The sequence below is a fragment of the Amphiprion ocellaris genome, chromosome 9, assembly GCF_022539595.1.
Source record: "Amphiprion ocellaris isolate individual 3 ecotype Okinawa chromosome 9, ASM2253959v1, whole genome shotgun sequence".
NCBI lineage: Eukaryota > Metazoa > Chordata > Actinopteri > Pomacentridae > Amphiprion > Amphiprion ocellaris.
The window spans coordinates 34,206,696-34,734,801 of record NC_072774.1 but is presented as its reverse complement, the minus strand read 5'-3'; the positions used below and the strand labels follow the sequence as shown (position 1 = coordinate 34,734,801).

At 40.3% G+C, this 528,106-nt stretch overlaps 4 protein-coding genes across 10 annotated transcripts in view; all 4 read left to right on the top strand.

The window, feature by feature from the left end:
* The first annotated feature begins 62,567 nt into the window (after positions 1-62,567).
* Positions 62,568-307,970, top strand: ascc3 (activating signal cointegrator 1 complex subunit 3). Of its 3 annotated transcripts, none has more exons than XM_023266526.3 (42): positions 62,568-62,643; positions 63,267-63,414; positions 75,128-75,278; positions 78,440-79,017; positions 89,170-89,287; positions 101,969-102,170; positions 102,789-102,924; positions 104,205-104,330; positions 138,098-138,301; positions 145,673-145,813; positions 173,610-173,774; positions 186,273-186,449; positions 186,941-187,012; positions 190,633-190,767; positions 230,951-231,142; positions 232,697-232,921; positions 233,781-233,900; positions 234,020-234,184; positions 235,234-235,320; positions 235,794-235,970; positions 238,498-238,723; positions 239,234-239,388; positions 254,238-254,336; positions 254,440-254,608; positions 257,286-257,506; positions 259,883-259,968; positions 260,154-260,320; positions 260,639-260,784; positions 263,414-263,534; positions 271,596-271,738; positions 274,603-274,740; positions 275,024-275,144; positions 275,804-275,936; positions 280,107-280,232; positions 286,374-286,485; positions 286,638-286,772; positions 294,645-294,869; positions 303,011-303,162; positions 303,532-303,682; positions 304,913-305,119; positions 306,099-306,274; positions 307,209-307,970. In XM_023266526.3, exons 2-42 carry the CDS (start codon positions 63,325-63,327, stop codon positions 307,354-307,356), a joined length of 6,618 nt encoding a protein of 2,205 aa, XP_023122294.2. In that variant the 5' UTR covers positions 62,568-62,643; positions 63,267-63,324; the 3' UTR covers positions 307,357-307,970. The 3 variants fall into 3 exon arrangements, with proteins under 3 accessions (XP_023122294.2, XP_054869969.1, XP_035802435.2); XM_035946542.2 differs by lacking the exon at positions 62,568-62,643 and adding an exon at positions 62,855-63,107; XM_055013994.1 differs by lacking the exons at positions 62,568-62,643; positions 254,238-254,336; positions 254,440-254,608; ... (16 more) ...; positions 306,099-306,274; positions 307,209-307,970 and adding exons at positions 62,765-63,107; positions 251,706-252,093.
* Positions 307,971-316,877: 8,907 nt separating this feature from the next.
* Positions 316,878-353,344, top strand: sim1a (SIM bHLH transcription factor 1a). Of its 2 annotated transcripts, none has more exons than XM_035946540.2 (12): positions 316,878-317,128; positions 317,323-317,825; positions 322,645-322,727; positions 323,722-323,811; positions 323,984-324,092; positions 324,183-324,268; positions 325,962-326,161; positions 326,544-326,659; positions 326,988-327,135; positions 345,748-345,913; positions 348,313-348,718; positions 349,605-353,344. In XM_035946540.2, exons 2-12 carry the CDS (start codon positions 317,651-317,653, stop codon positions 350,306-350,308), a joined length of 2,283 nt encoding a protein of 760 aa, XP_035802433.1. In that variant the 5' UTR covers positions 316,878-317,128; positions 317,323-317,650; the 3' UTR covers positions 350,309-353,344. The 2 variants fall into 2 exon arrangements, with proteins under 2 accessions (XP_035802433.1, XP_023122295.1); XM_023266527.3 differs by having other exon boundaries at positions 316,883-317,128; positions 326,544-326,650.
* Positions 353,345-462,512: 109,168 nt separating this feature from the next.
* Positions 462,513-506,641, top strand: LOC111576353 (cytochrome b5 reductase 4). 3 transcript variants are annotated; one of them, XM_055013611.1, is made up of 15 exons: positions 462,513-463,012; positions 463,375-463,528; positions 464,525-464,625; positions 475,199-475,283; positions 476,193-476,268; positions 476,363-476,420; positions 478,033-478,126; positions 480,390-480,422; positions 480,508-480,630; positions 482,601-482,714; positions 497,814-497,960; positions 499,847-499,997; positions 501,934-502,020; positions 502,799-502,960; positions 506,112-506,641. In XM_055013611.1, exons 1-15 carry the CDS (start codon positions 462,929-462,931, stop codon positions 506,164-506,166), a joined length of 1,524 nt encoding a protein of 507 aa, XP_054869586.1. In that variant the 5' UTR covers positions 462,513-462,928; the 3' UTR covers positions 506,167-506,641. The 3 variants fall into 3 exon arrangements, with proteins under 3 accessions (XP_054869586.1, XP_054869587.1, XP_054869585.1); XM_055013610.1 differs by having other exon boundaries at positions 462,514-463,012; positions 482,574-482,714; XM_055013612.1 differs by lacking the exon at positions 482,601-482,714.
* Positions 506,642-527,785: 21,144 nt separating this feature from the next.
* The window catches only part of LOC118471110 (uncharacterized), a 12,073-nt gene continuing 11,752 nt past the window's right edge, over positions 527,786-528,106 (top strand). For both annotated transcript variants that reach the window (XM_055013373.1, XM_055013372.1), the window contains exon 1: positions 527,786-528,106. This exon is cut by the window's right edge. In XM_055013373.1, coding sequence (XP_054869348.1) covers positions 527,786-528,106 — 321 coding nt within the window.

Below are 528,106 nucleotides of genomic sequence, written 5' to 3'. Positions count from 1 at the left end.
CAGGGTTCCAAGGATGCCTGGGTTTTGGCTGTAGTCAAGCCCACTTCCCATTCTTTTCAATAGGGATTTTTAACGTAGTGTTTTACAAATATCGGAAAGACCTTATAACGAATTACTAGCGAAAGACATAGCACAACATTCCTCTTCAAGCTGCAAGTTTTAATGTATAATTTGTATGGATATTCTTAAAACTGCAGGACAAGTTAGGTGCCTAAGAATCTATAATAAGCCAATGCAATAACAGTAAGCGTGCTTCAGTGCTTATTCATTGGCACACTTAATTATAGTTTGTAATAATAAGGAAGAATTACTTGTAAAATAACTCTTAAGTTGTTCAGAATACAAAGAATACTACAAAATGAAAAAAAAAATGAGGTAATACACTGGGATGCTAATTTTGGATGCAAAAATGCAGAATTATTGTTAGTGAGACTAAACATTATTCCCTTAGTACATACCACCAGATTATTTTACAGTGAGAAAACAGCTGCTTTGCAGACTATTTTCATTAAGCAATAAGGTTGACAAAGACCTTTTCAATGACCTACTTGGTAAGCAGCATTAGCCTTTGCTACACTTAGGGTTCAACATCTGCTTCAACCATTTTGCAAGATTCACAAGGGAAATGGGGTTTACTTATTCTAACTTTTATATAAAAAGAATGGCCAGAGGGTGCTTGGTTAGCTACAGTAGTGAGTCAGACAGTAACTCTTGAGACTAGCTTTAACACTGTGACAGTAAGCACGGTAGTTTAGAAGCAGACTGCAGGTCAAGAGCGCGTACACCGGCATTGTATCTCAACCTGAGGGGTCCTTTTAACTACATGCTACATGGATCACATAAAACACACACACAAACACATGCGCGCACATGCACACATACGCATGCAGGCAGATTAACAGTGACTACAAAGCACCTGCCTCAGGAGAACAGAAACAGAATTCTCTCTGCCACCTAGCAGTGGCAGAGAGAAAACCTAAGGCCAGGGAAGAATAATAAAAAAAAGTGTTTAGCCAGCCCAAGAGTGGTGAGCTGCTGAAAGAGAAGCTTTGAAGGACACTGAGATGAGAGTCACAATGCATTTAGCTTGGAGACTAAAACTGCAGAATGGAGATGAGAGGAGAGCAGGAAAGGGATTAAAAGCCTATCGACCGACCTGTGCAATTGCCTCTTACATTATATGAAGCCATGTTTAATTCAGGCCTATGCTGTGGACAGGCAGAGATGAGATACAGCCTGAAGGGATGAGGTTAAAGAGGGAGAAGGAGGGACAGAAAAAAAGGCCAAAATGGGAGGATTTCTTGGTCAATAAGTTTTCAGATCTAGTCAGCCACAGCAGCAGATGGGTGCCTTCTACACTCCAGGAACCTTTCACAAAAAAAAACCTAACCCAATACAGATGTAAAGAAAAAAAAAAAAGATCAAGAAATATATTCACAAACTGCAGCAGAGATCTAGATGAAGACCTCTCAGTAATGTGACAAATATAATTCTGACATAGAAATTCTGAATTTACTGAGCTGTTTTTTTGTTAGGTTTTTTTTTCCAGTAAGTCTTATATTGTAAAATAACGAGTCAAAAACAGTCAGAAAAAGAGAGTGGAAATTCTCATTCTCATTATCTACACATTCTAAAAGTAGACAATTGACCCACAAGCTGGGAACTATAAATAACAATTTCCTATGATCTTTATATACTGTGTGTGCTAATGGCAAGTTAAAAAGTACAATATGTAAAATGTGTAGGCCTATGTGTAGAAGATAAATAATTTCTCTGAGCTGATCTCTAGCTGATAACATGATCACATCTAAATTGGGAACTTCTCTCCTCACAATCTAGTGCTATTTCTCTCTTTCGTTCTTTTCTTATTCTTTTTCTTCATGTCATATAGGGCCCTTCTGAAAGTCTGAATTAGCCACCTTTGAAGGGTACCATTGTTAGACATTGTTACACCAGTGTGTAACAATGGACTCAGTTCCAGACAGCACAGAATATCAGTCAGTGACAATACCCTTTCATGAGGCTGTTGGCAGGAAGCAAATCCTCCAGTCAAATGAAGGTTAGACATATTACAAAAAAATGACTTGATCACACCAGCTGCACTACACATGCAGTACATAACAGTAACCTGCTGACATGAGCAAACATTTGATATATTTAAAGAAAACAAGAAAGAAATTAACAAAGAAGCGAAGAGAGAGAAACACAGAAAAGAACTAATAGATACATTAAAGATAAAGAAAAAGACAAACAGACAGAAACAAACAAAAATGACAGAAACAAAGAAAAAACAAACAAATAATGACACAATGATGACAAAAGGGAACAAACAAGCAGTTGAAGACAGAAATTAACAAATATAGCCAGAACAAGACAAACACAGACACAAACAACAAGGCAAAGAAAGAAAGAAAGAAAGAAAGAAAGAAAGACACAAAGACCGAAACAGTCAAAGACAGAAGTAAACAAATAAACAAGCAAACAAAGGCAGGAACAAAGAAACAAACAAAAACACAACCGACCAAAAGAAAGACACCAAAGATACAAAATAAGACACAAATGAGACACAACCACACAAAGAAAGAAAGAAACAAAACATGAAGAAAATGAGAAACAAACAAACAAAGAAGCAACCAAAGGCAGAAAAACAAAGACAGAAACAAGCAAACCAGTAAATACAGTGGTTCCTCGCCATATCACCGTTCACTTATCGCGGTCTCACTTACCGCAGATTTTTAAACTGCGTTTGGAACTGTGGATACTATATTGCAAAATTCTGCGGTACAGATATTTTTGCTTTATTATTGTGGCAAGTTGCATTGAAAAATAGCGCTGGAAGACAGATACCTGCTTTTTATGCATTGTGTAACTGCTAGACGCTTTTAGTTTGACACAGACAACGATAGAAATGTGTCAGAAAGTGATCAAACCATAGACTGTATATAAAGATAGACGTAGCACCCGTGACGTCACCCGTTGGTTTCTGCACTGAGAAAATGAAACCTCTTCCTGGTTGACATCTTGGATTTTTGAGCCAGTGACAACAAGGGCGGAGCCGGAGAGCAGTGATTGGTCAGACTGACGGAGGGCCGAGGACTCTCTGTCCCGCCCACATTTACTGGCTTCTGCTTTTTACCGAGGCTGCTGCCAACAACATTAGCATCCAAAAGTCCAAAAAATTCTACAAGTAAGTCATTTTTCCAACTAGTTGTACTCTTCTCCACATCTGGACTATATCACATATAAAGCAGTGAAGTTACTGTAAGTTAACATCAGACTGTAACCTCTGATATAAACATCTTCTAACATCGTGTTTTAAAATTGTTCTGTAAATCTGAGGTTACGTTTCCTGACTTAGTGTTAACACTAATGCTGACTCAGGTTAGTCAGCGTCATAAACTAGTTAACTCTAAGCTGTGGCTAAGTGTCCTTGCAGGTCACAGCTGATCAATCATAACAGATTAATAACTGCTGTTTTAATGATCAGCAGATATAAATAAATCTATGTTTATGTTCCTCAACAGAACTGTTATTGATGAATGTTAATCTCTCAGTTCAGTTCTGAGTTAATATCTCTCTTCTTTGCTTCAGAGTTTTTTTCTCTACAACAGTGTATGGTGAGATAACTCTGGAGCTCATGTTAATGCTAATGATATATTAGAATAAAACAACTTCATTGTCCATCTAAGGCAGTAAAATGGTCTTTAGCCTCAACCAGGAAAACAAACACTTCAATAAGATTAAAAAATAGGACAAAATACAACACTCTATTGTGTTCCATTCATATCCTGATGTGTTCACTCCGATATTTAATGTTCCAGCAGTTGGAATGAAAGAACCGTTTTCTTTTTCTATGCCTCATTAGCTCAAAAACGTTCATCATGTCTTCTTATTGATACTTTAGTTTCTGATTCTTTTGTTCAGACATTAGGTGAATAGATAGATGTTATTTACCTTGCTTGAGAGTTTCGGTGAACACTCTCACCTTCCTCAGAAGGGTCTCACTGACAGCGTGACGACCAAGCTTGGTGGGATAATCGGGTCCGTTGGGCTCACCACGACATGCCATTACGGTGTGGGCATGGTTGGCCCGGCGCATCTGGTAACTCTACTGGGCGTGCTGCAAATGCCGGCAGTCAAAATCTGCCGGCTGACACGACACGACACCCCAATTTCTTCTGTTTTTTTTTTTTTTTTTTGGGGGGGGGGGGATTCAAGTAGTTCAAGTCCAATGAATAGCTTGAAATGGTACAAAGGTAAGTGGTGAACTGCCAGAGATTAAAAAGAAAAGGTGAGGTTACCCAAAACTGAAAAATAATTTACATTTCAGAATTATACAAAAAGGCCTTTTTCAGGGAGCAAGAAATGGGCATTGGTAATTGTACTGCAAAAAAGTAGTGTGTTGCTATAAAAATGGTGAGGAAAAGGCAATTAACAATAAAAGAGAGACAGACCATTATAACACTTAAAAATGTAGGTCTTTCCTACAGAGAAATTGTGAAGAAAGTCAAGGTGTCAATGAATACAGTTTTCTTCACCATCAAAAGGCACTGGGGGAAATTCAGACAGGAAGAGGTCTGGAAGACCCATAACCACAATAGAATCAGAAGACAAGTTTCTGAGAGTCAACAGCTTGGTGATAGGCGCCTCACAGGCAGCTTCAAGCACAGCTTCATAGTGATCGTAGTGAGCAAGTCTCAGTTTCAACTGCGAAGAGAAGACTTCGAGTTGCAGCACAAAAGCAGTTGCTAAGACATCAGAATAAGAAAAAGAGACTTGCCTGGGCTATGAAACAGCACCAATAGACTCCTAAGCCTGGAAGAAGGTATTATGGACTGATGGATCCAAATTTGAAATCTCTTGTTCATCACGCAGGATTTTTGTACGCTGTCGAGTAGGAGAAAGGATGGTTCCTCAGTGTGTAACATCAACTGTCAAGCATGGAGGAGGAAGCGTGACGGTTGGGGATGTTGTGCTGGATTCAGGGTCAGTGACTTGTACAGAGTGAGAAGTACCCTGAACCATCTGCAGCACCATGCAGTACCCTCTGGTATGTTCCTAGTTGGTCAGAGGTTAATCCTATAGCAAGAAAATGACCCATAACATAAGTCCAAGCTTTGCCAGAACTACCTTAGGAAAAATGAACAAGATGGTGAGCTTGAAAACATGGAGTGGCAGCACAGTCTCCAGACTTAAACCCCTTGGAGCTGGTTTGGGATCAACTCAATAATTCAATTTCAATTCAATTTTATTTATATAGCGCCAATTATAGTCAAATTGTCTCGAGACGCTTTATAGAACCCATATGCCTGACCCCCAGAGCAAGCCAAAAGGCGACAGTGGCAAGGAAAACACCCTTTTAACAGGGAAGAATAGAAGAGTAAAGCAAAGCAACCTACAAGTGCCAAATAGTGAAATAGTCATGGGAACTTCTGCAACAGAGTTCGGAAGAACTTTCTGAATTCTTGATTTTCATTGTGGAATGAATGCCACAAGTGTGTTCAGCTGTTACCTCTGCCAAAGGTGGCTACTTTGATGAGTCAAAAGTTTAGAATATGTTTTGGTTTCTAAATTATTTCATTTTAACTTAATTTGTTTATTTGTTCTGTGCTTTCATGTCAGAGTACGAGACATTAACATGCATAATTTCCAATAAAAAACTGAAAAAACTGGGATGTTCTAAAACTTTTGAGCGGTAGTGTATATGCAACCTAACATATTAACTATATCAAAGATAGATAAACCTACGAAAGTAGTTTAGCCTGTCTTGGCAAACAAAACTAAATACATTATTTAAATCGAAGAACAGAGTGTTTTTTTTGCAAAGCAATTCTGTATACCAAATATACATGCATTTTCATATTTTCTAATCATATTGATATTTGACATCAAAATGTTGAGTATTTTGGGAGGCTTAGAAAGAAAATGCATCATCGGTTCAAAATAGCCAAAGTAATCATTTAATCAAAAGTGTATCATCTTAATGAAATGATTTATAAGGAATAAGAAGATCCCAGTGCCTACTTGAGGAAACGCCCTCTCTCCTGTCCAGTCCTGATTGTCAGCCCAAACTGCCTCCTGGCTGTAGGAGATGTGCCAGTAACAGGTCACAGAGTGCTGTATACCTTATGGCCTACTGTTTTGCTCTACACCTCACATACCCCAAGTGCATAGCCACACTGCTTTCAGTCATACAAACCGAGGTCCTTTGCAACACAAACCATGAAAAAGACCTCACACTGTGTTACAAAAAGAGCCTGGCTGATAAGAAAGCTTTTGTTGGCAAATAGAGCAGATGTATAGATTTTGCCTGATCTTTCCGACCTACTGCAATCTACTACCATAATTGCTAGTTGTAAGCCAAGTTTGCTCAACCTTACGGCAAACTCAAAATATTGAGGCACTTTGGCCAAGTGTTCAGGTTCCTTCTTTTTGTCACAGATCCACAGAAAATTCACAGTGTTACATGTAGTTCTACCTTGACATTTTCTGTTGTACTGTTTTATTTGGTTGAAGAAACACACCGTTTAACTAAAAATATTGTTCAAAAACAGCTGTTTTAAAGTCACAGGAGTGTATATAATTCATTTAAAGTACAGCTTTGCCCTGCTTTTCTGAATGTATGCTCCAGTGTCTTGATCTAAAATCAAACTGGACTTGACTAAACTTAAACATGTTTGCTTCATTTGTGGACAGAGAGCTGTTGTTGATTCGTCATTATTCTAGGATAGCAGAAAAAAACAAAGCAAAAAAAGTTTTCTTAAGAAATTATAATTTTGAGACAATTGTGATCTGACTTTAAAAAAACAGGTCAGATTTCTATTTCACTAAAAATGCAAGGCAAAATCCTGAGACAAAGTTTTTATTCATAAAAAATGTTTAGAAATGTTTCATTCCAAAAAAAAAAAAAAAAAAAAATTGCAGAGTTTTATTTGTAGAAATGCATGCACCATGGTAAGGCAAACATTTATTTAATTGATGAATTGTCAAAGTTTGCTGATGAGTACCGGGAAAATAAATTGTTGACTTAAATGCTGTTTACATGGTATAGGGTTATTTATGAATGAGGGGGTAAGAACCACAGTAATATATGTAACAAATGTATTTTCAGCCAACTGTATGTGGACTAGGATCTTTAAATGTTTAAATAACACTTTTTAAAAGACTTTTTAACCTTGTTCCAAGGACAAGGTGGTCTTAAATCTAGTGATGTCACTGTTGTGCATCTTAAATTTTGTACTCAACATAAATGGTAAAAAAAAAAAAAAAAGAAGAAGCAAATATCAACTTTGTAAAAAAAAAAAAAGACCTACCTTTGGGCATAGGTGGCTTTTCTCAAAATGCTTGAATTAATCAATTAAATAAGATGGTCTTAAATCCAGAGAAATGTCACTATAATACAACTCAAAATAAGCTGAATACATCTCAAATGAAGACATTGGTATGAAACAGGAAATAATAATTTTTTAAAAAGCTAATAACGTCTTCATTTAACTGTTTTTCAGCCACCTGTAAAACATAATTTGAGGAACTTCCCGACAGCCCACCCAGCGTGGCAGATCAGGCGAAAGCCATGAAGTCTTCTGAAACCAGGGAAGGAAGAGAGTAAGAGATATTAGTTTGATTCATTACATTCTGGGTCATTCCAGAATTGAAGGACAGTTTACATCCCACCCCTTAAATTTCAAATCATGCATGTACAAAATACTAAAACATGCAGTTGTTGTGTAATTTTTTTGGCCTGAGACCAAATCTAAAACAACTAGAAAAAAAGAATGTTTGAACATATTTTTTAAAATACCAAATAAGTCTGGAGTTCCCTCTAAAATGCCATTTTTCTCTTGTCCCATCCCCTAATGGCCAAACTGTAAATCTCCTTTTTTGCGTATTTTTTTTTCCATTGATATCTCTTGTAATTGTGGGATCATTTTTTTTTAATCAAAATAATATTTCAAATAATAATTGTTTTTCATGTAAAGTGTGCCACAACATGTTAGCATAACCTTTTTAGCTGGTAGAAGAGGAAGGAATAAACAGTGAATCATACGTTGGAATTAACATCATCAAACAGTTTTTCTAAAGAATGGGTAGATCAAAGCTATGTCCTCTCTTCTATTTTTCTTATTTTCATAACATTATCAGCCTTGTTTGAATGTCTCACTCTACCTCATGCAACCCTGTTATGCATATTGTCAGGATGAAACAACTTATTTTTACTTTTTTATTCACTTTTTCATCAGTAAGTTTGTCCTCTTTGTCAGCAGTAACAGCTAGCTAAATATCTAGCTTCTACTCCTGAGAAAAAGCTAACATTAGCATGGATTAGTAACCCTGTTACTGTGATTAGAGTAGGGTTAGCAAACAACAAATTAAACATGATAGAAAAACAGTACCACTGATATGTAAGTTGAGTTAATCAAGTCTTTGATAGTTTACCTGTTATACATAAACTGACATGTTGCAGAAAATTGTAAAAGAATGGGTTTATTTTTCAAAAAATTTGAAGCCCAAATGTCCTCTAATTCTGGACTGACCCTTGTGTGTTTTACATAAGATGTGGTTAGAATACTATTGCTGGTTCCTATGACATTATTTTTCTGTTACATTTGTAAATGTATTGATTGAGTGGTATTGATTTCCTGTACTGATTGTGTTCACAGCTGCTGGATGCCAGGAAGACAGTACTTGCTCCAGATGAAATGGAGTTATGGAGGGACATCACCACTGACATGATGTCAGATGAGGAGGATGGCAGCATTGACAGGGTGTGTGGGTGGATAATGCAGCCTCCATCCGTCTGTAGCCAGGAGCTAGCCAACCTGTGTGCTGTCCTACAGACAAGGTTGGAGGATGATGTGAAGAACACAACTTCACATCGCAGACATCTTCAAAGTAGACAACCATCAGATCAAATAACACTAAATAAATATGATAAGGCAGCAAAGAGACATTTTCAGCCTGATCTGATGCCCAAGCTACTGACCAGTAGCTGGAAGTGATGGACAAGTCCAGGGAAATGGACCACAATTTGAACCTTTTCTGATTTTTTAAATGTGTTTTTGATATACTGTATGTTTTGATGAACTGTCCTTTTTTTAAAAAAATAATTTTATTTTCATTCTTTTAGAGAACAATTTCAGTATCTTGTTCTAGTTTTAATTGTGGAAACTACTGTAGCTATACTGTCCAAGAAATCTCTTATTTTTCAACATTCCTTTGCAAATAATTTTTCCCACCAAGAAATGAATGTCACTGATTGTAGGATAGCCCATTCGTTAACAATAACAAGTATGTAGGTTACCTAATTCTACATAATTTACATAGTACATATTTGTTCAAACATTATTAATCATATTTATTATTATTGTTGTGTGTGACTAGGGGGTATTATAATGGCCCAGATGTGAACCAATAGCAACAGATCTCTCAACCAATCATGACAGTTTTTTTTTGTTTGTTTGTTTGTTTGTTTGTTTTTTGCTGCAAGAGGGGGAGTGACACTTCACACCTAGCCCTTATTTACCCTAGGGGGATTATTGCTGGTCTTTTCCTTGTTATGGGGCCGAGTCTGGCCCCTCCTGGGGGTCAGTGGGAACTGGAGGTTCTTATGGGGGTTGATCTTGACCCCCACCCCTCCCTTGGTGTGATTGTACTTGAGAACGGCAGTGGGCTTCCCTCCTCCTCCTCCTCCTCCTCTTCCTCCTAATTGTCGTCCCGCAAGCCCAGGTGGATCGGCGGCAGTGGCGATGATGACATTCTGATCCTCCTTCCAGCTCCGTGGTGGTCGTGATCATCGAGGAGGACACCGCCCTGCCCTTGCAATCGAGCATTTCCGGTGGGATTTCAGGTCTGTTGCGCCGAAGGGTGCCGAGGATGGCGAGTCCTCGTTCCCTGAAGAGGCGGACCGCTAGCTGGCGCGAGGTGAAAAAGCTGTCACACGTCATGGTCCTACCCGAACCCAGCCCCTGCGTCAGGGTCCGTGACAACGCGACAAGCTAGGTTCTCCTCCGGCAGACCTCGTTTGTCGGGTCTTCCAAGGTACATTTGCATCTGCCATGTGTAGCTGGACCTGGCATCGCAGGCGACCCATATCTTGAGCCCGTACCTGGCCGGTTTGTTGGACATGTACTGCCTGAATGGACATCGGCCTGTGTTGCTGTTGTTGTTGTTGTTTGGTGGGCCAGGAAAGAGGACAGAAGAGGAGAGAAAACTAAATAAAAAAGGAGTGATTATTATTATTATTATTATTATTGTTATTATTATTATTATTATTATTATTATTATCCATCCATCCATTATCTATACACCGCTTAATCCTCACTAGGGTCGCAGGGGGGGGCTGGAGTCTATCCCAGCTGACTCAGGTGAAGGTAGGGGACACCCTAGACAGGTCACCAGTCTGTCACAGGGCTACATACAAAGACAAACAAGCACTCACACATTCACACCTACGGGCAATTTAGAATGATCAGTTAACCTCAGCATATTTTTGGACTGTGGGAGGAAGCCGGAGTACCCGGAGAAAACCCACGCATGCACAGGGAGAACATGCAAACTCCATGCAGAAAGATCCCGGGAAAGCCGGGACGCGAACCAGGGATCTTCTCACTGCAAGGCAAAAGTGCTAACCACTACGCCACTGTGCAGCCCTATTATTATTATTATTATTGTTATTGTTATTATTATTATTATTATTATTATTATTATTATTATTATTATTATTATTATTATTATTATTATTATTATTATTATTATTAGGGTCCGAGCACCGACGGTGCGAAGACCCTATTGGAATGCAAGGAATTATTATTATTATTATTATTATTATTATTATTATTATTATTATTATTATTCTTTGTGCGACGGGAAATCCCCATTTTTGGCGGCCTTGTCATACCCCAAAACGCGTGAAACTTGGCATGCTCATCAGGACTGGCGAAAAATTTGATATTTTAGGGAAGTTGCGCATGTGTGGGGCAAAATGGCTCCATAGCGCCCCCTGGAAAATTGAACATTTGGTCATTAGGCCAACTTGCACGACGTTTCATCTACAGCTACAAAATTTTGTAGGCATATTCAGCACATTAGGAAACCCAAAAAAAGTCAATCATGGCCACGCCCTAAACCCAACAGGAAGTCGGCCATCTTGAATTAGCTGTAAATTTTTTAAAATTAATAACTCACTGGGGATAAGTCCGAGAGACCTCAAATTTGGCCAATATATGCAAACACACAACCTGATGAAAAGTTATCAAAATGTTCATCTCATTTCAAAGGGCGTGGCCATGGCGACTCCCAAAAAAATGGATCCTTCGCCATGAAACAGGAAGTGGTGTCTAACTCAGCTGTACATGCTCCAATCTGCCTGAAATTTCACATGTTTGATCAGTGTCCAGCCCTGACGACATCCATGGGGTTATATACATTCACAGTCATAGCGCCACCTTGTGGTAGCAGGAAATTGACATTTTTCACACTTTGATGTACTATTCTTAGCACATTGATCAGATTCACCTCAAATTTGGTGACATAAGCCAGAACACATTGATGATGATTCCCACAGAAAATGGTGGCTCGTCATCAAAGGGCGTGTCTGTGGCGGCGCGGCGAATTTCGATTTCTCGCCATGAAAATTGAATTATTAATATCTCAGCTGGAAATGGTCCAATCTGGACCAAACTTGATATGGTGGACACCAGTCCGGGTCTGAACACATCCACACTCATAAATTTAGAAATACTCATAGCGCCACCTATTGGCAACAGGAAGTAATTGTCATTACATTTGCACCTACCATTGCCGGAAACTTTGTCATATCATCTTGAAAATTGGTCAGCTGACTGGTTATGCCTAGACGATGCCACAGTGTGAAGATTTTGACGATTCATAAAACACTGTTGCCGTGGCAACGCATCGTTGCCGTAATAAACAAAGTACTTTTTGACAGGTTAAAAATGCTCAAATGCTCGCCAAAATTACCACACATATCTGGACCGTCAACCCATTTGATATTTTAGGGGAACTGCACATGTGTGTGGCAAAATGGTTCTATAGCGCCACCTGGAAATTTTCAAACAGTTACTACGGCCAGTACGTTTTAGCTAGAATCATGAAACTTGGTAGGCATATGTAACTCGTCAAGACACACAAAAATGTAATTGACACCCATGCCCAAAACCCAACAGGAAGTCGGCCATTTTGAATTATATGTCATATGTTTTGACAATTTTGGGTCATTTTTAGACATTTTCAAAAGCTATAAACTCAAACAGGGTAACACAGAGAGAGCTGAAATTCGGCCAGGATGTACTCCAGGCATGGGTGATCAAAAGTTATCAAAATGCTCACCTTAAGTCTGAGGGCGTGGCCATGGCGGCCTCGTGAATTTTGATGCTTCGCCATGAAACATCAACTGCTGTGTAACTGCCCTAAACATGCTCCAATCTGCCTCAAACTATACATGTGTGATCAGAGTCCAGTCCTGATCACATCCATAGGCCGACATAAACCCTCGGTCGCAGCGCCACCTGGTGGATGGAAGGAAATGCTCTATAACTAGCCTGGACATGGTCCGATCTGCCTGAAATTTTACGTGTGATCAGAGTCTGACCCTGATCACATCCACAGGCCAATATACACTCTCGGTCGCAGCGCCACCTGGTGGATGGACAGGAAAAGCTCTAGAAGTAGCCTGAACATGCTCCAATCTGCCTGAAATTTTACACGTGTGATCAGAGTCCAGCCCTCGTCGCATCCATAGGCCGACATGCACTCTCGGTCGCAGCGCCGCCTGGTGGACGTGCGTGGATTCGCCGACCAGCAAGGATGCGAGGACCCGTCCAACGCTGCTTGCAGCTTTAATTATTATTATTATTATTATTATGATTATTATTATTAATATTATTATCATTATTATTATTAATTTCATTATTATTACCTCTGAACGGGACCAGCCTTTCGTCTACAGTGACATCGGGGCCTGGGACGTACATTTCCTTGTCCGAGCCGAGGTGTCGTCTAGACCAGTGGTTCCCAACCTGTTTGGCTTGGAGCCCCCCCTATAAGCTGCACCCCAGCCCCAGCGCCCCAGCCTGGTTTTCAATAAGATGTACTAGCAGATGCAAAAAGAAGAGGACCAGAAGAGCAAAATCAAGAAGAATAATTCCCAATGAAATTTTAACAACTGTACACATGTACATGAACATGCAATTGTTCACAAAATGGTAATGGGGGAGGAGGACATACATTTTGATTCAATCTCAACAGATTCACTGCAGCCATCATAATCGTGAGGTTTGGAAAAGAGGACAGGACAGGAAATTCTCCTAGCAAGAGGCTGTTACTGTTTACAGACCATTTCTTGAAGCACAGGGTATGCATGAAGTTTTCAGAAAGGATCAAAGATCAGGTCAAGGGCTGTCGTGTGATGCTTATGTTAAGTGAACGATTTGACTTTGATTTTGCAGTGGAAATCATAATGTACTCTAAAGTACTTTTCTTTCATTTGTATGTTTTTTCATTTCATTTTATTTTGCTTTTGTCCTTTGGCCTTTCATAATACTATATTTTTATAGTTAGGTTTTATTTTTTATTTTTTTTAAATCAACAAAAATGGATTTATTGGATTATAAACAATAAACATTTTTTTCTGTGTCTAGAGTATACAGCATAAATGACTACACCCCTGTGCAAGATCACTTAAATCTGAATGGATTTCAAGTTATATCACCCCCAATAACTGCATTATTTTCAAATTGACAAGTAAAGTTTTTAGTCTTATGAACAATCCAAAACACACACTTTAGAAAGACTTTAATAAAAATCTGTCAAAACACAGCTGCAGCAGTAATCAGGAGGTATAGTATGGAACATAGTACCAAGAATCAAATCCATGGTGGCTGTCCTAAAATGAAACCACTACTGGGCAAGTGCCTCAGGTGTGACATGGTTATCAGACAGGTGATGTTAAGGCCACTTCGTAACACAAACCTAGACTCTATAGACAGCATCCAAGAAGAAAAATCCTTGCTGTCTGTAAGGGAGCTGGGAATCACCCCCCTCACTAAGGTGAAAGTACACATGCATACTGACAGTTGGACAACAGACTGAAGCCGCATGTCCGCTAGATACGATTTTCCCGCACGGCAACGCACCGCATCTGAAAATCGCACAGATGGCGGGTGGTCATTAGCGGACCACAACATTGTCACATGACAGCGCTCAAGCAATAGTGGGCCACTACGTGGTCACGTGACCGAGCTTTCAGCTTGATGGTCCGGCAGCCGAGTCGGATAAACACAGCGGCTCGGCTGCAAACTTTCTCTTTTATTTCAATTCAATTCAATTCAATTCAATTCAATTTTATTTATATAGCGCCAATTACAGTCAAATTGTCTCGAGACGCTTTACAGAACCCATATGCCTGACCCCCAGAGCAAGCCAAAAGGCGACAGTGGCAAGGAAAACACCCTTTTAACAGGGAAAAAAACCTCGAGCAGAACCCGGCTCTAATGTGGGGGGACCCATCTGCTGCTGGCCGGGAGGGTTGAGAGGGACAGAAGAGGTAGAAAGGTAGAGATAGAGGGATAGAGATAGAGATAGAGGGATACAGATAGAGGGATAGAGGTAGAGGGGAAGAGGTAGAGATAGAGGAATACAGATAGAGGGATAGAGATAGAGAGGTGGGGGGGTGGGACACAAGGACCATAAAACACAGCCACACATCTGAAGCATCCGGCATCCAGCTCTGGGACCAGGGACACTCGGAGAAAGGACACAGAAAGAAACAGAGTGAATGTAATGCAATAATGGTATATATAGTAAATACATAGGTAGTTAGAGAAGGGCTCAGTGCATCAAGAGAGGTCCCCCAGCAGCCTAGGCCTATAGCAGCATAACAAGGGGCAAACTAAAGGGACGTCAAGAGGGGAAGTCAGTTGTGCAAATGAAAACACCAGCTCACCCCGTCAGGGTCACCCAGTCAGCCCTAACTATAAGCTTTGTCGAAAAGGAAGGTTTTAAGCCTGGTCTTAAAAATAGAGAGGGTGTCTGCCTCCCGAACCCAAACTGGGAGCTGGTTCCACAGGAGAGGTGCCTGATAACTGAAGGCTCTGCCTCCCATTCTACTTTTAGAGATTCTAGGAACAACAAGTAAGCCTGCAGTCTGAGAGTGAAGAGTTCTGCTAGGATAATATGGTACTATCAGGTCTTTAAGATATGATGGAGATTGGTTGTTAAGAGCTATATATGTCAGAAGAAGGATTTTGAATTCTATTCTAGATTTAACAGGAAGCCAATGAAGAGAAACCAATACAGGAGAAATATGATCTCTCTTGCTAACTCCCGTCAGTACTCTGGCTGCAGCGTTTTGAATCAGCTGTAGATGTTTCAGAGAGCTATTGGGACAACCTGATAATAAGGAATTACAGTAGTCAAGCCTAGAAGTAACAAATGCATGGACTAGTTTTTCTGCATCACTCTGAGACAGGATGTTCCTGATTTTCACAATATTTCTCAGGTGGAAAAAGGAAGTCCTACAGATTTGTTTTATGTGCGAGTTAAAGGACATGTCCTGGTCAAAGATAACACCGAGGTTCCTCACAGTAGTACTGGAGGCCAATGTAATGCCATCCAGAGTAACTATATGCTTTGAAAGCAATTCTCTAAGATGTTTGGGGCCAAATACAATGACTTCAGTCTTGTCTGAATTTAGTAGTAAGAAATTATAGGTCATCCAGGTCTTTATGTCCTTAAGACAATCTTGCAGTCTAGCTAGCTGATTAGTTTCATTTGGCTTCATAGATAAATACAATTGAGTGTCGTCAGCATAACAATGGAAATTAATACAGTGCTTCCTAATAATGTTGCCTAAGGGAAGCATGTATAATGTGAACAGTATTGGTCCTAAGACAGAACCCTGAGGAACTCCATGATTAACCCTAGTATGCTCAGAAGAGTCATTGTTGACATGCACAAACTGGAACCTGTCTGATAAGTAGGATTTAAACCAGTCCAGTGCTGTCCCTTTAATGCCAATAGAATGTTCTAGTCGCTGTAATAAAAGTTTGTGGTCGATTGTATCGAATGCTGCACTAAGGTCCAATGAAATAAGTATAGAGACCAGTCCATTATCTGACGCTATGAGACGGTCATTAGTAACTTTCACCAGAGCTGTTTCTGTGCTATGATGCACTCTGAAGCCTGACTGAAACTCTTCAAACAGGCTATTCCTTTGTAAATGTTCATATAATTGATTTGCAACTGTTCTTTCCAGAATTTTAGAGAGAAATGGGAGGTTGGAAATTGGTCTATAGTTGGCTAAAACATCTGGATCTAGAGTGGGCTTTTTAAGTAAAGGTTTGATTACAGCAACCTTAAAAGCCTGTGATACATAACCTGTTACTAGAGAGAGATTAATCAGATCTAACATTGAGGAATTAATTAAAGGTAAAGCCTCCTTGAACAATCTAGTTGGGATAGGATCTAAAAGACATGTTGATGGTTTGGATGTAGAAACTATTGAAATGAGTTCAGAGAGATGTATGGGAGTGAAAAATTCTAAATATCCATCTGGTCTTACAGCCAATTCTAAAGTATCTGTACTCGATGATACATCTGTGACATTTGCAGGAAGGGCCAGAGTAATTTTTTCTCTAATCGTAATAATTTTATTTGTAAAGAAGCTCATGAAGTTGTTACTGCTCAAAGCTAAAGGAATACAAGGTTCAACAGAGCTCTGACTCTTTGTCAGCCTGGCTACAGTGCTGAAGAGAAACCTGGGGTTGTTCTTGTTTTCCTCTGTTAAAGATGAATAATATGTTGTCCTGGCATTACGAAGAGCTTTTTTATAAATTACTAGACTATTTTTCCAAGCTACATAAACTTCCTCTAAATTAGTGGAATACCACTTCCTTTCCAGCTTTCGGGACGCCTGCTTTAAAGTCCGCAGCTGGGAATTATACCAAGGAGCAGGTCCTCTCTGAGATAGAACTTTCTTTTTGACAGGTGCAAGTGTTGTACGCAGTGAGGCTGCAGCATTATTAACAATATAATCCACTTCTGTGGGGGTAAAATTATAATATTTCCCTTCCATTATATCAGTAAGTGGTGCTGGACTAAATAGAGAGGGTATTATTTCCTTAAATTTAGTCACCGAATTGTGAGACAGACATCTACTGTAATGATATTTATTCTTAACTCCTATACAATCTATTGTTGTAAATTGAAATGTTATCATAAAATGGTCAGAAAGAAGAGGGTTCCGGGGAAATACTGTTAACTGTTTGATTTCTATGCCATAAGTCATAACGAGGTCAAGGGTATGATTAAAACTATGAGTTGGTTTATTTACATGTTGAGAAAACCCTATTGAGTCTAATATTGAATTAAAAGCAGTCGTAAGGCTGTCACTGTCCACGTCAACATGAATGTTGAAGTCACCCACAATAATGACTTTATCTGAGCTGAGCACTAAATCAGATAAAAAGTCTGAGAATTGAGATAAAAACTCAGAGTAAGGAGCAGGAGGACGATATACAACAACAAATAAAACTGGTTTCTGAGCTTTTAAATCTGGATGAGAGAGACTGAGAGTAAGATTTTCAAATGAACTGTAACTAGGTTTAGGTCTCTGGTTCATTTTTAAGCTAGAGAGGTAAATTGCTGCCACTCCTCCTCCTCGGCCCGTGATTCGAGGAACATGACAGTTAGTATGACTAGTAGGAGTTGATTCATTTAGACTAACATATTCTTCCTGCTGCAACCAGGTTTCAGTCAAACAGAACAAATCAATCTGGTTATCAGTTATCAAATCATTTACTAACAGAGATTTAGACGAGAGAGATCTAATATTTAACAGACCACATTTAATTGTCCTGTTTCTTCGCTCAGTTGAAATAGTGGTATTAATTTTAATTAGATTTTTATGGTTACTATGTCTTTTGTTTATTTTTGATTTGCTTAATTTATTGAATTTTGGTGGTCGGGGGACAGACACAGTCTCAATAAAGCTAAGTGATTTACTGGAGGGTGACAGCTGAGAGGAAACTGCAGAGAGGTGTGGAAGACTACAACTCTGCATCCTGGTCTGAACTCTGGGTTGTCATGCTTTTGGAGTTCTAATAAAATCAGCCATATTTCTAGAAATGAGAGCTGCACCAGCCAAAGTGGGATGGATGCCGTCTCTCCTAATCAGACCAGGTTTTCCCCAGAAAGAGCTCCAATTGTCTATAAAGCCAACGTCGTTTGCAGTACACCACGTAGACGACCAGCGGCGAAACGATGCCATACGGCTAAACATATCATCGTTTGTTAGATCAGGCAGGGGTCCAGAGAAAACTACGGAGTCCGACATGGTTTTGGCAAAGTTACACACCGATGCCACACTAATTTTGGTGACCTCCGATTGGCGTAACCGGGTGTCATTACCGCCGACATGAATAACAATCTTACTGTATTTACGATTATCTTTAGCCAGCAGTTTCAAATTTGCTTCTATGTCGCCCGCTCTGGCCCCTGTGAGGCATTTTACTACGGTCGCTGGTGTCGCTAGCTTCACGTTTCTGACTACGGAGCTGCCAATGATCAGAGTTGGTTTCTCAGCGGGTGTGTCATTGAGTGGGGAAAAACGATTAGAAACGTGAAGCGGTTTGTGGTGTGCCGGGACAGCGGGCTTGAGCTTAGGACTACGTTTCCTACGAACTGTCACCCAGCTACCCTGACTTCCCGGCTGCTCGGGAGCTGCTAGGGAACGGCTAGCAGAAGCTACACTAGCAGCTATATTATTGCGGTCCGCACCGGCTAAGGGAGCCTGGCTAACAGCTAGCGGGGTGTTTTCCATGGTGCGGAGCCACGCTTCCAATTCAGAGAGCCTCGCCTCCAAAGCTACAAACAGACTGCATTTATTACAGGTATCGTTATCACTAAAGGAGGCAGAGGAGTAACTAAACATGTGACACACTGAGCAGGAAAGAGAAGGAGAGGAAGAGGGAGAAGCCATGCTAACAGCTAAGTGCTAGGCTAGCGGACAGAGATAACAGATTAACTTAGAATTAAGTACTGAGAGGGTGCGTGAAGAAAACGAGTGTATGTTACGATTCAAATATTACCGCTACACACAGATTTAATGAATATCAAATTAGATGGAGTGGATAAGCTACAACAGTCACAGAACACAACACAGCGCTACAACAGGAAGTGACGCAATACGCTCACCGTAACGTCAGACGTCAGCAGGGAAAATGCTGCTAACAAGCAGTTGAACAGGTCAAAAACACTTCAGCGAAAAGTATTTCTGAAAGCATTTGAGGTGAGAAATAATCTGTGCAGCAGCTGAATCTGTCCTCGCTTTAGGTCACCGACAGCTAATTTAGAAATTTGAGGACAGTTTCACGAGGCGTGGGATCTCGGCATGCCGCATCAAATTTGCATAAAGTAGCACTCCAGTCTACTTTATGCAAATGAGCTGCAGCCCTCTCCGGGTAAACACACCGGATCACAGCTGGAAATGCACCGCAACCGGACCAGCATCCCACATGCAGCGCATTTCCAGCTGCAATCAGGTGCATTTACCTGGAGCGGGCCGCAACTCATTTGCATAGAGTAGACTGGACTCTGGTGTGTGTGGAGATTCCACGCATCGTGAAACTGTCCTCAAACATCTAAACTAGCCATCTGTGAAATAAAACGAGGACAGATTCAGCTACTGCACAGCTTATTTCTCGTCTCAAATGCTTTCAGAAATACTTTTCCCTGTGTTTTTGTAATAATAGACAAACTTTGTGGCAGAGCTGCCATGTTAGTCTGCCTTGAAATCCAGGAGCAGACCAGCCCCCAAGTCGATGCGTTTGTCCAATCAGGGGCAGGCAAGGTGCTTAAAGAAGTTCGACAGGTGTTGAACACAGTTCGCCATGGAGGAGAAGCTTATAACAGCTGTATCTGCGCACGCATCGTAACCATTAGTGTTTTCAAAATAAAAGGGAAAGTTAGCGGCCGAGCCGCTGTGTTTATGCGACTCATCTCCAGACTGTCAAGCTGAAAGCGCTGTCATGTGACAATGTTGTGGTCCACTAGTGACCGCCCGCTGTCTGTGTGATTTTCAGATGCGGTGCGTTGCCGTGCGGGAAAATCACACCTAGTGGACATGCACGCACCTTCATACAAGTTTATTTATTGTTTTGTTTTGTGTTGGGGGAAACCTATGTTAACCACTCTCTCTCTCTCTCTCTCAAGATTCACTTCAGGGGGCATGTTTCATGGAGTGCACACATGAAGATGCCAGGAAGCAGTTGTCACTTACCTGATTAGGCTGAATTGAGAGATCAGAGAGGAGAGAGGCGAGGGGTTACATGAGGATTTTTGCCAAGTTTGATCTTTGTTTAGTATTTCTTTGGTTTATTATGTGTTTCTTTAATTTGTATCAGACTATAGTTAATTACATTGTGTATTTTAAGTATAAAGGATGTTAAATTAGAGAGATGTGTGTTTTTTAAATAGAAGTGTGGGCAGGTCACTGTGGTGGGAGGAGACTATAAAGGCCAGGTGAGCTCTCAGTGTAGAGTGTGAGAAGGAGGGGGTCAGGCTGAAGCTCTCGCTCTGCTGCTGAATCAGCCATCATCCACTACACCTGGGTGACTCCTTTGTCTTGCTGTTTGTTTGGTGAGCTGTATTTTTGTATATAGCCCCTTTTCGACCAAAGAGCACCAGGTGCTAGGTTGGTTCAAAGTTGAGAGCCAGTGCTTTTTTGGTTCAAATCTCGTGCCGCCCCAGAACGGGTTTGTGTTTCCACTCAAGAAGGAGCAAAGTTGGAGCTGCGTCATTGCGCCACCACAAAACGTGTGTACGTACTGCGTACGTAGCCGTTCAACAGCGTTCACGCCGTACGGAAACCCACACAACAACAATGGAGGGCTTCTTTGGAGTGGTGTTCATGGCTTTGCTAGTGTGTCTCGCCATCGCTGAACAGCAAAACCTTCTGTTAGGGGTTACCCATCGGCGTCGCCGTTCCAATGCCCGGCGATCACGTTTGAGAAGAAAGGTAATTATCAAAGACGTTTGGATACTTAACAGTAAACGTGCTAGCGTTAGCTTAGCTACTTAGCTTCGACTACGCTTGCATTGATTACTTAGCGGTTAAACACGCGCAATAAGTTGATGATCATATCTATGTTTATCTTTTTAGATGTTTTTAGATGTCACCCCGCCCTCTGCCCGTGATGTGCTCGGCTCTCAACTCTGGCCACCTCTGGCCCAGCAACGAGTTGGTGCCCGAAACGGCCCCAGCTTTTGGAGCCCGGAGCCGCAGCTCCGGTGGTCGAAACACAAAAAACCAGCGCCAAGTCGGGCGCCGGCTCCAACTCCGAACGGGCTCCACCCCGGTCGAAAAGAGGGTTATGAGAACTAAGTAAAAACTGGAGCTCTGCAACAAAATTCTTTGTTGTTTAGCTGCTCTTATTGTTTTCAGAATGCTTTACCCTTTGATGCCGTTCATCCTGATTGTAGAGGTGTACCACCATCAAAACCATACACTTCCTCTTCGTCATTAAACTAATTAATGATTAAAATTTACCAAAATGCATGAAAAGAAACTCAATGAATGTTGGGAGCACATTCTTTCTTCACATAAGACTAAAATATATTCAGATGAGGGGGTGAGTTTGACATGAACTTGACCAGGACTTCCACAGTGAATGCATGGCACCAACAGTGAACTACTGTCCATACAGGAAAAAAAACAAAATAGGATCTTGTTTATTTAATGCAAGGTGTCCTCTCTTAAAGGATCTTGTCAAACTATACCACACAAAACTGAGCATTATTAAAGCCTGCATTTTCATGGTGAAGCTCAGTGATTTTAATTGTTGTAATTTCTGATAATTAATGACTCAACTATTGCTTTGATTGCACAATATCATGTGGGTCCCAGCCAGTATGAGTCAGTGTAAAATTGCGGCTGTGGTCTGCAGCTGACAGTGTGACAGCTCTCTCTGTGTAAGGTGATGGAGTATGTCTTACCTGCGACATGCCAAAGAGTGCAGTTGTGCTCATTGATGAATGAAGTTTATCAGTGCAGTCGTGTCTGGCTCCTCACTGGCTTAAATCAATCTGTTCATTTAGTCTCTGTCAAATTGATCATCCGAAAATGCACAGATTCCTCCTGAGCAGCATATTGCTATTAAATCACAAGCACAGCAACATCTAAATGCAACTTTTGCTTTCAGAAGCATTCTGGGTAAAAAATGTTAAACTGTCAAGAAGATAAGCATAGAGAAAACATCAGATGTCAGGCTTTTTGTCATAGCTGTAAATCAATTACATGTTTGTTGATTTAAATTAGCTTTTCTCTTTGGACCTCCATCAATCAAGGTTGTTGTTTACACTGGACATCATCACAAACAGACCACAGATGCAGCACACCAAGGTCATGAAGTTCTCTGCGTTTTGTCTGAGAATCTGGACTTTCAGTAATGTCACGATTTGCATTAGCATTTGTCTGCAAACAAAATGCAACTGTCAGTTCACAGATTTCTCTATTTTTCACTAAATCTGCATACAGTTGCTTAAATAAATGACTGCAAGATCAGCGTATTATGTTGTCAACTTGTACTGCTAATGGACACAAAATAAAAGACAAGGAACATGTTGACTGTGGCTATTTACAGTCAAGTTCATTAATTCACATTTTCTTCAGTTCATGTTTATCCGTAGACACACATTATCCTTCATTTGTCTATTACAACCCTATCTCACAGTGTCATATATAATGAACAGAGAGGGACCACAGTACACTTATTCAACGATGCCATGGTCCTTAGGAATTTTATGAAGCTTGAAAAAGTAGTCTAGTGATTTATAAAAAACAAAAAGCTCTTCGTAATGCCAGGACAGCATATTATTCATCATTAAAAGAGGAGAACAAGAACAACCCCAGGTTTCTCTTCAGCACTGTAGCCAGGCTGACAAAGAGTCAGAGCTCTGTTGAACCTTGTATTCCTTTAGCTTTGAGCAGTAACAACTTCATGAGCTTCTTTACAAATAAAATTATTACGATTAGAGAAAAAATTAATCTGGCCCTTCCTACAACTGTCACAGATGTATCATCGAGTACAGCTGATACATCTAGATATAGATATTTAGACTTCTTCACTCCTATACATCTCTCTGAGCTAATTAAAACAGATTCTTCATCTAAACCATCGACATGTCTTTTAGATCCTATCCCAACTAGACTGTTCAAGGAGGCTTTACTTTTAATTAATTCCTCAATGTTAGATCTGATTAATCTCTCTCTAGTAACAGGTTATGTACCACAGGCTTTTAAGGTTGCTGTAATCAAACCTTTACTTAAAAAGCCTAGTCTTGATTCAAATGTTTTAGCTAACTATAGACGTATATCCAACCTCCCATTTCTCTCTAAAATTCTTGAGAGAACAAATCAAATATGTGAACACTGACAAAGGAATAGTTTGAAGAGTTTCAGTCAGGCTTCAGAGTGTATCATAGCACAGAAACAGCTCTGGTGAAAGTTACTAATGACCTTCTCATAGCGTCAGATAATGGACTGGTCTCTATACTTATTTTATTGGACCTTAGTGCAGCATTCGATACAATCGACCACAAACTTTTATTACAGCAACTAGAACATTCTATTGGCATTAAAGGGACAGCACTGGACTGGTTTAAATCCTACTTATCAGACAGGTTCCAGTTTGTGCATGTCAACAATGCCTCTTCTAAGCATACTAGGGTTAATCATGGAGTTCCTCAGGGTTTTGTCTTAGGACCAATACTGTTCACATTATACATGCTTCCCTTAGGCAATATTATTAGGAAGCACTGTATTAATTTCCATTGTTATGCTGATGACAGTCAATTGTATTTATCTATGAAGCCAAATGAAACTAATCAGCTAGCCAGACTGCAAGATTGTCTTAAGGACATAAAAACCTGGATGACCTGTAATTTCCTGCTACTATATTCAGACAAGAGTGAAGTCATTGTATTTGGGCCCAAACATCTCAGAATATAGTTACTCTGGATGGCATTACTTTGACCTCTAGTGCTATTGTGAGGAACCTCTGAGTTATTTTTGATCAGGACATTTCTTTTAACTCACACATAAAACAAATCTGTAGGACTTCTTTTTTTCCCACCTGAGAAATATTGTGAAAATCAGGACCATCCTGTCTCAGAGTGATGCAGAAAAACTAGTCCATGCATTTGTTAGTTCCAGGCTTGACTACTGTAATTCCCTATTATCAGGTTGTCCCAGTAGCTCTCTGAAACACCTACAGTTGATCCAAAATGCTGCAGTGAGAGTACTGATGGGAGTTTGTAAGAGAGATCATATTTCTCCTATACTTGCGTATCTCCATTGGCTTTAAAATCCAAAGAAATGTATTCATTGTCATTTATAGAAAACACACTCAACCCAAGGAAGAACAAGAAACTAAACTGAGAGGGGGAAAACTAAACCAAACCTAATACAAAATATGCAAGACTACAAATACCCTAACAATAACTAACAACTAAGCTCAACACAGAAATCCAAAAAAAGAAAAAAAAAACCCTAGCAGAATAAACTAAACTAAGCAAACAAACAGTGTACTGGCAAAACAACAGGAACAAACCTAAAGAGGCAGGCAGGCTCGGGGAATCTCGGGGGGCTCTGGCAAGAGCCAGAGCAGAGCTGGCGAGTGTAACGCCGATGCCGGTCCGGAGAGAAACCGGAGCAGGAACTATATATGCAGTATATTTAATGCCAGAGCCTTACACCATAACAGTAAACTTATGAATCAGTTTCAATGTTGACTTGTACCTTGTATGTATCATCTATGTTACTTTTGTCATGCATGTATCCCAATGTGTGTTGTGTGCTTCCTTGTCCCCCACCACCCTCTCCCAGCCCTTCCCCTCCTCTACCCCCTCTACCTCTTCTGTCCCTCTCAACCCGCCGGCCATCGGCAGATGGGTCCCCTCATATGAGCTGGGTTCTGCTCAAGGTTTCTTCCCATTAAAAGCATTTTTTCTCGCCACTGTCGCCTTACAGCTTGCTCTGGGGATTCAGGCATATGGGTTCTGTAAAGCATCTTGAGACAATTTGAATTGTAATTGACACTGTATAGATAAAATTGAATTGAACTGAACAATATGTAATGTGAAATATGTTGCATCTCGTCATGAAGAATTGTTTCCAATTCTGCAGCACCCTGTGTTTCTATTTGTTTTTATTTCTATTACTCTCAACAACCTTGGCTGCTGTTTTCAGTGAAAAAGCTCTGTAGAACCCAGTATACTACACTTGTTCAGCACGAAGCAGCAGATAGGCAAAGCCACTGAGAAAACAATGTGGAGCATGTAGCAGCTAAAAAGTCCAGCCATTTTTCTCAGAGGTTTGGTGAAGAGAAAAACAAGCCCTAAAAACGTGATTATTGGACATTCATTATATTGTTTTAAAAAATTCAAAAATGAAAACAAAAACAAAACCCTACTCCAAATGAATACTAATATAGCTCTGTGCCTGCTGGATGTGTTCACTGAAGAAATAAATATAAAAAATTCTATCAGCCTTAGCAACTGTATGCAGTGGCATGTTGGAGCTATGTGTCTAACAGCTTTTTTAGTTCTTCTGCCCACTTGTGGCCAAAAATTGATTAATGTACCTGAAAACCTGAAGGCCCAATACAATTATATCTTTTCTATGTAAATTCATCTTGTCCTGGAGAAGCAGAAGGTGAAACACCACACTTCACCTGGACCATCCATTTTCACTATCACCAATGGTCAGTATAAGGGTCATCACCATTTTAGGGCTTCTTCTGTTCTCAGTGAGAAGTGAGCAGCTGATTACAGCTAAACTTTGAATTTCACGTGGAGCTGTGCTGCAGTTGGAATGACTGTGAGTGTCAGCACAGGACTTTCTTGGTGATGTGGATGTCATGTGATGTGGACTAGACACTACCACTTACCACTTACACGTGGCTAGTTCAGTTGCAGTGTGTAAACTCCTGATTTGAAACATTTAATGGATAAGGTTTGATGTTTAAATTAGTCCGGTGCAAGCACTCAGACTGGCATGGTCTATGGGTTTTGGTTCCAGTTTTGTTTTGTTAGTTCCCCTCCTGTGTTTCCCTGTTTGTGTCTTTCTCTGTTTGTCTGTACATTCCACGAGCCCTTTCAGTTACTTCCTGTTTCATTTAACTAGTGTGTCTCTGGTGATTGACTTCCTCCCTCAGTGTATCTTCTGTCCTGTTTTGATTGTCTGCCCCAGTCTAATTAGTTTCACCTGTTTCTTGTTTGCTCATTCATTCTATGTGCCTTGTGTCTTGCCTCATGTTTTGTTAGTTCATCCTGTTTGTCAGCCATGTCTCCATGGTTCACCTGCCTGCCAACATGTTTGCTACCTTATTGTTCACCTGCCTGACTTTTTCATTGTGTTTCTCATATCCTGGCTTGGTTTGAGGCCTAAGGTGGTTCCCTGGATTCTCCAGCAAACTTGTGTTTGTTGCCAACCTCTGTTAAGTAAATTTGTTTCATTGATAGTAACATTTTTCTGCTGCCACAACCAGCCTACAGTGTGTGTCTCTGTCTTTACTTTCTGGAATGGCACCTCAAAATATTTGGACATTAGCCTAACTGGCAGAAACTTGGAAACTAAATCTAGTAAAGGAAGAACAACAACAATAAACAACAGTCAAGCGCTTCCAAATTTATTCTTTGTCTGTAAAAGCAAACATTTTCAGTTTGTCGGTTTAAGTAGGAACTGTAGTCTATAGAATGCACTTCATTTTGAAAAATACTGTATCTTTTTTACCAACAAACCAATAGCAGTTCACAAACAACCCTGTGAATATGAAACCATTTTCCAGGTGAAACCATGAAACCATTTTCCAGCCTAAAACTAACCAGATTAACAGAACATTTAGCACTGACCATATAGTTTAATCTGCAATTTTTTTTAATTAGAAAAAGATCCCAAAACAAGAAATTAATGCAAAAAATGTCATTGTGTCAATGTATTCACTCTGTTACAAGATAAATTCTGTTTTTTAAAATACTATATGACTGCACTGTTTTCATTGAAAATCATTGTTTATTTCATGTTTTGCAAGACAGATCTTCATAATTGCAAGTACATTAAAAAATCTATAAATTTGAGCTAATTTTGATACATTTAGGGTGTCCACCATTTTCATGTATGAAAGAGATTTGTTCCACATATTATTTTTGCTATTTGGAATGCAAAACCTGAAGCTCAATAGTGTAGTTAGAACTTTGTCATTGCAATGGTGACAAAATATAAAACATCTCTAAAAAAAGAGCAGCCGGAAGTGACTGATATCACATATTACACATTAGGCATTATTTGACTTTACCTACTGAGTGTCAAGATGTCTGTGGAGTTTCTCATTCATCCAGGTCATCCATTCATCTTTGGTTATCCAAAGTTGTTTAAATCAATCCAACTGGACTTTAAGAAGGTTCCTTGAAGACGTTTCACCTCTCATCCAAGACGCTTCTTCAGTTCTGGTGGTGGTTGATGTTGCCTCAGCTTATAACCTCTGTGAGGTGTGGTCAGTGTTATTCACATTGCGACGACCATTGCCAAGGCCCACCTGGCTCCTCAACGATGGTCGTTGGGAGCCATGGAGTGACAAAGGAGGTCGTTGAAATGCGAGTTTCACCGAGCCCTCGTATGCTAATGGTGGTCGTTAACATGAGCCACCTTACCTGAGTCATTCTGCTGAGTAGTTCTTTTGGGGAGTTTTGAAAGGACCTGATTGTAAAATGGCGAAAGATGATGTCGCAGACCACCCCAACTTGGTGAAAACTTACATTTTACAATCAGCACAAGCAAGGATCTAGTCAGGAGAAAACAACCTGGAGAAGTGCCATAAAACAAATTCAAGAGTAATAATAGGACCGTAGTGTCTACAGGCAGTAGACATAATAGGATTCTTGTTATTGTTGCTTGCAGCCTGTCAATTGCAAAGGTGTTCGGTGTAGAGCTGAGTTTTTAGTATTTTCTTAAAGGCTGAGGGAGACTCTGCAGATCGAATAGAGTTTGGCAAGTCATTCCACCATCGGGGAAACAACCTAAGGTCTATGGATTGCTACAGCAGAACAAAGCAAAACACTCTGTGAGGACAATATGGTATAATAAGTTCTTTAAAGTATTATTAAGGTTATTAAGGGTTTTGTATGTGAGAAGCAGGATTTTAAATTCTATCCTAGATTTTATAGGGAGCCCATGAAGAGAAATTAAAATGGGAGAAATGTGACCTGTATTTCTAGTTTCTGTCAAAATTCTGGCTGCAGCATTTTGGATCAGCTGAAGGTTGTAAAGCGGGTTAATGGGACATCCAGATAAGAAATTCCAACAGTCTACCCTAGAGGTTACAAATGCATGAAGTTTTCAGCATCACTCTGAGACAGGATATCCCTGATTTTGACAATATTAAGCAAACAAAAGAAGGCTGTTCTAGAAAAACTTGAGTTTTGTTTGAATTTAGTATAAATAATTAAAGGTCATCTGGGCATTTATGTCCTTAAGACATGCTTTCAGTTAGACAAACTTATTAATTTCATCTGGCTTCATAGGTAAATATAACTGTGTCATTTGTATGTCAATGGAAATATTTTCAGTGTTTCCTAATAATATTGCCTAAGGAAAGCAAACACAGATGTTCCCTGTGTCACTCTTACCTCTCTTACCATCAGTCTTCATGGCATTTTTAGGTAGCTTACTGAAGACATCTTTGACCAAAATGATATGTTTTTCTTATTTTTTTTTTACTTAAATTTTATTGTTCTTCAGTTTGTTATAGAACAAACATACAAACAATGACCTTGTCAGTGAGGTTCCAACAATTGAGATTGCAGTTACATAGGGCTTTACGATGCAAGTCATATTTACTGTGTCCAGTCAACTGTTGTGGTGGTGTCTCTTTGAGTCTTGTATTCAGTCCATTTGGTTCATCCATCCATTATCTATACACCGCTTAATCCTCACTAGGGTCGCGGGGGGGGGGGGGGGGGGGGGGGGGGGCTGGAGCCTATCCCTGCTGACTCGGGCGAAGGCAGGGTATCCCCTAGACAGGTCGCCAGTCTGTCGCAGGGCAACATATATAGACAAAAAAGCACTCACACATTCACACCTACGGACAATTTAGAGTAATCAATTAACCTCAGCATATTTTTGGACTGTGGGAGGAAGCCGGAGTACCCGGAGCAAACCCACGCATGCACAGGGAGAACATGCAAACTCCATGCAGAAAGATCCCGGGAAAGCCGGGACGCGAACCAGGGATCTTCTTGCTGCAAGGCGAAAGTGCTAACCACTACGCCACTGTGCAGCCCCCCATTTGGTTCATTTTTCTGCAAATTCTGATTGTTGAATTCTCAATATATGTGTGAGTTTCTTCATGTCCAATATCTCCTAAGACTGTCTTTCCATTGACTTAGAATAGGAGGGTCCTCTTTGTGCCACTTCCTGGTGATAGAGTTCTTTGTTGCTGCTAACAGATTTTTAATTAAGTAACAATCCTTACTTTGAACAATGTTTTTTGACAGGTTGCATAGATACAAGTCCTCCCATGTGTTCGGCATTGCATATCCCAATATTGTCTTCATCTCCACCCAAATTTCATTCCAGTATTTTTTTATTTACATCTTCAAAAAATGTGCATATGATCCACATTCTTTTCAGCACACAATCTCCAGCATGTAAGTTGTGTAGATGTCGATTTACTTTTTATCTTTATGGGAAAAAAAAAACATAGCAGGTGATCAGTTTACGATGTCCTCGACCTACGGCATTTCATTGTTACGTCAGAACCGGTTATGGGCCGGTCCTCCGTTTAACGTACAGCGTTTGGTCATTATGTCGTGTTACAACCCCGGCTCGGGGGGGAAGGGAAGCAACATAAACACTTGTTGGTGGAAAAATCAAATTATTTATTACAGAAAAGGTTGAACAGAAAATGTGCAAAATACTATACAAACTGAGGCAGAACTGAGGAAGAGGGCTGGTGGGGGCTGCTCAAATCAAAGAAAACATCAAAACACAAAAAGAATTCTCAAAAGGAGAACTTAACGCTACCATCACGGTGGACAAAAGAAAAACGGAACAAAAAGCCTCCCTAAAGAGGAACTGGCAAAACAAAACTTACACAGGAGTCAGCACCCCTAATCCTGGTGAAACCTAAACAGAAGGAACTACCTGGAATGAAGTGAGGCTATATCAGTTTTTAATTCTAGGCCTGGCCCAATTCCTAGCACATACAGACAATCTTGCCTCGACCACACAGTAACACAAAACGGCACGCTGGGAGTCAGCTGCCCCGTTCAGTGGAACTGCCAACTCTTTTAAAGGAGTTGGCAGTTTTCGGTTGGACAGCCTGGTAAGCGCCGCACCAATCACTGGGACTCCCGGCCGCAGCCACGCCTCCGTCGTCGTGGTCCAACCAGGGAGTGGGGATCACACAGCCCTATTTGCATAAGCCACAATATTTAGTTAACACACACACCCGGGGTAGGAGGCGCTGGCCGTAACACCCCTCCCCTTAAGATAAAAGTTGTATCGACTTTTTATTAAGATTCATCATCACTTAACATGTTCACTATCACCTATACTTACCACACCCTGGACAGGGCATCTGCCAATACATTTTCAGTCCCCTTTTTGTGACGGATCTCAAGGTTATATTCCTGCACAACCAACGCCCAGCGCATGAGGCGTTGGTTGTGATTGTACATGCGGGAAAGAAAAACAAGTGGGTTATGGTCGGTCATTACCACGACAGGACAGTGACTTGAACCAATATAAACTTCGAAGTGCTGCAGTGATAACAACAATGCAAGGGTCTCCTTCTCTATGGTGGAATATGACAGCTGGTGCTTAAGGAATTTACGGGAAAAATAACTGACTGGGCAATCAACTCCAGCAGCATCCTCCTGTAGCAGGACTGCACCTGCTCCCACCGCGCTGGCGTCAACCTCCAGCTTAAACGGCCTGGAGAGGTCGGGAGCAGCGAGGACAGGGGCATGGCAAAGAAGAGACTTTACACTCTCGAAGGCATGTTGGCACTCGGGGGAACACACATAATCAACTTTGGTGCTGAGTAAGTTTGTTAGCGGACAAACGACAGTGGAGAAATTACGGCAGAAACACCTGTAATAACCTGCCATGCCGAGGAAACGGCGTAGGGCTCTACGGGTGGAAGGCACCGGATAGCCAGTAATGGCAGAGATTTTCGCCTCTAGGGGTCGCACCTGACCTTGGCCCACCTGTCTCCCCAGGTATGAAACTGTGGCCTTGCCAAATTCACATTTGGCTAGATTCAGTGTGAGCGACGCGTCAGCGAGCCGAACGAAAACCTGGTCAAGGATCTGCATGTGCTCCTCCCACATAGAGGAATACACGATCAAGTCATCCAGGTACGCGTTACAGTTTGACACCCCTGCAAGAACGGTGTTTACAAGGCTTTGGAACGTGGCGAGGGCGTTGCACATGCCAAAAGCCATCACGGTGTACTGGAGAAAGTGATCTGGAGTTACAAAGGCAGAGATAGCAGAAGCGCGGTCTGTTAGTGGCACCTGCCAATAACCTTTGAGCAAATCCAGTTTACTAACAAACTTTGCTGTGCCATGATTATCCACACAGTCCTCCATCCTTGGTAATGGATATGAATCAGGGACTGTGACAGCGTTTACTTTTCTAAAGTCAGTGATAAAACGAGGGGAACCATCGGATTTAGCCTCTAAAAGACACGGCGAGCTCCAAGGGCTGGAACTATGTACGGCTAAACCATGTTGTAACAGATATTCTGCCTCCTGTTTCATCAGCGCACGCTTCTGTGGATTTATCCGGTAGTGATGCTGCTTTATTGGTTTCGCATTATTTACATTAATGTCATGCTGAAGGACAGTAGTGCGACTAGGCACATCATTGAAAAGACATGGAAAACGCCTGACTAGGTCGAGGACATCACTTTGCTGTTCATCCGTCAGATGATGCAGCTGAGACGGCAGCACTTGTAACATCTCTGAATTTGGCAACCACGCGCTTTGATGCGACACCGAACGCAGCACCAAGCCGTCGTCTCCGTCGGTCATATCTGGTGTCCCTGTCACAATCAGAGCGGAACTACCAGCAAGGACAGGAGATGAAACATCTACCTCTGGCTTTACTGCGGGTGGAACATAGACATGATACCGTTTCAGCATGTTAACATGACAAACGCGAGTCTTACGTCTCCGCTCAGGAGTACTGATTACATAATCGGTATCACTCAAGCGATCACGGACTTCATATGGACCGGAAAACTTAGCAGAGAGCGCTGAGCCGGTAACCAGCAGCAGTGCCAAGACTTTGTCACCGCGCACGAAACTGCGCGGATTAGTGCCGTGATCGAAACGACGCTTCATCACCGTATGTGACGAAGAAAGGGACTGTTTTGCTAGAGTGTTAGCGTGATGCAAACGCTCCCGGAATCGGCTGACATAATCCAACACGTTTGTTTTAGGAGATGCATCGGAGCACAGGAACGTGTCTTTTAAGGCTTTTAACGGCCCGCGCGGCGTGTGGCCGAACACAAGTTCCGCAGGACTGAATCCTAACGATTCTTGGACGGCTTCGCGCGCAGCGAACAGCACAAACGGAACCCCGTCGTCCCAGTTTTTGGCAGTTTCCAGACAATATTTTCGGAGCATGGACTTTAACGTCTGATGCCACCTCTCTAATGCTCCCTGGGACTCAGGATGATACGCGCTCGAGACTGCATGTTTGATATTTAACTCGGTGAGGACCTGTTTAAACAACCTTGACTGGAAGTTTGTGCCTTGATCGGTTTGAATTATTTTTGGCAACCCAAAGGTGGAGAAAAACTTCGTTAAAGCTTTCACCACGGAGTTTGCTGTGATTTTCCGCAACGGAACGGCTTCAGGAAACCGGGTCGCAGCGCACATTATGGTGAGTAAATACTGATTACCACTCTTGGTACGGGGTAATGGGCCAACACAGTCTATAATTACCTTTTCAAATGGCTCACCTATTGCTGGTATAGGATGTAGTGGCGCTGGAGGAATCAGCTGGTTTGGTTTTCCTGCAATCTGGCACACATGACAACATCGACAGAATTTAGCAACATCAGATTTTAGACCAGGCCAAAAGAAATGCCTGAGAATGAGCTTATAAGTTTTCGTTATGCCCAAGTGTCCTGCCCATTGGCTTTCGTGTGCTACAGACATAACATGCTGACGGTAGACGGAGGGAACTACTACCTGATAGACAGCACACGGATCTGAATCGGCAGCAGCAGGAGACCATTTACGCACCAGCACATCATTCTCCATCAAATACGTGATTTTATCGCCACTTGCATTGTTGTTACTCACCACACTGGTAAAACACTTCTTCAGCGTTGGATCTGCTCTCTGTGCGGCACTCAGACGCTCGCGAGTAACTGGAAGAGATAGATCAGCGTCATTCTGTGCTGCACTGTCGGAATGTAACGGCACGGCAGCGGGTTTGCCGGGAGATGCAGTTACAGTCTCCGGTTCATCCTTTGCTTTAAACTGTTCCGCTAATTCGGGCATAAGTACACTGTCATACAAAGTCACCTCAACGTCATTATCTCTGTTTTTACGTGCTTGTGCACAGGTGATCACACAGTTAGGAAATAAATCTGTGTTGTTGGATACGTTACAGTCTTCAAAGCGTGGAGGCGATTCTAACACCTCCAAAACAGGATTAACCTTACCTCCAGCGATATCATTCCCCATTAAAAACGCGACACCTTTAATCGGCAGCTCACTGCAAACAGCGACAGGAAAGAAACCCGTAACTAGTTTGGATTCCACATGTACTCGGTGCACAGGCTTTGGGCTGTAACCCATCTCAATGCCACGTAGAACAGCACCATAGCCACAGGCGGACTGCTCAGAGAAAGGCAGTGCAGTAGCTAAAATCACCGACTGAGAGCCACCGGTGTCTCTCAAAATACGTACCGGACGCTGTGCAGATGGCTCACCTGTTAAAGATACTAATCCGTCAAACACAAACGGCTTAAAACACAAATCAACCTCCTCATCTGGGCCGGAGAATGAGGCACGCGGCTCCGTTTTAATTAAACCGATGCCTTTCGGCTGCGCGCTCTGAGGAGAGGATTGCTGTGATTTGCGTTTAAAGCTTCGGCAATCAGCAATGACATGTCCAGGTTTGTGGCAATAAAAACACAGTCTGTCCCTATCCTGCTTTGCTACAATTTGTGGTTTGGGATGACTATTGTGTGTAGCCAGAGTATATCGTGGCTTCTCAGCTGGAGCCGACAAAAACGCTGCCTTGTGAGTCAGAATATATTCATCGGCTAACACAGCGGCTGCAGAGAGGGATTGCACCTTCTGCTCATTCAAATACAAAACGATACGGTCAGTCACACAGTTTTTGAACTCTTCCAACAGAAGGAGCTCTTTTAAGGAATCAAAATCATTCACTTTACAACTGTTTAACCATTTGTCAAACAGGATCCCCTTTTCCCTCGCAAACTCCACATGAGTCTGGGTTTGGGTTTTTTTATGATTCCTAAATTTCTGTCTATAAGCCTCAGGAACCAACTCATAGGCACGCAACACAGCAGTTTTTATACATTCATACTGAAGACTATCAGCTAAGGAGAGTGCAGCAGCAGCTTCCTGAGCTTTCCCATGAAGTTTGCATTGCAATAGAAGAGGCCAAACTTCAGCTGGCCACTGCAGAGCAGAAGCTATGCGCTCAAACGCACCAAAATAGGAATCCACTTCAGACTCACGAAAAGTGGGTACTAATGCCACATGTTTACTTACATCAAATGAAGGTAATGAGGTGGGAGTGGAAGGATTACCTGTGTTGCTAGCAGGTGTGGGTGGGATGTGAGTTAGCCTTTGGGCCTGGAGCTCCAGCTCCCGTAGCTTTACAGCTTTATCAGCCTCAATCTCCAGTTTACGCACCTCCAGCTGATACTGCAGCTGGGCTTCACGGTCACGCAGTTTTTCTTGTGACTCCAGTTGGAGACGGGCTATGCGGACTTTTACCCGTGCTTCATCTCGTGACCCATTGCTGCTTGGTGAAATAGGGTCAAACCGAGGCAGCGTATGCGGTGTCTTAACATGCACACTAGCACCACCACTAGCAGTAGCTGCCACCGGGGCAAGCTGAGGCTGAGACTCAGGCTGGGCATGCGATGGATGAGGCTGAGGCTCATCCTCCACATCATGGACACCTGCCCCCTCACTCAATGTGTCAAGACCAAACACATGCATTCCTTCGTCAGACTGCACTGACAACACCAGAACTTCCATCTCCACCAATTTAGCTATAATCAGGGCCTTAAGATCCCTCTTAACAATTGATTTGGCATATGCCAGACTGAAGTGATCTGCTATTTTGGCCAAATCATCCTTACGGCAGCTATCAAGCTCTTCAATAGTAGGAGCAGCCAGAAATGACTCCAAGTCAAACATGGCTGACACACAATGGAAAACTGCTGCCCTATGAATACACACTAACTTTGCACACTCTATTCAAACTTACCTTTAACAAACAATTTGCCTTACGGGACCCCTTTTAACAGGTAAATCCCGGACGAGCCCCCATTTTATGTTACAACCCCGGCTCAGGGGGGAAGGGAAGCAACATAAACAGTTGTTGGTGGAAAAATCTAATTATTTATTACAGAAAAGGTTGAACAGAAAATGTGCAAAATACTATACAAACTGAGGCAGAACTGAGGAAGAGGGCTGGTGGGTGCTGCTCAAATCAAAGAAAACATCAAAACACAAAAAGAGTTCTCATAAGGAGAACTTAACGCTACCATCGCGGTGGACAAAAGAAAAACGGAACAAAAAGGCTCACTAAAGAGGAACTGGCAAAACAAAACTTACACAGGAGTCAGCACCCCTAATCCTGGTGAAACCTAAACAGAAGGAACTACCTGGAATGAAGTGAGGCTGTATCAGTTTTTAATTCTAGGCCTGGCCCAATTCCTAGCACATACAGACAATTGCCTCGACCACACAGTAACACAAAACGGCACGCTGGGAGTCAGCTGCCCCGTTCAGTGGAACTGCCAACTCTTTTAAAGGAGTTGGCAGTTTTCGGTTGGACAGCCTGGTAAGCGCCGCACCAATCACTGGGACTCCCGGCCGCAGCCACGCCTCCGTCGTCGTGGTCCAACCAGGGAGTGGGGATCACACAGCCCTATTTGCATAAGCCACAATATTTAGTTAACACACACACCCGGGGTAGGAGGCGCTGGCCGTAACATGTCGGAACTGATTACGTGGAACTAGCTGACGAGTGGAGCAGGCAATTACATTGCCATGCAGCGCTATCTGACGGCTTTGCTTACATTTGATGGCTGTACGCCACCTTGGATTATGCTATATTCACCAACTTTTTGCCCTTCATTATGGCTCCCAACCACAAGTCAGACTCTTCTGATTGAAATGCTTCAAAGAAAAGGAAAATCATCTCCATGGAAGTGAAATTAGATATAATAAAATGCTCGGGACAGGGCGAAATACAGTCAAACATCGGTCAAGTTGTAAAAACAGTTCAACGTATTTATAGTGACCCTCTATGATGAATGAGTGACATTTTATCTGACTCTCTGGTCGTTTATTGAACCTTCACACAGGCTACTGTGGGACGTAGCCTATGCCAGAATAACTACAAAAAAACCTATAATTTAGCTCCAGAATTAGCCGACGTTCTCAGCTCTCTCCTACTCGACACACACACCAGCATGGAGCAACAGACACCAGCACGGCTCGGAGTAACACAAACACACTACTGCTGACTCTCAGTCAATTAGAAGTGAGCTAACTAAACATGGCACATTCACTGATATTAGGTAAATCTGGAACTGAACAATAAACATTGAAACCTCAACATCAACAACATCAGTCCGTTACAATATTCCGTCATCTTCTTGTAAAATGACTCATACATGTATGAAAGTCATTGATATTCATGATTTTTCCAAAGAACTGATCGATATTGTGATGCACATGGCACGGCTTTGTTTACATTTTCACCGAAGTTCTGACGATCCATAGAAACAGAACTCCGACGTAAGTCGAGAACCCCCTGTATTATGTGTAGCGTGCTAAGGAGCAGAACATTCCAGAGCAACACACAAAGATCCAAAGACCCTCCCCCCAAAGCTGTAAATTTGGTAAGACACCATTTCAGGAGACAGCTAACCCAAAATTCACCCCCAAATGGAACATCTGCTGATTGGATGTTTACTACTAAAGGACCACTCACGGCACTTTTGGAGACAACAGGATGCCTCCTACCTCCACTAGAATCTGATAAGGGTCATAAAGTGTCAACTGTGAGGAAAACCACATGTCTGCAGGGTTGGGATTCTGACCTTCTGCTCTCCCAACCTAACACACAGAACTTTCTACACAGGAGTGAATAGAACAGTTTAAATCAGAACATCAAAGAAATGCACCATCATTGGAATGACAATCTGGACTCAGTCTCTGATAACAGGTTGATCAGGACCAGTATGGAAGAAGAACACATCGAATCTGAAGTGTTTGTGGAAGATGAGCACACATGATACCAACAGCCCCTCCTCTCTCTTTCTGTCACAGACCACAGCCATAAAAGACACAGACAGACTTTTTACTCTGAGAATATTTACTCCCTATGTCTTCTTTTTCTTATTATTGAATGTATATGCTTTTGTGTTTAACCATGTTTAAGTTTACCTTCATGTAGCATAAACTCTACAATTTGTAAGCTTCTTCTTATGTTTACACCTTTTATTATTATCTCAGGAATTATATGACATAAATATATTGTGTTTGTGACAGGGTCGGTTTTTTATGGTCAGTGCATGTTTTTTTTTTGTCTTAACCGTTTGTTGTGATTTTAGCGAGTTTCTTATGGTTTTAGTATGTTTTATCCGCATGTGTTTTTATAACCCAACGACCTTGAACGCCTCACAGACAGCTCTAATTAGCAGCATTAGCAGCAGCTGTGCAGACGGCACTTCCTCACGCTTTTAAGCAGCAGCAGACAGCAGTACCAACATGACGGCTGGAGAGGAGGAACGGCAGGAGCGAGCAGCGGCGGACCGGAGCGGCGACAGCGGAGAAAGCTGCGAGTGAATAGGGTCGTTCCGAAGGGCAGACGAACGGAAACGCCATAAGGATGGAGACCCGGTGGATCCTTAAGGGGAGAGGATAGCCGCAGCCGTAGCCACGCCAGGTTCCGGGGAGGTTAGCAGGACGCTAACGCCGAGCGGGACAGGACACTGACCGGGCGACGGAAGAGAGGGGAAGCTATGTGGGAAAATAGAGGGGTATGTTCACGAGGCACCCCTCTTCCAGCTAAGTTCCCTCTCTATTCAGTTAACCCGTGTTTTAAATATAAGGGTGTCTCTGGCAGGTCTCTTCTGTACAGTGGGGTGACTGCCTCCATTATATGCTCGTTTTTCAGAAAACCTCATCCCGCATTTTGGAGCCCGTCGAGAGGATATGTGAGACGTGTGGAGGACTGGGGGGCTGGGATTTTAAATTCTGCTTTTATGTGAATAAAACCGGTATACTTTTAATGGAGTTTTTGGCTTTTTAACCTGCTCTCCCTGAGCCTAAGAACCTGCAATTTTAACCGAGTCCTAGGCTCTTTTAACCTAGGTGGCCTTGTCGGCCTTTTTATCTTGTTTTAAATTGTATTTTAAATTCCCAAATTGCGACACAGCCAGCCATGTCACATGCTCTTTTCTGGCATTGTTGGCAGGATCAGGGTTTGAGCAGGGTAAAAACTACATTTTTTTTATTTTTTTATTTTTTTTTTTATTGTTTATCTATTTTTGTTTTATTGAAATGATGATGATGCCTGTTTTGTTTTCCCGGGTGTGCCATTCGTGCCAAAGTTTGGGGGGCCGGATTCTGACCTTAAATATGAGGAATGGGATTAGCTAAAAGACAAATCAGTGTGTTAGCAGAAGAGAAGCATAATACCACTGCAAAAATCTACACAGCGCTTGATAGCCTTTACCAAGGGCGGGTCTCAGTGTCTAGGGTTAGAGCCCAGTTCTATGGGTGCCGGCAAAAACCAGATGAGGCTGTGCAATCGTATGTTCTCAGGTTGAGGGAGCTCCATGGCAGGCTGCAGCAACTCGACCCAGATGGAGCCCCCATGGATGGCCACCTGAAGCAGCAGTTTCTGCTTGGACTGGAGGAAGGACCCTTGACCCAGGCACTGAGGAGACATGCCTGACAGCACCCAGCTGGGACCTTTGATGCCCTTCAACAGGAGGTCTTACTGCTGGAAGAAGATGGATGTGGGCACCAATGGCCGGCGGTAACCTGTACAGCTGTGGGGGGGGGGGGCAAATTACCATTCTTCCTACCCCCAGAAACTAGATTGGAAGGCGGAGTTTAAACAGGAAATCATGACTGAGCTTAAGGACCAGCTGAAAGACTGGACACAGGAACTTCTTCGGGAGCTCCAGCCGAGAAGCCCCCCAAAGCAGCCCAGCTACCCCATCAAGAGCCAGGACCGCAACTGAGAGCGCCTGCGCCCTCAAACTTGTGGTCAGCGGATGGTGAGCCCATTTGCAGGTGCTGCCGCCAAGTAGGTCATATTGCTCATTTCTGCAGGGACCATAACTGACCAACCCCTTTAAACTAACTTGCCCTGCTACTGAGGCTCGGGCGGTGTGGTTAGAACAGGAGTGAAGGTTAGAATGGGGGGAGTTAGCATGACAGGACTGCTGGACATGGGCTCACAGACTACACTGATGCAGCACAGTGCTCTCAGTCAGCACTTTCCAGAGTGTGAGGTTAAGGAAGCTCCCAGCTATGATCAAACTCAAAGCTGCAAATGGCCTCCGTATCCCTTGTTTAGGCTACGTCATAATGGATTTTGTTATTGAAGGCCTGAGATAAACCAGCGAGGAGTTTTCGTAGTGGAGGATGAGTTCTCATCCAATCCCCTAATTATAGGCATGAATGTAGTGCAAGCATGTTGGGATGTTGTGTTCTATAACCCCGATGGTCCAGTGTCTTTCTCCTGTCAGAACCTGAAGTTTCAGAATGCCTGGAGGGCTGCCTTCGCTGTGTGCCGCAGGACTGTGATGAACTCAGAGGATGGTTTCCTGGGCTATGTCTGGCCAGCTCGCCGCCAGGGAATCACCATACCAGCCCGAAGTGAGGTGGTGGTCTGGGGCCGGGCCAAAGTTGGGCCACGAGGATGTGACTACCATGGGCTCGTTGAGGCACTCCAGGAGTCTGGTGCCATTTCTGTGGCCCGGACCATAGCTGTAGTAAGGCAAGGCCGACTCCCTATCCGCATCCGTAACCTGCATGATTTCCCTGTCTCCATAGGACGCTATCAGAAACTGGGCAGGCTGTTTTAGGTTGACGAAGCGGATATCCACGGAGCACGTGATGTTAACCTCAGACTTGGTGCTGATGGCGTGGTGGAGGTAAGCATAGTGGATGTCTGTAATGGGGTGGAGGAGAACCAGGCATTTGAGGTGCTGAAGTTGGCTGAGCGACCTGACGTGACTCAGGAGAAGCGAGGTCAGCTGGCGGCTCTACTGCAAAGATGGGAGCGTGTTTTTTCCATCCAGGATGAAGACTTTGGGAGGACCGACGCAGTGAAGCACTGCATCCCCACAAGTCGCACAGCCCCCATAAGGGAACTTTTTCAGCCCTTGCCACCCCTGCTGTACAAGGATAGGCGAGCTCTTCTGGCAGGTATGTTACAAAAAGGCATCATAACTGAAAGTTCCAACCCCTGGGCCGCACCCATTGTTATGGTGAGAAAGAAGGATGGCAGCTGGAGATTCTGTGTTGATAGGAAGTTGAACTCTGTGACTCATAAGGATGCTTTCCCACTTCCCAGGATTGAGGAGACCCTGACCTCGATGACACAGACAGAGTGGTTCTCCACCTTGGACCTCACCAGTGGCTACTGGCAAGTAGAGGTGGACCCACACGACTGGGAGAAAACCGCCTTTACCATCCCAATAGGTCTACTCAAGTTTCAACGCATGCCCTTTGGCCTCTGCAATGCCCCAGCGACATTTCAGCATCTAATGCAGCAGTGCCTCAGTGGCCAGATCACGGATTCCGAATGCAGCAATGCTAATTACAGCTCGTTCAAACTGGAGCTCCTGGCATTAAAGTGGGCAATTGCAGAGAAATTCAAAGATTACTTGACTGGAGTGGAGTTCATTGTATATACAGACAATAACCCTGTTTCTCACTTACAGTCTGCCAAGTTGGCTGCAGTGGAAGAACGCTGGGTGGCCCAGCTAGCATCATTCAACTTTACGGTCAAGTACCGCGCTGGGAGAGAGAACACAAACGCAGACGCCCTCTCTCGGTTCCCCGTGACTTACCCTTCCCCGGAGCGGCCGTCCACCAGCATCACAGGCGTGGTTGTATCAGCAGCAGTGGGGCAGGAGGAAGGCTCCCCAGTACCGAGCAACAGCTGGGTGGTAGAACAACAGGCTGATCCTGACATCCAGGCCACCAAGAGGTATGTGGGGCAGGGGTCATGTCCCCGTGGGCCTAAACGAAGCGTCCTCACTGTTGGCACCGAGAGACTGTTAAAGCAGTATAAAAGACTCTGTGTCCGGAAAGGGGTTCTGTGTTATTGACCCTAACACCCAGGAGCAAATGTTCCAGATTGTGTGTCCAGGTCCCAAGTGTCAAGAAGTGTGGAGGCAGCATGTTCGGTGTCATTTTAATCATTTATTCAATGTTGTTTCAGATCTGTGATCACCATAAATGTTGAACAATTGGATTTCTACATTTAAGAAATGAACTAAGAGTAAATTTTAAAGGTATTTGGCCTCTGACCTCTCCTGGACAGTGAAGCGCAACACCACCCCTTGGAATTTGTAAAAACATGATCTTATGAACATAAAAACATTAGTTTTTTTTCTCTAAATAAAAATGTATGCAAGATACATTCCATAGACTTCAAAAGTCCCTCAATTATATATTGACCCATATATAGAACACTAGATATGCTAGCGTGTTGTAGTAGCCGGCTTAGCGATGTGCCTACGTGGCGGCCATCTTGGAGGGGCAATGTTCCCATTAAAAGCAATCCATGTACATTGAAAATAAATCATTATTTGCTCACATCTCAACCTATTTTCATGTGGTTTACTTTATTGTCAACATCAAAATGTGCTATTAATACAGAACATTTGATGAAAAAAAACAGAAAAAGGCTTTCTACCAATGTAGCCTGCAATTTTAGTTATCTTATTCTGCAAGTCCAGAGGCCAGGGAATCTTTTACATTCAATCATTACATATATCAATGTAAAATTTACATTGTAAATACTTAGATATATAGCTATATGAACAAAAAAGAGAAAGATAAAAATATGCATACATAGAAAATATGTTTTTAGATCAAAACATTTAATTGTAAAGGTAATCAAATAATAATTTATATTTGTTTATCTATCTCTCTCTCTCTCTCTACAGCCATAGGCTGTTAAATACATATAACATGGAGAATGAATAGAACAGAATAGCGTTTATTGCCATTTACAAGAAACTGAATTATTAAGCATGACAAAAATAATTTTAAATACTTAGACATACACACAATTGGCATATGATGATCATATAAATGCTAATAGCATGAAAGCAGGGATACAAGCAGATATTATTTATTTAGATACAAACACAAGTAGGTTGAATAATAAGTGTGCATTGGGTCACAGTGGGTCATCTATAAAGAAACAGTAAAAGTGTATATTTTCATGAAAATAATGAAACTCAATAAAACTGAGTTGCTGCATCGTCAATGATGCACCTACTCTTCCCAGATGAGCCAGGAAGTTAAGCACTGATGGAATGACACCAGGTCTAAGCCGGCAAATCTGCCCAGCCCTATCAAACTCATCAGGTTTAAAATGATCACTGCAGAGCACTGACTCATGCACTTCCTCTGCAGCTGTATCCCATCTCCCGATATTGCCAGCATGGCCAGAGGCATAGCACAGAGGTGGAAAGTGCCAGGAGGGAGAGGACAAGAGACAGAAACAGAAGGGAAGATAGAGAGAGAGAGAAGTGAGGATGAGAGAGAGGAGAAGAGGAGAAGACGAGAGGAGAAAAGAGGAGACAAGAGAGGAGAGAAGAGGAAGAAGCAAGATGAGACAGCAGGAAGAGGAGCCAGGCCGAGGATGTGCCTCCTGGTGCACAGCTGGGCCAGACAGGGTGCTGGTAGTGGATCCCAAATGAGGAGAGGGAGTTGAGGAGCAAGCGGAGGTCAGGCAGATGGGACGGGTTAGGCAGGCGGAGCAGGACTGGCAGGCAGCGTTGCACAGAGGTGGGAGGTGCCAGGAGGGAGAGGACAAGAGACAGAAACAGAAGGGAAGTGAGAGAGAAAGAAGCGAAGTGAGGAGGAAAGGAAGAGAAGATGACAGAGGAAGAGAAGAGGAAGAAGCAAGAGGAGACAGCAGGAAGAGGAGCCAGGCCGAGGCTGTGACACATAGTGGTACTAGCTGGCCTCTTTAATAAGTGTGCCATGTTTGTATAACAAATACTGTCTGACTACAGTGACCATCAGGATGGAAGTGGGTACTTTAGATTTTAAACTGTAAAATAGGGATCTTTTTTTTTTAATATTCGGTGCTGGAGCAGACACAAGTACCTTCCATCCACAAAATCCGTAAGTGCCATTATGCAGTCAATGCATTTATTCATATATTCTTTTTCCAGTTTTGTCTCTCATCAACCAGTTGCTATTTGTGACTGTAACAAATACAATTAAAATGTCATGTCAAACTCCATTTCTTAGATTTGGAAACAGATGTCTACATGTCTGAAGAGGTCATGTGGGCTTACAAAAATAGACTGCATGCACACACAGGTATCTCATTAACCCTTTGATGTGCAACATGGATCAAAAGTGACCCAAATCCAATGGAAAGTGGGTATCTCCTGACTCACTGCATATCAAAGGGTTAAAAAGACAAATGTCTGTGTAAAGTCACATTTGGTGTTAACAAGCTTACACACTGATTAAGTTAGTGTGGCAAAGTAAGGCTAAATAAAGGTGTGGTGGAGCTTGGAGCCAGAGCAAGTGTAAACTCACTCAATAGCCAAGTGGTTGCTGACAATGCCACCTTGGGAATTCCACCCAAGGAATTGTTTCTGGCAACAATTACAGAGGCACACAGGTCCATTACACTATGAAGCAGGAGACGCGGTATTGTGAAATTACAATTAAAATGATTTGATTAAACAATTGAGTAAACACACTTAAAACATTCATACTACTGAAGCCACCCCAAGTGAACACACACACACACACACACACACACACACACACACACACACACACACACACACACACACACACACACACACACACACACACACACACACACACACACACACACACACACACACACACACACACACACACACACACACACACACACACACACACACACACAGCCACGGGATGGAGTTACTACCAGCAAGGACACCAGTCCACCACTGTAGGTGGTCTGAAATGGGAGGAACACACAGTTAGAGGGAATACTCAAACAACCAAATCTACCTAATGAAAGACAAAGGAAAAAAAACAATATTAAATTTAACAGACAGAATCAATTTTAAAAATATGCAAAGGAAACCAAATCAACACTACTAAGATGAGCGGCAGTTTAACTTCAAATTAACAAAATGAAGCGTACAAGGAAAATAAGTTCCAACACAAAAAACTATGAACTCAGTCAAATTCAAAACTATATTACCAAAAAACAGTTGCAGGAAAACAAAACAATTACAAAACTAAACAAAAGAATTCAGAATCTGTACACAGTGAATATCAGACCAAAAAACAAACCATACGGCAAAACATATTGAAATAATAGAGGCAAATTAAAGTATACAGAGCCAGCCCCGCTGTGCATACAATGAAAATTGTTTAAAACTCAGACTAAAAGAGGGCAGTGATTACATGAATCCAAAGGGTAAAACCCAAGCTGTTATAATCAACAAAACAGTGATGAAGCAAAACAGTGATGAAGCAAAGCAGCGGTGAGGCAAAGCCATTGTCATCTCACACACCTGGGGGGAGAGCACATCAGCAGTGAATTAGCCACTGTGGGTTCTGGCAAAAATCCATGAAGTGGTTATGAAAGAGTTCAACTACCAACCTGACACCTTAAATGTTTGCAGACGTCAGTGAACCGGAACCACAGCAACAGGAAGAGGCTCAGAGGAAGAAAGAAGGCCACTAGCCTCAATTTATTGTAGGCAAGCTCACAATGATTGGCTTACAACCTCTGCAGTGTGAAAAGTAAAAGTAAAGATAATTTACACCAGCGAGACTATTCTGTTACAGTAGCTTACTGTATATTGCCACAGGAGCCAAGTTTTTTGTTGAAAGGTATCCTGAGGTCTGATGTTAATGATGATACACATAATTAAGTGACAAGCACTATTTACATTCTTCAACAATTAGATGACTTTTTTTTTGTACAATCTCATAGTTTGTTTTCAACACATCTTTTCACCAAAATATCATAATCATTAATTATTTATAATATAATTTGGAATAATTAGCCTGTTATACAATAATAGAAAAAGTGGACAGCACACTGCGCTGAAAATATAGCAGGACCACCAGAGGTGGGTAGAGTAGCCAAAAATTGTACTCGAGTAACATTACTTCAAAATAATATCACTCAAGTCGAAGTAAAAAGTAGTCATCCAAAAAATTACTCAAGTAAGAGTAAAAAAGTATTTGGTGAAAAGACTACTGAAGTTCTGAGTAACTGTTTGGCTGTAATGTCCGATTTACTTTTTAAAAATGATGTGATCAGACAAAAATATAACATAACGTGCAAATTCTGGTACACAACCCCCCCCCCCCATGCTATCCATATCCATGCTAATGCTATGCTAATGTTGTCTGACCCCAAAGCAAGATTGAATTTCTCGAAAATGCCCCCGTTTTTTTCATTCCTTGTCTGCTATGTGTGTAGAGTTTGTGCCGCTATGCCGCCACAGTTCGTATGAGGTCATGTGACCGCAGGGCAACGTCTGGTGAAACGGAGTCACGTGATTGTTGGTGCTTCGTCTGATTGGTGAAACACAGTCGTCGTAGATCTACTGGGGGCATCTCTCCAGCAAAATAAAGCATATCTAATGTGGTAAATAAAAAAGTAACGAGTCGAGTGTAGCCCAGTGTAATGGAGTAAGAGCAGCGTTTGTTCACAAATACACTCAAATAAAAGTACAAAGTATGGCAGAGTAAAACTACTCTCAGAAGTACATTTTTTTCAAAAAGTTTCTTAAGTAAATGTAACAGAGTAAATGTAACTCATTACTGCCCACCTCTGATTACCACATTTCTTAATAGTCATGGTCAGACAACAAATTTTATGATATGTTATTGTAATCAATGTGATTAACATGACTTAGCTGATCCGGGCATGGTGTGGGAGAAATGATGTAATTAAACCTAATATGCAAATAGCAGTCATGGCTGGTGTTATACAAAGGCCCTCATTTTCTCTCACATCTCGTAGCTGTTAATGCTGTAAGTTACAGAATAATTGCTCAGATATCTGCTAAGAGGCTCAGCACAGGGTGATCCCAAGGAGCACATGTCAATCCACACAATGCAATACACTCCCACTTCCAGTGCTAACAGGAATATTGTAGCTGTAATCACAATCAAGTATTCAATTTAAGTTCATTTAATTACTTTTTGGATTAAAAATAGGAATGATTTAGTTAATCATTTTTTTTTGCTTATAAATAAGTTTAAAAGGATTAAAACATACAAAGTTGAACATATTCTGAAAATGGAACCTTTCTTGTGGAACTAATGTTGTTGCGCTGTTGTAGTCAGGTAGATTATTGAGAGACATATATCAATCGCTGCATGGAGCAGTGTACCTGTCATTGTAATGAATGAATGAGAAGACGGAGGAGGAATGCAGTGTTTTCGGTTGGAGGTTTCTCCCCAAAAGTTTATGCAGCCAATGAGGTAAAAAACTTATGTTTATTTTTTCATCGTGCTGTCGTTTGTGTTTATTGTGCATTTCTTTAATTGTTATTGTAAATTTGTACTTCGACTTATATGTTGTATATTTATTTATTTAGTTCTCACGGTATTGACACTTCGGCATGACATCGGAAATAAATGTCTGTAGAAAAGAACACCTTGTCGTCCGTGTTTAAACTGGAGGGGAGCTACAAATATGAAATGAACAAAGTAATATTCAGAGCACATCCTTGCTGCTAAAACACAGCAATCTGCGGTATCCATATGGTATTGTTATATAGAAATACTAGAAAAGCACTCAGAGAGCCCAGTACTCCACCAACGCTGCTCAGTTGATGTATCATTTCTGACGGATGAAATCTTTATTAAAAAATGACCTTGGATGGATACCAAATTGCATGTAAGTCCCTCTTATAGTGGTCTGTTGATCAGTTCATCACTTTTGGCAAGCCTTTGTTATGCTTGTGTTAAAATAACTGTTCCTTCCATGCTTTTGTTTTGAAGGCGTATTTTTAATGTTATGGGTTTTTATTTTGTTACCATTGCAGCAGCACAGGAAGTGTTTATTGAAAAAGCGATTTTTTGACATGACGAAGACGCTGCCGAAAAGTCCGAAAATTCATGTAAAGATGAAAGAAAAGGGTTCCACGCTGTTGCTGTCAAGCAAAGGATGTGTAAAAACTCCTAAGCACCTAGCTGCAATGGGGACAAGCTCTTACGGTGTTTCCTGAAGAAAGGAGTGAAGGACAGAAAGGTGAATTTGTATTCAAAATAAGGCTGACAGCTGAGCGTAAATAAAGGCTTTGTGAAACATCAGGAGCTTCACCATTGTCTGGCTGGGGTTTGCTACATTGTGTGACCTAAATATGTAGCGGACGGCAGGAATTGATGGACTCAGAAACACCCCACAGTTTAATCATTTGTTCCTTGTGTGATTTCCAACTGACAAATCACAGTCAATTTGTAGTAAGATAGCAATCATGTGATTGTCAGCAGGTAACTGGCACAGTTTGACTTGTCTATGTCATTTTCCCTCCATACAAAGCACATTGTAACTCTGCCAAATGGTCTCTGATCGAGATTATACAAACTCTGTCATATCATCCTCCAAAATTAGTCAGCTACGTCTCGACACCATCACTTTTGTGTCACTTCCCGACGTACACCATGCCTCGATGTGTGTGGGTATGCGAGGACCCATTCAATGCTGCTTGCAGCTTTAATGTGGTTCTGTAATTTGCCTGCCTTTTTGAATGGACAAACAAATAATAAATAAAAATAAATCCTCTTGAATAGTCCATCTGTCTGCCCATTCCCTGTGTCTGCGCCTGGACTCTTATTATAGCCTAGAATGAATGGTGACTTGCACAGCCTGTCATACCTTTGCAGCTACACACAAACATGCACATAAACAGTCACTTTGCACATATAAACTCTTACCCAGATTTGTAATGCAGGCATGTATGCACACACACAAATAAACAGAGTACGCATACTGTACTTGCAAGACAAAGAGTTGTTGGGAATGTGCAGCAGATTGTGCTGCAGCTTTCAGGGAGGTAAGTTATTAAGATGTATGTGACAGTGGATGCACCGTGGGAGAAGGTCTTCACCATGGAGTTCACTTCAAAATGTGAATAATTAGGATGGATTTCTGCCTTGAGGGAAAAGCCTGTAGCAGCATCCTGGAAGCATATTAGCAGGGTGTTGAGAAGCCTTCTGACAAAAACAAATGGTCCCCGTATGCCACAGGAGATACCAAGGAGCTCTTTTATTGTTTCTGTTGAGAGCTAGAAGTGTTTCACAGTTAGACTGAATCTAGTCTCCTTTAATGTGCCCATATAGCAATCCTGCATACCTTGTGCAGAGTGCTTTGTTTCTGTGGGATAGAGAGAAATAATAGGACTGTACAGCAGGTAGGATTGTGACTAACACACACCACTGGATATTTTGCACCTGGAAATAGACACAATTTTATATTCACACTTTCTTTAAACTTGCTCATGCTGTTTAGCACACCACCACAGCTCTGATGGCACCAGAGAATAACTAGAACTGTACAACTAAGATTCAGTGGATATTTTAGTGTACTTTCTCCATTTTTATCAAGTATCACCATAGAGCTAAAACAGCAATTTTATTCAGTTGATTGCTTTACCAGAGTTGCAAAGTGGAATGAGGTGTTTCCTTATTCCTGAAGTAAAAGTCCTATTCAGGTATACCTTCGACAATGTTACATGACAGCTGAGACTCTTCCATGGCTTGGAATTATCAGCTGTGTTACAATAACAATTTCTTTAAGTCAGTAAAAAGATCTATTCTTGTGTACATAAAATCTTTGGCCAAGAGGTGTATTGCAAATCCCAAGCTGCATTTCATCAAATCAAAGGGGCAGTAATGACAGGCAAAAGCTTACGATTTTGTCTTTGACAAAACTGAGGACATAATTTGCAGCCAGACTTTAATGACCCCACTACAACCGCTAGGACCACTCCAGGACGACCTTTAATGTTTTTAGGTCCACAATTGGCAGCATGGTTTTCAAACTAAAAGCAGGAAAGTCATTATTTCCAATAAGCTTTTGTGCAGCTGAGCAAGACATAGTGACGCACGCTATGCTGACTTTCTGTCTGGTTTACCAGACGACCAAATTAATATTGTGACCAGTGTAGTGCCTATACAAGATGAGCCTGTTTGGAACAGACTGATTACTTGGCCTCCACTATTGCTGCTTGAAGCTTTCATATTATCAATGACCAACTGCTTTTCCAAACAACTTCATTTGCTCTATTCAAGTTTGACAGAGGAGGACAATAAATGGGTACCTCAATGAGGCTGCTTGGGTAACCTTTAAGTATTTGTGTTTCATTTAACCCTTTGATGCACAACATGGGTCTAAAGTGACCCAAATCCAATGGAAAATGGGTATCTCCCGACCAACACTGTGCATCAAATGGTTAAAGAAGCAGCATCTCCTAATCGAGTAACATGTTCTCACAGCACCTGTCTGCATGCCCCAGCCACCTAGGAGCAAGGGAGAGATGGGGAAAGGGAGGGAGAGTGCCACTAGCTGGCAACTGAGGTCAAGGGCATGACATGCATGCACAGGGAGAACATGCAAACTCTGTTCAGAAAGATCCCAGGCCCAGGCCGGGGATACAAACCGAGGATTTCTAGCTGCAAGTCAACAGTACTAACCAGTGTGCCACTGTGCAGCCCCCTGATAGATATGTATGTGCATAATTGCAGAACAGAGTATAATGATTTACTGTGAAAAGTTGTAAACACAATAACATATAAATGTATTATACCAAAACCTGATGCAGAATAAATCTAATCTGTATTAAAAACAGAATTACACATAACATCTGTCTGCTACATAGATCTGGTGTCTTTATTTTTTGTTTGTTTTTCCAGTTTGGTTCATATTTCTTTGTCTTTGCCCATGGTAATGTCATCCACAGAATATTAACTTTGAACGCGGATTATGTTGGATACAACAATATCAGGGATGGCAAGTCAAACATGAGATATTCACATAAATAAAACTCAAACTGATGCATTGTACTTTACAAAACCTGCCCTCTGGTGTGGTCTCAGGGACAGAGTGTGTGTGTTGTGTTGTTTTTGTCATGTTTTTGTGTGCGTGTTTGTCAGTAATACAGAGACAGAGAGAAAGAGGAGAGAAAATGTGGGTGAATCATTCTCTCTCATCACTCACTTTACAGCATAGTCAGATTTTCGTGGACACCACTCATGCATGGGGGTGGCAGGGGGGTAAAAAAGAAATAGAAATCAAAGAGTGGAAGGGGCACTTTCTTCATAGGTTAAAGTTACAGCAGATGAGTTATGCATTGCAATAAGATTGTCTGATTGAATGCACATGACAGGCTGCTTTTAACATCACTGTGTGGCAAAATACACTGTTAAATTATATGCAGCTCTGTTATTTCCATAGAACAATATTCACTTTTCAGATGACTAAAGCTAAAGACAAAACAAAAACAGAAAACAAGGCCGAACCTCTACAGACAGTCCCTAGAATCTGCAGTGGTCATTTTATGCAACAGTATGGAGCTGTATTAATAGTAAACACAATGTACTAGCTAATTTACAGTTCTTACAGATATACCAATGAAGCTAAAATGTAAATGTTTGTCTGATGGTGGTGCTGGAGAAAAGGTCATGGGGCAATTATAATCAATGTAGTTCACCACTTTGGAGCTCAGAAAAATATATGACAGCCTTCTTGTTATACATTGAGAGATAGGGTCTTAATTTTTTGGGCACATATTATGCATTGTAAGCAGCACTCAGTGAAATTTTTCCTTTTTTCTAGTTTATTTTTGCATTACTTCATAATATGTATTGTTCCCCTGCGAAACTTGTACGTTACACTGGCAATAACATTTATCTTTCCTCTTACTGATACAGATGGCTGAGTTATATTATGACACTGTATGGTGTATTATGCAGAAATATGGCTGTAGCCACAGTAGAGCCAGTGCATCCTTGGCTCCATTTGCCCAGAAGTCTGCATCATTTAAAAAATAAAAATATCTAAAGGATTTCACTCTCACTTACCGTTGCTGAGGCAGATTGAGACAGACTGTAGCTCAGATTATGACTGTTGTCAGGGGATGACATAACTATCACAGCGACTGTGGCTGTACATTTGGCTATGCTTTGACTCTTATGGTTCTGTCTGTGACATTTTAGTTTTAAATGTGTGCAGTGATGGTTGTGCTGGCTGTGTGTATTGAAGCTCCTGTATTTCCGACCCTCTGTGATGTGTCAGTAACATATATGTCATTTAAGGATTGCATTTTCAAATAGTAAGTACAGCTGAACATATCTATAGCATCACAAATTGAACCACAGTAGCAGATGAAGTTTGACCAATAGCCCTCCAGCCTCAGTTCCACCATCACGGCAGACAGAGCAGCTGCACAGCTGTGTTTAAAAAACAAAACAAAACAAAAAAAAACTGCATCTGGATACTGTCCATCAGCCAACTAAAATGAGTAAGGTGCATAACGCACATCATATAAAGTATTACATCACCTGTCCTTTCTTTAGTATAGCTGTACACCAGAAGAAATGCAGAACTATTACTAAGGTACCAAAAAATGTTGTGAAAAATTGTGAATCAATGTGAAAACAGGAAGAAAAGAAAAACTCCCCACCATGACCTTTTGAGGCTCCAAAGCGCTCCAACTGTTTACTTTGAAATTGGTTTTGCCCATCTGTGTGGTATTTTGGTGCTCAATGCATGGTGCACAGGTGGAAAGTCCTTTCAGATGTAGCAACACAGAGGGCGTACATTTCTGGCGCAACGTCAGTCAAGCAGCAACAAAAAATAAAAAAAATACATAAAAAAATACATGCAGCAAATGTCCAGCAATAACAGAATGTGCACCAGAGTTTTATTCTTGACAACTGTCTAAATTCAGCAAATGCTGCCGTGATTCATTTTAATGCCATAACAATTTTCAAAGTAAAATACAGCAGCTATAAACCTGAAGTACCAATATCACTGTAAAAAAACATTTCATTTATATCTGCATTTTAACTGTAGAAACTAATGCACCAGAGCACTGAGCCTTGGGGACTGTCTGGCGGGGAGTTTATTTAATAATTATCACACCCTCTTGTTTATTGTGTCCAGTGTTTGAGGAGGAGGACCCAGCTATACTATTTACAGATTACCAGCCAGCCTATTGTTACCTGCTCGATGACCTGCCTGGCCTCTTTACTTTCACTGCACAACATAGAGGTCATGTTTGCCCTGCCTCCACCTCCACCTCCACCTCCACCTCCACCTCCACCTCCACCTCCCACCACAGGCCTTGCCACCTAGCAGCGCTCTAAGGAAAGGCCCAGGGTTCCAATGCCCCCTCTCTGAGGGTGAGTACTGGCACCCTCTGAGGTTGGATGTGTTTTGAGCCCCTGGAGCAGGAAAACCGAGAGCTGATGTCAGTTAAGACTTGCTGGCTCAGGTGGCCTCAGCTAAGGGGGCCTCTTTGTTCTCCCATATTTTCTTTCAGTGTGTAGTTGAGGGCACACTAGGTTCCCAGTAGATTTGGGATACCTGAAACTCATTGCACCTCATCACTCCCGTGTCAGATCCGCGAGCTCAGGACTCTCTGGCCAACTCCAGTGTACAGCTGAGTATTCTGTCCCCAGTGCTTTTAATTTGCAATCCTCCCAAGCACTTCTGTTCTGACATGTAGATCCTCCTGTATACCTTGTTGCCAGCTGCTCATCCAGCATTCCACATGTTCATCCTTCAGTTCACCCTCAGACTGCCGTTCTCCAGCCATTCATCTAATGTTTCCCTTCAAAGACTTTTCCTCAATAAATCCATCTTTTGTCACAAATACTGTCAGTTTTCTGCTTCAAGGCCCCAAAACTATACCAAACACAACAATTACATCACAAACATATGATGATCTTATGGAATATTATGCCCTATTGTAGACTGAAGTACCCAACAGTATAGAAAGTAGTTAAAAGAATAAATCTACTCTAAACATCTACTGCAGAAACATGCAACATACACATTCATGCGGCCATAATATTGATCTAAAAAAAATCATACATCAATAAGTACTTTTACTTTTGATACTTGATACTACATGGGCAAACCATCTGTGATGATATGCATAGGACTCTTGAAGAGAGGTTTTGAAGCTCAGTGTGGAGTCATTGTCATCTTTGCAATGCCTGACTGCTCCTAACCCAGTTAATCCAAAAATAAGTAAAAAGGAGAAGCTTGAGTGGAGTTGAGGCGAGCCATGCAAACTTCTATGGGCAATGGACTGTCCTTGGAATGCCACCTGGCAATTCAAAGCAGTGATTTAAATGAAAATTCACCCCTATAAACTAGATATAAACTCCAAAAAATAGCTATTGGGACTAAAAGTATTTTGTATACCAGGCTGGAAACAAGTTTATTTCTTTTGTAATGTGTATTTAAACATGAGGACTTATGGGGATTGACCTGCTTTTGGAGCCAGACTTATGTGACTATTTGGCATTTACACATATTGGCTTAATTTTTCAGCCCCAATGGTGTACACTTGATTGATACCAAACATGGCATACGGGCTTTGCAGCCTTTCCTGAGGATCAAGGAAGTTATATATGCATATATGTACACTACTGTTCAAAAGTTTGGGGTCACTTAGAGATGGCCTTAATATTGAAAGAAAAGGCACCTTTTTCAATGAAGATAACATTAAATTAATCAGAAGTACAGTCTAGACATTGTTAATGGGGTAAATGACTATTCTAGCTAGAAATGGCTGATTTTTAATGGGAAATCTATATAGGGGTAGAGAGACCCATACCCGGGGTAGACCCAGAACTCGCTGGAGGGGATTATATATCTTGTCTGGCATGGGAACACCTCGGAAGAGCTGGAAAGCATCGCTGGGGGGAAGGATGTCTGGAGTGACCTGCTTCGCCTGCTGTCTCCGCGACCCGGCCCCGGATAAGCGGTAGACAATGGATGGATGGATGGAGGCCCATTTCCAGCAACCATAACTCCTGTGTTCTAATGGTACATTGTGTTAGCTAATCGTGTTGAAAGGTTAAAAATGTGAGATTTCATGGAAAACATGAAATTGCCTGTGTGACCCCAAACATTTGAATGGTCGTGTAACTGCTAAAGATCAGCAAGTTACTGTTGCTGATTAGTATACTGAGCTTTGCTAGAAGTACCCCTTAACTCCCTGAGCATGGCTGTAAACACCCCTTTTTAGAATTTGCTATTACCACTCTCAGACAGGCACTGTGATCTGTTAATCTGAATGCAACTACAATTTACAAAAACAGAAAAGAAAGAGAAGAGCACTTGAAGAGCATCTGCAACAAAATATTGGGCTCTTTCTTTGCCAAAGCTCCATGTCTCCACTCCTTTCATGAGTTCTAGCCTGAGAGTTTTTACATTTCTACATATCATAGCAGTCATTAAAAAATAAATTTTATGTAAATACAACAACTTTGTAAAGGTGCGTTGAGTGGAATTTGCCCTTTTCTTCCTCAGGCAAGAAATGAGGCAGAGGAATGTTTTTGGAGCTTGCACATTTGTTTGTCGATGTGTCTGCAGGTTTATACATAAACTAGCGTATTTCATCAAACCTGATGGAGAGGTGAAGCAGAGTGAAAACAATTAATTGCATTTGCATTATTGGAGGATGTGTGCTGTAAGAGCCCTTAAGTTTCTAATGGGATGCCTTGTCATGGATGAAAAAGGTGTTAAAGTCATCATGAAACCTGATCATGAAAATACAAAGAAATATGGAAATGTTGACAGTTCTTTATTCTGAAACTCGCTTTCAAAGCATATAGTTACTTTGGATGGCATTACATTGGCCTCCAGTACTACTGTGAGGAACCTTGGTGTTATCTTTGACCAGGACATGTCCTTTAACTCACACATAAAACAAATCTGTCAGACTTTCTTTTTCCACCTGAGAAATATTGTAAAAATCAGGAACATCCTGTCTCAGAGTGATGCAGAAAAACTAGTCCATGCATTTGTTACTTTTAGGCTTGACTACTGTAATTCCTTATTATCAGGTTGTCCCAATAGCTCTCTGAAACATCTACAGCTGATCCAAAACGCTGCAGCCAGAGTACTGACGGGAGTTAGCAAGAGAGATCATATTTCTCCTATGCTGGTTTCTCTTCATTGGCTTCCTGTTAAATCTAGAATAGAATTCAAAATCCTTCTTCTGACATATAAAGCTCTTAACAACCAATCTCCATCATATCTTAAAGACCTGATAGTACCATATTATCCTAGCAGAACTCTTCACTCTCAGACTGCAGGCTTACTTGTTGTTCCTAGAATCTCTAAAAGTAGAATGGGAGGCAGAGCCTTCAGTTATCAGGTGCCTCTGCTGTGGAACCAGCTCCCAGTTTGGGTTCGGGAGGTGGACACCCTCTCTATTTTTAAGACCAGGCTTAAAACCTTCCTTTTTGACAAAGCTGATAGTTAGGGCTGACTGGGGGACCCTGACGGGATGAGCTGGTGTTTTCATTTGCACAACTGACTTCCCTTCTTGACGTCCCTTTAGTTTGCCCCAAGTTATGCTGCTATAGGCCTAGGCTGCTGGGGAACCTCTCTTGATGCACTGAGCCCTTCTCTAACTACCTATGTATTTACTATATATACCATTATTGCATTACACTCACTCTGTTTCTCTCTGTGTCCTTTTTCCGTGTGTCCCTGGTCCCAGAGCTGGATGCTTCAGATCTGTGGTCGTTCTCCCACCAACTGGCCTAGTCTCCATCATGTTCACTGTGGGATGCTGCTGCTGACCTTCCTCCAGCCCACTGCTTCATCCATCCATCCATCCATTATCTATACACCGCTTAATCCTCACTAGGGTCGCGGGGGGTGCTGGAGCCTATCCCAGCTGACTCGGGCGAAGGCAGGGGACACAGGTCGCCAGTCTGTCGCAGGGCTACATATATAGACAAACAAGCACTCACACATTCACACCTACGGGCAATTTAGAGTAATCAGTTAACCTCAGCATATTTTTGGACTGTGGGAGGAAGCCGGAGTACCTGGAGAGAACCCACGCATGCACAGGGAGAACATGCAAACTCCATGCAGAAAGATCCCGGGAAAGCCGGGACGCGAACCAGGGACCTTCTCGCTGCAAGGCGAAAGTGCTAACCACTACGCCACTGTGCAGCCCCCCACTGCTTCAATTCAATTCAATTCAATTCAATTCAATTCAATTTTATTTATATAGCACCAATTACAGTCAAATTGTCTCAAGACGCTTTACAGAACCCATATGCCTGACCCCCAGAGCAAGCCAAAAGGCGACAGTGGCAAGGAAAACACCCTTTTAACAGGGAAAAAAAACCTCGAGCAGAACCCGGCTCTAATGTGGGGGGACCCATCTGCTGCTGGCTGGGCGGGTTGAGAGGGACAGAAGAGGTAGAAAGGTAGAGATAGAGGGGTAGAGGTAGAGATAGAGGGATGGAGGTAGAGGGGAGAGGTAGAAAGGTAGAGATAGAGGGGTAAAGGTAGAGATAGAGGGATACAGATAGAGGGATAGAGGTAGAGGGGAAGAGGTAGAGGGATAGAGATAGAGGTGTAGAGGTAGAGATAGAGAGGTGGGGGGTGGGACACAAGGACCATAAAACACAGCCACACATCTGAAGCATCCAGCTCTGGGACCAGGGACACTCGGAGAAAGGACACAGAAAGAAACAGAGTGAGTGTAATGCAATAATGGTATATATAGTAAATACATAGGTAGTTAGAGAAGGGCTCAGTGCATCAAGAGAGGTCCCCCAGCAGCCTAGGCCTATAGCAGCATAACTAGGAGCAAACTAAAGGGACGTCAAGAGGGGAAGTCAGTTTTGCAAATGAAAACACCAGCATACCCCGTCAGGGTCCCCCAGTCAGCCCTAACTATAAGCTTTGTCAAAAAGGAAGGTTTTAAGCCTGGTCTTAAAAATAGAGAGGGTGTCCGCCTCCCGAACCCAAACTGGGAGCTGGTTCCACAGGAGAGGCGCCTGATAACTGAAGGCTCTGCCTCCCATTCTACTTTTAGAGATTCTAGGAACAACAAGTAAGCCTGCAGTCTGAGAGCGAAGAGTTCTGCTAGGATAATATGGTACTATCAGGTCTTTAAGGTATGATGGAGATTGGTTGTTAAGAGCTTTATATGTCAGAAGAAGGATTTTGAATTCTATTCTGGATTTAACAGGAAGCCAATGAAGAGAAACCAATATAGGAGAAATATGATCTCTCTTGCTAACTCCCGTCAGTACTCTGGCTGCAGCATTTTGGATCAGCTGTAGATGTTTCAGAGAGCTATTGGGACAACCTGATAATAAGGAATTACAGTAGTCAAGCCTAGAAGTAACAAATGCATGGACTAGTTTTTCTGCATCACTCTGAGACAGGATGTTCCTGATTTTCACAATATTTCTCAGGTGGAAAAAGGAAGTCCTACAGATTTGTTTTATGTGCGAGTTAAAGGACATGTCCTGGTCAAAGATAACACCGAGGTTCCTCACAGTAGTACTGGAGGCCAATGTAATGCCATCCAGAGTAACTATATGCTTTGAAAGCAATTCTCTAAGATGTTTGGGGCCAAATACAATGACTTCAGACTTGTCTGAATTTAGTAGTAAGAAATTATAGGTCATCCAGATCTTTATGTCATTAAGACAATCTTGCAGCCTAGCTAGCTAATTAGTTTCATCTGGCTTCATAGATAAATACAATTGAGTGTCGTCAGCATAACAATGGAAATTAATACAGTGCTTCCTAATAATGTTGCCTAAGGGAAGCATGTATAATGTGAACAGTATTGGTCCTAAGACAGAACCCTGAGGAACTCCATGATTAACCCTAGTATGCTCAGAAGAGTCATTGTTGACATGCACAAACTGGAACCTGTCTGATAAGTAGGATTTAAACCAGTCCAGTGCTGTCCCTTTAATGCCAATAGAATGTTCTAGTCGCTGTAATAAAAGTTTGTGGTCGATTGTATCGAATGCTGCACTAAGGTCCAATAAAATAAGTATAGAGACCAGTCCATTATCTGACGCTATGAGAAGGTTATTCGTAACTTTCACCAAAGCTGTTTCTGTGCTATGATGCACTCTGAAGCCTGACTGAAACTCTTCAAACAAGCTATTCCTTTGTAAATGTTCACATAATTGATTTGCAACTGTTCGTTCCAGAATTTTGGAGAGAAATGGGAGGTTGGAAATTGGTCTATAGTTGGCTAAAACATCTGGATCTAGAGTGGGCTTTTTAAGTAAAGGTTTGATTACAGCAACCTTAAAAGCCTGTGGTACATAACCTGTTACTAGAGAGACATTAATCAGATCTAACATTGAGGAATTAATTAAAGGTAAAGCCTCCTTGAACAGTCTAGTTGGGATAGGATCTAAAAGACATGTCGATGGTTTGGATGTAGAAACTATTGAAATTAGTTCAGAGAGTTGTATGGGAATGAAAAATTCTAAATATCCATCTGGTCTTACAGCCAATTCTAAAGTATCTGTTCTCAATGATACATCTGTGACATTTGCAGGAAGAGCCAGATTAATTTTTTCTCTAATCGTAATAATTTTATTTGTAAAGAAGCTCATGAAGTTGTTACTGCTCAAAGCTAAAGGAATACAAGGTTCAACAGAGCTCTGACTCTTTGTCAGCCTGGCTACAGTGCTGAAGAGAAACCTGGGGTTGTTCTTGTTTTCCTCTATTAAAGATGAATAATATGTTGTCCTGGCATTACGAAGAGCTTTTTTTATAAATTACTAGACTATTTTTCCAAGCTACATAAACTTCCTTTAAATTAGTGGAATACCACTTCCTTTCCAGCTTTCGGGATGCCTGCTTTAAAGTCCGCAGCTGGGAATTATACCAAGGAGCAGGTCCTCTCTGAGATAGAACTTACTTTTTTACAGGTGCAACACTATCAAGTGTTGTACGCAGTGAGGCTGCCGAATTATTAACAATATAATCCACTTCTGTGGGGGTAAAATTATAATACTTCCCTTCCATTATATCAGTAAGTGGTGCTGGACTAAATAGAGAGGGTATTATTTCCTTAAATTTAGTCACCGAATTGTGAGACAGACATCTACTGTAATGATATTTATTCTTAACTCCTATACAATCCATTGTTGTAAATTGAAATGTTATCATAAAATGGTCAGAAAGAAGAGGGTTCTGGGGAAATACTGTTAACTGTTTGATTTCTATGCCATAAGTCAGAACGAGGTCAAGGGTATGATTAAAACTATGAGTTGGTTTATTTACATGTTGAGAAAACCCAATTGAGTCTAATATTGAATTAAAAGCAGTCGTAAGGCTGTCACTGTCCACGTCAACATGAATGTTGAAGTCACCCACAATAATGACTTTATCTGAGCTGAGCACTAAATCAGATAAAAAGTCTGAGAATTGAGATAAAAACTCAGAGTAAGGAGCAGGAGGACGATATACAACAACAAATAAAACTGGTTTCTGAGCTTTTAAATCTGGATGAGAGAGACTGAGAGTGAGATTTTCAAATGAACTGTAACTAGGTTTAGGTCTCTGGTTCATTTTTAAGCTAGAGAGGTAAATTGCTGCCACTCCTCCTCCTCGGCCTGTGATTCGAGGAACATGACAGTTAGTATGACTAGTAGGAGTTGATTCATTTAGACTAACATATTCTTCCTGCTGCAACCAGGTTTCAGTCAAACAGAACAAATCAATCTGGTTATCAGTTATCAAATCATTTACTAACAGAGATTTAGACGAGAGAGATCTAATATTTAACAGACCACATTTAATTGTCCTGTTTCTTCGCTCAGTTGAAATAGTGGTATTAATTTTTATTAGATTTTTATGGTTACTATGTCTTTTGTTTATTTTTGAATTGTTTAATTTATTGAATTTTTGTGGTCGGGGGACAGACACAGTCTGTCACAGTAGACAAAGCCAAACTTTTCAATCTGCTCCAGATCGGGCTGATGTTCAATAACTTAATAATAGATGTCACTAGATTCATAAGGTTAGACCGTTCACTAACTACCCTCCTTTCACCATAATCCTCTTCATTTATTTGGTAAGTCTGTCCACACATTCACCACACGCACTCTATTTCCATTGTCTATAGCTCACTTGTATTGTTTTAGTAGAGTAGTTAATGAACATTCTTCACTTTGGCCAATTTGCGGTCTTGTGTTTTTGTGTGGGAAGTGAAGCCAATTTAATCAGAACTTAAGACATTCAGATATCATTCATTTTAATCAAAGTCTCTTTAAGACTTAGTCTAAATTGATAATTTTCTCAGGCAAGTTGAGATGGTGCCCCTAAATTAACAAGTGCAATTTAACTATACCAAGTAGTTACACTACACTTGTTTGTATTTCATTAAGACAATTGCAGTCGTCATCGACTAGGATATGCCAATGATGTGGTTTCAGAGTTCCTTTGGAATACTGACAGGTGGAATTGTTTTGGTGGAATCTTTGCACACAGGGAGACAAGCACTGTGGTTAAAATGGAAAATCCACTAAGAAAAAAAAATTGCAGGGCTATTTTTTAAGAAAACAGTAACATGCAGATAGCAAAAGGGATAGACAAAGATGCCTGAATTGAGCAACTGAATGCAGACGTATATCTGAATACTACACCCAATCTGTCAGAGTAGACAGCAGCATCATTACCTTTTCAGTTGCAGTTTCATCAATTGTTGCATAGTGACGGCCTCAGGTTGAACCCTGAGCTCCATAACAGCGGGGAGTGTATTTTTATGTTACTGTTGGTAAAATAATTACAGTATCATCACACATGCACAGAATTTTCAGTGTTAAGGGAATCAAGTACACTAGGCTGGTAGGTATTTGGACAGTTTGATAAGCTGCAAGTTGTTTTGATTTAATCTATTACTGCATTATTATGTCACTTGATGTATCGTGCAGTCTCACTGTGGGGAGTATATTTGATTTGAATCTTGATGAACATTAACAAAAAGGTGAAGAAACTACATGTGACACACTGGAATTTTCCCATGACTTTGAAGAAACTACATATGTGGCATGACTTGTGCGGTTACAACAAAATGCATAACATATTTTTGAACTTGGAAACATCCAATCAATGTTTTTTTTTACTATATAAAAACTACTACTACTACTTCAAGCTAAAGAACAAAATACAATACAAGGTTAGGAATATTCTCCTTAAAAAAACATCAATTTCAACAATGGAGTTTTCTTTTTTTAAAAATTTGTATGAACAAATGTGTCTGGCAGAAAACATCTACAATCCAGCAGGTCTGAGGTGGGTTTCCTTTTAACATTTGCTCAATGCATCTTCAGATTCTTTAGTGCAAAAAAGTAAGTAAAAGTAAGTTATCAATGTTTTTTTGTTTGTGTTTGAAAGGTAAACTTTTCGAAGAACAATTTTTCGAGGTGTGTGTGTGTGTGTGTGTGTGTGTGTGAGAATTCTAAGCAGGTTTTTGATGAGAATGATAAAAATACACACATGATGAGTTTTGAAAGCTAAATCCTTCTGTTCATTTACGCTGGCAGTCGCTGGACTGTAAAAAGTAGAACACTAATCAGCCCGACCCTCTTAGCTTAAAAAGGACAAATACAAGAACAGTGTGCCTTCAAAACGCACGTATTTACAGTGACCTTAAACATACCACGAAAATTTTAACATGTATTACCTGAACTCGGGAAGTTTCGTTTTCAAATAAACTCATAGTTATCTGAGTTTGTTTGTTCTCAATGCCGGGACGCTCGGACGAAGAAGGATGGTCAATACTCACAACTTGAACGGCTTTAGTTCCATTTCTGACTCCGCCTATACTTTTATCGGTGTGCGCCGGTTGACGTTTAAAGCGGACCTCTTATGACGTATCACACCCCGGTGTAAGTGGGTAATGTAGTCATTTTTGCGCGTGTCCTTGTAATAAATAGTGCCATTTAAACTACAATACCAATAGTCCCTAGCGTACGCGGAAGCTATATTTTCATCTGCCGGTATTCTGCTGACACGCGTCTTACTTACTTTCTTGACGGTGTTATTGGAAGGTATAGCAATTGATATGTACATTTTGTGTAGTAAATAATAGACTGTTAATTTGTCGCAGTTAATTATATATTCGAAATGTTTTACAGAGCCAAAGCTTATGCAGCTGAGGAAGTGGCAGCCAAGGCTGACAACCCAAGACTAGCTAGCAACACAGACACACACAACGTGTGGGTCTGTTTTTCATTTTGCTGTGTTTAAAATTGGTAAAAGGGACGTGAAAAATCTTAATAACCGTCCAGTAATGAAAGTTAAATGTGGCACATCCGCTGTGGCCGCGTTTAGAGAGGATAAAGGTTGAAACACTTGATTTTGTATCGTCAATATATTACTTTGAGTTATTATGGTTTTCGGCATACCGAAGATGATCGTCTCCACGGGGGGATTTATGGCCTACCACTATTGCTACGCTAGTGTCGGAAGTTTCTAAAGATGTGTAGTATTTGACCATAAGGCCCCACTTTAGGTGTGTAATTCTTGTTTAGAAAGGCAACTTTAAGTTGACAGGTTTTCGAAAACAGAGTTCAGCCTCTATTTGAATACAGAGGAGCTGTGCCACTAATAATGTGTACAGTTCAGAAACTGCCGTGAAAGTTAAGCTTACTGTTTTTTGTCTTCCCATCAGTTTGTTAGTCACAGAAGACTGAAGAATTGTAGAACCAGGAGGAAAGCAACAGAAAACCATGTCTCCTCCAAGACTAACGGGTGCATTGCGTTCCTTCTCAAATGTCAGCAAGAAGGACGTCTTTACCGAGCATCTCAATGTTCTGAAGGTGAGGCCAGATTGAAAACTATTATTGTCACAACAGAACACAGAATTTCATAAAGTGTAGTCTGTATTTACAAAATGCAAACCAAAGCAACATTAAGTTGGAGATGCACTGATATCACCTTACTGACTCAAATAGGCTACAGAAACCAGACACATAGCTCAATATGCTGTAGAACTGAGTTCGGGTTAAGCCCTTGCACTTAATGGCTTATAAAAACCCTGGTGTGATCATTTATCCTCTCCTTTGTCCGTCTTCATCTGCCTTTGATGTGGACAGATTTAGCTGGGCATGTTCTTATGGTTAACAGGAGGAGTGACTGATTTGCAAAGTTTACAAAAATTCAGTAAGGCTTTAGGAACCATAAATAATTTCGTCCAGCTGTTATATGTAAGTAGAGTTAATAGGTTGTTCAAAACAATTAACTGTTAACATATTGGACTCCTTATGTCTGGGACACACATCCCAACTGTGGATGCACAGGTCAGCAGTTTAAATATAGGAGGATGCTCGAAGACTTTGTTGATTTTGTTGCACTCGGGAAAAACAAGCTTTGTTGTTATCAACTTAAATATACTTTAAGTTCTGATTCATTCTCTGCTCTGTGTCCTCTCTAAATAGAGAGGACTCCCAAACACACACACAAAGTAGATAGCAAAGATGCTGTCCGCTTTGTGTGTGTGTTTGGGAGTTGTAGTCCTTTTGCATCGACTAGGTACCGAATTATATTTTCTTATTTCGTACCTTGAAGCACCAGTACAGTAGTGTGGCTTGCTGAAGCGTTTTTAGTAGTTTTTGGACAACAGTGGAGCTCTGTGTTAGTTGAATACACTCACTGATTGTTTATGGCTTATGTAGAATTTAATGGTAATTGCAAAACTTGTTTGCATTGTCATAGACAGACATATTGCTATTATTATCCTTACACAGTTCATTTTGATCCATACATTTTTAATGCATTTTCTAACCAACAGTACTGAAAAGACTATGTGTTAATATCAGTGTCAGTGACACTGTCAAAAGTTCTGGGATTGTTTTTGTTTTTTTAAACAATGAATGTAAAATATCGACTTCACTGTAAAAACATATTTATTTTGAAACACCGATACTCAGAAATTATCATGAGTTTACTACAGTTAACAGAACAAAACTAAGAGGTTGTAGGCATCTGATAGTGTGTAGGCAGACATTGATAGATAAACTAATAGTATACACAGGAGATTGTCTGGCATTACACCTGGGTATTGAAGAATCTGTGCAGACTGGTGCAGGTCCCTTTCAAAATGGGCTGATTGCTCAGCCCTGAGCATTGCCACTTGCTACATCTTTCTCAGTATCAACGTCCAAAAATCAACCAAACTACAATTGTGAATAAAAGTTTCCATACACTTTTAAAGACAATGTATATTATGCGAGTCTTGAGTTTTCCGTGACTTTGAATCATGAATTTTAGTCCTTCGTAGATTTATTATGGGTCTTCTGGAAATGTGACAAAATCTGCTGGGTCAAAAATATAAATAATGCAATGTTAATATCTGGTTAAGTATCACTTGGCTGTTTTTACTTCGTGTTTTGGTAGCTGTCCACAAGCTTCTGGTAAGCTTCTGTTTGAATCTTTGGCTTTTCTTCTTGACAGAATTGGTACAGTTTAGGGCTGCAACTAACGATTATTTTAATAATCGATTAATCGGTCGATTATTTTTTCGATGAATCGGATTAAAAAAAACAACACATTTTTAATTTCCGCCACTTTATTCAGAAAGAGAAGATTTGGACTGACAGAGCAAATAAGATCATTGTATTGAAGCCTTCCTCTTCAACTGTCGTCAGAGGCCTCAATGTCAGTGATGATCAGTCAAGACAGCTGCTTGCTGTGGTGGACATGATGTCGTTCTCATCATAAAGCCTGTCATTTTTTGCTGCTGATGAAATGAGAAAGATAGTATAGTTTGAGTTAGTGCTGGGCGATATGGAAAAAAATCATATATCACGATATGGATAATTTTATATCACCATAGCGATATATATCACGATATACCACAAAAAAAATGTGTTTGACAAAAATGTCATTGCTTACTTTTCTCCATGAAACTTCAACCTGTTGCTAGGGCTGGCCCATGGTGGTATGCGGATAGTAATTTTGAGATCCGAATAGACACAGATGTAGACTCTGTTTCAACATTTAATTATTGGTGTAAGCCTATAAATAGCCAAATTCTATCTGAAACTGTTTTTGCATGTCTGAAAAGGTTTGGGCCATGCCACTGGTGGATCGATGATCTGTTGTATCCATTGTAAAGTATATGACCAGTGGAATTTGAGTGGCTGATGGCTTGTGGTAACAGTGTTAACGCTTCCCACTTCACCCAATTCACATGCAATTTGTTACTGCCAGTTGTAAGAAATGAGTGGCGCATTACTCACAACAGATGGCGCAGGTTGAGATGACAAAGTGGTGTTACATTAATCACATACTGGAAATATTAGAATGAATGGAAATCTGGCTGTTTGCCAGTAAAATATACCTGACACTAAATCAATGCCTGACAGTGCACAACACCTAATATAAGATTCATATGTGTAGTTTGTGTAGTATGTGCGCAAGGTGCGCTTGACTCATGCGAAACTATTTCAGTGCTGGATTTATTATCAAGCTACAGACACAGGACAGCTGTTTGTGATTTTCACTGATTTCCACTGCAAGTCTGTCAACATCTCCCACTGCATTGTGTCACGTCCAGTTTGGAAGCCTTGTACAGGAAGATGCTACACATATTAAACTTCTAACACTATGATATACACTACCATGCATTTTAGCTGAGTCAGACCTAACATGAACCTTTAATCTCACTAAATATTAGGATTCTGGGACTGATATGGTACCAAGAAGCTAGTGAGTAGGTACATGGTTCCAAATTTGGATTCTACCTAGTCAAAAATGTATGATTTGACACCAAGATCATTCAAATGGGACAAGTCTCTTTGATTTTATTGCGAATAGCAATATTTCTGTCTATTCAATGGTGGCAATCTTGAAAAATGGACACCATCTTGAATTTTTAGGTGGCTAATGGGTTTTATCAAAAGAGCAATCCCCAAGGAGTACGTGTGTCAATTTTGGTGGTTGTTTAAGGAAAGGAACAATTCTCCTCAAATTTGCAGTTATCTGCTCTACTATCAGCCTACGCAACTCTATTGGTGTCTGAAAACATATTGAAGAAAAACATTAACACGGAACTATATTATTGCTACATCTGTAAATACCAGATTATGTGTTGCTAGCACTTAACTAATGAACAATAAATTCAATTGTGGATTTAAAACAGAAACTGAAATGTAAAGTTGAAATATACCTTACTAAAAAATTTGATAAGGTCAAAAAATCTTAATGCTCAAACAAAGATTATTTATGTTGCTATATAGATTGTATCTGCCACTCCTGGGGTAAAATCTGAAAATTTGTGAAATCTGCTGGTTTTACCCATGATGGACCCTCATCATTTACTGAAAAACCTTTAAGACATCCTTAACTGAGCCAGAACATAAAGGCTTAAAGTAACAAGAACAACAAACGGAATGAAAAGTGATCAAAAATGAATCCATAGGTCATGCAGTAAGTGAATACTTATAAACAACCAAACATTGCAATGCATGATATTATAGTGCAGATATGCAATATAGAATACATTCTATCAGGAATATACTATATATCAATAAAAAAGTTGACATATATATATATATATATATATATATATATATATATATATATATATATATATATATATATATATATATATATATATATATATATATTAAAAAATTTGAGTTGCTAATTTTAAAAATTTCTGTGAAAAAGTTAACTCAGGCATGCTGTCATTGTATCATATGTCATTTCTATTGTAATGAAAATACAAGAACAATATGATTATATTTGTAAACTAGAGATTCCAGGCTTTTATAGGATATGTAACATGTTGTGATTGCCATGAGTGAAATGGCTACAATAGCTATGTTAATGTTCAGTAAAAAAAAGAACCGAAAAATTAGTGGAAAAAATTGTATTTTGGGGTAAAGTAAAAATAACGTAAAAAATTATAGTGGGAATGAGTTATTTTACTGTTACCATTCAAAGTCTCATTTAGAACATCAGTAAAGTAAAATTAAAAGCAAACAGTTGTGAATTTTGGACCCAATCCTCCTGGGCATGGATACGATGGCTACAAGTTTTCACCCTTAGTGGAAACAGACTCTTTCATGACAAAGTGAAAACTGATTTGTGCAAAGTAATGTCATTTAATTATAATATAAAAGGTAAATGCACTGAAGAAGTAGAAAAAGTTGTATTGTTGGGAGTATATGGGGACATAAAATGGAAATATAGTAAAAAAAAATATCTCAGAATACTTTAGTATATTACATGAATAAATGTACTGACATAACAACACAGTGTGCTAAACCATCCCTCATGTTGATAAAATCCAAAAGGTGAACAGACTGCTAGATGCAGCTACCTTTTTAATGTTCTCTTCTTGGTTTGGATATTCTTTGGATATTGAATTTTCCCTTGATCACAATTGTTAAGTGGAGAAAAGTTAAATCTATATTATTATTATTATTATTATTATTATTATTATTATTATTATTATTATTATTATTATTATTATTATTATTATTATTTATGTTCAATTGAGGACAGTGCAACAACTTAACAAGTTAATAATTGGTGGTTGTTGACTATGATTGTGTTCTGTTCTTTATGGTCATGTGGTGGTTCAAGTAAGAATTCATTCTTGAATGTCAGAAATTATGTGATTTTATTTCTTTACTTTATGTTGTATTCTATGCGGCATCTCATCTCGTCTCATCTCATCCCACAAAAACAGTTTCCATTCATTGTGTGGCTACCTCATGAAGGATTTAAGACCAGTATTCAATATCTTTTACCTGGGGTTTGTTTCCCACCAACTGCTATATACTTGCTACTGTTGCTGGTTAGTGCTGAGCAGGCAGGGTACAGTTGATGTATCAGAGCTTCTTTTTCTGAAAATAGCTACATGCTTCCGCAAAAAGCAAAGGCCATGATGTCAGTGAGTGAAACTGTGGTTTGTCTGCAACTAGCCCCTTCTGCATACTGCACACATAGCAATGTGATATGTAATATGCAAACATTTATTATAGCTATATTAATAAAGAGTTATCAAAGCAGTGGTTTATAATTTTTCTGTTGATAATCATAATCGGCAGGCCTGTTTTTGAGAACTTGACAGTGCAGACCCTGGACACACTTTGTACACTAAATCCAGTTCTCTATTTTGATTACTGCTGCTGGAGTGTGGTATGTGTGTGGTTTATGTGTGTGTGCTTGAGTGTCTGTGCAGGTTTTCTTTCATTTTAATTAAACTTATGTATGCATGAAATCACATGCACATACTCAATGTTCAAGCATCTCTGGAATTCAAGAATCAAGGTAGGTGGCAGAACATCCTGACGACAGGCACAAAAAAAAAAAAAAACTTTAAAATTTTGTTGGATAGTATTAAGATCAAACTGTTTCTGAGAAAGAGCATTGGGTGCTGCTGCCTTCCTTTCAATTTGGTTCTCTATCCACTAGTCAGTAGTCTTACCATTGGTTGGCTATCATCCATCCAGCTATCTACCTGTTTTTAATTTGTTAGTTTTGGCCATTTTACAGCCTTGCCAATCATGATTCCTACTTTAAAATCAAAAGTATACATACTTTTCATTAGTTTCTCAGATCACCCAGAGCTGCCTGAGACTAAAAATGAAACCGAGTGTGGTAATCTGCTCTTTTACCAGGTTCAGTTCCAGTGAAATCCTCTAATCAGAAAAACTGCTTCTCCACAGAAATGATAGCTGGAGTCACCCTGAGATTATCTCTCAGGTCGTGTTAAAGTGCTTAGTTTTAGAATACGTTGAGATGCTGATTGTAATGGAGTCATTGTGTTAATGTGTCTCCTGACCTGAGAGCTTGAACTGTCAAACCTGCTCAGATTTATTATATCGCTGCTTAATGAGTTGCCTTTTTGAAGAAAATTTAAGCTCAGTAACTCTGACTTCAACAAAGCTACTACGGATACATTTGTAACTACATGTGAAAAGCACTTTTGAGACATCAAAAATTGATATCGGTAAAATTATTTTATTTATAATTTATAATTTTTATTATTATTATTTATTTTATTAAAATTTATTGGGAAACTAGTGGAGGACACTATCCCCAAAAGAATCATCAGGGAGTTTCCCAACCAAAGGCCGTGGATGAACAAAGGCATCCACGATGCTCTGAAGTCCTGCACCGCTGCCTACAACACAGGACTCGCTACCGGAGACATGGGACCTTACTGGGTCGCTACGTACGGCATCCGCAGAGCCGTAAAGGAGGCCAAACAGAGGTACGGGGAGAAGCTGGAGTCACAGCTGCAGCCAAGGAACACCAGGGGACTATGGTAGGGAGTAAGAACTGTGACGGACTATAAAGCAACACTGATGCCCATGGTGTCTGCTGACATCTCTCTGGTGGACGAACTCAACAACTTTTATGTGCGCTTTGAGGCTCCCAGCGAAGAGGCCCACATCCTGCCTGGCCGAGAGGAGGAGATGCGCACCGTGACGGAGCATGACGTGAGGCTGATGTTTCAACGCGTGAATATCAAGAAGGCTGCAGGATCTGACGGTATAACAGGCTGTGTCCTGAAAGCCTGTGCCAACCAGCTAGTGCTGGTGTTCATGGAAATATTCAAACTCTTTCTCTCCCAGTGCATCATCCCCAGGTGCTGTACAGTCCGTCATTGTTCCTGTGCCCAAGAAAGCCAAGCCAAGCTGCCTGAATGACGACTGGCTGATTGCTCATATCTCTGTGGTGATGAAATGTTTTGAAAGACTGGTTCGACACTTCATCACCTCCTCCCTACCTGCCTCCCTAGAGCCCCTACAGTTTGCATACCGGCCCAATAGATCCACAGAGGATGCCATCAACCATCTGCTACACACAGTCCTGGCCCACCTGGATACTAGGAAGGGGAATTATGTGTGAATGCTGTTCGTGAACTTCAGCATTCAACACCATAATTCCCTCCAGACTGGTCACTAAGCTGCAGGACCTTGGACTCACCTCCTCCCTGTGCAGGTGGGTCTACAGCTTTTTGATCACCAGACCACAGGTGGTTCGAGTGGGACAACACCTGTCCCACTCTGAACCCTCTGCTGTACTCACTGTACACTAATGACTAATGACACATCAGACTCTTAACATCATCATTAAGTTTGTTGATGACACAGCAGTGGTGGGTCTGATCTCCAACAACAACGAGGAGGACTATTTGATGGAGATCACCCATCTGGAGGACTGGTGCAGAGACAACAGCCTCCTCCTGAATGTCAGCAAGACCAAGGAGCTGATTGTGGACTACAGCAAGAAGCAGCAGAGGACATACCATCCACTCAGGATCAGCGGGGCAGAGGTGAACAGAGTGGAGAGCTTCAAGTACCTAAGTGTTACCATCACGCAGGGCCTGATGTGGCCCTGTCACACCAACACTGGTGAAGAAAGCTCGGCAACGTCTCTACCACCTCAGACACCTCAGGGACTTTAAGCTCCCCCTCAAGGTGCTCATGAACTTCTGCACCTGCACCATTGAGAGTGTTTTGGCTGGGAGTATCTCCATCTGGATGGGCAGCAGCACCCAGCAGTACTTCTTGGCCCTGAGGAGGGTGGTCCGCTCAGCTGAGTGGACCATCAGAACCCAACTTGCAGGACATTTACAACAAACGCTGCAGGTTAAAGGCCAGGAAGATTGCGAGTGAGCCCACCCACCCCAGCCACAGACAGTTCTCTCTGCTGCTGTCAGGGGGCGTTATCGCTGCCTGAAGGCAAACACAGAGAAGATGAGGAGGAGCTCCTTCCCACAGGCTGTCTGCATGCTGAACCTGGAAAAATAGACTCAGCAGACAATCTACATGCAACCTATTTTCAATATTCAATATCCCGTTCACTTTCGCCTTGTATATATACATTATTGCACTACTTCACTTTGATTTATATATTTTGTTCATATCTGTCTATCTATGTATCTATCTATCTATAATGCATATGTATATACTGTATATATATATGTGTGTATATATATATATATATATATATATATATATATATATATATATAGAGAGAGAGAGAGAGAGAGAGAGAGAGAGAGAGAGAGAGAGAGAGAGAGAGAGAGAGAGAGAGAGAGAGAGAGAGAGAGAGAGAGAGAGAGAGAGAGAGAGAGAGAGAGAGGGAGGGAGAGAGAGAGAGAGAGAGGGAGAGAGAGGGGGAGGGGGAGGGGGAGAGAGATAAAAGTGGTGGATGCGATTAAAAAAATTAATCTAATTAATTACAGCCTTTGTAATTAATTAATCACAATAATTGCAGTTTTGTCAAATAACAATATTTGACACAATAAGTGAAGTTTTTCAATTCAAATAAAATTGTGGTTGACATGGGGCTGGGCAATAAATCGATTTTATCGATTAATTTGACTTTGTACTTAATGCTGATTTGTTTTAAAGAAAATCGATTTTCTCATCAACACCCGCCACCAACGCCTCCCTGCTGGGCTCCCGTAGTTCAGAGTGCGTGTCCACTAGATGCGATTTTCCCACATGGCAACGCACTGCATCTGAAAATTGCACGGACGGCGGGTGGTCACTAACGGACCACAGCATTACAATGAGGAGAGTGCAATTAATTGCGTTATTATTTTTAATGAGTTATTTTCGCTGTAATTATTTAATCGAAATTAACGCGTTAAAGTCCCAGCCCAAAATAAAAAAAAAAAAAAAAATATATATATATATATATATATATATATATATATATATATATATAATTACAGCAAAAATAACACGATAAAAATAATAACGCAATTAATTGCACTCTCCTCAGTTCCCTCATTTCTGGCACACCGGTAACTCTGATGAACACTCCAGCCCAGTAGGTGGCGGTAATGAACCTAAAGTCTGTTCGCAGCCGCGAAGAAGACGCACAGGAAGCACTGAGTGAAGTCAGGCACTGGTGAACAGTGAAGGAAGACGAGATTGAGGTTGTTGGGCAGAAAGTTTTCTTTTAAAAATCTTCCCGATGGCGGCTTGGATAAAAGCCTGGTTGTGTGCAAATTACACAACAAAGAGGTTTCTGATCTCTGCATCACTTCATTCCATGTTTTTTTTCTGTCTGTTTTAGTCCCATGATCCACACAGGAGTTAGTACTGATTCATAACCATTGTTTCTGATGACTGCAGCGATGCGTCTTGGCTGCTCTCCACCAGCTTCTGACATTGTTCTGCTGTCACAGCAGTCCATTCCTGTTCACTCATTCTAACTAATCTGCTTTGTTTTTGGGCTTGTGGTTCTCCATTTTGCGTTTGATGATTTTCCACAGGTTTTCAGTTGGATTTAGATCTGGTGATTGAGCAGGCCAAGGCATGGTTCCAATGTTCTCCCTCCAGGCTTTAACTGACCTTGCCGTGTGGCAAGGGGCATAGTCTTGTTGGAAAATCTAGTCATTGGAGGCAGGAAAGAGTTTTCCAGCTGATGGAAAAAGACTGTTTTCAAGAGTAGCCCCAAACATGACCTGGTTCATTGGCCCTGTTCCACCCAGACTGAAACTACCCCAGATGTTCACTGATCCACCCCCATGTTTTACTGTAGGCCCAGACAGTCTGGTTTGTAGGCTTCTCCAGGCTTCTTCCTAACCAGTAAGTTGGCTGGAGTGGGCATCAACTGAAAACTGGATTCATCCCTGAAGAGAACCTTAGCCCAATCATCAACAGTCCAATCCTTGTGATCCCAGCAAAGAGTAACTGGGTTTTCCTCTGCCTTTCCTTGATGATGGGCATCTTCCTGCCCTGTGGGATTTCAGACCAGCTTCAACAAGTCCGTTTCCAACTGTCCTTACCCGTCAAATGACATTTCTCGATGGTGCCCACTCATTTTTAAAGTCACTGGATGTCTGAGGACAATTCCTGACACAGGAATGGATGAGTGACGGTCATCTGGAGGGTAGAAAGACGTTTCCTGCCGAGACCAGTTAGCAGTTTGGTAGTACCATGTTGGACTTGTTTTTTCTTGGTGTAATGAACAGCTGTCTTGGAGAGCTTCAGTTTTTTCACTACCTGTCTCTCAGTCACGCCAACTTCCAGCAGTGCGTGATGGCTGCCTTTGTGGCTTCACATAACTCTTTAGGCGTTATGTGAGAGCTGACAACTTCTGAGTTGTGTTACGGCTTGAATGTCAGCAGGAAATAAGTTTTTATGTATGTATGTATGTATGTATGTATGTATGTATGTATGTATGTATGTATGTATGTATGTATGTATGTATGTATGTATGTATGTATGTATGTATGTATGTATGTATGTATGTATGTATGTATGTATGTATGTATGTATGTATGTATGTATGTATGTATGTATGTATGTGTACATATATATGTATGTGTATGTATATATTACATATTTCTTGTGTGTTTTATCTCGTTCTTATTGTTTCGGTTTTGGAGCAGGTGCACAATACATTTCACTGCGAATTATACTAAATATAATTGTGTTTGTGACAAATAAATGTCTTGAATTTTGAATCTTTGAATTAAAACATTGCACTGGCATTGTACTAGTACCAAAAACTCATTAACATTATACCCATCCTTTGTTCTTTAGGGATGTCAATTGGCTCGTTCATTGTGCTGTATTTGCTAAAAGAAATAAATGAAATGAAAGCCAATCCTTATTTCTTAAAATGAATGGTAAATATATGATTATTATGTCATTTCTGACATAGTATTCACAGTGTTCTTCAGTATTTGCACAAGATGCAGGGCTGAGAAGTTAAGGGACCCACCGGCCTCTTAGAGAGGATAACATAATGTTGAAGAAATTCATTGTCAAAGTATTCACATGGCTTTTACCTGAGAAATAAATTTGTAAGAACTTTAATTTTGTAAGAAAAGTTGATCCTGGTTCACACATACCAGTACATTAAAACAAATCATAAAATCCATTATCTATTGATGGGGATTCTAATTCAGACCCGTCAGGGTCTTTCCCTAAAATGAGGGACTTGGAATGTCTATTGTAAAATGAAAACATCACACATTTCTGTAAAGGGCCCTCCACCATTTAACACATTAATGTTAATTTATTAGACATAGTAAGCCTCAGTCTGTGAAAACAGTTGAAACAAGCATTGTCAAGTCTGAAACCCAAACCCAAAACCCAAACCCACAGGTGAGTGGAATTTTGAAAAACTTGAACATTTACATGGATTGAGATCTAACTAAATGATGCTTTTGAGTTGCATTATGGTATTGAAAGCTTGGGGTATCAAAACTTCTGGCATGTTTCTGGAGTTTGATCAAGTTGATTTATTAGTGTCATTTTGGGGTTAAGACATGCAATACAAAGTTATAGTGTCTTGACTGATTCTAGAGTAAATATGTAGAAATAACTACAGTTTATCAGTCACTCAGTATGCCACATCCTGTGTTTACAGACTGTCTGCCTCATCTGTTGTCAAACTTTATTTCTTTGGGTTATTTTTTGTTGGTGTACAAGTATACTGCTGTTATACAAGGGGATGTGAACAATTAAAAGTGATTATTAGAACAGTTTTGTTTGTGTTCTCTTGAAATATAATTGTATTTCTCCCTGTGACTCATGTTAGGCCAAGCGTCTGAAGAGACAGGAGCGGTTTGCCAGAGAGGGCCTGACATGGCAGAAGATAGTCCATTTCTGCACTGAGGAACAAGACAAAGCCAAGCAGCAGGCTGCCGCTCAGGAACTGAAGAGTCTCCTTCTGGCTACCAAAGAGATTGGTAATTAAGTCTTCAGCATCAAATCCATTGTCATGTGTTTCCATGTGTTTGTGTTTCACTGATGAAAACACTGTTAAGCTGCGTGTCCACTAGATGCGTTTTTTACACATGTAAAGGCGGCGCATTTGAAAATCGTCTCCACTACGTGTCACATTACAGTGCTTTCAGCTTGAGCGTCTGGCAGATGCGGCGGACCAACATGACGGCTCGGCCACAAACTTTCTCTTTTATTTCGAAAACACTTGAACAAAAAGTGTTTTTGAAAGCATTTGAGGTGAGAAATAACCTGTTCATTAGCTGAATCTGTTCTCGTTTTAGTTTAACTACGGCTAGTTTAGACGTTTGATGAAAGTTTTCTGATGCGTCGGACCTCTGCACACCACATCAAATTTGCAGCCGGTCCAGCATGCGGTGCATTTCAAGCTGCGATCCAGTGTGTCTCCCCGTAGTGAGCCGCAGCTAATTTGCATAAAGTAGACTCGACTTCTACTTAATGCAAATTCGATGTGGCGTGTGGAGGTCCGTTGTATCGCGAAATTTCCTTCAAATGTCTAAACTAAAAACGCATCTAGTGGACACTAGGGCTGGACCCGGATATCCGAATATTTATTTTGAGATCCGAATATTTGGATTTGGGTAACCTTATCTTTTTTATAACCTCTGGCACTCCACCACTTACCTTTGTACAATGTCTTGCCATTCATTCAACTTGAACTACTTGAATTTCAATAAAAAACAACAGAAAAATTGGGGCGTTCTAAAACTTTTGACCGGTAGTGTATACATTTACAAAAGATTGTCAGGAAACATGTATAACTAGTATTCTTTCAATTGGAAATTTAGCCACAGCTTTTGATAGAGCAGCAAAGAAATTTTAATGGTACAGTCTAGTAAATCTCTAGTTTAATTTGGCATGGATTTTAAACATTTTCTTAGCGATTGGTGCAGTCAAGTCCAATTTATTTTTTGCAAACACTTTCTCAAATGCACTAAAGTAATACAGTTGAACTTACCTGTACAGTACACTGCCGTCAACCCCTTGATGCCGGTCGTCACAAATTCATATCATACCACTTTCATTCAGACTGCAGCTGAGATAGCGTATGCATTCTCCCAATGCTGGCTTGTGCATATTCGATACATACCTTGGAACCTTTTGCAAGCGCTGGTTTCTCATGGGACCGGTGTGGTACCTAATTATTATATATCTTTATTATTATTGTTATTATTATTATTATTATTATTATTATTATTATTAGTAGTAGTAGTAGTAGTAGTAGTAGTAGTAGTATTAGTATTAGTATTATTATTATATATCTGTTCTATGTGTAATAGACAAATGAACACTCTCCTCTTAATTTAACATCAGCTGGAAAGCAAAAACACAAATAATTAATTTTTTTTATGTAATTGTAAATAAATTCAGGCATCAAGAGGTTAATGTCATTTGTGTTTCCAAGTAATTGTAAGTGCTCGCTGTCATCAGTAGGACATGGTTACATGGTCTGAGGCAGGAGAATACACACTTCTCAGTCATTAGAAATGCTAGTTTATAGCTTAAAAAGGATGGCTGCATGAGGATTTTTGGCACAGACTGGATGTCCATACAATGAAGGAGGAAGATTTAGAGCTATCATCTAATTTGAAAATGCTTAACAGCAACAAAAATATGTGAATTGAAGTTGTAGAGCTATGTGTTTAGTAGCATGATGAACATGCTGTACTCTTTCCTCTGTGACTTCCAATTCTAGCTAAACTTCATGAGTCAATCCTTATCAAAGCCTGTGATGATTTGCATTTAGTTTTTTGCCTCTTCCTTCATGGCCGTATTTTTTGCTTTTCATTGACGGATTAAGACAAACTTTATTTGTTGTGGTGGTGCTTTCCACTCCTTTATGCTTTATGCCAAAGGCTCAACCTGTGACTGGTGCATGCAAATAAAAATTTGCTCTTAAGCATACTTTTGAGAGGATGAAACCAGCCGTTCTGTTCGGTTACGTACAACAACGAGTCTGATGCTTTTAGACCATTTTAATTGGCTTAAATCCTTTTCATCTGTTTTCACTTTCCCTTCCCTCTCCAACCATCTTCCCTCTGTTCTCCCTCTGTCCCTCTGACATTTTTTCCTTTAATTGGACAATTACTCTGTATCCTTTCTTGTTAAGTGCTGTTCTGGTTAAGCATGAATTGTTTGGATTTTTATTTAAATGAGGTACAGGAGCCTTAAACAGGGAGCTCATGGTGCAGCCTTTGCTGCTCAGAGCTGCTGTTTCTTTTCTGGGACTATATATTGTGCACAGCTTAGATTTAATGGCCATATAAAACAGCACTGCTATCTAGGTACCACTAATGATAATAGAAAAGGTGAAGGTGACTGTTGCAGCAATCCTAATAATCATCATCATTAAAATGATGACTAGTACATCAATTTTAACTGTCCTTTCTGTGGAAATTTCTCATAGCTGCTGTAGTCAGGGTGAGGCTTTTCCATTTGGCAAGGTAGACAACTAGCTGGAACCAACAACTAAGAGTATCCAGCCAACAACAGGTTTTTTGCATCTTTGTCCTTGCTGTTTTGTTACTTCTTTCAAATTCTCAGTGAATTGTAGATGAATGTAGTCCATTAATGAGTTTTTAACATGAGCCCTCGATGTAAGTTAACATCACTCACAGAGACAGAATTTTACTGAATGTATTTAATAGTGGTAATGCAACGGGTCAGGCAGCTAAATAAACCTCTGTACAATAAATGTTGTGTAGTGTATGATTCCTAGGCTGCACACAGGTCATTGAATAAGACTGTGCTTTAAACAGTAATCCGTTCAGTTGTTCATTAGTCCTTTCAAATGATTGTTTAGTTGTTGTTTGTTCATGGTATAGTACATCTTGCCATATTTCATTCCTCATTTCTATGTTTGATTACAGCATTTGACTAAATGTACTTAGTGACTTTCCACAGCACGGTATGTGAACTGAGTACTTCCTCCACCACTGCTTTAGACCAAAATTTTTAGTACCCGTAAAGATGAGCGAAAGACATGAATGAGGCATGAGACTACATAAATGTGTTTTTCTAGAGTCTACACATTATTAATTTTTCCTTCACTGTGCCACTGAAGTCCTCACATAATAGTTTCATTGTGTTGTGTTTCTTTTAACAGTGGGTACTGAACATGGTCAGGAAGCTATTGAAAGTGCAGCTGTCTTTCTGTTTGAGACATTCCACAACAAAGACCATGTGGGCAGAGAGGAGACCTGGGCCATTAAACAGATGTTCGGCCCCTTTCCATCATCAGCAGCTGAAGCCTCCTGTGCCTGTGTGGCCCGGCTGGTGGCTCCACTTGCGAGTTCCCAAATTGAAGACTTTATCCAGACCCACAGCTCCCGTCACAACCCCCAACGAGAATCTGGTTTTGGATGCAACATTACCTTTTCATATGATTGCTACACACTGGACCCACTGGAGGACCTCACCTGCTCTGGTGTCTATGATGAGAGTGTGAGCCTAGACTTTATCAATTTCCTCAACAGCCAACAGAGTGGGAAAAAGGTAACCAGTGAGGAAGATATGCCCAGCTCAGAGAGATCACTGAGCTCTGGGGATGGATCAGTCCTTCAAACAGAAGTGGAGAGATATCTGGATAGGGGGAACATGATTTCATCCAACCCAGAGGAGCTGTGCACTTCCCTATTTGAGATGCTGGCCTCAAACAGGAGTGATGATGAGCTGCAGAATGAGGTATGTGCCAAAAGGAAATGCAGCCTAATATACAGACTAGTTACAATTTAAAGGAAAAACCAGTATCTTTATAAGGTGCTGGTCCACCATGTGCTGCCAGAATGATTTTAATGCACCATGGCACTGATTCTCTAAATCTCTGGAACTTTGTTGGCATGATTGAGCACCATTCTTCCAGTACATAATCCTCAGTTTGGCCTTTGGTGAGATGACTGATTTTTTTGATGGGTGAAATTGATAATGTTTGAATGAGTTTTTCACAAAGAAATGTACCCCAAATAGCTGAGTTACACCTGAAAATTTGAGCTACAGAGAGTACAAGGCTGGTTCTTTTCTAACCTCCACAGCTGGTGTGACGTAAGTGTAAATACCCATGATTCTATTTAAATGTCAAGCGAATTTAAGCGAATTTTTGAAAGGTAGGCAAAAAAAAAAAAAAAATCAAATGGGAATGAGGTTTTGTTTTCATTAACTGATTGGGAACAAATAAATTAGGCAATGTAGTGTTATGAGAAGGTGGTGTTGTAAACTGTAATATCCCTGGCTGTTATGTACAGAGCAGAAGAGTTCATATACAAATCAGTTGGTTGCCAACTGCTAAAAAAAAAAAAAAAAAAAACCTCAAAAAAGAAGAAACAAGCACATCTTTGGCCACTTACAAAAGAAAAGTAGATAGATGTATTAAAGAATTGTTATTATTTGGACAAAATGGAATGATTCTTTTATGTCAGCTGGTATTGCCCATGTTTTAAGCATGTTTTTTTCTGTTAGGGAAAGACGATGGAAGAAGTCAAAACAGATTCTTGCCACGTTTACATGAAGTTTTTTAATTCGGAATTATTAATTCGGAATTAACTCATTCGGAATTAAAGTTCTGTGCCTCGCGTTTACATGGAAATATTAATTCCGAATTAAGGTTTACATGGACCGCACGTTTATCCCCTTCCTTAATTCCGCTGTAACGCTTGGGCGTTGGAAAGGATTCTGATTGGACAGGGAGTGGACGTGACGTATCCCTGTTTACCAGAATAAAACAAACTCCATTTGCCACGGCATTTCTTTTCCCCAACAACATGGAGGAACAACTAATAAGCATGGTTTTCGCTTTGCTTTTTATTGTCGTTTTGAAACAGCAACTCGACAATGGCGTACTACTTCTGTTGCGTCACTTGAGAAGGAGAAGAGAGATAGAATACCGGAGGCAGACAACCAAGCTGCGTACGTCATCGCTACGTCATCGCCATGTCATCGCTATGTCATCGCTACGTGAGGAGCCAAGCATGCGCAGAATGACCGGAACTAACTAAAGCGGAATTAACTGTATACATGAATAGAACGTAAACAGGAATCAGTTTATTCGGAATTAATATCGGAATAAACCAGGTAGTTTATTAGGAATTAAGTTTATTAGGATTTAACTTTTTAATTTGGAATTAAGTGTTTACAAGGAGATTTTAAAGCGGAATTAACTTTAATTCCGAATTAAAGAGGAATTAAAGGTCTGATGTAAACGTGGCAAATGAGTCAGGCCAGGCAAATTTTCGCTATATCAGAACTTATTTTAAAAAGGTGTTTCAGTATCACATTAGTCACATTATTTTTGAAAAAGTGTAAAACCACTTGAAGTAAGCTAGAATTTTTAAGCTAGAAAGTTTTAACATTTTTCTGCAGTTTTAATCTTTTCTAATGTGACGCTAAACAATTTTGCATTAAAATACATTATGCAATCCTGGTTAGTGTCTGATCATTAGTTTGAGAAAGTTTTAGGGTCTAAAAAAAAAAAATTCACGCCTGACCATCTCATAGTTTCTGATTTTTTTTCTTTCTGTGCATATGTATATTGTTAAGTAAAACGTGAAATTTTGGTCACAGATGTTGTAACTTTCTGAGTAAAGAGGGGAGGGATCATGACAATTTTTGCATCATTTTCTTTGTGCCCTCTGTGGTGCAATGTTTGAAATGCCATAACCATAGACAGTCTATGGCCATAACTTAAAAAATAATGTAGCTAGTGTCCTGAAACCTTGCAGGCTCATTGATATTTTCAAATGGTCTTCAACGATACATCCCTGCTCTGATGGAATAAATCAAACCATTTTTATGATGGTGCAAATTTGGTAAAAAATGTGAATGTTTTTTTTCTATTTTGATGTGAGGCCAAAAAAATAACTTAAAAAAACAAAACAAAACCAATTCATCTTCTTAGGGAGAAACATAGTGATGTTACAGTTGGTGGAATATCAAAACAGAAAAAAAAATTGGTGATTTTTTGACCAAATTTTCACCATCATATAACTGGTTTGTATTGTTCTATGAAACCAGGGTTGTACCATTGAATAGCATGTGTACATATCAATGAGCCTGCACAATTTCAGGACTCTTGCTACATTATTCCTGGAGTTCTGACACTTCAAATATTGCTCCACAGATTGGTGCGAACAAAGCAGTGCAACCCCACCCCTCTTTAGGAATTTTAATTAAAAAGCTAATGTTAGCTGTGATGCTCAATTTTACACATCTTCAACTCAATCAATATTGAACACTTCATCACACTAAATTCAAAACTGTCAAATTGAAGATGATCAGGTGTGGGGCGTTTGGTGAATTGAGGCAGAATGACACAATAGTAGGTGACATAGACATTCCCTATCTGACTCTGGAAAGATATTAAAGGAAGGGGGTTTCCACTGCTATCTGACAATTCCAAATGAAGTTTGTACAGACAGTAAATCCATCTTAATGAATTATACAGCTTCAGCAGAGAGATGAGTAATTGTTTAATGGGATGACCACAGCAGGTCAGAGTCCTGTCATCTCTGGTAGGACAGTCCATAAACAGTCAAAGTGGGAAGAGTGTTTTCTGGTATCACATGATTAATGTCCCTGGAGATTATGAACAAAGAATTAGGCTTCAGAGTCTGAAGTGTTGTGGAGTGGATGATGTCAAGTAGCCGACATGTGAAACAACCCTTGGTATGTATTATGACTTTAGCTCCACTGCTAACACATCCATGTGTGGGCCACGGAAACACTTCTTCATAATGGTGCCATTTGTTGTTAATAGTTAATATCACCCTCAGATTTATTCATGACTACCCAAACTATCTGTCCACTGTCAAAGGTAATGATAGAATCTGGAGTTTTTCCCTGTTGTCATATCTCTATGAAACAGTACAGTCAGGGTAGTCCCCTTGACTGCACACCACGGCTCTTAGTCCATTATTGTCCAGTTCTTTCACATTGCCCATGATGATTGAAGCAAGAAACCGATTGCATCTCTTCTTCTCCATCACGCTCTTAAATGATAGCTCTGTTGTTAGAGTTTACCCACTTTACCATACCACCACCACTTAAGGGGGCATATCTACTTCTTATGAAGACCTAACAGTTATCAGTAGGCAGTGCCAGACCCATTTCAACTTGAACCTTAAAAATGAGAAGTCAGCTGTCATCATGGAATTTCTGTGACATAAAGTTTGACATATCCCAATGATACTTCAAATATCTTGGGCCTCCTATTGATTCTATAACCTTGACTTTCAACAGCAGTTGTTTTACATTTTAGCCAGATACTGGATTTCTCATGTCCTGGATATTAGACCAAGTCATCTTTGGCCTTTACCTGCAGACCTCTTAGACATTTCTAACTTCCAGCATGGATTTGACCTTCACTCGAAATAACAGCTCCTTGGAAATATTAGCAGCTCAACATGCATACATAAAATGAGGTCAAATTTTAGGCCAGCATTTATAAGAAACCTATTTCTTTACATTGTACATGATGGCATTATAGAACATCATTATCATACTTTGGGGAGAAAATGAATACAATAAAGAAAACTAATGATTTCTTTGTAATTGTAAAAAAATAAATAAAAAAAAAAACCAACTTGACAATTATTGAGGATTGCTGTTGTTTAACAGTTGCCTATTCTTTCGATAACATGCAAAACAAATGTGTACTGGCTGGTCTGCTGATACTTTCTTAGCTTTTCAATTGGGTTTTAAAATTTAATTTTTTTTTTGTCTTAGTTTCTTTGAGAGTTATTTGCATCACACAGATCTGTGGAGTTAACACCAGATTCATCAAAACCAGTCTTAAGTTTCATGGACACAACTAGACGAAACTAAACTCAACATAGATGGTTGCTCAGCATAGTAATGGATGTAAATGTTTGATGGCACATCTGTATGTTGGGAGATGAGCACTGCCTTTAAAATTATAATCCACCTGAATAAACTAGCAGTGCTAGTGCAACATTCATATCTACAGGACTTTCAGCGTGGTACGTTGCTAGCCTTGAGAATGTTGTTTTCCATAGCAAAGAGGATTTTGAAAACGGTAACATGAATATAGCAGGACAGGAGGACAAAGCTGCCTACAGTGAATGGCCAGTGGCAGACTGATGCCGCAAGTAGTTGAGCAGATGAAGTCAACAAAATCCTAATATATGTTGCATAATAGGCAATTAGATAATGGAAAATTGTATCTGTTGGAGCCAAAAATACTTTATTTTGTTTTGATTGTTGTGAGCGGCGGTATGACTCTGTGTGGGTGTGGCTTTAGTAGTCACTAAGGTTGTCCGCTGTAGAGGGTGGTTCACTTATATACCTGCTAATGGGTGAATAAAGGCAGGTGTGCAGTTTGGGAACGAAGTGAAACAGTTTTTGACCGTGTGTAAACACCATGTCAGGCAGGTTGATGTTTTCAGTTTTTATTTTTGGTTTATTAGAAACTGAATGTGTGAACTGAATGGCAATTTACCTGCAACTGCTGTAAATAAATGGAGCATCATATCCAAACGAGCAAGACAGCATTTTAATTTGAAGACACACGTCAGACTAAGCAGACCTAACTGCACCTCGCACTGACTACAGGTAAAGTCACTACAGTATCTACTCTAGTGACGCTTTACTGGAACTTTGAAATTGTATTTGTGCTGGTTGATGAAATGCTGTCCTGTTAGTTTTGATACGTTTAACCAAATCAGAGCACACAGAATGCTACTACATACTTCTATTCATCCTATTTCTTTGGTCAGTAGTGAAATCATCTATAAATTATAGCATGCCTGTTCCACTGGCTGCCATACCTGCCCAAGCCATAACAGAAGCACTGCCATGTTTGACACACCTCCTTTGATATCTCTCTAGTAGGTATTTGTTTTTTTCAAGCCTTCACTTTCATATTCAGCTGTTTACTCCTCATATTCACACATTCTCACATATTCACTTCAATGTAGATTCCACTATTACATGTCCAACTTTAATAAATTGCAGAAGCATAGAGCCTTAAGGACATCATATCCAAATTCTTGACTGTATATGTAAAATTTGTATATGTGTGAGAGGAAGCTATGAAAGTCAGCATCTTGCTAAAATGTTTTCAGGCTGGAGAAAATAGTGGAGGAGCCAAGATATTTTGCTGAATGTTTTGGGCTTTTTTCAGTATAGTGATTAAAAACAACCACTGGTAAAGTCTTGCTTGCGTCTGCATTCACTCATACAAAATGACACTCCAATATACTAAAAAATACTGCTTGGATATAGAGATGCAGAGCCAAGGGTGTCTTAATTCTTTTCTTCTGCATTTTTTTCTATTTTTTTATCTATTATCTATTTTTGTCTGTTTTTCTTATACTCCTAGGCTCTTATGTTGTCCTTGTAGCTACACAACAGTATCTCAACAGTATACCACCCTCCCCACTACCATCCTCTCTCCCACCAACCCCCTTCTATCCCCCTCTCTCTACTTTCTATTAATACAACACAGAGATGGATTGAACAACTTCTACTGGTACAGTTTGCTCCACTGTTTCTCACGTAGTTGACATTTGGAGGAGAACTCTCCCACTGACATCTTTAGATGTGTGTGCATGCACATGTGTATGTGTGAGGTAAAAAGTGAAAGTGCACCTGCAGGCTCTCTATGATTCTACCTCTGTGTGACTCTAAAGTCAACAGTAAAGTTTAAAGGCTCTGCACTTAGTGCCATTAAAGCTAACAATAGAGAGAACCTGCTTATTTTTTCTCATTGGTGACCCTGGATTGTTGACATTTTGTGGTAGTTGCTGAGTCCAGGAGTGGAGTGGTGGAATGGGAAGTCATTTGGTTATATATGGTAGTTGTCTGTGAGGGCATCATAGGCTCAGCAGTTAAACTTATTTACATATATATATATATATATATATATATATATATATATTATATATATATATATATATATATATATATATATACGTATATATATGTATATATATACGTATATACGTATATATATATTAGACAAATATAACCCACATGACACAAATTACAGTTTTTAAAAGATAATTTATTGAAGATTCATTGAAAACCTGTTTCATCCCAGTGAAAAAGTAATTTCCTCCCTAAACCTAATAACTGGTTTGGTCACCCTTGGCAGCAGCAACTGCAGTTAATCGTTGTGATCAATGTTTTACATTGCCATGGAGTTTAGGTCTACTCTTCTCTGTAGAATAGTTTTAATTCGGCCACATTAGATGATTTTTGAACATGAAAAGCCAAAGGAGCACATTCCTTCATTTTTTGATAATCGACTAACAAAAATAACGATGCCAATAATCTAAAAATGACAAATTTCGATGTCAGTAATTGGTGAGGTTGATAGTTGGTCAACCCCTATTCACATCAGCTGTCAGCTCTGTTCCTCTGTTGACCTGAATGTCTGAGACATATGGCCGCAGGACATGATGATACAAGTACAGGCAATCATCGAACTTTGGCCTGAGGTCCTCTAGTACCGTATACACTTATAAGGCACCAAAACAAGTCAACAGAGCCAACAGAATACCACTCAGATTCAGATCAGACAGATCGTTCCTCCCAATCACTCCCCTCCAGGTTTCTCCATCATAACCCATGTGAGCATAGAAGGCCCCCAGGAGAACTATGGAGTCCAAGGTGTAACCACTTCCAGGTCCCCAGAGTGTCCAAGAGTGTCCAGGGTACTTTGAGCTGTTGTTCGATGCATAAGCGAAGATAACAAAGTATTTCCCTTCATGAGACACTGTTGCAGCTCCAGCATGGTGTCGCTCAGCCGTGGGATTTGAGTAACTCCACAACCACCCTGGGCAACTCCAGAAAAGGAGAAAGCCCAACTCCTCTGCAGGAATTTGTTCCAGAGCCTTTGCTGTGCGTGAATGTGACCCCAATTATGTCTAGCTGGTACCACTTCACCTCTGTTTTTTGGGTCTGTGCCTGCCTAAGTCCCATGGAACAGGACTCCACCACCAGAGGATTGCTGGTGAGGTCCCCTTCCATGCCTGTCTTTAGGAGAGTGCCCCGGTCTCCCTCTTTCAGACAAGGTCTTGTGCCAAGTCATAGGAGTTCTGTGAATCATTCTTAGTGTATTCACTAGTGGAATATAATGACCCGTAACTTAGAGCATCCCATAACCTGAACCTGTAGAATCAGTTAGGGCTACATTGTGTACGTCTTGCTTTTCAATATATTTTATAAACAAGACTATTTCAGATATATGTCACTGAAAAAGTGACACCTGGGCAGATGGAGCATGCCTCTGAAAAGTGAAATGCTACTTCTCTTTGGTGAGGGTGCTGTTGATTCACTGCAGCTATTCAACTCCACAGTAGACAAAACACCTACAGACTGCAGTATTCATACCAATGTGGATTTGAAACGCTGTGGTAGCATTGTCTCTCCTGTTGGTGTCTTTACATGCACCCTTCAGTTACTGCCGCTAATCTGTAATTGGGATTCATAAGTAAACATGACTTTTTCTATGATCGGCTATGAAATGCTGTCTTAGTCCACATCAAGTGTTTGGTTTTCTCTCTAGAGAAGTGGTTTAGAAAGGCTACTCATCCTATAAGACTGTGACTAGATACTGTTCTTTTAACAGGACTTTTGATGATTAGAGTCTTGTTTTCTTTATTTAGTAAATTTAGTATCGTGAAAAGTTGCTTTTTTATCTCTTAGTGAGCAAAGTTTGATGCATTAGTCATCTGACGATGTGTTCACTTTTGGTCTGCTTTTATTGCAACTGTTCCTGCTTCCACAAGCTTTTTAAAGTACCATGCACTGCCCCATTTGAAGTCAACAATGGCTGCAGGTTGAGTGGGTGGACTAAATTCACCAGAGTGTCATCTGAATACTGCTTCAATGGAAGGATACAACTCAAGGTTTTGTTCAAAGGAACAGGGTCAGTGACACACATTTGCTTGAATATGATTGGTGACCTAGAAATAAAACAGAATATGAAAGCTGTTCATTTTACATATCAGAATGTTTATTAAATATTTATAAATACTAAAACTTTCCAGGTTTACTTGACAATATGACAGATTATTGATATGTTCGCAGACTTTTGAAGCTCACTGTACATAAATATAAACATAAATGTAGCATCATAAATCATTTTTGGCATCCCAATACTGTGGGCTTTACCAAGTTAACTCAATAATAACTAAGAGGTTATTCCTATTGAGTTCACCAAATTGTTTGGTCAAAAGCTATTTAGAGTTCGTTCTGAACTGTAGAGATGTTGTGACATTCAGATATGACAGACATATAAGTAGCTAATAGCCCGCACCTGGGGACCTGCTAATGAGCAGAAATATCTTTAGTAGTCATCGATTTCCTGTTTGAAAATAATATTGGCCTTCCTTTTTCATATTGTCTGCTTGAGAGTCCACAAAGGATGTTAAAGTGAAATGCATTTTTTTTCTAAATATGTTGTTCCGTTATTTATTTTTTTAATTTTTTTTATTTTGTCATCCCTTATTAATCCCACGAGGGGAAATTCTGATTTTCGCACATCTCCCCAATTGGGGGAGTCAGAGCGACGGGTCAGCCACGGTACAGCGCCCCTGGAGCAGGAAGGGTTAAGGGCCTTGCTCAAGGGCCCAACAGTGGCCACATCGGGGCTAAATGTACATGTTACATTCAGTATTTTCTTCAAATGAATCTAAAGTGTATTTTCTCCTGTATAAGTTAACTCAGGATGATATAGAACTGCCTAGTGGTGATTCCATTCCAAAAGTGCTTTTGTTGTTCCATTTATCTGCCGAAAAAATTGAGAAGGTAAGGTGGAATAGAAAGCAGCAGAGGGCACAGACATTTCCACTCTTGAACTGTTGCTTAACACGTGGAGTTTTTACACAGTTAATGCTGTGTAACTGGGCTTGCTTGTAGGATGGTGACTGCACAGAAACCATCTGAAGGGAAAAGTCTGTCTCTCAGTCGTTGTGAAACCCACACCTAATCAGTCAACTCTAAGGGCAGAATTCATGAGAGTTCATAAAAAAATATCCCTTTAACCCTTTGATGCACAACATGGGTCAAAAGTGACCCAAATCCAATGGAAAATGGGTATCTCCTGACCCACACTACGCATCAAAGGGTTAAGCATGTGAAACCTTATACCCAACTCCCCACTCCTCACCTAATCTCCAACGGACTCCATATAGTACGCTCAAGTCCAATGAAACAGATATTCAGTGGAACTGATAGACGTTTCAGACAGATATAAAAGAGACCACGAGGGAAACAAAGGTAGCCACAACAAAGACGATGGGTAACCTGACATCAAAGTGCGTCTGCTGTTTTTGTTCCCTGCTGTGCTGACTATTGCCTTCCCAACAGAGGACTGGTTGAAAGAGCAAGCCATGCCTCCATCCTAAAACCAAGCCTTAAGGGAGTGCAGAAAACAATACTTCATTGTTTTACAGGTTCGAATTACACTTCCTGGGCCTTTACACCTACAATTTACCAATTAGAAAGCACAAACTTTTTCATCCCCTCCACTTCTGTCTCACAGTTATATTGACAGCTGTCTGTACAGCCTTTGCTTGGGTAAGCCTTAACTGTGCGCTGTTGTTGCTGTGACCAAGATTTGTTGTAGTTGTTTTTCTGTGCAAGTGCCAGGTGGCTGTGTCTGGGAGGCTAAGCAGCAGAGCATATTCTGCACCAGGCGGATGGTAATTACCAGGTGTTCAGCCTTGGCAGTAGTAGCATGTTTGGGGATGTTGGTGAGCCATAGGGTGTGTGTATGTATTTGGATGTGTGCAAGGTGATGTGTTTGCTGCTGTTTTAGATGGCTATATTTCTGGCTTATGGCCACTGATTTTCACCCCCCTCCATTCCTCCCTCCAGCTGTTTGAGCTGCTCGGCCCAGAGGGGCTGGAGATGATCTCCACCCTCCTCCAGCGAAGGGCAACCATCGTTGACTCTCTCCTCTCGATCCCACCCGACAGGACTGGCTACCCACCAGGTGAGACAGCCCCATGGCAACCAGGTTATTTCCATGGTAACACTGACTACACTTAGATGGACTTTTCGAAATAGTCATGAATAACAGATTTTAACATATGCAGATTAAAAAAACACAAGGAAAGAGGTTAATCTGAACTATAAAGATGCAAACCAATGGTTCACCATGAGTGCATTTCTAGCGATCATTTGTCTATAATCAGTTTTCATACTGTCACACAGCATGTAAGAAAAATTTACTGTTAGCATAACAGCAGACCTACTTGAATTGCTGAATTAAAGATGTGGGTGGCAATTGTGTGGGACTGTGAACAGTACTAATGAAACAGTCTGCAGAATTGATGGTAAATACAGTTTTAGCCATGGTTACAAAATTTACATATGCTAATTTATACATATATATGTATATACTTACCAATTCATATTTCTTCTTCTATGCAGTGCTGCAGTTTTTTTTAAACTTATTTTAAAAATTGAATTTTTCACACAAAATAGCCACATGCACACAGTGGTAATTTGTGCTCCTGACAGATTAGAAAGAAACATCTGGTCTCCGAATTCCTCTGCAGTACTTAAAAATCTGAATGAAAATAAAATTTGAAAATAAGCACTTGCTTTAATGTGTTGGAAAACATGGCAAGCAGTGAAATGACTAATAATAAAATTCCTTTTCTGAAATGGCAAGAGGAAAAGGCAATGTTGTGGTTGAAAAATTGTACAAATTAAGTTGCAGTGTTGGCAGATAAGCCTTTAAATCGAATAATGGAGGAGGATTACCTCCACATTCTTCAGGAAAACTTAGAATCATCAGCCCCTGGTTAGGTTTTGAATGCAGTTGGGTGTTCCAACAGGACAATAACCCCCAAAACACATGTCATAAGTGGTAAGGGAATAGTTAAATCAGGCTAGAATTAATGTTTTAGTCAGGTTTTCCCAAAATCTTGACATAAACCCCATTAAAGGCTAAAACTTGCAGATCTGTAGTTATTGTGGGAATACATTCATTAAATTAGTTTCTTACCTTGTTATGTCTATCTTGCTGTTCTTCATATCTGATTGAGAGTGGTGATCGCAATAGCATTTGCACCTGACACTGCACTTTTATTCTTCTGCCAATCTATTTTAAGATATTGTCATGACCAAGACAAAGCTATGAAGCATCTTTATCTCTGTAGATCTCACCAATTCTTTGATGCTGTAATCAGCTCTCGTCTTTCACAGCTCAAGAGCCTGCAAGATTACAGTGTCCCCTCTGCTATGACTTGTATAGCTCAGACCTGCCATTATTCTCTATGATCAGACTTTGTGATGAGTCACATTTAACTTGGACACATATGTGAAGACCATGACGTGAGATTGACATTATCTGATAATGTCCAGTGATTTATAAATTTGATGCTGGTAGTTGGTTATTTTAATGTAATGCAAATCCACAATGTGTTTAATTACGAACATGGGAAAAAAAAAGAACTTGTTCACTTTGATGAAGACAGAGACAGCTGGAAATATTAATCTTGAGTGTCTTGGGTGAATTTCAGCTGAAATGTATTGCTATGGAATAGGTTATTTTTTTTGTTTATTTTTGAAAGTTCATATCGAACATTTCAGCATAAAAAAGAACAACAAAAGACAATGCATAAGTTGTTCAAAAAGGAGTGGGAAGAAGTCAAAGCTTATCTAATCCCACCCCTTCTCCTAACACAAGGATTGCAAAAATACTACCATTTATAAACAATAATAATAATAATAATAATAATAATAATAATAATACTAACAACAATAATAATAGTGTACATGATTGAGAATAAATATGCAGAAATATGTCTGTTTACATTATATGGGACTAAACACATACACATTGCAGCTCGATTACCTACCGTTAGGTTCTGTCTAAGTTTTTTGCTGTTAAGAGGCAGTTCTCCCTCCCAACAGTCATCAAGTGCGACCCAAAGGAAAATTATTGAGTTTCTCTCTGTAATGTTGTACGGTTTTGACCTAACCTTATATAGAGAGATGACTTTTGGTGTGATTTGGTGCTTTATAAATAATATAGAATTGCACATGGTAGCTTTCCGATATCTAAACACAGAGATCAGATACAGTCACCAAAGGATTCAGAACCATTTGTTCTTCCTGCAATGATAGAACCATGCATTGCAAATAAAATACTTTGAAATCGCTTTGTGGGGGGGCGGCGCGGCGCACTCTGAACTACGGGAGCCCGGCGGGAAGGCGTTGGTGGCGGATGTTGATGAGAAAATCGATTTTCATTAAAACAAATCGACATTAAGGACAAAGTCGAATTAATCGATAAAATCGATTTATCGCCCAGTCCTATTGTTTTGTAATAGTTGTGTAGTGCAGGGTAACACAGCTGATTTTATAAGACAACAGATGAGCTGATTGGGACACAGATTAAGAAAGATTCTCAGAGTTTTTCAATAGCTTTCTCCTGTTTTGACATAAGTTTAGACCCACTGAGTGCCATGGGTGCTCTGTCTGCTTCATGTGCAAATAGGCAACATAATGCAAAATTAGTAATATGACCAAATGCGATATTAAGACTTTGTCAAAGGCTTCTTATTTGTCATCATCAACACTTGAAAGCAAATTTTGTTTCATTCTGTTTCCAAACCTGAGTTTTTAAACATAGGCAAGATAGCATGGATTCTGACTTTACTGTTAAAACATAAGGTCACACAGATTTTACTTGGATTAAAAGACTTAGACTTTAGATTTCAGAGTTTATGTTACTTAGTGTATTTTGTGAGTAACTGATTCTATGGGAAATTTATAAATAGCATAAGACTGTCCAATGACTTATGTTGTAAGCATCACCCACATCCAGCGTGAATTAGAATATCAACAATTTAGTGAAATTAAGAAATACAGATAACAGCATAAATTAAACTCCTACTTCCTATTACCGCCACTATGTTTGAGCTGTATTCTTTTCTTCATACTAGAGAAATAATTTACTCTACTGAAATGCTGCTGTTGAAAGGTTGGCCTTCAACTTCAGTTCATCATTATTTCTTTGAAGTCTTTTATGCCATGTACTAGGAAAGATGAAGATCAGGCTAAAGCCTTTTTTGTGGTTATGCTTCTGCCTCTGCCACGATATAAATAATATAATATAATATAATGCCAAGCGGAAAATTTCTGTCGTGCACCTCCAAATTTTTCTAACTACGCAGACGGACACACGCGGAAAACTGGTGGAAGAACAGGAGCTTCTAGCAGCAGAAATTCAGAAATACAGGCATTTATACAATTCATCACACAGAGATCACCGCAATAACCAAGTTATGAACAATTCAGCACGTGAAATTAAAACTAATTGCTGAAATGCTATTATTCGGTAAAATGCCTTGTTATAAGTGGTGTAAACAATGGCAAACTTCTTCTACTCTAGTTTAGTACTAGAGCAGACTAGGCAGACGTGTGTTTGCGATACACTGCACCTGCAGTTTGGGAGCAGATGCCGCATGGAGTATGAAGTCACACACGGTCTCTTGAGCGGATTTCCAAGCATCTCATTTCTGCACGGCTCGTTCATGTGGAAAGCATAACCCAGCCGTGAGGGGGCGTGGCTGCTAAAATGTAATTTGTCCACACGGACCTCGTGGACGCGGCTAGCATAAAACAAGCTTAAGGCACAATTTAGCACACAGTCTTGTGTGGAATAAGTTTAAACTTTATTTTGATGACGTTATCTGGTTCTCCTTGTCTTAAAAAGTTCCTTGATCTTGTATGAGATTGTATTTCAGCAAACTTGATACTGTGCTATGCTATCACATCTCTCCCAGTGGTGGCCTGCCCTCAAGGCCAACATATTTCTTTTTTCTTGAAAAAAAAAATAAAAAATCAAACACCATCCCTTGTCCTGAACTGGTGTTGTTTCCTGACCCTCTGTTTCCTTTGTCCTAAGAATGCAGACTCCTCTTTTTGCTTTCCCCTCATTAATATGCAGAGTGGAGCTGTAAGTTGTGGAAGATCTTGGTGGAAAGATAAGGATAATTTAGAGCTGTCTTCTGATCCATGTGCAAGGTAGACATCAAAGAACTCCTGAAGATTAGGAGAGAGCGCTCCTGCTTTGTCAAAATGATCCCTGCAACTATTTTAAGTCATGCAGACTTATCCTTTAAAATTTTATGTATTTATTTATTTATTTTGTGATATTGAAAATTTATTGCTACTCAATATACATTTTAATGCTGGATGTGACACAGTACATAAGCTAATTAGTGTAGACTGGTGAGTCTGTTCATTCATTTAGCAAGTTAAATCATTGATGTATACCATTACAAATACTTCAGATATAATATTAGTGAAGTGCTGAGTGTAGCTAGTGGTGTCCCTTTTAAAATACAGGTAAAACAGCAGCCTCGGCAAAAGAGCCTACTAACTATGTGACAAATTTTGCTTAATTAAATCAGCTGTTAATTCATTCAGATGCACTAACTTATTATGAGTTTCAGAAGTGTATTTTTCTTGTAGGAAGATCTGCAGATGACAACAACTTAAAGGTACCCTGTACCTAACCCTAACCCTACCTGACTGAAAAACATTTCTGACAGGCCCCTGTTAACCTAATATATCTTGTATGCTAGTATACACATTTATCGACTCAGGAACCTTCTTTCAGAATATAGCATTGGAAGCTACACGATAAGCTAACATCTGCAATTTGCATTGACTGACAATGTTAATGCTGGAACTTTGTACTCTGCTTTTTCTGTGAAATATATTGTACGCTGTGATGTGAAAATGTATAGCTAATACTTTGTTGTGCCGCCTGCATTTCATGCATAATTATAAGTTCAGTAACTGACCTACAAAGATGATGTGATGTTCACGCTCAATTACATAATAATATACCTGAAATGCACAATCCAATGTTGCCAGTGAAACATCTGACCACGCATGCTAACTTAGGTTTGTATTAAAAGAGAATCTGCAGACTATCATGCTTATTATTTGTAGTGTATAGAGTTTAGATTGTCAACAGCCAAATGTTTTTTCACAGCAGCCAAGGCTTGATACGTCCTCATGAAATCCAATAATTCTGATTCACACAAGCAAAGATTTGGTTGATATACACACATGGACAAAATAGTTGGTACCCCTCAGTTAATGAAAGAAAAACCCTCAATGGTCACAGAAATAATTTGAATCTGACAAAAATAATTAACAAAAATTCTATGAAAATTAACCAATGAAAATCAGACATTGCTTTTGAACCGTGGTTCAATAGAATTATTTTTAAAAATAAACTCATGAAACAGGCCTGGACAAAAATGATGATACCCTTGACTTAATATTGTGTTGCACAACCTTTTGAGGCCATCACTGCAATCAAACCATTTGTGTAACTGTCAGTGAGACTTCTGCACCTCTCAGCAGGTATTCTGGTCCACTCTTCATTAGCAGACTGCTCCAGTTGTCTCAGGTATGAAGGATTCCTTCTCCAGACGCCATGTTTCAGCTCCTTCCACAGATGTTCAATAGGATTTAGATCAGGGCTCATAGAGGCCACTTCAGAATAGTCCAATGTTTTCCTCTTAGCCATTCTTGGCTGTTTTTAGCTGTGTGTTTTGGCTCATTATCCTGTTGCAAGACCCATGACCTGCGACTGAGACCAAGCTTTCTGACACTGGGCAGCACATTTCTCTCTAGAATACCTTGATAGTCATTAGATTTCATTGCACCTGCACAGATTCAAGACACCCTGTACCAGATGCAGCAAAGCAGCCCCAGAACATAACAGAACCTCCTCCATGTTCCACAGTAGGGACAGTGTTCTTTTCTTGATATGCTTCATTTTTGCATCTTTGAACATAGAGCTGATGTGCCAAAAAGTTCCAGTTTTGTCTCGTCTGTCCATAGGACATTCTCCCAGAAGCTTTGTGGCTTGTCAACATGCAGTTTGGTAAATTCCAGTCTGGCTTTTTTAGGATTTGTTTTCAACAATGGTGTCCTCCTTGGTCGTCTCCCATGAAGTCCACTTTGGCTCAAACAACGACGGATGGTGTGATCTGACACTGATGTACCTTGACCTTGGAGTTCACCTTTAATGTCTTTAGAGGTTGTTCTGGGCTCTTTTGTTACCATTCCTATTATCCATCTCTTCCATTTGTCATCAATTTTCCTCCTGCTGCCACATCCAGGGAGGTTGGCTATAGTCCCATGGATCTTAAATGTCTGAATAATATGTGCAACTGTAGTCACAGGAACATCAAGCTGCTTGGAGATGGTCTTATAGCCTTTACCTCTAACATGCTTGTCTATAATTTTCTTTCTAATCTCGTGAGACAACTCTCTCCTTGGCTTCCTCTGGTCCATGTTTAGTGTGGTACACACCATGTCACCAAACAGCACAGTGACTACTGTAACCCTATAAATATGCCGACTGACTGATTACAAGTTTGTAGACACCTGTGATGCTAATTAGAGGACACACCTTGATTGAACATGTCCCTATGGTCACATTATTTTCAGTCTTTTCTGGGGGTACCATCATTTTTGTCCAGGTCTGTTTCATGAGTTTATTTTTTAAAATAATTCTGTTGAACCACAGTTCAAAAGCAATGTCTGATTTTTATTGGTTAATTTTCATAGAATTTTTATTTATTATGACTTTTGTCAGATTCAAATGATTTCTGTGACCATTGTGGGTTTTTCTTTCATTAACCGAGGGGGACCAACAATTTTGTCCACGTGTGTATATCTGTGAAATACATATATTAGCCAGTGCTTGGTTTTGAACTGGCCATACATGGGTGGCTTGTCCTCTTGATTTCTCAGCAGTGAAAAATTAACAAGCTAACATCACTGCACATCCTTAAACAATTATTGTTTTTTTTTTATTTTTATTTTTTTTTTTGTGGTCTTGTTTAAAAATATTAAACATTGTTACAATGTATCATACCAAAGAAAGCAATCTGTAATTGTGGTCACTCCCATATAATATCTCAAACCTCAGCTGATATTATTCCATTTGTGAAGGACTCTTGATCAGCATCAAAAAATCACTTGCCAGACAGCTTTTGAGCTTAGAGTTGCCTTGACGACTGAGGGTGAAGGCAGGAGGGGTTAAAAAAGGCTGATTAAATTTTCCACTCTTTGCATGCCATCGGGAAGAGTGGGATTTAGTGAGAATGCCTGTCTCTTGCTGATTAGCTTTCAAATTGCAGTTTGCTGCTTGGCACTTGCATGTTTATCAAAGAACCAATTCTCTTGGTAGCCCCTTGTCTCATTTCAGTAGCTAATAGAGGAACTGCAGTGTGGAATTTACAATTAATTACACAGACAGTATGGACATACATTAGGAAAGGTTTTGACAGATGTTTGATTAATCAGGGTATATTAGAGGTGATAATACAATTGCATTCACATACTGTAATATATTTTAAATATACCCCTTTGGATAAACAGATTTTAACCTCATGTTGTTGATACATATACATTTTCCCGTGTACAGAGAACATAGCAGGGTTATTAGCTTTTTTAAACCTGCTTTCTCAAAGCTTTTTTTTCTACCCTACAGTACATTTAATGGGATTTAGGAAACTGAGTAAAGTAAGGCAGAGCTGCAGGTTTACCAATTATGTCATGAATTGAATAGTCAACTGACAGAAAATGTATCTGCAAATAGTTTCAAAACAATATCTAAGCATAAAATATTGCAAAAGTGACAGACAAATGTTCTTTGGTCCAAGCTTCCAAAATGTGACTATTTTTTAGTTTTGGTTGTTTTGTTGTCTAATGTTTTCAAGAGTTTGTGAATATTTTTTGAGGAAACAATTGGCAGCTAAATTTAAATTGTTAGTTTCAGACCACCTGTTAAAAGTGAATAGTTTTTTTTGCAAAACAATATTAAAGGTAAGAGAGAGCAGGAAGCACAAGCACATGACAAAATGAAATGAAAAACAGCAACAAATTTTTCAAATTATTTTAATTAAATTTGAAAATAAAGACATTATGAAACTCCTAACTTTTTTCTACTTGGATCAGGCTGTCTTGCAACACTTTTGTTTTTGTGGTACAGCTTGTCATAACTTGCTCAATCAGTTATAAAACTTTCATTTATTTTTATAACCCAATATATCATATTAAAAAGTATTCTATATGTTAGTTTTATCTTACATAAAACTACATACGGTTCAGAAAATATCACTAGTTGACTTCTGCATTATCCAATCTTACAGTTAATATGTGCTCAAATATGTGATTTCTCATTATCAGACTACTACTCGTCCAATACTGCAGATTCTGCATCACTTAAATAATAAGAAATAACTGAAAATTTATAGTTCCTGAGATGTTGTCATCCAAACACAGTTAATGGGTAATTTAAAAAACAGAAATATCTTGGTAGCAGAGGACCCCTGATAATTTGAGATGGAATAACACTATTTTCATATGAGCAAGGAGCAAATGATCTAAATCTGTGAAATGAAAGGGAAGTAATTCATCACAAGAAAGTTGTTGAGAATTATAACCAATTATGTCGCTTCTCTCAGCTCTATGAAGCTGTTTAGGTCTTCCTGGGTAAGGTCTACTTCGTCTAGTTTTAGCTGCTTTTTGTTTTTGCTGCAAACTTAGTTCTCATCAATCTAGCTAGTGGATATAGTGGAATAATTAGTGATTTAAAAACAAGATGTCTGTAGAGTAGCTGGGGAAATATGTCTACTGGATGGTTAAATATGCAAATTTATTCTTATTAACACTTTCAAATTTTATCTTTCTATTGTAGTAATGGCTCAACTTCAGTATTACCTTAGTTTGTTTACTATATTGCAATAGCTCTAATGCTTTCTCAAATTGTCAAAGTCTGAGCTGTATTATCTAGCTTTCTCTAATGTAGCAAGAGACACACTTTGTGTGTGGTACTCATTGGGGCACTGACAGCTCCAACCTGGTATAGATAGCCTCCGATTGGGGATTTGTGTTTGTGTATGCAAATGCCTTGGGCTAAATCATTAAGTGTACTTATGCCTCTGTTTGAACATAGTACAGTAGCTGTGAAGAATGTGTAGGCAACTGCACAGAAATCATTCTCCTAGACTTGATGTACTTTACCAAATGTCTCTATTAAGAATTTAAAAAGACAATAATGCCATTATTTCTCTAACTAGCATTTTTGGACAATTTCCTCTGGCCATGATCAGAACAATAGATTTTCTGTGCTGCTTAAGTACAGACTCAGCTTACAGCTAACACAGAGAAGAACTCAACCGATTCAGGGAAATGTTGCATAATTGTCATTGTTAAGCAAGTCTTCCAACAAGGCATTTCAAGTCTATTTCCCCACTATAAGTGAGAGATCATTTCCAATCAGAACATTGAATTCTTTTTTGATATGAATTTGCAAAAAAACCCCAAAACACACACATTCTTTCATGTCCAAGTGAAAACAGACTTATACAAAGTAATGTCAATTAATTAAAAGTATAAATAAGTGATTGCATAAGTGTTCAGTGATATATATGACATTATAATTGTAAAATGTCATTCTTTTCACCATCAATCTGCATTCAGTAAATCATAATGGTGAATCAAGAATTTCAGATAATGTTTTTCTTAGAAATTGTGAAATTGTGATTGTGCTGATTTCATCCATAGTACATGCCCAATAGCTGTAAGTTGTGATGATTGTTGATGATTATTTTGTTTTTATCCTTCTTGTATCTTCAATGTAGCACTTTGAGATTTGCCTAAATGAAAAGTGCATTACAAATAAAATTTATTATTATTATAAAATCTTCATTTTAAAATTTGTAAAAACACCTTGAAACCATCTTACAAACAAACATGATCTATCGTGGTGATGCTCTTCACTGCAATTATAGCACTATTATCTCTTGTGGAAATGAGAGTCCTTGGGATTTGGAGGCAATCACTGTTAGAGACACATAACAAGGCACAATAGCTCCTAGGGAGAGCAAAAGTAAGGGGTGGCAAATGGTTTAGACAGAGGAATTGGTGCATAGAGGGTGACAGAGTTAAAGGGGTTTGGAGTTAGAGATTTAATGGGAGGGAGGATAAGAGTGACAGGAAAAGGGGGGCTGTTAGAACGAGAGGGAGGCTGTGCAGCAGTTAGAGCCGCTAGATAAGATAAAGAAGAAATCATTCAGTCAATCAGTCCAGGCCATTGTGCAATCATCAGATCTCATCTGTTTTCAAGAGCAATTCTGCCTTATATTGAGCTGTTGTGTCTCAAACAGTGAGACTGCAGTGGGGGACATTAACCCGTGCAATGCCACCTGCACCTGACGGTAGTGGGATGTCAAGATTAGTGTAGGGCTGACCCGAATAGCAGTTTCTGGGCTCCGGATATTCGACCCCGATTAGTAATGAGTGTCCGAATATTCGGTTAGGTTCGTAATGTCCAACGGGGTGGGGGTGGGTGGGTGGGATCTCAAAATAAATATTAGGATGCCACCGTCACGACTGGATATTCGGATATTCGGGTCCAGCCCCAGATTAGTGGTGAAATATCCGCAAACAATTTTGTTACTTCAGAATGCTTCTGATATTTATAGTTATATTTCATATACTCATACTCTGGTCACTTTAAGTATGGACAGGTGTCATAGTAAAAAAAAAAAAAAAATTACATACAAACTAGTAATGCATGTGTCCCAAGGGTGCTAAGATATGAACGTTTATATACAGCATATATTGCTAATTAGACACTGTAACGCTATCAGCTGGAGTGCTGAAGAGAGAAAACTAATGCTGAAGTGAAAATATTTTAAGTCTTGTCACTGATAAATAGAGCCTTATGTGTATAGCCATGGCCAAAAGTTTTGAGAATTACACTAGTATTGGTTTTTACAAAGTTTGCTGCTTCAGTGTTTTTAGAGCTTTTTGTCAGATGTTACTATAATATACTGAAGTATAATTACAAGCATTTCATAAGGGTCAAAGGCTTTTATTGACAATTACAGTACGTTTATGCAAAGAGTCAATATTTGCAATGTTGACCCTTCTTTTTCAAGACCTCTGCAACTCGCCCTGGCATGCTGTCAATTAATTTCTGGGCCACATCCGGACTGATGGTAGCCCATTCTTGCATAATCAATGCTTGGAGTTTGTCAGAATTTATGGGTTTTTGTTTGTCCACCTGCCTCCTGAGGACTGACCACAAGTTCTCAATGGGATTAAGGTCTGGGGAGTTTCCTGGCCATGGACCCAAAATTTCGATGTTTTGTTCCCCAAGCCACGTTGTTATCACTTTGGCCTTATGGCAAGGCGCTCCATCATGCTGGAAAAGGCATTGTTCGTCACTGTTCTCGGATGGTTGGGAGAAGTTGCTTTCAGAGGATGTTTTGGTACCATTCTTTATTCATGGCTGTGTTCCTAGGCAAAATTGTGAGTGAGCCCAGTCCCTTGGCTGAAAAGCAACCCCACACATGGATGGTCTCAGGATGCTTTACTGTTGGCATGACACAGGACTGATGGTAGCGCTCACCTTTTCTTCTCCTGACAAAGTTTTTTCCAGAAGCCCCAAACAATCGCAAAGGGGATTCATCAGAGAAAATGACTTTACCCGAGTCCTCAGCAGTCCAATCCCTGTACTGTTTGCAGAATATCAGTCTGTCCCTGATGTTTTTCCTGGAGAGAAGTGACTTCTTTGCTGCCCTTCTTGACACCAGGCCATCCTCCAAAAGTCTTCGCCTCACTGTGCATGCAGATGCACTCACACCTACCTGCTGCCATTCCTGAGCAAGCTCTGCACTGGTGGTGCCCCGATCCCGCAGCTGAATCAACTTTAGGAGACCGTCCTGGCGTTTGCTGGACTTTCTTGGGCGCCCTGAAGCCTTCTTCACAACAATTGAACCTATCTCCTTAAAGTTCCCGATGATTCGATAAATGGTTGGTTTAGGTACAATCTTAGTACCAGCAACATCCTTGCCTGTAAAGCCCTTTTTGTACAAAGCAATGATGGCTACACGTGTTTCCATGCAGGTAACCATGGTTAACAGAGGAAGAACAATGATTTCAAGCACTACCCTCTTTTAAAGCTTCCAGTCTGTTATTCTAACTCAGTCAGCATGACAAAGTGATCTCCACCTTATCTTCATCAGCACTCTCACCTGTGTTAATGAGAGAATCACTGACATGATGTCAGCTGGTCCTTCTGTGGCAGGACTGAAATGCATTGGAAATGTTTTTGGGGGGATTACGTAAGTTCATTTTCATGGCAAAGAGGGACTTTGCAATTAATTGCAATTCATCTGATCACTCTTCATAACATTCTGGAGTACATGCAAATTGCCATCATAAAAAATGAGGCAGTAGCCTTTATGAAAATTAATATTTGTGTGATTCTCAAAACGTTTGGCCACGGCTGTAAATTCTTTCAAAATAGCTGTCTTTTCTTGGTCTAATTTTTTGTTCAGTAGGAAAACAGTTTATTGCTTCAGACTCTTGAAAAGCTAAGATTTTATTTTATGTGGATGTCATTTACACTAGGGGATGTTTGTTTTTCTGTCTCTCTATCAGTAATTTTGTTACTTTGCATCTCATATTTTATTGGATTATTTTGCTGTCTGTTGTCTTGATCTCCATTACACTTCCATTTATAGAAATGAAATAATTTAAAACAGTGCAGGCAAACCTTTGATTTTGCCATGTTTTACTGTCTATGTAATTTTACCCGTATTTCTTTCAGATGCCAGCCGAAAAATCAGTGGTGAAGTGACCAAACCTGCCTATGGGTGCCAGGTGACTGTCCTGTCAGAGCAGGAAAAACAAATGATTAAGATGTACCGAAGGGAAGAGAAGAAAGAGAAGAAGAGAGCCAAAGGAACCGATGATGCCGACTCCTCAGAAGCTGTCTTGACCTTTGATCCAAGAGAGATGAGAACCCAGCGGTATATCATCTTTCCAAACTTCCTCTTCTTCCTTTTTCTCTCATTTTTTTGTTCTCTCTTTCCATCTCCATCTGTGATCTCGGGTATCTGCCTCAAAAATAACAAACTTTTTCCATTTTTTATGACTACTTGGCTGCAGCTTTATGAAAAAAAAGTTCAGCATGTCTGCAGCTTGTCTCATTTTTCCTTGAAAAAGATTTTTCTAAAAGTTTAATTTCTGAGGATAAAAAAAAGGAGAAGTGATCTGTTTAATTAAAACTTAGCATGGCCAAATCTAGCACAGTGTGAAGGAAAAGATTAGTGCAGAGGTAAGCCACTTTAGGAAGGAACATAATGCCTCACATCTTTGCCACTTCATTTGAATCATTCATCAATGGTGCTATTTATTTTTGAAGCAGACATATCGATGGAGATGGTTCCTGTATGAATCCAAGTGATTGTCCATATGTTACCGTGCCAATTTTTGTTCCTTTGTAGACATGTTAAAATGACATCGGTATTTTAATTTTCTTTTTTCATCTTAAATGCTCAGTTTTATGGTATAAAACACTACTTTTTTTTTTTTGCTGTAGTTGCCTTTAGTGTTTTATGTGAAATGTGTCTTGTGTGTTAATACAGAGAGCAGGCCCTCCTGACTGCACGACGTGAACCTGTACTGAGCAGACAAAGAGTATATGAATGTATCCGATATCCTAATGTCTACAACAGCTATGCAGAAGCCACGAAGACACCTGCATTTGTTGGAGGAGCCAGGGTGAGGTTCAGAATAACACCCAAAAACACTCTGTTTTTTTAGGTGATGCTTAGTTGACTTTTGACTGCATGACCAATTGACTCTCAGCAGCATGTGATAGCTTGTCTTTTCTTTATGATCGTGGTAGTGACAGCGTTTGTGACTCAGTCTGATGAGCATATTAAATGGGCCCTATTGAAATTGGCTTAGTATTGCCATCAGCTCTAGTTAATCATAATCACTCATGAGAAGATGATCTGATTTACACAGCTTTCAAAATCAACAAAACTGATAATTTAATTTGCTATATGTCTATTTTTGACTCAGCAGATTGAGTCATATTTTCAGAAGACCTTCAGTAAATCTATGAAAGAGCCAAAATGCATGATTTCCAATGATTCTATCATAGATAATTAGGAGTTGTAGGAATCATTGGAAGCTTAGAACCACCATTATATGCATCTTCTTTACTATTATATGTAAACTTTTGTATGCACATACAACTGTAAGCATGTACAGTTTATATATATGTGTGTGTGTGTGTGTTTGTGTATTTATATACATATATATATATATATATATATATATATATATATATATATATATATATATATATATATATATATATATATATATATATATATATATATATATATAAAAGATTGCTGTTATCTGTTATAACAGATGTTTTGTAAGTTATAGTTAACAAAGAAGCTTTCAAAAAAGAAACAAAAATGCATGACAAAACATATGGTTGTGTATGTTTTTTGTTTTTTTTGGTAACTCCCGTGAATTCTGATTAAGTTGTTTCAAACGAAAACGTTGTTTTGTACAACGTCTTTTTGGTATGTTGTTTATGTGAACCCATGTTGCTCCATACTATGCTACTCACATTTGCATGCTACAGTCATAGTAATTCAAATCACAAACCACAGAACGCAGACAAAAAGCACATCTAACCATGAATCACAATTAATTTTCACCCCATGTATCACACAGTACAAAAACAATGACCAAACACCTTATTTGTTGCATTGCTGGATTTTTAATAATGGTATGTTTTACATGGATTTTAATACATATGGCCTGTTCTATTTCCTGTTTTGTTTTCCTGGGCCGTTACATGCAGTGGTTTAGATGTTGTACATGGCCAAAACAAGTTTAAGCATAAAAATACATTTGGTTATTATGAATATTCTTACACATTGCTGTTTTTAAAAATCTACCTATGTGACTTTTGAATCTTTGGGATCATTTGTGATGACTAAGGTTTTGTCTTTGTTTTTGTGTGTGACATTCAGATGCTTCTACCAGAGGGAATCCGAAGAGAGAACATTAAGATGTATGAGGAGGTAGAAATCCCGCCAAATGAGCCCATGCCCATTGGCTTCGAAGAGAAGCCTGTCTTCATCTCTGAACTAGATGAGGTAGGACTTACACTGTGCATTTGTGCCTGTTTTTTTCTGTGTTTGTAGACTGTGTATAGATAAGAAGTTACCACTCAAGCTGAAGGTTAATGAAAGAGAATTATTTGAACAAACCGAAGCTAATTGTTTTCCCAGCTTCTTGTTCAGATTTGAGTGTGAAACCACCGTCCTCACAAAAAACACTGATCTCGCAAAGCATACCTGACGCAATTGCCAAAGTTATAACAGTTAGAATGGTCTCTGCAAGCCAACATGAGATTTTATAAATCACAGTTCTGTTTCAGGTTATTTATTACCTTTTTTTTGTATGTGTCTGTGTGTGTTGAGAATCTGAATGAAACACAGTCAGCCAAAGCATATAGTCAGCTGTCGCCTCTTTTAAGTTCTGTTAGATATCCACTGTGGGATGTTCTTCCTTTGTCACATTAACAAAGATATCCAGCCAACGTTGATTGATTGACTGACTGACTGATCTCACACTGTAAAGATAGATGTTTGTTTTTAGACTGCATTGCTGAGGCTCCCAGATATTTCAGGGCTTGGAAAACACACCCCAGGCTTGCCTCAGTGTCCTGCATCTAATTTTTCTTGCTAATGAGATTGCCTAATTAAGTGAACTTCTTTATGCAGTCATTCAGCTCACTTTTATTAAAACTGGTGCTGGAGGTGTAGTATTAATGTACAGCATACAGCATAAGTGAGTTCACCTTGTACACAATAACTTGAATGTCAGATGATTCAAAATAAAAACACCTCCAAATCACTGCAATTTCAAAACTAACAAGTAGACAAGTAGAGTATTTTTATGAACAATCAAAAACAAATTCTTTAGAAAAACTGCTTCAAAAATATAGGCCCCAAAGCAGAAACTGAGTACGACATCAGTCAAAACGTGTAATCACTAGGGCTGGACCCGAATATCCGAATATTCAGTCCCGACGGTGGTATCCGGATATTAATTTTAAGATCCGAACATTCGTCCCCGCCCCTCACCCCCCTGCTGGTTGGACGATGTCGCGCGATCGGTGTTTGTCTCGTGAATTCGCCCAACGTGTAAGTCGGACGTTACTGTAGGAACCGATCCTAATACCACCCCCCACCCTTACCCCTGTCGGACGTTACCAACCGGGCCGAAAATTCAGCTCCTTCCTCTGTTAGCTCACCGTCTGACCTCACGGACCCAAGCGAATATTCCTGTACAACATGTAGACCTTTCTTTATGTGTGGCTTTATGAAGTGAAAAAATAAGTTTTTTCCAGTGTAAATATTTTCAATGTAAAATCCTACTTTCAGAACCAGGTACTGCCTAATGCAACAAGCAGGAAGCCCAGGAGCCATTAAATGCATTTTTAATTGCTAAGCCAAAACTGTAAAATACATTTATTTCAGTAGCAGTTCAAAAACTGTTTCAGAAAGCCTTTGGGCAGAGAATCACCATGTAGAACTTATTGTAAATCCTGAAAGACGTCAGGACTTTGGGGAAGCCAGTCGAAAACCGTAATCCTAGCCTGCTTTAGCCATTCCTTTACCCCTTTTGATATGTGATGTGGGCTGTCACCTTGTTTGTACACCCAGCTGTCCCCAAGACACAAACTTCTGGCTGATGAATTTTCTTCATTATTCCATTTATGTTGTGTAAAACTGCAAAACTGCTCTAGTACATAGTACCACCCCACCATGCATAGTGTTCTTAGAGTTAATAGCCTCACCTACTCCCCTCCAAACATTTCCGGTCATTGTGGCCAAATAGCTCAATTTTTGTTTTATCTAAACACAGAAATTTCCTTTAGAAGGGCTTTTCCTTGTCCATGTCATCAGCAGCAAAATTCAGTTGAGCGTTAATACGCTGAAGATCTATAATAAATCTATGGAAGAACCAAAATGCATCGTCATTTTTTGTGACAAAGATTCATACGTTTCACTGATTCCATCATATTATCAGATCATTTTATTAAATGCGTCATTGGAAACTGAAGACTGCCATGATATGTACGATTTTTACAAGTGTGTGTAAACGTTTGTTCACAGCTGTTTGTACTCAGCTACATCCAATAGCATCGGGAGGGCTCACTGACTAAGTAGTACCAAAACAAACAAAAACAGACAGACAGACAAACAAAAAATAACACTTTTTAAAGCATAACTAAAAGTGATATGTGTAATTTGCAACTGTGGGCCATACAGGCAACAGCTGAACCTACATGACATCAATAGTGGTTCTGACTAGCACATTCCAGGCCTTAGACTTGATAAAATTCCAGGGCACTGATTACTTTCCTAGCTCATATAATTTGTATCTACAATTTTAAGTCCATCTGTATGAACAACAGAAATTGCCTCCATATGTGTTCAGCTGACTGGAGAGTTTGGTGATGCCCCAAATATGTGTTATCCTCCATCTTAGTGAACAGAGAATGAGTGAGTGATGTTCCTTTTTAATGGAAGTGCTGTAGCTCTCAGCCAGCTGTCAGCTAACACAATGACCTGTCAGTCTGGCTGACACCTTGAGTGACAAACCCACACTCATACTGGTACATGCATTCCCTCTTGACTGTGGCAGGCTTTCCTAAGGCACTCACTACTTGGCTCTTTTTGGGGGCAGAAAACCAGAAGTTCAGTTTAGTGTGGCCCTTGGGGATTAGGAGGACTCAAGCGGAGTCCAGACACACATCATTGTCTTTTAAATGCTCGACTTCCATCCTGTCTGCTGAAGTCGTCTTTGTAATCTGTCACTACCACATAACTAGTGAAGATGCAGCAGTGTGAAAGGTCAGCCTTTCTTCTCTGAGTTTGACCTTTTGTTTATGAAGGCACTAAATTGTGATACCCGTAAACCTCAAAATCATTTTGTAACACTTCAGGAGACAGGTTTAACTGCTCACCTGTCTTAACCTTCCTGTCACTCATGCTAATGAACATCATAATAAACAGGATTCAGCTTTGGTGCTTGTGTCTGCATGTAATTGAGTGTGTATGTGCGTGTGTAAGTGAGTGTGTGCACGTGTCTTGTGCCATGACAAATTGATAAACGGAGAGTTTAGTCACATCCACACTGTTGCTCTTGTTGTTTTCATAGTTTATTATACTGGCACAGGTCTGTCTGTCTGTGTGTGTGTGTGTGTGTGTGTGTGTGTGTGTGTGTGTGTGTGTGTGTGTGTGTGTGTGTGTGTGTGTGTGTGTGTGTGTGTGTGTGTGTGTGTGTGTGTGTGTGCGTGCACTGTAAATGCTGAGGTTACTTAAATGCCTGTCAATTTCAATCCTAATTGGAGTTGTCTGAAAATTTGACCGTTAGTTCATCTATTAACCATAGATATGTGTTCACAGAGAAAGAATATCATATGGTCAAATTACATTTTGTAAATATTATAGCGATTTTATGTCCATGGTATCCTTCTGGTTTTTTTTGTTTTTTTTTTTAACTTGAGCTGCACCCAGCTCATTTTTGAATGTTTTGCTTTGCCAGCCTAAACAAGTTGATATTAATCTCTGTCAGTGCTGTTTGTGGAGCATTGCTACAATACATACAGATGTTGCTATAATAATAACATTTCAAAATGTGAACACTGTGCCGACATGTTGCTAATGTACAATCAAACATCTGAACTAATATTTAATTCTGTATATAGATCTAGATACCCGTCTTTATTTGGTTAGATAAGTTCAAAGTGTTTCATCTGTTTGTTCCAAATGCTCTATGACACTATTTACATTCTGGCTTTTGGTTATCTATACTTTCTCCCTGATCATCTGAGTTGGATGCAAAATAAAAAAATCCAAATATTCGGATCTCAAAATAAATATTCTGTCACCTCCGAATATTCGGCTATTCGGGTCCAGCCCTACCCCTGCCTTCACCCTAAGTCAGCTGGGATAGACTCCATGTTAAAATCTAAAGAACATAAGCATAGTCCAGTTTCTGTTTGTATAAAGCATCCTATTCTATATACAGTATGTTTTGTCCTTTGAAGCAGATGTATCTCATCACAGCTATGACGTTAAAGTCTCCATGGCTTATATACAATAAACAAGTTATTAATGATGTTGCATCACTGGACGGACTAATTTATACCTATAAGCATTACTTGTGAAATTCATACCCATTATATTGGGACTGCAGGTTTAACATAGTGTTATGGTTTTATCTATAAGAATGAGAATGAGCAATGTTGGCAATCTAGGACCACGTGACAGTTGAAGAGTCTAAGGAATTTCTTAGATAAATATACAGACAAAGCAGCTTCAGGATTAGTTCTGCTGTTTGGGTGTTGCTGGTTTTCTAGGATGATTTAGAATGGATTAATCAGGTGTTTCTCTCTCCAGGGAATTAATTTCTTAGAGGGCAAAAATAACAAGGTATTAGTAAACATTTTGTGTGTTTCAAACAGATATTTAGCTATTACTGAATTCCTGTCCTAGGTTTTCATGCAAAGATTTAAACCTAAACAATCTGAATAGAAGCTGAAATACATTTTCTAAGGCTCCATCGCTGTCTTCTCATACTTTCTAAAAAGCTTATCTCTTATTTTCCCAGAGTTTCTCCCTAACTCATTCAAAGTTCCTGTGTAACTGATATATATTGATATGGAACCTCGTCTGCTGAACGATGTGAATTAGCCTCAGTCAAGCAGTGGCTCTATTCATTAACGTAAGCCTGGGCAACTCTGGAACAAAGTGCCTCACTCCTCTAAAGTGCCAGCACACAATGCCTAATAAGTCTTTACGTGCTATTAGGAGGGCTTTGAAAGGCAGGCTGAAAAGTCTGATGCTCCCCCTCCTTTCAGTTTACACTGAGTGCCGATTGTCATTTATTGAAAGATGTAATGGGGAAACACGGCTGTGCAAGCCTCTGTAACCCTAACCTCCGCCTTTAATAGCATGGCGAAACATTCAAAGTGGGGAATTTATTAGGGTGCTTTTTAACTAATGAATCAGTGCCTAGCCATCTCGCACTTGCCACCATGGTAAAAGCCTTCCTATTTCATTCAAACAGATAAGTTACTGAGTGATTTGTACGAGCAGGTGCCACTCTTTGTAGCAATGGATCAAACATGCACAGAAAGTCCTACTGCACAAAAACTACACCTACTTGCTGATGTGCCTCATGTTACTAACAGCAGAATGGATGCTGTAGCTGAAATATAGACAGCAGTATTGACAGCACACACAGCTGCACTTCCCGTGACTTGGCTAGTAATTGATAGGAATTCACTCAGGCTACTAACACATTCTGAGAAATGACACATTCCCACAGGGAAATGGTCTGTAGAGGGAAAAGGATTAAGGAACACAGAAAGCTTTGCTGTTTAACAACTGCAGTGAGAGTTGTAGTGTGCGTGGGTTGGTTGAAAGGCATGAGTAATGAATGACTCTTCCCTCCCACTTTGTACTGTATATCACTTTGCTGCTTGACATGTAAAGGCCTGGTAATATTCCCTTGCGTGACAGATTTTTATAAGTAGTGTCCATTTTAAACAGATATTTTATTCACAAATTATTGTAAATAGAGATTGTTTAAAATTGTTTATGTTTATCTGAAATGAAGTTTCCTTCCAGCCAAGATTCCCTCCTGTCCTCTAGCAGGCTGATTGGAAGCTATTCACATCTCTGGATATGGGTTTTAACACAATGTAAGGACTGGAAGCTATATGCAGCATTTTTAGCTGTTGAATAATTATTCAGTAGTAACACACCAATGTCTTGCTTCGCACATAATCCTAAAAGGGTGCAATTCCAAATGACTGCAGACATTACATACCCACTCACTATAGTACTGAGCAGGTGTGGGTTTATTTTAAAGCTAAAGCATATTTGATTTGCCTCTGTTGTGACATTCCAATAGGTACTGCCTTAAAGCTTCTTGCTTTTTTTTTTAGAAAAAAAAATAACTTAGAGAGATAGGGGAAAATAGAACTGAATAGTTTTTAATCCTACCATTTAGACTTTATTATGGTCTTGATCTACCCCAAAGCTAATTTTTCTGGTTTTCCAGCACTTTTAAACCTTTCTAGTGCACAATTTACTGTTTTATATTATTTATCTCCTAAATTTAATTTTAGGAAAATAAAATTTTCCAATATCAGCCAGCATTTCTCACGGCGTGGGGGTGAACCCAAGCAGAGAGCACACAGACGAGGGACTGAGGCAAGAACAAGGTGGATTTTATTGTTTTAACAGAAGTAAAGGGAGTGCTGGACAGGGTGGGAAAACTGATGTCTGGAGTGACTGAACTAAAAAAGGGAGGATGGGGGGGTGACTTTACCAGGAACCGGCGGCCCGGTTGGCGTTCTCCATGGGGTGGGTCGGCGGCAGAGAGTGGGCAGGAGGGCCTCGTTCCAGGGGGGGCGACAGGCGGGGTGTTTTCCAGAGCCGAGGGGGGAGTACGGCAGGCAGAGACCCTCCATGATGAGCAGGGGTTCCAGGAGCAGGCAGCAGGTCCAAGGTGAGGGAGGTGGGGGGGGGGGGGGGGGGGGGGGGGGTCTGGTCAGGGCTGGATCCAGAGTGCAGGAGATGGGAGGACAGAGCAGGTGGAACCGGGCAGCTGGGTCAGCGGAGCTAAACAGAAAAACAGGGTTAGACAAGGCAAGGCTTTTTCAATGGTAAAATCACAGCAAAGGTGCAAGGCTAGACGACTGACTGCATGAGCAGAGTTTACTATCTGGCAGGGTGTGGAGTGTGCAGCCAGCTTTTATGGTGGAGATGATCATCAGGTGTGCTGCACCACAGCTGCCCGGAGTTCTGTTGACGAGTGATTGGTGATGAGCAGCAGCTGGACAGAGCAGGAAGGTGGAGAGAGGAATAGGAGGAAGGAGGGGGAGAGGGAGGATGAGGGAGGATGAGGGAGGTCAGGTGGGGGCTGAAGCTGGGACAGAGGAGGGAGCCCTGACAGCATTAGGAATAAGAATACTAATGCAACTGCATGAAATGCTCTAGATACATATAAATGGTACAATTCATTATCATAATATTATCAACATAACATAGACCTCATCTTGAATGAGGGATGAAAATATTGTCATGTGTTATTATAAAACATGGTGTTACGCCCAGTCTAGGGGTTACTGAATGCAACATGAAGTGCCATCCTGCCAGGGTCTCAAGCACCACACTACAACGTTTTCCCAAAGAAATTAACAATTTATTTATTTCAGAGAATGACTGACCTACCAAAATAAAAGTACAAAATTAAATACAAAATCTGTCCTCCCTCTCTAACTTAAACAAGTGAAACGAATAAAACAAAAAGTAGCAGCTCACTCCCTCCTACAACTAATTCAATACTTGGGTTTTTTATACAATGAACAAATTGAACGAATTGTGCTGGCTGCGTGCTGGTTGGGACGCCGCGGAGGATGGCCTGCCCATCTGACCCTCTCTCTTACCCTGGAAGCGACATCATCCTTCCACCTTATATCCGGCCTTCCCAGTCGCCCCAACCAATCCTGCGCCGACCCGTCTTCTGGTTTCCAACCCTGTCAGAGGTACAGCGCAGCTATATTTGCATATCAGATGGAAGAATACAAAGGAAACACAGAGCACAGGAAAAACACTATACTTACCTATATGACCGCAGTCGTAAAACAAGGAAAATTATATCAGATAAATGCCTTGTTGTCTCTGCAGGTGAGGTTAATAAAGACAAGCATAAGCCAATAACTGCTGTTTGGTCATAAAGTCTAGGTCCACAACTTAAAAGGGAGAGTGAAATGCACTGTACTTAAATGACTCACGGCGTAAATTGAGTAAAATGTACAATTCTACAGTACCAGTTCCATCTGTACAACATCACAGTCAATTCAATTCAATTTCAATTCATTTTTATTGATATAGCGCCTATTACAGGTCAAATTGTCTCAAGACGCTTTACAGAACCCATATACCTGAACCCTAAGAGCAAGCCAGTCTTGTTATATTCACAGCACCTTGTTCTCCTACTAGCAATGAAACTCAACATTTAAGTTGAGTTCAATATTTGACATTAAAAGTCTGCCAGAAAGATAGAGGACTCCCTGGTGCTGATTTTAATGTTAAATATTTATAGATGAAATGCTGAGTTTCACTGGAAAGCTCATATGACAGGGAATAATGTGTGAAACATCATCACATCACTGCAACCAATCTGAACCATATCACATAAGGCAGGGTGGATATACATATTCCTGTTCATATAAGCTCTAACATCATGCAGAAAGGGTTGCGATTCATTCATGTATGGGACTTTTTAATTTTTTTCTACAATAAAGTAAATAGAGACTGCGGTTTGATAATTTATTATATGGAAATGTATGGACTGCAGTGATTCTCTTTTCATCTTATGATGTTAAAATAATCATTTACAACAATCTTGTCTGCCAGTCAGATTGGAAGGTTGATGGGTCTAAATTTATGGGATAGATGCCGTCGTAGGTGTCAGATGAAGGTCTGCTGTAAGCTACTTTCTGCCTCAGCTCATGGTATCAGGTGAAAATGCCTTGTGCTGTTTTCTTTCCAGTGTGTTCTGCTATTACTGCTTTCACTCAGCATCCTTTGATTCTCGTGACTGTTGACAGCTTGCCCTCTCCTTCCCTGTTCAGGAAGGAGCGTATAAGCACTGGCCTGCAAAGATGAGGCACAGCTGAACAGCCCTCCATCCATAATTAATCCACCTTGATTGCATTTGTTAATCCAGTTTTGATGTGGGCTCCCCACAGCACACACACGTGGCTCAGTATGTTTGCTTAGACTTGTAAACAGAAATTGTGAGTCTTCAAGGCCCCTTTGACGGATTCAAAGGTTCAGGACTTTTAGTCTGGTCTGGTGGTAACAGCATGCTAAAATAGAAAAAGAGATCACCATAAAAAAAATCTTCATATTTTCTGCAGGCCATTGAAAATTGCATGTGTAGTGTGGTTCACTCAGTTTGTGGTTAAATTGAAAAAAAGAATTTTGTTGTATGGCCATAATTAGTGGTTTATATTTGTTATATCTATACAGTGGAAATGAAATAATTTTCCTCAGTGTGCCCTCGGTGGCCCTGCATTGTTGTTAATTGTGAATGCTTTAATTTACATTCAAATAAGTCTCAGAAAATTTAAGACACCCTAATTACCCTGCAGTAGACTCAGTATATTTAAGAGTTCAGAGTTCAGATTTACAGCAAATTTTAGAATACTATAACAGTGTGAGGTTTTATTAGATTGCGCGACAAGGTTTTTATATTCTTTATTTAAATAGTGGTAATATTAGAGTTTCCTAATTTGGATTTTAAATTTCATAAACATTATGATCAGCCCTGAATCTCTAGGCTCCTACTTTAGATTTTCTCAGGTGAAGGTCCGGGAACCATCTAGTTCTCTCATTCTAGACTGATTCTTTCAAAAGAACCAAAAGTATATTGAAAAAAGGGAAAACTGTCAAAAAATGTTTTCTCATTATAAATGTTTCAAAATATCGTCTTACACTGCTAGTTCCTAACATTGGCAACTTGTTTAGTACTGTCTTGCCAGCAGCATGCACTTTTTTAGAATCTTGAGGAAAATAGCTTTTTAAGTAAATCACTAAAATAATATAAAACCCTAAGCAATTAATTAAAAAGTTTAATATTAAACCTGAGTTCAGGAACCACCATTGTCGCTATATATATATATATATATATATATATATATATATATATATATATATATATATATATATATATATATATATATATATATATATTTTAGTGGTGGACACGATTTTTAAAAAAAAAAAATCGAATTAATTACAGGCTTTGTAATTAATTAATCGCAATGCAGTTTTGTCAAATAGCAATATTTGACACAATAAGTGAAGTTTTTCAATTCAAATAAAATTGTGGTTGACAGTTGAATCAATGAATAGACATATACGTGTTTATAATTTAAAATTTATTTTAATAAGGGAAAATGGGACTTATATAAAAAAGTGATTTTGAACTTAAAGCCTGAATTTAGTTGTTTTTTCCATTGTATGGTACATAAAATCAGCATAAGTAGTTCAAGAAGCTTCAGAAAGTTGAAAATCCACAGATTCATTCTGTTTTCATCTTTTCTGGGTCTGATAAATAGTTTAATTTTGATGGTTCTTTTTATAGGAATATCAATTTTTATTTATGTAATTTTTTCATGAACAGAAAGTGTATAATTAAGTTATTAAAAGAGATATTTTTGTTGTTTAGGTTATTCCTCCTCCAAGGAGGCAGAGCCTCGACGGAGTAAAAACTTAAACCACAAAAATGTTTCATTTCTATTTATCTGCATTTTTCATCTGTCTGCTACATTCACAGATTACTGCAAATCTAAGTGCAATTATAGCGATTTTATTCAACATTTTAAGACTTTCTGTAAACTCAAGCACTGTCTAGAAAAGTGGTCTATTATGGGATGGCTACACCGTTAGCCGTTAGCATGACTCGTAGCTAACGTTAGCTCTGGTGCTAACAGCAACATGTTTTACATTGAGGTGATACCGTCGGCTTGAAGTGACGCAGTGATCAGAAAACTCTTTGTTGTACAATTTACACACAACCAGGCTTTTATCCAAGCTGCCATCAGGAAGATTTTTAAAAGAAAACTTTCTGCCCAACAAGCTCAATCTGGTCTTCCTTCACTGTTCACCAGAGCCTGACTTCACTCAGTGCTTCCTGTGCTTCTTCTTCGCGGCTACAAACAGACTTTAGGTTCATTACCGCCACCTACTGGGCTGGAGTGTTCATCAGAGTTACCGGTGTGCCAGAAATGAGGGAACTGAGGAGGGTGCAATTAATTGCGCGCTATCAGTTGTAACGCGTTATTTTTGCGGTAGTTAATTAATCGAAATTAACGCGTTAAAGTCCCAGCCCTACTATATATATATAAATATATAACATCTGTGCCAATGTCTCCAAAGCCATCAGAAATGAAAGAGTCATCTGCAGATTTAATTAGTGGTTTCTAATTAAGGTGTTGATTAAATGAGTTGGCTGAAGTATAATACTCTTGGTAGCTGTATAGCCTATTTGTACTGCTGTTTGTATTGTTTGCTCTCCACCAAAGAGTTTCTTTTATTTTATTAAAATTATTAGTATTTTATTCATGTGCTTGTTCCTTCAATTGATTTATTAATTTTTTGAGAAATCAGCTCCACTCTAACATTACAATTTTTGAAAAAAAAAAATAGATTGTGAACATTGGAATTTAGCTATTTTTCTCTCCTGTTAAACTTCAAAGTACTTTGTGTCAGGTTTTCAGCTTACGATACATGGGACCTTCATAACTGAGGGCTGTGGAGCAGTTTATCCTGTCAGACTATCAGTCAGATACCACTTGTCAATTGAGTGAACAACTAAGTAGGTAATAGCACTGCTCAACACATTGATTTTCATTATTTTAGTAGGTAAATTAGCAATAGCAAAATGTCCACATTAGTGGTAAATACATTAAATTAAAGTAAACCACAATTGTCCTTTAAAATATAGATTTAGGCCTGTGATGTGAACAGAAGTGAGATGTAGGATTTTTGATCTCACAAAGCTGTTTGCTACTTCAGCAGGTGCTTATGGATGGAGTGATGGATTACCTCACTCGTTGCTATCTGCATCGTACTCCCAACTCCTCCCCATCCCTGCTTTGTGCGCTCCCCCCTTCTTGTTCCGGCTGCTGTTCTATAGGGAAATGAATGGTCTCCTGTTTGCTGCATCCGCATCTCACTCTGTCAAACGGGAAGGGTTGGTTTGCATATGTGTGCTCAGCGTGCACATGAATCTATTTGCTGCGCATTTGTGTGTTTGTGAGTGTGTTTGACCAGGTCATTTAGTACTCTGCATGCAGGCTTGGAACAGGCTGATAAGCTGTTTGCAAAAACTGGCAATTAAAAGTTGATCAGGCTGTCAATTCAAATGGAATGAAATGGAACCAGAAAGTAATTAAAAGGATGGCATGAAAATGACAACAATTATATCTCTTAGCTTCCCATTACTGATGCACAGAGGAATTTAATTAGTTTAGGAGCTCATATAATGATTCATACAGTAACAAAAAAATATCAGCCACTGCACAAACAAACAAACAAAACAGAAAAACATTAAAAATAGAAAAAAAATATGCTAGTGCCTGCTTTCTGTCTCTACAAAAATCCTGGCGATCTCAGTCTAACTATTAAACCCTAATAGATGGAGGCCAAAAGATATGGACAACACTGGTGTTTAGCTGTTGCTGTTGAATCATTAGTGCAATCTATGTGGGTCCAATTAGTGTGTTTTAAGTGGCTGGTGGATTGGCGGGATATTCCCAGTCCTCCCAGTTTGTCCATATGGCCGTAGGCTGTGTATCCGCTGTGTTAATGAGCCTGTCAGTTTCTATCCCACTCAGCACTGGCCCAAGATGGGCTGATGGGCACCTTGGTAAGCACACGGTGTGCACTGTTTAGAAAGACTGCTTATGCTTTGTTGAGCATGTGCAGCTCACTCAATCAGTCTATGTATTTCTATATAGAGAAGCTTTTACTTAGGAAATCTCCCATCATACAATGCCAGATATTGCTCATTGCTTGAGGATGTTCATATTGCAGAAAATGTTACATCCTATTGGAGCCAGCTGGGTATTTGAGATTGGTTTTGCCCCGGACTTTAACAGATGCTCTCATTGGAAATTTTATTTCACCCTTGACCACAAATGTGTATGGTCCTATATTAGCCAGCTGAGTTCTGCAGAGCTTCCTCTCTGGGTCTCTGATTTAAACAGGAACTGCTTTCAGCTGACTTTACCTATCAAAATAAATTTGCAATGGTACAGACAGATTTGTTATACAGCAGCAAGCTGGTTGTCCTAACTAGTTCATGTGTCAGGCTGTGTTATTTACTGGCTTCAAAAATCTGACTAACAACAACAAAAAAGTCCTGCAGCTAGAGTCCTGTGCTTGAAGTATGGTATCTGGGGAAAACAGAACAAATGGGCCTGTTGGCTCTGGATGTGTTCTCTTTGAGTTTCTACTTGATAAAGTCTTCTCAACTCCTGTCAGCTTAATTAACTTGGCAACTTTCCTGGTGATGTCAGTTTGACTTTCTGGCTCAAAGTCTGCCTTCTGTTTGTCTGACTTAATGTCCTAGTGATGAGCTCACTGACTGATTGATTAGAAGGGTAATGTGGTATAAATCTGACTTATCCTAATAGCTCTGGATAATAATGTGACAGTTTCAGACTATCCTGTGTTGGGGTTAGGGGGTCCCTTTGTCAGGAGTAATTATTGCTAAATGTTAATGTTACAGAAGTGTTACAATTCGGCTCATAAGCTGCAACAAAAACACGGAGACAACCACTTTAAGGTGAACGAAACAAAGGTTTATTGCCAAGCAAATAATTCCAGACGATCTTAAAAGCCCAAACAACCAAAAACCAAAACGTGAGGCTCGAGCTCCAAACGCACAGACAAGGCTCCCTCTGGAAATCTCAAACAGCATGCGTCAACAATATACAAGACAAACTCATTGCTATGACGAGTGGTCACCAATTTCCCACATCCCGAAAACTATACAAACCTCTATACTGACAAGTTGCAGTCTACTGTACACAATGTCCAAGCAATCGTACTCACCAATCCTACGTCCAATCTTGGAACAACACTGCACCCGCCCCAACATCACTGGCATCCACCTGCAGCTGAAATGGCCGAGTCATGCAAGGTGCACTGAGGACTGGAGTAGAACAAAGAACAACCTTCACACTCTCAAAAGCTCGTTGACAGGGAGTGGACCATATATACCTCATCTTAGCTTTAAGCAGGTCTGTGAAAGGAGCAACCACACTAGAAAAACTCAAAAAGCCAAAAAGCGCATCAGCTCCTTCTTAGTGGTGGGAACTGGATAATTCTCATTAGCAGCCACTTTGGCCTGTACTGGCTGCACCTGACCTTGCCCCACGACCTTCCCAAGATAAGTAACTGTAGCCTCGGCAAACTCACATTTTGCCAAGTTAACAGTGCACCTAGCACAGCACGGAAGCGATCAAAAAGGCTCTGAATGTGGAGGACATGTTCTTCCCAGGAATCACAATAGATCACCACGTCATCCAGATACACTGCGCAACCCTCCAGTCCTGCTACCACAATTAGCCCACTGGAAGGTGGCTGGTGCATTCCGCAGTCCGAAACTCATCACATTGTACGAGAAAAGGCCAAAAGGAATAATGAAGGCAGATACCTCTCATGCTCTAACAGACAGTGGAACCTGCCAGTACCCTTTTAGAAGATCAGACTTGCTGACAAAGCACATGGAACCCACCTGATGTACACCTCAAACGGAGACGTCACCAGGGGCAATAATGCCAGAACCTGGTCCCCAGGACTGAACTGATGAGCCTCGGCCTTACAATCATACCAGCACTTCATTTTAGCCTAGGAAGAGGCCAGGCCCCTCCTAGCACTCTCCCCCGCCACATGCAACCGGTGCCGGAACCATTTGCATAATCAACCAGATTCTGTGGTGGGTCAGATGGGGCCACCGCATCATGCAGCAAAGCTAACGGGCCCCACACAGTATGCCCAAATACCAGCTCATTCGGACTGAATCTGGTGCTTTCCTGCACCACCTCTCTAGCTGCCAGCAACAACGGTAGGCCCTGTTCCCAGTCCTGGTTCATTTCAACACAAGAGCTCCGTAACAGAGACTTCAAAGTCTGGTGAAACCTTTCTAGAGCCCCTTGGCACTGCGGGTGATATGCAGATGCCTGGCTATGTTTCACATGGAGCTGCTTCAAAACTTGGGCAAACAAATGCGACAGGAAATTGGAGCCCTGATCACTCTGAATGATTTTTGGAATCCCAAACACTGAAATAAATTGTGTCAGCACTTTAACCACAGATTCTGGATTAATGGTCCGCAACGGATAGGCCGCTGGATATCTTGTACTCTGACACATGACTGTAAGCAAATACTGGCTCCCCGATTTTGAACGTGGTAAAGGACCAAGACAATCAATGATAAGATGCTCATATGGCTGGGTAACTGCTGGAATGGGACACAGAGGAGCAGGTTTAATTTTCTGGTTAGGTTTCCCTGTCATTTGGCATGTGTGGCACTTTCTAATATACTGGGAAATATCTTTTTTTAACTGAAGCCAAAAGAAGTACCTCAAGATGTAATTGTACATCTTACGTATTTCCAGGTGTCCACACCGATCATGAGATGTCCTCAGCACCTCCTCCCACACGACGGGGAGGATGAAGTGATGGCATACCTGACCAATAGCAGTGAGGACGAGTTCAACCTCAGCACCCTGCTGGACCCAGACAAACTGCACTCTGAGAAGGAGGAAGATGTGGAGGAGGATCAGATAGGGTTGGCTAAATGATAGCATAGCAGTGACGGCAGTGATGATGAGGAGGAGGAGGAAGAGGAGGAGCTTTTAGCAGGGAAGAGGAAGAAGATGAAGCAGCTGGAGGAATAACACATGGCTCTGGACACTGGTCTCTCCCTGGCTGAAGATGAGGAGTTGGTCTTACATCTGCTGAGTGGACGAAGGTAGAGAAGCATTTAGAGATATCATGAAATCAGTGAAGTTCCAACAGAAAAGTCAGCAGTTAAATGAGGAAACACCTGAAGCTGAATTACAGTTTAAGACTACGTGCTCATTCTGCCGTTTTTGAGTCTAGACTGTGTTCAAATCCGAAAAAAATAACCAAATTAAAGGGTTACTCCAGTGTTTCAGCACTTCACTTCCTTAAAGTTGGCTTCTAGTTCTCTACATTCCTCTTCATCAGGATTGTGTGAGTGATTTGATCCAAAGTAATTGGCAGTAACTTAATAAGATGGACATCACATCCAGGGTTTTTCCTGGCTCAGAATGTGACTATGCAGGACCGTCAGCATCGTCAGTCTGTATACAGAAAAGGCAAGGAGTTGGTTATCTTTTTGACAGAAATCAATATATTTTTATACTTTGTCATTTCACAAAAGTGCCGATTATGCCTGAGTAAATAAACTTAAAAAAAAAAAAAACTGAAAAAGAGACAAAGTACAAAGAAGCCAAAAAGATTCTCAAGAGAAACTTCCAGTTGAACACCAAAGTGACTTTCAGTGAAGAGGGGGAAGCTGTGCAGCTGTGGCCGCCAGCCCAGCACAACATGCCTGCTGCTGTGGATGAGGAAGACGACGAAGTTTCAGATATCAATGTGGAAAAGGTCAAGGAGAGGCTGAAACGGGAGGATCAAGATCAAGACAAGCCGGAGTACAGCTGCAAGGTGAAAGCCAAACACGGAGAGAAGAGACTGAAGGAAAAAGCTGCCAGACGGGAGGCGAGCAAGAGGGGTAGAAATAAGTCTGATGAAGAGGAAAAGCTGAGGAAGTTTAAGGCCCAGCTGAGAGGAAAAGTTCCTCGTGAGGAAAGCCAGAGCTCAGACAACTCCAGTGAGGACATGGAAAGTAGTAATGAACAAGATGTGGATCAGTCCAATACGTTACTTGTGAGTGGAAACGACAAGGACGACAATGATCTACGAGACTTTGACCTGCTGATGGTTAAAAGAAAGAACGTCTTCAATCTGACAGGGAGCAGCAGAGTCCAGAGGAGCCTGCAGAGGCCTCCAAAAACTAAAACTTCCTGACTGGCTGTTGGACTTTATGTACGTTATTGATGTAACTGCAGGTGAGCTGCAGAACTTGGTAGTACAGATGTTCCAGACTGAATTTGCAGTTTACTGTCAGTTTAATCTTGATCTTTCTCCCTCAGAGTTCTTATGTATCAACTCATAATCTTCCTCTTCAGAGGAAACTGGTCCCAGGTTCAACTCCCGGACGAGCCCCCATTTGTTACAACTCGGCTCCAAAGCTGTAACAAAAACGCGGAGACAACCACTGTATGGTGAACGAAACAAAGGTTTGTTGCCAAGCAAGTAATTCCACATTGCCTTAAAAGCACAAACGACCAAAAACCAAAACATGAGGCTAGAGCTCCAAATATACACCGCTCCTGTCAGCGAGCCCCATCTCAATTGGAAAGGAGATGCAGCTGAGCCACTGATTGCAGGTGTGACTCAGTCAGGTGGCGATCCTTGGCTCCTGCCTACATCTGGTGTCGAAGTGGAGGGTCGTCACAGAAGTTTAAGCACCTCTAGGAATATTTCATATTTTGTTAATACACCGTTTTGGGTGTATATGTGTATGACAATAAGCATAATCAGCCCACGTCCAGTAAAGTCAATAAGTCTTTGTTTGAGAGAAATCTATATATTCTTCACTCATTTCTGACCATTCAATGTTTTTTAGCCAATCAATGCCAATGTTTGTCTATGGAAGAATTTTCCTTAGTTGTATACTATTACAAATGTGGCTATAGTCTTACTTTTTACTCAAAGAATTATTTATTTATTTGTTATTTATTCAAACAACTTTAAAAACAAGAAAGCTGTCAGCCTTATTTGTGTTCAAAGTAAGGCTGACGGCTGAAAGTAAATAAAGGCTTTGTGAAACATCAGGAACTTCACCATTGTCTGGCTGGAGTTTGCTGCATACATGACCTAAAAATGTAGTGGGCGGCAGGAATTGATGGGACTCAGAAACATCCCACAGTTTAATCATTTGTTCCTTGTATGATTTCCAACTGATAAATCATGGTCATTTTGTAGTAGGATCACAATCGTGATCGTCAACGGGTAACTGACTTACTGTTCACGTCATGGTTACAGCGACGCCGTGCCGGCAGCTATATCTCCCAATGGGAAATTTTAACAAATCCGTGGATCCAGACTTTAAGCCGCATCAATGCCAAAATCTAATCACTTGGTCCTTGTGTCATTTCTGACCTTCCCTGAAAATTTCATCCAAATCTGCTGGTCCGTTTTTAAGTAATGTTTCACACAGACGGACAGATTCACAGATTCACAGACAAACGTACACCGATCATCACATAACTCCGCCGTTCCTTGGCGGAGTAAAAAGCTTGGTAATAGTGGCATGTCATCTTATTTTTCAAACACTATCTTTAGCCCAGCACTCTAGTCACTGAATTTATAGATCAAGTTAAATATTGATTATCACAGTCTTCACGAGTCTGCCAACATCCACAACAGATGTAAGCAGATGAAAATGTTTTCTTCAGGTCAGATCAAATAGGATTTTAAAGACTTGACACATTTTCATGCCTTTACATGCCAATAGGTTACCATTTCTATTTGCATTGTCATGTTATTATTGCTATGCATTACCTAAAAATGCAATTATTTTTGTCACAGAAAAACTTTTTTTATGAATCATCAGTGAATAACATAATTCTTCATGCTGAATTTGAAAAATTTCAGTTTCAAGAATAATAAAAATAATTAAAGCTGCAAACAGCGTTGAGTGGGTCCTTGCACACCCACATATATCGGGACGTGGCACACTTTGAGGTGTTGTGTACATCGAGGCTTGACACAAAAATGAAGGTGTCGAGACATAGCTGACCTATTTGAAGGATTATGTCACAAAGCTTGTAGAAATGGTATGTGTGAACATGGAACAGTTTTCAGAATGATTGTGTGCTTAATAAGAAGGCAAAATGACACAGACAAGTCTTAGAAAAATACTAAAGCTCAAATTGGTGTTTAAAAAAAGAGGACAAAATATATTGAAGCCAGTGTAAAGAGGCTGAAACATACTAAGAGCCAATACAACTGGAATAAAACATACTGGGAGTCATTTTCAATAGGCTGAAACATACTGCTCACCAATTCAAATAGCATAAAACATACCAGGAACCAGTTTGTCAAAGTTGAAACACATTGGGAGCAACAATAAAGGGGCAGAAATACCTGGAAGCCAGTGTAAAGAGGATAAAAGAATAATGAACATGAATATGGGTAACCAGTTAACAATAGTACATCAAAGTGTAAAATATGTCATTTCCTGTCCAGCAAGTGGCGCTATGACTGTGAATGGATATTGGCATATGGATCTGATCAGGGCAGGACTGTGATCAATCATGTAAAGTTTGAGGGAGATTGCAGCATGTACAGGGGATTTACATAACACTTCCTCTTTCATGGTGAAGCAGCAAAGTTTAGGGGGCTGCCATCGCCACGCCCTTTGACATATGCAAAAGAATTTGGCAGGTTTTCAACCTTCAGGTGTGTTATATGAACTGACCAAATTAGAGGTCTTTTGGAGTAACGCTGTGTGTGTTTGTAGCTCTTGAAAATGACAAAAATCCCCAAAAATCTCACACTTTATTCAAAATGGAGACGTTTTTCTTTGCTGTTACCTGCTACATATGCCTACCAAATTTCATGGATGTAGGTTAAACTTTCTAAAATGCTGCAGAGAGTGCTATGTCACATGCTGTGAATGTATTTTGGCAGATGGACGCGATCAGGGCAGGACTCTGATCGAACATGTAATGTTTGAGTCAGACTGTGACATGCAGAGGGTAGATACACAGCAGCTGATGTTTCATGGCGAAGAATCAAAATTCTGGAGGCCATCATGGCCACGCCCTCGGACTTTTACACAGCATTTTGAGAACTTTTGTTCATTATATCCTGCTGTATAAACTGGTCAAATTTGAGGTGTCTTGGAGTAATGCTGGTTGAGTTTATAGCTCTTGAAAATAACAAAAATTATCCAAAATCAGTTAATTCAAAATGACATGCTTCCTGTTGGGTTTAGGATGTGGCTCCAACAGGCTGTAGCGATTGACTGCAGAAAGTTGGCGACCTTTTCGCACTATGCACCTCTGCATCCACTGACCCCGCTCCGTCAGTTTATGTGGCCTACCACTTGGTGGTTGAGTTGCTGTTGTTCCCACACACTTCCACTTTCTTATAGTACAGCTGACAGTTGACTGTGGAATATTTAGGAGTGAGGAAATGTCACGACTGGATTTGTTGCATGGGTGGAATCCTATCACAGTTCCACGCTGGAATTCACTGAGCTCCTGAGAGCGAGCCATTCTTTGACAAATGTTTGTAAAAGCAGTCTGCAGCCTAGGTGCTTGATTTTATACACCTGTGGCCTTGGAAGTGATCGGAACACCTGATTCTGATTATTTGGATGGGTGAGCGAATACTTTTGGCAATATAGTATACGTATGCTTACAAAATTTCGTGGACGTAGGTGAAATGTGCTGTGGGGACTATTTGTTAAAAAATGCTGCAGGGGGCGCTATGGCACATGCAGTGCCACGATGCATCCAGTGTCCTTCTTTTAGCTGATGGTGATGTGTGTGGCAATTTTGGTGACCTTTTGAGCATTCTTAACCTGTCAAAAAGCACAGCAACGATGCATTGCCACGACAACGATGTATCAAAAGTCAAAAGCTTCACACTGTAGCATTGTCAAGGTGTGAAGAGTCAGCTGACAAGAGTGGGACCATCACAGTAGAAAAGGTATGATGCCATTATACTGCCAAAATCTTCAAGCACAAATATAATCCATGCACAAAGTTGTAGAAGAGCCACACAAACGTTATTTTTTTGCAAACTACATCCACGCACTTGAATCAGAAGTACACACCCAATGGACATTCCACATAGCCTAGCTGCCTTCCTTCACTTATTGACTGTACTAAGTGCAAAGACTTACTAAAATAAGGAAAATAAAGCAAGTAACCGCACAGTCATTTCGGAGTGACAGTGGTTCGGATGGTCGAGTGGGTTTCGGCCCCCAGCCTGTCTGTGTGCCAGTATATCCTAGGGCAATATATCCTAGGGTCTTTCCATCGCAGTGTGTTAATGGGAGATTTTTTATTTTTTTTTTAATTGGAATATTTAGTTCTATTTGCATGAGAAAAATGGGCTGGACAAAGTGCAGTTTTTACAACAAGTTTCTCTGGGTACTGGAATCCCTAAAGAGGAAAATTGCAGTAAAACAGGTTTGGTCCTATCTGTTAACAGCTGCATAATGCCTATTGCAGTACAGTAACTACCTCTCCACAACACTGACATCACACCCTCGAGGCATGTTTTGGCAGGCACAGCTGGATCTCCAATTGGGAGATGTGTGTGCATACATTAACATAACAATGAAGCCAGTGAGGTTTTAAAGACAGAATGACAAAAGCACTGAAGATTTCCAAAGATTATTAAAGGATGACAGATTTCTATTTATAACATATATGCTTTACCTCGGGCTGCACATTGGCGTAGTGGTTAGCACTTTCGCCTTGCAGCAAGAAGGTCCCTGGTTCGCGTCCCGGCTTTCCCGGGATCTTTCTGCATGGAGTTTGCATGTTCTCCCAGTGCATGCGTGGGTTCTCTCCGGGTACTCCGGCTTCCTCCCACAGTCCAAAAATATGCTGAGGTTAATTGATTATTCTAAATTGCCCGTAGGTGTGAATGTGAGAGTGCTTGTTTGTCTTTGTATGTGGCCCTGTGACAGACTGGCGACCTGTCCAGGGTGTCCCCTGCCTTCGCCCGAGTCAGCTGGGATAGGCTCCAGCCCCCCCGCGACCCTAGTGAGGATGTGTATAGATAATGGATGGATGGATGGATGCTTTACCTCAAGGTGAATACTGGTGAAGGCATGCATTTGCATTAATTAGCATGTTTAAGAAGTGTGAGGACTCTGGCTTTTTGCTACAAACAAGCAAAGTCGATAAATCAAATTGAGGGTCAGCTGCTCAAGTGATTGTTGTGACTCTTCGGTCACAAAATAGACATAAGAATGAGAGTGCAGAAGCCTTATAAAACTGGGAGAAGCTCAGTGGTCCGTAATTCAAGAATGAATATTTATATGTAGGAGATTATAAGTGGACTTAGCTGTGGGGGAAATAATTGGGCAGATAGCAGGAGACTGGATCACCATTCCTCTACTCCTCTACAGAAAACAAGCACAACCTCTGCAGTCATTACACAGAGAATGTACTTCAGTAACATACCGAACTGTGCTGTATTTGTTTAGTCATGTATGGAGTAGAGTTAGAAACAGAGGTGTCCGTGTTGTATTAAGATTTACTGTATCTTGGAAGATTTTGGCCAGTTATGGCTGATACAGATATTTGTCACAAATAAACACACAGCCAGGGATTTAATCTAACTTTTTACCTACTGGGTACATATGGAATTTTGTAAGCATCTGTCAGTGTTTAGAATAGAATATATACTTTATTGATCCTTAATAGGAAATTAATTTGTAACAGCAGCATGTTATCATAGACCACCAAGACAACAGAGAACAGAGAAGGAGTGAGAGGAGGTGGGACTGAGTTTATGGAGGTCCCAGGGGGTGTTCAAATATTCGGGTCTCAAAATTAATATTCGAATACCACCACAATGACCGAATGTTTGGATATTCAGGTCCAGCCCTAAAAATTAGCATAACACAAATAACCATAATCTTAAAGGGCAGACTATTAAATTTGCTTATCACCAGTCTTTATACAATGCGTATAAAAAGTATCCCCCCCCCAGCACCCCCAGCAGCAGACCGGATACAGCCCCCAGTTTGGAGGACCCCCCTGAGGAAACACTGGAGTTAAAAAAACTAAAACTTTAACATATAAAATAGAATAAAAGGCCTGATGTAAGATAAGTAAAAAGGTGAAAAGTTAAAAGAGTAGAAATAAGATAACAAATAAATAATGATAAGAACATGAAAAGGACTTAAAAGGTCAGTTTGCGAAAATGCTCAAGCTCTGTCAGGTCACACATGATCCATGAGCTAACGGCCCTTTTAATGTCCACCCCCAAGTTCTCAATTGATTGAATTCTGGACTCTGACTCTGTCACTCCAGAACATTATCTTTCACCTTGCTGCACTCATTTTACCTTCTTCACTGCCAAGCCTTGCAGGGTCTAACTAATGAGAAGCGCCTTCACATCATGATGCTGCAACCACCATGCTTCACAGTGGGGATGATGTGTTTATGATGATGTGCAATGTCTGATGGCTAAAAAGTTCACTTTTGGTCTCATCAGATCAAACAACTTTCTTCCACTTGACATCAGTTTCTCACATGCCTCCTGGAAAACTCTAGTCAAGATCTAACAAGCTTTTTTTAAACAGCGCCTTTCTCTGCCTGCTTCCCCATAGAGCTTTGACTAGTGAAAAACCTGGCCAGCAGTTGTTGTATAGATAGTTTTTCTCGTAGTTTATCTTAGCCACTAAAGCTTGTACCTCCTTCAGAGGAGTCATAGGAAGCTTGGTGCCCTTCTTCACTAGTGTTTTTTGTGCACAGCCATTCAGTTTTTGAATATGGCCTGTTACTGGGCAGATTGAAGCATGTGCCATATGATTTTCATGCATACTACTATAAATTGGAGTTCCTTGTACTCTGTTCTGTTTTTAGTGATGAGGTTTTTTTGTTGTTGTTTTTTTAAAAAACTCAGCTCTCGTAGGAGGCGGTCGCACTTCGCTCCGTATCTATCTCTGTTCCTCCCCACACCCTCATGTTTTCTGCTTGCTGCATTTTCCTCTCGTCTCATCTGTCTGACTTGAAATGATCACTTGGCACTGGACCTTCGAAACACCGATCATGGAATTGATTAACTGGTCTCTCAATGCAATTGACACGATTGTCGCCACAAAGAGCACAGGCCTAGGGGAGCCTACCTGCCCGGATGGGAGTTTCGCCTCTGGTTACGTGATCGACGCCTGGGGGAAGTGGAAGGGGATCATGTGCCTGGCACCCCTATCCGTGGAGGATGTGGAAGATGTTTATATATTCGGATTTATGATGACAGGCCTGCTGATAATTGGCTTGTTCACTGGCCTGAGCTTCTGGAAAATCACGAAGACCGCAGATACAAATGATGTCCAAACACTGCTGGTCTACGCAAACGATCGGATCACGGCTGCCGATGCTCGGTATGACGAACTCAATCGTAAGATGAACAATTTGCTTGGTGTGACTGTTGATTTGAGTCGCAGATTGGAAGCCATCAGGGTGAGAATCACTACAGCTGGGGTCTAAAATTGTTGAGAGCAGTAGGGGAAAGGTGAAATTACTCCTCTCCCGCCTAAACATGAAGAAAACTGATTACATTCTGGTGCCCCTGGAACAATAACAAACTCCTCTGGAAGTTTCATGGCCAAGAGATAGCTCTCCTACACCCCCGCCACCTTCCCAAGGACACCTGTTGACTTTTGGACCGGGCCAACCGAGGATGTCTCCATAGCAACCTGCTGTGTTATTGCGCTCCTACCCTCGCGAACTGAGACACCGGAGGTCTGAGATGGAAGAAGGTGGGCTACACGCATACACAAACATTCGGACTCATTGAACTGAGGACTGAGCTAAACATTCGTACACACATGTCCATACTCCCCTCCCCCCCACCTCCACAAGCTTCCCTCGCTATGCACAGGGGTCAGGTATCCGTGCGCTGCTGCACAGGAACCGACTAACTGTGTGGTGCTCCTCCCTCCACCACCCCACATCCTTATCCCAACTATCCTTGTCTTATGTCATGCTTTGTCTGTTGCGGGTTTGTTTTTTTAGGTTCTTTCTCAAATTGAATTTCCCAACATTGGAGGTTTCATTTGGTACAATGAGCCTTTTTTTTCATTTACCCTCTGCTATCCCTACCCAGATCCCAACATGTCCTTTTTTCTTTTTTTCTTCAAGAAAGGTGCGCGCAGCACTGCGCAGCAACCGGAGCTGTCATTGGCAGGGCAGCTCAAATGAAATTTTATTGTATATGAAAGTGTGCAATGACCAATAAAGATTGATTGATTGATTGATAAATTGCGGCTTTTCCTAGTAATTTTTGCATTTTTTAAAATATGTATATGCCATGTTCCAGCCATTCATAGTATGCAAGTTGCAAAATGTTATGTTGCTATTGTTGTTAATTCATTCCCAACATTTCCTTCCCTGCCCTTTTGTTAATGTTATATATCCCCCTGGAGTAATGAAAAAATGGAAAAGAAGGCATGTCATAATTGATGGAGAAAGAAATACTCAAATCATTTTTGAGTTGAAGGATTTATAGCTCCAGAGCCAGAGTAACCTGCAGAGTGTACAAAAAGAGAAACTTCGAGAGAGAGAAGACACAAAGTTAGTGAAATGCCATGATGGCACATAGTGGTGAAAGAAAGTTGAGTAGAGGAGTTCAGTGCATCATGATATTCAAAGCCTATAAATAAGGGATGATTCAATGGTAGATTCAGCACTAGTCACTACCTGAAGCATCTCCTAAACGGGCCTAGGTCAGTTGAACATGGCAATGCTGTTTGGATTGGTAGCATTAGCAATGAGCAGTTAGCTTGCACAAGCTAAATGGTAGCATCAGCACTAGTCACTACCTGGAGCATCTCTTAAACGGGCCTGGGCCAGTTGAATGTGGCAGTGCTGTTTGGATTGTGTAGGAATGGTGTGAACTGGCACTAGGGGGAGTGAATCTTGGATGCCAGAGTTCACCGCCTAGCCTCCTGGAGGTGTTGTGGGACTAAATAGCTGAAACACCGTTGAAGGGAGGTTTCCACCTGATGACCCCCAGAGATGTGCTAGGAATCACTGCTCACTGGTGTGTATAGTGATGGGTCAGGGATCCTAGGTCTTTCATTGAGTGCACATCCTCTTTGTTTGGTGCACAAGTGTCACACAGCATTGTTAAATTAACTTGCAGCCCTAAATATACGTGTTATCATATAAGACAGTTTGAAGGCCAACCTTAGAAGTTGAGAGCGTGTCTGCCTCCTGAATGTAAATCGAGAGCAGGTTCCACAGGAGAAGAGTCTCATAGCTGAAGACTCTGCCTTCCACTCTACTTCTGGAAAGTCTTGAAACCACAGTTAAGCCTGCAGTACAAGAGTGAAGTGCTTTGTTAGGATAATGTGATACAATAAGGCCTTTAAGATACAATTGATCATTAAGAGCTTTGTATGTGAGGAGAAGGGTTTTAATTTCTATTCTGGGTTTTATAGGGAGCCAATGACAAGAAGGTAATATGGGCAAAATATAATCTCTCTTACTGGTTCCTGGCAGAATTTGGCTGCAGCATTGTTGATCAACTGGATGCTTTCAGAGAGTTACTGGGACAGCTTGATAATACAGAATTACACTAATCCGGTGAAGAATTTACAAATGAATGGACTAGTTTTTCACCATCATTACATGACAGGATATTGCTGATTTTGACATTGTTGTGCAGCTGAAAGAAGGCTGTTATAAAGACCTGCTTTATATCAACATTAAAGGACATATCCTTAGCAGCTTTGGCACTCATGAAACTGTCATCACGTAATGGCATTCTGCAGGTTCTTTACAGTCTCAGTCAGTCAAAACGTTTTTATTGATAGCCCCTGCGACAACTATGAAGCACTTGCCTGCCTTTTTTTCCAAGCTAGCTCATGGTGTCAGTGTAGGAGGACAGCCACTGTAACTGTGATTAGTTGTACAGTACAGTGCTGGTAGCTCCACAACATTTAGCACTTTTGCACCACCTGGTTTCACAATGATTGTACTATTACTGAGTCCTGGGTCATTAATAGGCTATTAGCCATGTGAGCTGGAGTGACTGTATACATCTTAGATCTCCCCAGCAGTCAGTTAGAATTGAAGCAGCCTCTTGGATGAGAGTTGAAATGTCTTCAAGAACCTTAAAGAGAAATCCAGTTGCTTTTTGTTGAATCAAATCAAATCAAGCTTTATTGTCATCATAGCAAGATAAAAGAGCGTTTCTCCAGGATCCAAAAACCAGATCGCAGTTTAGTGTTCTGACAGCTTGTGGAACGAAGATGTCGATCGGTCTGGTGGTTCTGACTTTGATGCTCCGAAAACATTTGCCTGATGGCAGCAGTTCCAAAGACTTTATGCAGAGGGTGTGAGAGGTTCCTGACAATGTTCAGTGCCTTGCTCCACAGTGGTGAATTTGTAATAGGATCACAATGATGTGATCGTCAGCAGGCCACTGAGGTAGCGTTGACGTGTTGCCATGGTTACCGTGGCCACTATCTCAATGGAAAATCCTTAACAAATCCGTGGATTCAGACTTTAAGCCGCATCACTGCCAAAATCGAATCACTTGGTCCTTGTGTCTTTTCTGGCCTTCCCTGAAAATTTCATCCAAATCCCTTGGTCCATTTTTGAGTAATGTTGTTAACAGGAGTGGTTCACATATGCCGATCATCACATAAATGAATCTAACTTACCTTCATTCTTTCAGTGCTCCAACAGATTTGGATGCAACGGTTTCCATCACGGTGATTTGTCTGGTCTCTGGTCCACTCTTTTCAGCCATTCTCCTAATATGTGTCGTGGTAGAAAATGTTTATCTATTCATGATTTTTAAAAAAAAAAAAAAATGGTATTCCACCACAATATTGCACGGGTGTAAAACAGTTTACCTCCGCTTTGGTGAAGAATATCAGGGAATTGTTTTGCACAGACTTCAGCAGTAATTTTTGTTGGTAAATTAGAGACATTAAAATGGGACATATCTGCATCTTCAAACCAAAAACAAGGAAGTGAATTCGGTGACGTACATGCATTACGTTTGCGCTGGGGACTGCTTTGATTGGTGGAACTCTTGGGAGGCTGGCCAAAATTGCTCAGAATTGAAGAAGGGTATGTCTGCAGAGCCGAGGGCTTCACGGAGAAGGCTGCACATTTCCGGTCGCACATTTCGAGCATTTTTTTTGTAAGTTACCACAATAGCATGATCACTGTAGCGCACAATTTATGGTTTAAATAGAACTTCCAATTTTAAAGGATGATTTTACTCAAAATATTCTTAGAATTTAAAAGATTTTTTCAAGGAGTATTCCACTTTCATTTTGATAAGTTTGTCTACAGAGCCGGAGGCTGAACTTTCAGGATCATATCAAGTATTCCACACAAAGTACTACTTCATATCCTACCTGCGATTTTAAAGATTTTTTCACCCAAATAGCAAATGTTACAATGGATTGACGGGGTTGCTGAGACTTGTGTTAAGCAACATGAAATTTAAACGCCTTTACTCATTGTGTTTCGAGCCATGCTTTTATTCTGAAGGAGGTGTGCACTGATACACAGAAGTGACGTATTCTGTAGGGCTGGACCTGAATATCCGAATATCCAAATATTGGGTCCCGACGGTGGTATCCGGATATTAATTTTGAGATCCGAATACCCCCCCCCACCCCAATATTACAGAGCGGACCGAATATTTGGATTTTCTCTGTATAGCTGTGTTTCGCAGCCTTGATCCCTTTTGAGAACGCAGATCGAGCTGAGCGAAGAGCAGTCCAGTCTCCTGCCCTGAAGGCTGCATCTCGGGCTGTCAGCAGCGAGCGCACCTCTGTAGTCATCCAAGGTTTTTGGTTGCTACATGCAGTGAAGGTCTTAGCAGCTAGCAGGCTCACTGTCCACCTGGAATGATATCATCCCCTCCAGCTGTATGGCCACATCTGGGATGTTGTCATGGAGCGATGTTTCTGTGAAAGCAAACACACAGCAGTCTTTCCACTCTCTGTGGGTTTCTTTCAGCAAACGTAGCTCGTCCAGCTTGTTGTCGAGGGAGTGGACATTGGAGAGTAGAAACAATGGTACTGCTGGTCTGGAGGGGTTAGCTTTAGCTTAGCATGGATCCCAGCTCTCTTCTCCCTCTTTTGTTTATGTTCAGACTGCTTGGGCTTCATTCTCTGTCGGTTAAGTGCTGGCGTAGTCTCCGATAGTATTCTGTGCTGGTGTTGTGTGTCCAAATCACAGCCAGGAGTCTCAATTTTTAGCAACAACCATTGCCCTGATGTTCAGCAAAGTCTCTCAGCTGTAAATTTTGCAGAATGAATGTGTGGAACAGGCAAGACACTCTAAACTGTCACTGTCGCTGTCTCCTGGAGGGGTCGCTGCATCCATGCGTCTTAAGCTCGTAGGACTTTGTAATCAGCTTCTTCGCCATTTTCTTTTAGAAAAAAAGTTTTTTCTTTTAAATTTTTTCTTTTTATTTTTTGGTAGTAGGCTTTGCTGGTTGTCAGCAGTCTTCATATGACAAAAAACAGTCAAACTATCCAATCAATATTTCCATAAATGAGCGAAGCTGTTCATCTATAGCTCTGTAGGGCTATGCAGCACCAAGCTGAAATCACACCCTTCCTCCACTCCTTCCAGCTTAAGTAAACTCTAATAATGTTGGTCTTTGATGCATTAATAACCTCTTCCTCCCTACTGGGCTGCGGGGCCAACATCCGAACAGCACCCTGCACATCCTTGCCTGACATGCACTCTTTAATTATTTCTTTCTATGAGTGTTGAAGTGAAACGAGGGGAAGAGGAAAGTGATGACATACTCCTAATGAATCCTTGAATAAGTAATATTGCTGTCTAAGCTTAAGGCATCCTGAATCAGCCTTAGTGAGACAGAAGCGGGACACAGAAGAAGGAGAGGGCAAATAAAATGATGGTGAAAACGGGAAAAAAATAGAAACAGCTTCTAGAACACATCTGACTGTATTCTTGGTAGTGGTTCCATTATTTTTCTAGAGCTCAGTTAACTGTGGTCAATCTTAATTAAACATCATCAAACTATCAGAATTTCAACCTTCTTGACACTAGATATGATTCCTGTACTTCCTTCCCCCCCCAAAAAAAAATGTGTGGTGAAGACCTTTAACAGTTAACAGTGGAAAGAAAAAAGCAGGAGTGCAATATGAAGGTGTATTTAAAATATCCGTTTCCATTAGTTTTCTTGGGAAAAGTGGAGGAAATGGTGTCAAGAAGGCTGGAACTGTCATAGTTAAATACATCAGTATTTTCCCCCAAATTTCTACAAATATAAATAAAGCTTAAAGCTAGTTGCTCATGTCATTGTTGAACCTCATTCCATTGTGCGCACAATTTTCATACTTTCTATTGTGTTGTAACATGAATGACAACATACTTGCACTCACTTGTATCTATGCAGCACCTAAAAGATTATAGCAGATTTAAAGCTGTGTATCCACAATGCTTGTATTCGCGATTACTATTCTTGAGAATTTGGAAGATAAAATAATGACAGGAATCTAAAATACAAAAATTCATCCAAAGATTCAATGCCAAAATGTCATCCCTCAACAAATTATCTGTTTGGTCACTTGTTTTTTGTATTTAATTACTTGAAGGGACACTGGTTGATCATGTGTTGTAATTACCTGCTGATTTGCATTTTAGAACTGTTTCTATAGTTTTTGGTACATTATTATGCTCAAAGCTAATGTTTCTGCATTCTTAACCATGACATCACTTAAAGATAGTTTGAATATAATATAATCTTTTAATATGTTTCTTGACTGTACACATTCTGTTCCAGAAGGAAGTGATTCAGCTGAGCAGCAGCTGCATGTTTTCACTTTCCTGTGTGTGCATATAGTGTCCTGCATGTTTCTGTGTTAGTGTGTGTGTGTGTGTGTGTGCCTGCATGTGGCACCAACTGTCCTTCACTGTGGCCATTTCTCTGTTTATCAGAGGCAGTGTGAGATTGAGGACCATCACCCACACTCTGTTGCCATTGTGAAAGCAGACGGGGGGCAGCTTGAGTGACAGCTGATTCCACCACACACGTTTCTTCTCCCTCACGCCTTTTTATGCTCTACTTTCTCTGCAGTCACCTCTCACAGTGAGGCTCAGTCTGATATATGGTAACTGATTACCTTTCATATATGACATGATATTTCATGTCAGCACACTCGCTAGAATATTCTGCAGTGTGTATTTGCCACAGATAATGCAGTCACCATTGGGGGAAACTGAACTAAATGGTTGGTGTTGGCCCAGTTCTAGTTGCTAAGGGCAACTTGACAACCAATACTGAGCTGACTCTGCCAATCAACATTGACACTCATTCTGGATTTTGGTGTACCCCCAAATCTTGACATCACTCCTCAGTTCCAGCTGAGTTTCAAAACCTCAGCAGCAAATTTTATTTGAATGAATACAAAATGATAGAAGAATCATTCTTATTATCATTATTATTATTATAATCATGTCATGAAATTAATAAGACTTAATGATACAATAAAAAATATTTGTATCATTTATTTCATTCAAAAGAGTAATATAGTTATTACAAACTAAATTTTTGTGTCATTTTACGGAATCCCTAAATGCAAAATCCAAATAATGTATAAAAACTAGAACAACTTCACCTGTTTGATGATTTTGGCTGACAATAGACAAGCAATTTTCATTTGCCAGAAATCTTATTTATTCATGGAAAAAGCTACAGAAGATTTAAAATGGTCAGTTGCATAACAATATGCATGTACATTGTTTATTTTTCTTTTTTTCTCTTTTACTGTATGTGAGAAACTACACAGTATTGTTTTTTCACTGAACACATAATCAGTGATATATTTGTAGGTACACTCCCCTCCAAGAGTATTGGAACAGTGAGGCCAATTCCTTTATTTTTGCTGTCAACTGAAAACATTTGGGTTTGACATCAAGCCATGAATATGAGACAAGAAATCAACATTTCAGCTTTTATTTCCAGATATTTACATCTGGATCTGATACACAACTTAGAAGATAGCACCTTATGTTTGAACCCACACATTTTTTCACGTGAGCAAAAGTATTGAAACATATGACTGACAGGTGTGTTTTGTTGCCATGGTGTGTCCTATTACATTGATTATTCAAACAACAAATAGCGCTCAATGTCTATGTTCAGTTTCAGATTTGGGTTTTGCCTGTGCAGACAGCATCTATAGTTAGAGGTGTAGACAACATGAAAACCAGAGAGCTGTCTATGGATAAAAAAACAAGCAATTGTGAAGCTGAAAGATGGGAAATCAATCACAGCCATTGCACAAACATTGGCCATAGCCAGTACAACCATCTGGAATGTTCTGAAAAAGAAAGAAACCGTTGCTGTACTAAGTAACATGCGTCAAACAGGTAGACCAAGGAAACCAGCAGCAAATGACTACAGAAACATTGTGAGAGCTGTAAAGAAAGACCCTAAAACAACTGTTAGTGACATCAGTATCAACCTCAAGAGGGCAGGAGTGAAGGTATCACAATCTACTGTTTGCAGAAGACTTCATGAACAAAAGTACAGAGGCTACACCAGAAGATGCAAACCACTTATTAGCAAGAAGAACAAGAAGGCCAGGTTGGAATTTGCCAAAAAGTACAGAGATGAGCCTCAAAAAATATGAAAGAGGCAGCAAAGAATTCCTGGAAAAGCATCACAAAATAAGAATACAAACGTTTGCTGATGTCAGTGGGTCACAGGCTTGATGCACTTATTGCAAGCAAATGCCTTGTAGCTACATATTAAGTGTTTTTCACTTTAATCTATTTTAAATTGATCTGTTCCAATACTTTTGCTCACTTAAAAATTTGGTGTTCAGTTATAAATAATGCTATCTTCTAAGTTGTGTATGGGATCCAGATGTAGATACCTGGAAACAAATGCTGAAATGTTCATCTCTTGTCTCATATTCATCATTTGATGTCAAACACAAATGTTTTCAGTCAACAGCAAAAATAAAGGAATTGGCCTCACTATTCCAATTAGTGCTGGGCGATATGGAAAAAATCAAATATCACGATATGGATTATTTTATATCACTATAACGATATATATCACGGTATACCACAATAAAGTATGTTTTCAGTTATTCTCTGAAAATTTTGACAAAAATTTCATTGCTTACTTTTCTCCATGAAACTTCAACCTGTTGCTAGGGCTGGACCCGAATATCCGGTCTCGATGGTGGATCTCACCGCCTCTGACCTCACGGACCGAACCGAATATTCGGGTCGTCCGTCCGTCCGTCCGTCACCCGCCCCCCACCCCGGACGTTACGGAGCGGACCGAATATTCATCATTAATAGGGCCCGAATAACCAGAGCCCACAAACTGCTATTCGGGACAGCCCTACCTGTTGCGCGTCCATCGTTCAGCACTCTTGAGTTAAGTACATTAAGCATGTCGCAAACCTGCGTGAGAATTAAAGAACGTAAAGCAGCGTCATGTCGCAAAAACCACAAGACGGAGTTTCTTTGCGAAAAATCTTTTTTTTTTCTTTATTTTCACTTATATAAACTTACAGTATGCATAGTGACAAGAAAACACTAATACAGTCGTCGCAGGCTATTTAAGGATATATTTGCTGTAATAATTGATAAAATTAGGTTAGAAACAATAGAAACAATAGAAGAGAAATGGCACGATAGACACTTTTCTATCGTTCTCACGATATGTATCGTCATATCGCCCAGCACTAATTCCAATACTTCTGGAGTGGAGTCTATATAATGTCAATGTGGGAGATTTATCCAGCAAAATTCATCTAATGTGTACAAATCATAGACTGCATCACACATAAAGATGGAAGACTCATCTCTGCTTCTTGTCGCTATACAAATCTGAAGACAAAATATGACAACAATAGATCCTCCCATTTTCCCCAAGTGATCTCTTTTGCAAGCAATCTGTACAGCAGTGACCAAGAGGTATTTTAGCTTTACTCCTGGGATTAGCTTTCATGTCATTGATCCTTTCATACAGTCTATGGTTAAAATCAGCCTTTTTCCCCAAACTTTGTTTCTATAGGTCTGTTTGCTATTATTCAAATGAATTCTGCTGACCTTCTCCAAACAAACAAGCAGGTTTCATACATCTGTTACTTGTGTAACTGACTGTAGTAGCAGTTTCCATGCCAAGTGTGAAAAGCAAACATTTTTCTGGGTTCTATTTGCATTTGGGAATGTAGTCATTTTTGGAAGGAATAAAATATTCTGTGCTGTGTTTTCCTTTTTTGATTAAATAGGCACCATAAACAGGCCTACTTCCATACAAATGGCATTACTTATTTCAGTTTACACAGTTGCTACGACACATTTTTTTTAGATTATTGCATTATCAATGTGGTAACCATTCATTCATCCTTTTTTCTCCTCACTTTACTTGCTCAGATTGGGCAGCTGGTGTTCAAGGGGATGAAGCGTCTGAACAGGATCCAGTCCATGGTGTTTCAGACGGCCTACAACACGAACGAAAATCTTCTGATCTGCGCTCCAACTGGTGCTGGCAAAACCAACATCGCCATGCTGACCGTCCTTCATGAGATCCGCCAGCATCTGCATCCTGGAGGTGTCATCAAAAAAGATGAATTCAAGGTCTGATGCTTACACACACACAAACATACAAAATAGGTTTTCAAAATATAGGGGCCACTTATTTCTGCCCTTTTAGCTGGACTGAGTATAATATCCACATCTGCAAGCAAAATTACCTTTCTGATTTCTCTGTAATCTCTACAATTTGTAAAAAAAAAATTTCATTGGTACCCAACTATGGTATCGCTGAATATGCCCGGCTGAAATGAACACACCCAATTCAGAGATATACACCATTCTCTCAGATTTCATTCAGTACTTCACTGGGAGCTTTCGGTTAGTTTTAAATCAAGTCAGCTGAATATACTTGATTAAGATTACTCCAAGAGGGTTTGTCTGTTGTGCTGACTTGTGCAGCATTCTCTCAATGAGCTTCATGACGTAGTCACCTGAAATGGTTTTCACTTCACAGGTGTGCCTTGTCAAGGTTGATTTGTGGAATTTCTTGCCTTCTTTATGGGGTTGGGACCATCAGTTGTGTTGTGCAGAAGTCAGGCTGGTACACAGTTGACAGCCCTATTTGACAACTGTTAGAATCCATATTATGGAAATAGCCAATCAGTTACGTAAAGAGAAACGGCAGTCCATTATTGCTTAAAGAACTGAAGGTCAGTCAGTCCAGAAAATTGCAAAAACTTTGAATATATCCCCAACTGCAGTTGCAAAAACCATCAAAAACTCGGGGCGGCTGTGGCTGAGGTGGTAGAGCAGGTCGTCCAATGATAGAAGGGTTGGCGGTTCGATTCCCGCTCTGTCCTAGTCATGTGCTGTTGTGTCCTTGGGCAAGACACTTTACCCACCTGGCCTCCAGTGCTGCTACTCACACTGGTGTATGAATGTATATGAATGTTTACGGTGGTCACTGTGGCAGCTGTGGCTACAAATGTAGTTTACCACCACCAGAGTGAGAATGTGTGAGTGAATGAACAATGGATTCATTGTAAAGCGCTTTGAGTGCCTTGAAAAGCGCTATATAAATCTAATCCATCATTATTATTATTATCAAGCGCTACGACAAAACTGGCTCACATGAGGACCGCCACAGGAAAGGAAGACCAAGAGTCACCTCTGCTGCTGAGGATAAGTTCATCCGAGTCACCAGCCGCAGAAATCACAAGTTAACAACACCTCAGATTAGAGCCCAGACAAATGGCACACAGAATTCTAGTATGGGACCGCACTAATCAGGCCTTTATGGTCAAATGCTAAGAAACCAATACTAAGGAAAAGCAACAAGCAGAAGAGATTTGTTTGGGCCAAGAAACACAAGGAATGAACATTAGACCAGTGGAAATCTGTGCTTTGGTCTGTTGTCTATTGTCAGCCAAAATCATCAAACAGGTGAAGTTTTAATAGTTTTAATGTTATTTTGGTTTTACATTTAGGGATACCGTAAAACTACACAAACATTTTGTTTGTAATAACTAAATTAACCTGCGGTGAATAACGAAACTAAACTGACAACATCGTAATCACAAAACAGAGGGGACTGAAACTGAAGGAGCAAGGGGGCAGACAGGTTCGAGAAATCCGGGGCTGGAGCAGAGCTGTTGGCGGGCAAGGCCAGTTCTGATCGGCAAGTGGATCAGCGATGCACGTCTGGGGAAAGGCTGAAGCAAGCAAAGGGTGGCCACCATGAGCGACGAGGTGGAGTCCGCTTGTGAGGGCTGAGCTCCGGAGGGGAGGGCCAGCAGTTGTGGCTCCACCGTGGTGGCAGGCAGAATCCAAAAAAACTGCGGATGCACCTACAACAGACCGACAGTCAAACAGACGGAGGAATGAAAAGACGGACGGGAACCCCTGGGGTGACTGACGCTATGATCTGGCTCTGAGCGGAGTCCAGAGCTTAGCTTTTTTACTGCTGGTGATCTGATGCAGGTGTGTTGGTGCAGCGGCTGCTTTCCATCAGCACTGATCACCAGCAGCCAGGAGCGTGGCAAGAGGGGGAAGGTGCCGAGGAGCAGAGGAAGAGAAAATGAGTGAAGATGATGGAAGGGAAGAGGAGAGGGAAACAGGAGAAACAGAAGAACAAGAGGGAGAAGAACAGGGGTCGGAACGGGGATCATGACATGACCTAAACCCGGTCCAGATGGTTTGGGATGAGATGGACTGCAAAGTGAAGGCAACAGGGCCAACAAGTGTTCAGCATCTCTGGAACTCCTTCAAGGCTGTTGGAAAACCATTTCAGGTGACTACCTCATGAAGCTCATCGAGAGAATGCCAAGAGTGTGCTAAGCAGTAATCAAAGCAAAGGGTGGCTATTTGAAAGAATCTAAAATATATTTTGACTTATTTCACACTTTTTTGTTCACTACATAATTCCGTATGTGTTTGTTTATGTTTATATATAAATATATATATACACGTGGACAAAATTGTTGGTACCCCTCAGTTAATGAAAGAAAAACCCACAATGGTCACAGAAATAATTTGAATCTGACAAAAGTAATAATAAATAATAATAAATTAAAAAAAAAACATTCTTGGCTGTTTTTAGTTGTGTGTTTTGCATCATTATCCTGTTGCAAGACCCATGACCTGCGACTGAGACCAAGCTTTCTGAGACTGGGCAGCATAATTCTCTCTAGAATACCTTGACAGTCATGAGATCTCATTGTACCTGCACAGATTCCAGACACCCTGTACCAGATGCAGCAAAGCAGCCCCAGAACATAACAGAACCTCCTCCATGTTCCACAGTAGGGACAGTGTTCTTTTCTTGATAAGCTTCATTTTTGCGTCTGTGAACATAGAGCTGATGTGTCAAAAAGTTCCAGTTTTGTCTCGTCTGTCCATAGGACATTCTCCCAGAAGCTTTGTGGCTTGTCAACATGCAGTTTGGCAAATTCCAGTCTGGATTTTTTAGGATTTGTTTTCAACAATGGTGTCCTCCTTGGTCGTCTCCCATGAAGTCCACTTTGGCTCAAACAACGACGGATGGTGCGATCTGAAACTGATGTACCTTGACCTTGGAGTTCACCTTTAATGTCTTTAGAGGTTGTTCTGGGCTCTTTTGTTACCATTCGTATTATCCGTCTCTTCCATTTGTCATCAATTTTCCTCCTGTGGCCACATCCAGGGAGGTTGGCTACAGTCCCATGGATCTTAAATTTCTGAATAATATGTGCAACTGTAGTCACAAGAACATCAAGCTGCTTGGAGATGGTCTTATAGTCTTTACCTTTCACGTGCTTGTCTATAATTTTCGTTCTAATCTCCTGAGACAACTCTCTCCTTGGCTTCCTCTGGTCCATGTTTAGTGTGGTACACACCATGTCACCAAACAGCACAGTGACTACTGTAACCCTATAAATAGGCCGACTGACTGATTACAAGTTTGTAGACACCTGTGATGCTAATTAGAGGACACACCTTGATTGAACATGTCCTTATGGTCACATTATTTTCAGTCTTTTCTAGGGGTACCATCATTTTTGTCCAGGCCTGTTTCATGAGTTTATTTTTTAAAATAATTCTATTGAACCACGGTTCAAAAGCAATGTCTGATTTTCATTGGTTAATTTTAATAGAATTTTTATTTATTATTATTATGTGTGTGTATATATATATATATATATATATATATATATATATATATATATATATATATATATATATATATATACACAGTGTTTCCTCCAGGACTTTTTTCAGCAGCAGCGGCAGGCTCTCCGAGGAGCTGTGATGCGTAAACAAATGACACTTGTCTGCAGATTTTCTTTGTACAACCTATTAATTGAATGGCCAGTTGAAAATGGCTTTTCAAAGGCTGAATGTAAAAAAAAATAAATATTCGAACAAGCTCATCTGAAAACGCAGTCGGCAGTTACATCATGGAGTGTAGATATTAGCTTAATGCTATCAATAGTTTACTCACGTTAGTGACGCTGAGTTGGCCTATTTAACTGACGCTACCGATATGTTACTTAATGTTAGCTGGACATCAATATTTTGTGAATGTCTATTTAACTTGTAAAATTTATTAGGAGTTATCTTAAGCTTATAACTTTTCTCCAGTAAGTCGCTGCCCTGTTTTCCAATACGACACTTCTCTGACTCTCTGACCTGGTGCTTCGTTGCTTGACCTGATGTCACTTTCAAGGCTGCGCTCTCACGATATTAACGTCGTATTAACCCGACGTATCAAAGAATAGATACTGAGCAAGATAGTTATCTGTAGTTTATCTTGGTACTTGCGAGTACCCGACACAGTGCAGATCTCTGCTGTGAAGGTGGAGACGTGCAGTGGTAGTGTATGTGTGATAGTAACAAAAAAAAAAAAAGAAAAATTTGAAGGAGCAGCGACTAGGATTTAGGAATGGCGGCCTGCTGCTGCTGAATGAATGTAGAGGAAACTCTGTATATACATAAACAGAAATTTGTCATCTGGAATAGACATTTTGTTGTTTATGTTAGGGATCATGTGCTGGTTGACCTAATCTTCCAACATATTAATCCACACGTGCTGGTGTGTTTCCTTGTGTGAAGCTGCAAAATGGTGTCTGTTAAGCGTTTATTCACACTTGAGAAATCAGATATTTGAAAACATTAGGTAACTTTTTACTCATTTTAAGCTCTGAACATTTAGTCTGTTTTCTTGCACTTGGTTATGTGGGAACATGAAGCACCATGTCCAGGTTTATTAAAGCCACAGATCCATTGGTTGCAATTTAACAGCTGAGATTACTCTCATTCATGAACACATGTAGATTTTTGAAGTCTGGCATCAGACAACAGGTCTGATTGCTTGTAGCAACAGTTTTCTTCCTCAGTAGTGTTGGAGTTGTGACCACAGGAACACCACTAGTATTCTGAGGTTTGGTGTCTTTTGGCTTCTCACACCATCCTCTTGAGTCTCATCCTCCATGTGAATCAGCTTCTCTTCCATGAATGAAACGGCGACCTGTGACTGTCCTCATAATGGTCCATGAGGTAGTTGCTATTGCATTTATCTGTTGAGGTTCCAGAAAGTCTGTCTTACTTGGGTGTGAGAGAATTGAGTGAATGAATATTCCGGTCTTTCGGGTATCCCCTGATGAAGATCTCTAATGCAGTTAGCAGAATGGCCATTCCAGATGACTAACTCCTGTGTTTACTTTTAGTCAGACTCAAAAGCAAATATTTAAAAGGATCCATGTAAAAATAGCATTTTGTAGAAAGCTGGAGGGAGCTCATGCTAGTTGCACCATATACTTGTTTCTGACTCGTTATGTTCCAGAATCTCTATAAAGGAGGTTGGGAATACAAAGCTATGATGACCCACCTGCAATAATCACGTTAATGGACCAATATGCCAAGTTGAAATAAACTGGATTCTCCTTTAACGTGTCAGTTGAGGCCTAAAGAGTCAATGAAGTTCTCAGACTTTATAAGTAGGGGACATCATTTTTGTATGTGCTACAACTATTGTTTTGACAGTTTTTGTTATTTTTATGCCACCGCACTGGTGACAGCCAAGGCACAAGTGCTGTCTTGGACTCAAGGATGAATGGATTCGTTAGTCATATTTCAAGAATTCACATAGTAATCATTACTAGGTATTACAAAAATGTCTGATTGCATAAAATTATAATGTAAAGACATTTTATATCCAAAAGATCAAAGGTGAGCCTCACTGTGATGTCACAATGGCAATCATTTCACAACTATAATAACTTAGGTACAGACTAACAGATGGATGTAAATGAACGCTTACGTGGTTGGTCAAGGCATACATGGCAAGACGGTAACTATATTTATTTTATTTATTCATTTAAAAAGTCCAGCTGAAATCAAAATTTGTCATTCTTGTTTATTTATTTTAATTAAAAGGTCTTAGGGATTGAAATGTCTTTTGTGGAGAGTGGACTGTCTTCAGTGCTGCTGGAGCTGCTCTGCTCACAAACTAGAAAAAAACAAAAACAAATCACAAATATATTGCATATTGGTTGACAATGTTGACCCCATTACACAGTGTTAACAACTGTTATAAACATAGGCTATGCCTCGCCTTAGCTTTTATACATTATTTGCCTGCCCTGCAGCACATTTTAGCCTCTGCACTGTGTCCCAACTGATGCAGATGCTTATTGGGTGCTTTGAAGAATTTCCTGTTTCTGGTCAGAAGACTATACCAATTTAAAACTGTTTCTATATACCCTTCCATTCATGTATTTAGTTTCAATAGTGACATAATAACATTTGAGTCAGTGCTGAATGAAACACAGTTTTGCTGAACTTCAGCATATATTTACACTGAGGATGAAGAAAGACTATCTGAACTTGATCAAATCTTCACTTTAACTATACACTATAAAATGCATTATAGCAAACTGTCAAATCAAAGTTGTGATGCTGTACAGTATTTAATTATTATGACAATTTGGTCTCAAGTGTATCTTTCTAATTTCAAATAGACACAATTAAAAGAGCAACATTCAATGTTAAAATTCCTCAATTTTTATAAAACTGTACATTAAGACTGCGTGGATGTAGTTTGAATAGATTTGATTAACAGATGTGATTTTGTAAAAAACAAAAAGAAAAAATAGTGTTTTTTGCATGTCAAAGTACATGACATTGTCATGCACTTGAAAAACTAAGACAAAGAATAATATACATCACACGTAACAAACTAATGGGAATATAGTTTTTGAATTGGCTTCAATGCAGAGATAATTAGCTATCAAAAACATCTGAAATTGTTAATTAATTTGAAGGTAGGCCCATTGTCAGTATTTGCTGTGCAGCAGTATTATTTGGGAAAGACATACTCAACATGACTACATATCACAAGCAAGCATGACTGAGAAATCCTCAACTACTGTATACACATTAAAGCATAACTACAGTCTTCAATGGCTGTTTCCTTTCTTAATTCATTGTGTATGTCTATTGCTCTAATTGCCAGATAGACATTTAAGTTTCACAATTTTGTCATATTTCTGAAACCTTGATTTGAAAAAAAAGTGGTGAAAATTTAGTACAGTAACAGTTGGAAAAGAGAATCGTAATTGTATATGCAAAAAGTCAACTATTGACAGCTTTGTCTAAAAGAGGGGTATGTGTTCATGAACCCACAGTGTCAAATCCTAACACACACTCAAATAAATATTAACAACATTCAAAAGGCTTACTCACACATACAAGCCTCTTTTTTGAGAACCATTGATGATTGTTGCTTTTCACACATCACCATTAAACTTTACCCATGAAAGTGGCTGGCAAATTTTTCCAACAAGTGATCCCACCTCTGTTTACTCATTTATCACCACGGTGTCCTTCCAAACTTCCTCCACCTGTACCTCCATCTTTCACCTTTCCCCAGTCTGCCACTGTGTTCTCTCTCTTACATATTTCCATGTCTCTCTCTCTCTCTCTCTCTCTCTCTAGATAGTGTATGTGGCTCCTATGAAGGCCTTGGCAGCTGAGATGACTAATTACTTCAGTAAGCGACTGGAGCCACTGGGCATCACTGTTAAAGAACTCACTGGAGACATGCAGCTAACCAAAGGAGAGATCCTCCGAACACAGGTACTCGCATACTGTCGCTCACTCTCACACATACTGTACATATTATAAGACCTTTCATGTCTCCAAAAAGTAGTTCACAAGAAGGGGACCAAAAGTGGTTTCTTTTTCTAAGCATGTACTTTCTCTAGCACCCCCAAGTGGAATGGGTTGTGACTTTTATGGAGCCTGTTTCATCTTACAATATATTCTGCAAAGCCTTTAAAAGCCCAACTAGGAACAGGAGTTGAGAATTAGCTGTAGCTAAAACTCTACATGCAACACATCGGATTCATGAACTGTATTGAAGCTATGTTAATTGCATTGTCCCTATTAAATAAACAATTAAATAAATAAGTAAAGTGCATCAGTAGCAATTCTGCCTATTATTAATCACAAATATAGCTTAAAAGCTGCAACTATGATTTTATAGTACCTTTTAAATACAAAACCAATGAAAAATGGGCATGCTCTTTATGCCTAAACATCTGTTGTTCACAATAGTTGGAATTATATAATTTTTTTGCAAATAGCATTGCCGGTTTATCCTATATCTTTGTGATATTTTTTCACTGTGTGTATTGCCTAAGGGTTTTTTACCTGAGATCCTCTTGAAAATATACACAAACAAAATAACAAAAAACACTAGACTGCCAGCTGCAGTGACTGACATTTGCAGGATATAAAAGCTTTGTCTAGTCACACTGTTACTCTTAAGTGAGTGTTTCAACTTCGAGTTTAGTTCTGTTGAGCAAACCAAATAATGACAATGAAGGTTTTGGTTCATTTCCAGCAATGCTGCACGGTCTACTTGGGTTAAGGGGTTTCGTTTTAAAGAGCAAGTAAATATAAAACATATTTTGCTTGTCAAGGCATAAACTTCACAAGACATTTGATATAATTAACCAAGATGTTGTTAATTAACCAAGATGTTAAAGTGGTTTCCTGCTTACATTTTGGCCATAGCACAACTCAGAAGTTGTCAGTTCTCACATAATGCCTAAAAAAAAAAAATAAAAAATATGTGAAGCCACCAAAGGCAGCCATCTTGGCACTGCAGGAAACTGGCATGAGTGAGAGACAGATAGCAAAATAACTCAAGATCTCCAAGACGGCCATTCATTACACCAAGAAAAAACAAGCCCAACATGGTACTACCAAATTGCTAGCTGGTCGCGGCAGGAAACACCTTTCTACCCCACCAGATGACCGTGCAGTCATCCGTTCCTGTGTCAGGAATCGTCATCAGACCTCCAGAGACCTTAAAAATCAGTGGGCACTGTGGAGAAATATGACTTGTTCGGGAAGGACAGTTGGAACCTGATTTGTTGAAGCTGGTCTGAAGTCACACAGGGCACGGAAGAAGGCCTTCATCAATGAAAGACAGAGGAAAGCCCGGTTACTCTTTGCTGGGAATCACAAGTATTGGACTGCTGATGATTGGGATAAAGGTTCTCTTCAGTGATGAATCCAATTTTCAGTTGATGCCCACTCCAGCCAACTTGCTGGTTGGGAGGAAGCCTGGAGAAGCCTACAAACCCGACTGTCTTGACCCTACAGTAAAACATGGGGGTGGATCAATGACTATCTGGAGTTGTTTCAGTATGGGTGGAACAGGGCAAATGCAATTGTGTGAAGGGCAAATGAACTAGGTCCTGTACATGCAATTCGGTATCTGCACTACATAACGTACACATGCACAACACATGCCTGTGCTCATGCAAGACAATTTTTTATTTATTTAGTTAGTTTGTGGGTTGATCTATATTAAATGGCCAGATTCTATGTTGTCGTGATTTCTGAATATAAAAATTGAGGAATGAACAGTCTTCGCTGAGCACTGCACTCTGAGGGCTTTTCTTGTTTATCTTTTTGTCCGTCCTCCTCTGTCTGTCCCTCACCTGTTTTCTGAACTCAGCTGCGATGTTTAGCGGCTGGAATGCCGAGACTAATTCATTGGCTGAGTAGCGTCACGTGGGATGGCTGCTTTTAATTCAATATTAGACTCAATTGGGTTTTCTCAACATGTAAATAAACCAACTCATAGTTTTAATCATACCCTTGACCTCGTTCTGACTTATGGCATAGAAATCAAACAGTTAACAGTATTTCCCCGGAACCCTCTTCTTTCTGACCATTTTATGATAACATTTCAATTTACAACAATAGATTGTATAGGAGTTAAGAATAAATATCATTACAGTAGATGTCTGTCTCACAATTCGGTGACTAAATTTAAGGAAATAATACCATCTCTATTTAGTTCAGCACCACTTACTGATATAATGGAAGGGAAATATTATAATTTTACCCCCACAGAAGTGGATTATATTGTTAATAATGCTGCAGCCTCACTGCGTACAACACTTGATAGTGTTGCACCTGTAAAAAAGAAAGTTCTATCTCAGAGAGGGCCTGCTCCTTGGTATAATTCCCAGCTGCGGACTTTAAAGCAGGCGTCCCGAAAGCTGGAAAGGAAGTGGTACTCCACTAATTTAGAGGAAGTTTATGTAGCTTGGAAAAAAAGTCTAGTAATTTATAAAAAAGCTCTTCGTAATGCCAGGACAACATATTATTCATCTTTAATAGAGGAAAACAAGAACAACCCCAGGTTTCTCTTCAGCACTGTAGCCAGGCTGACAAAGAGTCAGAGCTCTGTTGAAACTTGTATTCCTTTAGCTTTGAGCAGTAACAACTTCATGAGCTTCTTAACAAATAAAATTATTACGATTAGAGAAAAAATTAATCTGGCCCTTCCTGCAAATGTCACAGATGTATCATCGATTACAGATACTTTAGAATTGGCTGTAAGACCAGATGGATATTTAGAATTTTTCACCCCCATACATCTCTCTGAACTAATTTCAATAGTTTCTACATCCAAACCATCAACATGTCTTTTAGATCCTATCCCAACTAGACTGTTCAAGGAGGCTTTACCTTTAATTAATTCCTCAATGTTAGATCTGATTAATCTCTCTCTAGTAACAGGTTATGTACCACAGGCTTTTAAGGTTGCTGTAATCAAACCTTTACTTAAAAAGCCCACTCTAGATCCAGATGTTTTAGCCAACTATAGACCAATTTCCAACCTCCCATTTCTCTCTAAAATTCTGGAAAGAACAGTTGCAAATCAATTATATGAACATTTACAAAGGAATAGCCTGTTTGAAGAGTTTCAGTCAGGCTTCAGAGTGCATCATAGCACAGAAACAGCTCTGGTGAAAGTTACTAATGACCTTCTCATAGCGTCAGATAATGGACTGGTCTCTATACTTATTCTGTTGGACCTTAGTGCAGCATTCGATACAATCGACCACAAACTTTTATTACAGCGACTAGAACATTGTATTGGCATTAAAGGGACAGCACTGGACTGGTTTAAATCCTACTTATCAGACAGGTTCCAGTTTGTGCATGTCAACAATGACTCTTCTGAGCATACTAGGGTTAATCATGGAGTTCCTCAGGGTTCTGTCTTAGGACCAATACTGTTCACATTATACATGCTTCCCTTAGGCAACATTATTAGGAAGCACTGTATTAATTTCCATTGTTATGCTGACGACACTCAATTGTATTTATCTATGAAGCCAAATGAAACTAATCAGCTAGCTAGACTGCAAGATTGTCTTAAGGACATAAAGACCTGGATGACCTATAATTTCTTACTACTAAATTCAGACAAGACTGAAGTCATTGTATTTGGCCCCAAACATCTTAGAGAATTGCTTTCAAAGCATATAGTTACTCTGGATGGCATTACATTGGCCTCCAATACTACTGTGAGGAACCTCGGTGTTATCTTTGACCAGGACATGTCCTTTAACTCGCACATAAAACAAATCTGTAGGACTTCCTTTTTCCACCTGAGAAATATTGTGAAAATCAGGAACATCCTGTCTCAGAGTGATGCAGAAAAACTAGTCCATGCATTTGTTACTTCTAGGCTTGACTACTGTAATTCCTTATTATCAGGTTGTCCCAATAGCTCTCTGAAACATCTACAGCTGATCCAAAACGCTGCAGCCAGAGTACTGACGGGAGTTAGCAAGAGAGATCATATTTCTCCTATATTGGTTTCTCTTCATTGGCTCCCTGTTAAATCTAGAATAGAATTCAAAATCCTTCTTCTGACATATAAAGCTCTTAACAACCAATCTCCATCATATCTTAAAGACCTGATAATACCATATTACCCTAGCAGAACTCTTCGCTCTCAGACTGCAGGCTTACTTGTTGTTCCTAGAATCTCTAAAAGTAGAATGGGAGGCAGAGCCTTCAGTTATCAGGCACCTCTCCTGTGGAACCAGCTCCCAGTTTGGGTTCGGGAGGCGGACACCCTCTCTATTTTTAAGACCAGGCTTAAAACCTTCCTTTTCGACAAAGCTTATAGTTAGGGCTGACTGGGTGACCCTGACGGGGTGAGCTGGTGTTTTCATTTGCACAACTGACTTCCCCTCTTGACGTCCCTTTAGTTTACCCCTAGTTATGCTGCTATAGGCCTAGGCTGCTGGGGAACCTCTCTGGATGCACTGAGCCCTTCTCTAACTACCTATGTATTTACTATATATACCATTATTGCATTACATTCACTCTGTTTCTTTCTGTGTCCTTTCTCCGAGTGTCCCTGGTCCCAGAGCTGGATGCTGGATGCTTCAGATGTGTGGCTGTGTTTTATGGTCCTTGTGTCCCACCCCCCCACCTCTCTATCTCTACCCCTCTATCTGTATCCCTCTATCTCTACCTCTACCCCTCTATCTCTACCTCTCTACCTCTTCTGTCCCTCTCAACCCGCCCGGCCAGCAGGCAGATGGGTCCCCCCACATTAGAGCCGGGTTCTGCTCGAGGTTTTTTTCCCTGTTAAAAGGGTGTTTTCCTTGCCACTGTCGCCTTTTGGCTTGCTCTGGGGGTCAGGCATATGGGTTCTGTAAAGCGTCTCGAGACAATTTGACTGTAATTGGCGCTATATAAATAAAATTGAATTGAATTGAATTGAATTGAACTTGTACCTAATTGGTCTGTGTGTTTCCTGAGCTGATAAACTAATGCCGTAAACACTGGAAAAGCTGCGCCGGTAAAATAGAAGCAACCCATCAAATTTAAAATACCTGAAATGTGTTGCCAGTGTCCTTTCAGGGATTTTGAGTCATTCTGCACTGCATTTGCGTTAATTGTGTTAAAATTTTTAATCTGATTAATTATGGTGCTGGATTAATATTAATATTGCCAGCCCTAATATATATATATATATATATATATATATATAGATATAGATATAGATATATAGATATATATAGATATATATATAGATATATATATATATAGTGTGACTACTAAAGTAGTTAAGTTGCACTTGTTAATAATGGGGCACCATCCTCAGTTTGTCCGAGGAAATTATCATTTTAAACGAATCGTCAAAGACTTTGATTAAAATGAAGTTGATCAGTCTGATATCTGAAAGTCTAGAATTCTAATGAAATTGACCTAAGTTCCCACACAAAGACATGCATGAAACCGTGAATTAGTCTAAATGAGAAACATTTAGTAACTATTTTACTAAGTCAATACAGGTGAGCTATATACAGTGAAAATAACTGTGAAAACTACTGTGTGTGCGTGTGTGGTGAACCTGTGTAATCAGGTTAATAGGCTAACGGAAGATGATTATGGTGAAAGGAGGATAGATAGCTAACGACCTAACACAATAAATCTATGATGTGGGTTACAATCGATACGCTTAAGAGAGAATAAATGTAACTATCGTCAAGTTATTACAACATCAACCCAATCAGGAGCAAACAGGAGAGGTTGGCTTTGCCCATCTTGTACAACTGATCAGATCAGTCTCCGTTGGCTGGAACACAGTGGGAGGCCGGAAGCTTCCTCACGACGGACCCAGGCTGTCTGTCCTGAAGCGTTGTGTGGTCGCTAGGCAACGAGTTCTGCTGTTGGAGCTCTCGGCGCAGTGTCGGAGATCTGCCAGCAAACGTCTGTTGATGGCATGTAGGTGATGGGTCAGTAGGCAGCCGGTGTTCAGTACGCGGTCTGCATGGTCTTCAGGGTTGATGAAAAATAACTTTCTTAATGGTGGCTCTCGTTATGTTTTCTGTTGGCATTAGCCAGTTAATACAAAAGGATTGTGAGACCTGAGTGGAGGCGCGGTGGAATTCAGAAAGATAAAAAAATGATTTCTATTATTTCGTACTGGCTTGTCAAAAAGAGGATTAAAGCGTATAAGCCCAGGCTTATAACGAAAGTGAGCAATGTCTAAACATGTCATAAAATTAAAAAAGAGCGACAAAAATGAGGCCCAGGGCCAAAGAAAAGGATCGCCGAAACGAAGACGGCGAACAAAGGCGGTGTTTGCATTTTATCCCCTGACGGGGTCTTTGGGTGGAGGCTGGGGCGTGGAGAGAATTTTGCCGTGAATTTGGAGAAATCTAACTCCTCTCTCTTTGTTCTCAGAAGGAGGGAAAACTGCATTTGTTAAATCGAATTAAAACATATGCGCGCAAACATGATCTGTCCATTTCTCTCCGTGACCCATCAACACTGAATGAAAAATCAAGGATACGCAATCTAACAAATAAAGTAGCCTATACTCGGCATAGAAATTAGATATAAAATATGCTTTAGATATTAAGAATATATGTTATTGTGAGCGTATGTGGTACATTTAATGTGTACAGTTATAAATGTTCCCAACTTCACATTTTACACTTTTAATCAATGATGATACAGCTGTGATTATTGATTTCACCCCGACATCGCCGGGCTATCTGATGTCACTAGGTGGCACTGTGGGTCCATGCAAGAAATGTGAATATTTCAGTAAAACCTTAACTTTGTCCCCATATCGCCTACAGGTTTGAATTTTGGATAGGTGATAAAGGAACTCCTTATTGTGACTTTGGTATGCATTAAAACACAAAATGGTTATCAGAAAAGTTATTGAGTCCATGTATGTTTCAGTGTAAAAAATGTGAGTCTTACTCCAGATCCTCTTTATGGTATGCAGAAGCAGTTTTTATGGCCCTCTTTGAAGAGGGGTGTTAGTGTCAGTATTCATATGGGGGTTGAGTGAACAGAGAGGGTAGTAGAAGAATTCACAGCTCTATGAGAGTCACTGTGTCTTTTAAGTTGTTGTCCTCAAAAGTGTTAATGTCCTGTATGAAGCTTCATCCCTCCACAGGAGGTCTGAGATTCACACTCATGCTGAAAAGAAATGAATGTAGTGCCATTTTCTCCAGAGAAATGCAGATGGTGAGGTGGATTACAACGGTCCTGCTGTAATTCACCTCTGATACTAATGGAGTTTCTTCCTGAGAGCGGGAGGGTTCCCCGTTCTGTGTAATATCCAAGGTGACAGTTTTATGTGGGCTCTAGGTCCACAACCTAAACAAAAAGAGTTTGTTACCTGGTTTGACCTCTTCCTTGGCATTCCAATTCTTTAACAAATGTATATGAATATATATTCCCAAGTAGAAACGTAGGTGGATCTAGCCCATTCAGTTCTGTTTTTGTTTTAGGCTAATTCCAATATTTAAAAGTTAATGTATTAACAATATTTTGACTGATCAGTGCAGTATATTGTTTTTCACATGCACAATTTTGATTAATATCTGTCAGGAAAATTCTTCAGTAGAGTCCTGACTTCTCCAAATAAATACTCAGAGTCGTCTCTCAAGTCAAAGCAAAGTTTTACTTGCACAAAGAATCACTTGAACAGAGCAGAGTCTGAACCAGTGACTGACAATAGGTGGAAACTAAGCAGGCACATAAACAAGTTACATTGGTATTATCAGTTTCTGAGCAGCCAGTTGAAACTGGCTGCTTGCAGGATCAACTTGTTATGTTTTCATGGTCAAAGTTAGATCATGGAAATTTACTGGGTACATTGGGTTATAGGAGTTCACAGTCAGACAGTTATACAGTAGTTTGAAATCATAAAAAGCATTTAATCACAACATAATTATAATTTTATAACAATATCACTTAAATTAATTTATATTACTATTGTGTTTTCCTGTTCAGTTAGTCAGAAATCTTTTTAATTCTTCCATAACATCCCAGTTTATACATAAACAGCCATACCAATAGTAGATTTCTTTTCTGGTCAATACCAATTGTTACCTACTGATTTAAAGATGTTTTTAATGAATTATGATCAAGATACGTAACGGTGAAAGCATTTGTTAAAGCTTTCTGTCTGGTGGACAAATTATGTAAAGAAGTTGAATCAGAATCCACTATGTAATAAAGCATGTGTTATGGAAAAGTGACTTTGTATAGATATGGTTAGAGAAACACATCTTTGAGAAAGCGTAAAGACAGCCGTCAAAATTCTTGAGTTTTGAGCAATAACATAAAGAAACAAATTTTCTTCTCATATGTTTGTTAAAGAATTGTGTCCAAAATGTACCATAAGTGGTGCATTGCAACGCAAGAAGTAAATCCAGTGTTATATATACACTACTCAGAAAAAGTTGAAGATTTTTGGCTTTCGGGTGAAATTTATGGAAAATGTAAAAAGTTCATGCTACAGTGGTATTATATCATGAAAGTAGGGTATTTAAGTAGAAGCATGCAAAGGGGATTGCCTCATCTCAAACAATTTATTGGAACAAAAGCCAACAACAGCGGTGGGTATACCGCAACAAATGTCAGTGTCTCTATAACTTGTCATGTGCCCTTGAGCATCAACTACAGGTTAACAACTATAGCAAAATGTTGCAGAAATTAGCCTGATACGGCTGCACCAAACAATGTAGAGAAAAGTGTTGGCTGCAACACACCTAATGATAGAATGTACACTTTATGATTAAAATTGCACTTGTTAATTTAGGGGCACCATTCTGAGCTTGTCTAAGAAAATCATCAATTTAGACTAAGTCTCAAAGAGACTTTGATGAAAAAGAAATTGATCAGTCTGTTGTCTGAAAGTCTTAAGTTCTGATTTCATTGACTTCCACTTCCCAAAACAAAGAAACACGTGGTAGAACTGAAAATTATATACACACATTTATTAACTAATTCTATGAACAAACAATAACAACAGACAGTGAATAAATGAATGAATAAATGCAGATAAACAAACTAATGAACTGTGATCGTCACTGGAAGCAGTTGGTGGAAAGGTGATGAATTTAGAATTACTTTGGAATTGAAAAATCAATTGTAATTTGTAAATTCACCCGTTTAGCAGAAGGGAAGTGATACTTGCGTAGTCTTTGTAGTAGTGAAAGAGAGGCTGCTGCAGGATGTGAAGCTGTGATGATCTGCTGGCTGAGTTGGTTCAGGAACACAGAGACAAAGAGACACTTTGTCAGGTTTGCATTGCAAAAGTGTGCTGAAGTAAAACACTAAGAGTCAAAGCTCATAGTTATCAAGAAAATATTTGCACTGTTATAGTTCTTAAGTAATTCTGAAGCCCAATTTCATTCTTCTAAGAGACCATTTTTCTAGGAGCCCCGTTGTTCTACAAGCCGCCTTGCATTCCAGTGACTTTTCTCTTCATGGAAATCTGTCTGTCTGTCTGTCTGTCTGTAGATTCGACATATTCTTCTTCCGTACTGGTCCTGATCAACCTGGTATCAGAGACTGAGTCCAGATTGTCACTCCGGTGATGCTGCACTCCCTTAATGTTCTGACTGAAACTGTTCAATTCAGTCCTGCATACCAAGTTCTGAATGTTCGGTAGGGTGATCAGGGTCACCATGAAGAATGCTCTTCTGCAGAGGTGTGGTTTTCCTCACAGTTGAAACTTTATGATCTTTTGCAGATTCTGGTGGAGGTAGGAGGCATCCTGTTGTCTCCAAGAGAGCTGTTAGTGGTCCTTTATTAGTAAACGATGTCTCATGCTGTTCACAAGCTGCCTTATTGTCTGCTGAGGCATGGCATCCTGCTCTTCTTGAAGGGCGGCACTCAGGTCATTGAGGTTCTGGGGTACAGAGTTATGAACCTCTACACAATGATTCAGCTGATCCCGTAGGTTTTCTATGAGACTCAGGTGAAAGTGCAGAAAAAAAAAAAAAGAAAGTGCAGGCCACTTCATTTGAAGTACCCCAGTCTCCAGCAGCCGTTCCCTAATGATGCGACCTCGATGAGCTGAAGTATTGTTGTCCATGAAGATGAAATTAGGCCTGTGTTGTTCATGAAGGGGCACAATGACTGGATTAATGATGTTATTCAAATATTGTGGACTTGTCACTGTCCCATCCTCCGTCATGGAGGCAGCAGGCAAAGTAGGTCGTTCAAGATGTCCCTCCCCCCGGCGACATGTTCCAGCTCTTCCTGGAGGATCCCGAGGCGTTCCCAGGCCAGACGAGATATATATTCCCTCCCTCCGGGGTCTCCTCTGAGGCGGATGTGTTCGGAAAACCTCCAAAGAAAGTTTCCCCGGAGGCATCTGAATTTGATGTCCAAACCACTTCAACTTGCTCGTTTTGATGAGAAGGAGCAGCAGCTCTACTCCAAGCTTCCTCCGGATGTCTGAACTTCTCACCCTATCTTTAAGGCTGACCCCAGTCACGCTACAGAGGAAGCGCATTTCGGCCGCTTGTATCAGCGATCTTGTTCTTTCAGTCACTACCCAGAGCTCCTGACCATAGGTGAGGGTTGGAATGCAGATGGACTGGTAAATCGAGAGCTTCACTTTACAGCTCAGTTCCCTCTTCACCACAACGGCTCGGTACAACACCTGCATTACTGCTGATGCCAAGCAATCCACCTGTCCATCTCTCACTCCATTTTCCCATCACTGATGAACAAGATCCCGAGATACTTGAACTACTTCACTTGGGGAAGCAACTCCCCCTCAACCCTGAGGGAACAGTCGACCGGTTTCCGGCACAGAACCATGGCCTTGGACTTGGAGGTGCTGATCCGCATCCCCGCTGCTTCACGCTCGGCTGCAAACCGCTCCAGTCCATGTTGAAGGTCACGGTCTGACGAAGCCAACAGAACCACATCATCTGCAAAAAGCTGGGATGCGACCTGAGGCCCTCAAATCGGACACCCTCCTCACCCCGACTATGCCTTGAGATCCTGTCCATGACCACCACAAACAGGATCAAAGACAAGGGGCAGCCCTGGTGGAGTCCAACACCCATTGGAAACATGTCTGACTTGGTGCTGTATGCAGACACAGCTCTCACTTTGGTTGCACAGGGACTGAACGGCTCGTATCAATGAGCTCGGTACCCCATACTCCTGCAGTATCCCTCACCGAGCCCCTAGGGGGACACGGTTGTAGGCCTTCTCCAGATCCACAGAGCACATGTAGACTGGCAGGTCAAACTCCCATGACTCCCTCAGCAGCTCTGCAAGGGTAAAGAGCTGGTCCACTGTTCCATGACCGAGATGGAATCTGCATTGCTCCTCCTGAATCCGAGGTTCGACAATGGGTCGGAGCCTCCCTTCCAGAACCCTAGAGTAAACTTTCCCGGGGAGGCTGACAAGTGTGATACCTAAATAGTTGGCACACACTCTCCGGTCCCCCTTTTTGAACATGGGAACCACCACCCCAGTCTCCCACTCCACAGGCACCATACCCGATGCCCACACGACATTGTACAGATGTGTCAGCCAAGACAGTCCAACAATGTCCAGAGCCTTCAGCATCTCATCCACACCAGGGGCTTTGCCACTGAGGAGCTTCTTAACTACCTCGGCAACTTCTGTCACGGATATGGACGAAAATTCCCCCAAGTCTTCAGGCTCTGCTCCTCCATGGAGGGTGTGTTCACTGGATTCAGGAGTTCCTTGAAGTGCTCTTTCTCGACAGTGTCCCCAGTACAGGTCAGTGGTTCTCCACCCCAACTGTACACAGCCTGAACTCCCCCTTCATGCAGCATCAAAACGGTTTGCCAGAACGTCTTCGAGGCCAGCCGAAAGTCCTTCTCCGTAGCCTCCCCAAACTCCTTCCACACTCAAGTTTTAGCTTCCACAACTGCCGCAGCTGCTGCCCTTTTGGTCGACTGGTACCTGTCAGCTGCTTCAGGAGACCCGGAGCCAGCCAGGCCGGAAGAGCCTCCTTCTTAAGCCTGACAGCTTCCCTCACCGCTGGTGTCCACCAGTGGGTTTTTGGGTTGCATCATATTTATATATATATATATATATATATATATATATATATATATATATATATATATATATATATATATATATATATATATATATATATATATATATACATATACATACATATACATATATATATATACATATACATACATATACATATATATATATATATATATATATATATATATATATATATATATATATATATATATATATGATGTATATTTTGGTGTTTTGGTGGCATTTGTTGAAGGATTGTCCTATAAAGAAATAAGTGAACTGTTAAGTTGTTCATTATACATGGGCATGACCCTGTAGCAGTCTCAAGTAGTTTCTTGAAGGAGGACATCGTGTGAACCAGGATATTCCTTTCTCTTTCCAAAATCATCTTGTCAGAATGATAAGTAATATTAGTGTATTATTTGTCTTTTCAAGGCATTTTCCTGAGGAACTTTTGCATTCCTGAATCCCTCCCTTGCAGGAGTTTCCTTCTCTGTTATAGAAAGAGTATAGGTTTATTACGATGAAACCAAAGAAAGGGGGATTGAACTGTAGATAGAGCACATATATAGTGAGAGAGCTTGGCTCTTTCAGCTCAGAAGGAAGTGGAAGTTTTTGAATCCAGTCTGAAAGACGGATCCATTAGACTGAAAAGATTGGGAAAACATGCATATCTGTTAAATCCAAAAGAGTTGGATTTATGAGATTGCACAGCTTAGAGTTAAAGTTTATAAGCCTTGTGGGACTTATCAATACAAAAAGGAAAGGTTGGAATTTGGTGTGTGCATGTGCGTGCGTGTTTGTGTGAAATTAGGCCAATTCCAGCTAATCTCAAGGTGTTTTAAAGTTGTATTTCTATCATGTAATATGAAAATATTTCACAACGAGAATGATGTGTCACATTCACTGCAGCTGTGCAGCATTCCACTATCTCTCCTTCACTTAGCCTTCTTCACTTTCTCTCTCTGATCCCTCCATTTGACTGAGTTTGTTTGAGTACATTTATACAAAGTGTTTGAGTGAGAAGCTTTGTCCATATTTAACAGACCAGAGTGATGCCATTCTCTGTAACCTTGGTTATCTTCTGCCTCCCCTCAAAGTCATCACTATTTCTTTCATCATGCCCTTTTGATGTCCATAGTAGAGTTGTCGTTCTGGCACAACTTCAGCTACTTGCATGTTCTTTGAGGAAAGGACAGCAGGAACTGCTCAAGCAATACTTGTATTTATATATTTTAGACTTGCATGTGCCATCTTGTGGCCTTATCTGAGGGTCATTATAGAACAATTCATAGAGACCAGTTAAGACAAATGTTTAAGGAGTTAAACACAAGCAATTACATTCACAGTGATTGCAACAGTGATTGGGGTAGTCACATACAGTCAGGTCCATAAATAATTGGACATTGACACAGTTCTCAACATTCCGGCTCTGTACACCACCACAATAGATTTTAAATGAATCAATCAATATGTGCTTTAAGTGCAGACTTTCAGCTTTAATTTGAAGGTTTTTAAATTCAAATCAGGTGAATGGTGTAGGAAACACTACACATTTTGTATGTGCCCTCCACCTTTCTGAGGGACCAAAAGTAACTGCATGAATCAAATTGTCACTTTTAACATTTGGTTGCAAATCCTTTGCTGGATATGAGCATATTGTATTGCTGAAAACCCTTGAGAATTCATCCTGCTGGTTTTGCAGTCACATCATCAGTAAATGTCAGAACCAGTTCAGCTGGCAGCCAGAACTACCTACACCATTATACTACCACCACCCACCATGCTTCACTGATGAGGTGGCATTGTTTGGATTTTGAGCAGTTCATTCCCTTCTCCACACTCTTCTCTTCCCATCATTCTGGTACAAGTTGATCTTTGTGTCATCTGTCCATAGGACATTTTGCACAGGGTCTTATAGGTTTTTTGTCTTTATTATTTTTTGACAAATTCTTTATTATTTTTTGGCAAACTCTAATCTGGCCTTCCAGTTTTTAAGGCTCACCAGTGGCTCACCAGTGGTTTACACTTTGTGGTATGTGTGTGTGTATGTATGTATGTATGTGTATATATATATATATATATATATATATATATATATATATATATATATATATATATATATATATATATATATATATATATATATATATATATATATATATATATATATATATATATATATATATATGGGCTGCACAGTGGCGTAGTGGTTAGCACTTCTGCCTTGCAGCGAGAAGGTCCCTGGTTCGCGTCCCGGCTTTCCCGGGATCTTTCTGCATGGAGTTTGCATGTTCTCCCTGTGCATGCGTGGGTTTTCTCCGGGTACTCCGGCTTCCTCCCACAGTCCAAAAATATGCTGAGGTTAATTGATTACTCTAAATTGCCCGTAGGTGTGAATGTGTGAGTGCTTGTTTGTCTATATATGTAGCCCTGCGACAGACTGGCGACCTGTCTAGGGTGTCCCCTGCCTTCACCCAAGTCAGCTGGGATAGGCTCCAGCACCCCCCCGCAACCCTAGTGAGGATTAAGCGGTGTATAGATAATGGATGGATGGAGATATATATATATATATATATATATATATATATATATATATATATATATATATATATATATATATATATATATATATATATATATATATATGGGAACTAACATAAACACACACACAAATATATATACATAGTTGACCATGACAATACAGCATTGCCAAGGTTCTCATTACGGTGTGGCTTAAAAGACTGCAAGTTGTTAACATAACACAATCCAGTAAATGTCTATCCTAGCCTCCCCACTCCATCTTCCTCCCACCTACCTCAACCTCCCACATCCTCCTCTCTCCATGGCTGCAGTAGTTACCATGGAAACAGAAAGGGTTTGGAGAGCTGCTGCCATGTGGATGCCAGTATGGGGGTGGGTGGCAACCTGGGACTTCCAGACCCTCTTCCCTTTCTGTCCAGAGAGGAAATATCCGTTAATGACATCCAAGAGTGAGCGACGTCACAGTCCCCCAGTTTTCTAGAACAGGGGACAAAGGGAATGTGTCAGAATTTCTTGGTAAAGTCAAGTTACATGCAGAGAAATTAAAATCTCTGCAGTTTTTTTTTTTCACCAATTCTGTCCCTACAAATTTGTTTTTAAAAGGAACTCTATTGAAAAAAAAAAAAAAAACTGTTGGTGACAAACATTGTACCGACAGAACCCATAAAAAACAAACCTAACACCGTTGTAGTCATTATGGAAATGTCAAGCTGTGTTGAATCGTGGCACTTATTGTCAGGACCATTTCTCAACAGTTGGTCACTTATCAGACAAGTTCTTATCAATGCAGGCAATTAATAGTTAAGTGCTTAAAATTAGCAGTGTGTGTCATAGCTTGTGTTGTGTATGGTTGAGCACATTCATGTTGACCTTACAACTGAGGAAACAACTCCTCACTCCCATTACGTCCAACAGAAGAATGTCAGTGTTCAATACAAGGGAAAATTTGCCCATCTATGGAAATGTTTCAAAATCAAAGTCTAAGTGTCTCTATCCAATGTCAAAGTAAAATGTCCCTGAGTCATAAATAGAATTATCTATTGCCATGACAACTTATTTGTAGCATCAAGTGTGTGTGCACCCATGTAATAGTATTCCAAGTTTCTCAGCATTACTAAAGTAGCGTCCTGTTGTCTTGATCTAATGAGGATCAAAGTCACTAAATGAATGGGATGGTGGACACCTCATTACCAAAACACAGCTGATTCTATATGACTTTATTGTCATATACATGGCAGAAACACAGTGGTTACCCTGAGTAATGAAATTCTTATTTTGCGAGTTCCCTTCACACAATTGAATTAACAAATAAAATAAAATGAAGTAAAATACAATATAATGTAATAAAAATAAACATAGTTTAAAAAACTAATCTGTGCAAATGTCAGCATCTTGTGCAATATTGTCATATGTAAACAATACAGTACTGTCACGTAAACAATACAATACTGTCATATGTAAACAATAAAGTACTGTCATATGTGAACAGCTTAGTGTTCTTAGCTTAGTGTTAATACTCTGGAGGCTTCAATCTAACTGACTGATGTAGACACAACAGCGTGTTACCTAAGTTCCTGCTCAGGGGACCGTGGCCCACCTCGTTGTTTAGAAGAGTGGTACATATCTGAATAACTCCCATACAAGGTTTGCTCAGTAGTCCGAAAATTACGATATTTAGCCACAAAAATAATTAAAATAATGTAGTGATCGCAGAGCTGGTCACTATGACTGAACTGTGGTGCTGCAATGCACCATGGGAGTTCGGGGTGGTGGGGGTTTAAATGTCATTATTGTGGGTTATGTTAGTGTTCCAGTGTTATTAGTGTTTGTATTTTATTGTGTTTTTGTGGTTTAGTCAGCCTAGTTAGTTTGAATAAATGTTATGTTGTCAGGACCGTGAGTGTGAAGTGTAGTGAGTTTGATGACTTCCTGCCACATTTATATAGTAGTTTGTGTCAAAATAAAAGCATCTGGCAGTTAAATAGTACATAAGAAGCATTTATCTGCTTTCCAGTGTTATTTTTCTGTGCAACTCGTGATAATAATAAATACAGAAAAAATACCTGTATTGCAAAATCCCGCGAAATAGCAAAACATCCGCGGAACCAAACAAAACTTTGAAATTCACGATACAGTGAGACCGCAAGAAGTGAAATATAGTGAGGGACCACTGTATATGATAACAAGTCCCATTCTGCAATAAATGTTACTTAAGACGTGTTTTCTTCTTCTACCAAATCAAAATGGTGTTATATGTATATTTGTAAATAGACTGTTTTGCACTATTTTTTAAGATTTCATGCACTGTGACTTCCGGTGGAGCGAGTAACAAAGATGGCCGCATAAAAGAACTCTCCGACACCGTTCACCTCGCCTCCCCTCCTAAAATAGTGTTTGTATTTCTTAAACCATAGTTAACAGGGGCGCGACAGATTATTACAATGAGAGAGAATGCAGTCAGTACAGAAAACCCTGCCACAGTACGGTCTGAGAAGCCAAATTCAACGACAAGCTCCCAAAGACACGGAGGCAAACATGGCTGCCGGTCAAACTGCGGACCCACAAATTGATATGGCATCAGAGCTAACCACCATTAAAATGCTTCTACAGGGAGTTGCCTCCGACATGAATGGACTAAAATCTGGAATGGACGCAGTACAAGCAACGGTCGAAAAGCTGGGATCTCGCATGGCTGAAGCTGAAGTCTGCATCTCAGCATTGGAGGATGAAGGCCGATCGAGGGGCAATGCAGTGGAGACCGCGGCGGCAACCATAAAGCAGCTGCAGGAACGAGTCGCCTATCTCGAGGATGCTGGATGACGCAACAATGTTCGGATAGTCGGGGTGGAGGAAGGAGCCGAAGGCAAGGATATGAACGCATTTATAAGCAGCTTACTTTCTGAAACACTAAACGTAGAGATGACATGGGACTTTGAAATTGAGCCCTCCTACAGAGCCGGTCCGAGACGCAGCAGGGACCGCCACATCATCATCCAACAAATTCTTGAAGCTCAGAGCCTGGGAGGAGGTTCTCCGTGCAGCTCGGGAAAAGGGCCGGGTGGAAAGGCAAGGCAAGCGGATTTCGTTCTTCCAGGACCTCTCCCAGGATATCATCCAGTGGCCCAAAAAGTTTGATGGAGTGAAAAAATGGCTGAGGGAGAAGAGTGTGCACTACGCGATGCTGTACCCAGCCACGCTGAGTGGTGGTTGTTGATATTGTCCTACACACCTTCACCACACCTGAGGCAGCGGAAGATTTTCTCACCGCAGGCTCTTAAAGACTTATCCAATGACTGATGGCAGATCTTCCAGGGAGGACAAGTTGTTTCCACGCCGGTTTGGTATGTGAGTTGATATATATGGTTTGGAAGATCAAGGACTGATATCTCAGGGAAGCGGTATTATATCCCTTTTTTTTTGTTAACGGGACTGTTTCTACACTTTATTATTTATTTTTCATCCTGAGAATGACTGAGATTGATGATGAAGGGATAAAAATTCATGATTGTTTTATCCTATTTAATTTTTCACTCTCTTCAGTTAGACTGACATACACCGAAAGGGCTAGTAGAGGGCACTCATACCACTCCAAAGTATAGTTTGATAATTACAACTAATAGATCTAAAAATAATTTTCTGGTTGTCTGTTAAAAGCATCATAGGATCAATAAGAGGGTTTAGTTAAATACATTTGGAGTACCCAGACCTTATCAAGGTCAGAGTAAATAAAAACTGTAGGGTTAGAGCAATAAAGTTATAAAAAGATACCAACAGAGGATGTTCTGACTTGCAATCTTAGAGATAGAGGGGGGGGGTCTGGGACTTGAAGTTTCACGGACGCACTATGCTGTTGTTGCGTTGTAGAGTTAAGGGCACGCAGAACCATCTTGTTCTACGATGGTTCATGCAAGAGTGCATTTTGATGTTATTTCTGTTCATTTTCTTTCATTATCAACATGTTGGTTACACAGGGAAACACTTATTTCAAGGCTTATATGATTCTTTCCAAAATGCTATTAGTATGAAGGCTAAACTCAGAGACTTTGGCAGAAAACAAAATATTAAAACAACTGGATAACATGGCAGACATACTTAAGATTCTGTCGTGGAATGTAAAAGGGACAAATGAGACCGTTAAGAGAAAGAAGCTTCTGCTATATTTAAAACAGAAAAAAGTGGACATCTGCTTCTTACAAGAGACCCATTTGTGTGATGAGGAGTCCAACAAACTACAAAGAGACTGGGTGGGTAGGGTATTCTATAGTTCTGCTTCATCCAAACAGAGGGGGGTTGCCATCCTAACTCGAAAAAACCTTAATATTAAAGTCCACAAACAATATTCCAATAAAGATGGCAGGTGGGTGGCAATAGATGTGGACCTTTTTGGGGTCAAGAACTCCCTTATTAATATTTATGCTCCCAATACAGACTCGCCAGAGTTTTTTGTTGATATCTGTAATATAGCGAAACAAATGGGTAACTTATATGTTATAATTGGGGGAGATTTCAATCAGGTGAGAGACCCAGCACTGGACAAGTCGTCATCTACAAATAACAGACCAAAACAAAAATCTGTACTAACAGTGGATACTATGGTAGAAGAATTAGGACTGGTTGATATCTGGAGACTTTTATACTCTCATGAAAGGGAATACACTTTCTACTCAAACCCTCATTCTACCTACTCACGGATAGACTACTTTTTGATATCGAAACAATTAGTAGGCATGACCGTCAGTGCATCTATTGGCAATATTGTATTATCAGATCATGCCCCAGTAGAGACAGTGTTAAGCCTTGGGCCTAGAGCTAGGGAGCCTATGACCCGTTGGAGACTAAATACTTCATTACTCCAGAATGAAACATCTAGTAAATTTATAAAGCAAGAAATTCTTGAATATGGGGATCAAAATGAAGGCACAGCCTCAAACCCTGGCCTAGAGTGGGATGCATTTAAAACTTATATGAGGGGACGACTAATACAACACTGCTCTTTTCTTAAAAAGCAATCTATCAGGTGCCTTCAGGAACTAGAAAGAGAAATCAAGGATCTTGAGAAAATATATGCTCATCAACCAAACCTAATGATACTCTCACACTTAAGAAAGCTTAAGTTTGAATTGAATTCTATACTGCAGAAGAAGGTAGAATTTGCATTATTTGAATGTAAGCAGAGGTATTATGAACAAGGGGAAGCTGCAGGAAAATTCTTGGCTCAGAGGGTAAAACAACAATATAGCTGTAATCTAATACCTGCTGTAGAGAATGAAGAAGGGACATTGGTGACAGACACTGGGTAGATTAATGAGACATTTAAGTTATTCTACAAAAAGTTATACACGTCACAGTGCAATATTGACCAGGACGATATAGATCATTTCTTGTCACGAGTACATTTGCCATCTTTATCAATAGAAGAACAGAGAGATATTGGAGGAGATATTATACTTGAAGAAGTCAAACAAGCTATAAAAAAACTGAGTGCTGGGAAATCACCTGGGGAGGACGGCTTCCCAACAGATCTTTATAAGGAGTTCTCTGACATACTAGCTCCAAGATTACTCGAAGTATTTCAGGATGCGCTCCAAAGGGGCAGCGTGCCGGAGAGCATGCAATCTATAGTAATAACACTTATTCATAAAAAAGGAAAGAATCTTCAACAATGCGGTAGCTACCGCCCAGTCTCACTGATAAAAGTGGATGCAAAAATATTGGCAAAAATATTAGCTACAAGATTGGAGAAATTTCTGCCAAGTCTTATTCACCCAGACCAGGTGGGCTTTATAAAAGGGAGGCATTCTGCTGATAATGTTCGCCGACTATTACATTTGATGTGGCAGGAAAAAGATAGTGCTGAACCCAGAGTTGCCTTCTCTCTAGATGCAGAGAAGGCGTTCGATAGGGTGGAGTGGGCATATCTGTTTCGGACACTGCATGGGTTTGGTTTGGGCTCCTCATTCATAAATTGGGTCAAGTTGTTGTATCATAGCCCCCGGGCCTCAGTCTTAACAAATGGAAGGAGGTCTACACCTTTTCCCCTCTTTAGAGGTACAAGGCAGGGCTGTCCCTTAAACCCATTAATCTTTGCGCTAGCACTGGAACCTTTAGCAATCGCTATTAGAGATAACATTAGTATAAAGGGTATAAAAGCTGGGCAGGCGGAACATAAACTGTTGCTGTATGCAGATGATATTTTGTTGGTGTCTACAAAACCTGAAGTAGCTGTACCACACATGCTATCGGTGATCGGCTCCTTCTCTACGATTTCAGGATACAAAGTCAATTGGGGCAAGTCAGAAGCAATGCCATTGTCTAAGGGGTGCCTACCAGAAGTCAGGCAGGGCTGGCAGTTTAGGTGGCTTCCCTCTGGCTTGACATATTTAGGTATTCATTTGACTCCGGGCCTAAAGGATATAATGGAGGAAAACCTTCTCCCCCTCACACTGAAAATTGAGAGTAAATTTCAAAATTGGGCTAAGCTGAGACTTTCTCTACTGGGTAAAATAAATATCTTGAAAATGATAGTGGTCCCACAAATTAATTATATCATTTATATGTTACCCCTGAATTTTCCACTTCTTGTACTGAAAAAGTTCAATAAAATAGTAGAAACATTCCTATGGTCAGGTAAAAGGCCATCCCTTAATAGAACTAAATTGTACGCTGCCAAAGAGGATGGAGGCCTTGCAATGCCCAGAGTACATTGGTATCACTATGCTTTTTGGCTTAATCAGTTATCTAAAATATATGGTGCAGATGGTCAAACCCCGGCTTGGGTATCAATTGAGAGGGAACTTACAGAACCATTTTCCATTCACGCCTTCATGACTCAGACAGAGGGAGAAATCCCATTTAATAGTCCATTATTGAGGTTTGCAAGAGAAACCTGGAGGACTTCACAGCAAATTGTAGGGTCAAAGCCCCTTTTCACTCAAAGATCATCTCTCTGGAATAACAAATTGTTGAAGGTGGGCAGAAAGGCCTTATTCTGGCGGACGTGGACTGAGGCAGGGATTATATACATTGAGGATGTCTTGGAGGGAGATAAATTTATCTCCTTTGAACAGATGATGACAAAATACCATATACCTAAAACAGATTTCTGGAAGTACCTCCAATTGAGAAGCTGTTTGTTATCCATGCAAAAGAGGACACCCCTAATAAAGCAAACATTAGTACAGGAAATGATACAGGTCAATCAGCTGACCAAAAAAACAGCATCAGCATTTTATAGCTTAATGAGACAATCTCACCCACCAGGACTTTCAGGTCTCAAGAAGGTTTGGGAGGAAGATTTGGGAGGGGAAATATCTGAGGAGATGTGGAAGGATATTACAGGGTCATGGTATAAGATATCAAGGGAAATACAGACCAGATTAATTATATACAAAATCATTCATAGATGTTATTGGACCCCATGTAAGATGGCCAAACTGAAACTGCGGGACTCAGATTTATGTTGGAGATGCCACAGGAGTAAAGGCACACTCTTACACATGCTTTACGATTGTTACCTGACCCAGAATTTATGGAAGACTATAATAGGATTTGTCAACAAAGTACTTGGTACAAAGTTTGTGCAAAACCCTGCACTTTGTACATTAGGAATAGGTGTGAGAGAGGAGGGCCTAACAGTTCAACAGACCCTGTGGTGTAGGCTGGTCGTCTCCACAGGGTGACACTGGAAAACTGATAATATAGTATCTTTTAGTGAATGGATGGGGGAAATGACTAAAATAGCAAATTTTGAACAGTCTCTCTTTAAAATTAATAATAAACTAAATATATTTAAAAAGATATCTGGCCCCTTTATGGTTGAAGTAGTACATGGGAAGGAATAAGCTGAATGGATAGTAATGTGTGCTTTTCTCGTGATTTGTATTTTGTATCTTGTATTTCTTGTGACTGGACTTCTATCTTGGCAACACAAAGTATGAGTATGGTACAGTGATATATGACGCCTGTGCTGATGTCTTATTGCCTTAGCCTATACCTGTTTCTACCTTTCTTTTGGAAAGATGAGTTATTTAATTGTTTACCCTGGGTAACACGAGAGACTTAATTCTGTCTTATCTTGGTTCTGTTTACTTTTATAATCCCCCCCCCCCTTTTTTTTTTTGTTTGTTTCATGTTTTTCTTAATTCATTCATTTGTGATTATTGTCACTATTATTGTTATCATTGATGTTATGTTTTGGTTTAACTCTGTTATAAAAGTTGAAAACTAATAATAAAAAGTGAATTACAAAATATCAAAAAAAAAGGTTTGATGCACTGACAAGGAGAAGCTTTCCAATTTCATTATACACTGTATAATGACAATAAAGCTTATTCTAATTCTAAAATACTGTGAAGACTGACAATGAATCTCCCTCATACTGTCCTCTGCAATGATGTTTTTAATTCAAGACAATTCGATTTCATTTATATAGTGCCAATTCAACATTCGTTATCTCAAAGCACTTCACATAATAAAGTGTAGATCTTGTAAAATAATAGAGAAAAACCTAATAAATCCAAAGTTTTATTTCGGTTCCCTTTAAGCTAGGACTTGGAATTGAGAGAAAAAAACTCCCCTTTACTAGGAGAACCAGACTGAGGGAGTACGGCCATCTACCTCACCTAGTTTCTGGTTCTGGTTCTGACTTACTGTTAGTGGGTATATGATTTGGAAGCAACATTTAAAGGAAGCCCCCAACTATGTCCATTTAAAGTGGACATAGTTTAGAAATGGGTTTTGGCATCAGATGTTTGCCTTTTGAAGGCATGGAAAATTTACATATTTATTAAATCATGACACATGACATTAATTTGACCAAAATTGAGGCAGGAATGTGATGGATAACCAATCCCAAAGAATTTTTGTGTCTCTAACTGTACATTTTTAAAAGCATTTAAATTAACAGTAGTGGGCTCAAAATAATAAAGATAAAAATTAGTTTAAAAAGAAAGAAAAAACACTAAAACCATGAATAGATTTCACTATGCCTGATATTCTTCAGTTTAGCGATGAATTACTGGAAAAGTTCTTATAAGCTCTATACGACTTTATTAAGGTTTATGAAGTCATTCTCTGATTAAATTGTCACCTTTAAGAAACGTGAACTTACATTTTCTTCTATGAAATACGAAGAATCATTAGATTTAGAGAATTAATTCCAGCCCTGCTGTGATCACTTGATAAACAGCGTAAATAGCTGCATTCTGCCAAACAATAGCAGTTTTTTTCCTGCACCACCCTGTGTGCATTTGTGAAGCAATTAAAAAAGCACTCTGACCTGTGCTCCATTTGCCAGAATCTCCATTTTGATTAACCAGTAGGTCCAATTAGAAGCAGGCACTTCCTTTTCTGTGAGCATGCCAGCCTCTAATGGCTGAATAGATTGATTTAAATGCAAAACTAAAGGGGATTTAATGAACTGCTTTTACAGGAAGAGTTTAATAGGAATAACCCCACCACCACCCCATCCCCCAACCCCCACCTGTACCCCCATCCACCCAGACAGGTTGCCAAACAGTTCACACACCATTAAATACGCATTTTAGAGAGAAAAGAGAGAATAAAGTTGCACTGGAATTATAGGCACTAAGCAATGAAGCAATGTGCCAAGAAGGTGTCTTTTGATGTTTTATACAGATGTGTTGATACTGTTGACTACTATTACTCTAGGAACGACATCAAGACAAAAGCAGACCTGCTGACTCTTCATTGAATCACACAAAGCACCACAGAATTAAATATGCTCATTTTTGTGGAATGAACAGTAGAGTGACATTGACATACATCTGCTAAGCACTTATCTAAGTTAACATGCAAGACCTGAGTGATATTTTACGTCTGTTGTTAGGGTTTGTTAGTATGGTGATTTGGGTGCTTCTATCTGTAGCAAGTAGAGCTATGGGCAATTGGGCATTGATGAGCCATGCGAAAGTCATATTCTAGAGGGATTTTGGTTGTATTGCTGTGATTTTTAAAGTGTGTGGCATTTAGTGAAATTCACAGGAAATTGCTGAAAAAATATAACTCACCAATACTCTCTTCAATAATCTCAATAATCTTGATCAAAGAATTTTAGAACTTTAAAGATGAAGTTCTGGTGAAGTCACACAAAGTATTTTAACTGGTAAATGGCTAGTCAAGGAATTGAATATTGAAGTTTCATAAAGTTGGCAGTCTCACAAGACAGGCAATTAAAAAATGTTCAGTTCTGTCCTCCTCCTATAACTTAGTACCTAGTTTGCTTAAAGAGATAGATTCACTTTTTCATGCCTGTCTTAAAACAATACTCATGTCTCTAGGTACATTGAACACATTACTTGTTGTTGCAAAGGAATCTTTTATTGAGAGACAAAATCTATATTTCTCACTCAAGCTTTGCTGAAATTAATATGAGGTTTCAGAAGTCTAAATTAGATAAATCAGATTAACTCTTAGGTAATTTTCTTTCCTTTGCCCTCATTCTGCTGTAGATCAGCAAGGAAAGAAAGAGTTTTGTACTAAAGGCCCTGTAGGTGTGGAGAATAGTCATTTGAGGTCACAATATATACTGTGTGCCATTAGTTAACAATGCCAAAGAATGGACATGAAAGCCATACAAAAAACAGAGTGAACTTTACTCCTGCCCTGCTGTGTTGCTTTACTTAAGGTGAATGGTGCTTTTTTTTTTTTTTTTTTGGCGTCACTATGTGTGCATTGGTGCGTCACACCTCAGTGTCAGTTTCAGCTATAAGTTAGTCAGTAGATACATACAGAAAAAAAATAAATTGTTTAGCGATTAGGTTGAGCATTCATTGCCAATTACACTCTTGACGACTTTTTTGGGACACTGGAATCAATAGGACGTGTGATCAGGGTATTCAAGGTGCGTCAGTGTGTTTTCTTTTCATCAGTGTCTCCCTTCCTAATTAATGCCTTTCAAACTCCCTGCTCTCAGTTTGTCATACAAGATTTCTCTTGATCTCTAAACCCTCTTCTACTGATAGGCATAATGCTGCTAAATTCACAGAAACAGAGACCTAAATCTCAGAATTAGTGAGCTGCTGAAACAGAATTGAGCGTTTGCATATTAACACTAATGAATGTGGATTCGCTACTTTGTCAGTAGGGCTGGGCGATAAATCGATTTTATATCGATTAATTCGACTTTGTACTTAATGTCGATTTGTTTTAATGAAAATCGATTTTATAATAATAATAATACCTTTAATTTATAATGCACTTTACATATAAAATCTCAAAGTGCTACAATGCATTAACATGCATCAACATCCGCCACTAACGCCTGCCTGCTGGGCTCCCGTAGTTCAGAATGCGCCCCCCTCCCCCCCGCGCTTGATACACAGACAACATGGCGGCGAGCGGTGCAGATCTAAAGGTGCGTGTTCACTAGATGCGATTTTCCCGCACGGCAACGCACCGCATCTGAAAATCACACAGAGAGCGGGTGGTCACTAGTGGACCACAACATGGTCACATGACAGCGCTGAGCAATAGCAGGCCGCTACGTGGTCACATGACCGAGCTTTCAGCTGGACAGTCCGGCAGACAAGTCAGAGAAACACAGCGGCTCGGCCGCAAATTTTCCCTTTTATTTCAAAAAACACGTCAGAAGTATTTCTGAAAGCATTTGAGGCGAGAAATAATCTGTGCAGCAGCTGAATCTGTCCTCGTTTTAGGTCACCGACACCTAGTTAAGTTTGAGGACAGTTTAACGATGCGTGGAATCTCTGCACGCCACATCCAATTTGCATAAAGTAGAAGTCAGTCTAGATGTCTGTGTAATTTCTCATTCATCCAGGTCATGGTTATCCAAAATTGTTTAAATCAATCCAGCTGGACTTTAAGAAGGTACCTTGAAGACGTTTCACCTCTCATCCAAGAGGCTTCTTCAGTTCTGGTGGTGGTTGATGTTGCCTCAGCTTATAACCTCTGTGAGGTGTGGTCAGTGTTATTCACATTCCGACGACTATTGCCAAGGCCCACCTGGCTCCTCAACGATGGTCGTTGGGAGCCAGGGAGTGACAAAGGGGGTCGTTGAAATGCGAGTTTCACCGAGCCCTCGTATGCTAATGGTGGTCGTTAGCATGAGCCACTTCACATGAGTCATTCTGCTGAGTAGTTCTTTTGGGGAGTTTTGAAAGGACCTGATTGTAAAATGGCGAAAGATGAGGTCGCAGACCACCCCCCCCGTTCAGAGATGGCTTCTCCACTTTGACATGGATGGCTTCTTTCACGCCTCTCTCAAACCATCTGTCCTCCCTGTTCCAAAATCTGAACATTGGTGTCCTGAAATGAGTGTCCCTCTTCCTTGAGGTGAAGGAAGGCCGCTGAATCCTGTCCTGAGGAACTGGCTCCTCTGTGTTGAGCCATACGCTTGTTAAGTGGCTGTTTGGTTTCCCCTATGTAGAGATCTGAGCATTCCTCGCTGCATTTAACTGCATACACCAGGTTGCTCTTCTGACTGTGTGGTGTGGGGTCTTTTGGGTGGACCAGTCTTTGTCTGAGTGTGTTATTTGGCTTAAAAAAGACAGGGATCTGGTGTTTGTTGAAGATCCTCCTCAGTTTTTCAGACAGTCCAGACACATACGGGATCACTATGTTGTTTCACCTGTTCTCCTTCTCTTCAGTTCTCACTGGGTTGTTCTCCTTTCTGGATCTTGTGTGAGCCTACTTTATGCAAATGAGCTGCAGCCCTCTCCAGGTAAACACACCGGATCGCAGCAGGAAGCGCACCACAACCGGACCAGCATGCCACATGCGACGCATTTCCAGCTGCGATCCGGTGTGTTTACCTGGAGAGGGCTGCAGCTGAATTGCATAAAGTAGACTGGACTCCGGTGTGCAGAGATTAGGTAGGGGGTAAAAAAAAATGGGATAAATCCTGAATCGGGATTTTTTGTGAAAAAATCTGAGATTTTTGTTTTTAGGCCATATCGCCCAGCCCTACTCGTCAGTTACAAAAATCCTACTGGAAAATAGTCACATATAAAGCAATACCTTCCACACTGTCAGTGTACATCTATGTGCTACTAGTCACCATAACGATATGAATATTTAAAAAAAAAAAAAAAAATCTATGTTTGACTGTAATTTGTGTGAGTAAATCTCAAATAACTCTTCCTTCTGACAAAATCACCTCAATCACTAAATTCCAGGATCCTGTGCCTAATGTCTCAATGCTTGTTTTCAGATGTTGGTGACAACTCCAGAGAAGTGGGATGTTGTGACCAGGAAGAGTGTTGGAGATGTGGCTTTGTCCCAGATTGTGCGTCTTTTGATCTTGGATGAAGTTCACCTTCTACATGAAGATCGAGGACCAGTACTGGAGAGCCTGGTGGCCAGGACTATCAGACAGGTAAATCTTATTTCCTGTCTGCTACCAGCATGTGTCATGTATTATACATTAGAATATCATTTTAGTCCTCTCAGCTCTCCCTCTCAACCCTCCCTCCCACTACCAGCTCTTTCCCTCCACTTACACTGGAGGAGGAAGTCAAAAAAACACAACCTGTAAAATATCCGTACAGTGTGGTCTGGCTGACAGGGATTTCGGAAAAAAAATGTGCACCAGTTTTTTTGTGGGTTTTTTTGGTTTTATGTTTTAAATTATTGTCTGATTTGCTTTATAGACTGCATTATTTTTTGCATACATGTATTGATTTAAGTTGGTAGTTTTACCTGTAATGCCTATTTTTTAAAAAATGTATTGTTGTGGCCTCAGGCTTATTACATGTAAAATACTTAAAATCATGAAAAAGTAACCATAAATCTGATAGGGAAAAAGGTCGTCTTTAACCTCCAGCAGCTGATTGGGAATTATTTGTCAGTTTTCTTGAGAATCAGCAAAGACCAAAACAAAACTTAAGATGTTGCCCTCAGCTGAATCACTGTTCAGTGGCCACATTATACAACCAATTTACAACCTCTAAAGATCCCACATTTACTTAAAGCATTTTTATCCTCTTAAGTAAGACATTGGTTGTAAACGGGAGTTACAAAGTCATTTCATATAATTTTATGTAGCCCTCTCACTGATTTCTACTTTTGTTTTAGAGTCGACCTTTTGCAAGGGAGGTGAACCAGTGTGAGCTACAAAATAACTTTTGGATTCTTTAATATACATTGTGAGTGTGGGCCTTGCTCCCATGCACAACCTTCATACCAGCAGAACCATTAACCTTACCTCCAGCACAAACCACATTACTTACACATTATAACACCTCAAAAACGTTCATAATGTTTTCTTATAAATGTAGTAGTTTTAAGTTCTTTTGTTCTTTTTGTTCAGACATAACGTGAATAGATAGATGTTGATTACCTTAACAGTTTTGATGAAAGATATCACCTTCTTCGCTTATGAAGAAGGCAATAGCTTTCGCTGAAACTGTCAATAAAAACCAATAAACAAAGAAAAAAATAATTTATATCTGTTTGTGTCTGTCTAATGCAGCCACACCTTTTGAAACACAAAAAAGATTTTTCCACAAACATTTCATGTTAATATTTGAGATTGTGTAAAAATTTAAGGGTGTCCAAAAACTTTTCCACCACCGTATGGTGCTCGAGTTAGGATTACCTCAAAACTTTACATTCAGTATAAAATTGATGCCAAATCTGGTACTTGACAACTTTCAATATTTAGTACTGATACATTTCAAGCAGTCAAAATATTGCATTTAAGTACTGATCTCCACTTCAACTGATGTGGTAAGAATGCTTCTTTTTTCCGTCCTCTATATTTCTGCCAAGTTGCACTTTTATTCATTTTTATTGCGACAGAAATCATTTCAAGAACAACAGAGACAAGGCAGTACACTGATCGTAATATGCTTCTCATCATCTCCCCAGTGCCGCAGTGCACATCAGGCACCAGTCAAATCCCAAATTTACCCACATTTGTCCACAAAGTCTGTCTTGTTCTCTGCAAGACACAAAGGGAGACGGGAGACGGGAGACGGGAGTCAGTGTACAGAGAGAAACCCAGTATGTAGGTGTGGGGAAGTGAGTTTAAGCAGGCAGGGGGAGTGATCAGCTAGTTAGAACAGTTAGAAAAAGCTGTATTTTTGGTAAATACATCTTGTTTTTTGAAATGTTTAAAAAAACATTTCATTTTCTTTTCATTTAGTTTATATGCGTAGGTGTCAATTCTCAACATATCACCATAACATACAATGTGAAAAAGTAAGTAGATTCCACAGAAACTGTTGACTTTTTCAGTGGACAAGCAAACTTTTAATCTTCTTTGAAGCTATGTATACAGCCATTGATTTAACTGGGAATTCTGTGTCATAACAAAATGTGTTTGAGGGTAATGTGAGACCAGCTCGAGAACCTAAGGTTTCGCAATAAGTTGACCTTTCAATGGGATACTGACCATTAACTGCACTGACAAATCCACCAAAAAAAATGACTGAAACACAAGATATTGAGAATTGTATGTACTGTACATTGTAAAGAATGTTACTGAGAAGATCAGAGAAGATGAAAGGTTTTTTTTTGTTTTTTTTTTAGACTGGATGTCTGTCTGTCTGTCTGTCCATCCATGCATCATCTATCTATGCATCTATCTATGTATGCATCTATCTATGCATCTATCTATCTATGTATCTATCCATCCATCCATCGACGTAACTAAAGACCCATCAGCACTGAGAAAATAGATGATAGCTGGTCCTGAACTTAGCCACTAAGAATAATTGTTCTTTCTTTTTTTTTTTTGTGACGAAGAAAATTCAGTCACAGGACTCATTGGGAACTCAAGACTGCCATGATATATATTGTCTTGAGAAACTTTTGTTCATTACTGTACATCTATTGATATTTTTCTTTACTGAATGATTGGAAAATGAAATGTTCCTTGTTGTGTTTTAAAGTAAATGACTTTCATCTGTAGACACTGTGGGTAAAATGTTTGCTTGACTAAGTCTGTCAAAAAGAAAACAACTTTTTTTAGAATACATTGAATTGTTCAAGATTATAGCAATGGTTCTCCACATTTTTTACATGTAAAGCTATTACAAAAAAGTTGTATTTGCTTGCCATGTTTCAGATGTTGAATTTTTAACAGTGTGAACAAGAAGGCATTGTCCCTCTACACTTCTGAAACAATTTGATTTAAGTGGGTGATAACAGACTGTAATGGTCAGGCTATCTAATATTCTTAAAACAAAAGATTAGAGAAATACGCATCAGATGAAAACAGATTTTTGTACCTCAACTTTCCCATTGATCATTGCAGTACACCACAAACTTATCTTGTAACGTTCTTGAAAGGCTTGACCTTTAGTTTAAAAAACACTGGACTTAACCGCCTAGTAGTGTATATAGTAGTTAAAAGCAGCTCCACCTCAGGTTACTGCAACAGTAAAATTTTGTACACACATTCATGCGTTATCATCATCCAGCCTCTAGTAATATCAATTATAAAATAATTTATAAAACAGAAGTACGTTGTTTTTTTTTGTTTTTTTTTTTGTCTTACTTTTCCAACAACTGAAAGTGTGTTTGCACAGGGATTCCTTCTGCAGCATAACCACAACTTTGCAAGGGTTTAAACCAATTACAGTCTCTGTGGGCAAGGCAAAGCGAATGATGTGGCTTGGGAATTCCCTCAAAATATTGATGGGTGCCATTGTTGTGGTGGAACATTTTCATGCAGGGAGGTTAGCACTGTAACTAAAATGGATAATTCACTGGAAAAAAAAAAAAACAAAAAATTAGGAGGGCTGTCTTAATGCATGATTCCAGTCTTTGGCAAAACTTGAAATTTTCGTTGTAGTCGGTCGTGGCTGGGAGGCTGTTGTTGTTTTAAGTAGTAAAGAAAAGGGTTATGTAGCAACCAATACTGTTATTGGTTGCTACAAGGCAACCTGCAGATAGGGGAAAGGGGGGGAAAGCTGCCTTAAATGAGTGGCCAATTGCAGGTTTGTATCTGCATCCTACATTGGATGAGGCAGGCTACATTCAGATAAATTCCAGGTTCCAAGGTTTTCCAGCACTACATTGTATTGTAATGCGATGGTCAATGACATTCACTTCACCTTTTAGTGGTTTTAATATTGTTGCTGATTGGTTTATTTGTCCCTTTAGCACCCAACTGGCTTGAGATAACTCCTTAGAATGCGGATCCAATGACATATCATAGATAACATAACTCCTGTCCCGCTGACAGTTTACTGCTGTAAGAGAAAATAATTAGTGCACTGTCTGTGGAGCTGATAGCCTGTGATGATGATTGGCATGCGTCTATGCAGAAACCAACCTGGACATTTCAGTTATTAGAGTGATTATGTAAATTTAGATAGGCAAATAGAGAGAAGGAGCTGCAGTGTCCAATATCCTATTCTGATGAACTGCTGTCACATGCAAGTCTGTGGAGGGAAATAAATACATGCAGAAGATGTTAAGAGATGCAAATGGATATTTTTAGAATGCATAGACTGCCGCTGACTCAATTATGCATCATGCTCTGAGAATTACATTTTCATTGTAAAAATTCTTCTATAAATACAAGTTCATTGTATCTGTCTTTGGCACTAAATGGTTTGACTCAGTCTGCACCCAGTTCATGAAGGCATTTAGATTTGTTCCTCTAAACACTCAGGAATGTGTGCAATCTATGTAGGTTTAGGAATAATCTAAACATAAATGTGCATACACTTTCTTTGAGTTAGATATGCGGAACACAGCTAGCACACTTATAACAGCATTGAGAAGAAGAGTAAACATGAACCTGGATTCCATCCAGTGTAAATTACACTGACAGTAAGACAAGAGTAGCCATCCTCGAGCAACATTCTTCTGTTCAATTATGGTTATTTATAGCAGCTGTTAGAGTTAATAACTCACCCACCTGACCTGTAAACCATCATCGACAGTCATAGCTCACTATCACCATTAACCTTCATCAAGGTAATAAATAAGGATTCAGCAGCTACATTGAAAGATTTTGCAAAATGTTTCAATATAAAATATAAAACTGAAAGATAAGATAAGAACCTGTATTGTCATTGCAAGGGTACAATGAAATTCCGTTAAAAAAATTCTGTGAAAGGACCAGAAGACAAAAAATAAATTATGAACAAACACAAGAAGGCAGATAGTAGATAGGTGAGTGAATTGCAAACCGACAAGTGTGTAAAAATACAATAGCCCTTCTTTGGAAATGTCTCACTCAAGTGTGACTGGAGTTTGATGAACCTACACATTGTTACGAGAAATGTTAAAAATACATGGACAACCATTGTATGCTAAAGGACTCAGACCAGAGAGAGAAAGGCAGTGAAACAGAGAGACAAAGATGAGCTGCTGTGCTGTGCACTCACTGAGACCTCTTCAGCAAGGTTAACCGCAAGGTAATTGAAAACTGGTCTGTACATGTGACCGCTGTTTGCTCGGTTCACAGCCCATTTATCTGCAGGTTTAGCTGATATTACTGAAGAAGGGCTGACTGGGCGCTTAGTACACCTTAACACTTCTCAAGGTTGTGCCGCAGTGGACAAGTTTGAAGCTTTTTGACTGACTGTTTGCCAGCAGATTGCACATGCCGTCAGTACTTAGAACACAGCTTTAGAAGTGGACTTTACTGTTAATATAAACACTGTTGTTGCTGCACAAGGGGGTGTAACATTACCCAAAATCCATGTCACCTGTGTTTTTCTAATGTCAGTCCAAATGACAATGGATCTCAGTGACAACTCTGAGAACATCTTACAGTATGTGCTACACTGTATATCTAAGGGATAACCAGGTTAGAATAGCCAATAGACACAAAAATGCCCTACTGCCAAAGCTGCCCCAGTAGAACTTTTTCTCCTAAGAATTAATGTTTCACAAGACATAGACCTAAATATGAAGTGGATTCAACAGCAATAAGTTCTTTCACAAGGTAAACTAAATAACATCACCTGCTGAACTGAATATCCTGTGCCAAATGGTTTGGGAAGGACAACACATACATTTAGAGTCGTGGGTGTTACAATTTCTCTTTTTTTGCAATTTCAGCAAGAATAGGCACAGTTGCAATAACGGCACATACCGCTCAAACTGAAAAATAAGCTGGATCAGGATGATACATTTGCTGCTAGGAGTAAAAGCAGTATCAGCAGGTGTAGAATTTTGGTGTACTACAGCAAGTCTTCTTCATATCTCTTCTGAATTAGGTGTGCAGCATTCTATGTTTTTGTTTCTCCTGGCTAATTTTCTGTCCACATGGGATCTATTGCTTGGCTTTTGCATGGAATTTCTGAGGATTTGATAGGAGGTCCAATTAATTGTATCCATTTCCTGTAGTTTTGAGGTGTGACTGTAGTATATGTGTGTGCAAGTGCAGTCACCTGTAGCCAGTGACGACAGCAAACGTGCAGCAGAAGCTTTGATTATACTCCTAGACAGCTGCTGACACCATGTACGTGTAGTTTGTACTATTATACTACATTTCTGGTCCATAGAATTCCACTTGGGGGACTCCATACATACACAGTAGGCCACATCTATATATGCCATGTGTGCACACTTTTGCTGAGCATGGGCACTATGTGCCATTGTAGCATAGTCACCACCAACAAGTTCCTAAATTTTAGGTTGCATGCAGACATCAGTAGAGGGTCCTCTCCTCTTCTGGATTTGGGTAGATGACAAAATTGATTTCACAGAGACAAAAGCAGACCCTCGTCTTCTCACGGACATGGGAAGTGTAACACTGGCCTGTGGAGGAACCAAATGCTGTGAAAGGCTTAGCTCATCGAATAATCATAATGTCCTTTGCACTGTATGAAAAAAATATTTTAAAAGCTGCAGTTGCAGTGTCTCATTCGTTCAGATGCTTTTAGAGTACGATGTGAAACGGAAGCTTAAGAATAAAAAGAGAAAAAAAAAGACGGAAATGTATTTTAAGTAAATATAAATAAACTAGGGCTGGACACGTTAATAGCTTTAATTAATTTAAGCCGACGGTTATTTTATCATTTCATCATCAGATTTTTTTACAGTTGTTATTATTCTGAAAGTCTGTTGCTCACTGGCTCTGAATACACAGACAGACAAACCATGGATCAAAGGAGGGCTGGATGTTGATCAGTACTGAGGATGAGCGTCGTCACGTTTCACCCAAACTAACAGTGGAGGGAGGCTTCGGTAGACTGGTTGGATGCAGCGTGTGGGAGAAATAGAGTTAAACAAGACAAGCTACCAAATGCCACAGCAAAGTAGTTAGCCTGCATTCTGATTAGTTCCGTAGAAGATGTTGGTCTGAAGAACGTTCTTAGGATCGCAATGAAGCACGGCACATATGAGCCTCAACCTGCATCACTAAAAGGTTTTGTGTGTGTGTGTGACGATATAAACCAGGACTATAGTCCCCGACACAGTGGTCTGCTGTTAAATCACGATTAATCACAATTAAAATTTTCAATCATTGCCCAGCACTAACGTAAATGTAAGTAAATTATAAAACGAATGCAACATCTGGGATAAATTTAATGTAAACTTTAATCTGTTTGCTTCCAGCCTTCAGGTTGAGATCTATATGGTTGTCAGAACTGGTTAGGAAAGAACTATGTATTTTAGCAAATGCTAATGTATTATTTATCATTGGACATTAATACTTCATATATGTTTTTGTTTTTTTATTTTATTTATTCTTTATTTTACCAGGTAAGATCAGTTGAAAACAATTTCTCATGTACAATGATGACCTGGCAAGAGGCCCCTGCAGGAAGGAAGATAATAAATAAATCATACATATACAAAAAATGACACGTTTAAACAGAGATTAAAAACACCCTAAATTAATGCTAGCAATTCAATGAAAACATTCAGCATGTGTAGTGGTAAGGGGTTGGAAGTGATGTTGACTTTAATATAGATACATATGCTTTCTCAGCTGATCTGCTCTCTAGGTTATCTAGCTAGTAATAAGAATTGATGAACTGCAAATGCATTCTTTTATAATAGGCTCTAAATTCCTTATTGTAGGAATTATCTTTTAAAATTATTGAAATTGTATCATAAAATGTTACCATGCATCATTTTGCTGAACAAATGTTTGTTACTCAAGCAGCAGGAAAATAGTGTATTTGCTGAGGACAGTGGCTCATCAATCCACATTTAATGTGCATCAGTGTAGCTCGCTGATGTGTTTGTAGTAGTTGTTGGATAACTGTAGAACTCTCTGCTACAAAGGAATAAGATAGATCAGGCTTTGATATGCGCACAGTTGTAAGAATCAATTCATTGTTGGTTTGAGTCTATACATGGGATTTGGTAAGGAAGATAAATATGGGATATCACTAATTTTATACTCTAAGGTGCACTGCACAATTTTAAACTCGTTAGTTTAGAGTGTAAAATGATAAATGTGGTAAAGGACCACTGGGGAGCAGGAGGAGTTATTTTAAAAATAACAAGCCTTTGCTGAGAATAGATAAGTCATAGATAATATGTTAACCTATAATGCTGTTTTTGCTGCAGCGTCTACAGAGGATTGAATTAATCTTTCTGAACAGAACATATATGACTACCCTCTTTATTACTACTTATTTCTATTTGCAACTCACAGAAAAGCAGCCTGTTTCTTTTTGTCTTTGTGTGAGAACTTGTTTACAGCTCGTTGTCCACTCTCCAACAGAAGATGCCGGATGCCAGCAGCATGCCTGGCAGTCCCTCCCCCACCTCTTTCATCTCTCTCTCTCCAATTATTGCCACACCTGACAGACTGCGATAATTGATTGTGCTGAAGGAATTACGGTGTCTGCCACTGATGCGCTTGGTGCTTAAGTTCACATCCTCAGACACATTAATATGGAAATCCCTGTAAACTAAATGATATATGTCCCCCTTTTTATGCAAATGTTTTAGAATGAAACCAGTTATGACTGAGGTTTTGCTTGGAAGGGCCTTGGTTTCGACTACATTTTCCTGGCCTGGTGTACTGCTACCAATTATGCACTACATTCAAGACAAAAGTCCCTCTAACCTTTATGACATAGACCTTTAATGTTTCTCAGTTGTACGGCTTCTTCTTCATGGTTTGGTATTTAAGGAGCGTTTGTGCCCTACCTACGCCTATAGGCATGCCTTTTATAATTAGTTGCACTGGGTGGTTGACTGGTTTTAATGCTTACAGTAGTATGCAGTTTTTATGAAGTTGTTCAGATGATTAGTCCAAATTAATGTCACCTGAGCAGATTCAGAGATAGCGGGCAGTTGGGGTGCATGAATGGCATTTCAATGCTTTCACGCAGGGCAATGACTGTCACTAGAGCCCTTTTTTGATCTGTCTGTCTGTCTATCCATGTCATTCTTGTGAGTGCAATATCTCAGGAGCGCCTTCAGAGAATTTCTTTAAATTTGCCTCAAACACTAACTTATAGTACTATATATTATGTTTTACTCGTGGATTAACTGATTATTTCTTAGTGATCAAAGGTCTGTGTCACAGTTGCATCATGTCTGTCCTACCTTTGTAAATGTGATATATCAGTAATGCCTGGAAGAAATTGTATTACTTATGGCCCAAACATCCACTAGCACTCAAGGATTACCTAATTAGAATTTGATTTTAAAATGTCACTGGAACCCCACAAAACCAGTTTTTGCTATAACTTAAGGGTCCTTATGTCATTTATGACAATTTTATACAAATGTGCAACAGGATTAAATGATGAAGTGGTGACGTTTTGTATCCTAAAGGGCAAAGGTCAGCTTTATCATGACATCATAATGTTGTACAAATATGCTTTTCTGGCTATAGTTCAATACCATTAGTCAGACAATAAAGTAGTGACACTTATCTTGAGACACTGCTGATTGTACGTAATTGTTGATTCTATATATCTGCTGGATGTTTGCTGTAAAAACTATTAGAACAATGCAACAGCTTGCTGCAGAAAGTCTAGAAGCATGCAAATGTTTGAATCACTGTACAGAGAAAATTTTAATGTTAGCTTGATGAGAGAATGCCTGTAATGTCTACAAACTGGGATCAGGGAGCCTTGATTGTGCACCTCACAGATGGAGAGGAGCTTCGAGGGCGGGTCAAGACATAGGCTTCTTTTTTGCATTCAGTGATCTGTTCTTAACCAGTTTTTTGCATTGTGGCAGCACACGTCATCCTGCTAGGAGAAGCCATGGCCTTTAGAATTTGACATACATGAGAGGGTGTGCTTGGTCTACAGCAGTGGTTCCCAACCTGTTTGGCTTGGAGCCCCCTCTATAAGCTGCATCCCAGCCCCAGCGCCACAACTGGCTGCTCATAGACACCAATGTCATTTCTGCAGTTCAAAAAACAGCTACTTTTGATTAAACTGGGCTTGTAGCACATTGTCTACCTTACAACGATGGAAAAGAGGCATCCTTTATGTTTAGACAACGTATATTTAATGAGTTATTGATGCCGGAAGTCCAAATTTGTGAATATCTTTCCGACTTTGCCGAACTGTGTTTTGTTTCCTGACGTCGCCGTAATTCGCTGGCTTCATGCTGTCATTTGCGAGCAGTTCACCACAGATAACATAATTCTGTCTTGTCCTTTAATAGAACCAAATTTAAGGTAACTCTCGAGGTATAGCCGGAGTTTTTAGGTACTGATGAATCTTCACCCGTTTTGCGTTTTTCAGACATCATTTCCGTCAGTAATTTTCTAACTGCACACAAACTAATGAATCAGGATGAACTAGAAGCCAACCTGAAGAAAGCGTGGCGAGAAGTTGAAAGGTCAAGGAGGTGTGGCCATCAAAGTAGCAAAGGATTTTTGAAGAAAGACCAAATAAATGTGTTTTAAAATGTTTTATAGGTAGACTTGTGATGACATAGTGAGTCTGTTACTCTGATTTATCCAGAATGTAAAAATTTATTTTTTATAACATCACAGCCTCAGAGCAGACAAAGCTTCACGCCCCCCTCAGATCTCTGGAGTGATGAATCGCGCTTCTCCATCTGGCAATCTGATGGATGAGTCTGGGTTTGGCGGTTGCCAGGAGAACCATACTTGTCGGACTGCATTGTGCCAAGTGTAAAGTTTGGTGGAGGGGGGATTATGGTGTGGGCTTGTTTTTCAGGAGCTGGGCTTGGCCCCTTAGTTCCAGTGAAAGGAACTCTGAATGCTTCAGCATACCAAGACATTTTGGACAATTCCATGCTCCCAACTTTGTGGGAACAGTTTGGAGCTGGTCCTTCCTCTTCCAACATGACTGTGCACCAGTGCACAAAGCAAGGTCCATAAAGACATGGATGACAGAGTCTGGTGTGGATGAACTTGACTGGCCTGCACAGAGTCCTGACCTCAATCCCATAGAACACCTTTGGGATAAATTAGAGTGGAGACTGAGAGCCAGACCTTCTGGTCCAACATCAGTGTGTGACCTCACAATGCACTTCTGGAAGAATGGTAAAAATTCCCATAAACACACTCCTAAACCTTGTGGACAGCCTTCCCAGAAGAGTTGAAGCTGTTATAGCTGCAAAGGGTGGACCAACGTCATACTGAACCCTATGGATTAGGAATGGGATGTGACTTACGTTCATATGCAAGTCAAGGCAGGTGAACGAATACTCTTGGCAATATAGTGTATATCTCTCTGACACTATTACATATAATTGTATTACACATTTTCCGTTGCCACTATTGCACATGATAATATTGCACATTTCTCTTAATCACTATTGCACATATCCCTATAAATGACGATGTGGACCAAGAGCAATTGGTCATGAAATTGGCCCACAATTCTAGAAGCAGTACAACTTGAGTTAAGAAAAAGAAGAACAGGGAGACAGTTAAATTCATATTTTTTTTGTAAAGTAAAAGAAAATGTTGACTGGTTCTCTGCATCATGAACATGATGCACATCTGCAGAGTGGAGGTTCAGCAGCATTGCTGTAAAGGCCTTGTCTGCTGGTAGGGATTGGTTAGGTCTTATCTTGATGGGATGGTTTGACAGGTACTGCATCACATTAAAGGCCTTACCAATCTTCCCTGTCACTTCCAGCAGGAGGCTCCCAGATAGGGCAGCCGTCACTCTCCCCCAACGCCCCCCTCTAGTTTTCTATCCCCTCACCCACATTGATGCACAACATCTTGAATTTTCTTCAAGTTTCAACGATAAATTAAAGACAGTACATGGACAACATCGTTTACTTTGTCTTGGTACAAAGTAAAAGTCAAAGACATAGACCCTGAAGCTGCCTACTCACTTTCTATAATGTCCCTATGTTTTCTGAATTCAAGTGTCCTGTTTATCATAAACAAGTCTTTTTTCAGCTTTTGTTACCACAATTTCACTACAATATGCCTTTTTTTTCAGTTCACTGCTATTTGTACATGTTAGTGTTTGCCAAATATTTTCTTTATCCTTTTGTGTAGAGTGTTTTCAGGCATGCTTACAGTTGTCACTGTCATGTACATGTGACAAAACAGATATGTTTCTCTTTAAATGAACTCAGAGAGTTTATTCACTTGCTGGTAATCAATAATCAGTGAAATTTCTTCCTTTTCAGTTGCTGAATGCAGTGGTTTAAATTTCACATATTTTCCAGACAGGTTTTAATTTAAAACTGCTGCAGAAATGTTAGTTAATTGTTAGTTGGTATGGGCATGAGCAGTTGGTGATTGTAATTGTTTACATGAAATTTTGTCTGGATGTAGAAGTATGTATAATGGACATTGTAAACTTAGTATTGTACTAAATCCTCTAAAATTCTATATTCTTTACTCTTTTTACTCTTTACTCTTTTTTTCCCACTAGACAAGCGCACATAACCTTTTATTACTTTCACTTGCATATCAAAGCCTGCCTTGATTAATGCATAGGACAGCGTTTGTTCTTACTTTAACTCTGTGTTGTTGTCTGGTTAGGTGGAGTCCACTCAGAGTATGATCAGGATCCTCGGACTATCAGCCACCCTACCCAACTACCTGGATGTGGCCACCTTCCTCCATGTCAACCCTTATATTGGCCTCTTTTTCTTTGACAGTCGCTTCAGGCCAGTGCCGCTTGGACAGACGTTTGTTGGCATCAAAACCAACAACAAAGTTAGTGAACAATAATAACAATATCAGTGAATGTGAAAACCAGTAAGACTTCTGCATGCATAGGTGGTTTTCGTGTTCAAGGTGATGCATGCATACAATATATGCAGCGCAACCCATGTGTGCCATGTGTTTTATTGACATGGCAAAAATAATTATCTGATTTTAGATTATCTCTGACATTTCAGTGACAGTAAGGGGCACTTGCAGCTCAATAAAGCCAGATACATTTTTGAAGCATCCTCATCCTCACTGTTCTCGGTACATCCGTAATGCTAATCACAAATATAGCTAAATTATTCACAGTAACTACAGCCTGAGAACGTGTCAGTGTTTTGATTTTTGGTCACTGCAGATGTTTAAATAATAAAGAATTTAAACTTGACACACACAAACCTGAGTAATTTTGAGGTATATGACTAGAAGAAGTCATATCAGATTAAAACATTCATCAGTTCATTTAATTATTTCTTGCGTTTTTATGTCCTGTTCAGATTCAGCAGATTCATGACACGGAAGAGGTTTGTTACAACAAAGTTCTGGAACAAGTTAAAGCAGGTCATCAGGTAAGGGCTTTGTGTTTTAACTAAATAAGTGAATGCAATAATGAATGCATGCATTGGTTTTCTGAAGATTAAATTCAAGAGTATTGACTACCTTTAATTATAGATTTTTTGTGCCAAAAAGCATTTTACAGAGATTTTGTTTTCAGGATTTCTGGGTTTCTAGTCTTCATTTGTGTGTACATCCAAATGCATTCAGAAAACCTTTATAAAGGAGTAAATTTAATTTGGAAGGCAGTGACACAATGTGTGCCACATTATACTGACCAGCTCCTCTTTATTTGAAGACATCTAAGCTATGTTTTTTTCTGATTGGAAAAATAAATACACACATTAGATCATTGCATATTTGATTGTACAGCTCTTTGCAATGTGAAATCAACCCATTTCTTCAATGTGCAGTTTACTGTAATGGTGGCAGCTTGACATCAGAATTGTTTGTCATTTTTTTAAAGGAGCCCTCTGCATCACTCAGAAGTAGACAAAAACAAGCTTGTCGTTTCCAACCGCTTGCTGTGTATTTTGTGGTGACAGTGGCTAGCAATGCTGTTAATGAAAATTTTGCTTATGTTAAAATTGAACTACGAGTTGGTTGAAAGCTCAAGGTGATTTTTTATTGCTTCCAGATTTCTTTTCAAGCCAAAAAGCCAGTGTTTTTTTTTTTGTTTTTTTTTTTTAATATGCCACTTAAGAGTCAAAAATGATCATGAATGATCACCCACAGGCTCAAAATCACAACATCAAAGATTTAAAGCCCCTGCTGGTGTCAGATGCCACAGTATACCAACAGAGATTTTGTAGAATCTCTATATTACTTTGATTTAAGAGATATATTACTTCAGTTTATTTGTGCATGTGTTTTACAAACTCAAACTAGTCCTATGAGGACTAGTGAATGCAATAATGAAAGCAATAATAATGCATGACAGGTAATCTCAACCATATTCATATCCACTGAACAATTTCACTTCCCTCAAAATAAGTTTATCTACCTTATTTAGTTTTATTAAAAGCTCAATTTCTCAGTTATTCTACTGTGACCCTGCCTTTGAAGGAGGGGGTTATCTTTTCCTCATTAGTTTTTCCCAAGCTTGACAACAACTAATTACATTGCACCTGACTTGTTCAGGTCTGTTATATCCCAAATATCATCCCCATACTTCCGTAGGATTTTATTAATAGCTCCATTTGGCAAGCTATTTGGAGTAGAACAAGTGTGATGCTGATATAATGTCAGAATACAGTTTGAAAAACAACAAATTTTCCTAGAAAAACATTCTTTGAACTTTTTCATGAATAGGAACTTCTACAGTCAATATTTTTGTGAAACTTTTGGAATGAACACCTGCTATCGAAAGTCTCTGCAGTCCTTATCTCCCCCAGTGTTAACCTTCCCTACCCTCTCCTTCCATCCACCATCCACCCACCACCACCCTCCACTCACTCTGCTTCCATTCCACTGCCTCAGTAGGCCTAGTGGGAACATGAGAGTTGTGAATTCAGACTTTACCATTTAGCTCCCATCTGCTACAGGAGTTGAACTCCCTGTTGGGCACTGCTGTTATCCTGTCTACATCATTTTATTGCAAGTGTGCATGCACACACACACACACACACACACGCATGTGCACGCGCACTCACATCCTTTTTTTTTCTTCTTTTTTCTCTTCTCCCTTGCCCATTCTCTCCCTCAGAGACACAGTTAACATGAGTACTTTTGTAGTCCTTGAGAACTTGTAAGCTAATTTTATTGTGCACAACTGACAACTTTTTTTGTAGCCATGGTTGAAACAATACAATGCTGCAGCCTGGTTTGTGGGTTGAGGCCGCTGAGTCCACAGTTCAGCTGGGGAGGCCTCTTCTTCACTTAATATTAAATTGTCAAAAGTGGCTATGACATATATTAATTTCATCTGGGAGGATGTGATGGATGAAATTTTCTTTATGATTTTCCCATCACCCTCCTGGTGGGCAGTATGCTGCTAGAGGGAAGTTTAATAAGCTGCGAAGCCGGTGGTTGCTGCAGACAACGTTTCCACACAGCCCAGTGGTGACGATAAAACACCTTCGATAAATAACATTTGCTGCAGCGGTCTCTTTGGGCCCTCTGTGTTTGAAGCACACACAGCTGGCGGCTGAATGTGTCTGTAGTCATGCAATATTGTTTCTTCTAATAATATATTTCTATCCTCAAATATAACCAAAAGGTACGCAAACACACTTAGAGTGTTTCCTTCCTATTTAGAATAGACTATTCTATATTGTCATTATACAATGTATAACGAGATTTATAGTTAAATTAAATAATTATCACTCCAACATAGAACATTCTGTCTGCTTAGTTATTTCGACTGCAAACTCAAAGTATTTATACCATATGTGCAACCACTATAGACAGTATTTGTAGTACCCATGAATAAACAAGCAAAATCCTTAAATTATAGATGTGGGAATAGGTCCACTTCATTTGTCCAGCTTAGACTGCTGAAGACTAGTGCTATTTTCAGATAAACTTTTGAAAACATTTTTCCACAAAAACTCAAGATTTTATTCCCCGAGCATTTTGGAGGGTATTGAACTTTCAAGTGGCTAGTATGAACAGTAATACAGATTTCATTGAGTAAAAACAGATTTGCTATACATTTATGCACCTGACTGTTATTTTAAGACAGACTTGAAAAGTAAATCTATTTTTCATGTCAAACAACCTATCCAGGGATAGATAAAGAGGGTGTGAAAAATGAACATAAAAATGCAACTAATGGGGATGATTTCAAATGCAACATGAAGGCTCACTCTGATGTGGTAGACAGCTCTTTCAAAATAGCAAACGAAGGATTGTCTTTTGGGAAAGGCTTATTCCACACACTTAGAAACAAAAAATATTTATGTTATCTTAGACAACCTCAAGCCACTTTACTTTTGCTTTGTTTTGTTTTTTTCCCCCCACTTTTAATTTGTCACTTATAAGTATGTCTTTGGATGACTGGAACTAAGCTGCCTTGTCTGATAAGCTCCAACAGCACCACCACAATGGCAGATGTAGCATGTGGTCTTGTCAAAAGAAGGAGTTAGACACACATAGTTACTCTTTAAGATGATTTGGAGGGTGTGCAACTTTCTTGCCTTTTAGGCAGTTAGTGTTACCTGTGATGCAGTGGTTAACACTGTCACCTACTGGCTAGAATGTCCTCGGTATAATCTCAGCCTGGCGTCTTTCTGTGTGGAGTTTGCATGTGCCCTGCCTGTGCTTGCGTCGATTCTCACCGGGTGCTCCGGCTCCGACAATCCAAAGAAATGCTGAGGTTAATCGGTGACTCTTTATTGGCCATATGGGTGATTGTGAGTGTGTTTGGTTGTCTGTCTCCATGTGGTTCTTTGATGGACTGTCAACTTGCCCAGGGTGTACTCTGCCTTCACCATAAATCAGCTGGGATAGACTCAAGCCCCTTCACGATACTACAGAGGATAAAGCAAGAATGGATGGTCCATTAATAGACAGACTTAGACTGGAACTTGAAATTCCACAGATTATATGGTTGCTGAGATGCCTGAGCATTTCTGTAGATTTATGTGTTGTTTTGATGTGCTGAACTTTTTACATTAGTATCTTTGTGTCTTAGGTGATGGTGTTTGTCCATGCTCGTAATGCCACAGTGAGGACAGCCATGGGGCTGATTGAGATGGCAAAGAACCATGGAGAAACATGTTTTTTTCAACCAGACCAGGGTCCAGACTATGGCCAATGTGAGAAACAGGTAAGTAGCCTTTCATCAATATATGTTAATTACCTTTAAAAGCAGACAAGTAATCAATATATTAGTTCAGCTTTTTCACACTGTATAGTAAGAATTTAGTATACTCTTGGTGCAAGTGAATTTCTTTCTATGTCTGACATTTTGACAGGGCTGTCAGAATTGATAGCATGCATGGATGTAAATTATTAAAATAACACATTCAGCAATGTTAGCATATCTGATTCAGTATTTCTAGAATAATTTTTTTTCAGCATTTAGCAAACCTAAAAGGTCAACTCCTGGGACAAAACAGCCGAACAGCACATCAAAAGTTATGCAATACTGATTGACAAACTAATTAGAAAAAAAATGAATTGCCTCCCTGTAGGAAAGAAACAAGGAACAGTGCATATTGTAGAGAATATTATTCCCTTGGACACTTTCTTTTCACACTTGAAAGGCAAATGACCTGTGATGGCGTATTTGAGGCCCCGCCATCATCACATTTGTCCCTCAGTTTGATACCTGCTCTTGTGGAGCAAGTAGGTGTTGCGCCTTGTTCCTTTCCTTCAGAAAACAGAATTTGTAGATATAATTCAATTAAATTTTATTTATATTGCGCCAATTACAATTCATATTGTCTCAAGACGCTTTACAGAACCCATATGCCTGAACCCTTAGAGCAAGCCCTAAGGCGACAGTGGCAAGAAAAAAACTCCTTTTTAACGAGAAGAAACTTTGAGCAGAACCCGGCTCATATGGGGGCACCCATCTGCTGCTCCCCGGCTGGGTTGAGAGGGACAGAAGAGTTAGATGAGTGGGGATAGAGAAACACAGTCGAAGAGGTGGGTGGGGGACAACGAAACATATAACACACATCGGGATACATGCATGGTAAGAGTAACATAGATGATACATACAGAGTAGAAGCCAACATTGAAACTGATTCATACATTTACTGTTATGATGTAAGGTTCTGGCATTAAATGTACTACAAATATAGTATAGCCAGCCATGGAAAAAAATTATAAGACCACCGTTGTTTTCTTCAATTTTTTGTTCATTTTAATGCCTGGTACCATTAAAATTACATTACCTGAAGAATACAGTGAACACAGCAAAAAATACAGCTGATTACATAATACTTTATGTCCTATTTGACATGCTTAAGCTTAATTGTATTCCCAGGGTATAGAAGAGGCCGTTTCATGTCAGAAGCAGCACTGCACATGCAAAGGCTAAGAGTGGTTTCCTGGTTAAATTCAAGCCATAGCACAACTCAGGAGTTGTCAGCTCTCACATAATGCCTAATACAAAAGAATTATGTGAAGCCACAAAGGCAGCCATCCTGGCACTGCTGGAAACTGGCATGAGTGAGAGACAGGTAGTGATAAAACTGAAGATCTCCAAGACAGCCGTTCATTACACCAACAAAAAACAAGACGAACGTGGTACTACCGAATTGCTAGCTGGTTGCGGCAGGAAGCATCTTTCTACCTCATGAGATGATCATGCACTCATCCGTTCCTGTGTCAGGAATCATCGTCAGACCTCCAGGATCCTTTAAAATGAGTGGGCACTGTGGAGAAATATGACTTGTTTGGCAAGGACAGTTGGAAACCGACTTCTTGAAGTCGGTCTGAAATCACACAGGGCACAGAAGAAGCCCTTCATCAACGAAAGACAGAGGAAAGCCTGATTACTCTTTGCTGGGAATCACAAGTATTGGACTGCTGATGATTGGGATAAAGGTTCTCTTCAGTGATGAATCTAATTTTCAGTTGATGCCCACTCCAGCCAACTTGCTGGTTGGGAGGAAGCCTGGAGAAGCCTACAAACCCGACTGTCTTGACCCTACAGTAAAACATGGGGGTGGATCAATGACGATCTGGAGTTGTTTCAGTATGGGTGGAACAGGGCAAATGCAATTGTGTGAAGGGCAAATGAACTAGGTCGTGTACAAGGCTACTCCTGAAAACAGTCTTTTTCCATCAGCTGGAAAGACTCTTTCCTGCCTCCAATGACTGGATTTTCCAATAAGGCAATGCCCCTTGCCACACGGCAAGGTCAGTTTAAACCTGGATGGAGAACCAGAACATTGGAACTGTGCCTTGGCCTGCTCAATTCTGGATCTAAATCCAATTGAAAACGTGTGGAAAATCATCAAACGCAAAATGGAGAACTACAACCCCAAATACAAAGCAAATTTGTTTGAATTTGTGCACAAGATGGGCTGCTGTGACAGCAGAACAATATCAGAAGCTTTTGGAGAGCATGCCAAAACGCATGGCTGCAGTCATCAAAAACAATGGTTATGCAATTTTCAATTCAGTTCAATTCAATTTTATTTATATAGCACCAATTAAAGTTCAAATTGTCTCAAGATGCCTGAAGAACCCATATGCCTGAACCCCCAGAGCAAGCCCTAAGGCGAGAGTGGCAAAAAAAAAACTCCCTTTTATCAGGAAGAAACCTTGAGCAGAACCCGACTCTTTATGTAGGGGGACCCATCTGCTGCTGGCCGACTGGTTGACAGAAGAGGTAGAGGGGGTGGGGAAGGGGGAGAGGGACGGGAGAAGAGGGGAGTGGGGAACAAGGAACACATACCACACAATTGGATACATACATGATAAAATAGATGATACACACAAAGTACAAGCTAGCATTGAAACTGATTCATAAGTTTACTGTTATGATGTACGACTCTGGCATTCAATATACTACATATATAGCTGGTAGTAAAATTCAAACAGTGTGTAGATGAGCATATCAAGTATAGTGAGGGTGATGCAGAGTAGATTGGTGGAAATGGGCTGCTGTAGGAAGGTCAGCAGCAGCATCCCACAGTGGACATGACTAAACCAGTTGGTGGGACAGCAACCACAGATCCAAAGCATCCAGCTCTGAGACCAGGGACACTTGGAGAAAGGACACAGGCAGAAACAGAGTAAATGCAATACAATAACGGTATATATATTACATACATAGGTAATTAGAGAAGGGCTCAGTGCATCAAGAGAGGTCCTCCAGCAGCCTAGGCCTATAGCAGCATAACTATGGGCATAATTAAGGAACGTCGAAGAAGAAGTCAGTTGTGTCCCGTACATGTGGACTCCAACTGACCCCCTCAGGGTCACCCAAGTCAGCCCTAACTATAAACTTTGTCAAAAATCAAAATTTTAAGCCTGGTCTTAAAAGTAGAGAGGATGTCGGCCTCTCGAACCCAAACTGGGAGCTGGTTCCACAGGAGAAGCGCCTGATAACTGAAGGCTCTGCATCCCATTCTGCTTTTAGAAATTCGGGGAACAACAAGTAAGCCTGCAGTCTTTGAGCGAAGCCTTCTGCTAGGATGATAAGGTAATATAAGGTCTTTAAGATACGATGGAGATTAGTCATTAAGAGTTTTATATGTCACAAGAAGGATTTTAAATTCTATTCTAGATTTCACAAGAAGCCAATATAGGACAAATATAATCTCTCTTGCTCACTCCCATTAATTCTGTCTGTCTCGCTGTAGTGTTTTGGATCAACTGTAGGTTTTTCAGACAGCTATTGGAACATCCTGATCGTAAGGAATTCCAATAGTCAAGCCTGGAAGTAACAAATGCATGGACTAGTTTTTCTGCATTACTCTGTGACAGGATGCTCCTTATTTTTACATTATTTCTCAGGTGAAAGAAGGAAGTCCTACAGACTTGTTTTATGTGCGAGATAAAAGACATGTCCTAGTCAACAATAACTCCAAGGTTCCTCACAGTGGTACTGGAGGCCAAAGTAATGCCATCCAGAGTAACTATATGCTTTGAAAGTGAGTTTCTGAGATGTTTGGGCCCAAATACAATGACTTCTGTCTTGTCTGAATTTAGTAGCAGGAAATTACTGGTCATCCATGTCTTCATGTCCTTAAGACAATCTTGCAGTCTGGCTAGCTGATTAGTTTCATCTGACTTCATAGATAAATAGAAATGAATGTCGTCAGCATAGCAATGGAAATTAATACAGTGCTTCCTAATAATATTGCCTAAGGGAAGCATATATAATTTGAACAGTATCGGTCTAAGACAGAACCCTGAGGAACTCCACGATTAACCTTAGAATCCTCAGAAAAGTCACTGTTGACATGCACAAACTGGAACCTGTCTGATCAGTAAGATTTAAAACAAACAAACTATTCCTTTGTAAATGTTCACATAGTTGATTTGCAACAGTTCTCTCAAGAATTTTAGAGAGAAATGGAAGGTTGGATACAGTTTGATAGTAACTAAAACATCAGGATCAAGAGTGGGTTTTTTAAGTAAAGGTTTATTTACAGCAACCTTAAAAGCCTGTGGTACACAGCCTGTTACTAGAGAGACATTGATCAAATCTAACCTTGTAGAATTAATTAAAGGTAAAGCCTCCTTGAACAGTATAGTTGGGATAGGATCTAAAAGACATGTTGATGGTATAGATGAAGAAATTGTTGAACTTAGCTCAAAGAGATGTATAGGAGTGAAGAAGTCTAAATATCCATCAGGTATTACAGCCAATTCTAAAACATCTGTACTTGATGATGCATCTGTGACAGTTCTTGAAAGGGCAAGATGTTTTTTTCACAAGGCTATTTTCCAAGCTTTCTTTAACCCTTTGATGTGCAGTGTGGGTCAGGAGATACAGATTTTCCATTTGATTTGGGTCACTTTTGACCCATGTTGTGCATCAAAGGGTTAAACTAGTGGAATGTCACTTCCCTCCCAGCTTTCGCAATGCCTGCTTTAAAGTCCACAGCTGGGAATTATGCCAAGGAGCAGGTCCTCTCTGAGACATAACTTTCTTTTTCAAAGGTGCAACACTACCACGTGTCATACGCAGTGAGGCTGCAGCATCATTAACAAGACAATCCACTTCTGTGGGGATAAAGTTTCAGTAACTGCCCTCCATTTTATCAGTAAATGGTGCTGAGGTAAACAGTGATAGTATCACGTCCTTAAATTTGGTTACAGCATTGTCAGACAGACATCTACTGTAATGGCATTTATTCTTAACTGTTGTACAATCCATTGTTGTAAATTTAAATGTTATCAAAAAATGGTCAGTGAAAAGAATTGGCTATTGTGGTGAACTTGTAATAACTGGTGGGTGATAACCGCTGCAGTGTATCGGGTCAGGATACTTAATATTTTAATGTCTTTGAAGAACCAGGCCAAAGTTGATCTTTATAAGTTTTATTGTCCCATCCTTTCTTGGACTGTATCTGTGTCTATATCTGTGTCTGTCTATGCCTGTGGTTTCTGAAACACATACAGAGAACAAAGGAAAATAAATGTACAGGTCGCATGTATTGTCTGTGCTAAGCTAACAGCAAATGCTACCATGTTAACCATAAAACTATAAATAGTGCCACTAGAAATCTAAATATGCACATAAACAACTTAAAGTAGCCTAATTATTCACATCATGAAAATACTTAGATGCTAATGCATGCACAGACATTCATTTTGTGGTTTGAAGAGACAACTTAAACCTCCACTTAGCTCAGTGTTACGTGGGTCTTAAACTTAGGTGGCCAAAAACGTGCCTAATTAAAACTACATAATATTAACAAACCCGCCACTAGAGGACGCCAAAGCCACATAAACTAAAACAACCTGGCCTTTTTAACAGCCGCCCCCAAATCTGAGAAGCAGATTTGTGTCCATTAGGCCAGCTGAGAGTCATTTTCTTGGGGAATGGCCGGTAACTTGATAAGTCGGGCCACAGGTCTGACGAAAGCTTTGTCCTTGACTTGAACTTCTGCCGCCCTGACTTTCTTGTCTCTTTCTTGTATGATGGTCTTGACGGTTCCGACAGGACAGAGGGCCCTTGGAGATTGGGGATCGGCCATCATGACCACAGTTCCAACTTTGAGATCATCCTTTTCCTCTGTCCATTTATTCCGAGCTTGTAGCTCAGGAAGATAGTTCTTTGTGAAACATCTCCAAAACTGATCGCTGAGGATTTGACTATGTCTCCACCGCTTTCTGCTTAGAAGATCTGACTCAGGGTATACCACTTGAGACAATGCCGAATCATGCCGCCCCATCAGGAGAGCGTTTGGTGTAATGGGATCTGGATCGGCGACATCTGACGATGCGTAACCCAGTGGTTTTGAATTTAGAATTCCTTCAATCTCCACTAGCACAGTTCTCAACACTTCTTCGGGGACAACTTGTACTCCCAAGGTGACGCGGAGAGCTGATTTGACAGATCTTATCTCTCTCTCCCACACTCCTCCAAAGTGTGGGGCTTTTGGGGGATTAAAGTGAAAGTCTATTTGCTGGGAGGACAACTGAGTTTTCAGAAGAGGGGCAAGTTCACTAAAGGCCTGCTCTAGTTCTGCACTACCTCCCTTGAAATTGGTCCCTTGGTCGGAGTAGACTTCATGAGGCTTGCCTCTTCTCGCAATCAGTCTGCGCAAAGACATCAAGAAGGCGTCACTATCAAGACTGCTGAGGAGGTCAATATACACAGCTCTGGTTGTAAGACATTTATACCAGATGCCCCAGCGTTTCTCTGTTCTTCTTCCCACCTTGACCTCTAGAGGGCCAAAACAATCCATCCCTGTAGAATAGAAGGCTGGGTGGTAGAGTCTGAGCCGAGCTGGGGGCAGATCAGCCATTTTAGGTACCTCTGCCTTAGCTCTCCATTTTTGACATTCTGGGCAACTGTGTTGGAGTTTGCGCACTGCTTGTCGCCCTCTGAGAACCCAATAACGTCTGCGGATCTCTGCGAAGACTCGCTCAGCTCCAGGATGGCACAACTGCTGGTCATAGGCCTTGATGATGAGCTTAGTGATGTGATGTGCTGGATCAAGCACGATCGGGTGAAGATTGTCTGTAGTCAGATTGCTGTGACGGAGGCGACCACCAACTCTTATCAACTCTCTTTCTTGATCCCACTCAGCTGACAGCTTTAACAGTCGACTATCAGAGCGAACAGGTCTACCAGCCCGCAGGTGTTCAACTTCCGATGAGAAACTCTCACTCTGTGCTCTTCTAAGGGTTACTAGTTCAGCCTGTCTGAAATCTTCTGCTGAAGGGCTGTAATCTCTGTTAGCCGCCCCGTGTAAACTATGTGTGGTGGCCTCCAATAAATCTTGAAAATTACTGAACAGAAGTGGGTCAGGCAGGGAAGAGGTTGTGCTGTCTGAAATGTGACCACAGAATACAGCTTTCCTCATCTCTTCAGGAATGTCGTTATGTGAAATGGCCGGTTTTACAGGCCATTTGGACAAGTCTTGTCTCAAGAACTCTGGACCTTGACTCCAGTGGTTGTTCTCTTTGAGGTAGGCAAGAGTCTTTCCACGCGTAATGTCATCAGCAGGATTGTTTTGTGAGTCCACATACCGCCATGCTTGTGGATCGGTGAGTTCTTGGATTTCGGCTATCCTGGTCCCGACAAACACTTTGTACTTACAGGACTCTGACTGCAGCCAAATAAGAACTGTTGTAGAGTCGGTCCAGTAGGTGTAGTCGTGTATCTCCAGAGTCAGCTCTCTTTTCAGCACTGCTGCAAGTTGAGCTCCGCTTAGAGCAGCGCAAAGTTCAAGTCTGGGCATTGAAAGCAGTTTTTTTGGTGCCACGCATGATCTAGCTGCCAGGAAGGATACTTGTATGCCACCTTCTTCTGAGCTGGTGCAGAGGTAGCTCACTGATCCATACGCTTGCTCTGAAGCGTCACTGAATATGTGAACAGTTCTGTTGCAGGTGCATGAGTCAGAATTGGAGTCAGTGTAGCACCTTGGGAGGGAGATGTCAGTGAGCTGGGAAAGTTCGTCTTCCCAGAATGTCCATGCTTTGAGCAAGTCTTCGGGCAAGTCAGGGTCGTCCCATTCTCGTTTTTTCATCCAGAGTTTCTGCACTAGTATCTTGGCTCGAGTGATGTATGGGCTGATGTATCCCAAAGCCAGTTGTCTACATAGAAGCAATGTTCAACTGCTATTCGAACGTCTTCGCCGGGCTGACTGTTGCTTGTCACATGGGTTTGCAAAGCAAACGTGGCACAGCAGGGACTTGAGACTGTTCCAAATGGCAGGACCAACCATTGGTACACTTCAGGGGGCTCAGCGCTGGTGTTTCTCCAGAGAAACCTCAGGTACGGCTGGTCTTCAGGCAAGAGACGTATCTGGTGGAACATCCCCTTTACATCGCTACTAATGGCCACTTTGTTCTCTCTGAAATGCAATAAGACTCCCAGAAGACTTGAGCTGAGTGTAGGGCCAGGCAGTAGGTACTTGTTCAAAGAGAGTCCTTTATACTTGAAAGAACAGTTAAATACTATTCGGTTCTTGGCATTGTGAGTTACCATGTGGTGGGGAATATACCACCCTGGACTGCACTCGATCTCCGCAGGTAAGATTTTCTTCACGTATCCCGATGTGAGAAGCTTGTTGATTTCATCTTTGTAAGCTACGACCTTATTTGTGTCATTCGCCAACCTTTTTTCTGTGCTGCGCAAATGTGGAAGAACAGCTTCTTTGGGGGCTTGAAGTTGTGGCAGATCTTTTCTCCACAATAATGGTGTGGCATACCTTTGAACACCATTCACTTCAACTCTGACAGTTCTCTCTTCCAATGTCTTGAGTGCTTCTGAGTCCTCTTTTGACCTTGTAATGACCTTTTCACTCCGGTATGGTAAGATGTCTAGCTGCCATAAACGTTCAACGTGGGTGAATAGTTCAGCTTGAGGGGTTGGAGTGGTGGTGAATAAGCAGTGTGCAGAGGAGAAAGAGTTCTTAAGATGTCTTGATGGGCCTTGTAGAGCCCATCCCAATGCTGTCTTCACTGCAGCCGGACCATCTGGTGGTCCTTGACGGACTGGCTCTGTTGGAAAGATGAGGTGTGGATGGTCTGACCCTATCAGAAGTAGTGGGTGTGCTCGATCAATAGCCGGGATTGGCAGATCTTTGAGGTGGTGGTATTTTCTCTTGAGAGCTGCTACTGGGTAGGAGTGACTTCCCAGGGCTAGCTCCTTTGCAGTGAACGCATTTTGTATTTGGTATTTGTAGTATGGACTGGTAGTAGAGGACACTGTGAATGACACAGAAGCACCATGGACAATACAGACATCTTGTCGCACAGTACGCAGGTGTAGGTCCTCGGGGCTCCCATGAAGGCCTAGAGCTTGGGCTGCCTCGTGAAGTAGAATAGTTCGCTCCGATCCATCGTCGAGCACCGCGTAAGTATCAACTGAGGCATCTCCATTCCTGAGGATGACTCGAATGACTTTCAGTAACACTTTGTTGCTAACAGTGGGTCTGTCAATATAGAGTGTTTCAGCAGTAGTATTAACTAGAGGGTTGCTTTCATTTGTAGCTGGACTGCTGGTTATGGGGGTGCGATCTTGATTTGTGTTTACGTCATGAAGCACCTCTAAGTGTTTCCCTTTGCATTTCTTGCATCTTGCCTTTAGAGTGCATTGTGATGATAGGTGGTCACGCCCACATCTCCAGCATCTCTTCTTGGTGCGAATCCAATTGTCTATTTGCTCTTTTGTGAGTATTTTAAAGTTGCTGCACTGGTTGAGGAAATGCTGTGTTGTGTTGCAGAATGGGCAGAATTTAGTGGGCTCTCTTGTGTTTAGATTCACGATTCCCCGGTTTCCTTTCATCTTGTTTTTGCTCACTGCCATGGAGTACAAAAGTGCCTTTACTTCTGATCTCTCATGACTGTTCTTTCTTGGTTGAAGGGCGGTCTCTACTGGTGGAGTAGGTGAACTGCGAGCTGTCCTCCTGGACCCTAACTTCATACTCCAGCCATTCTGACAAGTGTACTAGAGTGGGAATAGGTGTTCTAAGGGGGTTAATGTGTCTCTTGAAATCTGCTCTGAGATGGTGTGGCAGCTTGGTTAATATTCTTGACACATGTGATCCACATTTCAGCTCAGTCTGACCAATGTCCCCCAACTGATCCAGCATCCCAACCAGGGCACGTACCTTTAGAGCAAATTTCCTGAATGTCTTTGCATCTTCGCTCTTGATGTTTGGCTCATCCATCAGCTGGGCAATACGTTTCAGTGCTAACTGGTGAGGCTGACCATATTGTTCATTTAGTGCGTCCATAGTGTCACTGTAGGGGTATCGGCTGCTGCAGTATGAATCTGCTAGAAGAAGAGCCTCCTCCAGCTTGAGATGATCTAATAGAATCTGGTATTTGAACTGTTCTGTAGCATCCTGTGGAAGAAGGTTATCGAGTGCAACCTTGAGGCGAGTAAACTCTCGTGGGTCCTCATTCACGAAGTAGGGAATTGTTGGAGTTGGTCCTCGATATGAGTGTTCATAGCTGGATGGCGAGAACGTACAGCACTGTGTGTAGTATCTGGGAGATCCATATCTGCTAGCAGGTCTGTTATGTTGATAGTGACTTGAGCGTCTTTCATTAGAGTAAGTGGACATGGGTCTCCTGTAGTCACCTGACTCATAGTAGTAACGATCAGAGTGAGAATATCTGTTAAGATGTTGTCGGGAAGATTCACGACGGTGGTTACGAAGGTTTGGAGACTCATGGCGACGATGACGTGGACTCTGGGGCTCACGACAATGATGACGTGGACTCAAGGACTCACGGCGGCAATGACGTGGACTCTGGGACTCACGACGGCGATGGCGTGGACTCTGGGACTCACAACGGCGATGACGTGGACTCTGGGACTCACGACGATGATGACGTGGACTCTGGGACTCACGACGGCGATGGCGTGGAGTCAGGGACTCACAATGGCAACTGCGTGGACTCAGGGACTCACGACGATGATGATGTGGACTCTGGGACTCACGACGGCGATTGCGTGGACTCTGGGACTCACGACGATGAGGGCGTGGACTCTGGGACTCACGACGGCGATGACGTGGACTCTGGGACTCACGACGATGATGACGTGGACTCAGGGACTCACGACGACGAGGGTGTGGACTCTGGGACTCACGACGGCGATGACGTGGACTCTGGGACTCACGACGATGATGACGTGGACTCAAGGACTCACGATGGCAACTGCGTGGACTCAGGGACTCACGACGATGATGATGTGGACTCTGGGACTCACGACGGCGATTGCGTGGACTCTGGGACTCACGACGGCGATGACGTGGACTCTGGGACTCACGACGATGATGACGTGGACTCAGGGACTCACGACGACGAGGGTGTGGACTCTGGGACTCACGACGGCGATGACGTGGACTCTGGGACTCACGACGATGATGACGTGGACTCAAGGACTCACGATGGCAACTGCGTGGACTCAGGGACTCACGACGGCGATGACGTGGACTCTGGGACTCACGACGGCGATGACGTGGACTCTGGGACTCACGACAATGACGTGAACTCAAGGACTCACGATAGCGACTGCGTGGACTCAGGGACTCACGACGGCCACTTTGTTCTGATGGCTCCCACGAGTCTTTTATTTGCATTGCTTCATGCTGTTTGGATGGTGATGTTGATTTCTCCTTCTCAGGGCAGGAAACAATGGTTTCTCCTGATGAGGTGCTTTCAGAAGAATCTTCTTTATTTTCTGATATTTCTTCAGTTCAATCTGTTTCTTCTCCACTATGTTCAAGTCTCACCTCATAGTCTTTTAGATATTGAGGGGGATGAGTTGAGCGCTTGGGCCTGGTGTGTTCATCTTCTTTGAAGGACATCTTTGTCTGCAGTACTTATCATCCGGCTCGAAGGACCATGAAAAGAATTGGCTATTGTGGTGAACTTGTAATAACTGGTGGGTGATAACCGCTGCAGTGTATCGGGTCAGGATACTTAATATTTTAATGTCTTTGAAGAACCAGGCCAAAGTTGATCTTTATAAGTTTTATTGTCCCATCCTTTCTTGGACTGTATCTGTGTCTATATCTGTGTCTGTCTATGCCTGTGGTTTCTGAAACACATACAGAGAACAAAGGAAAATAAATGTACAGGTCGCATGTATTGTCTGTGCTAAGCTAACAGCAAATGCTACCATGTTAACCATAAAACTATAAATAGTGCCACTAGAAATCTAAATATGCACATAAACAACTTAAAGTAGCCTAATTATTCACATCATGAAAATACTTACATGCTAATGCACGCACAGACATTCATTTTGTGGTTTGAAGAGACAACTTAAACTTCCATTTAGCTCAGTGTTACGTGGGTCTTAAACTTAGGTGGCCAAAAACGTGCCTAATTAAAACTACATAATATTAACAAACCCGCCACTAGAGGACGCCAAAGCCACATAAACTAAAACAACCTGGCCTTTTTAACAGTCAGACAGAAGAAGGTTCTGGGGAAATACTATTAGCTGTTCAGTTTCTATGTATTCCCCCAGAACAAGGTCAGGGGTGTGGTTAAAACTGTGAGTCGGTTTATTTACACATTGACAAAATCCTATTTAGTCCAATAATTAATTTAATGCAGTTGTAAGGCTGTCACTGTCAACTTCAACATGAATGTTGAAGTCTCCCATAATAATGACCATCTGAACTGAGCACTAGGTCAGATTAAACGTCTGAGAATTCAGAAAAAAACTAAGGGGCAGCAAAATTTAGTAAGGAGCAGGCGAACGATATACAACAACGAAGAACTGGTTTCTTGAGCTTTCCAGTCTGGATTTGAAAGACTTTCAAATGAGCTGTAACGAGGTTTAGGTCTCTGGTTCATTATCAATCATATAACATTTCACATATTGCACAGTGCGTATTGTGTCCACTTATGCCCCACAGAGCTGCCACCAAACCAACCCCCAGCTTTCTAGTGCATCATAGACTCAGCAAAAAAGGACAGCATGAGCCACTGAAGGGGCTTTTGCATCCAAATGAAAGAAACAAACAAAAATATACGTAGATGCTGGTCCCAGCAGAAATATCAGCCACAGACAGCAGTTTTAATAAAGCCCATAATGTTTCTACGCCCGTGGTAGAATGTGCCTTCACACTGCGAGGCAAAAGGAGACCAATTTTGCCACAGGAAGCTACTGTTTAGAACTCTGACCAGATTAGTAAATCAGATAAATTGGTCACACGAACACATACTCGAAGTACAGTCTATGCAGTTGCAGAGCGCACACAAGGATTGCAACCTATTCTGCTTCTTGGATGCAAAAGTCAGAAACTCAAGAGTTCAGACTCCATAGGACTATAGTCAGCAGGGATGAGCTTAGGTAAATACACATTGCACAAACAATACAATCTTGGAGCCATCGGAAGAGAAGTGGGTGCAAGAGGGATGCACAGACAAGACAGGAATGTCGCCCAATTACTTTGCAGAGCTTAAAGCAAGAAGTCTTGCTGTGGCTCAGGTGGTAGAGCGGGTCGTCCAATGATCGAAGGGTTGGCGGTTCGATTCCCGCTCTGTCCTAGTCATGTGCTGTTGTGCCCTTGGGCAAGACACTTTACTCATCTTGCCTCCAGTGCTTCTACTCACACTGGAGTATGAATGCATGTGAATGTTGGTGGTGGTCAGAGGGGCCGTAGGCGCAGATTGTCAGCCACGCTTCCGTCAGTCTGCCCCAGGGCAGCTGTGGCTACAAATGTAGTTTACCACCACCGAGTGAGAATGTGAGTGAATGAATAATGGATTCATTGTGAAGCGCTTTGAGTGCCTTGAAAAGCGCTATATAAATCTAATCCATGATGATGATATTAATAAAATTTCACATGTGGCAGACCATTATCCACTAAATTGGACTTCACAACAGGTAGGCATTTATCTGTCACAGGTTTGGGTACAAATGAATTACTCCCTTTACTTCTTGAGAGAGAGGATCCTTGCGAATGGAAAGCTGTCAGGGCCTTACTATCAGCAGACAGATTTTCTTAGCATACCATGACTTTGCTGACCACTGAGTCATCAACAGGGTTAGGGACTGGTCGACACACCCTCTTCAGAACCAATTGTACCATCTTTACTGCTGATGTAAACAGAAGTGTGTTGGGCCTTGGGTATGCTCATACATCCATGCTCAGGGGCACATTGTGGTCTGTAGTGGAAAATAACAGGGCAATGGGTGTTTCCATTGAGCCACAGATATCCACCTCTGACTTGCCGAACTGATTGCGTATCTCAGCCACGGCATACTGTCTTGATGATAAACCTTGATGTCCATGCCAAAATCCAGCATATTGTCATCATCATGAGTCACTAGACCAAACTGTGACTGACTCGCGTCCTCAGAGGGCACCGGTGTAAGGTCAGCTCACCTGTCAACATGTAGTTTGTATGGTCATCTCAGCTGGTAGCAGTGACTTTGACTGGACAAGCAAAGAGAAGATACAACCCTAAGGACTGGGGCAAACAGAAGCCTTCTTTAGCAATTAGGCCTGGTGCTCACACAGACACACAAACCTCATGAACAGAAGAGAAAAAGTTGAAATTACCTCTTCGCAAGCGGTCATCAGTGGTAACTACCACTGCTGTCTTGAGTAGCTTGCAGAGAAACACAGCCGTAACTAGCTACCCTATCTCACTGAAGGTGTTTCTAGTGAGATGAAAAGCATAAGAGCTGAGGGATGACTGATGACAGGTGTATATAAGTGCAGTTGGGGCCTTACATATGTCATCTGCCTTACAGACGAGAATAAAGGGTTAGGTGTCTAGTGTTTTAGTGGTTGGCTTACCAGATGGCTATAGCATTTTACCAGGTAACTTCAAAGGTAGTCAGTCAATAACTAAGCTTCCAACCCTACCTATTTTGCAAGGCGTGGGATTAAATTTTGCAGTACCCTTTTGTGGCACTTTGGAAAAACACTACTACTTTCAACATACAATGTAGTATTGTGATACATATAGCGTTGAGACAGGACATGATTATGCAACCAACAAATTCAGCTGAAAAGTCACAGATCGTCGTCAGCATCCTTCCGTCTTCAAGAGACGATGGAGTAGTTCCAATAAGTATCGGTTTATCTGCACTTGCGTGAGTGGCTGTAGAGACCCACTCGTGAGTGTCAGTCCCACATGGCACAGACAAAGGATGTTGCTTCCTGATTTTTCTGGCGTTCCTTTCACCTGGAACGTTTTGAGGCGATGGCTTCATTTCTCAGGAGTTCCCCCTCGCGAACCCCACACTTCACAATTGATCGCCAAGATGCACGGTCCTCGGCTAGGCTTTCCCAGTTGGCGACAACGATGCTACACTGCTTCAGGTCTCTCTTGCAGACATCTTTGTAGCGTAGGCGAGGGCGGCCAGTTGGTCGTGCGCCCTCAGCCAGCTCACCGTACAAGAGGTCCTTTGGGATGCGTCAAGGGTCCATCCTTCGCACGTGGCCAAGCCAGCGTAGGCGTCTTTCTCGCAGGATGGCCACCAAGCTCAAGATCCCAGTGCACTGCAGCGCCTCCACATCTGGTACTCTGTCCTGCCAGCGGATGTGAAGAAGGCGGCGCAGACATCTCAGGTGGAAGCTATTGAGTCTCTTCTCCTGCCTTGTATAGAGGGTCCAAGCCTCACTGCCATAGAGGAGAGTGCTAAGTACACAGGCTTGGTACACGCGCAGCTTTGTCTTCTTCGTGAGTCTGGAGTTGTTCCAGACCCTGAGGTGTAACTTGAACATGACTGCCGTGGCTTTGGCGATCCTGCTACTGACTTCTGCTTCCAGGGAAAGCGAGCTGGAAATCGTAGACCCAAGGTATGTGAAGTTGTCCACAGCCTCCAGCACATGCCCATTCATGGTGATCATGGGGGGTTGGTCCATGCCCTGCGCCATAACTTTTGTCTTCTTTAGACTGATGGTCAGTCCGAACTCCTTGCAGGCGTGGGAGAGGCGATCTACAAGCTGCTGCAGGCCCTCCTCCGTGTGGGATACTAGGGCAGTGTCATCCACAAAGAGAAGCTCACGGATGAGCACCAGGAACACCTTGGTCTTGGCGCGGAGACGAGCGAGGTTGAACAGCTTGCCATCCGCCCTGGTGTGGATAAATACTCCTTCACTGCAGTCCTTGAAGGCGTACTGGAGGAGCATCGAGAAGAAGATGCAGAAGAGCGTCGGCGCAAGGACACAGCCCTGTTTCACACCGCTGCTTACAGGGGAAGGCCTCGGAGGTGGCACCGTCGAAGTAAACTGTGCTGTGCATGTTGTCATGGAAGGAGGTGATGACAGTGAGCAGGTGTGGAGGACAGCCAATCTTCTGGAGAAGCTTGAAGAGTCCGCTCCTGCTGACCAGGTCAGATGCCTTCGTAAGGTCGATGAAGGCGATGAAAAGTGGCATCTGCTGCTCCTGGCATTTCTCCTGGAGTTGGCGCAGTGAAAACACCATGTCCACCGTCGATCGGCCAGCGCGGAAGCCACACTGGGACTCTGGGTAGACGTGGGAGGCGAGGGTCTGCAAACGGTTAAGGGCCACCCGGGCGAAGACCTTCCCGACGATGCTAAGAAGGAATATCCCACGATAACTATTGCAGTCACTTCTATCGCCCTTGTTCTTATACAAAATGACGATGTTTGCGTCGCGCATATCCTGATGGATATGTCCTTCCTCCCAGCAACAGAAGAGCAGCTTGTGTAGGGGCTCAAGCAGCGCAGGCTTCCCGCTCTTCAAGGCCTCGGCTGGAATGCCGTCGCTCCCCGGGGCCTTCCCACTGGCGAGGCAGTCGATGGCTTTGCTGAGCTCCTCCTTAGTGGGCGGGTCCTCGTGATCCGTCGTGATCCGTGATCACATCGCCTGTCTTTGACTTAAGGGGGGCAGACTTTCTGGGGGCTGGGCCTGTCGCTTTCTTGATGCCCTCGTAAATTCCTCTCATGTCTCCTGTGTCTGCAGCTTTCTGAATGCTGCCACAGAGATTTTGCCCGTAGGTGTTGGCACAGTGGCGAGCAGTCTGCTGAGACAACTTCCTGGCAGCCCTTAGTGCGGCGAGTGTGCGGGGGCAAGGGGAAGCCTTGTAGGCAAGCAGAGCTTGCCTCTTCCCCTCAGTCACAGGCTCTATCTCCTCCCAGTGGGCCTCAAACCAATCAGCGTTCTTGCGCTCCTTCTTACCGTAGGCTGAGATGGCTGCGCTGTACACTGATTCACGGAGGCGAGCCCACCTTGAGTCAGAGGTTTCATCTCCAGATGTCTCACTGGTGAGGGTCTCGTTGAGATCTTTCAGGAACTGCTGAGTCCTGATTGGGTTCCCGGTGTGGCAAGTGTTAATGCGCGGCCGAGCTTTCCTCTTCATGTGGTGGATCCTGCGAGGGATGACGTGCACCTTGCTGGCGACAAGGGAATGGTCCGTGTCACAGTCAGCACTGTGGTAGGTGCGGGTGAGGAGGACGCTAGCCAGGTCCCTGCGCCTGGTCAGGACCAGGTCGAGCTGGTGCCAAAGGCGGGAGCGCGGATGTCTCCAAGATACCTGGTGGATCTCCTTGCATGGGAAGAAAGTGTTGGTGATGCACAGGCCATGGAAGCAGCATAGCTCTAGCAAGTGCTGGCCATTGTTGTTCATCTTCCCACGACCATAGGCGCTGAGGCAGGAAAGCCAGGCCTCTCGGTCAGCCCCCACTCTGGCGTTGAAGTCGCCAAGAAGGTAGAGGACGTCGGTACTGGGAATCATGGATGTCGCTTCCTCCAGCGCCTGGTAGAACTGGTCCTTATCCTCAGGTGCTGCAGAGAGTGTTGGAGCATATGCATTGAGGATGGTCGCTGGGCCAGAGGACGTAGACAGCCAGAGAGACAGAATCCTCTCCGTACCTGCAGAAGGAGGCTCGATGGAGGCCATGAGGGTATTCTTCACAGCGAAGCCGACGCCATGCAGGCGGTTTTCCTCAAGGGGCTTGCCTTGCCAGAAGAAGGTGTAGTTTTCTTCCGTGAGGGTGCCGCTGTCAGCGAGCCGCGTCTCCTGCAAGCAGGCGATGTCGACGCGGAGCCTGGAAAGCTCTTTGTCGATTATGGCGGGCTTTCTTGTATCATCGATTTGTTGGATGTCAGTTGAGAGGCCGGGACACATGGTTCTTACGTTCCAGCTTGCGAAACGAAGGCATGGGGTCTTCGATTTCTTTCTATTCATTTGTCTGTTTTTGCCTGGTGCCGGTGTTTTTTGGCCCACTCTTCGAATCGGAACTCTACTCTCCACGCACCCAGTGGAGCAGGTAAGCCATGGCGGAACAGCACCTAACTGGCTGGGTGCTGCCCAGCTTGAGGCAGGCGGTAGCTGTTCAGTGAGACTACGATGGTCTCTCCCACCGACGGAGATGGCCCCTGGCACCCATTTCCTTCGCCAGTCGGTTGGGCTTATAACCGGTAACTGCACATCTCCCGTGTTGTGTCGTCACATTTCAGTGGCGCTGGAGTGTCCTTTCCAGTGGAGCTACGTAGCCTGGGCAATGTATATGGGAGACGAGCTGTTGTCCAGGCAGCAAGCCCCCCCCTCTCCACGCTGCCGGCGGATCCAAGGGAGCAACGAGTGTCGATATAGCTTGGGCATCAGCAGCGTCGCAGGAGTTGCCGGAGTGACATTTAGTGTCAACCACCTTCGGGACTCCAGCTCCTGATTTTCTGTCGGGGTTTACTCCCCTAGCCTTTCCCTGAGTGGGTAAGCCACAAGGCAGCGGTGGTTTGAAATCAGAGTTCCTTCTCCTAGATGAGCAGCCTTCCAAGGTTTACGAGCCCCATCTGCCCGAAGCAACTGGTTTTAAGGCGCCAGTGATCCGCCTAAAACGCCCTCTCTTGTCAGTGGAAACAGGTCCGCCGTGCTTAGAGACTAAGCCACTCGTGAAGGCCAGGAGTAGGACTTTGTTGTCAGAGGCTATTAATTTGAGCATGCCATGGGAGCATTTTGTAGGAAAAAGGGTGCTTACCCCTAGTTCCACCCCCGGCAGTGTGACAACCCATTTTGGACCCTGAAAAGTCACAGATAAGGATAACAAAAACACTATACATAGTACCACATTGTCATGCCTGCGTGCTGGTGACAGACAAGACTATAAACTATACAGCTGCGAACTAAGCGGTGTATGTTTCAATCATTCCAGTATAGAAAATTAAGAGTTATAGGAATCTTTGAAAATTCATTACTGTCATCATGTACATGGTCTTTACAAGTGTATATAATGTTTTATTCATAACTGTATGTTTCCGGGTTATACAACCATCTCTCCATCCTTCTCATGCATGTGAAGTGATATCTCTTAAATTCCTTCAGGGCAATTCTTCCAATGATTATTATTTTTGGCCATACCTCAAGAATTTTACAGGCTAATTATGACAGTTTCTCACACGTCTAATTGGATAAAATGATGAAGGTTAAGGTCAGAAGTCAATATAATGTAACAGTAATGAAGGTTAACTCGACTGTTTGGCAGAGACATACAACCATGAAGTAGTCATTTTGTTTTATTTTTTCTCTTTTTTTGTCTTGTGTTTATTTAAATCTGTTTAACCTGCTCCACACGTTTACACTACTCTACACAGAATCTGATTATGAAAAGTGAACATGTAGATTGGCAGCTATGCAAAATATAACAGAGCCAATAACACAAAAGAAAACACTGAATGTCTTGATTCACTGCACATTGCTACTAACTCCATGAACATAGTTTTGGCACTACATCGTCAAGCATTAGAGGAGAAAATGGATAGTGAGCGTGCATGTGTGTAATTAATGGTCTGTGTGCTGTGAGAGTACACAGAGGTGCAGCTATATTCTCCCTCAGAGGACGGTCAGTCAGGCTCCGACTCGCATATTTAAATTTCTTGCAACAGAAGGCAGTGATAAATTTAGTAACCTTTTCCTTCGTTCCCCGGGGCTGAGCCAAGATTGATGCGTCTCTAATCTTCTCTCTATTTAAATGGGATATGTATACAAATCAGATCACTTTTCATGCTTTCTAAAACTGGAAATAGAGACAAGAGATTAGGTTGGGGGACTAAAAATGGTATGCTGCGGCCTGCTTAGTCTTTGAAACAGTACTTTTAAAGCAATTGTGCAACTGTTCCTACAGTTTATATACATGAATGAATCTTGTTGTATATGCACGAACTGTAAATTAATTCGCTTCTAGATCTTCTGTCTGTGCCCCAGCATAATGAGTATTATCCACTCTATTAGTTCATCTGTGAGTGTTTGTTAGTCCAGCCTGCTCTGGCAAAGGAAGGGGCATCAGGCTGACTCCACTCTAAGCCCACACAGAGATAATGCACTGCTTATTTGCACACTGGAAATTGCCCCACATTAATATTTATAGGTGTTTTTTAATCTCCAATATGCATATGCAGTGAAATAAAGCCCCTTTAAGGTCAATCATATAATTCAATGTTTATTTATCCAGCTTTAAAAGTCACTCTATTTTTCTCTTTCCTGTCCATGTTATTTAATTGACTTTATCTCAGGGGTTAGAGAAGCTGTCAGTCAAGCTTAGATATCTGAACGCACCCACTAGAGTCAATTCTTGTCAAATACAGTTATTGGTGAGTTGATGATTATAAAGTGCTCTTGAGTGCAAAATGAAAACACTCTTGAAGAGGGTATGTTATGGAAGAGTCCCACAGTCCTGCCTTCTGATCATGTTCATACAATTTATAAAGAATTTTATTTGTCAATGTGAGGGGGTACCCATTGAATATGAGGCTTATGCAGTGCCCACAATTCTAGAGCTGTTTTTATCTCTTTCACCTACAGCTAAATACACAAAGAGGCTATTATGTACTCAAATACGGTAGCTAAATGAATGAATTTCATTGTATTATGTAATAAAATGTTAAAGAAAATGGCAGTCATTTTAAAGGAAGCACAAGTACACTTGTCATAAGCTTAAAAACTAGGAAAACATTGGTTTGGACATCCAATAGTGGATGTACTTGAGATCACAGAGTTTTTTTAGTGTTAGGTTTGGCATCACATAGCTTACAGAGATGCTCCACCGCATCCAGACATGGAAGCAGTGAGTTTTTGCAATGGATATTATGAAAGTTTCTTACATGTTTAGGCTGTAAAGCTTTGAAGTAATCCTAACTAGAGCAACATACAGTGGTAAAAAAAAAAAAAAAGTTTCTGGACACCCTTAAAATGTTAAACACAATCCAAAATATTATTTTGAAATGTGTGTGAAAAAATCTTTTTTTGTTTCAAAAGGTGTGGCTGTATTAGACAGACACAAATAAATACAAAATGTATTTTTTTGGTTATTGTTTACAAGAAAAACTAACAAAACTAAGTCCGTGACAATTTCAATATGTCAGTTCCGTTCTCAATGTTGTCAGTATCAAAGTCAGCAAATAACAGAGAATGTGTTCAAAACTGAACAAAAAATAAATAAACCATCACATGATCAAATTAATATTTAATAGTCCTGCCATTACCATGCAGTAGAGCTCTAATCCTGGCTGGCATGTTCCCCACGAGCTTTTCACACTGTTGAGGGGTAATCATGTCCCATTCTTCTTGAATTACTGATTTTGTTTCTTCTAAATTCTTTGATTTACACTTTGAAACATCTTTTGATAATCCACCACAGATTTTCAATGGGGCTCATGTCCAGGGATTGAGGTGGCCATTCTAAGACCTGGATACTGTGTTCCTGCAACCAAGTTCTACTGGCCCTTGATGTGTTGCAAGGGGCAATATCTTGTTGAAGCATCCTGTTTTGACCTCGACGGAACACTGTATGTGCAGAAGGGAAGATGTGGTTTTGGAGAATGTCACAATACATGGCAGAGTTCAGTGTACTATCACAAATAGTGAGATGACCAACACCAGCAGCACTCATGCATCTCCAAACTGATACTGCCTAGACCATGCTTTACAGTAGGTACTGTACATGCTGGAGATAATAATTCTTGTGGTCTTCCACATACCCTAACATCAGCAGGAGGAAGATAAAGCTGGAAACTGGACTCATCTGACCACAAAATCTTCTTCCAATTCCTGGCTGTCCACCTCTTGTGTGCTTGGGCCCAATGACGCCAGGCTAACATCTGTCTGTCATTGACCAGGGGCTTTTTGACAGCCTTGTAGGACCTGAAGCCATGATCTAAAAGTCGGCCACGTACAATGTGGGTGGAACACTGGACACTAGTTTGGTCTGATCACTGTTGCTGAAACTCTTGTGATGTTGGCGGTTTTCCCTGCACATGTGGATCAGGATGTGGTCATTCTTTGCTGAAGAAACCCTTGGATGCCCAGATCTTGGTTTCAAGCTATCGGTTCGTCTGTATTTGTGCAGAGTGTATGCAACTGCTGAAGGACTGTATCTGCACTTCCTAGCTAACTGGTGGCCACTGTGCCGTTCCTGGCTGAGAATCTCTATCTTTGGGCATGTTTCCTGCGTTAGATTCCTTGTTTTAGCCATTTTTGTCTCTGAATAACTTTCAAATGTACTGGCTTTATATATAGACACGAAGCACGGTAATAAAAATTGTGTCTTTAAATAAAAAGCACAACCTTCATTAGTGGATCGCTTGTACCAAAACAACTCAATATTACATTTCTTCTGTATTTTTATGGAACCAATCAATTTTAAGTTTTTGATGGCTTTTTTAGGATTTGTTTAGTATTATGGCTGTGACTGTACTAGAAGAAATTGCACTTGAAGACCTAAAAGTGATTCTTAATGCAATGTTTCACAAATGTGTGGGGTGTCCGAAAACTTTTTTTTACACCACTGTATATACATTATTTTTTACTCTGCTGCATCCCATAGGTGCTCTATGTGATTTAGGACAGTCTAACTCTAACTTTAAAGACTTACATTTTTTTTAAATAAGCAAAATATCCATTCAACATGGTGCTGGTATCCTTTGGATCATCATTTTGCTTATAAATCCTACTTCTCTCAATCAACTTCTTGTTGGACTGTTCTTTGAAGAACCCCCTAGTGGAAAATCTTTTTTATTTTTTTTTTTGTCATCCTAAAACATTGATATGCTGATCCTTGTTTGTTTTTTGTTTTGGAACAAAATGCATTTCAGGCAAAATAAGCAGTCAACGCCATTGCTGAGCATTTCCACCTTGAAAATGCAGTGTACTGATGACAAATGTCAAATGGGGCCATGTAGATCCGCACATTCTAGAGGAAGCCATGGTGTGGAGTTACATTCAATCTATTTTAAGGATGAAGAGGGTTATTTTCAAAGACATCTAGACCTCTTCTGTACACCTCAGAGTTCATAATTCCATCAACAAATACCTACCTACATAAAGCTCACCTATTACATTGTTTCATAAGAAGACTTTGATATGCTCTCCTTCATGCATTTCCATACCGTTGGTGTGTCTAGTTAGGGTCCGAGCACCGAATGGTGCGAAGACCCTATTGAAACCCATGGTTTCTTTTTTCTTCTTCTTCTTTTGGGATTTTGGGAAATTTTTTGACATTTTTAAAAGCTATAAACTCAAACTGGGTAACCCCGAGAAAGATGAAATTTTGCCAGGATACACACCAGGCATGGGTGATCAAAAGTTATCAAAATGCTCTAACAAAGTCTGAGGGTGTGGAAATGGTGGCCCCTGGAATTTCAACAATTTGCCATGAAACAGAAAATGCCCTGTAACACAACTGTACATGCGCCGATCTTCCTCAAACTTTACATGTGTGCTCACAGTCTGGCTCTGATGAATGGCCACTATACAGTCACAGAGATAGCACCACCTGGTGGATGGACAACAAGTGTTGCATAACTAGCCTGTACATGCTCCAGTCTGGCTGAAACTTTACATATGTGATCAGAGTCCGGCCCTCTCGATATCCCTAGGCCAGGGGTCGGCAACCCGCGGCTCTTTCATCCCTCTGCTGAGGCTCCATGTAGCTTTGGAAAATAATGAGTATTTAGTTAAAATGCATTTTGTTTTAGTTTGCTAGTTTTAAAAATGTAATTTTAAATTTGACAATTATGGTTATTTTGTAAAATGTAAATAAAACGTTAAAATGTTTTTGTCACTCTTAATATGTGTCACAACCGCCAATGTGCGACACCGGCCGGTGCGCGATTTCTTGAATTTTTCTTGTCAGCCAATTCCATCTGGAACTGGCCAACATAGCCGACAAAGACATATGGGTGTCCAAGTTTCAACGCTTGACAACAGACCTTGAAGATGTTGCCCGTCAGAAGGTCGTTCTTGCTCAGAATCGCAAATGGAGCGATATTGAAAACCTTTCAAAACCGGACAAAATCCCAGACATTTATGTGATCTGACCTGTCGTGACCTGTCGATCTTTGGATCCACATATGCACATATGTATTTGAGCAGGTGTTCTCCAACATGAGCTTCATTAAAAACAAACACTGCGCATGCCTCACAGATGACAGCTTATGATCCTGTATGAAGTTAAAGGTGATGTCATACAGCCCTGATGTTCAGACGTTGTACGTTGAGGTTCAGGAGCAGAAATCACATTAACCAAGTGTGATAAATATTTTTAATTACCTGTTATTTTGCATATATTCAGATTTTTTCATTGTTCGGTGAAATAGTTCTTTTATTATTCAAGTTGACAGCTGACTTCACATCCCAGTAAAAGGATTGATGACACACACAAGAGGACGGCATTTTTGATTTGCTGCCGGTGGATAATTTAGGTTTGGCGTTTTTTTCATAAATACAAGAAGGACTTAAATAGACACTAAGTATTTTACTTGAAAGTAACCTTCAACCCAACGTCTTTTTTTTCAGAGTTCAAAATGTTATTGCTGCATGCAGAAATGTAATTTCGTTTTCCCTGCAGGAGTTCATAATTTCATAAATGCAACACATTATAGTTTGTTTACACATAGCATAAAGGCAAAAAACAGTGTTACTTCATTTTAAATGTCAAAAGGTTTTGTGGCTCCCAGTGTTTTCTTTTCTGTGGGAAACGAGTCCACATGGCTGAGTGGTAAACCTTGCCCTAGGCTGAAATACACTCTCAGTCACAGCGTCACCGGGTGGATATGCTTGGACTTGCTGGCCAGCAAGAATGCGAGGACCCATTCTACGCTGCTTGCAGCTTTCATTTTTATGATTGTTGACATGATAAAAAAGGACACATCAGCACGTCGGATGACACACTGAGTAAGACTGCAGATGCAGTCTTACCATAAAACCATAAAACCATACTTTCCTTATTCTGTGGTCGGTTACAAAGTAAAGCTATTCTATCATAAGAAACGACAAAATGAACATAATCCAACTATGTAGTAAATAAGTATATCTGTAATGTTATTCTCTAAGTTGTAGTTTGTCAGTTTTGAATTTCAGCTCTTGATAGCATCAGGAGGTATGAAAACAGTTTTTGCTCTAAATAGAAATCAGACGCCATAGATGTTTACGATCTCTAACAAAATGTGAGGCACAGTGTCACTTGTGTGCAGGAAACTTCTGACTAAAGCTAAACCCAGAGCATTATATTCAAAAGCCTATTTGAGGGGACTTCCGGGTGAGTGACGCACAAGACAGCAGCTTGAGTCTCCCGCTCTGCAAGACCCCAGAGATAATTTTCCAACAACAACAGGACTACTCAGCAGCATCAAACAAGAGAGCAACTGTCAGAAATATGAAGATGAGTTTGTCTGGGAGAACTGGTAAAAATGCCTCTAAAGTCAATTCTGGAAGGGAAAAGAAAGAATCCACACTAGCGGCACAAGCAAATCGTGCTAGCCCTACCCACTCTAATGAGGATGACGAGAAAGAGGATTCCGCGTTTCTCTGCGAGTTAAAAGATCTAAGGAGATAGAATTAAGAGGCACATAATACCACCAAGGCATTGGTGAATAAATTGGAAAAGTCCATGTCCCAAGTAAAAGACTGGATAAAGAAAACAGAGGGAAGAATTGAGGAAATGGAATCAGAAATAAGCAAAACTGATGACAGAGGTTTAAGATATGAGAGGGCGCTCTGTTACCTTGTAAAGAGAGATGCGAAGATGACGGCAAGATGTGAGGGTTTGCAAAACAGACTACGGCACAACAATATTCGGAATTACCAAGTACGTGAAGGCAGTTAGGGTAAAGATGCTGAAGAGTTTGTGAAGGAACTTTTGCTAAACACTCTGAAAGTCTCATCTGATGTGGATATGAAGATAGAGAGGGCGTACAGATCACTCATGACGAAACCGAAGCACCCGAGTGCCCCCCCGCGCTCCATCATCGTGCACTTTTTGGACTTCACTGTCAAAGAACATGTACTGCAGCTCGCATGGGGACAGGAAATTACATTTCAGGGGAAACAGATCTACTTTGACCATGATTACTCCCCAGACCTGCAGAAGAGGAGGGGACAGGTGCGCCAGGTGATCAAACAGCTGAAGGTAAAGGGGATTCACGCCAGGTGTCCCTATCCAGCACGGCTTAGGATGACTACAGATTCAGGAGAGAAGGTGTTTGAAACTTTGGTAGATGCAATCTCCCCACCCTAAAGGAGCCGGGAATTAATGTCCAAATCAACGAGAGGGAGAGACTACAGAGGGAGCTGATAAGAGACAGATGGCAAATACGGGGAAATGGCCGCGACCAGTGGAAAAAAGCAAACCATGACGTCACTATCCAGCACGGACATAAAAACACTTATGAATGAAGATAATATGTAGACCAGGCAGATACAGACTCATTTAAAGTTTGCTGTGTACTGGACATGAGAAATGGCTGGTAAGCTGCTGAATATACATTATTTTAAGAAGATATTGAGTTGTTGGTAAATCGAAATGTTCTGATTTTATTTTTTATATATAATAAGGGGGTTTCGTGAGAGGAGGTCAGGACATACGTGGACAACACATAGCCTGTTATAAGGCAAAGGCTTACCTCCAAGGTGTTGACACTTTTGTGGTTAGCTCTATTTGCACTTGATACAATCCTCCCAGAGAGTGACGGCTGTACCTCTCTGCCCCTAAAACACCGGAAGCAGGCTGCAATGGTTATTTTCTTCAGACAGCCTGCTGGAGAATTGGAAGTTTTATGTTCTCCCTTACAAATGAATAGGGAACTGTTCAGGTTTGTTTTGTTAGGCTTTGTATATTCCTTGACAAATGTTCTAAGTTCATTCACTGTGAAGGGTAGATTTATGTTTTGTGTAATTTTAGGACAAACAATGCCCAGTATACCAAAAGGGAAATCATGACAAACGTGAACTGTATTAGTTATAATATAAATGGACTCAATAACCCAATTAAGAGAAAAAAAACTTATTGGTCAATTATAGAAAATGCAAGTTTCCATAGCATTTATTCAAGAAACCCACTTATCAGTAACTGAACACAGGAAACTGAAAAGGGAATGGGTGGATCAGGTGTATAGTGCTTCTTGTCGAAATGAAAGGAAGAGAGGAGTGGCCATACTATTTAACAAATCTGTTTATTTTACTAAAGAAAAGGAAATTTCAGATGACCAGGGCAGATATGTCATGGTTGTGGGGTCAATTACGGGAATAGATTCAACTTTTCTAAATATATATGCACCAAATGAGGATTGTCCAAATTTCTTCAATGATATACTTCACTTTTGGCTGGTAATTCTAAAGGAACTATTATTTTGGGTGGAGATTTTAACTGTGTACTTAATTCGAAAATAGATAAACTTCCCCCAGACAGTGGACCCACTACTAAAAAATCTAGATCACCGATTGCGATGATAAAAGAATTTGGACTTATAAATGCATGGCGTCACCATCACACCAGACAAAGGGACTTTACTTTTAGGTCAGGGGTCCATGGTAGTTATTCTCGGATAGATTTCTTTTGTATATCCAAGCAAGATATCGGCAAGATGGAATCCTGTAATATTGAACCAGCGGCCATATCAGATCATGGACCCATAACCCTTCAATTTAACCTTGTGACTAATAAGACTTTTACATATTGGCGACTTAATGTATCCATGCTGTCTGATCCTCTTATAAGAGAGAGGATAAGTCAAGAACTTACGATCTATTTTGAGACAAATAATAATGGGAGTGTTTCAGCATCAGTTTTATGGGATGCAGCAAAGGCTGTAAATAGAGGAAAAATTATTTTAATGTCAACTGCCCTTAAGAAACAGCGTCTGGAAAAACAGCTTAATCTTGAAAAGGAGATAAAAATATTAGAAAGAAAACAATGTTTAGAGATGAGAAGGACCTAAAGGATCTGCAAAATTGTAAACAAAAGCTAGATGAACTTCTGACATAGAAAGCAGAAGTGGCACTTAGATTTACCAGTCGAACTTACTATGAGATGGGAACCAGGGCAAGCAAACTGCTGGCATTCCAGCTTCGCAAAGCACAATCAAGTCGGATAGTCCCAAAGATTAAGCATCCAATTACAAATTCGATGTTAATGCAAACACAAGAAATTACCAATGCCTTTGCCGTATATTATAAACACCTAAAAAAAAAACAAGAATTGGAAAACAAGGAAGAAAGGATTAAAAATTTTTTGAATAATCTTCAACTTTCCAAACTAACAGCTAATGAAGCGGAGGAATTAACCTCTCCGATTACTGAGAAGGAGATTTCGGAAACTATTCGGTTGCTTAAAAATAATAAATCACCGGGTACAGATGGGTTTCCGGGTGAGTTTTATAAGTGCTTCACTGACCAGTTAACCCCGGTACTATGTGAGGTTTACAACCATGCCTTATTCAACAATGACCCACCAGGAAATTGGTCGGAGGCTATTGTCTCAGTAATACACAAAGAGGCCAAAGACCCCACTCAGTGTAGTTCTTATAGACCTATAAGTCTACTGTGCAGTGATGTGAAAATACTGACATCTATACTTAATAAAAGATTACAAAACTATATTGCAACACTTATTAATCCAGATCAGACAGGATTTATTCCTGGACCGCCAGTGTCCAAACAACATTAGAAGAACTTTAAATCTACAGTCTTTGGCTGGATCCAGAGACGAGCCATCAATGCTTTCAGCCTAGATGCTGAAAAAGCATTCGATAGAGTTGACTGGCTGTATCTGGAATTAACACTGAAATATATGGGGTTTAAGAATACATTTTTTAATTGGATAAAAACTTTATACAAAAACCCCAAATCTAGAGTCAGGGTCAATGGTCACTGTTGACAGTTTTTTGAGCTACAGAGAGGAACACATCAAGGGGATGTTCTATGTCCTTCTTTATTTTGCAATTAATATACAGTCACTAGCGGAGATGATTAGATCAAATTCATGAGTACAAGGAATAGATTACCAAACTGGTACTATGCACAAAATTGCGTTATTTGCAGATGATATTTTACTTTACATAACAAATCCTGAAAACTCAATCCCAGTCATAATGAACAGTCTAAAAAAAGTGTGGAGAGTTGTCAGGCTACAAGATAAATGAGACCAAATCAGAAGCTATGATGATAGTGGGAAGTTGGCCATCTCATTTGAACAGTATAGCACCCTTCCACTGGGCTAGTGAAGGATTTAGATACTTAGGAACCATTCTAACCCCTATGAACCATCAGTTATATCAGGCTAATTATGGGAAGGTAATTTCACAAGTCAAATCAGGCATTGCTAGATGGGAAATTGTACCTCTCTGTGTCTTGGGATGAATAGAGTCTGTTCGAATGAATGTTCTACCAAGATTTCCCTTTCTTTTTCAATCTCTACCCATACAAGTACCCACAACTACCTTCAAGATGTTAGATAAGCTTCTATCAACATTTATTTGGCAGAACAAAAGACCCAGAGTTAGGCTAAAAACACCCTTGTACCAAAACTCAAAGGTGGTCTGGGAATGCCAAATCTTAAAAACTATTACTGGGCAGCCCGACTACAGATATTAGTGAATTGGATTAAAAGAAGACTTGGACACAGGATGAGTAGAGATTGAACAAAATTCCATCCCAGAGATTCCTCTCCGATCAGTATTATTTTGGGGGAAAGCACACTGGAAAAAACTTAAGATTAGAAAATCTGGGTACAAAATACATTGAATGTGTAGGAAAATGTAAGGAAAAGGATGAGATGACTGAGTTGAATATTGCCCATCTCTGTGTGATGGGGGCTTTAGAAGATGGGCTGACTTAGGCCTGATTACAATTAACCAATTAATGGAAGGTGATAAGTTGAAATCATTTGCACAGCCACAGCAAAGATTTGGGTTGCCTGCGAAGGACCTGTTTTGTTACTTTCAAATAAGGCATTATCTAATGACTCACAGTGAGTGGGAAGCAATAAAGGGACCACCAACAGATATCGAACAGTATTTCATTGACACGACTGATAAAAATTTGACTGCAAAAGAAGTATATATCAAGTATTTATAAAATTTTGCAATTGGAAGAGGCTTCATTTGTTAAAGAAAAATGGGAGTTGGAAGCTAATGTCATAATGTTGAAGAATGGGAGGAAAGTAACTTAACAAGTCATAAGATCACAAACTATGTGGCGGGAGTTTGATTGGAAAGTTAAGGTCAGGTACTTTAGTACCCCTAAAGTAGTCTCTGAGCTCATTGAAGGAACCTCACCACTATGTTGGAGAGGATGTGGAATTGTTGGTGATCATACACATATCTTTTGGGACTGTCCGAAACTACAGAAATTTGGGGAGAATATTAAAAATGAGATCACAGTTATTCTAAATGTGTTTTATTTTTAATCTTTGAACCCATTGTACTATGTTTTGGGATGTATACCAACAGGTCTACTCTATGGAGACAATTTGTATATTTTAAGGGTGTTATTGTTAATTGCAAGGAAAATGATAACTGTTTCGTGGCAGCGAATTCAACCCCCTACAATGGAACAATGGGCTGGGACACTGAGACAGGTATACATAATGGAAGAACTACCTGCGCAACTGCAAATGAAAAAAGACATTTTTGTATGAAAATGGACACCTGTAACTCGGTATCTGGCTGAATAGAACATCATAAAGATGATAGTTGTCCCTTTACAGTCATTGTTATTTTTATTTCTTTATGTGTTTATCTTGAATTTATTGTTTATATGTATGTGTGCATGTGTATGTTTATTTATACATGCAGATGTGTGTGTGTGCATATGTGTATATATATGCATAGGTGTATTTTGTTTTTTTTCACCTATAGTGTTATCTCTTAAGTTCTCTATGCCATTCTGAAGAACTGTAATTGTTAACCAGAAATGTTGAGGAGCTTTGTTGTCAAGGAGTGTTCTAGATTGTATGTGATCAATGTATTATCCCCCCCCCCCCCACACACACACACACACACACACTCCTCACCTTCATTCCTCACAACCCTCTGTCCTCTAGTTCTCAGGCATGAAACTACACTATATTGCCAAAAGTATTTGCTCACCCATCCAAATAATCAGAACCAGGTGTTCCAATCACTTCCATGGCCACAGGTGTATAAAATCAAGCACCTAGGCTGCAGACTGCTTTTACAAACATTTGTGAAAGAATGGCTCGCTCTCAGGAGCTCAGTGAATTCCAGCATGGAACTGTGATAGGATGCCACCTGTGCAACAAATCCAGTCGTGACATTTCCTCACTCCTAAATATTCCACAGTCAACTGTCAGCTGTATTATCAGAAAGTGGAAGTGTGTGGGAATGACAGCAACTCAGCCACCAAGTGGTAGGACACGTAAACTGACGGAGCAGGGTCAGTGGATGCTGAGGAGCATAGTGCCAAGAGGTGGCCAACTTTCTGCAGAGTCAATCGCTACAGACCTTCAAAATTCATGTGGCCTTCAGATTAGCTCAAGAACAGTGCTTCAGTAGAGAGCTTCATGGAATGGGTTTCCATGGCTGAGCAGCTGCATCCAAGCCACACATCACCAAGTGCAATGCAAAGCGTGGGATGCAGTGGTGTAAAGCAGCCACCACTGGACTCTAGAGCAGTGGAGATGCATTCTCTGGAGTGACGAATCACGCTTCTCCATCTGGCAATCTGATGGACCAGTCTGGGTTTGGAGGTTGCCAGGAGAAGGATACTTGTTGGACTGCATTGTGCCAAGTGTAAAGTTTGGTGGAGGGGGGATTATGGTGTGGGCTTGTTTTTCAGGAGCTGGGCTTGGCCCCTTAGTTCCAGTGAAAGGAACTCTGAATGCTTCAGCAGACCAAGACATTTTGGACAATTCCATGCTCCCAACTTTGTGGGAACAGTTTGGAGCTGGTCCCTTCCTCTTCCAACATGACTGTGCACCAGTGCACAAAGCAAGGTCCATAAAGACATGGATGACAGAGTCTGGTGTGGATGAACTTGACTGGCCTGCACAGAGTCCTGACCTCAACCCCATAGAACACCTTTGGGATGAATTAGAGCAGAGACTGAGAGCCAGACCTTCTGGTCCAACATCAGTGTGTGACCTCACAAATGCGCTTCTGGAAGAATGGTCAAAAATTCCCATAAACACACTCCTAAACCTTGTGGACATCCTTCCCAGAAGAGTTGAAGCTGTTATAGCTGCAAAGGGTGGACCGGCATCATATTGAACCCTATGCATTAGGAATGGGATGTCACTTATGCTCATATGCGAGTCAAGGCAGGTGAGCCAATACTTTTGGCAATATAGTGTATGTGCATCAGAGAAAAGAAGATTTACTGTGGAGGATAAGAGACACCTTGTGGCCCCTTGGGTCCATTACACAAATCATTTTACACACCCTGCCGTGGTTTGTGTAACACCCCTCACACCCTCTTTCAGTTTTAATAGTGGGCATAGATGACATGCTGTATTCAAGATATTATTTTTGGCAATATAGTGTATCTAAATGCAATATCTCATATGAAAGTATAGATTCAAATTACTTGAGAAAAAATATTCAGTGGTTGATGATGTAGAGGTAGGCAGTACAAACTGAAATGCCTTCCCTTTGCTTGTGAGGACATCTTATTCTTTAAACTCTTCATCTTTGTGGCCATTGGATGTGCAGCTTTCATATCATTTTGTTTGACAAGATACACCGATGTAGATACACTGATGCCTCTTGAGTGCAAAGCCTCCAGGGACTCCACAGCAACAACAGACTAGGCTCATTAATGTCTCTGCTTTCTTCATTTTGGAGCTATTTTTACAAGTCTAGTCCACCGCCAGTCCTTTTATTGTGTCAAATCTGTGACAACCTGTCACTGAGCCAAACTGGCTCCCCAATGCACTGATCAACAACAATGAGCCACACCTCAAAGGCTGATGGAAACCAGAGTGACACATTGGAGTGACAAACACACATACCACAAAAACAGCTGCCTTAAATAGAAACATGGCTTTGTAAAACAGTGGGACAGCGTGAAGAAAACGGAGTGAAGTGTAAAGTACTTCTCCACCCAGTCTGACTATTCTGGTATTACAGCTCATCCGCAGTCTCATAGCCTCAGGGAGCAGCCTTGCATGTTATCGTGGTACTGCATAGTAAGTCCATTTTCCTTTTTAACTACTTCTTCATCAGCATTAAAACAGCTGACTGGAGTGTTAACTGTTCTACTGTGCCACCCATCATGCGCAAGAACAAAGTAATGGGATTATACACTTTTTTTGTCAACTCAAAAGGTCAAGCACAATCATGCCACCAAATATGAATGTCATTGTTGCTGCTTATAATATGACTATTACACTTTTAAAATGGCACCCAGGAACATGCAGACATTTACCTCTGATTTTCACTACATCCGACTGTGTTATATTCTGTTTTTGCAGAGGCTCATTTGCATCATTGTCACAGTTTAATTGGCTTCTGAAAGTGTTTCAGAAGTGAAGCTTTAAAGGTAGTTTGTTGTTGAAAACACATTTCCACCATTTTGTAGTAATGTTTTGATGACAAGCTGAAAACAAGTTTGCAACTCATTTCTGATTTTTTGTTTTGTTTTTAATGTTTGAATGAATGCAGATTATTTTATATCTGTAATTTCTGTGATGATATATATTAACATAAGAAGATGATAGCATGCCCTTCCTTTTAATAATAGTAGTTCTGTAGTATGTGTGAAAAAACAGGCCAATAAGAAATCATGACTAAAAACTCATTTATTTTATTCGCAGCAGAATTTCACAGTTACAATAAGAAAAAGCTGCATCTAGTCTAATAAAGTTTTGCACAAGTAAAAAGGAAGAAAACCGCTGCCACTTAAAATTGTATGTTTTGAGCTCATCGAAGTTAAGATTCCAGAATTTCATTTCTCACTGCTAACTCTCTGCTTCAGCAGAGAAATTGTCAACAGTAAAAAAACATTATAGTAAATTTTATAGTACATGCATATAAAATCGTTTTAAAGGAGTTCTTGTTAGAACCTAATGATTACAATAAAGTAGTAGCAGTTGCCCCCTGCTTGATTGGAATATTTCTAGACTTTGCCTCACAGTATGTTGAGACTACTGCAGTATGACTGATTTACCAATTAAATACTTGTTTTCCTCTGTTTACGCTAACAGTGTTAAGAGGAGTTTAGAAGATTTAAAATCTACTGAAACCCATACCAGCAGGGGCCTCTTTCATTTTGTGACTCATCTTATTGGGAAGCTGACAACAATAGACAATTTGACTAATATTTCCTTCGGAATTGGTTGTAATATTTGGAATACACAAGTGTAGCAGGGGTCAATTTCTTTTTGGTTCTGTTGCTTTTCAAAGATGTGTAAAATCTGGCATTTCCTATGACTTGGTTCCCTGCCTATGCAGTCTCAGGAAATGCCTCACTAAATTGTAAAAACATGATGATGCAAAATTTTGCACTTCTCACAATGATTTGCACTGGGTTTAGCAAATACCTCCCTGAGATGAAGCTAAAATAGAATGGCATTTTCAGACAAAGAGGCAAATCATGATGGAAAAGTGGAGTGAGTCGGTGTCAGTGGAAAACTCACCCTCCCTTCTCTCCTACCTAACTACCATGAACATCCAGCCTCACAGAATGCCAAACATTATGACTATCAAAGGCCACTAAATGAAATTAGCAATTAGCTATTATGGCTCAATTAAAAAAGTAGATGAACAGTTTTGATGCATACGGGAGTTAATGTTAGTGGGGATGCTGTTAGAAGCTATCTATCTGTCACTCTTGACCAAAGAGCACAGCCATTATTTGCCACATTTCTGGTGGGGATTTTTCACTTTTGAATTCTTTAAAGCTGTAATGCGCTGCAAAAAATAAAAATAAAAAATACGGCAGCTTTCATTTTTCTAAAAAATGTTTGGGGTTTTTCAATTCAGTTGTCAAAAATGTAAAATAATTTTGTCCCATTGAGATGTGTTTACTGGTCTTTTTGAAGGTTTGTATGTCTGTAGTAATTTACTTCAGCTCCCATGTTAGCTGATGTTGTTTTCGTAGTCACAGCCATGATGGACACTGACTGTAGCTGGCAGCTAGCTGTCTGTGGGCTCAGTGAGCTCTGCAGCAAGAGCTGCAGTGAGTGGCAGGGCCTAATGGGACCTGATCAGGAGCTTAGGTCACTGCCATCTCAAATACAGTCATGGCGCAGCAGACATCAGTGGTGACTCACCTTAGATTAGATGCTGAAAGCATGGCTGTAACATACTCTGACACCTCAAAGCAAAGCCCCAGCCGCAGCATTTCAATTACCTGCCTTTCCAGGCTCAGATTGATCTCAACAATACAGTGCACTACCTGGTTGCACTGGTTTTCAAACATATATGTCAATTGATAGGATAACACGATTGCTTTATGTGACCCCTATTGTTATTTTTATAAAATCGGCATCTGCCCAAGGCATGGAACTAATAGTGAAGTGGAGAGGGATTATACTAGAGATATATAGATGGCAGGAAAGAATTTACCAAAATTAAATATTAAAGACTCTATGTTGTGTTTTCTGACATCTAATGGCATTAGTGTATATACAAACCTGCTCAGGATGTCATACATTCAAAGCTGGGACTGAAAAGAGGCCCTTCACAGAGAAGGAGAAGTTGCAATGAATCAAAAAATCATACTTCCTAAAGATGTTTTTTCATTCAAATTAAGCCAAATCAGGATGAACTGAAAGTGCTCTTTGTCATCCCCTTGACTTTTACTTGAATGGTGCAACCAAAAAGGTGCTCCTGACCCTGTTTCAGTCAGAGGTTTGTCTGGCTTTGCTGCATCAAGCAGTGGGAAGACAGAGAGTTGTCATGTCCTTGAATCAGCAGTCCTACTTGCTGCTTGGTCTGACACTGTATACACCCTCCCCAAGCCAACAATGGGACCCTGTGGTATGAACTCAAAATGAAGAAATAAAATATGATGTGTCTTAATGCAAAAGAGGTTTTTTACTTGGGTAAAACAAGAGAATTTTCTGTTGATAAAGAAAACATGAAAAAATTAGGGCTGGGCACGTTCACATGTTAACAGCGCATGTGAACGTGTTAACATATGAATGGGCCCACCCCTGATTCTTTTTGTATGTTCATCTTTCTGTGTAAAATCTGATGCTTCTGAAGACATTAAGTTCTTCTCTTGAATTCTCGAGGAGTCAGAGAAAGTGAAAGCATTTCTTCTGAAAGGCTGCACCAAATATCAATATCATAATTTTTTACTCCCTACAATTTATTTATTTATTTAGCCTTTATTTAACCAGGTCGGTCCAGTTGTGATACAGTGACCTCTTTTTCGAGGGAAGCCTGGCCAAGACAGCAGCCAGAGAAACATTAAAAGTGCAACAGTTAAAAACAGACAACACTAACTCACTCAACAAAATAACAATTGGTATCAGCCCCCTCAGAAAATTCATTATCACTTGAGCTCTAGTATGTAAGCATAATTTCTAGGAGACAGGATTATTAGGACTGATCCTCGGGCGATTGTAAATGAAACTTTATGTCAACGTAGTTGCCCCCCGTTAATGCATTATCAGGGCAACTAGAAAAAATACAATTATTTGGATTAAGTACCTGAATACAACCCTTTTTTCACATATAACTGTCCCCTGACTGCTGAATGTTGTACATCAGGAACAAAGGTGGAAGTAAGGTGATGAAGCCTTGATTGAGCTATACAATCTCAAAAGGACCAAGTAAGAGTGGCACTAAAACAACTGACTGGAGTGTTAGCTGCTCTGCTGTGCTACCCATGAATCTGGCTCTCAAGAGCTCCATCCCAGGAAAAGGAGACCAAGAGTTTTCTCTCTTGCAGAGGACAAGTTCATTAGAGCTACCGGCCTCAGAAAGCAACAGTTAACAGCACCTCAAAATAGATCCCACATCTATGCTTCCCTCATTTCAAGCAGCAGACGCATCTCAATATCAACTGTGGGAGGAGACAGTGTGAATCAGGTCTTCATGGTCAAATTGTTGCAAAAAGCACTGTACAAAAACACAGAAAGAGGCCAAGAAGTAGAAGAGAATTGCTTGGGCCAAGAAACACAAGGAATTGACATTAGACCAGTGGAAATTTGCATTCTTAAATCTTAGTGTAATGGGTCCAAAGCTGAGATTTTTGGATCCAAACACCATAATTTTGACCTGAAGGTCAAAAACACAATTCGACACTGTGAAAGAGCTGTTTTACAAAGAAGCTGATAGTGGCGGACTGTCGCCTGAACCTCGTGAGATGGTTTGGGATGAGTCGAATGTTATATGTAAAAATTTCTTCGACTGTTGGAAAAGCTCCAAGTGATGATCTTCATGCTGTTATGTATGTAAATGTGCTGTTTCATAATTTTGACATCTTCGGTTTTGTTGTACACTGTAGAAAACAGTAAACATACAGAAAAATTCTTGAGTGAGCAGTGACATTCAAACTTTTCACTTGCTGTCTCATAGATTTAGACATCAACATTCCGAGGAACGGCCTGCCCGATCTGAACCCGAGCAGTGTTTTGTTATTAGGCTTCTATGCTAGTCATAGATTGGCCATAACAAACACCATGTTCAAGTATACGGTTGCTTGTAAGCGTACCTGGTGCCAGAGCACCTTTGGCCAAAGGTCGATGATCGACTTAGTAGTCATATCGTCAGACCTGCGGCCGTATGTCTCGGACACTCAGGTAAGGAGAGGTGCAGAGCTGTCAACTGATTACCACCTGGTGGTGAGTTGGATCTGATGGCAGGGAAGAATGCCGAACAGACCTGGCAAACCTGAACATGTAGTGATGGTGAACTGGGAACATCTGGTGGAGGACACTGTTCGTGGGGTTTTCAACTCCCACCTACGGAAGAGTTTCGCCTTCATCCCAGGGGAGGGGACATGGAGTCTGAGTGGGCCATGTTCAAAGCTTCCATTGCAGAAGCAGCTGTTAGGAGCTGTGGCCAGAAGGTCACTGATTCCTGTCGTGGCAGCAACCCAAAAACCAACGATGAGGGCACCAGCGATGCGGGAAGCTGTCAGGCTGAAAAAGGAGGCTTTTTGAGCCTCGCTGGCTCAGGGATCTCCTGAAGCAGACAGGTACCGGCTGGCTAAAAGGGCTGCAACTGCAGCAGTTGTGGAAGCTAGAACTCAGGTGTGGGAGAGGTTTGGAGAGGCTATGGAGAAGGACTTTTGGTTGGCCTTGAGGAAGTTCTGGCAAACCGTTCGATGCTTCAGGAAGGGGAGGCAGCTGACGCTTAACTGAAGTGAGAGCTGTGTCTGCATACTCGACACAAAGTCAGACATGTTTCCAGTGGATGTTCAACTCTGCCAGGGTTGTCCCTTGTCTCTGATCCATTTTGTGTTGTTCATGGACAGGATCTCAAGGCACAGCTGGGTTTAGGAAGTTGTCCGGTTTGGGAACCTCAAGATTTTGTCTCTGCTTTTTGCAGATGATGTGGTTCTGTTGGCTTCCTCAGACTGTGACCTTCAGCACGCACTGGAGCAGTTTGCAGCCGAGTGTGAAATGACAGGGATGTGGATCAGCACCTCCAAGTCCAAGGCCGTGGTTCTCTGCCAGAAACCGGTGGATTGCTCCCTCCGGATTGGGGGGCAGCTGCTTCCCCAAGTGAAGGAGTTCACATATCTCAAGATCTTGTTCACGAGTGATGGGAAAATGGAGTGAGCAATGGATAGGCAGCCTGGTGCGGGGTCAGCAGTAATGCGGGTGTTGTACCGAACCGTTGTGGTGAAGACTGAGCTGAGCTGCAAGGTGAAGCTCTCAATTTATCAGTCCACATGCGTTTCAACCCTCACCTATGGTCATGAGCTCTGGGTAGTGACCAAAAGACTGAGATCGTGGGTACAAGCGGCCGAAATGAGCTTTCTCCACAGGGTGGCTGGGCTCGGCTTTACAAATAGGATGAGACGCTCAAACATCCGGAGGGAGCTGGGAGTAGAGCTGCTGCTCCATCGCGTCAAAAGGAGCCAGTTGAGGTGGGTTGGACATCTGATTTTGATGCCTCTTGAGAGACTTCCTTTGGAGGTTTTCTGAACACATCCACCTGACAGGAGACCCCGGGGTAGGCCCAGAATCCGCTGGAGGGATTATGTATCTCGTCTGGCCTAGGAATGCCTTTCGATCCCCCAGGGAGAGCTGGAAAGCATCGCCGAGGCAGGGACCTCTGGAATGTCTGCTACCTCTGTGGCCTGACCCCGGAAAAGCAGAAGAAAATGGATGGATGGATATTTTAATTTAGTCTCCATTTAAATGTTTAAAATCTGGCAATACTACCTGATGGCCATTTCTTCAGTAGAAATGATTTGTTAAAAAATTACCTGAAATCCTTTGTGACATTTCACATAGCTTACAGTCAGACAGCAGTTTGATGCTGTCTGACTGCTGCACAGTTGGATAGTTAAGGTCTTAGTCCTAACACTTTTATCTACAACATTTGCATACAAATCCAGCCATTCATTGCAACCAAAACATTTAGTCAGTGTGTGTGCGGCAGGCAGCTACTGGAAGTAATAGGCTTTCTCTTTGTGGTGCAGAGGCCTACTGGGCACTCTCCTCCATTAAGATGTCCAGAGAGAGAGATAAAACCCTGTGATGAGGACTTCAACTCAAGCCCAGCCAGGTCACAGGCCTGCTGTCAGTCACAGCACACATCTCAATCTGACACACTGTGTATTGTGCGTGTGTGCCTGTGCGTGCGTGTGTGTGTGGTCTATGAACTGCAGATACTGTTTGAAGCTACAGAGTCTACACTTGTGCAATGCACTGTAGGAAAAACCTTTGTAAATTTGTGAAATTTTTGGTTAGACTGTCAGACAGCTGGTTCATCTATGCTTTTTTTTAACTGATTGCACATCGTTATGTATTTGTACAAGAATGTGTTTTATTCTAGCTTGCCACTGTTATTTTTGCTGTTATTTAAGGAAAGATAACGACAACTATGACTCAAGTCAATTTTTCTCAAAGCCCTCTTGTTTTCTTGCAGTTCAGCATGATATTGGATCTGAACTCACATCTTACCTTTGACGCACAAAAACAATGCTTCCTTTCCCTCACATTACCTTAAACACTTTGCTTTCCTTTTTTAAAACTACCTTTCCTGATCACCCCTTCCAGATTCAGCGCTCCAGGAATAAGCAGATGAAAGAGATTTTCCCAGAAGGATTTGGGATCCACCATGCTGGTATGTTACGGTCTGACCGTAACCTGATGGAGAGCATGTTCTCCAAAGGCCACCTCAAGGTGCTAGTCTGCACTGCTACACTGGCCTGGGGAGTGAACCTGCCGGCCCATGCGGTTATCATCAAGGTCCTTACTATTTGCTTTTGATTTCTGTGGCATTTTAATGGTCTTGATTTGTCTCCTGCTTTTTTCGTGCTTGTGTATATATATACAATATTTTGTGAGCAAGCTTGGATTACCACATAGACAAAGCTACTGCTCTGGGGTTTCAGACCTTCAGGATCCTCAGTGGCTCCAATTACTTTGTGCTCACCTCAATAATTGCAGGTTTGTTTTATAATGAATGTAACTAAAGCAAAATATAAATATTAGGGCTGGGACTTTAACGTGTTAATTTCGATTAATTACAGCGAAAATAACGTGTTAAAAATAATAACGCAATTAACTGCACCCTCCTCAGTTCCCTCATTTCTGGCACACCAGTAACTCTGATGAACACTCCAGCCCAGTAGGTGGCGGTAATGAACCTAAAGTCTGTTTGTAGCCATGAAGAAGAAGCACAGGAAGTACTGAGTGAAGGAAGATGAGATTGAGCTTGTTGGGCAGAAAGTTTTCTTTTAAAAATCTTCCCGATGGCAGCTTGGATAAAAGCCTGGTTGTGTGCAAATTGTACAACAAAGAGTTTTCTGATCACTGCGTCACTTCAAGCCGACGGTATCACCTCAATGTAAAACATGTTACTGTTAGCACCAGAGCTAACGTTAGCTACGAGTCATGCTAACGGCTAACGGTGTAGCCATCCCATAATAGACCACTTTTCTAGACAGTGCTTGAGTTTACAGAAAGTCTTTAAATGTTGAATAAAATCGCTATAATTGCACTTAGATTTGCAATAATCTGTGAATGTAGCAGACAGATGAAAATGCAGATAAATAGAAATGAAACATTTTTGTGGTTTAAGTTTTTACTCCGTCGAGGCTCTGCCTCCTTGGAGGAGGAATAACCTAAACAACAAAAATATCTCTTTTAATAACTTAGTTATAAAATTTTTGTTTATAAAAAAGTTACATAAATAAAAATTGATATTCCTATAAAAAAGAACCATCAAAATTCCACCATTTATCAGACCCAGAAAAGATGAAAACAGAATGAATCTGTGGATTTTCAACTTTCTGAAGCTCCTTGAACTACTTATGCTGATTTTATGTGCCATACAGTGGAAAAAACAACTAAATTCAGGCTTTAAATCATCAAAATCACTTTTTTCTATATGTCCCATTTTCCTTTTTTTTAAAATACATTTTAAATTCTAAACACGTATATGTCTATTTATTGATTCAACTGTCAACCACAATTTTATTTGAATTGAAAAACTTAACTTATTGTGTCAAATATTGCTATTTGACAAAACTGCAGTTAATTGCAATTAATTAATTACAAAGCCTGTAATTAATTGGATTAATTTTTTTAATCGTGTCCCACCACTAATAAATATCATTAGTAGCCTTAAAGTGGCTCCTACCTTTTGTAGGCTATCAGCAAACAACTCAGCTAGAAAGATATTTAGTAAATCTGAACACATTTAAATGTAATGCTTTTTTTTCCCAGCAGTGTACTCTTTTTTTGTTGTTGTTGTTGTTGTTGTTGTTTATGTTTGCAGCTTCATTGTGTCTGTAACAGGGTACTCAGATTTATGATGCTAAGCGTGGTGCTCTGGTGGATCTGGGCATCCTGGACGTCATGCAGATTTTCGGACGTGCAGGTCGTCCCCAATTTGACAAGTATGGCGAGGGTACCATCATCACCACCCACGACAAACTAAGTCATTACTTGACACTACTCACCCAACAGAATCCTATTGAGAGTCAGTTCCTGGACAGCCTTGCTGACAATCTCAACGCTGAGGTTAGTCTCTCTTTGGGCATCCTGACCAAATGGGATTTATTTATTCTTTCAATTTTTAAATTGCTTTTTTTCCATTTCCCACAGTACACACATTCACAGGTTTAGGATTTTATGCATACATATGGTAGAATATGCTTACATGCTTTAAAGTTAAAAAAAAAAAAAAAAAAAAAAAACCAGAAGCACATATTCTCCCCCCTGTCTGAAATGATCCATTATTGTTCCTTTTTCTGTAAAACCTCTTTCTCCAAAAGCCTGTGCACACTGATTGGTCAATTGGCCTGACAAAACCAAGGTCACACTGGTTGCTGACTGCCCCAGGTCTATGACCATAGGTAGAGAGATATAGCCATAGCAGAAGATGCCCTAGTGTGGACATAAGTGAGGACTATAAAGGTGCTTTCTCATTCTTTGTTTGAGGTCATGCCAGTCTATAGCAGCTTGGCAGGCATTATGCAGCTGTGTTACATGGTGATGTAAATAAGTAATGGAAGAAAAGCCTTGAAATCAAACAAGGTGTTCCAGGCAAGTAAGGAGCAAGGTTTTGTCTGGAAGAGAGTAAGTTCCCCAGGTGTGGACGCTTGGCTTGATAAGTTTGTACTCCTTTTAGATGCACAAAAGCAGTATTCAACACAGAAAAGGAAATGGGAAATGCCAAAAAACATAATACTGACTCATTTATGGCCGTCTTATTAAAATCTTTTCTAAATATTGGAACTAGAAGAATGAGGCTGTAAGGCAATGGATAAACTGTTCATGACATGTAGCTGCACTTTCATGAACTGTCCACTGGATGGTAGCAGAGACCAATGATATTATTGAGTGGTTGAGTGTTTCTTTCCTTTCTTGCTTCCTGCAGATTGCTCTGGGGACGGTCACTAATGTGGAAGAGGCTGTGAAGTGGCTCAGTTATACTTACCTCTATGTTCGCATGAGGGCCAACCCACTGGCATATGGCATCAACCACAAGGCTTATCAGGTTGGTGGAATCTTGTCTTATTCTGCCTGGCTTTCTTTCCAAGATCACAGCAAATATTTGAGTTCAGTACAGTGGAATATTATCAATGAATTTAAACTAAAACGCTTTAACTGTTTCAGATCGATCCGGCTTTGGAACTGTACAGGAAAGAGTTGGTGGTGGAGGCAGGCAGAAAGCTGGACAAGGCCAGAATGATCCGCTTTGAGGAGCGCACTGGCTACTTTGCGTCCACTGACCTGGGCAGGACTGCTAGCCACTTCTACATCCGATACAACACCATACAGGTAGAATCACCCCAACATAAGAAACAACATCATAGAGGTAGACTTACTCCTACTTCTCATACAATACTACAGAGGTAGGCACACACACTTATGTATATACATCTCATACATCATAGAGGCAGACTGAAAGAAATGCAGCATTACCATGACAGGTTTCACTACATCACTGCAATGGAGGGCTGAAGGGCTGGAGTCTATCCCAGCTGACTCAGGTGAAGGCAGGGGACACCCTAGACAGATCGCCAGTCTGTCACAGGGCTACATACAGAGACAAACAATCACTCTCACATTCACACCTACGGGCAATTTAGAATGATCAATTAACCTCAGCATATTTTTGGACTGTGGAAGGAAGCCGGAGTACCCGGAGAAAACCCACGCATGCACAGGGAGAACATGCAAACTCCATGCAGAAAGATCCCGGGAAAGCCGGGACGTGAACCAGGGATCTTTTCGCTGCAAGGCGAAAGTGCTAACCACTACCCCACTGTGCAGCCCAGCAATGAAGATATTGAATTGCAACAGAAGAAACAGTAGTCCAACAAGAAAGCAACCACAGTTTTAGCCTGCTAAAACTTTGTGATTTTTCACATTTAAAAATGAAATATTTAATACATATGCAGATATTTTTGTCCTGCTGGCCTGTGTCTGCATGACAGTATCATGTGAATATTCTGTATATTATATATGCTGTAGTGGGGCAGTTGAACATTTAAAAATAGATCTGGAGTTTCATACTGCTACATAAGTTTCTTAACAAAAATGACCAGGAGCACACATCTAAAGGGACATCAATGGCAAAACAGTGTTTTATGTTCGCAAACCATTTCTTGCAGTCAAAACCAAGAATAAACAGCAACCAGCAACTTAAAGAAATTGATTACACATACAGTTTTGAGGTACCTGTACCTTTAAATCATAGAATTTATTTCCCCAGTGTATCTTTTATGTCATAAAACACTGTAACCTCAGACACAGTGACTTTGAAAAGTTACCTCAAGACAAATGTCCATTAACCACTTACAAATCTCTTTTCTCCTTTGGTGAAGACGTTCAACGAACTTTTTAACTCTCAGCGAACAGAAGCTGACATCTTCAGTATTGTGTCCAAGGCCGAAGAATTTGAACAGCTCAAGGTGAGAGTTTATCAATTAGCTACAAGCTACAACTATGGCTGTCAAAGATTCAATCAAGTACTAACATCTCACCCTCACATCTGTACGTGTACTTCCAATAATGTACACTACCAGTCAAAAGTTTGGACACATTCACCTTCAATGCTTTTTATTTATTTGTATTATTTACTACATGGTAGGTTAATACTGAAGACATCAAAACTATAAAAGAATACATATGGATTTATGTTATAAACAAAAATGTGTTAATCTTCAGTATTAATCTACCATGTAGAAAATTATAAAAATAAATAAAAACCATTGAATGAGAAGGTGTGTCCAAACTTTTGACTGTTAATGTATATGAAAAAACAAATGATTCATAAAGTCTATGTTGCAGCTATATCTACACTGGTTGAAATGCATTTATTCATTAAAAGCTCTAGTATGGTAAGAAAACAGAAGTATATCATACATGTGGTGTGTGCTGGCAGGTCCGTGATGAGGAGATGGAGGAGCTGGAGCAGATGCTGTCTAACTACTGTGAGTTGCCAGCTGCAGGCGGTGTGGAGAACGGCTACGGCAAAGTCAACATTTTACTGCAGACGTACATCGGTCGAGGAGAGGTGGACAGCTTCTCCCTCATCTCAGACCTGTCATATGTGGCACAGGTGAGGGAAATAGAACAACACATGTATATACACAGTACAAGATAAACCAATATATCCGCAAATCTAGCCCTCAGAAGACAAATTTTATGCTTAAATTCATTCTGTCAAATGACCTAAATTTAGAATTATATTTACAGGAAGTTATATACTATTTTTCATTTAAACACTGTTGCAGGGATTGTCTTACTGCTCAAAAGTCCGCATCTTTTTTATATTCAAGTAGAGTTCCAGGACGATTAGCAATAACAAAATAACGGTCAACTCACATAAAACTTGTTTGGACTATACATTCAAATTCAAACAGTTAAGTATTCAAAATCTACGCTTAAAAAAATAAACAGCAATGTTTGCCTGCAGCCAGTGACAGCAGTGTGACTTCTGAACTCTGCTGCATGACTGCATCACAAACGTCACGTTCCTTATGATGGGGCTAGTACAAATCAAGAGATACATGTTCCTTATAATTTCTCAATCAGAGCATATTCTTATGTTTTCAAGGTGTTGGGATTGTGAACTGGGGAAATTGAGACACTTTCTGCATTTTTCTGGTGTGTCCTTAATACATGAAGTCATCAGCAACAACCCACAACGCTCTCCTCAGCAGTTAACATTGTCATGACAATGATGTCAACAATAGAGAAATAAGCCACAATGACACCACATTTATGTGAAGACAGGATTGTTGTGAATAATCTCTATCTAAACTGTATATTCAACGCAAATAATAGTTTAGTATCAAGAGAAAATTAATTTCAAAATAGAAAATACTACACTTGGGCACTGGGTCCAGATTAAATTGTCATTCAGCAAGGTCCAACAACCAAGCAACACAACTGTAGCAAGTTAATATTAAAGAAGTTTTCAAATTTGGAACTTCTTATATTTAATACTTATGCAGATATTTCAATCTGGTGATATATTATATACAATATTATATATAGATTATAGTGAGGATATAAAAATCCACCGCTAAATTCTTATGCATGTAGTTTTCCAACTCCAAATTGTTGTGTGTCTTTAAGGTTTTACCACAGATGAGTAAAGACAAAACACAAACAGAAGATAATCTAGAAGCAACCAAATATGTAGACCATAAAACCTTGAAAAACAACACTGAGAGCATGCAATAGTTTGTCTATATTGCTCAGAGAGAAAAATGGCTACGTTTAAATGGCTAAGCAGTAAAATGTGACATCAAGTTTCTTGTTCCATTATTTTCAATGTCCAAGATTTCTTCTTCTGAATAATTAAATGTTTCCCTCTCTCTGAGCAATTGAACGCATAGCTAAAATTTCAGTCCTATCCCTTTTGAATTTTAAGCATTGTGCCATACAGGAACTAAAGTACATCCAAAAAGATCGTCAACTGGTAATGTGTCGTTAGGAGACTTGCTAAATACAATTGTGCGTTATCAGGAGCAAGTAAACTGCAAGTAAATTTCCCACATGTACAAGCAACAAACTGTTTACTGTAGTAACATTAACTAGATAAACAAGATGATCAGTTATTAAAAAGCCCGGGGTGCTTAAACTGTGATTTATTAAAATTCCTGCTCTGCCAATATATCTGTATCCACATGTAATTTGTTCTTTCTGCAGTCTATCATCTGGAGAATATTTAAATTAGCAGTGAAAATATGAATAAATGAATGTTAATTACACTGTTTGTGGCCATTTTTATATTGAAAATAGAGTAATAGTAATGTGTTTTTTCAAAACCCTTTGTTAATCCTGCAGTGTGGAAATTTGCAATAATAACAAACATACTCATGTTGATGTTACTTCTAGTTGTTAATTTGGTATGACGTTGTATAGTAGCTGACATCACATATATAGGAAGTGTACTATAGGTACTGTCATGTAGTTAAATTTACAGTCCTGACAATACTGATAGTGATGTTTTATAATATCAGAGATATAGTTTTAAAGCTGCGGAAATCTCTGAAAATAGTGATTTCATTGAAGAAGAAGGTGTAATTCAATTACAGAGCAGAAAAGAGTAATAAGGAATCTTCTTTGGGTTGGTCTAATCTCCCCAGATTTCAGGCCTTCCTGTGTCTCACCAGACCACTCTCACCCAGTTATCAAACAGAACAACCAGATTTCAGTAGTATGCCACCAGAGTGCCATTTACCAAAAAATCTGATCACATTAACACCTGAGTAGATCAATCACAGCCTGACCAGGCTTGAGCAGTCTATCAGCAAGCAACATTGCCATTTGACCTCTCCTCCAGAACTGACATGGGAATCCATCAGTGCACAGCTGTGGCCAACCTGCACGTCTGAACCAAACCAGACCTTCTCTTGATCACACATGATGAATCACCTGTATGCAGCAATGATGTACCCTACAGCTGCTGCAGATTACTTCTGCTCTAGTACAAATGTGTCTCAGTTGTTTTATTCCAACCACAAAGTTCAGTGTTATAACTATTTTTGTCAGGAGAAGGGGTGGCTAAAATGTCTACAAGTGCCATAGTTCTTGGAGTGTTTCAATTTTTCTCCTGCTGTTACTACGTCTCACAGAATGCTGCTCGGATTGTGAGGGCTTTGTTTGAGATTGCTCTGAGGAAGCGGTGGCCGGCCATGACCCACCGACTGCTCACTCTCTGCAAAGTGATTGACAAGCGGCTGTGGGGCTTTGCCCACCCTCTTCGCCAGTTCCCCAACCTGAGCCATGTTGTACTAAACCGTTTAGAGGAGAAGAAGCTCACTGTGGACAAATTGAAGGAAATGAGGAAGGATGAAATTGGTAAAAAAAAAAAAAAACTTTCTCTGTGTATTTGTTTTCCTGCTGTAAAAAATAGTGTACATATGCTATAAATGCTGAACTATTGTCAAATTTTAGTCACAGCAAAAATGATGTCATTTTTATGAAAGGCATTTCTACTTTGCTATTTTGTTAGACAACAGTCAGTGAACTCAACACTTCAGCCATTTTTTTTACTTGATAAGCCTACCAATGACTGAGAGGATATGCTACTACAACGTACTGAGGCTTTTTTTGTGAAACTACTGCAGACATTGTTGATTTTCACTGATGGACAGCAAAGTAAAAGCAACTGACAACAGTATTTTTGATTTTTAAAAAAAGGATTGTATTGTTGCTGTATGTATGTATATCATGCTAAAGCTAGCCAGTCCTGCTTTTTTGCAATATCGCCTATCTGTTTGATTTGGGATTTTAGTGACATCTGTATGCACAACATCACATTTACTCATGATTATGAACACATGTTAATGCAAGGTGTATTTTTCCCAGGTCACATGCTGCACCATGTCAACATCGGGTTAACAGTCAAACAGTGTGTCCACCAGATTCCCTCAATCACAATGGAGGCTAGCATCCAGCCCATCACACGCACCGTCTTACGTGTTCGCCTAATTGTCATGCCTGACTTTCGCTGGAATGACCAGGTAAATGAAAACTGCTATAAGATACAACATACTGCTGCTTCTTGTTTTTGAAATAGCATCAAATTAGAAAAACTGATAAAATATGACACAGTTTATTAAGATATTTAACTTATTCCTCAAACACATTATCAGTTTTCATCACATAAAGATGCATCCCCTAAATTTGTTCAATCACACAACAATAACCCATAATTGCTGATGTATTAAATCCTAACACAGCTCTCAGTTTCAGACTTTTGCTTGGAAAAGTGGAACTATTTTTGCCCTGCAACAAAATAATTCCTTGCTAAACATGTATCACTCTACTTCATTTCGAGCAAAGTTCAAAAAATTATTTTGCAAAAAAGTAAAGTTAGACATGATTAGAAAATATTTTGGGGTCCATCATATGGTAGATTCATGAGTGAGACTTTCAAATGTTTTGAAATATTTTGCATTTATAGTGACAACCTTAATTACGTTGGTTGAGAGAATAAGAAGCATGCACAGCTATATTCAAAGCATAGTGGACATTTTGAAATTTTAAACATTTATATTTTTACAGTTTTGCTTGCTACATAATTCTATGTGATATTTTTTTGTTTCTGATATCTTTAATTTTGTTCCACATGGTAGAAAATAGTAAAAAAAAATTATGAAAAAAAAAACTTGCATGAGTAGCTGTATTGGAACCTTTGGCTTGGAGGGAGCATTACAACTCCATTAAATAGAGATTGATAAATAAATGGATCGTCAATTTACTACTCATGTCATGTGACTGAACACAATGTGGATTTGTTTCAGATTGAATTGCATGAAATGCACAAGCCGAATGTGACATGCACCTTTTTTAGTACTCGTGTATTGTCTTGAAGGCTTTAGCAGACATGCTCATGAGTTAGTGTGCTGCAGTGTGCCAACAGGGTGTGCTGTGCTGTTTCTCCAGAGCTCTGACAGACATAGGTAAACAAAAGTGTGGAATCCCACTGCACAACCTCTGTAGTTTTTAAAGACAAACACAAGCTAGTGGTACAACTAACACTTTTTGCTAAGATTAAGTCCTACAGGTGTCAGCCATACTCTGTTTTCTTTTTGTGTAATCAACACAGTAGTATAATTCCTACATCTGTAGCCGCTCCAATGCTAAAACTTTCACTGTGAGATTTGTGTATTTTTCAGGGTAACATGGGTACATTGCATTTGCACAAATACATTAGTGTTTGCATTTCTATTTCACATTAAACCTATATGTGCAAGAGATAATTGTTAGACAAAAAAAAAAATCAACGTTTAAGTTCTGGACTACGCATCCAAAGGTCAGAGGTTCAAACCCCGATGCGGCCACTGTCGGTAACCCAGGCCCTTAACCCATCCTGCTCCAGGGGTGTCGTACCATGGCTGGGTCTGTATGTGAAAAACAGAATTTAATAATAAAAAACCAAAAAGACAGAATTAATAAAGGGGGGTGGTTGTATCTCAAAGAGTTAGAAAAAACATTGTGATAGCAAGCTGTGTACAGCTTGGAATTGCAAAAATTTATATGTTAAGTAGCTAAGTTACAGCAACCCTTCTCCATTTATCAGATAAAAATCATATCCACAAAAACCTGGTTTCCTAGTAGGGGATTCAAAAAACCTAGTTTGCTTATAGTTACATTTCTGGTGGTGGACAAAGTTCACATTTTGTTGTCTTGTTCAGGTTTTGCTACAGGACTAGGATAAAAAAAAAAAGAGATTATTACATCAAATGATGTATCCCTCTGTTGAAAATAATTAAATCCAGTGCCAGACCAAAACTCTGTACAGACACAAAGCTGTCTGTAAATCTAAATTCAATTCAATTTTATTTATATAGCGCCAATTACAGTCAAATTGTCTCAAGATGCTTTACAGAACCCATATGCCTGAACCCCCAGAGCAAGCCAAAAGGCGACAGTGGCAAGGAAAACACCCTTTTAACAGGGAAAAAAACCTCGAGCAGAACCTGGCTCTTTATGTGGGGGGACCCATCTGCTGCTGGCCGGGCGGGTTGAGAGGCACAGAAGAGGTAGAGGGGTAGAGATAGAGGGGTAGAGATAGAGGGATAGAGGTAGAGAGGTAGAGATAGAGGGATGGAGGTAGAGGGGAAGAGGTAGAGAGGTCGGGGGGGGGGACACAAGGACCATAAAACACACAGTTTAATACATGCATGATAAGACAGATGATTATACTAACTAATTATAGTTTACTGCTATGGTGTACGGCTCTGGCATTAAATATACTAAACATATAGCTGGTGGTAAATTCAAAAATATGTAGATGAGCAAATCAAGTATAGTGAGGGCAATGCAGAGTAGATTGATGGAAATGGGCAGCTGGAAGCAGTGGACTGGATGAAGGTCAGCAGCAGCATCCCACAGATGGAGACTAGGCCAGTTGGTGGGAGAACAACCACACATCTGAAGCATCCAGCTCTGGGACCAGGGACACTCGGAGAAAGGACACAGGGAGAAACAGAGTGAATGTAATGCAATAACTGTATATATAGTAAATACATAGGTAGTTAGAGAATGGCTCAGTGCATCCAGAGAGGTTCCCCAGCAGCCTAGGCCTATAGCAGCAGAACTAGGGGCAGACTAAAGGATGTCAAGAGGGGAAGTCAGTCGTGCAAATGAAGACACCAGCTCACCCCCTCAGGGTCCCCCAGTCAGCCCTAACTATAAGCTTTGTCAAAAAGGAAGGTTTTAAGCCTGGTCTTAAAAATAGAGAGGGTGTCCACCTCCAGAACCCAAACTGGGAGCTGGTTCCACAGGAGAGGTGCCTGATAATTGAAGGCTCTGCCTCCCATTCTACTTTTAGAGATTCTAGGAACAACAAGTAAGCCTGCAGTCTGAGAGTCTTGTCAGAGCTTGGCCACGAGTATTAATTGGCATGACAATGATGACATACTGATTGTGCAGATCAACAATGGAGAGGTGGATTATACAGAGAATCTGTCCTGTAATCTGTGTAATCTGTCTGACATATATACACTACCAGTCAAAAGTTTGGTCACCCCTTCTCTTTTAATGGTTTCTCTGTATTTTCATGACTATTGACATTGTAGATTCTCACTAAAGGCATCAAAACTAGGAATGAACACATATGGAATCATGTAGTAAACAAAAAGTGTGAAATAAGTCAAAACATGTTTTATATTTTAGATTCGTCACAATAGCCACCCTTTGCTTTAGTTACTGCTTTGCACACTCTTTATATTCTCTCGATAGGAATATTGACATTGTCTAAAATATCAAAAAGTTTAAAACTTACCAGAGTATGTGTGGTAATGTGGCATTCAGCACAGCCAAAAAGACAACAAGAGGTCCTCAGGGATATGCTGACCATGCTATTGTCTGATTTAATGAGGTTTATGAAAACATCTGACAGAGTTGACTGAAACTGAGGACACAACTTTGATATGCAGCTTTTTATATCTGGAAAATATTGTTTGATGATCAAGTCGTGACTTGTTTTGCATATTTATAACCCATCTATTTAATTTGTTATATATGTAATATGTTATATATGTAATATGTTGTATATGTATTCACATTAAACCTATATGTGCAGGAGAAAAAAATTTAAAAATTTTTAATGTTCTTTGGACAGATCACTATTGTGATCTCTTGCTGAGAACCAATACAATAATATGGACTTTCTAACCATAGACCATACGATTAAAGAAAATTTTCCAAAAAATATTAAAATGACTGCTAATAAATAACTAAGGTATACATACTTCCTTTAGATTTAACTTTGCAAGTATAACAATCATGATGAATTTCTTGATTTTTAACCCTTCAGAGTTGGGGGGGTGGCAATTTGACTGAGGTCCGTTTTTGACTAATTTTGATTTTACCTTTATATTTCACTTTAAAAACTGTTGCTCTTGCTTTGCTTGGTGCCTTTTTTTCAGCACAACCTCACCCGTGTGATTCTACAATTATTTTTTAAATTTTGATATAATGTATGAACACACTTGACCTAAAATTGCAGAAAAAATACAAAGTCTGAGTAGGAAAAAGTTAGATTTTTTTATGGTGGACTACCATAAACATGTGTAACCAATTCTTTTCAGAACTTAGAATGCAAATATAAATATAATATAAAATATATACAATATAAAATAATGTGCAAATTTAGCAATCAACACAGTTATATACCACTATTTGCACTAAAATGCAGGAAATTTTTAGACGCTTATACACAACTACTTACAAATTCATCAGGAATCACAATAAAATTTTACGTAAATTAATTTGTGCCACTCCAAGAAACTTTTTTCTGTCCACCACAGTCTCTGCAATGGCAAAAACAGTAGAAACGGGCTTTAGGACCATGGGGAGAATCTGGAGTCCTGGTTTTCTCCATTGCTAGAATATGTTTATTCTTATCCTTATCCTTAGACTTATTATTATTATTATTATTATTATTATTATTATTATTATTATTATTATTATTATTATTATTATTATTATTATTATTATTATTATTATTATTACATCTGAAGCAAAGTCTTCATTTTCTGTGCATCTTGTGTCTTCTCTGTGTCTGGCAGAGCAGAGTGATCTGTGGCCAAAGCCAGTGAAGGACTTGCTTGCGCTCTGAGCGAGAGAGCAGCTGAGCGAAGCTGAAAGAGAGACAGTTATAAAACCACAATCTATCTAAGACTATCCCCTGACTAAAAAAAAAATGATAGAAAGTTCCAAATTCGCACTTTGACGGTCTCACCTCTGTGTATTTCTGAAACGTTCCGCTACTAGGAAGACAGACACTCCCACTCCGAGCGTCTGTTTAGCCACTCCCAGTTTCAAGCGTCTTTTTTCGGCTGCTCCCAGTGGGGAGTCTCAGAGCCGTTTGTTTTTCACACGTCACTCCCAAAGAGTGACAAAACCACAAGAGAACTATCCCCTGATGTTTCTCAGATTGTTTTTGTGTCGGCTTCAGAGAAGGCTTCCCACAATCTCCCGTTTTGCCAAGCCTGATGCACGAAATGCACTCGGCAAAAGTTTGCTTGAAAGTACGGCATTTATTATCAGAACTCTGGTTTTACTCGGCCTATCAACACAATTCATAAACTGGTAGAAAGTTCAAAATCCGCACTTTTGACACAAGTTCAAAGGGAGACTCGTCGATGCTTCATCTTCCTGCATCGTCCAATTATGCACCAGCGCGTCATTTGATGCTCTAGAGCTCAATTGACTCCTGGGGGTAAATTTCACTTTTGGATGTAGGACATGTTTTGGATTCAGCACACCCAGAAAGAGGTCCTCAGGGATATGCTGACTATGCTATTGCCTTATATTTTATATACAGTGGTCTCTCATCTATCGTGGGGGTTACGTTCCAGACCCTCCCGCGATAAACGAAAATCTGCGAAGTAGTGACCATATTGTAACCCTTAAATATTTGTTGACTCACCCGTCTCCAGGACTGTAAGTCAGGCTGGTTGCAATTATTTTGTGTTTTTATGCTCATGTCTTTTGCTGTCTTCCATGCTAAACATCCCCAGCATGACAGGACAGTTTTCTGCAGGTTTTTTCACTGCTCAGCACAACAAACACGGACGCGCTCTTACCGACTCTCCTGCTGTACCACAATTAAATCAGCTGTACCAAAACGATAAGGATGTGGAACCAACATCTGGGACACCAAGCAGCAGGGCAATAAGCAAACACAAAACAATAAAGTATCTGACCAAATAGTCAATGAAATAAGATCCAAGGCACAAAATAAATAAACACCAAAATAATAAACAAAATAAAATAAATGCAAATGAACACAATCATACACAAATCTGATACTACAGTATTTATTGTTACTCCGCCAAGGAACGCGACGGAGTTACGTGACGATCAGCTTACGTGTCTCTGTGAATCTGTCTGTCCTTTGCAAAATTACTCAAAAATGGACCAACGGATTTGGATGAAATTTTCAGGGAAAGTCAGAAATGACACAAGGACCAAGTGATTAGATTTTGGCAGTGATGCGGCTTATTGTCTGGATCCACGAATTTGTTAAGGATTCCCATTGCAAGGTATAGCGGCAAGCGTGGCGTCACTGTAACCATGACAACAAGTGAACGCTGCATCAGTTCTCTGCTGACGATCATGTGATCCTATTACAAAGCCGCTGTTGCTGACTTATGGGAATTGATACAAGGAACAATTGATTGATTGATTAAATTGTGGGGGTGTTTGAGTCCAATCACATATGTCCCGCTACATATTTAGGTCAGACGATTCATGCACACATGCATAGTACAGGTCTATGTTCAGCGCAAGGTCAGAGAATGAACAGTCTTGACGGAGTATTGCGCTCTCCGAGTACTTGTTGATATATATTTTAAGGCTTTATTAGCCCTCCCCACACACTACAGATCACTGCAGAGCAACACTATGCTCAGCAATCAGATGTCTGTGTGAGAAAGACAAGGCCAGATACTGAATGCCACTATACCTTAGGCACTATACTCAGGGGAGACAGAGGAGACTGATGCTAAGTTTGCTGAGCGCATTTTATTTACATTGGATATTTTTGCCTAACCTATTGAAACCCATGGAATTATTATTATATTTTCTACGTCTGCCGCAAAAAAACGCATTTTTGACGCCCTAAATATACACGAAAACGCATGAAAATCGCCACACACACACGGACTGGCAAAAAATTTACATTTTAGGGGAATGGCATGTGTGTGTGCCAAAATGGCTCAATAGCGCCCTCTGGAATATTGTGAAAATTCAGCCCCTGGACCGCGTTTCACCTCGAGCTACGAAATTCGGTATGCATATGTAACTCGTCAAGACGCACAAAAAAGCCTCTTGCATCCTTACCCATAATCCAACAGGAAGTCAGCCATTTTGAATTATAAGTCGTATTTTGGACAATTTTGTGTCATATTTGGACATTTTTAAAAATCTATAAACTCAAACAGTGTAACCCCGACAGCTCAAATTTGGCCAGGATGTACACCAGTCATGGGTGATCAAAAGTTATCACAACGCTCCGTAAAAATCTGAGGGTATGGCCATGGCAACCAGCGGAATGCGGCCATTTTAGATGTCTCGCCATGAGAAAGGAAGTGCTTATAACTAGCCTGTACATGCTCCAATCTGCCTCAAACTTTACATGTGTGATCAGAGTCAAGCCACAATCACATCCATAGGACGACATATACTCACAATCATAATGCCACCTGTATAACTAGCCTGTTCTTACACCAATCTGCCTGAAACTTTACATGTGTGATCAGAGCCCGGCCACAATCACATCCATAGGGCCGATATACACTCTCAGTTGCAGCGCCACCTGGTTGACATGTGTGGAACAGCTGGGCCGCTCGGATGCGAGGACCCGACCAGCGCTGCTTGCAGCATGTTTTACTTTTTTTTAACATTTTTATAAAATTTTATCTTCAAATTTTAGGCTAGAAAATGCTAATTTTACCGCAAATTATCAAAATAATGTCACAATAGCAGAGCTGGTTGTGATGACTAAACTATTGTGCTGCAATGCACCATGGGAGTTCGGGGTGTTGGGGGTTTAAATGTCATTATTGTGGTTTTTGTTAGTGTTCCAGTGTTATTAGTATTTGTGTTTTATTATGTTTTTGTGGTTTAGTCAGCCTAGTTAGTTTGCTTAAGTGTTATGTTGTCAGGACCATGAGTGTGAAGTCTAGTGTGTTTGATGACTTCCTGCCAAACTTATACCGTAGTTAGTGTCAAAATAAAAGCATCTGGCAGTTATATAGTGTATAAAAAGCAAATGTGTTCTCCAATGTCACTTTGCAATCCAACTCGCCACAAGTAGAGTGGCAGAAAAATTATCTGTACCGTAAAATTCCGTGATATAGCAAAACATTCGCGGAACCAAACACATTCCAAAAATCCATGATACAGTGAGACCGCGAGATGTGAACCGCGATATATTGAGGGACCACTGTATATATAAAACCCCCTGCCATAGGCCAAAGAAACATGGCTTACTGCCTTTCACGACTATGCAGCCAAAATGAAAGTTTCCACCGACAGCGCCAAATGAAAAGACCCATTTTCTCCGGTCAAAGCTCAACCAAACCCCAAAAAGAAGGAAAGAAGGACAGAGGCATGACGGGGGGTGAGCGTGGGAAGTGAACTGCGATATAGTGAGGAACCACTGTGTGTATATATATATATATATATATATATATATATATATATATATATATATATATATATATATATATATATATATATATATATATATATATACATATATATATATACATGCATGTATATATATATATGTATGTATGTATGTATGTATGTATATATATATATATATATATATATATATATATATATATATATATATATATATATATATATATATATATATATACACAGTGGCATGAAAAAGTATCTGAACCCTTTGGAATTTCTCACATTTCTGCATAAAATCACCATCAAATGTGATCTGATCTTTGTTAAAATCACACAAATGAAAAAACAGTGTCTGCTTTAACTAAAACCACCCAAACATTTATAGGTTTTCATAATTTTAATGAGGATAACATGCGAACAATGACAGAAGGGGGAGGAATAAGTAACTGAACTTTCTGCCTAAGGAGACTTTGAGAGCAATTAATACCAATTTTTACCAAATAATTTAAGTCAGTGGTGTGTCCAATCACTGAGGAGTGGCTTAAAGCTGCCCTGCCCACTATAAAACACACACCTGGTAAGAATTGTGTCTTGATGAAAAGCATTGTCTGATGTGCACCATGGCTCGCTCAAAAGAGTTCTCTGAAGACCTGCGATCAAGAATTGTTGATTTGTATAAACCTGGGAAAGGTTACAAAACCATCTCTAAAAGTCTGGATGTTCATCAATCCACAGTTAGAGAAACTGTCTACAAATGGAGAGAGTTTAAAGGACTTATCTATCTTTGGCACTGTTGCTTCTCTCCCAAGGAGTGGCTGTCCACCTAAAATGACAACAAGAGTTCAGCGCAGAATACTCAGAGAGGTAAAAAAGAACCCTAGAGTGTCTGCTAGAGATTTACAGAAATCACTGGCACAGTCCAATATCTCTGTGCACACATCAACAATATGTAAAACACTGGCCAAGAATGGTGTTCATGGGAGGACTCCACGGAGGAAGCCACTGCTGTCTAAAAAAAAACATTGCTGTACGTTTAATGTTCGCAAAAAGGCACTTGGACACTCCACCGAACTTCTGGCAAAATATTTTGTGGACTAATGAAACGAAAGTTGAATTGTTTGGGAGGAACACACAACGTCATGTATGGAGGAAAAATGGAACAGCTCACCAACATCAATACCTCGTCCCCACCGTGAAGCATGGTGGAGGGAGCATCATGGTTTGGGGCTGTTTTGCTGCCTCAGGGCCTGGACAACTTGCAATCATTAATGGAAAAATGAATTCAAAAGTTCATCAGCATGTTTTTCAGGAAAAGCTGAGGCTGTCAGACAGTTGAAGCTAAAAAGAGGATGGATGCTGCAACAGGACAATGACCCAAAACACAGAAGTAAATCAACTTCAGAATGGTTTCAGAAGAACAAAATACACGTTCTGGAGTGGCCAAGTCAATGTCCTGACTTGAACCCCATTGAGATGCTGTGGCATGACCTCAAGAGAGTGATTCATGCCAGACATCCCAGGAATCTGACTGAACTGCAGCAGTTTTGTAAAGAGGAATGGTCCAAGATTGATCATGATCGATGTGCCAGACTGATCTGCAACTACAGGAAATGTCTGGTTGAAGTTATTGCTGCCAAGGGGGGGGGGGCAGCCAGATATTAAATGCGAAGGTTCAGTTACTTATTCCTCCCCCTTCTGTCATTGTTTGCATGTTATCCTCATTAAAATTATGAAAACCTATAAATGTTGGGTTGGTTTTAGTTAAAGCAGACACTGTTTTTTCATTTGTGTGATTTTAACAAAGATCAGATCACATTTGATGGTGATTTTATGCAGAAATGTGAGAAATTCCAAAGAGTTCAGATACTTTTTCATGCCACTGTGTATATATATATATATATACACACACACACACACACACACACACACACACACACACACACACACACACACACACACACATATAAACACACACACCTTGTTATGTTTCTAGCCATGGAATCTTCATCTGTCCTAAAGAGCTTCCAGGCCTCACCAGCATGTACCAGCTGAGAGAGGAGAGGGGCCTGAGGAGATCATGGGTAGTCCAGAGTTTGTCATGGAATCTGAACGGAATAGGAAGCTCATTGTAGCAGGACTGAATATGAAGATGAATGTTTATGTCCGATTAGCAATGCATGCTCCAATCATGGGAGAGTGGTAATGGAACACTGGCTGGCTTAGCTCTGATCCGGCTGCAGAGCCAGGACACATGTACCGCCTCCCTGATGGCACCCAGGAAACGGACCACACTCACTCATTATGATGCATAGTGTCATAACTCTGCAAGTATTATTTACTTTTCTTCATGCCAGGGTTGAACTGACAGAATTTTTTGGCTGCATGTGTTTAGTTTATTGTGGTATTAATGCTTTTAACATTACGTTTCTCGTGTTCCTAGATTCCAACTATTTAAAAAGTGGGAAGCAGGAATTCACAGACGAAAAACGTACACAGAAATACACAGAAAAAAATACAAATGTTATGACATAAAACAGCACCAGGTCTCCTTTGATACACTTGCATAGAGATTGTGGAGGTACGTGTCAGGTAGGTTGTTCGACTTGCCACAGTTCTTCTGTCAATTGGACTGACTACATGATCTTGAGATTAGGGTTCTGTGGGGGCCAGACCATCTGTTGTTCATTCTTCTTGTCGCTGAAGAAAGTTCTTGATGACTTTATGAAGGAACAACAGAGAATGTTCAATACATTTACATTAGCAGATGCAGTTAGACATCCAACTTCATTCCACAGTCCTTCAGTGGAAGCCATTAGTGGTGGGCAGGTTGCAGAAGTAAATATTAATAGCAATGTGAATGTCGACATACACTTTAAAAACTGACACTCATATGAAAATCTGAAAATAACAAGAAAAAAACATAGACTGTATAATAAAGATGGACGTAGCACCTGGCTCTAAAAATGAAGCCTAGGAAAAAGGCTCCATAGACCCCGATTAATCACAGGAAAAACTAAAATTTAATAGACTGCTTTTCAACTGCTCAGGATTTTTTTTTTCGTTAGCTGTTATGGTCAAAACGAGAGATCAGGTGGCCAATCTTAAAATGCATCAATACTGAATTTTGTAAGGAGCGATAAAGTTTTGCGGAGTCAGGGGGCGGGGCTACTTGACTGACAATCTGGTCTGGAATGATTGACAGGTCCTGTGGAGGAGGGCAGCCCAGACGCTCATTCACGTAAACTCTGTTCTCCTTGGTTACTCTGTTATGATCACTGTTGGTTTATTTATCGGTGAAGCAGCAGAACATTTTCCACAGATAGTTTTTCTGCCTGTTGGCTTGTTTAAACCAGTTTTCTACCTTTGGCTGATTCTACCAGCAGACACTGAAAGGACTCTGATAGTTCGGTAAGTTAATGTTTATTTTCTTAACGGTGCTGCTTTTACTGTACTTTATATGCAGCTTTAGTGTCAGATATAATGTGTGTCATGCACTCCAGATGTTGGTGGAGTTTATTTCTGTGTGGGTTGACCAGAGAAGAGAGTTAGCATCCAGTAAATATTAGCTTTAATGTTCGCGATGCTAACCGAGCTAACTGCTCAGTCGTAGCCTGATTAAAGCTAACGTAGCATTAAGCTAACGGTGTTTGTGTTGTGTTTTATGTAAACAGCTGAAGTTTGTTCTGTTAGTATAATGTGGTACATTTAGTTAATAAAACTGTCAGTGGAGACGCTGGTTCACGTTAATGTAACATTTAGAAAACCTAAATGTGATTAAAACAATGAGGTTAAGGTTCTGTGTTGTCAGTAGTCCTGAATATCTGCTAAGTCTCTGAAGTTAAACTGGAGAAAACAGTAAATCTACTCTCTACTCGTTAACGTTGTTTAATGACTGATTCACATGATGTAGTACTTATTCTTGCAGTGTAGATTGGGAGAATAACCTCCCAGAATATGACCAAAGTAATGATGAACACTATAGTTACTATATTTAAATTACAGCACAGATAAGCTGAACAATAAAATCCTCTCCCCTAAAGCTGAAGTGACTGCAGACCTTTCTGTCTTTCAGTGCTTGGAAAACTATATATGACAGAGGAAATCTTTACAGGGATACTTTAAAATGAACCTGCTGCTGTTGATGCAGATACTGTGACATCTGTCTTCATCTCAGGTGTCTCATGTTCACTGTGAGGATCTTCTGAGTGAAGCCAACAGAAGGAAAACCTCATCTGGTTGTGAAGAAGGAGACTGAATGGACGACATCCTCGGTGAACCACTTCCTGTTTAGCTTTCACTTACAGAAGGACAGACCAACTCTTACAGCGGTTTATTATTCTCTGTTCTTAGTATTCACAGGTTCCATTTATCACCTTCAACTTCATCTCTGCTGTTGTAGTATAATAATAATACAGAGTACATGTTCCTATCATTTATATCAGATATGTAGCATTAAAACATCAAGACACTGAGGTCAAGAGCTTCATTATTACCTTTATTGCACATTTAAAAACTGCATTATTGAACAGTTGTGAACTGTAAATATGTGTAAACACATGTAATAAATGTCTCAAGCAAGCATAAGTTATGGCAACTGGACTAACCTCTTGTGAGTCGAAAACGTTTCACCTCTCATCCAAGAGGCTTCTTCAGTTCTGAAAGCCTGGTGGGGAGTACCAGATATTTATCCACCAGGAGGGTGGTGGCAAAAACAAGTGGACAAAGACCCGAAACCAATAGACTCGTTAGGAGTCGTTAGCCTTTGATGGGCGGTCGTTACCCCTCCCAGCCCTCTAGGAGGGTGGTTGGGGGTCACCTGACTGCAGGTGGGACAGATGGCTGCACCTCCTTGGGAGGGCTCTAAGAATGGCGTTGTAAGTGGTAGACAAGTGGTGTCTGAGGCCCCCTCCTCTGTTCAAAGATGGCCGTTCTAGTTTGACATGAATGGCTTCTTTTACCCCTCTCTCAAACCATCTGTCCTCTCTGGCTAGAATGCGCACCTTGTGGTCATCAAAGGAGTGCCCCTTCTCCTTGAGGTGGAGGTGGACTGCTGCAGTCAGCAGTCCACCTCTGGGAGGGGTAACGACCGCCCATCAAAGGCTAACGACTCCTAACGAGTCTATTGGTTTCGGGTCTTTGTCCACTTGTTTTTGCCACCACCCTCCTGGTGGATAAATATCTGGTACTCCCCACCAGGCTTTCAGAACTGAAGAAGCCTCTTGGATGAGAGGTGAAACGTTTTCGACTCACACGAGGTTAGTCCAGTTGCCATAACTTATGCTTGCTTGAGACTTATCATGACCTGGATGACTGAGAACATCCACAGATTCATGTAATAAATGGATGAAATAAACAATGTGTTGCTGACAGTGAAGTGTAAATCTTGAACAGTCACAAGACAAGTTGTATTATGAAGAGAGGAGTTGAATCTGCAGCATTATTGTTGTTACTGGAAGGATGAGGAGGACATCAGTGCTGCTCTTCCTCACAGTGATGAAGGAGAAAAGACTCTTCAGACAACCACAGCTGGATGTTCATGTTCTCTGGAGCTCTCAGTCCATCAGACTAGATGTTCCCAATGATCCAGACCAAGGCTGGAAGGAAAAGACACTAACAGTGAGGAAAAGATCTACAAGGTTCTTTCATTCCAACTGCTGCAACATTAAATATTAAAGTGAACACAGCAGTATATGAATGGAACACAATAGAGTGTTGTGTTTTGTCATATTTTTTAATCTTATGGAAATGTTTGTTTTCCTGGTTGAGGCCAAATAACATTTTATTGCCTTGGACAATAAAGTTTATTCTTTTTATTCTTAATGTATCATTAGCATTAACATGAGCTCCACACAGTTATCTGACCATACACTGTTGTAGAGAAAAAAATGCCTGAAGCAAAGAAGAGAGATATTAATTCAGAACTGAACTGTTCTTCATTCACTGAACTGAGAGATCAACACCCATCAGTAACAGAGTTCTGTGGAGAAATATTAACAGATTCATTTCTATCTGCTGATCATGAACGAACTGCACCCCGAGACGGCAGTTATCAATCTGTTATGATTGAACCATTATGATGGATCAGCTGTGACCCGTGGGACATTTAGCTACAGCTAACAGTTAACTAATTTATGACACCGACTAACCTGATTTAGCATTAGTATGAACACAAAATTAGGAAACGTAACTTGAGATTTACAGAACAACTTTAAAACTCGATGTTAGAACATGTTTATATCAGATTACCGTCTGATGTTAACTTACAGTAACTTCAGCTACAGTAACGTAGGTCACTGCTTTATATATGATGTTGTCCAGTTGTGGAAAAGAGTACAACTAGTTACAAAGATGACTTTTAACATTTACTTGTACAGTTAAGCTTGACTTTTGGAGTCTAACATTGTTAGCATCAGCGTTGGTAAACAGCAGATCCAGTAAATGAGGGCGGGACAGAGAGTCCTTGGCTCTCCGTCAGTCTAACCAATCACTGCTCTCTGGCTCTGCCCTTGTTGACGTCACCGGCTCCAAAAATCCAAGATGTCAACCAGAAAGTAGCAAAATCTGGGCTTCATTTTCTCAGTGCAGAAACCAACGGGTGACGTCACGGTAGCTACGTCCATCTTTATATACAGTCTATGGAAAAAACAGACTACCTTACTTGCTATCTGTTGAAAAGAGTGAAAATTTCTTTTTCTCCATGGTTCAGGTGCATGGGTCAGTGGGTGAGCCTTGGTGGTTATGGGTAGAAGATCCTATCAATGATCACATCTACCACTCTGAGTACTTCCTTCTGCAGAAGAAACAGGTTAGTTTTGTGTGTTGGACTTCAATTGACATGAGAAAAGTGTTCCCAAAGAGTACACCATTACTCATGTGCGTTACTTTTTTTGAATTGTTCCTTCTTCCAGGTGGTGACAGGAGAGCCTCAGCACATAGTATTCACTATTCCCATCTTTGAGCCATTGCCCTCCCAGTACTACATCAAGGCGGTGTCTGACCGCTGGCTCGGGGCTGAGGCCGTCTGCATCATCAACTTCCAGAACTTAATTTTACCTGAGAGACACCCACCACACACTGGTAGGTACACTCAAACACACTCATGCACACATTGCTGCCATGACAGCAGGAATTTTACTTAACGTGACTTCAACTTAAAATACTGAAAGTGCTTTTCTGTGGATGCACATCATTCTCCAAAGTAAATAAAATTCTTCAGGTTACCAGATTTATTGCTGACAAAGTCTGGCCGCTGTGGCGATGTGGGATGTCACTGACATGTCACTACAAACTGCAGTGTTGGATTACAGCTAACAAAAAATTTAACGTTCCATAGATTGATGGATGAAACATGTTTTATTTAGTAAAACCAATCTAATCTTTAACTAAAATCAAATATTAGCAAAAGCATCAGTGCACTTTATCCTAAAAATATAACGTATAAATTACTTTCTGCTTAAAACAGCAGCTTACCACAACAGAACAGCTTGAGAATAGCTGTTTTCTAGCTGCAAAAAGACAGCAACACTCCAAGTAGACTAGAGAACAAAAGCATAGTGCCCCATATTCCACTCATCTACTCCGCAACACTACAAGAAAAGAACCAGGATATTATTTCTAACCACTTTTTCCCTCATTAGCAGACATAGCAGCAATCAGGGAAAAACCCTACATCACAGAGGAGATCATACCACAGGGCACTGTTTTACCATCATCTATCCTTTAAAAAAAAAAACAATATTTTATATAAATGTATCACTTTGCCATTTTCTGTCATACATATGTAACAACAACAACAACAACAAAAAAGTTGAGATGATGTTAAATGATGGCACATGAAGAACAAGGGATCACATAAGCACATATAAAGCCTTGGCAAGTCCAGCAGAACATTATCTTCAAGCATCATGTATTTGGATAAATACTAATAACTTTAGAATAGAATAGAATAGAATAGATTTCCATTGTCACTGTTACAGAAAACAATGAAAATCAGTTTCATACTCTTCGTATAGCAACATTAAAAATAAACTATACAAGGCAACATTAACACACACTGAAAAATAAATACAACTGAAACAGAAAAAGTATAAGAGCAAAATATACAGTGTAGAAAGGGTTTGTGGTTAGAGACCTGCTCTACACATGATTCTTTCGCATGATATGAATTGCACTGACACTTAAATATTCCACTTGGAGGTATGTGATATTGTCATTAAGGGAGGAGTGAGCAGACATTTGACAGTTTGGGGATAAAAGCTGTTTTTGAGTCTGTTGGTTTTGATTCTAAGTGTCCTGTAGCATCTACCTGAGGGGAGGGGGGAGAAAAGAGAATGTTCCGGGTGTGAGGAGTCTCTGGTGATTCCCCTAACTTTAAGCACGAATCAGTATTTTTATAATAGCAACAGTTCATATGAATATGTGCAATGTTACAGCTCCTTGTGAAAATCCCATATAGAGTTACACTGTGTTTGTGTCATATTAGGGTCCCAGTTTTTACCATTTGTAGACTTGTAGATATCAACTTTTGTAGCTGAAAGAATAAAATCTTTAAGAAACATCTGACTTATCACCTTTGAAATACATTCAGGCTTTGGTGTTAGCCAAAATTCATTGTTATAGTCCTAAAGCAAACCCATATGTATTTGTTAGTACAATATTTTAGTACATAGTATTTTTAACTTCAAATGATGAGCTGTACAGACATAAAGCCACTGACTAATGCTCAGTAGACAGCTGTTGGCAGGAAACATGAACGCCCAGCAGCAGAGAGACACAACTAGAGAGTCACTGGTAAAAATAGTGCAATATTTTACAGTTTACATTATATTTTGTTATTATTTTATGTTGTTGGTTTGTTTTTGTTTTTTAAGTGCCACATATTTTCCTTAGGAGCTGATAGAGGCTAAAATCACAGCTATCAGAAATCAGAAAAGGTAGAAAAAAACTATTTCAAGAATTATAATGTTGCTCTGTGTCTACTGGATGGTTATATATTGTTTACAAGGGAATATTATTCCAGCATTCCAGTTGTTTTTGCTTGATCTGCTCCCACCAAATGGCTTAAAGACAACAATGTTTTAGGATCCAGATTAGATTCCATTATATCCCATTATGTTTTTATAATATTTTTGATTTTTGAAATTCAAGAATGTGTATCTGGACAGTTATATATTCTCCTTTGTAAGTGTATGATTTTAACATTTCTTTTATTTGAAATGGTTTATTATAGGCTCCTTTTCTGGATTCTATGGCTTGTGTGGTTATAGATCCACAAATGGGATGCTTGACATCTTGCATTGTACTTTTCTTTTTAACTGAATTTATACTGAAAAGAACTAAACTTGAACTGAAGGTGATCAGAGTAGTTTTTCTGGTTTTGAAGCTTTTTTTGTTTTTTTTTACTTTGCTGAAATCCGCATTGGCTGACATTTCGACTCCTGTGTGCCCTTCTCATACATACAGATGCGTCATTAAAATATATTTGCATATTATAAAAAATATGAAATTAAGACTTTTGTCAGTCATTACTACCTCTAATCACAACTGCATTTTTGTTGTTCTTATGTTTCCTATTTGTATTATACAGCACTCCAGTGTTTATTATAGAAACAGTGGTCTTGGTCATGTATGATTCTTTGTGGCTGTTGGGGCCTAAATATTAAGGTTGAGGATCTAACCATTCTTCACATTACAAATTTTAATCACTGAATAGCTTAATTTTAATTCACTTCTTCCATTTCCCTTTCCTTCTCAGAGCTACTAGACCTGCAGCCATTGCCAGTGACAGCTCTGGGTAAACAAGAATACGAGAGCCTATACAAGTTCACTCACTTTAACCCCATCCAGACCCAGATCTTCCACACGCTGTATCACACCGACACCAATGTCCTGCTGGGGGCACCAACAGGCTCTGGAAAAACTATTGCAGCAGAAATGGCCATGTTCCGGGTCTTTAACAAGTATCCATCTTCTAAGGTTAGGCTGGTTGGCTCACTCTTTGTTCCTAATGAATATAAGGGCATGTGATTTACAGAACGTACTGACTTGATGCAGCCTTTTCAATTGGTCATGAATGGTATTCATTTACATAAGGCACATAACATTTGAGGGTTTAAATTTCACTAGTGTCACATAAAATGTACTGTCTAATTGCTGTTTGAAAATACTTATCAATTTATTGCTGTTGGTTCAGCAAAGAGAGCAATCTGTCAGACACTGCAATGAAAAAGGTAACTAATTTAGACTTTCTGTATATGAAAGAAATGGCAGTCAGAAGCCCAGAAAATGCAATTTTGTCTAAATAAGAGACAGGAGGAATTTAGCAAAATCAGGCCAACCAAATGTTACTGTACCATACAGTTCATTGATGAAGGTATTTTTTGTGTCCCATTATTATTATGATTTGAAAATGTAATGAACAGTATCATACTGTGCGTAAGATTTTTGCATGAATACTTTGCATTATCATTGGTCTGTATGTGAGCTCCTGTTAACGCACCTGATACAGTACCAGTCAAAAATTCTGATGCACCTATTCATTTCAGAGTTTTTTTCATTATTCTTACTATATTGCACATATTGAACAAAAGTGAAGACAATAAACTATTTATTATAACAAAGAGAATCATGTATTGAAAAGTATTAACAAAGCAAAATGTGTTTTACATTTTAGATTCATCAAAGTGGACACTTTTTTCTTTGATATTAGCTCTTCATTTTCTCAACCAGCTTTGTGAGGTTTTCACCTGGATCTTTTCCAACAGTCTTGAAGAAGTTTCCACATATGCTGAGCACTTGTTGGCTGCTTTTCCTTCACTCTGAGCTCCAAGCCATCCCACAGAGCACAGAGTGAAGGAAAACCTTCGTAGTTAGGTTTAATCGAGCAATTGTGGAGGTCATGACATGTGATGCAGCATTCTGCTTTAGTCAAATAGACCATGATCGTTTTTGTGACTGCCTTCGAAATTTCAGTGTTCTAAAAATGTATTTAACTGACTGACCTTTATGTTTTAAAGTATTAATTGACTATTGTCTTACTTTACTTCGTTGGGCAGTTCCTATCATAATATGCATTATTGCAGTAATTGATTAGGACTATTTACTGGATACCAACACTACTGTGCAGCAACACAACTGATGGTCGAAGACACATTAGGGTCAGTCTGGGTCATTTCAAAAGGCGGTGTTGCTCCACTGTCACAGATTTTTCTCAGAGTTATGTATTTATTATTCAGGACCCAAAAACTAAATTCTGCAAAATATTTTGGCTGAGTTTTGAGAATTATGTATGTATATTTTCAGACCACGGATACATGTTATCTGAGAAATCAGTTTACAGGTTCAGTATCTCCAGAAATATACTGCCAAGAGCTATGAAAATTTGTGATGACAGAGTCAACATTGATTGGGGCAAAGGAAAAATTTGTAATTATTAACCCTTCATGATCAAAAAAGTGCAAATTTTTTAGACAAAGGTACTATAGAGGCCCCAGAAATTTCCTGTAGGTGTATAAATATTTAGTTCAATTCAATTTTATTGACCAATTACAGGTCAAATTGTCTCAAGACGCTTTACAGAGCCCATATGCCTGAACCCCCAGAGCAAGCCCTAAGGCGACAGTGGCAAGCAAAACCCCCTTTTAACGGGAAGAAACCTTGAACAGAACCCGGCTCTTTATGTTGGGGTACCCATCTGCCTGCTGGCGGGGGGTAGAGGGGTAGAGGGGTAGAGGGCGAGGGATGGGAGAAGAGGAGGGTGGGGAACAAGGAACATAAAACACACAGAGCCAGTTAGTGGGACAACAACCACAGATCTGAAGCATCCAGCTCCGGGACCAGGGACACTCGGAGAAAGGACACAGGGAGAAACAGAGTGAAGGGGGAAATATGGATGTATCATATTTCATGCTATACTTTGAGATGTGTCAAGTATTGATGGTCAAGGTTTCAGTTTTAAGCTATTTTGACATGCCAAAATGGTGATGTGGACTCATTCATAAGACCACAAAAACCAGTGTCTTTAGAGATCTCTGTATTGTCATTAAATGTGCAAAGTTACAAGTTGTTTTGAATGATGTCCTTTTGTTGAAATTTAACAATATATGACACTTTAATTTGTTTAACTGAATGTTCTTATACATAGGGTTAGTGTTAGGGTCAGGATGAGGGAACACTGAACAGAAACTGACTTTCCAACTGAGAAACGGATGAAGATATATCACATGTGCATTGTGGTTCAGGATAGATCAGTAAACTATGACTTTTGGAACACATTTACAATCAACATAAACCTAAGGAAACTTGGCAAGTGCTTCTTTCATTAACTGTTTGTATTTGTTGCTGTGTCTTCAGGTGGTGTATATCGCCCCTTTGAAAGCCCTGGTGAGAGAAAGGATTGAGGACTGGAAGATCAGAATTGAGGAGAAACTAGGAAAGAAGTAAGACAAAACAGAGTTGACACATTAGCAGAATGCTGTTATGAGGTTGTCAGAAGTTAGAATTAATTGCAGCTATAGGGTTTCACAGTCATAAAAGAATCGTATTTGTGTTGTTATGTTTTATGCCATGTGCAAAAGCACTGTGAAATGATCCAAAAAATGTTTCTCCGTTATTACGTGTGCAGAGTCATAGAGCTGACAGGTGACGTGACTCCAGACATGAAAGCTATAGCTCAGGCTGACCTCATTGTCACCACACCAGAGAAGTGGGATGGAGTGAGCAGAAGTTGGCAGAACCGAAGCTACGTTCAGAAAGTAGCCATTCTCATCATTGATGAGATCCACTTGCTGGGTAAGATTTCACCGCAAAACTTCAAGGAGTGTGTATGATATATTCCATAAAGCTGTACAACCCACGTGTCATCAAAACTATTTTTAAAGGGCCAGGTGCATGTGTTTTTGTATCTGCAGTGTTTCGTAGAATGAACAACCTGCATATCACCTCACCATTTGCAGAATAGGTTTACACTTTATATCAAAGTTTACAAATTTTTCTCATGCTAATTTTCTCCATAGTACGCAAAGAAGGAGTGTAGCTACACCAAATATTATGCATTTTGCAGTCCAAATAAACATTTTGATTAGGCTTTAACATTGTGTCAATGTCCAGGTGAAGACAGAGGTCCAGTGTTGGAGGTCATTGTGTCCAGAACCAACTTCATCTCCTCTCACACTTCTAAGAGTGTTCGAGTTGTAGGTCTGTCCACAGCTCTGGCTAATGCTCGAGACCTCGGTGACTGGCTGGGAATTGGACAGGTTAGCACCAAAGCATGCACAGTATTAGTTTATATATAGGAATGTACTTTCAACATGCTTTGCCAGTGTATTTATGGCACTTATCCAGGTTGCTTTTTCCTGACTACATCCTTGCTTGAGTTGCATCTACTCTCTGATGCATATCACTTTGGATAAAAGCGTCTGCTAAATGAAATTGTAGAATTATATTTTTCTTACCTTTTAACCCCTTGTCCCTTGTCCAGCTGGAAGAATCATCTTTATGAGCTCCCTTGTGTCAAAAATATTCAGACTGGCTTTGTGCACCAAGAACACTGCTGCAGTGAAACCACAGTCTTTGTCTAGCTCTGCATTTTTTTTTACGATTTGTTGGTTTCTCGTATCATCATGTCAAATTTAATGTTTATCATAACAGCATTTAAGCTACAATACTTTTGGCCAGGAGTTAATATTGTTGTTTATCTCTGAAGTTGTCTGCAGTCTCTGTCTGGATATCATACTTAAGTTCTAATCATTAGCAGTGACTGTGGATGGCTCTCTAGCTTGAAGCTGAGTGTCGCACTGAATTATTTAATTCAATTTGGCCAAGAGGTCTTTATACTGAAGGCCAATAATGACAGTTTACACACCTCCATAAAGGTTTATATGAACTGCAGTCTTTGTGTGTTTTCCAATGTAGAGCAATGCATCCAAACTGTGTTCTATAGACTGTCTTGGATAATTGTTACATTCTTTTCTATTTTCCATTCCTAACATCAACTGCTTGTAATTTCATCCAATATTTTTTTTGATGAAAACTATTTTAAATTGTTTTCAGAAATTCAGTTGATTATAATGTTCTTGTTGGGGACAACTTTTTTTCTCATTAATAGCATTTTTCCACCCAACCATTGTAGGTCGTTTACTGTCTGTTTATTAAAGTAATCCAGTAATTGCAGATGATACAAACAAACAAAAAAAAAAAAAAAAAAACTAATAAACTGCGTCATAGTGATCAAAAACCACTAACATGCCTTTAACTTTGCGGCTTTCACTAGAAAACATTCTGTATTTCCTTTTTTTTCTTGAAACAGTATACTCACCTGGAACTCAGACAATTTAATATATCCTAGAGGCTTATGTTGTTTCCACTGTCTTTATTTGCTTAAACTTTGTTTCTGAGGAATCAGGTTTATAGGTCTTTTCCACCATAATGAACAGGTCTAAACGTTAAAGAATCCAAAACATTTTGTTGTTGCAGTTTTTAATAATGTATGGTTCTAAACTGTATCAAAACTGGCCGATTTTAAAACTGAATAGAATTTTAGCTGCAGTTTGTGTTTTCAGTGTTCTCAGCGGTGCAATCTTTAGCTTTTTCCTTTAAGGTGTTTTCAGCGAAGCAGCTGCTCACTAACAGTTGTTAGTCATTTGTACTGACGATGAGATTACATAGGGAGAATTTCCTGCCAATCCATACTGCAGAGGGGTCATACTGGATATTAAAATCATTTTACTTGCAGCCTTTTGAGTGTAGGATTTGCAACATCAAACACTCAAAAAACATGTTGACATTATGAAATGGTTACAAAAAAAGAAAAATTCTGAAATTCTAGAATATGTCTTAGTGAAGACTGCTATATTTCTGTTTCTACTGTCGTATTTTGCTCACAGCCACTGAAACTTTTCATAGTTTGAATACTGAACCCGAATCAGTCGATACAGCATTCTGTTCTGCTTTTAAATGATCTGATTCATGAACATCACAAAAACTCATTCTTCATTAGCAGCAACCGCAGGTGCTTCCAGTATCAAAGCAAAAATGTTCCTTGCACTTTACTGATCCTGTTAACTGCTGCAGAGCCAACACCAGCTAACAACATTAACAACCTAAGGTATGCATTTGAAGCTGACTGACTTAATGATATGTCCCCTGGTACCCTCCATCTTCCAAGACCCCTAGGGACAAATTGTACATTTTTACTTGCATTAAAATTGTTACTATGTGTCACTATGTCCATCCGTGTTTGACCGTCATGAATATTGTAGCCTACAGGGGCTCTAAGTAATTATTTGAGAAAAGTGATTACTTCTAACTAAACACTTTATTACTCTTTTTGGTCATTTCCACTGGTGAATATGTCATGAAATCCTTGTAATGTTTGTAGGGATTAATCATACTTTTGCATCATCACAGACACATTTCAGAATATCACAAGTTGTCATTTGCTGTACTGCCAAAACTGTAGTGAAACCAGATTGGCTGTCTGCCATGCATAAATCTGACTGGTTAGCTGCTGTTGGGACTGAGCTGCTAGATTTATTGCTTCCCAATCCATTATACAAGCTTTTAAGATGTCTGAAGGCAAGCTTTGGCCTCAATATAACAAAATACCAAACAACGCAGCACACACTTTACAACATCTTATCACTCACTTTGAATTCACTTCTGTTCACGTAATGGGCCATAGCACCTTATCACACAATAAACACAGGAGGCACATCACAGGCTAAACGCAACACAGCTGACTCCAGCAGTGGCCTGCTGCTCTGTGACAGTGATAGACATTTCACACTGGAGCCAGATGGAACTTCATGTTGCCAGCTGCTCACATTAAATCTGTCTTTCTGTTCTCTTTTTCTCCCCACCCCAATCTTCCCTTCTTTCTAACAGGTGGGGTTGTTTAACTTCCGTCCGTCTGTGCGCCCTGTCCCGCTAGAAGTTCACATCCATGGTTTCCCCGGACAACACTATTGCCCCCGTATGGCAAGCATGAACAAGCCCACCTTCCAAGGTAGCTCTAGTGCACCTGTTGTTAATTTCATTAACACCAAAGTAGCTGAAACTCATTAAAAACCCTCTCTGTTACTTACTTGACCAGATCAGTATCCCAAAAGTTTAACTGTCTTGGTGCAATACTTAAATTAAAAAATGTTCCTTTCATTTTGTTGAGCAGTGTACAACATGTACGTTTGACATGTTGGTACACTGCCTGTCCAAAAAAAGTCATCACCTGCATTTAACTAAGCAAATAGGTGAGAGCCTTCCATTGATTAACTACTGCAGTGATGAATGTGTCAGTTGGCAACAGCTTATTTAACCCTAGCTGATGCAGTGAGTAGCTTCTCATTTCTTAAACGACCATGTTGGAAGACATATCCTGTGGTTATAGAAAGGATGTTAATCTTTTTCAGAGGGGTGGAATTATTAACCTGCTTCAAACAAAGAAAACAACTAAGGAGATTGATAAAACTACTAAAATCAGGTTAAGAACCATCCAACGCATAATTAAAACCTGGAAGGATAGTAGTGAACTATTGTCTCCAAGGAAGAAATGTGGTCGGTCATGTAGTCTGATGAATGCAGATTTACCCTGTTCCAAAGTGATGGGCGCGCTACAGTAAGAAGAGAAGCAGAAATGATGCACTCATCATGGCTAGTGCCTACTGTACAAATCTGTGGGGGCAGTGTTATGATCTCGGGCTGCTGCAGTTTGTCAGGTCCAGGTTCAGCAGCGTTATGTGCCCAATGCATAAGGTCAGCTGATCAATCTAATCCATCCATCCATCCATCCATTGTCTTCTGTTTATCCGGGGCCGGGTCGCAGAGGCAGCAGGCGAAGCAGGTCATTCCAGACATCCCTCCCCTCAGCGACACTTTCCAGCTCTTCCTGGGGGATCCCAAGGCGTTCCCAGGCCAGACAAGATATATAATCCCTCCAGCAAATTCTGGCTGTGCCTCGGCTTCTCCTCCCAGGTGGACGTGTTCGGAAAACCTCCCGAGGAAGTCTCCCCGGAGGCATCCGAATCAGATGGTCAAACCACCTCAAGTGGCTCCTTTTGACGCGAAGAAGCAGTGGCTCTACTCCGAGCTCCCTCCAGATGTCTGAGCTTCTCGCCCTGTCACGAACAGGATCGGAGACAAGCGACTGCCTTGGCGTTGTCCAACACCCACTGGAAACATGTCTGAGTTAGTGCCGACTATGCGGACACAGCAATCACTTTAGTTGTACAGGGACCGAATGGCTCGTATCAGTGAGGCTGGTGCCCTAACCTCCCGCAGTGCCTCCCACAGAGCCCCTCTGGGGACACGGTCTTAGGACTTCTCCAGATCCACAAAACACGTGCACTTGCAGGTCGAACTCCCATGACCGCCTCAGCAGCTCCGCAAGAGTAAAGAGCTGGTCCAGTGTTCCACGACCAGGACGGAATCCGCATTGCTCCTCCTGAATCCGAGGTTCGACAATCGGTCGGAGCCTCCCTTCCAGCACCCGAGAGTAAACTTTCCTGGGGAGGCTGAGAAGTGTGATACCCCAGTAGTTGGAACACACTCTCTGGTCCCCCTTTTTGAAAATGGGAACCACCACCCCGGTCTGCCACTCCACAGGTACCGTACCCGATGCCCACACGACATTGTAGAGACGTGTCAGCCAAGACAGTCCAACAATGTCCAGAGCCTTCAGCATCCCAGGGCAGATCCTGTCCACACCTGGTGCCTTGCCACCGAGGAGCTTCTTAACTACCTTGGCGACCTCTGCCACGGATATGGACGAAGATTCGCCCAAGTCTTCAGGCTCTGCCTTCCCCACAGAGGACATGTTTATCGGGTTCAAGAGTTCCTCAAAGTGCTCTTTCCACCACCCGACAATATCCCCAGTACAGGACAACAGCTCTCCACCCCGACTGTACACAGCCTGAGCAAAGCCCTGCCTCCCCTTCCTGAGGTGTTGGATGGTTTGCCAGAACCTCCTCGAGGCCAACCGAAAGTCCTTCTCCATAGCCTCCCCGAACTCCTCCCACACCCGAGTTATAGCTTCCGCAACTACCGCAGCTGCCGCCCTTTTGGTCAACCCGTACCCGTCAGCTACTTCAGGAGACCCCCGAGCAAGCCAAACCTGAAATGCCTCCTTCTTCAGCCTGACGGCTTTCCTCACAGCTGGTGTCCACTGGCGGGTTCTTGGGTTGCCGCCATGACAGGCACCAGTGACCTTCAGACCACAGCTCCTAACAGTCGCCTCTGCAATCGAAGCTTTGAACATGGCCCACTCGGATTCCATGTCCCCAACCTCTTCTGGAATGCAGGAGAAACTCTTCCGGAGGTGGGAATTGAAAACCCCACGGACAGGATGTTGCCAGTTCACCCTCACTACACGTTTGGGTTTGCCAAGTCTGTCCAGCAGCCTTAACCACCATCATATCCAACTCACCACCAGGTGGTGATCAGTTGATAGCTCTGCACCTCTCTTCACCCGATTGTCTGAGACATACGGCCGCAGGTCTGATGATACGACTATGAAGTCGATCATCGACCTTTGACCTAAGGTGCTCTGGTACCAGGTACACTTATGAGCAACCTCATGCTCGAACATGGTGTTTGTTATAGCCAGTCCATGACTAGCACAGAAGTCCAATAACAGAACACCGCTCGAGTTCAGATCGGGCAGGCCGTTCCTCCCAGTCACCCCTCTCCAGGTTTCTCCGTCATTGCCCACATGAGCGTTGAAGTCCCCCAGGAGAACTATGGAGTCACCAGGCGGTACCCCTTCCAGGACCCCACCCAGAGATTCCAAGAAGGCCGAGTACTCCGAACTGCTGTTCGGTGCATAAGCACAAACAACAGTCAGAGTTTTCCCCTCTGCAACACGAAGTCGCAGAGAGGCGACCCTCTCATTCTCCGGGGAGAACTCCAGTGAGGTGATGTTCCATGTCTCCAAGGCAAGTCTACGCCACCAGGGGGCAGTGTGCCTAGATGCCTGCTCCTGCCTACTGCCTGGTTGATAGAGCACCCGACCCTGATTTCCTGCCCAGTGGGTGGCGGGCCCAGTGGGTGGCGACCCCGTGTTACTTTTTCGGGCTGTGCTCGATCGAGCCCCACAGGCCCCAAGGCTCGGCCGCCAGGTGCTGTCTGACGAGCTCCCCCGCGAGACCTGGCCCCTGGCCCCGGTTTCCCTGGTCCGGGCGAGGTAGCAGCTTTCCTCTTAAGTGCTGTCATCAGGGTTTTCTGAATCACTCTTTGTCTGGTCCCTCCCCCAGGACCAATTTGCCTTGGGAGACCTTACTAGGCGCTATTGCCCCGGACAACATAGCTCCCATGATCACAGGGACACTCAAACCCCTCCACCATGATAAGGTGGCGGTTCATCGGGGGGAGACCTACCTAAGTACTAAGTATACTAAAAATACCAGGTGGCATGAGAATATCCCGAGATAATAATAATAATAATAGTAATAATAATAATGCCTTTAATTTATATTGCACTTTACATACAAAATCTCAAAGTGCTACATAGGGAAAGTACAAAATACATTTAAAAACATTTCAAAAACAGTAGCAACATGTTAAAACTCAAATAACAATGTCTTTAGCCCTTTATTAAATGACTCCGGGGCCCTTAGGGGTGGTGGTAATGCGTTCCACAGTTCAGGAGCAGTTGTCTGGAACGCTCTGTCACCCATTGTTCTTAGGTTTGATCTTGGAGTGAACAGAAGATTGGTATTGGTGGATCAAAGTTGTCTGGACATGGAGGGAAGGGTTAAGAGTTCTGAGTGGTAGTCCGGGGAATGTCCATGAATGTACTGATAGACAAGCAGACAGACTTTGTATTGGATGCGTTTTGAGATTGGAAGCCAGTGGAGGTTACAGAGAACAGGTATAATGTGGGCGTGTTTGGGCGTCCTCCTCAGGATCTTGGCGGCGGTGTTTTGCACATGTAGGAGCTTTTGGAGGCTTTTTGCTGGGATCCCGATGAGGAGGGCATTGCAGTAGTCCAGCCTGGAGGAGACAAAGCTTCTCAGCGTCGGAAGGGGAGAGAGAATGCCAGAATTCATGGGACTCACATTGTCAATGAGTGGTTCAGGGAGCATGAGACATCATTTTCACACCATTACCATTAGCCTCTACAGAGTCCAGACGTCAGCCTCATTTAGAATCTTTCTGATGTGCTGGAGAAGACTTTGCACAGTGGTCCGACTCATCATCAATATACTATCTTGGTAGAAAACAAATGCAACTCTGGACAGAAAGACATGCTGTGACTTTGCATAAGCTCATCAAAATGATTCCATGGCGAATGTGTGCCATTCTCAAAGCTAAAGGTGGTCCAACGGAATATTAGTGTGCGGCTTTATTTTTTTTAATATTTTTTGGATGGGCAGTGTACAGTGGTGGAAAAAAGTTTTCAGACACCCCATACATTTGCATGTATTTTTGCATTAAGAATCACTCTTAGGTGTACTCTTCAAGTGCAGTTTATTTTAGTAAAATCACAGCCATAATAGGATAGCGTTACTTTTAAACCAACAATTCAGTCAGAAAGGATGGTTTTACATTGCCGACATGTTTCGACAGCATCTGCCGTCTCTTTAGAGCGTTATCCGACGTGTGATGACATGTCCTTTTTTTATCACGGGACGGATCTGACAGGTCTGTGAGAATCTCTCAGTTCAGCCACGCCCCTTGCCATCCGGTGGTCTCTGGAGGATGGAATCCCAGGTAGGCGAGAGGGTGTAGGCCCCCTCGTCCCGGTTCATGGAGGAGTTCTTGTATGTGTGGAGATACACAAGAACTCACTGATCATCTGAACAACATGGACGACACAGGAAACATACAATTCACACACAAAGAGGAATTAAACCAGACCATTTCTTTTTGGGACATGAACATACACCACAAAGAAGACGGCAGCATTAAGATCACAGTTTACAGGAAACCCACACACATGGACCAGTACCTCCTCTGGACATCAGAACACCCCACAGCACACAAACTATCATTAGTTAGAACTATGAATCAATTTCAATGCTAGTTTGTACCTTGTGCATATCGTCTAGCTTATCATACATGTATCCAGCTGTGTTATATGTACCTTGTTCCCCACCCCCTCTTCACCCATCCCTCCCCCTTTACTTCTATCCCTCTACCTCTATCCCTCCACCCCTCTACCTCTATCCCTCTGCCTCTGTCTCTCTACCTCTACCTCTTCTGTCCCTCTCAACCCGCCCGGCCAGCAGGCAGATGGGTCCTCCCACATAAAGAGCCAGGTTCTGCTCAAGGTTTTTTCCCTGTTAAAAAGGTGTTTTCCTTGCCACTGTCACCTTGGAGTTTGCTCTGGGGGTCAGGCATATGGGTTCTGTAAAGCCTCTTGACAATTTGACTGTAATTGGTGCTTTATAAATAGAATAGAATAGAATAGAATAGAATTGAATTGAATTGAATTGAATTGAATTGAATTGAATTGAATTGAATTGAATTGAATTGAATTGAATTGAATTGAATTGAATTGAATTGAATTGAATTGAATTGAATTGAATTGAATTGAGAACACTATACAAACGGACCAGTATCATAACCAACGATAAAGACAGACAGGAGGAGTAAAAACACATCAAGAACGCACTCACCCACTGCCAATACCCCATATGGGCCATACACAAAGGAAAACAACAAGCCAAAAACAAAGAGAAAAAACAAAAGGAAACAAAAACAAAACACACAAAAACCAGACATTAAAAGTAAAGACATAATCACCATTCCATATATCCATGGGATAACAGAACCCATACAACGCATAATGAAAAAGCACAACATCAACACAGCAGTAAAACCACATACAAAACTCTGGCAGCTATTAGTCCATCCCAAAGACAAAATAGAACCGGACAATAAATGCAATATCATATATGAAATTCCGTGCAAATCATGGGAAGAAACATCCATTGGAGAAACAGGCAGATCATTCAACACAAGAAGAAGGGAACACCAGACAGAATGCGAAAAGGAAACAATTGGACGACTCACAAGAACACAAAAAGAAAAAAAACAAATCAAGAAAACAAAAAATCAGCCATCACGGACCACTCCAAGAGAAACAACCAGATCATGGACTGGGACAGGGGGAGGATTTTAACATCAGAGACAAATAAACACAAACAATGGATTAAGGAGGCCATTGAAATCAGGAAACTGGCAAGCTCCTCCATGAACCGGGACGAGGGCGCCTACACCCTCTCGCATACCTGGGATTCCATCCTCCAGAGACCACCGGACGGCAGGGGCGTATGGCCGATCTGAGAGATTCTGACAGATCTGTCGGATCGGCCACGTGATATAAAAGGACACGTCATCACACATCAGATGACGCTCTGAAGAAAACGGGAAATGCTGTCGAAACATGTTGGCAAGGTAAAACCATCCTTTCTTACTGAATTGTTGGTTTAAAAGTAAGGCTATCCTGAAATAATAAACAACAAAATGAACATAATCCAACTCAGCCATAATGCTGAACAAATCCTAAAAAAGCCTCTAAAACTAAAAATTGATTGGTTCCATAAAAATAAGAAATTTTGAGAATTGGGTCATTTTGGTAGAATTTAGTTTTGTTAGTTTTTCTTGTAAACAATGAACAAAATAAATATAATTTGTATTTGTTTGTTTCTGTCGAATGCAGTCACACCTTTTGAAACACAAAAAAGACTTTTCCACAAATATCTCATGACAATATTTGAGATTGTGTAATATTTTCAGAGTGCCCGAAAACTTTTTTCCACCACTGTGTCTTGTAATGCAGCTGGCTGTTGATAAAGTTACCGCAGCAACTTTGCAGTGCTTTGCAAAAATGCTGGTATCGTTCAGCTCTGTTTATTTTGCCATAGAATGTTCTCACAGTAAAATTATTTTAACTTTTTTTAAGAACAATTAATTTTTTCTTTTATGGTAATGTAATAATACAACATGCAATACCTCGTGAATTTCAAATAAACTGAGGATGTTAACACTCAGGAATCCAAAGTTATCCTATTTTAACATCACATGCCAAAATATGTTAAAGTTTACTTGATAACTGAACATGTTTTGGTATACTCCATGATGAAGAAGATCAATCTTTAGTTTTTGTTGAAAATTTTGAAATAGTAATCAATGTTTATAGTTACAGCTTTAAATTGAATTTAAGATCTAAGCAAATCAAGATAAGCAAGTTGGGATGACATAAGGGGTGCTTATAATTGCATGTTCCTTGTTTTAATATCTACATAGAATCCAATTTTGAAACTGAGAAAAGTTATTTTTTATAACCACACCAAAATATGCAAAACACAACAAATGAGCAGAAACTTTGAATTGGATCTAACTAATATATTGCATTAAGTTAATGGATTGTTTGACGGAAATCAAGATGTGTCACAATGTAGATATAGACACTGTATCTTGTTAATTTGCAGGACAACCTTCATGGATAAGACTGGCAATAGTATATATTTCAACTAATAGTCAACACTGTCTCATCTGCAAAACCAAAACAGTGAATGTATTTAATAACTGTGTACTACTATGTGACCATGTGTATGTCAAAGCCTGGTGTATGGCTCCGTGCCATAGAGTTTTATTTTTGTTCAAAATGTATAAAAATCACATCAGTAAGCCATATTGTTGCATTAGATGATATGTTCAATTATTGCCATGAACACTATAGTTTGTCTTTTTTTTTACTTAGTCCCACATACACCATCCGCCTTCCCCCCAAAAACTCACTTAAGCACCACATATGGATTATTCTTCTGTGGAAAATAGTCTGAATAATGTTTGCTCATCGCTAAAAATCAAAGGACAGACAGGGTATGGAAGACAGAAAAATGTTGCTGGTTAAGCATTTTCATGGGTCACTAAAACAAATCAATCACTCTTCTTTTAAATATCTGCATGTCTGTCTGTGTTGTGAGAGCTGCATGCTTAGTGAAATCAGACTGCAACAACTGCATCATGACACCCAAAATAGATCTGAAACAGCCAGTAGAGTAGTTGCAATTTCTCAAGTCATTACACAGTACTTGAAACTATTTGTATTTTGGAATCTCTACAGCGATACGCAGTCACTCTCCAGCCAAGCCAGTGCTGATTTTTGTATCATCACGAAGGCAAACTCGTCTGACTGCACTGGACCTCATTGCTTATCTGGCTACAGAGGACAACCCCAAACAATGGCTGCACCAGGATGAGAGAGAGGTATGCTAGCACTGTTTCTACACAGGAGGAGCAGCAACAACATTACACTATAGGTACATTTATTAGACCAACTGTACTACTTACGATTAATGTCATTGGTCAATCAAAAATGTTATTGAACTTGAAACCTGAAAGTTTACAATGGAAATGTGAGTGTTGTCCTTCTCAGAAATGTGCAAAATTATTAGTTAACTAAGCTACCAAAATTATTTCTTCCCAACTCATTGTTTGTTCTCAGTTTTTGGAGCAATTGTGATTTGTTGCTTACCAATCTGCACTTTTAGTATATAGTACATTCTAACCTTAGATAGTTTGTACACAGTGCTTTCCAGTTCGTTTCTCAACTGCCACGCAAAGTGCTAACATGCCTTTGGGAACAAATTGGGATTCAGTGTCTTCCGTATGGGCTCTTGGGCATGTGGAGGGTCTAGGATTGAGCTGTCAACTTGCAATTAGTGGACAAACTACTCACACGCTATCCTCAGATAACTGTTAAAAAAAAAAAAGCAAGCTACCAAATGGCAATAAATAAGTAACAAAATGACAGTTAAGTAGCATATTTTGCCTCTTAAAATATTCTGTGACCAATTTACCCACTCCTGTTTTCAATAACTGTCATGCACCATCTACCCATCGAGTCTGTCAGGTTCTTGATTTGTTCACGATCAACTTTCGCTGAGGCAGCAACCACAGCCTTCAAAATACTGTTTTAGGACATGTATCGTCTTCCCTTCCCTGAAGTGTAATGAACATTGAATCCAGTACAGGCTCTGTGGAGAATCCTATGTTACATATAAATGTATAGTCGGTTTGTTGAAATTCAGGTCAGATTAATCTAAGTTAAGCCTCACAAGAATTTAATTTGACTACATGGGGTCAGATAATGTGTGATCAATATTTTTGAGACACTTCATGTCATTTCCACAATCAAGCAAAATGGTAAAGAATCATTTAACTTTCGGTCATGTGAAATAAATATGAATCTTTAGTGTTCTATGGCACAAGGGCTATTGTTCTACAGGTTGTGACCAAGAGGAAGTGATGCCTATCATTGCTGATTATCGTTTCCACCATCACCCTCTCTGTTACCTATAAATATGTTTAGTGTTGGATTAATAATTCCACCCTGATCTGTTTGAATCATGAAATATGCAAGAGGGGCCATTACAAAGTTCTGATTTTGCTTTCCTGAGCCCTTCAGATTCCTTGTCTCAATGCAAATGTACAGTGTCTTATAACATAGGCCCAGTTTCTGTATGAGTGCGCAGCAGCCCCAGCCTCTGTGTGTGTTCTGCTGATATATGCCGCTGCCTGCTGCCTGCTGCTTCTCTACACTGGCCTGTGTAGCAGCTCAGCTCCTTGCTGTTTGACAGACAGGCTTCTGATGATAGCTACTTAACTCTCACCAGGGGTCACCCACCGCCCCAAATCCTCTCTCTGACCTGACAGCTCTTTCTTCTCTCTGCTGCTTGCCTGCTCCTTCTCCCTGGGCAAGATTTTCAATTGCTTTTTATTTTTTAGCCTCTGACTCATCATTACCTCATATCTAGATTTGGAATTCATTTGTTCGAACATTCGAAATCTACTTTGTATTGAGCCACTGATTGCATTAAGAGATGTAGAGATGTGGGGCAAGGATTGAAAGAGACTATTTTTGTTCAGTGTTCAAAGATGAGCTCTAAGCCTCCAGCCAAACCCTTCCTAAAAAGTAAAGATTTAATAAAAAAAATTGAAGATTTTATCAAAGACCCCTCTGGTAAACATCACTTTTTTTGCCTTGTTAACATGTCCATGTGGAGTTTTTTATATGCTAGAAGAAATATTATGAGTGAAAAACAAAGTCAACACCATGTCTAAGCATTTCCACCTATAACCTGCAGTGTACCAATGACAGTATCAACTACATGTATTTAGACTTCCTTTTTTTAGTATTTCTTCAGAATCGGTTTCTGTCTCAAATAGAACATGTACAGCTGAATAGTTTGAATATTACAGCTTTTCATTGTGTAGCATTAAGTAGTTTTACAGTGTCAGAGCAGAGTAATAGATGAACTAGTGAGCTTGACCTGCTGTCAGTGAGGAGGAGTGAGAGAGGTAGGGACTATGCAAATTCGCACATCCTAAAGGAAGCTCCTGTGTAGAGTTAAATCTAAGCTGTTTTATGGTAGGAAATAAATATTTTATGGAGAAAATTCCTAAATATGTAACTTTGATACACATAAATGACTGTTTAACAGTTAAGTCAATAATCAGAGAAGGACTTTTACCATTTTGCGTCCTGTGTGCATAATTTTTTTTGTACTAGCATATAGACTATGCTACTGAAAACTGGATTTAATTTTATTTTGTTCAATCACTTAAATTGTGTTTTGTGTTGTTTTTTAAATGCAAAGAACAGAATCATAGGGATCAGAAGCCATCTGTGCCCACCCCTGTGTTCATCTGCAGCTCTGCTCCACTGACTTTATTTTTGTTTCTCTGGCAACACTTAGGTTAAACTTTTTTGCTTTAAAGCAGAAGCTGGTGTTGATGTCTGGAAGACATTAGATCTGTATAGTACAAGACGAGATGCAGTCCTACTGGAATCAGAGGAGAGTGATGCAAATGAGGCACATGTCTGCAACTAAATAACTGATTACAGATCTGTTGGTCCTGGCCCGTGGTTTTAATATTATACATCTGTCATGAAAGATTTAGAACACAAAGTGATGAAAATCATGCTTCATACGCTGTAGTTTAAAGTGTCATGTTTTGGTGTGTCAGGCTTCAGTGTGGTCATCGTACAGTATATGACACTCTCAGTTAGTTTGGAGTTAGATTTGTGTCCATCATCTATCAGTCATTGTTGCCTGGTTTGTCTGTAGATAGAGGACATCATCGCCACAGTAAGAGATTCCAACTTGAAGTTAACGCTGGCCTTTGGTATTGGCATGCATCACGCAGGCCTTCATGAGAGAGACAGAAAGACTGTTGAAGAGTTGTTTGTCAACTGTAAGATCCAGGTATGACTTCATACTATTGACCAGATGTCTCCTGAATACTTAACTACCTACCTTGAAGTTGTTATGATGTTGATGATATGTCAGTACAAGGCTCTTAACATTTCTGGCTTGTTCTCCAAGGTATTCCATAAATAAGAAGAATGCTTGGAAATATAATAATGTGTTGTACAGCAGAATGTGGATTTTATGCTTTATTTTACTTAATTCCATTGTATGCAAATCTTACATTTCCTTTATTCCTCAATTTTTGCAACATTTGTCAAAATGCTTGCAATGGTAACAGGTTCTGATTGCCACTAGTACTCTGGCCTGGGGAGTGAACTTTCCCGCTCATCTAGTGGTTGTGAAGGGAACTGAATACTATGATGGCAAATCCAGACGCTATGTGGACTACCCCATTACAGGTACACTGACCACAATCATTTGATATTCATTTCACTGGTACATACAGTGCAGTTTGGTTTATTTCATTCAGCTTATCAGAATGCTAAAGTTTACTTTGTCATTGCATAATTAAAATATTGAAATGTAATTATGTAATGAATTATCCCTTAATGAAATGTTCCATGAAGACTCCTACTTTTGCCATCATAACAATTACAATAATCTGTTGGCTCAGTTTGATATCTGGCCTTCATGTTTCTAATTCTACTACAACTAGTTTTCTAGAAGATCACTCCACATTAATCTAATATTCACAAACAGACTGAAGCAAATGCCGTGAGATTTTAAGGTGGATTATGCGATTTTAATCCACTACAGTTTTTGTTAAATTCAGTTATTGTCACAAAATATCTCATGGTCAAACGCATGTCTGTTCTGTGTGCGTGCTGTCTACTCAGACTGACCTACAAAACATCATTCCTGTGTATTCGGTAAACAACAAATATAAATATGCTAGCTAGCTAAATATCAGCAGATTTTCTCCAGAATCGAAGACTCCACCTTTAAGTGGAAAACTTCTCAAGCAAATCCCGACAGCGCAGAATCACTTTTCACTGCAGCTTTTTTGAGAACAGCAGAATGGAAAAGGAGCTTTTTTAATGTTGTGCTCTGCTTGTAGATGTGCTGCAGATGATGGGGCGAGCAGGTCGTCCTCAGTTTGATGACCAGGGCAAAGCGGTTATTCTCGTCCATGACATCAAGAAGGATTTCTACAAGAAGTTCCTCTACGAGCCATTCCCAGTTGAGTCCAGGTAACAGTCACTTTGTAATTAAGATTCTTCCTATTATTCACATTCTGTCACATTTGACCAAGGAACCTGCTTATCAAACAGCGCATGGACCAAGTTCTAAATCGGTATGCCAGTACGAAGAAGATAGTATGCATGTTTAGGTTCAGACACATTCAGAAAATAATTTCCTCTGTTGCCATAACAACAGTATAGAATGCATGTTAATTGATTTTTTTTTTTTTTTAATGGAAATATGGAAAGTTATAATATAACTCAAAGAAGGATCTGTGTGATCCCTCTTTTGTATTTTAGTACTTATTGTGTATATATTTATTAAAGGAACGGATGTTGGTTATTGCTTTTTATTTTTTTAACCATGCAGTGGTGGAAAAAAGTACATCCTTAAAATTTTACACAATCTCAAATGTTATCATAAAATATTTGTGGAAAAATCTTTTTTGTGTTTCAAAAGGTTGGGCTGCATTAGACAGACACATACAAATCCAAATAATATTTTTTTGTTTATTGTTTACATGAAAAACTAACAAACTAAATTCTTGACAGAATGTGTTCATGCATGCTCCCCATGTGCCTTTCACACTATTGAGGGGTAATCTTGTCCCATTCTTCTTGAATCACTGCGGTGAATTTTTCTAAAGCCTTTGGTTTATGCTTCGAAACAGACCTTTTGAGAATCTACCACAGATTTTCAATTGCGCTCATGTCCGGGGATTGAGCTGGCCACTCTAAGAGATGGATACTGTGCTCCTGCAGCCATGTTCTACTGGCCCTAGATATGTGGCAAGGGGCATTATCTTGTTGAAACATCCAGTTTTGAACTCGACGGAACAGTGCAGAAGGGAGCATGTGAGTTTCGAGAATGGCACAATACTGTTTATGTTTATTTCATTTTTTTAAAATGGGACAGTTCATATTAATGTACATTCCCACATAAGGACGAGAGATTTTAGCCGTACAGCTAATTTCCATCTCGAGTCCCATTGGCAGATCAAAAATAAAGAAGTTACAAATAACGTAATACCATAACTGAACAAAGACATACAAATAAGAAAAACAAGTAGCAAGCAATAACACACTGCACATAACAGACAAAAACCGGAGCAAGCTACCAAGCGGTAATTAATTAACATTTACACATGATTATATTGCAAATATATTTTTCTTGCTATAGCACAGATCCCTCTATCACTATTACACATTGATATACTGCACTTATCCTTCTGTTACTGTAACATAAGATTCCACATACATCCCTCTAACACTATTACATATAATTATATTGCACGTTTCCCATTGTCACTATTGCACATGATAACATTGTACATTTCTCTTAATCACTATTGCACATATCCCTGTCTACATTACACATAATTACCCTGTACATGTCCCTTTTAACACTATTGCACATATCCCATTATCACAATCGCTCATCATCCTTTAACACTATTACACACGATTCTACTACACAAAGCCCATGTCTACACATTTAAAGCAAATTTCACAGAGTCCTCAAGAACAAGCCCCATCAATAGACAAATAAACTTACACAGTGTTATGATCACAAATCTGATTTTCCAATAGCCATGCTTTGAGATGTTTAGTAAATGAGGTAAGATGTGGTTGTTCATGAATTACTGGGCAGAGTTCACTGTGCCATCACAGACAGTGAGGTGACCGACACCGCAGCATTCATGCATCCCCAAACTATGATACTGCCTCCACCATGCTTGACAGTAGGTACAGTACATGCTGGAGATAATGCTTCATCTGGCCTTCTGTGTACCCTCACATTAGCAGGAGGAAGATAAAGCTGGAAATTGGACTCATTTGACCACAGAATCTTCTTCCAATTCCTGGCTGTCCAGTTCTTGTGTGCTTGGGCTCAACGACGCCAGGCTAACATTTGTCTGTCATTGATCAAGGGCTTCTTGACAACCTTGTAGAATCTAAAAGTTGGCCACGTACAGTACGGGTGGAACACTGGACACCAGTTTGGTTTGACCACTGCTGCTGAAGCTCCTGTGATGTCATTCAGTGGTTTTACCTGCAGATGCAGTCAGGATCTGGGTTTTCCCCAAGGGTTTTTTCAGCGTGTTTCTTGCTGAAAAATCCCTTGGACACCCAGATCTTGGTTTGTCCTCCAAGTTGTTAGTTCATCTGTATTTCTGCAGAGTGTGTCCAACTGCTGAAGGACTGCATCTGCACTTCCTGGCTATCTGGCAGCACCTGTACCCTTCCTGGCTGAGAATCTCTATCTTCAGGCTTGTTTCCTGCATTAGGTTCCTTGTTTTAGCCATTTTTGTCTCTGAAGAACTTTTAAATGTGCTGGCTTTATATAGACATGGTACGACAAGGCACGGTAACAAAAACTGTGTCTTTTAAAGAAAAGTTAACATGTTTTTAGTAAATTTTTGCTGTTTTTGTAAAGTATTTGATACACAAAGTGCCCAATAATAAAAAGCCTACTGCAGTAAACCACGTTGCTTAGTGCTTTGACAAATTTTCTATTAGACAGCAATCAGGGAGCTTACATTTGCCATGAACGTGGTTGTCTTGAGTAAGAGCTGTAACAGATGACCCTTATGATAAACTGGTGACTAGATTACAACTATCTGACCGGTTTAAAGTTTGCGCTTGTATCACAATTGCAGTAAAACAAATTACTGACTTGACATTAGAAGCCTAAATAAAATATAATGTTAGAGTTCATCAGTAATGCAAAATGAGTAAAACTCAGTATCATTATCAGGATATATGAAGCCAAGCCACTTTCTGTGCTTGCTTAGAAAGTTGTTCATGTCAAGCCACAGGTGTTTATTGAATAGCCGTTTCCCCAATGCAGCAATAAAGGAATCATGGCAGAAAGACCCACTCGCACTTGTTTGATGTCACAGCTATCTCTCCTTCTTTTCAATGGTGATGCTATCATACCCTGAAAACCACATGGGAACAACTGTCACCAAATCCCACTCTATGATGGCAGTGAGTTCCTAACATACCCTGATCACTCCTGAGTATCACCCATTGGCTTTAAATAGGCTCATTCAGTTTTTGGGAATGTTTCACTTGTAGTAGAGATCAGATGGCACCTAAGGAAGGTTGGATTGATACATTTGCGTATGCTAATATTAATGATGTGACACTTCCACCGATGCCAAAGCTTTTTTTAGGTGGTATACTCCAAAGTCAGATATCTAGGTTTAAGCCATTTTTAAACATCCAGACTTTTAAAGAGTTTCCGTAATATGACCAAAGAGTTAATCAGGTAATTTTAGATGTGGAACATTGTCTGATCCAGCTGTTTCAGTGCTCATGAAAAACTCTGTAGGGGTATTTTTCAGGTAAGTAGTTTTTAATCAAGGGATTTTTCTGATGTGGCATTCAATGTCTTTGAAATTAGAATGTATAATGAACTCTCATGGCTTGCGAGGATGATTCATTTTCATTTACCTCATCCCTGCCAACACATCAGTGCAAACAAAACAGTAGGGATTTTCCGGTACTTACTGTAAGTGTACACAAAGTCAGAGAAACACAGGTTTAAAAACATGATTATATACAAGCAAGGAGTTTCTGTACTCTTTGTTTCTAAAATAATGCCTATGCTTTTTTGATAGCTGTGTCCTATTTGATATTTTTCATGGCCATGCAGGCACATTACTTATTTGTCAAATGTTGTCTAAACATAAGCAACCATATAAGAACTACATCCATGTAAAATAACTGTAGTCTAAAACTCATGTTATTGTTTATTTAAGTCAGAAACAATATGATTTTAAAAAGAGGTGCAACAGATTTCTGATTTCTATCCATAGATTTGATGCTAAAAGTTAGTACTTGGCAGTTTTTAATGCTGATGCTTATTCATTTTGCCTGAAAAATGTCAGAAAAATATAACCGCAATGTACAAGACAGTTTCTAAGAATCTAATGGGATGTCTTCAGGTTTGCTTTGTCCAACCAACAATCTGAAATCCAAAGATACTAATTTTGAAATGCAGGGCAATGAAAAAAACAAATCTTTCACAGTAAGAAATAGATTTTTTTTTTTTTTTTTTTTTTTTTTTAAACTACATTCCTGCTGGAAACATAAATTAAGCAATTAATTGATTATTAAAATCAATAAATCTGAATTTTTTTGTTAGTACAAATAATTGTGTTGTCTCCCCAGCCTTCTCAGTGTGCTATCAGACCATCTAAATGCTGAAATTGCAGCTGGAACCATTTCATCCAAGCAGGATGCCATGGACTACATCACCTGGACGTACTTCTTCAGACGGCTGGTGATGAACCCAAGGTTAGCAATACTCACACCATATATCATTACTAACTGAAGCAGTTCGTACATCAAAGGTGAAGCAAATACACATACATGCAAACATTCTGGGTCTACTCTCATAACCTGGTTAGAGGAGTGCTGTGTTCTTCAGTCAGACATCTGCTGCGTAGACAGAGACCAGTCCAGAACATTCCAGCCTGTTGGTATTTGCACGGCTGTCAGCCCGCATTTACCACTGACTGACTGAGGCTGAGGCTGTAGGATTATACCAGTACAGGGCTATGAAACTCAATGCTGATCATTTGGATTCAAGCTAGGATTTTGGGTCAGTATTTAGTGTCGGTCAGTGTTCAGTGAAACAATGACAAGGATTTAGTGTTCCCTTTGGATTGTAATGGTGGAAAGTATCAGGCAGCTTTTACGGTCTGCTTTTGGCTGGTGTGGACTATGTACACACAACATCTTGGTTTTGTTTATGGGTTTTTTTGGGGGGGTTTTTTGGTTTTGAATTGGACCAAGACCAGTGGCATCATTCTTGTGCTGTTTCTCTCTTGACTTTACTGTCTCCTTCCAGAATTTGAAAAAGCATCAAAAATAGTTTTAGAGTGACTACTACTGAGACCAAGGATAGGAATACTCCTGCAACAACTTACACAAATTATTGATTGTAATATTAGTAGTAGTGGCAGCATTTGAATTGATGCTGTATTCATTTTTGGTTTTCATAGTAGTGCTGTTAATTATGCAGATAATTAATTATTTAACTTATTTATTAAATACACCCTATTTGTGACTATTAAGTGAAAATTAAGTTAAGTCCCATCCCATCAGGCATCCATTCCCACCTGCTCATTTGGTATCCACGTCATGGTGGCAGTGTGTTCTGGGTTTTCCTAGGGTCTCTTCCAACTTCGACATATCTAGAAAACCTCCAGAAAGTGGTTTCTCACAGGCATTCTGATCAGATCTCTGAACTACCTCAGCAGGCATCTTTTAAGGCTGGTTTTAGTGATAGTTCTACTCCCAACTCCCTCCATATGTGTCAGAGAATCTTAATTTGTCTCAGAGAACAAAACCCTGACAACCAGCAATGAAATGCATTTCAGTTTCTTGTATTTGTAATATCATTTTTGCATCCATTCTTAAATTGTCAGGATGATAGGTAAGGGTTAGAATATAGATCAAGTGGTAAATCACAAGTCTTTCCTTCAGATTTTGCTCCCTGTTCAATGTGACAGGAAGGTACTATGTCAGCACTACTGTCTATGCTGTACCAGTACACTTGATCTAATTGTTCCATCTTGCCGCCATTTGATGAACAAAACTGCAGGATACATTATCTCATTCATTGACACACTCCTTGCTACTACTAGTGGCAAGGGTAAGTCATGGCAAAGTCTAACATCAACTGAGAACGTGCTTTACTTTCATCCTAGACAATAAACAAAACTCTTACCCTGCCTGAACAATTCCTGGATTGTTGCAATATTTCTTTATCCTATAATTAGCTTCAACCTCACAAGGTAGCCCAGGTTGTAGGCAAGGTCCAAGTTGACAATTTCTGTAACTGAGGTTGGGTTCTGATGGCCCATTTCTACTGAAAAATCAATGTATTGAACTCAGACACCCACCAAATGTCTTATCTTCAATCTTCCCTTGTCCATCCATCCATTATCTATACACCGCTTAATCCTCATTAGGGTCGCAGGTTGGCTGGAGCCTATCCCAGCTGACTTGGAGTGACAAGCAAGCACACTCACATTCACACCTATGACGATTTAGAATTACCAATTAAACTCTGCATATTTTTGGACTGTGGGAGGACAGCGGAGTACCCAGTGAACACCTAGGCATGCACAGGCAGAACATGCAAATTCCATGCAGAAAGATTCCTGACCCAGGCCAAGTTGCGATCTTCCCTAGGCTTTTTTTTTTTTTTGGTACAGACTAATGTCACAAACCTTAGGCATCCAAAAAGCTTGAAGTTCTCTTTTGTGAGAGATTGACCATGTGTGTTTTTGTAGATAAACTAGAACCAAGAGTTTTGTGGCAATGGTACACTGTAAGATCATATCCAATAAAATCATGCAGTATCGTCAGTTAAGTTTGACTTTTTTTGACAATAATTCACAAAAAATATTCTTTCACATCAAAGTGATTTTTTTTTTTTACAATATATTGTCTGTTAATTAATAGTACAAAATGTACTATAAATAACATATAACAGGAAGTACTAGTACAATACTCAACGTTTTGGTCTAATATTTGTCGTTTTCAAGTTGTACATGCAAGTTTTAAACATTTATTGGGCCACTATTTAATAGTTATTTTGTTGTTTGCACAGCTCAGCTAAGAAAAAGTTTAGCATAAAAGTTTTAAATTTAGCCATGTGCTTTAATGCTTCATAAATGTTAACAGCTAAACTTGAGGAGAATTTTCATAGCAATTCAGATTTGGTAAGAGGATCTGGTACTGGATTCAGATTCCACTTGATGCTGAACAGTAAATGTAAAAGGGACAAACAGTATTTTTGTATGTGACATTACTTACACTTACATTTGACATTAAGTTAGACCCACAGGCCTTCCATTAAATCTAAACAATCAAAACCGTTTGGTTCCATTATGACAAACATATTTGGCATTTATTGCAGGTTCTTTAATCAAAATTTGTGTATTGGCATCCTTAAATTTAGCTTTTTATTACATGAATTATGATAGTCCAGCTCTTAAGTTTTGCCTCTGATATCCACTGACACTGTTATTTTCCTGCAGCTGAGTTTTATAACTTACCAGCTAATTTATCACTACTGCTTTCAGGCTTTGATTCCCACAACACATACACAAACACACGCACGGAGTATCATGGGTATCATAATCTGCTGACTCCCTGTGCCATCAGGAGCCTAATGTGGATGACGCTAATGTTCGTGACTGAATCAGACAGGCCCTGCCACTGATAAAGACCTGTGAAATGTATTTTGTAACAAACACATTCAGAGAACTGTGCACTGTTAACATGTGGAGCAATGGGAATGAAAGAAATACTTAACATTAAATATGCATTAAATATCGTCATTACACATCTCAACTGCTGCTTGCAGCCCTTGCATGAGGCTGAGATTTCTCCTTCCTGCGCCCAACTGCACTATAAATGATTTTGTATGATAATCATGGAAAAGTTATTTATCTTAAAGCAGGCCTGTTCAATTACTTTTTCTACTGGGCCAGATTTCAAAACCACTGGATACCACTGGGCCGGATACCCTTTTTTTAAATCTAAAAAAATATATACATTTAATTAATTTGTACAGATATACACAAAACTTCTAAGTACATAATATTGTATTACTGACACTCTTACCTCTAACACTATACTACTACTACTACTAATAATGGACCACAAAGAAAGTCTTTTGTAGTTGTTTTATTTATCTGCATTAAATCAGAAATTGCAGAATTATTATTTACCGAGTGAGAAACATTCTTTTTATTGGTTTATTAACCTGCATTAACTCAGTAGCAGCTCTACTGTGATTTACATGAACAATAACAGTATTAACTTCAATGTTAGTGTTTGTTTTAACTTTAGTGAGAGAAGTGGCATTTTTTGTTTTGAACAATAGCTGCAACATTAGGCTCGTAAGTGGTCAAAGCTATGTGTAGGCAGTTGTGCAGAGTGCAGAATAGAATAGAATAGAATAGAATAGAATAGCCACTTGTATTGTCAAACAGAACATACACTAGTTGGTGCGCATTATGAATGATGAATGAAATTTTGAAACAAAAACAAAAATTATTCGAATAATTTCAGCATTAGCTGGAATTATACACAGTCCACAGAATGAGCATTAAAGTTATGTTCTCAATTAGTTGTTCCACAGTTCACAGAATGAAATTGTGGTTAAAAGGGGGTAAAATGGGTTTCCCTAATAAAGCTGGAAATTTGTACCATTTCAATGATAACTAATAGAAAATTTAAATACTGGTAGAGAGCAATGAAAGTATGTTCAAGGACTATAAAACCTTTTTTTTCTTTTTCTTTTTTTGTCAACTCAAGGAGTCAATGCAACAAAAAAAAAAAAAAAACTGGGCACATAACTAGGCAATTAGTATAATCCAAACTAACAAGGTAAGGGAGGGACTCTAACTAATACTACTTTAAAACCATCTAAATGATAGTCAATTTTTATAATGATCTGAGGAATATTTTCATTGCGTTATATTTTCCATTTATATACATTAATTCTTTCTTAATTGTAGAAAAGCTTTAATTTATTTTAGAACCTTCTGCATATCACAAATGTATTATTGCCAGCTGTCTACCAATTCTCAAACCTCACTTCAGTGCAAGTCACAATAGCAGATAGCAAAAGGTGGTAATTAGGAACATTTGCTACAGTGTGATTACAAATGCAGTTTAAAACCCTGCATATATTTCTAATAGCAGATTTCCATTTTATGTTAACAGGCAACTTTCTGAAATAAACAAAAGAAAGATCTCAGGTCAACATGTTTCACAACCAAGTCACTGCTGAGACATGTTTTGCATTACTTTCATTGAAATTTGCACAGTTTTTTTTTTTTTTTTTTTTTTTTGTCCTTGCAAACAGCTCTGCTGAGCCTCATGTGGTAACTCTTACTGAGCTGAGCAGAGCATGGATCCTATTTGAAGACAACCCACTAGTTGACTTCAGTTAATAACAGTCTAACCTGGGAATCATTTTCTAGCAGGGGCTAGCCATTCCTCTCTCAGCTGGGGCTTTACTTCTGTAATGCAACAGTGTGTACAAGGTTATAACAATTAGAGTTGTGACAACATTTTACTGTATCATTATTTGCTGGGTTTTCCACTAAAGCCTAAGGAGGTTCCATCATCAGTAAGTTTCCATCATCAGGAACCTTTCTACATAGAGAATGATGGTTGCTGCTGTCTCTAGGTTTAGTATTAGTCATGTATTCTACAGTAGTGTGCATATAACTTTGACTACTTCACTTTGTCAGCACTTCTGCCAGTATTTGTAGTCTCTGAGTTATATCAGCAATTAAAGACGAAAACAGTTTTTTGTTTTTTTTTGGCAATTACCAGTGGCCAATTTTTGCTGTCATGTCAGTGTTTAAATCATCATGACAACGCTTATTATTATATTTTTTTTGCCTTACTTGATAATTATTGTAGTTCAGAATTTGAACTGAGACACACTTGGTGATGTGATGATCAAAAACCAGCCCAGGTGACTTACACCAATACATGGAAACAGTAATGTTTATTTATCACTGTAAAATTGGTGGTGATAAAAGCTAGGTCAACCCTCGTATCATTCATTCTTTTCACATTTTAATTGGGAAACCAAAATCAGTTTTTTCCCTGTTAAAAGGGTGTTTTCCTGCCACTGTCACCTTTTGGCTTGCTCTGGGGGTTCAGGCATATGGGTTCTATAAAGCGTCTTGAGACAATTTGACTGTAATTGGTGCTATATAAATAAAATTGAATTGAATTGAATTGAATTGAATTGAAGTAAATGAAGAACAATCCATTATTTCATTATGCCTTAATAATTCCAACACAAAAACATAAATAACAGCCATTATTTTGTACTTTCAACTGCACTTCTTTACACTCAAATCAAAGGTAAGAAAGAAAAAATTGAAAGGGGAAATGAGAACGCTTGAGAAATTACTAAGGAATCATCCTGTTTGTGATTTCTTGAGTACCAAAATAATCCAGAGATAGTTGTTGGGATGTCCAGTGGAACACAGCAAAAAGGAATTGTTAATAATGAATTCATTTTGCATATTTCATTGAAGTGTCACTAAGCCTTAAACACTTATGCAGGTTTCTAAAAACAATATATGATGCATAAAAGCATAACTTGGTGATATGTATGGCCTATTGTCAGCACTGAGTTATGATTTAAGCAGGAGAATTCAACTTGCAGTATGTAACTGCTGCATCCTCCCTCCTTGTATCATATCATCACACATGAGAGCACATCTAAAATATGTAAATTTTTATCTCTTCTTGTGCCAGATGGTGGAAGTTAAAGCAAGCATGGTGTACGTAAAGGTTTCTAATAAGATTTCTGTATTTTCACGTAAAATCATTGGGGGTTTTTTTGTTTGTTTTAAACTAATTTTCTCTATGCTCTGTGTTGTTTAGTTATTACAGCTTAGAAGACATCAGCCACGAGTCCATTAACAAATATCTGTCAAGCTTGGTGGAGAGAAGCCTGCAGGAACTAGAGTGCTCCTACTGCATAGAGATAAAAGAGGTGTGTGTGTGTGTGTGTGTGTGTGTGTGTGTGTGTGTGTGTGTGTGTGTGTGTGTGTGTGTGTGTGTGCGTGTGTGTTAAAATATGTTTGTAATCTACAAAATGCTACAAATTAGTTTAACATCAAGTTTTCATTTCCATTAATACTCCAGGATGATCGAGCTATTGAACCACTGACTTATGGTCGCATCGCCTCCTATTACTACCTAAAGCATCAGACCATCCGCACATTTAAAGAGCAACTGAGAGCCGAGCTGTCCATCCAAGAGCTGCTCTCCATTCTCACGGTGAGTTTCACGCTGTGAACATACAGATGCTGCTGTTCTGTCACCATTTACTATGTTCATATAGTGAGGATCACATGTAGATGTCTATTAAATTTACTCTAATCCTCCTAGGAAGATACCCCTTTTTGTTTAGTGAATGTACAACCTTTTGTGCAGTATCAAAAGACACATTCTGTCTGTATGATGAAATATTTTACATGTACGTATAGTTGTGTTTACACCAGCTTCTTATTACAAAAATCCTACAATCAGCAGTGTACAATGGGTAGAAATAATTACTAATCATTCTTCCAGCTTCTCCAATTGGGTTATAATTGGGTAACAGATTATCTGTATTTTCCCAATTTTGCTTTTGGAGTGGGAAATCATTAAATTTTGTAAGTGCACAACTGCATTTGGAACTTCATCCACTGACTGATCTGTGCACAGAAGACTTTACCCTATATATTATATTCTTGTCTGTCTGACTTCCCAATAGAAGATGCATCATGGAATCTTACACACACAAACACACACACACACACTTCACTCCATCCGGTCAAATTTACCATTGCTGTTGGAGCTTCATTAACTCCCCTCATTCTGGGGGTTTAGCGAGATGTGTTGCTAGTTTTGAGGTCACCCACAGCCTGGCTTCTGATTGGTAGGGTCATCACAAGACATGGTGCTTTTACACCTATCACTAAAGGGGGATGATGACATGCTGCTATCTTCTGTTGCTTTAAAGTATATTTTTGAATCATTCTTCACTCATTCATATTGCATTTTATTACTACAAAAAACATCTTTTAGACTGCCGATGAGCTCTAAAATCTGATGTACTGAAAACAAGTAGGAAACAATATTTTATTTCACGTTTTCTGAAATCAGTTTTTGCCAAAAATGCAGTGAGTGTCTTTTTGGTAGACAAAATAGCTAAAAAAAAAAAAAAAAAATTGATATACTGTGAAATTAAGCAATGCACCAATGAATAAGTATTTTTTGTGTTATGGCAGTTCAAAAATTTTTAACATTCTAATCTTGCACCAACTGGAAAAAAGTTAACACTTTGAGTCTGTTAACATCACACTCCTTTACACACATATAGTAAGAAGTAGACCAAAGCATGCCATGGCTGGCTGCCTCCATCCCCAGTAAGCTGCAATACAATAGGCCAGTCAGGCCTCCGCCCCCTCCACTCCCCCTTTGTTAGCTACAAAGCATTGGCATTCTCATTCAGTTCCCCCTAATTGCTGCAGCGTGGCCACTAATGAGTAACACCCACACTTCCCGATGCCACCACTTTCACCACCCCCTACTTATACATTTGTTTTTCTCAACACCACCACTCAGCCTGTCTTTTTCTTTGTTTTGTTTTCTCTCCAGTGCTTTGTGAAACTCTTGTCAGACATGGAATACTTAACATTGCTGGCTTCATCTGTCTGGCAAACTGATGGCTTTCTTTATTTAGTCATCGGTCACTTTCAGACAGAGCAATCCCTTGTACGCTCATAATATTTGCCTTACACATGATATTGGATGGGCCGCACAGTGGGTTGGTGGTTAGCACCGTCACCTTGCAGCTAGAAGATCCCCAGTTTGTGTCCCGGCCTGGGATCTTTATGCATGGAGTTTGCATGTTCTCCCTGTGCATGCTTGGGTTAATTGGTAATTGTAAGTTGTCTGTAGGTGTCAATGTGAGTGTGATTGTTTGTCTCTATGCGATAGACTGCCGACTGTCCAGCGTGTCCCCTGCCTTCGCCCTTAGTCAGCTGTGATAGACTCCCACCATCCTAACTTAACTAAACACTTTAAAGGTGCAAATACTCTCTATCAAACTGAACAAGCTGAGATTCAAACCCCTTTGTTTTGATGCTTTGAATGTGACACCATGGAATTAAAACATTGCTGCATCTGTTTTACATTTGCTGTTGGTTTGCCAATAACCTTTTTTAAGGATCAGTTACATGGTTCGGTATTATGCCCCTTTTTAAACAGTTGCTGAGGACAATTGCCGCATGTCCTTAGAATGTTCATTCCAAATTTCAGCTTCAAGTATTGCGCAGATTGTCAATTCTGTCATGCTTATGTTACCACTGGTTTAGTTCTGTTCCAAACAGGCTGTTTTAGTGTCTGCAGTTTATGGCTGAGGAGCCACAGATGCACCTCTGTTCATCTACTATGTTTAGTGAATGGCAGAGAGGATCCCGAGAAAGAGGGTGAGTCAGCCAGGGCCAGTGCTTAACCTGTTGACATTACAACAGTCTGCAAACCTGTGCACCTTGTTCAGTGATGGACTTTCTCATCTATGGAAAAAGGTTAGAAACAAGTGTGACAAAGTGGGTGAGAACTTTAATTTTCACCTCACCATATTGCTGATATCAGAGTGACATCACTGGACCAGACCAAGTGGAGGGTTTTTTTCCTTTGGATGAATGTTTGTTTTGTATTAAAATACATCAATCAGTAAGATTTTTACATGTGTAACTTTCGGGGGGACATTTAGAAATACCTATAGGTTTGTAGTGTGTACAGTTCTGCTGTTTAAGGAGTTGTTTGGCATCAAGGTTAAAGAGTAGATCACCGTTCTGTATCATGGTTGAACTCAAGTGAGTAGGTGTGAATTGAACACCCTATATAAAGAGAAGAGATTTTCCGCCTCCTGAGAGAAGTGAGGCTGTGCTGCCACAATGTGACTTTTTTTTCTGTTGAGTAGCTACGAGTTAATTTTGAAAAGATTTTTCTTTGTAAATTCTTTTGTATTGTTTTGTAACTTTAAATTTCACATCAGTATAGAAGCACTGTAAAATAAAATCTGCACCTCTTTTGCACTCAAGGAGTCTGCTGAGTGTGTCTGCCTACCACCTTCCTTGACCATTCTGGCCAGACTACGCTACAAGATGGTGGTCTTTTCGGTAGACATGTTGGGGATACAATTATTATAATTAAAGTCAATTACACACTTTGTTTAGCATTGTATGGCCCTTCAAGTTCATGAAGAGAAAACATTGTGGCAGAATGTCCAAGTGGTGGTAGTCCATGAAATTGTAATACTCCCAGTTCATCAGTTCAGCTAGGGAGCTATGGCCTTGTCTGTAGTACACTTATGGCATAAATATGTTAAAAAAATAAATAAATGAACTAAAATTTGAAAAAAAAGTAAATTATGAAATGCAGTGAAGACTAGTTTCTGAGTTCAAAGTGACATCTCCATATACCTTTTTATCCACAAGCACTATGAGGTCTAATGGCAATTAGAGCATATACCCAAAAAATATAGAAAAAGTTGCAAATCGTCACATTGGAAAATCTGAAACCAGAATCTGTTTTCGATATTTGCAGAATAATGACTTACGTGATTAACTGATTATCAGTTTTGACGTTAAATATTATGTCTGTGTAAATTTTCATTCATCCAGGAGATGGGTTCCTTAGTTTTGTTCTGCTTTAGTACAATGAAAGAACCCTCTTGGACAAGAGGTGGAAACATCAAGAACCTACAATTGCACTCAAAAATATTCAACTCCAGTGCAAATCAAGTTTATTGGCAAAATCTACAAAATTTCAGCTATTTTTGAAAAATAACTCAAACAAGAACAATTTAAATAGCTCAACACAACCAGTAATACAGGTGGCTCAAGACAACATGCAATTTGTAATGACTACTGCTGTCTCAAAATTCTTCAACCCCTTGAATAGAGTCCCACATAAGAGCACTCATTTACAAATCAAGAGTTGTCTCAAGCTGCCACCAGATGTCTGAGGAGTCAGGTGGCCAAAAACCCCAGAGTGCAAAAGACCTGCAGCAATACTTGGTGGCCTCTGTTCTAACCCTAAGGCGCACACAAAACACTGAAGGATCCCATGCCTGAAATCCAAGATGTGCACCACTGCTGACCCAAAGCACAAGAAAAGTCACCTCCAATACATTTGAAACCATATAAATAAGCCACAGAAGTTTTGGGATTCTGTTCTGTGGCACGATGAAATAAAACTGGAACTATTTGGGCCTATGCTTGGTGATGATCTGGGGTTGTTTTGCATCTTCTGGCACTGGAAATCTGCAGCATTTGGAAGGCAAGATGGATTCAGTCCAGTATGAGTAAATCCTAGTAGAAAATGTCATGTTGTATGTGAGGAAGCTGAAGCTTGGGCATCTTTAGACTTTCCAACTGGACAGTGATTCCAAGCATACCTCAAAATCCACCAAGGCTTGGCTTCAGAAAATGTCCTGGAAGATTATAGAGTGACCATCCCAATCGCCTGACTTGAATCCCATAGAAAATCTTTGGTGGGAATTGAAGAAGGCGGTAGCAGCACACAACCCCAGAATATTAGAGAGCTGGAGGCTTTTTCCTATGAATATTGGGCTAAGATTCCTCAGGAATGCTGTCAGAACCTGGTGTCTGGCTATGCATCGTGTTTGCAGCAAGTCATAGCAGCAAAGGGCGCTCTACTAAGTACTAAAGATGCTTGTTAAGAAGCAGCTGAATAATTGTGAAGCAGCAGTAGTCATTAAAAGTGGCATGTTGTCTTGAATTTGGATAAACCACCTGTACTACTGGTTGTGTTCAGCTATTTCAATTGTTCTTGTTTGAATTGTTTATCAAAAACAGCCATAAGTTTGTAAATTTTGACAATAAACCTGATTTGCAATGGAACTTGAATAATTTTGAGTGTAACTGTAAAAGACAAGTCCTGTTGCTTTTCATTGAAGCTCCTCGGCTTGTAATTGATCTTCTATTGATTGAGCAACTCATCAATCGATTAATCTTCAGCAATAACAACAACATAAAAAAAAACTAAACTAACAAGTGGAGAAGAAAATAAGAGGTTTTCTTTGTAAAATACAACCCAACCAAATGTGTAATATTTGGGACAAATCGCAGACATTGCATTTAGGGCGTTTAAAGTAATTTACCAGCTCAAATTGCAAACCACTTCATAAGTCTGTATTTTATTTCTTTTTCAAAAATATATAATTTTGAAAAATTGAGATCTGTCCCTTACAGTTGCTCTCAACTGTCAATAAATCTTGCCCCTGACTCGCTGATGGACAATAATCATTTTAATGTGCTATAACCATTTCATACTGAGCATTTTACTTGAATCAGACACTTTAAAGCAGACATTGCACCTCACTGCACTATTACACTTTTCCACTTTTAAATACTTGTATTTACTTAGATAGATAGATAGATAGATAGATAGATAGATAGATAGATAGATAGATAGATAGATAGATAGATAGATAGATAGATAGATAGATAGATAGATAGATAGATAGATAGATAGATAGATACATGCATTTAATACTTGTTTTATACAGCTGTTTGTTTGTTATACAATATTGTTTTTGGTTTTTTGAAAGTGCCAACAAAGTTTCATTGCAGAAATGCAATGACAGTAAATATTCTTGAATCCTTTTGTTTGCTTTACTCAAATTCTTTATATTTTCTATCTGTGATTACCATCTCTTGGCTCCAATGTCTCCAATTACTTTCTTCCTCCTCTTCCTTTGTAAATCTAAGGGAGTGTGGAGTTTTGGTTATGGTGCCAGCTTTAAGATCTACAGTCTTTATGTCCAGCACATCCATATGCAGTCACAATTGTCTCTTAAAGATTAATTATTCAGAGAAAATTCCTCTTCCTATCCCTCTCCCTTACCCCAGCCCCAAGCCTGCTCAGGTCTTTTTCAGGTTTTAGCTTTTGAAACACTCGCTTTAGTCAGTGATGGATGGAGCCTTTGCAGTTCAGGCTGGGGGGAGGCTGTGACAAATGCCTCCAGCACAGCCTGTTGATGGGACTACATCAGCCAAAGTTGAACTGGAGTAAATTAGATGAGCAGAGCCATGCATGTTCATGCATGTCTCTGCATACACACGTGGACAAAATTGTTGGTACCCCTCCGTTAATGAAAGAAAAACCCACAATGGTCACAGAAGTAATTTGAATCTGACAAAAGTAATAATAAATAAAAATTCTATGAAAATTAGCCAATGAAAATCAGACATTGCTTTTGAACTGTGGTTCAACAGAATTGTTTTTAAAAATAAACTCATGAAACAGGCCTGGACAAAAATGATGGTACCCTTAACTTAATATTTTGTTGCACAACCTTTTGAGGCAATCACTGCAATCAAACCATTTGTGTAACTGTCAGTGAGACTTCTGCACCTCTCAGCAGGTATTCTGGTCCACTCTTCATTAGCAGACTGCTCCAGTTGTCTCAGGTTTGAAGGTTCCTTCTCCAGATGGCATGTTTCAGCTCCTTCCACAGATGTTCAATAGGATTTAGATCAGGGCTCATAGAGGCCACTTCAGAATAGTCCAATGTTTTCCTCTTAGCCATTCTTGGCTGTTTTTAGCTGTGTGTTTTGGCTCATTATCCTGTTGCAAGACCCATGACCTGCAACTGAGACCAAGCTTTCTGACACTGGGCAGCACATTTCTCTCTAGAATACCTTGATAGTCATGAGATTTCATTGTACCTGCACAGATTCCAGACACCCTGTGCCAGATGCAGCAAAGCAGCCCCAGAACATAACAGAACCTCCTCCATGTTTCACAGTAGAGACATTGTTCTTTTCTTGATATGCTTCATTTTTGCGTCTGTGAACATACAGCTGATTTGCCAAAAAGTTCCAGTTTTGTCTCGTCTGTCCATAGGACATTCTCCCAGAAGCTTTGTGGCTTGTCAATATGCAGTTTGGCAAATTCCAGTCTGGCTTTTTTAGGATTTGTTTTCAACAATGGTGTCCTCCTTGGTCGTCTCCCATGAAGTCCACTTTGGCTCAAACAGCAACGGATGGTGTGATCTGACACTGATGTACCTTGACCTTGGAGTTCACCTTTAATGTCTTTAGAGGTTGTTCTGGGCTCTTTTGTTACCATTCCTATTATCCATCTCTTCCATTTGTCATCAATTTTCCTCCTGTGGCCACGTCCAGGGAGGTTGGCTACAGTCCCATGGATCTTAAATTTCTGAATAATATGTGCAACTGTAGTCACAGGAACATCAAGCTGCTTGGAGATGGTCTTCTAGCCTTTACCTTTAACATGCTGGTCTATAATTTTCTTTCTAATCTCCTGAGACAACTCTCTCCTTGGCTTCCTCTGGTCCATGTTTAGTGTGCTACACACCATGTCACCAAACAGCACAGTGACTACTGTAACCCTATAAATAGGCCGACTGACTGATTACAAGTTTGTAGACACCTGTGATGCTAATTAGAGGACACACCTTGATTGAACATGTCCCTATGGTCACATTATTTTCAGTCTTTTCTAGGGGTACCATCATTTTTGTCCAGGCCTGTTTCCTGAGTTTATTTTTTAAAATAATTCTGTTAAACCACAGTTCAAAAGCAATGTCTAATTTTCATTGATTAATTTTCATAGAATTTTTATTTATTATTACTTTAGTCAGATTCAAATGATTTCTGTGACCATTGTGGGTTTTTCTTTCATTAACCAAAAGGTACCAACAATTTTGTCCACGTGTAGCAATCACAAACAAAGCTGAACACACAGCTTTTGCTGAAGGAGGAGAGTGAGAGACCATCACTATCATTTTGCCTACCTAGTGGCAGAGTGCATGGACTATTTTTTAATCTATCATTCAGCAGTCTGAGAAAATTGTGTCAAAGACATCAAAATATCAAAGTCACTGGTAGATTTTATAAGCAGAAGTACAGGATGTTTGGATCATCAGGTGTGGTGAAAATTGTCTATGGGGAGGGAGGAACAACCAGGTTTCAGCCAGCAGAGAAAAAAAAAAAATCAAGGAGAAAAGAGCTACATGCAGCAGTTGGAGTACACATGCTTTATTGATTTGAACAGTCTTATCTTAGCATGTGTTAGACTTCTTGATTTACTTTTGATCTCTTTCAGGATGCGGAAGAGTATGCCGAGCTGCCTGTCAGACACAATGAGGACCAGCTGAACAGCCAACTGGCTCAGCAGCTCCCCCTGCAGGTCAACCCCAACTCCTATGACAGTCCCCATACCAAGACCCACCTGCTGCTGCAGGCCCACTTCAGCCACGCCCAGCTACCATGTAGCGACTACACCACGGATACTAAGACAGTGCTGGACAACGCCATCCGAATCTGTCAGGTAAAATTCAGTGAACAACTGATAAACAGGTTTAGAAATCTCTTAATGAGATCACTGATTCATTAATCTATGAGTTATTACTTAAAACATTAAAGAAAGCAGTTGTAACTCAGTCTTTAGGAATATTAGTCCAGTTGCTGAGTATTACAAATTACTTTTTCAAGTTGTATTGTGCAAATGACCTTTTTCCACTGACCCTAAAAAGCACGCTTTAGCCTTGCCATGGACAGCAATGCACATTTTACCTGCACCCTCTCGATAGGAGATAACTATACTTACTTTGATTCTGGCTGAAAGCCGGACATAAAGATGTTCTCCAAACTCAACTAAGATGTGGTCTGGCACTAAACTAAGTAGGTCATCATATGAGCTCTAAAGGAAAAAAGCACATCACATTTTTAAGCACACCAGTGTGAGTGAATTTGTGTTTGAATTTCAAGATGTGCAAAATACCTGAATTTACCGGAATGTACAAAAGACTGAAATAAGCTTTAAATTCATTCATTCACAAGGAAGCATATAACACACATTGGAATGCAGGCATGATAAAAGTAACATACAATAAAATACAATTCAATACAATACAAGAACTTTATTTATCCCTGAAGGGAAATTCAATCGCCTGGGAATCTCATCTGTTTACTTTAGAATTTTTCAGTCTAATTGCTGATGGTATGAAAGATTTTCTAAATCTTTCTGTCCTGCAGCGCAGGTATAGGAACCATCCACCACCGATGTTTCTTTGCTCATTGAGGGAAATATGAAGTGGATGATCCATGTTTCTCAGAATGGCCTCCATCTTGCTCAGTGCCCATCTCTCCACCTCATCCTCCAATGAGTTCAATCTGATTCCAACCACAGAGCCAGCTTTTTTAACCAGTTTGTTCAGACGCCTGGCATCCTTGTTTTTTATACTGCCTCCCCAGCAGACTGCAGCATGAAACAGAACACTTGCCACCACAGACCGATAAAACATCTGCAGCATCTTCCTGCAGATGTCTATTGATCGGGGTCTTCTGAGGCAAAAGAAGTGGTTCTGGCCCTTTTTGTAGATGAAGTCTACGTTTTTAGACCAGTCCAACTTATTATCCAGGTGTACACCTAAATATTTATACGATGTCACCACCTTGATGTCCATGCCACAAGTGTTCACTGGCTGAAGAGGGAGTTTAGATCTGCGGAAATCTATGATCATTTCCTTTGTCTTTGAGGCGCTGAGTAGCAGGCAGTTTTTGTGACTCCAGTCACTGAAGGCATTTATCAGATCCCTGTATTCAGCTTCATGTCCATGTCTGATACATGCCTCGATAGCAGTGTCATCAGAGTATTTCTGAATGTGGCAGGACTCAGTGCTGTATTTGAAGTCTGATGTATATAGTGTGAACAGGAATGGAGCCAGGACTGTTCCTTGTGGAGCCCCAGTACTGCTCATTAATGTCCCAGAAACACAGTTCCCCAGCCTGACAAACTGTGGCTTTCCTGTCAGGTAATCTATGATCCAAGAAACACAGGAAGGATCCATTCACAACTCCGTGACCTTGTCTTTGAGTATAGTAGGTTGGATGGAGTTGAATCAGTTTGAAAAATCAAAGAACATGATTCTTACATAAACTCCAGGTTCCTCCAGATGAGACAGGGCACGGTGAAGCATGAAGAGGATGGCATCATCCACTCCAATGTGTTCTTTGTATGCAAACTGCAGGGAATCAAGTTCAAGCCTCAGTAGGTGTAGAATCAGCTGCTCCAGAGTTGTCATGATGTGTGAGGTCAGGGCAATAGGTCTGTCGTCATTTAGTTCAGCCGGACATTTGATTTTTGGTACTGGTACAATACAGAATGTTTTCCATAGAGCAGGCACCCTCCCCAGCTGTAGACTCAGATTGAAGATCCTGTGGAGAGGTTGACACAGTTGTGCAGCACAGTCTTTAAGCAGCCTTGGACACACACCATCTGGACCAGCTGTCTTCCCAGAGCAAAGTCTCTGAAGCTCCAACATCAGCCCTGTCTCTGTGACAGAGAAGGTTACAGGTGCTAGAAGGGAAGTGGCTGCAGCTGTGGAGACGTGTAGGAGACGGAGAAGGAGAAGGAGGAGCAGCAGTGGAAGTAGGTGTGTCCACAGTGTCAAATCTGTTGAAGAACAGGTTGAGTTCATCAGCTCTTTCCACATCACCCACTATTGGCTCCCTTTTCTTTTTATTGTTATGTACAGAGATGGTACTGATTCCTCTCCACACATCACAGATGTTGCTGTGTTGAAAATTCCTCTCTATCTTCTTTTTGTATTCTAGCTTTGCCATCTTCAGTCTCCTCTTCAACTCATGTTGTACTTCTTTGAGCCGTTCTTTGTCACCGTCTCTAAAAGCTTGTTTTTTCTGGTTGAGGATTGCCTTTATGTCGCTTGTGATCCAGGGTTTGTTATTGGGGAAACAGCGAACAGTCTTTGCAGGTATGACTGTGTCTCTACAGAAGCTGATGTACTCAGTAAAACAATCAACCTGTCTGTTAATGTTCATACTGTCCTCATCTGTTTCCAGCAGCACATTCCAGTCTGTTGATTCAAAGCAGTCCCTTAGAGCTTCACTAGCTTGAGGAGTCCATCTTCTGCTTTTGACTTTAGTTGCAGGCTGTCTCAGCACACAAGGTTTGTAACAGGTCTGCAGATAAACCAAGTTATGATCTGACCTGCTCAGTGGTGGTAAGGCAGTAACTCTGTAAGCTTCTTTGACATTGGCATACAGCAGGTCTAGGGTTTTGTTTTCTCTGGTAGGGCAGTTAACAAACTGTGTAAATCCAGTCAGGTGAGAGGAGAGGTTGACATGGTTAAAATCTCTTGATATTATTACAAGTGCCTCAGGATGTTGAGTCTCTATCCTAGCAACAGTATCATGCAAAATATCACATGGAACCAAATCAGTTGCCTCGGGTGGAATATATACAAGTATTGTTATGATATGACTGAACTCCCTTGGAACATAATATGGCCAAAAGGCAGCTGCCAACAGTTCAATACAACACAATTGTGGACAACACAGTTTCTCCTTAACAGTTATGTGTGAGGAGTTACACCATCTCTGGTTAACAAATAAAGCCAGATCCCCTCCTTTCTTCTTTCCACTAGCTTAGCATCTCTGTCTGACCTTATGAGAGTGAAGCCAGGTAGATCCACAGATGAGTCTGAGTTGTTTTGATTCAACCAGGTTTCAGTAAAACACAGGAGACTGCATTCACAGTATGTTTTGTTAGTCTTCACCAATGTCTCCAGCTCATCGCTTTTGTTTGGTAGAGAGTTGATGTTTCCCATGATGACTGATGGAAGAAAGGGCTTATATCTCCATTTCCTAGCCTTCAGCTATGCACCAGCATGGCAACCACAAAAACACCTCAAGATGTCCACTGGAATTAGATTTTGCTGTCCAGATTTGTTCTGTCTCAATGAAAAAAGCTCCTCTCTTGAATGAACTCTTCTCCCAGCAGAAACCTCCTTCAGCAGCCGACAAAACACAACAAAAATTTTAAAAAATACAGCAAAAATTTTAAAACAGTTAAGAGACACCAAACTTTGTAGCCACTTTCCGAGGCACAGGTTCCAGAAAAATCGATGATACATACAGAGTACAAGCTAACATTGAAACTGATTCATAAGTTTACTGTTATGGTGTACGGCTCTGGCATTAAATATACTGCATATATAGCTGGTAGTAAGATGCAAACAGTGTGTAGATGAGCAAATCAAATATAGTAAGGGTGATGCAGAGTAGATTGGTGGAAATGGGCAGCTGGAAGCAGTGGGCTGGAGGAAGGTCAGCAGCAGCATCCCACAGTGGACATGATGGAGACTAAGCCAGTTGGTGGGACAGTAACCACACATCTGAAGCATCCAGCTCTGGGACCATGGACACTGGGAGAAGGACACAAGGAGACACAAAATGAATGCAATGCAATAATGGTATATATCAGGGTGTCAAACATGCGGCCCGCAGGCCAGAAATTGGCCCACCAGAGGGTCCAATCCGGTAATTCTGTAATTTTTAAAGTGTAGAAATTACAGAGAAGACATTAACTGCATAAAATTTGTAAAACTATAAATTTAAAATAATTTCTAGACCTTGACAAGTTGTTTTGATCATGAAGTAAAATACTAGATTGCTCATTGTTCTTTTGTCATTTTGTGTCTCATTTTTGTAGTATTTTGTCTTGTTTCTGTTTTTTGTCTTTTTTTGTCTGACTTTTGTTGTTTGTTTCATGTTTTTGTTGTTTTGTTTCTCGTTTTTGTCGTTTCTCATTTTTGTCGTTTTGTGTTTCATTTTTGTCTCACTTGTGTTTTTGTCTTATTTTTGTCACTTTGTGTCTTGCTTTTGTAATATTTGTAATATTTTGTCTAAAATTAGTTTGACATGCCTGATATATATTCTACATACATAGGTAGTTAGAGAAGGGCTCAGTGCATCCAGAGAGGTCCCCCAGCAGCCTAGGCCTATAGCAGCATAACTAGGGGCATGAGGGACGTCGAAGAAGTCAGTTGTGCATCGTACATGTGGACTCCAACTGACCCCCTCAGGGTCACCTGAGTCAGCCCCGAAGGGGTCTGCAAGCTTTGTCAAAAAGGAAGGGTTTAAGCTTTGTCTTAAAAATGGAGAGGGTGTCCACCTCTCAAACCCAAAATGAGAGCTCGTTGTACAGGAGAGATGCTTTTGCCCATTAAAAATGACCTCTAATGGCAGATTGTTTCAGCTGTCATAAATGTTATTTAACTCCATTAGTGACTCAATATAGGCAGAGATTATTTTACAATGCAGAATGATTCACTAAACTATGTTCCTGCTGATAAAAGCAGGAATCATAAATCATCAGGTTATCACAGTGATACATTATTGTTCGTTCAGTGGTTAATTTTTTTCAGAGTGATTTGATATCAATGTAATGCTAAATTGTTACAGAAGAATACAGAAGACAGTGTGCTGCACATGAGAAGAGAGCAAATCTTATGAAGCTGTACTATAGATTAAGCCAAAGACAAGGGCAACATTAAGGATTAGTAGATGATTTTTAGTTGAACGGATCCAACTCATAAATATCATGATGCATAAGCATTATATCTGCCATATAGGATTGTGATTGTCTGGCAGCCACAATGCCTCTGCTGCTCTGTGTCCATATGGAAAGAAACCGACAAGGTTTACTTCTGTACAAATCAGAAGTTCCATGAAAAGCTATTTAACCTGTGTGATATGCTCTATGGTGTTTATTTAGTTTCTCGCAGTACTGTTTGAAGTTAAGACCATGTCTGAAAGTCTGTAAGTCATTGTCCACAGCTCTGGATGGGGGTTTGTTTGTGTGCATGTGTACATGTGCTTGTGATTTTCCATGCCGTGTATCTGGCAGTGATATTGCATGGCTCATGGATGTGGTTACTTCTCTGGTGTCCTTCTGCTACCGTTTACTGAAATGGTTCTGGTCTTCAATTTCTTTATGGTTGTTTTTATTGAACAAATGTATATTTTTATTGATACTTACAGTGTACATAAAGTGAATGCAATCATCTGACAGACTAAGATACATTTCATTTAGCAAGTTCTGAAGTTTGCAGCACTTTACCCGTCCTCAGATGGATGCAACTCATGAATCATGTCAAAAAGCATGCTCTTGAGTTGAGTCCCACAATAGAGAACAGAATACAGGAAAAACTGCATGATGCCATTAAGTCACCCTTAAGCTATACCTGCTAAATCTTGAGAATCGTAGAGGGCTGGAGCCTTTCCACTGGTGAGCATAGAGAAAGACAACCATTCACACACACATTCACATGCCGTACACTGGTAAATCAGAATAATACAGACCAATACACAGCAAATAGGGATGGGTAATATGGGCCGTTGTATATGTAATTTCATATCAGAATGTTGATAATACACCATATTGTACAAAGTTTAAGATATATGTTTACATTCTTAGAAATCTTACAAAATTCAGCTTTTTAAGCTATGTGGCTTGATTAATCTATGTCAAGAAACCAGATAGTTAGATTAATAAGGAGACAAGAGGCATATTCGGACTATCAACTCACCTACCAGTCTCTAAATATTTCTTCCCAACCTTAAAAATCTGTGAAACGTGATGCTTCACCAGCCAGCAAGCAGTCATGGTCACCCTCTTTACATCTTTCATCATCACCCTCAAAAAACTCTCCTGTGATGATTTTGAAGCAGCTTGTCACTACACTTAATGGTGAATCACATTATGCCCTCTTACGTGCTAAACATGCTGACTCAGAGATGAGATCCTTACCAATTAATTGGGACCTTACTCATTTAGATTAACTATAATCTGAACCCAGCCTGACTGGGGTTCCAGATTGCTTCAGTTGTTTCAAACATATTCCTCTGCACTATGTGAGTAATTGCGTGAAACCTTTCCCTTTGTAAACCTCTTCCTACTTTTCCCCCAGTCGTCCCATTTTGGGACATACTGTGAGTTTATCAGTTAGACCTGTTACTGAGGGGTGAAGAGAGAATCACCAGGCAAGCAGTTAATGGAGCTAAGCTGTTGGCAAGAAAATGTCATGCTGTAAAGTTTAGTGTTTCTTCTGCTTCCACCTGTCCTCCTTCTTCTTCTCTTTCTTCATTTCATATGGGCAATATGATTGTAATCTCCCCTGCAAACCAAACATTTGATGCTCTACATTGCACCTGCTACTCAAGGCAATATATACGAAACATACTGGTCTGCCATTTAAACAGTTATTTATCTGATTTACTTTGTTCTGCAACTCTGTTGCAAATTGCGCCAACTTAATATTCACATCCATCGCACATCCATTTTGATGTATATGTTGTGTTTTGTCATGAACCTGTCTGTCTGTAACTGAGTGTTAGATTGCATTGTTATATTGTGTAGTACAGATCCATCAGTGTTGTTTGTCAATGAGTCAATGTTGTTTTGTTATGATATTTGAGGACAGGTCTCTCTTGAGAATGAGACTTCGTGTCTCAGTGAAATTACCTGTATAAATAATGGTCAAATAAAAAAAATAAATAATTAAAGCTGCAAGCCACGTTGATTGGGCCCAAAATTGTCCAAAATATGATGCATAATTTAAAATGGCTGACTTCCTGTTGTGTTTTTAGTATGGTTGTCGTAGACTTTTTTGTGCATCTTGACATGTTCCATATTTGTATCAAATTTCATAGCTGTTGGTGACACATATTGGCAGTAGTTCCTGTTTTATATTTTCCAACTGGTGCTATTGAGCCATTTTGGCACACGTGTGCAATTCCCCTAAAATATCAAATTTTCCACCAGTCCTGATGTATGTGTAAATTTTCTTGCACTTTTAGGCCTTCAAAAGTCCAACAAAAAGCAGACAAAGAAAGAAGAAGAAACCCATGCATTCCAAGAGGGTCCTACCAAATATTGTTACCTTTTTCATTGACATCACTTAACTTCTGTATGCAAGGGCAATATTATTCTTAAATGTAGACTTAAACTTTGAAGATGCATCCTTTGTAATGTTGACATTTCTAACAGAAATATGTTAATTTAATTGGGATCAAACTGTTCACCTTTATATCTTTTGTGAAAATATTTTGAAATCAATTATCTTAATTTTAAAATATTTTGACAATGCTGGCCTTCATGGCATTTAAGTCCAAACACTAGCGGGATAGCATGTCCAGTGTTGCAACTCAAAATGAAAGGAGTTCTAACACACAGCTCAAGTCTAGTTTCACTGAGGTCATATTCACTAAGGATCTTATCTGCCTCCACAGATCTTCCAAAATGTCAGTAGAAAATCTTTTATAAGAGTTTTACTGGAAAATCCATCAATGGCACTAGGAAAGCTGTGTTTATTTAATGTGATGTTTGTTACTGTACAGTGAATATGCTGTCAGGTAAACTAGGCTCCAAAAATAAAACATTTTGGTTTAATAATTCTGACCGACATCTGGGATATTCCAAGTTCACTCGTCCTGCATAACTGCATTATTCTAGCAGCAAGCAATTCCACTACAATCAAAAAAAAAAAAAACTTCTCTCAGTTAAAGCCCTGTTTGGCTTATTTGAGTTAAGATGGTATAGGCATCATTATTAGCATTGTAAGTAGAACTTTATTTTTAAAAATTGCTTGTATGTCTCCTCTTCAGGCAATGCTGGATGTAGCTGCCAGTGAAGGCTGGCTTGTTACAGCAATCAGTATCTGCAACCTGGTGCAGATGATCGTACAGGGCCGCTGGCTGCACGACTCCTCATTACTAACACTACCACATGTAGAACAGCAAGACCTCTATCTGTTCAGGTAAACAGCATCGCTGCTCTACTGCTGCAGTTTTAATGCCCATGCAGTCATTTGCAGCTGTAATTCTACTTGGTAGCTACCATGTTCTCCGTACTGTACTTAGAATCAGAGAACATTACATCTCTCCATGTGTTTTTATTGTGTGAATAGCTTCTTTGCATGTCAGATTTTCCATGCATGCTCCTAATGGATATCCAGGCCTGCATCCTATAGTGTTAAATAACTTTATGCAAACTTTACAAAGAAATGTGAGTGAATTGGCAGCGGCGACAGCAGGATGTAAAGACTAGGATTTGTTGGGATGTTGCCTCATAATCACAAATCTCTCCCTTTCCTTTTTTCCCAATCTCGCCTTTTACCCAAACACAGAAAATGGTCAAACAGAAAGGGGAGGAGTGATGTGGGAGGCTTCAACGGGTCAATCGAAGGACTTCCTGAACTGATTGCTGCCTGCAATGGAAAAGAAAGTGTGTTTGCTGCTATTGTTGGCCAAGAGTTTCAATCAAATCAAATTGCCCAGGTGAGAATTCAGACATTATTACACCAAAAATGCATTGGAAATACAAGTATTCATTGAGGACAGTAAATATAGATTTCCTACAGAACTATTGGAAACAACCAAAAATTAGATTTCAAGCAGCTGCAGATCATTTTCTTTTACAAAAAATTATCTTCAGAATGGGTCTGATCACACATTTAGTGCGTGCAAATCGCATACACTACACACGTGCGCGCGCGCGCACACACACACACACACACACACACACACACACACACACACACACACACACACACACACACACACACACACACACACACACACACACACACACACACACACACACACACACACACACACCATTATCAGTGACGAGCCATGAGCAGTCTTGCCACTGTGATCCCAGATACTTCCAGGATCCACAATTCCAGCTCCATAGATGGGGTTTACGGGTCCAATTTAAGTGCTAATTGCAGCAGTAATGAGAGTGTCCGGGCACGATGTCAGGCCCTATGGCTTCGCCCAATCAGTGTCTCTGCTTTCCCCCTTCCAAACCTTTACTCCCCCACCACCCCGCCCCCCCACAGTGTGGCAGCCTCTCTAATTAAATAATTAGATGTGCAGCAGCGTTCCTGTCTGACTTGCTCAGGGAGAGTAATCCTCACATAAATAGCTTTTGCTGGGTGAATTCGAGGGGCTTTTGTTTCCCTCCCTGCCCTTAATACACTGTCATATAAACGTGCGCAGTCACTCACACTCACACACTCTCTCACACACTCTCTCTCACACACACACACACACACACACACACACACACACACACACACACACAGGCACACACACACACAGGCACACGCACACACATACACATTTGCCTGTTTGATTTGTTGAGTTTGACAGCTAAACAACCAAATCTTGAAAAGGTGTGCCTCTGTCCAGTTCCAAACCAAATCTGGAGTATATTTTTGGTGTGAAACAAAGCAGTCCAACCTTAGTATCCTCATATAATAGATACAAGGTGATTATAGCACGAATTCAAAGAATATTACACTAATACATAAATCTATAAGGAGGAATATATAAATGGTATTTGTTTTTATGTAAAATAATTTGGTTGGCATATCAGCCCATTTCTCCGTCAGCAGACTAAATTCACAGCCAATACAACAGGTTACAAATGGCCACTTTCCTACTCATTGCCTCCTGATCAGTTATGACTCTTTTGTCACCATCTTCTTCCTCCTTTTAAAGGCATGGACCTTCCTGAGTCACCTCCCGATGGTGCAGGTTGAGATGAGCATGAAGGGCTGGTGGGAGGAAAGCCAGGAGCAGATGGAGCGTCCCCTCCCTGTAGCTGGAGTTAACCTGCGGGAGGAGAGCAGCTGGCTGGTTGTCCACGCTGACCAGGAGTACGTTCTGCAGGTGTCGCTGAGACGCATCAATCTGGGCCAACAGAGGGTCAGTATGCTTCATTCACAATATGTTGCATTTTTCAGACTGCAACTTCACTGTTTTCTCAGTAATCACCTCAACCTTGTTTCCAGCAGTAGAAAGCAGTTTTCAGTGTAAAAGCTGGCAGTTAAAATCTAGCTGGTGAAAATAGTGGAGTATTTAGCAGCCGAAATTTTTTTTACAAGAGTTGGTAGAGACCAAACCAAAGCTCAAAGTGCCATAAACATTGTGCCGCCGTTCATCAGGTGAGCAAAAGTACTATAAATTAATTTCGATTTGACATTTTCTGAATCCTAATTCTGATGCATTCATGTTAGTGCTCAAACAGAATGCTGTTTTATCCTGCCATCCCCACCTCAATACCTCCTGCTATCCCCTACACTCCTCATCCCCACTCTCACCCAACCGGTTGAGGTAGATGGCCACCTTCCCTAAGCCTGGTTCTGTCTGAAGTTTTTTTCCCCTTCTCATTAAGGCTTTTTTCATTCCTTCCCACCAACAGACAGGTAAAACTGTAATGCTGTTTCTAAGCGCTGCCTAAGTACAAACCCGAGACTGTTGTTGCTGTTTTTGGATCCCGTCATGTTTGACCTAAGAATGGCACCAGACAAGGCTAAGTTTCATTAGTGTGAGCTATATTTTATTAGCTGGATATGAAAGACATCTAGCAACACATATACACAGAACAAATACATTTCTACTAAGCAAAGTAACTGAAAATAACTTCTGAATATTTGGTCTGTTAGTTTTAAAGGACCAATACCGTTACGCTATTAGGACTTTAGTAGTACTGTACAGTGCATAGTAAAGTGCAGTGACAGGAGTCAGTAGAGTTTACCTTATCTGAGAACTGTGTTGTCCAGAGATCATATAAAGGCAACTCTGCTAAGATTTCAAATTAAATAAATATGATGTTGAGTATGTAAGTATGAGTATGTAAGCCTTGTAGAACAGTGGGACTAAAGCAATGTGTTTGTTCTTACAGAGGAAACAGGAAAGCAAGGCCCAGGCTTCCAGGTTCCCCAAGGTGAAGGATGAAGCATGGTTTCTTGTCTTGGGAGAGGTGGATCGAAGGGAGCTGCTGGCTGTCAAGCGACTGGGATACGTGCGCAACCACACAGTTGCATCCGTGGCCTTCTACACACCAGAAAGGACTGGAAAGTAAGCTGCTGTGCGGGGGAAAAAGATTTAAGGCATACAGGAACACTTGCTATACACTATACATGCAACAACTGACAACAAACACACCTGTAAACTACTTTAATCAGACAGTGAGACTGACTGACAAATTGAACTGCATCATTAACCTGACAGACAACTTTAGATTACTAATGGAAAAAGGACTGTCACATTGTTCTAGTTAAATATCTACATTTATTTAACAGTTTATACCAGGCTGCAGGTTGTACTGTGTGTTGTAGAATAAATGAAAAACTGTTGTCTTTGAGGAAATAATACTTTTTTTAAGTTTATTTTTAGTGGCAGATTAATCCATGTTTGGTGCTCCAGTAAATATTTATGTCAGCAGGACAGTATATGTGGGACAGAGACAAAATGAACTATATTGTGTTTGTGTGAAGACGACAGAACACATCAGCCAGTGCAACAGTGCGAATAGCTAATGTGTTTTAAATATTGTTGAACAATGGAGTCCTGTGGCACAGAGGATTAAGATACATCAGGCTTTAATATATACACACACATTTGTCATTTGAATGTAATTTTTCCATTGAAAGGCACTTTGGGTCAGTGTCTGTGCTTTTAAATCTGCTCAACAGTGACTTGCCCTAATACACAATACTTTTTAGGACAATTTCCTTGATGATTTGCCTCTGTACATGGGATTTGTCATCAAGAAGAACAATTAGAGACTTTAAGACAGAGCATTATATACTGTCAAATTTTTGAAAAGCTAAAAAAAGATAATCACATGTAGGTTTTGATAGGTCTTTGGGGGTATGAAAAACACTATGGTTTTGAGATTGATCAAAAACTAATCTCAACACGTCTGACACAAATCTGAATCTTTACTACCACCAGTGGCATAAATTTAACTGCAACTCTCACTGCTGTTCTATCTATCTTCTGTTTTCAGATGTATCTACACACTGTACCTGATGAGTGACAGCTACCTGGGTCTGGACCAGCAGTATGACATCCATCTAAATGTAACACCTGCCAGCATTGCTTCACAAGTCAACACAGAGGTGTCAGAGTCAGTGACTAACCTGTCCCTCAGCTAAGAAACGGTGACAGAAAACCTCATGTCATCTCATCAAGTTTGCTGTCACTGATGTGTTATGTTCATGCTGGAATTTACTTTTGCTCTACTGACTTCGTATCAGTTTCTCATTACTACCTGCCTCCATTGTGATTTCATTGCATTCTGCTCTGCTAAGGTTACTGTCAAAGAAAGATACATTTGTGCCTTATTTCCTTACAGTTGCTCTGATTATTTGATATAAGTGGGGAATCGAGATGTGGACAGATCTATTGTGATTCTTTCAAAGTGAAAAAATGTTTCATGTCACTTTTTTGTGTTTTCATTGATTTATTCTGATTTAGCACTGAATCACGTCAGGTAATGAGCTGCTGCTGCACAGCTCTCTATGGGCTAGAACTTTAATGTGTGTTGTACCTCTGGCCACACCTGTGATCAGTGATGTCACAATAGATATTTAATCTTTGCTAAGGAATGCTAAATACTTGCTGTAACAACACTGCTGGACAATAGTTATTTATCATTTCAAATGGCATTTTCTTCAAAGTCTGTTTTCTGAGGCGAAATAGATTACAACAAGGCAGCAAGACTGTTCTGTTCCATGTGTTCTATGAAATAAATCTTTCTGAATTTGGAGGACAGGACCAGTTTTTATTATCTGAAAATCCTATGAACGCTTATTATTTTTAGTAGATATACACAAGTTGGAAGTAAAATCAACAGAGGTTTACCATGTTTACTCAGTGCCTTTAAATAAAAAATTTACTTTCGTTTAGTTAGCTCATCAATTATTGCCATCTGGTCATCGACAGAGAATAATACAGCAGCATTTACAGTATGTGCTATGTGTGAGTCACTGTGGATCTATTTGTTGTTTGCAAGGAATGTATGAATGGATCCAGAAATGCAGTGTACAAAATAGCAAAGCATGTGTTTTAGATGAGTAAACAGGAACAGGAAAAAACATATTTCCATATGTGTAGTAAACCAGGTCATAGCAATCACTGTGGCCCTATGGGAAAATAGATATTTCAGTGCAGGTGTGCAAAACCAGCTTCTTCCTGTGACAGGGGCTTCATTCAGGATTGCCAAACTGTCACATTTAATCCAATAAATCTTCTCCATAGAAATCTTTCTCAATCACACAGAAGCATCCTCAGCTGATCACATGCTATGGTCACTGAGACAGGCAAGAAATGTGACAAAACAAACTCAAGAAATCAAACCAAAGTTGTCAATTTAGAATGAATTTTATGACTCAAGAACCAAATAAAACAAAAAAAGGCTAACAAAGTTCTCAAACTAACCTAAAGAAGGTTAAGTTCATAACTGCATTGTCATGTTGCTTTTACATTGTCAATTGAGAAGCCATGCTGAAGTGCCTCCCAGGCAAAACACTGAACCCCAAAATGGCCCCGAGGGCCTTTGAGAACCTTGTATATGGTGTGTGGGTGAATGAGAAACGAATTGTCAAATTTTTTGTAAGCAAAGTTAAAAGGCATTCTACATTGTTATTGCAGCGTTGAGATATATGGAGGTATGAGATCCCAGAATCAGCCACAAGGGTGAGACTCTGGCAGAATAACAGCAAAATAAGGGAACATTGTGATATTATAACCTGTGATTTATAGTCAAATTATCCCATAACCCAATGAATGTGTTAAAGCTAACTCAAATGTCTATTTTTATAATCTTTGTTTAAGAAGTAACCAAGTCAAAACAGCAGCTCACTGTGAAAAGTGATGATTTTGGTTACCAGAGGAAACTGATGGTTTTGATAGATTTGATTCAGATAGGGAACTGATGCTTTATGAAATGGAAATGCTTTTAAGAGTTTTGATTACTATGAAACTGAGATGTTTTAGAAAGAGTTTTGATTACGGTTAAACTAAGGGGTTTTCACTTAGTAATGAGGTGAGAAGTCAAGAGCTAAAGTGAACTGGGGTCAAATGTTTGAGGTAAAGGTTATTTAGCTCGAAATAGACTTCAGGGATTTTTGTGAGTCTGACATCTGTTTCTCCATTTCCTGATCAGGAGCCTGTTTTGAGTTGCAGATGGAAAAAGTGCATTAATAGAGAAGTGAGACTGAGTGGAAGGACCCAAACAGTCCAAAATAGATAGTCTGAGTTCCTCAAACATGGAGGGGTAGTATGAGATCATTGCATATGTTAATTAAGTGTGCTGTCATTGCAGTCATTGCATATGCAAAAGGTTCACTTTACTATAAATTACACTGGATTGAGACACAAGTTGGGAGTTGTTGCGAGGTGGTCACTCGTTGGAAGCCAGGGCAGAAATGCTCTGAGCAAAGGGGATTTTACCACGTAGCTCGGACGTGGGATTCAACATGATCTGCAAAGGAATAACTGTTCTACTGGAATTATGGACTAAAGAACTGCTCTTTCTGCACTGTTTGAGGATTACGAAAGACTGTGATCTAAAAATAACCTTGACTGAAGGAATATTACTCTACTATTTCCGTGAAGAACAACACCAGAATGGATTAACAAAGTTTTTACTGGCCCAAACAACAAAAATGGATACAAGCAGATCTAAATCTGGACCGAACCCCCTCCACTTCCCCCTGGGGCCGGTGAGCCTCGGAGGCTCGTCGGTCTTCAGGTGAGCAGCCGGCGATGGCCAAGCCGACTGCTCTCCAACTCCAAATTATGTAATCTGGATGATTATTACTTCTCTTATATGAAAGCATAGTTCCACTTATGAGTCAGGTTAAGCAATTGGAAGAATATTAATGTTGGATTGATTGTCTGATGATTACGAGCTAGTGCTGCGCCCTTACTGAAATTATAATAAACAAATATCCTGCAATTAACGTTAACAGATTGGAAATTCAGTTTATCCCTGTCACAATGATTAAGTAATTAAGAATATCTTCTCTGGTTGTAAAAAGTCAGGTTAATGTGTGCATTACATCTAAACAGGTTTTGTAAGGTTACTAATCTTTGGGGCTGAGGGTGGCCTTTTTTAAACTTATCCCAGGGGTTATTCATGTCCAAACCTCTAAACTTTAACCTGGCAACTTACCAAGTGTCAAACCCATGAGAGGAAAGCTGTCATTAACAGACATGACTGGTAATTAATTTAACCACTCAAAAGGGGCTACTCAGTTAGATTAGTTATCAGAGGACGTGGGATAGGCGTCTGGATGGAGGCAGTTAGAAGCTAGGCGAATTTCCTCACTCTGACCAGCTTAAACGTTCCTCAGGTCCCATCTGGGTGAAATCCCACTGTTCTGCAGGAACCGGGCCTGTTAGATGGAGAGCTGGTCCAGTAATTCTCTGGACAATTAATTAATTTATTTGATTAATTCAGATTTACTGCTAAACTTTAGGGTTTTAACAAGAGCAACCATCTTTACTCCAGATTTGAAAAACCTAATAAAGCACTTTTTAATCCAATCCACATTTAGATGACAGGAGATAATTGCTGTGTTTGTAAAACAATATTGTTTCTAAAGGGTTGGATGTTTGGCTGTATCATACCTGTTTTGGCTTTTTGAGTCTGTTTATGAAAATGAAACATACCCAATGACAGTGTTGACACTGAGAACAAACAGTGCACTCACTGTACATGGATAATACTTCCTAAAAAAAAACAGAATCATTGTCCCATCATCAGCTCAAACAGCACTGATATAACTAAGATAATACTAAAATGATAACTAAATTTCTGAAAATTTTAGAGGTTGATTTATCTGAGAAAGAGTTCACACAATTTAAAGCAGATTCTGGTAATTTTAGATAAAATTTTATCAGATTTTATTGTTCTAAACCAACACATCACTTTATAATAATGGAATTTATCAGCACATGGCAGTGCGGGGGACAGTATGAAACTGCATTCCATGATGATGAGGGATAACCTTTACAACAAAACATACAAGAAAATATATTGAAAGTAAAAAGCATTGCTAAATTGTTTTTGTTTTGTTTTTACAGAAAATGTTTAAATTATACTTTTTTCAGTGGGTTGTCAAATATGTCTTCACTTATCAAAAATCTTGTCTAGGTCCTGAATGCATTCAGTTCCTATTTGATTAGTTTCCATATATAAGTGGAACCCAGCCAGATCTGAAAATACCTGACTGTTAACTCCCTGTGCTTATCCCACTGTTTAGCCATCGTTTGCATTTGATATGATCAAACCATTTCCCTCCCATACCATTCAAATTGCAACCACTGTTTTTGCAATTTTTTCAGTTCTTCTATACTGAACATACAACATGTGAACCCATAAATTAGAAATATGTAGCATAGAAGGTCTTGAGGATGGAATTTGTAATTAGTACCTTCTTCTGCCATTAAAAAAAAAAGAATAGTGGAGAATACTTAAAATTTCAAGGCAACCTTTTGCTGTAAAATTTTTGAATTGTCTCAACGATTTGCTAGTTCCTAAGTCATATTTCATTGTTGTACCAGTTACATTTACATTGTTCTGTGAATAGTCACTACTATTAATTCATTTGGCCAATGTAAACTCGTTTATTAGCTGAATAGTGTGATTCACAGAACTACCAAAGAGCTAATCAAAACCACAATGATTTTTTTAAAAGTTACTTTTTGGCTTTTTTTCTGGTTTTATTGAGACATGAAAGTGGGGAGAAGAATGGGGGAATTGCCTGCAGCAAAGGGCTATGAGCTGGTTTTGAACCTATAGACCACTACATATAGTCCCTGTTTATGGATTTCCACACAACCTGCTGAGCTACAGGGGGTCATAGCTGAGTTGTAGGCCAAGGGAATGAAAGCATGAGGACTTGCCCCTGCTGTGTATTCTGGGAAACCCTGTGGTTTTTTCCAACTTTGTTGTACCAACAATAAATTACATTTTCAGCTTATTCACAATTACAAATTTAGACATAATGAGGATGACGATTGGTCTGATGTGTATTTTCATGTCAAGTATAGCCATTTTAATTTTCCTGTTCAAACAAATCAGAAAACCAACTCTGTTGAATATACTGTAGTTTTCTTTTTTACAGTAGAGCCTCATATCTGATAATAAAGCAGAAGTCTCAATGATCTGGCAGGGAGTGAGTGAATGCACAGGGCTTAAATAGTGAGCAGCTGAGGATTGTGGGCAGGTGATCTGATTACTGCAATGTGTGTCACCTACACTAATCAGCTGAGTGCAGGCAGGTGATGCAGGGAGCAGTGAGAGAGAGACAGGAGGGAGAGATACAGGCAGACAGAGGGAGCCAAAGAGAGACAGATCAAAACAGATAGATACAGAGAGAACAGGAGGAAGAAGGAGAGACCAGGAGGGAGAATAAAAGAGAGAAACGGGCTGGCGCAGGGATCATGACAGTTTCATTTAAACACATGATGCAAAACAGCAAATCTTGGGCTGCACAGTACTGATTGGGCAAAATGGTAACAGGAAAATGCTTGTGGAGGTTTGTTTTTGTAGTGGTGCTCCTTGAGCCCTAGAAGAGCCCACTTGACTTGAATATAGGCTAAGTATACAGCTTCCAGTATAAGAATTAAAACAATACTATGTCAATATATAAAAACAATTTAAAAAATAACAGTTAGCCTTTTTCTTAAAAGAAAAAATCCACAAGCAACTGTTAAGCTGCTGTTTTAATGTTGTCATCCTATATGACATCTGGGATGGTAAAACTTGAATATCTTATTTAAAATCATTTTGAGGCCGATAGTTTACACAGTCGGTTTTGAAAAGCAGAAAGACACAGTGAGATATCCAATTTATTTTTGAACTATGTCTTAAAATATGTGCCCTGTATACATTTCTATAATACACAGCAAAGTATGGAGTCACAGGAGTGCCACAATAAAATATAAATGAATGAATGAATGAATGAATGAATAAATAAATAAATAAATAAATATAAAGAGAAATAAATAAATAAATATATAAGGAAATAAATGTGGAAATATAAAGAGAAATAAATAAATGCAGAAATATAAAGAGAAATAAATAAATATATATATAAGGAAATTAATGTGGAAATATAAAGAGAAATAAAGAAAAAGGAAATAAATGTGGAAATATAAAGATAGATAAATAAATAAATAAGGAAATAAATAGATAAAAAGGTAGATTTTGTATTTGCTTTTCCCTTTTCTCTTTTTTTTCCTTTTATTTTTCCTTTTGTCATTGCCTTTTACTTTTGTCACTCAGTCCACCAAGTAAAAACAAAGACAAAAGACTCTGCTTTCACTTGGTGGACTGAGCTGTCAATCAAATGGCTCTGGGCGGGGCTTTCTATCCAGGTGGGTAGTCGTACCTGATCACAGGATTCCTGCCTGACGGCAGCTCCTAGCAAGGCTGAAGTCAAGTGATGGCACTGTGGCGCTTCGGCTGATTCTACCAGCAGACACTGAAAGGGCTCTGATAGTTCAGTAAGTTAATGTTTATTTTCTTATTGGTGCCAGCTTTAATGCACTTCATATACACCTGTAGTGTCAGATATAATTTGTACGGTGCACTCCAGATGTCGATGGAGTTTATTTGTGTGTGTGTTGACCAGAGAAGAGAGTTAGCATCCAGTAAATATTAGCTTTAATGTGAATTAGCGATGCTAACCGAGCTAGCTGCTCAGTCATAGCCTGATTAAAGCTAACGTAGCATTAAGCTAACGTAGCATTAAGCTAACGATGTTTGTGTTGTGTTTCATGTAAACAGCTGAAGTTTTTTGTGTTACTGTAATGTGGTACATTTAGTTAATAAAACTGTCAATGGAGACGCTGGTTCACATTAATGTAACGTTTAGAAAACCTAAATGTGATTAAAACAGTAAGGTTAAGGTTCTGTGTTGTCAGTAGTCCTGAATATCTGCTGAGTCTCTGAAGTTAAACTGGAGAAAATAGTAAATCTGCTCTCTAGTCATTAACATTGTTTAATGACTGATTCACATGTTATAGTACGTAGTCCTGCAGTGTAGATTGGAAAAATAAAATCCCAGAATATGATCAAAATAATGATTAACAGTACAGTTATTAGATTTAATGTTCCAGCAGCTGGACTGAAAGAACCTTGTAGATCTTTTCCACACTGTTAGTGTCTTTTCCTTCCAGCCTTGGTCTGGATCCTTGGGAACATCTAGTCTGATGGACTGAGAGCTCCAGAGAACATGAACATCCAGCTGTGGTTGTCTGAAGAATCTTTTGTCCTTCATCACTGTGAGGAAGAGCAGCACTGATGTCCTCCTCATCTTTCCAGTAACAACAATAATGCTGCAGATTCAGCTCCTCTCTTCATAGTACAACTTGTCTTGTGACTGTTCAAGATTTACACTTCACTGTCAGCAACACATTGTTTATTTCATCCATTTATTACATGTGTTTACACGTATTTACAGTTCACAACTGTTCAATAATGCAGTTTTTAAATGTGCAATAAAGGTAATAATGAAGCTCTTGACCTCAGTGTCTTGATGTTTTAATGCTACATATCTGATATAAATGATAGGAACATGTACTCTGTATAATTATTATGCTACAACAGCAGAGATGAAGTTAAAGGTGATAAATGGAACCTGTGAATACTAAGAACAGAGAATAATAAACCGCTGTAAGAGTTGGTCTGTCCTTCTGGAAGTGAAAGCTAAACAGGAAGTGGTTCACCGAGGATGTCGTCCATTCAGTCTCCTTCTTCACAACCAGATGAGGTTTTCCTTCTGCTGGCTTCACTCAGAAGATCCTCACAGTGAACATGAGACACCTGAGATGAAGACAGATGTCACAGTATCTGCATCAACAGCAGCAGGTTCATTTAAAGTATCCCTGTAAAGATTTCCTCTGTCATATATAGTTTTCCAAGCACTGAAAGACAGAAAGGTCTGCAGTCACTTCAGCTTTAGGGGAGAGGATTTTATTATCCAGCTTATCTGTGCTGTAATTTAAATGTAATAACTATACCGTTAATCATTACTTTGATCATATTCTGGGAGTTTATTTTTCCAATCTACACTGCAGGAATACGTACTACAACATGTGAATCCGCCCAGAGCCATTTGATTGACAGCTCAGTCCACCAAGTGAAAGCAGAGTCTTTTGTCTTTGTTTTTATTTGGTGGACTGAGGAGTGACAAAAGTAAAAGGCAATGACAAAAGGAAAAATAAAAGGAAAAAAAGAGAAAAGGGAAAAGCAAAGACAAAATCTACCTTTTAATCTATTTCCTTATTTATTTATTTATTTCTCTTTATATTTACACATTTATTTCCTTATATATTTATTTATTTATTTCTCTTTATATTTCCACATTTATTTCCTTTTATTTATATATATATCTATCTATCTATCTATATATATATATATATATATATATATATATATATATATATATATATATATATATATATATATATACACACATATATATATATATATATATATATATATATATATATTTCTGCATTTATGTATTTATTTATTTATTTCTCTTTATATTTCCACATTTATTTCCTTATATATTTATTTATTTCTCTTTATATTTCCACATTTATTACCTTATTTATTTATATTTTTTTTGTGGCACTCCTGTGACTCCATACCAAAGCAGTGGCGTCTTGATCTGTTTACAATAATCAGCTTGTTGTGATGACTTCATTTCTGCACTCGTCCGTCCTGAATGACTAGAGACTTAATCGTGCAGTATTTTAGGTCATCATATTTTTCACAGCCGACGTCTAATTACCAATAAATTCGGAGTTTAAGCGGAGGTTAAACCAGCGTCAAGCATTTCGTGCGGCTCCATCATCCTGGATGATTTTCTCACCGCAGGCTCGATCCAATGGGACCAAGCGGCCTCAACGGCTCCAACACACACACAATCTGGATAGTGTGTGCCCGCTTCACCATCATGGGTTAGAAAAGCGCAGTGGTATGCTTTGCAACACAATGAAATCAATGTAACGCTTCGTATAATGTGGTAAGTTTTGAAGATATTGTGATCACAATTAGAAGAGGAAAATACAGTCTTGTATTTCCATGGTGCAACTACACTGGTGCTAAAAAGCTGTGAAATTGAAAACAACTAAATCATTTATTTAATCGTTAGTTTTAGATATAGAGGACGTAGGCTATATAAAACCTATACTGGTCATAAAGAGTACGATTTGAGTTGGTCAGTGTCTTTTCTGCTATTCTCTGTATAATGTGTGCCGAATGCAGATTTTTAAAAAAAAGATGACTTGAGTTTTATCAACAAAAATGCACGTATACAATGCAGAGTATACTACATAAAAACACACTACAGGCGCATGTTTGTTGGATATAATTTGTAGCAGAAACAATTTCACTAACTAAAAAATATATAAAGTGAGAATTTAAGAAAATGGGGTAATGTTTATGCCAAACAAAAAAGAAACTCCGACAGATTATTGGTGACTTCAAGACAATCTTTACTAAATAAGCATTCTTAATGACAGACATCACATCTTTAAAGCAGCATATTTTATAAGTTCTTCATACCCTCGTCTTCCGGAGCAGAGGACTTTTCAGTCCACTTTGGGCCAGAGGTGAACATTTTCACCAGCCACTCAACGTTCCTCCTGGAGTACGTCGTTCTGAAGACCAGCCAGTAGATACAGGAGCTGGGTATGCAACCGTCCAAAGGGAGCACAGTTTCCTGTAGTGGGCGGGTCTTCGAGCCTGCAGTACTGGGGAGGTTCTGGATGTTCTGCTTATGTACAAAATCACACAGTATGAAAGATAAGGTAATCCTGCGCTTTTGGGAGATTCTATGTGGACACTGCCAAACCCAGAAGCCGTCACTTTAGAAAACTGACAGTTGTCTTTGCATCGAGGTAGGTAACTAGAACATGTATTAATTTGCAGTGAAATTGGAATTAAAAATGCAGGCACTATATTTTTCTAGAACGATTCAAACAAGTGTCAGTATTATGTAAACTAGTAACTCAGTATGTTGTTTTGAAGACAGACACAAGTACGCAAATGTGTGTATGAATGTGGTCTGCCTGATGAATTGTTCGTCCTATAGGGCCCACGGTCTCCAGCGGTTCCACGATTAAGTTTAACACCAGGTATGATGGATACAAGAGTGCGGTGAGCCTTCTGTTGGGCTGACCAAAACGGCTCTTCAATTGCAAGAAATCCGGGAATTAGCCGCCTCCTGTTCGTCGCCAGTTGCGGTAACACCTGGAAATATGGGAAGGTGGTCGCGCGCCAGTAAAGTGTAATGTGGATTTTAGACGAGCGGAAGGAGAATTTTAATTTTGCGTGTGGAGAGCTTCATGAAAACGCTATGAGAAACCCACAGAGTGACTGATTGCAGCCGGACCAGTGATCGGTGACACACAGAAGACAACATGAAGGAAAAGTCTAAAAATGCGGCCCGGACTCGACGGGAAAAGGAAAATAGTGAATTTTATGAACTGGCCAAACTGTTGCCACTTCCCTCCGCTATCACCTCCCAGCTGGATAAAGCCTCAATCATACGACTGACAACAAGCTACCTGAAGATGAGAGTAGTGTTTCCTGAAGGTAAGATATCTGCGTCTAAATGCTAATGAAGAGTGAAGCCAATTAAAAATAACAACTAAAAAACAGTATTATATACAACGGAAATTGCAACAATCACGTTATATGTGTAATTGTACAATACAATGAAGCAAATAAGCTCCGTTAGAACAAATTTCCCTTTTATCTTGTTATAATTTCGACGGTTATCCCATTATTGCCTTATTTCTGTTTTTAGCCTTTTAGCAGTAATGGGCCAGTAGTAGGAATGATAAGTTAGTTAATATTTATTTGTTTATGAGCTGTTTTGCGTGTTTTTTATGTGCTCTTATTATTCTATATTTTTTTTATTATCGAAAATATATTTCAAGTAATTCTGTCATTTTTAAAAAAAAAACACTTTGTGTGCAGTAAGTCTGCCTATTCAAATAACTACCTGACACATTTTACAAAAGTAAATAATACAAAATAAACTCCACTATTTTATTCATTTATTTATTTATTTTAACTTTATTGTTGCCGTCTCTTTCATAAAATGTTATGTTGAAGCGTTGTTTTCGTGAAAATATCCAGGTGGATAAACATGGAGGAGATCGAGGCTTATGCCAGAATTTTAATCAGTGTGTTCTTTTCACACTAATCTTTGGTGGATTGATTTGGTTGATTCGGTTAGTACTCTTGAAATTATCTTTCCCTGGCGTTTCAGAAATAGAGGTGACAATCAGAGATAGAATGAAGTATTTTGCAGCCCTCTTATGAATTAGCAGGGTGGTAACATCGAAAATTACATATCTGCGGAAAAAATATTCTCCGCAGATCATCCTTGTTTGTGAGTGAATGGGGTCAGCAGCAGCGCAAGTCTCCTGTGTCTGTCCATGTGGGCAGCGTGCAGTGATGTGGTTTTTCATGTGGGCCCCTGGCGGCCCCTGCCAGCAGATTAGCTGTGATGAGACTCCATCCAGCGTGACTGCTGCAGAGCCGTAGATATTAGTATGATCTGCACGTCTGATCCCTCAACATATGGAGCTACTTGTAACAGTAAGGCAGATTGTGATGTAGGGAAGGTAGAATGAAAAAGAACCTGGAGAGTTTGTTACATCTAAGAGGTAGATAACTCTCTCTCTCTCTCTCTCTCTCTCTCTCTATATATATATATATATATATATATATATATATATACACACACACACACACAAAATAAAGTATTTTATGAAGTATTTCATAAACATACATTATCTTGCTACTGTACTTCTGCAGGATTCCACAAAATGTAACACGACATGGAAATATTTATTGAAGAATCTTATTAGATAGATAGATAGATAGATAGCTAGATAGATAGCTAGATAGATAGATAGATAGATAGATAGATAGATAGATAGATAGATAGATAGATAGATAGATAGATAGATAGATAGATAGATAGACAGATAAAACCTTTATTGACCTCGCAGCGGGGAAATTTAAAGTGTAACAGCAGCAAATAGAAGAACAGTTTGAATAAAAAAGAGCTGCACACAATGCACACAGTGCATAGATATATTTTCTCCTTCTAGAAGAAAAAAAAAGAATTATTTAGAGTTACAATCAGTTTGCCTTCAGTTAGGTTAGCTACGTTTGATGTTTTTAATGTTAAGATTCATATTTCTGACAGCATACAATGTTGCAGTGTTAGATATCCATATTTACAGCACATGTACGTTGCATAAGTAACCCCAAAAGCAGTCATATTATTCTGCTTCCAGAGACTGTCTGGCACAGTCACCTACAATCTGCATTTCTTGCATGACTGGAAGATTACTGGCTATCACACTGTGCTCCTTCACATGTGTGCAACACAAACATGCCTGCTAGCTGTAAATAATTTAACAGACAGTGTTGCTCATACAGGTTGCAGGCTTTTACTCCTCTATCCTCTCTGCTCCTTGTCTTCTCCCTCTTCTAGACCTCTGAACTCAGGTTTCTTGCCTATTTTTACTCAAAGGACTCCCACATACACAGAACCTGAAAGAATTCCATCTGTAAGCGCTTTTGCCTAAGTAGGGAGAAGAAAGACAGAAAGTGTTCCTAATTTTTGTTTTCTTTTTGTCTGTGACTCCAGGGGGTCACTTTTATTTATGGCACTCAGAGTGGCCAGTGTAGCATGACCTTTGACCTCCGTCATGTTATCCATCCTGGGTTAAATTACATAACAACAACACAACAATTACTATCTTAGTGAATTCTCCTCTCTGAAGCTTTGGAAGAGATTTCAACCAAAAGGAATTTTAAGTCACTTTTTAATAATATTTACTGTACATTTGCGAAATCACTTTTATTAATTTGGTTATTGTAATAAAATATATAATAATAGATAATTTGTAGGCTACAGTAACTTATGAGGATCAGAATGAATGGATACTGTCTTCTTACTTCCTCATCTTCCCGAAAATTTGTGGCGCTTTTTCTCCCTTCCTTGTGTGTGTGTGTGTGTGTGTGTGTGTGTGTGTGTGTGTGTGTGTGTGTGTGTGTGTGTGTGTGTGTGTGTGTGTGTGTGTGTGTGTACAGTCTTCGGATACTCCTGAATGAGCTATAAACTACTTGACTCGTTTTTACTGTGCAGTCTTTAAATTTTCCACATGGAGCTTTCCTTTTTTTTTTTTTATTTCCGACCGGCTGCTTGACTGACTTCGACTGTCGAAAAACTTATTGTGCCAGAAGTTAATTATCATTGTTTGTAGCCTACTGTTGTTCCTAAATTGTGTTAAACACAGCGGCGCTATTCTGTGGATTGGGGAAAGTGACAGGGTTAAAATATTGCGGCCGATTTGTTTTAGTGTGGTAGACTTTTAAATTGTGCAACACCAAATTGTTTCCCCTTTAACGGAGCATTTATACTCGTGATCGCTTCACAATTGTTCGAGTTATATGGTAATTATAAGGTAGTTAAATGTGTTTTGTTTAGTCAATTTTATACCTTACCAATAAATGTCTTGCGATTACATGTATTTTTTAATACTTCGTAATAATGTTTTATTATTTTTCAAATAAATATCTTCTTGTATTTAAGTCACCCCCAGTAGGACGCAAGTTACAGGTCAGACCCCTTAGCAAACTTGAGAAATTTAAAGAAATAAAAAATAAAACGAGGACAGGTTAGTTGCACAAACTTATATCTATGTTAATTTTTTTTTTTTTTTTTTCAAGAATTCGCTTTTGGATGAAGTGTTTGAAAGTTGGGTTTAACCTAAGGTGATAGTGCATTGTGTCACGAATAAACATGCCTTCAAAAAAAGTTAACAATAAAGTTTTGAACCACTGCTTTAATAATACAAAATGAGTCGTTTTTGCCGTCCCTCATCACGTCTTGTAGTTAACGAAATTAACACAAATATTGTGTCACCAGAAAAGCTTCACAATAAATGTGCGCGTTCCGTTTGTGTTGCAGGTGAACCACATATAACCATCAGATGAGCGCGGTATCAATACAGGTCTATACCAGACTGCAGCCATCAGCCAAACGCGGAACTGTTTCGCTCGTAACCACTATGATAATTAGCATGATGATATATATATATATATATATATATATATATATATATATATATATATATATATATATATATATATATATATATATATATATATATATATATATATAAATAACAGAACGACAGAACGACATTATAGTGAAGGTTTTGCCTCAGTGGACACCTTGTTGGTAAAAAAACACAGCGACACTTGTTGCCTTTCTCTACTGTCTGCTTTGTTTCAGTAGCTCCTTGTACCAAATTCCAACCGAGTCATTTTTAAGTATTTTTCAGACCCATTTTAACAGCAAAGCAGGCATCTTATAATAAAATGCGATCAAATTAATATTTATGAATCTTTTTATTTTTTTACTGAAGGCCTACTTGTGGATAAGACCAATCCCTCTGAGGACTAAATCCCTACAACCGTTTAAGAAGAGTCCAGAATTCCCTGTGCTGCAGTATTTTTACACCATATGTTTAACAGACATGCAGCTGCTGAATGGGTGTTGGTTGAAACGGAACGGTTCTTGATTAAATCAATGTTGGCACAGCGGTGTTTGTTGCTGCAATAAAGCGTGTAGAAGTTCTGTCTTTCTTTTATTTATCATTGATATGAAGTGGAAGTCGGAGTTTTTTTTCGCACTTTGGTATTTTGGGGGTAATTTGATTGTGTCATTTTATGCAACGCGAAGTCCATATTGGCCCCATATGAAGCAGGGAGGCGGCGGCGCGCTGTGATCGCTGCACGCCGCCTGTTTACTCTGCAGATCGGGATTTGCATTTCAATGGGCAGCGCTGCTGCACAGATTCCCGTTCGTTCTGGCCGCCGTGCCTCCGGGCCTGACATCATCTGAGGTGGTGTTTCTACTTCTGTTGTGTGGGATTTATGGAAGCATTTTCACGCCGCTATTTACAATGATTCGCGTTTGATGAAAGTCCGCAGCAGATTTTAACGTTTAGTTCATTTTTAGAGTTGTCGGCACTTTGTTTCAGTTTGCGCTGAGCTGATTTTACATTTGCGTTGGTCAGTGCTGAAGTTAAAGGAGATTTTACAGTCCCAGGTGTAAACTATAGGTTGTTAAATTTAAAAGGTAATTTCCCTCCGCAGATGCATTTGTAAGCATAAGCATGAGCAGTCTATGAAGTGAAGATTCCAATTAATTTATATATACAAATAGTTACTTGTGTGTAAAATTATCATTGTAGCAAAGCTTTTAACGACTTTATACTTGTTTAAAACGGGCTTTATACATTTTGCTTCATTTTCACGGTCGTTGTAAAGTAAGATGTTGCTTCTTGTAATTATATTTCTTTCTGCATGCGTTTAATAGGCCTCGGGGAATCCTGGGGTCATGTGACTCGAAACAATTCTCCAGATGGAGTCAGCCAGGAATTAGGCTCTCATCTCTTACAGGTACTTACCACTAAGTATTTACAGTATTTGAAAGCAACTGCATTTGGTCACATTAAAGTTAAAATTGACAAAAATTAATTATTCTACTGTTCACGTCTATGGGGAAAATGCAATCAAAGTTATTATTATTATTATTATTGTTATTGTTGCTGTTGTTCCACCAGACTATAGGTAAACTGTGTGTGTGGTTTAGCTGCTGCCATCTGCCTTCTGCTGCCATCATTCTGGGGCTTTAACAGTGAAATGAGCTGAACACATTCCTAGTCACGCACAGAGCCTCAGCTTGTCCTGCATCCCGTCTCACATCAGCAGTAATACAATGGAGCAGGCTGCAGGCCTTCAGGCTGGCTAGAGTGAAGTAGAGTTTGGCTAGTGCTGGTCAGACAAATGTTCCCATTGAAGCCAGATTTCACAATGATAGTGTAGGACTACTGGTTTAACACACAGGGCTTTGTGCTGACCCATGCCGGCGAAAGATGACCACAGATTTGAAGACAAGTGACTATACATTAAACAGAGGAAAAGCAGCTTTGGCAGTAAGCTGTTTGCTAAATAAGCACTAATTCTATTACAGGCTGAGATTATTGTCACTAATAATGTTCCTCATTATTATTATTATTATTATTATTATTATTATTATTATTATTATTATTATTATTATTATTATTATTATTATTATTATTATCTGCAGTTAATGTAAGGCTAATAATAGTATGTTCATCCCCTCATTTGCCAGGTAAACTGAGCCTTGCTAAATCAAATGAAGTAGATAAGTAATAAAAACATTTCACAATATAACATATGGCCTTCCTACATATTGCTATTTTATCAAATTACAATAACTCTCTCTGTAGAGTGTTGAATAAGGCACTATTGCATATTGTCCTTGTAAATGACTCAAAACAGTAATGTTGATTTCATTACCAGTAAAAATATTTTGTGTCCTTTTCTTGGTATCTAATATAAAAACATGTTTTTGTAATGTTTCTTTCAGACACTTGATGGCTTCATCTTTGTGGTTGCTCCAGATGGGAAAATAATGTACATATCAGAAACAGCATCAGTCCACTTGGGACTGTCACAGGTTGGTTTGACAATTAATTCAATTCAGTTCAATTTTATTTTATTTATATAGTGCCAATTACAATTCAGATTGTCTCAAGACACTTTACAGAACCCATATGCCTGAACCTAGTCTTAATGGGACCTCTGGGCCTGGTATGACACAGTTCTGAGCTACAATTTAATCTCAACAGGTGGAGTTGACGGGAAACAGCATTTATGAATACATCCACCCAGCAGATCATGATGAAATGACAGCCGTTCTCACGGCACACCAGCCTTACCACTCACACTTTGTTCAAGGTAATCAGTGGCCCAAGCATTTGTTTCCATTTGACATGGACTCACCAAGCAGCATGAATAACATGAGTTTTTGCATTTTTTTTCCTACAGAATATGAGATGGAGCGCTCCTTCTTTCTAAGAATGAAATGTGTCCTCGCTAAGAGAAACGCTGGTCTTACATGTGGAGGTTACAAGGTAGTATGACTGTGCTGCTAAATTGTTTTGAAAGCAGCTGTCTTCATTTATGATTTTTCTAGTAAATTGACAAATTCAAGGAATGAGCAGTGACATGTTCTCGTCGAAGCAAAGAGGCTGGAAACAATATATAATTTGTAATGTAACAAAGGAAAACTCAAAGGAATCCAAAGGAAATGCCTTATGGTATATTTTTAGTGTTTTAGATTTTATTTATGCATGACAAATGCTTTGACACACTTCATGCCAACACAGAAGCATCTCTCAAGTGTGCTTTTTAGGTTGGTCCTTTAAATTTATTTTAGGCGATCGTCTTAGATTTTGTACCTGTAAGGATAACAAGACTTAAATTAAGTGTCTAGCAGCTCTTACCAGCCATAGTGTTCATAACACAATACAGGTTGATGAAATTACAATGTGACTATTTTGTTATTTCAAATACTTTACCAATAGTAGTTAAAACATTGAGGATGATCAAAAACAAATGTCTCTAGGATCATAAAAATCTATGGAGTTCATCTGTTGCAAATATAAATCTGCTCAGCAAATTTCATGATAATCTGTCTATAAGATTACATGTAATCTTGTTTGCAAAGGTCAAATTTTGTCATGAAGGTGGTTTAAGGAAAAGGTTTGTAGAGTGTTCAAAGTGAAGAGGGAGTATTAATGTGACAAACAAATGACGTAGAAACTGGTTGAATTTCAATATTTTTCTATTAATAGTCAAATTTCTTGCCCATGGTAGCACATAAGATGAAAGACAATCCTTACGTTTTTTTTTTTTTTGTTTGTTTGTTTTGCTTTATTTTTGTTTTGGAGACTATCAATATCCATAGCTAATTATAGATCACTTTGTTTAGTATGTTGCCAAAGATCAAAGTGTTGGATGGACAAGAACAATGGACTGCAGCAGACTGACATGATTCTTGTTGTTGTAGTTGCCAAACAAACTTAGCTTAAGGTTAATTTATTTGTTTCTTTCAGAAACTGGTGCGCATACCTTTATTGTAATCCAGGTATGCATACATATTCAAAAATCATGTACAATATGTTTGGTTCTGTCTTGACTTCTGTCTTCCTTTTCCCAGATCACACAAACAAAAACCTGAATCAACTTCTTAGAAATATATATTACAAACTATATGGTGCTAAAAAAAAAAAAAAAAAAAAGCAGGCAAGGAAGAAAACAACAGAAACACACTTTACTTGACCATTATGTCAGTGTAATAATTTATTGATTATTAATCACAGCAAATCAGACTTTGAGCCAGCCTTCAAAAACTGTGTTGCTTCAGGTAATGGTAAGTTTCTATCCAGGAACAGGATAGAACAGGAACAACAGCTTGCGCAGCGGGTTCCGCTCAAGGTTTGCTCCTGTTTAAAAGGAGTTTTTTCTTGCCACTGTTGCCTTAGGGTTTGCTCTGGGGTTCAGGTCATTTGGGTTCTGTAAAGCATCTTGAAACACTCTGAATTGTAATTGGCTCTATATAAATAAAATTGAATTGAATTGAATTAATACTATGAGACATAATTCTACAACTCTGGAAAATTAATGCAGCTAATGATTTTGTCTTGCAATTGCAAGGTAAACAAGGCCTCTCTTTCTGACTGTTTGACTCTTAATAGGAGTAAAGGGCATCCATTGCATATATGGACTGATGTTTTTATTTTCTGTGTCCATCTCTTGGCTTAGGTTATCCACTGTAGTGGCTACCTGAAAATCCGTCAGTACAGCCTGGACATGTCTCCATTTGATGGCTGCTATCAGAACGTTGGGTTGGTGGCTGTTGGACACTCATTGCCGCCCAGCGCCGTCACTGAGATCAAATTACACAGCAATATGTTTATGTTCAGAGCCAGTCTGGACATGAAACTCATCTTCCTTGACTCACGGTACATTCTGCACCACTCAGTGTCCTCTGTCTGCCTACACACAGTGAAAATATACTTGTATGTATGTAGGTGTGAAAATATTGGCTTGTTAAAGATTTTGTATGTGGGTATGCACATATGAATATGAACAGTCTTAATGAAACCTGGAAATTGTATGTGTGTATTACTCATATTTATACATTCTCATTATGGTCTCTTGGTGACATAAAGACCCCATGTTGTAAGATTTTTATTTTTTTTTTATTTTTTTTAAAGTAAAGTGTGAAGCGGCTTGGTTTAAGGGAAGACTAAGGTTAGGGTTAGGTCAAGGTTACGGGTTACGGTTAGACAAGTAGTGTTTATGATTAAAGCATGTGTGTCTGTATGTATGTGTGTTGCTTAGGGTTGCAGAGCTGACAGGTTATGAGCCTCAGGATCTCATAGAGAAGACGCTCTATCATCATGTTCACAGCTGTGACTCCTTCCACCTACGCTGTGCTCATCACTTGTGTGAGTTAGGTTTGTTTTATCTTCCTACAAAATCTTTATACACACTTGCACACATGCACATACTGTTCCAGCATAGAGACAATAGAGTAGTGTAAATGTTTAATATTATTTCAGGTTATGTTAGGCCCTTCCATGTCATGTCATGCCAGTAATGACATTTTTCAAGCATCAAGAAATACTAATTTCAGAAATGTGTTAATACTTAATTTTTAATGTAGACCTTTGTAGAATATAATGCAGTAAATAAAATATATTCATTATAGTTTTCCAATTAGCTTGGATTTTTCCTCACAGTAATCACTTCCTGATATTTACTTCCTATCTTTTGGCCTTGTAGTGCTGGTGAAAGGTCAAGTCACCACGAAGTACTACCGGTTCTTGGCCAAGCAAGGTGGCTGGGTCTGGGTCCAGAGTTATGCAACCATTGTACACAACAGCCGCTCATCCAGACCTCACTGCATAGTCAGTGTCAACTATGTTCTCACGTGAGTGCCTGTCTTTACCCTTACATTAAGGTAATTACCTTAATTACATGAATGAAAGGAAATCCAAAGACTCATATTCATGATTATGTCTATGATTCTGTGAAACATAACCTGTTTGTTTTGTTGCATTTATTTATGCTATGAGATGCTGGAGACACTTTTAAATAAGACCTGGTGATATAGCAAACTCGTATGATGCATTTATGTGCATTATTTAAAATGTCTCCATTATTAAAATGTCTTTTTTGCAATATACAATGTATTTTCATTCTAAAAATGATGTAGGTGGAAGTTGACTACATTAGCTAGCTTGAAATATGGCAGTCCCAAAAATGATAAGATGAATACACTTGCACTCCATGTGTGCACACTGCAGTTAAGAGGTTATCATGAGTTGTCTTTCACTGTTAGGAATTAAATGTAACAAGACAGGCAGACCGAAAAATGACTGCATGCTGACCTGAGTTTGTGTTTGTTTATGAGGCATTATGTCTCATTACTTGAAATATAGTCATCTGTATGCAGTCTGTTTACTCAGTCTAATGCTGGTAAACACATTTTATACATATCAGGCTGTGGTCTTGGTATGCTAACACTTGTACTCTTCTCTCTCAAGAAACAGATTATTTAAGTAAGTGTCCATTCTCTACTTAACTAAGGGATTTGGTCGTGATTGCTGTTGTTGAACAACATTTTCTTAAATGTAAATGATAATGTCAGCCAGTATTTAAAGGGAGATTTTATTTTTAGGCCATTTCACATAGCCTGATTCCATCTTAGTAAAATATGCCAGAATTCTTTTAATCTCTTAAACTCATTTTAATTGTCTCCCATCAACTGCAGTGCATTGGGAATGCTATTTTGTTTATCCATGCTTTTATAACTTGATGCAACTGGTTCTAACCAACATAACTCAGACCTAGATAAGAACTCATTCAGTACATTCTGTTTTATAAGTAAGCTAGTTGTTATACTTATATTACACTAGCTGTTAGTAACACTGCCAGCTACTGAACTAATTGGGGCAATGCTTAATAATTACTGGCTGTTCTCTAAGCTAGTTTAGTGTCTTAGCAAGAGTATTACTAACAGTTAAAAGGATAATGGAGGATAATTCTGGTGATGTTGCTTATTGTTCATGTGAAAACCCCATTATCGTATTAGCTTTTCATCCAAAGTCTGATACATCATCTTACTCTGTGTTATAAAGCAATAGTTTTTGTTACCCAAAAATGATTAAAAATCAATTATTGTAATACTAACCATAGATTGAATCACTGTTTTGTATTAATCTGAATTCAAAAACAGAACACTGGTGGACACTCAGCAGTTACAAGTCAAAAAAGTGTGGTGTAAAATGACATGTACGGTAGTTTCAGGACAGAGAGAGCTGCTCAGATCTATGCTGTGCTGTCATTCTGTGCTTTGAAAAAGGAATGAGTATTTTTACAAGATATTTACGCAAACAGTTGCTGTAAAGCAATTAACTCAAGGTTAACTGAAAATGTGACGTGTTTGTTAAAGCCTGGTTAGCAGAATCTGGCAATCTAACAAGTCATATTCATTTTTTACAATCACTATTGCAGTAGCCTAGGGTTGAGACAAAGTAAATGGAGTGATGTAGGGAGGGATTTCTTTTAGTAAAAACTGACCTTTTGTGATTTTTCTACCTTTGATGAGAGAAAACATTCCTGTAAATCCTTACTAAATCTCTTCACGTGTGGCATCACAAGGTAGAGTTTATCTTAGACTGACAGCTCTGTCTGCAGGGGTCTATAGGCAGAAACCGGACTGGAGGCCTTTCTGTCTGGACTGGGATTGCATTTGCTTGGTCTTTATCTTGCAAAAACCATCCAACAACACAGGGTTAGCAGTAAAATCACCATTGCAAGCTTCTACTTTTCACTTCTTTCCAATACAGTCAAACTATAAACATGGCAGAGATGCTACCTGCATTACACACAGTATCATCAGTAATTGAAGGATACCATTTGTTTGTCTATTATCCCAATATTTTATTACCCACGATGTGTGTATTTCATAGATATACATGAGAGTGCATGAATAAATAAGACCTATAAAACTCTCCACTAAGTGCACAGCTGGCTGCATTCAGAGGCAGAGAACAGCTTGACACACATTTTCTCCACCTCCTACATCAAATGCATAACAGCTTTGTCTTTATGGGCTTTTAATTGATAGGTTGTAAACATGATGAGCATTTATGGGCTCTACCTTGCTGTGTAGGGAATGAAGTCTTATTTCCCTCCTGTTCTCCCTGTTCTGCTTTCCTATTTTTTGTGACACTGTATGAATCGAGCCATGACATGATGGTGGATGTGTGTGATGTGTGGGTGGGTGAGGGGGTGAGGAGGTTGGGGGTGAACAAAGGACAGAGATACGCAGGGGAGGTGAGCTTTTGAGTATTGTTGTTATCAGGAGCAGAGTGGGTTTACCCAGTAGCTTTAGTGTATATAGCCATGGGTAACATAGGTGATGAGGGCACTTCACCTGCATGTGAACTCCGACTATATCTTCAACTCTGATAACCTCTCCCCCGGGTCTTTAGATGTGCCTTTGCTATCGCAACCTGACACTGATTTAGCAATCTTTTGAATAAAGGAATGTCTGCTGCAAAAGCATGTTTTTTTTGTTTTACTCGTCTCACAAGTTATGCTGTCTGTTTAATCAGTGATGCTGTGCTCTCTTTAACCTGGATTTATATTTATACTTCTATAGTGTACTGTAGACAGAGATGTTGACAAAAAACAAGGATATACTATTGGCTACTCTGTAGCTGACATACACCTCCTCATAAATCTAACAAGTTGGGGCTGTGACATTTACGGTGATGCTACATAGGTATACTGTAACAAATTGCTGTAAAAATACAGCATATTTTGTACAGTAATATACTGTTCTTTGTAAATACAGTTGAATACTGTAAATTCATGAGTTTTTAGAGACCAAAATATTAACAGCAAGCTACCGTACAATCTTACAGCAGATTACAGTATTTCTCTGGTTTGGGTTGATTTGAGTGTGACTGTTGCTGCAGTCCGACTGTTACTCGTCTCGGCAAACCTTCCTGCACATCACTGCATTTAGCAAACAGCCAACACAAAGAAGTGACGAAATAGGTTTAAAATATTATGTATCAGTGATTCTACTCATTACTGAGGGAAGAATTAGGAGCAAAGGAAGAAGTGAGGACGACGATTTTCGGCCCTCAGACCTGCAGGGACCATCTGTAGCTGATCCATCCTGCTCCTGTGGTTCACTAAACAAGGTAACTGTGATTATTAAAAAGTCAGCCTTACTTTTAATTCTGTCTGTTTATTTTATGTTTTATTCTTTGACAGTAACATAAACACAGCCAGGTTAGTTACTGCTTGGTGTTAGCCACAAGTTGCTAGCATGAATGCTAATGTTTTCCACACTGTTAGCTAGCAGCTAGCATACTCTCCTTTGGCTGCAGAGTGGACACAACTTTGGCTCTTTCTTTTAAACCAGACCAGGAAAATGAATTTCTAAGCAACCAGATCCAACTAGGTTAGGTTAGCTATCTCTGTCTTTCGTGTAATTTTCCATCAAATATCCAATGTGATGCTCCACTGATCTGTTATCAAATCTCCACATGTACTTGTCTGCATTCGACCATTTAGGTAATTTCAAGTTTTAAAAAGGTCTGTAGGATGTGTCATGTTGCTTTTCTCTCCACTTAGGAAAGGTAAATTTGCATGTTATGCAAATGGCTGCAAAAGTTTTATTTAGATGTGTACTGAACTAAATAGCTGTTATAAGTGGAAGCCTCTGTTATGCTTAATAATTTCAGTTTCCTGGGTTTTTTTTTATTAATGTGACAGAGTTCCATATTAAGTTTAAGGGATCTTTGCCTGCCACACCTAATATATTCTTTCCTTCATTTCGTTGTAGGCGCTTTGTTGGTATCAACCCTGAGAGAGGAACAAAGGCAGCCAGGAGAAGGTGATGTCCAAGAGGTCGGCGAAGCTGCTCCAGAAAAAGACATCTACTGTAAATCCCCATGTAGCCTCCTTTATAAAAAGACTGATGGACTCTGAGTGGGACTTCATGTAAACCCACAGCACCTCTCCACACCGGACCTCATTTTCACAAACAAAAGCCCAGTCTGCAACCAGATGTTCATATTGTCATTTTAAGGTAACAAGTCTCAGTACTGTGCTAGGTTCAGTATAAAATACTTCAGTCCTGGTGTCTCAGTTTTGAAGTTCCAGGTTTGTTCCATGACTAGGTGTTTATTGAACATGATCATGAGTTATGAAAGACTGATTCTGAAGGCAGGGTACCTGAAATATGATATGCAATTTTTAAACAGATTGTTGACAACCTGTTAAATGTCATTAATTGTCTTTATAGATTTTATTTTACAAGACTTGAATTACTTGAAATTTGTTAGTTGCTGAATGTGTTCAATGCAGTAGTTAAATAATTTAAATGATATATAGATATCTTTTGGTCAAACTCAGTGTACCTGAACTAGAACATGCAGAATGAGAACCTGTTCAGCATGAGGAAATGATTGTATGTTACTAAAATTTAATGGGTTAAATAAGTCAATTTTTGAAATATGTTTTATACAGAGTTGGCTTTAATAAAAGCTTAATGTTGAAAAGTCATCTCTTGTCTGAGCCATTTCTATGCTATGATATTTCCAGGGGCTTTCATTTTGAGATGTGACATTTTAAAATCATTAGTTTTTAGCAATGTTATCACTTTATATCATCACATTCTCTGATATCAATTTTACAGTAGTAAACTATTTATGAAGATTACAGTACAAACTGTAGAATAACAGTATAATGGCACCAAAATACTGACAGTAATATACTGTAAACATAAACTCTAAACAGCATAATACTGTAATATTTTTTACAGTAATAAACTGTTGTAGAATACAGTAGGTTTACTGTAGAATAACAGTGCCCTGCTGTCAACTTTTGCTGCCAGCTCTTTACTGTAAATTTACAGGGAATTTTCTTAGAGTGTACCACAAATACTGTCTTTGTTTTTATTTTCTCTAAGTTGTTTCAAATGCTGGTGGAGTTTGCTGTGAGTGTAGCCAACATTACGGAAAGATTCTTGGTAGGTTTCTCCAAGACAAGACAAACCGTGACAAAGCACCCAGTGTTTCAGAGGTAGTCAAGCGGGTGGGCCCCACCCGTAAAATCACAGCATAACAACCAATAAATAACCACAACTCAACTTTTCCCCTTTGTTTTAGTTCAAAAAAAGTACATTCTGAAAATGTTCACATTTAATGAACTATATTTTTTACAAAACATTATGAACCTCAGATTTCTTATGAAAAACAAGTTCAATTTCAACAGTAGCCTATTATGCCTCAGTTCATCATTTACACATGCATTGTAACTGCCAGATAACAGTTTATCTACAAAAACACAAAACATTCAGTCACAGGTATCTGCAACTGAACAATCTAGTATTTTAGTTTATGATCAAAACAACCTGTCAAGGTCTAGAAATTATTTTAAATTCACAGTTTTACAAATTTACAATTTACAGTTAATGTTGTGATTTTTACCCTTTGTAAAGTCATCCCATGGGCCGAAATGGACCGTCTGGTGGGCCAGCTTTGGCCCACGGACCGTATGTTTGACATTGCTGGTAAAAATAATCGGAGTAGATGAGCCGAGTACATGACATAATCAAGTACGCTGGTGTTCCGACTGCACATTAACGATGCGTTCTCCTGTTCTCGGGAGTCTGTACTTCTGAGAACGAATGGTCAGTGCATATACAGTCTATGGGCCAGCGCAATTTCAGTATTGTTGTACGCTGCAAAAAAAAAGGCCGACGTTAAAACAATAAGTCAGCTAATTAGTTCCGTGTAGACGGACCTTTTCCTCCCAGTTGCCCGCGTTCCTCTTGACATGCTTCTGCACCCCCCAAGGGGCGCGCCCCACTATTTGAGAAACACTGTGCTAGGGAAACACCCTGGGTGGTTTGTTCTTTAAACCAATCACAATCATAATGGTTGGAGCTAAGCAAAGGCTGAAGCAAGATGGCCTTTCAAAATATAGATGGGTCTGCATTTCGAATTCTCCTTCAGTTATCTGACTGGTATCATTGTGAAAATCCCCACTGCTACAAGAAAGGACATTAACATCTGAGCAACAACCTACAGAAGTTTACATACACGTAAAAACTATGTATATCATGGTTGCCTTGAGTTTTGCAATGATTCCCATAACTGTCAATTTTTTATGATGAAATGATTGAAACACGTATCTTGTTAGAAAAACACACACACACACACACAAAAAAACCTATCATGCATTTTGGTTCTTTCATAAATTTAATACAGATTTTCTAGAAATATAACAATATCTGCTGGATCAAAATGTATAGGCAGCAATGCTTACATTTGCTTAAATGTCCCTTGGCCATTTTCACATTTTTTGGTAGTAGTCCATAAGCTTTATGACAGAGATTTTTTTTTTTTAGTGTAATTCACAGATTTTCGATTGGGTTAAAGTGAGGGTTTTGGGGAGGCCAGTCTAAAACCTTATTTCTAGACTGATTAACCCATTTCTTTATTACTTTTGATATGTGTTTGAGGCCATTGTCTTGTTGGAACACCAAACTGATTCCAGGACCCAACATTCTGACTGAATATTTTAGACTTTTCAGAAGAATGTTCAGGTAATCCTCCCATTCTCGATTATTCAGTGTGCTTTGTGCAAATTCCACTTACAGCTATACAGCTCTAAATCATAATATTACCACCACCACACTTGCGGGAAGTATGATGTTCTTGGGGTCAAAGGCCTTACCTGCTGTCTTCCAAACATATTTTTATCAAAAAATGCTAACCTTTTGTTTCATATGACCACAGAATATGCATCAGAAGTACTTTATATTATCCATGTGATCAGCAGCAATCTTCAATCGAGCCTTAAGGTGCCGCTTCTAGAGGAAAGGCTTCATTCTTGTCTGGCAGCCTCTCAGCCGATGGTAATGTAAAACACATTTGACTGTGGACACTGATACCTGTGTTCCCGCAGCTTCTAATTCATTGCAGACCCACTTTTTTGTGATTCTTTGTTGACTCTTGACAATCCTGATCAATTGTCTCTCAGCAGCAAGTGATATTTTGTGTTTTCTTCCTGAGCATGGCAGTGACACAACTGTGCCATACACTTTATACAGCAGTTTGCACAGTTGATTTTTGCTCAGTGACTTTTCTGACTTCTTCAAATCATTGATTTTTTTCTTCAGGTCTATATGGAGCGCTTTAGACTTTCCCACTGGAGCATTTGTGGCTGAGTCTAATGTGTGTTTCAAATGGACCTTATTTAAATTTGCTCTGAGAAATCACCAGCTGTTGTCAGTCGTAATCACAAATGAGAAATTAAGAAGTCGTGCTTCAAAAAAAAAAATCCCCATAACCACCAAATGTCACCAAAACTGAGAATTTAAGTTGCTGTATGTATGATTTTGACACAGTAGATTTTGTCAGTTTTCCTGAAGACCTATAATAAATCTATAAAAGAACCAAGATGCAATATTGCCTTTTGTCCTATAAAGCTTAATTCCATCATTGAAAATTTAAAGTTATAGAAATCATGAGAAACACAAGACTGTCATGATATACATGGTCTTTGCAAGTGTATGTACACTACAAGTCAAAAGTTTGGACACGCACACATTTAATGTTTTTTCTTTATTTTCATGACCATTTTCATTGTGGATTCTCACTGAAGGCATGAAAATTATGAATGAACACATGGAATTATATAGTAAGCAAAAAAGTGTGAAATAAGTCAAAACATGTTTTATACTTTAGATTCTTCAAAATAGCCACCCTTTGCTTTTGATTAATGCTTTGTACACTCTTGGCATTCTCTGGTTGAGCTTCATGAGGTAGTCACCTGAAATGGTTTTCACTTCACAGATGTGCCTTGTCAAGGTTAATTTGTGGGATTTCTTGCCTTAATGGGGTTGGGACCTTCAGTTGTGTTGTACAGAAGTCAGGTTGGTACACAGTTGACAGCCCTATTTGACAACTGTTAGAATCCATATTATGGCAAGAACCAATCAGCTAAGTAAAGAGAAACAACAGCCCATCATTACTTTAAGAACTGAAGGTCAGTCAGTCCGGAAATTGCAGAAACTTTTAATGCATCCCCAGGTGCAGCTGCAAAAACCATCAAGCGCTATGATGAGAGTGGCTCACATGAGGACCGCCCCAAGAAAGGAAGACCAAGAGCCACCTCTGCTCCTGAGGATAAGTTCATCGGACTCATCAGCCTCAGAAATGGCACGTTAACAGCACCTCAGATTAGAGCCCAGACAAATGCCACACAGAGTTCTAGTAGCAGACACATCTCTACATCAACTGTTCAGAGGAGACTGTGCCAATCAGGCCTATATGGTCAAATAGCTGCTAAGAAACCACTACTAAGGAAAAGCAACAATCAGAAGAGATTTGTTTGGGCCAAGAAACTCAATGAATGGACAATAGACCAGTGGAAATCTGTGCTTTGGTCTATCCATCCATCCATTATCTATACACCGCTTAATCCTCATTAGGGTCGCGGGGGGGGGGCTGGAGTCTATCCCAGCTGACTCGGGTGAAGGCAGGGGACACCCTAGACAGGTCGCCAGTCTGTCGCAGAGCCACATACAGAGACAAACAATCACTCTCACATTCACACCTAGGGGCAATTTAGAATGATCAATTAACCTCAGCATATTTTTGGACTGTGGGAGGAAGCCGGAGTACCCGGAGAAAACCCACGCATGCACAGGGAGAACATGCAAACTTCATGCAGAAAGATCCCGGGAAAGCCGTGATGCGAACCAGGGATCTTCTCGCTGCAAGGCGAAAGTGCTAACCACTACGCCACTGTGCAGCCTGCTTTGGTCTAATGAGTCCAAATTTGAGATCTTTGGTTCCACCTGCCACGTCTTTGTGTGAAGGAGAAAAGGTGAAGGGATGGTCTCTACATGCATGGTTCCCACCGTGAAGCATGGAGGAGGAGGTGTGGTGTGGTGTGGGGGTGCTTTGCTGGTGAAACTGTTGAGGATTTATTCAAAATTCAAGGCACAGCAGGCTACCACAGCATCCTGCAGTGACATATCATCCCATCCAGTTTGCATTTAGTTGGACCATCATTTATTTTTCAACAAAACAATGACCCCAAACACACTTCCAAGCTGTGTAAGGACTATCTGACCAAGAAAGGTGAGTGATGGAGGGCTGCATCAGATGACCTGGCTTCCACAATCACCTGACCGAAACCCAATCCAGATGGTTTGGGATGAGACGGACCGCAGAGTGAAGACAAAAGAGCCAACAAGTGCTCAGCATCTCTGGAACTCCTTCAAGACTGTTGGAAGACCATTTCAGGTGACTACCTCATGTGAAGCTCATCAAGAGAATGCCAAGAGTGTGCAAAGCAGTAATCAAAGAAGAAGGTGGCTATTTTGAAGAATCTAAAATATAGTACATCTTTTGACTTATTTCACACTTCTTTGTTTACTACATAATTCCACGTGTTCATTCCTAGTTTTGATGCCTTCAGTGTGAATTTATAATGTAAATGGTAATGTAAATAAAGAAAAACCATTAAATGAGAAGGTGTGTTCAAACTTTTCACTGGTAGTGTAAACTTTTGTGACTACAGTACACGTTTAAACTGTTTTGTAGACAAATTTTGTCATGCAATAAGGAGCTCAGATAGCACTATATTAAAAGAGAAGCGCTTTAGTCAGTCAAAGATCGGTAAAAGTATTTATGTGGTTCAGCTCTACCATATCCACCAGATCAGCTGCAGTGCTGTTTGTTTTTGATCATTGTCCTTAATTCTCAGGGGAACTCTACTGGAGGGATGAACAGCATTCATCTTAAAGAATTCTCTCGAGTGCATTTGTGTATTTACCACTGTCTATCATACCACTCCAAAATCTCATAAGGGTACTGAGTCGGGATTTAGAAGTATTTTAATATCTTGTTTTTACTCTTACAAGTATTCTGTTCTACACGGAGACATGTGACCGCACCTCATGGAGTAGACACTTTTCTGATGGCTCTGCAACACCCTCACTAAATATACCTTTATAAATCACACTTGCTCCACCATTCACCAACAATGAACAATTCCGGAAGGAATAATACAAAGGGGAAACCGACAAGCTCTAAACCAATCACAAAAAAAGACAACAAAGCAGTTTTCTTCACAGATGAAGATGATGAGCCTAGCCTCAAATTAGCTAGCAACCTCACGGCCAATGCCAGCAACTCTCCCTGTCAGCAGGCCACTCTGGCTAACATCCTGGATGCCATCGGAAAATTGGAGGAAGACATAACTACCAGGTTTAACGGGCTGGACTCCAATATACACCAAGTCCAAACCTCTCTGGCCGACCATGCTGCCCACCTCTCCAACCTGGAGGGCTGCGTAACCGACCATGACACCCGCCTTATGGCTCTGGAGAAGCGATGCAAAGAGCTAACTGAGATCAACCAAGGCATTAAGTGGAAATTAACTAACCTGGAAGGCTGATCCAGACACTCAAACATCAAAATCATGGGCTTATCAAAGAAAGTAGAGAAGGGAAATCCATGGAAGTACATGGCAGAGTTTTTATCGCAACTCCTCCAGCAAGTAAATTTCCCCAGTGGACTTAAAGTGGACCGTGCACAACGCATCGCCCCCCAGTCTTCATCTACTCACCCCCGGACCATGATCGCCAGAATCCACCATGTTCCCCAAGAAGGAGAAGATCCTCAGGCTCGCCTACTTGCAGTCTCCCCTGACTTTCAACGGCACCAAGATAAACATTTTTCCAGACTTTTCTCCCAAAACATCTGAGCAGCACACCACATGTTGACATGGCTAAGAAGAAACTGAGAGAGGCAGGCATCAAACACGGCATTCTCTCCCCTGCATGACTGAGCTTCTCGTTTGGCAATGAACAGAAAATTTTCCAGAAACCTGCAGATGCTGAGGCTTTCATCGACAGGTCTATTGAACCGGACACCAGCTCAAGATCTGACAAGAAGTCTTAAATATCCGGTTGCTTTTGGTCATACCTGACGAACCAACGGACTTTCATTTTTCCCAGTTCACCCTGGATTAAATCTCTGTATGTTCCTGCTTTTTATGAGCAAGTGTTTATGATTATGTTAGAATGACGAGACTGTTCAACAAGCCCGGTGGTAAACTGCTCTACTTTACTTTCAATGGATTTCAGGTTAGTTTAACCAGATGTTTTCTTGCTGTTTTCAGCTGTGTCTTGATATTTATGGGGGTATCTGTGCGCCACTTTGTTTGGGGAAGTGGTTGGGAGGTAGGATTGAGAATGTGTATTTTTTGCAGTTTATCTTTTTGTCGCTGTCATGATCATACAGCAATTCTGTCATTACTTGTACCACAGTAACCTGCCTAATAAGTCCACACATGCAATATGCATATCGATTATTTATTTATTAATATCGCCACATGGTGGCTGTTTAAGTTTTACTTAGTTGGAATGTGAGGGGCTTAAGGACAATTTTAAAGAGAGGCAAGATTTTCTCTCATTTAAAATCGTTAGCAGGAGATATTATCTTCATGCAAGGAACTCCTAGTAAACACACAGAACAACGGAGGTTAAATTGCAGCTGGACATCCTAAATTTATCAATCAACATTTTCCTCAAAGGCTAGAGCCATATTAATGCGTCGAAATATCCCATTTGTACACCATTCACCCATCTCTGATCCAAACGGCTGTTATCTTATAGTAAGAGGCAATGTTTTCTCATTTCATGTGACACTGTTAAACATATATGCACCTAACATTGATGACCCAGGTTTCTTTAGAAAAGTTTTCAACCTCATTCCTCAATCAGCGTCAACTCATATAATTGCAGGGGGTGACTAAAACACCATAATAGACTGCTTTACTGATAGACTCTCCAGTCGCGCTATAACTCCGTCTAACTCAACTATCGTCCTGAATGACCTAATTGGATCTATGAAGCTTGTTGATATCTGGAGGCTACAACATCCAACTGACAAAGACTACTCTTTCTTTTCACATGGACACAAATCATACACAAGAATTTCCTTACCGATGCCAAACTAACCTCTAATATAATTTCTTCCAAATATCACAACATCTTAATATCCGATCACAGTCCGGTAGAAGTAAAAATAAACTTTGGCATAACTAAGCCCACTTATGATTGGCGATTTAACCCTTTATTAATGATACTAAATTTCATCACCATATAGTCAGTTCAATAACGGACTATCTTTCTCATTATGACACTCCTGATATCTCTGATGCAATCCTTTGGGAAGCTTTCAAGGCTGTCGTGCATGGTACCATTAATGCCTATGAGGCCAAACTAAAAAGAGACAGAAATAAAGAAATGGCTGACATCACAACACAGTTGTCAACTCTTGATAATGACTATCGACAATTGGTGCAACCTCCATATTTAATGAAATTCTTAAGCTAAAATTCTAATATAACTCGGTTCTCTCTCACCATGTGAGCAAGACACTCTTAAAGTTTAAACAAAAACATTTTGAACTGACCGACAAACCAGGCAAGTTACTCGCACGTCAGCTTAGAAATATGCAGACCAGCAGGGTGATTCCTAAAATTAGAACTAAAACAGGAGCTTGTGATGGACGCATTAGAAATTAATGAATGCTTTCGTGCATTCTATGAGGACCTTTACACCTCTAAAATTTCGACTGTCACTACACAAATTTCGGATTTCCTCCATACCTTACACTTGCCTAAACTTAGCACTTCAGCACAATCTTCCCTGAATGTAAATATAACTCTGCAGGAAATCACAGAAGCCATTCGTTCTTTCTCTAGTGGAAAGGCCCCTGGCCCAGATGGCTTTAGCATAGAGTTTTACAAAGCATTCTCAGACAAGATTGCACCCATATTGTTAAAGATGTTTAACCATTCAGTTGCAACAGGCCGACTTCCTGATTCTTTCTACTCAGTCCACATTTCTCTGATATTAAAAAGAGACAAAGATGATACCAACCCAGCTTCATACCGCCCAATCGCGCTATTTGGATGCGACCTTAAGATTTTTACTAAAATCCTTGCGATTAGACTCAATAAGTGTATTGCGAGTATAATTCATCTTGATCAAACTGGATTCATTCCAGGAAGATTTTCCTTTTTTAATGTTAGACATTTGATGAACATAATTTACTCTCAATATAACAAAGATTCTAAAATTGCCATTCTTGCACTTGACACTATGAAAGCCTTCGACCAGATCGAATGGAAATACATTTTAACAGTGGTAAAGGAGTTCAGTCTGGGAGATCACTTTGCTAGCTGGATTGAAATGCTATATGCCTCTCCAACTGCTTCAGTCATCACTAATCATAATATGTTGCCAACCTTCCTTTTACAACGCTCCTGTTGCCAGGGTTGCCCCTTGAGCCCCCCTCTTTTTGCAATCGCCATGGAACCCCTTGCTATTAGTATAAGAAATCATTCCTCCATTAACCTTGAGTAATGTTGGTCATTATATCTCTTTTTACGCAGACGATGTAGTTCTGTTTCTTTCTAACCATGAAGAATCCCTGCCTTCTAGAACTTATCAGGATTTTTGGTGAACTCTCTGGCTACACTGAGAATTTTGACAAAAGTGAGTTAATGCCTATTAAAGGAGGCCTGAGCCCAAGCTTTCTTAAAACATTGCCCTTCCACATCACTACAGGTAAAATTAAATACTTAGGAATTATCCTCCCCAGAGACCCTAAACAGATTTATAAGTTGAATTTTCTGAACATGATAGAAAAACTCGTCGATTATAGAAGCATGGAGACTGTTACCAATATTGATAGGCCGTGTCAGTGCAGTCAAAATGGTAGCACTCTCAAGGCTTCTTTACCTCTTTCAAAACCTACCCATATTTATACCAATCGCCTTTTTCAAATTACTAAACTGTTGTCCTTCCCACCATATGGGGCTTCAAAACACATCATACTTCTCAAAAACACATAACCAAACCCAAATTGGCAGGAGGCCTCTCCCTGCCTAACTTTCAGCATTATTACTGGGCCGCAAACTGTAGGGCACTGATGTACTGGCAACACACCTACCTAGTTAAAATCTCCTCTACAACCCCCCCATGGCTTGCAGTTGAGCAAGATTTACACAAAAGCTGTCTTCCTGCACTTCTTTCCTCTCTCACCAAAATTCCGTCTACTATTACAGATAACAGTTTTGTAGTTGCAAATTCTTTAAAAATCTGGTATCAAAAAACGTTTAATTTACCTGAAACCTCCGCTTTCACTCCTCTCTGCAACAACCATGCCTTTACCCTTTCACTTACGGATGGAACATTTACATATTGGAGACACAAAGGTATTGCCAACATAGGAAACCTTTATATCAACAACACTTTTGCCACCTTCACACAGCTTAAGGAAAAAAACACACTCCCAGCTTCACATTTTTTTCTGCTATCTTCAAATTAAAGATTACACTCAAACCCACATATCAAAATTTGAATCCTCCCCTATCCAGTGGAGTTGTATACACTTATGAACCAGGCTCCTGACTCCCAAAGACTTATCTCTCGATTTGTTGATTTTTTTTACAACACATAACCCCATCTCTACAAAATATTTAAAAGAAGCCTGGGAAAAAAACATCACATCTGACAATTAGCGATGAAAGCTGGGAAACCTGCCTCAAAGCCATCCGCACTTGCTCTATAAATTCCAGAAACCAGCTCATCCAATTTAAGGTGGTCCACAGACTACACTACTCCTGCACCAAATTAAACTCTTTCTACCCTTCTGTTTCTCCTATGTGCCCTAGATGTAAATCAGTAGACGGCACCCTGGGCCACCTTTTCTGGTCCTGCCCAAACTAAACAAATTCTGGTCTGACATATTCAGTTGCTTCTCCGATATATATAAATTAGAGCTGGGACTTCAACGCGTTAATTTCAATTAATTTATTACAGGCAAAATAACATGTTAAATAAATTAACGCTTTTAATGGCACCTTTCTCAGTTCCCTTATTTCTGACACACCGGTAACACTGACAAGGTTGCCACCTGTCAGAAATGAAAATAAAGGACGCCCACCACGGCTCGTTGGGGCCACAGTTCAGTGAAATTGGAAAGATATTCACAGAGTCAGACTTCCGGCATCAATAACTCATTAGATATACATTGTCAAAACATAAACGATGCCTCTTTCCCATCATTGTAAGGTGGACAATGTGCTACAAGACCAGTTTTATCAAAAGTAGCTGTCTTTCAAGCTTCAGGAACACTCCAGCACAATAGGTGGCGGTAATGAACCTAAAGTATGACTGCAGCATACGGTCTATGGTCTGCAGCCATGAAGAAAATACACAGGAGTGACGTCAGTGCATAAGCAGGTTTTGTGACAGTGAAGGAAGAGGAGACCACATTGTGCTTGTTGGAAGGAAAGTTTTCTTTTAAAAGTCCTCCTGATGGCAGCTTGGATAAAAGCATGGTTGTGTGCAAATTGTGCAAAAAAGAGTTTTCTGATCACTGCATCACTTCAAGCCGACTGTAAAAAATGTTGCTGTTAGCACCAGAGCTAACGTTAGCTACCATAGCCCTGCTAATTGCTAACAGCTAACGATGTAGCCATCCCATAATAGACCACTTTAGAAGACACTGAAAATGCTTTAGTTTACAAAAAGTCGTAAAATGTTGAATATAATCACTATAATTGCATTTTGAGTTTGCAGTTTGCAATCTGTGAAGGTAGCAGACAGATGAAAAATGCAGATAAATAGAAATGAAACTAACTGTTTTGTTGTTTAAGTTTTTACACTACCAAAGAGGCGGAGCCTTGGCTACGGTGGCTGAGAGGTGCAAACCAAATTTACATAATGCAAAACACTTTTACAACCTCCCAAGGCAAATTTACAAGCGACAAAACACTTTTACAAGTCCAAAACCACTTTTACAAATCCAAATTTAACCGGAAAGGGAATGTCCCAACTCCGGGGTTGAACCGGAAGTGACAACGAGGAGCGGCTAATGCTACTTTTGGTTGTTGTTGAAGGTGAACCAAGCCAGCGGGTGATGTTTTGCCCATTTTGTGGGGAACATATGAACCAATTGACGCGGTTTTGTTTTTCGTGTGGTCAGTCTTTAGAGCGTTTAAATGGCGCAGATCAGACCGACAGAGTGCATTAGCCGCTCCTCGTCACTTCCGATTCAACCCCGGAGTTGGGATATATATATATATATATATATATATATATATATATATATATATATATATATATATATATATATATATGTATATATATATGTATGTATATATATATATATTAGTGGTGGGTCGCAATTTAAAAAGTTAATCTAATTAATTACAGGCTTTGTAATTAATTAATCGCAATAATTGCAGTTTTGTCAAATAGCAATATTTGACACAATAGGTGAAGTTTTTCAATTCAAATTAAATTGTGGTTGACAGTTGAATCAATGAATAGACATATACATGTTTATAATTTAAAATTTATTTAAATAAAGGAAAATGGGACATATAGAAAAAAGTGATTTTGATGACTTAAAGACTAAATTTAGTTGTTTTTTCCATTGTATGGCACATAAAATCAGCATTAGTTGAAGGAGCTTCAGAAAGTTGAAAATCCACAGATTCATTCTGTTTTCATCTTTTCTGGGTCTGATAAATGGTGGAATTTTGATGGTTCTTTTTATAGGAATATCAATTTTTATTTATGTAATTTTTTTTATAAACAAAAAGTTTATAATTAAGTTATTAAAAGAGATATTTTTGTTGTTTAGGTTGTTCCTCCTCCAAGGAGGCAGAGCCTCGACGGAGTAAAAACTTAAACAACAAAAATGTTTCATTTCTATTTATCTCCATTTTTCATCTGCTACATTCACAGATTACTGCAAATCTAAGTGCAATTATAGCGATTTTATTCAACATTTTAAGACTTTCTGTAAACTCAAGCACTGTCTAGAAAAGTGGTCTATTATGGGATGGCTACACTATTAGCCGTTAGCATGACTCGTAGCTAACGTTAGCTAAGGTGCTAACAGCAACATTGAGGTGATACCGTCGGCTTGAAGTGACGTAGTGATCAGAAAACTCTTTGTTGTACAATTTCCACACAACCAGGCTTTTAGCCAAGCTGCCATCGGGAAGATTTTTAAAAGAAAACTTTCTGCCCACCAAGCTCAATCAGTTCCTTCACTGTTCACCAGTGCCTGACTTCACTCAGTACTTCCTGTGCTTCTTCTTCGTGGCTACAAACAGACTTTAGGTTCATTACCGCCACCTACTAGGCTGGAGTGTTCATCAGAGTCACTGGTGTGCCAGAAATGAGGGAACTGAGGAGGGTGCAATTAATTGCGTTATTACTTCTAACGCGTTATTTTCCCACTGTAATTAATTAATCGAAATTAACGCGTTAAAGTCCCAGTCCTAATATATATATATATATATATATATATATATATATATATATATATATATATATATATATATATATATATAAAATTCTTTTGGGCTGGGGGGAGGGATAGGTGTACATGTATGGAAAAAAATATTCAGAAAACAATTTAAAAGTACAGTAGAAGATAAAGATTTGCCTAAAAGCAGCAAACTGCTAACACAACACAAAGGCTAAAGATAATCTTGGGCATCATAGTTAGAGTAGCAGTACTCATATTGTCAGTCTTCCTTGCAGGTACTATGAAATGTATCTGCCTGTGTGTATGAATTTGTGTTTGTGTGGAGAGAGATTGAGACAGAGGGGATACATGGAGGATGGATCACTATTTGTCTCAAGTAAACCCTGTCCAGGTTTCCTGCTGTCTCAAACTTGATTCATCATCCATGGTGAGAACATTCTACGGAGAAATAAATTCCTATTTCCCTGTAGTGAGATGTCCAAGCTTCTCGAATGGGCCTGATTTAGCCAGACATAGCCTTTAATCTCCCAGTGTGTTTGATTGGACAGCTTTGCCTCTGTAGAGTGTTTGTTGAAGGCCTTGCTTCAATCCTTCTGGCAAAACAAGCATCCCAACAGCCGTTCCAGCCCTCTTAGCGCTCCCCAGCCTCTCCCAGCTGTCACAATCACATCCGCATACACAGAGAAACATATCACTCTACATGCTCAGCACCGTGATGAGGTTCTAATTACGAAACAGATGTTAATGGTTTTTTGTACCAAGAGAAAAACCAAACATGCAGGTACACGAGCTGTTTGCGTTCTTTAATAAACAACCTTTCCATGAGACTGGGATACCCCCTTGTGTATGTATGTGTGTGTGTGGGCGTGTGTATGTATGTGTGTTTCTGCAGTTGTGTGTATATATGTATATATGGAGGGAGGGAGGGATGGGTTTTCTTTAATGTTTTTAATGTTGTAAAGCACTTTGCGTTGCATTTTTTTTAACAGTATGAAAAGTGCTCTATAAATGAAGTTTGATTGAAAGTTTGATTGATTGTGCAGTTATAGACCATATGAAATCTATAATGTAAATGTGAAATATCAATAACATTGCTGAAAATGCGCCACATGGATTTCTGCTTGTGTCTGTAGGGAGACAGAATATAAAGGCCTCCAGCTTTCTCTGGAACAGGCCACATCCAAGACCTCTTTCCCCTACAGCAGCAGCACCGCCAGCAGCCTCCCAGAGAACTGCAGAACTCCTAAGAACAGAGTATCCCGGCCCAAGACAAAAACTAGACTCTCACCTTATACACAGGTAAGGTTTTCATGTGATACTGGACTGTAATTAAGCATTACATATTACACAAGTTGTGATTTTGAGCTAAATTTGTGTTTAGATTGTGCTTCTTGGTAGGAAGTTCAAAACTAAATATTGTAGTGCTCAATCAGGCTGATTTTAAAGGAAGCACACAGAGTATAACTATTCCCTCTTTGAAATAAATCAGTTGAGAGAGTTTTGAACACCTAATTAACATGTCTCTTAGAAGTTTTTATTTTTTTACTTTATATAGCCTGGAGACACTTCAGGATCTAAGGACTGGGGAATGTGGCTGGGAGGGGATATACATATACAGTCATGGAAAAATTATTAGCCCACTCTTGTTTTCTTCAATTTCTTGTTTAATGCCTGGTACAAATAAAGGTATATTTGTTTGTACAAATATAATGCTAACAAAAATAGCTCATAAGAGTTTCATTTAAGAGCTGATATCCATTTTCCATGGTTTTCTTGATAATAACCAAAATCATTTAAGTTCTTACATCAATAGCGATGGCACTGTACTGCCAAAAGCAGTGCTTTTAGGCATTCCATGTTTTCTTTTCTGTTTTAGTCACACGATAAACACAGGAGTTAGTACTTGATTTCCCAACTATTGTTTCTGATGACTGCAGCCTGCATCTTGGCTGCTCTCCACCAGCTTCTGACATTGTTCTGCTGTCACAGCAGCCCATTCCTGTTGCACAAATTCAAACAAATTTGCTTTGTTTTTGGGCTTGTGATTCTCCATTTTGCGTTTGATGATTTTCCACAGGTTTTCAATTGGATTTTGATCTGGTGATTGAGCAGACCAAGGCATGTTTCGAATCTTCTGGTTCTCCATCCAGGCTATAACTGACCTTGCCGTGTGGCAAGGGGCATTGTCTTGTTGGAAAATCCAGCCATGGGAGGCAGGAAAAACTTTTCCAGCTGACGGAGGAAGACTGTTTTCAAGAGTAGCCTGGTAGATGACCTGGTTCATTCACCCTTCACACAGTTGCATTTGCATTTGCATTTCCACCTATACTGAAACAACCCCAGATTTTCACTGATCCACCCCCATGTTTTACTGTAGGGGCAAGACAGTCTGGTTTGTATGTTTCGCCAGGCTTCCTCCTAACTAGTAAATTGGCTGGAGTGGGCATCAATGGAAAATTGGATTCATCACTGAAGAGAACCTTTATCCTAATCATCAACAGTCCAATACTTGTGATCCCCAGCAAAGAGTAATCAGGCTTTCCTCTGCCTTTCGTTGATGAAGGGCTTCTTCCGTGCCCTGTGTGATTTCAGACCAGCTTCAAGAAATCGGTTTCCAACTGTCCTTGCTGAACAAGTCCCATTTCTCCACAGCGCCCACTCATTTTTCAGGTCCCTGGAGGTCTGACGATGATTCCTGACACAGGAACGGATAAGCGCACGGTCATCTCGTAGGGTAGAAAGACATTTCCTGCTGCAACCAGCTAGCAATTTGTTAGTACCATGTTCGGCTTGTTTTTTCTTGGTGTCTTTTAGATCTTCAGTTTTTTCACTACCTGTCTCTCACTCATGCCAATTTCCAGCAGTGCCAAGATGGCTGCCTTTGGTGGCTTCACATAATTCTTTTCTTTTTCAGCTCTCACATAATGCCTAAAAAGGCATTATGTGAGAGCTGACAATTTCTGAGTTCTGCTATGTCTTGAATGTAAGCAGGAAACCACTCTAGGCCTTTGCATGTGCAGTGCTGCTTATTACATGAAATGGCTTCTTATATACCCTGGGAATACAATTAAGCTTAAGCATGTAAAATAGGACATAAAGTATTATGTAATCAGCTGCAATTTTTGTCGTGTTCATCGTATTCTTCAGGTAATATACCTTTAGTGATAGCAGACATTGAAATGAACAAGAAATTGAAGAATATATATATATATATATATATATATATATATATATATATATATATATATATATATATATATATATATATATATATATATATATATATATATATATACACACATATAATGTGGTCTTACAGATCACCATACTTCAAAAACAGTGTGCAAAAATAGTGAAGCATTTGGGTGTAGTTTCTCCATCTTTAATTTCTCAAGTGTTCAACTATGTTAATGGATCTCATATCCATATCGATGAACTCTCTGGCATTTATGGCATCTCTTATGTCCCTCTATCTTTTCTCCATTTTCAGTTTTTGAAACTGTAGGGTCTGTGTAGTTTTGGGTGTGGTTGAAGATATTGATAGCTCCAGTGACTAGGGATGCAAACAACTATTAGACTGGGATACTCAAAGTTTTTTATGATGTAACTCCAAATGTTCCCACATTATCCTAATGTTTTATTTTAACTGTTTTGTTACTACTTCTTATTCTGTCCTTCACCCCCCTTTCTCACCTCAGTATCCTAGCTTCCAGACAGAGCGATCAGAGTCTGACCAGGACAGTCTGTGGGGCAGTAGCCCCCTCACTGACTCTGCTTCCCCTCAGCTATTGGAGCAGAATGAAGGCCTGGATGCCTCATGTGTCTACAGGCAGTTCACAGATCCTCGCACACTCTGCTACAACCTGTCAGAAGAGCAGCATCACACCACAAGCGACGGCCATGCACACTTTCATGGTCAAGGTCAGAGTTGCGAACGAGGTCGATGTGAGGCGGGGAGATACTTTCTAGGACCCCCTCCACCTGGCATGGATGCATGGTGGGGCAGTGCCCGGTCCATCCTACCACTGAGCAAGAGCTCCTTGGAAACCTACGAAGCATATGACAGCAGCATGCCACACATCACAGCCATCCATAGCTACCACGGTGAGCAATAAGAGTCAATGTATGAGCTGACATCTGCATAGTTTTAAAGTGAACTTGCAGTATTCTGTAGAGACATTTTTACACCTAGATCAAATCCACAGCCCCTAATAGCTTCATTGGTGGTACTTGCTGTACCACTACAGCTGAGAGGTCGTGCTGTCTCAATCCATATCGGTCTATGAAGTAAACACTAACTTAATGCTTTATATGCTGTTGTTGTGTCATGTAACTGGAATTACCAATGAACTCTTTTTTGGATAATGTTCTGTCCAAAAAAGAGTTCAGAGGAACCTATAGAATAGAATAGAATAGAATAGAATAGAATAGAATAGAATAGAATAGAATAGATGATTTTTACTGTCAGCTTCTCCATACATCCAGGACAGACAGAGGAATTGAAAAGACATTTCTCTCACACATTTGTATTTGGGCCGTACATTTAAAGAAAGGATCAATAGTGAGGTGAAGACTGATTGCAGATTATGACATAATGTAACAGATAGTGAATGTATGAGTCTTTAAAGGCAAAAACAGAGGCAGAGTGCTTGTGTAAATGGGTATGTTACAGACCTGGGGCGAGGGTGGGGGGTGAAGAGCAGTGAGCTGAGCACACACCCTTGTGGGGCCCCTTATGCTCAATGTGATTGTCTTGGAGGAGTTGCTGCTGACTGGGACATTTTGTGGCCTCCCTGTTAGAAAATCTAGTACCCAGTTAAAGAGAGAGGTTTTGAGTCCCAAGTATCCAAGTTTCTCTACTATGGGGAATGATTGTGTTAAATGCTGACCTGAAGAGAAGAATACAAGAGCTGGTGCAGCTGCTAATAATAATATTAATTCTTGTTATTGTTTACTCTGCAGTGACTGCTTTGACTTTATCCTCCTGCAGCCCGAAGCCACTGCGATGAAGAGAGTGTGGTCAGCTCTCCAGATGGAGGCTCAGCCAGTGACTCAGGGGATCGGTACCGAGCTGAACACTATTGCTGCAGCCCACAGGAGCCTAGCAAGATTGAGACACTAATCCGAGCCACACAGCAGATGATCAAGGAAGAGGAAAGTAGATTGCAGTTTCGCAAGGGTCCCCAGGAAGCCATGCTGGGGCCAGCCAATGGACTGCCCAAGGGTCCTGGTCCTTGCTTCACTTCAGAGTGTAGTCAAGGGCTCCAACCTTTTCAGACTGTGGTGTGTCGAGGTTTGAATCAGATGATTAATTCTGCTCCTAGCCCCGCACCCCTATCCAGGCTCAGCAGTCCAGATTCTGAGTGTATCCATAAGCCCAAAGACTACCTCCAAACCGACCTTGCCCCCCTTTCTTTGCAATTACCCCACCCTTTTGGCCGGCCAGGTGCATGTTCAGCTTCTCCTACACCAGCCCTCTACCCCTCCCACACCCACCCACGGCCATACCAGGACAAGCATAAAGCATACTCCCTGACTGGCCTCGCTCTGGAACACCTCTATGACCCAGACAGTCTTCGGGGCTACTGCACATCTTCCAGCTCTGGCCCCACCCACTACAATCACCTTCACATCCCGGCAGAGCAGATACCTGGACACAAAGGCACCTCTGTCATTATTAAGAATGGTAGCTAACAGTGATCTGACACAGAGTAAGACGTCAGTCACATGGCCTGTGCTGGTTAGCTCCCATTTCAGCAGTAAGCCATTTTCATTCTGCATCCTCTTAAGTAGCTTTTCCACCATACCAGACAATTCTATTCTAAATCTAATTAGTTGTTTCATAATAGGTGCCAAAATTCAATTTCGGGTGATGCTAAAACTTTAATATTGAAGAAGTCTGCTAAAGAACATGTTAACCAGTGTGTGTGTTTATGGGTGATATGTGAATATTCTCAAGAGGGAACAACAAGCTTACATTAAGACATTGCCAGCAATTCTGATAGATAATGTTTAATTGCAGCTCACTTGCTTTGATGAGTGTATTTGTTTTTTTGGCCCAAAATTGAGTCCAAAATTTTTCAAATGTTCAGAACAAACCCTTGCATAGATTCTTTTTTTTTTCTTAAAAAACGAGACCTTAATATGATATAATTTCACCTAAACTCTACTAGTTAGACCTCTTCCAAAATGTGGTTGACCCAAACAGACCCACACCGAAAGAGAAAACTTTGGCTCCCGGCAGCATGATGTCCAGTCAATGAACAGCCATGAACCAAAACAGCACCATGACTGGCTGTTTTAGCCTGGTCGGACCCACTTGGGTATCGGCCATATTTACACACAGACATAAAACCATGACCATATTACAGTACAATTGGCTAAAACAGAATTTGGATCACAGACTGAATTGGTCTCAGGTGGCCTAAAAGCATTAATGCTCACTTCCATTATATTCATTATGTTTTGGGGCTTGTAGTGGAGCAGAGACATGACAAGGTAGTGAGCAACAGCATTCACAAACAAGGCATGCACAGCTAGAAATAGAAGAGAAAGAAGCATGTTCTGGAGCATTAGAAACAAACAAACAAACAAAAAACCATCAAACTGTCAGCAAATTCCTCAACTGACATAACAGAATATTCTTCCATGTCCTCTACAACAACACTGATCTCATGCCCCTATCTGAAGGATGAGAACATTTTACAAATTACTGCTAAATGTTTTATGATGTGATTAGTTTTGATTGATTGATTTTGGTCTTGGTTTTTGAAAAAAACAAAAAAACAAAACTTAGACACAGGAAACAATCACCGGTCTCCCAATTTAAAGTTCAATGTTTTGTTGGGGCCCTGTGATGTACTAGCGACCTGCCCAAGGTGTCCCCCAGCCTTCGCCCTGAGTCAGCTGGGATAGGCTCCAGCCCCCCACAACCCTACAGATGATAAAACAGTGTATAGATGGATGGATAGGCAGACGGGCGGATGGACGGATGGACGGATGGAAGGAATGATGGATGGACGGATGGATGTTCTGCTGACCAAACTGTCTACCCCAACCTCCCCCTTGAATAGAGTTTACCTTTATAACATTACATCTCTTTCTTCTTTCCTTAAAGCAGCAAGAGGTTGTGCCATATGAACACAGACATGTATTTTTGAGGTTTTTGCTGGAATGACTGATGCTGTCATCCTTTGTAGGAGAGTCTGCAAAATGTATATAAAAAGGTGAATGGAAACCATTTTAAGATGTGACATCAGCACTAAACGAGCAGCACTTCTACATGACTAATAGGGAATGTGTGCTGTGTTTAGACCGTTGTGAGAGAGGGTAGTTTTACCCTGCTGATGATCTGTTGTTACAATAGAAATCCTGCTCAGTACGAGAGGAACTGCAAGTTCAGACATTTGGTGTATGTGCTTGAATGAGGAGCCAATGGTGCATGCTACCATTTGTGGGATTCAGAATCCTACCTAGATGTGACGATTTGTCCACAGAAAATGGTATAGCAAAACTGAACAGTACAGTTCAGTTTTCTTCCAATGTTTCATCACAGGCTGAGCTTTAATAGGTTTGATTTTTTTAAACAGTAAAGTGTAGGCCACACCTAAATGGAAAAAGTAACAGTTTTTGGTCAAAATTGATCAGTATCATGAAAAAAAGGAAAATGAGGCTGGTTAGAAAATGGCTGTAATTTTTTTTTCGTGTAATGTCTGTTCCTGCCTTTGGCATTCATGTTGTCCAATGGTTCTATTACCTTTGGTTTTACTGAGCTGTATAGCCTTTTTGCACTATAGGAGATAAAGTTAATGTGAAGATGTCTCTTTTTCAAGTCCTTGAAGGAGACATGACAGATTTGGGTGTGGGGCACTTTGCAGTGATGCAGATGAAACTTACAGTACAGGTTTGTCCTGATAAAAATGTTATTTTAAACTTCACAGGCTAATATGCACAACTGTCCTGTACATATCTTTTTTTTCTAAGTTTTGGTAACTTGAAGGAAATACTAAAGAAAGCGGTAGATACATTGATGGCTGTCATGGGTACACGATTGTCTGGTGAGAACCATAATACTGAATGCATTGCTGGACATATAATAATGGGTTACAAAGGACTGTGGGGGAGGGAATATATTTGATTGGCAACATAATAAAATGAGCAGATGTATTTTCTACTGCAATTTTGCAAATGCTCAAGTATGATCCAGGGAACTCATAGAGCATAGAAAATTTTGTATGGTTTCCATTGCGATATTTCCAGTAATCGTGAGTGACTACATGAAGACTGACACTTGAGACCATATGCAATTTGTTGGGATGCCAGGTCAGGTAGCTTCACTGCATCAAATACTATGACGGATCGCTGAAGCAACTGATTATTGTTATGTGGGCATGTTTGTACAACAAGATTCAAGCTTTCTCTTGGATTTTCTTCTTTGTATCCTCCTCAGTCCTTAGATGAACCTATATTTATATTGGAAGTTTGGATTATTTTGGTTTTCATTTTGTGAAAGCCTTAAATGTGCTCAGTTTCTTGAAGTTATTTATGGTGTACGATAAATATTCTCAGAAAACAAAATGCTGCCACATTTAAGCACATGGGCAAAAACTGTATTTATTGACTAAATGTTTCTTTATAAGTTTGAAATATAGCTACAATCACATCTAGTCTAACTGCTTATAAATTGAGTGTGTTTTTGACTGAAGCAAAGTGGAAAATAAAATCATTTTGCAGAAATGGATCGTGTTTTTTTTTCCATCTGCTGTTTTTAGTAGAACATTTAATCAAGCCACAGATGAATTCCAACTGAATGAAAGCATTATTTCACTTGTCATACTGACATGCTGTAGAAAGATAAGATAGATAAGATAAAGTTCTTTATTTCTCCCCACTCCAGGGGAAATTTACATTGTTACAGCAGCTTTATTTACAATATATACAAGGGTGGCAAAATTTTTTAACAGAAAAAATAAAAATAAAAATAAAGTTTAAAAGTGCAGAGATGTGCAGTGCAAGAATGTCAGTGCAATGCCCTAAAGTTATATATATGAAGGTTGTAGTTTATGTTGAAATAGTGTTCGATTTCCTTTCTGCTCGATTTCGTGCCCATGTCAGACGTGTGGGGAGTGATGTCACGTAGCAACATGATAGTGTAATGGGTGACTGAAGTCAACAGTCGGCAGAGAAGCCTCCATTAGATGTTTTTTTGTGCATGAATGAAAGAGTATTTTCTAAGGAATGTGTGTGATGTAATTAATGTTGTTGTCATGTTTATATTCAGTCCGTGTATATTTTGGTAATTGGATTTTCCGTTGTGAAACGGGTATTGAAAAACAAAAAACGAGCGGTTATTTGATTTTCGTTTTAAAATACAAAAATTAAAATTGAAATACAAGGCGTTTTTCCTTTTCATGATCAAAAAGAGATATACAAAATTTTAAAAATGTTTGATTTTCATTTTATATTTAGAATAACCAAAAAATAAAATCAGTAAGAGACAGAAACGGAAAAAGGTCAGTTTTTTCATTTTCTGAGACCGGATGTGGTCACCAGCAAATGTGGAGCCAAACAGAGTACGGTGCTGCAGCTGTACAAACGACCAATATGGATCAGTGCGTCATGTTTTGCAACAAGCGAGTGTGTCTTAGGGAAGAAGCATAGACTGTATCATAAAGATGGACATAGGGCCTGGCTTCAAAAAGGAAGCCAACACGGAAGTGTCAAAAACTTGCAATATCACACCGTCCGCCAGGGCCTGGCTCCAAAGACCCCAGTTTTACATGGGAAAAACTAAAATTCGATAGACTGCTTTTCTATAGCTCAGGATTTTTTTTTGTTAGTTTTCATGGTCAAAATGAGAGATCAGGTAGCTGATCTTAAAATACATCAATATTGAATTTTGTATAGAGCGATAAAGTTTTGCAAAGCCAGGGGGCGGGGTTACTTGATTGACAGTCTGGTCTGAAATGATTGACAAGTCCTCTGGAAGAGGCAGCCAAGACTGTGTTCTCCTCGTTTGGATTAATTCTGGTATAATAGCTGTTGGTTTATTTATCGATGGTGCAGCAGAACCTTTTCCACAGACAGTTTTTCTGCACGTTGGCTTGTTGGCTAGTTGGCTAGTTTTCTATCTTCGGCTGATTCTACCAGCAGACACTGAACAGACTCTGATAGTTTGGTAATTTAATGTTTATTTTCTTATCAGTGCCGTTTTTAATGCACTTTATATGCAACTTTGGTGTCAGGTATAATGTGTGCCATACACTCCAGATGTTGGTGGAGTTTATTTCTGTGTGTATTGACCAGAGAAGAGAGTTAGCATCCAGTAAATATTAGCTTTAATGTGAATTAGCGATGCTAACTGAGCTAGCTGCTCAGTTGTAGCCTGATTAAAGCTAATGTAGCATTAAGCTAACGATGTTTGTGTTGTGTGTCGTGTAAACAGCTGAAGTGTGTTGTGTTAGTGTAATGTGGTACATTTAGTTAAAAAAACTGTCAATGGAGACGCTGGTTCACATTAATGTAATGTTTAGAAAACCTAAATGTGATTAAAACAGTATGGTTAAGGTTCTGTGTTGTCAGTAGTCCTGAATATCTGCTGTCTCTGAAGTTAAACTGGAGAAAACAGTAAATCTGCTCTCTAGTCGTTAATGTTGTTTAATGACTGATTCACATGTTGTAGTACATCTTAGTGCAGATTAGAAAAATAACCTCCCAGAATATGAAAGTAATGATGAACACTACAATTCTAAAAAAAAAAAAAACTGAGTTGCTGCATCCTTGTCAATGAGGCACCTACTCTTCCCAGATGAGCCAGGAAGTTAGGCACTGATGGAATGACACCAGGTCTAAGCCGGGAAATCTGCCCAGCCCTGTCAAACTCATCACGTTTAAAATGATCACTGCAGATCATCGACCAAATCAATGTCAATATGTAAATGAGAATCGCTCCCCTAAACTCCCTCAACTCTGGTGCGGATTCTTTTTTTTCTTTCCCCCCCATCAAACGTGTTTTATGGGGGGGAAAGCAAACCCCTCTCTCCTCCGAACTACTTCCCATTTCCTCCCCAGCCCATAGTCTTTGGGAAACCCACATGGAGTAAGAAAAGCAGACAGAGAAGTAAATAAGTCTGTACACAATATATTTAAAAAGAAATCATGTTAATAAATTAAGTACAAAGAACTGAATTAGACAGTGCACTGGAGACCAAAGCTATTTAATTTGATAAGTATAACCTTGTTTAGTAACATTTCAATTATTTGAGAGCAGTCCTAAAGAACTGCCTGTAATCCCAATCATAAAATCGGTTTGGAGGAAGAACATAGATGGTAATCTGGATATATATGAATTAGGCTTTATAACTACTATTGGTAGTATTGGTGGTAGTAATAGCAATGTGACTACTATTAGTAGTAGTGGTAGTACACTAACTACTGATGCTGATACTGGCGCTGCTACTGCAACTTGTAATACTATTACAAATGCTGATACTACTTCTACGACTCCAACAGCTATTTATACTACTACTGCTGCTTGTACTTTTAGTATTACTACTACTGCTTGTACAAATATACTACAGCTACTATTAATCGTCTGGTATTTGGTTGTCAAGCTGCTAGCTCACGTTAGTGTTTTGCTAGTGGTTAACTAGTTAGCTCTCATAGACTGGAAGCTCTCAACAAAATTTAATAATGAAAAAAGAGCCAAAAACTATTCTTACCGATGAAAAGTCATTCCAGATTTCCTTGTATGCAGCACAGTGAGATGGCATACTTATTGTTTCCATTTTCCTGCCAGCTACATTAACGGAATGCACTGAAACTTTGCCCCCACTAGCTTAGCCTCACCGTAGGGCACGCAGCTCAAAGGGGCGTGTCTATGGAAGCAAATCAGACTCATCAGATTCTGAATTTTAAAAGCTGCTGAATGTCTTACTTTGAATTTTTTTGCATCAAAATTACATATATGAATTTTTTATGCCTGAATTTAACTAATCAAAATTCTAAAAACCAGTTAAAAATTCAATGTCTTCAAAATTTGCCGTAAAAAAAAAAATTCTATGTGTTCAAAATTCACCATCAAAAAATTCAATGTTCAAAATTTGCTGTCAAAAAATTCGCTGTTCACATCCGGGGGACTCAGGCGTAAACAATCGATCTTGGCCAAAATCGAACCAACGCCCAGCCAATCAGGTGACACTCCTCCGGTCATGTGATGCGGACGGTTGACCTCACAAGCCGGGGTCAACCACGGCTACCAGTGTGAACGGCTGCGCTTCAGTGAGTGTATTAATCCTTCTTTTCCTGTATGTGGTTTGTTTTTGTGAGAGTCAGTAAGCTGTAATGCATGCCGTTAGCCGCGCTAGCACAGTGTTAGCCGCACTAATACAGCGCTAGCCGTGCTAATACAGCGTTAGCTGCACTAATACAGTGCTAGCACAGTGTTAGCCGCCCTAATACAGCGCTAGCCACGTTAATACAGCATTAGCCACGCTAATACAGCATTAGCCGTGCTAGCCACGTTAAATCATTTATTAACATAAAAATGCATTTTAAGTTTTTTTAATCGAACTTTATTGAACAAATTTATACACAAAGGCACAAAGTCATTTCAAAAAGACATTTTCCAGCAATGGAGCAGGTTGAACATCCTCAGATGGTATTACATTAGGTATTATACACATTATATACATTAACACATTATACACACAGGTTTCCCCCAGTATGACTGGATTATTGAGAGTCGATGCTGTCCTAACTTCCAAATAGTGCCGTGGAAAGTAGGAGTGCAGAGGCCTAGGTGAATGATGAACAGATTCTTCTGCCATGAACTCTGCTGACCTGAATTCAACCCCCAGTTTAAAGCAGTGTGATCATTTCCAGCATTAAAAAAAAATACCAATGATCCAAACCAATTTAATTAACATTTAATCCTAAACTCAAAAAAGTTTAATTCTAAAGGCTCAGTGAAATTAAAAATAAGTTCTATATTATTGCTCACTTATATCTGTTAAAAATATGACCTCATAACTGATGAGCAACTGACAACTGACGTGCAGCTATTGAGCCTCACAGAACTAACAAGAACAGCACTCAGAGAGCACAATACTCCGCCAAGGCTGCTCAGTCGTTGTATGATTTCCAACGGAAGAAATCTTGACTTTGTCCCGTGTGTAATTTCTGACCTTTCCTGAAAATTTCATCCATATCTGCTAGTCTGTTTTGAGTAATTTTGTGAACGGACAGACAGACTAACAGACGGACAAACCAACAATGATCGTCACATAACTCCATTGTGGCGGAGTAGTAATTGTGCTTTAATTACCAAATGATATTTGCTGTTTTTTTTATCCTGTCAAATAAAGTGATGACTTAGAGAAGTTACCATTAGTTAACTGTTATTTCAGGATTGATTAAAGAAAATACTGAATAATTATTGTCTATGTGCTTAGAGTAAGTCATCCTTTTTAAAGTATATCACCCGTGTATATAACTACCTTCAGAAAATAAATGTAACTAAAACAGTAAAGGTTTGTGTAATTAATAGTCAAATCTATATCTTGACACAAAGTCCACCTAACTTCCACAAAAGATTTGGGTATATGCTACAGCGCAGAAATCAAGAAGAGAGAATGCAAAAGATCAAGGAAGATGTAAGTGAACGCTGGCTAACACATATCAGAATCATGAAAAATCCTCACAACTATCATCATCATACAAGGAGATGCTCTGTCTCGGCTGCTGTTCTGAATCCTCTCAGTCAGATCATTTCTGATCATCTAGCCAAAGTGGCAAAATTACAGATGCAGTAACCATCTCCTGTACACAGATGATGACACTAACCTTTGAGCCAGGAGCAAGTGACTCCCTTGCTCTTGCCGCAACAAGACGAAATGGATATCAATGAAGACACAAAAGACAGATACCACTGAAGACACAAAAACTTATAATGCAGTCTCAGTATGCTGAATAATGCTGAATATGAGCAACAAAAAGATTGAAGACAAGAATGAGTGCATGTCAGTCATAATCTAGGAAAAATGTGGGAAACATTACTAAAAAGTGTTGAGCTAGGATCTTGTGGGATCTGAAGTTCCAGACTTACAAGCAGGTGCTGGTGAAAAGCAACCTAGTTGTGGTTGACAAGCAGAAGTGGGCAGTTGTGGTAGATGTGGCAATTAATATAAACCCTTTAAAAAGCCTGCTGCAATTGTGTTTTGCCTGGAACAAGTCAACTGGCAACTTGCAGCTTTTGTCTCTGGAGGTAATAAGCGCAACATGAAGAGCAAACAGAAGCTATAGATTTCAGTGGTTCCCCCACATGCAGAAACACAAATTCAGGTTTCTAATCATATACTATTAACCACTCTGCTATGGAGCAACTATGTTCTAGTTGATCCCAGACAGGTGAGTCTCCTGCTCCTTGTTAAAAGATTGTAATACATACGCATATATACAGTACTATTCTGTTTACCTCTTGTCATTATACACAAAATAAACACAATACAAATAATGCACAGGCAGTGTATTCAAAAGTTTTTTCACTAATTCATCGAGACATTTCAAAATGAGAACTAAATCAATGATCTGTTTTGGTCATCGGTCTGAGCTTCATGATCCTTTATTTTGCGAAACATTGAGCTCATAAATCAGAATCGAATCAGCTTTAATGGCCAAGTACGTACACAGCATACAAGGAATTTGGTTTCGGCTGTTGGTGTAGGAAGCGAATGATAAAAATAAAGAAACTATAGAAAGAAGAACAGGGAGAAAAAAATATTAGTAATAAAATAAAATATAACACAATATATACAGAAATTTACAAGCTAGAAAGGAATATATAAACACAGTAGTGCAAATGATAATTGCTATAAACACAGCAGTACAAACGATAATTGCATGATGCAGTGCAGAGAATACTGTACATGGTGCAAAAAGTACTGTACATTGGAATACTGACTAGCATTCCACCACAGTTTATGTCCAGTGGGGTCTCTGATGATGATGAAAGACAAATATAGGAACCTGTGTCAAATTCTAAAATCACGAACAAATTATTCTGCTGAAGATAAAAAGCCAACTTATTTGGACTGACCAGAAAGTTGCATGTGTTCAATGTGATAAAAATGTTGATGGAGACTAAGCCAGTTGGTGGGACTGCAACGGCAGATCTGAAGCATCCAGTTCTGGGACCAGGGACACTTGGAGAAAGGACACAGGGAGACTGTCAGGCTGGCTGCTGCCAGGCCTAGTTAGTGCCCTCCCCTCTCCTTTCTCTTTCCTTTTTGGGCAGCCCAGCAGCACAGAGGAGGCAACAGGTGTTCCCCATCTGCCACAATTAGCCAGCTCATGAACAGGGGGAATGCAACCAATCAGGCTTCATCTAGTCCACAATATAACCAGACACGACCCAGCTCTCAGTGCCGGATCGTAAAAAAAAAAAACAAAAAAACACAGTCCTTCTGGACCCACCTGTTCCTGCCGTTTTTGCCGTCAGCACTGGACCCTGGTTATCACCTCAGAGACAAGGAAACACTCACCTGAGCCGACTCCCTCTTTCTGGCGTCCTTTCCCACTCACCTGTTGCTGCTTCAAGCCATCCACCATCTGGCCCGAAGCACACTGCTCCAAACCTTGGCTGCTGCTGTGGTGGACCTGTTCTGAGCGTTCCCAGTATAATTCGTGAATTGTAGTCCAGTCATCGTTATAGCTCTGGTTAAAGAAGCACCGTATTTTGAGAAGACTTCTGTTGTAGTTACCTCTCGCTATCCTTGTAAAGATAGCCTCGTGTTAGTTTAGTATTCTTGAGATTGACCTTTCTCGCCTAGGTGTTACCTACCGCGAGTTAGTGATTATTTTGTCTTGTTACAGTTCCGCCCGGCCCCCAGGAGCCGCTGTTAGATCCAGAGCCTTTTGCTCTCTATTTCCGTTTCCTGTGTTAATCCTAATTTCCGCTTGTAGTCCACGAAACCGTGAAAATAAATCTGTGTTGCATTCAAGGACCGTCTGTTCATTTCCTGCACCTGAGCCACTCTGAACCCCCGTAACAGAGACACAAAGTGAATGCAATGCAGTAACGGTATATGTAATAAATACATAAGTAAATAGAGAAGGGCATGATGAGCATCTGACTGTCCATCTTGTTGCACTCTTGAAAGAAATACGGCCCTCCTTAATTTTTAAGTCACACTGCATCAGAGTACTTGGAAAAAAAATGTAAAATATACTACAAACTATTAAACTAACAACATTATACATCTGTTTTTTGCAGTGATATCAGTTTTATACATTACATGAAAATATCAGTAAATTAATTGTACATTTGTTTCAAGTAGCTTAACTTCTAAAAATGGACAAATACTGAAAATATACAGAGTGAAGAACAAAAGCAGAAGAAAATCACATACCCCTTGTACAATAAAACATTTCTGTACTTTCTGATTAAACAAAACCATTCATATTTTGGAATATAGACAAATTCAATTTAAAGAAACATTTTAATATATAGTCATGAACAGAACAGCAAATGCACCAAAAATTATTAGACCACCCTTGTTTTCTTCAATTTTTTGTACATTTTAATGCCTGGTACAACTAAACGTATATTTGTTTGGACAAACATAATGATCACAACAAAAATAGCTCATAAGAGTTTTTAATTTAAGAACTGAAAGTTTCCATTTTCCATGGTTTTCTTGATAATAACCAAAATCACTTAAGTTCTTACATCAATAGCTATTGCACTGTACTGCCAAAAAACAGTGCATTCCATCTTTTCTTTTCTGTCCGTTTAGTCACATGATATACACAGGAGTTAGTACCTGATTGCATAACTATTGTTTTTGATGACTGCAGCCATGTGTCTTGACATGCTCTCCACCAGCTTCTGCCATTGTTCTGCTGTCACAGCAGCCCATCTTGTTGCACAAATTCAAACAAATTTGCTTTGTTTTTGGGCTTGTGGTTCTGCATTTTGCGTTTGATGATTTTCCACAGATTTTCGATTGGATTTAGATCTGGTGACTGAGCAGGTCAAGGCATTGTCCCAATGTTCTGGTTCTCCATCCAGGCTATAACTGACCTTGCCATGCGACAAGGGGCATTGTCTTGTTGGAAAATCCAGCCATTGGAGGCAGGAAAAGCTTTTCCAGTTGATGGAAGAAGACTGTTTTCAAGAGTAGCCCTGTACATGACCTACCTGGTTCATTTGCCCTTCACACAATTACATTTGCCCTGTTCCACCCATGCTAAAACAACCCCAGATCATCATTGATCGACCGCCATGTTTTCCTGTAGGAGCAAGACAGTCTGGTTTTTATGTTTCTCCAGGCTTCCTCCTAACCAGTAAATTGGCTGGAGTGGGCATGAACTGAAAATTGGATTCATCCCTGAAGAGAACCTTAGCCCAATCATCAACAGTCCAATACTTGTGATCCTCAACAAAGAGTAACCAGGCTTTCCTCTGCCTTTCATTGATAAAGGGCTTCTTCCGTGCCCTGTGTGATTTCAGACCAGCTTCAAGAAGTTGGTTTCCAACTGTCCTTGTTTCTTGGCAGTGCCCACTCATTTTTCAGGTCCCTGAAGGTCTCACGATGATTCCTGATGCAGTAACGGATGAGTGCACGGTCACCTGGTGAGGTAGAAAGACATTTCCTGCCATGACCAGCTAGCAATTTGGCAGTACTATATTTGGCTTGTTTTTTCTTGATGTCTTTTAGATCTTCAATTTTTTCACTACCTGTCTGTCACTCGTAACAATTTCCAGCAGTGTCAAGGTGGCTGCCTTTGTGACTTCACATAATTCTTTTGTTTTAGGCATTATGTGAGAGCTGACAATTTCTGAGTTGTGCTATGGCTTGAATGTAAGCAGGAAACCACTCTAGGTCTTTGCATGTGCAGTGCTGCTCATGACATGAAATGGCCTCTTATATACCCTGGAAATACAATTAAGGTTAAGCATATCAAATAGGGCACAAAGTATTATGTAATCAGCTGCAATTTTTGTTTTTTTTTTCCATGACTGTATGTTATATTACACAGTCATCTATACTGTCTTGTAAAACGGCAGGGTGTAGTGGTGGTTAGTACTGTTGCGTCACAGCAAGAGGGCTCTGGGTTTGAACCTCCTGGTTGGCTGGGCCTTTTTGTGTGGTGCTTGCATGTTTCCCCTGTGCCTACATGGGGTTTTCTCTGGGTGCTCTGCTTTTCTCCCACAGTTTAAAAGGTTAATTGGTCATTTTAAATTGGCCGTAGATGTAGATGTGAGTGTTCATGGTTGTCTGTCTGTTTGCTCTGTGCTGGTGACCTGTCCAGGGCATACCCCTCCTTTAGGTCAGCTTTAGCTGGTATAGGCTCTACATGACAGATGGGTGTAGACAGTGGAATGAAGACAGAGATTAGTAAACACACAATACAGGATACACGGAAAGGCCACATGTCTGAGCAGTCAGATGCTGTGAATATTGCTTTGCCATTCTTTTAGTCTTTAGCTCTTTGTGTGTGTCTACCTGGAGCTCATGTGTGGAAAGGACAGCATGTCTGTGGTATTGATCCCTGGAAAGCAGACAACAGACTTCACTGTTAGTTTTTGGGATTATCTTGATTCTCGTTCCACACAAGGTATTCCCATCCCATTTGAGATGCATGGCCATATGCTCATATGTCACAAAATGTCACTGCAATCAGCACAGTAGATCTTGAAATGGCTGCTGAAGAAAAAAGGTTAAACAACACAAATATAGCAATGTTGACCAGACTGCGATGCCACAAAGAATGCAAAGCACATGCTGTATTTGCAGGTACAGTAAATCTGAATGACCGTTAAGCTGTAAAGATGTGCCTTTAATGCAGAAATACAAAATAATGGTGTGATTTTAATGAGTTGTCTGACAATAAAAAATATAGATTGTCAGATTTGACTAAAATCAAATAGTAGTAGAATTATCAACATCATTGTTTGTGTCCTGGATTTGTTTTTCAAGCTTTTTTAAAAAAACTTTGGTAATATGCATTTCACTACATTTATAGCTTGACGATAGCTTTACACAAGCAGACAGATTACACACCAAACACTGTTGAATAAGCCTCTAGATACACACAATATTTAAAACCTTTTCATCTTTAGTATCATTTGATACATTGCTGAATGTTTGATTGTAATACCCTAGGGGAAATAATCAAGTACTTATTTTTTTTATTATTATTGTTATTATTCAGTCATAATATTATTTTTTGTTTATACATTAAACTGAAATTTGCAGACGTGGACCAAAAAAATGTCCCAGGTGAAAAGTTGGTCAAAAAAAGAGACACAACATAATCATTTGTTTTTTTTAAACTGTCAGTGAAGCAGAGGCACATAAAGACAAACTAAAGTCACTGGCCTCAGTCCATGGCACCAGGCTAAAAACCTAAGTATCATCATGGATTCAAATTTAGACTTTGATGTTTGTGCCACAACATTTTATTTTATTTTACATTTACAATTATAAACTTAGCTTCAACTTAGCTATTCAAATAGATCTTCTGTTTATATTTCTCTTTGTCATGAAACAAGTGCAAGTATATTTTATTCTCTGATGTTGTACATCCGAGGGTTGATTCAGAGTTCTGAAACATCAGTTATCTCTTTATATATTGTAGTTACAAGAACAGATCTGTCAGACACTGAACAGAACACCAAATGCACCAGTTGAAAATAAAAGTTGAATCACTGTCGCTTTCATGTGTTTTGCCATTTCTTCAAACACTATTGTTGTAATCGATATGTTCTCTGTTTTTCTCATTATTGTCATCATGGAGTAAGAGGAGATGGTCTCTATCCATCTTACACACAAACACACACTAGCAGAGACCTTTAAAAGCACTGTGAAGTGGTTTGGGGGTGGGAAGGGGGCTCTAATGCTCTTTTTACAGTCCCATTAATCCCTCTGTTCACAATTTCACGCACAGCTTGGGTCTTGGTGTTGTTTTCACAACCTTTCACCACTAATTCCTGTGAATCCTGAAACAGAACACCTCCCTTTGTCTTCCTCCCAGCTGCATGTTTGTCTCTGTCTTCTACACGCAATGACAGCTTCATCTGATTCTCTTGATCATAGCCAAGCCAAAGACAGAAAGGAATGGAAAGCCCATCCCAGAGTATGTGCCCAATGTATATATATATATATATATATATATATATATATATATATATATATATATATATATATGTATATATATATATATATATATATATATATATAAAAATGTAAGTATGCAGGGCTGTGTTATTTTATCTGATTCCATTTTGTTGTTTTTCACCAATCCGATCTCCAGTGGGCCCCACCAGTAAAATCACAGCATAATAACAAATAAATAACCACAACTCCAACTTTTGTCCTTTGTTTTAGTTTTTAAAAAAAGTACATTCTGAAAATGTTCACATTTAATGAACATCTTTTTTACAAAACATTATGAACCTCAAATTTCTTATGGAAAACAAGTTCAATTTCAACAGTAGCCTATTATGCCTCAGTTCATCATTTACACATGCACTGTAACTGCCAGATCACAGTTTATCTACAAAAACACAAAACATTCATTCACAGGTATCTGCAACTGAACAATCTAGTATTTTAGTTTATGGTCAAAACAACTTGTCAAGGTCTAGAAATTATTTTAAATTTACAGTTTTACAAATTTACAATTTACAGTTAATGTCGTAATTTTTATCCTTTGTAAAGTCGTCCCGTGGGCCGAAATGGACCGTCCAGCGGGCCAGTTTTGGCCCATGGGATGACTTGATGCCCTTGATTTCTTTACCTAAGCAGACATTACCTACAATGAGAGCAAAGAATGGTGGAGAACTATTAGTCCCATGCCACCCACAATGTATTCAGGCAAGCCACAGTAATCAAGCAGGTTCTGTTGGTTAACACAGCAGTACCTTTTCTGACTTTGTGTCAAGCAATGAACTCCTATATCAAGGAGACACAACCAGATATTTCTCAGTAATAAAATATACTGCTGAATCTCTATGGATGAGTGTTACTTTGATTTTTCCCATGACAAGTGCCTCCTCACCACTATGAATCATGAAACATGTTGTTTTTGTATTTTGTACCCTTCAGAATCACTTCATGGGCTATGAGTGTTTTCTGGCTCAAAAAGTATGATGTGCAACTGATTCTCTGATGTTGTTGTTGTAGTACCCGAAGTAAAACTCTGCAGCCTTCTCTACTACAACAGCTGGTGGGAAGAAGTTGACAGCACTCAGAAAAGCCTGAAGAAGTTGATGCCTCTCTGAGAAAGTTAAGGAAAGGTTCTTAAAGTTACACAGCACTGTTTAAAATATGTATGCTTGCTCTGAAATCGTAGTGTCCACAGACAAATGAGTGGTAAGGTGCAAAATAAGCTCTGGATAATGACAGATAAAATGATCCTTGGGCTTCATTGGGTGATCAGGAAAAACATGCCGTCTAAAATACAAATATTCATCAATAAGAACTCTTAAATGGCCTATTTGACAGATCAACTCCACAATCTCTTGGAGTTGCAAAGCCAGTTGCCATACTTTGTTACGATCTGGACTTCTTATTTTCTCTCCAATAAAAATCGGCAACATCGATATGCATTTTGCACACCACAAGCTTGGTGGGCATATTGTATACCCTCTGGATTAACCTCACAGGGTTTATCATTGGCATCATTTACAAGATAATGGAACTGCTTTATTCATTGGTTCAACTCAAGGTAAGTAAGCCGTTTGTCTACTCTGTCAAGATGCTTTATGTACAATGCCAGATCAGATGATACAAACCCTTCAAAAAGATCATGGTCAAGACAGGGAGGTAATCCTGGCTGACATGAAAGTAAGTCAGCTCATTGAACACAGAGTCAAATTTGACACCTCCACTAACCCCATCATTACTCTGTATGAATGTGTGGTCCACTTAGTACCTCTGGAAAGAGGATCTTTCTCAAATGTTTTTCTGTCAATTTCACAATGTCTGCAAAAATACTGACTCTTGCTGAAATTCTCAACAAAGCCTCCAATGTTGTGTGAACCAAGGTTGTCACCTGAGATGGCACACAAGGTTCCTTTGCAGACTGTTCCATCAGGCAAGTCAATGCCACCCAACCTCAAGATTTTTTAGATCTTTGACAAGGTGGCCCATGACTAAATCTTGACCAAAATATTTGAAATCCTGTTCTTTACAAAGAAGAACAAGTTGCATATGATCAGTGCTTGACCTGTTCTGTGGCAAAATGTTGGCAAGAGTATCTTGTGTTTTTTCTTGCCAGACCCCAGAGGGTTTACAACTTCAAAGGAATCTTGATATAGAATCAAACCAAGTGATGAGACTTCTGTCTTGAACAACAAAATTTCCCAAATATTAATGCCATCCCATACATCTCGAAAACATCCTCAGATGGGACATGGGAGTGTACTTGATTGTACTGCTCTCTCACTGACTCACACTGAAAGAGAGATTCTATTGTTTGTTTGAATGGGACATATTGAGCAAAACATTCTTTGCCTGCCTCATTTTGTCCCAAGCAAATGGGCACTGGCTCAACATAAAGATATTTTTGGACACATTTTTTCTTCTTTAGTCAGTTTTCAGTGTCTCGGTATTGCAAACCCTCAAGAGATCTTCAGTTTTTAGGACATTGACTTATGTCAGCTTCTGACCCCAAGGGCAACAAGTTTTTCTTCACTTTGAAAAGTAAGTGTGACTGACTGATATCAGATATTTCTTGAATATCTTCAAGAATTACCTGAATAACAGAGGAAGCAACAACTTACCTTGCAGTTTAAGGTAAAACAAGGCGAAATTTTTCAAAAACTCTGCTGCATTAGCATTTTCTGGACAGACATCCAGCTCACCACTTACTGTAAATCCCTGGAAACACTAAGGTCCATGTCAGACTGCTCGTCCTTTTCAATACTGTCATGTGAAGTACTTGGCCTTACAACTGAAGCTTTGACAACAGAATCAACCAGGCCATCCTCAGAACTGTTTCTGTGTTTTCTTGACATATGTGACGTGAAATGTTGATAACACTTGAAACTGCTTCTCACACTGTCTAAATGGACAAGCAACAGTTTTGCCCTCTTTGATATACATTTTCAGATGAGAGAAAAACAATGTTAAATTCTCACCTGACACTACAAAAGTCAACATGAAATGTTAGCTCAGCTGCACCACATAGAAGAATAGAATAGAATAGCCATTTTAGTGTCAACCAGAACATACACTAATTGGTGTACATTATGACGGAAATTCCGGTGCAACAAGCTCGCCATCGGACTGATAAATACAAAAACAAACAAAAACATTTTTCTAAAAAACAATTCCAATATATACATGTAAACAACTATATAAATATATATATAAATATGTATATATAAATATATACACACACACACACAAACACATATATATATGTATGTGTGTGTATATATATATATATATATATATATATATATATATATATATATATACACACATCCGATTTATTTTACAGTGAAGATGTGGCATCAGTATTGCACGTGCAGTGAAAAAAAGTAGCAGCAGTTATGTATTCACAGTGACAACGGGTGCACAGAAGGGCTATTTTGAGTTCAAGAGTCTGATGGCTTGGGGGATGAAACTGTTACAGAACCTGGCTCTTCTCGTTCTGATGCTGCAGAACCTCCTCCCAGAGGGGAGCAGGGAGAACAGTCTATGGTGGGGGTGTGAGAAGTCTTTGATGATGTTGCAGGCTCTGCTGAGACAGTGCTTGTGTGCAACATCCTGGATGGATGGAAGAGAGGTCCCGATGATCTTCTCTGCCGTCCTCACCACCCTCTGCAGCGACTTCCTGTCTGAGGCCCTGGAGCTGCCAAACCAGATGGAGATGCAGCTGGTCAGCACGCTCTCTATGGTGCCTCTGTAGAAGGTGGTCAGGATGGGAGGGGACAGCTGTGCTCTCTTCATCCGTCGCAGGACGTGCAGACGTCTCTGAGCCTCTTTGACCAGAGATGATGTGTATAATGACCAGTCCAGACTGTCCGTGATGTACACCCCCAGAAATTTGGTGCTGCAGACCACCTCCACAGCTTTATTTGTCAATGATGAGAGGTGAATGATTGGGCTGCCTCCTCCTGAAGTCAAGGAACTCCTCGGTCTTCTCGATATTCAGGAGCAGATTGTTCACGCTGCACCAGTCCACCAGCAACTTCACCTCCTCTCTGTAGGCCAGATTGTCCCGAATGAAACCCACTACTGTTGTGTCATCCGCATACTTAATGATGTGGTTCGAGGCGGATGCAGAGCAGCAGTCATGCATCAGCAGCATGAACAGTAGGGCTCAGAACACATCTCTGTGGGGATCCGATGGAGACAGAGCTGGAGCTGGAGATGGTGTTTTCCCACTCTCACTGACTGTGGTCTGTTAGTGAGGAAGTCTAGCAGCCAGTTGCACATGGGGGTGCTGATACCCAGTGGACTCAGTTTGCTTACCAGCTGCTGGGGGATGATCGTGTTAAATGCTGAACTGAAGTCAGCCAGCAGCATTCGCACATACGTGTTTTTATCCTCCAGATGTGCCAGGGTCAGATGGAGAGCAGAGGAGATGGCATCCTCTGTGGAGCGGTTCAGCCGGTAAGCAAAGTGATATGGGTCGAGTCCAGGGGGCAGTGTGGTGATGATGTGGTCTTTTACCAGCCTCTCAAAGCACTTCATCATGATGAATGTTAAGCTTGTTTTATGCTTGCCGCGTTCGCGAGGTCTGTGCGGCTCCGTGCGGAAAAATTACATCATTTTCGCACCCACGCCCCCTCCAGCGGCCTTTCCGTGTGGAAAATTTCCGCTCCGCACACCTCCACATTTTTCTAACCAACGCAGATGGAGCCGCGCGGAAAAACATAGCGGAGGGCCAGGACCTACTCGTAGCTGAAGTCTAGAAATACGTGCACTTAAACGATTCATCACACAGAGATCACCATGGTAACCGGGTTATGAACTATTCATGGTGTGAAATTAAAACTAACTGCTGAAATGCTTTTATTCGGTAAAATGCCATGTTGTAAGTCGTGTAAACAATGGCAAACTTCTTCTTCTCTAGTTTAGTACCAGAGTAGACCAGATAGATGTGTGTTTGAGCTACACTGCCCCTTGCAGTTTGGAAGCAAACTTCTTCTTCACTAGCTTATTACTAGAGAAGACCAGGTAGACGTGTTTGCGATACACTGCCCCCTGCAGTTTGGGAGCAGACACCGCACCGAGTATAAATGCACACACATTTTCTCACGCGGATTTCTGTGCAGCTGATTTCCGCGTGGCTCATTCGTGCGGAAAGTATATTCCAGCCTTAAGTGCCACAGGGCAGAAGTCGTAGATGCAGGTGATGGTGGATTTTTTGGGCACTGGTATGATGGTGGTGGATTTAAAACAGGATGGAACAACAGCCTGCTCCAGTGAGGTGTTAAAGATGTCCGTAAGCTCCTGTGCCAGCTGGTCGGCACATTCCCTGAGTACTCTTCCTGAAATGTTGTCAGGGCCCGCTGCCTTGCATAGATTCACTTTCCCCAGGCTCTTACAGATCGTAGCCACGCTGAGGTTCAGTGCTGTTTCATCAGGGAGGGGGATGGATTTTGCTGCCGGGTTGCTGGTGTTATTTCCAAAATGACAGAAGAAATTATTCAGTTTGTTGAGGAGGTGCAGATTTTCATCACACTGTGGAGGAGCAGCTTTGTAATCTGTGATTGCCTGGATCCCCTGCCACATGCTCCTGGTGTTGCTGGGATCATGGAAGAAGCTCTGAATCTTCCTAGCAAGTGCACGCTTTTGCTATTCTGATAGCCCGGTTGAGGTTGGCTCTGGCTGTTCTGAGCGCGACCTCATCACCAAACTTGAAAGCGGCGTTCCGTGCTTTCAGCTTCCTCTGTACCTGCTGCATCATCCATGGCTTCTCGTTGGCCCTGGTGGAGATGTGTTACATGACACAGAGGTCCTCTGGGCATTTTTGGATGTAGGCAGACACAGATGCAGCGTACTCCTCCACATTGGTGTGTCCATTGTCCGTTGCAGCAGCTTTGAACATGTCCCAGTCTGTGCATTCAAAACAGTCCTGTAGAGCTTCCATTGCTCCCTCAAGCCAGACCCTCACCTGCCTCACAGTGGATTTTCCTCTGGTCAGCAGAGGCCTGTATGCTGGTGTTAGCATCACAGACAGATGGTCAGACGAGCCAAGGTGGGGGCAGGGGCCAGCTTTATAAGCATTCTTGATGTTGGTGTAAGCCAAGTCCAATGTGTTGCATCCTCTAGTTGCAAAGTTCACATATTGGTGGAAATGGGGGAAAACAGTCTTCATGTCAGCCTGATTGAAATCTCCAGCTACAATGAAAATGCCCTCTGGATGTGTGGTTTGCAACTGTGTGATGGTCTGGTACAGAACACTCAGGGCCTCCTTTGTGTTTGCACTGCGGGGGATGTACACCACCATGATGATCACAATGGAATGTTCCCGGGCCAGGTAAAATGGTCTGGATTTCACAGCAAGGAGCTCTATGTCAGGAGAGCACATAAGCTTGGCCCAACAAATTCACTGACTTTATGATGTCTGTGGGCATGGGATTTAAAAGCTGAAAAATTTTGAAATGTCCTTTTGCAGTCAGGCAAGGCACACTTGAAAATTGAGTTTAGGATATTCCTATGAATTCTCATGTGCCTTACATATGCTGATACAGTGGTAAATTCAGTAGCACAGACCTGGCATGGGAACATTTTGACAGCACATCCAACAACAATAAAAACTGGTAATACAAAAACAAAGACATTTTAGCTTGGTGTGTTTATTACGACTCAATAGCATCGATGCTGATCAAAAAGGGAGTTTCAGATGCAGCCAGTGACTTAGTGTTGGCAGACACTGGCAAACTTGCTAAGCTAACCAAGTCAGTTATCACACTAAATGCCCGATTATCTCTGATAAAATCTTATCCAACGAGCTACTTAATCACCTGGGGATGTCGAAGAAGTTGTCAATGACTCACTTTAGCAGTAGTTTAGTAGGGATTAGTTTACACAGTTAATGTGCTAGGTGCAGATGTGCTAACGTTCGCTGCTTCTGCTGTTGTGGAGAACACTGATACAGTCAGCTTTCACATAAATTCTATTTTGTGTTTGTTGCCTTCATCATATTACATAGACGGGAGCGAGTGATGCCTGCATCAAGTTTTGAAAAGTTTCCACTTTTCAAAAAAAAATACATTAAAAAAAGACACAGCAAAGCAGGGCAGTGGACTGATACAGTCAGTTAAGGTTAACCTCTACTTGGAGAGTCAGGAAGTAGTGGCTGGCACTAAATACTGTGGTAAATGTCATGGTGACAGCCAGGCCCTGACCGAGGGTGTAGGTCAGAGGTTTACAGGTTCAGGTAGTTCAGTCCTTTTTGTGACTGCTGCTTCTACTGCTGCTGCTTTTACTGCTGCTCCTCATATAATAGCATGGGGAAGAAGGGATGTCTGAGGGCCTGTTCCAGACTGAGGCGCTTATACTCCATCATCCTCCCTATCAGGTCAAAGACCTGCTGGTGGTCGTCACCCTGAGATGCCATGTAATGCTTGAGAGGTTTGCAGTGTTTCCTGACATATCTCCCTGAAGAGCTGTGCGCATCCCAGTCCAGTTTGCATCCGCTTACTCGCTGCCTGCTCTGTGACTGAATGCCAGAGAGCGACACTTGTCGGAGAGCGACACTTGCATAGAGTGCAATGCATGAATTCACCTAATTTCATTCCATTATAGACGTCACATCTAAATAATAAAACTAAATACTGTCAGTGATTAACTTCATATCGCCCATACTATGTTCTACATTACAGAGAGGAGAGAACAGTGTATGTGATTAAATCATAGTAAGAGCTCTTGGCCATCTGTCTGCTGTGGGGACCACCATGGCAGAGGGTGTAACAGCAGTGTAGCAGAACAAGTTGTGTGTTTAAGGAGATAATAGGGAACAGAGGAGAGGCCATCATGCCTCATGCTGACCTCTGACCTCTACGTGTACCCATCCCACACTCTCAATGTAACAGCTCTATGTACCCATGTGCTTCTATCAAAAACCTCCAAAAAGGCATTGCAGTCTCTCTCTGTCCCACCACATGGCACATCATCAAAACACCACTTTTCACCAAGTGGCAGATTGGAGAACACGTATGTCCCAATCCTATTGTCCAACTACAACTGGCCCTTTATACTTCCAACATCCGTCTTTAACATACAAATTGGCTGTTTTGTGCAGCTGAATTGGAGATTAATTGCGCACACCATTTGGTGGTGCTTGTTCAAAAAGACTGGACTGTATTTTTTACACAGTATCTCTTTTATTAAGGCTAGAGATTTGGTTCTGAAGATTACTCCACATTGCTTTCTTTGTGAGAGTATGGAGAGTCAGGCTGGATTACACTTTCTCTGAAGCAGGTGGTTCTCTCATCCAAGAAGCCACTCTATCTTGTTACACTGCCATGCATTAGCAGCACACAATCAGCTTACACGCAATTCTTACGATGTACTAATGAGTACCATCAGTGAGCAACAAGTCTGAGCAAAGTGCGCATGTCAGTAATCCACTTTCTACTCCTCCCACTTTCTCAAAGTCCTACTCATAAAGCTCAGTCATATATTTCAGATAAGCTTACAGGTATTTAGAAGCTATCACTAATTCAGTTCAATTCAATTCAATTCAATTCAATTCAATTCAATTCAATTTTATTTATATAGCGCCAATTACAGTCAAACTGTCTCAAGACGCTTTACAGAACCCATATGCCTGACCCCCAGAGCAAGCCAAAAGGCGACAGTGGCAAGGAAAACACCCTTTTAACAGGGAAAAAATCTCGAGCAGAACCCGGCTCTTTATGTCATTTATCTGCCTGCTGGCCGGGGGGGTGGAGAGGGACAGAAAAGGTAGAGGGGTAGAGGGGTGGAGGTAGAGGGGTAGAGGGCTAGAGGTAGAGGGATAGAGGTAGAGAGGTGTGTGTGTGTGGGGGGGGGGTTAAATTCAAAAATATGTAGATGAGCAAATCAAGTATAGTAAGGGCAATTCAGAGTAGATTGGTGGGAATGGGCAGCTGGAAGCAGTGGGCTGGAGGAAGGTCAGCAGCAGCATCCCACAGATGGAGATTAGGCCAGTTGGTGGGAGAACAACCACAGATCTGAAGCATCCAACTCTGGGACCAGGGACACTTGGAGAAAGGACACAGGGAGAAACAGAGTGAGTGTAATAATAATAATAATAATAATAATAATAATAATAATAATAATAATAATAATAATAATAATAATAATAACAATAATAATAACGGATTAGATTTATATAGCGCTTTTCAAGGCACTCAAAGCGCTTCACAATGAATCCATTATTCATTCACTCACACATTCTCACTCGGTGGTGGTAAACTACATTTGTAGCCACAGCTGCCCTGGGGCAGACTGACAATCCACGCCTACGGCCCCACCGACCACCAACATTCACACGCATTCATACTCCAGTGTGAGTAGAAGCACTGGAGGCAAGGTGGGTAAAGTGTCTTGCCCAAGGACACAACAGCACATGACTAGGACAGAGCAGGAATCGAACCGCCGACCCTTCGATCATTGGACGACCCGCTCTACCACCTGAGCCACAGCCGCCACACACTGTAATGCAATAATGGTATATATAGTAAATACATAGGTAGTTAGAGAAGGGCTCAGTGCATCCAGAGAGGTTCCCCAGCAGCCTAGGCCTATAGCAGCAGAACTAGGGGCAAACTAAAGGACCTTGAAATGGGAAGTCAGTTGTGAAAATGAAGACACCAGCTGACCCCCTCTGGGTCCCCAGTCAGCCTTAACTATAAGCTTTGTCAAAAAGGAAGGTTTTAAGCCTGGTCTTAAAAATAGAGAGGATGTCCGCCTCCCGAACCCAAACTGGGAGCTGGTTCCACAGGAGAGGTGCCTGATAACTGAAGGCTCTGCCTCCCATTCTACTTTTAGAGATTCTAGGAACAAGTAAGCCTGCAGTCTGAGAGCGAAGAGTTCTGCTAGGATAATATGGTACTATCAGGTCTTTAAGATATGATGGAGATTGGTTGTTAAGAGCTTTATATGTCAGAAGAAGGATTTTGAATTCTATTCTACATTTCACAGGAAGCCAATGAAGAGAAACCAGCATAGGAGAAATATGATCTCTCTTGCTAACTCCCATCAGTACTCTGGCTGCAGCATTTTGGATCAGCTGTAGATGTTTCAGAGAGCTACTGGGACAACCTGATAATAAGGAATTACAGTAGTCAAGCCTAGAAGTAACAAATGCATGGACTAGTTTTTCTGCATCACTCTGAGACAGGATGTTCCTGATTTTTACAATATTTCTCAGGTGGAAAAAGGAAGTCCTACAGATTTGTTTTATGTGCGAGTTAAAGAACATGTCCTGGTCAAAGATAACACCGAGGTTCCTCACAGTAGTACTGGAGGCCAATGTAATGCCATCCAGAGTAAATATATGCTTTGAAAGCAAATTTCTAAGATGTTTGGGGCCAAATACAATGACTTCAGTCTTGTCTGAATTTAGTAGTAGGAACTTACAGGTCATCCAAGTCTTTATGTCCTTAAGACAATCTTGCAGTCTAGCTAGCTGATTAGTTTCATCTGGTTTCATAGATAAATACAATTGAGTGTCATCGGCGTAACAATGGAAATTAATACAGTGCTTCCTAATAATATTGCCTAAGGGAAGCATGTATAATATGAACAGTATCGGTCCTAAGATGGAACCCTGAGGAACTCCATGATTAACCCTAGTATGCTCAGAAGAGTCATTGTTGACATGCACAAACTGGAACCTGTCTGATAAGTAGGATTTAAACCAGTCCAGTGCTGTCCCTTTAATGCCAATACAATGTTCTAGTCTTTGTAATAAAAGTTTGTGGTCAATTGTATCGAATGCTGCACTAAGGTCCAATAAAATAAGTATAGAGACCAGTCCATTATCTGACGCTATGAGAAAGTCATTAGTAACTTTCACCAGAGCTGTTTCTGTGCTATGATGCACTCTGAAGCCTGACTGAAACTCTTCAAACAAGCTATTCCTTTGTAAATGTTCACATAATTGATTTGCAACTGTTTTTTCCAGAATTTTAGAGAGAAATGGGAGGTTGGAAATTGGTCTATAGTTGGCTAAAACATCTGGATCTAGAGTGGGCTTTTTAAGTAAAGGTTTGATTCCAGCAACCTTAAAAGCCTGTGGTACATAGCCTGTTACTAGAGAGAGATTAATCAGATCTAACATTGAGGAATTAATTAAAGGTAAAGACTCCTTGAACAGTCTAGTTGGGATAGGATCTAAAAGACATTAAGTTAACAAAAACTCTTGGGACCAAGGTTGAATCAGTCCAACAAAGTCCGCCAGCACTGATGTTTTCTATAATTAGTCTCTCCTCAAAAAAGTAACTGGACTCCAGTTTCAGTAAGGGCTTAGGTTATATTAGGAACAAGTATCACTCAGCTGTCTCAATTAGCCTAAAATGGAGTAAATTTTAAGCATTATGAAAGAAAAATAACTGTGGTTGCAGCTACATGCTGGGTTCAGGTAAGAGGGAATTGCACTTACTGCCCCTATGCTCGCACTTTTTTCTAAAACAGGTGACTTTAGGAAGGAAACGCAACTGTGCTGATCATGCTAAACTAAATTGCACACAATCTTTTTAAATTTGGGACAATTTTCCCGTAGCATCCCTTACGTTAGTGTTGAGCCACAATAGACAATATTGATTTATAGCTTTGAAAGTAGGACATGGGCGACTTGTGAGCTGTGGATCGTGTGGGTTTGATCAACTGTAAAATGAAGGAAAGCTTAGTAGAAACATTCCTAGAAGTGCAGAGGCTAATGTGATTATTTAGGGAACGATGTTGTTGGGCTTTGCATGTACTGCCAAGCAAGATTAATGGGTTAGTGCTGAGCCAAAGTGAACTTGACTGATGAGCTTTAATCACATTTTCAGTGGTGGGCCGACAAGCAATTGTTAGCACTTGTGGTCCAAATGTCAATATGCTACTTTCCAGTTATTGATTAAACCCATAAAAACTCATCTTTATGTATCAAAATGATTTCTTGTATTTTTTCTTTTCCATGAAAATGATCTCTTTCTTTATTGAAATGGCTCTGATGGGACTCTCCCCTGCTCTGCATGACTCTGCTTAAAAATGTAAATTTACTCTATGCTACACAGTAGTGGTTTGGGTTGGTTGTAATATTCGACTACTTCAGCCATACATGCTCTAACTGAAAACCGATTCTAAAGAATAATAAAAATGCCCCACCCTGCAAGTTGACAAAGACTGTTTCCTCAGATTTGCTTGTTTCCATGTAGCCTGAAGCTGTGTCTTCTAGCATGTAAAAACACAGTATGGACATTTTAACAAGTTAAATACCTGTATTTTTACTAGAGAGGGCCGATAATAATTGTTCAGGATTCAATTCAATCAAGGAGTGAATCTTGAAAAAACTCTAACATTGTTTTTGTTAATGTTACAGTTGTTAGGTTTTAAAATAAAAAATACTATTAAATGCATGTTTTTCATCATCAATTTTACAAATTTAAATTAATTTTGTTTCATGTTTCTCATTACAGTATTTGTAGTGAAGCACATGCAAACTATGACGTTCCATTGTACAAAAATGTATTGAACATAACTGATGTTCAAATACATCAATTATTATCCAACTATGCTGTTCACATTTACTTTTTATTTTTCTACCCTGACCACTGTTAGTGTTTAACAGATCTCCATTTTATTCACATGACTGTCGATATCTTTAGGACTGGTGGCATCTGCTCTGAAAGTGGTCTTTCTCTTCCTGGTGCACTGTGTTTGGAATACTGGAGGGTGCATTTCTTCAGAAAAGCAAATAGCTTGGTCGTAAGTCAATTAGTCAATTAAGAGTCTTAGCAGAGCCTTTCCAGGTGTTTGTCCTGCACCAAAATATATGATGTACAAAGAAACATAAACAATGGACGGTGAAAAAGCGTGGGTTGACAAAGTGAGATAGGTGACATGAAGTGGTCAACTACAGTTCTACACCTTGTTACCAGCTGTGTGTGCACTGCCTGTCTAAATAAACTTTTACACACATTTTCCTGAGAATTTCCCAAGGAAAGGCATGCCCTGAATTTCATTTCCATACTAAATCCTAAATGGCAGCAATGTACTCAATAATCTGAATCTGATGTAGGAAGATTTCAAGTACAGCTGGTAAATCTAGATCTGGACAGCCCAGAATGCAAATTCTGGGTTGTCCAGTGGGATTATGTAACCTAGCGTAACATAGCGGAAGAGGACGTCAATTTTTGGAGTTTTGTCTGGCCTTTTCAAAAGCTTTGTCCCATATATGTTCAAATGGAATACCAATCCTGATGAAGACAAAACGATCCAAAAATCCCCACCCTGCAAGTAGACAGAACTGGTTCATCAAGTCTGTTACACAGAGATGGTTTGATGGTTTGAGATGGTTGTCGGTGACAACTTATTTCACTCATGATATGTCTTCTATCATTTAAAAGTCACCGCATGGACATGTTAAGAAAGTAAAAAACTTGATTTTCATTGGAATGTCTCTTTAAAGTGCATTGAATATCAACCTAGATCCCCCTATGGATGTCCTGCCACATTGTAATATTAATTACTCCGTCAAGGAACGGTGGAATTATGTGATGATCGGTGTACGTTTGTCTGTGAATCCGTGTCTGTCTGTCTGTGTGAAAAATTACTCAAAAACGGACTAATGGATTTCAATGAAATTTTCAAGAGAAGTCACAAATGACACAAGGAGCACCTCATTAAATTTTCACAGTGATGCGGTGATTCAGTGATGCTTATAGTCTGGAGCCACGGCTTTGTTAAGGATTTCCCATTGTGAGATATAGCTGCCGGCACAGCGTCGCTGTAATGACATGAACACTGTGTCAGTTACTGTTAACAATCACGTTTGTGATCCTACTACAAATTGACTGTGATTTATCAGTTGGAAATCATACAAGGAACAAATGATTAAACTGTGGGGTGTTTCTGAGTCCCATCAATTCAGATTCAAATGCCTCCAAAGGCAAGCACTTGCAATAAATCCTGATTAGTTGCTCAAAACATCTAAACTAGATCTGCAGTTCTACTCCAAGCTCCCAAATTCCCGTCCTTACAGGCGAGCCCAATTGCTCTACAGATGAACATTCTGCCGTCTGTGTCCACAATTTCATTCTTACAATTACTACACAAAACTCATGACCATAGATAAGTTTGGATTGCAGAGACATGCTTTATCACAGGATCAAGGTGAGTAACTCTGTGGTAGTTTATCAGGACCTTTCTCTGTAAAGAAACAGGTCCATGCCAAACCATGCCGAGAAAATCTCAAATGTGTGTTTATAGTTAAAATAAGGGATTTGTGCACTAGGGGAACCTTGCTATTTAATTTAGCTCATATTTCGTGATAAAGGTGTGATTACACTGGGCACTATTGCATAAGCATACATGTACTTATGATATAAGATATGTCATCTGAGAATAATGTGTGTGTGTGTGTGTGTGTGTGTGTGTGTGTGTGTGTGTGTGTGTGTGTGTGTGTGTGTGTGTGTGTGTGTGTTTTGTGGCAGTAAACATGTTTGTCCTTGCAGAGGGGCAGGTTACACATGGACTCCCCTGCCTAGCAGATTTATGTGCACTTTGACAGCAGGGACTTCCACCTGCACAAACACTTTCCCTGACTACCGCCCATTGTGCTAACAAGACCTGCAGCAGCTCCATGGACACAGCCTCTTCACAACCTGCAAGACTGGGAAACCACACACCTCAGGAAGCATGCCTCACACACACACACACACACGCACAGATACACACACACACGCGCGCGCGCACACACACACACACACACAAAAAAACCCCATTTTTTTTTACCTTTTTAAAATTTTAAAAAAGTAAGTTAGTAAACTTACTTTTGGTAGTAACCATGTGTAATGTGGTATATTAAATGCCAGAGCCATACACTATAACGGCAAACTATGAATCAATTTCAGTATTAGCTTGTACTTTGTACATATCATACATGTATCCAACTGTGTGTTGGTATGTTCCTTATTCTCCACCCCCTCTTCTACCATCCCTCCCCTTCTCCACCTCTCTACCCTTCTACCTCTCTACCTCTTCTGTCCCTCTCAACCCGCCGGCCAGCAGGCAGATGGGTCCCCCCACATAAAGAAGTGGATTCTGCTCAAGGTTTCTTCCCTATTAAAAGTATGTTTTTCTCAGGGGTTCACACTGAAAGGAGGGCTTTGAGCATGGAGAGCCGCTCATCATCACTAAAATCGAGGATGGAGGGAAGGCCGCCCACAGCCAGAAGCTGAAAGAACTCATCAACATAAACGTTTCCCCTCCTGCTCATAACAGCAGGATGAAGGCCTCTCTTTTACCTTGACACCTCTGAGGGTTCAGACATATGGGTTCTGTAAAGTGTCTTGAGACAATTTGACCTGTAATTGACGCTATATAAATAAAATTGAATTGAATTGAATTGAATTGATATTGTTTAGCTCAATTTACCAAACAACCTTATACCCTTATTGGATGATTCTGTAAATCTTCACAGAATGATATTATTCAATTCCAATACTTTCAACTTTCGAATTTCCTGCTTTCCATGAGATCATATGCCAACAACGGTATGGTCAGGGAAAGACAGATAAACTAACTTTGCTGACTGATTACAGTTGGGTAATTACAACATTTTTGATGGGACAACAGTTCATGCATGAAAATCTGGTATATTATCCACCATCAAAATCCATGCCGAGAAGAGAATGAGAATACATGGCTGTTGTCATTTCCTTGCTTAATTGTCAAGAAATTATTGGCTTTTCTATAACAAACTGTTGGTAACATGATATAGCATTACTTTTTATATATTATATCAACTTATGTCTAACTACTTACATGTTATAGTATTCTAAATATGATTCTAAATACAACATATTTACATTTCATGGCTATCTGGGTGGGCTGCACAGTGGCTCCGTTCTAGCCTTGCTGCTAGAAGATCCCCAGTTCGTGTTCTGCCTGGGCCGGGGATATTTCTGCATGGAGTGTGCATGATTGAACCCACTGTGCATGCATGGGTTTTCTCCAGGTACTCCAGCTTCCTCCCACAGTACCACAGCATATTTTGATATGCTGATAATTCTAATTTGTCCATAGGTGTGAGCACCGTTCCCCCTAAGCTGCATGCGTGTGCACTGCTGGCACTGTCTCCGCGCACAGAAAAGCTGCGCTGCGCACAAAAAAAAAATCCAACCTAAATTGAAAATAAAATAAACACATAATTCATTCTGTGCTATTTTACAATGTGAGTCAGTGAGTGACCGGTGACTGGCTGCTCCAGCCAATGATGCGATTCACATACGTATTTATGCAGCTAATCAACGTCATCAACAGGCATCCTTCTGTGCAGCCACCGTTGTTATAGCAAACAGAGCGGTGCAAGGTTGCCTCTTGGATGTTTCTCCCTGCTGACGTCTGATGTTACGGTGAGCGTATTGCGTCACTTCCTGTTGTAGCGCTGTGTTGTGTTCTGTGACTGTTGTAGCTTATCCACTCCATCTAATTTGATATTCATTAAATCTGTGTGTAGCGGTAATATTTGAATCGTAACATACACTCGTTTTCTTCACGCACCCTCTCAGTACTTAATTCTAAGTTAATCTGTTATCTCTGTCCGCTAGCCTAGCACTTAGCAGTTAGCATGGCTTCTCCCTCTTCCTCTCCTTCTCTTTCCTGCTCAGTGTGTCACATGTTTAGTTACTCCTCTGCCTCCTTTAGTGATAATGATACCTGTAATAAATGCAGTCTGTTTGTAGCTTTGGAGGCGAGGCTCTCTGAATTGGAAGCGCGGCTCCGCACCATGGAAAACACCCCGCTAGCTGTTAGCCAGGCTCCCTTAGCCGGTGCGGACCGCAATAATATAGCTGCTAGTGTAGCTTCTGCTAGCCGTACCCTAGCAGCTCCCGAGCAGCCGGGAAGTCAGGGTAGCTGGGTGACAGTTCGTAGGAAACGTAGTCCTAAGCTCAAGCCCGCTGTCCCGGCACACCACAAACCGCTTCACGTTTCTAATCGTTTTTCCCCACTCAATGACACACCCGCTGAGAAACCAACTCTGATCATTGGCAGCTCCGTAGTCAGAAACGTGAAGCTAGCGACACCAGCGACCATAGTAAAATGCCTCCCAGGAGCCAGAGCGGGCGACATAGAAGCAAATTTGAAACTGCTGGCTAAAGATAATCGTAAATACAGTAAGATTGTTATTCATGTCGGCGGTAATGACACCCGGTTACGCCAATCGGAGGTCACCAAAGTTAGTGTGGCATCGGTGTGTAACTTTGCCAAAACCATGTCGGACTCCGTAGTTTTCTCTGGACCCCTGCCTGATCTGACAAGCGATGATATGTTTAGCCGTATGTCATCGTTTCGCCGCTGGTCGTCTACGTGGTGTACTGCAAACGACGTTGGCTTTATAGACAATTGGAGCTCTTTCTGGGGAAAACTGGTCTGATTAGGAGAGACGGCATCCATCCCACGTTGGCTGGTGCAGCTCTCATTTCTAGAAATATGGCTGATTTTATTAGAACTCCTAAAGCATGACAACCCAGAGTTCAGACCAGGATGCAGAGCTGTAGTCTTCCACACCTCTCTGCAGTTTCCTCTCAGCTGTCACCCTCCAGTAAATCACTTAGCTTTATTGAGACTGTGTCTGTCCCCCGACCACCAAAATTCAATAATTTAAGCAAATCAAAAATAAACAAAAGACATAGTAACCATAAAAATCTAATTAAAATTAATACCACTATTTCAACTGAGCGAAGAAACAGGACAATTAAATGTGGTCTGTTAAATATTAGATCTCTCTCGTCTAAATCTCTGTTAGTAAATGATTTGATAACTGATAACCAGATTGATTTGTTCTGTTTGACTGAAACCTGGTTGCAGCAGGAAGAATATGTTAGTCTAAATGAATCAACTCCTACTAGTCATACAAACTGTCATGTTCCTCGAATCACGGGCCGAGGAGGAGGAGTGGCAGCAACTTACCTCTCTAGCTTAAAAATGAACCAGAGACCTAAACCTAGTTACAGTTCATTTGAAAATCTTACTCTCAGTCTCTCTCATCCAGATTTAAAAGCTCAGAAACCAGTTTTATTTGTTGTTGTATATCGTCCTCCTGCTCCTTACTCTGAGTTTTTATCTCAATTCTCAGACTTTTTATCTGATTTAGTACTCAGCTCAGATAAAGTCATTATTGTGGGTGACTTCAACATTCATGTTGACGTGGACAGTGACAGCCTTACGACTGCTTTTAATTCAATATTAGACTCAATTGGGTTTTCTCAACATGTAAATAAACCAACTCATAGTTTTAATCATACCCTTGACCTCGTTCTGACTTATGGCATAGAAATCAAACAGTTAACAGTATTTCCCCGGAACCCTCTTCTTTCTGACCATTTTATGATAACATTTCAATTTACAACAATAGATTGTATAGGAGTTAAGAATAAATATCATTACAGTAGATGTCTGTCTCACAATTCGGTGACTAAATTTAATGAAATAATACCCTCTCTATTTAGTCCAGCACCACTTACTGATATAATGGAAGGGAAATATTATAATTTTACCCCCACAGAAGTGGATTATATTGTTAATAATGCTGCAGCCTCACTGCGTACAACACTTGATGGTGTTGCACCTGTAAAAAAGAAAGTTCTATCTCAGAGAGGACATGCTCCTTGGTATAATTCCCAGCTGCGGACTTTAAAGCAGGCGTCCCGAAAGCTGGAAAGGAAGTGGTACTCCACTAATTTAGAGGAAGTTTATGTAGCTTGGAAAAAAAGTCTAGTAATTTATAAAAAAGCTCTTCGTAATGCCAGGACAACATATTATTCATCTTTAATAGAGGAAAACAAGAACAACCCCAGGTTTCTCTTCAGCACTGTAGCCAGGCTGACAAAGAGTCAGAGCTCTGTTGAAACTTGTATTCCTTTAGCTTTGAGCAGTAACAACTTCATGAGCTTCTTTACAAATAAAATTGTTACGATTAGAGAAAAAATTAATCTGGCCCTTCCTGCAAATGTCACAGATGTATCATCGAGTACAGATACTTTAGAATTGGCTGTAAGACCAGATGGATATTTAGAATTTTTCACCCCCATACATCTCTCTGAACTCATTTCAATAGTTTCTACATCCAAACCATCAACATGTCTTTTAGATCCTATCCCAACTAGACTGTTCAAGGAGGCTTCACCTTTAATTAATTCCTCAATGTTAGATCTGATTAATCTCTCTCTAGTAACAGGTTATGTACCACAGGCTTTTAAGGTTGCTGTAATCAAACCTTTACTTAAAAAGCCCACTCTAGATCCAGATGTTTTAGCCAACTATAGACCAATTTCCAACCTCCCATTTCTCTCTAAAATTCTGGAAAGAACAGTTGCAAATCAATTATATGAACATTTACAAATGAATAGCCTGTTTGAAGAGTTTCAGTCAGGCTTCAGAGTGCATCATAGCACAGAAACAGCTCTGGTGAAAGTTACTAATGACCTTCTCATAGCGTCAGATAATGGACTGGTCTCTATACTTATTTTATTGGACCTTAGTGCAGCATTCGATACAATCGACCACAAACTTTTATTACAGCGACTAGAACATTCTATTGGCATTAAAGGGACAGCACTGGACTGGTTTAAATCCTACTTATCAGACAGGTTCCAGTTTGTGCATGTCAACAATGACTCTTCTGAGCATACTAGGGTTAATCATGGAGTTCCTCAGGGTTCTGTCTTAGGACCAATACTGTTCACAATATACATGCTTCCCTTAGGCAACATTATTAGGAAGCACTGTATTAATTTCCATTGTTATGCTGACGACACTCAATTGTATTTATCTATGAAGCCAAATGAAACTAATCAGCTAGTTAGACTGCAAGATTGTCTTAAGGACATAAAGACCTGGATGACCTATAATTTCTTACTACTAAATTCAGACAAGACTGAAGTCATTGTATTTGGCCCCAAACATCTTAGAGAATTGCTTTCAAAGCATATAGTTACTCTGGATGGCATTACATTGGCCTCCAGTACTACTGTGAGGAACCTCGGTGTTATCTTTGACCAGGACATGTCCTTTAACTCGCACATAAAACAAATCTGTAGGACTTCCTTTTTCTACCTGAGAAATATTGTGAAAATCAGGAACATCCTGTCTCAGAGTGATGCAGAAAAACTAGTCCATGCATTTGTTACTTCTAGGCTTGACTACTGTAATTCCTTATTATCAGGTTGTCCCAATAGCTCTCTGAAACATCTGCAGCTGATCCAAAACGCTGCAGCCAGAGTACTGACGGGAGTTAGCAAGAGAGCTCATATTTCTCCTATATTGGTTTCTCTTCATTGGCTCCCTGTTAAATCTAGAATAGAATTCAAAATCCTTCTTCTGACATATAAAGCTCTTAACAACCAATCTCCATCATATCTTAAAGATCTGATAGTACCATATTACCCTAGCAGAACTCTTCGCTCTCAGACTGCAGGCTTACTTGTTGTTCCTAGAATCTCTAAAAGTAGAATGGGAGGCAGAGCCTTCAGTTATCAGGCACCTCTCCTGTGGAACCAGCTCCCAGTTTGGGTTCGGGAGGCGGACACCCTCTCTATTTTTAAGACCAGGCTTAAAACCTTCCTTTTCGACAAAGCTTATAGTTAGGGCTGACTGGGTGACCCTGACGGGGTGAGCTGGTGTTTTCATTTGCACAACTGACTTCCCCTCTTGACGTCCCTTTAGTTTGCCCCTAGTTATGCTGCTATAGGCCTAGGCTGCTGGGGAACCTCTCTGGATGCACTGAGCCCTTCTCTAACTACCTATGTATTTACTATATATACCATTATTGCATTACATTCACTCTGTTTCTTTCTGTGTCCTTTCTCCGAGTGTCCCTGGTCCCAGAGCTGGATGCTGGATGCTTCAGTTGTGTGGCTGTGTTTTATGGTCCTTGTGTCCCACCCCCCCACCTCTCTATCTCTACCCCTCTATCTGTATCCCTCTACCCCTCTATCTCTACCTCTCTACTTCTTCTGTCCCTCTCAACCCGCCCGGCCAGCAGGCAGATGGGTCCCCCCACATTAGAGCCGGGTTCTGCTCGAGGTTTTTTTCCCTGTTAAAAGGGTGTTTTCCTTGCCACTGTCGCCTTTTGGCTTGCTCTGGGGGTCAGGCATATGGGTTCTGTAAAGCGTCTCGAGACAATTTGACTGTAATTGGCGCTATATAAATAAAATTGAATTGAATTGAATTGAATTGAATTGTGGCTGATGTGGAGTGAAGACACGCTAATGATACTAAATGCTGCTTATGTTGACCCTTTATAATAATGGCAAAACAAATGGGCAGTGGCACATCCCCTCACCAAGCCAAAGTAAAAAAGAAATGCGATTCTTTTAAGATGAAATGGCTGTCGGGAGTTAGGGTTGCCACCCGTCCCTTAACATACGGAATCGTCCGTTATTTGACAATTAATTGTTGCATCCCGTACTGAATCAGTACGGGATGCAAATTGATCCGTATTTTCATAAATGCCCCATACACGTCTGTCACTCATCAAAACTGTATAATGAACAAAATAAAACACAGGAAATATTAAGGGCAGCCAGTTTCATCTTCCTTAGACCTTTGTAGTGAGGACCTGATGCGAGGTCCAGCGGATAGATCTCAGAGTTCTCTGCGTCCCCGGTCCTATGGTCCTGTTGCCAGGTTACAGACGCTGCTGCTCACTGCTCCCGCATATTTAAAAATGTATACACCTGAAACTCCACCACATCCAAAGAAGCAAAAACATTTGCAAATGTACTGACGTGAGTGGGAAGATTCGAACCCCTGGCAATAGATACAGGGCAAACTGCGTTTTCTGTTGCTCATGGACTGGCTGAATTAAGGCAGCATCAGGGACCAACATGTAAGAAACATGACAACAGAGAGGACCCAAGCAGCAGTGTCACAGTTTTTCATCTCCTAAAGTCCATATGGTAGGAGACATCAGTATATGGTTGAGAATTTACCAGAGGATGCTTATAATCATGCTGATGTGGCAGTAGACTCTACAGTATTTTAATGATTCAATAAATGCCTAAGTTGTTTTTTTAATGCTTTATAGTTTTAATTAAACATTTATTAAATAGCCTATATATGATCAATAAATGGCATTTCCCTATCTAAAGAAAAACTCACTCAGAACTGTGATATGTTAACAGTACTAAATAAATCAATAAATACATGTATACACACATAAATAACAAAAAACAAAAAACAAACATACAGACTTCCTTCCTATACTCTGCTGCTAACACATTAATTGTGTTAAGATAAGATTTAGACTTAGGTGGAAAAAAATGTAGAGAATTTCTTTGTCCAGTTCTCTGCATTCAGTTGTTTATGTTTTTGCAGAATCCAGTATTGCACACTGGTTGGTCATTACATTTTATTAGTATGGTTTCACTGTATAAAATGATGCCACTTCTTTTCAGACAGAACCTGTGATCATAAAACAATATGAAATTCTTAGTTTCGTGTTAATAAAGCACTTAAAGCTTCAGGTATGGCTAAATGCGTTTTCAAAATTAATTAATGGATGGATGGCCATTTACTTAGTAATTTTAGAGACACTTAGGAGCAAAGTGACAGTGAGTATTGCCATCCACAAGATTATTTCCGCTACTTGTTCATAAAGGTCATGCTTCCAACACTGTAAAAAGTGACTTTTGGCCAAATGCTTGCAGGGGTCTTGGAGGTGTTAAAAGGGTCACAGTGGGGAGCTGGCCCCTGACACAGGATAGAGGTCTGCCTTTAGACTGCCTGTCTGCATTACTAAGATGATGTAAGGGTGTCAGGCAGGAGTTATTTGGATTGACCCACACACACATGCGCACGAGCGCACACACACACACGCATGCACACACATACACAAGTAAGTGTACTGTTACACACCTGCTGCATTTTAAAATAACAAACATACACATATGCATGCATGAATTATGTGGTAACAGTGGACAAGCATGACAAGAATGCACTGGTGTGTGAAAGAAGTATTTGAACAATAACTTTCAGAATAAAAAAGGAAGTGGAAAAACATCAGATTTACATATGCCATTGGTCATTGCCCCCTCTGCTAGCCTTGCATAAATGACATGACAGCTGTGTGAGTGTGTCTCTGTGTAGAAACTGACATTGAAATAGCAGGCCCTGCTTACTACTCCATGTTCCTTTTTTGGGTGATGAACTTGACAAATTCTTGGCCATGGATAGAGACATCACTGTCAGTGACACCCCACTTATCTACCACTCATAAAGCCCACAAACGGGCTGCCACGGCATCGTCTGCCCTTCAACAATCAACAGCAGGTCTCACACTCTCATAACTGCCTCTCTTCAGCTCTTACCACTGCTGCTGCCACTGTTGGTTCAACTAAACGCAAACCAGATGAGATGACATGTCGCTGCAGGATGCTGTGGTAGCCATGCTGGTTCAGTGTGCCTTCAGTTTTGAATAAATCCTCAACAGTGTCACCAGCAAAGCACCCCCACACCATCACACTCCATGCTTCACGGTAGGAACCATGCATGTAGGGACCATCTTTTCCATCTACTGAAGCTACTGAAAGATCTCAAATTTGGACTTGTCAGACCAAAGCACAGATTTCCACAGGTCTATTGTCCATTCCTTGTGTTTCTTGGCCCAAACAGATTTCTTCTACTTGTTGCTTTTCCTGAGTAGTGGTTTCTTAGCAGCTATTTGACCATAGAGACATTTATCTGGGCTCTAATCTGAGGTGCTATTAACTTCCCATTTCTGAGGCTGGTGAGTCTGATGAACTTATCCTCAGAAGCAGATTTGACTCTTGGTCTTTCTTTCGTTGGGTGGTCCTCATGTGAGCCAGTTTCGTCATAGCACTTGATGGTTTTTGCGACTGCATTTGGGGATACATTCAAAGTTTTTGCAATTTTCCAGACTGACTGACCTTCAGTTCTTAAAGTAATGATGGACTCTCTTTACTTAGCTGATTGGTTCTTGCTATAATATGGATTCTAACAGTTGTCGAATAGGGCTGTCAACTGTGTACCAACCGGACTTCTGCGCAACACAACTGAAGGTCCCAACCCCATTAGGAAGGCAAGAAATCCCACAAATTAACCTTGACAAGGCACACCTGTGGAGTATAAACCATTTCAGGTGACTACCTCATGAAGCTCATTGAAAGAAGGCCAAGGGTTTGCAAAGCTGTCATCAAAGTAAAGGGTGGCTACTTTGAGGAATACAAAACATATTTATATTTGCTTCAATTGCTTCAGAGCACAAACCTGGAGAGAAACTGTCCCCACTGAAGCCCAGTGCAGGAGAGGAGTCTGTGGCCAACCTGGATAAGCTGAGGTTTGCCAACGGAAGTCTGAGAACCTCTGAGATGAGGCTCAACATGCAGAAGACCATGCAGGCCCACGCTGCATTGTTCCGTACCGGCTCCGTTCTGAAGGAAGGATACGATAAGATGGACGCCATTTACAAGACCATGGATGACCTCAAGACCTTGACTTGAATCTAAAATACAAAACATATTTAAAGTTATTTCACAATTGTTTGTGATGTCTTCCGTATGTATCTACAATGTAGAAAGTAGTAAAAATAAAGAAAAAATATTAAATGAGAAGGTGTGTCTAAACTTTTGACTGGTAGTGTTGATCTGAGACTTGTCACTCAGATCCTTTTTGTAACAACTACCATGTGAGATAATAGTTCATTCCTAATATAATGCATGCTTATGCACAATTATATTGTGTAAAAGTTCAAGATGGCTCTTGTTCCAATCGGTACTTGCTGATTTCAGAAATAGTTCATTGTTATACAAGAAATTTTACAGTAGTGAGGAAAATTGAACAATGGTATTATTAAATGATTTCTGTATACTCCTTAAAACACTAAGTAGCAAAACTGAGTACGACCCTTTCAAATTCAGAAACATTAGAGCAGACTCATGATAATTATAAGAGCCTCTACAATCAGAAAATAATAAAACAGTTTTAATGGTCTCACATTCATTACTGTTCGCTCTCCCAGATCTAGACAAATTTAGACATTGGTCCAACTATATCAATCCCACCCCTACTCTGGCTTCACACACTATTCCTTTCACCATTTCTCAACCTTGGCCTGCTTTAGTTTTCTCAAATGAAACTAAAGCTCTGCTTTGAGCTTCAGTTTCTGATTGATTTGTATTCTGGTGAAGCAAATACATGCCGAGTTGTCATTTTTGTCCTGTTGGATTGAGAAGCGTGAGCTGATATTTCACCTTCAATCCTAGTTATTTCTCGCTGGCCTTAGGGCCAGGAGATACTGGAGGGTGAGGAGATTGACACATGCGGTGTGTGGACAGTCAGGTGGAGAAAGGAGACACTAATTTAGAGCCTCTTAGTGTCTATTCTAGGCCTGTTGAGATTGCATTTATCTTGCACTGTCAAACTCTCAGCCATCTGTCTTTGTATCAGTGCTGTGTTTACAAGCACAGGCTATTCTCTTCTTAACATGACTTATTTTTAATAAACTAATAAGAGCCCTGTTCAAGATGTCCAACTTTCTCCCAAATAATGACAACTGTGACATGTGAAGCATGTTTTGACAGTTGCTTGATTCAAGCCAATTTAAAGTCTGCAAGTCAATTTTCATTGTATAATAGCATGAATGCAATCACTGGCTGGCTGCAGGCAAGAAAAAAATGGAATTACAAAGCATTTACTGTTACAAGCAAAAATACATGATATGAACATTCCTCATGTCTCACATCAGTTGTGTAATATTTTTACTAAAATTCTTCACACTGATCAGCACCAACATTAGAATGATGTGCCTAAATATTGTGCAGGTCTTTCTCATGTTCTTAAAATGGCTCTGCCACATTAGACTATCAGGGGACTGCAGTACCTGGCACTTAGACATTGACAGGAGATCCCACTGATGTTTGATCGAATTAGGATCTGGTGAGTTTGCATACTGGGTGCCTTGGGCTCTTTTCTTGGTGTGGTCAGTTGCATTGCAAAGGGAAGGCAGCAGGGAAAGAAGTGTCACTGACAGACCCAGGTTTTCCCAGCAGACCATTACATTGTAATGATGTCCACGTTATGCAATATTCACGTCACCTGTCAAGAGTTTTAATGTCGTAGCTAATCAGTGTAATCAGCAACTTATATTCACTACACTATTTTCAGCTGCAAAATTTCTATGCTTCTACCGGCTTCATTGTTTTTCTATCGAGAAACTGAAAGCACTGCACTTTGAGTAAGTGCTACCTTTAGCAAAGAGTGGTGCTGAGATTTTACACCTAATGCCATGGTACAGTCAGAAAGTTGTGTCATACCGTACAACTTAGTGGTGTGCATAGGTAATGCTTTCTGTTGTTTCTCTGCCTGCATCTGCAAACATCGCAGACAAACATGACATCACTAAAGTCATAACCTTTGACAAAACCAAACTGAAGAGGAGAGAAACTCAGGAGAAAGACACATCATCACAAAGAAACCACTGAACAAAAAAAGAGTTATCACTGTACAGAAAAAGAATTATCATTTCACAAGCTTTGCCTTTTTACAGCCTCCCAACATGCATGCTAGCAGAGGCCTGGGATCCGGAGGATTCTGTGCAGTATCTTAGCTGTTCCGAAGACTGCACTTTCTGGACAGATATCGCAATTGCTGTTTCTGGGACTGCTGAAGTCATTCTCCTGTTCCAGGGGTCACAGTCCTTGTGCTCCTCTCCTGTGAAAGTGAAGACAACCACTGTTGCCTTCATTTTCCACATTTTTCTAGCTCCTCTCTCAGCCCTTAGTATTTTTGGAGCATATCGTGTTCCTTCTTCTTGATGTTGCTGTCACTTGGGATTGCTACGTCCATCACTACTGTTTTCTTCTGCTATTTATCAGCCACCACCATGTCTCGTTGATTAGTCAGGATGTTGAAGTCAGACAGGATCTCAGCTCGGTCCTTCTCTACCCCCTTTAGAGGTATCTTCCATTTTGATCCTGGGCTGTTGGGCCCAGGTTTGCTGCAGATGTTTTGGTACACAATGGCATCTATTTGGTTATGCCTCCCTGAATCTTACAGCCTGCTGTTATGTACTGCAATGTCTTTGCACAGCCTGCTCCTGTCCAGTCTCTATTGATCAGTGCATGTGCTTGTGCTCCATGATTAGTGCCTCTGTGCTAGCTCTCAGACTCACTTTTTTCAGCCACTGATAAGTTTTTGCTATATCAGACACTTTTTCTATTTGTTGGGGCTACATGTCATGTAGGAAATTATCCTTGCATGATGGTCATTCTTCTTCCTCCTCCTCATTATTGGGTTTCTGCTGCCCAAGGTTCTCATGTAGCAGATCGTTACTGGTTGCCATCTTTTGGGACCTGCCTTACTCTCTGGTATCTGGCTGTGTTTGACTTCCTTATGGTCACCTCATGGCTTCCATTTGCATGTGGGACTCCCGGGTAGCTGTCATCAACATCTGCTGTGTTGTCTTCTGGTAGTTCAACCACTTCAGGGGTTGATCATCTTGCCACTCTTGCCACCGAACAAGTGTGGTTGGATGATAATCCAACCACACTTGTCTGGTCCAAATTACATTAGATCTAGTTGCTTTAGATCCTGATGCTGATGAGTCAATCTCATGTTCATTTCTGGCATACAGCTTTTGATCCATGTAGATGTGGTTGTTAATGGTTGTTTGGATACCGGTTTTGTAGTGACAAAACCGGTATCCAAAGCCACTCTTTGAGATGATCTAGCTTAGTGGGTACAGGCAACAGTGCAGGCAGACAATTGTGAGCATTGAGTGTTGTGCCACATGCCTACTGATCTCAGCTAATATGATGCCTGACACCTGTCAGGCTTCTAAGATGGCAGGGTTATTGGCTGGTAACTGGAGAGAATAACTCCTTTCTTCGGATCCTTGATTATCAGGACTGTCAAGACTTGAGTTAACCACTGTGTGTATAGGGCCAGTGACCATTACAGAAACAGGTATCCAAGAAAAAGTGAAAAGAATGAAGAGCACATGATCCAAACTACCTGCACTATAGTGTATGGTCTATTTATTATTCAACAAGACACAGATCAATAAAACAGATCAATGCGTCAGTAAGGGTTTAAAAAATGTCTTACAAGACTGATGGTATTTTGATGATATGTGATGAAATTCTGTATATTTAATTTAATCCAGAATAATTACAGCAATGAAAAAGAAAAAATATTCAAAGCAGACACGCTTTCAATAGAAAGTTTGTTCATCTGGGCGAATTTTTGGGTACTAACAGCTCTATAAATACATGAACCACTGAAGCTGGTCTGAACATCAAAAGACTACAAGGTTTTGTCAAAGCTACAAGCATGAGACAGACTTCGATCACTGACTGTTTTGGCAGTGGCAGGCAACCTCCAAGACTTTCACCAGGGAGAATGGGATTCCAGGCCTGTGCTTCACTGTTGTTCGATGTTGTTTTTTAGTTGTGGTTTAGTTTTGTTTTTAGTCACTATTTAATGGTGCCATTTTCTGCCATTTTCAGTCATTGTGTGCCCCTTCTTTACACTCCAAAATTAATTGTTAAGTTTAGCCACCAAAATGACTTATATTTAGAAAAAATATAACAAAGTCAGGGCACAAATACAGCCTTGCAAATTCTAACCACCTGTGGCTGTTTTCTGCTTTGCTAGGGAGGCATGGGACATGTCCTATCCCAACAGCCTCTAAAAAATGTAAGATTCTTACAATTTTACAGTGTTTTTTGTGAAAGTAATGTTGATGCTGTCAAATGAAGTAGCTATTTTATTGTGTTTTGTCATTATATTCATTTATTTCATTATGTAATATTATGTATGTTAATTCTTTTTGTTATTTTTTTTATTTTTGAACTGAAGAAGTAGGATGCCTACCTCAACATCAATGAGACTGTGTACCCTTCTTCATGCCAGTAAACCAAGCTTTGTTATCTCAGGCACACTATGGCCACACAGATGTGAAGTTTAAAGCCTGGAGATATTAAAATCATAAGCCTCATTAAACTCAGTTATTTATGTTCATGTAATCCCCTACACAGCAACCGGCTATTGCAATCAAATCTCCTTGGCGGTGCGGTGGCTGTGAATTTTCCTCTAAATAACAGCAGCTGTGAGAATCTGTCAAGTCAGGCTGACTGATGTCTTGGCTAAGGATGCTCACGGATCACAACAAAACTGTCACAGACATTTTATCATCTGCATTCCCCACTCAAGACATTTCCATACATCTTAAAATTCCATGAGATGAGCGGCAAGATGGATACATTCTCATATGTATTCTCATAACCAGCATGCATCGTTTCATCCATACATGTATCTTAAGTGCTAATGAAAGCAACTTCAATCTGTTTGAAAAATGTTATCATAAATTCGTCATTATAGTGTGAAACATGATATGTAGATTCATAGTCTCAAAGGGATGAAACTTAGAAGTCCTCAGACCTTTGGCCTTTGACCAGAACAATTCAACACTGTATGATTTACAGCTAATGCCAACCCTCAGGTGCAACGCAGGGAACACTGTGCCCTATGTGACTGATGCTTCTTGCAATTCTATAGCAACAACATCGTTCCTGCACTTTCCTGAGCTATGTTCAATGACATAATTTGGAAAATTTATGACTCCTATGTTACCTGCATAGGAGAACCATGACAATGTTTGGGTTTTTTTGGTAAAAAAAAAAAAAAAAAAAAAAACCCTGTTAGATTGTTACATGTGGATTAATCTTGTGCTACACACTTATAGCACAATCACATCATAACTTCTTTACTAACGTCACTGCACTATAAGAAGATAGTGTGTTCATTTTCAAGTACCGTATTTTCCGCACTATAAGGCGCACTTAAAAGCCTTTAATTTTCTCAAAAACCGACAGTGCACCTTTTAACCCGGTGTGCCTTATGTGTGCACTGAGTTCCACCTAACCCGCTCCGCTTGATTGACTGTGGACCATTTCCCACCGACATAGGGACGTAATATGTACACTACATACGCTGGCAGCGATAAACCAATTACAGAACATTACGTAAAGGTACGTACAGTACCTACGCTTACCTCCGCCACGCCTCCGGTAGGTAGGTATACTGTACTACAGGTATGCTGCAAAACATTTGTTTGGCTAAGGACCCCCGAAAATGGCATCAGCGAAGAGACATGCTTTCGCGAAAGCCGGCATCATTGCTGAACAGCCACCCGGCAATGAGACTGACTCCGACAATGACGAGAGAGAACCTGGCATGTTTGATGGCGAAATTGCCCAGCTGTTCAATTCAGATACAGAAGATGAGGACTTTGATGGATTTGTGACAGAAGATTGATAAAATAATGTGTGTATTTTTAAATACGTAATAGAATAAAGTTCAACCAAACTCACTGTTTTGCTTCCGTTACTTTGTTTTAGCATGCGCCTTATAATACGGTGCGCCTTATGGTGCGGAAAATACGGTAATTTGAAATACAACATGGGCATAATTCCTAGGAATTCTGGGTTGGCCATACCAAGTGGGGTTTTTTTTTTGTTTTTTTGGCTTTTGTTGGCTTTATTAGATAGGTATAGTTTCTCAACTTATTCTCCCTACAGGAAAATAGGGAGAAGAATGGGGGAAAGACATACAGTAAAGGGCCATGAGCTGGAATGGAACCCAGGCTGCTGTGTCAGGGACTATAGCCCCTGTTTATGGGTTGCCCGCTCAACCAATTGGGCTATCTGGGGGCCCATACCAAGTGTTTTTAAGCCAAACAGTGGTTGTTTCCTTGAATGTTTTGCATGGAAACCAAGTTTTGAATATTTGTTGCTTTTCATCTCTACTATTTCAAAGAGGCAGGATAGACACATTTTGATTGACCAGTTTATGAAAGCTGACGGATTTCACTGTTTTTCTCATCTGTGACTGTAGTGCCAGCTTCTTAAATGAATTCATACTTATTCAGGCCTTTACATAATCCAAAAAATACAAAAAATAGTCAGTGTGATGCGGAAATAAAAGTAACAACCTTGGTGTTCAGAGCAGGTTGATGGCTAAGCCTTTGTTATAAATGGAGCATTTTTGCATTTCACCTCAAGTGTTATAGATTCAGTACTGTGGACACTGCAGTGAGTGTTCTTGCCTGTACCCACAATGCCAAGTACCTCTTGTGACATAATACCTGGAACATGGATAAACTTAGAGTTATCCAGCTCATGGGCAATGGTGTTGTGTAACGTGGGTGTTTCCCCAGTCTGCAGGCCAGCACGGACTGACTGTTGCCAGTAATATGACAGCTCTGTACAGTCTGCAGCCATGCTGGGTGGGCGAGATAGCCATGCTTAACAGGATAATCTCCACAGCAGGCTCAGTCCTTTGTTCCTCTTCAAAGGATCTTTAAAAAGGAAATATCCACCTTAGGCTTTATAACCACAGTTGACCCTTGAGACAAAACAGTCACCTCACCAGGGACCAGTATCCACAGTCCATTAAAGAAGCTCAATGACTGAATGGCTGCTTCACTTTAGTTTTTTGAATTTTTAATTCTTATGCCTTTGATGCATGACTCAGACAGTTATGTGGCTCCATTTATGTGTATATGCAAACTCTCTTACATACACATAGACACATGCACGCATGTCTGCCTGCTTCTTTGTCTGAATACAGCATACAGGAGGTCAGACAAACCAAGCCATGACAATAGAAGTCAACAAACATGGACCTATCTTTTTAGCCTTTGACCCTGCCACCAGCCCCACACCCTGACCAATGACACCAGGAGGAAAAGAGGGATGAAGAGAAGACAGAACTGGAGATGGGAATTGAGAGTTTCTGTGAAGCACAAAATTAGCTGTTATGTCAAATTTACTAGTGAGTTGTAGGTTATTCAACCCGGTAAATTTGAATTTGGGGTAACTGTTGTGAAGATGTTAAAGCACTGCTAGCAGAAACAAGGACAAATGCAAACACTTTCTTATTTTTTTCCCCAATATTTTTATTGGTTTTCAGCTTTTATAATGAAGGGGTGAACAAGATAAGGCAAATGATGATACACATAAAAAACACAGATGAAAACACAAATACCCATACAAACACTCATTTACATCTGGTAGACCTGCACCAAATTACACCTATACACACATATATGTACACATACATAACCAAGAAACATGTACATAACAATAATAATTATAGAAAATATAACAGTAATAGTTTGAATGTCATGTTCCTGTTTTCCAGATAATATGTTCATATACGGTTCCCATAATTGTACAAATTCCTCCAGTTTTCCTTTGGTAATGTAAGTCAGTCTTTCCAATCCGATGCATTCTGATAGTTCTTTTACCCACTGATTTATGCCCTTCCAGTTCAAGGCGGTAGCTCTTTTGGCATGCAACAGTCCAAATTCCAACACTTTAGTTTGTATCTTAGTATATGCAAAATCTTTGGGATACATTCCTAGTATACAAAGTTTGGTACAAATAGGAATCTTAATGTTAAATACCTCAGACATACAATTGATAACCTCATTCCAAAATCTTTTTAACTTTAAACATTCCCATAAACAGTGAATAAGAGTTCCTATATTATCTTACCTTTTAGCACACATATGAGGAATATGATTTGACATATGATGGAGTTTTTCCGGGGTTATATAAACTCTTGTTAACCATTTATATTGTAGTAACCTAAGTCGCGTATTTATGGTTTGTTTTTGGACCTTCAGACAGGCCTTGCTCCAGTTTGTTTCCTTGTATGTCATTTCTCCATGCGTTCAACGTATCGATTGGAGAGTCCTTGGACATAATCAGGTTATAATATTTAGACAGCAGGCCTTTTTCCTCCCTTTTTTCCCATTTGCTCAATTAATGATAATTCAGGTATATACATGATTTCTTTTGACCTAGATGACAAAAAGTTTTTTTACCTGCAAATATTTGTAAAAATGTTCTGGCGAAATTTGATATTTTTCAGACAGGTCATTGAATGTAAGCAATTTCCATCAATATACAGATCCTTAATTGCCTGGATGCCCTTCATTTTCCATATTTTAAATCCTCCATCTTTTCTGCCAGGTATAAACTGGTCATTATTCCATAGGGGGGTAAACTGGGACATAGTTACAGATTCTTTCACATCTGTTACGAATTCGGAGTGGCTCAAGCGCAGGAAATGAACAGACAGAATCTGAATGCAAAAAGGTTTTATTTAAAGAATCTCCATGAAAGAACTACAAAACGAAAACTGAGGACTACAATAGGAAGTACTCAAACAAAAATAGATCGCGAACAACTAGCGACTACGATAGGCGGGGAGGTCTAATTACACAACTGAAAAAACTAACTTACGTTGGGTAACACCCAGGCAAGAAAGACTACAATATCAAACTACATGATAACTAGAGACAAAGAATTCGAAGCGAAGCAACTTCTCAAAAACAGAGAGTATTTTCAGAGAATTAACGAAACTATTTTCGATACAAACTAGGAACTCGAACGAGGGAAAGTTTACTGACTAGAATAAACTCACGAAATGCTACACGAGATGCTCAGACTAGGTTCACAGCAGTGGTGGAAGATGGTTCTCGGTTGACAGATTGGAGCCCAGATGGTGAATGGCGAGATGCAACGACAGATGAGTGTGGATGGACACCAGGAGAGAGGAAACGGCACAGGTGAGTGATTCCAAACCACTGAATGGCACAGGGACTGGAGGTGACGGCGGAATCCGGGGAAACAAAGCAGGAGCAGGTGGAACCAGAACTAGAACAGAGGAGGACAACCAGCATTACCAAAAGCAGCACGAGACAAATTCAGTGACTTGAGAAACGAGCAGAGAACTGTTACTGGCAGTGTCACAATCCGGCACTGAGAGGTGAGTGGTGTCAGAATATATTGTGGCAAGAGAGGGACTTGATTGACAGACACCACCTGCTCCTGTACCAGCTGATGAAAATTGAAGATGAGGATCACCTGCCGCAGCCACTGCACTGCTGAACCAAACCTAAAAAGGGAAAGAGGTGGAGAAAGAGGGGGAGGGCACTATCTCGGCCTGGCACCAGCCAGCCTGACAGCATGTGTGCTGTGCGCAATATAATAAGATTTTATTTAATTTATATAATTTTTCAAGAAGAGGATTTTTGTTTGTTTTTTCAATTTACGTAAATCTGCGGAATAAAGATAATTGCATATTGGTAATTCCGGAATAGACTTTTGTTCAATATTTACTCAGGCTTGAGGGGATTTTGTATAAAAGTAATGTGAAGCTGATGTCAGCTGTGCTGTCATATAGTACCATCTTAAAGTTGGAATTTGTAGGCCCCCTCTTTCATAAGGCAAGTATAGTAATTTAAGGTGTAGTCTTGTGTTCCTCCTCAATTACCCCTCAATTGGGTCTGGCCTTGACGTGGTGAGGGGGGTTGTGCGTTTCAGTGACCCTGGAGAGCGATACCGTCTGGAGCTTGCTCCTGGTAGGGTCACCCTTGGCGGGCCGGTCTCCAGGATAGGTTCCAGACAAACAAAGATCCCAGTGTGTCGGTACGCTGCTAGGTGGCAGCCCCACCAACCGACTATTCTGCGGAGGGCTAACAACCCACCCAGGAGAAATCCCTTTGTTACGAAACTGATCAGAAAGAGAAGCCGGACTGCCCAACACAGTAACGAACCCCAGCCTGCCCTTGACCAACGAGTCACAGGACCCATGTTGCCACATGGAACGTCCAGACACTCCAGCGCCCCGGATATGCCACCCTGCTGTCCCGAGAGCTCTGCCGCTACAACATCACACTGGTAGGGCTCTGTGAAGTCCGATGGCAGGGCAATGGTGAAATAACAGCAGGTGACCATTGCTACATCTGGAGTGGCCTCGAGACATGGACAGGCCTATACGGCGTGGCACTTGCCATCCCAATGGTCCTCCGCAAGTCCCTCATCAGCTGGACACCCATGAGCGACAGATTGCTGTCTGCTCGCTTTCTCCACCAGCACAGCAAGCTGAGAGTAATCATTGCCTATGCCCCCACCAATGTCACTGATAAGGATGTGAAGGATGCCTTCTGGGACCAATTCCATCAGGCTGTTGGCCAAGCCCCACCCATGACATCACCATCATCCTCACTGATGCCAATGCCACTCTGTCCAGCAGTGATCGATCCACCGGCTCACCTGTCGGAAAAACCTTTGCCGACAGAATGACAAACGACAATGGTAACTGCCTTCTCCTTCTCTGCCACCACAACAACCTCTGTGTCACTGATACCTGGTTTCCTCGGAAATGCATCCATCACTGGACATGGTACAGCCCGGATGGCAGAATCAGGAAAGTATCGGACCACATCCTCATCTCTGGACGCTGAAGTCGTCTGTCACCAACTGCCATGTATACAGAGGAGCAGAGCTTGGTAACACTGACCATCGTCTGCTGGTGGCCCAGCTTAAGCTAAAGCTGTGAGCTAACCAGCACAGCAAGACTCAGCCTCACCTGGATTCCTCCTTACTCAGTGATCCAAACATCGCCACAGGTTTCAGTCGCTCCATCCGCCGCACCTTCAATGCCCTAGCTACCGACAAAGTGACCGACTGGCAGACCTTCAAGGAAAGTGTCATCCAGTCAGCCCACAATGTCCTTGGACGCTCTCAATCTTCCCTGAAAAAGCCTTGGATATTGGATAATGGCTTGACATCATCGAGCGGCGGCATGAGGCCCAGCTCCGGGGCGACCTGACGGAGTACCGGCGACTGAACCGCCAGCGCAATGTGGCTATAGCTGAGGACAGGGAGAAGTTCTGGCAAGCAGAATCCAAACACCTACAGTCTGCGGCCAATTGCAACAACTTGAGCCGCGTCTTCAGCCTGCTGTGCCAAGCCCGCAATGGTCCACGCATCAAGACAGCCCTGGTGAAAGATTCAGATGGCAACCTCATCACAACGGAAGCAGACTGCCTTGAACGCTGGAAAGAGCACTTCAGCCTCCTTCTTCAGCACAACACCATCCCGGCTGATCCCAACATCGTAGCAGCTGCAAATGCTGCAGTCCCCAATGACACCTGCCACACAGACCCTGTCACACCTGAGGAAGTCCTGTTGTGGAAAAATGTCTTCACAACTTGAGGCTTCTTCAGTTCTGGCTCTAAGTTCTGACTGCTAAAAGTTTACAAGTCCAAAAATAATAACTGCCTAAGTTTCTCCAATACAGGCAGAAAAGAGTCTAAGAGTCAATCTTCAGATTCAAAGAAGATGTGTTTTATTCCTCCACGTACAGGTCAAACACACTGAGAGATACCCCGGGGTATGTCTGAAGACCCCACCTGATGCACTGGCTTTTATACTATTTGGCTCTGGGGCTTTCCACGCCCCAGGCCCATCCTTCTTTTTGTGACAGGTCTCCTTCGTTTGACACCATTATAACATAGGTTTCGATTCTAATGGTGTCTGGGCTTCTCGGTACTTTCCAAAAAATAATGAGGGATGGGCAGTTTCGCCAGGTGCAGGTAGCCCTCCCTTCTCTGGCTCCATGCTCATCCTCATCAACCCTTTTTAATTCATCTTTTACAGCGCATCATCTTTTCTTAGGTACATGGGTTACACTGACCCAGGTCACATTGACCCAGGAGCACTTCATCAGAGTGCATCAGACCTTCATCGGGGCATCTTTTGGTCACAATATCATCACAATATCATCATCATCCCATTTTAATGACAAAAAGTAGCAACGTGTATCTGAAGTTGGCAGCGCCAGGCACCTTAATGAGTTGCACCTGCAGGGGTGATAAAAACAACATACCAAGCTGGCACAGGTCACAGTGACCTGCACAGTTTTATACACAGGGGTTCGTGTGCTTAATGCTCAGAAGCTGCCTTCTATATTAATAACTAAATAACTGATTAATGGTTAAATATTGTGAATCATTTTAATGGTTAAATATTGTAGATTAGTAACTTTATGATACTTATTAGGATCACACATAATGATTATTGAGATTTTACCACTACAGTCCGAGCCACTCTGAAAAATCTGAACAGCAGGAAAGTCCCCGGCATCTGTGCCATCACTGCTGAGATGCTGAAATCAGGTGGCGATAGCATCATCAAGTGGCTCACCCACATATTCAATCAGGTGTGGGAGACAGAGAGGCTTCCCAGCGACTGGACCAGAGGAGTCATCCTGCCCTTCTGGAAACGTAAGAGTGACAAGCAGCAACCACAGAGGCATCACCCTTCTCTCCATCCCCGGCAAGCTCTTCACCAGAATCTTGCTCACTCGTGCTCTCCCAGCCATCAGAGGCAGCCGCCGTCCCCAGCAGGCTGGCTTCATGCCCAACCGCTCCACAACAGACCACATCTCCGCTGTTCGCTTGCTGATAGAGAAGAGCTATGAATTCTGTACAGATCGCCACCTGCACATCGGATTCATTGATCTGAAGGCTGCCTTTGACACCATCTGCCATACCTCACTGTGGAGCATTCTACAGGCCCTCGAAGCACCACCTCAGATTGTTGCCCTGTTTAAGCTGCTTTACAGCAACGCACAGAGCTGTGTCCGTGTTAATGGCAGAGACTCCGACTGGTTTCCCATCTCCAGCGGCGTTCACCAGGGCTGCGTGGCTGCTCCTGACCTTTTCAACTGCATCATTGACCATCTGATGTCCAGGGTTTGTGAGCGGGTCCCCGGAGTGTTCCTCGGCAGCTACCACCTGACTGACCTGGAGTACGCTGACAACACCATCCTGCTCAGTACAGCCAGCTGAGAGATGCTCTGGGCATATACAGTAAAGAGGCAGAGAGGCTTGGCCTCCAAGTGAGCTGGACAAAAACCAAGTTCATGCATAGCTCAAAAACGTTCATCATGTCTTCTTGTTGATACTTTAGTTTCTGATTCTTTTGTTCAGACATTAGGTGAATGGATAGATGTTATTTACCTTGCTTGACAGTTTCGGCAAACACTCTCGCCTTCCTCAGAAGTGTCTCACTGACAGCGTGACGTGTCAGCTGGCAGATTTTGACAGCCGGCATTTGCGGCACGCCAAGTAGAGTCGCCAGATGCACCGGCCCAACCACGCCCATGCCGTAATGGCATGTCATGGTGAGCCCAGCGGACCTGGCCACCCCACCAGGCATGCCACATCCCCCGCCATCCTATTTCCTCTGGAGTATGGTGTCCCAGGTGTGGGAGAGCATGAAGCCTCCCTCATCCCTGTTCATGGCCCTCTCCACCCGCCTCCTGATCTCCATCGCCTCCTTAATCCAGCGTTTCAGTTTGTTTTCTTCCATCCCGATGAGTCTTGCCCCCGTCCCAGTCCATAATGTGATTTTTCCTTTTGCAGTGGTCAGATATTGCAGATTTGAGATTTTCCTGTAGTGCCAGCACTCTGCATCTGGGGGGTAGCGCGGCTGCGGTGGCCAGAGACGATGCCGGGTCCTTCGGGGAGCGGGCCGGCCGATCGGAGCAGTTCAGTGGCGGGGAAGGCTCGTGCTGGCGCTCTTCTCCAGGGGGAGCGTGGCTGCGATGGCCAGGGACGGCAAGGGTCCACATCCACTATCTGGCAGACGGCTTGGGGGGGAAACGCGGGCTGCTCCATCGGCTGAGTCTCACTACATGGAGACGAGAAGGAGAATAATCCGCCGGTCTTTATAGCGGGGAGGAGGATGAGAAGTTAGCTGCAGCTGGTCCTCATCCTCTCTCATCAGCACTGTGACAATATCACATCCCATGAGACTAATTTCCCTATATGACAAGCACTCTGTTGGTGGTCTGTTAGGCTTTAAAATAAGGGTAAAGGTAATCGCCTCCTTAATCCAGCGTTTCAGTTTGTTTTCTTCCATCCCGATGAGTCTTGCCCCGTCCCAGTCCATAATGTGATTTTTCCTTTTGCAGTGGTCAGATATTGCAGATTTGAGATTTTCCTGTAGTGCCAGCACTCTGCATCTGGGGGGTAGCGCGGCTGCGGCAGCCAGAGACGATGCCGGGTCCTTCGGGGAGCGGGCCGGCCGATCGGAGCAGTTCAGTGGCGGGGAAGGCTCGTGCTGGCGCTCTTCTCCAGGGGGAGCGTGGCTGCGATGGCCAGGGACGGCAAGGGTCCACGTCCACTATCTGGCAGACGGCTCGGGGGGAAACGCGGGCTGCTCCATCGGCTGAGTCTCACTACATGGAGACGAGAAGGAGAATAATCCGCCGGTCTTTATAGCGGGGAGGAGGATGAGAAGTTAGCTGCAGCTGCTCCTCATCCTCTCTCATCAGCACTGTGACAATATCACATCCCATGAGACTAATTTCCCTATATGACAAGCACTCTGTTGGTGGTCTGTTAGGCTTTAAAATAAGGGTAATTGTAGCTAATCTTAATGATTCTGGGAGAACACCTAGTTCAAAAGACTCTCTGAACATATTAAGTAGTGGCTGTATCAGCTTATTTTTAAACATTTTCTACCAGTAGTCCATCTGGTCCAGGTGCTTTGCCACTATTCTTGTCACTTATAGCTTCTAGTATGTCATTGATTGTTAGTGGACTTTTAAGTATCAATTTATTTTCCTCTGATAGAGTTCGAAATGGTAGTCTGTCTAGAAATGTATTTTGGATTTCATCATTTGGATTACGATCTGATTGATAAAACAATTTATAAAATTCTCTAAAACTTTTGTTTATCTCTATGGGGTCTGAAGTCAAATTGTCCTCAATTGTTTCTATAGTAGGGATTGCTCTCTCAGCCTGTTTTTTAAATTCTCCATGCCAATAGTTTGCCAGCTTTTTCTCCTTGGTCATAGAATGCTTGTTTAGTCCACAATAAACTTTTTGCCACTTTATCAGTTGTCAATTTATCCTATGTAGCTCTCATGAGAGTTAATCTATGCAGTTTTTCAGGATCATTACTATTATAGAATTCATTTTCTAGGGTCTTAATTTGTTGTTCTAATGACAGTACTTCTTGGTTATATTTTTTATTTTGAATACTTGTATAACTGATTATCTCTCCTCTAAGCTTTAAACACTTCCCATCTTATACTGGCTGAGGTTTCTTCCTTATTATTTTCAAAATAATCATCTATTCATTTTTCTACAAATTTTATAAATATTTTATCTTTAAGCAAAAATGTTTACAATCTCCTTCTTTATCGGTACTGTTCAACTTTATCTAATTTTATTTTCAAAGAGATCGGTGCATGGTCATTTATCACAATACTGTTATACCAACATTCTGTCACATATGATTGTAGTTCCATGGATATTAGGAAATAATCAATGCATGAATGGCTTTTATGAGTACTTGAGAAACATGTATACTGTCTATTAGTAGGATTTGTAACCCTCCAAATGTCTCTTAATCTAAGATCTTGCATATAGTTATTGAGTAGCTTTCTTGTCTTGGTATGTGTTATCTTTTTGAGAAGATTTAACTAGAGCTGGGCCCAGGGTTCTATTGAAGTCCCCTCCTATAATATACAGGCCCTCTAAGGAGGAAACCGTTAAAAATAGTTTTTCAAAAAAGGATGGTAAATCTTCATTGGAGCCATATACATTTATAAAGTTTATTTTTTTGTAACAAAATAGTTCCTTGTACAATAATATATCGCCTCCCTGGGTCTATGCTGAGTTTTGATATTTTAAATGGTATTGATTTATGAATTAAAGAGGCAACCCTCCTAGCATGACTACTGAGGGGAGCATGAAATAACTGGCCAGGGTATCTTTTGGTCAATATTTGAATATCTGACGCAATTAAGTGTGATTCTTGAATAAATATAATCTTACATTTGAAACATTTTATCCTGTTTAATATTTGTTTCATTTGGGTTAGCTTTCTCAATTCCCTGACATTCTAACTTGTACCAATACTATTCAAACTGCTTCCTTGTTTTGGTCTCTCCACAATTCTATCTAGATGACCAAGGAAGATTTAAGACTATATATATATATATATATATATATATATATATATATATATATATATATATATATATATATATATATATATATATACACATATATATATATATAGATAGATAGATAGATAGATAGATAGATAGATAGATAGATAGATAGATAGATATAGATATAGATATAGATAGATAGATAGATAGATAGATAGATAGATAGATAGATAGATAGATAGATGTAGATGTAGATATATAGATATAGATATATACAATCACACAGACACACACTCACACACACAACTTATTCTGAACATACCCCACTGAACAAGTGCATTTCCTCCAATGAAATGGCCACTGGAGAACATGCACATACTGGATTACCAGAACGCTGATCCAAAAAATTGAGGAGCAACTAGTCCACATGACCCCATGCATAACAGTAGTCCTCAACCGTGTTATTTGAGAGTATATCTATTAACCCTTATCAATAGCATAATCTTATCTTTCAAAACTTACATCTTTTACTGCCAACATCAACTTGAATTATATCTAAACCCACTTACTTTAGTCTGTGTGGCAACAAAAACACACACGTAATGAGTAAAGTAACTGTCAATATTATAAAATAAAAGCTGTATATTATATGGTCTAGATTTCACCTGTTATTGATATGTGTAAGTCGTAGCTCCTAAATGAATTTATTCAGTCTCTACTGCATCTTGAGGACTTTTTCACACTTCACTCTTTACAGGTATCTGCTTGCGGGATTTCTTTGCAGAAATCTTTGGCTTCCTGCAGTGTTGGAAAAAGGTGAATCTTTCCTCTATACAGAATCCTGAGCTTGCAGGGATTGCACTGAAACCCGCGGAAGGCATTGATGTTGATAAAATTCTTTATCGTGGGTTGAAATCCTCTTTGAGCACGTCCCATTTCCGCTGAAAGGTAAAGTAAAAGTGATTTTTAGCCCTTTGTGTTCGATCTCCTTCTTTCTACTCTCCCGGTAGACAAACTCCTTCTCTTGAAGCAGTGAAATGCACCAATACCACTCTGTTTTGGTTCGGTCTCCTGGGAGTCAGTGAACTCTTTCTGACGTCAATGTCTTTTGAGGTGCCAGCCCCAGCCATGTTGGTAACATTTCCTTTATAAAGTGGCTGTGTCCCCTCAGCGCCTTCTCTTATTCCAAGGATACACAAGTTCTTTCTCCTTCCCCGGTTCTCTAGGTCTTCCTTTTTTGCCTCCAGAAGAGAGTTTCATTTGATAGCTGATCTCAGGGCTGTTTCAGTTTCCTCCAGCGCTGTTTCTGTCTCATCAGTGCAGGTCTCAGCCTGGTCGATGCAGGCTGTATTGCTTGCGACGTCTTGTTTTATCTCTTTAACTGTGTCCTTCAGTGTTGTGACAGTGTTTGTCACATCCACCAGCTTCTGGTCAACAACATCAAATCTTGGTCTAAATTCTGACCTTAGTGACCTCAGTTCGCACAACACTTCTTCAATGCCAGCCAGGTTAGCACTAGTCATGTTAGCATCTGAGCTGCTTGGAGGGCTCAACTGGGTTGGGTTAGCACCTGTCTTTCGTCCATGAGTGAAAAGTTCACACTGCTTTCCACCTAGTGGTTTTGGCATGACCTCGTCACTTCTTTTTTATGAGATGATAGCAGTTATAAGGGTTTCTTTTTTTAAAAGGTTAAAACACGATGTCGGAACTCCACTGCTATGCTGCCATCTTGGTCATGTTGACTTCCTGTCCCAAACACCTTCTTATTAATCTCTCATTAATCAAGACATTCTACCACAACAACTTATCAAAAATACTTTCCATATTATGTAATTTGAAAAGCATTTAGAGAAAAAAACTTTTCTATTAAAATGTTCCGGATAGTTTTGGAAACATTTTATAGATATGCTGACATTCATTGATAAGCACATTTATTTAATTTAAAAACACTTAAGAATAGTTCATACTAAACCTTACACCAACCTCTGTAGTTACTGGAAACCTAATTAAAATTAGATTATAATTTAAACCCTTTAAATGAAATGTTCAATTCAATTTTATTTATATAGAACCAGTTACAATTCAGATTGTCTCAAGATGCTTTACAGAACCCATATGCCTGAACCACCACAGCAAGCCCTAAGGTGACAGTGACAAGAAAAAACTCCCTTTCAACGAGAAGAAACCTTGAGCAAAATCTTGCTCATATGATGGGGGGACCCAGCTGCTGCTGGCCAGCCGGGTTGACAGGGACAAAAGAAGTAGAGGGCGTGGGGGAGGGACAGGAGAAGAGGTAGGTGTCAGGAACATGAAGCATAACTGTCATGGTGCGCGGGCGACTTCAACCCAAAGTGAGAGTATACAGAGCAGTCAGCTGACAGATCACAATTTAACCGGTTTTATTATACAAACAATAATTATTCACACCATTTGACTGGTGCCAGCACTCAGGCTGAAACTCCCTATGGGTGAGGGTCCTCCCTCACCCATAAGGCAGGCTCCCGGGGATCGGCAGTTGGGGGCACACACTGGCGCTCACGGTGATCCGGGGAGTGTGGCAGCGGCGGCCAGGAATGACGCCAGGTCCTCTTAGGGGAGCGGGGCTGGGTCGACCGGAGCAGGCAGGGGGTCCACGTCCTCTTGCCTAGAGGACGGCAGGAGTCCACGTCCTCACACCAAAAAAGCAGCCTGCTCCGGCAGTGCAGGGTTGAGACACACACCGTAGTCTGTGTGACTGAGGTAGTGGAATCCCACGCCGAATGGTGTGGGGAGACAGTCTTTATAGCAGATGGTGATGGGGATGAGCTGCAGGTGTGCGGCTTTCACAGCTGCACTAAATCCAGGCTGATCAGAACTGTGGAAAGCCGCACAGACCAGAGACAAACTGGCAAAGAAGCCTATGGCTGGAAGGGAGCAGGGCTAGGCTGAGGCCGTGACAGTAACACAGACATATGCATGGATAGATGATATATACAAAGTGATGAATAATGAATACAGAGTGACTGAGGATATGTACAGAACAAGCCAACACTGAAACTGATTCATTAGTTTGCTGTTATGGTGTAAGGCTCTGGCATTAAATAAACTGTATATATAGCTGGTGAGAAAAATGCAGACAGTGTGAATAGGAACATATCTTGTACAGTGTTAGGATTTATTTTTTAAAGGCACTGTACCATATATATATGTGTGTGTGTGTGTGTGTGTGTGTGTGTGTGTGTGTGTGTGTGTGTGTGTGTGTAGACACACACACACACACACATATATATATATATAAAGTAGTAAATATATAAAGTAGTGTAATGCTGATACTAGTATCATTTATTGTGCAATTAATGTATGAGTTATGTTGACCTGAAGAGAGGGAGAGCATTAGTCCCAGGCTCTGAAGGACTGAATACCAGGGACACAACCAGGGACAGGTCAAGCTGGAAAGTTCTCACACATACACACATCAAAAAGATTAAGATATTTAACTTTGCTTCACAGTATTTTCCTATTTCCTATATAAGGTAAGGTAACAACTATAAGGTAGCAATTAATTGCACTGAAACTGGTAACTCAAGGCTATTTAAAAGTGGAAACCACAATTATTCTCCCTATGAGACCCTTGCATCTTCCATGAGATACCACCAGTAGCTGCATCACATCACTGCATCACATCACAGCTAACAAAGGAATAAATTGTAAAGTAGTGAGTGGGAAGAGGTCTCTAGAGGGTTGTTTTTACAGGGTACAGTTCTTGGAGATTGGATGAATCATGTGCCAAGAGATATGGACATGTCTGTGCACCACCTAATGGGAGAACTAAGTCTAAACCATGGTCAAGTCTATCCACACCTTTAGCCAATCACATTTCAATATTTGAATTATATGTTTGTGTTCTGTAACTAATCACATTTCACCATACTGTAAAAAATGTCTGTTCATATCAAACTTTATCCTTTTCTGGGAGGCTGTTCCAAACAGAAAAGGTCCTTTTACAAGATTTTTTGAGACACTGATATTAGAAAATAAACAGCTTAATTGGAGAGAAGTAGTTTGTCTTCTATGGCAAAAAAAAGAGAACACGCTCAACAATAGTAAGGGCAATGCAGAGTAGACTGGTGGAAATGGGCAGCTGGAAGCAGTGGGCTGGAGGAAGGTCAGCAGCAGCATCCCACAGTGGACATGATGGAGACTAAGCCAACTGGTGGGGACAGCAACCACAGATCAGAAGCATCCAGCTCTGGGACCAGGGACACTCGGAGAAGGACACAAGGAGACACAAAGTGAATGCAATGCAATAATGGTATATAGGTAATTCGAGAAAGGCTCAGTGCAATGAGAGATGCATTCTAGTCTTAAAGATGGACTAATATTTTTTTAATTAACAGTGGGTGTCTGAGTAAAAGTGTGTAGTGAGGAACCCATTTCTAAATCTGCAGGTCTGTAACTCATTGCCCACAACTTTGTTCAGTTTCACTGCTGAAATTATCGCTCAATAATTTCCAGCTACTGTGTCCATCAGCAGGCTTTAACAAGCCCACAAGACACAATCTGTCCAGCACCAAATGGTTTTAGAAAGTGTTAGCCATTGAATTCAGTGAAGCCGTTGTCAATTAAAAATTCATACATTTTGTATCTGCTGTGCTGAACATGGGGTTAATAAAACATACAATTACTCTTCTATTGTTATATTCTTAAATCCATTATTACTTCATTTAACATCTTCTGCATAAGCATAACAGACTTTCTTTAAAAAAAGAAAAACATTCCAGTAGAGCCCAATCTATTCGACAACTACTACTGCTACTGCAACTGCTGCTACTACTACTAATAATAATAATAATGATAATAATAATGATAATAATAATAATAATAATAATAATAATAATAATAATAATAATAATAATAATAATAATAATAATAATAATATGAAAAACTGTTGATACTGAAAAACTAGGTGATGTAATTTGGATTTCTAGGCTGTACTATTGTAATTGCTTATTATCAGCATGTCATAATAACCTCTAACTGTCCCAGGATGCTGCAGCCAGGGTTCTAAATAGAACAAGCAAGAGGGATCATATTTCTCTAATATAATCTTCTCTTCATTGGCTTCCTGTAAAATCCATAATCAAGTTAAAAATGCTTCTTCTAACATACAAAGCTTTTAATGACCAAGTTCCATCATGTATGAAAGACCTTCTTGTACCACATTTTCTTCAGCTACAAGCCTCCTCTGCTGGGGAACCAGCCTCCAGCTTGGGTGTGGGAAGCAGACACTCTCTCTACCTTTAATAAGAAGCTTAAAACTTTTCTCTTTAACGAACTCGATGATTGGCGCAGGTGACCCTGAACCATCCCTTGGTTGCTATAGGGTCTAGTTTGCTGGGGAACGTCCCACTTCCCTTGATGCACTGAACTCCTCTCCTCTTTCTTTCTCTACACATTTGAATACCATCATTGCATGTGACTAACTGTATCTTATCTCTCCTGTAGTTTGTGTTTTGTTCTTTCTGCCTGTATCTTGGACTGCAGAGCTACATGTCTCTGATCTGAATTACTCATCTCACCAACCTCCAAAGTGTTTCTTGTTCTCTTATGCATTGTTTGTATGTACTCCATGTACTTTTCCTCTTCTCTCTCCAATCTCCTCTCCTACCAACCCCAGCCAGTCAAGGAATATTGCCACACTCAACTGAGCCTAGAAACACTGGATTTGTTGGACTTCTCTTTGTATGGTCTTCACCTTACTAAGTGAGATGCCTTCAGATGACATATGTCATCTGAAGGCATCTGACAGGCATAAATAGATAAATAAATGAAAATGAATTATTAAATGTCAGTCTATATAATTGCTAGTTGATAGATTACTATTATTACATAAATAGATATGTAAAACATTAAGCAGTATTATTGTTTGTTTTTAACTGCATTCTCATCTTAATAAAAATGTGGAAATTAAAAATGTTCATTGTGTATTTTATGAGATGGAATTTAATACTATAAAGATGTTTATGTTCTTATTTCAGTCAGTTAGTGCAAAAATATCAGATGGGCCTTTTTTTAAAAAAAGTAAATGTAACTGGACACACTTGACTTTTGACCCCTGCATCCTTACACATTGACTCATATTGTCACCTCTTCCTTGGTCAGTTGTTCATTCCTGTTGCTGAATGTATGCTGCACATGTGGTATATATGTTGACATACATACTGGGTGAACACAATCCTCCTGACTGGCCTGCAAGAAGCAGGGCTACATGTCACCATGACACGCAGACTAATGCAGGAACAAGCAGGACGTGGATTAAGCAAAAATCCTACATAGGATTCCATTATGTTGCTGTGGTCATGATGGAAAGACAGGTGTGCTGCAACAATGAGCGCTTTCAAATGTCAAAGTGAGACCAGTGTGTGTATTTTGTGTAGGCTTGTGTGTAGACACTACACATACATACGTGCTGTTATGCTTTTTGTGTGGATGACCAAGTATTGTCACTGGAGACAGTATTATACTTTAAGAAACAATATTGTAAAATAGTGGAAGTTGTGCTAACCTAAAAAAGGGAAGAAATACCAAGACGACAGTCTTAGTTGTATTTCTTTTAGTCTGTTTTCAACTTTTCTATATTTACAGTTGTTAACAGAACACATTGTATATGTTGGACCCCAGAAGCAGCATCAATTGTCATCTATTGTTATATAAAATATGGTATAAAACCACCAGTTGTTGTGCCTGACATTTTCTCTGCTGCTCCTATGTCTTTTATGTCAAGGTATTATTTGTCTGATACAGTGAAATCAGAACATGGTATGGTATGGCTCGTGGCCATACCAGACTATAGTCAATGTTATACTTTACAACACTCATTACACAGCACCTGTGCTTTAGAATGACACTATACACTATAGCCTCTTTTTCCTGAGACCATTGTTATTTTGCTTAACACGTTTTCATTTACCCAAGGAAACACTAGGTCACTTTAAAAATTAATATGTCAGGGGTGACTGGTATTTCAATACTAGGGTCACACTTTAGGCAAATGAAAACCTTTCTTTTAGGAAGAGTTTCTGTTTTTCTGTTTTGGTCTACACCAATTCATGAAAAAACTATCTCACCCTTACTTTCCACTATGTTAACAAGCTAGGCGCTAACTGTAGGTGCTTTTCATTATGCTACTGTGTCTTTCAGCTCCCCTTGCTCACATCTCCTTCTAGCATCTTAACTCTTTCCAATGAGGATCTGAGAGCAATCAAGACTACTATGCAAGGGCGAAGGAGCTGAAGCTGTGACATGAGAAATCCTTCCTTCCAATAGTTTCAGTCTTCAGCAGTGCCAATCATTTATGACTTGTTGCACAGCCCATCAAATCAAAAAGTCATCCACTTGACTTCTGCATAAGATAAACCTGTAATTCCTCATTCAAAGCTCTTCTACAACTCTTTCATGCATCTCTCCATGTCTCCTTGGGGTGCATTCATGTTTATGGAAGATTTGTCATGATGACAGATAGGTCGTCATGACAAATCTTAGGTGAAGAGAGACTGTGAGGAAGCGCAGGTTAGTATATGAAAAGCACCCACTGTATGGTGTTGGTCAGGTACAGCTAAAAGTCAGGTACAATAATCATAAGGGGAAAAAATTAAAATGTTGCATTTACCATTAAAAAGTAACTTTGTGCACAAAAATTCAATGTAAACTGCAGCTGTAAAGGCAGGGTTTCTGCATGGCATTAAAAAGCATTAATAGTCATTAAGTTGATTTTGCAAAAATTAAGGCCTTAAATGGCATTAAAAAAGCATTAAATTTGATTTTCAGTGGCATTAAAAATTCTTTCTGCAGTTTTCAAGAAAATTTTTGACAATAATAATAATATAATAATATATAACTATAGACTGTGATTCGCCAGAAAATGTGGATTTCAGAGAATGACTGCAGCTCGTGGGTGGTCAGGGGTGGTTTCCGGATTCAGAAATAGTGAAATCTAGGGACAGTTTTAATATAAAAATCATGTTTTACAAAAAAACCAAACCTGTGTAATTTGTTGAGTTCACGGTCGTGGCATTAAATTTTTTACAGTACAGCATTAAAATGGCATTAAAAAGCATTAAATTTGACTGGCTGATTTCTGCAGAAACTCTGAAAGGGCATTTCCGATTTCAGTGACAGAAATACTGCACAAATATTGACCAAACTGTCAAAAATTAATTATGATTAAGGAGATTATCCCTCACATTGTGATTTCATTGGCACCCCAGATTCTTCCTCATCTGACCCAACCCTGGCAGCCACGTTTCCTCCATCTACACACCCTGGTCAATCCCCTCCATCTTCTGAACAGCCGTTCCAACCTCCAAGCCTGTCTTCGCAGCCTCCGGAACAACAGCCACACATTCTGGGTCATCCACTGCTTCTCCCTCCTCAACCGACTGAACACCTGGCTTTTCCCCACGCCTTCCCCAAAACCTCTGTGTCCTTTCAGCTAAGTCACAGCACGAACATTCCAGACTAGCGAATATAACTCTAGTTCCTTGTAGACTGAGATTTCTGAAATTGTTGTTGTATTTAGTATTCTTAGTATTAATTCCTGGGCTTTCCAGTTTCTTGAACCATTTTGGTAGATTAGTATTCTGTATAGTATTTCGTTTTCATCTTAGCTTAATCTCCTGTCTTTATCTAAGTATTTCGTATCGCTAAGTCAGATTGATATTTTGATCCTGGTCATTAGTCTCCCTGTTGTGTTTTGATGTTACGTTTTTGCACTTTCCTTCCTAGGTCTTACCTATAGTGGGTTAGTTGAGTTCTTTGCTTTGTGTACCCCACCAGCCCTCTAGAGGATCTCTTGAGTTCAATAGATTCTTGGTCACTTGAATTCAGCATCATTTCCAGTATTAGTTTCCGGTCTAGTTTTTGTTGTTGTATTTTTGGAAATTCTTTAAAGAAACTCTGTTCATTCTCGTTCTCATTCCTGCGTCTGAGCCTCACTGAACCCACAACAGATACAGCACCCAATGTTTGTTCTAAGCCTGGACCATTTAAGGCCTATGGATTAACTTATTACACATAATGCAAGAACCCAAAATACAGAAAGGCACTTTCAATTTTAAAAAAATTCTTCTTGGTTTTTTTTGTTTGAAGTCAAAGCAGCTGGTGTGAGGTGTCAGGTATGTGGCGTGGTGGTAAAATACTCAGTGGGTCCATCATTATGACTGACCCTATTCACATTTTACTTGTCATTTGTACAGTTATTAATATCACTTAGTTTACTACTTTAGTTATATGTATCTGTATTTTATTTTTCTGTTTTGCACCAAAAATAAATTGTACTGAGCAAAGAGGTTGAAGAATTTTAATTATTGTTGGATACTGCAAATTGTATTTTTACTTTTTATGTTATGTAAAGAAAAACTTATTTCTGACATTTCAGGACATATCAAAAACTAGTAGTTATTGCAGCTTAAATGCATCATTTTCTTATACAGGATATCAGATTTCTGTGTTTCATGGTTGATCCAACCAAAAAGACCAATGACAGAAGAAACAAAGGATAACCAAACTACTGCAAAGAGACATAATGGCATAATTTTGTTGTGATCATGAGATAAAGGTTTGACATTTTAAAATTAGATAATTAGATATTTTTAAAAAATAAACAACAGCACCACCAACACGTAATTTGTCTTAAGTTATCTTGAGAGTGAAATATATGTAAATAGAGTAGTGATGAGTTAATATGCTTGCAAGAAAATCTTTATTTTTATAGCCTGAATGCATTCAGGCTTCCATAGATAGTGCTATTCATGGTCAGAAACCCGTAACGGTCAGCCCCATTCGTAAATTATAGCCAGGCAGGCCAGACCACACAAATGAAGAGGCGATGAGAGCAGCTACCTGTGGCGAAAAAGTCACTGAGGAAGGATTAAGATTCTACAAGAGTGGATGTTAGATTGTTGCTGCTTTAGGGGGGTGGATTCTGTATGCTTTGACCTCCTGCTCCGCTACATCTTTATTTCATGGCTGACAAAGTGAATGCCAACATGGCGTAAGGAATTCTGCCTCCACATCTGATTTATGTACCCCAGCTGCTGTCAGCCACCAGCTGGCCTTCAGAGAGAAGCAGAAAGACAGACATACAGACAGAAAGAAGGAGGTTTATAAGTTGGGTAAGAGAAGCCCAGGTCAAACTGGAGTGGAGAAAAGGTATCTAAATGTATTTATGCAGCCTGACATAACATATTAAAAATTAGAACAATGTCCTTAAATGGAAATAACTCCTTTAACACAGTCAGACTTATAGTCTTCTGTGATTTTTATTTTTGTTTGTTTGACATGATTGTTGTAATTCCACCAGCTTCCTTCTCCTTTGTACATCTATATTACCTACAATGCATCTCAACCACCAATAATTCATCTGAAGATATGTTATTTTTGTATTGGCTATTGTAGCATGGAGCCTTGAGACTGTAACATACATGCTACAGACATCTAGTGAGCCCACTTCTTTCTAATTCCTGCACTCTGGCAAATTTTTTCACCTTTAAACTAATGTGGACAGAACTGATGTCACTCCTTTGGATACAATAAAGGGTTGATTCCTTTTCCAACTATGCTGTAGTAGCTCCCTGACACATGGAAACAGGCTTTGATGCTCCATCCTAATACAGGACATGATGTGTGTGTGTGTGTCAAACACTTTCATGTGCAGGAACAAAGAGGACAGATTCACATAAGACAATATGCAGCTGTTAGTACACTTCATGGTGAGCAAAGCGATCTGTATGTTCACTGAGATCAAGAGTGAAAAAATTAAGTTTTCTGTCTTAAAATAGAAAACATCTACATAATGGAGTATGTGTCCATGAATTCCTTAGTAAACGTTACCATTTGCTGGAGAGCAATACAGTATAAGTAAATTTTAACTCCTTAGGTCAAGGATTAAAAGCTCTGTTCTAAAAATTGTGAACTGCAGCGCTACCAGATTCAATGCAACAGAAAACAAATGCTACATCTGTTTTAATCATAGGTGGCTTTTTCATTCTATGTGCAGCACTTCAAAGTCTGCTAATAATGGCTGCAGGTTGCGTTTTAATAACAGATACGGCCTGGAGTCTTTCAGGGTAGAAAGAAATAACTTGCTAATTGGCATTCCCACCGCTCATCACAGGTAGCCAAGACAATTTTCTGTTTTTACTTAAATTTGATAATTTTGGTATTTTTGAATTATGGATATCTATTGCTCACTAATTTCATTAAGAGATTGCTTTTCATAGATTGTCTAAACGTCTGAAAAACAAAATCATGCCTTGACTCACATGCTCCTATTTGGGGGGATGTGGGTTTGGCGTGCTGGGGTAGCTATCTGAGCTTGTTAAGAAAGTAATCTGAATTCAGGCCTCATCCCCTCCATTGATCTAACTGTTGAGAGTGAAACCAAAATATTAGGCTTATTTTAGCCAATTAAGCTGTGACAGAGCCAATTGTGGATGTGCTATTGAGCGTCTCTTTGCTCAAAGTGCTTAATGTCAAAGAATCAATTGCTGTCTCTGTGATCAGATTAGCCAGGTAATCAATGCCGGTTGCTAATATATTAACAGGCTAATTATAGTGCTATGGGAGAGACAGCCCCACTGCAACAAATCCAAGGCTTCTTTTTGCATTTTGCTCGCTTGAGTAAAAATGACAAAAGAAACCCTCACCACTCCCCCTTCAAAAGCTATCTCACAATTGTCTCAATTTTGTGTTACACACAAAATACACACACTCACACAAATCGCTGCCCCCTACTGCCCCTGTGGAGAAGGTGTTAATCACATTACTAATGATAACACTTCACACTCCTGCCATAAAAGCATGCAGCAGCAGGGCCCAGCTCACAACACACACACACACACACACACACACACACACGCACACACAACACACACACACACACACACACACACACACACACACACACACACACACACACACGCATAAAGGCACAATGCAATTTGTACTGAAATCATTTCCTGGATACAATCTTGGATACATTTACAGCTTCTACATAAAAATGCAGGAGCTGCAAATGTATAATAACAGTGAGATTATTTACAGTTTACTGTTGTGCAATAGTGTGATGTTTATAATGTCTGATATAAAATCTATGGATTTTAATAAATTGTTTCAAAAAACTTAATAACATAAAAACTGGAACATTGAAAATCATATCCTTTAACAGCAAAGGACTTTGTTCATATTAACACATCACTGGTAGCATTAAACTGCAGTAGTTGAACAGTATCAAAAATGCCTTTAAAAACATATCAACAGTTTGAAATATCTTAGTATTCTGGAAATTGCTAGCATTATTAATATGAGATGAGAAATGTCAATTCTTTTGAGTTTAGGATTAGCAAAATAAAAGTCACAGAGGATTTTGCATTAAAAAAAGAGAAAAAGAGAAAGCTCAGAAGATAACCATGAGTTCATCTTGTCAGTTTTCTCTTGTTAGGGCAGTGAGCTGGTGTGTGGGAGTTCTTCAAGGTTTTAGTGGTGCAAAGTATTCTCAAACACTAACACATTTAAAAATGCCCGCTGCTACCAACTATTTAAAACCCCAGTGTTGCTTTGAAGAGTTGTTTCTTTGTCTAGTGGATGAGGACGGGGGCTTAGCAGAGCTGCTTGGTATTCCCCCTAAGGCTTTGTGCCTTTGGCCGCCATATGGGAGAGAGAAAACAGCCACATAAGTACTTAAGCAAAGTTTATATTTACTTAGGAATTTTCTCAGCTTTGCTTTACTTTAGTGGAAAAACAATAACCACGCTGAATCTATGCTTCCATTATAAGCACTTATGTAAAGTTCATATTAGCAATGGAAATTTCAACCTTGGCAGGAATGTCCATGAGGCAGTACATAATGCTTTTGCTTCTGCACAAACCTGCTTTTCTCTCAAGTGTGAGTTAGCAGTGTTAAAGTGTGTGAAAGACAAAGTAAGAAAAAATTAACTTGATTACAGTTTTTTCTAATCACAAACATCTAGTAATCATTTGTTTCCTGACATTATTAAATAACATAACATACATTAAAAACTTTTCCAGTGAACATTTCTGGAGAAACTAAATTGACAACTCTTTAGAAAATATCTGTGTGGTTGAATAAATAAAATTGTATTATTTATTTTGTTAAAATTTAAATGCTAATTTTGTAATATTTCAAATACAGCTTCCACAAATTCAAGATTTTTTATATTGTTCAAGCATTAGCATATTGCTTCTTTAAATCACAAGAAAATAAATTACATTACTGTGATTGATATTGTTTATTTTTGTATTTTACCAGTAACTACTTAATGACCCACTTCATGACATAGATCCTGATCAAACAATTTTACTGCATTCTTACTGTTTGCTTTACAAAATGTAAAGTTACATTTGTTAGATTATTGTAACATATTAATGTTACTATTGATAGTTTTAACAAAATGCAAAACTAAAACATGAACTTTTTGTAAAGAAATATATTAAAAATAACTGATATTCCAAAGTAATCCTCCCTTTGCTTTTTGTCAATCAAAAACCAAAAAACAGTCTTTAGGTTGACAGAAAGTAGGAGAGGTGTTCGTAAAAATGCAAACCGTAAAGGAAATGTGACGAAAGTGTGTACAAAAAGAAAACAAGGGAAAAAACTTGCTGCATATTCACACAAAGTTGTCATGCAGTTTCAACTTTATGAAAAGTAATAGTAAGGATGATGAATCAAAAATATATGAAACATATACGTATATATATATAAAAAAGACAATTAGTGCTTTGTTGACTGGGTACTGTATATTTAAAGGTGTGTGGTGCTCTCAGTCTGTTCAGAAGTACTGTCTATCTGCACATTCGATGTGGCCTCATCAGCTGAAGTGTATTGTAATGTGTCTCTGAGGCACAGTACTGTACTGACAAATTGCCGTTAATCTAACAGCAATTTGTCTTTCACATTCTTCTCATCACTCTGGCTAAAGAGTTGTCACAACAGTGGATGATTTTTTTCCCCCTGATAGACACTATCCATCCATAATCTATACACCACTTGATCCTCATTAAGGTTGCGGAGGGGCTGGAGCCTATCCCAGCTGACTTAGGGTGAAGGCAGGGGACACCCTGAACAGATCACCAGTCAATCGCAGAGACAAATAATCACACTCACATTCACACCTAGTGACAATTTAGAGTTACCAATTAACCTCAGCATATTTTTGGACTGTGGGAGGAAGCTGGAGTACCTGGAGAAAACCCACACATGCACAGGGAGTTAGCAAGTTAACAAGCACAGTACTCCATGCAGAAAAATCCCAGGAAGGCCGGGACGCAAACTGGAAATCTTCTAACTGCAAGGCGATGGTGCTAACCACCAATCCAACCAAGCCACTGGTTTAAAAGACACTAATCTTTATTCATTTTTATTTAATTTTTTTTGAAAATGTCATTTTGATGTACATCTTTAAAATGTAATTTTTAATGAATTTAACACCATATAAAATTGCCATACATATCCATTGTTTTGGAATGAAGAAAAAAATGTATTAGGTTAATACAGATATGCCTCTATGTCAGAGAAGCACAACTGCCATTGTAATATGACATTGATGATAAGACAACATTACTGCATTATCAGACTTTACATTAACAGTACAACACCCTGCTACTCCTTTTGTAAGTACTGTGCTCTATGTTGGTGAAGGGATAGTAAAACATCTAGGCTGGTGTTGTCTTTGCCAGTTGTCTTCCTATTAAGAATTGAAGATGATTCAAAAGTCACATTACATCAGCAAAACATAAATGTATTCAACTATCCAGAATCATAACATATTAAGTGAAGTAAGTTGTTATTTGTGGGACTTGAGAGGGAAGAGGCTGCTGGCTTCACTTTTTGGCCAAGTTCTTCAAGCATTTGTCTGGATTGCAACATAGCAGAACATATGAGAGCTGTTTACCAAATAACTTCCAGCAAAGCTGTCCATCTGGATAAATGCACATCAGCCCAATGCATGCTGGGAGATTAGACTGAGCCTGCTTGGCTAAATTCAATATTTACCAAGGAGCCTGTTGTCAACACTCCTCTGTTACTGTTAGCCTTTGTGTATGTGTTTGTTTGTTTGTGTGTGTGTGTGTGTGTGTGTGTGTGTGTGTGTGTGTGTGTGTATGTGTGTGTGTGTGTGTGTGTGTGTGTATAGCATTATGTTGTGTGTGAAAATATAACATTTTCAGTTTCAATGTATTTGATTGTGACATCTCACTTATGTTTCCTTCTTAAAGTATTTACTTTTGCAGATCACATTGTGTATAAATTGAAAGTCATGTTGTGCATACAGTATTTTGCTAATATGATGGGAAGTGAAAAAGTAAACTTAATATTCCAACTTCTCAACAGTAGACCCAAGAAAAAATGATAAATTCCATTTATGACATTACAAACGGATTTGGTGACTTTTGTTTCCCCAGAAATTAATCACTAATGTCATGCTCCATGTTCCACCTGCAGAATGATACAATCAGAATTCATTAACGTTTACATACACTCGTGTACATGAACAGTCACTATTAGAGCAGACAATATTGCTTTGCTAGTACAATATTATTATAGCTAATAGGAATTCCGGTCAAAACTACAAAATAAGCCCAAAATTGTAATGAACCTTTTTTAGACTACATGGGTCTGAAAATCAGCAAGAAAGCAACATCATTAATTCTACATGCAATGAATGAATGCATCTGTACTCACAAAGAGCATGCCTTATTTACAAAATCCCCTGGTGTTTATTTATTAGGGTGGTCAAAGGTGCTCTCTGAACTTTAGACAAATGTTTGTTGTCTGAACCATCTGTCTGGCAGCAGAGCAGAGAAAAGAGGGAAATAGACAGAGAACAGAGACAGGAGTAAAAGAAAGGTTTAGAACCTAAGATGTGGCGGTGGTGGCGGAGGGGTTGAGACGTTCATGGCCAGCTCACTCTCTATTCATGGAACTTAACCACCCATGAGATTGGCCTGGAATACCAAACACAGACACCTCACCTCACCTCCTCCTCCCCCTCCACCTCCTGGGTTCTCCCCAGTTCTTAGCCCCTGCCCTTCTCATCTCCACGGAACAGGTTTCCAAGGAAACTCTGCAGGGGGTCAGGGGTCAGGTGTGGTGCAGGGTGGGGTGGGTGGGTGTCTGAATGTGGGTCCATCTGGATGAGTGACTTGACATAATCAGATATCAATCCTACACTACAAGTGGGGTGAGAGACAGAATGAGAGAATGCTGAGCTGATTTGTAAAGCATGAGTTTACTACAGATGTCTACTTACGTGTGGTGCGGTGGTGGTGGTGGAGTGGGTGTGTGTGTGTGTGTGTGTGTCTGTGTGTGTGTCTGTGTGTGTGTCTGTGTGTGTGTGTGTTAACCCTTCTTAATATTGACATTTAGTGTGGTGAACATAATGGACAAAAGAGCTTCCTCTTTGGAGCAGGAAAGATGTCAAATTATGAAGATGAACTCTTTTCTCTACAATATACCAGATTTCTTACGAGGTACCAGGTTTGACAAGTTTAACAAATTCCAAATAAAATATCAAAGGATTTTTCAAATTTTACATTTTAGATTATCAATTGAATATGAAAGTAATCACATCTGCTCCCATTCCCCTCACAATAAATCTGAATTACTTTTAAAAATTATTCCGTTACATCATCAGGTTCATATTTCCCTTCATTCACTAGTTCGACCATGACCAAATCACCCTATGTGCTCAGTAAATGTTACCATGCTAACAAGCTAATCTAAGATGGTATACATGATGTCCATCATACCTGCTTAACATCCCCCCCCCCCTCCCGTTAAAAGTGTTTTCCTTGCCACTGTCGCCTTGGGGCTTGCTCTGGGGGTCAAGCATATGGGTTCTGTAAAGCATCTTGAGACAATTTGACTGTAATTGGCGCTATATAAATAAAATTGAATTGAATTGAATAGTATGTTGTCATTTTCATTCTAACCATTGTGATCAAACGCTGGCCCTTAATACCATCAAAAACTCCAACAGGGATTATTAAAACTTATTGAAATGCTAATATTTGCTAATACCATCTAAGTCCCTCACCATGATGATGACTCTGGAAGCCTGAGGTGGTTTAATGTTTTTAGCACACACTTTCATCAAGGGATGATTGTTTAAAGTCAACTACGATATGCACTTCCATGATAACAGACTGATCTCATTTTCCTGACTCTGAAGAGCAGATTTAAACCACATTATCCAATTTGCGAACGTCTGAGGCTATGTTTGCGTTGATTGTGTTGTCAAGATTCCCAGTGACTTGGTGAAGGAAAACTTACAAAGGACATTTAAATATCCTAGGCAGTCATTTTAAATCAGTGTGACAGTAGTTTTTTGCTCCGCCAAGGAATGGTGGAATTATGTGACAATTGGCGTAGGTTTGTCTGTCTGTCTTTAAGCAACGTTACTCAAAAATGGATTTGGATGAAATTTTCAGGGAAGGTCAGAAATGACACAAGGATCAACTGGTTAGATTTTGGCAGTGTTGCAGCTTATAGTTTGGATCCACGGATTTGTTAAAGATTTCTGTATTGCGAGATAGTGGCACGGCGTCACTGTAACTATGACTACAAATGAACACGTCAGCTGCCTGATGACACCACATGATTGCGATCCTTATACAAATCCACCGTCAATCATGTATATTTTCTAATATCCATGAATTACTACCAATCAATAACACTCTATTCTGTATTAATTAGTTCACATCATGTTCCCAATGGAGGCTTAGTGAAAACCCACACAGGCACATTGAGAACATGCAAAGACCTCAGGCTGAGGTTTGAATCCAAGACCTTCTAGCTGTGAGGTGACTACCATGCTGCATGTCCTGTAAAACCTAATCAGAGAGTATATTATTAGATACCTTCCAATATACCTGTCAAGTCTGTCATATTTTTTTCAAAAAAAATTGGTGACAGCTGACACATTCAGTTAGGAAAAAACAATGAGCCAGCCATCTATCCACTTTTATGTTTCTCAACAAACCAGACATGCACATCAAATGTTTTGGCTGAAGTATTTTAAGAAAAAGTCATCGAATGTTCAAAAAATGGCTATAGGTTGTGACATGAATGTATGTTTTGTGATCAGCCATATGGAGTAACCAAAAAAGACAGATCCTTATAGAATATGAGCACGCAAAACTAATGATTTCAAGCATCAAATTAAAATCAAATGAAAGTCAGTTGCATCTCTCCCAGCTTGTGGAAAGAAGAGGAAGTGGGAGCCATGCAGATGGGAATGTATAGCACCTGGGTGATTTCAAGAAATAAGCTCTAATTATGCTGTAAAACACAGCCAGAGGCAGCGGAGTACAATGCAGGACCTACGGAGAGAGACAGCGTGACTTAAACACTATCAGCTGTGCTCACATTGTCAGCTTATTCAACCACTGTTTAACTGTTTATAACCCAAATCTGGTCTCTCTCTCTCTCTCTCTGTTTCCATGTCTAAGTCATTATCAGTTTCTCTTCCCTCTTTTTATCTCTTGCTGAGATAGTCAGGTGTGGGAGAGTTCATATTTACCTTTGAAAGGTGACAAATTTCACTGTTGCTTGTTGGTAAATATAGAGTTTGTTGTTATTGGAGCCAAACGCAATTCATTACTGCAACAGAAGAGATTTCAAACAAAACCTCATTTGGAGTTGTTCAGATTGATATAATTGACTTGTAGGACAAGCAAGGGTATCCATTTTGATCCTTTCAAACAGGTTCCAGAATGACCATAAAAACTCAAGATGTCAAAGCTATAAAATAGCAAATATGGATTTGTGTAGTAGACAAAAACCAAACAATAAAATGTGTTTTTACATTAGTGATTTAAAAACAGAAATAAAATTTGTTTTAAAAAAAAAAAACAAAAAAAAAACAGTGTTTAACACTAAGAAGTTCATTTTACATCTAACAGTGTTCCAGATCAGAGGAAGTTAATTATCCAAGTATCTAAGTCTACAACAGAACTTTTATTTTTTTGTTTGGGTCATCTAAGATAAACAAACAACCACACTATTTTTAAACATTTTTTTTAAATTGCATCTAACAACTTCTTGCTAATTGTGGTTGCATATGGCTGTGTACCTGTACTTCAGTGTTTGCGACTTCCAAATGTGAATTTGATAACATCTCATCAAAATTCACTGTATACTGTTTTGTTCTGGTACTTCTTAATACATCCAAATGTTTGGGCCGGCCCTGCACATGTATATCATCACGTAATATAGTTAACATTAAAGCTCATAAATTCCCAATGGAAAGCTTCTTCTCTTGATCCTCTGCCCATACTTTAAGTAATCAAAGTTGTTCATGTGACTTTCAACCGACAACAAAAGCATACCTTTACCTGTACCTGACCAGCAGTGATTGGGCCACCTGACCTGACCTCCCAGTGCTGTATATGATATCATTAGCACCCAGTGAGCAGTGATTAATAAACCCTGTTTGTTTTTATTAGGACTGTCATCGACAAGGCATGAAGCAATGAGTACAAGCATACTACTTCCATTAATAACCACAAGTGCAAAACATTTAAGAAGCTATCAAAAGTGAGACTCATTGTTCAATCTGGGCAGAAAAGTGACCTAACTGATTTTTGAATTTGCTTACTTTGGGTTTTACCTTTTTGCTCTGGATGTGAAGCTTATTTTAATAATTATAGATGACTTATTGGTTTGTAGAACAGCATATAGTGTCAGCTCCTTTGTCTTTTGCTTATTTGGGGTGTTTTAGACAAAATAAATTTCTGTCAAGAAAAACATTGATATTGTACCATTCACAGAGAGGTCCTAACAGGGGACCTGTGAATAAGTCAGGGAGAAGTACAAACCAAGACAATTACGAATAAATATATAAAAAGATTTTTTTTTAAAAAAGTAACATAGGAATAAATCTGACACTGTTATTACAGCTGAATTTATTTTTGTATATTTTTAATATGGAAAATAACTTTTGGAGTTAAGTCAATTAACTGAAGTGCAAAGGTTTAGTGAGGATTATTAATACCTCTATTGTAGGTATTCTATATGAAAGACTATGTTTACTCAACTCTTTATACGGTAAATGTACAGGTAAATGTAAGGGATGGACTATACTTTTCCACCTCTCCATACAGCGGGTCAGATCATAAGTTTAAAAAGGTTACAGAAATGGACTGATTTAGTACCTGTCATACCCTGATTTAAATTTGACCATCATTGCCTTCATGCTCTCTTGTGCAGCGATACATCCACTCTCTGGAAGTCCTGTCTATAAACAAAACTATCTGTGATAGGCACTGAATGTTGCTTTGACCTGGATTTTTTTGGGTGGAAGAAGAGGAAGTTGCAAGAAACTCTCCAATAGTGGACTGATGATTGTGTTGTGGCCAAAACTCATGTGCACTAATGTGCTGTAAAACTAATATGTATTACAGTAATCTGTATAGCCTGCATGGTTCTTAACATAAATTTTAAATGTTTAAAAATTTTTGGTGGCAAATTGATTCACGTTTTGTGCTTTACATTTCTGCTTGTTTGAGCAGCATTTCCCCCCCTTTCTTGCAGTGTTACTCTTTTGTTGATGAATTTTTTACATCAGGGCTGCTCCAGCAGGCTCTGGCTAGCAGGCTCCTGCTGTTTTTTTTGTTTTGTATTAGAAATGACCATTTAGTCCACCTGCCACTAGGGACTTCCTTGCCCTTGTATATAGTGTGGTTTTTCCCAGTTCCTGTTTCCGGGGACCAGCTACTGGGAGTTGTAGTCTTTTGATCCTTGCGCTTTGTCAATAAAAGTATTCTTGTTGGCATCAGCTTGTCTCGATCTCTGTTCCTGCGCCTGAGCCTCTGTCACGGGTTCGTTTTAAAAAAAAATTATAAAAATGATGGCAAGGCCGAAGAGTTCCAAAAACAGTGAATTTTTTTTATTTGCACCAAATCCTTTAAAAGTGTATATACATATTTACAGTGCAAAAAAAAACTGGTGGACACAGCAGAAAAAAAACAGAAGTATTTAAAGAGAGCTTGAACCTTACAGCAGGCAGCCACATCACCTAGAGAACCTCCAGCACCAAAAACTCTCCCCCTGTTCAACTCAGGGCCCCTATATATACCCCCCTAGCCCCTCCCCCGGGCAAACCAAAAGTTACTTGTAGGGGGGGTAAATAAGAAAAGGCAAAAATAACCATAAGGAAGAACAAAATCCATAATACAATTAAACCAAAATTACACAAACAAATTACCCAACTTAAGGTAACTGAAACAACTCTGAAAACATAATAAACCACAAAATAACTACAGACCCGGAAAATGGGAAAGCCCCGGTCACGTGGTGGCCTCATTGCGTGCCACTTGCCCCATTTATCCCACAGCCGGAAGCGCCTCTGTTTGGCCCACGACACAGAGGCTGCACAGTCATTGAGAGGTGAGTGTTATTGTCCGGGTGTGTTTGGTGAGGGGAGACATGTAGGCGCCGAGTGTGCACCCTCGACGCGTTACAACAGGGAAGAAGTGAGTCCAGATATGGGGAGGATTATGAAGGGCAGTTTATGAGTCCAGGGCCGGGGAACGTGTGGGCGATCTCGGCAAACAGTTTCTCAGCGCGCGCTGTGAGAACAATGGAGCGCGGCGCGCTCCTGCACCCCGCCCACCCCCCGGAGCCGCCGAGAGGAGAAAAGGCGCACAGGGCTTAAGAGTGATGGGGCATTTAGAGGCGCTCCGTCACAGCCTCAAAGAAAATCGTAACAGAACAATCCGGCCAGAATGAGCTCAGCAGGAGAGGAGATCGAGGTGGACGGAGCCTCGGGGAAGACTATTCAGGAGGTCATGTTTAGTCAGGGCACTACGATCGACCAGCATAGCGACTTGTTACAGTCTCTCTCTTCCAGTAATTCCGCTGTGTACAAGCAGTTGTCCTCGCTTACTGAATGAGTTAACCAACTAGCTGCTCGTCCAGTCACACCCGCTCCTGTAGTCAACCCCGCAGCCTCAGTCATTAACGTTAAAGAACCTAACGTTCCGTTCCCCGAGCATTATAGCGGAGATTTCAACTCCTGTCAAGCATTTTTGACTCAGGTTTCTCTGGTTTTTGACCTTCAACCTCACTCCTACTCTACGGATAAGGCCCGGATAGCCTTTTTAGTTGGCCTTTTAGCAGGAGAGTCTCGTGTCTGGGGCACAGCTGTTTGGCAGCAACAGGGGCCCCTTTGTCATTCCTACGCTGCCTTCGTCAAAGAAATGAGGAGGAATTTTGATCATCCCATCCTGGGAAGAGATGCCTCTACCCATCTAATGAACATAAAACAAGGAACCCGGAGCGTGGCTGAATATGCCATGGAATTCTGTACGTTGGCGGCAGAAGCGGGATGGAACGACATTGCCTTACGTGGGTCTTTTTACAATGGATTAAATGAGAGCTTAAAAGACAAACTCGCTATAAGAGAAGAGGCTTCGACTTTGAACAGTGGATCGCAAGCGCTCTTAAGCTGGATAACCGTGTCCGAGAACGACGACGGGAGAAGCGGGTCCACCCCGGTCCCAGCTCTCCCAGTCACCGACCCACGTCCAGCTCGGCCCCCTCTTCTCCTACCGCCTCCGATCCAGAACCCACGCAGTTAGGACAAGCCAAACTAACTCCGGAGGAGAGAAAACATCGCCGGGAAGCCCACTTGTGTTTGTACTGTGGGAAATCTGGACATTTTATTGCTTCCTGCCCCAAGCTACCGCCAAAAGACACGGCTCACCAGTGAACGGAGGGATCCTGGTGAGCTGAACTACAACCTCTCCTCCGCCACGCATTCAGCTGGAGGCCTTGCTTAGTTGGGGTTCTGCTTCTCTGCCCGTCTCAGCCCTGGTGGATTCTGGAGCCAAGGAATGTCTTTTGGACTTCGAGTTGGTAAGACAGCTAAAAATCCCTACAGTTCCCTTAGATCAGCCCTTCATTGCTCGCTCCTTAAATGGCCTCAGGTTAGCTAAAGTTTCTAGGAAGACTGTACCTGTAGATCTCTGCTTAGCAGGAAATCATAGAGAGAAACTAGCTTTTTGTGTCCTGGATCATTCTGAGCCCCCCCTTGTGTTAGGACTTCCATGGCTGAAACGGCATAATCCCCAACTCGACTGGCAATCGGGGAAAATAACCTCCTGGAGTCCAACCTGTCACCAGAGGTGTTTGCTGTCGGCGTTGTCACCCTCTGCCCCTGAACATCCTAAGGTCTCCGAACCCATGAATTTATAATCTGTACCTACACAGTATCATGATCTCGCCCCAGTTTTTAGCAAAGACCATGCGCTGTCTTTACCACCCCACAGACCCTATGACTGCGCTATTGAACTTTTAAAGGATGCTGCTCTGCCTACAAGCCGACTATACAACCTTTCGAAACCAGAACAAACAGCCATGGAAACCTATATTCGTGAGTCCCTTAATGCAGGAATAATACGTCCCTCTTCGTCCCCAGTAGGAGCTGGATTTTTTTTTTGTCGACAAGAAAGACAGGCTCTACGTCCCTGCATTGACTTCCGAGGACTAAATGCAATCACAGTAAAGAACTCTTATACCTTACTGTTGTTAAACTCCGCTTTCACCCCCCTCCAAGGTGCGACTATCTTCACTAAATTGGACCTTAGGAATGCCTGTCACCTTATCCGGATTCGCGAGGGGGATGAGTGGAAGACTGCTTTCAATACCCCGTTAGGACATTTTGAATATTTAGTGATGCCTTTCAGCCTTACCAACGCTCCCACTGTTTTTCAGAACCTTATAAACGATGTACTTAGAGACATGCTAAATCGTTCTGTTTTTGTGTATCTAGACGATATCCTCATTTACTCCCGTTCCTTGGAGGAACACAGTCACGTACGGCAGGTTTTGGAGAGGCTACTAAAGAATCGTCTATTTGTTAAAGCTGAGAAATGTGAGTTCCATGCTTCCACCATCTCATTCTTAGGTTTTGTTATTTCCCCAGGAGAGATTAAAATGGACCCTGGGAAACTTTCTGCTGTTCAGGACTGGCCAGTTCCTGAGAACTGAAAACAGCTCCAGCGCTTCCTGGGTTTTGCGAACTTTTATCGACGTTTTATTAGAGATTTTAGTAGGGTCGCTGCACCCCTCACAGCTCTCACCTCAACTGCTTGGCCATTCGTCTGGACTGAGGAGGCTGGGCAGCCCTTCCAGGAACTAAAGGATCGGTTCACCTCTGCCCCCATCCTCATCCAGCCGGACCCTTCGTTAGAGTTCATTGTGGAGGTGGATGTCTTGGACTCCAGAGTTGGCGCCGTCCTCTCCCAGCACTCCCCCCACAACCAGAAATTACACCCATGTGCTTTTATCTCTCGTCGTCTAACCCCCTCCGAGCGAAATTATGATGTAGGAAACAGGAAGCTGCTCGCTGTGAAACTGGCATTAGAGGAATGGCGACATTGGCTAGAGGGCACCGAACAACCTTTTGTGGTGTGGACTGACCATAAAAACCTTGAATATGTTAAATCTGCAAGATGCCTAAACTCATGTCAGGCCCGGTGGACCCTGTTTTTCGGCCGATTTTAATTTTACTCTATCTTATCGACCAGGTTCCCATAATGTTAAACCTGACGCTTTATCTCGACAGTTTACCTGCTCTGATGAACCCAAGACCCCCGAAGCCATCCTTCCGAACTACTGCTTGGTGGCCACCTTGACTTGGCAGATTGAGGCTAAGGTCCGGGAGGCACTTCAACACCAGCCAGACCCAGGTAACAGCCCTACTAACCATTTATTTGTCCCAGATTCTGTGTGTTCTCAAGTATTACAATGGAGGCATGCATCTAAGTTCTCCTGCCATCCTGGAACAAACCAGACCTTAGAGATCCTCAGAGGGAAGTTTTGGTGGCCCACCATGGAGGCTGACACCAGGGACTTCATCGGAGCCTGTACCACCTGTGCCCGCAATAAAACCTCCACTCAGCCGAGCTATGGACTTCTCCAGCCTCTTCCTGTCCCCAGACGCCCGTGGTCACACATAGCGGTGGATTTTGTAACCGGTATGCCACCCTCACGAGGTAACACAGTCATACTCACTATTGTGGATCGTTTCTCCAAAGCTGCCCATTTTGTACCCTTGCCCAAGCTTCCTTCTGCCAAGGAGACTGCCGACGCCTTGGTCACTTGTGTTTCGTTTGCATGGAATACCTGCGGACATTGTCTCTGACTGGGGGCCCCAGTTCACGTCGGCTGTGTGGAAGGTTTTTTGCTCTGCACTGGGGGCCACGGTTAGTCTCTCGCCAGGTTTTCACCCACAGTCTAATGGACAGACGGAAAGAACTAACCAATCATTAGAGGTTTTTTTGCGTTGCATGGTTTCTGACAACCCATCTACCTGGAGTGATAGACTCCCTTGGGTGGAGTATGCCCATAATGCTCTGACTAACGCTTCCTCTGGCTTATCTCCTTTTCAATGTTCCTTGGGATACTAGCCACCTCTGTTTTTCTCCCAAGAACAGGAGATCAACATCCCCTCTGTCCAGGTGATGATTAGGCGCTGCCAAGGCACCTGGAGGAGGGCACGGAGGGTCCTTCTACAGGCCTCACAGAGAATGACCTCACAGGCTATTCGTCATCAGAGATCTGCACCTACTTACTAGCCTGGTCAACAGGTTTGGTTAAGGGCGAAGGACCTGCCACTGAGAGTGGAGTCTAAGAAGCTGGCTCCATGCTTTGTTGGACCTTTTATGGTGGAGCGTGTCATCAACCCTAGTGTGGTACGTTTATCACCTAATATGAAAATACATCCGACCTTCCATGTTTCTTAAGCCAGTTCTGGAGAGTACTCTGGCCCTCCCTGTTCGTCCCCCTCCACCTCCCAGGGTCATCGATGCTGCTCCTGCATATACTGTTCGATGACTCCTGGATGTCCGCCGTCGGGGACGAGGGCTGCAGTTCTTGGTCGACTGGGAGGGTTATGGGCCTGAGGAGCGCAGCTTGATTCCTCGTGGCTTGATCTTGGACCCCACTCTCGTCACGGACTTTTACCGACGGGGGGAGGGGTACTGTCAGGGCTGCTCCCTCCTTTTGTGTTTCTTCCTTTTTAGGTATCCAGAGTGTTGTGGCAGCGGCGGCAGGTGAACAATCAGGGGCATCAGCTGAAGCAGGAACAGGTGTGTCGGAGCCAGTCAGTCATCCACCTCCTCTCCATATATTCAGACACCAGTCACCACTTGGACGCCGGATTGTCAATGCACACAGTTAGTTCTACCGTTTGTTTACTCTATCCAAACCTAAGTTGGATTTTTTTGTAATTTTGCGTTCTCCCCTTTAGTTGGAACCTCACCTGCTCCTGTGGCCGAACCATCTGCCCCTCTTTGGACTTCCCTACAACTACAGTTCCAGGCAGACACCAGGATCCTCTCCACCCACTCTCCATCTTCAGTCTGGACTCCATTCTGCCATCGCTGCTTCTACCTTCAGCTCAGCCCTCAGCCCGTTACCCCCCTAGTCAGCAGTCCGTCCCCAGCACGAGCCAGGTTGAGGTATTTAGAGTTGTGTAGTTAAACGTTACCTGAGACCCTGTCATTTTTTTAGTGAGCTTACTTGCTCTTTCGCTTTGAGTCTGCATTATGTTTTTTAGTGAGCTTAGTTGCTCTTCCGCTTCGAGTCTGCGTTATGTTTTCTAGTGAGCTTAGTTGCTCTACAGCTTGGAGTCTGCGTTGAGTTTTCTAGTGAGCTTAGTTGTTCTTCCGCTTAGAGTCTGTGATGTGTTTTCTAGTGAGCTTACTTGCTCTACAGCTTTGAGTCTGCATTGAGTTTTCTAGTGAGCTTACTTGCTCTTTCACTTTGAGTCTGCATTGTTTTTTTGTGAGCTTCGAAACTCTTAAAGATCCTGGTTTTTCGTTCTGTTTTTTTAACCACAAGTATTTATCAGCTCCACTAGTCATTGTGTTAGTGCCCGATCTTGGTTTGCTGTTTTTTTTGTTTTGTATTAGAAATGACCATTTAGTCCACCTGCCACTAGGGACTTCCTTGCCCTTGTATATAGTGTGGTTTTTCCCAGTTCCTGTTTCCGGGGACCAGCTACTGGGAGTTGTAGTCTTTTGATCCTTGCGCTTTGTCAATAAAAGTATTCTTGTTGGCATCAGCTTGTCTCGATCTCTGTTCCTGCGCCTGAGCCTCAAAGAAAATCGTAACACTTTATTCTTGATATAGTTTCATCAGGTGGGTTTGTTTCACTGCTGAGAGGAATGCTACTCTGGCTGTTACTTGTTTTTGCAACTTTTTTATCGTCTTTTCAGCAATCATGCATTCTGGCCTATACCCTGCATTCAGACAAAGCAAGATTGTTCAAGTCTGGTTTAAGGTCCTATGTTGTGAAAATTCTTTTTTGTTGTGTTTTGTTATCTGTTAAGATATGAAATGTTTACTTCTGCCATTCCCTAAACTCTTCCGCTGTTTTGCTTTGTACTGTCAATCACAAATGTAGAGTGTCTTCTTCCTGAATAGTGTGTGGAGATCAGCAACTCAGCTGCAGCTAAAGTTACAGACAGTGAGAATGACCAGGGCAAAAAGCAAGGGTCCGTTTCACAAAGCAGGTTCAACAAACTCTGAGTGTAACCCTGAACTTGGAGTTGATCTACTCTGAGATAGGAAATTCTGAGTTTCCGGTTCCAGAACAGCTGATTTGAGTTGGTTTAATCAACTCGGAGTAGTTTCACCTGGAGTTAAACGTGTGCACCACAACTATAAAAAGCTAGCATCAATGGAGCCACGATTTGACGAGTCACCATGGCAACGGGGAAGAGGAGGGCTGCGTTTTTCACCCCACTTGAATTGGAAATCTTAATGCGCTCATATGGCGAGTTTTAACACGCTTTTAGAAATAAGTGCAACACCGCTGGAGCTGCAAAAGAGAGGGAGACGGCGTGGGAGAACATTGCTGCCCGGCTCACTGCGTAAGTTTAAATGTGGTCCTTTGCAATCACAACAATATTACAGGGGAAAACTGTTTGAATGGTAGCCTAACAAGTTATTTAATTTAGGTGCAATTCCATGGGGGAGAAGCGCATGTGGCAGCAGCTTAAGATGAAATACAAAAACATTGTTCAAACAGGTAAGACCTCGGCATAACCTCATGGAGGTACCTCATTTTGATCATATTTTACATTGTAAAGTAAGTGGCTGTATGACTGTGCAGTTGTTTTATCCCACACATAGCCTAAATGTCTTCATCCATATCATGTTCTGTTCAATGATTACGCCTATTTAAACTAACACAGACTTCTACTTAGCCAACAGAAAAAAGCAGATGCCCATAAAATGGGTGGTGGCCCAGCACCGACACCTGGCAGAGGCAGAGGAACTGGCCCTAAGCCAGAATTTCGGAAGGCCAGTGGCTGAGGGAATCCCTGGAGGGAGCTCATCCTCTGACACCACCCCCCAAGACACAATTGCTTGTATGTATGTGTGTGTGTGTATATATATATATATATATATATATATATATATATATATATATATATATATATATATATATATATATATATATATGTGTGTGTGTGTGTGTGTGTGTATATATGTATATATGTTTATATGTGTATATATGTATATATGTGTATATATATATGTATATGTATGTATATATGTATGTGTATATATATATATATATATATATATATATATATATATATATATAAAGCATATTCATACAAATATTTATTTCTCTTTCGTGTCTTTTTTTTTCTTTTGGCCCAACAGATTCTGATTGAGATTCACGCCCCACAACAGACCTTGTAACTGTAAGGAGGCAAACTCCAAAGACTTTGCCAAATGGTAGTTTAAGTCTACTGAAACATATCACTCATCTAGGATGAAGAGGATGAAACCATGTCTGCTGCCTTTACAGAGGAGGATCCAGAAAGGCATATAGAGGCATGTTACTGATAATTCTCTTCCCATTCACATTTCTTAACATTCTGGTGGAACAGACTGACATTTAGCCTACACTGAAGTATTGCACATTCTCATCCTTTTTAACAGAGCATGGCTGGGCAGCAGCAGGATGGTCCCTCAACTTCCACTGCACAGATTCACACAGTGAGATGGATGTTCAGTAAACACCAGAGGTTCATTCTGTGGAATTCATGTGCAGCTGTATAATTTAATGTCCTCTATATATTCCCAGTTATCAGTAAAAGAGATTTACAAAATGCACTTGCTGAAAAAATTCAGAGGGTTAGGGTTACGAATAAAGAAATGCAATACTTGGACTGCCAGATTAGGAGGGCCCCTTGATGCCCAAAGTACCATTTTGTCAAAATTGGTTTTTTTAAGTTTGATTTAATTTTGTTTTTTATTTTCTGTGTGTGTGTGTGTGTGTGTGTGTGTAAAAGTATTTGAGGCCCAAAATAATAAATAAAACAAAAATAAAATTAATAATAATTCAGACCTGCCCTCCGTCGGTCACATGATCCACGTAGTCCCTCACTGCCTTGATGTTCCCAGACGTGCCCTGTAGCTCAGTACTAGCGCCGCTAGTTTAGAAACCGGAGATCCGAGGGAGGACTTCAACAACTGATGGTCCGGTGAGGAGGTTTTGCAGCGGGATTTGTTTGTGCACGGTGTATTTTTGCAAGATGACTGATGAAGTGAAGTGAGCATTTTGTGTGTGCGTCTGACTCTGCACACACCTCTCATCAGTTATAGCCGCAAGTTAACTACACACAGCCTGCTGAGAGGATAAAGTAACCCAAGCTTCTTTTTATTTCTGTATGTTTCCTTTGTCATGGGCAAAGTGCATCAGAGAGACGTATGATTTTACTGTCAGTGAGTTGCAGTGTGTTTCTAGAGGCAATGAGGCATAGGTTATATTATTTCACTAAAACTATGTACATGCATTTTCACATAATTTTGGACTATTGCAGTATAAATACAATAACAGTAATAATTAGAAGAATTTAAATTGTGACTTTCTCATCCTCTCATTTAAAGATATCAGGAGATCCTGCTGCTGATCCTCTTCCTGCTGACGTCTGACGTTATGGTGAGCGTATTGCGTCACTTCCTGTTGTAGCGCTGTGTTGTGTTCTGTGACTGTTGTAGCTTATACATTCCATCTAATTTGATATTCATTAAATCTGTGTGTAGCGGTAATATTTGAATCATGACATACACTCGTTTTCTTCAAGCACCTTCTCAGTACTTAATTCTAAGTTAATCTGTTATCTCTGTCCACTAGCCTAGCACTTATCAGTTAGCATGGCTTCTCCCTCTTCCTCTCCTTCTCTTTCCTCCTCAGTGTGTCACATGTTTAGTTACTCCTCTGCCTCCTTTAGTGATAACGATACCTGTAATAAATGCAGTCTCTTTGTAGCTTTGGAGGTGAGGCTCCGCACCATGGAAAACACCCCGCTAGCTGTTAGCCAGGCCCCCTTAGCCGATGCGGACCGCAATAGTATAGGTGCTAGTGTAGCTTCTGCTAGCTGTCCCCTAGCAGCTCCCGAGCAGCCGGGAAGTCGGGGTAGCTGGGTGACAGTTCGTAGGAAACGTAGTCCTAAGCTCAAGCCCGCTGTCCTGGCACACCACAAACCGCTTCACGTTTCTAATCATTTTTCCCCACTCAACGACACACCCGCTGAGAAACCAACTCTGATCATTGGCAACTCCATAGTCAGAAACGTGAAGCTAGCGACACCAGCAACCATAGTAAAATGCCTCCCAGGGGCCAGAGCGTGTGGCATAGAAGCAAATTTGAAACTGCTGGCTAAAGATAATCGTAAATACATCCATCCATCCATCATCTATATACCGCTTAATCCTCACTAGGGTCGCGGGGGGGGCTGGAGCCTATCCCAGCTGACTCGGGCGAAGGCAGGGGACACCCTAGACAGGTCGCCAGTCTGTCGCAGGGCCACATACAAAGACAAACAAGCACTCTCACATTCACACCTACGGGCAATTTAGAATAATCAATAAACCTCAGCATATTTTTGGACTGTGGGAGGAAGCCGGAGTACCCGGAGAAAACCCACGCATGCACAGGGAGAACATGCAAACTCCATGCAGAAAGATCCCGGGAAAGCCGGGACGCGAACCAGGGACCTTCTTGCTGCAAGGCGAAAGTGCTAACCACTACGCCACTGTGCAGCCCTCGTAAATACATAAGATTGTTATTCATGTTGGCGGTAATGACACCCGGTTACGCCAATCGGAGGTCACCGAAGTTAGTGTGGCATCGGTGTGTAACTTTGCCAAAACCATGTCGGACTCCGTAGTTTTCTCTGGACCCCTGCCAGATCTGACCAGCGACGATATGTTTAGCCGTATGTCATCGTTTCGCCGCTGGATGCCTACGTGGTGTACTGCAAACGACGTTGGCTTTATAGACAATTGGAGCTCTTTCTGGGGAAAACCTGGTCTGATTAGGAGAGACGGCATCCATCCCACTTTGGCTGGTGCAGCACTCATTTCTAGAAATATGGCTGATTTTATTAGAACTCCTGAAGCATGACAACCCAGAGTTCAGACCAGGATGCAGAGTTGTAGTCTTCCACACCTCTCTGCAGTTTCCTCTCAGCTGTCACCCTCCAGTAATTCAGTTAGCTTTATTGAGACTGTGTCTGTCCCCCGACCACCAAAATTCAATAAATTAAACAATTCAAAAATAAACAAAAGACATAGTAACCATAAAAATCTAATTAAAATTAATACCACTATTTCAACTGAGCGAAGAAACAGGACAATTAAATGTGGTCTGTTAAATATTAGATCTCTCTCGTCTAAATCTGTTAGTAAATGATTTGATAACTGATAACCAGATTGATTTGTTCTGTTTGACTGAAACCTGGTTGCAGCAGGAAGAATATGTTAGTCTAAATGAATCAACTCCTACTAGTCATACTAACTGTCATGTTCCTCCAATCACAGGCCGAGGAGGAGGAGTGGCAGCAATTTACCTCTCTAGCTTAAAAATGAACCAGAGACCTAAACCTAGTTACAGTTCATTTGAAAATCTTACTCTCAGTCTCTCTCATCCAGATTTAAAAGCTCAGAAACCAGTTTTATTTGTTGTTGTATATCGTCCTCCTGCTCCTTACTCTGAGTTTTTATCTCAATTCTCAGACTTTTTATCTGATTTAGTGCTCAGCTCAGATAAAGTCATTATTGTGGGTGACTTCAACATTCATGTTGACGTGGACAGTGACAGCCTTACGACTGCTTTTAATTCAATATTAGACTCAATTGGGTTTTCTCAACATGTAAATAAACCAACTCATAGTTTTAATCATACCCTTGACCTCGTTCTGACTTATGACATAGAAATCAAACAGTTAACAGTATTTCCCTGGAACCCTCTTCTTTCTGACCATTTTATGATAACATTTCAATTTACAACAATAGATTGTATAAGAGTTAATAAATATCATGACAGTAGATGTCTGTCTGACAATTCGGTGACTAAATTTAAGGAAATAATACCCTCTCTATTTAGTTCAGCACCACTTACTGATATAATGGAGGGGAAATATTATAATTTTACCCCCACAGAAGTGGATTGTATTGTTAATAATGCTGCAGCCTCACTGCGTACAACACTTGATAGTGTTGCACCTGTAAAAAAGAAAGTTCTATCTCAGAGAGGACCTGCTCCTTGGTATAATTCCCAGCTGCGGACTTTAAAGCAGGCGTCCCGAAAGCTGGAAAGGAAGTGGTACTCCACTAATTTAGAGGAAGTTTATGTAGCTTGGAAAAATAGTCTAGTAATTTATAAAAAAGCTCTTCGTAATGCCAGGACAACATATTATTCATCTTTAATAGAGGAAAACAAGAACAACCCCAGGTTTTTCTTCAGCACTGTAGCCAGGCTGACAAAGAGTCAGAGCTCTGTTGAACCTTGTATTCCTTTAGCTCTGAGCAGTAACGACTTCATGAGCTTCTTTACAAATAAAATTATTCCGATTAGAGAAAAAATTAATCTGGCCCTTCCTACAAATGTCACAGATGTATCATCGAGTACAGATGCTTTAGAATTGGCTGTAAGACCAGATGGATATTTAGAATTTTTCACTCCCATACATCTCTCTGAACTAATTTCAATAGTTTCTACATCCAAACCATCAACATGTCTTTTAGATCCTATCCCAACTAGACTGTTCAAGGAGGCTTTACCTTTAATGAATTCCTCAATGTTAGATCTGATTAATCTCTCTCTAGTAAATCTGTGGATGTTCTCAGTCATGCAGGTCATGATAAGTCTCAAGCAAGCATAAGTTATGGCAACTGGACTAACCTCGTGTGAGTCGAAAACGTTTCACCTCTCATCCAAGAGGCTTCTTCAGTTCTGAAAGCCTGGTAGGGAGTACCAGATATTTATCCACCAGGAGGGTGGTGGCAAAAACAAGTGGACAAAGACCCGAAACCAACAGACTCGTTAGGTGTTAATGTGAGTCGTTAGCCTTTGATGGGCGATCGTTACCCCTCCCAGCCCTCTAGGAGGGTGGTTGGGGGTCACCTGACTGCAAGTGGGACAGATGGCTGCACCTCCTTGGGAGGGCTCTAAGAACGGCGTTGTAAGTGGGAGACAAGTGGTGTCTGAGGTGTCTGGGTGTTAAAGATCCTCCAACATTGTCATCCCCTATGTGGCAGGAATTTCAGAGAAACTCAGGAGGATCTTTAACACCCACCAGATCCCAGTACACTTCAAGCCCAGCAACACTCTGAGGCAAAAGCTGGTCCATCCCAAGGACAAAATTCCAAGGGAGAAACAGAGCAATGTGGTGTACGCAGTGCAGTGCAATGAGGAATGCTCTGACCTGTACATTGGAGAGACTAAGCAGCCATTACACAAGCGCATGGCACAACACAGGAGGGCCACGACCACAGGCGAGGACTCAGCAGTCCACCTCCACCTCAAGGAGAAGGGGCACTCCTTTGATGACCACAAGGTGCGCATTCTAGCCAGAGAGGACAGATGGTTTGAGAGAGGGGTAAAAGAAGCCATTCATGTCAAACTAGAACGGCCATCTTTTAACAGAGGAGGGGGCCTCAGACACCACTTGTCTCCCACTTACAACGCCGTTCTTAGAGCCCTCCCAAGGAGGTGCAGCCATCTGTCCCACTTGCAGTCAGGTGACCCCCAACCACCCTCCTAGAGGGCTGGGAGGGGTAACGACCGCCCATCAAAGGCTAACGACTCACATTAACACCTAACGAGTCTGTTGGTTTCGGGTCTTTGTCCACTTGTTTTTGCCACCACCCTCCTGGTGGATAAATATCTGGTACTCCCCACCAGGCTTTCAGAACTGAAGAAGCCTCTTGGATGAGAGGTGAAACGTTTTCGACTCACACGAGGTTAGTCCAGTTGCCATAACTTATGCTTGCTTGAGACCTCTCTCTAGTAACAGGTTATGTACCACAGGCTTTTAAGGTTGCTGGAATCAAACCTTTACTTAAAAAGCCCACTCCAGATGTTTTAGCCAACTATAGACCAATTTCTAACCTCCCATTTCTCTCTAAAATTCTGGAAAGAACAGTTGCAAATCAATTATGTGAACATTTACAAAGGAATAGCTTGTTTGAAGAGTTTCAGTCAGGCTTCAGAGTGCATCATAGCACAGAAACAGCTCTGGTGAAAGTTACTAATGACCTTCTCATAGCGTCAGATAATGGACTGGTCTCTATACTTATTTTATTGGACCTTAGTGCAGCATTCGATACAATCGACCACAAACTTTTATTACAGCGACTAGAACATTCTATTGGCATTAAAGGGACAGCACTGGACTGGTTTAAATCCTACTTATCAGACAGGTTCCAGTTTGTGCATGTCAACAATGACTCTTCTGAGCATACTAGGGTTAATCATGGAGTTCCTCAGGGTTCTGTCTTAGGACCAATACTGTTCACATTATACATGCTTCCCTTAGGCAATATTATTAGGAAGCACTGGACATAAAGACCTGGATGACCTATAATTTCTTACTACTAAATTCAGATAAGACTGAAGTCATTGTATTTGGCCCCAAACATCTTAGAGAATTGCTTTCAAAGCATATAGTTACTCTGGATGGCATTACATTGGCCTCCAGTACTACTGTGAGGAACCTCGGTGTTATCTTTGACCAGGACATGTCCTTTAACTCGCACATAAAACAAATCTGTAGGACTTCCTTTTTCCACCTGAGAAATATTGTGAAAATCAGGAACATCCTGTCTCAGAGTGATGCAGAAAAACTAGTCCATGCATTTGTTACTTCTAGGCTTGACTACTGTACTTCCTTATTATCAGGTTGTCCCAATAGCTCTCTGAAACATCTACAGCTGATCCAAAACGCTGCAGCCAGAGTACTGACGGGAGTTAGCAAGAGAGATCATATTTCTCCTATACTGGTTTCTCTTCATTGGCTTCCTGTTAAATCTAGAATAGAATTCAAAATCCTTCTTCTGACATATAAAACTCTTAACAACCAATCTCCATCATATCTTAAAGACCTGATAGTACCATATTATCCTAGCAGAACTCTTCACTCTCAGACTGCAGGCTTACTTGTTGTTCCTAGAATCTCTAAAAGTAGAATGGGAGACAGAGCCTTCAGTTATCAGGCGCCTCTCCTGTGGAACCAGCTCCCAGTTTGGGTTTGGGAGGTGGACACCCTCTCTATTTTTAAGACCAGGCTTAAAACCTTCCTTTTTGACAAAACTTATAGTTAGGGCTGACTGGGGGACCCTGACGGGGTGAGCTGGTGTTTTCATTTGCACAACTGACTTCCCCTCTTGACGTCCCTTTAGTTTGCCCCTAGTTATGCTGCTATAGGCTGCTTGGGGACCTCTCTTGATGCACTGAGCCCTTCTCTAACTACCTATGTATTTACTATATATACCATTATTGCATTACACTAACTCTGTTTCTCCCTGTGTCCTTTCTCCGGGTGTCCCTGGTCCCAGAGCTGGATGCTTCAGATCTGTGGTTGTTCTCCCACCTCCAGCTGCCCATTTCCACCGATCTACTCTGCATTGCCCTTACTATACTTGATTTGCTCATCTACATATTTTTGAATTTACCACCAGCTGTATATGTAGTATATTTAATGTCAGAGCCGTACACCATAGCAGTAAACTATAATTAGTTTCCATGTTAGTTGTACTTTGCATGTATCATCTGTCTTATCATGCATGTATTCTACTGTGTGTTTTATGGTCCTTGTGTCCCACCCCCCACCTCTCTATCGCTACCTCTACCCCTCTATCTCTACTCCTCTACCTCTTCCCCTCTACCTCTATCCCTCTATCTCTACCTCTCGACCTCTTCTGTCCCTCTCAACACGCCCGGCCAGCAGGCAGATGGGTCCCCCCACATTAGAGCCAGGTTCTGCTCGAGGTTTTTTTTTCCCTGTTAAAAGGGTGTTTTCCTTGCCACTGTTGCCTTTTGGCTTGCTCTGGGGGTCAGGCATGTGGGTTCTGTGAAGCGTCTCGAGACAATTTGACTGTAATTGGCGCTATATAAATAAAACTGAATTGAATTGAATTGAATAGTTGTTTATAACATTTGTGTATATCGACAAATTAAATATAATATGCATAAATATAAAAATATAACTTTTATAACTTTGTTGTCTGGCGCAAAGTGGATAGTCAAACTAAATAAAAGCACAAATACATTTAAATACATGATTTGTATATCATTTTTTTTTTTTTACATTTTATTATTAGCACTACGAATAATAAAGAGCAGATTATGAATCAGCACCATGGAGCAAATTTATGCCTATACAGTATATGTCTTGAAAAGGTATGAAATTTAAAAGCAAGGACTCCAGGAAGAGCAGCCACAGTTAAACAGTCCAGTGTGTAATGATGATCTAAATTCAACTTAAAATTAATAACAATTTGAAGGGCCCGATGTTGGCCATATCAGGATTTGAACCATTGACCTTCTGATCAGTAGTCCACAGACTTACTCACTGCACCACTGCTTTCATGTTACATTCTTCTTGAATATGGGTTGCTACAATTCAACCAGTTATATTGTAAGGCAGTGGTCCCCAACCTTTTCTGTACCACGGACCGATTTAATGTCTGACAATATTTTCACAGCCCAATCTAAAGGTGTAGCAGATAAAAACAAAATAAAATGATAAGATTGGCATTAAAAACTGTGGTATTTTCTCTATAATAATAATAATAATAATAATAATGAACGTAAATCCACTGTGTAATCATGTGCAACTTTATTAGCGGCGTCCTCGTAACGTCGCACCAACAACAGAACATGACATGAGCAACATCTTTTCTGCCCCAACACAATGCAACACACTGTGGTCACTATGGTAACGTTTAAACATACCTTCAAAATAAGACACAACACAAAAACAAAGTGCATGAAAATACTCGCTACTCACAGTAGCACTGAATCAGTGGGAGCCCTGAGCTTGTTTTGCTGCAACGAGACGGTCCCATCTTGGGGTTATGGGAGACAATGAAACCCGAAGTGTGCTACTTAGGTCCAGTCTGCTCCGTAATTTTGTTTTGGTTGCTGTCACTGCAGAAAACCCTGCTTCACACAGATAAGATGTCGGAAATGGCAACAGGGTTTTCAGTGCTGTTGTAGCGATTTCGGGGTATTCTGCCATGACTTTAATCCAGAACAACGGCAGAGTTGATGTCTCGAAAAGACGTTAGAGCCCCCGTCATTTGCGATCTCCAGCAGTTGATCTTCTTCACACATTGACATGCTGGATTCACCTGGTTTGTTGACAAATGGGTCGCGGATCCATTCCTTGGCAGTTCGTGGATCTTTTGTGGTTGGGAAGTAGCGCTCGAACTCTTCTGACAGCAAGGACAGGTGTTCGTACACCAGCTGGGAGAACGAAGGCGCAGGCTCAGTCTCTTCCAAAATCCCCGCCAGTGTATGAAACATGTCAAATGCGCCTCTGTTCACACGCCGTCCCCACAAATCCAGTTTGGCTTTAAATGCAGCTACTTTATCTGCTAACTTGAAGACAGTTGTCATTTTCCCTTGAAGTGACAAGTTCAGTCCATTGAGCAGGTTGAATATGTCGCACAAGTAAGCCAGTTTTGCGATCCATTCCTCATCACTGAAGTGTGGTGCCAGTGGTGACTTTTTTTCAGAGAGAAATCTCTGCAGCGGCTCTCGTAATTCAAATACTCTGGCCAGCGATCTCCCTCGGGATAACCATCTTATCTCCGTGTATAAGAGAAGGCGTTTGTGGTCCGTATCCATCTCTTCACAAAGCTGTTCGAACAGGCGCGAGTTAAGGGTGTGTGCTTTGATGTGGTTGATAACTTTAACCATATCATTCAGTACGCCGCTCACTGGCATTTTTCGGCTAGCCAGCATTTCCCTGTGAATGACACAATGCGTAGACTCGCATTCAGGTGCAACCTCCTTGATCCGAGCACTTAAACCAGACAGCCGTCCAGTCATGGCAGCAGCTCCGTCCGTGCATATGCCGACACAAAAGGACCATTTCAGTTTTCCTGACATATAATCATCCAGCGACTTGAATAGTTCTGCAGCTGTAGTTTTGGTTGGCAACGATAGCGCACACAACATATCTTCGTGCATATCCTCCTGATAAAGATATCGCACATAAACAAGAATTAGTGCCTTGTTGTCAATATCTGTTGACTCGTCAACCTGGAGCGCATACCATGGTGAATTATTAATTCTCTCCAACAGCTGTGTCTCAATGTCCTCTGCTATTTCCTCAATGCGCCGAGTGACAGTGCTCGCTGAAAGAGGCACCTGAGCAATCTTTTTAACAGCAGCCTCTCCTAGAAGTTCACGGCAAATGTCTTTGGCAGCAGGTAGGATAAGGTCTTCACCAATAGTGAATGGCTTCTTGGCCTTAGCAATACGGTTAGCCACCAAATATGCTGCTTTCAGTGCACTCGCATTTGTTGATGTGGTGGCCATCAGTAACTGCTTCTGCCCTTCATGTTCACGTTTTTTCCTTTGAAAATACTCCAAAGGCTTGTCTTTTACTGTGGGGTGCTTGGTCTCCAAGTGGCGAACCAGTTTTGAAGGCTTCATCGCCTCATTAGAGAGCCGGTCACCGCATATTACGCACAGCGGGCTTGGTGCGTGGGAATCGCCCGTGGCGATAAATCCATATTTCAAATAGGATTCTTGATACTGCCTGTTAAAGGCAGCTTTCCCTTTTTTAGCAGGTGCAGGTTCCTCTTCTGTCCCTTCATTAGACCATTTCCCCTTCGCAAAGAAACTTTCTAGAGAAGTTTGTTTTTTGCTCATTTTGCTAGCTTGGGGTTTAATTTAGCGGGATGTATCACGTGACTTATGGTGTCGAGGCCTTGACATGCGTCAAGTGAGACGGATGTAACAGAGAGAATCCGGCCACTTTTCAAAATAAAAAAATCATTAAGACTTGGACAATAAATCAAACAAATTATGTGGAAAAAAAATAATGGAAATTATTTTTTCTTTCTGTGCGGCCCGGTACCAAATGACCCACGGCCCGGTACCGGGCCACGGCCTGGGGGTTGGGGATCACTGTTGTAAGGTATGTTTCTATATGGTGTTTCAAATTTGTGCTCCATGTGCCCCCTTTTAATTTTGAGCACCTGCCACTCCAAAGGCCTCTGCACGGCCCTGAGAAACAGGGACAGACAACAAAACAGTAACAGTTGGATTCACTGAGTCATTGTATATGTGTGATTATTGAAATATATATATATATATATATATATATATACATATATATATATATATATATATATATATATATATACATATATATATATATATATATATATATATATATATATATATATATATATATATATATGTATATGTATATATATATATATATATATATATTAGGGCTGTCAAAATTAGCGCGGATTACTCCAGCACCATAATTAATCAGATGAAAAATTTTAATGCAATTAACACATCTGCAGCGCAGAATGACTCAAAATCCTTGAAATAAGGCATTTCGGGTATTTTAAATTTGATGGGTCGCTTTTATTTTACTGGCGCAGCTTTTCCAGTGTTTACGGCATTAGTTTATCAGCTCAGGAAACACACAGACCAATTAGGTATGAGTTCAGCCATCCCATGTGACGCTACTCAGCCAGTGAATTGGTCTCTGCATTCCAGCCTAAACATCGCAGCAAAGTCCAGAAAACAGGTGAGGGACAGACAGAGGAGGACGGACAAAAGATAAACAAGAAAATCACTCATAGAATGCACTCAAAGCATCCTGAGACAATTTGACTTGTAGTTGGCGCTATATAAATAAAATTGAATTGAACTGAATAGAGTGCAGTGCTCCGCCAAGACTGTTCATTCCTCAATTTGTGTATTCAGAAATCATGGCAACATAGAATCTGGTCATTTAATATAGTGTTAGCTGTTCCTGCTCAGCTGCCCGACCATGGTCAAAAAGCGCAACGGAGGTCGGTTCTCCAGGGATGAAGTTACCTTAGTTCACTTCAGGGTTAACCCCCTTCACTTCACCAGCGGTTGTGGAAGGCAAAACACAGGAGCCCAGTCTTGTCTGAGAATGCTGCAGCCTTTAATTGTAAATTGACTGTGGCTATACCGTACAGTTGCACTAACCCAGAAGCTACATTTCTTAACTCTTCTTCTTTTAACCGTTGCATTCAGGGCCGCTTGGATATCTCTCTCTCTCTCTCACTCTCTCTCTCTCTCTCTCTCTCTCTCTCTCTCTCTCTCTCTCACACACACACACACACACTGCTGTAAGCCAGCTTCTCAACTATGAATATAATCCAAAGTAAATATGGTTCCAGACTCACCAACAAGCTCCAAATGTGTCTGAGAAAAACCCTGACACCGTTCAGACCACGATTCAAAATATTGGCAGCTCAGTTCTCCCATTAAGCAGCAGGGGTATAAGGGGAGTGATATAGGAGAAAAAAATGTAACAGTGTTCAATTGTTTAAATTTTTTTTGAGATGGAGCGGCTTGGACGGAAACTTGATGACATTGAAAACCGAGAAAAGAGGAACAACTTACGCTTTGTCGGCTTCCCAGAGGAATGTGAGAACAACGATGCACGAGCGTTCCTGGGTGATGTTATTCCAAAGATTTGGGGAATTGATTTCCTGGACCGGCTAGACCGCGCACACAGGATCGGAGCTAGGGACCATAGGCACCGGACCAAAACCAGCGGCCCAGGGCTCTCATCGCCAGGTTTCTGAGGTTCCAGGACCAGGAGCATATCGTGGGGGTAGCCCGCAACAGGAAAGTGACCTGGAATGGCCATGTCATAATGGTGTTTCCAGATTACTCAAAGAGCGTGATCAACTGGCGTCTCCGCTTTGACAAGTGTAAGAAACTGCTCCATGACTGTCACATGACGTTCTCCTTGGTGTATCCAGCCCGGCTCATCATACGGTCAGCGGACGGCAGTCGTGAATTCGAGGATCCAAAGAAGGCGCTCGATTACATATGTGGATTGGATTAACGTGTTCACCTCTCGGGATCGGGCGTCCTCTCCGTGGAACTCTCACACTTGAACTGACTCACCTTTGTATTCTGGAACAGCCCTATTTCAATGTTTCCCTGAGACTCGAACTGTTTCAACCGATCTGTCTTTAACATTTTGCTTTTATTTCTGGCACCCTGGAAATACTAACGGATATGTGCACTCATTCATTCTACATCGTGCATCAGACTGGTTTGGAATAATTGCTTCTTTTGTTTACCTTTTCTCCTGCTACAGAATGATAAGACAGTTTAATTATGGTTTTATGAGAATATTCTTTTACATTGGAATGGCTTGAGCTAATTGAGGGGCAACATTTCTTGAGTTCTTGGTGGTTTATGCCCGGTCTTCCTTATTTCGGGAAAATTCATTCGTGTAGCCCGACAAACTTTATTATGTATTCGTAATATTTCTATCTGACCTTTGCTCTGAGCACCTAATACCTCTCCAGCATTCGGCGCGCTGAGGAGTGGAGTTTCCTCTTGGTCTCTGCTCCTTTCGCGCTGCACTGCTGGGAGTTAATAACAGTAACAGTGCGGGGTGGCCATGGAGTCACGGACCTTTAAGTTTGTGTTTTGACATCCAGTTAAAAGATGTCAGTTGATGACAGAGTGTCATCCAAAGTTATGTTCCTATATGGTTCTGCTTACCTATTTATGTATATGTGCGTGTGTGGGTGTGTGTCTAGTTTATATTTTATGTCTTCCCTTGGTGCACTTGGTGTTAGATACTCCAGAGCCACAACATATATTTTCATGGAATCCATATTATGACAGCTCACAGTAGTAGTCTTAATCATATGACGCTAAGGTGCTAAATTATATTAAATCAAAAAACATAGATATAGTTTTCATGCAAGAGACTCATTTACTAGTGGAGGAGTCAAAGAAACTGCGCTGTGATTGGGTTGATTATGTAGCAGCATCAAGTTGAAGTAGGAGTAGCTGTGGTGTTGCTACCTTAGTTAATCAACGCTTACAATTTAAGTGTCACACAGTCAGTGTGGATGAGGCTGGAAGGATTGTTTTAATCCTCTCAGAGATTCAGGGACATAAAAATATATATTAGGAAATGTGTATGCTCCAAAGAAAATGGATCCAGCATTTATTGGTAAACTTGGGAGCAAACTTGTTGATCTGGGTGATTTTCCAATACTCATGGGTGGTGACTTTAATGAGGTATTGGATCCTATATTAGACCGAAGCACACCCACACAGCACCAAACCAAGGCCTGTGATGCTCTTCAAGATATGTGTAAATCTTATGGACTGGTGGACATTTGGCGTTTACACAATCCATCTAAAAGGGACTATACATTCTATTCTTCACCTCATAATAGTCTCTCCAGAATTGATGTCATCCTCGTGTCTAACTCTCTAGCGAGCAGCATCGAAAACCTCATTTTATCAGATCACACACCTGTCCTTCTACATCTCCTCCCATTCAGAAGATTAGACAAGACTCCCAGGTGGAGACTCAACTCTACCCTCTTAATGGACACAACCTTCAGAGAGTCATTGAGAGGACAGATAAATCTCTTCAAAGAGACCAACCTGGCTTCTGTACCATCCATAGGAGTGGCTTGGGAAACCTTCAAAGCTTTTATCAGAGGGCACCTCATTCAATACGCATCCTTTAAAAAGAAGAAAAACTTAGCTAGACAGACTGACTTGGAAAAGCAGATCAAAACAGCTGACGCCACCTTTAAACAAAATATGTCCTCAGACAACTTGATGAAGCTTACTAGGTTGAAGTATGAACTTAATAACATCCTTTCTGCTAAGGCAGAGTTTATGTTGTTCAGGGCGAGGCAGAGGTACTTTGAAGAGGGTGACAAGGCAGGAAAACTACTCACGAGGTACATTAAACAGAAGGAAAACATGGGCGCTATTTCTGCCATCAGAGGGGAAGGGGGTAACTTAATTTCCAACAGTAAGGAGATAAATGAGATATTTAGAACATACTACGCTAAACTCTACTCCTCAGAATCACAAACCCAGAGGGCTGAAATTATATCATTTCTCTCCCTCCTTAAAGTGCCCTCACTGTCTGCTGAGCAGGTACAACAATTAGATCTTCCAATAACGAAGGAAGAGATAATAGCGGTCATTAAACACCTACCTTCTGGTAAAGCTCTGGGCATGGACGGTTTCACTGCTGAGTTTTACAAGACCTACTCTGAGAACCTAGCTCATTTTCTTCTGGATATGTATGATGAATCATTTGACAGAGGCAGGTTACCCCCTTCTCTTTCTGAGGCCATCATCTCACTCATCTTGAAAGATGGTAAAGACCCACTAGAATGCAAAAATTACAGACCGTTAAGTTTGATCTCATGTGACAGCAAAATTTTGTCCAAAATTTTGACAAATAGATTATATAAGGTAATAACATCCCTGATCCATCCCGATCAAGTCTGCTTCATCAGAACTCAATCCTCAGCAGATAATGTCAGACGCTTGATTGACATCATGTGGGCGACACAAAACAAAGACCATCCCCTGGCTGCCATCTCATTAGATGCCGAGAAAGCTTTTGATAGGGTGGAGTGGGTGTATCTTTTCTCCACCCTAGAAAACTTCGGATTTGGCAGTAAATTCATTGACTGGATTAGGCTTATATACACCTCGCCAAATGTGTCTGTCCTCACCAACAGTCTAATATCATCTGCTTTCAATCTTGGCAGGGGTACAAGACAGGGCTGTCCACTTTCCCCTTTACTCTTTGCGCTTGCCCTAGAACCACTGGCTGAGGCCATTCGAAGAGACCCAGACTTCACGGGTATCCAGATTAGTCGAACAGAGCAAAAAATTATGATGTACGCAGACGACATTCTCCTATTTCTTTCTAAACCAGAAAGCTCCTTACCTTCCTTATTTAGAGTAATTGACAGTTTCTCTAATATTTCAGGATACAGGTCAACTGGCAGAAATCAGAGGCCCTTCAGCTTTCACCAAACTGTCCTAAGTCCTTCTTTCAACTAGGCAACTTTACCTGGCCAGATAAAGGCTTGACATATTTTGGTATAACTTTCCCCTCAACACTGTCTAAGCTGACAAAGTGCAATTTTGAACACGTTGCTAAATTTTAAAGCTGATATTGAGCGCTGGACTCCACTCCATCTCTCCCTTTGGGGCAGGACCAATGTGATCAAAATGACCTGTGCTCCCAAATTTAATTACATACTACAAGCTCTCCCAATCAAAATTCCTCAAAAATATTTCAAAGAGTTTGAAAGATTGTGCAACACATTTTTGTGGAGCAACAAAAGACCCAAACTGAACTTACGCAAACATCAGAGACCTATGAATTGTGGTGGACTTGGAGTTCCGAACCTTATGCTTTATCATCAATCATTCAGTCTCAGACATATGGTACGTTGGTTCTTACCCCCGGAGAGAGCGCCTCCTTGGATGGCCATTGAAAGTGTCCTTTGCAGTCCCCTGCCTCCAGAGCTAAATTACCTTCACGAATTAACACACACCCGGTTGTTTCCCATCTGCAATGGATATGGAGGAGAGTTGCTCTAGCTCATAAAGTTAGCCCCTATCTTCACTCTCAGGCAGGACTATGGCTGAACGCTAGGCTCTGCATTGGTAAAGCACCCTTTCTGTGGGAGTTGTGGTTTCAAAAAGGGATACGGGTCTTAGATGACCTCTATAATGAAGGCATATTGCGCTCATTTGATAATCTAAAACAGCAGTTTGATATCCCACAGAATCAGTTCTGGAGATACCTACAACTGAGGCATCTGCTGATGCAGACGCTCGGTTCTATTTCCACGCCTCCTCCCAAGGCGGATATCTGGCATCGAATAATAGGTATTTCCAAAAAGGGCCACACAGCCTCTGCTTATTACTCCATGCTACTGCTCACTAGTGTTAATGAGAAAATGTCGCCTCTCAGATGGATATGGGAGGCAGACCTCAATGTCAGTTTCACTGAGGAGGCTTGGAATGCAATTCTTAGCAACTCCAAGATAATGTCGAGAGAACTCAAAACCAGACTTATTCATTTCAAAATATTGAATAGACTCTACTGGACCCCGTTCAGGTTGCACAGAGTAGGGCTGAGGGATAATGCAGGCTGTTGGAGGTGCAATGAAACCGATGGGTCTCTGTTGCACATGCTGTGGAGTTGTCTACGGGTTAAGGCATTCTGGCTAACAGTTCATGACAGTATCAATGAAATTATGGGTCACAATATCCCTCTCACCCCAGACTTGTTCGTACTAGGAGATCCAGGAACTTTGAAGAATTTAACCACTTCACATGCTGAATGGATTCAAACTGCACTTATGGTAGGTAGGAAACTTATTGTTATGAACTGGAAGTCCCCTTCTGCTCCAACAGCTGCTATGTGGTTCATCCAATTAGGAAAACTTGCTGCTCTGGAGAATCTATCATACAGGTTACTCAATAAGGTGGATCTTTATATGTATAAGTGGGAAAGATACCTTGTTTATATAGACAGAGGACAATAGTGTCTCGTCATAAGGTTAAGATGAATACGATGGTTTGCTGACTGTAATATAGTAATGTGACTAAATGTCAATCTTGGATAGAGTGCACCGGGGTAATGCATGTGTTTTTGTTTGTTTGTTTGTTTGTTTGTTGCTTGTTTTGATTTTTTTTTTGTTTTGTGTTCTTGCAAATATGCAATATATATTGTGTTAGGCCAGACTCTAAAATATTTACTGAGGTATGTTCACCTTCATTCTGCCTCTGTAGGTCTGTATGTTTGTAAAATGTGAAAACAAACAAAAAATAATCATAAAAAAGAATTATATTTAATCACGATTAATCGAAATTACTCCACAGCAACCCTGTGATTAATCTGATTAAACCTTTTTATTATTTGACAGCACTAATATATATATATATATATATATATATATATATATATATATATATATGTATATATATGTGTGTGTGTGTGTGTGTGTGTGTGTGTGTGTGTGTGTGTGTGTGTGTGTATAAATGTAAATATGTTTTTGTTTTGCTTTACTTTGGTAGTTTTATTATACATTATCATTGCTTGCTATGTGCTGTTTAATGTGTGACTTTAAATTGACTTTTAAGAAGAAAAAAATTATTATGATTATTATCATTTTAAGCATTTTTTTTTTTACAGTGGACTCTCTGGATGTTCTTTCTGTGTTAGCCAGCACATACCTCAACCTGAAGACATTTTTGAAACAGAAGCCTACTTTGACAGACAAGCTCTGCCCCCCAACACATCTCAATTGGTTTTGTCCCGCTGAGAGGTTCTCTGCAGGGTTGTTCATGTAGCCCCTCACACTGACAAGGCCATTCCTCTTCTTTCCCTCTCTTCTGACCCACCACGATGAACAGGGGGTTGCTACGACAGTTAGTTTGTACTGACATCTCTTGGTCTCATGAGACAAATGCAGACACATTCTTGGCCTTTAAATGAAGTAAGCATTCTACATTAATGTAAACGGCAGGTTAAACTGCTGCAATGTCTGAAAACGATTGATAAATGCTGAAAGTAGTACCTGAAATTATATTATTAAAACAGAATGACACTCTATTTACCTAAATCAAGTTATGATGTTAGTGATTGTTGGTTTGTTCAAAATCTGGAGTCTCTTACGCAAATAGCACAAATAATATTTACCTAGGTAAAACATACTTTAGAATGAATGAGAATCACATCTCCAAATGTCCTACAGCCATTGAGTTCATTAGTTGCTGGTCTGTTGTTGCACATGGATCTGACGTGGACACAGAATGAGTTAGAGACAGAGTTGAGCAGACTCACTTCTGATGTTTGAGGCAGAATTGATTAGCTCATTTGTGCATACGAGCCTGAACTCATAACCTCTTAGTCACCTCTTGACTCAGAGGTGAAAGGTTGGTAAGATAGCAAGGCAGTCAACAGCGTATGGTAGCTGTTCACAGATGTCCCCTTTCAAAGAGACATGAAAGATATGGTCATAGATTTTATGTAGCTGCTGCTCCTAGAATTTCACAGACTGTTGAGTAAATTCCTTTGTTATCGTGTAATGCCCTCTGAGCATACACATAAAGCTGCACTGATGACAAATTTTTGTATGATTTTAAATGTGTTATGTGAAGGGGATCACATGACCTCACAGAGAACTACCAATAAACTACAGCATTGTCACCTCTGTAACTAATTGTTTTAGCTTTCTGGCCAATAATCTCTTCATAGTTTGTGGGTAAAAAAAAAATAACAAAATCACATTATGCTACTGCCCAGCACCAAACAATTGTCAGACAAAATTATTAACAAGCTGGCTAACATAGTGGTGTAATTAACTGATAAAATATTCAATTCAGAGTTAAACAGAGAGTAAATATTTGTCACGACCACAGTTGTGGGCGCCAGTTAGTGGCAGTACTCTCTCCCTCCCTTCCTGAGCAATCAGTAGGTGCAGCTGGAGCAGGAGGCGGCAGGTGTTCGGCATCAGCAATCAGCTGACCTGGAGGGAGCAGGTGGGATTGGTTTATCACCTACACCCTGTGCCATAAGAGGCGACCTCTCTCACCACTTGATGCCGGACCGTGAACAAGCAACAGTTAGTTGTGATTCTTGTTTAGTTGTGCTTGTTGTGGCTTCTCATTTTTGCTAACTGTTCGCTCTGTGCTTTTCCAGCCTGGACCTCACCTGCTCCCGCTCCCCGGATCCATTCCTCACAAGCCTCAGCCATCCGTAACCATTTCAACATCTGGATTCTCCCCGGTCTCCAACCATCCACGCCACCCCGGATTTGGTCCACCACGTGCCACCTCACGCCGTCTCCTGCTCCACTCCACACCATGCCATCTGCTCCTGCCAACTATAGCCCAGCTTCCCCACTCTCCACTCCTGCCAGCTAAGTTCCCCAATCCTGAGCCTGGCTGGTAGCTATCTATAGTATTGTTGTTGTATTAGCTCGTAGGTATCTTGTATTCATGTGTAGTTCATTGCCGCTTAAACGGCCTCAGTTTTCCCTGTGTATTTTTAGGTCAGTTTATTCCCTAGTCGATTGGTTCTGCTAAGGGCCTGTAGCTGCTCCATTTAGTGGAGCTTTTGGAGTTCTAGTGTATTCCTATGTAGCATAGATTCTGTCCTAGTGTTTCCTAGTTGTTCCTCCTGTGTTTTCTTGCTCTCCTGCATAGGTTATACATATCGTGGGTTAGTCGTTCTTTGTGTATTTAATATACACTATATTGCCAAAAGTATTCGCTCACCTGCCTTGACTCGCATATGAATGTAAGTGACATCCCATTCCTAATCCATAGGGTTCACTATGACGTTGGTCCACCCTTTGCAGCAATAACAGCTTCAGTTCTTCTGGGAAGGATGTCCACAAAGTTTAAGAGTGTGTTTATGGGAATTTTGACCATTCTTCCAGAAGCACATTTGTGAGGTCACACACTGATGTTGGACCAGAAGGTCTGGCTCTCAGTCTCCGCTCTAATTCATCCCAAAGGTGTTCTATCAGGTTGAGGTCAGGACTCTGTGCAGGCCAGTCAAGTTCATCCACACCAGACTCTGTCATCCATGTCTTTATGGACCTTGCTTTGTGCACTGGTGCACAGTCATGTTGGAAGAGGAAGGGGCCAGCTCCAAACTGTTCCCACAAAGTTGGGAGCATGGAATTGTCCAAAATGTCTTGGTATGCTGAAGCATTCAGAGTTCCTTTCACTGGAACTAAGGGGCCAAGCCCAGCTCCTGAAAAACAAGCCCACACCATAATCCCCCCTCCACCAAACTTTACACTTTGCACAATGCAGTCCGACAAGTATGGTTCTCCTGGCAACCGCCAAACCCAGACTGGTCCATCAGATTGCCAGATGGAGAAGCGCGTTTGGTCACTCCAGAGAAGGCGTCTCCACTGCTCTAGAGTCCAGTGGTGGCGTGCTTTACACCACTGCATCTGACGCTTTGCATTGCACTTGGTGATGTATGGCTTGGATGCAACTGCTCGGCCATGGAAACCCATTCCATGAAGCTCTCTGCTGAAGCACTGTTCTTGAGCTAATCTGAAGGCCACATGAAGTTTGAAGGTCTGTAGTGATTGACTCTGCAGAAAGTTGGCCACCTCTTGGCACTATGCTCCTCAGCATCCGCTAACCCCACTCCGTCAGTTTACGTGTCCTACCACTTGGTGGCTGAGTTGCTGTCGTTCCCACACACTTCCACTTGCTTATAATACAGCTGACAGTTGACTGTGGAATATTTAGGAGCCAGGAAATGTCACGACTGGATTTGTTGCACAGGTGGCATCCTATCACAGTTCCATGCTGGAATTCACTGAGCTCCTGAGAGTGAGCCATTCTTTCACAAATGTTTGTAAAAGCAGTCTGCATGCCTAAGTGCTTAATTTTATACACCTGTGGCCAAAACTGGCCATGGAAGTGATTGGAACACCTGATTCTGATTATTGGGATAGGTGAGCGAATACTTTTGGCAATATAATGTAACTTGTTATAGCTGTGAAGTTCTCCGCCCACCAGTTGGGGCTCTGTTTTCCGTAGCCTTACCTGATCTCCTGTGTGACTTCCATCACTTCCGATTGTAGTCTCTGACTCCATATTTGTAGTTTGCTTCATTATATTTCTACTTCTGTAAATAGATTCCTTTAATTTGCTCTCGAAGTTGTCGTTTCTCAATCCCTGCACCTGAGCCTCCATGAGAACCGTAACAATATTGGACTTAAGTGACACAAATGAGACTCCACATAAACGCTCATGATGGATTGTTTGCGAACAAATTAGTGATACCAACTTCACATAGTTTAATATGCCAGATCTTGTGTTTCTAGCTTCCCCCAGCCCCAGCTTGCCCCAAATGGTTGGGGAAAGAAACTGGAAAAAAGAATAAGTTAATGTAGATTTAAATACCTGGGTGTTCACCTCAACAATAAACTAGACTGGACACACAATACAGAGATCCTGTACAAGAAGGGCCAAAGTCGTCTCCACCTGCTGAGGAGACTGAGGTCCTTTTGGAGTGTGCAGGACTCTGCTCCGGACATTTTATGACTCTGTGGTAGCGTCTGCTATCTTCTATGCAGTGGTCTGCTGGGGAGCAGGGAGCACTGAAAGGGACAGAAAGAGACTAAACAGAAGGTCAGGAGGAGGTTCTGTCCTGGACTGTTCCCTGGACTCCATAGAGGAGGTGGGTGAGAGGAGGATGTTAAAGCTCACATCCATCATGGACAATCCCTCTCACCCACTGCATGACACTGTGGGGTCTTTAAGCAGCTCCTTCAGCAGTAGACTGAGACATCCACCCTGCAAGAAGGAACGCTATCGCAGGTCCTTCATTCCATCTGCTATAAGACTTTACAACATCAGCATCACTGGCTGATGTTAACATAAACTGGACTCACATCATATCACCCCAAACCATAAAAATTTGCACAGCAATTATTGCACTGCTACATCTTTGCACTTTTTAAACTTATTTTTTCAAGCCACTTTATATTGTGTTGTTTACAGTGTGTCAATACTGTACTATTTCATTCTCATTTCTCATCCTTGTACATATTGTAAATATTATTACTACCATTTTATTCTTATTTTATTACTATTGTTATGTTTATTGATACATAAGCTGCTGTAACAATGTGAATTTCCCCTGGCGTGGGGAGAAATAAAGGACTATCTTATCTTATTTTAAAATATACAGTACAAGCTGTATCTTTAAGGGTTGATCAATGAAAAATCTGAAAGGCATAAATGGCAGCTAAATGAATTATGATTCCTTTATATTGGTAAATTAGATTACTGATATTTTAATAATGCTGTTCAGAGTTGAACTGGCACTATATTAAATACTGGGCATTTTCATTAGTTTTGGGTCAGTATTTTAATCCTAGTTTATACAGAATCTCTCACAGTCCATATACAGAAGCACTCAGTCCACAGCTGTAATTGTAGTATGAAACCAGGATGCCACATAGGCATGAGAAAATATCTTGACTTGTGAAGTAGTAAATACTTTGACATGACAGAGAAATTTACATGCTGTTGCAACGCAAACCCTGTCAACTTATGTGTTTGGCAAATTACTGGATATGTTGGAGTGACTACAGTAATTGTACCACTCTTCAAATGAAATGGTTGTCAAAGCTTTGTCGATCAACCCCCGCCCTCATGCATTGCCATGGAAACTCTTCAAATCAGGAGCTGTTTTGTCAACTGGCCCATTGAAGGAAACTCAAGGTGCATGTCCACTAGATGCAATTTTCCTGCACGGCAATGCCGCATCTGAAAATCGCACAGATGGTGGGCGGTCATTAGCGGACCACAACATTGTCACATGACAGTGCTGGAGCAACTTCGGGCCACTACGTGGTCACGTGACCGCACTTACAACAGACGTGTCGGATAAACACAGCGGCTCGGCTGAAAAATTTCCCTTTTATTTCGAAAACGCTTCAGCGAAAAGTATTTCTCAAAGCAAAAAAATAATCTGTGCAGTAGCTGAATCTGTCCTGGCTTTATGTCACCGATGGCTAATTTAGAAGTTTGAAGACAGTTTCCCCGATGCGTGGAATCTCCACACGCTGCATTGAATTTGCATAAAGTTGAAGTCCAGTCTACTCTATGCAAATCAGCTGCAGTCCTCTCCGGGTAAACACACCGGATCACAGCTGGAAATGCACCGCAACCAGATCAGCTTGCCACATGCGGCGCATTTCCAGCTGCGATCAGGTGCGTTTACCTGGAGCGGGCCGCAGCTCATTTGCATAGAGTAGACTGGACTCTGGCGTGCGGAGATTCCACGCATCGTGAAACTGTCTTCAAACATCTAAACTAGCCATCGGTGAAATAAAACGAGGACAGATTCAGCTACTGCACAACTTATTTCTCACCTCAGATGCTTTCAGAAATACTTTTCATTGAAGTGTTTTTGTAATAATAGGCAAAGTTTGCGGCCGAGCCGCCATGTTGGTCCAGCTTGAAATCCAGGAGCAGACCAGCCCCCGAATCGATGCGCTTGTCCAATTAGGGGCATGCAAGGTGCTTAAAGAAGGTTGGCAGATGTTGAACACAGTTCGCCATGGAGGAGAAGCTTATAACAGCTGTATCTGCGCACACTGTCCTGTATAATGTCTACTTTTTCCTGAAGTGCTTTCGAAATGAGAGAAAGTTTGCGGCCGAGACACTGTGTTTATCCGACTCATCTGCCGGACCATCAAGCTGAAAGCTCGGTCACATGACCACATAGCGGCCTGCTGTTGCTCAAGCGCTGTCATGTGACAATGTTGTGGTCCGCTAGTGACCGCCCGCCGGCCATGCGATTTTCAGATACAGTGCGTTGCCGTGTGGGAAAATCGCATCTAGTGGAGACGCACCTTCAGGCCAATGTGACACATACAGCCAGACAACCAATGTTTGTACTGACAGCATGTGCCACTGGGCAATACAGTGTGAATTTTTATGAGTAGTAAGTCCTGAACATGTAGCGGAAGAAGCAGATGGACATTACGGTCTAATGGGTTGTTTTTGGGTAGAACCAAGTGTTTCTCATGCTACCACTGCTGTAAAGTCCTTATGCACAGGGATGTTTGTGAAAGAAGTAATAGGGAACAACCGCTTACAACAATTGTAGATTTCAGCATCTTGTTGCTTAAATCAGTAAACATGTAAATCATGTTAAACGTTGTATATATTAATAAATAATCTGGTCACAGATTTTGAACAATCTAATATTTTTCTCTATTTTGAGCTAACTGGTGGGAAGAAAACAGAGACATGGCGGTTTTCATATCTTAAAAAAAACATACGTCAGCTGGTAATAAAGGTGCTATAATTAGAATTATTTTGAATAAACACTGGATCAAATTTCTATGTGGCATGTAACAGGTGTTGTTTAATATAGCTTTCAAACTTTCCAGTACTCATCAACAATTTTTGGATTAATCTTGCTTTCCCTGTGCTTTGAATCCACTGCTCACTTCATTAGATATCCTGTCTTAATCTGCTTCAGTCCACCTTGTTTCTCCTGCATTTGGCGTACCCACAAATTATCTTGCATCGAAAGCTTGCCACTCTGCTCTGTCCGCTCAGCATCCTGACTGCTTGCCACTCTCTCTCCAACCACTTCCTCTTTAGGCCACCCCCTGCTTCAGTCCACTCCACCATCAGCTCCCTTCAGCCTTTTGCCATTACCTTCATTCAATTTCATTCATTAAACTTCACAGACAGATCTTGGCGTTGCAAATTGGAGTCTGTGTCCTGCATTTGGGTTCACTTCATTATTGCTACATTCATCAGCTAGTCTTTGTAAGCTGGGTAATCATTTTTGTGGGTTCACTACACAACACCTTCCACAAAACATATGTGTTGTTGTTAGCATAAAAGCTTTTATTAGTGAAGCCCTGACCCTCAAAAGGAAGATATCATAGATCTTGGGTTTTGAAATTTGCATGAGGCAGATTCATCTCTAAATTAAATGTATTTTGCTTGTAACTTTTGACGGTATAGTATATAGTATCTTTAATTAATTTGTGAAAAATAAACTTATCCATAGATGTCTAAATAATTTAACACTTTCCCAAATAAGATTTCATTACAGACTGATAAATTTCATGTTACTCTCTGACCTTACAACAGCCCACTGGAATTTATACAGTGACACCTACCAAATCCAAATTTGTCACCAAAGGAATTACTAATCATAGCCATATGCTTGTAGTTATTATGCAAAGTGCACACTTTCCACTGTTTTACAGTTTGGATGGACAGATGAGGACTCTCCAAAATTTTTGTGGGAGTTTTACATTTGAAACAATTGTGACTGGGAACCAACTTGCAGCGTCTATCAGTTATTTCCACTCTGCTGGGATCCCTGATAGTATTAGCGGAACACAATACTACACTAACCTCAACCCCAGTGGTCTGGTGGCCCCACAGGGCTGGCTGGTGGTCCTTGGCCAGTGTTTGTGAAAGGGCCCCAAGCTGCCCTACACCGTGGCAAATGAGGCGCGTGACTCATCAGACCAAACCTGGGATTAGGGTAATGATCTGGCAAATGGTTTTGAAATTGTAATTACAGCTGGATCTACTGAGAGAGAAGAGGAGATGGGTGGTGTGACAAAAGAGAGAGAGAAGTACAATACAAGACAAGGCAAATGTTAAGTGAGTCAATTCAAATTTTATTTGTAGAGACCAACATCACAATTCACAAATCTGCCTTGTAACTATAATGTGAAAAATGCACCAAAAATATGATGCAATACAGGGAAGAAAATTAAAGAAACACACAGTTCGCATAGCACTTAAGGAGCTCTCTCCTGGAAAAGCTGAAGCACTATGGAAGCACCATAGAAACTGACATAGAAACATAACACTTTCAGGTGCTCTAAATCATATCCAGAGTAATTATTGAGTGCAGTTATCTTTCTTGTCAAAGTAATTGAAAAACATAGCTGTAGTGTGTGCAGTGACCAGCAGTAACAGGAAATTAATTGGTCTGTGTTCATGTTGTGGAAGGTAGCTAAACACCAACCAAAACCAAGAAAAATGTTGGCCATTGAGTCAGCATTGTTAATGTTTGCTGCCATCTGCAGGGAGGTGCATAAAGGAACATATGGACTGAATGCTATAGTGCCATATCAATTTTGGTAATCCAAATTGGGTTCTGGGTGGTTCCAATAACAGTTTCATATTAGCACAAAAACAAACAAAGAAGTAAAACAAAACCACAAAATGACCAAAGAAATGCTACAAATTATGACTATTTCAGGAATGAAGCATAAGCAGCTAAAGTTAGGAGCTCCAACACAAGGGATGTGATGAAGTGAACAGAGACCCAGCATACAAAAAGTACTGTGAATCCATAAGTTTGAATAAGCTAGAAGTCGTGCTGACACAATGTTGCTAAATTGAGCAACATGTTATTTAGATAATGTTTTTGACCAACAAAACCACATTTACAATTGGAATAAATTAACGTTTGTGCTGAAATTAAAATATCTGAAGTTGCTCTGGTGTCTAGAAAAGATGATTTTATCAAGCATGAATAAATGTATAAAACTTTCTGCATCATTTGATAGTTTCATTTGATGATTTTCCAGAATTCCTTTGAAGCTAGATGGAATAACCTGCCATCTTTCTAACCTGCTGAAGTCCGTGTCCTAATATAAGATGGCCTTGCTTTTCAGCATGATTGGTTGTTTTTGTGTTCACCATTGGTTTTACTGGTTGCTACAGTTTTGTTTTGTTTTTTTTTGCCAAGGTATTTTCAACCTTCTGATCTCAACTCCAAAACTCAAGAATGGAGGTTTTGGCCCATTCAAATTCAACACCGCCAGCCTCCCTGGCAGTTCAAGAACGAGCCCAGATTTTGCACATAGAGAACTCATATGCAAGTCAGAGAATTTTAAAATCATTAAAATTATCTCCTTCCACAGATCCTAAAGGCACATCACAAGACACTGATGATACTGACATAAAAACATCCAATCCAACCAATCACAGCCGTACGTATGTAGAAATATATAAGCAAAAGGGGGAAAACAACAACAAAAAACAATAATAAGTATAATAAAGAGTGGGGCACTTAGGTGAGACAGTCTTTGTGTCTTGGTATTGTGCATGTGGGATCATTAAAGTATTAACTCGAACACTCAATTGAACATGGTTGTCATTATTGTCATTATTTTCACCTGTGCTTTTCCTGCCACGATAAGCTAAATTCATCTATGAAATGTATCCATCTTCCATGCAAATGCGTTGTTGGATGTTTATAACTCCTAACAAAACTCCTGTAAGTATTACAGAAAAACTCTGCTAAATCTTTACTAGGTGCACATGGACCTCAAAGGACTTGTCCAGGAATCCTCTTAACAGATTAACCTTTCAAAAGCAAACCCTTTAGTTGCCATGATGGAAATTAGAGGTAAGGCATTGTAAATGAACACGACAGAACTGTGTTAGATATTGTGCTTCCACAATGTCAGATGAAAACCAGACAGATTCAGAAGAGGAGGATGACAGTGAGAGTGGATCTAGTGGAAGACAAAATAGTTCATCCTTTATCACTTTTTTCAAAAGTTTAATTTCAGGTGAGTTACTGGCATTTTTCATGTTCTTGTTAATAAATTAATGCTGTCAGTCAGCCTGCATGCACAACATTCTACTGGAGCCTGAGAATTGACAGACAAGAAATTACATATAATGCTACCGTTAATGTTATTGGTATAATTGATCGGAGGCTATTTATGATAACTGCGCTTATTTTACGACACGTCAGAATGATAGCAGTGACAGAGGCACATTTTGACTGTCAATGAACATCGCATTGCTGCACTAGTGTCGCCTTTTCAAATGCTGTCATTGCTTGCAATACATTACAAGAACACCAGAGAGCCGACCGTGGAATGGACAACCCGACCGTCGCAATTTGATGACGCTATTTGTTGACGTTGTCGTCAAAATGTGCGAAAATTATTGTAGTCTACACGGTGACGGTATCTCAATGGCAGGAGACAACTCTTAATTAACCACTTGAAATCGAGGAATTATTTAATTTGCTGGTTGTGACCCCGGAAATTCAACTTTTACGAAATTCAATTGACGGCTTATAATTTGATTTTATGAGTACGGTCGTCAGTTCGTCTTGTTCATGTCTTGTTAGCCTAGCTTAGCTTAACCTTCCTGCCAGCAGCGTTGCTTAACAGTTTTGTAAAGAGATGTGTCGTAACCAGGAAGTAGTTTGTACCAGCGACACCGTGAAACCAGTGTGAAAACCATAACTGTCGTATTGTGTGTTAGTTTGGTAAACCTCCACTGATTTAATAGGTTTTGTACGAAAGTGGGACTGCCTCCGAAGTGTCCGCAACATGTTGAATATACCAACCCAGTCTTTTCCAGCACCGAGTTCCCAGCAGCGGATTGCGCCATCCGGCCAGTCCGGTAGGAATAAGGTAACATTCCTACCATATGACAGCCAATTGTCATGATACAGTTGTCTCTACACAGTGAACACTTGATTCTTTTCCAAAACTTGACATAAAGTTGGCATAAGATGACAGAAGTGCATAACCTAATATAAGGGAGCTCCTGTAGCGTTAGCTAAACATTTTACTTCAGTATACATGTAACATAATGGCACATGTCAGTTTAGGATAATGGCAGCACTTACGAACTAACTTGTAGATACAATACTCTATAGCGACAGGAACACTAGATGACTCTGTTGTCTTTGTTTGTTCCTTACATTCCTTCACACATCTCCAGAAATAAATACACGTGACGCTTATCCTCTTTTATATGACTGTCTGATAAGGTGGCGCTGAAACCTGGCCACAGTCTGATGGACTGGATCCGGTTTTCAAAGAGTGGAAAAGATCTGACCGGACTCAGAGGCCGCCGGATTGAAGTTACTGAGGAAGAATTGCAGAAACACAACAGAAGAGATGACTGCTGGACCTGCATACGAGGTGAGACTGCAGGAGACCAGGTCAGATTAGAAATTCAAAGAAATATATTAAGAACCTGCAATGGAGCTGTAGTATTTAGAGAACATGGATAGTATTTGATGTCAGCTTGATAATGCTTCTGGCTTGATTCTTCCTTGAATACAGTGGAATTAGAGAGTTGGGGTTGTGCTCAGGTTGTGCTGTAAGAATAATATCAATTCCTTTGCTTGTAGATTACATGGCTTGTACTTTCATGTAGTACAATAGGAGATTCGAAGCAGCTGCAATAGGAAAAATATGTCCAGCTCCCTACAGGGCTCCATAACGTGTTAATGAAGAAAGGGCAGGAGTTTATAAGAGCTACCCTCTATGAGGGTAGGTGCAGTAGTTGTGAAATCAAAGTTAACTGGAGACATATTTTTTTGGTTGATTAAAGCAAATTGCATGATTCATACTGGTATTAGACACATTTTTTCTGTGCTGGCTTTGTCTTCTAACACTTTTGATTTAACAGGGTACTCGAGCCATTTAGTAATGGGTAACAAGCAATTTACAATTTAAGAATAAAAATAAATGAGTAGTAAAAACTGAGAGACTAGATGCATCTTGACTTTTAGTCCCCTGCTCTGGGTCAGACTTTAAAAACACTAGATTTCCTGCTTCCTATAATACAATTTAATAGCTTTGTCTTTTATTGTGAAAATATCTGGTAAACATATAGGTCCTTTGAAGCTCACAACTTCAGCTCAACAGCCTCAATTTTTAAATGTAAATGCCACACCTGCTGACAGCTGACAGTGACTGGGTTTTCTGCTGTGCTGCTGTCATTTGAATATCTTTCAAATAATTTTTGTAGTTTTTTAATGTAAAATGGTTAAATAGTTAATATCAGTATCAGTTTCATCATTGGACACAAATGTTTGTGGTGGTATCAGTTTCTGCCTGCAGAGGGCAGTGGAAGATATACACATAAATATAAATATACATAAAACTCTTTCTTTCTCTGTATATTTTCAGGTATGGTTTACAATGTAACCCCCTACATGGACTACCACCCCGGTGGAGAAGAGGAGCTGATGAAGGCAGCAGGAAAAGATGCCACTGACCTCTTTGACCAGGTAAAGTAAAGCATTGCAAGTCATTGCAATGCTCTACTTCTCAGAACCAAACACACAATCAAGGCTTTTTTTTCATGTTGATGGTCAAAACAATTCAGGTGCTGAAACTTTTGAACGATACTGTGACTATCTGAAAAATATTGTACTTTTTTCAGCAAACAAGCATTTGTTTGCTGAGTTGCAGCAACAAGTAATCATGTCAATCAATGTTAAATTGCTAATGATCTACCAGTGTACAAATGAGGAGACAGTTGGATCATGTCATACTAGCAGTTTCTCTGCCAGTCAGCTCAATGTCTGCTCCACAGGCCTTTCTGAAGACCCAAGTTCGTCAGTTAATGATTTTTTTTAGATCTTAAAAATTAATTAATTTTTGATCCTAAGTGGATCAGTTTTAAGTTTGGATGGGATTCAACCCCCTGGAAGATTTCCCTTTGTTGGATTTCACTGAGTCATGGTAAATATAATTTGTCCTTTTAACAAGAACTTTTATAATTAGATCCAAAGTTGTTTAAATCAATCCAACTGGACTTTGAGAAAGACTCTTCAGTTCAGAACTGAAGAATCCTCTTGGATGAGAGGTGAAACGTCTTCAAGGAACTTTCTTAAAGTCCAGTTGGGTTGATTTAAACAACTTTGGATAACCATGACCTGGATGAATGAGAAACTACAAAGACATTTTATAATTAGTGTTTCATGTCAAAGTGAAACAGATTTCTACAAAGTAGTGTCTGTTGATTAAAAATATAAAATGTAAAAGAAATGGTCAAATACTCACCCCCTCCAAAGTCAGTACTTAGTAGATGCACCTTTAGATGCAGTTTCGACATTAAGCCTGTGTGGATAGATCTCGATCAGCCTTATACATCTGGACACTGTAATCTGACCTCAGTCTTCTTTAGAAAACTGCTCAAGATTCAAGATTCAAGAAATTTACAAACATCATTATACTTAGTATAATGCGCAGTGAAATGTATTGTGCACATGTTCCAGACTGAAACAATAAGATATACAATAAATATATATATATGTGTGTGTGTGTGTGTGTGTGTGTGTGTGTATACACACACACACATACATGCAGACAGACAAATAGATAGATAGATAGATAGATAGATAGATAGATAGACGATTCTCGATTCAATTCACTTTTGATTGATTTATTTTTCAGTTGAGGATATCACACAGTACCAATATTACTTGGATATGGAAGACATTCAATGCTGCAAACAGGTGCATTATTTAGGTGGTGCATTAGTAAAAATATGAATATTTACATTAGGAATTGAACCTAATGCAGGTATATTAATCATGTTTTATTTAACATGACCAGAGCAGAACAAAACTGCAATAACTTAATTCAAACGACAGGGCTGGCTGTGTAAATAAAGTGGCAACAGACACACTGTAAACTTAAGACATTCCAATTCCTTTGACTCATACAAAGGTTTTGTGCGAATGCTTTAGTGGCTTCAAAACAAATCTAACTGTATCATAAGAGACACAACCATAAAAGTAAATAAATAATTGTAAATAAAAACAACCAGAAAATAAAACTATTCTGAACGATCTTGTAGTGCAATAAATCAGTTCTTTGGTAAATATAAGAAAATATCTTTAAATTCCTGTGAACAGTAAACTTCAAGAAAAAAACAAGATGCAGAAAAAGCCTTTAAGCCCTTAACAAAATACTAAGTAAGATTCTATTTTGTTTTTGAAGCATTTTCATCCAGAACTCTGAACTCTCCCTTGTGTCTTATTTTGGTCACTGCATTTACAGAATCACAAAACATTGTGCAAAAAAAAATTTGAAAAGGGCATTACAAAATGGCAATAGAGTAAACACATTTTTGGAACATAAAACCTTGTAAACCTTGGGATATGAAACTCAAACTGTCCATGAAATTTGACATGTGTGTGTTTTCTCACTCAAATGTCAACTTGTAAATTTTTCTGCAAGAACAGATGCTGATCTACATGTTGCGAAGTGAGGCAGCTCCTTTTTGCTGTAACAATATCGCCAGCAGCTGAGAACACTCTTTCGGATGGGACACTGGTCCCAGGTACACATAGTTACGGCTTTGCTTGATGAGCCAAGAGGTGATACGCCCCAGCATAGGGCTGGGCGATATGGCCTAAAAAAAAAAAATCTCAGATTTTTTCACAAAAAATCCCGATTCACGATTTATCCGATTTTTTTTTACCCCCTACCTAATCTCCTCACGCTGGAGTCCAGTCTACTTAATGCAAATGAGCTGCGGCCCTCTCCAGGTAAACCCACCGGATTGATGCTGGAAATGCGCCGCATGTGGCATGCTGGTCCGGTTGCGGTGCGTTTCCCGCTGCGATCCGGTGTGTTTACCTGGAGAGGGCTGCAGCTCATTTGCATAAAGTAGACTGACTTCTACTTTATACAAATTGCATGCGGCGTGCGGAGATTCCACGCATCGTGAAACTGTCCTCAAACTTCTAAACTAGGCATCGGTGACATAAAACGAGGACAGATTCAGCTGCTGCACAGATTATTTCTCGCCTCAAATGCTTTCAGAAATACTTTTCGCTGACGTGTTTTTGAAATAAAAGGGAAAATTTGTGGCCGAGCCGCTGTGTTTATCCGACTTGTCTGCCGGACTGTCCAGCTGAAAGCTCGGTCACATGACCACGTAGCGGCCTGCTGTTGCTCAGCGCTGTCATGTGACCATGTTGTGGTCCGCTAGTGACCACCTGCCGTCTGTGTGATTTTCAGATGCGGTACGTTGCCGTGCGAGAAAATAGCATCTAGTGGACACGAGCCTTTAGATCTGCACCGCTCGCCGCCATGTTGTTTGTGTATCAAGCGCAGGGGGGAGGGGGGCGCACACTCTGAACTACGGGAGCCCAGCGGGAAGGCGTTGGTGGCGGATGTTGAGGAGAAAATTGATTTTCATTAAAACAAATCGACATTAAGTACAAAGTCGAATTAATCGATAAAATCGATTTATCGCCCAGCCCTACCCCAGCATGCACCTTCCACCAGTGCAATGGATTTTCAGAAAATGGAATGTGTGTTTCTTCCTTGTATCTATTCACTTCTTCCTGTGCCTTGTCAGTGAGAGTTTTGAGTGATGCAGCGTCATTTTGCTTGTAAACTGATCCAAGAAGAAACATCAGTGCAGAAGATTTTTTCTGCTTCTTTTGCGGGCAAGGCTCCTCCTCAATAGGCTCAAGAGAACTGTCACTCTGCTGTACAGGAGCATTTTCCTCAGCTGTATCGACAGCAGATTTTTCCTGTTCAAAGATAAAACATCCAGGAATTAACTTGATTGTAAAATCCATTAGGCACTCACTGTGGAAGTCAACTGCTAAAAATTATTGCCAGTACAAAAAAATAGGCTTTTTAATCTAAAATAAAATACTGCTGTGTACAAGAACTGTCAGTACTCAGGTGTAATGTATACCAAGGTCTGTACTTGTCATGTAACTTACATTCGATGCCTCTGCCTCCACTTTCTCCCCAACGGCAGCTTCAGCCTTCAGCCTGTTGAATGTGTGGTCTCGGGCAACATCGGACAAGAAAGGGAGGGCCTTGAAGCGAGGATCTAATGCTGACGATAAATACAACTTGTCCTTCGGGGCTGCATATTTTAAAGAGATTACACATATTTAAATTACATTCATAATGGCATGGATATTGTTAATATATTAATGTATAATTACATTACATACATACATATATACACAGAAAGAAAGACACCTCGGCATACCTTGAATTTAAGTTGTCATATGCAGCAGTCTTGAGTTCTTTTATCACTGTGGAGTCACTGGGGGTGCAGGTCATCTGGTCCAGGAGGTGTGCATGCAGAGGTGCAATAACTGATAGAGTTGGCGACTTTTCCTCAGACATAACCAGTGTGGCTGCTTTCAGTGGCTGCAGAGCTTTCACCACATCTTCAGCAACTGTTACGTCAGCCTCCGTCAGGGTGCAGGGATCTTTTTCGTTCCTGCGTACTTCAGGTGACAGCAGAGCTGCTGAGATGGCTGGTTGCTGCTCCAGAATATGGTCCAGCATTTCCAACGCGCTGTTCCAGCGAGTGACCACATCAATCACCAGCTTATGTAGAGGCAGGCCCAGTAACTTTTGCTTCTTTTTAAGCTTGTGGCTTGCACTACAGTGCTACGATGAAAAAAAGATGCGATGCGCCGAGCTCTACCGAGCAGGTGCGCCAAAGCTGGGACTTTGAGCGCTACTTGTGAAGCTAAATTAAGTATGTGTGCGAAACAGCCAACGTGCAACAGGTCCATCATTTCCACCGCACGGACAGTATTCGCAGCATTGTCCGTTACAATGGCTGCTTCTTTGTTTGTCAGCTCCCATTCAGTAATTGCTTCACACAAAAGGTCACGTAAATTACTCGTGGTGTGGCTGGTTTCAACTGCTCTAGTCTGTAGGACGTGCCACATTAGATTCCACTCATTGTCGATGTAGTGAGCAGTAATGGTTAAGTATGATTCTGTTGCTCTGGATGTCCAACAGTCACAGGTAAGGGCGACTCTCTCTGCTGATTTAAGTGATGTTACAATGTCATTTTTCACATCTGCGTACATGTTTGGAATTGTAACTTCACTGAACTGTTTGCGTGTGGGTATGACGTAGCGTGGCTCCAGTGTCTTCATAAGGCAGCGGAAACCGTCGTTTTCGACTGCGCAGTATGGTTGAATGCTCTTACAGATATATGTAGCGACAGCCTTTGTTATTTTCTGCGCTCGCAGAGAGTTTGCTGGTAACTTAACTTCAAATGCCTTGTCAAGCTGCATTTGTTTCGGGGCCGTTTGAGTTTCTGGGTGGTGCCTTGTTAAATGGTTTTGAAGATTCATTGTGTTTCTGCAATACTTCACCTCCACTCTGCAAATCTTGCATACGGCTTTGCTCTTTTCCAGTTCATTGCCGTCTTTGTGGTTTTTAAATCCAAAATGTTTCCAGACATCTGCTTTCAAGTTTTTTGTTGGTGCCTTCAGTGCCTCCACGGACGCTACTCGCGCGCGAGATCTCGTGTCACATGACACTATGGGGAAAAAGACGTATTCAATAGATCGATTCAAGGGTTTTAATAATCGATATCGGGCTATTAAAAGCAGAATCGATTCAAAATCGATTAATCGATTTTTTAAATCCAGCCCTAGTTTAAACCATTTCTATGTCGGCTTGACTGTATGCTTTAGATCATTGTCTTCCAGGAAAACAAATTTCCCAGATTGCAGTTCTCTTGCAAACTGCATCGGGTTGTCCTCCAGGATCTCCCTGCACTGCTGCATTAATTTTACCCCTTACCTTTACATGCCTTCCAGGGTGTGCTGCTAAAGAAACATCCTCAATTCATGCTGCTGCCACCATCATGCTTCATGATGGGGATGATTGGGTGGTACTTGCTTCACATCATTATGTGAAGTGTTTGGTGTCCACTAAACATAGCATTTGCTCTGATGGCCTAAAAGCTCAATTATTGTGTCATCATATCAAAGAACCTTTATCGAATTTACCTCAAAGCCTTCCACATGCCTTTGGGTGAACTCGGGTTTGAGATTTAATACAAGCTGCTTTCAGTGGCTTTCTGTTTGCCACACCCCGATAAAGCTTTGACTGTTGGTAAACCTGGTCCTCAATTGGTCTATAAACAGTTGGATGATGTTCATTTTGTCACTTATTATTATAGGATAGCTTTACTTTTAAACTGACAATTCAGTAAGAAAGGATGGTTTTACCTTGCCAACATGTTTCGACAGCATCTGCCGTTTTCTTCAGAGCGTCATCCGACGTGTGATGACGTGTCCTTTTATATCACGTGGCCGATCTGACAGATCTGTCAGAATCTCTCAGATCGGCCATACGCCCCTGTCATCCGTTGGTCTCTGGAGAATGGAATCCCAGGTATGCGAGAGGGTGTAGGCCCCCTCGTCCCGGTTCATGGAGGAGCTTGCTAGTTTCCTGACTTCAATGGCCTCCTTAATCCATCGTTTGTGTTTATTTTCTCCGGTTAAAATCCTCCTTTCTCCACTGGATGTTTTTTTTCGCATGATTTGCATGGAATTTCATATATGATATTGCATTTATTGTCCGGTTCTATTTTGTCTTTGGGATGGACTAATAGCTGCCGGAGTTTTGTATGTGGTTTTACTGCTGTGTTGATGTTGTGTTTTTTCATTATGCGTTGTATGGGTTCTGTTATTCCACGGATTTATGGAATGGTGATTATGTCTTTATTTTTAATGTCTGGTTTTTGTGTGTGTTTTGTTTTTGTTTCCTTTTGTTTTTTCTCTTTGTTTATGGCTTGTTGTTTTCCTTTGTATAAACAAATACAAAGGTATTGGCAGTGTGTGAGTGCGTTCTTGATGTGTTTTTCCTCCTCCTGTCTGTCTTTATCATCGGTTATGATACTGGTCTGTTCGTATAGTGTTCTAACTATTGATAGTTCGTGTACTGTGGGGTTGTTCTGATATCCAGAGGAGGTACCGGTCCGTGTGTGTGGGTTTCCTGTAAACTGTGCTCTTAATGCTGCCGGGGGGCGTGGCCGATCTGACAGATTGTGACAGATCTGTGAGATTGGCCACGTGATATAAAAGGACATGTCATCACACGTCGGATGACGCTCTGAAGAAGACGGCAGATGCTGTCGAAACATGTCGGCAAGGTAAAACCATCCTTTCTTACTGAATTGTCGGTTTAAAAGTAAAGCTATCCTATAATAATAAACGACAAAATGAACATAATCTGTTACGAGGAAGACTGGAAAAAGAATGTGTTGTAATATTCCGCCGTTTGGAAAAACTGGAAAAGAAGAGAGCACGCTACAGGAACCATCTTATATTCAACCTAAGATGCAGAGATGAGGACATAACACCTAAAAGCCTCAACATCAGGAACCCCATCCCAACAAAGAATGCAGAAAACATCATCAACAAAGCAAAGAAGGCCCTCATCAGAGAGAGGATAAGGACGACGACAAACAAACTGGAAAAAATCAACACACACAAGAGGATTCAAACAAACTCAAATAACACCTCTCTTTGTAGCCAGACATACACAAAAAGATAAGTTTACATTTAAAACGCACACCCAAAGAAGAATTAATTACAACGAAAAATCGCCACATCCAAAAATTGAACAAACTAAGAGAAAGAAAAAACAAACAAGCGCACACAAAATTTAATAATAAATGGGTATGAAACTTATCACAACGCACACTCACGGGACCAGAACAAACTGTTTTAACCAGAGGTCTCAATTTCGCCATCACACCCACTACAATACCACACGCAGAATTCATACTAGCAGCACAATTAGCTTGTCAGAAACTACAGGACGAGGACATAAATCGGAACTCCGAAACGCAATAGCAGGCATATTAAAATCGGTAAAACTTCCGCACAGCAACATCACAAAGCAAGAAGCAAAAGCAATAAAATAACTTAAACAGGACAAGACCATCACTATCCTACCGGCCGATAAAGGACGAACAACAGTCATCATGGACACGGACACATACGAACAACAGCTAACGAACATGCGAGAAGACAGGAACACATATGAAATACTCAAAAAGGATCCCACAGAACAAAAGAAAAGGACACTAAAACTCTGTTAAAACCCCTACTAGAAACCAGTAAGATAACACAGGAAGCATATAACCATCTCATACCCACAGCCATATACGGAACACCAAAAATACATAAAAAAAGACACACCACTGCACCCCATAGCAGACAGCATCGAACCAGTCACCTACAACCTTTCAAAAGCTTTGGTAGAAATCATCAAACCCCTCCTTGGTACATCACAACATCATTGAAAGAACTCAAAACAACTGGCACAAGAACTCAACAATATTACAATACAAAAAGACGAGATATTCATATCACATGACGTAGTTTCATTATTCACAAAAACCCCCGTTGACGTCACATTACACGTTGTACAAGAACGACTCATGAAGGACAGGACACTGAAAAAAATGTACAAACTTTGCAGAGTAATGTGATAATTCACATTACTCTGGTTCGTTGCCACAGCCACCTATTTTCAGTTTAAAGGAATAATTTACAGTCAGAAACAAGGTTTTGCAATGGGAGATCCACTTTCAGCCATAATGAGCAACTTTTTCATGGAGGACCTGGAAACAAAAGCCATCCACACAGCACCCACACACTGCAGACCCACACTCTGGAAATGATACGTCGATGACGTCCTGGAAATAATAAAATCTGCACACACACAAGAACTCACTGACCATCTGAACAATATGGCCGACACGGGAAACATACAATTCACACACGAAGAGGAAATAAACCGGACCATTTCTTTTTTGGACATGAACATACACCACAAAGAAGACAGCAGCATGAAGATCCAGTTTACAGGAAACCCACACACACGGACCAGTACCTCCTCTGGACATCAGAACACCCCACAGTACACAAATTATCAGTAGATAGAACACTATACGAACGGACCAGTATCATAACCAACAATAAAGACAGACAGGAGGAGGAAAAACACATCAAGAACGCACTCACACACTGCCAATACCTTTGTATTTGTTTATACAAAGGAAAACAAGCCAAAAACAAAGAGAAAAAACAAAAGGAAACACAAACAAAACACACACAAAAACCAGACATTAAAAATAAAGACATAATCACCATTCCATATACCCATGGAATAACAGAACCCATACAATGCATAATGAAAAAACACAACATCAACACAGCAGTAAAACCACATACAAAACTCCGGCAGCTATTAGTCCATCCCAAAGACACAATAGAACCGGACAATAAATGCAATATCATATATGAAATTCCGCACAAATCATGCGAAAAAACATCCATTGGAGAAACAGGCAGACCATTCAACACAAGGAGAAGGGAACACCAGACAGAATGCGAAAAGGAAACAACTGGATGACTCACAAGAACACAAAAAGAAAAAAAAACAAATCAAGAAAACAAAAAATCAGCCATCACGGATCACTGCAAGAGAAACAACCACATCATGGACTGGGACAGGGGGAGGATTTTAACATCCGAGACAAATAAACACAAACGATGGATTAAGGAGGACCTCCTCCATGAACCGGGACGAGGGCGCCTACACCCTCTCGCATACCTGGGATTCCATCCTCCAGAGACCACCGGACGGCAGGGGGGCATGGCTGAGCTGAGAGATTCTGACAGATCTGTCGGATCAGCCACGTGATATAAAAGGACACGTCATCACACGTCAGATGACGCTCTGAAGAAGACGGCAGATGCTGTCGAAACATGTTGGCAAGGTAAATTGGCAAGGTAAACTGAATTGTTGGGTAAACTGAAGGTAAACTGAATTGTTGGTTTAAAAGGGGTTTATAAACGGTCTCTTCCATCTCAGCCACTGAAGCTTGTTACTCCCTCAGGGATTCATGGGTGTCTTGGTGGTATCCCTCACTTGTCTCTTTCCTGTTTGCTCACTGTGTTTTAGAAGACAGCTTGCACACGACAGATTTACACGTGCCATATCTTGACCATTTCTTACTGATGAATGTAACTGTGCTCCAATGTTTATTCAGTGACTTGGATATTTTCTCGTATTCATCCCATGACTTATGCTTTTCGATAACCTTTTCACAAAGTTACTTGGAGCGTTCTTTTGCTTTGCTGGTGTAGTTACAGCCAGTAATACTGATTTACCAGTGACTGGACCTTCCAGATACAGGTGTCTTTATACAGCCACTAGATCTTCATTTTACTAATTGTTTGAATTGTACCATCAACTGGCTGCACCTGTGTTGAATTAGATGAGCCACAGCAAGGAGGTAAATATTTATGTAATCGCTTATTTTATGTTTTATGTTTTTAATCGTGACCATTGTATCGTAGAAATCTATTTTCACTTTGACATATAACAGTCTTTATTTGTAAATTTTTGTCCAAAAAGCCTAATTAAATGGACAATTTTCAATGTTGTTAAGCAATGAATATGGAAAATTTCCAAGTGGGAGTGAATAGTTTTTTTTAAAGCCACAGTAGAGTTTAGTGTTAACCTGGGGCATTTTCAACAAATACAATGTGTTATTCATACCTGACTAAGAAGTTGCAGCTTGTTTTTTTTTTTTTTTAGGTTCCTTCTCAAATTGAATTTCCCAACATTGGCGGTTTCATTTGGTACAATGAGCCTTTTTTTTTTCTTTTACCCTCTGCAATCCCTACCCAGATCCCAACATGTCCTTTTTCTTTTTTTCCTCAAGAAAGGTGCGCGCAGCACTGCGCAGCAGCCGGAGCTGTCATTGGCAGGGCAGCTCAAATGAAATTTCGTTGTATATGAAAGTGTGCAATGACCAATAAAGATTGATTGATTGATTGTAGCTCAGTGGGGGCAAACTTAAGGGATGCCTGCCCAAGCAGTGTACAAAACATGTCCTGAAAAGGCTCAGCTAGAGTAAAAACAAGCCTGAACACTGAGAGGACTGCAAAGGTTGATGTAGTTTTGTAAGCTTTGTAATGTGGGAATGAGTGGCTTAATGACTTTTCTTAAACTGCTGTGGTGATGTGTGTTTGTGAGCAGGTCCATCGCTGGGTGAACTATGAATCCATGTTGAAAGAGTGCCTGGTGGGCAGAATGGCAGCTAAGGGCAGCACAGCTCTTAAAGGTATGCACATACATAGCTTTGTTTTCATCACTTTATCACACTGACTTACATTCATTTCTTGGATGCCTACCAAAACATAAAAACACATATAAATATATACAGCCAGAAAGGAGTGTTTTTGTTTGTTTTTGTTTATTTTAAATTAGTCTTTGCACTTTTTTACTGTTGTCTCTGCATAGGATAAAGCGGTGTGTAGAAAATGGGTGGATGGATGAGTCTTTGTACTCTTACTATCAGAAAGAGCAAAATGACTCAGAGTAGACATTATGATGATGTATTGCTTTTTTCTGACACTTGCAGGTAACAAATGTACCTATATATCCAAAAATAGTAGCTTCAGCTTACTGAAGTTTTCCTGAACTGTTATCGGAAGCAGGAGCTGATTCTTATATGAACAAAGTTAATAATTTATAATAATGCTTTTCCTAATCCTGAAAGAAAGATCCACCATGTGCCATTATGAGAATTTTGGTATGTTGATTTCCTGCTCTGAGGTGCCTAAATGAAAAGTTTGCAACTAAAATGGCAAATGAAAGATTTATAAGAGAAATTATGTCAGAGTTTCTTAGGCATGAACAAAACTGCAGGAAAAAGATTTCAAAACAGTCACTGCTTACAAAAACTGGATTGCTTAAGAATTTTGGCATGACAATGAGCACAAAAAAATGTTGTGTAGGATTTCATATCTCAAGTACATTATAATCCACTGCGAGGTGATTTTCATAAAGTATTGAAATGAGTAAAACCAATGGTTGCCTAGAAATTAGTTAAATTAATTTGCAGCCTTTGCAAGTTGGTGAAAAATCCACTGTTGCCTTCATATTTTATACAGTAAGTGTATTGGCAGTCTAAACTCAATGTTGAACAAATGATTAGTTATAGTAATTTTTTTGCTGTTCTTCACTTCAGCTATCATCCCTCCACCACCAACTGGCCTTGTTCCATCTACTTCAGTGGCTCCGCCAGACAAAGACTCTCGCCCCCGGTAAAGACAGTATATTCAGAAACAAATCAAATACATACATCAACATTTAAAAATCTTGTAAAATGAAATTATCTCCTGTCTGCTGTTGGTGTAGGTACGACTGGTTCCAAACTGATGTGACTGTTCATCTGGTCATTTATACTAAAAGAAAGGTAATCCTGCATATGCGCATCTATGCATGACAGAGACCAAGAATGACAACAAAACCCAGAAATCACACTTCTCATGTCCTACATACCTGCATCTATATGCAGGATAAGTCACAAAACAGGCTTTACGACAGGGTTTCTGCTAGTTTTGCAATTGCAAGCGTGGCAGCTCCCCAGGCTTAAGTTGACCCCCTTGCTGGGCCTCAGCATTCGGACCTTTTTTGTAATGTTTTATATAAGGATTTCTTTAAAGTACATTTACGGTGAAGGGGCTCAGTTGGAAACAATGATATGTCTTTTTGTAAAATGGAAAATATGTCCGTGTTCCCTCATCGTGTGTTCAATTAAATAAGCACTTGGTGCTTACCTTAAGTGTTGGAAACTTGACATGTGAGGCAACATTAGCTAGTTAGTTAAACAGACAGTAACACAGATAGTTCAATTTTGTGACATTTATGGAAAAAGTTAAAGACAGTTAAACGTAAAAGCCAAAAGACCTTAAATAGTTTTTCTAGACGATCAAATACTGGAGGTGATGGCAATGAGGGTGAGACTGCTAATGTTTTTGGATGCTCCTAATCAACAACTTTAGCACAGTCAATTCAATTCAATTTTATTTATATAGCAGCAATTACAATTCAGATTGTCTCAAGACATTTTACAGAACCCAAATGGCCTGAACCCCCAGAGCAAGCCCTAAGGCGACAGTGGCAAGAAAAAATTCCCTTTTCACAGGAAGAAACCTTGAGCAGAACCTGGCTCATATAGTATCTGCCACTGGCCGGCCGGGTTGAGAGGTACAAATTCAGAAGAGGTAGATAGGGTGGGGGAAGGGATGGGGGAGGGACGGGAGAAGAGCGTGGTGGGGACAAGGAAACACATAACACACATTGGCATACATGCATGGTATAAGAAACATAGATGATACATACAAAGTGACTGGGGATATACAGAACAAGCCAACACTGAAACTGATTCACAAGTTTACTGTTATGGTGTAAGTCTCCGGCATCAAATAAACTGCATATATAGTTGGTAAGATGCAAGCAGTTTGTACATGAGCATATCATGTATAGTAAGTATCATGTATAGTAACCTAAGTAACAGTCTTAGGTTGATAAAGCACAGCCAGTGAGCTGGTTTGATTAGGAGATAAAAACAAAACAGCGTTGTCTTTGGATTCTTTTAGCATGTAGAATAATACTCCTGAAGTTGAAGTCACTATGTCTCAAAGACCTCATAATGTTTGTAAAACTGGAGGACTATTTATTATGATTTATTGTACCTCTTAAATGAATGAATATATTTATCCAAAATAAAGTAAGCTGCAGTGGCCACTGGACTCCCCACTCTCCCCCTGCTGGAAATTCCCAGTTGCTGATTCTAATAACTTATTGAGCTGAAATCCTGACCCTTATTGAGTTTAAATGTGTCCTTGTCACTGTTGTGAGGGTTGACAGGATAGTGGTTGGGATGCGATTCTCTGTCTATTCATTAAACATTTAAAGCTTTAATGCCTTTAATAGCTACACCACTAACCCTTAGGGTGAAGTTACAAACTAGCTGAATCAAAGGTTGAAGAAAACATATTTATGCATATAATTTCTTTTGTCAGATCCCCAGCTCAGGCTGTACTACTGTTGACCTTGAGGCACGTGTTCTACAAGTGGAAGTACTGCTGGGCAAAATGTCTTACATAATACATTTATGTGAGTAGCAAGATGGCTCTCTACATTTTATTGTTGTGTCTTCAGTGAAAGGCAGGAATGTCACAATACTGAAAATGTGGTAGTCTGTACCAATGAAATTCTACAAATATTCCAAAAAAAAAAACAACAAAAGCTAGTAAATTAATATATTTTCAATATCAGTTCTTTGATTCAAAAGAATTGGAATTGAGCAATCAAGTAATTAAAAAGACAATACTGTTATGTAATGCAATTTTGCAGCAAACACAAAAAAAACTAATGTTTCTATAAAATATAACACCATATTAACATCACAAAAAACAGTGATGCATGATGTATATAAATGTACACTAGTATTTAAATCAGGCAATATTGTGTTAGTCACTCGCTCCATCTAGTTGCCTTCAGTGGCCTTTAGTGTCAGTTTTTGCAATATTTTCTGTGCCTCTGAAAAGCTTCCCATATTGTTGGTTATGTGTCTGTTGGTTTACCTTGCGCCTGTCTCTTGCTGACATTGTGACCATGAGAAAAACTGCAGAGGCTGCTGCGCATAGTATGCTAACACGCCCATATACTTATGTATTGACACGCTGAGTGGTAATGTTGGTAAGAGAATGTTCAGGCCTAAAAACACAATGAAAGCACATAGACTCGTGGAAATCTCACTAATTGACAACAAGAAAATAAATAAATCAAAGCAAAATCCTTGAATGAAATCATGCAGACTCTTGGCTATCACTGCACATTGTAATTCCCAAAGCCACCTGAAGAAGGCTGCACAATAATAATGACATTCTTATTTTGTATGAGCTCTAACTCTGGTCCTAACAAATATGATATCGTAGGTGCCAGACTCAAATGTGTGTTTCTATTTTGAAAATCTGCAGCCCTACATGCAATGTGATGTAATCCACTATATTAGTCTTGCAGAAACACAACTGATGGTTTTCATTTGTCCACCAAGGGACGGCGGAGTTATGTGACGATCGGCGTACATTTGCCTGTGAATCCGTCTATCTGTCTGTCTGTGTGAAACATTACTCAAAAATGGACAAATGGCTTTGGATGAAATTGTCAGGGAAGGCCAGAAATGACACAAGGACCAAGTGATTAGATTTTGGCAGCGATGCAGCTTATAGTCTGGATCTACAGCTTTGTTACATTCCCCATTGTGAGATATAGCTGCCGGCATGGCGTCGCTGTAACCATGACGTGAACACTGTGTCAGTTACTTGCTGACGATCATATGATTGCGATGTTACTACAAACTGACTGTGATTTATCAGTTGGAAATCATACAAGGAACAAATGATTAAACTGTGGGGTGTTTGAGTCCCATCAATTCCTGCCGCCCGCTTCATATTTAGGTCACGCAATGTAGCAAACCCCAGCCAGACAATGGTGAAGCTCCTGATGTTTCACAAAGCCTTTATTTACGTTGAGCCGTCAGCCTTATTTTGAATACAAATTCACCTTTCTATCCTTCACTAATTTCTTCACCGTAAGAGCTTGTCCCCGTTGCAGCTGCTTCTAAGTTTATACACATCCTTTGCTAGACAGCAACAGCGTGGAACCGTTTTCTTTCATCTTTATGTGAATTTTTGGACTTTTTGGCAGCGTCTTCGTCATGTCAAGAAACCGCTTCTTAGATAAACACTTCCTGTGCCGCTGGAATGGTGACAAAATAAAGGCCCATAACATTAAAAATACACCTTCAAAATAAAAGCATGGAGGGAACGGTTATCTTAACACTAGCAAAACAAAGGCTTGCCAAAAGTGATAAACTGATCAACAGACCTTTATAAGAGTAATTTACACACAATTCGGTATCCATACATAACATGCACATGCGTAACACATGACTGTGCTCAGCGTATGGTCATTTTTTATTAAAGATTTCATCCGTCGGAAATGATACATCAACTGAGCAGCCTTGGCAGAGTACTGGGCTCTCTGAGTGCTTTTCTAGTTCACAATGTGCCTGTTTTAATCTTGAAAACTTCTGTTTGTAGTTTAGAATACTAAACAAGGCAATGCAGTTTAATAAAACTGCATTGCCTTGTATTCTTTCGTAATATTTCCCGCCTCCACATATTTGAGTGACGAGTTTAGCTGTTTTACTGCAATGTGGCTGCCAAACTTCATTTGAATGTTGCATTTGCTTTTGGAGTTTGCCGCTAGACGCGTTACTGACAGTACAGACATAATAAACACATAAATGTGTTAAGACATTGTACACAATATTATACTTATGCATGTACAATCCGTTATATTGCTCTTTCAGGTCTCGCTGGTGAAGCTGAGGCAAGTGTTGCTGGTAAGACAATAGATTTTCTAAACATCCACAAAGTATGCGTTCATGTTCATTGTCTTGTTCTCACTCTAGCTATCATTGTCAACAGTTCACACTGCTAACTCAGTGGGAAAAATCCAGATTACTATGCGCAAGCAGGCAAAAGGAAAATGGGAAAGTCTTGGTCAGCCCCTGGAATTCCACAATACATTTCAACGCAAAAAAGACAGAGGTGAGATTCAGTATCAAAGAACTCATTCCACTGTCGCTGTATCCTATTATTTTAAATGAGAATCGTGACATGTGTCATACCAATGAATCATTTAGAGGCGCAAGACCATAATGGCGAATTGTACAAAAAACAACAGTATTTTTAATTTGCAGTAAATACACATATACACACGTGGACAAAATTGTTGATGCCCCTCGGTTAATGAAAGAAAAACCGACAATGGTCACAGAAATAATTTGAATCTGACAAATGTAATAATAAATAAAAATTCTATGAAAATTAAGCAGTTAAAATCAGACATTGCTTTTGAACTGTGGTTTAACAGAATTATTTTAAAAAATAAACTCATGAAACAGACCTGGACAAAAATGATGGTACCCCTAGAAAAGACTGAAAATAATGTGACCATAGGGACATGTTCAATCAAGGTGTGTCCTCTAATTAGCATCACAGGTGTCTACAAACTTGTAATCAGTCAGTCGGCATATTTATAGGGTTACAGTAGTCACTGTGCTGTTTGGTGATATGGTGTGTACCACACTTAACATGGACCAGAGGAAGCCAAGGAAAGAGTTGTCTCGTGAGATTAGAAAGAAAGTTATACAAGCATGTTAAAGGTAAAGGCTGTAAGACCATCTCCAAGCAGCTTGATGTTCCTGCGACTACAGTTGCACATATTATTCAGAAATTTAAGATCCATGGGACTGTAGCCAACCTCCCTGGACGTGGCAGCAGGAGGAAAATTGATGACAAATGGAAGAGACGGATAATAGGAATGGTAACAAAAGAGCCCAGAACAAGCTCTAAAGACATTAAAGGTGAACTCCAAGGTCAAGGTACATCAGTGTCAGATCGCACCATCCGTCGTTGTTTGAGCCAAAGTAGACTTCATGGGAGACGACCAAGGAGGACACCATTGTTGAAAACAAATCCTAAAAACGCCAGATTGGAATTTTTCAAACTGCATGTTGACAAGCCACAAAGCTTCTGGGAGAATGTCCTATGGACAGACGAGACAAAACTGGAACTTTTTGGCACATCAGCTCTATGTTCACAGACGCAGAAGTGAAGCATATGAAGAAAAGAACACTGTCCCTACTGTGGAACATGGAGGAGGTTCTGTTATATTCTGGGGCTGCTTTGCTGCATCTGGCACAGGGTGTCTTGAATCTGTGCAGGGTACAATGAAATCTCATGACTGTCAAGGTATTCTAGAGAGAATTATGCTGCCCAGTGTCAGAAAGCTTGGTCTCAGTCGCAGGTCATGGGTCTTGCAACAGGATAATGACCCAAAACACACAGCTAAAAACAGCCAAGAATGGCTAACAGGAAAACATTGGACTATTGTGAAGTGGCCTCTATGAGCCCTGATCTAAATCCTATTGAACATCTGTGGAAGGAGCTGAAACATGGCGTCTGGAGAAGGAACCTTCAAACCTGAGACAACTGGAGCAGTCTGCTGATGAGGAGTGGACCAGAATACCTGCTGAGAGGTACAGAAGTCTCATTGACAGTTACAGAAATGGTTTGATTGCAGTGATTGCCTCAAAAGGTTGTGCAACAAAATATTAAGTTAAGGGTATCATTTTTGTCCAGGCCTGTTTCATGAGTTTATTTTTTTAAATAATTCTGTTAAACCATGGTTCAAAAGCAATGCCCAATTTTCATTGTTTAATTTTCATAGAATTTTCATTTCTTATTACTTTTGTCAGATTCAAATTATTTCTGTGACCATTGTGGGTTTTTCTTTTATTAACCGAGGTGTACCAACAATTTTGTCCACGTGTGTATATTGGAATTCCAAGTTTGAAGGTTCACCTAATGTACAAGGTAGCTTTTGTAGTCAACCAAAGTCACCTCCTCCACATCCTGGAATTTGCTCGCTTTTTAGGGGCTCAAGAAAAAAAAAGTAATGGAATGCACCATTCATATCCTTTTAACAGCTCTCTTCTATCGAGATTGTGTTTTAGTGGCTAAGACTGAAGTGAACCATAACACCTTTGTGTTCAAACTGCAATTACCACGTGGGACTGTCATGCATGTGCCTGTTGGAAAACACGTGTACCTCAAAGCCCTCATTCAAGGTAAGGAACTATGCAGATGGTCAGAGAACATTCGGTATGTTTAAGTGCTCACTTTAGCTGTTGAAAAAACTTGTGCATGTGAGCCAGAGAGGAAAACATCAATGCTGCTACCTTCAGTGGTGAAATGCTGGTGCAGTACATATGAATGCAGCACACTCGACTTCAGATAATGTATGGTGTACTGATTCAGTGTATAAGGGACATTATTGGACCAGCTACCAAGGCCACCACTCACATAAGTATGTATGCTTCCGCATCATCATCAACCACTAAGTATAAAAGTTTCCAAAGCTGCCCGTGTGACACTCTGATTGTAGGTCCATCCAGACAATCCATACTTTTTTATTCATTTTCAAGGACTTGAATTGGGTGACTGGAATGGAAAATAGTCAAATGATAAAAGTAAATATGATACTTACTTTTGCTGATAATTATGAACATTAAGACCTCCCCGAAACAAAATTCACTGCCAATCTTTGATGTTACTCTTGCTGTTTTTTTTAAACTGTAAGATGTGTAAATTTAACAAATAGAATAATATTTATATATTATATATAATATTGTGCATTAATTACAATAATAAAGCAACCTGAAGACAATATAAACACACAATCACAAACAAGTTGCTGCAGCTTAGGCACGTTATACAGTGCTTTTCTGTTTGCAAGTAAACTAGCATGAAATGGACATGCATCTATAACAGACGGAAAATCTCCATAAAATTGTAGTTCTGACAACATTATTTTCAAGCCAGAATAGACTACCTCCACTAAGCCAACAAAATCTTAACATAATGTTGATGATGTAGAAAAGACTAAATTACTTGTCTAGTTATTTTAATATAAATCTTCACAATGAACTAAACCCAAACCCATTTTTCCTTAAGGGAAAGTTATGCTGGATATATAACAGATCAGATGGATCACATGGAACACATTTCTGATGTTATTTTGGAAAAAAAACACCCCTAGTGTCCAAGATCTGTCATGTTTACATTGGGCGTTTATAGGAAATTTACTGTAGATTGTATATGTTATTTGAAAATAGATCCACTTGACTGTTTGAATGAATGAATGGTTTTATTTCGGTTACAAGATTATAGTACAATAATTTCATTTTGTGTGTTCAAAAAAATATATTATACATTCTTGCAAGACGCTTTATTTTCCCTTTCCTTCCCCTTCTCCCTCTTCCCCTCCCCCCCACAAAAAGAGGATGAAAAAGAAAGGAAAAAAGACAAAAAAAACAAAAAGAACAAAAAACAAAAATAATCAAACAAAAAATATACATATATATACAATAATATTTTTTTTCTTTTTTCTTCCTTTTCCCACTTCTTTCTTCTTTTCCTCCCCCCCTTTTTTTCTTCCTTACAAACACAGAATTGCCTTTTCATTTGCATTTCCACAATATAAATCTCTATTTTCCATTTTGTTAATAAAGTTTAGCAACAAATTATTATTCAGATTTGTTTTACAGCACAAAAATGTGCTAACTGAACTATAAAACAGTAAAACGGCCTTATATTAGAGGTCTTGTCAATAAAAGGCCATTGCAGCAAACTTGAGACAATGCAGAAATGCCAAAGGGAACCTGTACATTTGTATTGTCCACACCATGTCTGAACATTTCTTTTCAGTTCTTATGTCAGTCTCGGCTGTAGACTACCATTTGAAACAAATTCTTTCTACAGTGACGCGAAGTCACACATCACATTTCATGCTTCTGAACATGAACATCATCTGGAACTCCAACACGAACTCTCTTGGGTGGTGATGGTGGATGAGATTTGGCGTTAAATGTTGGGCGACCTCTTTGTGAAAGCACTGTAATCAGACTCGTGACAACTTCTGCCTGGAAGCATCTTTGTTTCAGAGGCTTTTGGACACTAAGTAGTTTAATATCACGGCAGTAGATCAGCCATGCAATGACAAGACCTAACATGATGGTTTGCCAGAAAAGGTAGAGGTACCACCTCCGTGACTTTTGTCATGGAGGTGGTACCTCTGCATGGAGCATGGAGGATGGAGACATTCATATCGGACTCCTTCTTTGAGGACGCCCATATAAATGCTGCTACTGACTCAGTCACTGCTTATATCTCCTATTGTGTTGACTCAAGTATACCCCACAAAACTGTTAAGATATATCCTAACAATAAACCCTACATCACAAGGGGAGTAAAGGAGTGTATAAGATAGTGGAATAAGATAGAGATACCGTGGACTTCATGTGATGAATGAGGTTAAGCGCTCTACATATGTTGTCATGTGTTTGCCTGTTTTTAACAAACCCTGTCTGGCCTGTATCTGTCAATTCTGGAATTATATTTTCTAAACATTTGGCCAGTATTGTCGTAAATATTCTATAATCTACGTTTAGAACTGATATGGATCTGTAGGAGCTACATTCAGTTGCATCTTTGCCTGGTTTGGGTATTACAGAAATAAGGGCTTGATTCCAAGATGGTGGTATTTCTCCACTTTCAAGGACATAACTGAGCAGTGCTTTAATATTGGTAAAATCATTTGCTGTAAGGAAAATTCTTCAGCAGAGTCCTGACTTCTCCAAATAAATATTCAGTCATCTCTTAAGTCAAAGCAAAGTTTTACTTGCGCAAAGAATCACTTGAACAGAGCAGAGTCTGAACGAGTGACTGACAATAGATGGAAACAGTTTCGTTGTTATGCAGGCACATAAGTTACATTGTTATTATCAGTTTTCTGAGCAGCCAGTTTCAACCGGCTGCTTGCAGGATCAACTTGTTATATTTTCATGGTCAAAGTTAGATCACATGGAAATTTACTGGGTACATTGAGTTATATGAGTTCACAGTCACACAATTATACAGTAGTTTGAAATCATAAAGAGCAATTAATCATAACATTATTATAATTTTGTTAAATTTTTCCTAAAGTTCTTGTACCATTCCGATGGAAAGCCATCTGGACCTGGCATTTTATTCCCTTTTAGGTTTGATATTGTCTTGTTAATTTTTTCTTCTGTTATTTGCTGTGTAAGTCTCTTACTTTGTTCTATACCTATAGACGGTAAATCCAGTGAATCCAGGAAAGATTCTATTATATCATGACTGGAGGCTGGAGGCTGGGAATATAAATCTTTATAATAAGAAACAAAAGATTTTTGTATATCTTCTAGATTATATTGCATCTTCTTAGTTTGTGGTTTTTTTTTAATTTTATGTATACAACGACTGGCTTCTTGTTTGCGTGTCCTCCAAGCAAGTAACTTCTTGGCTTTAGGTCCATTCTGATAATAGTTTTGTTTAATAAATTTAGTTTTTTTGACTACCTGATTTTCATAAAGTTCATCTAAAGCCCGCCTGGTCAGAGTTAACTGTTCTAAACTCTCTGCATTATTATTTTTCATATGCTCTGTTTCTAAAAGTTTAAGCTCCATTACCTTATCAGAAATTTTTCTCTTTTTCTTCTTTCCTCTCCGAAGACCACATTATCAGTTTACCTCTCAGGACTGCTTCAGCAGCATCCCATAGTACACTTGGAGAAATGTTTTCACTATCATTGTGACACGTAATCTGCGAACTCCTCTTGAGTACATTTTTGAAATTATGTCTCATTAAGGAGATTACAATTCAGTCTCCAAACTCTTTCTTTTAGTTTTATATCTAAATGTATTGTTAGGTAGACTCCTGCGTGGTCGGGGATATCCCGAACACCTATTTTACAATCAATTATGCTATGCCTATCAGAATTCAACATGAAAAAAATTATCCAACCTAGAAAATATTGCATGGGAGTGGGGAAAAAAAGTAAACATTTTTTTGTGGGGGTGTAGGTCTCTCCATATATCAGTCATACCGAGCTCTTTCAATAGTTTTTTAGCATGTACCGCCTCTGGTTGCATTTTTCTTATATTGGAAGAGGAGTCCAATGAAGGATGCAGCTGTATATTCCAGTCTCCTCCGCATATCACAACCCCTGCCATTTCAACACATAATAAGCCTAGACTCTTTTTAGTAAATTGTTTATCACTTCTAGGGGAGCGATACACATTAAGCAGTGTAACCTCTTTGTGATCAATAAAGCCTTTTACTAAAATGTATCCCCCTTCAGCATCAGCAACTTGTGAGGTGAATTGGAGATTTACATGGTTTGAGATAAGAATTGAGACTCCCCTAGCTTGACCTGTTTTATAAGAAGAATAATAAGCATGTTTAAACCATTTTTTCAGCTTTTCATGTTCATTGTTTGAAAGATGCGTTTCTTGCCTAAGTATGACATCCTGCTTTTCACGCTTCATCTTAGCTATGACTTTACGTCTCTTTACAGGATTGTGTAAGCCATTTACATTAAGGTAATAAAATTATATTTCTGTCTAGACATTTTACTTTTCAAAAATAATACAGTTATTGCCAGGATTAAACAATCAAAATAAAAACTGAAAAATGTCAGTCTATCTAATGAACAATAGGAACAGATAACAAAAACGACTTCCAAATGTGAAATGCATTATCCACTTCTGAGTTGAAAGAGAAATCCTTTGAAACCAAAGGAGTTGCTCTCAGCGCGAGCCATGAACTCTGATCTGTGTCAAACAGAGCAGCTTGCACTGGAGAAAAAACAAGCATGCATTTCCCAGCAAAAAGGTCAAGATTACGAATGTAGTTGATGAATGAATAATACATTAACCCTCAATGATAATCAGGAAAGTGTAAATCTTAATTAGTGCCGTCTTCGTTGCCTCGGAATTCTTTCAACCTTTCCTGAATGTGCTTAATTCTTTCCCATTTATGTTGTGAGCAACGTTCCCTCTAATTTTTCATGAGTCTGAGCAAACAAACTCCCTGAGCGTCCCTTGGACCACTGTGAGCAACATTAGATGTGTGCACTGTGGTCACGCCAGCATCGCATCCATCCAAGTTACATGGGTTATTAAAAGAATCAAATTACAGCATTTACATTTCTGTTAAAACACTTTGTCAACAGGAGCCAGTTGAAGGCTGCAGTGATTTTGGTGACACTACAGTGTATCAGAGTGAAGTTATTAAATATTTGTGTCTCTCTTTACTGTTGCAGCGGTTTTACAATTTGCAGACGGTCACAGACACCAATGTTTTTTCTGCAGCTTGAACGACAGCTGCTTTTGATAAAACTTGGCTTGTAGCACATTGTCTGCCTTACAACGATGGAAAAGAGGCATCGTTTATGTTTTGATAACCTATAACTAACGAGTTATTGATGCTGGAAGTCTGAATCTGTGAATGTCTTTCCAACTTTACCAAACTCGGGGCCACTACCACCCAAGGAGTGGTATATTTAATTCTGAAAAAAGCATTTAGCCATACCTAAAGCTTTAAGTGCTTCATTAACATGAATCTAAGAGTTTTGTATTGTTTTATGATCACAGGTTATGTCTGAATAGAAGTGGCATCATTTTAAACAGTGAAACCATACTAATAAAATGTAATGACCAACCAGTGTGCAATACTGGATTCTGCAAAAACATAACTGAATCCAGAGAACTGGACAAAGAAATTCTCTACAGACATTTTTTTTCATCTAAGTCTAAACCTTATCTTAACACAATTAATATATTATTTATGTGTGTATGCATGTATTTATTGATTTATTTAGTACTGTTAACATATCAAGAGTTCTGAGTTTTTCTTTAGATGGGGACAGGCCATTTATTAATCACATATAGGCTATTTAATAAATGTTTAATAAAAACTATAAAGCACTAAAAAAACAACTTAGGCATTTATTGAATAATTAAAATACTGTAGAGTCTACTGCCACATCAGCATGATTATAAGCATCCTCTGGTAAATTCTCAACCATATACTGATGTCTCCTACCATATGGACTTTAGGAGATGAAAAACTGTGACACTGCTGCTTGGGTCCTCTCTGTTGTCATGTTTCTTACATGTTGGTCCCTGATGCTGCCTTACTTCAGCCAGTCCATGAGCAACAGAAAACACAGTTTGTACCCACTGCCAGGGGTTCGAATCTTCCCACTCACATCGGTATATTTGCAAACGTTTTTGCTTCTTTGGATGTGGTGGAGTTTCAGGTGTAGACATTTTTAAATATGCGGGAGCAGTGAGCAGCAGCGTCTGTAACCTGGCAACCCGCGACAGGACCATAGGACCGGGGACGCAGAGAACTCTGAGATCTATCCGCTGGACCTCGCATCAGGTCCTCACTACAAAGGTCTAAGGAAGATGAAACTGGCTGCCCTTAATATTTCCTGTGTTATTTTGTTCATTATACAGTTTTGATGAGTGTGTGACAGACGTGTATGGGGCATTTATGAAAATACGGATCAATTTGCGTCCCGTACTGATTCAGTACGGGATGCAACAATTAATTGTCAATAAAGAATGAGTCCGTATTTTAAGGGATGGGTGGCAACCCTAACTCCCGACAGCCATTTCATCTTAAAAGAATCGCATTTCTTTTTTACTTTGGCTTGGTGAGGGGATGTGCCACTGCCCGTTTGTTTTGCCATTATTATAAAGGGTCAATATAAGCAGCACTTAGTATCATTAGTGTGTCTTCACTCCACATCAGCCACACCGCTCTGTTAGCTATTACAACGGTGGCTGCACAGAAGGATGCCTGTTGACGACGTTGATTAGCTGTGTAAATACGTATGTGAATCGCATCATTGGCTGGAGCAGCCAGTCACCGGTCACTCACTGACTCACATTGTAAAATAGCACAGAATGAATTGTTATGTGTTTATTTTATTTTCAATTTAGGTTGGGTTTTTTTTTGTGTGCAGCGCAGCTTTTCTGTGCGCGGAGACAGTGTCAGCAGTGCACAATTGCGCACGTGCGCAGCTTAGAGGGAACAGTGGTTGTGAGGTGCCCACATTTTGCCATGCAGACTGCGCCATCCTCATTCCAGATGACTCCCAGTGCTTTGTTATCTGAGCAAAGGTTTCTGCATCAATTAGTCCTCTTCAGGTCACCCGCGACATCTCTGGCGTCTTTGTAAACCACCGGTCCTGTTTGGTAATTGACTCGGAGTCGTGAAGGGTGAAGCGTCTGGAAACGCACTTCTTTCACTTTCAATGCCTTTCTGATGGGGCCATATGCCTTCCTCTTGGCCAGGGTATCGCTGGTATAATTTTGCGCGAAGAAAATGTGTCTTCCTTGAAGTTGGATGTCCTTTTTGCTCTATGCAGAATGAAGCACGTGTTCCTTGGTTTTAACCTCTAGAAAGCAGATGATGATGGATCTCAGGTTAGCACCTTTAATCCACGGGCCAGACCAGATATTGGTACCATCTCAGGTGACCAAACCAAAGTGGTACTAAAATGTACATTGGGTTAATCCTAATGTACATTAGGATGTGATAGCCTTTCCACACTGGCAGCTTTATCACTTTTTTTTGAAACTGTCACATTCATCATAACTGCTGTATTGTACAATTCATTTAACCCTATGAGGCCACAGTTGCAAAATTGCAACATTTTTTAAGGCTGTCTAGCTGTACCTATTTCTGACTGAATGTAGACAAATACTACATTTCCCAGCACCCCACACTCTGAACTGCAAAATCGCAACATTTTTGACAGGAAAATATTAATACTGTTAGACATACCACATTCCAAGTTCAAACAACATGTCTTCCACTGACCCCCCCAGCTCTCTCTTTAGGAACAATTTCAACAATTTTCCAAGTAAGTATTGGAGTCTTGGTAGTGTTTTTTTTCTTCATCCTCAAGATGTTTAGTGATAGACAACTCAGTTCTTTTTTTAAAAAGTATAATTCAGTTGAAGACAAAATTATTAAAAAAAAAATTCTCAGATGCTGTTAAACGGATGAAGAAATTTTTAACACAGCTTTTCCAAACATCCTAGTTTTATTTGTGGATGCTTTACATTATTTTATTTTGCACACAGAAACAAAATTAACAAAAAACAGAAACTACCAGGGTCAAAATTATTAGCCCCCTTTAGAACTGACTTTTTTTATTGAGCCAAACCGCAAACCACTGTTGGCAATCATGTGCTTTAACTTTGTAATGCTCAAAGCTTGCCATCAATTAATCAATCAGTCAATCAAGTTAAAACTGGGGGTTGTCCTTCACTTTAGACACAGTATGAAAACTTCATTAAGGACTTGAGTTGTCACTGGAGAAAGCGTCATGCTACAATAAAAGAAATCAGTTAGACATGAGAAAAAGAATTGTTGATGCTTACAAAGCCGGAGAAGGGTCTACAAAGTTATCACAGCATTTACAAGTGTCAAAAAGTGGAATGAGAAGTCTCATCAAGAACTTCAAAGAGAGCCAAACAGTACAGAACAAGTCTGGCAGAAGGAGGAAGCCAAAAATTTCAAAGACTCTGGAAAGAAAACTTGTGAGAGATGTGTCTAAAGATGCTGGAACAACCACCAGAACATTAGTTAATGACTTCACCAAGTCAGGAGTTGTAGTGTCATAGAAGACACAGAAATGGGCTGAACCCTAACCCTCCACTTAGAAGAGACACCTTAAAGCCAGACTGAAGTCTGCTGAGGACAACCTGGAGAAAGATTGTGGATACTGGAAGCATGTCCTTTGGTCATATATTTGGCCAAACTATTGCTCTTTGCCCGTAGAGACGCTGCTTATGTCTGGAGAAAGAAGGAAGAGGCGTAGAACCCAAAGAACACCGTCCCCACTGTTAAACACGGTGGTGGCAGTATCATGCTGTTGGATGCTTCAGTGCGTCTGGAACTGGGAATCTTGTCAAGGTTGAAGGAATCATGAAAAAAGAAAGATACATGAAGATTTTGAAAGAAAACCTCAAGAGGTCAGCTGCTAAACTGGGTCTGGGTTGTCGCTTTGTCTTCCAACACGACAATGACCCAAAGTATACGTCGCTCCTGGTGAAGATCTACCTCCAGAAGACCAAAGTGAAAGTTACTGACTGGCCTGCACAAAGCCCTGACTTGAACTGAAAATCTTTGAAGTCAACTGAAGACCAGGGTCCATGCCAGAAGACCATCAGATCTAGAGAAGCTTGAGAGATTTGACAAAGAAGATTGGGCTGGGATTCCTCAGGAGATGTCAGAGACTTGCTACAAACTACAATAAACGACTGGAAGCTGCTATCCAGCAAAGAGGAAACACAACTGACTATGAACATCAAGGGGGCTAATAATTTTGACCCTGGTAGTTTTTGATATTTGTTAAATAATTTTGTTTCCGTGTGCAAAGCAAAATAATGTAAGCAACCAAAATAAAACTAGGATGTTTGGAAAAGCTGTGTTAAAAACTCCTTGATCAGTTTAACAGCACTTGGGAAATTTTTGAAAAAAAAAATGTAAATTTCATAGGGGGCTGATAATTTTGGCTTCAACTGTACATGTGATTTTAGGGATTTCTTTCAATGAAGCAAAAATACAACACTGGGCTTTAATGGATGCTACCTATTTACACAGAGGACCCCATCACTGGGTCATGAATAAATTCATCAGTTGTGCCATCTATGGCAATATACAGTGTCCATGCTGCATATATATAGGTTATGGGGTTAAGGTTAAAGTTTTACCCTATTAATTTTGTATAGGATTAACAGTATATTAACAGGTATTGTACATCAACTGCAGTATGGTGCTCGTGTATGCTTCACCGATCAAAAAAACTGCTGCCTTCAGTTTCACATATATACTACTGAGATGTCTAGTTATGTAAGTTGTCTTTTACTGTTCCAATTAAGGTTAATTCAGCTCCATTAAATCAGTTAACTATGATAATATCCTTTCCTTTTCTAGGATTAATTTTGAATGAACGTGAATGACTGCCTTTATTTTGTATGATACTGGTACATGGAAGAAATGACTCCTACCTGTGTTTTATATTTTTGTCTCATTATGACTGTGCACCGTTCTTGGAAAAGTACTTTTGAATTTGGAATAAGTGTCCACACAGTGCAACAGGACGGAAATGATTCAAGATGTAATTAGAAATAAAACTGCAAAAGCATTTGAAAATTCAACTTAGTAATGGAAATAGTCTTTGCAACAATGTTTTGGCATACAATCAATTCTGGTCGCACTCTGTTATAACTGGGTTAAATTTTGAACTTTATGGTGCAAAATCACAATTTTGGCTGTTTTGACACCATTTAAATAGTTTTTTGTATGTTTAACTGGAAATTATAGTCTGCTGTATCACACTCAGCTAAAATCACAAGATATGGTTAGTGTCAGTTTTTTACTTCAATAGAATTTAACTTTGAATCTGTCAAAATTTCACTATTCTATTGTTCCATCCTGCTTACAGAAAATCTTACCATAGCAATGGAATCTTTCTTAGTCTCAAGTTTGTTGTAGTATTGTTCTGTAAAGTTAATACAGATGTGTAGCATGTGGCATTTCATAATTTTTCGTAATGAGGAACAATCCTATCAAATTCCATCCTGTTGCATTGATAGGGCTTTTGGCTTAGATCCTGCACCTTTCATTGTGGGGCATGTCCATTAAACAAGTGATAACATATAATAAGCTGTGAGTCTGCAAGGGCTATCATATCAAAATGCAAACTAGAGACATATAGCAAGTTTAAAATACCAGAAAGTATTGGTCACCTTGAGTGGTACTGATATTGAAAATTTTGGGCCCTGGCCCATGGACTGCTTGGGGAGGTTTGATAGCGAATGAACGGTGATATCTTTGTATTCCGAGAGGGGTGTCGAGGAGGGCAAGCTTTGTTTTAATAAAATTTCCACAAATACAAGAATACCATCCTTTTCGGCCCCTTCTTTAATGCCGTGAATCCTTATATTGTTTCTCCGTGAACGTGCCTCCAAGTCCTCAAGCTGTGCCTGGAGATTTTCCTGTAGTTCAAGAGTGTGGGACAGCACCTTCTCTTGCATCGGCGCTGAAGACTTCCATTTCTGTGATTCTGAGCTCGGCCTCTTCCGCCCAGTTAGTCACGTCCTTGATTTTGGTTTCAATCATGCCGAGTCGGTTACTCATTTCTCCTCTGAAGTCACTAAGCTCTCTTTTAAACTGGCCGGTGGTTTCAGAGAGCTCCTTCATAATGTCCGTACATACTTTTTGTATTACTACGACGATGGTAACCCATGCAGGGTTACCTGCATGGGATGGTAGCCTCCATGCAATTGGCTAGCAGCTTGCTATCACACGTGTTGCTGTCTTCACTATCACTCAATGATACCATGTTTTCTTCAGTGGTTGCTGGTGTCTTTCCTCTCTTTTTATGTCTAGATCCCCCTGGCGTTCTTTTGAACAACTTTCTATCCAGTAAAATACTGTAAAAACCCAAAGGGGAGTAAGACCCTCTGGGAGGTGATGATTTATGTGGCTGCTTGCCTTTATGCCATTTCCGGAAGTCTCCCGAGAACAAGGAACATATAACAGACCATTGGATACATGCATGATAAGATATATGATACATGCAAAATACTAGCTAACATTGAAACCGATTCATAAGTTTACTGTTGTAAGGCTCTGGCATTAAATATACTACATATATAGCTGGTACCTAAGATTCAAACAGTGTGTAGGTGAGCATATCAAGTACGGCAAGGGCGATGCAGAGTAGACTGGTGGAAATGGGCAGCTGGAAGCAGAGGGCTGGAGGAAGGTCAGCAGCAGCATCCCACAGTGGACATGATGGAGACTAAGCCACTTGGTTGGACAGCGACCACAGATCAGAAGCATCCAACTCTGGGAGCTGGGACACTCAGAAAAGGACACAAGGAGAAACAGAGTGAATGCAATAATGATATATATAGTACTTACATAGGAATGAGAGAAGGGCTCAGGGCATCGAGAGAGGTCCCCTAACAGCCTAGGCCTATAGCAGCATAACTAGGGGCAGAACTGAGGGACGTGAAAGAAGAAGTCGGTTGTGCCCCGTACATGTGGGCTCCAACGGACCCCCTTGGGGTCACCCGAGTCAGCCCTAGCTACAAGCTTTGTCAGAAAGGAAGGTTTTAAGCCTAGTCTTAAAAATAGAGAGGGTGTTCACCTCCCGAATCCAAACTGGGAACTGGTTCCACAGGAGAGGTGCCTGATAACTGAAGGCTCTGTCTCCCATTCTACTTTTAGAAATTCTGGGAACAACAAGTAAGCCTGCAGTCTGAGAGCGAAGAGTTCTGCTAGGATGATATGGTACTATAAGGTCTTTAATATAGGATGGAGACTGGTCGTTAAGAGCTTTGTATGTCACAAGAAGGATTTTAAATTCTATTCTAGATTTCACAGGAAGCCAATGAAGAGAAGCCAGTATAGGAGAAATATGGTGTCTCTTGCTAACTACCATCAGTACTCTCGCTGCAGCATTTTGGATCAACTGTAGGTTTTTCAGAGAGCTTTTGGGACATCCTGATAGTAAGGAATTGCAATAGTCAAGCCTGGAAGTAACAAATGCATGGACTAGTTTTACTGCATCACTCTGAGACAGGATGTTCCTGATTTTTCCAATATTTCTCAGGTGAAAGAAGGAAGTTCTACAGATTTGTTTTATGTGCGAGTTAAAAGACATGTCCTAGTCAACAATAACACCAAAGTTCCTCACAGTGGTACTGGAGGCCAAAGTAATGCCATCCAGAGTAACTATATGCTTTGACAGCGAGTTTCTGAGATGGTTGGGCCCAAATACAAGGACTTCAGTCTTATCTGAATTTAGTAGCAGGAAATTACTGGTCATCCAGGTCTTTCTGTCCTGAAGACCATCTTGCAGTCTTGCTAGCTGATTAGTTTCATCTAGCTTCATAGTTAAATACAACTGAATGTCGTCAGCATAACAATGGATATTAATACAGTGCTTCCTAATAATGTTGCCTTTGGAAAGCATGTATAATGTGGACAGTATCTGTCCTAAGACAGAACCCTGAGGAAATCTATGATTTACCTTAGTATGCTTAGAAGAGTCATTGTTGACACGCACAAACTGGAACTTGTCTGATAAGTAGGATTTATACCAGTCCAGTGCTGTCCCTTTAATGCCGATAGAATGTTGTAGTCACTGTAATAAAAGTTTGTGGTCGATGGTGTCAAATGCCGCACTAAGGGCCAACAAAACAGGTATGGAGACCAGTCCATTGTCTGACGCTATGAGAAGGTCATTAGTGACTTTCAGCAGAGCTTTATCTGTGCTATGATGCACTCTGAAGCCTGAGTGAAACTCTTCAAATAAGCTATTCCTTTGTAAATGTTCACATAATTGATTTGCAGCCATTCTTTCAAGAATTTTAGAGAGAAATGGGAGGTTGGATATAGGTCTATAGTTAGCTAAAACACCTGGATCTAGAGTAGACTTTTTAATTAAAGCTTTGATTACTGCAATCTGAAAAGCCTGTGGTACTAGAGAGAGATTGATCAAATCTCCTTGAACAGTCTTGTTGGGATAGGGTCTAAAAGAGATGTTGATGGTTTAGATAAAGAAACTGTTTTACTTAGCTCAGAGAGATGTCTAGGAGTGAAGAAGTCTAAATATCCATCAGGTCTTACAGCCAATTCTAAAAAGAGACTCTGAAACAAGACCAACATAGGATAATAAAATCCTGTTTGTGTGTTTGTTTGTCTATTTATTTACCAAGAAAAGTGTTTCAGTGAAAGAGAAAGTGGAGTTTTGGGACTGCTATGCCAAATGTGTCATCGTACATTTTATCATTCATTTGTTTAATTTGACATTATTTTCTTTGTTTATATTTGTGTAAATGTGCTTTCAAATTACCACAGAAAAATATATTGATGCAGATTAACTGATTGAGCTTAATTATTTGAGCAACACATGACCATTTTTCTTATTGTGACAAATAGGTCACATGGTATTTTCTGCAACAGTTTTTATGTTGAAGGCACGATGTGACATGTATGTCACAGCGATGTTTTCTAAATTGGTTACATATCAATTTATACAAGGAATGTGGTCAGACTAGCTTAAATGTGATCTTGGACATGGTATTAAAGGATTACAATTGTTACATGGGCTGAAACTTTCAATCATTACAATCATTTCATCTCTTCCTCATGCTTTTTGGTCAGCAGACAGGCAGTTTTACCACTAGTGATTAGGTCCTAGTTAGTGTTGGCTTACGTTGCAGACAATAGATAGTCTGACTAGATGTGTAACATTCAGTAGCTACACTGATTTACATTTACAAAATTAGTAACAATGACTAGTTTAGAGGAACAACTAGTACATAGCACAGCAGAAAGACTGTTTCAGATGTCAATCATGTATTTTGAGGTTATCATGCCCTCTTATTCTTCTACTGTGGAAAGTGTGGACAAATGTATGACCTATTTCCTCTCCCCGCAGTGATGGTTGTCCTGAAACGTAAATGCAATAGACTGTGAACACTGGTTTGCTTATTGCATTTGAATACTGTCCACTGTAGAGCAACTCAAGGTTTTGAAAAAGAAATAGCAAATGCCATTTTCATTTCAATTTTGTAATTGTTTGAAACAGACATGTAAATGCAAAAGACTGACACTCTCATTTTCAAATTTAAATGATCATTTAAATAAAATCTGCTAAAGGCTTCCTGCACTCTTGGTATTGGCAAATTCATCCATTATCTATACACTGCTTAATCCCCCCTGCCATCGCACTAAGCTGACTTAGTGCGATGGCAGGGGCTACCCTGGACAGGTCACCCATCCATCGCAGGGCTACGTATAGAGACAAACAGTCACACTCACATTCTCACCTACTGACAATTTAGAATCACCAATTAACCTCAGCATGCTTTTGGACTGTGGGAGGAACCCAGAGTACCCGGTAAACACCCACACATGCACAAGGGGAACGTGCAAACTCCACACAGAAAGATCCCAGGCCCGCGAACGAGGGATCTTCTAGCTGCAAGGCGACAGTGCTAACCACCAAGCCACTGTGCAGAGAATTGGCAAATCTTGTATTGAAATTCTAAGATTATAAAACATGCTTTAAATTTTAATCCAGACAGTATTTTAATACAAATTGTTTCAACATTTTAGGAATAGTAACATTCTCTCATTGCAAAATGAGGCTTGGGGAGAAATACAGTTTATGCATTAATGAGTATGATGACCTTTACACAAACATGATAAACATGGTGTTCTTTGTTTTTTTTTTTGTTTTTTTTTTTTTTTATGTCTAGACACTGAGGTAGTGAGGCCATACACTCCAGTAGACCAGAATCTGACAGGACCAACCCAACACTCCTTACAGGAATCAGACCTCTACCTCATGATCAAAGTCTACCCTGATGGAGTATTCACCCAACATCTCAACACCCTGCATATAGGTAAGTCAAGTAAGTGTGTGAGTATAGGTCATGTAGGATGGGAAGAAAGGGTTATGCGAGGAAGAGAACCTGGGGTGCAGGTTAGTGTCATGCATTCATCGGTTCTCCCACACAATCAGTCATGTAGTTAAATTACTTTGTGTAATTTAGCAAGGGGGGATTTTGTGTCTGACACTCTCTTCCAATTGCATTCAGGGAGTAAAGCTTAAGGAGAGTGAGAATTTAAGCTCTCTTACTCCAATGTTTTCACAGATCACTTCATGTAAACTAAGTGCAATACTTTGAAAGTCTTTTATGAGACTGATTAAAAATGATGAGTTGATATCCCAATATTTTACCTATTTACCTCAACTCTGTTCTCTCACTGCCACAGGTTTTCACATCTACTTCCAGTGTGTCCATTTAGAACTCCAAATATTTTTGATTTGGCCCTAATGGACATATGCGCCTACTAATTTTATTCAGTAAAAAAAGAAAAGACTACAAGTAATAAATCTGTGGTAGATATACATTGGAGGTGTTTGAGTCATATATTTCAATCATTTGTATCACCGTCATCTGAATGATCAAAAATAGTTCTGTTTGAATTAGTCCTGTTTTCTATAGTATGAATTGGGTTTCACTCACATCATGCACACATAACAGTGAGAGTATTTTTATAGTTCAAGTCTTTTTAATGATTGTAACTAACTTCAGTGATTGTGTGTTTGGCTCTGAGCACGGCAAAAATTCAGGCGAACTACGGACCCAGAAATTAATTGAAACATGACACAGGCAGCTTGCTTTGACCTTGCAATGAGTCGCAAATGCACCTGCTTCGTCTAAAAATCCTGACAACTTATATGAGCTATATAGAGATTATTTTTCATGACTGCTGTCCTGGAAATGTTACATAATACTTACATGATTTTCCTCTGTTTGCTGTCTGTTGTGGCCTTTTATTACACTGGCAAGGAACACTGTGGAGTTATGTGACAATCAGCATACGTGAATCTGTCCATGCACAACATTACTCAAAAGTGGACTAACAGATTTGGATGAAATTTTTAGGCAAGGTCAGTAATGACACAAGGACCACTTCATTAGATTCTGGCTGTGATGCAGCTTACAGTCTGGATCCAGAGATTTGTTAAAGATTTCCATATCATTGCGAGATAGCGGCACAGTATCACTGTAACTATGACAAGTGAACGCCAAGTCAGCTGCCTGTTGGCGATCACATGATTGCGATCCTACTACAAATCCACCACTGCGGACTTAACGGAAATGATACCATGAACACTTGATTCAATTCTGGGGGCCTTTCTGAGTCCCGTCAATTCCCGCCGCCTGCTGCATATTATAGATGGCATGACTGTGTATCCGTACATAATGTACACATGCATAACACACACCTGTGCTCAGCGCAAGGTCATTTTGTTTGTGGGTCCATCTATATTAAATGGCCACATTCTATGTTGCCATGATTTCTGATCATCAGTAACTAATAAAAAATGCTGCATTTCTACTAAAATATGCTGCATTTCTGACAATGCCATATGGGGGAATGAACAGCCTTGGCGAAGTACTGCAGTCTCTGAGTGCTTTTCTTGTTTGCAGTGTGATGGTGTGAGGTTATGTTTGAAACGGTTCTGTACCTCACATACAGACTTTTATATGACTACATAATACAAGGGTATTATGTAGTCATATAAATGTAACTCAATCACAGTTTTTAGGTATTTTTCTCACTTATCAATCAAAAAGTAAAAACTGAAAGTCACTGAAGGTCAGCTATCCGCATTGTCAGTGTTTTTTTTAAATGTTTGAACTTTGATGTTTACAGTATTACCCTACATTTTTACATGTGGCACAGTGCTATTGTATTACTCGTTTTACTCTTTAAGGTGACCATCTATCCGTTAGTAGTCCAGAGGGTACCTTCAGTCTACATCGCCTCCTTGATGCCACGAACCTCTACCTATTAGCAGCAGGCACAGGTTTTACGCCCATGGTTCGCCTCATCCATCTGGCTCTTCAAGATATGGACGGCATCAGGTGAGGACTCAGAACCCCTAAAGTGTGTGCAGGCAGTATATTTTTGGTACTATTCCATACTAACCTTATTGTAATTAAAATTGTCTGGAGAAAAGCTGTACTTTATGCCTTCCTCTTGGCCCTGATTTCAGGCTTCAGAAAATGTAGCTTTTTTTCTCCAATCAGCTGACATCGTATAAACAATTCAGTTCAATTTCATTTATGTAGTGCCAATTACAATTCAAATTGTCCCAAGACGCTTTACAGAACCCATATGCCTGAACCCCCAGAACAAGCCATAAGACAACAGTGGCAGGAAAAAAAATCCCTTTTAATGGGAAGAAACCTTGAGCAGAACCCGGCTCATATGGCGGGACCCATCTGCTGCTGGCCCGCGGGTTGAGAGGGACAGAAGCGGTGGAGGGGGTGGGGGGGTGGAGGGGGTGGGGGGGTGGGGATGGGGATCCATCCTCCCAAGAAGAGGATAAGGAAGCATATAACACACATTGGGATACATGCATGGTCAGAGTAACAGATGGTACATACAAAGTTCAAGCTACACTGAAACTGATTCATAAGTGTGCTGTTATGGTGTACGGCTCTGGCATTAAATATACTGCATATATAGCTGGTAGTAAGATGCAAACAGTGTTTAGATGAGCATATTAAGTATCGTGAGGGCAATGCAGAGTAGATTGGTGGAAATGGGCACCTTGGAGCAGTGGGCTGGAGGAAGGTCAGTAGCAGCATCCCACAGTGGACATGATGGAGACTAGGCCAGTTGATGGGAGAACAACCACAGATCTGAAGCATCCAGCTCTGGGACCAGGGACACTCAATAAAGGACACAGGGACACACAAAATGAATGCAATTCAATTATAGTATATACAGTAAATACACAAGTAATGAGAGAAGGGCTCGAGAGAGTTCCCCTTGCAACCTCGGCCCATAGCAGCGTAACTAGGGGCATAACTAAGGGACATCTAATATGAAGTCAGTTGTGCCCCGTATATGTGGACTCCAACTGACCCCTCAGGGTCACCCGAGTCAGCCCTAACTATAAGCTTTGTCAAAAAGGAAGGTTTTAATCCTAGTTTTAAAGATAGAGAGGGTGTCCACCTCCCGAACCCAAACTGGGAGCTGGTTCCACAGGAGAGGCGCCTGATAACTGAAGGATCTGCCTCCCATTCTACTTTTAGAAATTGTGGGAACTACAACTAAGACTGCAGTCTGAGAGCGAAGAGTTTTGCAAGGATGATATGGTACTATCAGGTCTTTAAGATACGATGGAGATTGGTCGCTAAGAGCTTTGTACGTCAGGATGAGGATTTTAAATTCTTTTCTAGTCTTTTCAGTGTTTTGGACAGCAACAAAGTGGTGATGCACCAGCTTAGATGGAGGGAGTATACAAGTCCTGGGTGAAGCCATAAACGAATGTTGACTTTTAGCTAAACTGTCTTTGTGTGTTTGGCGGGAGAGAAGCTGGAAGAGCTGCAGGAGAAGGGTTGTATATTTTCAAATTCAGGTGTTTTTTTGTCTTTTTTTCTAGACTTCTGACTATTGTAGATTGGCACCTTCAAAATGAATGTTATGTCAATATCACATTATTATCTCTTTCTTTCTGTGTTTAAATTTTAGTTTCCTTTTGTTCAGAACCTGGAATGAAATACTTGAACATTTCCTGGTTGTGAAAAAGAAAGTTTTTTTTTTTTTTATGGCAACGTGTAATTGATTTCATTTAACATGTAATGACAGTGGTAGTTACAATGCGTTGGGAAAATTTGAGTAAACAAACAAAACACAAAAAGTGTTTTTTTTTCTACAGCTTACAAACTACTTTTTTGTCATCAACCTTGTTGTTCTGTAGCACAGTTTTGAAAAAACATCATGCTTTTCATTTTAGTGCTGGTATCACTGATTAAAACTCAATCCCATTACATGTTTGTATGTTATTAGAAAAACCAAACTGCTCTTTTTTAACCGGCGGGAGGAGGACATACTGTGGCACAGTGAGCTGGATGAACTGGCTGCTAATGATGCAAGGTGTGTTTGCATTTTATGCCTTATGCTTTTTGTATATTTTGTATGCACTTTTATACTTTTTTTCTGTGTGACAGTTGAGTCTCACATACGTTTGGTGTACAGTACCTTAAAATAATGTAAATTAGAATAGATAACACAGAAGGGAAAGCACATCTATATTATTGATGACTGTATTCCATTTAGGGCAGCTCCTGCTTTTGAGCATGCTAATTTACTGTCATGACCTACAAGAGCACATAATATAAAGTAGCTTAAGTTAAGTTATACCACTGGTTATATTCTGCTAGAGGGATAGAGGGAGCAATAACATTGGTGAAAATGAAATGTTTTATTGTGCGACAATACATTACCACTGTACCACTGTCGGACACGGTACCACTGTCAATTGCAGTTTTTGATAATACCGACAGCAACAGCAAAACCTTCTTGTATGTCATGTCTTAGTGATTTTTGATCAAATCTATATCTATTTACAAGGTAACCAAAACTGTCATGGTTTTAAAATCATGACTTAGAAATGCTTTTTCTTTTTCTTTCCTTTTTTTTTTTTTTTTTTACATACATCCAGATTACAATTGACAATACTGGTGTTATGTAGCCTTTTTTTTTTTTTTTTAGAAATAATAAGACACCCTGTCATACACACTCAGTAGCAGCGTTTTTTAGACTTGACACATCTACTTTCATAGAAATGTAGCTGCTTTACAAGCTCTTCAGCTTAATCTAGAGCTCACTGTCTTACTATATGTTCACAATATGTTGTTGCTTTGTGTGTCAGGTTTCAGGTGGAGTACATCCTGTCTGAGCCTAGTGAAAGCTGGACTGGTAGGAACGGTCGGGTGACTGAGTCAGTGCTTAACGAGTTCCTCATCAGGCCACAGGGGTCCAAATGCTATGTATGTACGTGTGGCCCCACTGCCTTCACAGAACTAACAACAGGGTATGTACTTTAGTCTTTATTAAATACTGCCATTCAAAAGTTTGGGGTTTTCCATGAAAACTCGCACTTTTATTTCATGTGCTAACATAATTGGGTTTTCTAATCATCAGTTAGCCTTTACACCATTACCTAACACAATGTAGCATTAGAGCACAAGAGTGATGGTTGCTGGAAATGGGCCTCTGTCCCTCTATGGAGATATTCCATTAAAAATTTGTCATTTCCAGCTACAATAGTCATTTACCACATTACCAATGTCTAGATTGTATTTCTGACTAATTTAATGTTATCTTCATTGAAAAAAAAAAGATTTTCTTTCGAAAATAAGGTCATTTCTAAGGCACCCCAAACTTTTGAACAATTGTGTATATCGTTTACCTGACTGTATTATGCACCATCTTAAGAAGATGGTGCATTTTTAAAAGATCTAGATTAGTAGAGCTTGGGTTTATTTTCATCTTTGTCAACAATTTCAAAAAGTTGTAATAATTTACTCAACAAAAGAATCACTGACATTTAAAAAAACAACATAATCACAGTAAAATCAGACACGATGGAAAAGATGAGCAATTAGATAACAGCCTGTTCACACAGGTAAATTCAAGAATATGGTTATCTCAAATGTTGTTAAGGGAAATTTGTTCATACAGCTATCACATGTATAGCAGAGTTAAAGCAGAAAGTCAGTTTGTCATTTCAAAGATTGTATTAAGAAAACTAGAAGCCATGTTCCAAGATGGTGCCTCATTCAGTGTAATGAAAATTGGTCTTAAGGTGTATCACAAGGAAACTGGATACGGTGCTGCCATTCAACCTAGGTGGTACTTTGGTGCAGATACAGTACAGCAGCAAAAAACATCCCATCAGCTCAAAACCTTCACCTCATAAACTGTTGACAGGAAACCTTCCAATAACATTAATTAACTATAACTCTTAACTACATTACTTTGTGTAATTTGTAATTTAATTGTATGACAATTTGTGAAATATTCCTAGAGGCTAGAAATGCATTTTTTAATGCATGCAACGTTATTCTAATGTAAAGTCTATGGATTGATGCATGGGCACTGGGCTGCACAACATAGGGAGCTAAAAGACTGTATTAGCTGATGTGCTCAGGAAAAAAAAACATTTGAGTGGGTGCCATCTTTAAGTCAAGTTTTCAGTTTGTGTAATATATTCATGGTACATAAGCAGAAATAAGTGTCTGCAAACTTACAGTCCTGAAATTACCTTTCTGAGTCTGCACTCAGAAAGGTAATTTCGGTCATTGTTACTTCTATGGGATATTTGATCTACAGCATGAATCTGAAGACTCTTCACATTCATTTGCTGAAAGGAGAAAGTTTCTCAGAATCCACCTACAATCTAAGTTTAGGAAATAAGCCTGCAAGCAAAATTTCTGTGACAGCACAGCTAGTTTTGCAGACATTCCTGGTCCATCATTCAACTTACTACTACTTTATATTATGAATTATGGCAACTGACTGCCTATTGTTTGCGTGAACACATGGATGTAAAAAAAAATATGTATAGTTTAATTGTACAGCTATTTTAGACTTTCAAAATGTTTTGGACAAAATACGCACAGACAAAAATTGTTGGTACCCCTCGGTTAATGGAAGAAAAACTCACAAGGGTCACAGAAATAATTTGAATCTGACAAAAGTAATACTAAATGAAAATTCTATGAAAATCAGACATTGCTTTTGAACCGTGGTTTAACAGAATTATTTTATTATTATTATTTTAAAAAATAAACTCATGAAACAGGCCTGGACAAAAATGATGGTACCCTTAACTTAATATTTTGTTGCGTAACCTTTTGAAGCAATCACTATTCTCTGTAGAATACCTTGATAGTCATGAGATTTCATTGTATCTGTATTTCTTTGTATCTGACCCAATGTATTCATTGGGTCAGGCATATGGGTTCTGTAAAGTGTCTCGAGACAATTTGACTGTAATTGGTGCTATATAAATAAAATTGAATTGAATTGAATTGTACCCTGCACAGATTCCAGACACCCTATGCCAGATGCAGCAAAGCAGCCCCAGAACATAACAGAGCTTCCTCCATGTTCCACAGTAGGGACAGTGTTCTTTTCTTGATATGCTTCATTTTTGCGTCTGTGAACATAGAGCTGATGTGCCTTGCCGAAAAGTTCCAGTTTTGTCTCGTCTGTCCATAGGACATTCTCTCAGAAGCTTTATGGCTTGTCCAACATGCAGTTTGGCAAATTCCAGTCTGGCTTTTTTAGGATTTGTTTTCAACAATGGTGTCCTCCTTGGTCGTCTCCCATGAAGTCCACTTTGGCTCAAACGACGACGGATGGTGCGATCTGACACTGATGTACCTTGACCTTGGAGTTCACCTTTAATGTCTTTAGAGCTTGTTCTGGGCTCTTTTGTTACCATTTGTATTATCCGTCTCTTCCATTTGTCATCAATTTTCCTCCTGTGGCCATATCCAGGGAGGTTGGCTACAGTCCCATGGATCTTAAATTTCTGAATAATATGTGCAACTGTAGTCACAGGAACATCAAGCTGCTTGGAGATGGTCTTATAGCCTTTACCTTTCACATGCTTGTCTATAAATTTCTTTCTAATCTCCTGAGACAACTCTCTCCTTGGCTTCCTCTGGTCCATGTTTAATTCTGTTAAACCACGGTTCAAAAGCAATGTCTGATTTTCATTGGTAAATTTTCATAGAATTTTTTATTTATTATGACTTTTGTCGGATTCAAATTATTTCTGTGACCATTGTGGGTTTTTCTTTCATTAACTGAGGGGTACCAACAGTTTTGTCCATGTGTGTATATATCGAACTGGTACAATAATAATGTCCAAACATTTAAGTATAGCAAAAAAATATTTTTCTGTCAGTCTGTATCATGTCATGCTATAATAGTGAGTGGGGAAAGGACCCTAAAATCCTCCAGCAAGCTTGTGTCCACTCCACCCTCAGCCCCCTCTTTTTTTTCATAATTGAAAATCCAAAATCTTTTAACAATGTATGCAGTCAGGTATTAAATATGTGATACTGTGCTAGTCATTCACACGACATATGCAACCATCAGATTTGTCTTGTTCTCTGTTTGCACTGAACAGTTTTCACCTGGACCTCCGCTCCTCTTTGTTCATCTCTCAGGTTACTGAAGCAGTTGAACTTCAGTGAAGAGGAGCTCCATGCCTTCCAAGGATGATGAGCTCTGCCTCAGCCAAACTCCACCCTCCAAAAACTTTGTTTTTGTGAATGAGAGTCGACTTTAATTTATAAACTTGTATTTTTGAGATATAAAAGGAATATTCTGTTTCTATGCACCTGAAGGACCTGATATGGCTGACAGCATATATGCAACACATCCAGGCACTGATGGACTTTGATGGAAAAGTAACACCGTCACATGCAGTGAGGAATCTAGATTCTCAGGATAGTGTATGGCACAAACTTTATAGAGATAGTGGAAACAATCATTTGTAATTGTGACAAAAAGAACTGTTTATGCAATGGGTAAAGAGAACAAACATGAGAATATCAGCGTGTGTGGCAGAGGATCATCTGCAATTGTTTATGGTTCATGATGTTGGAGTTGCAAGAATTATAAGAACTGCAGAAAAATAAAATGCATTATGAGGACTTTTTTTTTAAATCAGTCCATAAAGATTAATCAAGACTCATCAAGACTGGGGCAGGTGTCATCATTGATGCTGGCTGTAGATTGGACTCACGCAAGTTTAATTTTGTCTCTTCAAGTTGTCTTTTATAAAATGAGTTTAGTTTACCTTTGAAAGAGTAACTACTCAAAGAATAAATAGCTGCTTTTGCTGCCTTCGGACATACAAATCAGCACTTTGGTGCATCATCCTGCAATGTACTGAACAGTATTGTGTCATTGTTCAGTACATGAATGTTACTGGTATTGTGTACACTGCAAAAATATTTCATAGTCGTGTTTCTGTTTGCAGTTAATGATTGCATGAAGGATGGTTCATGGTGCTGAAAGGAGAGTGGGTGCAGTGTTGGAACCTAACAAAGATTGTTGTATGTGAGGGACAAAGTAATAGCAAACAAATTCAAAATTTACCAGTTGTGTTAAATCTCACGAACATGGCTGTGCTGTGAATTAATGCAACCACTGCATAAGCTGACAGCTCAGCCTGTTGCTGCAGCCGCGGAGGTGGAATTCCTTCTTCAGCGGATGGTGGTTCATTCTACGTAGAAAATATCCCGTTTTAAAACAAATGAGCACCTCTTTATTCCAACTTTTTTATTATTTTCAACATAACATACAATATTGACAGTTGCAAAACCAGGAAGACAACAAAAGTTCAGAGACAATTGTATGTTTTAACCCCACCCTACGAGCCTGAACTAACCCACGTTCAGGTCCTGACCAGATACAACGCTGCAGGAATCTAGTTCTACTCTCATATGAAAAAATAAAAATAAATAAAAATCTCAGACATACATGTCCAAACAAACACAAATACTAAAGAAGTACCAAATAAAATCAAACAAAAATACAGTAAAATAAAGTAAAATAAGATAAAAAAAAGGGGGGGGGGGGACAATAGCAATAATACATTGACAGATATAAGTAGCTTCTTACAAGACTAATTCGCCTCAGTTTCAGGGAGCAAAATAACTGTATCCATCAACAAAATAAATGATTGCCATGTTTTCTTAAATTTGTCCTTTAGTGAACCTTTTAGTGAAAATCTAAGTTTTTCCAGCTTCACATTAAATAGTACCTCCTTCACCCAATGATCATGGGTTGGGGGGTGCGAAAGCTTCCACTTCAGTAAAATTAGCCTACGAGCCAATAAGGTAGTAAAGGCCAATGCCTGTCTAAGGGGACCAGATAGGTTAACATCAGGAGGAATGCCAAAAATAGCTGAGAGGGGATTAGGAACAATGGTTTGGCCATAAACTTGGCTGAGTGTGTCAAAGATATCTCTCCAAAATACATTCAGTTTAGGACAAGCCCAAAACATATGCGCATGGTTGGCAGGTGATTGTCCACATCTGCTGCAAGCATCACTGACGGTTGGATAGATTCTAGACAACTTAGCATTGGTATAATGTATTTTATAAAATACTTTGCATTGAATCAAAGCATGGCAGGCTCAGATTAAAGATGAGTTAATTAACTTTAGTGCTAAATTCCACTGTTGATCAGACAAACACATTTGAAGTTCTTCTTCCCATCTTGATTTAGTTAAAGAAATAGACTTCAAGACTGCTCTATCAAGTATACTATACAGGACTGAAACGCATCTTCTTTGTTGAGGATCTGTTTTCAGAAGGGTGTCTAATTGTGTTTCAGGAGGGCGATTGGGAAAATGGGGGAATTGCTTCTTTACAAAGTCTCTAGCCTGGAGATAACGGAAGAAATGTGAATTAGGTAAATTATATTTGGATGAGAGGTCAGCAAATGATAAGAAAACATCACCACAGTATAAGTCTTTAACCTTTTTGATTCCTTTGCTATACCAGATTCTGAAAGCGATGTCAGTAACTGAGGGTGCAAAGTTGCAATTTTTCAATAAGGGTGTCAACAGAGAAGGACCAGTTAGACCTAAGTGTTTTCTTAACTGTCTCCAAATGGCTACTGTTTCCTTCGCTATGAGATTATCTCCAACAAGGGATGGAGAAAGCGGGAGCGGGGACCTAAGGATTGATGATAGTGAAACTGGCAAAGTGTCACTGCTCTCGCACTGCCAGTACAGAAGTTTCTGTATATTGGCAGCCCAGTAGTATCGTCTGAAGTTGGGCAATGCAAGGCCACCATCACACTTGGGAGCCTGTAGAATAGACTTACGGAGTCTAGCAGACTTTCCACCCCATAAGAAGTTTGAAATAGTTTTATCCAGTCTATCAAAGAATGATTTAGCAAGAAGAGTGGGGACATGTTGGAAGAGGTACAGAAATTTGGGAAGGATGGCCATCTTAATCAAATTGACACGTCCTACAAGGGATAATGGTAATAAAGACCAACGCTCAAGATCTTTTCTAACACACTCTAATAAAGTTAGAAAGTTTTGTTTCACCTTCTCCGGTAATGAAGCAGAAATAAAAACTCCAAGATACCGAAATCCACTCTCCGCCCACTTGAAGGGTGTGATTGAATGAGGAAGCTCTTTGGCTAGAGAATTAAGCGGAAACAGTTCACTTTTTTGATAATTAAGCTTGTAGCCAGAGAATGTGCCATACTTATCCAGTAATATCAAAGAGCACTGGTAGTGAATTCACAGGGTCAGAGATATACAGAAGTAAGTCATCCGCGTAGAGAGATACTTTATGGGTTATCCCCAGCCTCATAATACCACGAAGTCTTTCCTCTGAGCGCAACCATATAGCAAGAGGCTCGATCGCAATAGCAAATAGAAGAGGCGAGAGAGGGCACCCCTGCCTCGTGCCCCTTCCAAGCGGAAAAGGCCGAGATAATGTGTTGTTAGTGCGAACTGAGGCCAGTGGAGAAGAGTATAAAAGTCGAACCCACTTGATAAGGTCCTCACCGAACCCAAACCTGTCCATTACTTCAAAAAGAAAGCTCCACTCGACACGGTCAAAAGCTTTCTCCGCATCGAGGGACACAACAATCTCTGGCACTGAACTGCATGGTGTGTGAATAATATTTAAAAGACATCTAGAGTTGTGATAGGAGTGGCGTCCAGTCATAAAGCCAGTCTGATCTAAGGAGATGATTTGAGGTAGCACACGCTGTAATCGAAGTGTAAGGACTTTAGAAAGGATTTTAAAATCTAGATTTAGAAGTGAAATGGGTCTGTAACTACTACACAATAGGGGATCTTTATCTTTTTTTCAAAATTAAAGAGATGGTGGCTTCTGACAGAGTCTTAGGGAGCCGGCAGTTTGAAAATGCCTCATGATACATTGCATTCAACACTGGTGCCAGAAGATCAGAGTTAGCTTTATAATATTCAGCCGAAAAGCCATCTGGGCCCGGCGGCTTGCCAGGATTTAAAGATTTAATGGCTTCTTGCACCTCAGTAATCATAATAGGTCTGCCCAAACCTCTTGCTGATTCATTATCTGTCTGTGGGAATTGTATGCCATGAAGCATCTCACATGCAGTTGGTGGTGACCTGGAAGAGTGCAAGTTGGAATAAAATTCAACAAATACTTCATTTATGCTTTTCAGATCAGATAGAATCTCGCCAGTAGTGGACTTTACACTTGGAATTAATTTTGAGGTTGCATCTGCACGAGCTTGATGTGCAAGAAGTTTTCCGGCTTTATCACCAGACTCAAAAAAACGCTGCTTTGTCTTGATTAGCTGAGTCATTGCGGCTGTAGTGGTGGTTAAATTAAGGCTAGCCTGTAGCTTCACTCGTTCGGTGTAAAGGCTCGGATCAGGATTGAGCGAGTATCTGCTATCAATATCTTCTATTTTATTCAGAAGATTTGTAGTATAAGATTGTTCTTTTTTCTTAGCATTTGAAATAAAACTTATAAGCTGACCTCTCGTATAGGCTTTTGAACTTTCCCACAGTAAACTTCTGGATATTTCAGGAGAATCATTTATTTAAAAAAAAAAGTGCAATTTGGGATCTCATAAATTTATTATATTCCTCTTTAATCGGCAGGCTAGAGTTAAATCTCCAACATTTAAGGGGGCGAGATAGAGTTTCAAATACTACATCCAGAGAAACTGGCACATGGTCTGAAATAGCTATGGTATGATAGTCGCATGTTTTAATTTTTCAAAGCAGTCTACTATCAACAAGAAAAAAATCGATACGTGTATATGTGCAGTGTGGATTTGAAAAGAAGCAGAATATATTGGTGTTTGGATTTCTATGTCGCCATGGGTCCACAAACCCCAGTTGAGTTTTAAAAAAATCTAGACTTTTAGCAGACTTACTCAAATCAACAGCTTTTGATGACGACCTGTCCATTAAAGTGTCCTGAATTAAGTTGAAAGGGGAGGGGACTCCAATAATAAGATGATAATTTTCTAAATTTGGTAGTGCAGAAAACTGTTTAGTGATAAAGGTGTCATCATCCCAATTTGGCCCATACACACTAGCCAGAGTCACAAGGGAGCCCTGCAAGTTGCCAGAAACAAATATAAAACGGCCTTCTGGGTCAGCAGATATTTTATGTTGTTCAAACAGAATATTGTTACGAATTAGTACAGCTGTTCCTCTAGCCTTAGCATTGAGTTTAGAATGATATACATTGCCAATCCAGTTCCTTTTTAGCCACAGTACCTTCTTATTTCGAAGATGAGTCTCTTGTAGAAAGAACACATCCCCTTTTAGCTGTTGCAAATGAGCCATAACCTTATTGGCCTTGGTTGCATTTCCGACACCCCTTACATTCCAAGAGACAAATCTAAGACTACTATCTGTTTTAGACATACCTTACTGGACTTAAAAAAGTAGATCGTATGAGAAACTGGTCTTGCGTGAGGGCACACTGAGGCTTGTTGTATTGAAGGCAAATTATTATGGAAAAAGAGGGGAAAAGAAAACAACAAAAAACAACAGAAGAATACACACATCCACAGACACACCACAAACTGTCTGGACCTAAAACTCTGGACCTAAAACCCCATCAAATGAAACAATTCTTAAGTGTCCATTGCACAGCAGGATACGAACTCTTTTCTGCAAGGGCAGCTTTAGCATAACCCTTTCACTTGGCTTCCCTATTGCAGCAAGGGGCCTCACTAACAAAACAAATCTGCATACACCAACAAGTAGTTGTAACTATATTGTTGTCAAAATAGATTTAAAAAAAACAGTAAGAAGTTAACATACATTAACAAATAATAATGAAAAGGAGAACAAGAGATATATATGTTTGTAAAGGAGCATGTAAAAACATTTTGTAAATAATAGCAATGATAAGAATAACCATTATAATGGTGGTGGTGAAGATAGGGATTACAATATATAATCAATATGGGTCTGATATGATTGAAATGGAAGTTGTTACGTACGTGACCATGAGCATAATAACAATTATAGGATTTTAAGGGTTGAAATAACAGTTGTATAGGTAGCCATGAACATAATAACAATCACCGAATTTTCAGGAGTAGTTTATGCCTTAAATGCCACTGTATACTCAAATAGCAGCCTACCATACAGAGGCCGGGTAAGTGGCTAGTCCTCCAAAGAGCTTGAATTTAGACGTCGGTGAATAACAATGTACTTCTTAGCGTCTTCAGGTGAAGTTAGCCGTTTCCGAGTTCCGTCGTTGGTCATGATGAAAAGTGAAGCCGGATAGCGGAGCTGTGGCTTGAGTCCTAAATCATACAGTTCTTTCATGACTTCGCAATACGCAGAGCGTTGTTCCAATACTTCAGGACAGTAGTCCTCTACAATGTGGATGGGGGTATCCTTGTATTTCAGTTTGCCTCGTAGCTCCCAGGCTTTGCGCACAACGAGCTCACGGGTCTGATAGCGGTGAAAGCATACAACAACTGCCCGGGGTCTAGCGTTTGAGCCTGGCTTAGCAGTTAGCATGCGATGAGCTTGATCCAATTCAGGAGCCGTCTTCAAAATGTCCATTCCAAAAACATCCACAAGAAGTTGGGAGAAAAAGGCTGTAGGTCTTGGCCATTCAATATTTTCAGGAACCCCCAATATACGAACATTGCCACGGCAGCTCCTGCCTTCCAAATCAACTAGCCTAGCTTTCAGCTTGACATTGTCCTCCATCACGGTTAGTAGTTTAGCAGCCATATCTAGCATCTCTCCACTCGAGGTTGTGGCTTATTTAATAGTTAGTTGTGAGTATCTAGTAAAGTAGAGGAGATAAAGGTCGGAGCGCCGAGAGGAGCAGCTACTCCATCATTCCGTCCGTCGGAAGTCTCTGAGCACCTCTTTATTGCAGATGCACATTACATTGCACTGGGACAGGGACACATCACCCGCGATGTAATCCAGGGTCATGGGTGTATGTCATGATGATTGGTGATCTGAATACATTGCAAAGTGAGCAGCCACTGCAAATCCCAACATCCTACATTTGTGGGTATACAGTGTGCCACATGTCCTGATTGTTATTGTTCCTATGTACCTCTTAAGTCCTGTCTTGCCAGGACACCATTATCTCTGAGATGTTCACCTGAATCTAGGGTTTGGACAATAGCCTTGCCATACTGCTACAAGCACAAAATGTTTTAGGGGATCTGAAGTGCTTGCTCATACCATGTCACTACTTCCATTCAGACGCTGTAGAGAGAAAGCCTATACATCCTGGACTGTGGTTGGAGTTGTTCACCAGCTCTCATCAAAGCAATGTGCTTTCCTAGTGATCAGAAGTGCTTGGTAGTATTGGTGTTTAAATTGGCACTTTGACATGCTTTAGCACCTGGTCACAGTTCCTCTAAAGACAACCTTCTCCTGGGGGCTTTATGCTCAGGATAAACTCCAAAATTTGTCTATAGCCACCTTAGTCTTGCTTTGGCCATTGGGATCAGATACATCAAATCATGTCCTATCAGCGGGATCACGACGTTCATATTCTGGGGTTTGGTCAGCCAATGGGCCCAGCAGAGCCCAATCCAACTCATAGATGTTAGTACATATGTGCAGCTGCACTTTACAGTGGTGATACGAGAAGAGTCATGCTTCTGTCTTTCATATGAAGAGAGAAGCATGGTATATTTCAATCTGGCTTATTTCCAATTGTTGTGGCTATTATGGCTTCAACCGTCATGCTCACTTTGTACTCTTTACCTGCACTGTAAAAATTTGGGAGCATCTGGGCTTACGAGGGGCAACTAGCATGAGTGTCCTAAAGCTTTCCAAAAAAAATCCCCCAAAAACAGGTTTTTACATGAATCATTTTAAACATTTGTTTTCAGTCTGATTGAAAGTAAACACAGAAATTAGCCACCTGAAATGAGCAATTTGTTAACTGCATTAACCTTAACTTACAATATAGTGAGGTAAGTGCTCATTCCAACAGGGGTCAGTCTGTTGTTTTGTGTGACTCCTCTTTTATCCGAATGTCTAAAACTGAAGTCAAGAGTGCAAGTCAGGCTTGAAATTTAAAGCTACAATAGTCACTTTGATGGGAAATATATCAAAATTTGGATTTAATTATTGTGATGCGTGACTGCCCTTCTCACAAAGGACTTCTTCCTCTATTGTTATAGTGACAACATGCATTCTCTTTCCACTGTCCAGATTTACCTCCTCTACTTAAGAATAACTTCATCACCATAATGAGCAAATAAGAAACCCATTGCATTCACAAACTATTAAACTATCTGGAATCAGTTGGAAGCTTCCCAACAGCACAGCATTTAAGGTCAGGTCTTTTAAATATATTGTGAGTCTGCACACTTGTGTTAGCAGCTAATGGTGACAGTCCAACCTGCTTTCCTACTGCTAGTAAGGCAGGCCACACAGTCTTTGACCAATGTCTCCACGTATCTGTCAATCAGGCCACCAGACCAGGCCCCTGCAGCATTGCCTAACCTTCACAATACCCAGGTGGCTGTGATGAACCATGGCCATCCCTCAGAGCACTCGAGACCACTGTGCACAGCCCTCCTGCCACACAAACATCATTCCAGCAGGAAAGGTCACTCTTGATCCAGTGAAACATTCAAGAAGATTCAAGATTCAAGAACTTTGTTGTCATATATACAGCGGAAACACAGTGTTACCCTGAGTAATGAGATTCTTATTTTGCGAGATCCCTTCACACAACTGAATAGAATAAAGATAAAAATAGTTTAAAACTAATTTTATGTGCAAATGTTGCCATCTGTAATATGTAAACAAGCAAAGGATATGTGCAAAGGCAGGAGGTATGTGCAAAATATTGCTATTTATAGATATTGCTGGTGAGTCAGTGATTTACTAGCCTGATGGTCTCTGGATAGAAACAGTTTTTTAGTCTGGTGGTCCTTGCTTTGAAAGAGCGCTTGTTCCTTCACGACTCTGGCAGGCCAGCCTTTTCAGATGGAAGTGCGGAGCTGGGTAAGTACAGGTTCCTGTGCGCAAGCTGTCTGATGCTCGGGCAGGGAAATAGCTGCCTGGGGGGATGTGTGCAGCATGAGGATCAGTTCTGGCGCTGAGGAGTCATGGGTGACGTCTAGCACAGAGCTGGGTGTGGCTCTGGAGAGGAGGTCTGCCACGATATTCTCCCTGTCGGGCGTAAACTGTGTGAAGAAGTTGTATGCCTGTAACCTCTCAGACCATCGATAACGGCGCAGTGGCTTGTGACCCGAACCAGTTGTGGCCAGTAGAGCTGCGAAGGCGAAGTGCCACCGCTCACATGCCCAGACACAGGTCAGTGCCAATCTCTCTCCTCCTCTGAGTACTTGGGGTACATGGCGAAGCGAATGCCACCGGGTGCTTAGCTCCTTGCTGGAGTTGGGACAGGATCACGCCAACTGCAGTTTTGGAGGCTTCACAGGTCACAAATGTGGGGCTCTGTGGGTCGAAGTGAGCGAGCACATGTGGGGAGGTAAGTTGTGACTTGAGCTGGCGGACTGCGGAGAGGATGCAGGGGTCCAGGCCAAAGGCACATCCTGTTTAAGGAGGGCGTGCAGTGGTGTAATAAATAAAAATTCTATGAAAATTAACCAATGAAAATCAGACATTGCTTTTGAACCATGGTTTAACAGAATTATTTTAAAAAATAAACTCATGAAACAGGCCTGGACAAAAATGATGGTACCCTTAACTTAATATTTTGTTGCACAACCTTTTGGGGCAATCACTGCAGTCAAACGATTTCTTTAACTGTCAATGAGACTTCTGCATCTCTCAGCAGGTATTCTGGTCAACTCCTCGTGACATCAGACTGCTCCAGTTGTCTCAGGTTTGAAGGGTGCCTTCTCCAGACAGCATGTTTCAGCTCCTTCCACAGATGTTCAACAGGATTTAGATCAGGGCTCATAGAAGGCCACTTCAGAATAGTCCAATGTTTTCCTCTTAGCCATTCTTGGCTCTTTTTAGCTGTGTGTTTTGGGTCATTATTCTGTTGGAAGACCCATGACCTGTGACTGAGACCAAGCTTTCTGACACTGGACAGCACATTTCTCTCTAGAATACCTTGATAGTAATGAGATCTCATTGTACCCTGCACAGATTCAAGACACCCTGTGCCAGATTGCAGCAAAGCAGCCCCAGAACATAACAGAGCCTCCTCCATGTTTCACAGTAGGGACAGTGATCTTCTCTTGATACGCTTCATTTTTGCGTCAATGAACATAGAGCTGATGTGCCTCACCAAAAAGTTCCAGTTTTGTCTCATCTGTCCATAGGAGCTTAGAAGGAGGATAGGAGCCAGAAGCTTAGTGGCTTGTCAACATGCAAGTTTGGCAAATTCCAGTGTGGCTTTTTTAGGATTTCTTTTCAACAGTGGTGTCCTCCTTGGTCGTCTCCCATGAAGTCCACTTTGGCTCAAACAACGATGTATGGTGCGATCTGACACTGAATGATGCGATCTGACACTGATGTACCTTGACCTTGGAGTTCACCTTTAATGTCTTTAGAGGTTGTTCTGGGCTCTTTCATTGCCATTCACATTATCCGTCTCTTCCATTTGTCATCAGTTTTCCTCCTGCAACCACATCCAGGGAGGTTGGCTACAGTCCCATGGAGCTTAAATTTCTGAATAATATGTGCAACTGTAGTCACAAGAACATCAAGCTGCATGGAGATGGTCTTATAGCCTTTACCTTTCATACCTATACCTATAATTTTCTTTCTAATCTCCTGAGACAACTCTCTCCTTCACTTCCTCTGGTCCATGTTTAGTGTGGTACACACCATGTCACCAAACAGCACAGTGGCTACTTGTAAACCTATAAATAGGCTGACTGACTGATTACAAATTTGTAGACACCTGTGATGCTAATTAGAAGACACACCTTGATTGAACATGTCCCTATGGTCCCATTAGTTTCAGTCTTTTCTAGGGGTACCATCATTTTTGTCCAGGCCTGTTTCATGAGTTTATTTTTTAAAACAATTCTGTTAAACCACGGTTCAAAAGCAATGTCTGATTTTCATTGGTAAATTTTCATAGAATTGCTGTACTGTAATGTATATCATTACAATGATATAAGCCCGTGGCTAGCAATAGTATAAAGTGACTCACCGATATCTTGCGAACTCATCGACCTGGTATAAAATGTGACACTGTGGTCTATAACCCCTTGAGTGTTCCATGTGACAGAAAAGCGTTGTTCCAGGCTGTGGACAATGACATCTTGTACGATCGGACAGCCAACGAACTCTCTTTCGCTGTGCTGTCCCCAGATGATAGGGCTGTATTCCAGTTACTGTTGTATGTGACATATTGCTGTAAAGGCCAAGTGGTCCAGGTTACACTGGAAAGCCCCGACTCTGCAAGCATGACGCCTCCTATTTGAGAAGATTTCGCTCACGGTAGAATATTCTGTTTCATTCTAAACATGACTAGAGATAATGACCCATTGTCTGTTTCGGAAACTGGGGCGAACAACGACCAGGTACCCGAAACCCAGTATACGTTGCATCATTTGGTTGATATAATGGACACAAACACGGACATGGACATGTTCCAGGATAATCGGCAAACCGAAAGTCATGCAGACGACGATGTCCTCCTCGATGAGACTTTTAATTCTTTCATGTGACTGCAGTTAGTGCGAGCTAAGGGCTCGTCGTTAAACAACGCGATGTTGCTCATGAGGGACAGTAAGGCCGAGCTAACGGCGTTGTTCGACTGGGTCAATATTGACACGGACAGTTTGGATCCTGTGAAACTGGACAGGAAAACCGTTAAAGAACTCCGAAGGTCTTTGTACACACCTGTTGGATAATCTGGCAAGCAAGCGGTAGTGCTACCAGACTCTATAAGGCAATTAAAACTTACAACACTGGCAAGATCGATTTCACGGCTAACAGATAGTGTGAGTCGGGGTCACGGGAAATCCCTATACCAGTCGCTTATCGCTAAATTGTCACTATCACAATGGATGCACCAGAAGGTAATCCGGAACAGTTACAGTCAGCATGTGCCTGGTGACGTACTGTTCCTGAGTAAACTCAAGGCCTTTGCCGAGCACATCGGCTGTTCGGGGACCAATACCGTGGTCACCAGAGGGCCACTGGTGTTTCGATATTCTTTGGATAACCTGATAGACAGGGACATCTACGTTAAATCAATGTTACATAAACACGTGCCCGTGAGCGCATCTTACATGGAGTCGGAATGAATGAATGAATGTTACCAGACCGGGCGAGGGTAAGAGCTATGCCAACAACGTACTGACAGCGCAGTTCCGGAGGGTTGCCGGGTGCATTGAAACTTTGACATTGTTCACTCCTCAGGCATTCAAGTACAAGCAGAATCGAAATGCCTGTGTGGTTATGATCGAAGATGTTCACATCACACACAAGAAAAACACAAAAGTGATGCCAAGTGATTCCGAACACATTTAAAAATCTCCTGGATCACAGTGTACTCAAAAGTGACGTGGTCAGCAAGGATCCCGTAACCGGACGGGTTGATACCGTGAAATACCTGGCCGTGCACAGTTGTGGCTTTGTGTGGAATACCAACACCACAGGATTTGTCAGCGAAGTGTGGGCCAATCAGTGTCTGCTGATGGAATCGGAGTTTCCGGAACGGGTGTCGCGAACACGGAGCAGCGAGCAGGTACTAGACACTGTTGAAAGATGCATGATGGACTGCATAGCAATGGTGTGTCTATATAGACAAAACCTGATCCAGTGTGCAACAATGATAGCCGAGTCCAATGTGATGCAACTCAGCTCCAGGTTCGATACAGCGAGGGGTAGGTGCTTGCAAGCAATATACGACATCTACATCGTATGCATGAGCACAATTGACCACAGGGTGTCCATGTCTATAAATCAGCTTGTGCAGAAGCGATAAAGTTGGTGTGCCACTTTGTTTTCGATCTGTGGATCCCGCCTTGGACCCATATTCCAGACAAGGATGACTATCCTGAGCTGGAAAGCCACATGGATCGTGTCAATGCAAACAGACTAAAGGCCATCGACCAACTGTCTTTTGGTCAGATATGCTTAGAGGTCAACGCTGCATACAAGCTATGTGCAGCGGCATGTCTACCTGATATATGCTCCCGGGTGGTGGATATGCAAGCGGGGTTTGCTTCCAAGATGCTTGGCTACATATTGACCCAGATCAATAGAAAAGGACTTAAAGCCACTGTGAAGTGGCTTTAAGTCCTTACGCCGTAACTGTCTCCGGGATCAACAGCATGTGCTTCTCCGAAAAGGAGACGAAAAAATGTGGTGGTGTGAGCGTCCACGAAATGCTTGTGCTGTGTTCAATGTGCAGAGTCCCTGCTAGAGATAGCAGCAAGAACGGAACGGTGAATCACAAACTCTGCACATACAGGCTGGCAACACACACAGCAATCATGTACGCAGAGGTCATGTGAATTCAAATAAAAAGATGGCGGCTGTAACGGTGTCATTGGCCTTGTACGAGCCACGTTCACACAGTGGGTTTTGGGCACAGATGAGCACGGCTATGGTTGCTGCATATAGAACCGAGACGGAAGGTGTGGCAAATGCGCTCAATCAGTGCTGGGCCGCCGAGGATAGCGCCCAGGTATCCTTGCCTCATCGACTGGGATTTACTTTGGACTTCACCGACGACCCCGTCAAAGCGTTGATATTGCAGGCCACTGCTGCTGTACATCCGCTGACATTTGAGAGAATCGTAATGGGAGAGGATACATTCCAGTGCTTTGCTCCGGTTCTTGACGTGTTCCGATAGGTTGGTATCGTCTCGAAGGAAATACTGTTGTCTGTTTGTGGGTGAGGCTTTGTGAAGAGAAAGATCAAGATAGACAGTTCATATACAGACACTATGTAACCGGGTCACTCTAATGGTGTATGCCGATGAATATGGTGGATGCATTTAAATAGGAAATACTGTTGTCTGTTTGTTTGGTGAGGCTTTGTGAAAAGAAATATCAAGATAGACAGTTTATATACAGACACTTTTTATGTGCATCATGATTATCATCATCATTTTCATCTGGAAGATACATGGTTTCCAAATATAAGACAACAATCAAGATAGTTTACATACAGACACTGTGCATCAACATCATCATCATCATTTTCATCATAATCTGGAAGGTACATGTGGATTCCACATCACTCCGCTGGATGGAGTGCTAAAGATCTCCAAATTGTACATAGATCCCAGAAACCGCAGTATATGGGGTCTCGACGAGCTCTGGAACAAGACCATGAGCCACACTCTGAGCCCAGGACGTTGTTGTTTTATGGTCAACAACGGTACTACGTTTGGCAGCTACGGGGATATGCACTACCAACATGTGTTTCAATGGCAAGGTGACTTCACTCAGTCCTGCGTGGCCATGTCCAAAATCACCGCAGACGGTCAGTCCTGGGTGCCTGATGTGCACCACATACCAAACATCCGTCCCTTGGACGATATCGTAACAGATATTAAAGTCATCGATGTGAATGACAGTGAGTCATGCTAATCCTCTACAAGTTGTTCACTTGGGGTCCGTGTTGCCACTGTGATGACACATTGTATGTTTTACATTTTAGGCATCGAGGAGCTGAAGATGTTGATCGGGACCTTTGAAGAGCATTGGAACTCTTCATCCAGGATCCCTCATGACATCTGCTATTGGAATGTTCAGCGTTATAGCTGCTTTATTACACTAACCATGTGTTGAATGATACTAGTGTTGCAGAACTATATGTAGGAAACGTGTAATCATCAGCGTGTTAACGGCTATAATAATAATAATAATAATAATAATAATAATAATATGGTAGAATGATAGTTTTTTGTTACGGAACTATATAGGAAACATGTATTCGTAAGAACCGTACACTAACCATGTATTATTATGATAACTCGGACAGGGAACTATACAGTATATACATATATATATAATGAACATGCAATGTCTAGGTAATAGTTATCACTTTGCTTAAAAATGGTCATTCTTGTTGGAATGAATGTCTGTTATGCCATAATAAAAACAATAGTCAATAACCCTTTAGGCTCCAGCATGTTTATTCTTGGTAGAATGAATGTGTCTGTTATGCTATTTTCATATATATGTGTGTGTGTGTGTGTGTGTGTGTGTGTGTGTGTGTGTGTGTGTGTGTGTGTATAAAAAATAAGGTCAAACACCTCAAAGCTCCAGTGGAATATTTGCAGCCAATTGCTGATGGCCAATATCACTTGGGCTCGCACAGAGCACGATCTCAATTGTGTTCTTCATACCAGCTTGGGTTTTTTTGTCTTTTCACAATGATCTCTTGACTCTGCTCTCTTCCTCTTTTGTACCAATGTCTGTTTTTATACAAGAGTGTCTTCACTCTGCTCTCTTCCAGTGATGCCTCGGTAGCCATGGCCTGCCATTCTTTTTCTGCTAACAACTCATTAGCACGAGGTTGGTCTCTTGCATTCCAACTCAACAGCGAAAGAACAATCTGCTTCACTGGTGCAGATGACGTGACATTTGACATTAGCTTGCTTATGTCTCAGTCCTCCGTGTTACTCTCCTCGTTTCCAGGTCCAAAGGTCTTCATCAGTAGCTGGTACGTCGAATGCAATCTAGACTCCGAAAATACAGGTCTGTTTTCCATTGCGTCAACTATCAGTACGCTAAGGCTCCACACATCTACCGCTCAGGTATAGTCGACACAGGACGACACCATCAGGGGAACAAAGAATGGATGCACCAGCCTCAATCAAAAAGTCTCTGCCACATAGATTAGCAGGTGAAGTTGGTGAGTGAGCATAGCGGTGAGTAAACTGCTATTCAGCTACACATGTGATCAGCGGCTTGGTGATAGGCAGTCGTTCAATATCCCCAGAAAACCCTGCGACCTCAACAAAGCATTGAGAAAACATGTCAGGAGCGAGTGGTACAGTCAATGTGGAATAATTGGCTCCAGTATCCACTAGAAATGGCAAATCATGTCCATTCACTTTCATTTGAACCATAGGGTCTGCCAGCCCGAGGTTCTGGGTCCTCTGTGGGCATCTTCAGGCTTCATAGTAGTCAGGCTGGGCTATAACAGGATATTGCCGAGGCGGGGGCGCTGCTGCTGGGTTTGGCGCCATGTATGTGCCTCTGCCTTGTCCAGATGGACCCGCTGGTTGTTGGACTGCATGTATGTACTGACCGTTGGGACAGTCTCTGAGAAAATGACCGAGCTGGCCACACCCATGGCAAACATACGACCCCTGACCCCGTCTCCTATAGGTCCCACGGGCTCTCCAACCTCCCCTGCCTCTCCTATTCTGACCATATCTCCCTCTCATGGGATAATGGTTATGTGGAGATCCCATGTAGATGTAGGGATCATTAGGTGGGTCCAAAGGGCAAGGCTGCTGAGATTGAACCTGAGGCTGAGCCGGATTTTGAGGCTGCGGAGGAACCTCTTGTTGCACCATTTGCTTTTTAGGTTGATTCTTGGCCTCATTCACTTCATTACGTGCTTTGACCAGTTGTAGTTTGAGTTGGACTTGTTGAGATTCAATTTCTTTAGTCTCTTTTTGTGCTACTTCTTGAGCTCTTTTCATGTGTGAAATGTCTTTCCCAGGTGTCATCTGAACAGCAGGGAATGTCAGGGTTCTCTTCCATTGCAGCTCTCACCATGTCTGGGGCACCCTTTAGAACAGAATTTCAGAATAAGGATACTTGCAAGGGGCCTCCCTGAGGATGCATGCCTGTAGAATTCATCCACTGTGTCCTGCATCTGCTCAGATATGTTAAGCCATCCTCTCCCTCTTTACAGGAAAAGGAAAGAGAGTGCAAAGCTCCAGCTGGTAATGGATATTTTTCTCTCATTGCTCCACCTATCTGGTCACCCCAAGAAGCCATTCTAGCATTGTCAGGGAGGTAGAGTGTTCCTGCTCTTTCCTCCACGTCAGTTAGGTCATATGCACATGCTTGTCTGCTCAGCAGAGCTCTAAAGTCACCGATAGCCAATGTGTGTCCTTGTGTCAGTCATCCATTGCCCTCCTCCTGATGTGGTAGGTGGCATCTTCTCCACTATGGAGTTCATGTCAGTAAATGAAAATGGAACATATTTAACACATGCTCCGCTGCTGGTCTGCATTAAGGGCATTTGCATTTGTTTTCTAGATCTAAGGGCGTGATCATGTGTGGGTTTTTTGTGTGTCTGTTTCATCATGGTACCTTTCATGTGTATGTCATATTGTTCTTCTTCATCTTGTTCTGTCTGTGTTTCCTGCTCACACTCGTCCTCTATAGCCTGCAGTTCCTGATGCAATTTACTCATGATTTCTTGACGCTTCTCTCGTACTTCTCTAACCTCCCAAGTATGTGATCTGTCTAATGGAGCCTTTTTTCTCTCTTTGTTGATGGAGTTACCTTCATTTTGTGGGTTGGAGTGTGAGGCCTGTGTGGATGCATTACAAACGCTTTTTATGTCTAAAGATTCTCCATCTGAGTCATATACTGGCAGGGTGGTATTAAAACTGCTGCCAGGACCTGTCAAAGGAGTTAGGTGTGATAGAAATTTACGTGGGGTGGATTCTTCCTCAATGTGTCTAAGAGAAGTCTGTTCTGCGGCCTGAGCTTGCTCTTCCGGTCGTGATTTTTGCTGTTTCTCTATTCTGAGGGCACTCAGCGTTCTCTGTATTTCTTCCTGGTCATGTTTTTCATCATCAAGCACTTGTACATTCATTACTCCGCTAGTCACGAGTAACTGGGGCATCTGATAAGGTGGTGGAAGAGGGGCACACGGCAAGTCAGGATACAGAGGCACAGGTGTTATGGGGTCCTGTTTGGCTTCTTGAGCCTTTTCACTGGTGTGTGTGTGATCATTAGATGTAACCTCTGTCTTGTCAGGTAAACCTAAGGATTTGCAAGCTAATGCCATTATGTGGACTGTTCTGCGTTGCTCTTCTAACTCCTCAATTTCTTTTTTTTAAATTTTATCCGTGCAAACATTCCTGATTCTTGTTTGGCTTGCTTCTTTTTCTTCTGTCTGACTATGTCGTCCTCAGTGTCTGCTAATTGTCTCCACAGTAATTTGTTTTTCTCTTCACTGACCTGTCCAGTCCTTTTAAATGCTGTGTATTTAGCATCATATTGTTGTCTTTTGTCCTTTCTCGCTTTTGGTTTTTCCCCACTCATGAGTTGAGTAAGTCCTTTTTCCCCACTGTTTGTCTATTGTCATGTCTTCTGTTTTGTCAGTCATGTTTCAGTCTGTGTACTACAGAGTGTGTGTATGACAAGCAACAATGCTACAAGAGCCAATTCAGAGTCCTCAGAAAACAAGCTTCTAGGCCACTCTATACATGGTCCAGTTTTCTGCATGGGGTCCTAATCCCAGGACTGAGAATTGTTTTAGGGTCACTGTCAATCACACCTAAATCCTTAATGAATGAATAAATGACCTACTTCAACTGGCAACAACCGTACGTTTGCACCGTTTGGTTTCAGGTTGTCCTCTGATTCAGTCACTTTTCATTCCATTCATGCATGCATTTCTCCATTCACCGTCATTCATGCACTAATCAGCAATCCCGAGTACAAGGATTTCACTTTATTGCAATTGCATCAACTTTTTCTTCAACTTCTATTACTTCACTTTAGTCACTGGCATTTCTCTATTTTTTTGTCTTTTTATATTTTTACTTTCAGAGGTGCACTAAGTCCTCAGGGCTTCTAAACCCAGAATTTTCTACCCCTCGTCAGGAGTCAAGGTTTATACCTAACCGTGCAGCCTACAAACCCCAGCCTACAAAACTGTATTTCTACAGAGATTACATTACATGTAGGGTTGAGTTGTAGACCCCTGTCCTATCCACCTTTTTGAGGGACTCCTAAAACCCTCAGGGTCTTCTAACCCAGGACAGGGATGTCCAGCCAGAGATTCTATCCTCTGTGGAGCAGTGACTTTTCCATTCTTCTTCACTTCTTCTTCTTTTCAATATTCTATAAAATTATGCACATTCAAATATTGGTAAAACTAGGACAGATAGATGAAACTTCTGACAACAGTTTTTAGAATGTCCAATAGCAGAACTTTGATATAAACAGGCGTCTGCTTACCTTCTTTTCAATGTGGCCACTTGTGTTATCAGAAATTCTCCAGCTGTCCGGTGTCCAGTTAAAGTAGTTGTAAAATTTCAGATCTCCTTCTCCATCCGGGTCACGGCACCAAATTGTTGGAAATCAGCCTATTCTGAAATTAATCATAAAAGAATAAAACAATGTGTTAGGCTGTTTCCTCTGGTTCTTTTGATGGAGTAGTCAGGAGAATTCAATTCAGGTTAAAAAGAGTCTTTATTACACCAAGATTGAATGTGCAATACAGAGCTCTGAGTCTGAATGCCTTTCCCTAACAGACAAGTGTTCAGTCAGTTCAAGCAGAATCAGACTGGCTATTTCTCCCTGACCCAGTGTTTTTATAATCTAACAGAATTGTGTGACTATCTAAGTGTTGATGCGCAGGCGGCTTGGCGAGTTCCGGTTCCCCCCTTCTCTGATATGCTGCTGACTTGCTCCCATGGTCTCGGTTCTTCTTCTGTTTCCTGTATAACAATGACACTCTGCACAGCAAAAAAAACTACTTTTCTACTGCTGTTCGAAAAAATGTCAAGGGCACTATGTGTTAGAAATGAATCAATATCACTCAGTATAATAAGCATTGTATATCTGTTTAGCAAATACATCTTTCTGATTAACTGTTATAAGCAATTTAGCAGTAAGCATCCAACATTATCAAACATTAATGAGTATATATTCCCACAGTCACCAACATTATTAACATGTGAAACTGTCCAGGAAGTCATTGTGTTTATTGACTATTGTTTTCCACTGTCAGGTCCTCTGATGTGATTGTGGACCTTCTCACCTCACAGACTACAGATAAGTGGCCTTTGAATGCTGTTCTGTACACATGTTTTATAAACTTCTCTACTTTTTCTCCATATCCTTTGCCTCCTCTTCTCTTTTCTTCTCCTTTTTCATGTTTTCATGTTCTCCTCCCTTTCCTACTACTCTTCTTCTGTCTAATCCTTCACTTCCTCCTCCCTCTCCTCTTTCATCTCTTTTTTTCTCCTCCTCTCATCATCTCATCCCTTTCCTTCCATTTATTGTTTTGTCCTCCTTTTTCCCGCTACTTCTACGGCCTCCAATTTTTTTCTCCATTCCTTTTTTTTCTCCTCTGCTGTCTTTTTCTCCCCTTTCTTTGCATCCATTGTACTTTTTTCTTCATGTTTTCTTCCTTTCTCTCAACTACTTTTTTCTTCTTCACCTTCTTCTCTCCCTCATTCCACTTGTTCTTCTTTCAACTCCTACTTTATCTCCACCTTCTTTTCCTCCTCCTCATTCATCTTTATCATCTCATCCCTGAACTTCTTTTTCTTTCTCCTTTTTCCACCTCCTTCTCTTCCTGATTCTTTCCTCATTTCTTTTCCTTTTTCTCCTCTTCCTATTCTGCCTTTCTTCTGTCTTCTTGTCCTTTTTTCTCCTCCTTCTGGAATTTTCCCTTTTCTTTTTTCATCTCCTCTTCCCTCCACCCTCCTCTTTCTTGTCTACTCCTCCTTGCATCTCCCTCTTCTTCTTTCTCCTCTTCCTTCTGTTTGTCTTCTTCTTTCTCATCCTTCACTGTCTTATTCGTTTCTTTGTCATTCTTCTCTTCCTCCTTTTTCTCGTTCTTTTATTCTCCTCCTCTCTTCATTGTCTCCTTACACAACTTCCTTTACTCCTTGTTCTTGCATTTTCTGTCCTTCTTCAGTCTCCTTCATTCTTTTGTTCTTCTCCTTCTTCTTTTCACCCTTTTCTTCTCCTCTTTCTTCTTTTTCTTCTGCTCTTTTTTCTTCATGTTTTCTTTCCTCTTCTACTTATTCTTTTTCACCTGTTCCTCTGTTACTCCTTATTCAACCTCTTTCTACTCTTCCTCACTCTCTGTTGTTGTCTCTTTCTCTTGTCTTCCTTCCTCTCCTGCTTTTCTTATCCCATCCTCGTATTTTACTCCTTCCTCCTCTCCTTTGTTTTCTTTTCATTTCCCCCCTTTTCTTCACTTCTCTTCCTCCTTCCTCTCCTCCTACTGCTTCTTTTCCAACTCTTCCTCTCTTTCCTCCTTATTCTTCCTCCTTCGCCTTCTCTTCCTTATTCGTTCCTTCTCCTTCTGCTTTTTCTTCTTCTTTCTCCTTCAGTTTTCCTTTATTTCTCCTCCTCCCCTGTCTTCTGTTTCTTTCTCCTATCATCTTTTCCTGGTTCTGTCTTATTTTTTCCTCCGTGCGCCCTCATTCTTTTCTTTTTCTCCTTCTGTCTTCTCCTTATTTCTCTTCCTCCTCCTTCTGTTTTCTGCTTTTTCTTCTCCTTTTGTCTTCTTCTCCTTTCTCCATCTGTTTTTCCTTTATTTTTCCTCCTCCTTCTCTGTCCTCAATTTCTTTCTCCTTCTGTCATCTCTTCCTGCTTCTGTCTTCTCATTTTTTCCTCCCTATACTCCTTGTTCTTCTTTCTCCCTCATTCTTCTTCTCCTTCTGGTTTCTCCTTCTTGCTCCTCCCTTTTCTGTCTTCTACGTTCTGCTTCTTTGTCTTATTCTTCTTTTCCTATGTTGTTCCTTCTACCTCTTCTATCTTTTTCTCCTCTTTTTTTCTCATCCTCCTATGTCTTTTCTTTATTTCTCTTCCTCCTCCTTCTTTCTCCAACTCTTTCTGTTTCCTCCTTTGTTAATGGTCTTCCTGTCTTCTTCTCCTCTCTGTTTTTCTCCTTCCTCCTCTCTGTTCTCCCTTTTTTTCTTCTTCTCCTCCCCTTTTTCTTTGTTCTCCTTCTTTCTCTCCCACTATGTTTTCATCTCTGCATGCCTTTGACTCGTTGCTCTTTTTGCTCATTCTTCTGTTCTTCTTCCTCTTGTTTTTCATCTCTTGCACTTCCTTCTCAATCTACACTCCCTCATTCTTATCTCCCCTTCTCTTCATCTCCTCATTCTCTTCTCCTTTTCTACCTTCTTTTTTCAGCTCCCCATTCCGTCTTCTCCTTCTTCCTCCTTTTCTCCTCCTTTCCTCTCATTCTTTCTTCTCCTTTTCATTCTTGTTAATGATCTTCCTGTCTTCTCCTCCCTGTTTTTCTCCTTCCTCCTCTCTGTCCCCCCTTTTTCTTTGTTCT

Coding starts and splice junctions, on each gene's coding strand:
- ascc3 (XM_023266526.3), top strand. CDS start 63,325: ATGTCTCCTCCAAGACTAACGGGTGCATTGCGTTCCTTCTCAAATGTC. Junction 102,171..102,788: donor AGAGAGATGAGAACCCAGCG/GTATATCATCTT, acceptor GTGTTAATACAG/AGAGCAGGCCCTCCTGACTG. Junction 187,013..190,632: donor AAGTTAAAGCAGGTCATCAG/GTAAGGGCTTTG, acceptor TTTGTGTCTTAG/GTGATGGTGTTTGTCCATGC.
- sim1a (XM_035946540.2), top strand. CDS start 317,651: ATGAAGGAAAAGTCTAAAAATGCGGCCCGGACTCGACGGGAAAAGGAA. Junction 326,162..326,543: donor CTCATCTTCCTTGACTCACG/GTACATTCTGCA, acceptor TGTGTTGCTTAG/GGTTGCAGAGCTGACAGGTT. Junction 348,719..349,604: donor AGCCATCCATAGCTACCACG/GTGAGCAATAAG, acceptor ATCCTCCTGCAG/CCCGAAGCCACTGCGATGAA.
- LOC111576353 (XM_055013610.1), top strand. CDS start 462,929: ATGTTGAATATACCAACCCAGTCTTTTCCAGCACCGAGTTCCCAGCAG. Junction 476,421..478,032: donor TCATTTATACTAAAAGAAAG/GTAATCCTGCAT, acceptor TTCTTTTGTCAG/ATCCCCAGCTCAGGCTGTAC. Junction 499,998..501,933: donor CAAGATATGGACGGCATCAG/GTGAGGACTCAG, acceptor GTATGTTATTAG/AAAAACCAAACTGCTCTTTT.